Source organism: Megalopta genalis, chromosome 4 (genome assembly GCF_051020955.1).
Source record: "Megalopta genalis isolate 19385.01 chromosome 4, iyMegGena1_principal, whole genome shotgun sequence".
NCBI classification, from domain to species: Eukaryota; Metazoa; Arthropoda; class Insecta; order Hymenoptera; family Halictidae; genus Megalopta; species Megalopta genalis.
The window spans coordinates 13,895,538-14,391,966 of NC_135016.1; the positions used below are offsets into that span (position 1 = coordinate 13,895,538).

At 33.2% G+C, this 496,429-nt stretch overlaps 8 protein-coding genes and 1 long non-coding RNA gene across 34 annotated transcripts; 3 read left to right on the top strand and 6 right to left on the bottom strand.

Annotated features, from left to right (window-relative positions):
• Positions 1–5,638: 5,638 nt before the first annotated feature.
• chico (insulin receptor substrate 1 chico) lies at positions 5,639–19,705 on the bottom strand. Of its 6 annotated transcripts, none has more exons than XM_033472338.2 (10): positions 18,605–19,705; positions 17,652–17,797; positions 17,269–17,554; positions 16,784–16,879; positions 14,553–14,855; positions 13,426–13,838; positions 12,924–13,336; positions 10,839–11,253; positions 10,431–10,671; positions 5,639–9,689 (listed from the first exon to the last, which is right to left on the bottom strand). In XM_033472338.2, the coding sequence occupies exons 1-10, from the start codon at positions 18,987–18,989 to the stop codon at positions 8,773–8,775; spliced, it is 3,615 nt and encodes a 1,204-aa protein (XP_033328229.2). In that variant the 5' UTR covers positions 18,990–19,705; the 3' UTR covers positions 5,639–8,772. The 6 variants fall into 6 exon arrangements, with proteins under 6 accessions (XP_033328229.2, XP_076377450.1, XP_033328220.2 ...); XM_076521335.1 differs by having other exon boundaries at positions 10,431–10,563; positions 12,924–13,339; XM_033472329.2 differs by having other exon boundaries at positions 12,924–13,339.
• A 608-nt stretch (positions 19,706–20,313) lies between these two features.
• LOC117228294 (uncharacterized) lies at positions 20,314–32,465 on the top strand. Its single transcript, XR_013033231.1, has 2 exons — positions 20,314–20,439; positions 20,519–32,465. It is a non-coding gene; the product is annotated as an uncharacterized LOC117228294 (long non-coding RNA).
• On the bottom strand, positions 24,130–33,590 carry AGO3 (Argonaute 3). 2 transcript variants are annotated; one of them, XM_033472583.2, is made up of 12 exons: positions 29,685–33,590; positions 28,325–28,768; positions 27,516–27,686; positions 27,234–27,432; positions 26,858–27,171; positions 26,526–26,787; positions 25,939–26,292; positions 25,619–25,869; positions 25,172–25,322; positions 24,890–25,090; positions 24,634–24,825; positions 24,130–24,557 (listed from the first exon to the last, which is right to left on the bottom strand). In XM_033472583.2, the coding sequence occupies exons 2-12, from the start codon at positions 28,735–28,737 to the stop codon at positions 24,228–24,230; spliced, it is 2,838 nt and encodes a 945-aa protein (XP_033328474.2). In that variant the 5' UTR covers positions 28,738–28,768; positions 29,685–33,590; the 3' UTR covers positions 24,130–24,227. The 2 variants fall into 2 exon arrangements, with proteins under 2 accessions (XP_033328474.2, XP_076377451.1); XM_076521336.1 differs by lacking the exon at positions 29,685–33,590 and adding an exon at positions 29,408–29,571.
• A 146-nt stretch (positions 33,591–33,736) lies between these two features.
• On the bottom strand, positions 33,737–37,691 carry Ppcs (phosphopantothenoylcysteine synthetase). Of its 2 annotated transcripts, XM_033472624.2 has the most exons (8): positions 37,512–37,691; positions 35,807–35,938; positions 35,102–35,690; positions 34,891–35,021; positions 34,701–34,798; positions 34,371–34,585; positions 34,126–34,308; positions 33,737–34,064 (listed from the first exon to the last, which is right to left on the bottom strand). In XM_033472624.2, the coding sequence occupies exons 3-8, from the start codon at positions 35,228–35,230 to the stop codon at positions 33,885–33,887; spliced, it is 936 nt and encodes a 311-aa protein (XP_033328515.1). In that variant the 5' UTR covers positions 35,231–35,690; positions 35,807–35,938; positions 37,512–37,691; the 3' UTR covers positions 33,737–33,884. The 2 variants fall into 2 exon arrangements, with proteins under 2 accessions (XP_033328515.1, XP_033328506.1); XM_033472615.2 differs by having other exon boundaries at positions 35,807–37,691.
• Positions 37,692–38,592: 901 nt separating this feature from the next.
• Positions 38,593–271,750, bottom strand: for (cGMP-dependent protein kinase for). Of its 6 annotated transcripts, none has more exons than XM_033472767.2 (10): positions 270,763–271,750; positions 142,982–143,148; positions 48,850–49,069; positions 46,504–46,567; positions 45,342–45,514; positions 42,716–42,862; positions 41,276–41,722; positions 40,278–40,577; positions 39,722–39,784; positions 38,593–39,565 (listed from the first exon to the last, which is right to left on the bottom strand). In XM_033472767.2, exons 1-10 carry the CDS (start codon positions 271,239–271,241, stop codon positions 39,400–39,402), a joined length of 2,226 nt encoding a protein of 741 aa, XP_033328658.1. In that variant the 5' UTR covers positions 271,242–271,750; the 3' UTR covers positions 38,593–39,399. The 6 variants fall into 6 exon arrangements, with proteins under 6 accessions (XP_033328658.1, XP_033328695.1, XP_033328686.1 ...); XM_033472804.2 differs by lacking the exon at positions 270,763–271,750 and adding an exon at positions 155,817–156,358; XM_033472795.2 differs by lacking the exons at positions 142,982–143,148; positions 270,763–271,750 and adding exons at positions 111,945–112,421; positions 116,230–118,756.
• Positions 271,751–274,679: 2,929 nt separating this feature from the next.
• Positions 274,680–276,195, top strand: LOC117221617 (putative transcriptional regulatory protein OEOE_0768). The gene is made up of 4 exons (XM_033472713.2): positions 274,680–275,014; positions 275,101–275,347; positions 275,637–275,799; positions 275,868–276,195. The coding sequence occupies exons 1-4, from the start codon at positions 274,825–274,827 to the stop codon at positions 276,072–276,074; spliced, it is 807 nt and encodes a 268-aa protein (XP_033328604.2). The 5' UTR covers positions 274,680–274,824; the 3' UTR covers positions 276,075–276,195.
• A 12-nt stretch (positions 276,196–276,207) lies between these two features.
• LOC117221671 (uncharacterized) lies at positions 276,208–279,767 on the bottom strand. Its single transcript, XM_033472817.2, has 4 exons — positions 279,520–279,767; positions 279,307–279,429; positions 278,569–278,749; positions 276,208–278,490 (listed from the first exon to the last, which is right to left on the bottom strand). Exons 1-4 carry the CDS (start codon positions 279,590–279,592, stop codon positions 276,699–276,701), a joined length of 2,169 nt encoding a protein of 722 aa, XP_033328708.2. The 5' UTR covers positions 279,593–279,767; the 3' UTR covers positions 276,208–276,698.
• SpdS (Spermidine Synthase) lies at positions 279,307–298,012 on the top strand. 5 transcript variants are annotated; one of them, XM_033472693.2, is made up of 6 exons: positions 279,307–279,442; positions 289,240–289,416; positions 292,002–292,122; positions 293,396–293,642; positions 296,547–296,776; positions 297,535–298,012. In XM_033472693.2, exons 2-6 carry the CDS (start codon positions 289,286–289,288, stop codon positions 297,709–297,711), a joined length of 906 nt encoding a protein of 301 aa, XP_033328584.2. In that variant the 5' UTR covers positions 279,307–279,442; positions 289,240–289,285; the 3' UTR covers positions 297,712–298,012. The 5 variants fall into 5 exon arrangements, with proteins under 5 accessions (XP_033328584.2, XP_033328577.2, XP_033328592.2 ...); XM_033472686.2 differs by having other exon boundaries at positions 279,340–279,442; positions 289,227–289,416; XM_033472701.2 differs by lacking the exon at positions 279,307–279,442 and adding an exon at positions 284,403–284,562.
• rhea (Talin_middle and talin-RS domain-containing protein rhea) lies at positions 297,902–454,834 on the bottom strand. 10 transcript variants are annotated; one of them, XM_076521330.1, is made up of 16 exons: positions 454,608–454,834; positions 453,442–453,487; positions 402,716–402,860; positions 343,057–343,246; positions 340,117–340,518; positions 335,767–336,037; positions 334,015–334,518; positions 332,326–332,420; positions 330,389–330,477; positions 327,401–327,859; positions 326,269–326,301; positions 323,417–325,230; positions 320,443–322,345; positions 319,024–319,770; positions 309,342–309,980; positions 297,902–307,506 (listed from the first exon to the last, which is right to left on the bottom strand). In XM_076521330.1, the coding sequence occupies exons 4-16, from the start codon at positions 343,193–343,195 to the stop codon at positions 305,899–305,901; spliced, it is 8,703 nt and encodes a 2,900-aa protein (XP_076377445.1). In that variant the 5' UTR covers positions 343,196–343,246; positions 402,716–402,860; positions 453,442–453,487; positions 454,608–454,834; the 3' UTR covers positions 297,902–305,898. The 10 variants fall into 10 exon arrangements, with proteins under 10 accessions (XP_076377445.1, XP_076377446.1, XP_076377444.1 ...); XM_076521331.1 differs by lacking the exon at positions 453,442–453,487; XM_076521329.1 differs by lacking the exons at positions 453,442–453,487; positions 454,608–454,834 and adding an exon at positions 445,232–445,369 and having other exon boundaries at positions 402,720–402,860.
• Positions 454,835–496,429: the final 41,595 nt, after the last annotated feature.

A 496,429-nucleotide genomic window follows, 5' to 3' on the forward strand; every position in this document is an offset into this window, starting at 1 on the left:
GTTTTAGAAACAAGTAGAATGACGTAAAATTAGGAAACTTCGTACAGTTTATCAGTATCTGACCTATAATATTCATCTTCCTTTTATGGATACCCTGACAGATCCAATCATTGAAATCATGTAGATTGCTGTCTCGTTGGTTGCCAAGAGAAATCGATCATAATAACGATTGTCAAGTTGAAATATTTGACATGCAAGGAATTTTTCTTCCCTAATTACATGTTGGTTTTACCGATTGTGCATATTATATTCTGGAATTGTTCATTGCGGTAAAGAGCTTTCTAAACTAAATTGCTTCAACCCTTGGGATGAGATTATGTCTGGACATAATCCTTTCGATTATAATACCAATGGGTCACTATTGCTCGAGCCAGAAAGAGAAGTCAGACAATGTATATCCCCATATATCCCTCAACCTCATTGAAAATAGGATTTGTTATTGTTGCAGAATTATGTCAAACTACTAACTAACCCATTGGTATTATAATTGAAAGGATTATGTTTAGACAGAATGATCCCTAGGGTTGAAGCGATTTAGTCTAGGAAACTCCTTACCGCAATGAACAATTCAAGAATATAAAATGAGAAATCAGTAAAACTAACATGTAATTAGGGAAGAGAAATTCCTTCCATGTCAAATATTTCAACTTGATAATCACTATAGTTCTCTTGGCAACCAGCGAGACAGCAATCTATGTGATTTCAATGGTTGGATCTATATTAGGGTATCCATAAAAGGAAAGTAAAGGTACTAGTTGTGAAATTCTTAGAAATATTATATGATAATCTAATTTTCTGTACCTGGCTTACACTAAAATCCTCATCAACATTTCTGAAACGTAAAAGGACCAATTTGGCTATGTTAAATGATTTCACGATAATAAGAAACATTTTCTGAAGACCCCTAACATTTTCTAACACCCCTCTTCAAACCTAGACCTGGACAAAAATCTCTTTTCAGCACGAACTTTTTGAAGAAAGCAAATTGCTGTAAAGATTCCTTGAAGTAAAATCTTTTTGTTGTACATTATTTTATGGATTATTTAAAGAAATAATCCATAATAAATAAATATATAAATAATAATCCATAATAATCCATAAATAAATAAAATAAATAATAATAAAAGTTAGCAGAAGTGCCAACGCTATTGTTTGAAAATAACGAAAAAATTCATTATTTCAAATTCACCATTTCCGGTGGATAGATATTATTTTTATCTTCAAATAACTGTAGCAGATTCATACATAGAGTGTCTTCCATTAAAATATTCCGACACTTTTTAAAACGCAATAACTTTTTTAAAACTAGAATAAACAATTTGAATATTTTTTAGTTGATAGAGGGACTAGTATACTAAACAATGATGAAACTACTTTGTTTTAATTTTGCTATTATTTGGAATGACAAAACAAAATAAAGAAACTCTCGTTTTTTAACTTTTTTATCTGAGCCTATAATGAAAATCTAAAAAATGCGTTTTTGTAGATTTCGGGAAGTCTCAAAATTTCGTCGAAATCGATTAACGCAGAGTCAAGTTACAAGCGTTAAAAGATTGTAAGAACTGCGAATTTCTCAGACTTATTGATGGAAAGTGTCAAAAATCAGGACAAGTTGCGATTTTTGCGATTTTTAATTGTTTACAGTTCATACAAAGGTCAACCGATTTCGATGGAATTTTTAACATGCATATAACTTACCGAGATCTATAAAACACATTTTTTAAATTTTCGTTATAGGCTCGGATAAAAAAGTTAAAAAATCAAGAGTTTTGATTTTCTTTTATCATTCTAAGCAATAGAAAAATTTAAAAAGAAAGCATTCTAGTTATGATATAGCAGACTGGTCGCTGTATTATCTTTAAAAAAATTTTATTTTTAATTTTTATTTACTGCGTTTTGAAAAGTGTCGGAATATGAACGTGTTTCACTGTATGTGTCGTGTCGGCAATTAAAGAGTTGAAATTATAAGCTTACAAACGACGAACGCAACTGGATCGTGTTCTTTTTGCTGAATCCTATTCGTCTCAGAAAAAGTTCCAACGGTTCGTAAGCAGCGACCCAATGGGAACCGAGATTTGAAAATTGCCGAAAAGCCGAGCACAGCCTCGAGGCTGTGAAACTGGGGCTGTAAACTCCGAGGTTAAGGCAATTCGGTCGGGCCAATTAAAAGGTGATTAAAGGAAATTTCGGGCAAATACGATAAAGCAGTCCGCACTACAGCAGTCCCGGCTGGCTTGAGATCAGTAAAAATCAGCATCGTCCAGGTTCGTATACCTCTGCCGTAACAAGAACACAGTTCAAACGACACAAAGGTCGGGCTTATACAGAAGCGGACGCTTACACAAGTACGCAACAATAGGTGCTCGCGATACGGGCAATTTTACGAGGGAGTAAGGCAGACCCGCTCCTCTTCCCTTTATCCCGGCTCGTGATTTAGGGTATGTTTACCTGCAGTTAAGTACCTTGACGCGTCCGTGACGACGGGGACGGGCCAATTTGGTGCAAATAAGGGAAACGCAGTGGGGAGGCTACTTCAGGCGTATGGAATTCTAACAGTTTCCGTAAACACGCACGCTTCATCCCCCTTTTCGCTCAGCCGGCACGTAATCCGCTCGACATTCACGGCAGAACCGGTACCCGTCAATGGAATTTATCGTGACTTTCCGGTTATCGATGTTTAGATGGCACACCCGTTAAACAGGCGTACGGATTTAACGATTCTGGACGGACCACGTCTGTTTGGGACCGTTAATGAGAGCCAGAGAGACGCTAACAAGAACCTAAGCGCTGTTCAATCAATCTGCCGGATAACAGAGGAAAATCGGGAAAATCGCGGGGGCTGCGATTTTTATTTGACTTTGCGCAATTGATTGCCACGCGGAATTTTTCTGGATTCGGTTTTGCGATATTTTAGATATTTAGAAAACTTCGTGTGGGAAAATTAAGTTCGTTCCCCGAAAATTAAGTGAATTTTCTTGCGTTTTCTTTCTTGAGGGTGGTTCGACACACGCGAACACATACTTTGGCAATGTCTGTATACCTCTTTTTTTGAGTTTAAGATCATGCAGTCCTTTATTAATTTACTATTAACACGCTCGCTACCGATGTTTCACATGTGAGACGATCACGTTTTCGTATTTCGCGCAAAGAACGTTAAATTCACTTTATGAATATTTAGAGAATATCACTCATGTCAAGATTTTTATCGTATTTTATAAGAGGATACGATGTATTTAGTACGATAAATACAATAGATATTGTACAATTATGTATGCCGGTGACGTTGGTGGCGAATGTGTTAATGACAAATTGATGTACAGTGGGCCACGAAAGTGTTCGTACACCTTCTAAAACGCAATAACTTTTTTAAAACTCGACTGTGTGACTTGAATCTTTTTTAAGTGATAGAGGGACTAGTCTACTAGACGATGACTAAAATGCCTTTTTTAAATTTTACTATTACTTGGGATGACGAAGAAAGATGACAAACTTTCGTTTTTTAACTTTTTTATTTGAGGCTATAACAAAAATTTTAAAAATGCCTCTCGTAGATCTCGGTAACTTATACGCATGCTGAAAATTTGATCGAAATCGGTTAATCCGGAGTTGAGCTACTGGCGTCAAAAGATTTTAAAAACTGCACATTTCCTCCAGTTTTTGGTCAAAATCGTGATAAAACTGCGATTTTTGCCATCTTTAATTTGTTATGATTCACAACAACGTCAACCGATTTCGATACAATTTTCAGCATGCATATAAGTTACCGAGATCTACGAGAGGCATTTTTTAAATTTCCGTTATAGGTTCAGATTAAAAATGTAAAAAACGAGAGTTTTTGATTTTCTTTTATCATTCCAAGTAGTAACAAAACTTAAAAACAGCATTTCGGTCACCGTCTGGTAAACTAGTTCCGTTATCATCTCAAAAAAATTCGAGTTACTTAGTCCGATTTTAAAAAAGTTATTGCGTTTTAAAAGGTATCGGAACACTTTTGTGGGATACTGTATAAGTTAACACCCTTCTCGCTATTACCTAATCCGTCTCGGATTGTTTAAATTTTCGTTACAAGCTCAGATAAAAAGAGTTAAAACATCATCTTTTAATTTACTTTGTCATTTAAATAAATTGTAATATTTGTAAAAGTTTGTTTAAACATTCTGCAATAAACTAGTCGCTTTAACATCTCAGAAAACTCGAGTCTTTTGAAAACAATTATTTCATTTCAACCCTTAACTGCGAACACTGTAAATATTATTGATTATTGCTTCTACCCCTCTCCTTGTCGCCAGCTACATGTGCAATACACGTTATGTTTAATTTCTGTGTAAGAGAATGAATATCATATTCATTTTATTAACAATACATTTCAGTGAGTAATTGTCGCGAATTCGGACATGCACTGTCAAGTGTCAAGAGGTGTCAGAAAATTTTATCGAGTGCCCGTACATTACGCGGCAATATGATAGAACATCCCTAGATTTTTTGTGTTTCCGAGAACCAAGAATATTTAGTATGATGTTGCATGTAGTTTTCGAAATGCTACTACTTTTTTTCAGTGTCACTGTCGACTCTTTATGATGCTATAAAATAACTATACTGATTTGCGTGAAAAACAGATGCGACAAAATAATAGCAGCTCTAAAGTACCTGAAGGAAACCAGAATTTACGAAAATACTTAAAAAATACAGCAAACGAAATGAATGGACATAACCGCCGCTAAAAACTAATAGAAACTTGAATGATTAAAATCTACGAAACTTAAGTAGCAAAGTTTGAAAACGTAACGCTTTTATCTTTTTTTTATTATATCAATCAATTACAATTTTGCAAACTAATTCTTCTAACATCTCAACAAAATTCGAGCCATAGGGTCTAATATTAAAGAAATTGTTAAAAGAATGTTCGATTACTAACGAGCATAAAGAAAAACCACCCTCTTTATTTATGACGTGACATTTACAAATGTGACCAATGGAATTATAAAGTTACGTAATACTCTTATACCTACTTACCTTTTCTTCGTGTGTGTGTGTTTGTATGTTTGATCTTTCAACACCACTTATTGTTAGTGATCTAATATGTCATAGTATAAATATTATGATTGGAAGTTATTTGAACCATCAAAACTGAAATCTAAAGTTACGCTTAATTAATTTACAGTCACTAGATTTTAATCGGAATTGCTTGAACAGTGCAACAATTGCAAATGAATACGTTTTATATTAATTAAAATGTATCAATCTTCACTTCTCAGTTTTAGATATTTGAAAAAATTACTATACCCATGACTATAGGTTCGTTATGTTGTTATTACCAAAAAGACTATAAGAATTGTCAATTATCAAAGTGGACATAAAACGCTTATCTTAGTTTAAATAAACATGAAATGATCGTGATTTTTATAAAACACAGATTCCAATTATTTATTTCAATTCAAATTTGATCTTGTATAATTATTACGAAATAATACGTTAAATTAAGGAACAAGAAGATGTTTACGAGAACGTTTAAAAGAACGTCCTCCTTTTTAACTGTAGACTTTGTAACAAAACTGGAAATCTAATCTTTCAAGTTGAAATTCAAAGAGCCTTCATATAATAAGCGTTCAAAGTAATCTCTTCGTAATTAAAAAATAAATTATAAATTATTGTTTTTTATTATTAATATAATTATTAATTTAGAAATTATAGATACAATACTAGAAACGATGCGCTAGCAGTTACCTACTTAACTTGAGCTCATAGATCCGTTACTTTGAAAAAGGATGCACTTGCCTTCTAATGAAAAATGAATACTGATTTCTCATGTATTAACGATATTTAGTATCTTATTTGGCATTAACGTAACATTATTATATTTAAATTCATTATTCCGAAGATTTTGTAAAAACAATAACGTCATACAAACTACATTCGGCAAATAAAATTCTTCCAACATTCAAGTTCGGAGAGTCTATATTTACATTGTTAATAGCTTTCTTTTCTCTGAAAAAATCAAACAAAACTCTTTTCACCGAGAAACTAAAAAGGAATCGTAGAACGCGAATTCTATTTTGAGTGGACGGACATTCTGTTAATATGCAACGGAAAAAATGTAGACAACTTGTGCCTTGAATTAAATAAAAGACTTACGTTAGTTCTAGCATCAGTCGAAATAATAATCTTAAATCTGACAATGTACACATAAACAACAACATCATCATACACCGCGCCGGTACAATAAACGCGTCTCGCGAAAAAAGAAAACCTTCAAAAAAGAAGGAATCACATCAGAAGGATCATATGTATAATGAACAACAGCAATATATACTGCTTTATTCATCATTAAATATACTTAGCAATGCTATATATATATACATATACATATGCATGCAAACCGGGCATGCATACGCGTACACGTATATATACAGCATCATTTAGACAATGCATATGTATATACACGATATGATATAATTTATAACCGAACTATCCTTAAACTGTATGCGAGGAGAAGTATGTCATAAAATCAAACTCATAAAACGTGATAATATTGTTACGACGATATGAAATTATGACAGCAGTGAAGTTGCCTCCCCTGCGATATCCCGAGGGCATCGCAAAGATCGTTCAATTGGAACCATTCGATCAAGAGAAGTTGACTTCCGAATCGAGGATTGTGGTTTCCAGTCAACAGGGTAGTTGACGAGAAGATCGGCAGGTCGATCCGAGACGTCAGAAAGAGAAGACGTATAACGATTAATATATTACAGACTTAATAATTATAACTGTTAATTGTTATTGTAAATAAATAGTTACATCCCCGGTTCTTTATTATAAAATGTGTTCACCGGCGAGGAGAAGCAGAAGCCTCCGCAACAATATTAAGAAATATTTTTCTCTTCTACTCTCGGCAACAACATTGTAAGATTGGTTTTACAGTTTTCTTTTGTTTCTTTTTACATAACCAATCATTTCTCTCATTCTCTCTCTCTCTCTCCCTTTCTTTGCAGTTGTACCATCTTTTACAGAATACCCTGTAAATGCTTGTGTATGTGTCCTCTATGTGTGACATTTAAGCGCGCGCGTGACCGCATCGTTAATTGCAGTCATTTAATAATTTTATACGGAAAAGCATGATAACACATATTTATAATTCGCATTGAGGAGCATCTACTAGTTTCAAATAGAAACTCTCGCTGACTTTCATCGATCCAACATTGGTCAGCTGCACCGCACTCGAGCGATCCTAATTAGTACTCATGTTTCTGATAACGCGTCGTGCTCGCATGAACTCAATCGAATTTACTAAAATGTAACATGATTAGCAATAACAATTGTAATAATCACTCTGGATCCTAAAAGGTATACATTAGCAACAGAGCCGATAAATGCTATTCAGATTCGACTAAACAAAAACATTTTCCGCTTGCATTAAAGTCCTACTACAGACGATAAGATTGGTGCAAGAAAAACAGGAGGAACAAGATAAAATTTAAAATTCGTAGATAATATCAGTAATTCTCATCACAAATAGTTCGTTAAAAGAAAGAAATAATAATAATAATAATAATAATAATAAAGAAAATAAAGAAACAAATCAACGTTCCAATATCAAGAATTCAAAAATTCTTATAACATATACTACATGCAGGTAAAAAAGAAACAACGCCGGATTCCGCGTAATCAGAAGAATAAGTACCAATCTGGCTGACGAAAAGTCAGGACCATACGATAGATAAAACGATCATGATTCAATTTGGATTAAAAAGAATTTTCTATGTACAGTTCGTATTTCAACATCCTGGCGATTCGTCCTTCAAACTCAGGCAATGTTAGAACGATCGATTGCCATGTCTGTAAGTTATTTAATAACAACAGATAAAACAATGAGCCAATTCAGCACCCCAAGAACACGTGTAAACGGACCAAGCGCAAATGACCGTTGCATTGCGCAAACTCACAGCAGGAGGAATCAGCGTGGAAATCCTATGAATTGTTTCCTCTATACACAAGTACTTTCCTATTTTTTTCTTTTTCTCATTCTCTCTACTTGCCAAAAATTAGTTACCATCTCAGAATCGATGCGAATTTCTTTTCATATATCGAGGAGGTGAAATACAACATAATCACAATTATTATTGTTCTATATATCTTTCCTCATTCGCTATAAACCATAGAATGATATATCTGAACCGACTGTGAACCCCAGTAAGTGGTAATACTTTTCAAAATCTAAAAGAGAACAACAAAGCAAACCTGATAAAAAATATATCATTTTATTTTACAAAAGTGAAATAATATATTGAAGAATGTTGTTCTTCAAAGTAAAAAATCAATAGGACTTAAAATTTAAAAAACTTTTAGTACTACACGGTATGAGAGCGGTGATAATTTAGTAATTTTTGAAAAAATAGTTTGTGATAAAGCTTTCTCTGCGCTTCAATGGAAGATCTTCTACTTCTCCGAAGCAGAAATATTCTCATCGTTATATTAAAAATGACTTTCAAAAAAATCATTTACGTCAGTAGGAAGACTAAAAGATTTGTTACGAGAAAGACCTAAAATTTCACTTTAAAACAAATAAATACACTCTGGCTCTGTGGTTCAGATATAGACAACCAATGGTTGTGATTATATTTTTGTATCTCATCTTCCAAAAATTTGAAAAGAAATGCGGATTTTTCTCCAAATTACCTAATATTTTATTTACTTGTCTGCTTTTACCATTCATCCGCACTCTGTCACGCTACAACACGTTACACCGATACAGCTACTCGCATCCAAGATGGCGTTTTAATTTGGCTTAAGTTTCTGGAAGTCGATTTCAGCATAATTGAAGCTGTCTTGAGTCGCTGGCGATACTGGCGCCACGCTTCCAGTCTCCGGAAGATCAAGGCTAGCGTAGTGCAAATTTGTTGCATCCGACTGTAGTTTATCGAAATTTTCATTCTCTAATGGACTTGACGTAGCCGTAGGTGTAGGCGTTGGCGTCTCTTCCAGAATTTTCGGCGACGTCGGCTGCTTTTCTGCATTTTCCGTTGTTTTAAACCCGGATAACGTGGGACTGGTGTTAGGAGATGCAGTTATTAAACGGGGCTTCGATACGGTCAAATCGGCGAAGTTTTTCGTTAGAGAGTACAACATATTCTCTTGCGACGATAACAAATTCGATATCACTCGGTTATCCTTTCCTGCAGGACTAGACGGTCTATCGTTGATTACCTTCGACAAGCTACTTCCTTCGGTCACCAAAACAGAATTCACCCTATTCGCTGATTCCACAATCGCTCGATCGTTTTTGATAGTCATACTCAATGCCGAAGATTCCTCGTTATTCTTTTGATGGCCAAAAGACTTTTCGGGTGACTGTGGACTATTCAGAGAGAATGGGAAGATTGTTGCCGAGGAACCTGTTGGTGTCGCCCGCGGAGGCGATGCAGGAGTACTTGCTAAACTTTCCGATTCCGGACTTCCATTCAAGGGTAAGAAATTAGGTGTTTTTAAAGGTTTGTTGCCCGCTTGAATCGCAATCGGTTGCGAACGTAATTTTTCCTTACGACTACCTGTCCGCGTTGTTTTGCGATTGTTTCGATTACTCAAGTCCATGTTCATATAATCTTGTTCTAGAATTGTTCTTGATTTGAAATTCATATCAACATAATCGACAGGCGGCCGCCGTGGAAGATCAACCGGTGCAGTTCTCGTCACACCTAAAATTCATTACGATTCAATGATTAAGTAGCTCTCTTACTTTAAGAAATGAAAATTTATAGTCGAAATTAATCAAAGTCATAACAATGTCTTGAATTGGACTTTACATATGTTGATAATTCTAGATTATTCCAAGCAATTCGTACTTTTGAGTAGCACGAATAGTTATTTATTTGCATGACAATGTTTATGTCTACTACATTTTAGTAAAATTATTGATTTATAAAAATCATTACAGGTCACAACTTTTATCGACAATAAGAATTTCGATTTGGCTCAAACAACAGTTACGAAGTGTGTTAATAATTGTTAAGTTTCGTTTTATTTATGCAAACATATAATTAATGTTACACGAAAAGTTGAAATGGAACACGACGATTACTTCTTTAAACTTTTTAGATTCTGCAAATTCTAATAAGCTTTGGTTTACAGAGATGTGTTATGATAAGAATTAAGTTTTAAAAATGGATGAAGAATTGTGTCAAGCACATATGATCGTCGCGGCAGTCAATGTAATAATTACCACAATTCAGTAAATTCTCAATTTTTCTTCTTATTAAAATTTTCTACTATAGGACATCTTTTTGAATTTTTATTTCCCGTACAAAGTATTCATAATCAGCACCATTGTCCCGCCGAAAAGACTTTAAAATATTTTTCATAAGTGACATTTTCCAAGACACTAAACTTTTTTCTGACTTTTGCAATATATAGAATTTTAAATGCACTAGAATCTATACCTGGTGGTCCATTTGATTGCACGCATTCTTCTTGCATAGGCGACGAAATTTGTTTAGGACTTGTGTTGGATTGGGACCAATCTTCGACTACTCCATCCATTCTTACATATGGCGCTTCTGCTTCCTCCACCGGCTTCAAAGTAGTAATTATAGGTTTATGTGTAGAAGCAGAAGATGATATATGTATGTGACTATGATTTTGATTGGCAGTGATTGTATTATTATTGTTATTACGATTGATCTGAAAAATTGAAGTATTAAAATTCAATAGCAATTCTCTAGAATTAATAAATATTTATATAATCACATTGCATTCACTACGTTTATGATTTACATCAAAAGTTTCATCTACTTTCTTATTAAAAAATCTGTAAAAACATTTATAATCTTAATTAAATTCGAAGGTACCTTATTTATGCGGCTCATATCAACGTAAGGAGCAATGTTCGATGAGGGCGGTTGTCCAGGAGACATATCAACATAGGAACTGGTGTCATTGGCAGTAGAATAAGAATATGACCGTGATTGTGACTGCGAATATGACGAAGGTGATGAATTGAAAGTCGTAGAAATACTAGGCTTCGTGAAGTCCAATTCCATCAAATCCTCCATACGCTCCGAATTTACAGAACAACCAGAGTTATGTCCCCAAGAACTGGACAACAATGGTGCTGAATTCGACTTGCTGGAATTTGGGTTATCAGAGCCAGCTAACATTGCTGCATTTATTATATTCGCAAACCTCCCAATCTCCGGTTTCTTAGATCTACTGCCTACAGAGAATGCTCGTACCCGACTCGCTTCTTGTTGAGTAATATCCAACCTATGAAAAACAGATGATTCAAAACATGTCCATACTGCATAATACACAAAATGAACCTGTTTATACCGTGCAATATTTGCGAAATTTCACATCAAAACAATTACAAGTTTCAGAACAGAGTGCTACCACACTAAAGACATAAGACATTTATTTTACGTCAATGTCTAGATAAAAAGGAACAAATTTTTGTATGCACAGATGTTCGAAGTGATGATCAGCGAAGTCAACCTAATTTTCACGTCATTGAGGTTCGACAGTCTCTTTCTCTTTTTATTTTCAATATCCACCAATGCAACATTTTAGACTTGGCTTTGAATTATTAACTCAGTAATAACCAATGATCACCTCTTTGAACATCCTCCAAAATCTTTTCCACATTATCGAACTCCTTCTCATTATGTAAAAGAGTCAGCACTTTCCACAGTACTTCAAGGAAAAATTAAGTTGTAGCATATTATACAATAATTTTAGATTTAAAAGAAAAAGATGTACTACACTAATTCAAAAGTCAATCAATAAGTAAGTTACGCATCCTCCTAAATTATATTATCGATGTATAACAAGTTTCAATTCCAGTGCATGGGTGAATCATATATTATTATAGATAATAGAGAAAAATGTCAGAAGGAAACATGATAAGATTTAAAATGACAAACATTATGGAAAAAATAACGTTTTCAAGGTCTAATTTTTGGAGTTTATACGTACATAATAATTAAAAGTCAAAAAGAATCCAATAACCTTTATGCGACTTTGATTAGAAAGAATAAAACTAAAACTGAAAACTATAATTGAAATTGTTTGATTCATTTTAACCTTGATTAAATAAAATACCATGGAAGAACTCAAATGTCTTGAAAATTTCATCGAATTCGGTTGACATTGATTAAAGATCGCGAAAGTCGCAGTTTTGTCACGATTTTTGACACTTCCGACCAAAACTGTAAGAAATCTGCAGATTTTTACATCTTTCAACATCTGTAGCTTGACTTTGGGTTAACCGATAAATTTTTGAATATGCATATAAGATCTACAAAACGCATTTTTTAAATTTCCGTTATACACTCAAATAAAAAAGTTATAAAGCGAGATTTTTATTTTTTGTCATTCCAAAGAATAGCAGAATTAAAAAAATATTTTAGTTATTGTCTAGTTATTGTAATCTAAACAAAAATTTAAGTCATTTAGTCCAATTTTAAGAAAGTTATTCCGTTTTAAAGCTGTGCGAGAACTTTTGCACACTACTGTATATAAACAAAGTCGCACAAACAGTCATTAGATATTGTATAGAATTCAAGAATGGTATTAAGGAAATCCCTAAGAAATAAATTTGTTTAAAAATCTATTAATAGGTTCGACAACATCCATACTACGTTCAATTGAAGCTTAATCCTATTGTCTTTGTTTGATGAATAAAATTGCTATTTCTAACGAACAATTAATTAGAAAATCATAATTATTTATCTTCATTTTATAAAGAACTATTATGGAACATCGGTAGATGAAGCCTTAAAATATTGTCGGGAAATCGTAATGACAATGGATTGTCAGATGTTCAGGGGCTACATTGAAAAGTAGTAGTCGATTGAGAAGTTGAGCATTCGCATTTTGTTTATGGGGAAAATATAATATACCTATTAACTGATTACCATGCATATAAAATTCGATACCTATTTTTACGATGCCTATTTGAAGGTTCCGGTCGAGAACCGATGGAATAGGCTCTAACTGGTCTAGTTAAGTCATCCCCAGGAGGTAGAAAACTCGACACTTTATCCAAATGATATTCGGAGAATCGTAAGTCCGTACTAGGTGTACCAGAAGTGACAGAACAACTACTGCCACCGTGTTGCGACATATCATCAGGAAAATGGCCATTATGACTATGTGAAGGATCCATATCGACGTATCCGTTGTTTCCAACGGGCGCCATAGGTACATAACCCTCTGGTAAAGTGCTACTCTCCTCAATTAAGGATGTGCCTCGTGAATGCGAGTGTCCTGTTCCTGAATTCATTTGCATGTAGGCTCCGCTGCGGCCAGGACTCGATCCACAAGGACTGTACATATCTATATAGGAACTCTGCTGCCAAAGACAGCAAAAATTGTAGACGTTAAATCGCGTGCCGTTTGCTTTGTAATTACATAAATGGTGTGTAAACCTCCACCCACCTGGGAAGGAGAATGAGATTTAAAGTTCGGTGAATATTTATTATGTGAGTGCGATATGGACCAGGCGGCGTAATCGTCGCCGTTCTCCTCTAATATGACCGGCTCGTCAGGTGTTAACGAGTGTCCATATCTCGATACCGCGCTCTCTTCTAAAGCGTTTTCGCCACCATCGTCCATCGAAAAGGACGACCCCGCAGAATCTGTAGAACAGGCCACAGAAGCTGGACTGATAGGCATCGAGGTGATCGGTGGTGAATAGGAAAGAGGTTTTCCCCCGCACATCGAATGGGGTCTCAGTATGTGAGGTACAAAATGAGTACTCCTAGGATGACTCAGTACCGTTGTAGGATGACTTTCGCTAGTGGTGCGGGCCCTCGACGGCAAACTGTCGCATCTGTCACGACCGTTCGGACCTAAAACGACAATAGTCAGTCACACAGTCTCATAAAACATAATCCAGAAAATAAAATGTGAAAAACATCCATCCTCCCAGCATAGCAGCGGTTAGTTCGTTTGCATTTCCAAATAATTCCATATAAAAACTTGTATATATATATATTTATGCATATTCATGTATACAGTATGTTATTCATTTATACATATATTTTGGATACAAGCAGTGAATAATGATAAAAAACAGATTGTTCCAAATTGGCTGAAGAAACCAGATAAAATGTCACCGATGCACAAGGCATTGCAAAAAAACAGTCAGGGAAGAAAGTGTCGCATACGAAGAGAACAAAAATAACGCAAGAAAATATTATTCGAAAGACACGCGGCGGCGGCGGATATGCCGCTGATCGCTCTCCACGACGAAGAAACGGAAGAAACAAAGCGAAACCTTGTTATGATTTGTCGTGCAACTGATGCATGCGAGAAGAAGCGTCCGACATGTCTACGGCAGAACGCGAGAAACTCGCGGAGAACCAGAATATTGTGTAACGAAGCAGCGACAGTTTTCGATTTGGCTAGGCAGCTTTTGTTGCGATTGTTTAAGTACGATCAGAGGGATCAAGAAGTAGATATTGAGGGTGGAACAGAAAACAGGAGGCAGCGAGGCAGAGACACTTAAAGAGAAACAATGAGTCTTTTGCTGATTTATCGTATGACCAAATAAAAATACATACAGCGTAAAACTGATCTTTTAGATGATTGCATTTGATTGATAATAACTGCGGCTAAGGGCAGCGACAGGGTTCTCTGATGGGATATTGTCGCGGTTGTGGTTGTGGTGGTCACGGTAGCGGTCGTAGTGACGGTGATAGAGGTGGTTGTTGTTGTAGTTGTAGTTGTAGTCGTAACATGAATGGATTGGGGATTATTCAGGAAATTGGGATGACTCGCTACCGAATGACGACGTCTAGTGGTAGTGGCACAGTTGGTATTAGTCGAGGCAATCCCAGCAGTTCCAGCCCCGGTACCAGCAACGGCTGCAAACCATACAGCTCTCACTTGCATACAACTATTTCTTTTCCTTTTATATATTGTTCATAAAATTTAGCTCTTACGATGTTAATAGTAACGAGAATTAGGCGATTTTTTTACAAAACGGTACACCACGCCGCGCAGACTGCAATATGCTGGAAATACGTTACAAAGGTCAATGTCAACCGAGTAATTTAATTTATGTATCTACGATGGTAGAGTAGAAGAGTATAAGTTAGAATTATTAGTTCTGCAAAAGATTACGGTAATTTCTCCCTAATTCACGTTCAGTTTGGGCACAAAAATGAACAATTTAGGAAAAGGTGATACGATTATTCGACTCTTGCGACTCGTTCTTATAGTTACCGATTGTCAACAACTATAAAAACGAGACATAAGATTCGGATAATCGTATCTCCTCTTCTCAAACTGTTCGTTTTTGTGCGCAATCTGAGCGCGAATTAGGGAGAGAAATAACTGTATTTACAATTAGATTGCAGTACCAAATAGAAATTCTGTTCTATATATAAAAATAATATATCGGCTGCATTAAATCTTTCTAATTTTTTACTGATACAATTATTCTGATTTTTGTCAGAGGTGCATAAAATTCACATTCTAGTTATATTTAAACTGCAATGCAATATTAAGTTTCAGACAAATAACTTGTTCATTGAATTCGTTAACTACATGTCATACTTGATTTATAAACACGCGTCTTTTGGAGAATAATGACTTATACTATTTCGACCAATTCTGAATTAGCAGCAAAAATATTTTGCGTTGCATTAATTAAATGTTTTGATTACATTTTATTAAATTTTCTAAAGTATGTAACTGTAATATTAATATTAAACAAATAAGAATCTAATCTAATCTTGACGTCTTTGTTTATTTTTTGTAATTCATGGGAACTTTCAAGAATGAACGTAGTACATAAACCTTGTACTATGGTTTTTCTATTTCAGTTTGTCCATTTATGTCATTCACGTATTGCGTATTAAAAAACAATAATAAATACAACTAAAATGAATTCACACGAATTTTTAAATATATGTAATATTTATAACTTGATATATTTTTCAATTGCTTTAAAGAATGTTTTTTTCCATCCACAAAACACATAATCGTGTCTATGCTAGGTTCGGATTAAGCAGACTATGATAATTACATATCTTACAGATAATAATATTAGAGATGTAGATTGGGAAACACCTTAAAATGTTTCTATCTTTCAAATTAAAACCGAACGGTGGTTAATCATATAAGTTACTGGTGACAAGGACCTTCACAACATATTTCAAGGTCATTGAAATTGATGATTCACGATTGCTGTGTATTAGCTTTAACAGCAAAAATATTCTTTTTTTAACAGAAAATAATATCAATTTCTAATAAGTCGTAGTATTTTATTTTTAAACGAGTGCAAAGGTCACAATTCTGTTCTACGCGGTATCCTTCGCACGTATACAACGTGAACAGTATTGAAACATATTGTGCAATACTAGAAACTTTCGCGTTTTTGCGGAACAATCGATAAAATCCTATAAATGATGTGATAGAATTGGACTATTATAAAATTATTGTAATAATTTTACACAGTCAGGAATTCTTTCCCTTTATGAATACCAATATGAGATTCAATTGATTAAATAGTTGAATATAAAAGTTCAGATTTACTTTATGATGATATTGGAAGTTTTACCAAACATGTGGCAAAACCTGAATATTTTTCATCATTTGATCATAATTGAAGAAATGAATGACACCATCCATTGAAAACCACAATAATGACTTAACATTAACATTCTGGCAAATGTATATAAGCTAATGAAACAATAATTCTCTGAGGAATCTGATTATCCTGAATTGTCACCCTTTAACGCCCGCATAAGAAGATGAAGCAATACAACTACAATGACAGAAAACAGACCCGTGACTGTATTGCAAGAAGAGGTACTCTGAGTCTGATTAGACTGCTCCTGTTCCTGAACTGCTTCCACCTGCTCCTTGTGCGTCCTGTGTTCCTCTGTAATACCCGCAACCCATATGTGTTATTCTGAAGCTGACTTTATGGTTGTACATATTGTGTTTCAATTGAAATCTTTAAAGCATATAATATAGTGCAGTTATGGTATTGTATCATAGTAGAGACCAATGTCTTGGGTAAAAACTTACACACGGATTTAAAAAGGAATTTGCATGAAGATGATTTCTGTTTGTACAGTGATATTTTATTGCATTAAATGGTAAGTGCTCAAAATAAAAAGTAAAACACTAAAATATTATGAAAGTGCAATAAACTTATTTACATAACTGAAAGTGTTTCTGTAGTTAACAATTGTGATAAGGAATTGTAGTAGACCATAACTGATAATAAGTCAAGATGCATGAATAATTTCTTAATTTTAAACTTACCCAAGGGTGAAAAATTATGAAACTTTTGTCCAGCATGACGCCGTTGGACAAAGATTGGTTTGCTGGCCTCGGTTGCTGAAGAGCTACGCATCCTTTGCTGTGGTCCCACATCATCTTTGTCGTTTCTAGAATTAGTCATAGCATTCAGGATAGCAGCATGCATATTATGTGTAATATTGCTGTCTTCAGCTTCCATCCACAATTCTCCACCACCGGTAACTGCTGAACGACCTACTTCCATATAGAAGATGCGATCCATATGCCCGCATCGTCTGATATAAACCAGCTATGAAATAAAAATATGCCATTACTTATGTTTCTTAAGTGAAAAATGTTCCATCAGAAAACTCAGACTATGTCATTTATTAAGATAGTGAGCTTACAGGAAAATCAAGAGTATCTGAACTATCTGCTCCCCCACTTTTCACCAGACTTAACATTCGATCAGTTAAACATAGCCTATAGGGACCATAAATATTCTTTCGTTCACCAAGTCCTTTTTTCTGCATTATAACTTGCCATACATGTTCTGAAATAAAATATTATGTTTATATCTCACTATAATTGATAATATATAACATAGTACTGCGAAACCAATTATATTCATTATTCTCTTCTCATCAAAAATATATTACTCAATTATATAATTATAGTATTACAAATACAAAATTATCAAAAGAAGATCTTCCAGATTTCATGAACTATATCAATAAACTCTCATCAATAAAATTTAAAAAACAGAATAATTTTAGTGAATACTATATTTGCAATTTGTATTTAAATCTAATTTATGAGTATCAACAGTACTAATTTCAATATAATCAATCAAAACATATTATCTTTATTTATTTAATTTTTTCCTTAATGATTATTGCTTAATGAATACAATAAATTGCATTCGCAAATCATATAAATATTTACATACGTATACCGCAAACAATAACGTGTACTGGTAGATATGTATATGAAATTAATAATGTTCTTTCACACAAAGAAGAAAAAGGAAAAGAAAAGAAAAATTATGAATTTGTCATTTATTGGATCATATTAATATCGTCAAACAAATATTCGAAAGAAAAATCGTTGTCTACGAAATTTTGTTCATATTTACCGCCAGAAACACTAATCTGTCAGCCTGATAATACAGATAGAGACGAATTTAAAAAACAGGTAAACAACAGGTCCGAAACATCAAAACATCAGTACTTGATGTCACTCGGATTTTGGAACACCGAGGGAAACGTTTCTCGAGAAATGCCAACGTGTTTTTCTACGCGTGAAACGTTCGTCTCCAATATGCGGTCTAATTCTAATTCAAACCGTAATAGCACATTACCAAATATAGGCCGTGGTTGCTCTCCATCGGGCACATCTCCGCTCTGAAGTAAAAGCATGTCCTTTAGCCATTCGTTCAGCTCTTTTTCGTTCTCGAGCATCAAGCAAAAGCATTCGTCTTTCGTGTACAACGCGATAACGTGCTTATGTTTGGTGCCCACGCGTTTATTGATATTAAAACAGCCGTTTAGCAAGATGCTACGCTTCGGCGGTTGCCCGCTCTCGAACTTCTTTTTGCTATCATGATATTCGAGGCAGGCGGGGAATCCTGGCGCCTCGCCTCTTAGAATGAAGAATTTCTTCTTTTGGGTTTTTAGTTTCTTTACATGTCCGCAGCGAACAACGGGACCTCCTGAAGGGGAGACTATACCCCTGCCCGAAGACATCGCCGCGATGACGATCAAAAAGCCCGTCGTTGTGAAGAATCTTGCGAGTCCTCAAGTGACACTATTTTGTACCATTTACATGGTACGGCGGGTCATTGGTGATCAATTCATCGTACGCGTCTCGCACCAGAACATATTATCCCGATGTTTCATTGTAGCAGAATGTTTGCAGCACCCGTCCACGTTTTTGAAAGAGATCGGACGGTTATTACTCGAGTAGCACAACGGAAATATCCGAATAAATCCAGTAACGTTTCACTGCGTTCACACACATGCCGGAAATTCGGTAGAAGATTTTCGAAAATCGCGGTAATTCACTGTATTGTTCTCGATTACGTACGATGTGTCGGTTGTCCTGCTTTTATCGTGAAAAGGTCGCCGACGAAACACTTCCGTTTGGGATGGTTATTATTCGAGAAACACAACAAAGATATCCGAGTTGGTCCACCAACGTTTCATAACTTTCATACACATGCCAGAAATTCGGTGGAGGATTTTTGAAACTCGCGCGATTTTCTCGTATTGTTTGATTACGCAGAACGTGTCTGTCGTCCTGCTTTTATCGTGAAAAGGTCGCCGTCGATATCGTTGTACTCGAAGCACGCTAACGGTGGAAGCACGTGTCGGGGGTAAATAAGCAATAACACGCCACCACGGTGCATGTGTACTCAACGCGTACTAAGGGCGTCGTACACAGGCGTGCTAAGGGCGAGAATATAAGTACATACGTATTATTAACTAGTCACACGTTTGCCGACATTTAAAGATTTCCAAAACTGTTACGCGTATCCGTTGACTGTCGTAAACCAATTTACATCGGATTGTTGGTAAAACACGAATCATGTACTTGCTCCGTATTCCGCGATGGCGGTTCACTGAAGGTCCGAGTTCCACCTGTCACCCACGTTTTCCTCGAATTTCGCCCGCCAGAATTCGTGACCCTGGTATATCCTAATCCTTTAGGACTTTAGCCGTCTTACACGGTTGAAAAATATTCGTAAGCATTTACGCCTCTCGCATTTTACTCGTCCGAGTATCTTTATCAGGTGAACAGCGAAACCTCCGAAAATTGTTTTTCTGGGCAACAAGGCTCGTGCACCTGTTTATCGCGTCGAATAACACAATTTACTGCGTGGTCCACAATGGTGACGCGTATACATACACGCAGTCGGCACATATATAGAAACGGTTGTACACACGAGACGATACAAGAGAGAGAAAGAGAGAGACAGGCACACGCGGGCGTGTTCACGTGTACACAACACACGCGGAAGCGTGAGCGCGCGCGCACGTTCCTGGCCACTCGTTTGTTTGCTCGTTTGCGAGTACGTTTAGAGGAAATACGTAGAGAGGTAGAGAAAGAGAGGGACACGCAGGCGACGCACACGCAGGTGGGTGGTTGAACCCTTGTTATCGTTGGTCGGCGCGGTATAAAGGCGGTATGATTCGGGTAAATAGGCTATTGTCAAGGGCAGGAGAATTTTTTCATGCGCAATGCCTAGGCACATCAAAACACGGCTGCATTCCAGGTCGATGCGAGAACACGCACTTCTCTTTCCACACCCCTGTGTCCCGAGCACTTTACGGAAGGAAACACAGACGAGCGAAACTGACGGTGCTGTTAATAACCTTGCAGCAACGTGCACGGTTTCTCTGGATCGGACACGCGCGAAATTTCTTCATGATAATCGCATCTGCTCGAGGTACAAAATTTCGGTCTCCTTTCGTACCCACCATCCCTCTCTTCCCCGTTCCGCCCGCGTGCGAGCGACAAATACCGCGTCACTTGTGATCACGAACCTGTGGCTCGACTATTCCTCACAATAATCGAACTAAAATTCACTGAATTCGATGGTTCCTCCTGTACACGACCACGTTCACAAACGACACGCACGTATTTGGAACTTTTTTCCGTCACACGCGTAGACAGCTAAATAGGCGCTCATGTCCATCTTGTAAAGGTCATGTGTATGGTAAGCTCCGCAGTTGTAAACAAGATGTACGCAGGCGCTAACCGCTCGAATGGCGGCGACTCGATACGCGATACGCCACGACCGTAAATACACATACGTACGAACGTATTTACGTACACATGCGGTTGTCTCCTTCGCAGTGGCGTAACCATCGTGTCGACTAAACACCGCAATGCGGTGGATCCTCCCGGAGGTCATTCAAGTTGCGCTACATCCTTTCGAGAAATGTAAGTTATTGATGATAAAAGCCGAGTAGAACGTACCTTTCGAACAGTGCAAGTAGTAAACAAGATATTTCCATATCTGATCCCCACTATTGTTAGAACAAAACACCGATCGCGTGTAGTTACATTTCTGGAGCAGTACATATTCGGACTTGTTCTTTCATTAGCATTGTCGTGGAAATTTAAATGAACTCAACCTCTGATATTGTTGATTTAATAAACATACGCGAAAAAGAAGTAATTATATTAATAAATTCGAACCTCTATTAAAGCCTTCCTTCGGATTGAAATATGAACATACTTTCATTCGGATTATTTGTCACTTGTATCTCGAATTCAGAAGTAGCTTGGCCTCCGTAAATTGATGTTCATTTCTGCAAGTTGTTAATTTTATTATTTTTAGTAGACAACTACGATCGTCAATTGTTTGTAGTAAATGGAATAGTACACATATGTATTTCGAACACCAGGACAATTCGCAGTATTCTGTCTTATCAATATAACTTTTACGCAACTTCGAGTCGGTTATTTTGTTTAAGTTTCTACAAATTGAAAAATATGTAATGTAATAATCGTCGCGCTAAGACTCTATGAATCGAATAATCCTTTAGAAAATCAGTCTTTACTCAGAAATTTGATAAAACGAAATGTCCACAACTCGAAAGAATTTACGACACAAACGATTTAAAGTAAAATTCTATTGTGCTCTGAAGAAATTACATGGACTTGTTGTTTTTAATTTTGTAATAATTATTATATTTAAATTATTTTTTAATAGTTATAATAAGTCTAAAATAAATTTAAATAAGATTAACGGTATTATACCTGTAAACCATTTCTTTGTTATATTTTGTATACAAATCTGAGGAAAGTAATTTTGAATTTTATATTTTTTTTTCATGTCTTCATAATAAAGTCTTAATTTAGAATTGACAGTTAAAAAAATGTCAAACTATCTTCATTTCTTTATCTTCCCTTTAATTTTTATCAGTACAAGGGACAAAATATTATGCAATTGAAATTTTATTTTTTAAAGACATTTGACTTGTATATTACTGTATTGTTCACTATTTAATATTTTCATTTTTAACTCTATTTTACACATGACTTTAGTGCGATACAAAATTTTTCAAAACAGAATGAAGATATCTATGTACAGTTACGATACAAAGTAAGATAAAATATTTTTATTTTTTCTTTGGATGAATAAAGCTATTTTCTTTACCAGCTTACATTTGATGTATTAATTTAGTCAAGCACCTTTTAAAATAGTATCTTACATCCTTACTTTGCATTAAAACTTGACCTGCTGCTATTAATATTTTATAAATATACAGTTTAGCTTCACAATTCCATCGTAAAATTAACTTCATGAATTTAAAAACCGTTCTATCTTTGTACCTAAAGAGAATTATTCTATTAGTGACAAACATATTTCAATGAACATGTCGCGTGATGGTAGAGACGTTAACGTAATTGGTAACACGTGTGTGTATGTGTCATTTAGATTGTGTTACAATTTTCAATATTTGTTACGCCACTGTTTTCTTTAATGTCTCACACTGACATAGGTCGTTGTAATATAGAGACGTACGCTTGCACAAACATATATGCGTGCTTTCAAGTCAAGGTGGACGACTACGGATACACGCATTTTGCTCGCGTCGTTCTAGGTATTGAATTCTCATCGGCAGGGTCGTTTGTAAACACATACATAGATATATAAATAAATACTTCTCCATTAATTGATTGTAGTAATAAGTTTTAACACTAGAGCTACGAAAGAAATCAAATTAACCGATTTCAGGTTTCTTGTTTTACGATTATTATCAAATAGATACGTGTTTCTGTAAGTATTTATGCAATCTGAAATAAAAATCAATTCAAATTTACATTGATCTATCATTGTAATTTGTTTATTTCAATAAAATGTAGTTACTTCGATTGCTCGGTATTTCTAGCGTTAATAGTTTGATGAAGAAGATACTTCGAATTTTTAACGGTGATTCGTAACGTTTACAAATAGGAAAAGTGTATATAAACGTGACTGAATTTTACGTGGAATTAAAGGATAAAAATAAAAGTTAGCCCTTATAATTTACTGGTCCCGTATAATATGTAAATTAAGGTAAAGCACGCGTTTACTAAACTTGCTAAAACTTTTGATATTCTTGTACAAAGGTTAGAGTTCATATACAACCAAACTCAATTTTGTTTTAATATATAAGTTATATATCTTTTTAATAATATTCAAGGATTGAGATATATATAAAAGTTTTAATAGTGATTGTAATAATATTTAAAAAAAATACAAGATATGTACCTTTGTTATAATACAAAATATATATCATTACTATTTTTTCACAAATGTTAGAAGTAATCTAATAGTACTCTACTTATCAAAACTTGCAGATATACGTAACGGTTCATAAATTTTGAATCTGATCTATAATAGAAATCTATATTCATATGTATGTTTTGTCAAAATATGCTCAATAAATTTTTCATTTGCTTGGGGATTTTTCAAAACCATCATCGACATTTTTGATAAAACGAGTACTATGATATTACTATAACTTAATGTATATCAACGATGATATAAGTACTTCGCCAAATTTATATTGAGGTACAGTGTAGCAATAAAAGTAACGGTGTCATAGAACTAAATTATTGCGTATATAAGATAATGTTTTAAATTAATACTGGCACTGTGCGATTGCTCTTACTCCTACACGACGAAATGAACATAAAAACTTTTATATTTGTACTTAAGACTGCGAATTTGTATAAAAAATAAAAATTGTCAGTATTAATTTGAAATTACTGAAGCTTTAATTATTTATTGTGCTGAGTTATATTTACTTTACTCAGTTTTGTCATAAATGCATTTTGTACATATAAATGCATAAAATCCAGTCTAGTAATAAATTAAATGGAGATCTATTCTTGAGTTATTGCCCTTTTTATATTTTTGTGGATAGTATTATATGTACAAATATAGAACTAAATTATAGTATTGATTATGTACAAACCAAAGTAATCTATAAGTAGAATAATGTATCAGAAAGACATTGATGCGGTTCCATTTGTATGTTCTGTCCTACAAGAGAGACGAGCTTATGAGCATACTGACAAGGGGCGGGTACTTTTACAGTACCGGGCCAATTATAGTACAAATGACAGAGTTTATACGTTAATCGTTGTATATGCTCAGCCTTCATATTTTTATTGTCATAAACAACGATGTAACGTGTCGGTGATACTGTGCCCATTCGTACATTCTGTGACACCAAAAAGAAATCGTAGACCTCAGATCGGGTTATACATGTATCTACGACTGACCCTGGCAATGGATTCTCCAAACCTCTGGGCTAAAGTTAAAAACACGAACTTGTATAATTAGCCAGTTCGACTTATTAGTATCTCTTTTCTCATTAGTATACTTACACATGTTGCAAATAATCGCGTATTAATACGCTTATGGACCGCTATAACGGTTAGCGTTGGCTGATAATTCGGTTCAATATTTTTGAATGCCACTAACAACTGTTTTACTTCATATTTACCAACAGTATCAATTTGGCCATCGCCAACACCATCTCGGTATACGATGATACGATCTGGGTAACGTTTATTGTGCTGTAATATAAAACATTAAGCATGTAAAACACGAATGTAGTAGAAGATATTAGCTAAGGAATACCTTATAATAAGCTTTCAGTGCTGAAGTCATGCAAACTTGAAGCATGTCCATCAATTCTTGATGACGACCTTGTAGACAAATTTTACTGTGCCAAGTCGTTAGTAGCTTATCTAAACTTGCTACAAAACCTGCAACACTTCCTTTTGTGGATTGACCAATTCCTCCGTGATACACATCTATTCCGCATATCATGCAATTCTCCTAATCGAACGAAATAAAATTCATTGACAGTATAAAAAAATACGGTATAAATTCATTAAAACGGTATATTTTTTTTCATACCATTGGAATAGCTAATGTCCAAAGAGCTCCACCCAATTTGCAGTTGATTTGCAAAGCTATTTTTTCCGTTATACTTTTTAACTTATCTGCGCGGCTAATAGTTCTTGATATAATCACTTGAGAAGGCACTGGCATTTCTACGCAACATATTCTAAACAATAATATTATATTAATTATGACATCATATTATAGAGTGTTACGTAACGTAGCGAATTTTTATTCGTGTTGAAAAGTTTTTGTATTTTCGCATTGTCTTAAAAATTTATGCAATTCTTCACAAATTAAAATTATTGACCTCATTCTTGCAGAAATTTTATATAATTATGTTAACTAAAGAAGTAAACATGATTTTGTTTGACGAGTTTAAACTTCAATGTACATCAGTCAAATAGATGAAGAATTACATAAACTTTGATGAATTGCGAAATAACATACAACTTTTCCTACCTCTTTACAGCAGAGTATCTGTCAGTACGGTTAGTAGGAAACACTACAACCATTAAATTTATATTACGTTGTATATTCCTGCGCAGCTCTTGCACATAGCTTTCTGTCCTGTCATCTCGTAGACATATTATCTGCGGTTCCCTAGTGGTCACACCCATTGCTTTCGATACTTTTTTAAACATTTCGATAAATTCGCGTGTAGACCGAGTATCTTTTTGGCAATGTAAGATGCACCATTGATTTAAATCCGTCTAGAAATGCGAATATATAGTATTGAAAATAATATTATCAAATTCTGTTACACATCAAAAATTACTTACAGTACGTAACATAGGATTTCTAGAGACTACGTTACCCCAGTCTACAGATTTGTGAGGTAGCGATTTAAACCGTTTATCTCGTCCGAAAATAATTTCCTCAGGTTCTAAAAGTCTTCCCTTAAAGTTAACTAATTCATTTTCTAAACTCAAACCCCATTCAGCTAATATATCTCTTGGAATATCATTACTTTGTACTTCTTGTACAAAGTGTTTAAGTACATCACGACGTGCATTAGGCGACATCTTTGTCACTTCATCTAAATCTTTCATTATTCTAAAATCTGAACGAATACTGTCAGTCAAACTTGCTATGTAACATAGCTCGGGAACTAAAAGTACGATTTGTTCTTGCGTCTGTAAATAAAATGTTACTAATAAGTACTAATAAGTATTATTAATTAACTACACAGAATGAACCAATAATAATTACCACCTGAGATACTTTAATATGGTGATAACAAATTTTTTGCAAATGAAATTTTTCTGTACTTTCTATAGTTTGAAAAATATTCGAACTGGCCATTTTTATTGGTTTCACTCCGTAATTTTCTACGATAAATTGCCAGTAATAGAAAATTATTAAATACTTGTCCCGTTGTTGTTTTAATTTTTGCACAATTAACTAATAGCGGCTGTTTAGCATCTTGTATTTGTAGGTTCCAATGCTGTTTATAATAATCTAGTAAAGATATTTTATCTTCTCCTTTTTCGAAAACATATGTTGGGTTTTTGTCCCATGCAATATCGTCCACACGATAAGTTCTATTATTGTATCTTGTAAATACAGATAATCCAATTATTTCTTTCGTCACAAGATCTCTGAAATTTGGTTTCTGTCCGAAGCTCATCCTGCATTTTATAATATCATTAGATTATTGTTATAATAATAAATACTTGCAAAAAAATTTCTAGTTATTACATGATGTCACGAACTGTTTCTGTACGCATAACACGGTGCTTCGCATCTAAACACAATTTCAAGCCTCCTTGATATTCACTAATAGATGTAACGTATCCAGGCCATACTTCTAACTTATGTTGCGGTATCGCACGTATTCCTTTAGGGTTAAAATTGTGTTGGCCAATACGAACTAAGCTAAGGGCTCGCATAACACGACCGAGTAATAGATTAAAGAATGCAATGTTGTCACCCATATTTTGTTGTTTCTTAAATATTAGAGACATTGTTATTGTTGACTGATCCATAGGATGTGTAGATGTTAAAATTGTGATCTGAAAATTGCATGACATTCAATTATTTGTATATAGTTTTGTTTACTACTATTGTTACTTACATCCTGTTTTAATTTTTTGGGTAAACAGAGGGTAACTCCATCAAATACTCTTGTTCGTCCAAGAGTTTCTATATGTTGATTAAGAAGTTTCCTACGAAGTGGTCTAGAGTCTATGTCAGGAGAGAATTTAACTTCATAATTGAATAATCCTTTTTCGGCATCCAATTTGAGATTTATATAGTTTGCGCTCAATTGTATTCTAAAAGATAATTATTGATCTATAATTTATTTAATAATATTTGCGATCGATGTTAGAAAAACTATACATAAATAATAACTTACGATTTTCCACTTGTACCTTGTTGAGGAACTAGCCTAGGTGATTGGAATGATGATACTTCAGATGAACTGACAGTGTCTTCAAGTGTTATATCCGATAATTTATCAAATACTGCTGTATTATCATCAGATGATCCAGGAATATGTGGTCTTATGGGAGTTTGAGGTACTGAACTATAAAAATATGCGTCTATATGAAATTTCGGGAGCATCAATTTTTTTTATCACTTTTTTACTTTTATATTTTAATGTGTGCATATTAGACATTATATTTCATTAAATGATTTTATATAATTTAAAAAATGTTTTAATTATAGCAAATCATAAATAATTATATTCCACCTTTCTAATATAATGGTAACATTTCTGAAAATATGTCCCATTGTTTTCATGCTATATAATTACTATAATTAAGAAAAATATTAGCAAATCAATATAATTAAACAATTAGCTTTCAAGAAATACAAGTAATCTAAAATTACAATATCATCTGTAAAGTTCACATGTTTTCAAAAATACTTCCTTGTGAACTAGGAGTAACAAAGCCAAGTAATTAATTGCTAATTACTGAAATATCATTGTGTAATTTTTATTACATTACAAAATTCATGATATGAATAATGGATAATTTAGATGCATATTCATGTTTAACAAGTTTTTGTTATAATTTAAAATACATGTAATGATGACCCTTGTTCTAGGTTTTTATACAAATATTGTAAAAGAGTGCACAGCAAAGGTATTTTAAATTCAGCCATGGCACAGCAAACGTGTTAAATTAAATTTATTGTTAAGAAGTTTTTTATACATACCTAGCAATCTTAATTTGATTAAGTATCGACCCCCTACCTATACAAGGTCGAATTTCTTCTGGTGATGAGATTATTTGTGACGGCAGAGTTGTTTCAGGTAGTGGAGTTGCTTGTGGAAGTGGAGTTACTTGTAGTGGATGGTTTGTTGCTGCAGCTTTTCTTGCTTTAATCATATCTAGTAAACTGGCTCTCCCTTGACTCATTGTAAGCTTAGGAGCACTAATTATAGGTTCTGGTATATAGGTTCTGGTCGAACTTGGTAAAGATTGAATTGGGAAGACAGTAGGAATATCGCTAGCACTGGCGACAGCAGCAGCAGCAGCTTCATTCCCTGCTCTATTCCTTTCCCTTATCAATTTTAGGAGAAGGTTCCCCCTTCCGTTTCCAATTAATTTTTCTTTATTGTTGTCCATTTTTTATTCTCTATTTAAGTTTTAAGGTAAACTGGAAGTAAACATAATACCATCATTAAATTATTTTTATAAATTAAATTATTAAATTAAAAATATGACTACAAAGAATAGCACTAAATCAAATTTATAGAAGAAAGGAAATAAGATTTCTTAGATAAATACAAAAATTTAAAAAAATAGTTAAATAATATAAATTTCAAATACTAGAAAATGATTTTAACTAACTATTTTATATTATTTTAGTAAAGACAAAAATTTTACAATAGAGTATTGCTTGAAGGTTAAGAGAAATGAATATGTTTTACTTATTTTCGAGAATATCCTTTCTTTGTTTACATTCAATAAAAAATGTCTTATACGTGTGCTTAGATGTATACAAATTTTAATGAATTTCTATAAAAATAACATAACTGTTAATCTATTTTGTTATAATATATTACTAATCTCAGTGTATGTATTTTGATTAAAAAGTGCACGTTGTTCGAATAATATTTATATTGGAAATTGTGGCAACAATAACTTAAATGAAATCTACATGTGTAAATGAAATAATTTAAGGATATATAAACACCAATAATATTAAGTGATTTCTTATTTTGGGCAAGTTCTTCGTTTTTAGAAGAATACATTCGGGTTCACCTCATTTTTAAAATACATACACTACACTTACCGTAAACTTTTAAAATAGGTTAAGTCGCGATACGAAACAATATGTAGTTTATATATATATATTTATATATAAATATTTAATATATATAAATATATTTTATTTACATTGAATCTGACTTTCTACTTCATAAAAACGTACACTACTTTACGAAATAATATATTATTATGTATGCACGAAACTCATGTATGTGTAAACGTTAAAAACTGATTCAAAATATTCCTATTTCCTGACTCTCTACAAATATATTTGTGGCATGAATGCCATATTTTGTACCCACCCAACTATATGGCTGGCACCACGAGGCTGGCACAAAATGTAAAAAGATCCAAACAAAACGTTCACGTGATCGGAGCTGTGATGTAGCTGAATGGTTGTTAGACGCCGATGCTCAGGGATAATTTTTAGAGGACCCTCATTGGGGGTCCTCACACATAGAAAGGCTCGAAAAATGTATTTCGATCCTGGCCCGGTCACGTTCGCTCGCGTATAGCTGTTTACATATATTTTGCGCAAGTGCTCGTTGAACGAAATATTATAGTGGTTCCTATTGTAATTTTGTGTGATAAGAGTTATTACCAAACAATTGTAATCTTTACTATTTAGCTGGTACTGTGTTTTTGTTTACACGTTGGAGATAAAATTACGCGGAAAACGAATATACATAATTAAAAGCAACGTAGAATGATCACGTGTTCAAGTGTTTTATGCATGGTTCAACTCTGATTCTGATGTAATTAAAATAGCAAACACAGCTTTATTTGAGATCTTTCAGATATAAATTTGTTTGCATTTACGTAGAATTTGTGTTGCTATATATAACAGAAACTCTAACGAAAACATTCATTTCGGGTTGCAGTATTATTTCGTATTTTCTTGTCGTGTGAAAGTTGATTTTAATACACAAGCGCGCTTATTCAACAACTTATTTTTCTTATCCACGATCTCTATGTAGATTGAAAAGTTGTGAGTCGAAGTGTTGACGGCACTTTTGTGTAGGATCACAAATTTTTCGAGTTGATGCAGGCAGCCAATAGGGAATGCACGTGGGGATTCACAATTGGCGTGGCGTAAAGTTTCTGAGTAAGTCCGATTTCATATGCGCAATAAGCAAAGTATTATTTTATTTTTTTGAATTAAATTTCCCGCTACAATAACAAGTACTATCTAATATAAGCAATAATATTCTCACAGTGAATCGATGCAAAATGATTGCACGTTTTGTTGCACAGGAATATAATGCCTATTTTAAAATCAGTTGTTATTTAAATACGATATAGTTACGTGTTTGTTGTATCGAGTTGATCATTTAACGCAATCTAATACGAACTTGACAATTTTAAGTTGTTATGAAAAAATAGAAGAAGTTTTAACAATCAAGAAGAAAGTATAGGGTTTTATACTTTCTTGCTCCGCAGCGCGTTAGGCTAAGTTCACAGTGGAGCCATTTTTCAGTCGGTGTGAAGTCGGCTGAAAGCGCACAATGGTTAGCGAAGCATGACCCGTGTAACTTCGACCGAATTCGTCGGTGGACGGTGGTCACAGTGGCCCGATTTGTTGACCTAATCTAGATCTTTCTCAAGGGTTTTGAGTAAAACTAGAAAACAAGAAAAGACAAAAATGAACTGACGCCGACATCGAACCATAGCCGCATAGAAACCAAATCATTTCGTTTTCCCTCCGATCAACTTTACGTTTATATGTTTTTATAACAAATTTTATTATATACATTTCATTTTATTAACAATCCTTTTTTGTTGCGAATCAAAGTGAGAAACTGGAGGTACTTTCCTCCTCCTCAAAGGGCCTAACCGAATCAGATGGTTAAAATTGCCCTTAGTGGTTTTTGAATTACTATTGTACCGTCCAATAGCTGACCAAGAAATACATACATACGTATGTATACAGGGTGTTCCACAATTATTTTAACAGCCGAAAATGAGGGGTAGCTGATGTCATTTGAAGTAACTTTTTCCTTTGCGAAAATGCAATCTGCAGCTTTGTTTACGAGTTATTAACGAAAAACACTGGCCAATGAGAGGTGACGGTGCGAGAGAGAGAGAGAGAGAGAGAGAGAGAGAGAGAGAGAGAGAGAGAGAGAGAGAGAGAGAGTCCTCAGCACGAGGCTTTGACAGAAGGTCGGGACCGACTCGAGCCGCGTTCGAGGTATTGAACAAGTCACGAAGCGAGAACCTTCTGGATTTTTTTTACTACATAACAGTGATATTTTTAAGAAAAACGCTGTTCACCTTTACTTTAGAACGTCTGAAGAATATTTACTAATTTTTCGGACCCGAAATAATATGTAGTTTAACCGTGACAGCCGTTTTAATTTTCTGATGTGCATGACACCTCGTGTGTACCATATGAAATTTTTATGCAGACCATATATACAGTCATGCCTCGCCATAGTAAGCCAAGGCAGAGGCAACTGGTTTAAAATTATGAAGCAGGTAGAGAAATTGCATCTTCTCTGATGGGTTAACGCTTCATAGCTAAATAGCGGCTAAACAGTAGCGAGTAAACAAGAGTGCACGACATCAGTACAATCGCAAGCGAAACAAGTCACACTGACGACCAATGTAGCTCGTCTCACTTTACCATTCGTGCGGTCTCACTCAATACCTGGCGTTCCATCTGAAACACTTAGCGTGATATTCGATTTATACTTTTTACCCCGTAGGATTCTTGACCACACAGTCCAGCGTATTTGCGAACGTCTTGAAATGACGAACACAGAAGGCTGTTATTGCTTCCATGGTTATGTCACTCTGCGTAGTTCTTGGCTAGTGCCTTGGCTATCTTGCGCCTTTGCGATGACGGTGGAGTAACTCAACCGAGAAGACCCTCATCACCACCCCCGTCCTGTGTAGAACGATACTGCGCCTTTCGTGGTATCACCATCCCCATTTTGCGCACTTCGTGGCCCGAGATTTGGGATTGCGAATCACCCGGCCTAGTGCCTAGCCTCTGCTCCAGACAGAGTTCGAAATTATTCGAATTGTTCCAAATAAATATTTCACTAATATAATTGTCTGAATAAATTCTTGTCTGTCGAATATTTTATTCGGGTAATGATTATTCACTATCCCACTATCCCATTCCTATTTATTCGAACAACCTATATACTCGGGCATTGTACATTCGAATCATAAAGCGAATATTTGTTAACTGTTTTCGTTTTTACATAGTTTTACGGAGATATATTTATACAAAGATATTGAAGATCAGTTCAATTAGAGCATACAGAGTCACAACCGAGAGACCCTTTGAAGCATTTGTAATCAAATCGATGACTTTCATTTTTAAGTCATATGATTTATCACGGAGAGTTATCAACATAAGGTTTGCTTTAAATTAATTAACGATTGTCGCTTGAGTTACAAACAATATTGTTGATGTATTTTACAAAATATAATGTCCAAGGAATCATTGCTGCAATCCGCGCAGGAAAATTTCAAATTGGCCCGTAACGACACGAACACTGCTTTAACGGAGGAATGAGTGAAATTATTGCATTATCAAGTCTCTGGTAGAAATGCTTCACGAATCGGTCAAGATATTGTTACAAAACGAATTGAAATTAGGGAACAAACTAAGGTCGGAGAACCGGATACAAATTTTTCCGAATGTGCATACGATTGACATAAATCCCACAAGTATTGGAATTGGAAAAATTATCCAAGAGTAAAAAATCTCTCATCAGTTACGAGTTCTTTAAACTCTAAATAAATAAATTTTTCGCGGAACCAAGCATTTTCTTGAGGTAGTACCGTTGTTTTCCTTATTGCAGCCGTTTATGGATGAGTATTTAAAATATAATAAAGATAGGGAAGCAAAGAAATATTTACCCAAAGTGAAGGATGAACTGAGAGTGAAATATCTCGTCAAATTGAAGTAAGCATTACAGTGACAGCAACAAGTTTGTAATCTTATAGAATGTTGGAGGAAGCAGTTCTCAAATGGCGGTTGAACAGAAAAATATTTTCACGTTAATGTTCATATTGGCGCAATGTGAACCGTCCGATAGATTACTGATTAACAAAATTAATGAGTACACGACTAGCCTTAAAAATTAATTTAAAGTTCTTATATTTACCTTTCCTTTCCTCCTATAGATTTCGAACTATAAATTCTAAACTAAATAAACTTTTATTTTCGAATTTCGAAAATAAGTAAAGAGAGAGAGAGAGAGAGAGAGAGAGAGAGAAAACAATACCGAAGAAAATACAAATTATTATCCGGGTCTAACTTTATAACCGTATAAAGATATAACATGCAGTATGTATAATATAATAATAACGAGACAATGCAATGGAATATATTAACATGTAAGTAGTTAAAAATGTATTAACAAGTAAATAGGCTCAATTTTTTTACAAGTATCGTAAATATTTCGTTATGGCAATGTATAAAATATGATAACAGTAGTTGCCGATCATTCGATTAGGTAGTATATTTATTTAATATTACCTAAAACTTATTTCTTGGCAGATTGCATAAAATCTTTATGTCTTTCGACTAGGTCCGCGACTATTAATCGTTCGATTTCCTCACCCATACTCAACTGTTCGCTCGTAAGCGATATAACATAGTCTTTTTCGTGACTAACGATTGTTACTTCTTGCTTTCGAGTTTGCAACATATTAGCAATGACCAACTGCGTGAAAAATGCTATTAATTAATTAACTCTCGTCGAATAAACTATTGAAATTACTTACATTATGTTTATACTTGTTAAGCGCATCCCTCGCTTTAACGATTAAGAGATCCTCGTCGGTTTCCAACTTAAATGAGACAACGTATGCTTCAGGAACCCAAAGATTCACTAAAGGAGCTAATATTTTAGGTACTAGCTGAAGCGATATCCTTGGTGGTTCGTTCGAAGAAATCTTGTGAACTGACTGAAAATAATGATTACATGATCACTACAAACTTTGGTAAACATTATCTTGAATGGACGTACCAACTCATTGGATGGAATGTAAAAGTCTGAAACTGCAGCTGCAAGGTACAATATGGCTCTGTTCTTGAGACAAGCTAGCATCGCACATGTAGATCGCAGCAGCCAAAGATACTCAGAAATTGTTGTAAATGTAAGTTGTAACAATTTCTCCTCACTCAATGCTTCTTCATATTTTTGTAATATTCCTGCTAACTTCTCTGCATACTGTGGCAATACTAAGAATACATATAGAGATTCATGATCAAACCATGTGTTATCACTCGATTAACAGATATGCATATGATAACAATGTTACATGATGTTTTGTTACTTTAACTAAACAACTTATACCTGTAACATTGGATTTTCCATCTTGTTGATCGATTTTTAACATGTCTAGAAACTTTTGTCCTATAAAATGTCTTGAAAATGGTTCCAGAGATTTAACCCTGTTGACAAATTGATGAAATTAAGATTACAGGACAATTTTGTGGTAAAGCGATGTTTTCTTCTATTAACAAATATATAGCGAAATGATTACCTGTACATAAAAATTACAGCATATCCCTTTTCCAAAAAATATTCTGCGGATACAGATCCCCTTGTTCCTGCACTAAAATTATCTACAAATCGTACTGTGTTATGTTCCAAGGGCGTTGTTGTACCTCCACTCTACAACAATATATTTGAATCATATAACGTTGTATTGCAACATTAATATCACATATTATATTCTGCAACATAAAACTCACTGTTATCAAAACGGTTTCTTGATTTCTCTTCAATTGACATTCGATAAATTTTTTCAACAACGTTTCATTCTGCGCGAGATCCTGAGGTGGTGAATCTTTTCCATAAAAATCTTCCCACGATGAATTCATACTTGTAATGTGCAGTAATGTTAACAAAGTGGAATGGGTAACTGTTTCTTTTAAAATTTAATAGACTAAAAAAGTAATCACAGTTTTCCAACGAGCAATGGTTTTATCAAACAAAATACAACAAACGCATGGAATCTGGCAAAATTATAATAGCGTCGCATATAGATGAAATCATCTGACTTGCACGTTAACCATTCTTATCTTTCATATCATATATTTTTAGAAATTATCCGTACATACATACATGATGTGAATACTATGCGTATATATGATATAATGGTTAGATCTAAATTACAAGTGATACAAGCGCTCTCTTGTGACGCAATAAAAAATTTAAAGCACGCAATCGATAAAAATGTTCTGTTACGTTACCGAGATACGTAGATATTACATAGATGTATGGAGCAGGTAGAGAATCTGCTTCTTCTCTGATTGGTTAACGCTGCACAGCTAAACAATTCTAGATGAAGAGAGGAAGTAGCGAGTGAGCAAAAGAAAGTAAGAAAGTAAGCCAGAGAAATATATGGAAAAAGACAAAACACTAAAATACTAAAAAAAAATCCAAATATTATTTACTCAAAGTGGGTGCCCCATTGGATCCCTCAATCGATGTTGATTACGTATAGCTTCTACCCTACCGAGCCGAGAGAAGCGAGCAGCAGAGCATACGACGGCAAAACGTCGTTCTTCAGAAATGTCTACAGAATCCTGGACAAAGAACTGTTTCTAAAAATACAAAAATATTGCGGGAAAACTACGTACGTCGGCATTTCTTTGAACTTTGACATTAATTTATAGCTATTTATGACCTAAAAAAATAATAAATTGTATGCCACTATATTCGGGAAACTCTCCTCTATCTTTTCAGATGGATTAGAACTTTCCAACGTTTTCACTTTTTATGCAATGCCTAATTTTTGTCAAAAATTTTGGGTGTTTACAGAAGCTCGTTTTTTTCGAAAACTGAGGGAGACGGAGGAATTCGATTTTCGGATTCTTGATCAGGGAGTGAAATTCTGTAAGAATTTCATAGTGATTATAGGAAATCAAAAATCGTGTCGGATAGTGTTATCAATAGCTAAAAATTATTATTCTTTAATTATTTGTAGTAAAAATTTCATTTCAATATCTCTAATGGTATAAAAGTTATAATAACTTGTCAATGAATTTTATGGCCTCAAATATAGTGCGTGTACAAAAAAGCCACGAGTTCAATGATGCAAAGATGAATCACGAGAAATAGTTGAATAGAATAGATGATCACGATAGATAGTGACGTACAGATGATTATGACATCAGGCTTCAAGTTCAGACCTTAGATATTATTGGATGCTACCTACTTATATTCACTAACAATCATCGCGTTGTGTGAACTTAATTTTTGCAGTGTTATTGCAAACACTGCAAAGAGATCAAAATAGTGGTGGGAACGTAATTTTCCACCAGTAAATGGTAATTTTCGTTAAAAATTTCGTTATATGGGTATTAATAATTTTTAACATTTTTTAAAACACTAGTGCGTGCGTGTTATTTCAAACACTGCAAAGAGATCAAAATAGTGGTGGGAACGTAATTTTCCACCAGTAAGTATTTCGTTATATGGGTATTAATTAAACATAATATCTCACATTTGATTAATTCAATTTGCTTTCTTAAATTTAAACATTTTCGCGTATTCATTAATGTCGAATATTAAAATAGTTCAACACGTTTGCAATATCGGTATATCACTCTTTCAAAATTGCAGATATCTCATACTATTAGGTCATTAAGTATGTAATGTACGATTATCTAAAGCATCAAGTTTGATATCCGATGTTTCCGATATTTCACTTCGATTGTCCTTTGTTTTTTTTTTGCAGTAAGAAGGGATATACCATGTGGCTTTCAGACGTACTCTTTTGTTTTTAATAGTAGTCTATCGTATTGTTGTCCGAGGGTTAAATATTGTAAGCCATGGATAAGTAAAAAATTCGCGTTATTTTCGCATATGAGTTCCGTCTTGGAACTAATGCAGCGCAGTTGAATCGAAATGGTGTGGCAAGGATGTGGCTAATGTACGTATTATTGATGGTTTGAAAAATTTCAATCTGGAAATTTTGATATCTAAAATGAACCACGCGGGTGACCTGAGAGCAAGGCCCGAGATATAATAAACCAAACTTTCAGTGTCAAAATCGAACATTTCATACTTAATGACCTAATAGCATAGTTTATACATCGAGTTCACGGTGACGTCGTGTAGATCAGCGAGCCATATGTGGCTCTTTCTTCCTCTTACGTGCTCCGTAGCTCGTATGCATCTCGGATATCCTTCACACTGACACCAGTGTTGTAGGATTTGATTTTCTATCTCAGCACCATCGACGGTAGGCTGATGAACTTTTGGTAACTTGGTACGAGTTCGTAGTTCGTAGACTAGTTCACAGACTTGAGTTAACCTCAGTGCATTATCTTCTTATGGGCAAAAATTCAGATCTGACAACACTGTACGATAGTGGCGACATTCAACGTTTATTAGTGGAAGTGAAAATTTATATAGAGACATCTTGCGGGAATATCTCTGTAAGCGGCAATCACCCGCAAAATTTAAATTTCGTTTAACTATGACAAACTTTTTTGATCCGAACGGAACTAAACCGAACTCAAGTATTGACTTTAACAAACAATTCTTAAAGGACACATCTTTAAGAATCATCTACACCAGGGGTGTCAAACTCAAAAGCTAACTTGGGCCATAATAATAAATAAATAATGCTTAACTTTAGGTGGGCCGCAAAAAAAAAATCAATGTTCATAGAAACAAATATTTTTATTTTGACTAGTACATTGTAATAAACATATTATAAAGTTAAATTATTGTTTACGTCCTGTTACTTGACATCAAAAATGTTCATCTTGGGCCGCGAGTTTGACACCCCTGATCTACACAAATAATTATGATATTTCATATTTCATAATGCAAACCACTTTCGCTGGACGATTTAAATATATTCGTACGACCATACAAATTTACGCTATATTTGAGAATTTCTTTCCTTTATGTATTCTATGTCATAGTTTACTTAAGGAGATTCTTTTTAACTTCAGCATAATTAATATATCGAAGAATTACGAAGCTAGATGAGAACGGTTCTCATTAACCACGACTAAACTATAAAAACAATTAATTCCTTACTTAAGTTAATAACTAGTTTACAACTTCTTATTTACATTAAAAACAAAGAAGAATGTGCTGAATAAAAAAAAAATTTAACTTTAAAGCATTTTATCACATTTATCATAATCATTAAGTTATTGCATAGTTTTCAATAATCGAATTCAATTTAGTTTTCTACACGGATTAAAGGAAACACATTGAATGCAGTTAGCATTAATAAAACTTTATTTAATATCGATATACATTGGACATTACCTAATATATTTATAATCAATTATTTACAAGAGTCACTTTTTTCTCATAATTAATTAAAATAGGATTATTACAATAAACTATAAAGTGAATCAAACAACAATGAACCGGACATGAAGATTCCAATGGTTTATTTCGCGAAATCGCGTGCACATTGTGAGTCTGATGGCAAGAATTTACTTCCGGTTGAGCTGACTACGTTTTGTGCACTTTCGCGCGGGGATGCACTACACATGGGGGTAGGTTTTGACTTTACCTCTGACAGGCATGGCACTTGACGCTTTCACGCGCGTCTTATGGTGGTGCGCACAAGTTTCATTTCACGGAACACAGATCTATGCGTGTCGTATAAATTCTCTAAGCTGGACGCGCGTTAAGTTCACTTCGATACTGGGCGGTGTTGAAATTGTAGTTTTTATTAATTCTTCTCTCTATATAATGCAATAAGAAACTATTCCGTTTACTTCCGGTGATCGAATGGACCAACGTGAATCGGAGGTACTTGAAAACAATGCTGTTTAAGATGTAACTTTCTATCACAAACCAGTTCCTTCATCCTCCACGTTACTTGCAGTATAGCCGATATTATATGATTCTTTACACGTCACATAGTAGAAGTTTGCAGAATAAATGCAGATGTCGACAGTCATATTTTTCAGCAGTTTCTCGACTATTTTGCGTTCCTCTGAACATGAAATAAATTGTTTTGATTTTCCCTTGACAATAGATCATATCTTTAGATAGACATTCACAATCGCTAAAAATCATTGTCCCATCCAGATATATCGTCCGGTGGCGGTGGATCTGAATCTGGTGGGTATTCGTCAAAGTTTGTAGTGTCCGTGGCACCTTGGACACGTGGCATGATTGGTGGTTCGAGGGTCCGTGATCTTAGACCTTCCCAGTTAAAACCATCGAACCATCTAAACATGAAAATCAGTGTTAAAATATAACTCTTATAATATAATAACTATAAATTTATGGTAATTGCTAACAATAACTGAAATTTATTATAATCATATAACACTATAAACTAGAAACATTCACGAATTTTGCAAGTATATAATGTAAAGGCATACTTGTGTTTCTGTATTTCGCTAATGCCACCCTTTTGGTAACCAAGGCGCTCTGCTGGATTGTCCCTGTAAATATGTACATGTTTCATTCTATTCAGTTACCTTAGTTTAAAATAAATAAATCAATATAGGAAATATATTGAGGTTGGTGTATTAGAATGTTGATTAAAGTATGATTGTAAGATGTTTTGTAACGACGTAATAATGTAAATAATAAATAGAATTATATAATAAAAATTATAAATAATAGCATAGAAATAAAAGTACAATAAAAAGTTTAAAGTTTGTCACCAATCATTGAGCGTACTAAAACAAGCGAGTTTGAGATATCATTATGCAATAATATTTTATATTCATGATACTTTTTAACTCATAGTTTCTTTGTATGTGTTTACTGATCACTATGAATATGATAAATGCATGTGTATAAATAAATATGTACATTACGAATGCACCATCATCATAAGTTAAAATTATGAACAATATTAAGTAGCACTTACAGAAGCTATCTCTCTTAGTATTGTTATACAAATTGAACAAAATAGATTCTAGCGTTTACCTGCAAAGCTTTTTAATCAATGCTGTTGCATTTCGTGTAATCGACCTCGGGAATTCGATGGCGTCAATTCCTTTTAGAATAATGTTATAAGTTTTCATAGGGTCGCCGCCAGTGAATGGTGGTGTACCCGTAAGAAGTTCAAACATTAAAACACCAAGGGACCAATAGTCAGCGCTGATGTCGTGTCCTTTGTTTAAAATCACTTCAGGTGCAACATATTCAGGTGTGCCGCAGAAAGTCCATGTCTTCCTTCCGTGATCCAAACGCTTGGCGAAGCCGAAGTCGACAAGTTTAACGTATCTGAAAAGGTAATTTGCTAATTACATTCACATTTATTCTAATATTTAAAGAGGAAAATAGACAAATTCAATGTATTGTCGAAACAATCTAATTATCTCTTGTAATTTCCATATCGTTTTTGTTGACTTTAGCTTTATATGTTGGCTTCGAATTACATATATGTTATAACTATACTACAGATCTTTATGCAAAATAGAAATTGTCTGCGTCAATTGCAAGACATAGGAGCTAAGTGAAAGTTCTCTTCTTTAATCATTTTAACAAGTTTAAATGAACACATCCACATTCTTTGTTTCTTTTAATCTATAATCTACAAATCTTATTATGGTTCCGTACATAACTTTTTGTATAACGTCGAATATAATCTTTCATGTGATATTTTATATATGTAATATATACTCGACTTGTTACACTGGCTTTTCTCCAAAACGTTCTTGGCCCACTTTTCATGCAAAATTCGCTAAAACGCCGACAAAAATTCTTACAACAATTTCTTCAAGATCATTGTAAAGAGGAGACTTCCCTCTATAAAGTCGTCTCAAAACAAATTCAGCCTGCCACTCCTTTTTTGCAACAAAAATGGAAGTTACAGCAGTTTATTCATCCCGCATTTTTCGATATTTTCGTGTGATCCTCTTAATTTATTGGTTTCGTTCGCTGCTACACAGAGATAACAATCTTATTTCGTCCGACCTTACCCTTGGCTATCAAGAAGAAGATTCTCCGGTTTGAGATCTCTGTAGATGATGTTCCGAGAATGGAGATAATCAAAAGCCTCGACAACGCAGGCAGTGTAAAACCGCGTTGTCCCGTCGTCGAAGTGTCCTTTGTCCCTAAGCACCGTCCACAGTTCGCCGCCGAGACAGGCCTCCATCAGCATGTAAAGGTACTTCCTGTCCTTGAAGGTTTTGAACAGCTTCACTATGAAGTCGCAATCGGCTTCGCCCATGATCCTCTTCTCGGACATAATGTGCTGCTGCTGTCTCGTCTCGACGATCTGAGCCTTCTTCATCTGCTTCAGGGCGAAAGATCTCGAGCTGTCGCCAGATATTTGAACTAATTCGACTCTTCCGAAACCACCCACGCCAAGGGTGGCCAATGGCCGAAGATCTTGCAGCCTCAGTTCTCTGAATTCCTCGTTCAATCTGCGTTCAAACATTATCTTCATGATGAGTCGGCTCATTTTGAATTCGAAACTTTATATTCTAACGAAAATGGCGGCATTTAGGTATCGAAATGTAAGGCGAAGCACGGTCGATGAAGTCAGCTTTTCGATCATTTTAACGCTGGTATCGTTACTTCGTGTTCCGAAAAGCTTTCTTTCTATGTACACGAAGCGTAAATCTAAGAAAGTATCTTCGAGAGCATTGAAATTGAAAAGACAAGTGACAATGGGGCAATTATAGTTGGTAAATAAAGAATTTATTTAGTTTAGGTTTTCAAGGATATTTTCAGATTCCTCGAGACACGGAGTAAAAAGTGAACGCAACAAGAAGAAATGAAATAGAAGTAACGGTTCGGAAAAGTTCGAGATCAAGCCGACATTTTGCTCGTCGAAATGAAATATCTGACAAGATTGACGCGATGCGAACCGTTCGATGCGCAAATTTCGACGAGCACAACGCCATTTAATAAACGTTATTGTTTCTCGAACGAAAACAAATGAATGTTTGATGAAAAATTAATATTCGGTGAGAAATCGAGAACTGACGGAACAAAGAGAGTTTGAATTTCTGGATTCGTATGAAAATCACATCTGGTTCCATCAATGCCGCCATCGTGCGCTGCGATTTAATAATGCTCGGAAGGATTTCCTCTGGCATCTTCTTCTCTTTCCCAAGAGTTCACCTCATTGCGAGGACCCGGCAATTAATGCAAATTGCCGGCACGTTTTAGAAAAAGCGAAACGTTAACTTAATTGCCGAACCATAACTTACACTGAGATCGTGTGCGCCTCTATTCTTCCATCCTAGTGGCAAGCGTGAAACACAACGCACAGAGACGGGGAGTTTAACGAACGATTCACGCGCGATTACAGTCGCGTATAATTAGCAGTAACGAGAGCTAACGTGATTAATAACAACGACGCTGTTACCAACGCGATAGCGTTACCATTCGCGAATTAAGCAGGCGCTCACCTTCTTCCTGCCGCCAGCTCGTCTCTGTACCGCGTACGGATCTCGTCCAGGGACGAAATCAGCTGGTTGAACGTTTCACGGTCTATCACCAGGCAGCTCACACCTTCCGGATCATCGGCGATGATGTTCGCCGTCCTCAGATCGTCTCTGCGAACACGTTAGATACATCCCTTTTTATAGAAACTTCTGCGCATAGTGAGCTAGAAATCCGTTGGTCGCGTTCGCGAAATTTAATTCTAAGGCTTTATTATCCGAAAACATTTATTAACAACCTTTTCAAGATTCAAAATTCGAGATACATATATGTATTGTGTGAAAGTAGTGCCCGTATATTCTGATCCTAAAATCCCGCGGTGCATGTATTGAAACAATTTTTTGTATGCAATAGATATATTTGTGTGTATATTGTATGTGATAGATATTAAATTAGAAATCTTTTATTATAATGAAATTTTATATTAAAAATTTATCTTAACCGACCCCACTTTGTATATTAAAAGATTATCTTAATTTATCACTTTGTATATTAAAAATTTATTTTAATCGATCACTTTTTACGTTAAGAATTTATACTAATTGATCACTTTTTATATTAAAAATGTATTTTTCTTAAGTCCGCTATACTATGTCTATCAATCATTGTGTTTACAACAGCTGTCGGTCGACTTTAAGTGTGCTTCTTATGGGGAGTTATGGAAGATTGTATTCATGAATTGTTTCAATTCTACGACATTAACAAAGTTATTACATACAAGCTCACGTTAATAATATATATATGTTAAATAATGTGTATACAATATGTGTATACGTGTGTCTTGTTCGCACACTTAAGTGTACATAATTCTACTTAAATAAATGTATCTTCTTAATCCTATCCTTGAACATGCATATTATCCGACTTAAATTTATGTTGCAACGCTTCCCATTCATCCAGAATAATTTCAGTGCAACATTTCTAGCTTTAAACTAGACACCAAAGGGTATTTTACTAAATTTTTACAAAGTTTGTAAAGATAGTTTGTCATATTATTTCCAGCTTTGAACTATATAGCGAAGAGTATTTTAATAAATTTTGACAAGATTTTTAGACAAATCCGAATGCAATGTTTCATAGTCCGAGGAAACATAATGCTATCACAGGGTTCATTTCTAATTACTCATTATTCTATCCTCCGTTTCTTAAGACTCCCGCATCCTGTTCCAGCAATAAATGTTCGACGGTTCACCCTTTCTATTCTGCCAATTAACTCCTTTACACTGCTGCCCTTTTGTTCTCATCGCGTTTATTTCCATTTCAAGCATTGAGGTAAGTCTACATTTCTTTTAACTTCCCACTCCCGACTCCGTTTTTATCTCAATCTTCATTTTTCTCCCCGACGATTCTTCTAATTATATTTTTTTCTTTAATACCTGCAATATCTCTTAACGTTTTATTATCCTCTTCCGTGCACGCGGAATTGTAATAATCTTGACGCAACATGTACCGTGAGTTCGCTCTTAATTAACCCTTACAATGTTCAGAAGCTCGTAATACAACAGGACCTCGGTTATCCGAATGAATTAGAAGAACGTGAACGTTCGGATAATAGAACCGTTGCTTGGATAAAGTGGTAGGCTAAATCATTACTGATATTTATAGTAAATGGCATTGTATACGGAGCGTCTTAAAATTCGATTGAGTTGTTTCTATCTGGAACAGGATCGGACAATAGCAAATCCAGGTATTAGAAGTTTGGACAATCGAGGTTTTACTGTAATTAGGTCTCATAGTCTCAGTGTATGTCAAATGTAAATCATCTTCTAATTATGATATTAGTAATAATTTGTAATAATGCAAATTTCTTGTATAAAATAAGATGTAACAGCACAGAGCTGAAGAACCATTTAGAACCCTAATTACTCGAAAAAGAAAGAATACAGTTTAGCTATTTGTCAACAAGAATATACAAGTTGTATAGTAACTGAAAAACTATTATTTTAATTACAATAAATTCTCGTTTTTCTAACTTATTTTACAAAAATTAAAATAAGAAATTTATTTTTTCCAATTTGAAGACTCATCGACAAAAATACTAAAAATTGTACGCACACACATTTTGTTTAATTTTATTTAATCAGCATATGACATAAATATATAAATCTAATCAATAATATACATATAAATCTATAAATCTACAAATCTACGAATCTTCAAATCCACAAATCTACAAATCTATAAATCTATAAATCTAAATAAATCAAATATTTCAAATCTGACCTAGTCTACTGCATATTTTAGCGCAGAAGACTTTCTGTTTATTTAATTGATTCAAGAAGTACCATAACGAAATGTCAGTCTTTTAGAGACTATAATATATTTTTTGTTGGATCATTGCTTAGATCGTATCTATATTTTTATACGTACAAAACTATGGATTTATCACAAAAGCCTTATCAGATTGTTTATACTCAAGTACGGACACACTATATGAAATTGTTTTTATATCGTTGGAGAATTCAATTAAATTGCTTTCATACTTTACTGATTTGTATATTAACTACGCGCGCGAGACGTTTTTCAGTATCATGGGTGATAAATTATGTCTTTCCGGAAAGCATGGTAAAGAAACTGAAAAAATGTATTTACCCTTGGAGAGCTTTTTCACCGAAGAAATCACCTTTGCCGAGTGTCCTGATGTATTTGTCTTCTGGACTGTCAGGTTGCTTTATCGTTACACGCACTTGACCTCTGCTTATAATGAAGAACGTGTCTCCCCTTGCTCCTTGTCTGATTATGTAGTCTCCATTGTTGTAGAAAGTCTACAGAACAGAATATACAATAAAGTCAGAACGGATCTGACACCACAAAATTTCAGAAATAACAAAACAGAGTATAGATTTCAGGCAATTATGCAGCAAATGGATCTTTAAAACACAATAAAGAAGTGACAAACGGCAATATTTAATAACAAAAAAAATGACTAATGTCTTTATTTTATTATTAATTTGATCAAACTTTTAATAAGTAAAATCATATATTTTTTATAATAGCAAATATTAATTAATACAGCAATAATAATAATAGCAATGATTCCATAATCGCAACAATGTTACGTTATTTTAATTAGTCCAACAGTATTGAACAAATTATTCAAAGGCTGTAGAAATACTTTTAACAATTTATCGAATGAATTTTATCACGACATATTTTTTCTAATTATATTTCGACGCTTTTGTTCTTGTGAAATATATTGTTCATCACAACCCTACGTCACTGTAAACGGAATGTTTCAGACAAATGTTATTAACAGACTGTAGATCTTTATGCAAAATAAACATTTTCTAAACAAATTGTAGAAACCAGAAAGTAGATAATGTTTTCTTTTAATGATTTTAATAATTTGAAGAGAATGCGACATAGTCACTTTTAGCATAATGCATAAATAATAATGCATGAAATCCACAGTCTAGTTATTAAGTTTCATAACTATTTTATTGTTTAACGAAAAATTAATGTGTTTCTTGCGCATTTAAAACACAATGAACGAATTTATTTTCGATCAACGATTGAAAATTTATTTCACATTGAACGTAAAATTAATTGAATTTATTTATTAAAAAGATAATGCGACAATAGTCACAGAGGTTCCTAAGAAAGGTACAGTTGTAAAATATTATAATGGCTCACCCTGTGAATTCATCAACTGGTAGGAAAGCTAATAGAATAGAAAATGCGTAATAGTGTAATCTGTCTGCAATAATAAAATTGCACGAACTTCCACAATCTTAATTAAAAATGCAAAACTCACCTCTTCCAGGACGTCCGAAATTTTGATTAACGTTTCCTCGGGTAAGTTTTTGAAGATAGGAACGCTGAAATAAAATGAAAAAATAGATATTAGTACATTGGTGCTCTACAACAATTTTAGTTATTAATTATTATATTAATTATTATATCAAAGCCAACAAAACTTGGTTCGTGATCCTCTTTCAGTAATGCTTATAATTTTATTCAGGGATTTAACAAAAATAAATTTTTACAACTTTTTCAGAACAGGGAAAGATATAACAATTTTAGTTCGTGTAACGTTAATTCGAAGAGTTCTACGAAATTGTGTATTCTATGAGCATAAAATATACGATGACGCGCGATGGTAACATTAAGCTAAAGTGAAATTAATTTCGGCGTAACAGCGGAATAGAGATTTATTAATCTCGCCTGTGATTAATGGGCCTCGTTTCGTTCTGGCCCACGGAGAAGAGGGTGTAAGAAAATAAGAGATTTCTTAATAAGAGACTGGCGGAACCATTCGTCTTGACTATTATTTACACAGACGGCTTTTCCAGTCTTTGCGTGGATTAGTTGCGGTCGCTGATTTATGGTTTTCACTGGCGACATACCTTCTCTCAGTCATTTGGATTGTTATTAAATGCAGTTAGTAAATTAGCGATCTCTTTATGTAAATTTATAGTTTCGTAGTTTACTTTGGAAACTCTGGAATTAACAGTACAGAGAGGTTTTGCACTTTGAAATTCATTCTTTTGCAGATTACATTTATCTTCTTGCAAATGATACTCGCCCTTTTACAAATGAAATTTAAAATTTTGCAAATTATATTCATGCTTTCAAATTTAAATTCAAATTCATCTTTCTCGAGTTCAAATTCGCATTTTTTCAAATCAAATTCACCCCTTTGCACTCTAAATTCATTTTTTTCTTTTGCAAATTATAATCATCCTAACTTCAAATCAAATTCACTATTATACAAATTTCATTTACTATTTTGCAAATATTGTGTTCACACCATTCTTCAAATTATATTTATCATTTTGCAAATTGAATTTACCATTTTGTAAATTGTATTCACCAATATGTGTGATACTAACTTTCAATTTGGTTTTGCAATTTACTTTTATTGTAATGTATTCGAGCAAACAAGGTGTATTTAGGATTTCGAGAATGCACAAAATGGTAACTATGGTAAATTGTAACTATCCACTTTCGTTTTTCGTTAATTAAATGACTCCGATAATGTGGACATTTTTGGCACTCAACGTTTTGATGGTATATTTTCCTAAACAGGATACCAAACTAGCATTAATAGTATATTGTTATAAATAGGATACCAAAATAGTGTTCATGATATCTTTTCATAAAAACAGGATACCAAAATAGCATTAATAGTATATTTTCATAAATACGATACTAAAATAGTTTTAATGCTATATAAACAGGATACCAAAATAGTGTTAATATTATATTTTTATAAACAGGATATCAGAATAGTGTTAATATTGTATTATGTAGCATTAATAGTATATAAACAGGATATAAGGATATAATATATATAATATTAATAGTATATAAACAGGATATAAGGATATAATATATATAATATTAATAGTATATAAACAGGATACCAAAATAGTGTTAATATTATATTTTTATAAACAGGATATCAGAATAGTGTTAATATTGTATTATGTAGCATTAATAGTATATATACAGGATATAAGGATATAATATATATAATATTAATAGTATATAAACAGGATACCAAAATAGTGTTAATATTATATTTTTATAAACAGGATATCAGAATAGTGTTAATATTGTATTATGTAGCATTAATAGTATATAAACAGGATATAAGGATATAATATATATAATATTAATAGTATATAAACAGGATACCAAAATAGTGTTAATATTATATTTTTGTAAACAGCATATCAGAATAGTATTAATATTGTATTATATAGCATTAATAGTATATTTTCATAAATGGGGCATCGAAATAGTGTTAATAAACAGGATACCAGAATAGTGTTAATGGTACATTTTCATAAACAGTGTACCAAAATAGTGTTAATGGAGTATTTTCATAAACAGGATACCAAAATAGCATTAATGGTATATTTTCTTAAACAGTATACCAGGATAGTGTTAAATAGCATATTTTCATAAATTGGAGAACAAGATATGTTATTCAATTAAGTTTCAACTATATCGAGAATCTTGAAGGTCCACGCGAAAATGTTAAAACGGTACATTTTCACAAAAAGGATAACGAAATCCACGAGACTTCAAGGTTTGAATTAAACCGATGACCCGAAGGTCCTTGAGCCGTCATCAGAAGAGAAATATAATTTACCTCTTCAAGAAGTCCGTGTATTCGGCCTGCCTCGAGAGGCCAGTTCTCATCATGATAGTTTGGAAGCATTGTCGGTCGATGGCCCATAACTGGCAATCGGTGGCCGCTGTTATCGTCGCTGTCCTTTTGCAGTTGTAGAGGATTGCTAGCTCGCCGAGGACCTTTCCTGGCGCGAGAGTACTCAAGTACTTGCCGTCGCGTGACACCTCGACCTTTCCCTCTGCAAAAATTCATGTTCTTGTTAACTCCTGATCAGGTACTTCGACATTTTAATGCTGCTGTCCGGTAAAGTGTGATTTGTACAGTTAAAATATCATCCGAATGTTTTTAATTTAAATCGTTTAAGCGCGATTCGAATGTTTTTTTACGTTGTTCAGCATCGATCAAATTATTCAAACAGAGCGAGTGTTAAAATGTGATGAATACTCATTTGTTTTACAATAAAATATATTAATTAAAAATTATTTAAATAAAATTAAATATATTATTAATTATTAATTATAATTATATTATTAATTTTATATTAATTAAATATATTAATTAAAATTATTTTCATAAAGTTTGTTAATATCGTTGCTACGATAGTATTATCTACAGTTATTAGTTATTTGTAACAGCTGGTCCATAATTTCTTTGTTATGTAAACAATGATTATAATTTCCTTGAAAAATAAACAATGCTTACAATTTCTTTGTTAAATAAGTAATGATTATAAATCCGTTGTTAAATAATGAGTGATTACAATATCCATTTCTTAATTTACTGTCGAAATAATAAATATTAAATAATCTATTCACGCTCAATAATAACGAAGTACTTTTTATCGATGTGCAAATATGATAATATCACTATTTATTTGTTTTCGACCGTTAACCGATGTCGTTATAAACGATGAAATCTGTCGATCCGATTCTTCGATTATTTAATCATGTTACAGGTTAAACGACTCGCGAAGTCGAAGGACCACTGACATTTGCAAGGCAACCAATTAGGTCAGCATGTTTATTCGTTTATATGCAGACTCGTGAGTACTTTAATTGCAGCGTGACATTTATGGGGAACCTCCGTCGTGGAAAGTTTCTTCCGGAGACAACGCGGTACTTTTCCAATTTGCGTGGCGACGACTGTAACAATTTCCAAATTCTGATACTGAAAATATTTGTTCTAAGGGACGACTTTCCTTTACCACGATGTTTAAATACTTTTTGAAATAATAATTAAAAATTATTCGTATCAAAGGAATAAAAAAATACATCTTTGAAAATATTAATTTAAAATTATATTTACCAAAGGAATGAAACTACATCTTTAAAGATATTCATTTAGAATTATTTGTATCGAAGGGATGAAAATACATCTTTGAAAATATTAATTCAAAATTATTTTTACCAAAACATCTTTCGAAATATTAATTTAAAATTATTCCCTAAGTTTATTCACTTTTCGCAATCAACTTGCCAACTCTTTTCCATAATTGTTATAAAATTAATTTGGTAACGATAGGATATTTTATAAAATTTTGATGCCAATTTTAAAGAACTGAATATTACTTCTTGACAGTTTTTATCATTTCTTGTACTATTTTATTTGTTTAAAAATAAATATGTCAATTAAAGTGTTATCAATACTGTACTTGGTAAAAAGAAATTACGCATTGAGTGGTGATCTTTTTCATAAAAAGGAAAGATAGATATTAAATACTGAATATAATTAAAAATATTGAATATCAATAAATTATATAATTAAAAATTGGTAACGTCAAGTATATCTTAATAATGTCACTTTTTAATAAGAAACGTATTTTTTCAACTTATGAGTGGATTAAGATAAATATTATTAAATTATCAAATGTGCCATTTATGTGAATGTAAACGTTAATATCTTGAAAAATATACAAATACGTTTCGGTCCGTTTAATAACACATTTTTGTCCAATTATACAGTAAATTTTTCTGTTTCCGATGTGCTGAAAACTAACAACAATGTGCCTTTCTCAATTATTCTGGGATTTCCAGTAATTTAATTACTAAAACTAAGATAAATTAACCATTATATTGCACTAACTGTAAAAGCTATGCAATTGCTTCTTGCATATATTCCTAATTACCAAAATAAATTGACAATTGTTGTGTCGAATAAGTAATAAATAATATGCAGTTAGAAGCTAATTAATAAGTAACAATTAAAATTGTATCTATAAATAAAAAATAATTTTATTGTTTTAAATCGTTTATTTAGATCTATATAAATAACAAGTAATCATATTTTCGTCTTTTATTTAATCCTCCAAATAAGCGAACGTTTACTTAAATGATGCCCAACTCTAATTACTGAGAAAAAAATTACTGCACTATTAACCCTTTGCACTCGAAGCCATTTGAAATCGATCGTAAATCTAAAATAATTTTTCTGACTTATGGTATTTCCATTTTATCCGACAAAGTGCATTTTATGCATATGAAAGCCTTGCGATGACTCGTGATGACAGTTACACTTTTAACGATTTCTTAAATTTAAACTTCGTTAATATAAAAATGATCTTGGAACGTGAACCAACAATTTTAATGGTGCCACAGAGTCACCACTCGAGTGCAAAGGGTCAATGCATAGGATAACTCGACACCTAATTATACGAAGTGATAAGCGCATAGACGCTTGAAAAATTGGTTGCTCAATAACGCGGAATATTTAGAGGATTCGAGGAAATTGCGTCACTCGGATCCGCAAGAATTACACGCGTCTTGCAGTAATCGACATTTTTTATTTCGCCGACGTGTATGTGCACCGGATACTAATGTACGTGTGCAGTTATCTCAGAGACCCAATCCCTTGAGCACAATGGGCCTATTCATGAAACGCATCCGGTACCTGTGCAGTTTTCTGTTCACTTACGGTTACCGCGCATATTGTACGCGATTTCGCCCACATTCTTCCTCTTTTGATTGGGGATATTTACGGTACCGTTAATGACGGTCAACAACTTCTGAGCGCACCGGGTATGTATGTAATCTTTTTTAGACGCCGCCAAGCAACAGCAACGCGGTTCTTTCGATTGCTGTTGGCCGATGCATATTGTCGTGTAATCGATTTATGCAATTTAACAATTAGAACACTACCGACGATTCACGTACATTCCCCTCCAAAAGTATTAGGACACTTACTGATTTGGTGTAAATTGTAATTTCTCATTCAGTTTAGGTAATGTCCTTTGCTTAGTATTAAGTTTTATGGCATCGAAGTGGATATATCGACGAAAAGAAAATTTAATTTTCTTTTTTATAAAATTGACTTTATTTTTATCATAATGTAAAATGCGTTTGTCACAGTTTCGTATAATTCACTTTGAGATAAATTGAAGAAATTATAACAATTTCCTATGGGTTGATGCTTGATGCTTTTGGAGGGGAGTGTATACGTACTTCTATCGGAGGGGTCAAGATGACTTGGTTTTTAAATTAAGTCATTTAAGAAAAGACACAGCATTTTACATACATAGCTAAAATTGTTATTTAAAAGGAAATCAATCGCTCAGAAGCTTCGACATAATGATCGTCATCCTTATTTGAATGGACGATCGTTTTTATAATTCTTAAAAATTTTTGTTGAAATCTGGATAGCACATTCCGTATCCATAACAAAGTAATAATAACATAATAATATAATAATACAATAATACAATAATACAATAATATAATAATATAATAATATAATAATATAATAATATAATAATATAATAATATAATAATATAATAATATAATAATATAATAATATAATAATATAATAATATAATAATATAATAATATAATAATATAATAATATAATAATATAATAATATAATAATATAATAATACAATAATACAATAATACAATAATATAATAATATAATAATATAATAATATAATAATATAATAATATAATAATATAATAATATAATAATATAATAATATAATAATATAATAATATAATAATATAATAATACAATAATACAATAATATAATAATATAATAATATAATAATATAATAATATAATAATACAATAATACAATAATATAATAATACAATAATATAATAATATAATAATATAATAATATAATAATATAATAATATAATAATACAATAATACAATAATATAATAATATAATAATATAATTGTATAATTATATAATAATATAATAATATTTACAAAAACCTTTAAATTTCCATAACATGCTTTTAAAAATCGAAGACAAATAATTGAGACCGATTACGCTCGTAAACCAAGTTCCTACGATCGAGTCCCATAATCTACACACGTTCCCGAAGTCCCCAATTTGGAGGAAATTGTTAATCATCCTTCGGACACAGGACTGCCATTAAGAGACCAATTAATGGGCATTCGGCAGCCGAAGCGTCGAGACATAAAGTTACGATGTCTCGGAATGACGAGAAACCACGCGATGTGCGGGGCGTTCTGGTTCACAATGGCACAGGTGCAACGTCCAAACTGTTTAATTTTCACCGGTGCTTTCTACGCCTGTGTCACGGTGGACCGTGGACAACCGCGGCGTAGAAAGTGCAACGAGAGAGTGCATCGGTGAAAATCTAGGAATCGATTAACTAACGGCATGCTGTCATGCGGCGCTATTCCGCGAAGCTATATTCGCTCGTGACGATGATCCCCGCTTCGGGCTGAATCGACATTCATCTCGATCGTTGCGGAGCCAGCGATGCAGACACGAGCCTTTTCCTGGGATAACGTAAGCGCTCGCAGAAATAGCTTCGGCAAGGGACGATAATTGTTGAATGAAGCCGATTAGTCTGCTGCGACTGGCATGCAAGTATTTGTCGGTAGATAAATTTTCATCTGGCGCACAATGTGTTCGCGGAAGGACCGGATCGTTCATCGGCGACAGCAATTGTTCACACTGTGAACTGTCCAATAAATGTCGCACAAAATCAGCTCGGCTGATTTAGCAATACCATAGACAGCCTCGATCATCTGACCTAATCAGGCGAACGTGAACGTTCGGATAAGAGAATTGTGCGGAATTACAATCGAATTACTCAAAGAGTTATGATTACAAACGTAATTTGATCACGTTGTAATTCGTAATTCAGAACGCCATTGCATTGAGTTAAAAAGCAATTCAATTACATTGAAATTCGTAATTTAGATCGTCATTCAATTAAATTACCAAGTAATTCAATTACATTGTAATTCGTAATTCAGATCGACATTGAATGAAATTACAAAGTAATTCAATTACATTGTAATTCGGGTCGCCATTGAATTAAATTACGAAGTAATTCAATTACATTGTGATTCGGATCGTTATTGAATTAAATTACATTGTAATTCGTAATAAAGATCGCCATTTAATTGTATTATAAAGTAATTCAATCATATTGTAATTCGCAATTCAGATCGCCATTGAATTAAATTATGAAACAGTTCAATTACATTGTAGTTCGTAATAAAGATTGCTATCTAATTGAATTATAAAGCAATTCAATTATATTGTAATTCGCAATTCAGATCGCCATTGAATTAAATTACGAAGCAATTCAATTACATTGTAATTCGTAATTCAAATCGCTATCGAATTGAATTATAAAGTAATTCAATTACGTTGTAATTCGTAATTCAGATCGCCATTTAATCAAATCATTGGTTTAGAAGATATTTGATTAATTCGTAATTCAGAACGCCATTGCATTAAGTTAAAAAGCAATTCTATTACATTGTAATTCGTAATTCAGATCGACATTGAATGAAATTACAAAGTAATTCAATTACATTGTAATTCAGATCGTCATTGAATTAAATTACGAAGTAATTCAATTACATTGTGATTCAGATCGTTATTGAATTAAATTAAATTGTAATTCGTAATAAAGATCGCCATTTAATTGTATTATAAAGTAATTCAATCATATTGTAATTCGCAATTCAGAGCCATTTAATTAAATTATGAAGCAATTCAATTACATTGTAATTCGTAATAAAGATCGCTATCTAATGGAATTATAAAGCAATTCAATTATATTGTAATTCGCAATTCAGATCGCCATTGAAATAAATTACGAAGCAATTCAATTACATTGTAATTCGTAATTCAAATCGCTATCGAATTGAATTATAAAGTAATTCAATTACGTTGTAATTCGTAATTCAGATCGCCATTTAATCAAATCATTGGTTTAGAAGATACTTGAATTTAAACTAAACCAATGATTTTCCGCAATAAATACCTTAGTATTTTTATCAAGAGAATGACTAGCCGAATCGACTAGTGCAATAAAAAAAAAGTATGAATCCGTTTAAATAAATAAAGTTGACCTTCGTGTTCACCTTCGTTCGACGCGTTCACCTAGAAAAATCTTATTAATATCGGATCACGTGGTCCCGAGAGCCATTCAAATTTCATTCGAGACATTTTTCAGCATCATCAACGGTTTCGAAGATATCTGACCAGATCGATTTAAATGGGTCACCCCCTGTATTTAGCGCTTTCTTCTTCTGTAATGGCAGTTATAATATTACCGAAATTGTTGTTCTCAAAACAGTCAATTATCATGGACAATTAACGAATAATGCATAGAAAATGTAATTGGTGAGAAATATTAATTGGCGGACTTAAATTTTATTCTGCACTTCCTTGTACATAGGTATAAATTATGGTTGCAGCAACAAATTCATCGCGGCACGTAATACTATAATAATTCTTCGGTGGATAGACTAATGGTAGGGTAAGCTAATAGTTGCTTCGTGACTATGATCGTTCCGCAAACGCGAAGGAAGACGCATGAAATAGTTCAAGATCGTAACGAAACACCGTCCTTCGTTACGCAACATCATTATGATACATTTTTGCTTCTCGGCCTGTCGATGATTCGTGAGCGGCTATCCAAGAGAAGGGAATATACTCCGCGTCTGTATTGTCCTAGAACGGGAGCTTTCACTTATTCGCTCGCAAACCGACGCTCATGAGCACAATTATGGTCCCCACTAGTCTAGTCAATTTACTCCGGATGAATGTCAGTGGAGCACTCTCATAATTCTTTTCAATTTTCATTTCTGTACAATCGTTCGTATTTCTGCGAGAAAACTCTATTGTATTCATCCAATCATACCAATAGCGATCATGATCATAATCTTGGGCCTGCTATTTAATCGTACGTAAAATCGACTATGTTTAATCGAGTGTAAAAGTTAATACCAGTGCAGATATCGGTAAATTGATTTACCGAAACTAAAATAAGAGAAAGAATTCACTATGGATTTTTGGTAAACTCAAAAATATTAACAATTTTAGTGACCATAATGTCGCGTGCATTATTTTATTTCGTTTATTAATAGACTGTGAATAACAATATACATAGATTTTCTAGCTTAATTTACGAAATCTCGAATAGGAAAACAAATTCACTATGGATTTTAGGAAAACTAAAAAATATTAACAATCTTATTGACCATAATGTCGCGTGCATTATTTTATTTCGTTTATTAATAGACTGTAAATAACAATATACATAGATTTTCTAGCTTAATTTACGAAATCTCAAATAGGAAAAAAAATTCACTATGGATTTTAGGAAAACTCAAGAATATTAACAATTTTAGTGACCATAATCTCGCGTGCATTATTTTATTTCATTTATTAATAGACTGCAAATTCTAATGTAAATTTTGTGAACTAATTGATAGAAATTGCAATAAAACACAAGATTTTTTTATAGATTCTATGAAGATTGAAAAACATTAATTTTAGTGATCATAATTTCTCATGATTGTTATTTTATTTCACTTATTAATAGATTGCAAATGCCAACATACATAGATCTTCTAGTCTGATGTACAAACAATTGAATAAGAAATATAGTTCACTATGGATTTTAGGAAAACTCAAAAATATTGAAAATTTTAGTGATCATACTCCACGTGTATAGTTCTGACGGGACAAAAAGTGTGAACAATGTGAACAAAAATAAATTAGATTATATAAAATTATTATTATTTATTATAAAATAAATTAAATAGATATATATGCTAAATTGACCTTGAAAAGTTAAGTAAGATCTACAAAAGGATTAATTTGAAGTGCAAAAAGGTAAATATGACTAATAAAAAATAAAAAGATTAATTTTTAGTGCAATACCTGTGTATATACATTTTTTCTAAACTTATTTTTAAACTTATTTTTTTCATACATTATTTCTAAACTTATTATATGAAAAGATATAATAATCATTATGAAAATAGAAAAGGAAGTAAAAACTGATTAATTAACACTAAAACGAACCCCTCGGGGTTGACTTTTTACTTTGTATCGAGTTTTTGATTTCTTCTACATTTAGAAGATAATAAATAATATTTTAATTACTAAGATTTTATATTTCGGGTCACCCGCAAACCCAGATCGTCACTTATGCCGAAAATTAGAATGAGGCCATTCTGGGGTTAAAAATGAGTCAATAAAGACTCCAACAAGGTAGTAACTAAAAAGTCACCCTAATACACGGTTTGGATCGTGTAAATCCGAAACACCGTAGAAGGGTCACCTAAACTTCTCTCGTTTGATCGAGGTCACGACGTGTTTCTCGAGTAGACGGTCGACTCGCCAAAGAAGCATATAGTGCATCAGCGAGGCATCAGAGTCGCTGGAAAGAAGCGAGATCTTTGCTGGAAAAGGTTAGCGCGTCGAGGGTCGCCGCCATTTTAGTGAAACGTCCCGTCGGCGGCAATTTGAAAGTATCAAAGCTGCGGCGGCAGGGCAACGAAACCTTGTCCTTTGAAACGCTCCTCGGCATCGTTATTTATAGCTTACGAGGAAATAGCTTTCTCGAGCATCCGTCACGCGAAGAATTTTTATCGGGACCACGTGGCTCTCGTCGCGGATGATGAACGTTTAACCTTCAGGTGCAACGGGGTCCTCTCGTTTTCTCCGGCAGTTGCCGGTGAGAACGGGCCATGAACGGAAATAGAAAGTATATTTGCGAATACATTTATTACGTCGCCGATATTCTTTCAGGAAAGTAAAAGGATCTTGTTCGTCCCCCCCCCCCTACTCTGAACTCGGATGCACCTCTTTTCCAAACTCGTTTTACGCGCGTTGCCGATCGTAATTACTTGTGAACGTCCTTACACGACTCGAAGATAGAAAGTTCCGAAACCATAAAGATCTTTGTGCGATCTTCCGTCGGCTATAATACCAGCTGCATTTATGAAGAATCATCTTTTCGTTTTATCGAATTTTCTTGGAAGTTTTGTTGCATACGAGACCGTGATGTTTTCATTATCAAAATGTAGACGAAAGAACTTTCGCTTGGATCGCTGTTTTCAAAGTTATGTACAGGATTCGTTTGATTCATTTAGTTTTACTAAGGTCTCAATTTTTGTATTTCATCAATTTTTTTGTGATTTTGTATAGGGAGCAATTTTTATTCATAATAATATTAATTATTATAATATGTTATATATAAAATTGATTGAAAATTTGAATACAAATTAAATATTGATTATTAAAATGCGGAAACTTATATAATATATATAAATAATAAATTATATATTATAATATATATATATATATATATATATATATATATATATATATATAATATAATATAATAATAAAACAAAAGTTAAATTAAAATTGCTTTTTCTTTTAATAATTTTAGTTAATTGAAAATAATGGAACAATGTCTTCAAATTCTTGTGTGTTCTCATTGTTTTGTACTTCTTTATTTATATTTTTGCCTTAAATGTAGAAAATCCGCAGGGTATTGATTTTAATTGAGCGGTATAACATTCCATCTAGGCTTGAAAATTTAATTATTAACGATGTACTCGTGCTAACTAGATTCAGTTCTAAAGTAAGTTAGACAGTGGATTTTTATGCAAAATAAAAATTATCTGCAACTATTGTATAAAACGAAAGTTATGTAAAATTCGTCTGTTATTCTCACTGTTTCGTATTTCTTTTCTCAAATTTTTGCATAAATGCGCCAAATTCGCAGTCTATTTATCATAAATGGGAGATGATTCTTTGTTTAGGCTTGAAAAATAATTTTAACAATGATATACTTGTGCCAACTATATATTTGATTAAATAAAACGGTTACTAGAAGAATCACTATGCGTCACTGCGAATTTTATGTATTTATGGTAAAACTGAATAAGTGAAAAGAATTTAAGTTATTAAACAAAGAAAAGATCTTCTATTTGACTTCTATTTCGTGCAATTGACGATGAACATTTTTATTTTGCATGAAGATCCACAGTCTAGTAATAATCACTGTGATAAGTGCACGATAGTATCGAATGAATTACGATGATTTTGTGAAAATTTTGAGGTATTTGTTCGCCAAATTGTGTTCAGATCTCTGCACAGTAAAAAAGCATCAATTGTTCCAGTAAAAGCTACTTTATGTTAATAATAGCGTGAACATTTATACGCGTACCTTTCAAAAGTGTGTTCAGATGCGTACTTTCTGCTATTTGCATAATTATACGCAACTGTACTTTGCTTACACGTGATAAATAGACTGTAGATTTTTATGTAAAATGAAAATCGTTTGTATTAATTGCAAAATACAGAAACTACTACGTAGGAATTTATTTGTTGTTATAGTAATTTAACAAATTACTTACTTACTAATTCAATAAATCGATGGTAATACAACAGCATCTTTAAATCTTTTAAAAAATGTTCAATGTTTTGCGTTTGACCTGTTCATTTTTATCATAAGTGCATAAAATTCACGATCTAGCGATAAGTTCGGAAAGTTGTGCGAAACGCATCGCTAAACGAAGACGAACGACGCGACTCTTCTTTACAACGACATTTCTTCATCTCATGTTCTTTACGACGACATTTCTTCTTCTCATCTTTACGACATTTCCTTCAAAGCAGAAATGGAAGTGCAATATATTTTTCTTGATTGTCTGCGTAGAAATTTTGCTTAATTAAAATTCGAGAAACTCGCATGTTCTTTTCATTTTCTTTGGAGAGAAAGTCGTAGAAAATCAATTTAAACTGATTATAAATTCGTATCACAGATGGACGATATACTCTTTGGAATTATTATGTTTTTTATTTAAGTACGTTTGATTGTGAGAAAGTTAAGAATACAGCAAGCTATCTTATTTAACGCATTAAATAATAAATGCCAAACTTTCTACTACACATATGATACTTTTTCTTAAGATCAAATCGAGCTATAATAATTGAACGATACAGTTCGACTGGCATTAACAATTCTGTTATAAATTATGATTATTCGTTGATTTCTCGCAGAAAGTGCGCCAGTATAAAAATCATTTGTAATCTCATCCAGTAATTTTCTTGCAACAGATTTTTTCCAGTATTGCTTCTAAACGCGTTATTTTTTTTCTACAAACTCCGACGGAACGTGTGAGAATTTAAAATAATTGTCACAAGTTAAGAAACAAGATTATTTACGATCGTGACGCACTTTCTTTAATACGCAAGATCAACGCTTTGTATTCAGCTGTTGTCAGCAACTAGAATAGATTTCAATTTTCACGAGCTTTCGTTGAATGCGTGCAATCCTAACAATGGGTTTACGCTTTCGAAGCTTTCTAATCAAGGTCACTGTATCTCGTACGAATTGCACGACTGGTCGTTGCGTATATCCGCTGAATGATTAATTAGGCGAATGAAATTTCGATTAGATCCAGAACAATTGAAGTCGCATCGGATTTGCGAGGTCTCGGCTGTATTCCATTAGCATACAGAGGAGGCAGAAAGTAAAATCTGGAGAGTTTCGTAAAATAGGATAGGGAGATCGAAAATCTACGGGCGCCGAGACCCTGATGCATTGTGCGCAATGCAACACCGTAACGCAATACACTAATGCCTGAACAAGAACTTATTCATTTACATAAGTTGCTACACGATATGTGTGTCTTGCAATCAAGGTTCTTTTCACTTCTAATTTACGATCGGCTATCTCTGACTGTTTGTAGGATCAACGTTCTATCATATCGTATATACAGTGGCCCACAAAAATCTACACCTTTCAAAACGTAATAACAGATAAAAAAGTTTAAAAGACGAGAGTTCTTTTATTTTTTTTTGTCATCGCAAGCAATAGCAAAATTTAAAGAAGTCATTTTGGTCATCGTCTAGTAGACTAGTCCTGCTATCATCTAAAAAAAATAGTTAAAATAATTATTGCGTTTTAAAAGGTGTACGAACAATTTTGTGGGCCACTGTATGGTTTATCTATGTTTATTACATTTCATATTTATTTATTTATTTATTTTTACTTTTATTCCGCCATACAAAATGTTTTAGGATATAGGTTTTTATATTTAATTTGATGTATGTAATATTATTATATTTTATATATTTTATATTCAAAATTCGATTAGATTGTACATACTAGTATATCGTGTATTCAGTTTATCTATATTTATCATATTTATTATATTTTATATATTTTATATCCAAAGTTAGATTAGATTATACATACTACTATATCGTACATTCAGTTTGTCTATATTTATCATATTTATTATATTTTATATATTTCATATCCAAAATTAGATCAGTTTGTACATACTACTATATCACATGTTCAGTTTATTTGTGTTTATCATATTTTATATTCACGGTTAGATTAGATTGTTCATTTCACTATATATCTTATATTCAGTTTATCTATGCTCATCATGTTTTATATATTATATACTGAAAGTTAGATTAGGTTACACATTAAGAAATAATTTAAACATCATCTACACATGTATCTCGTATCTCTCTCTCTGAATTTGCTATAAATAGACTGTGGATTTTGTTCATTTATGATAAAAGTGAGTAGGTCGAACGAGAAACAGTAAATGCAGGAGAATGGCTGACTATTGTCCAATTATTAAAAATGTTAAGAACGAGGATAAATTTCGATTTAATTCCTGCTCGTTGGGATCAAGGTAGAGCATTTTATATTTTACATAAAGGTCCGTAATCTGGTTACACAGAATTCAATCGTATTCCGATAATGTAACTTTGCAACCTATTCAGAACAGTCGTGTTGTTGCCTTATTCATGAATATGATGTAAATCAGTGACGATAAATGCAAAAGTTTAAAAGAAAAACTAAGAACGTTGACGTATTCGTTTGAATTTATTCAAATTATTCAAGAAAGAAACAAAGTTTAGCTTGGTCCCTATGTCATGCTGTTAACGTAGATAATTTTTATTTTGCGGTCTAAATGATGGAGCTATATTTATAGTGGGCCATCATTATTAATGGCAAATAAAAAAATGTTCATCAATGTGCCTAAACAGTGAGATATTTATTAAGAGATGTTTATCGAATGTTATTTGTGTGTGAATGTATTGAATGTTATTTGAGTGTTTATTGAATTTTACTACCTAGTTCTAGTAATTGTTTATGACCGGACTGTGGATCCTTCATAAAAATAAGAAATGTTCACATTTATTGTAAGAAACATAAATTAGATGAAAATGTCCTTCTCTTTCGATCATTGTAATAGATTGAAAATGATGTGACAATATTCTTAAATTCTTTTAATTTCTTCACATCTTTGTACTTGACTTATCTATCTTTTTGATAAATCCACAAAATTCGCAGTCTATTTATGACTCAACAAAATAATTATAAAGTTAAATATATTTGATCATATAAATTCGTTTAAGAATTACAAAGCGATCGTTTGATGCAGAAAATAGACCTAAAGTTTATAAAATCATGAAGTCTGTTCGATTAATTCACGAATTTCCTGTCTTTACTTCTTTGTTATCGATAAACAATCTTCCTGTATAAAACAGTAGGTTCCGTACTTTCGTAGCTTTCATACCTAAAACGTAAATTCAAAAGGCTTTAGTATGCTTTCGAGCATACCAGATTATTGTCTACATTCGTTAAAGGAACGCCAATAATCTTCAATACTCTTTCAAAAGATTCTAAAACCTCGTTCAGTCGAATTACAACTTTAATTACTATAGTGTCTATTAACGGAACATGAAGCTCCACATTAGAAAGTCCACCATTTTACCTTAAACACATAAGTGCAAAGTCTCGGTCACGGATGCACAAGTAACTCGATTTACCATGACGGTATTGTTTTATGTAACCGGTTATATAAAACCCCCTGTTTTTTCTAACTGCTTTCCGCCGACTTTAACTCTTTCATTTACTTCATTTCTAGACGAATACGCAAGTTTTGCGTTCCGAAGTCATCGCGTTTCGCAGGTGATTCTCAACTTCTTTCAGATTTAGTTCATGCTATTGTAAGTCATAGTTAGTTTTTTTTTCAAATTTTATGATTTTGCAAATCAAATTCATTTTTACAAATCATATTCATCTATTTGCTGGTCATATAGACCTGTCATGAAATTCAATTTATTCTTTTACGGGTTATATTAACATTTAATAAAATGCAAGTCATCTTAACATTTTGTAAAATGCAGGTCATGTTGATATTTTATTCCTACAGGTCATATTAGCCTTTTATAAAATCAAATTCATCCATTTGCATCAATTCAATTCGTTCTTTTGCAGGTCACATTCATCTTTTTTCAAATCGTATTCATCCTTCTGCAAATGAAATTCATTTTGCGGGTATCGAGCATGAAATAGCACAAATACAACTTCAAATATCTTTCGCAAATTATTTTGCAGATTATTGTAGAGACTGAATGAAGATAATCGAATGAAATATATTAAACATACATAAGATCCAGGAACTGCGCGATCTTTTCGGTTGGACAAAGGCACGCTTTATGAACTACATTTACCAATCGTTCTGTTGCAACCAATACTCTCACAGATCAAGGTGTGTACATTATTAAATATGTATCTACAGTTCATTGTTACAAAATTAAGAATTTCAGAACAATTTTACATTGAACTCATTTTTTATAACAATAATTTAAGAGAACAAAGTAGAAGAACTTGATTCGTAGAAGGATGAATTTGACTTACCGGAAGGTGATTTTTATTTGGAATAAAGTGAAAGTGATTTGGAAAAAGGTGAATTTGATTTAGAAAAGATAAATTTGCTTTACAGAAGAGTGAACTTGATTTAAGAAAAAGGTGAATTTGATTCGGAAAAAGGTGAATTTGATTTGGAAAAATATGAATCTGCTTTACAAAAGAGTGAACTTAATTTAGATATAGTCCTCGCGCGACAAGAAGGCACTTTTGCGTTAACATTCCCCCTCCTACTAGCTGCCCCATTGCCGCAGCTATCGGCCGCTAGCGACCGCCTTCGATCTTCGTCACTATTTTCGGCCAATAGCGAGCGACAGCTGCAGCAGCGAGGCAGTTAGTAGGAGTGAGAATGTAAACACAGAGGTGCTTTCTTGTCACGTGAGGACTATAAAAAGGTGAGCTTGATTTGGAATAAAGTGAACTTGATTTGGAAGAAGGTGAATGAAATTTGGGTAAAAAGGTAAGTTTGATTTGGAATAAAGTCAATTTCATTTGTAAAAAAGGTGAATTTAATTTGAAGAAAAGGTGAATATGATTTGAAATAATGATTAATCTGATTTGGAAAAAAGGGAAATTTGATTTGGAAGAAGGTGAATGTAATTTGGGTAAAAAGGTGAATTTGATTTGGAAAAAAGTGTTTGCTTTAAAAATGGCGAATCTGTTTTACAAAAGAGTGAACTTGACTCGAGAAGAAAGTGAATTTGAGTGAAGAAAAACCGTGAATTTTATTTGGAAGCAAGGCGAGAGTTAGATTTGGAAGAAAGCGTTTAATTTGGTAAAAGCAGTTTTCGATTTGCAAAAAGGTGAATATAATTAGCAAGAGAATGGATCCGCGGTGCAATAGCGGCTGTAGTAAGAGCCCACCTCCGCAGTTGAAATAAAATAGGCCGCGAAAACGGCGGAACGACTGTCCCGAAAATTACAGTGACATTACCGTGCTGAATCGTCGCTATCTCCGCGGACTCAGCTATCACAATTATTTTAATCAGCGGTTAACTAAGATTTCATGCCTTGACTAACCGCTCCGTTGGCTCCCCACGGAATGGTTTCACTTTGATAATCGTGTCAGAAGTAGATATACACATAGGGTGTTTCATAATTCACGGTACGAATTGGGTCAGGTAGATTCTATGACTGGAAATAAGACGAAGATCAAGAACAACGAAATTGCGTGGGATGCTTCGTTTTCGAGGAAATTGAATTCAAATATCGATCGACTATACACGTGTATATATATATCTAATTACTAATCGATTATTATAGACCACTAATACCACCATTTTCATGTACACTGCCGCTCAAAAGTACGTGGACACTTACCAATTTTATTTAAATTACAAAATATAATGTATGTTGTTATTGTTATATCTATTATTATTGTTAAATGATTGTTGCTAAATTCTATTCTGAATGCATGTACATGCAATGTACCTTGATAACAACAGATTGAACACAATTTAGATATTTAAATCCTTTAAATAAATAAAAGTTCACGCAAGAAAAAAATAAAAAATGAACATTTGTCAGAACATTTATTTTTAAATAACATTTATGGGAAGTTTTACAATCAAAATGGAACCCGATTGACAATGAAGTAATGAAAAAACTAACAACCAGGATGCCACGACTAGTAAATTCGGTTATAAAAGCCTACGACGGATGTATTAATAAGAAGATATAATATTATTTATATATTATTATTAATTAAATATATATATATATATTTTTATATTTATTATTATTAAATATATTATTATTATTATCTAATATTATAAAGATTTCATAATTTTTTTTAGTTAGTAGTAAGACTTAATGAGGTGACCATATACTTTTGGACGGTAGTGTACGGGACGCAATGTCAATATTGGTCGTTATATATCGATACATTAAACACATGATATTTAAATCATCAGTGTATTTTAATTTGATAATGATAATATTAATATTAATATATAATTAATATTTATAATTATATATTATATGATATTCATATATTATGTTATAATTATACATTATATAAGTTAACATATAATTATATAAAATAAATATTATTCATAATAATATAATGAATATAGTTTATTATTTTCGGTCGAGATATTAAATTTTATTTAAATTTATATTTAAATTTGATTTCCTCAAGAAAGAAGCCATCCATGTAATTTCGTTATTCTTGACTTTCGTCTTTTTTCCGGCCATAGAATCTGCCTGACCCAATTTGCCACCATGAATTATGAAACACCTTGTACATGTATACTGCCACCGGAAAGCGAGCGCTACGATTCCTGACTCGAAAAATTTCGCGTAAACGGGCTAATGGGGTCCAGATTAGAAACAGTTAAGCGACCTAAACTGGACGGAGTCGCCTAACGAGTGCAACTATTTTAAAAGCCGACTCTCTCGCTGGCACAATCGTAGTTTCGTACACATCCCCTATCGTATTTCGTAATGCTCTGGTACGATTATAAACTCGCGGTTCGTGTGTCTCTGGTTTAATGCGCTTGACCTCTGCCGCAGGAACTCTCAGCCGATTTTACGGGCTCTGCTATCGCACTCGACGCTACGGAATTCCGAGGAAAATGTTAAGCTAAATTTATTTACATAAAATCGTATTGCTGCTTAATTCCAAAACCTCAGTCACAGAGAAAATCACCTGTAAAGGAGATCTAGAGACACACCCCGTTTAATGTTATATAATAAATAATAGTATTTAATGATATATAATAAATTTCATTATCGGCATCATAAAATCGATAATCAAATTTACTATTATATTAATCATTATTAATTATTTATTAATACAATAATAAACTTATATTATATTATATTACATTATGTTACATTATATAATATAATAAATATGTATTGTTATTAATTTATAAAACTTTATAATATTGTTATTTATTTACTAATATAGAATACAGCTAATCATTAATGACATTAACTTATAAAACTTTATAATATCATTAATTATTTATTAATATAGAATAAATTTAATTATCAACGCGTCGTTCTGTTTTTTTTTTTAAAGAACTATATTATACAATGTTCATACATATGAGCCGTTTATTTTGAAAGTGGCATAAGTCACTTTACCGTAATGAAAAGTGGTGATTTTTTAATGTTTATACGAAATTATTTATACTGAGAAAAATATCAGTATCCTGAGATAAGAAATACAAGTAAATCTTCTCGAAAGTTAGCATCCATATTTTTAAACGTGTTAAAACGCAAACCCTTAAATATATCGACTTAAAAACAAAGTGACTTATGCCACTTTCAAAATAAATGGCTCATATAGTACCACCCAGATAGAATTAATCAAATATCTTTGGTTTAATATGTAAAGTAACGATCAATTATAACCTCGTAAGGTATAAAAATGCTGGAGTATGAACCGTTTGTTTGCGGTTTTAATAACACAAAAGGAAGAACTGGCGATAAAGACGTGACTGCGAATGAAGATTTTTAATCGGCCGGACTCGAGTCCCTCGTTTTGTGGAAATTCAGTGTTGCGGTTTACTTGGGGTTAATAGGAAGGGATCATTCCTGCCAATAACACTGTCCGACACGATTTTTGGGTTCCTATAGTCACTATGAAATTCTTGTAGAGCTTCACTCCCTGAACAAGAATCCGAAAACCGAATTGCTCCATACCCTCAGATTTTTTAAATTAACGAACTTTTGTAAAAACCCAAAATTTTCGACAAAAATGAGGTATTACATGAAAAGTACAAACTTCAAATATTATTTACGAAAAGTGGGTGCCCCATTGGATCCCTCCATCGGTGTTGATTACCCATAGCCTCGGCCCTGTCGGACAGAGAGAAGCGAGCAGCGAAGCACATGGCGGCAAAATATCGTGTACATGTTGCCGACGAACATTTTCTCGACCTACTCAAAATGTACATCGTTCTGACACTTTTACCGGGCCGTTTCTTCTTCAGAAATGTCTACAGAATCCGATCCTGGGTAGAGTTTTCGTGCCGATCAAAAAACTTCTCGTAAAAATACAAAAATATCGCGGAGAAACTGCGCACGTCGACACTTTTTTAAACTTTGACATCAATTCGTTGCTATTTAGGAGCAAAAACAATTAATAAATTGCATGCCACTATATTCGGGAAACTCTCCTCTATCTTTTAACACCAATTAGAACTTTCTAACGTTTGTACTTTTCATGCAATACCTCATTTTTGTCGAAAATCTTGGGTTTTTACAAAAGTTCGTTTATTTAAAAAACTGAGGGCGATGGAGCAATTCGGTTTTCGGATTCTTGTTCAGGGAGTGAAGCTCTACAAGAATTTCATAGTGGCTATAGGAACCCAGAAAAAAAAGTTTGATTTTATCGGACAGTGTAAGGGAAACGCGTTTACTCTATGTCTGCGAGGGCGTTAGAATGGATGGGTTGGTGGGGATCGGTTCTAAAAAAACTTTTATCAGCGGATTTCTGCTGAACAACGAACAGTAGGTATGTGAGCAATGCCTTTGTTTTCGATCATTGCTATCGAACGTTATGATATTTTCGCCGGACGTGTCGAGCGTGACAACAGAATTCCGCTGTGGCTTCGATCGTGCCGAAGGTCAACGAATTATACATATCACGCTCTTGTTTACACAGGTGCATCCATTATTGTCTTCTTCGAAAATTAATTTCGTATGACGATATTGGTAACTGGGACATTTACGTGTTATTTTGATTTTTCATTAATTTCATATCGAATTCAACCCGTTGACGTTCTGAAAATATTTCGTTATATAGCTGGAGAGCTAAACACTTATTCTAAGTGTTAACACTATGCCGTCCGCAGATCTTAGATACGATTCTTTTGTTTGACACCGGCATAATAGCTTGGAAATTTTAGATTTTTAAAAAAATTTCGAAGACGGCGGTGATATAAATTTCTAAAATGAAGATAAGTCATCCAAGAATTTTCGTACTTAATGCTTAGTTAAATAAGCACAATGCTATAGTTGGTTTGCTGCCTTTTAACACCCAAGAAATATAGTTCAAATGTTATTTCAGTTTTTTAAAATGGCACCAAAGTGGTACCATCGGCATACAACAAATAGTTTTTGCATGGCAATACTAGATTTGTGGAGCACTGAAAGCAGCTGTTTTGTATTGATTTACATAAGTAACAATAAGATTATTCTGATTTTGAACGAGTGTTATTGTAATATCTGCCGCAAGTATCATAATATCGCTATCCTAATTCAATATTGAGATACGTCTAAATAATGAAGTTTAAAGAAAAAGGCATTTAAAGTTCTATTTCCCAAGAATAATTTCGTTTTTGGAAATAATGGAACATTATCTTCACTAAATTTTTTACTAATGTATATTGAACGAAATAAAATAAAATAGATATAAATATAAATGAATATAATACAAAAATGTATATAAATATAGATATTTGAATATCTCAATATTTCTCTGATTGAATAATTTAAATTTCAAGGATTATTAATAAATTTTGGACTAAAATTAATATAAAGATTGAAATAGAAATATTTATTGTCAAATACACACAAAGAGCACAGAAATGGAACAGTAGGATATGGTGATTAATGCTTCTGCCTTATACAGTGATATGAATAATTATTGATTTTAAATAACTTTTATGCTCGTAGTGATATTTAAACGAAAACTTAACGATATATATCATACATACATTTTCTATATTAGAAATAATGGAAAATAGAAATATATAAATATAAGATTTTGTTAAGTTTTCGTTTCGATATCAGAAATAATGTAAAAGTCACTTTGAGTCTATAATTATGCACAATGTACGCTGTACATTCGATGATATGGCAGTATCGCATTATCCAGACAATACTGTTTGAAATAGTAGAACACCTCTAAATCACGATTTTTTTTTAAATGTCTCAATATTAAATAAGAACAGCGATATATTGAATAAATAACTCATAAATGTATCTTCGCAATTTGAATAATTGTGAATCAAGCAATTAATGACGACGTCATTTTGATGGATTCCGTAAATCTAATGCTAAGAAACGAAAACATTGCTCCGATGGGAGAAGAACCTAACGCACGTCCAATTCTGAAGCATTAAATAGGAACTTGGAAGCAGCTTTGCCGTTCCGCCGCGAAGCACAACAAAAGTTTGGAAAGTAAGCATAATTATAGCCGGCTGACGGAATAACGTTATCCGGTCACGAATTGCGGAGATTACGAAAGCAAAAAAAGAAAAGAAGAATCGAGAAATTCCGCGGAGTTCTCGTACACGTACGTGACATTTGTAATGACATTTGTAAGTTGCTCGTGAACCATTGTCTCGCGATCGCAAGCAGCGAAGGATTGATTTAGAATACCAACGTGACCAGGCATTGAAATCACCGTGCCGAGAGCGACGCTAATGTCTCCTTATTAGGTTATGCTCTGTATTATTTATTACAAATATTGCATAAGAAAAATCATCCGCGGCTACACAAGAACGATGAATATTATCGTTTCAAACTTTTTTGATTTGTAGGGCAAGTTTCAAAATCTCTTCTGTTTCGACAAATTATTTCGATTAGACGGTGTATTTTTATGCGAAATAAAAATTGTCTTCATTGATTCTAAGATATAGGGACTGCATAGACATTTATTCCTTTATCCTTCAATTGAAAATTAATTCAGATAAATTTTGATTAAAAATCAATAATAACTTAAAAATTTCTATTTAAAATTTTGATCGAAAACTTCATTATAATTTGAATTTCTATCAAAAATCTATTACAACTCAAAATTTATTTTTAAAATTTCGATTAAAATTCATTATATAATAATTTGTATTTATATGAAAAATTTATTACGACTTAAAAAGTTCTGTTTAAAATTTTTATGAAAAATTCATTATAATTTGAATTTCTATTAAAAATTCACTACAACTTAAAATTTCTGTTTTAAATATTAATAAAAATTCATTATAATATTTTCGTTAAATATATCAGGTGACGGATATTTACAGAGATACAGTAAAAAATATTACGGACTACGGAAGAATTTCTCAGACATTTTATAAGTTGAGGAGAATGATTACGAACACGATTTACTAAGGAAGTGTTTTATCATGTCTTTTTTAACTAGATTACGGTTGAAACTGCGAATTACTATCTTTACGCACAGTTTTCCAACGAGTCGAGAGAAAAATTTGTTTTATTGTTTAATACGTTTAACGATTTAATAGCCGGAAGACAGAACGTCTGGCGAGCAGATAAAAAGCGGTGTATGGTCAATCTGAGCTACGGTAAATTTTAATACCTATGAATACGTAAATAATGTTGATATATTTATTATCCGCATCCGTCCCTCGTGTCAATTTGACACTGTTTTCCGGGATCGTTTTATTAGTTCGTAACAACAGGAAGAAAATCTACATTAAATATCTTCATCTTAGGATCTCAGTTTCAAAGAAGGAATTTGCGAAATCAATTATTTAACATTCCATCTTATTCATTTTTTATCAGTGTGTCGACTTGATTTCGAAGGACAGATTATGCTGGAGAAACGAGGGACGGATGATGTTTTGATGTTAATGTATTGTCATACGCTGAAGAATGAAAAAGAAACCTTATCAATTTTTATCAAACGTCCGTAGATTGGACTCCATAAGTAGATTATAAATAATTTTATCTCATTTATATTATCTTACTATGATATTGGCCATATTAAAAGAATTTTTTATTTTGTTGTAAATAATCTTAAAATACAATGATACTAATATACATGGATACTAATACACTAATACATATGATACAATGATAACATACAATACAATGTTTTGTAGTTAACAAAGTGTTAGTTATGAACTTAGTTATGAACAAATGTAACTCACTTCTGTACTTACGCGATGGATCAACTATAAACTAATTGTATCTGATATTGTAACAGCCAAGAATATCTTTGTAACTTGTTATAGGTTGATGCCTGAAGAACAATTAAAAAAATAAATAAATAATAATAATAATAATATTGGATTTTATACATATGTATACGATCCCGTTATTTGTTGTTTATAAATTACAATGTTTGTTGTTTAAAAAACACCAAGTGTCTATTTGCATACGAATAAATCTGTATTTTCAATTATTTTCTCACACAAGCCCCTTAATGCACTTAGTAATACGGATTTTTTATATATATATATTCATAATTTATTTTTTATGTGTTTAAAAAATAAATTATTAGTAATTTATGTAAATTACATAAGTTGTATATGACGTACAATATATGTATATTAATAATGTTATAATATGTATTAATTATGTAAGTTATGTAAGTTATTTGTCAGTAAAATTATTAAGTGAAATGTAAAACAGTAAAAAGATCAGACCGATTTAAAGACACTGTTATATTACGAATAACTTCTTTAAGTTATCAATAATAGAAATAAAAATGTATCGTTAAAAGTTAGCACTTAGTAGTTCCAGTAAATATTTATTCTTTAATACATTTCTTTACTCGAACAAATAACTACACCCTAATATTACTTCAATCAATTTTTATTTGTTGTTTCTTGCGACTAGACTGGCGGATCTTTATGCAAAATATAAATTTGGTTAAGTAATTGTTTAAAACAAGAATTGTATAACAATGTATTTCTTCGTTTAATTTAAGTTTTAATCGATTGAAAATAATGTAACAATACTCTGAAATTCTTTCTAACGTTTTCATTATTCTGTATTTATCTTATTAATTTTTACAATAAATGCATAAAATCCGCAGTATTGTTATAGTTTATACAAAGTAAACATTGTGTGCAGTGACTGCGTGATGCAGGAGCTTAACGGACATTTATTTCTCTTCTTAATAATTTTAATGAGTTGAAAATAGTACAATCGTGTCTTTAAATTCTTGAGATGTTGTAAACGTTTCAAATTTTATCCACTCATTTTTCTCATAAATGCAACAAATCTGCAGTCTATTTATAATCGACTTTACATAAATATAATAATCGAAACACAAGAAATTCCAGAAAGACGTCAGAGGTCAACAATAATGTTTAATAAACGTGAACAAATTATTGTATTTGCGTTTTTCTATGGAAACTGGGTCGTCAGCTGAACAATGCACTCCAAGGACAGTTAAGTTGTTTCGTGAACGTTAACAGGCTCGCTTCTGATCTTGTAGAATTGCGGTAATGTGGACGAAATGGGTCTGGGAAAGTCCTGGCGTCTCTTCGCCAGTGACAGGCTGTTTTTCAGGTTTCCAGGTTTCCGATTTAGAACAAGTCTACTACAAACTCTGAACTGTAGTGTTTTTTACAACTAAACTGCGGATTTTTATGCAAAATAAACATTTCCTACATCGATAGTAAGAAGCAGAAATGGAATAAACGTAAACTGGTTCTTCTGAAAATTCTGTCAACTTGAAAATAGTGTGAGGATATCATTAAATTCTTCTTCTGTTTTCACACTTTTGTATTTCAACTACACATTTTTTCTATAAATGCTTAAACTATATCGTAACTATGCTGAACTATAACTATAATTAACTATACTTTTATTATTATTTATTTATTAATGAGTTTAACCAGATGGTTAAAATGCAGCAAATACAAGAATGTTATATGTACATATTGTATATTTGATATTATATATTATTAGTTCCAAAATTTTCTGATTCATTTTATAGTTTTACTCAGTTTGAACGATTCTAATCGAAAACATGATGTATAGATAATAATTTGAGGGAAGATGCCTATGGTTTCTTATTAGATTCGTAAAACAAGTAAGTAGTTATTTTATTTGTTAAAATGCACACAATTCGACCAAGAAAAACTAAATGATAAATGACCTCTATAATTTTTTATAAATTTACACATACGTTCAACGTACAAATTATTTATTTATTTCATATTAAATTTATGCTATTTTGTGTGAAATCATTGTATTTTTAATGTCATTCTTAATTGTATTCTTAATATTAATTTATTCGTACTAACTGTGCTACATATTTGATAATAATATTCGGAATGTATGTATATGAATATACATATATGTATTTAATTGTAATTAAAATATGTATGTAATTTTTATTTCCATTCTTACTATGTCAAAGAAGCTTTTTTTATTGTTTTACATTTCACCTAATAATTTTACTAATAAATACCGTAATTTACATAACTTACTAATAATTTATGTTTTAAACACATCAAATCCGTAATTGCATTCATTATTAAGAGCATTATATAATGCTCTAAATAATATAATTATTGAAAATATAGATTTATGCATGTGCAAATCACCATAAAGATAAAACATTCTACAAATAGACCCTTGGAGTTTTGTAAACAAACTTTGTTTACTTGTCACTTTTATCAATTATTATTTCCAGTTATACTGCAATGATACACGAAATTGTAATTTATAAACGACAAATAATAAAATCGTGTCAATTTTCGTCGGTCTCTCATTTCTATTCTCCCACGCAATTTCGTTATTCCTGATTCTCGTCTTATTTACAGCCATAGAATCTACCTGACCTAATTTCTACCATGAATTTTGAAACACCCGTATATCAATACCAATCAATGGATCCTATAACGAACGAGGTTCTATTGGGTTAGCAACTAAGTAATTGCCGATTTCAGTTATAGATGTCTCTCACTCCTATTTTTATGATATCCGTAAATGTTATATTATAAAATTATTATTATTATTATTATGTTATCTTTTTTATCCGTGAATGTTAGTAACTGGACAAATTGAATGCAGCGGTCAAGGAAAAGCGACCAGAATTGGTCAATCGTAAAGGTGTCATTTTTCACCAGGACAATGCTAGGCCGCACACGTCTTTGTCCACTCGGCAAAAATTCATGGATATTGGTTGGGAATTGATGTTACACCCACCATATAGCCCTGGTCTCGCGCCATCGGATTACCACTTATTTCGATCCCTGGACAACTCCCTTCGTGGTAAAACTTTTAACGATGATGACGCTGTAAAATCTCACTTAACTCAGTTTTTGGCCGCAAAGGATCAGACTTTCTACGAGCGTGGAATTTTCAAGTCGTCAGAGAGATGGCAAAAGGTCATCGAACAAAATAGAAAATACATTACAGATTAAACTTCGTTCCAAGTAAAAACAAAAAAAATTTTTATTTTATTGAACAAATCGGCAATTACTTAGTTGCCAACCCAATAGAACGAATTATTTTGCAATAGGATACACTCCACTGTAATTGAATAGATTTATAAACTGAAGCTTATGATGCATGAAATAAAAATGCCAGAAAGTCTAAATAAATTCAGTCTTATCATTTTTATAAATTAAGACACGTTAGTTGCTATTAAAACTCCGTAGTATTTGACTACCAAGGGACATATCCAAGATAGAGAACTCCTGATTGTTATATTTGCGAAGAAAATAACACGCGAACGAGTTAATACAACATCGCGGCCTTAATGCGTTCAGCGCGAACGTATAGGTACTGCTGAATGCGGGAATGAGAGCAAGGAATTAGCCAAAACGCGAAATTCTACCATTGTTCGCTCGCGTTGCCTAGAGGGTTTGTCTTCCAATTCCGAGTCGCGGACGTGCGGCCGCGCTACTCTAGAAAGTCGCGAGCCATCGTGTTTTTACTATTCCAATTAACCGTGCATTTAGCCGGCGAAACAAGAGCATAACTTTCCATTGAAATTACGCAAGACACCGTGCAATTATGGGTCGGAATGGCGAACGAGCTCGGTCAGCCGATTGCCGGGCCCGATGTAAAGGAGCCGACGATTTGACATTTAATATTTTATTTGCCGGAAGCCGTTAATATAATAAATACGCGATCGCCGTAAGATGCTGATTCAAGTAAGAAAAAGTGGACGTCTGATTCATCGTTCATTTTGTAAACATTGCAGCACGCAATGCCCGCAATAGTTAGCCAACGTTTCGAGACCATCGGTCTAGTCTGCGAAGCTGTTTCCTTGACGTAGCCGAGAAATATTATTATTATTATCATTATTTATATTATTATTATTATTATTATTATTATTATTATTATTATTATTATTATTATTATTATTATTATTATTATTATTATTATTATTATTATTATTATTATTATTATTATTATTATTATTATTATTTATATTATTATTATTATTATTTATATTACCATGAGGAGGTGGGATCGGCGACGGGAAGAGAGAATTGAACCCGGTTACAATTAGACTATCTTTATTTACAATCGGAACTAAACCCGCGACGCTCGCGTACCGTTCCCGATGAGGGTTCTTACTGAACTAACCATTCGCTCACCGATGCATCCCATCCAGATCATTCTTTCTCATTCTCACGGTTCGCTTTCACTCTGTCCTGGCTAGACGCATTCATTCTACGCGACACTCAAACCAATCGTCTAGACATTCGCTCGACGCTAACGCACAGCATGCAGCCCGGCCCATTCGTCCAAACATTCTTACGCCTTAAAACTAAACACATGGCGGAGACGTGGCGCCGGCTTGTCGCCGCCACATCACCCCCCCGCCAGTGATTGACTCGATCACGAAACTTGCAATCGGTCCGGGAAACGCACTCTTCTTCCGGACCGTGTGGTGCGTAAACCCGCACCTGGTGGTACTACTATGGGGGGCGGCACCGCCGGACCCCGAGATGGTGGCGATGGTTGGGGCGGCTGCCCCGTAAACTCGCTCGGAGTGGGTGGTGATGATGGTGTTGGTGGCCCCTCGGACTCTCCAGGTAACGCTGGCTGTGTTGCCCCTGGTATCGTCGGCGGTGCTGGATCTGTAGCCAGCAAGTACGCCGGCTTTAGGCGATCTATGGTCACTGTGACCGCCTTGTCCCGGATACTGAGGGAGTAAGTCCGGTCCCCTCGCTCGAGGACCCTGTATGGGCCGTCGTATGGCGGCTGGAGGATTCCTCGCACGGCGTCGTTCCGCACGAACACATGCTCTGCCGTGGCGAGGTCCTTGAAAACGAAAACTCGTTTCGTCGAGTGATTGCTGCCAGGCGTTGGGGCGAGGGTCGCGAAATGCTTTCGTAATCCCGCGACAAAATCCCCTGGCAGCGGCAGCGACTCCGCTCTCTGTGGGACCAGGAATTCCCCTGGTAGGCGCAGTGTCTCGCCGTAGACCAGCTCAGCTGCGGTGGATTGTAAGTCCTCCCTCCAGGCTGCGCGGATGCCCAGCAAGATGGTGGGAAGAACCTTTGTCCAGCTGACGTTTTGCTGGCAACGGATTGCTGCCTTAAATTGGCGGTGGAATCTCTCCACCATTCCGTTTGCCGCCGGGTGATAGGCCGTTGTCCGCCAGTGGGCTGCACCTGTTAACTGTGACAATGCCTGAAACAAGCGCGACTCGAATTGTCGACCCTGGTCGGTCGTCACGCGCAACGGGGTTCCGAACCGTGAAATCCAACCCTCGTAAAAGGCGCGTGCCACGGTCGAAGCTTCTTGGTCCCGAATTGGGAAAGCCTCGGGCCAGCGCGTAAAACGGTCGACGCAGGTTAAACAGTACCTGAACCCCTCTGAGACCGGAAGAACTACAATGTCTATGTGCACGTGCTCGAATCTTCCGGTCGGCGCGTCGAAACTTCCCGGCGGCGCGAAAACGTGCTTGTTTATTTTGGCGCGCTGGCACGGAACGCAACCGCGAGCCCAACTCCGGCAATCGGCTTTGACGGACGGCCACACATATCGTTCCGTCACGAGTCTCACCGTTGCTTTAACGCCTGGATGCGCCAAGCGGTGCATCGAGTCGAATGCGGCTCGCCTGAATTGTCCCGTGACGAAAGGTCGCGCAATCCCGGTAGACACGTCACAGATCACTTCAGTGTTCGAATCGGGCGGGCGTATCCGTTTTAGACGTAAATTGTTTTTTATTCTCCCGCTCATGTACGCCTGAAGTTCCGCGTCGCGCTGCTGAGACTCCGCCAAATCGGTGTAGCTGAAAGACTCTACCACTTCTTCCAACCTGGATAGCGCGTCGGCGACGACGTTGTCCTTCCCGGCGATGTGGCGGATGTCGGTGGTGAACTGCCCGATGAAATCCAGGTATCTAAATTGCCTGGGAGAACATTTCTCGGGCTTTTGTTGGAAGGCGAATGTCAACGGTTTGTGGTCCGTGTAGATGGTGAATGTTCGCCCCTCCACCATGTGTCGGAAATGCTTGATTGCCGAGTAAATGGCCAACATTTCCCGGTCGTACGCGCCGTAATTCCGCTCGGCGGCGCTGAGCTTCCTGGAGAAGAAAGCCACCGGCTGCCAATCCTTTCCGACCCGCTGCTGCAGTGCCGCACCTGCAGCAAAATCGGACGCGTCGCAGAACAAGGCGAGTGGCGCGTCGTCCCTCGGATGCGACAATAACGCCGCCTGCCTCAAACTGTCCTTCGCCTCGGCGAAAGCCGCGGTAGCTTCCTCGGTCCACGCCAACTTGGCGTTACCCTTGATGCCGTCGTGCAGTAGGTTATTGAGGGGCGCTTGTACCTGCGCAGCCCTGGGCATGAAACGCCTATAGAAATTTAGCATACCCAGGAACTGCCTCAGCCGTTTTGCGGTGGTCGGTTGGGGGTAGTTGGTGATCGCCTCCACCTTTGATTCCAACGGGCTGGTGCCTTTGGACGATACGGTGAACCCCAGGAATTTAACCTGCGCCTGGCCGAAAATGCATTTCGCCCCGTTGACGGTCACGCCGTACTTGTCGAGGCGTGAAAAAACTTCCTCCAAGTGGCGCAAGTGCTCCTCTTCTGTCGACGATGCCACCAGTATGTCGTCGATGTACGCGTACACAAAATCCAAGCCGCGCAGCACCTCGTCGATGAAACGTTGAAACGTTTGTGCCGCGTTTCGCAATCCGAACGACATACAGGGGAACTCGAATAGTCCGAAAGGGGTGGTTATCGCGGTTTTGGCGATGTCCTCTGTGGCCACTGGAATCTGGTTATACGCGCGCGCCAGATCTATTGTGGAGAACACCGTCTTCCCGTGAAGCGCGTGAGAAAAGTCCTCGATGTGCTTCACGGGGTACCTATCCGGCACCGTGCGCGCATTTAAAGCTCGGTAATCCCCGCACGGTCGCCAAGCGTCCTGTTCTTTTTTGGGCACCATATGGAGAGGCGATGACCACGCACTTTCCGACGGTCGCGCGATGCCGAGACGCATCATCGTCTCGAATTCTTGTCGCGCGTGCCTCAAACGATCCGGCGCGAGACGCCGGGGCCTACAAGCCACAGGTGGACCCGGCGTTGTGCGGATGTAGTGCACCGTTTCATGTTGCACTTGCACGGGTGTCCCCACTGGTCGCGTAATGTTCGGGAAACGTTGCAGCAATTCGTGGAATTTCGAATCACCGAAAATTGTCTTCACCGAGGGCGCCGATGGCCCGCACTCGCGCACTGAGCGTCCCGGCACCGTCATCGACGTCACCTGGTCTAAAAGTTTGCACTTTCCGACGTCCACCAATAGTTCGTAATGCGCGAGGAAATCTACGCCTATAATCGGCTTTGACACGTCGGCCACCACGAAACGCCATACGAAAGCGCGACGGAGCCCGAAGTCGAGGCTCAGCGTAACCGTCCCGTACGTGGCAATTTCCGACCCGTTCGCCGCATATAAAGCGTAAGATGCGCGTTCGCGGAACCCGCGAGTTTTCGATCGAGGAAAAACGCAGAGATCGGCACCGGTGTCGATTAAAAACTGCGTTCTCGTTACTCGATCGGTGACGAACAAACGGCGCGATGGTGGGCAGTGGTCGCTGGCCGTCATTAACGACTGCCCATCTCGTTTCCCGACGCGGACCAATTGCATGGGTGTTCGCAACGGAACGCGTTCGCGCCGAACTTGTAGTGGTAAAAACACTTCCCGCCTCGTAGCGCGGTTCGTCGTTCTCGGGATAGCGATCGCGCTCGGCCCGGGGTGGATGGTCGCCGTTGGGAAAAACGCGGACCGGGGTTTATCTCGCGACGAATTGCTGCGAGCTCCTGCCGAAAAGTCGCCGTGAGCTGTGCCATCTTCGAGCACAGTTGTTCCTCGACTTCGCACATATCCCTCGACGGCCGTGCGACGGCACCCGCAGAGGCCTCGGCTACCCGCGTGCGTGGGCCCATCGTGTCAGCGATGGTGTCGGCCAAGTCGGCCACTCGGTCGAGCTCGACGTCTCGCTGCGTCGCCAGGATGACCTGCATGCTCGCGGGGAGCCGGCCCAACCACAAGGTACGCAGTATCTCCTTCGACACGGCTGTTCCTCCCAAGGTCCGCAGGTGGCGTAAGAACTGCGACGGTTTGCGGTCGCCCATCTCCTCGTGCTCGAGGAGACGCCGAGTCTTCTGCTCCTGCGACGCCCCGATCCGCCTTATCAGCTCTGTCTTGAGCCTAGTGAACGGCTCAGCCGGGGGATTCAAGATGATTTCGCGGACCTCGGCCGCGTATTGTGGTTTGAGCGCGCCCAGGACGTACCCGAACTTCGTCTTTTCGGTCGTAACGCCGCTCGTCTCGAAACTCGCCTCGACCATCGCGAACCACAGCTCGGGGTCGGTCGGCGAAAATTCCGGTATTTTCACCGCGACGCGGCTGACTGTCGATGCGGGCGGGGATGCCATCGTACCGGATAAACGTGCGAATGTCCGTGTTCTCTTCCGAAAACTCCCGATCCACTGCCACGAAACCACGAACGAAATGCGACTGCAAAATTCGTGTCGTTCGCTTCCTTTAGATCACGTCGGTGTCACCAATGAGGAGGTGGGATCGGCGACGGGAAGAGAGAATTGAACCCGGTTACAATTAGACTATCTTTATTTACAATCGGAACTAAACCCGCGACGCTCGCGTACCGTTCCCGATGAGGGTTCTTACTGAACTAACCATTCGCTCACCGATGCATCCCATCCAGATCATTCTTTCTCATTCTCACGGTTCGCTTTCACTCTGTCCTGGCTAGACGCATTCATTCTACGCGACACTCAAACCAATCGTCTAGACATTCGCTCGACGCTAACGCACAGCATGCAGCCCGGCCCATTCGTCCAAACATTCTTACGCCTTAAAACTAAACACATGGCGGAGACGTGGCGCCGGCTTGTCGCCGCCACAACCATTTATTATTATTATTATTTATATTATCATTTATTATTATTATTATTGTTATTATTATTACTTCGCAAATAGTGTTCAGATTCGCTCACGCTGCTGCAACTCGTTTCAGTTTCTCTACATTTCGAGAGAAATTCTTTTCGGACTTCAATTAACGTTGTTACCGTTGTCTAGGATCGTCATTTGTACAGACCACTGCCGTTGGATCCAAGCTCACTTAACCTTTTTAAGGAGAAATTTTTTTGAAATAAATCAGACGATTTTCGTCTGTTTGCAATTGCACTGAACTCTGGATTTTGTGCATTTATGACAAAAATTAATAGGTCGAATATTTGATATCGTTGTATTATTATCAACGTATTACAATTGTTACGAGGGAAAGATATTTTTACTTAATTTATTCTTCTTGCTGAAGGAAAATAACATTGTAGCAAGACCATATAGAAATTTGTTTAAACAATTTTATAGCGAAAGGATACTCTAGCAGACCATATAATGTTGAAGGAACATAAGATTGTAGCAAGAACATACAATGTTGATAGAAAAATAATATTATAGTAAAACTATATAAAAATTTGTTTAAACAATCTTACCGCGAAAGGACACTTAGCAGACCGTATAATGTTGAAGGAAAATAATATTGTAGCAAGATCACCAAGAAATTCGTTCAAACAATTTCACGACGAAATGAACATTGCAAATGAATGTTTGGTACTTTACATGTCGCTGTTATCCGTTAATTGGATCAAATCTTGTCGACCTGTGATTTAAGATCCAGTTGAAATAGATTCAATGATCTTGAAGTGTCCTCAACACCTACGCTCAACGATTTCACCTCGTGAAATTCTAATGACGCCCTCGAACTAATTCTATTGCCACATGTTCAATTTGAAAAAGTGTGATTCACTTCCTGGTACACGCGAGAGTACTTATGCAAAATTATTCGTTAGAATTTTATGCGAGCGCGCGTATCGAATTTACATCTAGTAGCATTCACGCCGGGCAATTTCGACGTTATAATGGAACGGTTCAAAACGGAACATGCTTCATAATTTACGGATGATGGGTGGTCGAAGTTAACATTTTCATACGCCGAATAAAAGGAATGGTTACATTGTAAACTATTACGAGACTTCTCCGAGCCCGCGAGCAATTAAACCTATTAAATTGGTATTATTACTGCCTTCATTATTTCCTTAATTGATTCAATTAAACGGTGAAGTACAAGCGGCATTGCAGTACAAGCGGTAGTTGCTTTCAAAACGTTGGAAATGAAAGGAAATGGACAAGGTGGATAAATTGATTGGTACTTGTGTAAGTATTTTGCATATCGTAAGTAGTTTCGTGGGAATAGGTAATCGATATTTTATTAATAATGATCTTAAATTAGCTTGTTTTCACTTAGAAATGATTTATGAACTGTGAATTTAATTTATTTGAGAGAATGTAAATATATTAAATTCTCTATATAAGGATCGGAACAATAGAAATTTTTGTAGCCACAATGTATATAAATAAGTAAATAAATAAAGGATAAGCAAAAGTATTGCAGTCAGATTTAATGATATAACGTTATTAAGATTCTATTTACTCAATGTTTAATATTAGCTTGAACATGTTGAATTTATATAAACATTCGTAGACAAGTTATTATTTATGATATGATTGTAGAAGACTATAGAATAACAGTACATATTATACTATCTATGCTAACAATAAATACATACACTGCACAAGCTAAGAACAACAATACATATTACATGAACTGTTACATAAGCTAAAACTAACAATAGATATTACACTACACAAATCGATAATAACAATACATAATCTATAAATACTGTCAACACTTATTTTTCATTTGCATGAATAATGACGTTGATATTCTTCCTATGAAATTATACTAAAAAGCGATACTAAAATTAATCATAAAATACAATAATATAAAATATTCCCAACGTGACGTATAAAAATTTGCACATTTCCACTGTGCACAATTACTGCAATTAACAAAATTTCAGTCAAATCAACATATTCATTTAAGAGAGTAATAATTACACGGCGTATTTTTATGCATTTATGACTTGCAAAAATTGTAAAATTCAATAACGTTCAACATGATTTTTATTTATTCTGAGTTTATGAAGGATATTACTGGTCAAAATAAAATTCTGTTTGATTTCACATTCTTGAAATTTGTCTACAAAAATGGAGAATTGCATAAATATCTGCAATCTGATAATGTCCAATCATTTTTATTAACGATATTTCGTCCTTTTTTAAAGATGAATTTAAGATGTATGTCGAGGAAATGTGTACCAGCTGGCAGATGTTCTCGAAGGCTCTGATATTCGGTGTAAAATCAATCTGAGAACACACCTCAGGTATTCGCAGGTGATCCGACCGCGAACGTGAAACGCGAACAACGAGACACACCCGCTATACCTGACCCGGCGAGACCTCAAATGAGAGAAACTAACAGAAGAGGAAGATATCCTTCCTCGAGGCCTGCCCAGTTTACGTTCCATGTACACAACAATTTATACAGGATACTTGTTCGGGTACTTGTACTGGTACACGATTACAACGAAAGCATTTTATTTGCGCTATTTGAACTTCTTCTTGTAGTTTTAAGCCCTTGAAATCAGCCTTAAATATCATTGTTCCTATAACATTATTTTTATTGCCACAGTTGTTTACTTTATTCTGAATATTCTTTTTGCAGTTGTTGAACACAGTGAAACAGCACCTTTAAAATCATCATTAACGTTTGGACAGCTAGGCTTGGGTCCATTATGACCCAGAATATAAAAAGTCGTTATTTAAATTATTAGTTTGTGACAATTAATAAAAAAAAACCTTTACATATTTTATCAAAGTCTAAAGAAAAGCTAATATGTTTAGACGAAGTACTACATAAACAATGTTGGAAAATATATTGCTAAATAAAAGTATAAAACGTTTCTAAACATATTAAACCACATTGTTGTGAAAAAGGTTCGCAATCGAAGTGATACAAAAGATTGTTGTCCATGCAACGTTGCTTTTATTATTCCATTCGTATATTTTATTCTGACTGCATTGGTCACAAATATATTTTGTATTAATATTTAATCGAGTTTCTTTTATAATATTGTTTTTATCGTGATATTTGTATATTTTGTTCTTACTACATTGAACACACAAAAAAAAATACAGTTTATATTAATATTCAACTGGATTTCTTTTTGCAGTTTCGAACATGGCGAAATGGCACCACTAAAATCACCCTTTAAGATCATTGTCCATATAATGTTATTAACGTTGTTCCATTTGTATATTTTATCCTGTCTACATTGACCATAGATACAGTTTATATTCATATTTAATTGAATTTCTTATGGTAGTTTTGAACATAATGAGATGGCACCTTGAAAAAGTCATCCATAAAAGTCATTGCTCTTGCACAACATTGTTTTTATCGTTGTATTTGTATATTTTATTCTGAATACAATATTTTAACTCTTGTTGTTACATTTGCATATTGTATTCTGTATACATGAAGTACAAACGAATTTTATATACGTTAATTATAATATTCTTTTTATTTACATCGGTAAATTTTATTCTGAATACATGCAGCGCAAATGAATTTTATTTCAATCGTATGAATTAAAACCATCAATGTTATTTTGGTTGTCACAGTTGTTTTACAGTTGTTTATTCCGAATACATATATTGAGCACAGATGCATTTTATTTTACGTTATTTTAAATTCTTTTTGTACTTTTATTGTAGTGAAATGGCACCTTCGAAATCATCTTCAGAGATCACTGTTCCTACAACGTTATCTTATTGTTACATTTTTATATTTTGTATTATTATATTTTTATATTTTTTATTGTTATATTTATATATATTTTTAGTTCAATATTTATTATTATGTTTTTATATTTTTTATTGTTATATTTAGTATTACATTATACATATTTTATTCTGAATACATTCAGTAGAAATGCATTTTACATACATCATTTGAATTTCCCGTGCAGTTTTGAACATAATGAAATTTTGTCATTTTTAAAAATCATTGTTCCCATTACATTATTTTCGTTGTTACATTTGTCTAGTTTCCTCCATATACATTGTGTACACATCTTGATATCTGTGCCCATATCTATCATAGACTCTATCGAATTCCTTAACAAATTGAACACCCTATTAGAATGTAGGATTGTCGAAAAATTTCTGAAACTTCTTTCGAGACGTAATTGAGAGACTTATGCTAAACCTACGCGGTGAAGCAATAAAATGAAAGCGGCATTGTGACGGATGATCTTCTGTCATCTTGTGGGCAGTGCCATTATTTCGTTCGCGTAGAATTTCTGCGGCTTCCGGTTAAGGAACGCGAAGAGAATTTAAATCTCTCCTACGGCAAAAAAACACAAACAATATTTGTCTGTAACAGCAAACGGAAAATAGGAACTTCGTGAATGTTTTGTAATCATGTTATATGCATTTTACAATCAGATGCGTTCGCGCATGTTACATTAAAGCGCGAAGGTGAGTCTACAGCGATTGTATCGAATCGATTAGATAACTTCATAATCGAGTTATGAGCACACTGCGGATCCTCATGTTAAATAAAACTGATTCGCATGAATTATGAGCAACAAGAGTTGTATAGAAACTAACCGCTTCTCTTAATCGTTTTAATGTCTTAGAAATATTATAACAGTGTCCCCAAATTTTTTCTGTTCTATCTGTTTACTGCTTCGCTCACTCGCTGAGGTGCATAAGTGCATCAAATTCGCAGTTTAATGACGACATATACATCATAGAGATCATAATATACATCCTTAGATCATAATTTGATGTTGATCTAGTCATCGATATGCCAAGCAATGTATTTGACTCAATCATTCTTGGCTAACCAGTAATTCAATTCAAGTGAATAGTATACATATAGATATATATAAATAATAAATATAAATAAAGTAATAAATAAAATAATAGTATACATATAAATACAGTAAATTTTTTCTAATTTTCCTTCAGCTTATAAATAAAAATGGACAATTTGGGAAAAGGTGATACGATTATTCGAGCCTAGCGGCTCATTTTTATAGTTACCGATTGTCAACAATTATAAAAACGAGGTGCAAGGTTCAAGTAACTGTATCTCCTCTTCCCAAATTGTCCATTATTGTTTACAAGCTGAAGGAAAATTAGGGAGAATTTACTGTACGTCGGACGACGAGACTACGTGTAACAAAAACGACACATTTATTAGCTCCGTGTATTTTCGATGAAAAATATACTCCAAGTGATTAGAAATATTTAAAATATTATTATTAATAATATTAGTAATATTCGCCCAGCGTGAATCGATAGAGTTTCTCCCGGCGCCACGAAGCAAAAATAAATTTACAAAAGACTATAACGTATTGTCCTGAGTGTCCAGAGTCAGCCCAATTATTCATACAATGTTTTAACGAATTCCATCGTGACTAATAAAAATGTTATAATATTTTGAAAGTAAATTTAAATATAAGTATAATTTGTTAGCGCAAGACTGCGAAAACAGCCGTCACCCAGATATGGGTAACGTGGAGTTCAACGTGTTAATAATATTAGTATTAATAATATTAATAATATTCGTATTAATAATATTAGTATTAATAACGTTAATAATATTTGTATTAATAGTATTAATATTATTTTTTTTAATCATATACACATACAATATACATATATACACATGCATTCACAATAGAATTTAGCAATAATCATTTAACAATAACAGTACACTTTATATTTTGTAGTTTCTATAAAATTGGCAAATTTTCACATACCTTTGAGCAGCAGTGTATGTGTAATATGCTCGACATATGCAACGTGAGACAATAATTGTTACAATGGATGTTTAATGTAAAATCAAGGTATCGTCGTTTGTATATCGTTATCGATTATTTAATATAAAATGTCTTCTTTTATCGTATTTCATTAACTATATGTACGTACACGGTATCATTTCTATCAAATAGATAAATGCAAGATGCGAGAAATGAAGCATGCAGCTCGAACAAGACATCGATTCACTTCGATTTTGTAACGCCGAGGGTCCGTTAGACGTGGTCACGGCGATTTGTCATTTGTCCTTTCCAATTTTGCAACAGTTAAATAACCTTTCCGCATTGCGAAACGACTTCGAAGTCATTTTTGTGAAACATCGAAAGGAAGTCAAACGCCACCCACGAAGTAAAATAACATTCTTCGAACCGCGCTGCTTTACGCAATGACCGCTTCAATTTCAATTGAAATCAATGTAACATGAACATGTGTACGTCGAACACATCAATGTTCGCCAATTTGTGGGTTTTGTAAGCATGATTTTACCATTATACAATTTAGAAACATTGTCCTACGATTTTTCCTGAAAAAAATACATTAAAAGTATTATACACATCTTAGAAAATACATTTGTTGAAACAACCGACTTTTCTGATTTTTTCTTTTATAATTCCTATAAAAGTGAGAATAATACTAATAATAAGAAAGTAGATAAACTTTTTTTTATTCAAGCTTAAGATAAAGGTGAAAAACACTTCTGCACAACTTTCACTAAATTTCTAATAATTTTTAATAACAAATGAACGTTGTTGAATCGAATATCTCTAAATTTTTGTTCACCGCAATGTTTCTACTTTTATGTGTCCCAAAATTATGGTACTTCCGGGAAAAGGAGGGTTCCTGAGGTCATTTGAAGTAACTTTATCCTTTACAAAAATTTTCCTCGAGGCACTGTTAACGAGTTATTAACGAAAAACAGTGACCAATGAGAGACGAGATCAGCTGATGCGAAGCGGTCGAAGCCCAGTTCCGCTCATTGGCGCGGCCGCTTCGCACCAGCTGATCTCGCCTCTCATTGGTCACTGTTTTTCGTTAATAACTCGCGAACGAAGCCGCGGATTGCATTTTCGCTAAGGGAAAAGTTCCTTCAAATGATCTCAGGAAGCCCTAATTTCCTGAATGTACCATAATTTTGGGACATCCTGTACACAATTGTAACCTGTGCAATCTAGTACACAAAATTTAAATGGTGCGAAATTTAATGGTCACGGTGAAAAATGGACAATTTGGGAAGAGGAGACACGATTATTCGAGCGTTGTAGCTCTTTTTTATAGTTGTTAGCAACCAGTAACCATAAAAACGAGCCGCAAGGCTCGAATAATCGTATCTCCTCTTCCGAAATTGTCCAGTTTTGTGTACAATTTAAACGCCAATTACGGAGCATTTACTGTATAGCAGAAACAATCGAGGGTCTCGTATTATTGGGTTGACAACTAAGTAATTGCAGATTTCAGTTATAGATGTCTCTATAATAATAATAATAATAATAATAATAATTATTATTATTATTATTATTATGTTATTTTTTATTATCCGTGAATGTTAGCAACTGGACGAATTGAATGCAGCGATCAAGGAAAAGCGACCAGAAATTGGTCAATCGTAAAGGTGTCATTTTCCAGCAGGACAATGCTAGGCCGCACACGTCTTTGTCCACTCGGCAAAAATTGGTGGATATTGGTTGGGAATTGATGTTACACCCACCATATAGCCCTGATCTCGCGCCATCGGATTACCACTTATTTCGATCCCTGGACAACTCCCTTCGTGGTAAAACTTTTAACGATGATGACGCTGTAAAATCTCACTTAAGTCAGTTTTTGGCCGAAAAGGATCAGACTTCCTACGAGCGTGGAATTTTCAAGTTGTCAGAGAGATGGCGAAAGGTCATCGAACAAAATGGAAAATACATTACAGATTAAACTTCGTTTCAAGTAAAAAAAATTTGTTATTTCATTGAACAAATCGGCAATTGCTTAGTTGCCAACCCAATAGAATAAGATCCTCGCATTATGCAACTTTAGCCTACTTTTTCAATCCTCTTGCAAGCTACGAATCCTGGTCGAAATGAATGTGTTCGAATATTAAACGACGAGAAACTTGTTTCTAAACCCGATCGAAGAGCAGTGTGTCACCCGCATAGAAACCGGTGCGGTGACCAACGTGTCAACGTGGTTTATCGACGAGGCACCGTTTTTCATAGAAAGCACGAAACGAAATTTGAAAGCGATCGCGTGCGATAGATAACGTCGGCTCGATATAGCGATCCGTGTAACTGTTCGCTTCGATATCGTCCGGTCCCGGTGTCCGCGCCGTGTATGGAGGCAACGACAGAGCGCTTCTAGCATGACGACCTAACAGAACAAAGAGTTTACGCCTCGCATACGATACCACCGTGGAGAAGGTTTCCATTCGTGTGCCGCGTAACTGAACTCCCGCTTGCTTGCTCTAGCGGGTACCTATCCTCGACCGGCAACGATCTCGATCCCGACACGGTGCACAGTGGTCCGGATCGAAGAATTTACGGCCTGTTTTTCGAAACAAGAGACCGTAAGATACACCGACCGACGCGACTGCCACAACGGCTATCCCGCCGTAACGCGAAATGCCGTCCGGCGGACTACGGACGATTACGTGATTTCTGATTTTTGATTTTCGACGCGTCGCACAGTGGGGCGCCTGCCTGGAACGAAAATTATAAATTCTAAGCCGATCAATTTTCGACCAAAATGCCTTAACAATTTGTCAAAGAAAACACAAAAATGCATCGATCTGCATAAAAAAAGATTACGCGATTTCATAAAGAAAAATTGTTGTCACCTTTGTTCTTCATCGAATGAAGACTTTTATGCAGATTTTCATGAACACAATTTATTGCTAGATTTTTTCATTAATTTTGCATTAGTGCCTGAAAATTTGTAGCGATCGTCTCGCATATATGAACATATATGGCTACATATTTTGTTAAATAACTCTGAAGATTGCAACTTTTTGCAAAAAAGGTTTCTGTAATATCAAAATACGCTATCCGATGAATATGTCGGAACAGGAATGCCAGGATATTTTGAGCCGTTTTGTTTTTAAAACTTTATCTGAAGTTTAGGAAAATAAATCGAAGTTAATTATTTCATTTCAGGCAAATTATTATACTGCATATAAGTACTATAATATTTCTACAGATTAATTACAATCATATAACACCTGACAATCATTTTCTACAAAGATTACTTTTTAAAATGGCCCTTTGTTCATCGGACAACGTGAACAAGCTGCGTTGTGAACAAACATACTATTCGATCTTCCTAATATTCGCTCGGAGAACTCGCTTGAAATTAATCTGCTGCTCGATTTGTTGATCATTCTGTTCATAAATATGATTGTTTAGACATTTTACCACATCGTACACATAGTTTTGTATAGATATGAAGCGTCGACTTTTTTGAATCTTGTCCATTGACGTCAGCTTCGTCCATATCTCAAAGCAGATGTTAGCTATTTGAAAAGCTCACTTTGCAGCCTCGCTTTGATTGGAAAACAGATGTTACTGTGGAAAAAACATGCGAAGTGACGACAGAGGTTGGTCAGAGTTGACGAAAAATTACACGGCTCGAGCGCCAACCGGGGATTTTTACGTCATTGCTCGCAAACCTTGATTGCCGAGTTTGCGAAAGCGGACTGTCGCGTCAGCTTCTTTCTACTCGTTCTCTCTCTATCTCTTTCTACTCGTTCTCTCTCTATCTTTTTCTCTCTTTCTCTCTCTCTCTCTCTTTCTACTCGTTCTCTCTCTATCTTTTTCTCTCTTTCTCTCTCTCTCTCTCTCTCTCTCTCTCTCTCTCTCTCTCTCTCTCTACCTCTATCTCCTTATCTTGTTCTCCGTCTGCGTATCTTTGCTATCCCGCGACGTACCGGCTCGCGAATTAGGTCGACACATCCGTGTTTTTAGCAGCAACAACGTCATTAGCCACCGATGATGTGCCCAGTCTGTTGTCAAGTCAAACACTGCTACTTTTTTCTATGTCCCACAAGGCTATCCTTTCTCCGGTTTACATAGGAGCCAGCAACGTTTGTTTTACTGGAACTGTTTTTGACCGACAAAAGATTACCAAATCAGAATTTGACCGATATTTAACTTCGCTTAAAAAAGCATTTATTTATCGTTGAATTATTCGGCGAATTGTGCTACAAAATTCTTTATTACGTTTCAATTAGATGTTAACTTTATTTAGCCAATCATTTATTTATCGTTGAATTATTTAGCTAATTATGAGAAATAATTTTCTGCTGCGTTTAAATTGTATATTAACTTTAATCGGCTTGAAGTTAACTTTATCGAAACGATCATTTATTTATCGTTGAATTATTTAGCTAATTATAACAAATAATTTTCTGTTGTATTCAAATTGTATATTAACTTTAATCGTCTCGAAGTTAACTTTATCGAAACGATCATTTATTTATCGTTGAATTATTTAGCTAATTATAACAAATAATTTTCTGTTGCATTCAAATTGTATATTAACTTTAATCGTCTCGAAGTTAACTTGATCGAAACAATCATTTATTTATCGTTGAATTATTTAGCTAATTATAACAAATAATTTTCTGTTGCATTCAAATTGCATATTAACTTTAATCGGCTCGAAGTTAACTTGATCGAAACAATCATTTATTTATGAATTGATGAATTATTTAGTCAATTATAACCAACAATTATTTATTACGTTTGAATTAGATGTTAACCTTATTTAACTAATTATTTATTCATCGTTGAATTATTTAGCTAACTATGACAAATAATTTTGTGTTATATTCAAATTACATATTACGTGATCAATTCTTTAATACGCTTAAATTAGGGACATTCAACTATAATTAGCTTTGAGTCAATTATTCATTCGCCATTGAATTAGTTAACTAATTATGACCGATAATTTTCTCTCACACTAAAATTAGAAGATATGTCACAAATCAGTTCCAAACAAATACTCTGTTTACGTATTTATGTACCATTTAATTCCGAAATAGTAGTTACATATGGAAATTAGATTTCAAATGTATATTTTAATAGTTGCTCACAGAGAAATACTCTCTCTATTTTGAAGTAATTAAAATATAAAAATCAACCTTAAACACAACAGTATCAACAACTTATTAAAGTGTCTTGACTTATGTTTGTCAACTAATGAAAATATTAAATATCTTTAATTTAATGATACTGTTCTTAAATATAAATAAAATTATTGTAAGGGTACAGTAACCAGCAAGGTGGCACAGTAATTGGCACATCCTATTTTGTTTAAGCATCAAATATTATTATAATTATTACATATTAAATAATTATTAATAAGTAAATATTATTGTAACATATTATTTCAAATTTTTCACAGCTCTGGATTTCGACACTTCGAATTTCTGACTGTCGCCCGACGGGCGAAACGCTGTGCTACGGCCGAAAGGAGCATCCCCATTTCGTTTTCTCCCACGCACTTTACTCACGCGTGCGATAGGGGATGAAAATTGCGATATCCGAGACGGTGGGAAGCAGCCGTCAACAGTGAATTAGGCAGCAGCCGTCAACAGTGAATTAGGCAGCAGCCGAGCCGTGAACAGGAATTTCGAGCGTATGCGGTCACCGAAATTCCAGAAGATTTGATTTCGTGCGATCGTCGACGAAGGGCTCGGGAGGGCGGCGCGGCGGTGTCGAGCAGCTGTCGACCGGAATTTCCAGCAATTAAAATCACGGACAGGAGCGGATTTGGTCAGAGGGCCTGATGCGCGACGAAAACAGGCCCGGTTTCTCGGTCATCGATCGTCATTACTTTCACTCGGACCACTAATTTGATACTCGCGTGAACAGGAACCGAGACCACGGATTTTACGAGCTTTTAATGGCGCGGAAAAATGACCGGCGCGGCGCCTCGGTTCCCGGTGTCACTTACGCTATTCTTGTCTAATTAACTGTTTACTAAGCTTTTGCGTGCGTGAATGTTCTCGTTTACGATACCACTTTTCCTTATTGTCTAAAACGGTAGTTTTATTTCAATAAAAAATTGCGTTTTATTAGGGTTGTTAAAAAGCACTTCATTGAATAAAATTTATAATGATGTATCAAATAATATTTAATGATATATCGAACAATATTTAATAATCTATTAAATAATATCTAACGTCGTATTGAATAATATTTAACGATGTATGAAACAATATTTAATAATCTATTAAATAATATTTAACGTCGTATTGAATAATATTTAACGATGCATCGAATAATATTGAATGATGTATAAAATAATATTTAGCGATGCGTTAAATAATATTTAACGATGCATTAAATAATATTGAATGATATACTAAATAATATTTATTATTATTAATTAACATTTTACAATGCATTGTTCGATAACTTTTTGACATTTTTCTAGTAGTTTTGAAATCTTATGATCGTAGGAGGCCTGTTATTTGTCAGCAAAACACAGAATCAAGAACATACTTTTGTAGCATTCTTACGAAATTAATATTTTTGAGAAACGAAATTACTTTCCGAACGGACCAACGGACTAGAGATTTTATTTAATTGTTAGCTGAAATACTTAATCGTTGGACTGCGGATAATTGTGCAAAATGATAATTATTTGCGTCGATTATTCGAAAGTTAAATACATGCACTTTTTCTCTCGATAGTTTCTAGAAATAGAAAATGGTGTATGAAGATTTTTTAATTTCTCTGATATTCTCACATTGCTCTATATTTCACTTGTCAACTTTTGCAATTTTATCTAAGCGAACTCATTTAGAGGATTAAATGTGTTTGTACATCGTTCGTATAAGACATATGCAACGCATAACACATTAATTACTTGTTTCCAGCATGTGAGAAACAGACTAGTTTGGTGATAAAGAACATCAGTGCAAATTGGAATTATTCTTTTCCATTCGTTTATTATACCTTCTATCCGTTTCTTCTTTTCATTCAAGATCATCGAAAATCATCATAATTCTACATGCATGAAACAATGTGTAAGTGAAACTGAGTTTAGAATGAACTAGTAGTGCGAATAGTGGACTAAAATAGTATTACACATAGAATTCCCTTAAAATTAGAATTTCTAATTAGAATTTCCTTTGTGGTTAACCGCAAGAAAATTGTAGCGATGCTGTACTATGGAGTGTGAAGTTTACAAGGATGAACATCTCTGACAACGTTTGCTGTACAATTAAATTTATAACAAAGTGATTAATTCAACAGCGATTAAAATATATATAAATATATAAATCATTCCTCGTCTTTGTTATTTCTTATCGTTCCAACCAATTGCAATTTTTGAAAACAATTTTTTACTTATTATCTAGCAAATTAGTATCGTCTAAAAGAAATTCAGGTAATCTCGTCCAATTTGAAAAAAGTTATTCCGTTTTAAATAGTGTCGACGTACCGTATCATTGTTTCTCAGTTATCGTCCACATCTGGTCTTCGTTATTCTTTCTATTCTTTATATTTATACCTTTTATCGTTTCCTTATATCTTATAAATATATTTAACACTAAACCTACCAAGATCTAAAAGCGACTAGCAACTGCTGCTTTATAAGAATTACAAGATAGAATTTATTGAAATTTTTCACAATTTTTATAATAGCGTGTGTCCGAACAAAGTGCCGGACATTTAACAGACGGCGGCAGATTTATCATTAATAAGACCCCGCGAATCCTGTCAAGAAGACAATGTCGAAAAGAGAATCGAAAACGGGACATATTGTGCAAAGAAGCGACACGATTGTCGTCCCGGTCGGGCACTAGAAAGAATCCGGTCGGAGATTGTCGCGCGGTGAGCTGTCGGCTTTTAGAAAGATGAAAAACCAGTGACTGGCTCGGAACTGCCGTTACGGCGAGCACAATTCCATTCCTCTTAATTAGTTTTTCATTATCCTTGAAACACGATCGCGGTACTTTCTCTACGATGTTGTTCGCCGATCGGCAAAAAAGCCACCGGTAACCGGTGTCATCCGGGGACAAACGGCGACTCGGATCGACCGTCGATGCGACTGCGCCAGATCTCTCCAATTAAAAATCGGTTTTCCCGTAAGGACGTGAGAAACCGGGGAACTGGTACCGGATCGGAGTTTTCTTGAACAGATCCGTGCGGGTTTTCTAGTCGAAACAGTTCATTGAAATCACAATTAGTTGCTCGGAACGTCAACTAATGTGCTGTGTTGCGACATTTGTTGTCGCTAATGTTTTACGATGAACTGTCTGGTACCTTATTTTATGTGTATTATGTATATTACATATTATAATAATATTACATTATATATATTACATCGAATTGCGTATATTATATATATTATTATTATATTATATTATTATATTATATAATATTATATTATTGTATAGGATAGATAAATTATGTACATTACATCGAATTGGAAATATACTGTTGAGCATAGCTAATCGTCCATTATTGTTAACTCGACGCTGCATAGTTTTCTTTATTTATTACGAATTTAATCGTGAAGCAAAACGTGTCCGCGATATTCATTCTTGTTAATGTCACATTTTATAATATAGCATCACTACGTTTTTCTAATTTTAAAGAAAATTCTATACGTAATATTATTTTATTTTATTATTCGTAGTGCTAGCTTATTTTGAACTGAGTTTTACTTATACTCCTCACGCGACAAGAAGGCACCTCTGTGTTTACGTACCCCACTCCTGTAGCTATCGATGGTCGCTAGCGATCGATAGCTGCGGCAGTGGGACAGCTAGTAGAGGGGAAATGTAAACGCAAAAGTGCGTTCTTGTCGCGCGAAGACTATACATGCTATTTCATGCATATTGAACTGCGACGATCTTTGACGCGCTTGAATGAATACAAAAAACTATTACATAAATACAATTTGTAATGTTCTTTATTATCGAACTGGCCTGTATCCCATATGTTAAAAACAACTAATTAATGCGTTATGAGTTGAATACATCTTATACGAATGATGTACAAAAACATTTAATCTTTTAAATGAGTTCACTTAGGTAAAAAGTTTACTAGCATGTAATAACTGAACTGCGAATCTTATGCATTAATTGCAAAAGTTGACAAGTGAAGTACAGAGCAATGACGACATCAGAAGAATTAAAAAATCTAGATACACTGTGTTCAATTAATCGAAGCTATTGATAGAAACATTGCATCTGTATTTAACTCTTGTTCCGAACAATTGGCGCAAATAATTATCATTTTTCACAAAAATCCGCAGTCTAGTAACAACGCAGTGACGACGACGGAAAATAAAATCTCGCGAGTCTTTTTTTTTATATTTCCTTACAACAATCGCGACTGGCATAAACATATCGATAGTCTCCATAATACCAACTTAGCGTTTAATCTTTCGTTCGATAGAATCAAACGCAGTTTCGAGCAACGTTCTATTCGCCTAACCAACTACCACGGAAAATAAAAACCAGCATCCTCTTCTCGATATTTACGTGCAGCGTCGCAGATTTGCATAAACATCCGCAATCTAATGATCGCGATTTATCAGCGTCTAAAATCGTGAAAGTGCGGAAGCATCCGTTAGCCTTTACCAACGCGTACACACTTCGTAACGTACGAGTACATGACCGACGCCTATTTTTGTAGCGATGACACGTCTTGCAGATAAAACGAGGTTATAGATCAAGGAAGAACATGGAATCCCCGATTATAGGCCAATTAATATTTTAAATTTTCCGTGCGACCCGGTTTCTGGCGGTCAGTTTCGCCGTTTCGATCGTCCCGCGGAAGAAAAGAAAACGAAGAGAAGAAGCATTGATACGCGGGCGAAAAGCGTGAATGTTCCAGGAGAGCAGATTTCGATGAATAACGGATGAGAATCTCGAATAAAGAGAACAGGAGCGGTGCTAAATGGTTATAAAACAACACGGCTTTTCCCATGAAGTCGAGTCGACGAGAAAATTGCGTTCAGCGCTGCAGAAAGTAGAAAATTGTTGCTCCCGTGTGAATCGATCGCGTTTCGGTTTTTAACAATCGTGACAATACCGTTTAAATAAGCCATGGCAACCGTGGCTTTTTGGAATCAATTCTACTAACCTTTGGAATAAAGTTTTATTCGAATAATGATTCAAAAATCCTCTTCAAATAGGATTTTATTCGACCAGCGTTTCGAATGTATAGCTAATTATTCGAATGAAGTTTTATATTCGGATAACTTTTCAAGTATATTGACCCAATGAAATGTTATTCAAACAAATTTTGTTCAATTATTTACCTTTATTATTATATTATTATTAGTACAGTTTTTACATAAAAGAATCTTTGATGTTATAGAGGATTCGACTGTATTTCCAGAGCTCCTTTAAATAATGAATAACATTGAATCTGTATAAATGTACAAATCAAAATGTTATAATACGTTATGTTATATATCTTATAATGTAATACTTCGAATAAATTTTACCCGAATAACGTTTCGAATAAATTCTAAATATAAAATTATTTTGTATATTTTTATATTTTATTTAGCCAAAATATGTTGTGCTCTATGATTGTAATATTTGTAATATGTAATATTTATATTTGTAATATGTAATATGTAATATTTTTCCTGATTGTAATATTTTTTAATGCCAAAATTTTAAACGTAGGTTTGAATTTATATTGCTTAATTTAGCAGTTGAAATTATTTTTTGATAAAATGGTATAACAAGTCCCATTATCAATATTCCATTTGAATGTAACATTTATTTGTATACATAATATTAATCTTTGTGCTAAAGAAAAAGATCACAAATTGTTGTGGCTAATTCAATACTTTCTGTCGTATAAAGAAAAACATCATTTATTTGTTAAATGACAAATAGAAATTTCTGTAGTAAAAATCATAAAACTGGATGTTCGTGCACGTAGACTGTAATTAATGTTAATGAATGTAACTAAAGAGAATTAGTAATTAAAATTGCCACTAAAATTTGATAACTTAAAATATTAATGTTGTTGTATTTCTAATGGCTTATACCTCTGCAGATTATTTTATTATAATATGTAAATAAAGGTTAGAAGAAAAATTTATTTTGCTGCTCGAATATCATAGTACAATAGAAATATCATTAACGCTTATAAATACTTTTCTATTTTATAAATCGTGAATGTCTCGAATGGTAACTACCGTTTATTTCTTACGATTTACGTTAAAGAACTACATTATTTTTATTTTTCGTTATTCCGCATGTTAGAAAAATATTTGAAAATCTTGCTTGCTGAAACGTGCAAAAGCTGCAATGTTAATTCTGCAAAACAATTTAACACATGATTTAACACTTTGATTGTTCTGTTACAAACTCAAAAATTTCATGAAATTGAACTATTCGATTCAGTAAAATTAAAATAGAAAAGTTATATTGTATAACGTGAATTAATTTTTCAACATTCTTACATTTTGCAGATTCTAATAAAATTAGGAAAATATAATAGATCAGCGTAAAAATTAATTTTCAAACATTCTTACATATTGCAGATTCTAATAAAATTAGGAAAATATAATAGATCAGCGTAAAAATTAATTTTCTAATATTATATATTAGATATTATATAATATTATTATATATTTTTATATTATATATATTATATTATTATATATCTAATATTATATATATTATATTATTATATATCTAATATTATATATATTATATTATTATATATCTAATATTAATTTTCAAATATGGCTAACGCAGTAGTCAAAATGTTATTTTGAAATCTCATTGGTTAAAATTTCCAAAATTTACGATTGAAACGTCAAAATAGACTCGACATATAATTTAATAATATGTTCAACATCAACAGTGATATCGCGACGACTTATCCAGGTAATAAGCAAATCGTCAAAGTTGCATAATATTTGCAGCTTCGTTTACCATAAATCATAGAAACACATCGGGAACAAAAGCTGATAGTAAGAATTATTACTATCCCACGTGTTATCAGCGCATTATTTCGCGTAGACGTATCTGTTTCTTGATTATGTCACCCGTTGCGAAAGTAATCAGTTGATAACCTACTTGAATCTGAGATTGTCGTGTAAACGTGATATACAGTACCATTGATCTCTTATCTCATGTGTTAGTTTATCGTAGAACGTTTATTACGAGCTAAAGAGATAGTGAAAATGCAAGAGACCAAATAGAAAAACATCATAATATTTATTTGCGAGTTCCTCGACACTACGATACTAGTATTTTAATTAGCATTTAATTAATTAGTATTTTAATAATTCCAATTATTATCCGACTACGGATATTTATACGAATTGATATTTTTCTGGAATAAGTTTTCAAAACAGGCTGCAGATGGGCACAAATAAATTATTAATAATATTCATATTCCTAATATATTGTTACAACTACTTTTTTATTGTGCACTAATAGAATAATACGATTCTATTACCGTTTAATATTTTTTACTGGCTTTACTATTAAATTACGTTAGTTGAACACTCAGAGATTGCTGGCAGAAGATTTATCGAATTCTCAAAATTTTAACATTTATAAGAACTTTAGGAAATCGTGTTGTAATATTCATTTTATTTTGTTCATTTATTATTGTACGTGCATAAATATGTTAGTAAATATTTTATAGTTCGAAATATAATGTAATAATTAAATTCGTACGCAAAATAAAAATTAATATTGAGTTTTACTAATTTGAATACGATGAACATAATATATCGAGATTGTTGCATTGTTTTAATCATTTTACTGTTTTGTATTTCACCTAGATATTTTTATTTATTATATTCATTCATTTATTATAATTATTTATTTATTTACTAGATCACGAAATTCACAGTCTTGTAATAAACGCTTAACATTAATATTCCCATCGTTTTTTATTAGATATTTTTTCTAGATTACTAGATGTTTATATCATTTGATTTTTATGCTAAATACTTTATTAGCACCCTGTGCAGAAGTAAGGAAGTTTGAAGCAGCCCGATAAAACGCTGCGAACCGTTTCAACAACTTCGGTCTATTTACGATTAATTAGTAATTAGAACTGCGCTTGAGTGGCATATAATTTCTACGCACGAGCAACTGCGAGACGAGACCTGAGGATACACGAAATGGAACGGAAGCGGAAGACAAGAACATTAGAGCAAAACAAAGCGATGCGTTGGTCGCGTCCGCATAATCAAATATGGCACGCGGTTTGAATAAACGTTTCAATAACATACTTCGCATAATTAATAGATTAGATATTAATAGATTGAACATGATAAATTAATTTATCATGTTATAAAAATTATAAATTTAATCTTTAATTTCATCTTTTAAATTTATAACTTTTTATAATATAATTTATAATTTTAAATAAATTTCATTTTAAATGCATCCAATCAATTTTGCCATAAATGTGTAAAATCCATAGTCTAGTAATACGAATCCACCATGGCTTTAATTTTCAAGATTTGACAGTTTTTATAAAACATTGTTGAGATCTCTGGTTTTGGTGAATATAGTATCTCATATTAATTGTTATAGTCTAGTGACCATCGAACAGAGGTATAAATCTTTGGAGAATTTACATAAATATTCAATGTCCAGTGAACGCAATTACAATCACGCATGCACCGGGACGGAAAATATTCGAGAAAATATCGGAACTGTGCCCATAATTACTATTATGATTATTCGAATCACTGAACACGTTGAGTATCGTTGCTTTTTAATATTAAGATAATACCGTAATCAGGCACCCTCGAGCTTTCATCAAGCTTTCATTTTGAGGAATGCAGAATAAATTATAACCAAACTCAATGGTACTTAGATTATTACACCAATATTATTAACCGAGTTCATAAAATTGTAAAAGAAAAGCAGCACCAGACAACACAATTGCGCAATTTTTATTACATAATACATAAAATTCAATAATCTCTTACAAAAGCAAGATGCTAAGATAGCAGTTCCAGTAATTAAAATTGATTTCATGCGGATTTTTATGCAACATAAAAACTGTCTACATCAATTGCAAAGAATGGAAATCAAGTAGCAACTTCATTCTTTCTTTAATGTTGTTAATAGATTAAAAACAATGCATCGATGTTTTAAAATGCTTGTAAAAATACAATTCTGTCATAAATGCATAAAATCCGCGGTCCATTGATTATATTGAACAGAAAAGCAAAGACAATAGAGAACTCAAAGATATATTTATTAAACCAATAATATAATTTCATAATTTTTTAAATCTGTTATATTCTATTCTACGTTTATAAATTGCTAATCTTATTTTATGGTATTTAGATAAATAGGATGCATAGACGTAAGCAGTCGTAATAGAATTAAATTACAGTTAAGTAACAAAGCTAGTTTAAAGATGAAGATGTGAGGAAACGGAACCACTTGTAATCCATAAGGGAACTAACAAAGCTATTGTTATTATTAATTAAAATTGATAACTTTCTACACTCTAGACTGTTAAATTTTTGTGCAGTAAATTTACCATTATCTAACGTCGGTCGTAAACCATCTGCAGAAACTGTGAAATTAGAAATTTCACTTCGCGAAGAATAAAAAGTTGCATTGTGGAGATTAATGAAACTCGTAGATCGAGATAGAACATTAATAATTTCGAACAGAGCTATAAATATGAATGTGCAATTTTAATTCGACGTATCTGATAGAAAATTTCTGATTAAAAAATATCTACAAAAATTTACAGATTTCATATCACATATTGAAATATAATATAATAATAAATATAAAAAATATATATATATTTTTTTCATATTATAAAATGGTAAATTTACTGCATGACAATTTTACAGTTGAGATTGAAGAAAATGATCAATTTTAGTTAATAATAATTAAAAATATATACATATAATATATGACATATTTATTATATATTTTTCGTATTATATATTCTATTTTGCAAAACGAAAATAACACGACGATACGCAATAATTCGGTAGTCTTTGCGCGATTTTGTACTGTATAGATATGGAATGAGAAACGAAAGTATACTGCTCGAGAGATATGATTACAGGCAGTAATTGAGTAACGTTTGTCTCGCGCAACAGTTTCGTTGAACCTAAGCTCCCTTTTTTGTGATCGTTGCGAAATGAAGTTACATTTACTTGGTAATGGTTCGGGTAACTATGGCAGACTCTTGGCTATTACAGCGTGTTCATCGTGAAACATTGAAATCGAAAATAGACCAATTTTCTTGCAGACTTTTTATCATACAGCTACGCTCTTAGTTGATGATTCATAATTAGATGGGTACTGATTTGGACCATTTGTTAGACTTTATTTGATAATTTCATGTTTATGTAATATCTGTTTTTATTTCGCTACCGTTTTTTAATGTTTATTTATCAAATATGTGACAGTTTGGTAGATTCTTCTCTAGTCAAATTCTAATTATGCTAAAAGAACCTATGAGAATTAACAAAGTGGACGTGTTTAACACATAACAGACTGATATACGAACAAATAAGATTAAATTAACAGTCAATTAATCTGACTCAAACAAATTTGTTCATTGCCAACAATAATTTGTTATTTTTAATAACGTAGACACAGAACTACGTCTTTAACGTTGCTTCAATGCTTAATTGATCCAAAATATTTAAATACATACTGTTCTATAGGCTAATAAAATTATTGCTCGCTCGACCTGAAATAATCGAACGCATTTTGCTAAATAGATTAACAATAAAATTAAAGTAGAACACGAATAAAATAGAACGAAATGGAGTAATTTACTTTTACCATTCAATGCTCGACTGATCTAAAATATTTGAATATATGATGCTCGATGAAGTAATAAAGTGGAAGTAGGATAAAAATAAAATAGAATAAAGTGGGGTATAATATATCTTTACAATTAATGCTCGGCTGATCGAAAATATTTGAATATATGATGCTTAATAAAGTAATAAAGTGGAAAGTAGGATAAAAATAAAATAGAATAAAGTGGGGTTCAATGTATCTTTACGATTAGTGCTCCGCTAATCTAAGATATTTGCTTGTATATTTCTTAAACAGTAAAGTGTAAGTAGGATAAGAATAAAATAGAATGTAGCGAAGTGTAATTTATCTTTTTTCCACTTCGTTAGTCTGAAATATTCACAGCATTGCTCAATAAATCGATAAAATAGAAGCAGATGAAGTATAAAATTCAATAAAACGGAGTTCAATTTATTCGTAACATTCGGAGATGAAATAACATGAAATATTTGAATGCATGTTTCTGAAAAGAAAATCAATAAGGTTGATGCAGAGAAAGATTAAAATGAAATTAACTAACGTTCGACTTATCGTCAACATTCGGCGCCAATTAGCCTAGAATATTCATAAGTATGTCGCTCGATTATCTTACGAAATATACGTACCAGTGGGGAAAGAATAAATTGCCATAAGCTACCACTCACTGTATTCAGTTCTGATAGTAGCTCAGTGAGATTGTATTTCTGCGAAAACTATTTTATAACAGTTTATTATACTATTTCTTTTTACTAATTTCTTGTACACTACTAAATTGATGAAGTTAATTGTGCAACTATAAGTTACTGAACACTATTTTTATTTGTATTTGAACATTTTATAGTCACTACAGGAAAAGTTGTTTAAGATGAAAAGTACGACATCGTAATTATATATAATTTATTACACATTATTCTAAATAATGTCAGAATTCCACGATCTTTTTTGAATCTCGGCTAAGCTTTTGATCAGAGTTCCGTGTGTAAACAACATAGAACAGTATTTGTATGTGAGTATTTTATATGCACACTGTAGACAAATGCAATATTTGTAAAATTATTACATAACGTTTGATTTTGATATTAGTCTAATAGTTTTTATATTAATTACAATTTTAAATATGGTATTTTAAACATATCGATGAAAGTAGTCTAGAATGAAAATTTTAAAAGGTGTACTTTCATAAAAACTATTAAAAGATAAAGGGTAAAAATAGTGTTCAATTACAATCTTAAAAGTTGTCTTGTCAATCTATTGGTAAACGTAGCGTCTAATTAAAATTGTGATAAATTTATAAAAGTTGTTTTTTGGCCACCTCGATGAAAATAGTGTTAAATGAAAATTGTGAAAGATGTCTTCTAATCCAATTGCAATCTTCAGAATAGTCCTTCGATTTTTTGGTAAAACTAGCGTTCAATGGAAATTGATCCCTTTATTAGAGATAATGTTTAAGTACAGATTTTTTAAAGTTGTCTTTCGACCGCTTTGTCATGCAAAAGTAGCGTGAAAGAACATTCGTTGAATGTTTCACTTCTATCATATGAGCTGTTTATTTTGAAAGTGGCATAAGTCACTTTGTTTTTAAGTCGATATATTTAAGAGTTTGCGTTTTGACACGTTTAAAAATATGGATGCTAACTTTCGAGAGGATTTACTTGTATTTGTTATCTCGGGATACTGATATTTTTCTCAGTATAAATAATTTCGTATAAACATTAAAAAGTCACCACTTTTCATTACGGTAAAGTGACTTATGCCACTTTCAAAATAAACGGCTCATATGCTTATTTCGGTGACGAAGGGAAGAGGACCGGTATACTCTAGTTAGCCGAGAATTTTACGGAGTGCCCCGGCTGGTAAACGACAAAATCAAGGTCGAATCTTTCCCAACGCACCACAAAGGCGTGATGTCGACTCACAAAGACCCGCGAGCGTAAGATTCGACCCGGATACGGACACCGAGACTGCTGGCAAACCAGTCCTCGTGGATATGTACCATCTAATTGACGTTCACTGCCTACATGTATTGTATCTAATTTCACGATTAGACAACTTCCTCGAGAATCTGCGTGGAAACACGAAATGCGTGGACATCGAGCTAGGTTCCCCAAGGCGAAAGTTGAAGCACTATAATCTCCGGAGTTTTTTAAAATAATACCAGTCATTTAAATAAATCATAACCCCAGACATCCTTGAATCATCGAATCCGGCATGAAAAAGTTCTTGGAAACTTTCGTGTCACATAACGTTTACGATACACGTGTTCTTTGAGAACAATTTTACTTTACTGTTAAAAGCAAACACAGAAAGTATTAGAGATATTGTGTGTCCTTAATTGAAAATAATACTACTTGCTGCATAATTATTGTCTGGTAAGAGCTGAACAATTTCAATTATATTATATTCAATTATTCCAGTTTCAATTATATTTCAATTTTAGTTATAGTCAATATTTCAATTTTCATTACATTCAATTGTAATTATATTTCAATTTTAATTATATTCAATTTTAATTATATTCAATTTCAATTATATTCAATTTTAATTATATTCAATTGTAATTATATTTCAACTTTAATTATATTCAATTGCAATTATATTTCAATTATAATCATATTTCAATTTTAATTCCATTATATTTAATTATATTTCAATTTTGATTATATCATATTTAAGTATATCTTAATTTTACCAATATTCGACTGTAATTACAGTAATTTATTCTGGATTTGTATTTTGTAAAATTTTTGATATTCTAAGAAATAAATTATTGTACAAAAATTTTTCAATAAACTTATCAATAACTTATATGAATAATCTTCTTTCTCCTTATCAGACACTCAAAAAAAAACTTATCAATAAATTAATCATGTATCTTATTAATTGGATAAAAGGGTGTCATTTCACTTTATACATGCAAAATTCGCGGTTTTTTACAATTTTGATACCGATATTCATACAATTGTTTGACTTTCTCATCGGATTAAAAAGTAAAAGTTATTACAATTTTAATTTCTGTACGGCTTGTTCAGTTCTGCCTACGATGAGCACATGGAATTCCTAATTAACGTCTCGCATAATCCCATAATCTCAGTATGATACATGGTATCGATGATATCATCTTAAATCAATTTCCTTGGCGGAAGCATAATTCAGTGTATCAACTGATCGTAATCTGAGCTCGATACCCAAGAAGGCAGTTCCTGTAGCCAATCTAAAGATAATGCAAAAATTGTGCTACACGTCCGGCGATTATTATCCGGGAAAAGTTTCTTTATACGCATCCACAATCGCGAATAATGGAAACATATCGCGGTAACGTTACTCCGACGTACGGAGCCGACTTTCTCGCGGTAATACAGCAACGCGCGTAATGTACGCTACTTCACATGAAAGAATTTATTGTTTTTGTTACGTTGCAATCGGCGATAGCGCAATAATGACCGGGGTTCCATGAACAAAAAAGGCAGAGATATGAAAAACGGTAAGAAAACTCTATTACATGTTTCTAGGAACAAAGTATGCAGTTTTCTTTCGAGTGCGAGATTACGATGCGAGGTTTCGATGCAAGGGTTACTTCAAAGCTTTGTAACTTCGCGAACAAAAATCACAACCAAGTTTCCTTTGTTTTTAATTACAGGGGAAGGGCCAAACTTCGTTCGGTTGCAAAAGGAATTTCCGAAAAAAATTTTACCAAGTTTGTGCATTTCGTCGAATTTGGCAATTTTCAGTGTGACAAACATGGCCTCGCATTTAAGGGGTTACAATGGTGAGAGTGCATCGAACTTAAAATCCCGGAAGGTTATCTTAAAGTAGAGGTTTCAAGCTTTAATTTGCAGAAAAGGCCATCATCCTACGATGATTTTTCGCGGAGTTATCGTCAGTCAAAGTTAACCAATTTTTATCAAAAATTTTCTATTTTGTATAATTTATAATATAATTTATATATAATCTATGCCATAATTTTTTTCCAGCAGTGTACTTTGAAGTGAGATATCGGGTTTTAATGAAAGAAACGATGTACTGGAATCTTCAAATTGTATTTTTAAATTTTTGGGTCCAAAGAGTATCGCTAGTTTTTGAGTGACAGTTGTTTGAAAACTGATACTAATACAGTCGGCGTACAAAGTATTCATACACCTTTTAAATCGGAATAACATTTTCGTAATTAGGCCAAACGATCTGGATCTTTTCGGGCTGTTAGAGAGATTGGTATACTAAACAATGACTTAACAAATATTACTTTCAAAAATTGCGATCGACTTCCATAAAAATGCACTTTTTTCCAATTATAATTCTTTACACTGACGAGATTCAATTCTATTCCATTCATGCACGTTTACAATGGTATTTTGCAAGTTTGTAAGAATCTTAAATCTACAAAACCTCGGTTGAAATGTTGTAAAATCAAAATTACGTAAATTTTCAAGTGCGCCGTTTTAAACTACGTCGTTTTGTCCCGGAGTGTATTTGAGTGAATGACTGCAGATACGACTAACGAAATAAAAAAGAAATCACGTACACACATGGGTGCAACGTTTTCGTTGAGACGTAAATTGAATAATATCGGCTGAGACCGGGACAGATATTGAATCTATACGAGATCCGTGTCGTTAACTATACAGGCGATACGACGTGTTTCGTGCGGCGCTGCGGAAAACCTTGAGAAAAATAAACAAGTTGAGACCGAGCCAGCAGCGAGTCAATTCCAGCCAAGATTATTCTATTTAGGTAAATACGTACTTTTGCATATTAAACAGCCACGGCTAAGCGAACCGTTGCAACCAAAGATAAACGATTTAATGGGACGCCAATCGTGAGAGCACACTTCGCGGCGGATCCATACCAGCGGAAATCAGTTTCTAAAGTTTAACACTAGTACTTTCAATTTCGTCAAAATGGCGGATTTCAATTCTTTTATTTTACAATTAGAAGAGAGAACTGCCATGAATTGGGACACTTTTGTTTCGCACACGATAACAACAGAACTAAGCAATCTAATTGTAGCTTAAAATATTCGAAAGATCGGTTCTTGCACTATAAGAATGCACAGTGTCAATGAGTTTCTCCTGCGTTCACTTACTTTATTTTAAATTTGTTTAAAAAGTGCATTTTGTCCCATTCATTGATTGATTGTATTCGATGGGACAGACGTGTTCGTGAATGAAATAGCGTAACAAAATAATGTAATGTTTGCATTAATCTTATTAGTACTGTCTTTTTATTCACTGTAAATTACATAAATCTTCTCTGCATCTTTGCAATAACACAGTCTTGCAGTAGTTCTCAAATGTTATATCTAGAAAGACAAACTTCTCGATCGAGTTTAGTGTTTAGTATAGTCAAGTTTAGTTTATTGTACTCATGAGTTATTCTACGATTTTTTACTAATTTTTTTTATACTACATCTGCTTCAACCGAATCAATTTTATCGTCAATGTAGGACAAATTGAATAAGTCAAATTCATTTTACAGTCACTACAGGAAAAATTGATTAAGATGACGAATGCAACATTGTAATTCTATATAATTTATTGCAGATTGTTCTAAACAATATCAGAAATCTCTGAGTTCTTGGCTTTTACGATCTTTCTGAAATCTCGATCAATTTTTTGATCGGAGTTTCAAGTGCAAACAGTATTTTATGTGTACATTGCAAATAATCAAGATATTTGTAAAATATTTACATCTAAATTATTACGTAACGTTTAATTTTTACAGTAGTATTTACAATCACTCTTACCGATCTTTCGTATATGTCTATCTTTACACAATTTATTATACACATGCTCGTTAAAGAAAATGTTGAAAAGTTAATTTTGGAAGAGAGATGAAACCTAGAAAATGATACTGAATTGAAATGTTAAAAGGTACCGTTTCACTTCTTTAGTAAGAATATAGTCTTGAATTAAGATTTAAAAACTACTTTTTAACCCCTTTGATGAAAATAGCGTTCGATTACAATTCGAAAAGTTGTCTTTTGGCCACCTCGATCTCTTTTTATCGACTCGGAGCATTTACGATCAATTGATGAAAATAGTATTGAGTTTAAAGTTTTAAAATGTGTCATTCGACTCCTCTGGTAAAAATAGCGTTTAGACGATTCGTTTTGTCTAGTTTGCTTTGTTAACACAGTCTAAGTAACAGGAAATACGTATGGATCAGAGATCGAACCGGGATTTTAAACATCGATCGTCCGGCTCGGGAAGTAAAAACGAAACATCCGGCGGATGATACACTGGAAACGAGTGCATTGGTGCACGATCGATTCCATTCGGAATGTGCAATGAATTCAATGAATCCATTCAAGACGTTCTACTTTGACACCGGGGACCGACGATCATGAATTATCGATACGCTGAAAATGGGAACTTATGTAAATTATACGGGTCGCGGTGGTTGGCTCGACTATAAAAATGTTGTAGAATGTTCGATACACCAATGGGACGATTCGGGTGAACGAGCGGACGGTTTTATGAACTATGCGGCGAAGTACATATCGCCTGGATGAATATCGAAGTGAGATATAATGCGCGTGGAAAAATAAGAACGAGAAAGTTTGGTGGCAGTAGAGTTGTACAGAATTGCAATGGTATTATTACTCGTGGAATTACAATTACGAAGTAATCCAGTAATATTACGATTCAATTATACTGCAATTCAACGATATTGTAATTCGATTACATCGTAATTCGTAATTCAGATCTCCGTTCGATTAAATTACAATGTGTAATTCGTAATTTCAATTGGAGCTTAATTATAAAGTACTGAGTAATTAAATTACATTGATTACGAATTACGATGTAATTGAATTGAAATTACGAATTAAAATAATAATTAATTTTTAGGTAATAAAAGAAGAAAATACGCAGACCAGACAAAAAATGAATATACGAAAGAGAAACAGAAAAATGTATCTCACAACTTCAAAGTTCTTGGCTGTAATCCGAAGAACAGTGTTTCAATTACATTGCATTAATGCAGTTGCTATTACTATATACTAATAATAAATGAACTATTTATTTTATTATTACAATAAATTAATAATAATAATAATAATAATAATAATAATAATAATAATAATAATAATAGAAACACCAATAAAGGTCTGAGTGAATGTTTTAAAAGATAAGAAGATAAATGATAAGTAAAGGTATAAAAAATATACGTATTATATGTATAAAATATACACATAAAACTACATATAATGAAAAGTCTACTTTTTTAAGCCGATGTGCCAATTTTAGATCACTCTATGTATAGTTCAGTTTTACATTCCTGACCTTGTAAAATAGTAGATTATGTGACATTTGATATTTCTTATCTCAGCAGAATAGTCGTCAAACCTCTTAAGAAATCGAACGTTGGGTTTCTTTGCTCCTAAGAGTTCCATGATCTCTTTGTATATTCGAGATCAAACGTCCATTACGAGGGCATGATGTTACATCGTATTAAGAAGATAACATGTTTGATAAGCAACGTGTAAAGCGTCGAATATCAACTATAAAATTTCTCACGACACCAAAGTCGAATTGAATGAAACCGAAACTAGAAAGTGAAAATTTATTATAGGAAATTTTAGTTTAACTTTTTTCTACTGTAAAAATCTGAGTAACATTCGATTTGTTCAATATGTTACAACAATAATGAATTTCAAAACCTAGTTAAAACTTGGTTTTACTCATTGAGTAATACATTGCCTAATATACACGCGCAGCAATAAATTGTATAATATACACGTATAACAATATATTGTTTAATATACATGTACAATAACAAATTGTTTAATACGTTTATACATTTATAATAATGATAATTAATTGTCTAATGTACACGCATCCATAGTAATAAATTGTCCAATATACATGTACAATAAATTGTCTAACGTTAATGTATAACAAATTATACACATGTATAACGATAAACTGTCTAATGTACAACAATAAATTATCAAATATTCACGTACAGCAATAAATTGTCTAATACACACGTATGTCAATACGTTGACTAATATACATATGCAATAGTAATTCGTTTAATATACATAATATACATTTATAGTAATAAATTGTATACTGCGCATACATGTACAGCAATAAATTGATTAATATAATAAATTGTCTAATATACATGTATTATAACAAATTGTCCAAATGTGCATACATGTATAATAATTAATTGTCCAATATACATGTAAAACAATAAATGATCTATTATCCCACATCCAACAAAGTGTTTGTTATTTATACATGTACAGCAATAAATTGATTAATATAATAAATTGTCTAATATACATGTATTATAACAAATTGTCCAATGTGCATACATGTATAATAATCAATTGTCTAATATACATGTAAAACAATAAATGATCTATTATCCCACATTCAACAAAGTGTTTGTTATTTATACATGTACAGCAATAAATTGATTAATATAATAAATTGTCTAATATACATGTATTATAACAAATTGTCCAATGTGCATACATGTATAATAATTAATTGTCTAATATACATGTAAAACAATAAATGATCTATTATCCCACATCCAACAAAGTGTTTGTTATTTATACAAGTACAGCAATAAATTGATTAATATAATAAATTGTCTAATATACATGTATTATAACAAATTGTCCAATGTGCATACATGTATAATAATCAATTGTCTAATATACATGTAAAACAATAAATGATCTATTATTCCACATTCAACAAAGTGTTTGTTATTTATACATGTACAGCAATAAATTGATTAATATAATAAATTGTCTAATATACATGTATTATAACAAATTGTCCAATGTGCATACATGTATAATAATTAATTGTCTAATATACATGTAAAACAATAAATGATCTATTATCCCACATCCAACAAAGTGTTTGTTATTTATACATGTACAGCAATAAATTGATTAATATAATAAATTGTTTAATATACATGTATTTTAACAAATTGTCCAATGTATAATAATTAATTGTTCAATATACATGTAAAACAATAAATGATCTATTATCCCACATTCAACAAAGTGTTTGTTATTTATACATGTACAGCAATAAATTGATTAATATAATAAATTGTCTAATATACATGTATTATAACAAATTGTCCAATGTGCATACATGTATAATAATTAATTGTTTTATATACATGTAAAACAATAAATGATCTATTATCCCACATCCAACAAACTGTATGTTATTTAAGAGTTTCAAGCATTAAGACAATACCTGTGATCTCTAAAAATCTCTAAAAATGTCATCGAGCAGAATTAGTACATCTGACTTGATTGGTTCGCGCGTCAATATTCCCCATATAACCAACCCACCTAAAACTCAACTACCGTGCAATTTCTCCCGTGATTACGTCAACGTTCCGCGCGATCGGTTTCTGCTAAAAAAGAATGCGTCTGTATACCTTCGCGTATCTGTCGCCTCCTGACAGGCGGTGGTGCGCCGGTCCGCCGTCTCCTGGCGTAGGTGTGAACCGGTACGATCAGCCTCGGCCGAGGTATAAGAAATCCACCTTGATTGTTGCCACTCTGATTCACCTCGGACTCGCTGTCCGTGGTGTTGGTGCTGCTCGATCGCCTGGACTCGGAGTCCTCTCTGCCGATCGACGAGCTGACCCTGCCGCCCTCCAGCACACCCTCCAATTGAGAGATCACCTCCGCGTACGGTTGCCGGTACCTCTCCTCCTGTTCTCTAGTCACCTTGCTCCGACCATTGCCGGTCCAATTGACACCGCACTCGCGCCAGCTGGCTTCGTAAAGCAGCTCCATGGCTCTTCCTCTGGTGGCGTCCGGGTCCAACAACAGTTCCGGGTCCTCCAAGACCGCGCGACCAGGGTAACTTCTCACCTTCATACCTCCGAATCGATCGGAACCCCTTCGATCTACTAGCCGTCCGAACTAGGGTAAGGATCCCAATTACCGTGCTTGTCCGGAATACCGCCGCGTTCGCTTGTTTGAACGATAATCGTAATAATATGGCGAAGAACTTATGAACGACAAAATTTTAACCCTTTGCACTCGAAGCCGTTTCAACCGTGAATCTAAAATTACTTCTCTGATTTATAGTGTTTCCATTTTATATTAACCCTTTGGCCTACACGATATCTGCCAATTGCGCGAGCTATAGTAAACAAGAAAATCGGTCGCGCGCCGTGCCATTCAACTGTTCAGCCGTGTACCTGAACTGGCGCAAAATGTGTACCTTTCAGTGCAACGAAAGGAATTGCGAAATAATAAACAATGTTTAGGTACAAATAGTAATTTTAAGACGTCTAGGGTGCAGTCATAATCAATTGATCAGTTGACAAAAATAATGTATTATTTCAAAGTAGATAATGAATTAGCAATTTATAAATGAATACTAACCACGAGTCTGACTCGTGGCTTTTGTTTATGGCACAAATTCTTTACCACGAGTCAGACTCGTGGTTATAGGCCAAAGGGTTAAAAAGTGCATTTTATGAATATGAAATTTTGAGATTTGTGACTCATGTAACAGTTACGCTTTTAACGATTTTATAGATCTGAGCTTCGTTAATATAAAAATTACCTTGGAACGTGGTATAACAGTTTTAACGGTGCCTCAGATTCACCACTCGAGTGCAAAGGGTTAATATAATATTTTTGATATTATGTTAAGGCTAAAGTATGTGCCTATTATGGAACGACTTTCAAGGGGTAGGGTAGACCGAGGCTAGAAGTTCCGGGGGTAAATTGTTCCGATGCTAACAGATTTCAAATAAAAAATAATCGCGTTGTGCTTTCAATTGTTTTGAAAGTGTGGACCGATCATGTCACGTCGTCAACCATTTTAGTAGCGTCTGCGACAGTGTGTAGTTTCGGATAAGATAGTAGTCGTATATCAGGCAAGTAAATATTTTGCAGTCACCATTTTTTTTGTCTAATTCAATTATTTAATGTTAATATCGTCTATTGATCCGTTCTTGTAAATAAAATAACATTTAAGAACATGTTATAATAGCATTTATTAGAATATTTGAATAAATATTATATTTAATATATATTAATATTTATATATATATTATAATATTTTATTTATATACATATATATATATATATATATATATTTAATATTTGAATATTTTATTAGAATAATAGCATTTATTAGAATATTTGAATATATAAACGAAATATTTTTATACATTGCCACACATGTCAATTGGGGCTAGTTGTGTTCCCGTGATAATAGAAATAGTTCCTGTTGTGTTTTAGAATGCGAACGTATAACAGCTCGCGGAAGAATGGATTCAGTGTATGTTATGCAAGAACTGGGCTCATACCAAATGTATAAAGAAAGTAAATGTTATGTATCGTATAGTTGTCCGAACTGTGATTCTGACGATTCGTTTGACGATATGTAATTTCTTTCGTTTAAACTTATTGCAATATATTACATTTGAGTTAATAGTCTTAAAGTAGAATAAATTTAACAATAAATTAGTCAGGAACGAAAGATGTAACTGCATTATTTCTTAGTTAATTTTTATGTTTTCTCAAAATTGGAACTTCTAGCCCCGGTCTCTCCTAAACAATTGTCATCGACCTTATTATAACTGAAAAGTGTTATTGTTCAATATTTATACTAGTGTTCGATAGATTGATATTTCTGGTAAAAGTGAATTTTACGTAAGTTTCAGCTAAAAGTGTATATTGTCCTTTTCAGTTAAATTGTCCTAAATAACATTTCTGATCATCCAAAAACTGAAGCTTTAAATTAATAAAATCACTTTTAAATAAGTGAAAATAAAGAGATGGAGTTAGATTTGAAACTTTATATGAAGTATATAAGATATTTTCGCTCTGCAAAAAGAGTAAAATACGTAAAGTTTCAAATATTTTAAAATATTCTCAAAAGCAGAGACCAAAAATAACAATTATGTCAAAAATTTGCTAAGAAAAAATCATCGATAAAAGATTGATTTTTATTCGCATAAAGGATAGCCTAATCATTAAATTCGAAAGTGACCAGAAAAATTGAACTTTTACGTGTTGTGGTTATCAAAAATTATTATAAATAACGGAAATAGCTTTCGGTTACAAATAACCATTATAGTTGTTGAAAATCGATTTATATTATAAACAATAATTATCTATGACGAGTATGTTGGTTCATTCCAGATAACCAATACAATTGACGAAAACAGTTTAACAACCAGAATTAAATATTGATTAGGAATAACGATTATCAACGATCAGAATTTTATTTTGGCTATATCTGATTCTTGGAATTTCGATTCAGAAGTATTTATGATATAATTTAATCTAATCGATAACTTTTTATTGAAAAAAGTGAGAACTGTACAGAAGAATGTAATGTAAACACATTTTTACTGCTTACAAGGGAAGTTCGGCAACCCGAAAATTCCGATTTGCTTAAAACTGTGCAAGTATGTATGTCGACCATGATTTTACATAGAAACGCACACTCTAGTAACGGTAGTAATTAGACTGCGGATTTCATGCATTTGAGATAAAAATGAGTAGGTCAAATACAAAACTATGAAGACGTTACGTGAATTTAAAGGTGTTGCTACGTTATTTTCAACATATTGCAATTATTGAAAAAAGAAAAGCTTTTTCGTCTAACTTATATTTTTTGAAATCAACGTCGACAATTTGTATTTTGCTTAAAGTTCTGCAGTCTAATAAGAATAATCGACGATTACCGGTAACCAAAATAAAATTTTAATTTTCTACAATGTTTATGCGTAACTAATACATAATTCTAGTCATCTGTAACCAATAATTCTGCTTATCCGTTATAGTTATTCATAACCAAAAAGTATTTTCGATAATTATAATGGCTATCTGTAACGAATTAACATTCTCGCCACCAATAATTATCGTTTGTAATTAAAAATCATTTTCGACATCTATAATGACTGTATATTGGCAACCGAAAACTATTTCCGTTATTTATAATAGTTATTGATAGATTGTGGATTTTTATGCAAAATAAACATTTTCTGCATTTATTACAAAAAAAAATACAGGAGATATTTAGGAATCTCTTTCTTCATTAATTTTCGCTGCGTTCGTTGGTTATACATTGATAGTCTTAAATTATTTCAATTATTTTACTAGTTCACATATAACACCTGCTCAATTTTCTCATAAATGCATAAAATCCACAGAGTCTAGTTATTGGTAACGAACGATTGTTTTCGTCCATTACAATGGTTATCTATAATGAATCAACATTCTTGGTATCGATAATTATTATCCATAACGAAAAAAAAACCTATTTCCGTAATCTGTAATGGTTATTGGTAATCGAAATTATTTTCAGCAAAATTTCGTGGTTATTCGTCAATTTTGTATCGTTTTGGTTATAACCAGACATCGCGGATTTTACGCATTTCTGTCAAAACTGAATAGATCAAGTACCAAACTAAAATGTCATTAAAATAATTTAAGAATGTCGTCAGATTATTTTCAATTAATTACGACTGTTAAAAGGAGAAAAAAGACATTTCCGTTCAATTTATATCTTTTATAATCAGATAATTTTTATTTCGCATAAAGATTCGCAACCTAATTATAACGCTCATGGTCTCTGCCGAGAAGCGGCAAATTTGCAGTAGGCAAGACGTTTCAGCCAAAGACGACAGTCTTTGACAAACGAACGAGAAATGATCGTTCGCGTGTCGGTGTGACTGGGACCCTTACCCTACAGTTCGCGGAGCACACTTTTAACAGTCGACCACGGCCGGAGATTGTTGCTCAGGGACAATAGCCAGCTGACTTTCATCGAACGGGCCGACCTTGGGCATGATTCACCGCGCGCTGCCCACTTTCTGCCGGTTTTCGCGCTTTTTTCACTCGCGAACATAAATTACACCGGACGCTTATTAATTATCACCGGTGCACCGAGAAGTCACGTTCGCCGGTATCGGCCGGCCCGCGGACATGCTACTTGCTATCGCGCGCGGATCTAGCCCGGCTAAGATTTACCGTGGGAACGGGAAATTCGAGAACCCGCCGCGGATCTGGCAGCCATCCAGCCAGAAGATCGATGGGACACCCTTCTCGCCCGGATCGCTTCCGTCCGCGCGCCGAGACCGCTCGGTTTAAATATCAGAACCGCGTTCCACCAGTGAATCACTCGGATCCTGACGCCCGCGATCCTCGACTTCGCGGATTCGCGGATCTCCCACGCCGGTCCCGCGACACTCGACGATCCACTCCGACGATTCTTTTTCCGATTTCAATTAGCCCCTTTCAGTTCAAGTAACAATTTCCATGTCCCGTTTCCGACTCTTCTTTTTAAGTTATCGAGTCAATTTAGGGGACAATGAGACGAAACCGAAGTCAACCTTTTGCTTTAAACGCTGGTAATCTTTTCAATGCGTTGGTTCAACGATCTTTTCAACGCATTGGTTCGACGATATTTTCAACGTACAGGTTCTACGTTCCCTTTCCGACTCTTCTTTTTTAGTTATCGAGTCGATTTAAGGGGCAACGCGGCTCAGCCTTTTACGTATTGGTTCGTCGATCTTCTTGAAGCATTGCTTCGATGATATTCTCAGCGTATTGGTTCGACGATCTTTTTAAAGTATTGGTTGGACGTCCTCCTCTTGGCCACGCGCTTTTCGAAAGCCAGGCTCGAGAATTCAGGATGCAATTAGAACAACGAGGAAATGAAAATCCGAATTAGAATTTTCGTACGCTACGCGACGTATTCTGCGTGTGCTTCTTAATTAAGTCGAGTTAATTCCAGGAAGCTGCGAGCACAATACGCGACGGATTACGTGTTTTCAGTTTCTCTGGAAATCGTGACTCGGTCAACTCTTCTGGATCGAAGGAAAATCAATGATCTTCTCGATGGATGCGGAACGATGCATGCCCTGTTATTCGGAAATTATCGAGTCGAGTTTTATTAAGACGCTCTCCACCATGGTGTACATCGTTGCCCAGTCGATTTTTAGACTAAACGAGAATCAGTCCCTGAATTCGATCGCGATTTTCAGTGATCCTTTCGATGGAATCTGTACTCGTTCTCCTTGAAAAGGATGTGCAAACTCCGTTGTTCTTAAATAATCGGAGTCGCTTCCAGGATGCTGCGAGTGTAACGATAAATCTGTTATTCCATCGATTTATGAAATAAATATGAATCAGTATCACGATTCGGGCACAATTTCCAGCGACACGTATCTTTCTTGCTTCCCACGCAAGACGAACGAAACAGTTCTCGAACCAGTACAAATCGAGCCACCTGCGAGCTCGACGAACAAACGGCGCACGTATTTTTAAATCCGATCGAAATGTAAACCGTGATTCTCTCTCGATGGATCTCTAGAAAAAACAAGGATCGGTCTCACAATTTTCAGCGACCCTGTGGACGCATCGTTCCGGCTCCCCGCACAAAACGAAAAGGACAGTCCTCGAACTAGCACAATGCCAGCCGGTACAATGTGAGCCGTGATTCGGCGTGATTTTGTTCTTCGAATAAAAGAGAATAATCGGTCTCTCGGTTCGAACAGGATTTTCCGCGATCCTTCCGACACACGATCTGTTCCGTGCCAGAGGAAACGATTTCTTTCCGCGGCGTCGAGTCGATCCCGGCCCGCCGTGAGAACAATAAAGGTTATAGTACCTATATTTAGATCCTCCGCGGTGTAAATCGTGATCCTTGGTCCGAACGGGACTTCGTGGTTGCCATTACGCATGAAATCGTCGTTTCATTCCGAACGAGATTCCATCGTCGATGGTATCCGATATCTTAAAAAACAATCGTGCGCGACGAATGTCGCATTGTCAACACGTTCTCCGACAGATCTCTCGATCGTCGATCTTCGAGCGCTGCTCGGTGCCGGGGTGCTATGCAGCAGGAACCACTTAAGTCGGCCGAGCGCGGTCACAGCGAAACTTAGGTTTCCCAAGAGAGCTGGCCGGTTAACAAAAGGTGTTGGAATAATAGAGATCGATGGATCGATCGATCGAACGATCGACCGGTTGCGCAATGAAATCCAGCCTCGGAACAACGGGGGCCCGGTTCCGTTTTCACTCCGCGAACGAATCGGCGCCGCTTCCGTTATCCGATGTCGGTCGGGCCGAGCCGGGCACGGCCGTTTCGTCGGGGACGCGAGGTACGAAGGGACACCGATCCTCTCACAAAGGACAATGCCTGGGGATCCTGGCGTCGCGCAAACGAGGACACTACCAGGACCACTCCTTCGAGACTGACGCTCACTGACAGCGTCCGCGACTGGTGAAAAGTACGCCCGCAAAGACCGTGCACGAGAAACTCCCTTCCCCGCCGGCTGCCAATCCCCCACCATGCCCGCTGCAGCCGAGAGAAAGGACAGCGGTTCTCAACCGATCTTTACCCAGACCGGTGGCAACCACTCCCACGTACAGTGATCCCGATTATCATTCGGACACCTTTCAACATGCAATAACTTTTTTAGAATTCGACTAAACAACTTGCATTGTCTTTAGACACGATCGAGGGGACCAGTATACCAGACCACGGCTGTGGAATGCTTTCTTTCAATTTTGCTGTCGCTTGGAATGACGAAAGAAAACAGAGAACTCTCGCTTTTTAACATTTTATCCGAACCTATAACGAATATTTGAAGAATGGGTTACGTAGATCTCGGTAAGTGATACGCGCGTTGAAAAGTTCATCGAAATAGGTAGATATTTATTCTGATTTTGAACGGGTGTTGTACTAAATTATACCTTAATTTAGTGTTATTACTAGACCACGGATCTTTATAATTGTATTTATCAATTGCATGCATATTTATCATGCAAGAAGTATGAGCCGAATAGCAAGCTCTTTTTTGATTCATTAGTTTTAATAGGTTGGAAATAATACATCGACATTTTTAGATTCTCTCAATGTATCTGCTATTTTAAATTGCAGTTATCTGATTTCTTCATAAGCGCATAAAATCCGCAATCTAGTTATTATTAAATTATTATTATAATTTCATCTTGTTGTATTTTCTGTTAAATTTTCGTGTAATGAAGTGTTTTATTCTAATGATTCTATAGTTACGAAACAATAATAAATTAGTTTTCTTTCGTTTTTCTTTATTTTTTACTGTATGAAATTTATCCATCTTCAAAAAGGTATTGTTTTTTGACGCAATCTCAAATATGGCATACTTCATTCATTATTATATTGGCTACAATGTATAAAAACTGCAAACTTTTGGCTGGTTTTGTACTTATGAGAGATAACGTAGTACACCAGTCGCGGAAATTTTCGAAGAGCCTTTTTAGTTTTCCTTTTTAAATACGGGTTTGTCCTTTGTGTTCTGGATTATGGGGATCCAGGGCTTTATTGCCGCTTCTTATGGAGATCGTGAGATTGTTTAAATATTGCGATGGTTTGGGTCAGCGGGTCAGCAAATAGATTAATTCCATTTTTTGATGATGTAGAACTTGGCACTCTCCTTTATTGCAATATGATGACGTTGTATTTCAATTACACAATAATTCAACTACGTTGTAATTCAATTGCCAATTATTTTAATCATGAGTACAAGTCAAATATAATGCAATTGAAATGAAATGTAATTGAAATACAATGTAATTGAAGTAGAATGTAATTGTAATACAATGTAACTGAAATACAGTTCCTTAAACTATGTATAGCACAGAAGTTTCTTTCGTATACTTATTTTTGTCTCATTTGCGTATTTTGTTCTTTCATTATTTATTAATTTATTATTTTTTAATTCATAATTTTAATTCAATTACTTAAGTATTTTGTAATTAATGTAATTTAATTATCTAGCATTTTATAATTAATGTAATCTAATCACTTAGTATTTTGCACTTGTACTCTAATTGCAATGACGAATTACATTGTAATTTAATTGAATAGCAATTAATGTAATTTAATTACTTCGTATTTTGTAATTGTAATGACTGTATTTTGTGATTACAATGACGAATTTCATTGTAATTTCATTGAGTAGAAATTAATGTAATTTAATTGCTTAGTATTTTGTAATTGTACCCCAGTTACAATAACGAATTACATTGGAATTGAATTGAATAAAAACCTGAATTACTAATTACAACGTGATCGAATCATAATGTAATTTAATTACTTCGTAATTATAATTTCTTGAGTAATTAAATTGTAATTCTACACACAACTGAATACAACAATATAGTAGTTACTATGTAAAAATTCAATATTAATGGAAACATTGATACGTTTTTGCGGCGTGAGAAGATTAAAAATATCGTAAAGAACTAAATAAAACAACTTTTTCTATTTACAATAGTGAAAGCGATTCATTGTCAATCACGTTCGTTAATTAATTTTATAATTCTAGTAATTCATTTCAACAGTTAACGAAGACGTCGTATATTATTTTGCATAACGTCGGTGCAGCAATTCTGCAATTTTGTTGGGAAAAAACTGCAAACATAATTCGCCCAAAATTTCAAAACAAATCTAAGTTCCAGCATGGCGATTCAAAAATGAATTGTAACGATGAAGTATGAAACGAGTTAAAGAATGTTGAAGATTTATTTACACAGATTTTTCAACGATATACAGAGCCGTAATCGGAAATGGAGAAAATTAGATCTATTATTACGTGGCTGCTGTAATAGTATTCCAGCTGCAACTTTCGATTCGTATATGGTTTTTACCGGTACATTAATTTCCACGTATACACACATATCGAACACGCTCTTGCGTGACAGATTCAACGTGATGTCCGTGAATATTAGAGACTTATTGCGTAAATGATTCGTGCCGCATGAGTTCCACGTTTTACGACTGCAAGCTTCAGCTGTCGTTAGAGTTTCATCATCTATGCTAGCTATCTTTTTGTGTTCCCTGGTCGTAAATGACTGTAAACGTATACTGGAAATTACTTAATGTGGGATTCCTAATGATTTGAACCAAATAACAATGCACTGTGAATATTTAATTGACATAGTATCTGCGGATCGACCTGGATTCGCACGCTTAACGGGCGAAAATCAGTGAAATTTGTAAAGATCCATTTTTTAAAAAATATTTAATATTTTCATAGCTAACAACAAGATTTTGATAACAAGTATATAACGAGTATTTTTAGACTTTCGAAGGGGGATTATTTCAAATATACAGAGTGTTCCAAAACTGTCTCGTAATCCAGAAATAGGGTGGGGCATTTGAAGTAATTTTTTCCTTGGCGAAAATGCAATTCGCAGCTTTGTTTACGAGTTATTAACGAAAAACAGTCACCAATAAGAGGCTAGATTAGCTGGCGCGAGACGGTTGAGCCAATGAGCGGAACTAGGCTAGGCTGCTCGCCCCCCTTGCGTCAGCCAAGCTCGCCTCTTATTGGTCAGTGTTTTTCGTTGATAACTCGTAACCGAAGCTGCGGATTGCATTTTCGCTAAGGAAAAAGTTGCTTCAAATGACTTCAGGAAACCCTTATTTCTGGATTGCGAGGCATTTTTGGGACCGACGATTGGCGCCAGTTTGCGGAAAAGGTATTCCCGACGATAGTGCGTTAATAAACATTAACGTTACTCGGTATACGTTGAAAATATCAAAATCGATAATTCATACATATTCAACTATCTTCTTCCTCTAGCACCTCAAGCTATATTCTCTCTAAACATTTTTTCACACTCGCTAATTCACATATATGTCTGTTGAAAAACAAAATTCATAATAAAATAATCTCGTATGCTAAATAATATTGTCGATCAGTTAATATTGGTTAATAACAGCAGGATTTTACAAATTATAGTCTAGACTCTAGATAAATATAAGTTTCCACAGAGCAACACTAATGTCCTACGATTTTTAGGGAATATTCTCAGCGGCATGAATGCGTAACAATATTAATAGGTATAAAGATCATAAATTTAAATTAATATTTCTTTTTATTATATACACATTTCATTATATGAAATAATAGACGAGAATATAATTATTATAAATTACAAGGACGCTTGTAAAACTGTAATAATCACAATTAAATAGCAAATTGTTCGTCCATTCGAGTATCAATTATAAACGTTTCTAATCCTGACTCAAAAACTCAATCACATTGTAATTCTCGGATAAAAAGCCTGGTCGAGATTCAAAAAGAAATCGCGAAAGCGAAAGACTCGTTGATTACTGAAATCAATTATCGCGTTGCACTTGAAACTCGTTCACGAGATACGCACGCTGATAGGCGGCTATCCTTTCTCTTAATTTACTCGTTTGCCTGCTCTAAATCATAGCGAAATAATACACCGCAATTATGGGAACCAGATCGAGAGATACATAATGCTCGGCGAGCGCGTCTGACCAGCACTGGCAGCGCACCACAAACCGAAGTGGGACAATCACGGCGGTCGTTTTTCATTCTTTTCGATCGACGCATCGGCATCTTTCCCATTTTGTATTATTTATGTTGTCCCGTTACTCTGTCCACGATATTACGGAATTGTTACAACCGTTCTCCGTTTTTCCGGCGACATCTTATCCGACATTTCGAAGAACATTTTATGCTTTTCAAATATCCGGGAACAAATTTTGGATCGGACACGAAAGTCTGTTTAATTATTGCCTGTCTAATGATTATATTTAAATTGTTATGTCAGTATTGAAATATTTCAACTAAGACTACGAATCATTAAGCGAATCTCACTTTTTATGGATTATTTTTTAAATATTAGAATGATGAACATAATCAAGTTATCATATAGAAAATTCCTTATTGTACAAATAAAGTATAAATGTCATTAATATTTAATAGTATCATCATATCTAGTTCGTGTTTCATTTCATTGTTATTCTATTATTATTATTATTAATATTATTACTATTATTACTATTATTACTATTATTAATAATATTATTACTATTATTACTACTATTACTATTATTACTACTATTACTATTATTATTATTATTATTATTATATTACATAATATGTTGAATTTTTATAGAAAAATTAAAAGGTCATCTGACCCGTTCATGTTAAATAAATTAAACGAAATTAATATTTGGTAATATACATAAACGTCTTCTGGTGTTTAAAAAATGTACGAACACCATTAATTTATAAAAATCCGCACTCTAATTACGATAATTATTATAAAAATGCGTTGCATAACAATATTATCATCACAACTTTCTATTGAATTACGCTTTCGGATAGAAGTGCATAGAAATCGATTAACCGATGTGACGTTCAGCGAACTTCGAGATTCGTTGAGAGATTAGTTCGTTTGCATCGTATAAAGAATAATAGATAATTAATAGTGCTACACACTTTGATACATAGCATGCTTAAAATTGTAGCTCGTGTAATTTACGAAAGCTGTAAACTGTTCGTGTTTATTACAGATTACGCGATCGTTAATTGTGCAAACTTTGTATTAAATAATTGAGCAGTTTACGATACGCGCATGATTATGGAAAAAATATTAACGAGATTAAAGCACGATTTTCCTCTACACATTTACGTACATATACATATGTATACGTGATTACGGAAATGACCGAGTTTCCTATATCAAGGGAAATAAGACATTGGTAATATTTAATGCGATGCGTCGTAACCTCGTTAACTTTATACTCTTGTTTCATCTCGGCTCTTAATTAATTGCCAACGATAAGATGCTCCACTGCTTTTATTCCCGTATTATTGCCTTGATCGTGTGCTCATTTATAACACAATTCCCATTGAAAACAAATCTTACGTTCTTTACGTTAATATCGTTAACATGAATTTTATCAGCTTTTTTTTCATGCAGGTTTCATCGCGTATAGTCTATTTATTCTTACTGATGGGATGGCAGATTTTTTATGCAAAACAGATTGTTTTGTACGCAAACGAAAGTTTTCTATTCGAAATTAATGCTCATCCTGCTACTTTTCATTCATTTTTCACGCACGTAGATGCACAAAATTCTTGAATCTAATTGTCGACAAATATCGAGACAAGTTTTATTTATTTATTCAGAAGACATTTATTTCGTTGTTTCTCTCACAAATCATCGAAAGTCCTCGTCTATATTGCTGAGATTTCTATTGTCTCAACGAAAATATGATTTTAGTCTTTTTAATAACTTTCTAACTTTTAATTTATGTTTTATGTTTTTATTATTTTGTAATTTTCTATTTATCGTATGCACTAAATAGAACAATATTGCTGTACAAGCAATGTGTGTTTTGCTTTAATAAAACGTGAAATTGTTGAAATATTAAATTTTACTGAAATTTGCTTACACAATGCCTTACATTTTTCACGTTTTTAATTAGCTTTGATGTTAGAACTTTTATACAATTGGTGATGCGATATCGCGGGGAATTGAGCGTTTGAAAAATTAATCGAGTACCGAATACGTAGAGCTCGGTGATATTGAATCGATGCGTTAATTGCTATGCTATTACGGTTCGTGAACTTCCGAGAGAAAGGACAGTGATCCTCATTTCGCATTTAAATCATTCTACCGAAGTACACAATACTTGCCACTAGATTTATCACTTTTCAAAAATCTATTTACTTTTTCTAAGGAAAGTAATTTTCTAAGCGAATTGCGGATTAAAAGAAAACAAATGAACACAAGTGAATGAAAAAGTGAAACAAACATAATTTTTCCGAATAGCTTTTGTTCCAATTCAAATGAGACGTCGCATGAATGCCTGAGTTATATTTATGTGTACACTGTTAATTAACGGCAATGCTAGAATCGCATTTCGTTAGAAGTTCGTTAATATCTTATAAAACGAACTTACGATACTAACGTCACTCATTAATTATAGAAACGGTAATTAGGGGATGATCGTTTGCGGACAAGCTAAAATTTGAAAAAAAAACTGTTGAGAAACTACTAGGACTAGATCTCAAATGCAATACAATTCCATTTCCTTGATTTTCCTTAAAAAAATCAACGTATAATTACTATTTAACGTTTGTCGAGCCTTCATTTCCGGATCGTTACGCTGTGTTTTAATACGTCGCCTATGTTATTATAACGAACGTTAATGAAATAATGGACTGTAATTAACGGACTGACGATTTAACGAGCCTGTGCAATTTGCATCTCGTTGCTTATGTATGCAACGGAATAAAACGAAAGTTTCGGTGAACGTTTGCTATTTTTTTTTTTCATTTTCCGTTTCTACGTTTAATAAAACCTTTCGCGGAGGGAACATTTTTCTCTTTGAATTCCGATTACATAAATTGGGGTTCGTAAAATTCTGAGGTTATATAAACGATCGTAGTTTAACACTACGAAAGTTGAAAATCAAATTGCGAGTAGTTTGATATGCATCTGATAAAGACATTTGAACGAGAATAAAATAGGAACTTGTATTCTCCTTTATACGGATTATTTCTAATTAATTCAAGTTGTCGCAGTAAATTGAATTACAAGGTATTTTAAAATTTTATGAATTTTGTAAAATAACGCGAATTTGATGCATCTATTTACAAAAATTAGCAAGTAGAATACGAAATTGTGAAGGCATTAGAAGAATTTAAGGGTATTGTTACACTATCCGGGACCTATTACAGTCAGATATATTATTTTATTTATATTATAATTATATATTACATATTATATTCTATAAATATATCATAATTATATATTATATTACATATATAACATATTATTATTGTAATGATAATAAATAGGTATTGTTGTATAACTATACGAATGTAACATTGTAAATATAATTATTACACTGCGGATCTTTATGCAAAATAAAAAATATAAGTCGCTTCAGTTGCACGCCTCAAATAGCTACTTAAGTGAAATAACTCTAATTAGTTAATCCTGTAAACATGTAATACTCCCTCTATATAATAAAAACTTATACGATATCATTTGCCATCTGCCAACAGTAGATTTGATCATTTTTCATATAAAGCATACTTTAAAGATCATTCGACGTATACAGTTACGTGACTCGCCCTGTATAGTAATAACTAGCCCGCGAATTTCATGCATTTATGACAAAAGTCAGTTGAGCAACTACAAAACAGTAACAATACTTTTGAAAGTATTGTTGTATTATTTCGAATTCGATAACACAATTGGAGAAAGAACAAAATGTATATGTGTAGCTTTTTTTATCATGCAATTAATGCAAACAATTCTTATTTTGCATAAAAATCCGCAGTATAATGATAACTAGTCTGTGGATCTTTATGTATATTCTAATTTTCACAGGTCATTTTTCAAAAAATAGTTTTAACAAAAAGTTTGCATCGTCAGCTGAACGATTACTCATTGTGACACGAAAATAAAATTGCCGTCACACCTTGTTAATTTATACGTTTCCTTGAATTTGCAAATCCCATAAATGCGTGACGATACGAAGTTCAATAATAATGTTACCGTAAGTTGAAATTGAAGAATTATCATACATATGTGGAGGACAAATCAGTTCAGTTTGATAGGAACGGTCGATTCCAAAGTGACGTAAATCGTTACAGTTGTTTTTACCGTAACACCGACACCAACGCGTTCATATAAAAGAATGTTGAAACCATTGAGTAAGTATCACGTGTCCCATAAAGTCAATAATACAACTCGGAATACAAATAGACTTTTTGCCTGCGAAAACAGCCTCTGACGCAAATTCGAAATCAAATTTCCGATCTGGCGCCATATGCGCGATCACGATGATGCAACGCGATGTGTACAATAACAGAAATGATGGTTTTTCGACGTAAGTGTAATTTCTCTGGTTTCATTTGGTCGACGCCATAACGGCGCATAAATGTGCAGTGGATAAGGAAAGTATGTATTCGGACAGCTTTTGAAACGGTACAACTTTTCTCAAACTGGACTAAACGATTCGAATCTTTTTTCAAATGTTAAAGGGACATTCTTTTAATTTTCATTTTATTTTTATTTTTATTACTTGAGTTAACAAAAAAAATAATAATAAAAAATACACGTTTTTAACTTTTTCATCTGAATCTGTAACGGAAATTCAAAACATGCGTTTCGTAGATTTCGATAATTTATATGTGTATTGAAAATTTTATCGAAATCGGTAATCAGGAAAATTAGAAATGCATTAATATGCATATTAGTATGTATTTGAAGTAACTGTATAACATGGTGCATATATAATATACATAACGATGTATAATAAGTAGACTGCGGATCTTTATGCAAAATAAAAATGTTTTAAGTAAACTGTATTAAATGTAAGTTAAATAGAAATGCATTTCTATTGTTAATAATTCTAATGAGATGAGAAGAATATAGAAATATTCTTACATCTTTCAATCATCTATACAGTTTGATATTTTTTCTGGACATTTTTACCATAAATACATAAAATCCGCGGTTTAATAATGAACATTATAATCATAAATTACGTATGTTCGCGTGAACAAGGTGACGACGTTTATTCAATCTAAAAGACAACGACACACGAGGAGAGGAGAGACCAGGCTAGAAGTTCCGGAGGTAAGTCGTTCCGATGCTAATATATTTCAAACGAAAAAAGAATCGTATTATGCTTTCAATTGTTCTGTAGTCTGTCTTAGTAGATAGTAGTAGACAAGATAATAATCACATACAAACTAAGTAAACATTTCGCGGTCACTATTTTTTCGTCTAATTCAATTATTTAATGTCAATATCGTTTATTCTGTTCTTATAAATTAAATAACATTTAAGAACACGTTGTAATAGCATTTATTAGAATATTTGAATATATAAGCGAAATATTTTTATACATTGCCACGCATGTCAATTGGGGCTAGTTATTCCCGTGACTCGGGACATATTGTTACCGTAACAACTTACCCCACTTCAAATGTACAAATACATAGTTCCTGTTCAGCAGGAACGAGCATGCGTTCCTGCGAATGTATAACAGCTCGGGGAAGAATGGATTCAGTGTATGTTATGCAAGAACTGGACTCATACCAAATATATAAAGAAAGTAAATGCTGTATCATATATTTGTCTAAACTGCGATTCCGACGAGTCGTTTGACGATATCTAATTTTTTTTTGTTTAAAAGGTTATTTCTATTAGGTTTAAATAAAGTTGTTCCCAAATTATCATAGTATTAGATTATTATTTTCATTTTACCAAAGATTTTGTTTGTGCCAAAGATAATATATTTTTTTCTTTTAAAAATATATTTGTATTTTTTCTGTTAATCCGAAGTTAATAGTATATAATAATATTATAATAATATAATAATAATATTATTAATAAACAGAATTTATTAATAAAATTGTATTTTATCTCATCAGAGAATGAAATATTTCATTAGAAAGTAACCATTATTTCTTAGTAACAACGTAACGTTAAAAAGTCGCACCACGACGGGGTAAAAAAATCCGCTTGAATTGGTCACAGAAAAACGAGTTTTTATGAAAAACTTATCGCAATGTATTCAATCTGAGTTGACAATCTTAAAGTAAAATAAATTTAACAATACATGAGTCAGGAACGAAAAAAGTAACTGCATTATTTCTTAGTCAATTTTTATATTTTTTAAAAATCGGAACTTCTAGCCCCGATCTTTTTCCTACTCCTAATAAAATTTTGCTCAACCTGCAACATGTGGAGAATTGTCGTGTACAGAAATTAACTGGAATTTTCATTACACTCAGATACATTAAGCATATCGTGAAAAATAATTATTGGCCAATGGTTTGTCTTACGCTTGCGATAGATGGATTTACTAGTTGGTTGAGAGCGACTACAGCTTCTTTAGACTTATTACAAACATAAGTATTAGTTATACCAGTATTTCGGGTCATAGTGATCCGAACAGTACGTTAGTACGAATTGTAAAAAGTAAAAATAAAAAATTAGAATTTTGAAAAGATTCACTTGTAAAGTAATGATTAAGCGATACATTATAACTAACATTATTATATAGTTTTTATGGTTTTATATATAGTTTTTATATTTTTTTTATATTATAATTTATATTATTTTTATATTATAGTTTTTATATTTATGTTATTATGTATCACAAAATAGGTACTAATCATAGAGGAAATAATATAATATAATATAATAATAAATACAATATAATAATGTATTGGATTAAAATAAAAAAAAAATGAAAACAGAACGGTGTCATGAAACGACTAAGCGGAACTTCCGTGAAAGTTGTGGGCAAATGAAATTTCTTTCGGGTCAACTAGACCCGGACAGAACAGCAGGGTTAATAGTTTTAAGAAGTTGGAAATAATGTAGCAATGTTGTGTGAAATTCTTCCAATGTTTTCACTATTTTCGGTTGCTAGTACTCATTTTTGTCAAAAAATGTATAGAAAATCCGCTATCTACCGATCATACTCCTCTCCTTTTTTTTCGCATCACCACTCGCCGCAACAAACGTCCGTTTCCTGGTCAGAACGTTCGCCTTCGCAACGATTTGCGCAATCGTTACGCGACACGACGATTCGAACGCGATGTGTTTACACAGTTGGTTTAACAGTGGCCGACGCACGTTAAATTTCGTTCGATTACGAAACACGCATGATTCATTGCGCGCCGGTTTAATTGTAGTATCGCTCGGCCGTTGCGCGGTCGCCGTCAACCGGAAGTAAAAGGGAATTCCGGGAAATGAAACGCGAATTTGTGAAATTTCCAGACGATACGATCGTGCCGTGCCGGCGCGCCGGCTCGGGCTCAACATTTAAATGCGAATTCTTGCCCGGTTGTTGCGAAATTATTGTTGCACGCGGTCACAGTTACATTGTTGCGCGCAGAGTGATATGTTGCTCGCGACCAATTTACTAATTTATTTATTTACCGATTTACTTTATTTGTGAACAAGTCATTCGCGAATAATATAAATTATTAATAATTGCGGATATCGTGAACACCTTGAGACGACCATTTTTTTTTAAAAGCGACTATGCTTGAGAGCATGCAATACGACTAATTTTAACTGGTTTTGGTTCCAGAGAACTTTAAAACGTCGTTGAAATAAGGTACAAATAAATCTTGTCAATTTGACTGCAGAAGGTGTAATAGTTTCTGTACAAAAAGTTCTCTAACGAAATTAAAAACGCGCGCACTTCACGCTAGAACGCCGCCTTAATCGAATCCAGATTTGAAAGCTAAGTCGTGCGACATCAATTATGTTTTCGACAGTTTTCATTTTACGTAGCCTAATGAAATTAGTAAGATACAATAGGTTGGTATGAAAATTAATTTTCAAATCAGAGCAAATAATTCCGTCACCCTTATAAGGGGTGGTGTGGCAGTCGAAGCGTTAAACTGCCTAGGTACTCTCAAAAAGGGATCGTTCCACTTATTATCTTCCTCACATAATTAAAGTAAACACTCGTTAATGTTTGCTCAGCAATCTCAGATACAGCTTGAGACACATGAACTGAATATAAAGTTATTTAATAGTATCCTATTTCTCCGCGCTTCAAGTTGTAATCACAGCGTCCGCTTAAGTGTTGGAATGCAAATAAATGTGCATGCGTGCTGTTTTTTCAATTTCCTGGAAGTCGATGCATAAATGTTACAAAGTTTACAGGATAGTGCGTAAAAATCGTCGGTGTAAACGAAATACAAGCTGTGGAATTCTCTCGATAAATATAAGATAATATTCTTCTCACACACACACACACACAAATCGCCTCGCAATGTTTAGTCTGGGTTTTCCTTTAGTGTGTTCCATATTACTTATCAATGCAGGGGAATGTAGCTTATTTTCAGCAACATTATATTTATAACTACCGACAAGGGAACCGGTTTTTCGGTAGAAAACGCGCAGCCTGAATCATTCGGTTCTGGTGAAAAGAATAATCATGAATCATGCGTTGCGCGGCTGGTTTCTGTTAACGTCTGAACAGTGTTCGAATAAAATTAAAAATTTGCTTATTATTATTATGAAATTTTGCAAATAAATGTACTGTACTTGTTGTTGTACATTCGTAAAATAATGCATTTTTTTAAAATTAAATGTTAATATTAATTGAAGATGAGTGAACAAATGTCAAAGCAACGATTTTCGAAGACGTTTGTAAGGCATACGCGAGTAAGTATTCTAATATTAATTATTCTTTATAATTGAAAATGTATATTTTATGAAATATAGACTTGTTCAAAACTTTAACCTAATATTATTCATATTATTTAGTAAAATATACCTACAATTTACTTACAATACATTAGCTCAATTTTACAATTATTTATCATTTACAATTACAAATGTATTACTTCATTTATAGGATTAAATAATTGTATTGTGAATAAAATGTTGTGGAAGCATAAATATAAAATAAATGAAATATAAAGCATAAGTAATATAAGATCTAAAAGTTATAAATTAATGTATATGTCCTAGAATTATTATAATATATGCTATTAGTTAAGACTAAGACACCAAATTTCTTTGTTAATAAAAGTGCTACATAATTATAATAGTAACGGTATTTTTATTGTCAGAATATTATACTGTTTGTATAATTCTAAGAGAACTATATGCATTTGTGTATATAGCTAAATATGTATGTCGATTATTGAACTCAAGTGTCGTCTACAGTAGTCAGGTTCAATCAAAAACTGGTTAGAACTTTTACGTCAAGTAGTAGTGATAATGATATGTTATAACATTTTATAACTACCAGATTACTCGATCTTATCGTAAAAGAAACATTATTGCAAATAATAATATGCGGAGGCGAAGCAAGTTGGTGCGAAGAAACATACTGCTAATTTAAATACCTAACACCTACGGAAAAACATGCCTGATAAATTGCGAAAAGCAGCTTCTTTCGAAATGAGATTGTCATATAAACCGAGTGCGATGATGATGATAATAATAATAATAATAATAATAATAATAATAATAATAATAATAATAATAATAATAATAATAATAATAATAATAATAATAATAATAATAATATCTTAACATTCATCCATTCACGAAAATTTTTGATATCATCGGAATATTACAAGTAGACTGTTAATCTTGTGCATGGAAGTCGAAATTATGTAAGTCAAAAACAGCAATCTGTGGTTAATGAACGATGAATTAAAATTCCACAAAATGCAATAACGTGTAAAATTGTTGCAACTCTTGTGTGCAAGACACTTTCAAGCTTTAACTTAAAATAATGAAAGAAAATCAAATCAAATATTAAATTGAACATGATTTAGTAAGATCAAATCAACCTGACAAAAAATTAACTATTAATAATTATTAATAATGACTACCATTTTTTTGCTTCAAATGGCTCAAACATAAGTTCGTGAAAACATTCAAAGATTTCAGAAATGCTGTTGCATTATTTTTAGCTCATTAAAATAATCAAGAAATGAAACGATCGTTTACGTAGCTTCTATATCTTGCAATCAGTGAAGACAATTATTATTCTGTATACAAATTCGCAGTCTAATTATATGTATGCTCGATCGTATCACGAAAATAAGTATAATTAAAATGAAAAGAAATTCGTGCGAATTACTTTCGTGTAATCGTTTCACTATATGTATTGTATTATCAGACGAAAATTTGCATGACACTGTGAAAATTGACAAAAAAGATTGCAAACGAATTAGCCGTACAGACTGCACGTGCCTTAAGAAAGGCTACTAATCAACGATTAGGCTAGTATTCAATTTGAAGATAGCCGTTTTGAGCGTTTCCTGCGTAGAACACAGCTGGCACATTGTTGAACAACAAAAATGGCTAGAATCCAAGAAAGCGATCGAAAACAGGCATGCTCGAACTTTCTACGCTGCTTTTTGCGACACTTGTGCATTGTTGAACTATATTGTACATACTAGAAAACATTCTACTTACTTTCAAATAACTTAAATACTGTCATCATTTCACATAAATATTGTTTTTGGACAGTATCACTCAATCTAAAATATTATTATTATTAATATCTTTATTAATATTATTAACACCTTTATCTCAGCTTTGTAGCCGAACAATTTGGAGCCATTTAAAAGCTAATCTAAAATTTCTACCCAGTTAAAATCTAAAACTTGAAGCTTAAAGCCTATTGAATTATACATATATTGCATTACATCATATTATATTTACACAACTACAACTATTTTATACTACACTATATTACATTAAGTCATTTGGACCCTAGTCTTACCTTTTTGTCTTAACTTATTTAATCGAGTACATGGTATGCTTCTTCTTCGATGAATCGAAAATATTAACATATGTATTTAATTTTGAACATCGTATTGTTATGACCCGCAGATCATCAAGTGATCCATTTGATAGTTTGGCAATTATATATGTTTTTATAACAATTAGAATTGTAATTTCGAATTTTTATGTTTAAAGTTTAATAACATACTGTAATTATTTGCTAAAAAACATGTATCTTATTATTCGCTAAAAGACTTTTTTTAAATGAAGACACCGATCTGAAACATCTTCTTAACATGTAGTCACATTTTGGATGATCTTGACCCACGACCAAAAAATGTTGCCCACGCTGGATTTAATGTGTGATCAAATTATTGTAATAAAGTTTAAGAATCATTACAATTACGCCATTTATTAAAAATTCAATATCGCGGTTCGTAGGAAAATTTGTCCGAGTCGATGCTTTGAGTTTATTTTACGTTAATTTCATAACTATACGAATAAGAGTGATATAGTAGTGAAGACCGCAGAAAACATGGTTAATGTGCCACGAGTTTTGTTTTGTAATTTTCAATTTTTCGTAAAATTGTCATTTTATGTGTGTATTGTGTTGCATAATAGAGCAAAATTGCATCAAGATTCGCTAATGATGATCACCTTCCCACTTGCACTATGTAATGAGCCTGCAATACTTTCTCAATTTTGCAATGACCGGTTACCACTTATTTCCAGAGGCATTATGAACATTTGGGCATTATTCGAATTGTTTCGAATATATATATATATATATATATATATCTATTTATTCGAATAATTGATTATTCGATATAAATGAATCATCTATTTATTCGAATAATTGATTATTCGATATAAATGAATCTATCTATTTATTCGAATAATTGATTATTCAATATAAATGAATCTATCTATTTATTCGAATAATTGATTATTCATCATAAATTATTGTATCTATTTATTCAAATAATTCGAAAAGGTAATAGGGAAGAAATTAATCGATAAACTATGAAAAAAAGCACTTTATATTCTATCATTTTTATTCAAATAAATTATTTTCCGTATGAATCCCTGCACAAATCAATTCTTATTCTAATAAAATCTTACTCGAATGAATTCTCATCGAATTCTATTCGAAATCTTATTCGAAGAAAATTGTATTCGATTGAATATTTATACGATAGTAACGAATAAAATTGCCTATATATAATGTCTATAATAACATTCTGTCTATTTTATCGTAGATACCGATCCATGCCAGTTTGTCGACACGATAATCATTCTGCATTGTTTCGCGTCGCACAATAGTGATCTATATAATTGTTTCATCCATTGTGCACGGTCTTATCGATCGGCAGATCGATGACCCTATAATTTTAGAATCATTGTCACGTTCTCAAGTGTTAAAAGAAATTGTGCGCGCTTATCGAATGACTCTAGCCTTACAATGCAATGGGTGTTATATTTCAAGGTGAATCACGCAATTATTTTCCAAACTGTACACTGGTGAAGCAAAATTTTCGAATTAAACACCACGTGGACACACGTTTTTAAAAGTAGTAGCACCACAGCAGTTATAACATATGTACAGTGGCCCACAAAAGTGTTCGAACACCTTTTAAAACGCAATAACTATTTTAAAAAACGAACGAAAATTGAATTATTTTAGATGACAGAGGGTCTAGTCTACAAGACGATGACTGAAATGCTTTTTCTTGTTAATTTTGCTATTACTTGAAATGACAACAAAATAAAAAACTCTCGTTTTTTAACTTTTTTATTTGAGCTTATAACGAAAATTTAAAAAATGTCTTTCGTAGATCTCGGTATCTTACATGCATGTTGAAAATTTGATCGAAATCGGTTCACGTTGTCATGAGTTATTAACAAATTAAAGATCACAAAAATCGTAGTTTTATCACGATCTTGACCAAAAATTGTAAGAAATCTGCAGTTTTTGAAATCCTTCAACGCCCGCAACTCGACTCTGAGTTAACCGATTTAATAATAATCGAAATAACCGATTTCGATCAAATTTTCAGCATGCAAATATATTACCAAGATCTACAAGTGGCATTTTTTAAATTTTTGTTATGGATTCAGATAAAAAAGTTAAAAAACGAGAGTTTTTAATTTTTTTTTTTTCATTCCAAATAATAGTAAAATTAAAAAAAGCTTTTTAGCCATCGTCTAGTAGATTAGTTCATCTACCATCTAAAAAAAATTCCTGTTATTTAGTTCAGTTTTGAAAAAATTATTGCGTTTTAAAAGGTGTACAAATACTTTTCTGGGCCACTGTATATCAATATGTATAATGCTGAATACAGTGACAATATATATTATGAATACAGTGACATGATATTGTTAGAAGAATTATTGCTCCTTTTTATTGTTTATGATAGTATTATTGAATCAATTGTTTTCTCATATAATAAAGCACTTCTTAAAGTCACTAGAACCATCAATTTTGTTTATTTATTGCACATGTTCTTTTGTATAATAATCGATAAACAAGATTGTGACAAAATTTAACGTCGCAAAAATATTCGGACAGTGAATGAATTACATTAATTTTATACAAAATGAAAATCTTTTTAATCATGTTATCATAATATTAATATTTTGTCGGTTGACCCTTTTGTTTTATTATTTCATGTAATCGCTTAGGCATGTTACAAATGATGTTATGGGCAAAATGAAGTATTTAGACATTTTTAGAAAAAAATTTAATTACAAGTGCTATAAGTATGTGTATTCATACAGTTTTAAGTTTTCTCAGGACAGTGATCCTAAACACAAGGCCAGAATTGTACAGGAATATTTATTAAACAATTGTCCAAAAGTACTGCATCCTCCTCCTCAATCGCCTGATTTAAATCCAATTAAAAATTTATGGGATCAATTGATCCGCAAAATTCGTACAACACCTACAAAGTCAACAACAGAGATAAAACAACGTTTGTTAGACGAATAGAAACGGATTTCGCCGGATTATTTAAATAAAATCATCTGTAACATGCTCAAGCGATTACATGAAGTAATAAAACAAAAGGGTCAACCGACAAAATATTAATATTATGATAACCTGATTAAAAAGATTTTCATTTTATATAAAATTAATGTAATTCATTGACTGTCCGAATATTTTTGCGACGTTAAATTTTGTCACAATCTTGTTTATCGCTTATTATACAAAAGAACATCTGCAATAAATAAACAAAATTGATGGTTCTACTTACTTTAAGAAGTGCTTTATTATATGAGAAAACAATTGATTCAATAATACTATCATAAACAATAAGAAGGAGCAATGATTCTTCTAACAATATCGTGTCCGAATATTAATGCGAGTCACAGCAAACCACGTTTTCAAAACATTGAGTTGGTAATAGAACATCAGGTGTGGCTACTAGTATTTCGAATTCGAACAGTTCAGTTTTTTTTATTGAAACAACGAGGTGAATTTGGAAATTCGGAAATGTAAAATTCCATTAATGAAAAGCTGGATCTAAGACGATCCCAATTTCATCATTGATGAAAATCATATTGTCAAATATGCAATAAAAGTGTAAAGTGCGATCAAAAATCACAATTAATTAATAATAATTAATTTAAATATGCGCTGATTCCAATTTCATCAGTGATGAAAATCATATTGTCAAACATGCAATAAAAGTGTAAAGTGCGATCAAAAATCACAATTAATTAATAATAATTAATTTAAATATGCGCTGATTCCAATTTCATCAGTGATGAAAATCATATTGTCAAACATGCAATGAAAGTGTAAAGTGCGATCGAAAATCACAATTACTTAACAATAATAGATTTAAATGTGCACATTGATAACATCATGTGACATAGAGGAGTCATTTTCGGCCTACAGATTAAGTTTTACCGACAAACGTCACCTACTAAATGCCATCACTAACGCCATCAAATTAAAAAAAAATGCTTGCGATGTATCATAATTCGAAGTATAATACATCAGAATAATCGTAAAACGCTTCTTGATCCTTAATATTACACTTAACATTAAAAATATAGTATATACATAATAACATCGTGCATGTTTTGCCCATTTTTTGTGCATTAATGTCATATGCATTTTGCATATCCATCGTGCATAAACATCCGCGGTCTAAACATTAATGTACAAATTGGTCTATTCGAAAGGCCGAACATTTTCAAATTTGATACCAATTCGGTACAACTAAGCTGTACCATTTTCAAAGCGGTTGCCCGTCGGTCAGCCTAGTTGTACAGATGAAACCGCACGTGGCCGCACGTGACCGCACACTTTTCTATGCGTTCCAGTTATAAATGGTGCAGTTAGTCAGACTTTAATGGATACATTGAGCGCATGGGCGGAAAATCGTCTCGACCAAAGGAGCTCTGAGTGGCAGAATTGCAATGGGTTTTAATCTCGGTCGCCGCGCCTAATTGTAACTTGTTCACCGTCCGTCCACGAAGGTCGGCCATTGTTTCGTGCGATTGTTCGCCGCGCCGTTGTTACGCCCTTCCATGCCGCGCGAGTCAAAAATTGACCGCGAAATGCAGTCCTCGGTTTCGCGTGATTCACATGGGAATTAATCCCTTGCCGTACCATTTTCTTCCCAGTAACGATGTCTAGAAGTTTTTCGATTATAATAATTACTTTAGCAGAAGAAGTAAAATTTGTATTTATTGTGTGGCTACATTCCCTTGAATACTTAACTCTTTGCACTCCGCTGTCCCCTCTCGTGGGACATTAAAGTTTATTAGTGATTACGGGGAATTGAGTTATTTCAGCGCAACTTTTTGTGACATGCATGTTTCTCCGAAGTTTTCTCTTGAAATGGCACAAGAAATCAAATCAAAATATAGTAAAATTACTAAGGTATATACAAGAAATGTCAGCGGGTTTTGACGAGAACGTGAGAGGCGTGCTCAGGACGGTCCGAGCATTTGAAAGGCGCCACTTGAAAAGTGCGATAAGGCAAGTTTGCAGAAGAAAGATCGGTATGCGAACATAGCACGCACTGTATAGTGAGATTTATAATCATAAAATCTGGAGGAAAAGATTTTCGAAGCTGAACTCAGTCTGGTTTGAAGCGTCGAGCGGTATAGATAGATCTAACGAGTGAGAAAATCGGAAAAGTGATTCTTCTCTTGGTAAATAAATTGTTTGGTAAAAGTTTTTTTGGTAAATATTATCTTGTGAGTTAGTAATAACAATTAGAAATTTTCAACCTATGTATTTATTCATATTTTTTATTAGAACAATGGCAAAACGTTCAAACACGAATGAGTCTCATGACACAAGTAGTAGTGAAGATGAGCTCCAGATAGACGTTTGTACAGATATGTTAGAAATGTTACACAGAAATGTTACTACAGATATGTAGAAGGTTTTCTTCTACAGTTAGTCTATCGTTTTGATAGCAGTGATAGTAATATCGTCCAAGCAACAAGGCGACGAGTGAAAGAGTTCGCATAGATAGCGATTATAACAACAAAACAAAATTATAAAACAAACAATAACAAAATTATAAAAAATAAAATATTGATTTTTTTGAAAATTTCTCGATTTCAGCCAGATTCATACTAAATAATACGAGGGTTTGTAAATGCCCGTTTCTGCCGAAAAGTGGCGCTGAGTAGCTGGTAGCCAACGTCCAGAATGGTTCGGAGTGCTAAGGGTGAAAACTTTTATTTTTATTTTTATTTGAGAGAAGGTAATATATGTACGAATGACTGAGCGACCGAATTCAACTAAGGTACGGTGTCTGAATATCGCCCGCTTATACACCCTTTTTGGTGTAGTCTTCTCCACCAATCAAAGACGGTCATTCATCGCGTTTTACCTTGTATGCTACCGCCAGCGTGATCTAACGACACCTGCGATAATGTATCGCGGTATTTATAAAATAAAGTTTATATTACCGCCGGTGCGCGCTTAAGACACCGGCGAAAATGTAATCTGATATTTTCGAACCTCGGTCCTAAGTAAACTGTAGATTAATTTTTGTGTCCGGGGCTAAAGTTACTTTTTCAAAACATTTCTCTTGTTTAACCTTAATGTAATCTTAATGACTCTTAGTATTCCTTAACGGCTTAGTGTCTCGTTAGTTAGAATTGAAATATTAATTACACGTGTCACAGAATCGAATGTAATTTTATTTTTGAAAAGAGTACTATATTAGTTTACCTGCACAAGTAAATATTGGGTTGACAACTAAGTAATTGCCAATCTCAGTTATACAGGGTGTCCCACAATTATTTTAACAGCCGAAAATGAGGGGTAGCTGAGGTCATTTGAAGTAACTTTTTCCTTTGCGAAAATGCAATCCGCGGCTTTGTTTACGAGTTATTAACGAAAAACACTGGCCAATGAGAGGTGACGGTGCGAGAGAGAGGGTCCGCGAGAGAGTCCGCAGCACGAGGCTTTGACAGAAGGTCGGGACGGACTCGAGCCGCGTTCGAAGTATTGAACAAGTCACGAAGCGAGAACTTTCCGGATTTTTTTAACTACATAACAGTGATATTTTTAAGAAAAACGCTGTTCACCTTTACTTTAGAACGTCTGAAGAATATTCACTAATTTTTCGGACTCGAAATAATATGTAGTTTAACCGTGACAGTCGTTTTAATTTTCTGGTGTGCATGACACCTTATGTGTACCATATGAAATTTTTATGCAAGGTGTACAGTGAAGATTAACAAAGTTCGTAAATGATATTTTAATTTAAATAACTCCGTGTACGAACAGAATTCAACGAATGATTCGCAAAGCTGATTTAATAATAAATAATCGCGTTAAGGTACGTAAAGGATTTGTTTTTTAGAGAAATATGAAAAATATTATCGATAAGAAACTCACCCATTTAGTTGAGGATGCATTTGCTGACTCGTACGTACTGACCTCGTACAACGAACAGCTGATCCCAGGTCGATGACCGCAACATTCGAGGGATACTGTCGGTGGAACTTCTGGTATGGTTATTTGCGAAGTTCACTTACACTGCACTGTCACCAAACACTGATCAGTTATTTAATCACTGATAATCCGAATCACTTGTGGATATTTAAGAAAGATCACTGAGACTCGTTCGCGGATAATCGTTTATTCGACGCGTTCGTTCGGAAGTCGACGTTTCACTGCCGAAAAATTCAGGCCTTGACTGTGGGTCCTTGTTGTTCTTCGTTCGGCCGTCCGAGGAAATGACACTCGATACCATTTTCTTCGCACGGCCATTAATTACGTTCTAAGAGCGCAGGGTGACAGCGGGTCGGACACAGTTTACGTCTCGGCATATCTTGTTTATTTCATTTGGCGGTACCCTGCGCTTCGAAGAAAATAGTATCGGGTGTTATTTCCTCGGACGGCCGAAAGACGAACGACAAGGCCTCGATTTTTTGGCAGTGAAACGTCGACTTCCGAACGAACGCATCGAATAAACGATTATCCGCGAACGAGTCTCAGTGATCTTTCTTAAATATCCACAAGTGATTAGGATTATCAGTGATTAATTAAGTGATCAGTGTTTAGTGACAGTGCAGTGAAAGATCAGCTGTACGTTGTACAAGGTCAGTGCCCTTCGACATCATGAATTTCAGCCAGCAAATGCATCCTCAACTAAATGGGTGAGTTTCTTACTGATAATATTTTTCATATCTCTCTAATAAACAAATCCTTTACGTCCCTTATTTATTATTAAATCAGCTTTGCAAATCATTCGTTAATCTTCACTGTACACCTTGCATAAAAATTTCATATGGTACACACGAGGTGTCATGCACACCAGAAAATTAAAACAGCTGTCACGGTTAAACTTCATATTATTTCGGGTCCGAAAAATTAGTAAATATTCTGCAGACGTTCTAAAGTAAAGGTGAACAGCGTTTTTCTTAAAAATATCACTGTTATGTAGTTAAAAAAATCTGGAAAGTTCTCGCTTCGTGACTTGTTCAATACTTCGAACGCGGATCGAGTCCGTCCCGACCTTCTGTCAAAGCCTCGTGTTGCGGACTCTCTCGCGGACCCTCTCCCTCGCACCGTCACCTCTCATTGGCCAGTGTTTTTCGTTAATAACTCGTAAACAAAGCCTCAGATTGCAAATTCGCAAAGGAAAAAGTTACTTCAAATGACCTCAGCTACCCCTCATTTTCGGCTGTTAAAATAATTGTGGGACACCCTGTAGATGTCTCTCACTCCCATTTTTATGATATCCGTAAATGTTATATTATAAAATTGTTATTATTATTATTATTATGTTATTTTTTATATTATTCGTGAATGTTAGCAACTGGACAAATTGAATGCAGCGGTCAAGGAAAAGCGACCAGAATTGGTCAATCGTAAAGGTGTCATTTTCCACCAGGACAATGCTAGACCGCACACGTCTTTGTCCACTCGGCAAAAATTCATGGATATTGGTTGGGAATTGATGTTACACCCACCATATAGCCCTGATCTCGCGCCATCGGATTACCACTTATTTCGATCCCTGGACAACTCCCTTCGTGGTAAAACTTTTAATGATGATGACGCTGTAAAATCTCACTTAACTCAGTTTTTGGCCGAAAAGGATCAGACTTTCTACGAGCGTGGAATTTTCAAGTTGTCAGAGAGATGGCAAAAGGTCATCGAACAAAATGGAAAATACATTACAGATTAAACTTCATTCCAAGTAAAAAAAAATTTTTTATTTCATTGAACAAATCGGCAATTACTTAGTTGCCAACCCAATACTAAATATATGTATATCTGTGTAGGTAGACCGCAACGTGATCGTTTTAAGAACAAATGGCTTTAGGAACAAATTGCGCATCAAAATCTATAAAGACGGTCTTGTTATCATAATAGAAAATTGCTGTTGTACAAGCGTAATTTTGGTCTTATATCATTTTTTAAAAGAATTTATATTTATGTTTATGCTTTATTATTATCATTTTTACTTTTTATTTTAAACTTTAATTAACTGCATTCATAATTCTAATCCACTCTACATGCAATAATTATTAAGATTAAAACAGTTCAATGCATATTCATAATACTGATTTTTATCATCGTGTGCTGTTGACAATTTTTAAGTAGTGTTTGTTAAGATTTTGTTAACAGCAACGAGTTCAAATTGTTCTTAAGTTTCAGGAGATGATACAAAATACACTGTTTTATGTTACATTTCGATTACGAATTGTTTTTTAACAAAATTAAGATATAACCACATAAAACATGTGTAACTATTTTAACTGAACAACGAATAAAGGAACAAACGATAGAATTATTAATATTCTCTATTTCATTACTTAATATTAATATTAATACAGTTGAAAGGTTAAAAGGAAGCAGTAAGATAAAATTAATATTAAAACTTACCCTCCATGACATAAACAATAGACCCGACATCTCCTTCGCGTATAATAGTCGAACCCGCAGAAAACGTAACAGAATACATGCAGTCAACAATTTCCCTGATCTGCGTCAGCTCCAAATTCTTCATGAAGTCATTGTCCAAGATGGCAGCTTTAATCAAGTCACGAGACCTGTAAAATACAAATAAAAATATTTTATTTACAACATTAATTTCTTTAACAGATCTTTATCTCTTCACACGGTCATTTATGCGATCACAATTGCTTTATTTTATAAAGGGTGGTTCACCTAAAAACGTTTTCACCTAAATATCTCCTTCAATAATGACGTTACAAAAAATTTTCTTATATGGAATTTGATTGATATCAAGAGACGAATACGCAAAAAGTAGCTTTTTTTCAAGGTCATTTTTTCGGAGTTTTCATGGTCATCGATGTTGATTTTCATACAAGTGCACATATTTTTTGTGCCGCATCCTGCAGCTGCCGTTAAAATACATTCAGCCATGTGTATAATGACTCAACCTTGATGAATGATCTTTGACTACAAACATGAAAGCGTAACGAATGAGAACGTGCTGTCAGGAAGTGCTTCTGTAATTATTCTAAAATGTATGAAGTTTATAAATGCGTATAACACAAAAATTTTAATTGCAATCGTAAGTTGAATATGTCTATAGTAACAGGTGAAATTTCTCCATGACGAGCATACTCGTCGTTCACACCTGAGAGGTTGAATGTTTTTACCATGTTCACCATGTTTGTATCATCATTCTTATAAATGCGTAAGATCTGCGGTATAGTAATGACCCATTTATTTCTTGCGATGTTCTCTTGGCCTTTTAAACATGAAATTTAACATCAAATTGTTATTTAACATGAAGAATATTAAATTTAACATGAAATTTAAAACAAAATATAACATGTTTAACACGAAATTTGGCATGTTTAACATGAAGTTTAACACGAAATTTAACATGTTTGATTTGAAGTTTAACATGTTTAAGAGACGAAGCTCGGCTCGAAATTTAGCATGTTTAACATAAAGTTTAACACGAGATTTTACATTTTTAAAATGAAGTTCTACGCGAAATTTAGCATGTTTAACATGTTTAACGACAAGTTCAACGTGGAAGGATTCAAGTGTAATCCGCAAGGAATTTCGTATAGCAGAGGAATAGTTCAACCAACGAAAGGAAAGTGGAAAGTAAAAGTTGCACGTTCAGACAAAATGTCACTTATTTTAAATTTTCGTGACTTGTGATATTGCCAGTAACTTTCTCGTTTTTGCGATTCTACCGGAATATCCTTGATCCACGTATAAGATTGCTTAATTAGATAGTAGAGACTCAAATAATTGCAGAATAATATGAGAAAGTTGCAGTTTAACATTCGAGCGGCGGATCTTTTTGACAAACATGTAAGATACAATTAGTATGATCAGGATCATTTATAGTTTTATTTATCGATTTTTGTTGCCATATTTTTTAATTTAGCGAAGTGTGTGGAAATTTAAATTATTTGACAGACATCAATATTTATATTCTGGGTCCAAAAGGACCCGAGTACAGAGTGTTAATAACTCGAGTAAATTTTGGTTTTCGGTACCAAGTTGAAAGAATAGTAGTTTAAATCTCTGATAGTTGATTTATTTGAGTTGTTATATTCAATTGTTAAAACTTTTTAAAAAGGTAGATTTTAAAAATTTCACATCTGATTTGCTTTATAATGTTTTTAAAATGTCACTCGGTGAGAGTATGTAAACGAAAATCGACGAAGAGTTGTGCCCCCCTCCCTATATATTATTTTTCGCAATTATGCGAATTCTGTTGGTTAAGAGACCGGTTTAAAATATATTTTTCGTTTTGCAATTTATTGAAATTATGTAAATGGTTTCATAGGAAATAAGAAAATAAATTTGCTTGTTCAATCATATATTACAATGAAAATCGCGCAAAACTACAGTTAATGTTGACATTTTTATAAAGCAGTACAATTTATTATAAATAATTTTCTACTGGAATTGTAAGTTGTTGCATTGAATGTATCCAAATGTCTAAAACTGTTTGAAAAGAATGAATTGTTATACTGTAATTTAGTTTAGCTTCAATGAAAATCAAATTTTAACAAAATGTATTGTAATATGAATGGTTTTTAATTGGAGGATAAAAATTGAGTTTCGTAAAAATTGAAAACTGACAAAATTCAGTATGTAAATTGTAATGAATGAAGAACTGTTATCCCGTACCAATGGACTAATTAGTTAATATATTTTTAGGTTGAATTGATTAATAATGTCAGTAAAAGAATAGTTATTAACTGTAATTTGCATAATACATGTAAACAAAGTTCCAGTCTTGCCTATGAAACTGAATAGACATTACTATTATTATTGTTAATATTTATTAGCATTATTATCAAACGATATTCAAACGTCAGGAAAAAGGTATTTTTTTTCACAAATGACACTAACTCATACATCAGATGCACTATAACAAATTTTCATTGTATGTCTCGTTGCAAGTAATATGTATTTCTTATTAAATCATGTTTGCTTCGATTTTAACCATTTTGTTCGATAATATACTTTTTCATTAACGCTGCCAGAAAAATGTGCACGATATTGCACAAAAATTAACGTGGATCAATTTTAGTATTAACGTAAAAAAATGTCAACATTAGCTTCGTTTATTCACATATAATCATTTATAAATAGTGTACATAGTGTAATATAACTGTTAGATTACCTGCTAAATAAGCGTTCTGCTGAGGAAAATAATTTTTTTCGCAGAAACGTGTACGAAATGTTAACATAGTCGTTAAACGTCTCAGAATATTGATAAAACGGAAGGTAAAATAATAGCTCTGAAGTAGGGTGCATAAAACAGAAACATTGATTTGTTCGTGCGTAGAAAACGCAGTTAACTAAAGCTGCGCTCGGTGTTCAATATCATTGTCAATATCTCAAGGTTCTCGATATTAATTACCAGACTGTGCACCTTTATGCAAAGTAAGATATTTTTAAATCAACTGCAAGAAACAGCTGTTAACGCTATTTTTATCAAACGAGTCAAAAGACACTTCTTAAAATTATAATTTATCACTATTTTTGGGAAAAGGAGTCAAGAAACATTTTTCTAAAATATATTTAAATTCTAATACAACAATAATTTTATTAAAGAATTCGAAAGACATCTTTAAAAGTTTTAGTTCCAAATTAGTTTCCAAATTTAATCACATTTCCTTAATCGACTTTGTAAACGTTCCTATAATGATTATAAAAATAACTTGCTATAAATAGGTTAAGATAGTATTAAACAAAAATGTATTTCTTCATTTAATTATTACAGCAACTCGAAAACAATGCGACATTATTGTCAAATCATTTTTCTTCTTCACAGTTTTGTATTTAATGCATTAATTTTTGCTATAAGTGCATAAACTTCGCACTTTGATCGTCAATATTCATTAACAATATCGTTAATTAGCGTTGGTACAACGATGATCAGTAAGAAGACAATTTTTACAGTTATTATATTTTAGCATTGCAAATGAAAAAACGAACGAATAAAAATATGTAAGTAATTGTCATTTAATTAACTCGTAAATATTTGAAATATTGACAATATAGCAATTTGTTTCTACTGTATATTGTAAACCTTAAAATAATGTTAATATCACATTGATAATACTAAAATATTGTTAATATTACATCGATAATAATAATGTCACTATCACATTGACAATACTAAAATATTGTTAATATTATATTGACAAAACTAAAATATCCTCAATTTTAAATTGACAACACTAAAATACCTTCAATTTCAAATTGACGAAACTAAAATATTGGTAATGTTATATTAATAGAACTAAAATATTGTTAATATTATATTGACAAAACTAAAATATCCTCAATTTTAAATTGACAACACTAAAATACCTTCAATTTCAAATTGACGAAACTAAAATATTGGTAATGTTATATTAATAGAACTAAAATATTGTTAATATTGTTACGGCGACTTGTCCAAATCAAGTCGCTGTAATGTGAAACTGCCCTGTTGTGAGCAACTCCTTAAAGAAAAATAGAAGAGAGGGGTTGCCACGGAGGTGTTTTATCAACGGACAATCGGAGAGTCGGGATCGGACCGTCGAGCGATCAACACCATCTAATTCAAAGATCTCTAACATATTCTAATTCAGTTGTATTATAGTTCGTGTTCTCTATTGTAAATAAAATGCCGAGACGCGGGAGAAGTGTTGTAATTCGTAACATTGGGGGCTCAGCCGGGATCGAAGAATCGATCGAAAATGTCACGCCGGCATTGGAGATCCTGTTTTCAAACCTCCGACAAGAATTATGCGAGCAACTGCAGGAGCAGCAGAGGCAGTTCGAGGCGCGACTGGAAGCGGACAGGCTTCAGCGCGAGGAACGGGAACAGGCTGCTGCGTCCGAACGAGAGGCTCGCATGGAAGAGAGGATAGCAAGGATCGAGAACCAATGCCAGGTGCTATCGGATTCATTGCGATATTCTCTCTTAAATTCTGCGGCATTCTCGTCTGTGGAACACTCGGAGGCGCGTGTAAATAGTGCGGGCGCAGCTGTAAATAATGTTAATAGTGTATATAACGCGAGTGTACCTTTTGCTCCGAGTGTTCCTGTATTTGCTTCACAGTCGGTGCCATCCTTGCCTGCGTGTCGTGAATCTACACGCTTCGAAACTGGATTAGGATATTCCGTGAAGCCGACACGTTATGACGGTTCCACGTCATGGGATGAGTACCGAATTCAATTTGAAATGGTCGCGAATGTAAATGACTGGGACGAAGCAAAGAAAGCTGCGGCTTTAATTGCTTCGTTGGATGGTCCGGCTCGAGGAGTACTGACTTCTCTTCCCGCCGATAAGTATTTCGACTTCAAAGAAATAGTTTCGGCAATCGAGTTTCGGTTTGGTCAAAAAAACTTTTCGAAGCTAAATTACGTTCTTTTTCAAAATTATAAACAGCGGCAAGGGGAGTCAATTTCTGCATTGGCCACGGAGATTGAGAGGCTGGCGCAATGTGCTTTCTCTGAATGTCCAATGGATGTTCGGGATCGCTTGGCCGCATCTCAGTTTGTGACGGCGTTGGCCAATGAAGAGATGAAGAGAATGTTGAGATATGAAAGTCTTACATCTCTTAGAGCTACGGTGACCAGAGCTCTAGAGATGGAAGCTCTCAATAAATTAAGCTCTCAAAAAACACAAACGATTGAACGGAATTTAAAACGTCCCTTTACTTCCGAGGGAATGCTGGAACGTGCGGCTGAACGGCATTCTGAACGAGTGGTTGGACATCAACGGGAGTTGCCGCATTGCTGGAGCTGTGGAAAAAAGGGCCACCTCCAGCGGGATTGTTTAAAGAAAATAAGGAAGGAGACTTCGCAGGGAAACTTCAAGAAGTCGGTATAATGGGGGATAGTCCGACTTCATCTTCCGTTTTTCCCCCTGTCGTGCTGCGTTTGGAACCTATTCAGCGAGGGATTTTCTTCGTCGAAGGCATCGTTGGAGCGAAGAAAAGGAAAATCATCTTGGACACGGGCTCATCGGTTAACCTTCTACGGGAAACTTATGCTACAAGGCAGAATAGTTCGGCGAGCATGACAGGAGTGAAGATTTTTTCAGTCTCCGGTCAGAGATTACCGATTTTTGGTAAAAAGCATCTACCTGTTTCTATTGGAGAAGTCGAGACCGAAGAAGAGTTCTTCTTCGTCAGTATGATGGAAGAATGCATTTTAGGAATCGAATTTCTTAAAAAGCATGCCTGTCAACTAGACTTTACAAACGAGGTTCTTCATTTGAAAGGAATGCAAGTGCCGTTGCTGAAGTATGGAGAAGATTCGGCTACGAAGGAGATAAAGAAAAACAGGAATACATTAGTACCGGATCATCTTCAGGATCTTCATCAGAGATGTTCTATAAACCTGTCCGCAGAGCAAAAGAAAACTTTTGCCGAGTTATTGACGGAATTTGCAGATGTTTTTGCGAAAGATTCCGAAGAGGTGGGAAAATGTGACGTAGTATGTCACAAGATAGATACCGGTGACAGTCTTCCCATAAAACAGGCACCCCGACGATTACCTCTTCATCGACGTTCAGAAGTAGATGAATTATTGTCGAAAATGGAACGACAAGGAGTCATAGAAAAGTCTCAAAGCCCCTGGTCTTCACCCGTGGTATTGGTCAAGAAGAAGGACGGGTCCATCAGATTTTGCGTGGATTACAGGCGTCTGAACAATATCACCAAGAAAGATTCGTACCCCCTTCCAAGGATAGAAGATACGCTGGACGCTTTGGATGGCTCCTGTTGGTTCTCGACTATCGACTTACAAAGTGGATATTGGCAGATATCCATGGATCCTGTACATAAGGAAAAGACTGCCTTTTGTGTGGGTACTGGATTATGGCAGTTCAAAGTCATGCCATTTGGTCTTTGTAACGCACCAGCTACCTTTGAACGTCTAATGGACAACATCTTAAGAGGCTTAAACTGGAAGATTTGTTTGGTATACCTCGACGACATCATAATTTTCGGTAGAAGTTTTGAACAGGAAGTACAACGTCTGCGGAAGGTACTTGCTCGCCTAAGGAAAGCTTGCTTGCTGATGAGCCCGAAGAAGTGTAATTTCTTCTGCAAAGAAGTGAAATATCTTGGACACGTAGTATCCGAGATGGGTGTACAAACTGATCCTGAAAAATTGGATGCAGTAAAGAATTGGCCGGTGCCGAAGAATAAGACCGAGTTGAAGAGTTTCCTGGGTCTTTGCACTTATTATCGGAAGTTTGTTAAAAATTTCGCCGATATTGCGAAGCCCTTACATCGTTTGACCGAGAACGAGAAAATCTTCGTGTGGACGGAAGAAGCGGAACATTCGTTCGAGGATTTAAAAAGGAAATTGATGGAGTCACCCATTCTTTCTTATCCGTCGGTTAATACAGAATTCATTTTGGACACGGATGCCTCAAATTTTGCAATTGGAGCAGTTCTTTCTCAAATTCAGCAAGGTCGGGAGAGAGTAATCGCCTACTTCTCCAAGACGCTAGGAAAAGCTGAGAAGAATTATTGCGTTACTCGGAAGGAACTATTAGCGATAGTGAAATCTATTGAACATTTTCATCATTACCTTTATGGGCGTAGATTCCTTCTGAGGACCGATCACGCTGCTTTACGTTGGTTGCTGTCTTTCAAGAATCCGGAAGGACAGGTAGCACGTTGGATCGAGCGGATTCAGGGATATGACTTTGAGGTGAAACACCGGGAAGGAAGACTCCATCAGAACGCGGACGGTCTTTCTCGCAGGCCTTGCGAATCGCAGGATTGTGCGCGATGCAAGCGCCTGGAGGAGAAGACGGAAGAAAATGGAGACGTAGTTCTGCGGACACTCTGCGAAACATTTGATTTTGAAGAGTGGAGGAGAAAACAGGAGGAGGATGAAGAAATTGGTTTCATCCTGTCAAGAAAAAAAGAGGGTAGCAGGCCCGATTGGCAGGAGATTTCGGACAGGAATACGAGAATTAAATATCTCGTATCAATCTGGGATTCCTTGGAAGTGTACGAGGATCTACTGTTTCGTAAGTGGGAATCCCCTGATGGAAAAAGTAACAAGTGGTTACTGATGGTTCCAAGAGAAATGGTAAGCTCGGTGATGACAGATTGTCATGATACACCGGCGGGTGGCCATTTCGGAGTGAACAAAACTCTGGACAGGGTACGTCGAAAGTTTTACTGGCCTGATAATCGCAAGGATGTGGAAGACTGGTGTCGTCGATGTAATACTTGTGTCGCAAGGAAAGGTCCGAGGGAGAGGGGACATGGACCTCTCAAGATTTATAATGTCGGGGCACCGTTTGAAAGGGTAGCGCTCGACATTGTGGGACCGTTTCCGAAGTCTGCGGCTGGTAACAAGTATGCGCTGGTCGTTGTGGATTATTTTACGAAATGGCCGGAGGTAGTTCCGTTGCCGGACCAGCGCGCGACGACTGTTGCGAAGGCCCTTCTTACAGAAGTTGTAAGTCGTCATGGCGTACCGTTGGAACTTCATTCGGATCAGGGGAGAAATTTTGAGTCGGCGGTCTTCAAGCGGTTGATGGTGCTGCTTGGTATTAAGAAGACTCGCACTACTCCTTTGCATCCACAATCTGATGGGCTCGTGGAGAGGTTGATTCGGACTCTGCTGCAGTATTTGTCAATGTTTGTAGCGGATCATCAACGGGATTGGGACGATTGGATACCGTTATTTTTACTATCCTATCGCTCAAGCAGACACGAGACAATGAAGAACACTCCATCGATGATTCTCACTGGTAGAGAGCTTCGACTTCCAATGGATCTTCAGAGAAGACTCCCGCCTGAATCAAGATATGAGGAGGACGAGTTTGTTCAGCAAACGCGTATCAGACTGGCTAAAATTCATGAATTTATTCGCCAGAGACTGAGAATTAGCGGAGACAAAATGAAATCTTGGTATGATGTTTACGCTAATTCAATTACGTTTGCTACAGGCGAGAAAGTATGGCTGTTCCAACCACGAAGGACGAAAGGAAAATGTCCCAAGTTGCAGTCCGCGTGGGAAGGTCCTTATGTGGTACAGGACCGCCTGAACGACATTATTTATCGTGTAACTCGTTCTCCGAAGTCGAAACCGAAGATCGTACACGTTAACCGCTTGGCTCGCTACGACGCTGTACACAGAAGCCTTTGACTGTCTCTCACCCAAGAAGAGGACGTTTCTTCGCAGAAGACGAGGGAGTGATCTGTGTACTGACACGCTGAGCTCTTTCCATTTGTGGAAGTAACGGTTCGATGGGGGAAGGAAGTTGTATCCTCTGGAAGATTACGTCCTCCCATTGGGGAGTGGGGACGTGTTCTCAGGAGGGTACACCCTTTCCTGACTGGTCCACAAAATGAGATGCACCGGATCCCATATTACTGCAGGTAGTATCCTGTGGTGATTGGAGGTGCATCCGGGAAAGAGTTTTGGTGATTGATCAGAGCAGGGAACTCCCGGGAAGTCTGCAAGTGAGAAGTTCTCAAAACTTCTTCAAGAAAGAAACGCTCAAGCCTCAAAACGAAGAATTAAGAGGAAGGGTGAGCGACAGAGATTAGAGCTGTACGCGTCGTAGAAGTACTGACGTTCTGCTCAAGGTTTTTTTGGTGGTTTTCCCTTGAGACGGAGGACAAATGTCAGGACGTAAACTGTCTGGAAAAGGCCACCTGGGTAACTAATTACATTCTTTCCTTGTTTACCTACTTTTCAGACAGAAGTACTTGCGGTGGAGGTTACCTGTCAGTTGTCCGATGGAACGATAGTTCGAGGTTATAGGACTGAAGCTGGCAGGATTAACGGTTCGATTGTCGTTGGTCAACACAAGTGAAATTTGCCGCGGCCGGGACGGCCGCTCATTCGGCGAGGAGGGCAATGTTACGGCGACTTGTCCAAATCAAGTCGCTGTAATGTGAAACTGCCCTGTTGTGAGCAACTCCTTAAAGAAAAATAGAAGAGAGGGGTTGCCACGGAGGTGTTTTATCAACGGACAATCGGAGAGTCGGGATCGGACCGTCGAGCGATCAACACCATCTAATTCAAAGATCTCTAACATATTCTAATTCAGTTGTATTATAGTTCGTGTTCTCTATTGTAAATAAAATGCCGAGACGCGGGAGAAGTGTTGTAATTCGTAACAATATTATATTGACAAAACTAATATATCGCCAATATTATATTGACAATACGCATTCATGATCAGAAAATTCCTTTACATGTACAATGACGATGTACTTTCAACTCAAAACAGCTCAAAACTGTAACTTAAAACAATAAAATTTGATTTAATCGTTGCATAGTACAGGAATGTTAAATGCCTAATTATTTTCTAAGACTTCGAATGATCATGTTTTTCAAAAATCAAATTCTTGCATTTAAAGTTAATTTTGATAAAAAGGTGCTGGGGACATAATTGCACCAGGCAACACAATTAATTCCATCGAGCAGAGTTTGAAAACACAGAATGACAAAATTTATTTATATTGCGTGGGTAGTATTACGAAGATAATAATAATGGCAGTTTCACGAGTAGCGCTCCGGGAGACTTCAAAGCAACTGTCGCATTAACAAACCGCATCTTAACACTTAACGATGGTTGCAGTCGATGATACGAAGCAAATGGTTGCGTTTATTCGCAGAATGAAAGATCAAAAGCGCCGAACTATGTTTACCGTGGTGCACCTGTTATATGTTCTGCATTACCGTACGTGCCTCGAACGAGCAAGTGTACGCAATGTGCAATTACGGTGTGATAAACGTCGATTAACCCTGTGCTGGTAAACTCCTTATGTTCGAACGATTTTAATATACTATCAATAATTATGTTCTTTCAGTACATTCCATGAAATGATAAAATAGATTTAAATAATGAAAAAGACACTTTCAGTAATAATATACGTGCAAATAATTTAATTTAATTATTAGTTGCATACTGTGTGACAATTATATACATATCGTATATACATATATTATTATGTATCAAACAATTATTTACATATTGTTTGACAATTATTAGTTATATATTACGTAATAGTTGTCAATTAAATATTGTTTGTTAGTTACATATTGTTTAACAGATACTATAACAGCAAATATTGTTTGACAATTATTAGTTACATATTGTCCCAGCAGTCATAAATTACATATTGTTTAACAGTCATAAGTTACATATTGTTTAACAATTATTATCTTAATTAGTGTTTCAACGAGTAAAAGTCTTTCTAATTTATCTGTTATTTCGTGGAAAATTATTTTTCCTGCTTTAAGGCTCTATCATTAGTAATAAATAATTATTTAGAACTGGACGTTTATTTAACATTTTGTTTATTAAATATAGTTTGCAATACCTGTCAATGAGAAATTACTAAAGCAAAGTATATTCACGTTTGGAGCGTTTGAACAATTAATTGGAGTTAAGTTATTTTAATTTTTAAAATTTTTTATAGTTTCGCAACGTCTCATTTCCATGTTCTGTATTTTTTAAGATAAAATTTCATCTTATTGTCACAAAAATAATAAAGATGAAGCAACTTATTAGAAACTTCGAAGAACATAAAATAATTTTTAACACAAAAACGATGAATACGTATAATATTTTCAAGAATCGACAAAATTTCACCACATCTTAGTTTCATATTCTGTTTTTTTTCGGATAAAATTTCATCATTGTCTTATTGCCGGGAAAATAATAGAGATAAAGCAATTTATTGTTAGAAAAAGTTCAATAACGCAAGAACGTCTGTTCTGAAATCGTTAAATTACAAAAATTCCAGACGATTTGCAGTAGATCGCAAAGTGTTTAAGAACAAGTCACGGTGATTAAGAAACAGCGTGTGGAGTTTAACGAAGCTCCGCGTTTTGAATTGGAAATAGTCTCGATGCAACACGTCGTCACGTACTTTCACAGTAACGTAATTTGTATTAGCGAAATCATGATTCCAGATTGCGTAAACATCGATCAAATTTCACTGTTAATAATAGCTTTAGCGATCCTCGTAGAAGTCATCGATCTCGATCGATGGCCTCAAAATTATTCACGACTGTCTCCATAGACAAGGAGAATAGTTTCTGGACTTTCTCATTGACTCATTCATTTCTTAAATAATTCATTACTTAATTACTTTCGAGATAATCATAATGATTACATCATGTAATTAACGTGATTCATTATTAGTTTTTCTGTGAATTACATAATACATTATACAACGATGAGTATAAATGAGACAGTATCTTTTATAACGGAATTATCTTCGAATAACTGGATCAGAGAACTTGCATCTTTTTGAAATGTTAAAAGGACTACTTAATTTAGTAGACAATGTCTAAAAGCTATTTTGCAATAGTCAATTCGTTGCAATGACAAGAAAGATAAGAATATTACGTTCTTCAACTTTTTTATCTGAGCCTGTAACGAAAATTTAAACAATGCGTTATGGATGTACCTTTCAGACACATTTGGAAAATCAATTATGGTAAATTTGTATTACAAATTTAAATTACAATTTTTATTATAAATTTAAATTACATTTTTCATTAGAAATTCAAATTATGAATTTTTAATGAAGTTTTAAATTATAATAGAAATTTGTATAAATTTTAAATTGTAGGATGAAATTATTTTGAAAGATTTATTTATAGTCAATTTTTATTATAAATTTTATTATAATATTTTTATTATAAATTTGAGCTCTGTAGCTTTAATAGAATTTTAAGTTGACTTTAAATAGTGTGGTGATATCAATTATAATCAATTTAAAATTATAATGATTATTAGAAATTTAAGTTGTAATGAACTTTCAATAGAAATCAAAATAGAAATGTAAACAGAAATTTTAAATTATAGTAGATTTTTATAGAAAATTAAATAGAAATTTTACACATTTTAGATCTCTTTCCTCTAAATTCAACAATTATTCTTACAAATTAAGCGGTCCATAATTTATGTTCTCCAAGAAAATGTAAAACAAAATTTAAAACGAGTCTTTACAAACTGGTCACCTAATTTACTGATTCTACATATATAAATAAATTACATTAAACGAAATATATGGCGACGGTAACTATGAACAACCATAAAACCACTCGGCAAGTTGCTAAGCAACTTCATCGACTGTTATCTTAGCGCGCCAGTATGGCCGAGAATTTCAGACGAACGGTGTTCTACAGTCTATTTGAACGAGAAATTAGGAGTCAGATTAGATTGCTTGGTTCTACATCGTGTTCGAGGTCTAGATAGTGCCTGAAACGAGAATACCTTGGCGGCTTCTGAAACTTGACGATCACTTTGGTGTCTTTGGTGAGCGGTTCCGCGGAGATGGCTTGCCTCTTCGACCTCTGACCAGGCCCGATGACACCGGGGACCAAGCTGAAGTCGACGATCTGCCGGAACTTGTCGATCTCGTTTTGAAGGTAGCGAATGGTGGCATCCCGTTCGTCGATCGCCCTTTCGAGTATTTCGATCACTTCGTCGCGGCGTCGCAACGCCTCCGTCCTCTCGTACAGCAGCCTCTTCAGATCTCGGATCGAATCCATGGCTCGTCGACTTCCGCCCGGCACTTTAATCAGGATCTACTTTTTTTCTGGCGACAGTTCTCACCGGGCCACGTGCCATGCACGTTTCGATTCTTTTCCGGAGAGCAATAATTTTATTTTTAGAGCGCACAGATTTCCTTCCACCACTTCTCAAGCGATTTCTTTATTGGTCCGCGACGGTTCGATGGCGATTTTTAGGCTTTCTGTCCAAGGCGACGATAACTCAAGTTGTCACATGGTTTGCTTCGTTGACCGATGCTTCTTAATAGGGATGCAATTAATTATAGAAGTTTTCTAACGTAAAATTTCATTGTCGTAGGTTCGTGATAAAAATTAAATTTCATATTAAAAATTTATTATGATTGTTCTCATTCTTATTCGAAGTCAATTAATTTAAAACAAATTTATTGATTGGACGTGGTTTATTCTGTTGGATGTTTCGTGGTTTGAGATTGTTGGTGTTTGGAATAATCGAGATTTGTTTCGGTTTTTGTATATATTAATTCTATATACTAATTCAAAATATTGATTTATTTTGTTATTATTAGGTCAGAGATGGAAAATTGTACGGGCATTAAAAGAATTTAGAGATACTGATACATTATTTTCAATTTATTAGTATTATTGGAAGAGGAAAGATGTTTTCGTCTAACTTGTGTTTCTTGGAAACTAACTTAAAGAATTGTTAGTTTGCATCAATTCCAAGGAATGAGGATCACACAGAAGTCTCTTTCTTCCTTTAATAATTTTAATAAGCTGAAAATATCACATTCGTGATCTTAAATTCTTTTTTAATTCACAGTCTAATTATCAATATTTAGGAATTCGAGTAGATGTAAGCATGCAATAAATATAGATTTCTTTTTGTTTCTAACAAATTATTCTCTTTCGAATTTTTCTTTGTATAATATTTTATGGACAACTCTGTATGATAATATATCTTAATTACTAGGGTAAGTATAGACAAAGAATTTTTATTGGAAATAAAAATCGTTTCTATCAATTGCAAGATGCAGCAATTATACATTAATTTCTTTCCTTAATAATTTTAATGTGTTGACAGTAATATAATAATATTTTAAAATGTGTTTTAACATTTTTATATTTGCCATTTGATTTACTCATTTTTGTCATAAATGCATAAAATCCACAGTCTGTTTACAATAATTATTTAGCCTACTACAATCATCAACCGAACTTTACAATTAAACTGCGAATGTTTATGCACTTATATTAAAGTTCAGTCAGCTATCAGTAATTTTGTATTATTTTATAAACGTGTATTGCAAGTAAAGATATTATTATAAATGATATCTACAAAATTTATTTCTCCATTAAAGATAGATGTTTTTCATTTGTACAGTATTCGTAAAAAAACTTTTTTAGAATTTTACATTATTTAATAAACGTTTGTTGTAAGTAAAGATATTATTATATACTACGTTTATAAAATTGATTTCTCCACCTTATTTAAGATGTAAGAGAACCTTGAATTTAACCATGTCAAGTTAGACATTGTTGTAATTTATACAGGTTAAAGCATGAAAATCTACATTTTAGCGTGCATCCGTTTACTTGAGAACACGAAGTTAAAATTAAATATGAAGTATACTGTGAAATTTAATTGTGGTCTTTAAATGATTCTATTTTGTAAATTCGGATGTTACATAAATACATAAAATCGTGTAATATTTCCTGTGTTAGCATTAATGACGATTCTCGTCTGTTTTTAATTATAGAAGAGACTAGCAAGTAATTATTTAAGGCATTTTAAAATGGTTAAATATTTTATATATTAGAACATCATGTTACGCCTACACAATCATAACAAAGTCATACTATTTTCCTAGATAACAACTGTTAATGAAAATCAAATTCTATCTTCTGTGATTATTTAATTGTTGAGAAATTATTAAGTGATCTTGATTGGAGGTTAGATCTCCAATGTAATAATAATTATGAACAAAGAGTGTTAAAACTTAAAATATATAATGAAACGTAATTTGCGATTTTGAAAATGTTATTAGCATATTAGATAATTTCACTCAAAAATTTAATTGTCTAAAGTTTGTTAAAAAATTTATACTCTTGTTACGATATATTTAAATATCGACATTTTTTATTTCTAAGTTGGTTAAAGAATCGTAATATCAATCACCAATCTTTATTTATTTTGTTCATTTTATAGATCAAGCAACAAAAATTAATTCTTTTTACAAAATAATATAATCTTTGTCGAAATTTTATATTGAAAAAAGTATGTGAGCTAAAAATAAATGTTGATACAATATTTACGTAAGAGTTTTCAACTAATGTAAATATGACTGCACAACCTAGACACGAAAGTGTCGCTACCGACACACTTGGCACAATTTCAAATCTGAAGAATGATTTTTGTGCTAATGATCGGAGAAGTGTGAAAAGTCATAACAAATTTTTCGAATATGATTAACGACGACACGATGGTTTTGAAAATATTTGATATTTTTATACACTAATCTGCGCATTCTATTTCAGTGGTTCAAACACCTACTACCAAACTATTTTTGAAATTTATACTATCTAATATTTCATTCTACAGGTCAGAGTTGGGCACTATTCAAGTAAATGCTCATTTAAATAATTATTTGTTATTAAAATAAATATTATTTGCTATTTGGAAAAGTTGAAATAAAAGACAAAAATATAAAAATATATAAATCTAAATAAATTATTTAAAATAATAGAGATTATTTCTTATTTTTAAATATAAAAATAAGAAATATAATTGAAAAATAATTTCAATTAATATTTACTACACAATGAATGAAAAAAATACAAAACTAATTATTTGCTTTTCACTCAAATTCGAACAAAAAAAAATGTCATTTGCATAACTGATGTACAAAATCCAAATGAAAGATAACATTTCATTTTCAAATAAGAAATGATAAATAAATTATTTGTGAAATTATCTAAATTATTTTTTAATTAAATAAAAAGTTTAATTATTATTTACAAATGACACATTCATTAAATTTGTAATTTGTTGTGTATGATTTAAAATAAAATTTGCCCGACTCCGATGAAGGTTCGTCAATCTTGTTTACTTTTCTACGACACTTTGAGTATCGATAAAGCAAACCGCTTGAAATTTTTATCTTCTCGAAAGATATTTCCTTGAAAAGTCAAATGATCGATAAGCAAATCAAATTTATAGATTGATTCATGTATACGATGAATATTACGATTCAATCATACGATCCTCCGGAAATAACTCGATCTATTTGGAATCTCAGGATCAACACGTCTGCAACCGAGGAAGATAATAAACTATTTTCGAATTGATATGATTATGGAGATATACCTATGCGTATCTCACAATCAAAGTTGTTATTTACTAATTTACTCTAATCTTTCATACTTAATCGTTTTTTCGAGCCTGTAAAATTTCCACTCTAAGAAATGCGTGATCATGTTTCAAAGATTAGAAAATGATCAGTATTATAATTCACATTCTTCTTCAACACGTCATGAAAGATCTTCAAAAGCTATGGCAATACATCAGTCTCATCGAATTCGTAAATCATTGTGTGTTGTAAATGGCAAGTTATACTTGAAAGAAGTGAAAATTTGTATTTCCTTTTATGCTTATGATAAGACCGCGGATGTTTATGCAAAATAAAAATTGTTTGCATCAACTGAAACGAAATAGAGACTAAAAATCAAGTTTGTTCTTTCTTTAATCATTTGAATAAATTGAAAATAATTTATTAACATTAAAATTTTTTGAAACTTTTTACTATTTTAAATTGTATCTACCCAATATTGTTGTAAATGCCTAAAAACCGTAGTCTACGTAAAATATTTAATAGTGTACACGAAGATATAGAAGTTATATCGTTAAATATTTTTAATGAAAATAATATGTAAAAATGATATACAGTTTCATTTCCAATTATATTTTTTTCGTTATTATCTAGGACAAATATTTATGAACTTTCTGTCAGAAGTGCTTTCAAATGCTCTTAATTTTGATTTATTACAGACAAAAAATTTGCCTAAATTTATTAAATTCATTAAAACAATTAAGTAAAAGAAATTCCTATTAAAAAAAGCAGAAGTATTGACTATTTCATTTTACCATAAGCAATTTTTCAGTTTGTAAATTGAATTTATTCCTTAACCTGTGGTTTTTATAGAATGATCTGTGAAAAATGGAATTTGATTATACATCCGGATTTTATGCATTTATGGCAAAAATGGGTGATTAATATTTAAAACAATACAAATATTTACGTGTCATTCTCAACTCGCTTACATTATTAAAGAAACAAAGGAATTTCTATTTGATTCCTTTTTGTTGCAATCTTCGATGATAATTTTTATTTTTTACATAAAGATCTGCAATATAATAATTGAAAAACTCCAGAGAATTAGGACAATGGTCTACCGAAATTAAAAAAACAATGAAAATTCATATTCTGAGGCTGAATCGAAGATCGTCGGAAAAAAAATCAAGAATGCAGGATACAATTGAAGTATGCGCGATGGTATTTTCGTTTTTTCTGCAGTCGTTTGTCCGGCTTGAAATTAACAATTCCGATTACATAATGGTCGTTTCAAAGGCTCAGTGTTCTTGAGCGTCCTAGACCAAAGCGGAGGGGTCATCTGTGCGCAATACTTTCGAAAATGACCGTGGAATAACAATGATTGACACCCGTGATTGGCGGTCCGTGGAAATCGGGACAGATCAAATTTGTTGCCGAGTCATGTGATGCTTTGATTCAAACTTTTTTCGGGTATTACACGTCACGAAACTGCGAACGATGTCCGTGCGAAACCTTGAGAAGACAAAAATGTAAAGTTTATACATCGACTGTGAAACTTCGTGCAAATACTAGTTTCATAAATCCGATTTTCTAAATAGATTGCAGATTTTATGGATTTACGACAAAAATTAGTTTGTTTGAACATTTAAAGAATTTAAGAGGACGGTACCACTATGTTCAACTTACTAGTATTCTTAAGAAACGAGATCGATACGTGCAAACAATGTTTATCGTGCATAAAAATTCGCAGTTTGTTTATCAATAATTGAGCCGTTTATTTTGAAAGCGGCATAAGTCACTTTGTTTTTAAGTCGATATATTTAAGGGTTTGCGTTTTGACACGTTTAAAAATATGGTTGCTAACTTTCGAGAAGATTTACTTGTATTTGTTATCTCGGGATACTGATATTTTTCTCAGTATAAATAATTTCGTATAAACATTAAAAAATCACCACTTTTCACTACGGTAAAGTGACTTATGCCACTTTCAAAATAAACGGCTCAATTGTCTCAGAATGCTGGCAAAACAGAAAACAGAATACTGGCAATTTTAATTAATACACATATTGTTTCATATTATATTAATTTTCAGATGCTGCAAAATGCATAAAGTAGAAGATCTGCAGTCTGTGAATTATTAATAAATTAAAGGATCACTGAATTACAATTAGACTGCAAGTTTTATGCACTTTCGATAGAAATGAATAAATTAAATTTAAAATGTTGAAATTAAATTGGAAAAAATTGAAGAGCATTGATGTATTATTTTCCATATATGTGAAAGAAAGAAATTCTTCGGATTCTGCAATTTGCAATCGATACGCAACATTTTTCTTTAGCATAAAAATCCGCAGAATAATAAATAGACTGCAGAATTTTGTGCAACATAAAAATTGACTGCGTCAATTGTAAGAAACGTAAATCAGATAAAAATGTATTTTCTCTCTCAATAATTTTAATAAGTTTTAATAAAAGTAATTGTGTATAAACATATAGTCTCGAGCTCTTCCAATGTCTTTACAGAGTTGTTTTTGATCTAATAGCCATTTTGGTAATATGCGTTCTGTTAACCTGCATAAAATTCGCAGTATAATAAATTACTACCGTTGTCAAGAATTGACATTAACGACTAATAATCGTCAATTTTTGAACTTCGCGTAAAGAAAGTTTACCGTAGCCTATCTGTGCTTATTTTAAAGCATATTTAAATAAAGCTTATTTTAAATGTATTTTCTCTCTCAATAATTTTAATAAGTTTTAATAAGTAATTGTATAAACATATTCTCAAGCTCTTCCAATGTCTTTACAGAGTTGTTTTTTATCTAATAGTCATTTTGGTAATATGCGTTCTGTGTTAACCTGCATAAAATTCGCAGTATAATAAATTACCACCGTTGTCATGAATTGACATTAACGACTAATAATAGTCAATTTTTGAACTTCGCGTAAAGAAAGTTTACCATAGCCTATCTGTGCTCATTTGTAAGCGTGACGTCTCCTCCGCGACCTCGAACTTATTTTTTCAACGACTTTGTTCTAAAACAATGCGAAAACTGAAATGACTCCAGGGAATTTGGAAATTTTTCTCCGCTGACTGGCAAAAGTTGATGTATAATTTTGAGATCACTTTCGAAAATGACAGCACAGAGAGACTGCTGTCAAATTTTCAAATACGAAATTACAAGACTTCAAAGATCGAGAACTTCTCGAATTTATTGATCTTTTAATTTCGTTAAGCAGCGTATACTTTTATTTGTAGTTTGAACATTTAGTAAAACAGCAACTTCATTTCACAAAGCTGCTAATATCGTTCGGATAGCTGCACGATCATATTGAATCAATGGAAACCGATCTTGAACTGCCGTCTTTCACACGGCTTGAGCTTAACTTTAATTAAACCTTAGTAGAATTAGTTAAACACGGATAAATTAAGCAACGAATAAATTTCGAAATGATATACGGTAAGATTCGTTTAAACAATACAAAACGTAAAGAATTCAACCATTATTTTTCCCAATATTTGCAATACGTTTATATGACCTACGATTTATAGAATGCTATTGTGTTCAATTTTTGTTGTATGAGAGGATTATATACGGGTTTATAAACCTTTAAATAATTCGGTTAGTCCGAAGAATCCACGATGAGACCTTCTCTTACACGAAAATCGCACAATGGACAAAATGAAAATACTGTGAAAAATATAACTTTACGTTAATAACAAAATTCAATGGCTCAGCTAAGAATAAACCACTCGAATTTTATCTCGATTCGCCAAATGTAACAATTAACGTTAGTCTCATTCATTTCGAATAATTATGTATCATATGTATAATACAATCCACTTCACGCGTATAATTTTTGTATACACTTGTAACTAACTTTGATCTGTGATCATTCACTTATAATAAGATCATGAAAATAATAGACAAAATATAACGTGGAACGATGAAACGGTGTCGCTGATAACCATAGCAGTTGATGCGACGTAAAACCAGAAGCAACAGAAAGTTCGACTATTTGTATAGTTGGCTCGTTCCTCTGAGAACAATTCCGTTATCTAACTGTTTTCAACAGGTGATTGTCAAGTGTTAAAGTTTCCAAAAGCTGCACGTGGCTACTTTGGACTACATTCTTGACAATGCAATCTAATCTACGCCCACAGATTATTAACAATTAATCGCGCGGCGGGTCGATTAGTCGCAGACCACCCACATGATCGACTACTAAAACCTCTCCGATATTTTTTCCAACAACTTTGTTCACTTTTCACATCGTGCACAACACGTCACATCGGTTTGTTTAAACTTTCAAAAATTGCTCGTGAACTTCCACGATCGACGAGACATCGGAAATGGAAACGGAATGTGCCTGCGAACACGCGCGGATTTCAATGACTCCAGAAATTTGTACGTACGCGTCGTCAATGGCCCCTATTCGACCAGTTGGCGCAAAGCTGACGTTTCATTATTGAGAGGATGATTTAATCAATTGGACGCGGACAAGAGGCGAAGAACCGACGCTTCGGACAGCCTCTATCAAACTGATTACGAGATCGTGAATTCGTTCGACAGAACTCGATTGGCTTCTGAGCCGATCGATCAGAGCGAGAACATAGCACAGTAAAAAAAGGTACCATTAATTGCATGCTATTACTGGTTCAGCGTATCGTCTCGTTACGCGAAAATTCGTTTATTAATTTCCCAAACAGCAATTAGTATTCTATCGAACTGAAGAGAATTCGGTCGAAATAATTTCTCACAAGTTCGACGTGCCACGATTGCATAATTAATACATCTTGACATAACTATTTTGTTTTGTTCAGTAACAAATAATTTTTAGATGACTATCAGCCTATTAGATAACGATGATAATACTTTTTAAAAATTTTGTTATTACTTGACATGACGAAAACTCATGTTTCTCGACTTTTTATATGTTAAAATATAAACCACTTGGTCACCATACGCAAATTTCACCGGTGTGAATTATTATAGATTCAAAGTAACTTTTACATTCTTGATGTGATATGTAAAAACAAAACTGAACAAAATATCATATTATTAGAACGAAACTAATTGTTTCGAGGAAAATTGCTGGAATAATTGTTTTAATTTATTCTAAATAATGCCGAAGGAAAATGTTCAAACTATTGTGAATATTTATAAATGTATAATTATACGAATTTTTAAAATTTGCTATTTACTTATCATTCCATTTTTCCAAGTATTAAATATTAAGACGACGCCTTTCATTGAAATCGTGTTTTTGGAAAATCGATATGCTATCACTGGACTGCGGATTTTATGTATTTATAATAAAAGTGATTAGGCAATGCATTAAAAATATTTAAAGAATTTTTAAATACCGTTGCATTATTTTCAACTCATTAGGAACGATTAAGAAACGAATTAAATGTCCGTGTAGCTTTTATGGCTTGCAATTAGTGCAGGAAATTTTTATTTTGCATAAAATTTCACGGTTTTGTTATAAAAAACATAGCCAACATAGTTCAACAATTTTCCTAATTCGATGTTATCAAAAATTACAGTGTAAACTGCGAAGTTTCTTGTGCTTGTTACAATAGAACCAATGAAAGCGAAAGAATTAGTAAGTGGTGTTTAGTGCGAACGGTTTCAGCGAAATAAATGCACAATAGCATTGCGCATTCCTTTGTAAGTGTTACATTTGACGCATTTGAATGAAGATTGGCCAATGCTTCAATGTATGCAATTAAGCGAAGTGGGACGAAACGATTCGTCGTTGAATTAGAATTACACAGCTTGTGGAATATGTATTTTGTTTACGTATTTTCAAACTATTATTACCGATCCTTTTTGAATATTCCTATTTTTACCAAAAATTAATTTGATGATTATTGCAGGGAAAGTTGAGAAGTCGATTAATAAAAGATCAAGCTTAGAAGATATTTAATTTTAATATGTAATTTTAATATGTGATAAATTGTATGTATATTGTAATTATATGTAAATTAAAATATCGAAAATAGTCGGTTAATCGCTTTGGTATAATAATGTCAAATTAAAAATTTAAAATAGGTGCATATTAATGCTTTTGGTAAAAATAGTGTTCGAGAAAAAATTGTAAAGTCAATTGTGTAAAAGTGATTAAACTTGGAATATAATTTTAAATTAAAATGTTCGAAGGTGTCTGTTAACATATTTGGTGAAAATTGTGTCAATCAGTTGCATTGATAAATATTTAATACCTGTCTGGTGAATTCGGGTTCGTTAAACGGTCGGTGAAAATAAATTCAGACATGACAAGCAAGAGACATATAAATCAGCGTGATTCATTTCGACAGATAGAAAGATAAAATGTCAGCCATTATATCATTCGGATAACATCGATTAATATATAAGCATGTCGAATAGTCGAATAAATGTACAAGATACGAGAACTACGAAAACGAATGAATGATTAATTCCAATGACTTGGACTTGAATTGTTTTTTCGAAAATATCTTTCCTTTAGTACGATGAGCGTGCGATATATGTTAAAATAAAACTTGACGTTTCTATTATTAGCCACCACTATATATATTTGTTTAAAAGCTTTGTTTAACAGGGATGATGCAGAGGTGAAAAATTGTTATTTGACTATCAAGCCTCTGTGAAAATAATTTAAATTTCCATATGCTTCATTAAGCTGTATAGAAGAACTAACGTATCTTGAAGAATATGTTGGAAGAGATTTATAAATGTAATTATAGGTCAGAAAATAATATTAGAAGCAGTGTTAGAATTACATTTTTAAAAAAGTTATAAAAGTTACTTATTACTAGTTTGAGGATTTTGTGCGTTTATGTAAAAGAATGTGTGGCTGAAGCACGATAGAAGAAACATCAAAAATGTTCAACTTTGCTGGCATATTATACATAATCTACTAAAACTATTAACAGATGAAATGGTCTTTTGTTTTAATTTTGCAATATATAATTACGCAATCGATGAAGACAATTTTTATTTTGCATAAAGATCCGCAGTTTACTCATTACTGATTAGTTTCGATAATAGTAATTTTAAGTAGGATAATTCTTCATTATTTCGTTATTTATTAAAATCATATCGAATCTCACTAATTTATTAAATGGGCGCCGTAAAGCTAATTTCAACATTGAAACACGGTCTTTTTAAAATGATATTTTCTAACAGTTATATTCTACAGTGGAACTTCGATTATCTGAATTCAAAAATGATAGTTAATTTCTTTTCATTTTCGATGAATTATTAGTACAATATTATTAGATGACAAGTAGAGATATAATCGAGATGTTTCTATAGTTTTATCGTTATTACTTGAAATAATTATATCTAGTTCGGTTAACCGAGGTTCTAATTCAATTCTAACTGCTATCCTGAATTTTTCAAGTATTTACGTTATTTTATCGAAACAAGCATGTCGTTCATATTCCGAAAGTAACTGTATATGCAGAAAGAATTAATTACACTCTTGAATAACACGATGACAAATGTATTCTTTCAACTACAATTAACAAATTCTATTGTCCATCTATTTTAAGCGAAGAAAGTTTTCTCAAACAGGAATGAACGAATTTAATTGAACAATGAGATGAAGTAACGAGTGCAACGTTCGAAGTTAGTTTCAAGGCTGTTAAAAATACAAGTCATCGTTCTAATTATACAAAAAGTTCGCGAGCAATAAAAATTCCGTAACTTCACTTTCTAAAATCTAATTCAATCCAATCGTATCCAGATCGTAAATAATCAAATGATACAATTGAAAGATTGATTTTGTTTTTGAGAAAATTCGTTGAAAGGGCGCGATAAAGTTCTAATACGTGAAGTTCCATTTTTGAAAAGATTGTGACAGACAAGTCTCTCATCGGAGAAGACGTACGTAAATGGTTCTAGAAGATTTTCTTGATTAGTTTTATAGGAAACGATCGTATTCTGGACTTTCGAGTTATCCTTTCGTGAGGAATTATCTTTTCCGCTTGCACTGCTATTGCAGGCACAATCACTGCATATCCACAAAACCGCATATTATCTAATTTAGCAACTAATGTGCCAGTAAGAACCTTGCATATTTCCTTTAATTTTAAAATAGAACTGGATACACAGTGACTCGAGGATGTTCTCGCACGGTTTTAATAATAGTAATAATACTAACATTACTATTATTATTATAATAATAGTAATAATACTAACGTTACTATTATTATTATAATAATAGTAATAATACTAACGTTACTATTATTATAATAATAATAGTAATAATAATATCACTATTACTATCATAATGATAGTAATAATAGTAATAATAATAGAATCCATGTATTTCCAAATACAGCATATATAATAATAAGTATGTAAACAAAATTTGAATTTTAAATATTTGAACTGCTATAGTTTCGTAAGAACGAGAGGTGCAACAATAAACCTGGTCTCGTTTCAAAGCTTGAATCCTCTACTTTTGTAATAGATGGTGCATTTGTTTTCTAATACGATTTTACATTTTATAAATTTTACTGATTTCCTTACGGATTATAAGTGGTCTATCTCCCTACAATAAAATAAAATAGGTAAAATAAAATAAGATAAAATAAAACAAGAAAATAAAGTAAAAAATAAGATGAAACAAGATAGAATAGAATAAAATGCAATAAATTGAACTCAAATGAAACAAAATACAATAATTTATATAACGAATTTAATATGAGTTTACAGGATATCACAAAAAGGAAACCGGTGTCACAAATTTATTCGAAGATGCTACGAATTGAAACGACTTTAAAAACATCGGACAATTTTCTTCGCAAACGAATCTACCACGGATTTGAAGATGGAAGTTTCCTCTTTACAACGTCACTTGAAAACTTAGCGCACGATTCTTTTTAATCGTTGTATGGAAGAGTAACGAGGAACAGTTTAATAATATGACTGGAAAAATGGTGCAGCAAGGAGTCTTTGTAAATAGGAGGCTTCAATCTTCAAATTTGTGCTAAGATCGATCAGAAATGAAATTTTACGATATGTCTGTACACATTTGAATCCGTAACATTCTCATGAAAGAGCACGTTTCCAATTTCCCATCTGCTGAACAATGCAAGAACATGTTGCAAAAAAATGAACAGTACATTGCAAAAGTAGAAGCTTCAAGTTTTAAAATGAATTTAGATTTATTGTTGTGTATGACACTCCTTTTTGTAAAATTGTGATAGTGCTGATTCATTATAAATAAATAAAACAATAATATAAATTAATTGTAATACAAATGAATTTTGATACAAATGAATTGTAATGCAAATTAATTGTAATACAAATGAATTGTGATACAAATTAATTGTAATGCAAATTAATTGTAATACAAATGAATTGTGATACAAATGAATTGTAATGCAAATTAATTGTAATACAAAGTGGTTAATTTATGTTCCTTATTCTTATCCCATAATGTCTATCAAATAAGGAAATAAAATTCTATGATGTTGCAAGAATTATGTCTTACATAGCATCAATTTTTATATCGACGAAACACTATTGAAACTATTATAGTCAGAAACTATTATTATCAGTTTGGATTATAGATTTAGAGCTAAACAATATGGACGCATTTCTTATGTATAAAGGACTGCAATGATTAAACTAATACCGGATTTTAGCATCAATAGATAATGTATCCCCTTCCTGTGCAGTTCTTTTTATAAACAAATAACTTGTGCCAAATAAAATAGAAGTTAAATTTTAAATTTTTAAAAATGGAGAACAGTTATTATGTTATATTCAAAAAACCAAATTCTGTGAAATAATCAGATTGAATGTCGCCATTGACACGCCCCTAGAAAATCATATTAAAAAGAATCCGATCCACTGATTTCATAAACAAAATAAACTCATTAACTCATCATCTACAACAGTGATCATTAATTCTCGCGAAGCGGTATGGCCGGGTCAATTTTAACCCATAGTATTTGACTCGTTCGCTGAATTACTCAGTCTTCGGTAATTAAATAATATAAATGGCCGTTATAAATAAAATAAATTGCTATAAGTTTTGGAAAATTGCTGAACAAATCTCAGAATTGTTATAATCATTATCTATAGTACAGTTGTGAAAATGGCCCGCCCAACCGAGGGTTAATCATCAGGATGTCGAAATCTCGAACCTCTTACCAATTCAAAACAAAGCCATAAGAAATAGCTTCGATATCTCGATCGATATCTTTCTCGACAATTACTTCTATGGAGAATTAAAAAAAACAAAAACACATTTTCTAACTTAACGATCAGACATAAATCCCTTATCAACGTCACTGAAACATCACGATACTAAATACTATACACCTTGATCGACTTGAAAACGAAACTCTGCGAAATTAAACGTGGACACATTTTCACAAAAATGCACATATTTTACCATTCAAAAGCAGAACGCTATGAAATAAATGGTCTCGACGTCTCTATCGACATGCTCCCAGAAAATTCATTTTTAAGAATATGAATACCAAATATGAATCCATGAATTTTCATTATCCGTGACAGTAACCACCGCGACATCAACGATCGCATAATATCGTTCAGCGTTTCAGACAGAAATCAACAAAATAAACCTCTTCAACGTGTCCATTGACATGTTTCGAGAGAGTTTTAATCCAGTAGAATATTCCTTGAAAATTCAAAATTCTTTTCTCGTTTCAATACAAAAACGAACCAACAAATTCATTTATTTCGGTAATCACCACGACAACACCGACAATCTCACACCTTTTACAATTATAAGCAACAAAAGTGTTCGATATAAACAACTTGGTCAACGTACACGAACTTCTCAAGAATACAGTGATGTGGATAATTATAGACACACGCGAAGCAACTTTTACACTTTTAGTGATATTTAACACTAAATATTTATTTACATTTAATTTACGATTATTCGGACTTTTTAAAAGATACATTTATAAATTATTTATTCGATATATATATTACTTGTGACAAATATTACAATAAACATCGTTAAAAATCAAAAACTTAACAAAACACCGAATTTCTATATTTTTATAATGGATATAATAGAAAATAGAAATAGAAAAATATAGTTATTTTGGTTTTTGTTTAAATATCGGTAAAAATGTAAATGTTACAATTAATAGTACAGCAAAGTACAAAAATTACTTTGAGTTTATAACTATTCACAGTACTGAAGGTGGCCTCTTTTGTGTGAGACATCCTCCATATTTAAAAAAGAAACTTAACAAAACGCATTCGCATATTTCTATTTTCTATCATTACCGATATAAAAAAATAAAAATAAGGTATCGGTAACAATTTCAACGTTACTTCGAGTCTATTGTTACTAGACCGCGGATCTTCATGCGAAATAACGATTAATCTAATAATAACTAATTCTTAATCATTTTGATAAGTTCAAAATAAATCATTAAATTCTTCTTATGCATAAAATCCGTGGTCTAATAATTTCGCACACCACTGTACCAGATAATCGAGAAATACTTTTCCAAGTCCGATAGGAACTCCTTCAAAGAATTCCATGAAATAATCGAACCAAAAATGACCAATGATCCAGCAGAATAAATCGAACGCCGGAGTCCGGTCTCGGAAACGTTCTTCGGCGAATTATAGAAGAAAAGATAAAAGTGGACACACTGTCAACGGAAGAAGCGCGCGATTCACTTAGCACGCCGGTTGCGCGGAGCGGCCGCCACCTCAAAGGTTCACCGTTAAACTGATCGGAAAGGACCACGGGCCACGGGCAACGGGGACCGGCAAGGCTGTTGGTCGCGTAGGGCGGTAACGACTAACAAGCGGCCAGTTCGCGGCACAGTCTATTTTTGAGATATAATCGCGACACGAGCTTCCTCGAAGCCAGAACGCGCGCGCGGTCCGCCGTCGAGCTGGCTGCGACGTCTTTCGAAAAATGGCCCCCTTTCACCGAGCCCGCGGCCACCGTTCGGCCACTGCCGACGACGCGGTATTACCTGTGCGCAAGCACCGAGTGCGTGATCAGCGTGGCCCATGGGGACGTCGCGTCGATTTCATTCCTTCCATTGGTTTCATCGATTTTTCGGGAAAATTAGGTTGGGTCTGGAATTCTTGACACGTTAACAGACGCGACGAAAACCTCGAGAATGTCATCGGATTCAATGTATTTTATCCGATTAAGCAAAATTATACTACACGAACTATGCTTTTTCAACATTTCTGCCTCTTGCGAATCTTAATATTTAATTATAATTTTATTATAATAAGTTTTATTATAATATTATTTAATATTATTATTATTGTTATTATTTAATATTATTTAATATCATTATTATTATTATTATTTAATATTATTTAATATCATTATTATTATTATTATTTAATATCATTATCATTATTATTATTATTATTTAATATCATTATTATTATTATTATTTAATATTATTTAATAATAATATTATTATTATTGTTTAATATTATTTATTATAATATTATTATAATTAATTATAATGGATTAGCGTGAAAATTAATCTTCTAATATTAACCCTTCGCACCCGAATGACGACTTGAAAGCGTCATTGAAAAAATTGTTATATCACGTTTCAAAATAATCTCAATACTATCAAATTTATTTACATTGAAAAAAAAGTGTTAAAAGTGTAACTGCTGCTCGAGTCACAAGATTCAATGTCATATGAATAAAGTTATATCAGCCTTTGACAAATCACGGAGTACAGATTTAAAGGAACTCTCACGGAGTAAAGATTAAAAGGAACAGAAAGAAAGAAATTGGTAAAACGCATCGAGGTTTGAAATCTTCTTTTTAAAATAACGTCTCACGTATCGCAGACTATCGAAAAAAACATGATTGAACTTCGATTCGTCCGAGAAAAATATGTTCTGCCAATCCCGACTTTGTTCAATATTTATGAGTCGTAGCAAATGCAAGTCTCGTGTTTCGATTTTTGTGTTGGTTTGTTACGTAGCCTTCCTGCTCTTAATCGAAAATATTCCAACTGTTCTCTAACTGTGTCAGCATCAATTTGTACATCATTGGCTTTAAATCTATCTCAACTGTAATGTTAGTTGCAGAACAAAAGCTATTCTTTTTTGAGCGTTATTCTTAATTTGTCTGATATTTGTATCTGAAAGGGTAGACTACTTGTATTTCCGACACATTTTTACACGATAGCCTGTACATCGTTATTGGTGTTCTAGAGCATCGAATGACGAATCCGACAAATATAATGAACATATACTTTCGATCATTTAACCGCGAGATATTTGCGTCTGAAATATTAAGTAGTCAACTTTCAGACGCAAATATCTCTAGGTTAAATAATGAAAAGTACACCATTATTATACTTGCTGGATTCGCTTTTTTATTCTCTATCAAGATACATACGATTCTATCGAAAATTAAGTGAAAATAAATGATCAAAAAACTATTAAATAGCTCGCCATTCAGACGTAAGTATCCCAAGATTAAATGATCGCAATAGCATGGTTATTATACTCATCGGTTATGTCATACTCATTGGACTTGTGTTATCACGTTCTACAAGGATCTCGAAAGCAAGCTACGATATTGTTCTACTTCCAAATACCATGATTCGCAAAGCTTGGGAAGATCGGTTGTTTTGAATGCATATCCGGCGATTGTAATCCGTCGTTCATAGAAGTCAGATGACCAGGAACATAAGAACAACTACGAGAAACAAAAAGTAAAACCTGCATCTGTAGATTTCAAAACCCAAAAAAACTAAATAAATAAGTAACGGCTATATAATATGAAATTAAAATTCATTGTCTATAATTTACGATTGTCATTGTACATAGGACACTTACAAATAACATGGAATTGTAATACCGATTCCTTCTGAGGAAGTTACAAGATTGTAATGGTTAGATTTATAGCGATTTATCGTTATTGCAATTTTTTTGGATGAATATAGATTGTTAGTACATTGTAGTTTTGTTGGTTTTATGAAATTGGAAGTATTCTTTTCCTTTATATTTAGACTACTACTTTGGAACATGTCTTGGAAACCGCTGTAATTAGAGTTGTGCTAATTCAATTACATTGTAATTCGTAATTTTAATTCGTTTACATCGTAATTAGTAATCTTAGTACAATAATTAATTCGTAATGTTAATTCAATTATATCGTAATTTGCAATCTTAACTCAATTACACCGTAAATCGTAATCTTAATTCAATTATATTGTAATTTGTAATTTTAGTTCAATTACATCGTAATTTGTGATTAATGTAAGTGGATTACTTAATTAGTTAATTTCACTACAGCAATACGATAATTAAAAAAGTAATGTAAGCCTGATATACGGTTTAGATCAAGATCTGATACTACATTAAAGGGTTAACGCAATAACTGTTTAAAAATACAATTACATTATTACGCTGCCAACTTACCAAACACCATAGTGTAAATGTTCCTATTATCAATCTAGAACATTTAACAGAACAGAATTGTCAGAATTCGAATTATTAACAAAAGCAAAGTGTACTGAAACAACATTCTACGTTGTGCCACGTTTATGTACGAAAAAATAAGGAAGTGTTAGATCGTTAAACACAGTTTGAAAACCTTATTCAAGATAAGATTAACCAGGTTCATTAGAATGCATCGTATCTGCGACACGGGTAGTGGAAACGTATTATAATTTCGTTTAATTTTAGACCGAACGATAAAATGGATAACGATATTTCTAAAAAAGAATACTAAGAATGATTTTAATTATTTATCATTGTTAGCCCTGAGAATATTGAAATGAAATAATTATATACCCTGCTCGATAAAAGTTACAAATTAGCATCAATGTAACAAGGACAAGCTATTTTCAAACGTGTTCTAATATTGATCTCTAAAAAGTGACTAACTCTTTTAAATTGAATAAATTAAAACTTCGACCGATTTGTTTATATATTGCTCACATGTTTGCTTTATTGTTAAACAGAAAAAGTCAGATTAAATCTTCATCTTTTATGAATAATATAAGGAAATATTAATTATTTTATACATAATAATATTAATTAATATTATATTTAGATATTTTAATATTTAATGTTTAACAAACAAATAAATAATAATATAAATAATATATATATAAATAATAGGGAAATTGTGGTGAAAATTATTTCAAGTGGAAAATTAATATTATCTAAATAAGTTTCGGTAAAAACACCAAAACATTATTTTAATATTTCTGAGATTTGAAATCTGCTTCCTTCAAGGTTTCACTTCTCACTAATTATTGAACATCTACAAATATCATCAATTATAAATGATTAAATATCGTAAAGGATTTATTGAGCTGTAAAACTAGCGTACTTTAAATAAAATTTAATGTCGAAAAATAAAATGTACGCGGCGTGTTGAAAAGTAATTGATGCTTTATAATTAAATAAAACATTAAATGCAAGAAATTACGATGTAATTGTATATAAAATCTGTGAAAATAGGTCATGATTTCATTATCATATATTTAATTTCCCTATGAATGTATAATTTTAAATCTTCTTATATATATGAATTTATAAATACATTTAATAACTAATTTAACACATAATTTTTAAATTTATTGCAAATTTATTTTAACACAATTTTTTAAATTATAAATTTATAATTTAAATAGAGCTGATTCTACTTGTGCTATAATTACATGGCTTCCAAATTATGTTATCCTAATTACAGTATTTCTATATAGCAATCCCATTTTCATCAAGTTCCTATGTCGTTGAAGTCACGTAATAATGAAGTTTATTTTTCGACTCGAATTTTTCTAATTGTTCGACAAATTATTGTAGCATCGATGCAACAGTATCGATCAAAATTATACACGTGAAGGAATCATACTAACGCGAAACATATCGTTCTGTTCGGTAATGAAATTATTGGCATAATCATCGGAGTTCCGTAGTTATGTAATTCGCTAGGAATAATTTATTGTTTCCCTGTTTCTATCGCTTCTTATGAAAGACCACGGAAAATCGAATCGTTGACTGGAAATTATAGCCGCGAGCTCTACCTAGACGATTAGCTATTAATAGAGTAGAGGCGAGTGCGATTACATGTTCCTATTTGCAGAAAAATACACCTGTGGCTGCTTGACTTTTTGAATAGAGGCTCCTTGCACAAAATAACAAGATACAATACTTACTTGCGTCAATATTTCTATGAAAAGCATATTTGATTCTGTCGCTGTATTCTCGTTAATTTCACACCAAGAATGGAACATTTTAATTTTCTTCCTCTGCTACATGTTAATTTTTTAAATAAATATTATACAATTTTTATTCATGTACTAGGTTGCAATTGTAGATTGATAGATCGTTTAATTCAATGAAAATGTAGTAGATTACCCTTATCGACAAAAATGTTTTTATTAGTCTTTTTATTTGTCGTATGCACTAAATAAAACAATATTGTAATATTAACAATGTGTTCTATGCTTCACTATAATATGTATTTTGCATATAACGAGACGTATATTTACTAAAATATCAAATTTTATCCGCAGTCTAATTGTAACCAGTACTATAAACATATTACATACACTGTTGTCCATAATTTTAGCATAATAGGTGTACAATACATACCGCAACAAAACTATAAGACGCTCCTGAATTTCTAGCGTTTCTTAAAACCACGGACGTGTGTAAAATGTTGTATATGAACATATACAGAATATCTCTAGTAGCGTATAAAAAATTGACCAGTATCCGCGCTGTTTTACAGTAATGGTAACATTTTATAAGAAAAACTGGCGCGACGAAACAATAAAACAGGTTAGGTTTTCCGTAAAAAATCAACACATAGAATTCTTTTTGTTACCTCATGATAACGTGTATTTCTACCCTTCTTTTTTACTATTTCTAACATTCTTTGCGGTTAAGATTTATACAGTTTTTTAAATTGTGTTCTGTTTAAAATTCTTCCACGTATCCTCAATAAATCGTTTTAATTCTTCTATGGTGTTAAACTGAGTATACTCCTCTTGAGTATACTTTCTCAGCTGACATTCCCGAACTATTAGGTTGGCAACTAAGTAATTGCCGATTTGTTCAATGAAATAAAAAATTTTTTTTACTTGGAATGAAGTTTAATCTGTAATGTATTTTCCATTTTGTTCGATGACCTTTTGCCATCTCTCTGACAACTTGAAAATTCCACGCTCGTAGAAAGTCTGATCCTTTTCGGCCAAAAACTGAGTTAGGTGAGATTTTACAGCGTCATCGTCATTAAAAGTTTTACCACGAAGGGAGTTGTCCAGGGATCGAAATAAGTGGTAATCCGATGGCGCGAGATCAGGGCTATATGGTGGGTGTAACATCAATTCCCAACCAATATCCATCAATTTTTGCCGAGTGGACAAAGACGTGTGCGGCCTAGCATTTTCCTGGTGAAAAATGACACCTTTACGATTGACCAGTTCTGGTCGCTTTTCCTTGACCGCTGCATTCAATTTGTCCAGTTGCTAACATTCACGGATAATAAAAAATAACATAATAATAATAATAATAATAATTTTATAATATAACATTTACGGATATCATAAAAATGGGAGTGAGAGACATCTATAACTGAAATCGGCAATTACTTAGTTGCTAATCCAATACTTATCTTTGAAATAAGATCGTGTTATTCTTGCAGTATACACAGCTGCGTTATCATGTTGAAAACTATACTTTTGCTTACCTATTTTTTGTGCATATTTCGATAATTTCCTATTAACGATATCCACGTACGTTCTAGTATTCATTTTTGTAGAAACAAATTCAATATCCGTATTTCCATACTATCCTATAGCTACCCACATCATAATACCACCGCCACTTATTTGTCGCTTTTGCTATACGATTTATTCTCTTCTCAGATCAGGAAAATAATAATTTATAGGCCATCAGGTCTACCTAAATTAAAACGCTTTTCGCCAGAAAAGATTATTTCTTTCCACTTTTTACGCCAATGTATTCGATGCTTTGCAAATTCTAATCTGGCTTGCTTATGTTTATTTGTTAGTGACGATTGCTTCTTCATTTTAAGTCTTTTCAAATGCTTAGAACCCTTTATTATTCTTTGTGCACTGTCATAACACTCGTTCCCATTCGTCATTGTAGAATTCGAAGCATGTCTTAAAGTTTGTCACTTTTCTCGCACATTTCTTGATTTTGGACGACCACCTGGATTCGTTTTAACATGTTTTTCTTTATTTTTTAAATAGTTATGGACTATATAACGATTTCTCTCTAATATATGGGCAATTTCTTGCATTGAATAATTTTCCTTCTTTAAATTGTTAATTATGTTGATCTCCGTTGCATATAGTTTTTCTTCCGTGCGACATTTTGTATAATCAAAAACTATTGCACATTTTAAAAACTATCGCATATTTTAAATACTGCACGCCTAATAATAATAATAATAATTGCAAACAAAAATCTCTTTTCGTAGCGTACAATTTACCGGTTGTTCTATAATTTTGTCACGGTTCGAGTAACATGTTTAAATCTTTTAACTCAGTTTTCGAAACAACATTTTCATACAACTGAGCGACATGCTTTTTTAGTGTGTAAACAATAATACTACCGGTTAAAGAAATACAAATTTCTAAGTCACGTAAAATTTTTCGCAATCCATTGTTTGCTATGCTTTTTCATTTGATATTGATTTGAATGATTTTTTTATATTTTCAGTCAACAAGCCAGAGACATTTGAAAATGCAAATGTTGTTGAAAAGTTATGTATCATACTGTAGGTAATGTATCATATAATTTTGTAGAATTTTGTAGAATTTTATATAAAAATTCGGCATTTTTGATAGTTAGGAAATAATGGTAAGTTCTTCAATAATTTATTATTTATTACATGTTAAACAAAAATTACGTATTATTATTTGCTTTTCACCTAAATTCGAATATAAAAATAACAAATTATTTGCGAATAAGAAGTAACAAGTAAATTATCTGTGAAAGTATTAAAATAATTTTTCAATTGAACAAAAACTTTAATTATTAGTTGCAAATATTAACTAAGTTACGGATGTCGAGCCTAATTCGTCATTCAAGTTAGTCATTCAAACTGTTAATTACTATGTATATTATATCGCTCAAATAAATTAATTCTCACACAGGCTTGTATTATTCCGAGCATCAAGAAATTAAATCCGTTCCAAACGCAAGAATTTTTTCAAATAAATCTGTACCCAAGCGATTAATGTAATTTGTGATTTGTTAGTTTTCATTTTTTTCTTTTTCTATGTAGAATTAGCCATCAGAATATCTACGTTCTATTAGTATTTATTATTTAAAATAAAATTATCCCAAATCTGACCTCGTGCGATGACGTTGCGTACATTTCGAGCTCGGCTATATTCCACTCAGTTTTTCTCGGACTCACTTATCTGGATCGCCATCGTGCTCCCTCTGCGAGAGTGCAGGACATTTTGCATTGTCCATAAACCTACTTTTTCGCGTGCGCGTTGCGGTTCTGTTTTCGGTCGCGTACACGGTTCCCACGCGGTTCCCCAAACAAGACCTTGCCTTACTTCTGAAGGTGTTTCCAGAGAACACGGCGGAGGACGATCGTGCGCAGCTTGCACACGCAGAGGCACGGATCCTTCGACAAGCCGATTATGGTACCACCGACTTGAATTATTTAAGCCACGTACCCTCCGTATTTCCGTTTCGCAATCGCAATAAGCACGCTCGAATTTAGCTAAAATCCGCCGGTGTTTGGCAACACGCATTCTCGTTAATGCCGGGCACTTGCTCAATGAACGCTGCAAATTACACATGAAAACGCGATGTTGCATATGCATACGTGCCTCGCCGTTCATGCTACCGTAGTAGCATTAGTTACTATAGCGGTATGTCTAACGAGTGCTCGTTTGTCAACGATTCCTATGACATTCTCTGCACGCATTAGAGTAGTGGAGTCAGTTACTGTGGTGGAGCCAGTTACTGTGGTATAGCCAATTACTGTGGCTTTAGATTACTTTCCGAGCATAGTAAACTTTGTAGTTATCTAACAAGACATATTAGATATTTTTATTCGCGTAATTATCTATTCGTTAAAATTAAACGTGTAAGAGATGACAGTTCTTAAAATATCAGAATTATACTAATTGAATTAAGTTGTATTTTATTTAAGTAATTGAATTAAATAGTGTATTTTATTTACGTAATTAAATTAAATTGTATTTTATTTATGTAATTGAATTATAAATTGTATTTTATTTACGTAATTGAAATAAATTCTATTTTAATTGCGTAATTAAATTAAATCATGCTTCAATTACGTAATTGAAATAAATTCTATTTTAATTGCGTAATTAAATTAAATCATGCTTCAATTACGTAATTGAAATAAATTGTAATTCAATTACACAATTGAATTCAATTCTATTTCAATTACGTAATTAAATTCAATTCTATTTCACTTACGTAATTGAATTCAATTCTATTTCAATTATATTGAAATTCAACTATATTGTAATTCAATTACATAATTCAAAACTTTCAATACATTCAATTACGAATTATTTTAATCACGAGTGTAATTGAATGCAATATAATTCGAATACGATGTAATTGAATTAAAATGTAATTAATTGAAACACAATGTAATCGAAATAAATATGAAGCCGAAAAGATAATCGAAGATAAGTGATGAAATTTATTTTATAATGAATGTAGGAAAATTTAAGAAGTTGATTGAAGAAAAATGATCAAAATTTTATAACGAAAAGTTGAAAAGTTAATTGAAAAAAAGTGGTCAAAGAATAGGATAAAGAATTCCAAATTAAAATTTTGGAACGTGTCTTTTTCGTTCCCTTGTGTAAAAATAGCGTTGAATAAAAATTTCAAAAATTGTGTTCTTGACCCTTTTCGTTAAAATATTACTAAATAAAAGTTGTGAAAGGTGCCTTTTGACATTTCGTTGACAAAAATAGTATCGAATGAAATTTTTGAAAGATGCCACTTGATTTCTTTTGTCACTTGAAAATAACGTTCAGTGAAAATGAAACAAAACGTCTTTTAATCGCTATGATAAAAATAGTGTTAACAATTATACGAATCGATGTAAATAATCATATCTTACGATCTTTCACAAGCTCGACGTGTTAATTGCTTTCGCTAGTCAACGTATGCACGATGAATTCTCAAATAAAGATGATTATCGGCCACAATTAAGCTATCATTATTGGCAATTCAAGTATCATCGCGATTGCCAACAGCAGCGAAACACATTTTTCGTATGAATGGTAATTATTATCGGATAAGCTCGATCGAAAACATGATAAAAAGATTTCATAATACTGGCGTGTTTTCTTTATCAAAGACGACCAACTGTGACGACGACTGTCAGTTTCGCCAGTTCGTCGCCCAATAAACGAATATTAAACGTAAGTCGAAACATTCGTCACGTGGCTCCTGTTCTTTATCTTTTTATGTTGCTCCGGCTCGGCGTGTAGCCGCGACGAAAAAAAAACTTAATTGAGCCCCAAGGCTGAATCAGATCATTCGATGAACCAAAGAAATGATTTATCGTGGCATCAATGTTTCTGCTGTTATCGAGGTCTTCGATGTCAGTGCGTCGCGACGGTATAAGTATCGATGCATTAAATAATACAAAAGTATAAATAAAGTCGTTTAATTAATTATTATGCAGATTTTGAATTTTTTTTAAAATTATATTCTAACAGTCATTACAACTTTAAGGAACCTTATTATCAACTTTATGTGAAGCTATTGATCGAATTTTTTCATTTTGAGTTATTATTATTATTATTATTATTATTATTAATATTGAGAACAATTCTTTTAATAAATTTTAAATCAATTTTCCTAATAATTTTAAATATGTAGTTCTAAGAAATTGCAAATAAATGTTTTTCAGTAAATTTTAAACATATTTTTCGAATACATTTGAAATGTACATAACACTTTTTTTAACAAATATTAAATAAATTTTTCTAGTAAATTTTAAGTGTATATAAAAAATTGTTTAATCAATTTTCTGCACAATCTACACGCCTTGAAATAATTTCTCTAAGTGACAATTGTCAGACTGTAGTTCCCATAGTCGTCGCATTCATTTTCATAGAAATTATGTTTTTATTCTCGTTAAGAAAAATTTTGTTGGCGTTCGTTACAAAATTTGTTTTGACCACGTAAAAGTCATAATAATTTTTGTAGCAATTATAGTCGTTCTTGGGTAATTGTAGTAACTTCCGTATAATTATAACGTCTATAATCGGTCACAAGTTGATTCTCTTTTAAAAGATAAATCTTTGAATATGATGCTTGGATTTCGAAGAAGGCAGCTTTGATAGTTTATCTGATAAACATGCACTCGGTCATCATTAAATCGTGGATTTCACGCATTCGTGGTACGCAAAATTGCCTAACGCTCGGTATCTTAAACGACTTAACAAGCATTTAATGAGGTTTTTATGGCATTTCAAATCCGATAAAATCTGCGCATTATTCGATACAAATTAATATTTGCAGGTAGATCTGCATATTAGCCATCATCGTACTTCGCAGTAAGTAGAAACGGATTACCGTGAACGGACTAAATAAAAAAGTAGGAAAGTCTTCGTTAGCGCGTATGTACTCGATGAACGCTTGCGTTCGAGTTTCTCTTAGCGTATTTAACATTTGCATAGTGTACTTTCTATTGTTTGGAAATTGTAATAATTGTAATTCGACAATCATTAGACAGTCATAAGATTTTGGATTTTCATGCATTTATGACAAGAATGAATAGGTCAAATATCAAATTGTAAAGTCGTTAGAAGAATTTGAGGATATTGATACATTATTCTCAACTTATAATTATTAAAGAAAGATAGACATTTTTTCAACTAATTTGTGTTTCTTACAATTAACTGAAACAATTTTTATGCAAAACGAAAATCGTTTGAAATCATTGTGAAAAAGTTGCCATTGCACAGAGATTTATTTCTTGTTTTATCAATTTTAACAAGTTGCAAACAATGTAATTTGATCTTCGAATTCTTTTAATTTTAACTATTCTATTTTTGATGTATCGATTTTTATCATAAGTGCATGAAGATCAAGTTATCATTTACGAATTAACTATGATTAATTTGTGACTCATTTTATGACTCGTTTACGATGATTCAAATTTTATTCACAATTTATTCTTTAACAGATCATCATTTTCTGATAACAAATAAAATTCTGTAATTAAATTACGCATTAATTTTTCTAAAATATTATTTTGAGACAGGGTTTTTTTAAAGAATCTCATTTTTGGGAAAGGATTTAAAAACAAATCTCTGTTCTTATTTTTGATTACTTTCTATATATCTTCGTCTCTCTTACTGATCTCTGTTTAAACAAATATTTGTACTAAATTAATGTGTTCTGTTAAATTTCATTTTACTCAAAATCATTTAAACACTGAATTATTTCCACTGCAATCAATGTTCTCATCTGTCAGAAGCTACTTTCACTTTTCCCGGAAAGATAATATCGTTCCAGTATGTTTATTTATTAACCCTTTGCAGTCGAAACTATCTTAATTCGAAATCCGATACATGTTTTCTAATCTATAGTATTTTCCTCTTATATGATTTATTACGATTTGTGCACATGAAATTCAGCCTATTGGCAAGTACAATACTTGCAATTTTAACAGTTTTTTTGTTAATTATAAACGAATCTGATACTGTTACAATTATTTTGAAAAATGGTGTAACAATTTTAATGGCGCCTCAGCGTCGCCACTCGAGTGCAAAGGGTTAAAGTAACATCGAATAGTATTTTTTGTTTACACATAATAAATATAATAGCATTTGTTGCAACGATTCATGTTCGAATGGGATTAAAAAGAAATTCCTATGATCGTTTAAAAAGTAAATTTTGTTAGAAGCCTGCTGTTAAAAACATATTCTTTTGTAAATTGATACGTTATAGCTGAACTAAACATTGATCATCTTATACATCTTATAAATAAAAAACAATTTTCTATTCGGAAAAACAGACGATAGTTACAAAATATTTTCTCGATATCATGTTTTTGAAGGTTTCGAGGTCACAGATATTATTTTAAGATGAAATAGATATTTTCATCATCGTGTTATCATAGCTGAGATCGAGATCACTTCAATGATTCAGAATGCCTTAATCTCGACGTAACCTTGAGCGTCACTTAGAAAACCTTAATGACTTTAATTTGTGATATATTCAGATCGTTTTGATACATGCCTTTGCAGCATGGCGTATTTAAATAATTATATTCGTTTAAATTTTCATTTAAATAAACTAACAATAATTAATACAGACAATTTAGACTTTACTATGAGACCCAATTAAAACCACAAAAGAAAACCAATTACGATACATACACACCAGACAGAGTTGGACATCATTAAAGTATAAACGCTGTTTTAGATGATTATTTAAATACAAACATATTTGTTATTTGAAAGTATAAATAAAATACAAAAATAATTACTTATTATTTATATAGATTTAAGTAAATTATTAAAAATGATAAACTTTACTTCTTGTTTATAAATACATTTTTTTCAACTGTTACTTATTAATTAGCGTTTAATTGCTTATTATTTCTTATTTGTTCGGCACAACGCGTCGTATACATGCGATAGTTAGTAAATAATATAAACGATATTATTTAGTTCACGAAGGAAGACGCATATTCTTCAATAATAATAAATAAAAATTTACATTTATTACACGATAAACGAAAAAAGATTGCTTATTATTTGCTTTTCACCTAAATTCGAATAAAAAACATTTTGTTTTCAAAACTAATGTAGAAAATATCCATTGTATAATAAACATGAGACGCGAATAAAATGCAAATGTTACTCATTCTTTCTTTATTAAGACTTCGCCTAAATTCCAAAGAAAAAAATAACATTTTATTTGCAAACAGGAAATAAGAAATAAATTATTCGTAGAATTATTAACATGATTTTTGAATCGAACACAACATTGTATTTATTATTTTGTGTATTTATATATATTTATTATATATATTTTATTATTATATATATTATATATATATATATATATATATATATATATATATATATATATATTTATTTATATTTATTTTTTGTATTTATTATTTGATGCGAATGAAGTTTGAATTCAATTTGCAATTTGTTATTTATTGTTCGAGATCAAATTTGGTCAACTCTGACACCAGATACGCATATCGCGCACTCGCATTTGCCATAAATTCATGGAACCTGCAGCGACGACGACGCGCGACGCCGTCCAAATTCGCTCGGGCGAACGGTCAAAGAAATAAATCTGCTTCGCGACGGATCGAGGTCGATGAAGAAAAAATGACACCGCGTTGTAGAAACAATTCGAAGACAACACTCTCGTCGCGTCAAGCAAACAGCCAATATTTCAGAATATTGATTTATAATAGCGTGTATGCACAAACCGTGTTCTCCGGAATAGGACAGCGCAGGATTTTTCTTCCAGTCGGCTGCACAAAAAGTTGTCCGCGAACTGTTTATCGGGACACGCGAATTAACCGCCGCGAGAAATCGATTTATTCCGAAACGACGCAACGTGCGATCGCAATGAATACGATTCGCGACGCTGCAAACGTATTCGCGATAAGAGTTTGATGAAAACGAGCTGTTTTCGTAACAACGCTGCACGAGCCGATTCGCCAAGATAACCGTGAATGTCGATCGAACGTACCAATGAATTTGTTCCTCCACGTAGAGATCGTTGCACCTGGCAACGATCGACAAGTTTCAAACAAAGCTTTTTGCTTTTTTTTTATTAATATTATTATCATTATTATCATTTAATAATTAATAGTAGTATAATATTAGTAATAATAGTATATATAATTATAATAATAGTATAATATATATATATATATAAATTATATTACTATTATATATAGTATATACAATACTATTATTGTAATACTATTATTATATATATAATATAATAATATAATATATACTATGTATATACTATTATATTATAAATATTATATATTATATTACTATTATATATTGTGTATATACTATACTATTATTGTAATACTATTATTATATATATAATAATATAATATATACTATGTATATACTATTATACAATAGTATATATAATTATAGTAATAGTATTATAATAATAGTATAATATTTAATAGTAGTAATAAAGCTACGATTATATTATTATTAGTTATTATTATTGTTAATATTTAATAATAGTAACAAAGTACTATTATTAGTACTGGTTAGTAATAGGAATAATAACAACAATAATAATAATTCATTATCTCATATTATTATTATCATTTAATAATAGTAACAAAGTACTACTATTATCACTATTTAATAGTAGTAATGAAGTTACGATTATTATTATTATTATTTCATAATCGTAAGAAAGCACTGTTACTACTATTTATTAATAGTAATCAAGTACTATTATTACTACTATTTAATAACTGGAATAATAATAGTAACAAAATACTACTATTATTATTATTTAATAATAGTAATACAGTATGTTTACAATATAGATTGGCAAAATTAAGTAATTGAGACATAATGTGAAAGATTGAAGAGGAGATTCTCATTGGTCTGTCACAGAAAATTGTGTAAAATTCATCGGATAAATTGGAAAGAATGTATAGTGTTTCAATTTAAACGAAATATTTAACAAAGTATTTGTATTTAATCGAAACACTATTGTCATTTCAACCACTTGAATAATTACCGACAAATGATGTGTTATTAAATTCTTCTAAAACAATATAATTCTTCATTTAAAATTCTTCATTTTTCTAACAATATAATATTCATTTTGAACGAGTGCAATCTACGTCACTGGACGAAAAAGATCAGTTTTCCACTTTTAATCAAAATCATTACTTAAGTTAAGTTATTGTCACTTAAATAGACTGCGAATTTGTAATAACAGGACGACTGTAAGAAATGGAAATTAAATAATAAATAAAGTATTTCTTTCAATTATTTTAAGTTAAGTTGCAAACAGTACAACAGTGTTATCAAATTCTTATATTTGCACAGTTTTATATTTCAGCTATTCAAGTTTGTCATAAATGCATAACATCCGCAATCTAGTAATAGAACTCCAGCCAATAATCTTCTTAAACCGAGATCTATAGCTATGAAAAAAAAGAGAAATGATTTACGTAAAAAAGGATAACAGGCAGCGATTAAGAAAGGAACAGTGATCCCGATTTTCTGGTCAGCAACTTCGAAAGCAAAAGCAACGCATTCGATGCGTGAAATGAAATATGCACGAATAGCTCTTTGATCAATCGCATAGAAAAAATTGCGGTCGATTTCGGGAAAAAACGTTCGCGGGACGAACTATACAATCTTACGTAACTTCGTTGTGTGCGCTAAAATCGTTTCAGGTTAATGTTATGCAGCATCAGCACTTTATTATTTTCATATACAAATTTACTATACAAAATAACCATTATAATCACTATTTATCACTAAATAGTGATAATATTATTTATATAAATAATATTAATTGTATTATATATATATAAATATTATTTATCACTAAATAGTGATTATCATTATTTATAATCACGTCACAAAATGATCAAATTATAAAAGTTTTATACAAATGCAATTTACGATTAAATATTTTACTGTAAGTTTGCCACGAGCGGCAGGGCTCGGGTCTATTTGGACCCTGAATGTAAATATTGTTATTTGATACCCAGTTTCTAACAATTGATTTCAATATTCACACGTTTCGTTGCGATAAAAAAGCTGGTATAAGAAATACGTTGAACAAAATTGATAAATAAATTTATGAATGATACTGAGTATATTGAGTTATAGTTTTGTCAAAAAATCTGCCATTCGAGTGTTAAAATCCAACCGAATAATTAAAAATTAAACCTTTATTTTACAATATATTATTATTAGACCGCGGATTTTATACATTTATGACAAAATTGAGTAAATGAAATGTAAAATAGCAAGATCAATTAAACAATCTGAAGATATTATTGGATTGCTGTCAACTCACTAATATTGTTAACAAAAGGAATAAATGTCTATGTAGTTTCTATATCTTGCAATTAGCAAAGACTATTTTTATTTTGCATAAAGATCCGCAGTCTAATTATTATACAAAATTGCCTGTAAATATACTGTAAGTATACTGTAAATATACTTATAGCATAGAAAAATTTTCGATAAAAATTTGTCAACTTTGACTGACGATAACTCCGCAAAAAATCGTCGTAGGTTGATGACTTTTTCTTTAAATTACTCTTGTCAAGTGACAAAAGTATTTGATTATATTGGAAAAACTTCGTTCGCTTAATTATGTCATAAAGTCAATAAATAAGCAAACCTAAAACATGGTTAAGTAGGTTCTTTTGCATCCAATGTCCCAATTGATTGTAAATTGATTGAAACAGTCCACACACACACACACACACACACACACACACACACACACACACACACACACACACACACACACACACACACACAGACAGAGACAGAGACAGAGAGAGAGAGAGAGAGAGAGAGAGAGAGAAAGAGAGAGAGAGAGAGAGAGAGAGAGAGAAAGAGAGAGAGAGAGAGAGAGAGAGAGAGAGAGAGAGAGAAAGAGAGAGAGAGAGAGAGAAAGAGAGAGAGAGAAAGAGAGAGAAAGAGAGAGAGAGGAACACAGTCCTCCGAGCAGTGTTTGTAAACTGAAACGGAAACTGATGGTGACTTGGACGATTGGTATTGCTCGTAGGAGGCATGTGTTCTACACGTGGAATACTAATCTTCTCAGTGTAACCACATAGGCCATCTTGTCCTTCGGTATAACAAGGTTTCTTCCATTTCTACAAAAAAGGATTATAGGTATCTAAAAACTTATAAATTTTAAAGAATTTGGAAACGAACACCTTGTTCCTTTCTCCGAATTTAACATTATTGGCGTCACTATAATATCTGTATGTATTTTCATTTATTTGTGAATAATCTTTACATAAATTCAACGTTATTGTATGTATAAAAATCAACAACAGCATTGGTGCAACAGAAATACAGATACAGAAACATGATCAATCTGCAAATATATCATTTAAATAGAATTACACATTAACGATGATGGAAAATAATTGGCATGATATGTATGTATTCTATGTATGATGTGAAAAATGTGCTATGAATGTTGTCTGTTGTTGTTAACATCTTATGGAGTAAAGACGAACGTTCTGTTTAATTAATGATTTTGATCTATTCTTTCACGTCGTTAAATCATATTAAATTAATTTTGAAAACTTCGCATTTATCCCAAGTAAATTGTACAATATGTGGCACTTTTAAACAAAGTAAACGTGTAAATAATAAGTGTATTGACTTTCCCGAAAAATATTTCTAAAAGTCAAATTCTCTTTAGATTGCGAAGTACCGATGGCACTTTAACGCTTTGAGGACCACATATTTCGCTTGTTGACAATTAATTATTAATTGTATAAGTACGATATAATTAATTATTAACAGCTTTACATTCGAAGAATTTTGCTGGCGCAAAGTATTAAGTAACGCTTTAAAGAACGCATTAAATAACAGAATATTAGTGCTAATTAAATTGTTTAAATAAGATTAATAAAAAATTGTATTGGTACAAATTTAAAAAACTGAGAACTGTTAATTCTGGATGTTCAATAATTATCAGCAGCTTCGTTGTGTCGACTAAAAGAGGGTTGTCACCTTAACAAAGGGTTAATAATGTTTTTACAACATAGTTCGTTATTAATAATGTAATTACGATACAATGAATAGCCAATGCAATTAGGATATAATTAATTATTAATAATGTAATTACGGGATAAATAATTATTAATCATGTATTATTTATAATTACAATTATTAATCGCCAATTATCATTAATAATGTAATTATGATATAATTAACTATTAATCATATAATTACGACGAAATTTTGTATTAATAATGTGATTAATAATGTTATTGCGGTATGATTAATTATTAATAATGCAAACACGATGTAATTCAATTATTAACGTAAGTATGATTCATTTCTGGAGAAAAATGTGTCGAATTTATCTTTATTATTTCAATTTTAGTATATGACCGCTACTTTTGCGAAATCATGTAAATACACGCGACGGTAGTCACAGTAGTTAGATTGTGAACTTTAAAAACACCAAAAAAGAAAGAACTGTCGGAGGAGACCGTGGTGGTGGTGATATAGCATCTACGAACAAACCCAAAGTACGTTCGTAGGTTCGAGTCCCACTTCCATCGGTACTCCTCTTTTTGCATTCAAACCAATACATATGTGTATGTATTCTCTTACATTCAGTGTTATATTCTATTGTTTCATTCTGTTTCGTAAATTGAAACATGTTCTACATGTGCATAAACTTCTACAACGTGTTTCCATGTAACATTAACATTTAAAGCTTCATTTACTCAATAATAATTTAGTTTTTGAAAATAATGAAATATTATTTTCACTACATTTTGTACTACTGTATATTGAGGAAAATAAAATAAAACAAATTAAAATAAAGTGAAATAAAATAAATTGAATTAAAATAAGATAAATTAAAACAAAATAAATTAAAATAAAATAAAATAAGATAAAATAAAATAAATATAAATGTAAATAAAATAAATATAAATGTAAATAAAATAAATATAAATGTAAATAAATACAATAAAAAAGTTAATATGAATATAGATACTTTAATATCTCAATATTTCTCCAGATGCACACAAAGAACGTAGAAATGGAATAGTGGGATATGGTGATTAATGCTCCTCCCTTATACATTTAGAGATGTGTCAGCATCGTATTATGCAGATAACGCTGTTTGGTATGAAATAGTAGAATATCTCCAAATCAGTTTATTTTTTTAAATGGCTCAGTATTGAATTAGGACCGCGAAATCTATAGTCGCTGGCGATGGTATTGTTTCTCGCGGAACAATGATGAATCACGCCATCTATTAAACATCGGACAGAACCTCGGCGCTCAACCAATATATCCTTTCGGAATATGAATCGCGTTATTCAGCAGTATCGGTACAATAGAGTTCAAATTAACGCCAAATCTACCACGCGCCGGACAAAAATGACTGATTTCACATTTTTCGTTTCAGAATCATTGGGATCGTAAAGATTCTTTTTTAGAAAATGACTGAATAAATTTCTTAATTCAACATAATATAATAATCAAAACACAATATATTCTAATAAAAATGGAGAAAGTGTTAAATAAATTCAGACTTGCGATTTTTATAAAGCAACACAAGTTTTTTTTTCAAGCAAAACTATTCTTCTTGTTCAACGAACAGATAATCCGCATACACAAAAGTATTATTTACATTATTCCTATAGCACATTGTTTTGAAAGTGAAATATTAATTGTGGATTTTTATGTATTTTGTATTATTTGTAGTATATTTAATTTTTTAAATATTCAATAAATTTGCATGAAGAGAAAGCGACAGGAAATTAGCTCCAAAACATTGTATGTAATCATTAATATCAATAAAAAATATAATATATCTAACATATTTATATACACATATACATTACATATATAAATATATACATTTATATACATATATATAGTATAATATAATATCACATGGTTCGTGATTCTTTTTAAGATATAATTGTTAAGTACATCAGCATATTATAGATCAATTAAAAATCACTTAAAAGATCACATAAAAGTATATATTTTGTTGCTTTATTTGTAACTTTGCATATAATCTATGTCAAACAAAATTAAATATTTCTGACACATTATAACATCCAATTCTTTTTTTAAAAGCAATAATAATAGCAAACAAAAGGAAATGACTTGTAATTATTAATTATACACATACAATTTATAATAATGGTTTATTAATCAATTATAACTGTTGCAAGATTATGTCTAGTCTCAATAAATATACAAACAGATGCATATGTTACATGATCGTTTATCAAACAATAATTTCAAATACATATTTTTTGAAAGACATTTTTGTAACAGATTTGATTGAAAACTATTTCATTCAGTCTGCCTTTTTATAAATACTGAATGTATAGCTTAAAATACGAGTTTTCAGTCGTCTACCAATGTTAACAAGTAATATATTCCTAATTAATGATATTTAGCTACATGCGAAAACAATTTACAGCAAATTAAATAAATAGTTAAAAAGAGTCAAAAAAAGAGTGAAAGGGAGGGGGAGAAAATATAAAGAAAAAATGCATAGATAATAAGATATATATAAATTGATATCAACAAGTAACGGAGAAGTATAAGAATAGATAAATGTTTGAACAATTTCAAAAGTTTTACTAAGGAAAGGTGTAGATTGAGATTAAACTGCTATCATTATATTCATTGAAATGTAGTTCTAGATAAGCCTTTGTAATGTTACAGAAACTTCATTGCAAAACTATATAGATTAACAACAAATTATTATCATTATTACTATTTATCATATTATCTTGTCATATAATAAATATTGTACTACCATCTAAAATAAAAAAAGTATGAAATGTATCCAATAATAGTACAGTATTAGCTTGTATACTATTAAAAAAGAGATAACAAAAATGAGGACTAATATAAAACTATAAAAATCAAATCCTTCCTCTGGCGCATGTTCAGTCAAATCTATAAAATTGCACACTGATACATTTAATAAATATATTACATGCTCCAAATAATAGTAAAGTATTAGCTTGAATACTGTTAAGAAATAGATAACTCTTAATTATCATTAAAGCATCAAAATCACAAATACAATTCTTGTTCCTCCAATACCAATTCCTTTATATTGTAAAACAGACAAACTAATACAATTTTAATAGTTCTGTGGTGTATGTTTTGTTCTGTAATCTATGATTAGTTATCAAGAAATATTTTGTAAAATTTAGCAAAAAGAGAAACTAAACAAAACAAATTTTTAATTTTTACTTTTAAGAAACTTTTCCATTATTTTTGTTTCTCTTTTCATGTCCGTTTAATGTAATTCTTAGGCCGCATCTGCACGACAAATAAAGGTACATCATCACATCGATAATTATTATTAGTAACCAAACATTAATTTTTATCATCTATGTATAATGTAATGGTCGTTTGTAACCAGAAACTATTTCCGTCCTTTATAATGGTTATTTGTAACCAAAATCATTTTAGGCAAAATTAAATAGTTATAACCCAATATTTCCTCGTTTTGGTTATAACTAAACTGCCGATTTTTATGCAAAATAAAAATTATCTGCTTTCATTTACAAGGCATAAGTACCAAACAGCAACTTCATTCATCTTTTAATCATCTTAATAGATTAAAAATAATACCTCGACGTTTTGAAATGTTTTTAATTTTTACACTATTTTAAATTGTAACTGGCCAATTTTATGCGATTATGACAAAAATGAGTAGATGAAACGCAAAGCAGTGTCACTGTCCGAAGAATTTAACAATTATAATTTTATAATATTATAATATAATATTTGTAATATTATAATATAATATTTATAATATTATAATATAATATTTGTAATATTATAATATAATATTTATAATATTATAATATAATATTTGTAATATTATAATATAATATTTATAATATTATAATATAATATTATAACATTTATAACTCGATTATCCTACAATAAGATTATCCGAGACGCAAATAAATATTTATCCAGTTCCAGTGTCCTGTAACCGATGCACACAATTCTTATATTGCATGAAGATCCGCAGTCTAATTATAAATGGTCTCCAGTCAGAGACAGATCATTCCGAGCAGAAAAAGTTCGATCATTGATGTCGAGACCGTTGCCTTTTTTTCTGAGAATAGAATCGAACGCGTTGCCGTGCGCGAACCGCAAGAAAGTTACTTCGATAGGATGGCCAGACTATGGTTGAGGCCTCTGCGATACGAGCGAATAAATCGAAGTGAAAAATGATTCGCGGCACATCAAGGTCGGCGGGGATCCTTTGGAAACAAAAATGACCGATGCTCCTTGACGATACATACATACCTTCGAGCACCACGTGGTTGCGTAACGTTTCGAGTCGGTTTCACGTAGGTGGGAGAAAGGAAGTTGTTCTATTTACGTGTATCACTTTTACTAATGTCCGCGACGCGGCGCGCCGGGGATAATACCCGGCGTGCCTCGGGCAATGTATTACCTCGATTCGGCAGAAGTGGCGAAACACTTTTCGGTCTGCTGCTAAAACATCCTTGTTCTTCTTTTTGCAATTGGTGCGTCGAGTCGCACGGTATGGCTGGCTGTAGAGGAGAACTGCCGTGAACGGGACACGTACCGAATGGGACATTGAGTTCCATTATCTCAAAAATTGTGAATCTTTTTATCATAACAATTGTACTCGTTTTGTAACTATGTAATTAGGTTGTGTAATAAATCCGTTCGCGGACCTGTGATATCTGGGAAAAGACAAGGAAAATTGCACGGATTTAAAGCGATAGTTCAGATGTATTTTTAAATATGTCCTCGTGAGGCTGTTTCTATGCAACTTAGCTTAAATGAAAGCTGGAAGTGTCTACTTTGAGACAGGGTGGATTGGATTGCAATAGAATGACGAGATCATTTTGAAAAATTAGAAAGAGTCGATCTGTGAGACCTGGGGAAAGACAAGGAAAATTACATGAATTCAAAGCGATAGTTCAGATGAATTTTTAGTTGTGTTCTCGAGGAGCTGTTTCTATGCAACTTAGCTGAGATGAAAGCTGAAAGTGTCTACTTTGAGACAGGGTGGATTGGATTGCAATAGAATGACGAGATCATTTTGAAAAATTAGGAAGAGTCGATCTGTGAGACGTGGGGAAAGACAAGGAAAATTACATGAATTCAAAGCGATAGTTCAGATGAATTTTTAGTTATATCCTCGTGGAGCTGTTTCTATGCAACTCAGCTGAAATGAAAGCTGGAAGTGTCTACTTTGAGACAGGGTGGATTGGATTGCAATAGAATGACAAGATCATTTTGAAAAATTAGGAAGAGTCGATCTGTGACATCGTGGTGTTTACAAGATTTAAAAAGAGAAGTCAAGGTGGATTTTAAGATACGTTTCTGTAGAGTTATATGTATACAACTTAGATGAAATGAAAGCTGAAGGTGTCTACTTTGAGACAGGGTAGATTAGGCTGAAAATGTGTAATAAGTCCGTTCGTGTCGACGAGTACACGGTGCTACATTTTCCTACAAGAAAACGGACTTATCGCACAACCTAATATATTATACATATCTAATCACTAAACTGCGGATTTTATGCATTTTTGACAACAATATCTACAAAAACAAAGTTGAGGAGGCTTTGTAGAAAATAATGTGTGTGTCAAAAAGATAATTGTCTAAGAGGAGGAAAGAACATATTGCTATCTTCAAACTGTTAACGAAATTTGATTTATTTTTATCTTTACATGTAGCTGAGACCACAGTAGCTTAAAAACAGAACAAATTTTTTTACAAACTAATACATTTTAGGAGAAAAGGATTGTTGTTAAGCGTCAAACTATCGCAAATTACTTAAGAATGTCAAAATACAGAAAATATTAAAAAGAACTAAAATATACTTCTTCAATATGATGTTTTAATTTTGCATTAAAAGGTATTTTTATTTTATAATATTTCAGGTAAATTATTGTAGAAGCCGATATATGTATAATAAATTGTATAAATGTAATACGTCTTTTCTATACGATAATAGTCGATAAATAATAGTCGATATTAGGAATTAATCAGAAAGATTATTATACCTTCTTTTCTGTGTGTAATGTAGCTAATACAACGAAATACATTTAATGATTGATACAAAATAATTTTATCAGACTTCAAGCATCATTCGTCATATCGGTAATACGCAGATAAATATAATATCAATGACTAAGAACAATTGGTATGAATCAGCTATTTCACGTCGAATATATAGCTGATAACAACGATTTATAATTTTTTACACCTATTTATTCCACAATAACATATACGCAAGATTAGAAATATCAAAGACTAAATTTAAACGTAAATTTAAACTATTGCAGTTCATTCTATTTATACTTGTCACAGAAGAAAGAAATGTGTATTTTCAGAATACGATGTTGACTGCACTAAATAAGATTTTATTACATTTTTAAATTTTTACTGTATAATCGCTTCATAAAGATTTAATTAAATGTCTTGAACGTATTAGCCTTTTGTCTGATTTGTATTTATTCGACAAATTATTGACATTTCATTTCTATCGTATTATCAATTGTTACCTGGCAAAGTATTCATAAAAATTACTTACTCTTACAGCTGTCACACGATAATTGTCCCGTAAACTTAATAGTTTACACTGCATAATTGCACTGCAACTTACCTGAGAAAAACACAAATATCGAATTAAAAAATTATGCTATTGAATTATCATTATGTAAGATTCATATATCACGTATGTGTGTCCAAATGTAAAATAACAAAGAGAAAGAGAGTTAATTCTTATATTATATTTGTACAATTTGAGCAATTATATTATTATTATCTAGCGTTTGTATATTATTCGCGTATACATGCAGCAAAAATAAGTGCCGCATAAAGTTTTAAATGTTTAAGAAAACAAGAAAAAAGAAAGAAAAACGGACTGTATTAATTACTATATTACATTTGTATAATCTGCACTATGTTGTGAGTCCTTGTATAGAAAAAAGAAATCTCGGAAAAGTTTTTAAATGATTAATGAAACAAGAAAAATAAAGAGAAGAGTATAGCTACTGAAGAATAGCTACTCAATCTGGAAAATTATTAATTACTATTACGCTTCTACACTATATAATATTGAATCAATATATTATCTAACATTACATTAAATATTTATAATTGAAAATAATTATATAAATCTATTTTAAAAAATACGAAAGATTTATATTAATTAAGTTAGAGAGGAAATTATGTATAAACATTTTGTATATCGCATATATCATAGAGAGTCAGTGTAAAAAGTATTCGTACTTTGAATTTCAGATTTTTGACAGATTTTCAATATTTGAACTGTTATAATCTCGTAAAAAGGAGTCATATCATAATAAATCTGGATTTATTGTAGTGCTTGAAGCCTCTGCTTCACAATTCATCCCTCAGTTCCTTTCTATCATACTTATACAACTCACAGCAAACAGAGAACTGAAAACAGTGGTTTACTCGAAAATGTTACAAATTGAAACGTCGCCGGAAACATTAAAAAATTTTGGTCACGAATAAATCGACCACGAATTTAAAGATCAAAGTTTCCCCTTTACAATAACCCCTCAAAACTCGGTATACGACTATTTTTAACGATTTTATGAAACACAGACGAGGCACCAATTCGGTCCCGTAGAGCCCTCGTGAACCTCGTGTTACTGTAACACGGTACGCCTTTCACTCAAAACTCAATAGAGTGGCTAAAAAAGATCGTACATCAAAGTTTAAGGAGCCATTATAAAGAAAGAAAGAAATATTATATATATAATAATAATACAATATATATAATAATGTAATTAATAATAAATAATAATATATTATATATAATAATAATATATAATAATAATATTATATTAAATAATATAAATATATATTATATTAATAATAATATAATATAATATATACAATAATATTATAATATTATATATATTATAAAAACAGAAATCCACGTTAGGGTAAATCGTCGACAAAATTTTCCAGTGTATTCGCAGACGTTTCAATCCGCAACATTTCCCCCCAGAAAGCGTGTCTCCAGTATCTCCACCTGTTGCATCATGCGAGACTATCTTACAGGAAAATGAACGCAGCACAGCGTAAGCGGAAGCTTCAAGCTTTAAAACGAGCCCAGTCTCGTTGTCGTACGACAACCTTTTCCGGAATTATAACAGTTCAAAGACATCGACGATTCGTCAAATATCGGAAATACAGTGCGCGTACGAATAGATTCTACACTGACTGTACGTTCGTGCGTGGAAAGCAAGGCTCGCGCGCGAGGTTCGAGATACAAAACAGAAAAGAAGAGCCGTCGTCGTTGTATCGGCGGAGCAGATCTCATGAAACGATGCGCGCGCGAACAGGTGGGAAGAGAGAACACGAGCGGCTCGCGAGAAGGCGCCACCGACTAGCCTTGATAGCTCTTCGAAGGCGCTAATTCGCTCGTTCGGCTCGCATCGGTTCGGAGTGCTCGTCGCTCGGCCGACTGTTGCGGCTTTAACTTTTTAAAATGTCGCCGATGGCCGTGACAGGATCTATTTTTAGCCGCGGCGAGATAAGCGCGGGAGTGAGGACGTCCGCGGGGACAGGGACGCGGGAGACCGGCGGAGAGACCGGGAGAGAGACCGAGAGAGGGAATCTCCGAGAGCGGGAGAGAAAAGGAGGACTCGGAGAGTGGGACAGCCAGTAGCGTAACCGGATGGCATTTTAGTCAGCACTTGGAAAAACACCTGTTTAATTAACTTTCTGGCTGCGCCTTGATCAATGAAACTGGACGAGCCACAGCGCGCAGATTCTGCTGTTCCCTTTCGCACGGGTGTACACCTTACTATGCTCGGCCTTGCTATCGCCGGCTGTGCGAAAGGGACTGAGGGGAGTGTTGGGGGAGAGTTGCCCAAACCGTACTACATACTTGAAACATTTATCGACGCGTGAAAGAAATTGGTTTGCAGATTTAATAATTAGTTACATCATTACAGTTCGGTAACTGTGAACATTTATTCAAGATCCTGCACTCGGCGAATCATGTTTACAAAATCGTATCACTCGGTATCCTAAATCATATGAGCCGTTTATATATATATTCAAGCCACTTTACCGTAATGAAAAGTGGTAATTTTTTAATGTTTATACGAAATTATTTATACTGAGAAAAATATCAGTATCCTGAGATAACAAATACAAGTAAATCTTCTCGAAAGTTAGCATCCATATTTTTAAACGTGTTAAAACGCAAACCCTTAAATATATCGACTTAAAAACAAAGTGACTTATGCCACTTTCAAAATAATATATATATTAATTAAATAATAATATAATAATATATATATATATATATATATATATATTATTTATATAATATATTATATATATTATTTATATTTATATATAATATTTAATAATATATTTATAATTATATATAATTTATACATATATGAAAGTGGCCTAAGTCCATTTATACTTAAATTGAGATATATAAAGGTTTGCGTTTCAACGCGATTAAAAATATACGTACAGGATACTAATGAGTCATACTGCTTAAGTGTATCTAAAGAAGTTAAATTTATAGTTCCTATTAAAATAATGGCAATATTATTAAGCGAATAATATGCTTTTTCTTACCAAGAATAGAGTTAGACCACTTTCAAAATTAACAATCAGATTCGTTACAAAATTTGAAGGAGCCCAAGTCCATTCAACATAATTTAAGATGCTTCAAATTGAGAAAAATAATACTCAATTTATTTATAATTGATAAATGGACTTAGGCCACTTTCAAAATAAACGGCTCATATATTTATATTTAATAATGGCGTAGTGTAAGCATTTCGGAAGTTAAAATATGTACAGCGATGTAAACAATTATAGACTCAGAGTAACTTTCACATTTTCAATCGCGTTTAAACAAACACTTAACAAAACGCCGTATTTATATATTTCAATATTAAAAATAATAGAAAATGGAAATATATAAATATAGTTTTCTTTTTGGTTTTCGTTTAAAATACGATGTTTTGTTTAGTTTCCGTTTGTCAGTAACAATGTAAAGGTACTTTCAGTTTATAATTATGCACATCATTGTATGAAAAAAAAATATATGGAAGATAATACTAAAAACTGTTGTCATTGTCTTTTAACATGACCAGTTCGTCAACAAATTTCAGGAAATTTTTTCAGCTGAAGTAACATGGTTTAAGGAGAGTTTTAAAATAATTGCACCAAATGTTTTATCAACCTTTCCTTTCCTTAATTATCAAGGTCTTTTTATACATAAACCTACAGTTTCTTCCTTATTTACGTCCTGAACAAACCATATGTTACGAATTCGCTTGGCGAATTCGTTTTAGCATCCCCTAAACCAGGGGTGTCAAACTCGCGGCCCGAGATGAACATTTTTGCGGCCCAGTCAATATATCCGACGCAAAGTAAAAATAAAATAGAAATGTGAATTAGAAATTTTGAAAGTAGTCTCGGCCAATAAAATTTCTGCCGAAATAGGAAAGATAGTATCGGAGAAGAGATGTCAAGTATCAGGACGTAAACAATAATTTAACTTTATATATGTTTATTACAATGTACTAGTCAAAATAAAAATATTTGTTTCTATGAACATTGATTCTTTTTTGCGGCCCACCTAAAGTTAAGCATTGTTTATTTGGCCCAAGTTAGCTTTTGAGTTTGACACCCCTGCCCTAAACGATGGATACAACAAAATTGTAGGTCAACCTATGAAAAACTGAAAGTGTCCTTGACAACTCCGGGGAAAAAAATAGAAAATAGAAATAAAAAATACTTCAATAAAGAAGTGTGTGTGTGTGTGAACCGAAAAATTTCTTCCAGAAATATTTTTATAATATCAGGAACTGTAAAAGAAAAATATCAGAAACTAGTCATTTTGACTGTTTTGGTAGTTCCAACGTTAAGACTCTAATTAATTTGTATTTTACATTTTTACTGTAAGTAGGAAATTTTTTTTAACTCACCAAAGAATATATAATAACAAGGTATTCAATAGTTCTTTTAATAATTTTACTCGTTATCATATGTGAAAATAATGAAACTGTTTTGAAATCCCTTTAAAAGTTTCCATTGTTTTGCACGCGATCTGATCAGTATTATCATAAACAAGAATCTGGACTGTTTTCAGTAACATAGAAAATGTCGTTGCGTGAACAATTATTATTTTTATTAGAATGTTTTAAATTATAAGCAAGAATTGCACGTCATCGAAATTCTCTTCTCGTTATCCATAATCGTTACTGTGTAATTTCATCGAATCAGTCGTAACTGATAATTGTTGTCGTCGAGAGAAACATTATTCCGGATGATTATTTATTATAATTCTATGCAAAATAAGAATTCTTTGCCCGAATGGTACGAAACATGAGTCAAATAAAAAAATATATTTCTCTTCCGTTAAATAGTTTTAATATCTCGAACATAGTGCAACGATATTCTTAAATTCTTCTAATTTATTGTTGTACCTTATCCAATGTAGATTTTCTATTAATTTCAAATAGAATTAATCGAACAGTATTTTCGTCATCAAAAATGATTATTAGCAACAGAAAAAATGTTCAGTCAATTGTAATTGTCGTTTGTAACATATTTTACTATCGGCGTTAAATATCTTCGGCTTAAATAACAAACGACTTTTTCACTGAATCTTTTTCACGCAAATTTCTTAAATAATTTTTATCCTCGATCTCTGATCACGGATGCAAAAAAATGCAGTCTATTCATCGATTTACGCAAATGTATCGACGAATAACAGGCTCGCCCACTGTAAACAATTCCACGAAAAAAAGAAATGGAAAACGGGTCATCCGTGGTATGGTAGATCGAGCGGGTTAGCTCGGTGTTACCCTTTTGCGGCGTTAGTGCTCCGTTAATGGTCATGTCCCCAGGAATAAACCGAGTCCGTCTCTTATGCAAGCCCGAGGCGCGCCGCGAGTAGTGTAAATGATGGCACATGGCGTGCCGAAGGAATGTCGCCGGTGTTTATCTCGGCGAGTTGGAAATATTAACGAATTTATCACCGGCCGGCCGTTCCGGAATTAATAGTATTATTCCATTGCCGCATCGATATTTCCGTTCAGGGGCCGTCGTCGCGGATCTCCGATCAGTTTTGAAACCAGTGCGGAATCCCCGTGGACTTCCGAGCTCGTACAGTCCGCAGCCGACAAATCAGAGACTGCCGTGATTTTCCAAATTTCTCGCAGCGATCGTGGAATCAAAACGGGCCGGAATGCAAATCATTAATAATTTTTCATTAATATTAGAACTAACGAACCCAAGACGTGACTAACGTAGATTGTTTTATTATATAATATAATATATTATATTATATATTCTATTCTATTCAATTCTATTATAATATATTCTATTCTATTCTATTATACTATACTATACTATACTATACTATACTATACTATACTATACTATACTATACTATACTATACTATACTATACTATACTATATTATATTATATTATATTATATTATATTATATTATATTATATTATATTATATTATATTATATTATATTATATTATATTATATTATATTATATTATATTATATATTTATAATACAATAGCAAGATCGGATTTATTCGAACTTTGTAGAATTTTTATTATAATACGTGCTTGTATAAAGAGGAAGGCAGAAATATTTGTATGACATCAGAAATTGTAAAAGAAAAAAGATATATATATATACAATTAATACATATGGTATATTACAACATACGTACATACATGCATTTATATATATATATATATATATATATACAGGGTGTCCCACAATTATTTTAACAGCCGAAAATGAGGGGTAGCTGAGGTCATTTGAAGTAACTTTTTCCTTTGCGAAAATGCAATCCGCGGCTTTGTTTACGAGTTATTAACGAAAAACACTGGCCAATGAGAGGTGACGGTGCGAGAGAGAGAGTCCGCGAGAGAGTACGCAGCACGAGGCTTTGACAGATGGTCGGGACGGACTCGAGCCACGTTCGAAGTATTGAACAAATCACGAAGCGAGAACTTTCCGGATTTTTTTTTTACTACGTGACAGTGATATTTTGAAGAAAAACGCTGTTCACCTTTACTTTAGAATGTCTGAAGAATATTTACTAATTTTTCGGACCCGAAATAATAAGTAATTTAACCGTGACGGCCGTTTTAATTTTCTAGTGTGCATGACACCTCGTGTGTAACATATGAAATTTTTAAGCAAGGTGTACAGTGAAGATTAACAAAGTACGTAAATGATATTTTACGTTAATGGTATTTTATTTAAATAATTCCGTGTCCGAACATAGTTCAACGAATGATTCGCAAAGCTAATTTAATAAATAATAATCGTGTTAAAGGACGTAAGGGATATGTTTGTTAGAGAAATATGAAGAATATTATCAACAAGAAACTCACCCATTTAGTTGTAAAATCCACTTCATGCACGGAAATGTGTGCAGGAGGATAGTGCATTGACCTCGTACAATGTATGATGAACTGCACAGCTGATCTGTATCCGACGGCGACGAACAGAAGGATATCTCCAGGCAGGCAATTTCAACGTTTACTTTCACTGCATTATCACTAAACACTGATCACTTATCAATAATATTTGTGGACCAACTTTCCTGGGTTAATATGTATAGCTCTGAAAAGAGCCGATTTTTTTATGCGACGCGTTCGAAGTTCATATCGTTAAGAACACATACCGCGTTGACGGGATAAACTGCGGAAGACTAGCACGATGGCTGACAATGTTCGCGTTCGATGGAAAACAGTTGAAATTCGCTCGTAGGAGAACGAAACACAGTCGGCCATCGTGCCAGTCTTCTGCAGTTCATCTCGACAACGCGGTACATACGTGTCGTTAACAGTGAGACCTTCGAACGCGTCGCATAAAAAAATCGGCTCTTTTCAGAGCTATACATATTAACCCAGGAAAGTTGGTCCATAAATATTATTGATAAGTGATCAGTGTTTAGTGATAATGCAGTGAAAGTAAACGTTGAAATTGCCTGCCTGGAGATATCCTTCTGTTCGTCGCCGTCGGATACAGATCAGCTGTGCAGTTCATCATACATTGTACGAGGTCAATGCACTATCCTCCTGCACACATTTCCGTGCATGAAGTGGATTTTACAACTAAATGGGTGAGTTTCTTGTTGATAATATTCTTCATATTTCTCTAACAAACATATCCCTTACGTCCTTTAACACGATTATTATTTATTAAATTAGCTTTGCGAATCATTCGTTGAACTATGTTCGGACACGGAATTATTTAAATAAAATACCATTAACGTAAAATATCATTTACGTACTTTGTTAATCTTCACTGTACACCTTGCTTAAAAATTTCATATGTTACACACGAGGTGTCATGCACACTAGAAAATTAAAACGGCCGTCACGGTTAAATTACTTATTATTTCGGGTCCGAAAAATTAGTAAATATTCTTCAGACATTCTAAAGTAAAGGTGAACAGCGTTTTTCTTCAAAATATCACTGTCACGTAGTAAAAAAAAAATCCGGAAAGTTCTCGCTTCGTGATTTGTTCAATACTTCGAACGTGGCTCGAGTCCGTCCCGACCATCTGTCAAAGCCTCGTGCTGCGTACTCTCTCGCGGACTCTCTCTCTCGCACCGTCACCTCTCATTGGCCAGTGTTTTTCGTTAATAACTCGTAAACAAAGCCGCGGATTGCATTTTCGCAAAGGAAAAAGTTACTTCAAATGACCTCAGCTACCCCTCATTTTCGGCTGTTAAAATAATTGTGGGACACCCTGTATATGCATGTATGTACGTATGTTGTAATATACCATATGTATTAAATTAATTCATATGACAATTTTGTTGCTCCAGTCCAAAATCTTATCAAGTTTTAAGTAAATTCAAGACGTCTACCTAAATCAATACAATATGTTTACAATATTTTTACAATATGTACATTTACACTTTGTACCTTTACATAAAACATATATTAATATAATATACTAAGTATTGATATGTAAAGTTCGCCATATATATAAAGTATTGATAATTTTATATATACAGAACCACATAAAATGAATAATACACATAACCGATATGCAAAAAGACGAACGTCTGAGAGAGAGATGAGATCTTAAAAATTAATTACAATTATTCGCAGAACTCTTTGAATCACAATATACATACAACATGCATTATACATATATATACCATCGATTATTTTCCATTAGAATCCTTGTACATGCATCACTTTTATCGCAATAGATGATTTGAAAAAGAAATAAAAATTTTAGAAATTGAGCAAGGTCATTCTGAAAACAATAATTAACAGTAAGGGGTACATACTGTGATAAAAGCTAAGGGGAGAGCAGGGGAGAGACGTGAACGCAAATTATTAAGTATGTATGTACATAACTGTATTATGTATATTCCAAGCTTTATATATTATATATAAAGCTATTATATATTATATATATTATATTCTAATCCTTTAGTAGTTAATAAGAATTATTATTTTACAGTAAAATCTTCCCAATTTTTCTTCAGCTTGTAAACAAAAATGGACAATTTGGGAAGAGGAGATGCGATTATTCGAGCCTCACGGCTCATTTTTATAGTCGCCGATTATCAACAATTATCAAAACAATAACCGCGAAGAATTTGAAAAATTCTGACCGGGGTTCTAACGTTTTCGCCGGGGACTGTAGAAAGTACCGGGCACGGAGGTGACTCGTGATTATGCAACGGCCGTTATCACCACCTAAAACTGCTAATCTTTCGGGCTGATTCAATTACATAACCGACAATGAGCAAGAACGACAGACTCGTTGAAATTGAGGCGATGCTGGGGGACGGGGAGAATGGCGGACTCGCGGAGCGGGAGAAGGAGGAACAGAGAGAGAATCAAAGAACTAATTATGCGTGACGTCACTCGGTTCGTTTCTACCGACGCGACGAGTCGAGTGCAGCGAGTCGACTCGAGTTTACTCGAGTCAAGTCACGGCAAGTGGGCCAGGAGTCTCTCTCTTTCTCTCCCTCACTCCCTCTCTCTCTCTCTCTATCATTCTTCCTCTTTGCTATTCTTTTTCTCTCTTCGATTCTCCCTTATTCTTTCTCTCTGTGATCCTCTTTTTCTCCCTCTCTATCTCTCTATCCCTCTCTCTTTCTATCTCTCTCCCTCTCTATCTCTCTCCTTCTCTTTCATTCTCTTATTTTTTTCTCTCTCTGTCATTCTCCTTCTCTCTCTCTCTTACTCATTCTGTCACTTTTTATTCTCTTTCACTCTCTCTCTCTGTCTCTGCATTCTCTCTCTCCTTTCCTCTTTTATTCTCCTTCTCTCTCTCTCCTTTCCTCTTTTATTCTCCTTCTCTCTTTCTCACTCTCCCTTTCTCTTTCATTCCCCCCTCTCTCTGTCTCACCTTCTTGCTGATTCTTTCTCTCTCTCTCTCTCTCTCTCTCTCTCTCTCTCTCTGTTTCACTCTGTCTCACCCTCTTGCTGATTCTCTCTCTCTCTCTCCTCCCCCCTCCTCACTCTGTGTCTTTTTCTCGCGATGCAGCCGCAGCAGCAGCGGTGAAAGCTGCATCCGCGACGAGAGGAGTCTCCTCGGCCCGAACGCGAGGCGGGAGGTGGTAAAAACAGAACTCCGAAAGTTTATGGCTGGTAAATCAGTGGCGTGTTAGGCCCGCCGCACAGTGGGGCGAAGTGACGAAGCCAAAATCAAAGTACTTCTGATACAAATGAGATAAAGCGATGCTATTTTTCTCCCGTTAAAGCTGAAATGTTGTGGAACAAGCGATACACAGAGAGAATGTAGCATGAACATTTTCTGACCTCGAAAATTTATGTTAAACTTGAGGTACGGTACAACCACGATTATCCATAAATGTTCGGATAATACAACAATTATTAACACACAGTGCCAGATTTTCACTTCATTTATTTATACCGTAAATCGGTTTACATGTGAGTTGCCTTAGACTGAGCTGATTACATGGGAACAATATTTGCATAATAAATGATTTTAATATTGAAGGATCAGAGTGCAGCTTTCTCACCATTATGTTGAGCAGAGCACGTTCTCTTTCGGAGAAACATTTATCTAAGATAATTATTCGAACGAATTCCTTTTAGTCGAGTGACTCATTATTCGTCGTAAATCATTCTATCCATTTATTCGAACAATTCTTTAGTTGAATGATTAGTTTTATTCGAATAATCTTGTACTCAAATAATTCGAATAATTTTGTATTCGAATAATTTGATAAATTCTTTACTCGCATAATTTTTCATTCGAATAATTCGAAATATTCTTTACCCGAATAATTTTTTTATTCGAACAATGCGAAAAATTCAAAGAAGTAACGAGCTCTGAAAAAAAACACTTTATATTCCATTACTTTTATTCAAATCAATTATTTTCCTTATGAACGAATGAATTCTTCGAATGAAATCTTACTCGAATGAATTTTCATTCGAATAAAATTTTATTGGGATAAATTGCTATCTAGTTCCATTTTTATTCGATTGAATATTTATTCGATGGTGTCGAATAAAATTTTATTCGTTAAGTTTTTATCTTTTATCCGCGATCCGAATAAAATTTTGCCCAACTCTGCTTCGAATACGTTCTTTCCACGTTAGTTTTCCGTCCAGAATCATGCCGAGGTATTTAACTGATTCCTTTTGTAGAATCATTCTGTCTTTTAATTTAACACTGGGGGACATGTGTCTTTTTGCGTAGGGTAAAGTTCATACGAACCGATTCATTTTCGTTTGCTCGCATGTTCCAGTTTTTTGAACGAGATAGCTATGTTGCCCTCACCCCACTTGTTCGCCGTCGCTAGACGTCCCATTCCGACCGGTCTGATGAACTGATTGACTGGAATAACGCCGGCGACGCATAGGAAATTCAATGAGCGCCGCGCGAGCAATTAGGGAAACGTGCAAGTCTTAGGATTTTTGACTGTTTCACACGTTCGTTTCATGTATTCGGGAGACGCCTAAAGCGATCACACCTGCCCGTGAAGTGGAGCAGATTGGGACTGGTAAGCTAATTGTTCAGTTTTTCTCTTTTTTACTTAAAACTTCTACAAGTTTCTAAAAGTTTACTTTAAACTTCTACTACTGAAAAAAGTGTGGTTTAAACATTTAGCTATTTGCTTTATTTCACGTACTGTAATGCAATATATTTAATGTAATATATCATCCGAGATACGCACTGCATTTTTATATATTATATTGTTAAAAATATTTCGTGGATTCTATTCTCTTTGTATCTCTTGTGGATTGTATTCTCGATAGAAATTTTAGGCGAGATTTCAGGTGCAAAATAGAAGATAAAAGAAAAAAAAACCTCTTGCGCTACGATTTCTTTCGCAACATTCTTTGGTTAGCATTTGTTCGTGCTTAATAATTTCTCTAGTAAAATACAAAATTTTCATGTCTTGTTTTTTTTTTTACATTAACATGCATATCCACAGTTTAATAACAGAAGAATTAAATTCTGCTTTGATTTGGAAGAAACGAGTAACGTTCATATTTAGTAAATTATGTGCAAGATCTTCGATACGGGTCTGACTTGTTATTATATAGTGTAAGAGCTTAATAAAACGTTAATAATAAGATCGTTGCGTTATTTGCGTATACATATATCGTGTAACAGCAACAGAACAGCATATTACGAAAAAAACCTTTCAAACAACTCAATAGATATCGAGCTTGACCGCATCTCTAGCTCTGATAATTTTAGAGTTCGGAAGTGCAAAGATTATTATTAGTTATTGTCAGGAACCTTGATTCAATCAAAAACTTGCAGTGCAATTTTGCATTAATTTCGCGAAGAAAATCTAATACTTTCTGAACTTCGACCCATCTCTAATTACGATGATTTGGGAGTGCAAAAGTGTAGCGATTCAATTGCTATTTATAGAAACCTTAATTGAATCACATAATTCCACTGTAACTTTGTATTTTCGCGAGGCAATATAATGACTTTTTGAACTTGATTCCATTCTGGATTCTGCTGATTTTACAGATCCGAAGTATAACGATACAATTTGTTATTTTTACAAATCTTAATCGAATTACAAAATTGCTGTGCAACTTCGCATGAATTTCGCGAGGCAACCTAATAATTAATTAATTTCAGAGCACAGAAGTGTAACGATTCATTTGTCTATTTATAGAAACCTCAATTGAATCACTTAATTGCACTGCAACTTTGTATACATTTCGCGAGTCAACGTAATACTTTTTGAACTCAATTCCATTCTGAATTCTCACGATTTTATAGCTTAGAGAGGCAACGATTTAATCAGTAACTGATAGAAGCCTTAATTGAGTTATAAAATTGCACTGCAACTTTGTATAAATTCCGCGAGGCAATCTAATACATATTGAACATTATTCCAACCTTGATTTTGACGATTTTGGCGCACAGAAATATAACGTCGCAATTGTTACTTATAGAAACCTTAATTGAATCACAAAATTGCACTGCAACTTTGTAAACATTTCGCGAGGCAACCTAATACTTTCTGAACTTGATTGCATCCTGAATTCTAATAATTTTACATCTTAAAAGTGTAAGGATTCAATTAACTATTTGTACAAATCTTAATTGAATTACGATATTGCTGTGCAACTTGGTATGAATTTCACGAGACAATCTAATAATTTTTTCACTTAAATCCATCCTTAATACTGGCGATGTTAGAGCACGGAAGTGTAACGATCCATTTGACTATTTATAGAAACCTTAATTGAATCACAAAATTGCACTGCAACTTTGTATACATTTCCCGAGTCAACGTAATACTTTTTGTACTCGATTCCATCCTGAATTCCGAGGATTTTATACCTCAGAATGGTAACGATTTAATCAGTAACTGATAGAAGCCTTAATTGAGTTATAAAATTGCACTGCAACTTTGTATAAATTCCGCGTGGCAACCTAATACATATCGAACATTATTCCCACCCTGGCTCTGACGATTTTGGTGCTCAGAAATATAACGTCGCAATTGTTACTTATAGAAACCTTAATTGAATCACAAAATTACACTGCAACTTTGTAAACATTTCGCGAGGCAACCTAATACTCTCTGAACTTGATTGCATCCTGAATTCTAATGATTTTACACCTTGAAAGTGTAAGGATTCAATTAACTATTTGTACAAATCTTAATTGAATTACAATATTACTATGCAACTTCGTATGAATTTCGCGAGGCAACCTAATAACTTTTTCACTTGAATCCATCCTTAATATTGGTAATTTCAGAGCACAGAAGTGTAACGATTCATTTGTCTATTTATAGAAACCTCAATTGAATCACTTAATTGCACTGCAACTTTGTATACATTTCCCGAGTCAACGTAATACTTCTCGAACTCGTTTCCATTTTGAATTCTGATGACTTTATAGCTCAGAAATTATTGATAAAATTTTTTTATTGATAGAAGCCATAATTGAATCACAAAATTGCACTGCAACTTTGCATAATTACCGCGTGGCAACCTAATACATATTGAACATGATTGCATCCCTGGTTCCGACGATTTTGGCGCACAGGAATGTAACGTCTACTTATAAAAACCTTCATGAAATCAGGAAATCGCATTGTAACTTTGTATCGCGAGAACTTTGCCCCCATCTTTATTCTGATGAGTTCAGCTCTCAGTAATGCAATGACTTGATCGATCATTGTTAAAAACTCGAATTGAATATAAAAAGTTGCAGTGCAGGTTCGTATAAATGTCTCGAAGTAACCTAATTCTTTTCGCACTCGATCCTATTACTCTCGATCTTGGATCACAAAAGCGTAACGTTTCAATCGGCTGTCGATAGAAAAAACTTTACGCGAACAAAAACACTGCGAGCGCGAGTTTGCATAAATATCGCGAGGCAACCTCGTGAGTTTCTTACGAAGCAGTCGGTTCACAATTTCAACGCCATTCGAGCGCGCCTATCTTTAGATCTGCGAGAGGGATCAGATAATGTATAATAATCGACGATCATCTACGCAATGTCTGGGTGTTCATGAACTACCAAAGCCCACGCCTAAAGAGATAAAACTGACTGTTCGATGGTTTTGTTCATTACACGTTACTGCACCCAGCGTGCTGTATCAACGGCTCCCACTTATTTTAGGAGGTGTTAACGGAATGAAGAACGCCGAAGCATTTCGTTTGCATACGGCCGGCAAATGCAGGGTGTTACTAATGGTGTTACGAACTGGCGGCACTAAGCGGAAAGGGGGTTTGAGTCTACGTGAAAAAATAAGTCGAAGATATGGAGCGACATTTTTTTGTTAGGAGCTCCATTCTCGAGTGAACACTGTGTCCTATTTTAATCTATAAATGAAAATAACTCGTTAATTACACGCTGCGTGAAAAATGTTTCCCACGGGAATTAAATGGCTTCGAGGGGTCTGCAAGGTAACATAATTCATTTTTCTGTAAGTGGACGCGTATGGGGCAAATGAAGGTCAACTTTGTTTTTTGAAACGGAACCATATAATTTTGAATACATTTATCGGTTCAGTCCATTGTCCCAAACAAGAAAATATTAGACCTCGCATGTCGAAAAATTATTAGTTTACGAGATACTTGAGTGCAAATATTGCAAAGTGGTGATAGTCGTGCAGATATTGACTGCTTTAATGTGACACTAACTTTGACGAATAATTTTGTGTACGACCTTGCAGTATTTTTATTTAAATTCTCCTACTTCTCCTGCTATGATTATCAAATTTGAATTGATCTATTTTTATGGTAATAGTTCAATCAACTTTTCTTCGATCGATTCTCCAACTTCTCCTACAATAATTACAATACTTAAATCTATTTATTTTTATAGTTATAGTTTAATCAATTTTCCGACTTCGCCTAAAATGATTATATATATTTTCGGAAACTTGATAAATTCAAAAAATCGGTAAGAAATACTATTAAATAATAGATAAAGAAACAAATTATAAGCGACCTTGTACATAATTATATATGGCCAATTATAAGTGGCATTAATCCTTTGTAGCTTAATATCCTATTTAAACATTTCGAAAAACAAGCACGTTGTTCATCACACCATAAAATCTCGTTTTCACGGGAGAAACTGTTGTAGCAAGCACACTGCGATCCTAGAAATGATACTGCAACATCGAGGATGTTAAGCGATAAATATTAAAAAGGAAAGAACAATGGTTTACGACGCTATAAATAATTTCAGGCGAACAATAAAGCACGTCGGGCAAGCGGCATCACTCTCGACCAGGAATTCAAATTCCACGTTCAATTCCACTATTATTCTCCTCGAATCGATGACAACACGAAGCAATGCGAAAGCAACATTTTCATTGAACGCTTGTTTACCGGATTATTTTTAGTCCCCGGGTAATATGAGAAAGGAGTCACGAATTGCAGCGTGCTCGTAGCATAAATCGTATTGTTTACCTTATTTCGCAAGTAGGAAGACACTGTTTACGGGACCGTGGACATGATTTACCGAGCGGCGCGATGTAAAATCGCAAGCGCGTCTCCGCGCAGGGATTAGAGCGTTTGCTCGTATCTCTCATTAGAAAGGGAATTCCAAGCAAGCGGTAACGAGCAATTATTATGAATTATAATGACGAAACGTAGGATTTACGCCGCTTAGTTCCGCGATCGTTGGATCAAGGGAAACAATCTTTCTTTTCCTCGACGAGCCTAATGCATCTTGGAGAAGGAAAACGCAACGTAATCGTTCGGGAAGTTTTACGGTCAGGAAATACTGAAAGACGAGAAAATGTTCTCAGGATGCAGTGCGAATTAATGTTTAGTTCCGACGTACGCTCCCCTCCAAAAGTATTAGATACTCGCAGGAAATTAAAGAAATTTGAGAAACCGATAGGAAATTGCTACAATTTCTTCAATTTGTTTCGAAGTTAATTTTATTGAATTGTAACGAGTATAGTCCTCGCGCGACAAGAAGGCACATTCGTGTTTGCTTTCCCCCTCCCACTAGCTATCCTACTGCCGCAGCTGTCGATCGGTATTGGTCGAAAACGGCGACGAAGATCGACGGCGATCAATAGCGACCGATAGCTACGGCTGTGAGGCAGGTAGTAGGTGGGGGAATGTTAACGCAAAGGTGCCTTCTTGTCCCGTGAGATATATTACATTGTAATAAAAGTAATTTCAATTTTATAAAAGAAAATTATATTTTCTCTTCGACAATATTAAAACCAATTTTAGAATCCGTTTGATTAATTTGTTTATTATTTCTGACCATATTCAGTTCCGTGCGTTTATGTAGTATGCTTCGAAATGCACACAGCGTATGTTTTCAATGAACAAAATGCAATAAGTGGGTAAACTAATTGCACAAGTGACAAACACTTATAAAATTAATATGTACTTTCGATAATATGATGCCATAGATATAACTGTTACATGTAATTATTAACGTTAACTATTAGAGTCGACTATAGATTAGATAATTATTACAGTTAACCATAGATTACATAATTATTACAGTCATTTATAGATTACATAATTATTACAGTCATTTATAGATTACATAATTATTACAGTCATTTATAGATTATATAATTATTACAGTCATTTATAGATTACATAATTATTACAGTCATTTATAGATTACATAATTATTACAGTCATTTATAGATTACATAATTATTACAGTCATTTATAGATTACATAATTATTACAGTCATTTATAGATTACATAATTATTACAGTCATTTATAGATTACATAATTATTACAGTTAACTATAGATTATATACTTAATGCAGTCATTCATAGATTACATAATTATTACAGTTAATCATAGATCAAATAATTATTACAGTGTTATCCATAGATTACATAATAATTACAATTACATAATTATGACAGTAAATCATAGATAACATAGTTACCACACTATTTAAATATTTTGATTAATATTATCAGTTTATCGCTGAGTGTATTTGTAATTTATTTTTAATGATTAACAGATCTCATTTTCTGCTTATTGAAAACCCAAGAAAAAAGCCAAGATATATTATATAATACACATAATATAATCAATTAATTACTTTTTAAAAACGAACACAGAATCCATCAAGCAATAGTTTTCTATTAAATTGTTTCAAGAAATATTAGAAACATATAATAGTAAATAGAAAATTATTGTTTTAAATATTCAGCAAAGAATGTTAGCTGCTAATATATTGTGAGTCGGGCAAAGAATGCTACTGCAGCGAAAACGGAACAAATGTCCAGAAACGCATGTTAAAAGGTTTAAAAATAGTAGGTAGATCGCTCGGATAGGAAACTGGTCAGTTTGAAAATACGGAAGCGGTTGAAGCTATCGAACCGGTTCGTGATTTCAACGAGCCGCGCGCATGCCTCGCGTTTGGAGTTTGGACAAATTTAAAGGGACACACACACACACACAGATTAGACTATTTGCGAGTTCTATCGAAGTTCGATTTACCGGGAGCTTGCATCGAGATTATCTCTTCGTTATCGCTCAATACAGTCACTCACAAAAATATTCGGACACCCTTGAAAACGAAATAACCTTTTTTCAATTGCACAGAATTGCTCGAATTTTTTAAAATGTTAGAACGACTGAATACCTTATTAGACGATGTCTAAACAAATTTTTACAAAATTACAATTGTTTAGGATCGTGAAATAAATAAAAAGGAGGTGGTTTTTAACTTGTGTTGTCAGAATCTATAACGAAAATATTTCAACAACGCGTTTTCTAGATCCCATTGGTTAACGTCATTACGCGCTGTAAACAGTTCAAAATCGTGAAAATTGCTGTTTAATAATCTGCAAATTTGTAAATACATATTTCAATGCCTGTAGCTTATCAAAAAATAAATATCATTTTTTTTTTGCTATTACAACCAAATGCAAATTTTGCAAGAATTTGCGTAGACATTGTCTAGAAAACTACACTCTCTAACAACTTAAACAAATTCAATTCATTGGGTCCAATTTTGGAACAGCTGTTTCGTTATAAAAGATGTCTGAATGTTTTATCGAGTGACTGTATGTATTTGTTACCATCATTGCTCGTATCTGCTGGTTCATTAAGAATTGTTGATAATATTATGAGCAATGTGTGCACTCTCCCATCTCGTGCAACTTGCACGTGTATCACAGTAATTTCACACTATCGTGATAAAATTATGCAGAATAATAATTCCGTTTAAAAATTAGAATCGACGTTAATCCGACGTTCGAGCATGATATAAACATTTTTCTGAAAATTTAAATTAAAATGATAGAACATGTTTGAAATAAGAGATATAATATTGAAGAATATGGATTAATTAATGAGGCAAAAATGATTAATCTTATATGTGATATGTAGGGGAATAATTTATTAATAGAAAAAACGATGAGGTAGTAATATTAAATATTAATAATATTACATATTAATGAAAAAGATAAAGTAATAATATTTCACAATAGTATTAAATATATTAATTGATTTATATTCATAAATTATATAAATACAAATAAAGGGATAAATTTTGTATAAATGAGTAAAGAAATTATTATAAAATAAGTTATACTCTCTCTCTCTCTCTCTCTTTTTATTTAAATATGTAAAGTTTTATCTTTTTGTTTAAACATTGTTGTTGAATTGTATTCGTTCGTTGTTACCAGACGCGGAAGATCCTGCCGTATTCAGATAACAGCGTTTGGAAGCGAGTAACTTTCGTTGCTATAGATGACAATAATTGCGGGTGTTATATTTAGAACCATAATTGAAGGGGAACGCAACGGGGAGGCAAGGTAGGGAACACGCATGTATAATACATTACCTCTCGACGTTCGAAATGGTGTGGTCTAAAAATAGAGTTGCATAACTTTCAGTATTAATAAAGGCAAACATTGCGTTGCTATTATAATAGAAGAGTACGGTTTGCTGATTTTTATTTAATTTATTCATTCTCAATTATAGAAAAATATTTGAACTAAGAAATACAAATGCAAATAGTATTTCTTTCAACTGTGTTACGTATGCCTCATTTGAAATAGTAACTTATTTCTGTGTAAATGAAATACTAATTGAAATGCTTAATTGATTTTATAAATACATAATAAATAGTAAGTATGTAAAATACGTATTTTACGATATGAGAGAGAGAGAGAGAAAGAGAGAGAATCTGTGTGTGTGTGTGTGTGTGTGTGTGTGTGTGTGTGTGTGTGTGTGTGTGTGTGTGTGTGTGTGAAATACTTAATTCAAATAAATATTTCACAATAGGAATCTCTCTCTCTCTCTCTCTCTCTCTCTCTCTCTCTGAAAAGTGTATATACTTAATTCAAATAAATATTTCACAATAGGAATCTGAAATACTTCATTGAAATAAATACTTCACAATGTGAGAACCTCTCTCTCTGTGTGTGTGTGTGTGTGTGTGTGTGTGTGTGTGTGTGAAGTACTTAATTCAAATAAATATTTCACAATAGGAATCTGAAATACTTCATTGAAATAAATATCTTCTTTATTGTGCGTGAATTGAAATGCATGAATATTATATTCTTGAAATTTTCCCGACCAAGCAACTGCAACAGTGTATCTATTTATTCCAATTACATTAATTAATTAAGTGCCTCCAACGGATACGTGTTATAATTACTGCATTACCTACACATTAGTATATAAGTTTAATATTGTAAATGTTACGTATGTAATAAAGATCACAGAATAACTTCTCCTTGGAGGTCACAGCTGCATAAACGTGAAACAAAAAACAGAAAAATATAAGAAAAAGCTTGTTTTTCAGAACAATATATATCTCTATTGTTTCAATAAGCTTATTTTCTCGAACAAATATTAATCGTAAGAAATAGAATTTCAAATCATTATTTCCAGTTTGTTTTAAGAAAATACGATTTCAATTAATAATTATCTTTACTACAACATCAGTCATTATTTTCGATACATGTACTTATCTCTATGACGTCAAATAAATCTTGAAATATTCTTTCATGCAAACAAAAATATTCCATTAACTATTTCGAATATTTTTCGAATTTTTTTCACTCAGGTCTGATCGCGAGACTTCAATTCGAAATTACGGACAATTATGTGAGTACAGTAAATTCTCTCCAATTGTCCCTCAGCTTGTAAACGAAGATGTACAATTTGAGAAGAGGAGATACGATTATTCGAGTCTCGAGGATCGTTTTTATAGTTTCCGATTGTCGATAATATAATGTTCCTTCAAAACTAATTGCAGGAATGCAAATAATCATGAAACGTTAATGTTATTTCACATGTGCCCGAGACTGATTCTAGGCTCTTTTTGACCCAGTGTATTTAAATCGTCAGATAATCATCTTATTTTCGGCAATTAAATTAAATCAGTTGTTGTTACGCTAGCAACAAAAGAAGGACAAATAGGTCTACAAAAACTATCTTTAAATATACTTTCATTTTAATATACAAATATATTATATTTGTATTATATTAAATAAATATATTTCGTTTCGATATATAAATATCTTTAAGTATACTTCAAATATCTTTGGATATGTATTTTGAGAAATAGACGAATAAAGCTGAGGATGGTTGTAAAAGCATTGGCAATTGTTTGAAGTATATACTTAAAGATATTTATATATCAAAACGAAATATATTTATTTAATATAATACAAATATAATATATTTGTATATTAAAATGAAAGTATATTTAAAGATATTTTTTTGTAGACCTTTGAGTATGTATTTTGTTTATGTGTATCTTTGAATATGTATTTTGAAAAATAGACGAATAAAGCTGAGGATGGTTGTAAAAGCATTGCCAACTGTTTAATTGTGAAAAAGATCCGTTGACCAAAGTTCGAGGCCCGCTTATCTGGATTAAACTTTCGAAAAGTCATGTTACTGAACTTGCAGCTGTGATTTTATTGCCAGGGTTACTGCCAAACGCTGCTCCTGTTACGGAAATAAATCATGTTAACTGAGTCCTTCTGTCAGTATCAGTTACACAATAGCCTCGACGAAGCTGTGTTTTGTTCGACATATAGTGCAATGTCAGAAATTTTTATAGTGTACCATTAAGTCTGTTATTATCTTTTTTACATTGTTGTTAGTCACTCAGGTGCTAATTATCGGTATGTGACCGTGATAGATTATATAAATGTGTCTGCTTGTTACTTAAATATAAAAAGGATGCTATTTTGCATATTCATACAAACTACTTTCGTTATATAAAATAATAAAAGCTTTAACTTAACGTACCACTAATTATGACACACTCTATGTAAACATTAATTGTTTTATAATTGCAATTAGATGACTGAAATAATAGAATTTTGTGTGCTACATTATGCTTATTTATTAGATGTTAATTTGTTAAATACCGTGCGCTTATGTATGGAAAACAAATTACGATTATAAACAACTACTGTTATTAATGTAAAACTAAGTTACACTATACTGTAATGCACTGTGTTATAAATCAGAATTATATTGAATTTCATCTATATATATATATATGATAGAGAGAGAGAGAGAGAGAGAGAGAGAGAGAGAGAGAGAATTACATTCATAATTATAATTTCAAATAGAATTATTTTGATAATTATAATCCCAAATAGAATCATGTTAATAATTATAATTCCAAATAGAATCATATTGATAAATATAATTCCAAAGAGAATCGTATTAATAATTGTAATTCCAAATAGAATCAGATTTATAATTATAATTCCAAATAAAAAGAGATTGATAATTATAATTCCAAATAGAATCATAATGATAATTCTAATTTCAAAAGAATCATATTGATAATTATAATTCCAAATAGAATCATAATGATAATTCTAATTTCAAAAGAATCATATTGATATAATTATAATTCCAAATATAGAATCATAATTATAATTTTAATTTCAACAGAATCATATTGATAATTATAATTCCAAATAGAATCATAATGATAATTCTAATTTCAACAGAATCATATTGATAATTATAATTCCAAATAGAATCATATCGCGAAGAAGTAGAATTATATAGAATTACCTTTGTGATATACTTCAATTTTTGTCCCCCGTTTTATAGTATTATACGAACAGGAATCATCGGTTCCTACTGTCGAATCTCGGTAACTTGAATTTGAAGAAACGATCTGAAATCTTCGCGTCATGAAGATTTTGTCTTATCGGGTTTGCGAATGAGACAGACTTAAAAACAAAAACTCGATTTATTCGGCTTTATTACAGACTTTCGAAACGCTCAATGTATTTAATCCTGCTGTGCTTATGCTAACACTTTTATCTCCAGATTGCTCGAATCGTTTTACCAAACGTTTTACCGCATCGTCGGAAAATTCGACAGATATTTTTATTCGGCAACCTTTGATTATGAAAAAAGAAAAAAACTACCAAAAGTATAATCGTCGTACGAGCTACAACATTCAATTTCATCTGCACAAAATGCAGCGAGTGAGTCATATAAATACTGTGTAAGCCACAAAAAAGAAATGGTTTGAATTTAATGTTAAAATGGCTTCGAGTGCAAAAGCTTAAAGTTCAATGTTAGGTACGGACGGACGAGTGTGTCAAGATGACGTGAGCATGATTGAGGTTGAGACTAATGTAATTGAGATTATGTAAAACCGAGTTCCTGTACAGAGCCGGAGAGGCTAAAAATACTATTCTATTATGCTATCGAATTGGTGTCATTATTGGTATTATTATGGGTATAATAATTGTTATAAAACGCTCTAATGATTTATCAAATGTTAATTAATTTATTATAGTATTTTATTACGGTATTAAAGTGACACAGTTTCATATTACCTTAGTATTTTAGTATTTTAATATCGTATTCGTATCAAATATACTTATATATACAATAATAATTTAATTTTATATTAATATATTTATGATAATAATAAGACTAAAAATTGAATTCTAATAATAATATTAATAATGATACATATTAGTATATTTATATGATAATAATAATAATTAGAAATTAATTTTTATAAAATAATAATTTTATAAAGTGTATTAAAAGGTAAATCATATTAAAGTATATATAAAATACATATTTATATTGCTATATATTTTATAGAATAATATAAATATATTTAGAAATACCCTCGTCACATATAAGTATATCAAATATAGTGATATAATTATATATTAACATATTTATTGAGTTGCTGCAAAAGTAATTACGGTTTTCCAAATGGATCACTTACAGAAAAATCGAAATTTCTTTCGCAACAAAACGCGATATACGTATAAAAATTCCGTTCTATTCTATTCTGTAAACAAACGAACGAACAAACGACCTGGAAAACGAGCAACACGGTGAAGTGAAAGGGAGAAGAGAACATTCCGTGAAGATAAACACCCACATTATGGGCGAGCCTGTGGATTAATCGTTTCTAGAACTGGTCGGATCGGAGTGCACCGGTGGGCCCACATTGGGCACAACACAACGGTGTCGTCACTAGCCGTGACGGCCAGCTATTTTCAGACCGACCGGCATTATCGAGGGGACCTTCCGCGGGGGGCGTGGATAATAGAGTCACGTGATCCAGGAGGCCCCGTCATGCTCCCCGCTACCGCGAACATACCTAGGCTAAAGACTCGTAATGCGGAGCACCTGATTCGAAAAGCTCTCGACGAACCCTTTCAGTGTAGAATAAAATGAGAAAATATGATGGAAGGAATATCTAGCTTTTTCACATTATTTCATTCATTATTGTATTATGAAATGCACACCCGTTATGCTGTTTTCGCACTCGGAAATCCAGGTGAGTGGGAGGTGTCTCCAAACTCTTTCTTGATAAATACAGTAAATTCTTCCCAATTGATGCTCAGATTGTACACAAAAATGAACAATTTGGGAAGAGGAGATACGATTATTTATATTTTATAGTTTTAGTTTTAATTTTATAATATTTTATAGCTTTTATTTTAGTTCTATAGTATTTTATAGTCTCAGTTTTAATTTTATAGTATTTTATAATTTTAGTTTTTTATAGTTATAGTTTTAGTTTTACAGTATTTTATAGTTTTAGTTTCAGTTTCATGGTATTTCATAGTTTTAGTTTTGTAGTCTTTATAGTTACCGATTGTCAACAACAATAAAAGCGAGCCGCAAGGCTCGAATAATCGTGTCTCTTCTTGTTAAATTGTTCATTTTTTCTCCCTTTTTAGGGAAAATTTACTATACTTCTGCGAACTTCTTCGTAGACGCTAATATTTAAATTACTTGTTCCTGTCGTTTGTTGTTCGAATATCATCGCGATCATTCGTGTTTTGTATTTCATATTATCAAAATTTAATCGTTATACATATTGTCATTAGAGTGCGCATTTTATGCATTTATGAGAAAATTAGTACAATTTGTAATGTGAAACAGTGGGAAGATTGAGAACATTGAGCAATGTCAATACATATACTACTTTCGAATTGCTAAAATAATTAAGGAAAAAATGCAACGTTGAAATTACTCCCATTTTTTTGCAACAAACGCAGACAAATTGAATCCGTTGCTTTCTAACGCCGTTCTAGCATTATTTTTATGACTTTATGTAATATTGACACTGCATGTATGCCATTTAGATTATGTTAATTGTACTAATACATTATTGTACATTATAATCATTTATTTATTAATACTTTAAAATATATGTTCGATGTAACTTATCATTATTATTATTATTATTAATTTCTAAATTCTTACCAAACATTGTTTAAAGAAATAATAAATTATTCTACGTCTTATTATAAATATATAACAGGAATTGAGGTGGCACACATTAACTTTAACACAAACAATATAATATTTCTGTTTAGATCTTACCTGTTCATAGGTAAACATAATCGAAAAACATAAATCACCGATTTATACATACAATTTTTCTTTTTATAAACGTTTTTAATCCGAAATTGAGACTTCTACCCTTCGTCCTCCGAAGGTTTAGCACGTTGCCACTACAGAGAAGATATTTCACGACATAAAATTAGAAGAACAAGACAAGCTTTCTGCAACAGTTACTCGAACCATGACGCGACTGTCATAAAAACCGAGTTGGAAATTTGATAAAAATAATTGCGTCGATCATATCTGTGTACGACTGACATAACAGTTAAAGTGTTTAAGATCCGAATGGCAGGTTCTCTCGTAGGCAAGCGTGCGGATAAATAATCGGTGGCAGGTATACGATCGTCGTCGACGATAGCGCAATTATCGCGATGCAATCTCGGACGTCGGTGCCCGGTTTATTTGCAATCGGCGACGTTGACTCCCATAGGAATTCCGTCGGTTTCGCCGTAAACGATGTTCCGGCCGAATGGAGCCAGAAGAGGAAGCCACGCGGCGGCATACTAAATCTTTTTGCACCGTGTTTGACCGTCATCCGCGAGCGTGACGATGCTCGCCCGAGTCTTTATAAATATTCACGGTCGGCTAACTTTCGGATAACGTCGATGCATTATGTGCATCGTATCCGTCACTTTTGAATATGTATCCCGTCTGTTATGAGTTATGAATTTTTAAACGAAACGCTCCGTTCTATCGATACGGCGCGAACGATTTCGATGCTTTGTCACGCCGAACGGCTGCTAATAGGTGGCCGGTGTTTTATTGACACGACGATCACTGCGCGTCTATTACTTAGCTTTTGTTGACTCAAAATCGACTAATGCGAGGTTTCATTGATTTTTTTCTAATTTTTCACTAATTCGAGATCTCATTGAGAATTTTTTGAAAAATTTGTTGGCCGAGGTGTGTTGTCGCATGATCGATGTACGCAATTTAATCGACATTAGTGAATGTTGTAATGAATGCAGAGTTGGGCAAAAAGTGATTAATGGTTAACAATTATAACTCGTTGGTTATTGCAAATTATTATACATTAGTTCATAACGAGTTATCATGATCATACCTCGTTAATTAGTATATAATTTGAAATAATTTAGAGTAATTTTTTTATATTTATTTTAATTTATGGTAATTTAATTATATTTATTATAAACTAATTTATGACAATTTATTTATATTTATTATAACTAATTTGTGATCATTTATTTATGTTTATTATAACTAATTTATAATAATATATAATATCATTTATAAGTTACAATGGTTATAACTTATTATAAATCGTTGTTAACTAATTTATAATTATGTATGATAATGTATTCGTATTTACTGTAACTAATTTATAATAATGTGTAATAACTAGTTATTAAAAATTGATTTAAAATTCTAGAAGGGCATTTATAAATAATATTTAACGCGCTCTGACGTAATTATTTACGCAGATGTAAAATTATGATAATTATATAAAAAGATGAACATTTACTTTTACACTAATCTATCGTGTCTTCCTAATGTTATTAGGAGACTGCGTATGTTTATGCGTTTATGGCATGCACGGATTTTTCAAATGCAATGAAACCAATAAATTAACAAGCTACAATTGTATTTTTATTTTATTTTTGCACGAGGTAATTTTTTACTGGACGAGGAGAACTTTTCTTTGATTCTAAATCTTGTAAAGATTAAAAGAACGTATAAAATGAGAATTTGCATAAACATCCGCAGTTATTTGTTATTAGAATCAGCAAAACGTTAAGAATATCGGAAAAAGGAACGAAATATTCCAATGTTAATTTAGCAAATGAGATATTTTAATATTATATTATTTAAGTTGCTGACGTGGCAGTCGAATTGTTAATAAAATTAATCAGAAAATCTGTTGACAACGTGTCGTATTAACCATTTCGAACGGATTCAATTGAATTTTTCAACATCGCTTCAGCCTTCATAGCACCAGAGGAATTCCGATGCTCTGTTCTCTATGACTCACCCGGTATAATCGTTTAGATACAGAGATCGTTCGCAAAGTATCTTGTCCGCGCGATAATCACAAACGGCTGTTTCGCCAGATTTCAGTGATTCATTTCACAGAATCTCGCGTGCAGAATAATATTGATTCTCCTTCGCGAAGCTGCGAATGCATTAAAGTTTCGAAATACGGAATGTTTCCCGACGCGCCTGGAATGTTTTACATTAAATTCTTCGAGTTTCCAAACTAATCGAATTTAATGTCAGGTCAACTCTAATCTCGCCCTCATTTTTCCAATTTAACGTGTCCCTCGTGTGTCAAATTAACACTATCGTAAAAAATCGTTATTATAAAAGGCAAACAATTTCTTTTATCAAATGTTTCATTAAAAATAAAGAAAATCACGTTCTTCTCATATTTTTTATATAGAATTAAACGACGTGCTGCACAGACTTCTTTTTTAGCGTTTTCACTCTGACCTTCATTGTTATTGATAATCTAAGACGTATAGCAAAGTGGCTACTGTATTCATTCCGTCCTCTATTATTGCTCACCGTTCAAGTTTTTATTCACTTGTTATCTTATCGATGAAAAAAAGAAGTGACATATCTTCTCCTGCTCGTGAAATGCATATGTATCAAATTTGCACCAAAGACCAGGGTTCTCAGACAAATAAGTCACCGAAGGAGTGGAGGAGTGACGCATGCGCAGGGAGTTCAATAGGAGTGGGGGTAGGCGACGCATGCGCGGATGGATAAAAATTGGCCAACTTTAACTGATGATAACTCCGCGAAATATCATCGTAGGATGATGAATTTTTTTACAAATTGAAGCTTGAAACCTCTAAAAAACTGAAATAACATTTGAACTATATTCCTTGAGTGTTAAAAGGCAGCAAACTAACTATAGCATTGTGCTTATTTAACTAAGAATTAAGTACGAAAATTCTTGGATGACATATCTTAATTTTAGGAATTTATATTACCGCCATATACTCGAAATATACGTCGAACAAAAGAATCATATCTAAGATCTGCGGACGGCATAGTGTTAAGATAATGTTTCTGAATGTTAAATTTCATGCACTCTTGCCACTGTAACCCCTTTAAACGTGAGGTCACGTTTGCTATATTGAAATTTGCCAAGTTTGACGAAATGCACGGACTGCGTAAAACATTTTTCGAAGACGTCGTGTGCAGGCGAATGAAGTTCGATCCTTTCTTTTTAATTAAAAAAAAAAAGAAACATGGCTGCGATTTTTTTCACAAAGTTACAGCACTTTAAAGTAACCCTGTTACTTCAGGTACATTAGTCGCGTTTAGGGCCTGATAGTTCGAATGTTAAAGTCATAATGTCTCTGACGAATTTTCCTAAAAATAGCGGAAAAATATATTCTCACACTTGAAAATAATGTCAAATTGACACCAGGAAGGGATAAGGGTTAATCGACCAATTGGTGTATCGTGTACCTACTGCGCGCGTTCGTTTACTAAATTCGCGCCGTGCGTAATTGCATCAGCCCGGTATTATTCTGATATTTTAGCGTTGTCTATTATTTTATCGCTCTCGTGCACAGTCTGCCGCTCAAATTACCGGTGCTCCGGTTCATTTATTTGGATTTACTCGGATTTGTTTTGATAGTTGGCTGCCATTCGTGTCCGACTAAAACTGGAAGCCTTCCGGAAAAATCGATCGAGTGCCGTGGAAGCAAACAATATTCGCAGCATAACGTAACATTTGACCACCGGTTGCAATCACTTTTTGTAAATTGGAAATTGGATTGTTGCAGAAGCAAAAGCGAATTTTTTTTTGTATTAACCATCAGCAGTCCGGTGTTGCAATATACGCGACATAGTACTTTTAATTATTGGGTCGAATGCTGCATATATTGCGACAAAAGTTATTCCATTATTTTTATCATTGCACATTTATCTGTCAAATAAATATCCTTTTTTCTTCTATACTTGATATACAAATTTTTAGTACATAATTTCTCTTTGTATGAAAAATAGCTAATAATATACTATATCAATATACGTATATACATATGATTTATTTATATTATATTTATACTGATATATTGATATAATTTATAAAACATGAAACTTCGTACCTTTAAGTTCGTTCTTCGTACTTATTTCACTTTACCTTATATTTATTATATTGTATTTTTTTCTATTCCTTCTAAATAATATAATAATATAATAATATAATTTGTTAACTATCGGAATAGTTAACTTAAGCATCAATAATTAACACATTGACATATCATTAATTGAAACGCAGATGTTATAGGAAACTTTTCTGTATTAAATTCAATAAATAATAATAATAAAATAATAATAATATATAATTTATAATGGCTCTAGAAAATATTCGTACACATTACAACCTTTTGTCGTACTTTAACGAGTCTGATTCGTGGTGGAGATTTCTAACAACATTATTAAATTTGTTAATATTTAAAAAAGGACCATTAAAACTGTTAAAATCGTTGTACGAGTGACAAGACTTAATTTCACGTGTATAAAATGTGGTAAATCATATAAAATGGAAGTTTTATAAATCCGAAGATCTATTTTGGATTTAGAGTTAGAATGGTTTTTTTTCGAATGCAAAGGATTAAATGTCGACAAAAATTCGAATCTTCGTAACTGTGACGAAAATTCCGCGGCAAGAGCTAAAATCAAATAATTTCTTTACAATTGGACTAAACAACTTGAATGTTTTTTGAGATGTTATTTAAAATGTTATTTCGTTTTAAAAGTGTAGGAATAATTTATGAAGCCACCGCACATCATTTGTAATTTGTGTATCATTAACTGTGCGGCGCTTTCGTTCCTTTTTCAGTCAGCTCCTGTTATCGATTTTACCAGCTGTTTTGTTAAAATGCACTATCGTTGTGTTAACTTTCTCGTATAATATTTAAGTGTTCGAGGATTGTGTCTGTCAATTTACCATACATGGAATGTTCTCACAGTACAATGTAAAATTATAAATGTTTCTTACATCTTTCTTGCATTCAGTTAAGTCAACTAAATATTACTAACTTTTTAACACAAAATTAATTAAATCAAAGTACAATAATATTGTTTAATATTGTTAATTAAAATATAAATTGTGAATTAAACCTTTCGCCATTTTCATGTTAGTCTATGGCTGGATTAACAAATTTATTCGATCATTTTCTACGAAAGAATCTTTACAATTTCAGTAACTTTGAAAGAAAATATGTGAAACAGATCATTTTAACCGGCTCGGCAGATTTAGTGTTAAGTGGACAGTTTGAAGCTATAAAATCCAATAGGTTCAAAAAACCGTGACACACATTTGCAATTTATGTTGGAATAGCCAGTATACAGAACATCTTTCTGAGGTTATTAAAGGACCGGATGGTACCATTGGTCATTAAAATGCGATTTTTTATTTCGCAGAAGTGTATCAACGTCGTTTAAGAATAGAATGTATCTGTAATTGACAGTATTTTTGCGAGTTCGCACCTCATTTCATTGATTTACTGTAAGCAGTTTCATTTCAACACTGCACAGTGGGAGGCTATTCATAGATTTATCACGGACTGCGTCTTATTAATACGTTGACTGCCATCGCTCACATTCGGGTGACGAAATTTGTTTGTCCAGATTTGAAAATTTATTTGTACGCTGATAGATCGAGTGTACCGAATTTATCTATAATCTTGCAAGAGATGCATGGAGATCGAGGGAGTAAGTAATATTGGATCTCTTAACTTATCAGTTTCCGGCAAATCGAATGAATTGTTTCGAGCTTATCTAATTTTTGCGATTACTAAGTGGATTTTATTAGAATGAAGTTTTGTAATGATGAACGAAAGTATTTCTTTTTAAAAGTAGAAACAAAATAATTCTCTTCTTGTGCCGAGGTATTAAATAGATTGTTCGTGGAATAAATGTAAACAATTCGATCTGTGTCTACAAAATGGTATAACGATTCGTTGATTTATAAAGAAAATTTGAATCTAATCTGTATAAAATAATATTATAACAATTTATTAATTTATAAAGAAAATCGGAATTTCGTCTGTGCGAAATGTTGTAACAATTCTTTAATTTATAAAGAAAGTAAGAATTTAATCTGACCAGAGTATCGTACAATTCTCTTAATTTATAAAGAAAATAACGCTTCAATATCTAAACAAAATTTTATTTTCCGTAGTGTTAACATTAACATCGAACAAAATATTAATGAACAGTTTAAATTCTACATAATTTAATGAGAAGATAAACAGTGGCCTCTTATTCTTATCAGTCATGATATTTAGACACGACTTACATATTTAAAAGATATTACAATATCGATGTATGTTATTATTATTAATTTATATTAATGACAATAAATATTTCAGTATTATCATTAATTTATATTAATCACAATAAATTTGTCATCGCTATTATTAATCTACATTAATAATAAATATCATATTATATAAAGATTATCAAATATATAAAGATATTTAGAAAATATCTTTCTTATTAATGTAGATTAATAATAGTAAGGACAAATTTATTGTTATTAGCATAAATTAATAATGATAATGAAACATCTCTGTTATCAGTATAAATTAATAATAATAGTGAAACATCTACTGTTATTACTATAAATTAATAATAACAATAAAACTTCATTTGTTATCAGTATAAATTAATATTAATAATGATGAAACATTTATTGTTATTAGCATAAATGAATAATAATAATAATACATCAATTGTTACGTATACTGTATGTATATAAAAATAGATATAATATCTTTTACACATATTTAACAACATCTAACCAACACAAAAATTGTTAAGAAATTTTTAAATAAAATGATAAGCGTAATTTAATTGCCGCATTCTATATCTCTGCAATTAGAAGAAATCTACAGCATCCGTACCGTAAGTATGAAAAGGTATCTTTCTCTGGTGATTGGTGAAGAGTTGCAAACAAAGAAGGATTGTTTCAAAAGGGCGTACGAATCTAATTGCTGGCTAATGAATGTGTTAAGTGGCACCGTTGTAATTAAGAGCAGCGTCCGCTCCTATTTATAGCGAACGAGATCAAAGCCGTGTCTCGAAACATAATTCGTCAAATCATGCGTGTACGTGGACCGGCTATAAATACGCGAATACGGATACAGTTAGGCGAACCGTATCCTTTCTTCACCGGCACACGATCCAAGACCGGGGAAACTATACAACAGCGTTTTACGAGCGTTTCTGAAAGTCACCGGACCTGAACGCGTCCAAGAAAAATACGCCTGTGCGCGTACACAGTGCTATTCGTATGTAGAAATAGAGAAATAGTTCTTCCGAATCCTTAGCTTCGCAATTTAATTTCGTTTTGTTCTTTTCTTCTTCTGCGAACTTGTTCGTTTCAGATGTTTCATCGTTTACAATCCGATGGAGAAAAAAATGCATTCCACGTTTATCGCGAATCTGTGTGTATTCTGCAGATTAAGTTACCGTACCCAGAACGAAGATTCATACTTGCATGTTGTTTATGCAAATTCATATTTTAGTGGAGTACGTTGGAAATGAACTGTGATGCCATTTTCTGTGTTATGGCGGTAGGAAACCAATACAGTGTTACTGCACTCGTGCCGCAGAGATGCAGATGCAGAGATTGCTGATGCAAGATTGAGACGAAATGAAAGAAACTTTCACACTTTTTTAATGATACTTACAGGAAAATTTCATGAAACATCATATTTCTATATTTTCATTTTCTATTATTTCTAATATGGGCTCGAAGTAATTTTTACATTTTTGATGTCATTTAAACCACAGTTTAACAAAATATCATATTTCTATATTTCTATTTTCTATTATTTCTAATATAGATTAATATAGATTCAAAGTAACATTTACATTTCTAGTGATATTTAAGCAAAAATTTAACAGAACATCATATTTTTATATTTCTCCATTCTCTATTATTTCTAATATAGTCTACTAATACAGGCTCAAAGCAACATTTACGTTTATCCTAAAATGTACAATTACATCTCCGTTTTACACTCGTCAATGTGCATCTACATTTGTAGATGATGCATCTATAACCAGACTGCAGATGTTTATGCATGTTCACATTTTTGCGGAGCAGATTGCAGAACACGAGATCAACTGAAATGTTATTACCCGTATTAATTACCCATTCCGACGCAGAACCAGTATCTCATATTGATTCTCGTATCATGCATCTCTCGAAAATAGCTGCACAAAAGTTTCCTCCTACAGCAGGGGTGTCAAACTCAAAAGCTATAACTTGGACCAAATAAACAATGCTTAACTTTAGGTGTTCATAGGAACAAATATTTTTTTTTTTAGTAGTACATTGTAATAAACGTATATAAAGTTAAATTATTGTTTACGTCCTGATACTTGACATCTCTTCTCTGATACTATCTTTCCTATTTCGGGAGAAATTTTATTGGCCGAGACTACTTTCCAAATTTCTAATTCACATCTCTATTTTATTTTTACTTTGCGTCGGATATATTGACTGGGCCGCAAAAATGTTCATCTCGGGCCGCGAGTTTGACACCCCTGCCCTACAGTAAATGAATAAAAATACACTAATTGACGCTCAGCTTGGAAACAAAAATGGACAATTCGGGAAGAGGAGGTACGATTATTCCAGCCTTGCAACTCGTTTTCACAGTTGTTAACAATCGGTAATTATAAAAACGAGACGCGAGGCTCGAACAATCGTATCATCTCTTCCGAAATTGTCCACTTTCGTGTACAAGCTAAGCGTCAATTAGAGAGAATTGTGTTATCTGTGCACAATCGTCGTCTACTTTTCATACATCCACTTTTCTGCATGCAGACTTGGCGTCTACATGTGCAACGGATTGCAAAATATCAGATCAACCGATATGTTGCTCTCCATTCTGACGTTAAAATTGATGTCACATTAATGCTCGTTTTCTTGTCTCGAACATAGTTGCATAAAAATTTCCTTCGCGGCTTCCTCCTATCCTCGTTTTACACTTGCCAATGTAAATTTACATTTACAGATTAATAATAAGACTTTTATAGACGACGTATGTATAACTAGTCCACGGATGTTCATGCAAATTCGCGTTTTTATGGAGCTGGTTCGTGACCAAGAGATCAATTAAAATATTATTTCTCATGTTAATATTGGCAATAGATATGATCTTTCCAGTTTTAACCTACCATCGATATCTGATTAATATCCGCTCCTCGAACATACATGATTGCACAAAAGATTCCTTCTCGACTTCCATTTATTTTCGTTTTACGCTTGCCAATGCACGTTTACTTTTATAGATGATGTATGTACAACTAGTCCGCAGATGTTTATGTAAATTCACGTTTTTCTGAAGCCGGTTGGAGAACGTGGGATCAATTAAAATATTATTTCTCGTATGTATCTTGTCAGTATCTTATTAACTCGCGCATGCTCCTCGAACATAGTTGCACAAAAGTTTCCACTTTTTGACTTGCCATTGAATTATTTCTCATTAATTAAATTCTCGTTTTACACTTGTCAATGTACAAACATTTGTTAAATTAAAATTGATTTCTTTATCTCTTGTATCAGGCTTTATTAAATTAAAGATGAAATTTTATCGATCTCGAAAATAAAAGAGCTAATTGAAATATAATTTTTAATGCAGCAAAATAATTATGAATATTAAAACAATTATATTTGAAACGTAACTCGATTTTAGTAATATCTAGTTTCTTTAGGAGCAAATTTAATTCGTGTACTAAAATTAATTATTATAACAATATTAAAAATTTAAGGGATAATCTTTAGAATTAATTTTACATTAATTAAGGCAATTTATTTAGTATTATAATTTGTTATGTTTTCCATTGTAACGTGACTGCCTCGATATCGTGGATATTTACATAAATAACTTGCCGTAAAATTAACCTCGACCTTGAAAAATCAAGATCCTTAAATCCGTAAATCGTGTTCTATTGCATCATATCGAACCGATCACGAAGGTAAACTTTGCAAAAATTTTGCAAAGTTTCTTTAAATTAAATTAAAAAAGTTTCTTTCGAAAAATTTCTTTAAATAAATAACGAAATTTATGCAATTATCAGAGAAAATGTTCGATTTCTGACCTCGAATTATGAAGATCGAGGTGAATTTTGTATGAGTGGCAATACTTTGTGGCATCCTGTATATCCACTTTTATAGATGATGTGTCTATCACTAGACTGCGGATGTTTATGCAAATTCACATTTTTATCCAACTTGTTGCAGAACAGGAGATCAACTGGTATGTTGCTTCCCGTTCTTATGAAAAATTCATACCTTATTTGCTCTTATATGCTTCGAAAGTTTTCTTCTTCATTTTCCCTTGTTCATTTTTGTTTTAAATCTTAATTCAAGCAATTCTGATTCATCCGCAATTTTATGTTTTGAACTAATTCATCTCGTTGGAAAACAATCGTAAAGAAATCGAAGATTTTGCAGTCTTTGAAACAGAAAATGAGTGAACTGTTTTCGGGTGCTGTCTTCGAACATAAAAATTAAGATAAATAATTCTTTCAAAGTATTGTTATAATAAATAGATCGTGAATTCTAACGTAAAATAAAAATTCTCTGAATCAATTTTAAGAAACAAAAATGTTCTCAATTAATTGTAGGCCACAGAAGTTAGAAAAAAATTATAAAAAAGAAATGTCTTATATAAAAATGTATTGATTAACATAACTTTGACATTAAAATAAAATTCTGCTCTCTATCGACGGAAGATTTTGATAATAAATAATAATCTGAACTGCGAAAACAATGTATATACAGAAATCGATTAACATACCTTTTATAAATTGTGTAAATAACTAGTTAATTTTGATTAAAAACCATAATTTTTAGTCATGTTTTACATGTTTTTACACAGTTTTTGACACGTACTCCATCGTATAAAACGAGATCCAGATGTAATTATTTATATAAGATTTGTTTATATAATAAAATAATATATAAAAATAATATAATCATGTAATATAAATATAATATAATCATATAATATAAATATAATATAATAATGAAATATAAATATAATATAAGTAATATGATAAAGTAATGAACAATGACATGCGCTGTTTTTCTAGCAATTTAAATATACCATTGTAACAAAAACTCGGTTGACCGGAACTAATGAATTCGTTGATTTTCGGCGGTCGACGGCTGATTCGAAACGCGTGTCTGCTGAATGATGGTCGTAGCAACCTGAACAAATGGTAATCAGATGGAGCTATGTCAGACGAATGAGCTATCAGTCACCGTTCGTCCACCATTTGCAGCGCCAATCATTTGGTTACTTCGGTCACGGTTTCTCCAAGATTGAATGCAAATTGCACTATCAGATTTCATTCAACGCTTTATCTGTCGGTTGTTTTGCATTGATCGAATTTAATATCGATTAAACTTCATTTCTACTTATTGCTTTCTCATACCTACTTTATTTTATTTATTGCACTTTATTTGATTACATTACTTTATTACATTTATGACGTTACCGATGAAATTTCGGCTAAATGTGTAATTATTAGACTGCGGATATTTATGCAAAATAAAAATGATCTAAGTCAACTGTATGAAATATAAAGTAACAATGTAACAATAATAATAATGTGGTAATAAATTAATCATAATTTATATAGTAATAATTAATAATATCCTCAACTTCTTCTAATGTCCTCTTTGTTTTGCATTTTACACATTAATTTTCTTTTTAATAAATGCATAAAATCCGCAGTCTAGCAACAATATCGGTTGTTAATAATATAATGTTGCTTACATTCGTACCAAAATGTCAGTCTTACAATTGTAACAGAGTTGGCTTTGATTCTCGTGCGTTTTCTAGTCTTGTATACTAGTAGTAACTCGTTTGAATCTATCATGACATTTATTATCAACATAAATTTACAGTAAACCTGCACACAGAAATTTCACACAAGAGAAATAAAATTACATAAAATCAAGCAGCAAACAGAAATATCGATTTATTATGACATAATAAAGTGAGAGAGTTTTTAGTTGAACATAACACGTGAAATTGTCTGCAATATACGATAAAAATATTGTAAATAAATTGTAATTAACAACGATTTACATATTGTTAATAATAAGAGTGGCGAAGCCTAATAATTAGATTGCAGATCTTTATGCGAATTCTCATTTTCATATGTCATTTTCCAAATTTAAGAATTAAAGAAAAGTTTTTTTCGTCAACGAAAAGATTATTCAATGCAAAAATAAAATAAAAATGCTATTAAACCTTTGTTAATCTGTGTAAATGTAAATTTATTCGTTTTCTTTCGTTTAAAATGACATAAATTGCATGAACATCCACGGTTTAATAATAATAAACAGGAATGCCGTTGTTTTGTTATTAACAAGATTTGACTAGTAAAAGGTATTTGGCATCGTTAACGCTCGACTGACAACATTCTCGTTCGACTAGTGATTTGTTATATTCTGTTGCCAAGATGATTGCTGAAACTCCAAAAATGCGCATTGAAACGATGATATCTAGTTAAGAATTACACCAGCATGTTAATTTTAGACAGAATTGTAATATAGAATTGCAAAAATTAATCGCTGATAAATAGATCAGAGAATCGAAGAAAACTAAATTACAGAATTTAAAATATTAACTCGCCAAATATTTAAAACTCTGTTATCGTTTCAGCCGATATTTTTTTTACTTCGCAGTCAGTTGCTGAACAATTTTATTTTTAAAGTCGGAATAAATAGATTAGCAAAAGCAAATTTCAATATTCAAAATAGACTGATATTTGTGATTTATTTTTAAGGTTCGCTAATTACAGTGGGAAACAAAATTTAGTGAACACCCTTTGAAACGCAATAATTTTTTCAAAATTGGACTAAATGACTTGAATTCTTTTTTAGGTGATAGAAGGACTAGTCTACTAGGCAACGACTAAAATGTTTTTTTTCTAATTTTGTCGACAAAATAAATTTAAAAAATCACGCTTTTTACATTTTTATCTGAAGCTATAACGAAAATTCAAAAAATGCATTTTGCAGATCTCGTTAGAAGCGTTAAAAGATTTTGAAAACTGCACAGTTCTCACACTTGTTGGTCGAAAGTATCGAAAGTCGGGATCAAAAACTGTGATTTTTGAGATCTTTAATTTTTTATAACTTTTAACGTCAACCGATTTTCGTTATAGGTTCGGATAAAAAAGTTAAAAAATGTGAGTTTTTTCTTATGTATTTTGTCATTTCAAGTAATAGTAAAATTAGAAAAAAGCATTGTTGCCATATAAAAAATATTCAAGTCATTTGGTTCAATTTAAAAAAAAAATTCAAGTCATTTAGTTCAATGTTTAAAAAATTATTGCGTTTTAAATAATAACCCACTCAATTTTATCCCCCACCATAGAAGTAAAATTGAATATTTGTCAAAATTGTAGGCTATTCCTAATCGAAACAATCGATTGAACGTCAACCTTAATAAACAGAGAATTAGCATGGTCATTAAAATTTGTCAAATTTTGATTTCTTTGGAAATTAATTTTGTACTTTTAGCGTGATATACATTGCGTCGACCCACCAAACTGGTTCTTTCCATCGTGCAGATCACTGGTCGAAATAATTGAGGACTGGTTTCACAAATTAATGATATTGAAAAATACTATTTTACAAGCTTCCAGACAGGTGGCTAAGGGTTATATAGCTAAAGATTTATATGGTTGCTGAATGTTCATTAAACTGCGCTGAAATAAGTTTTTGAAATAAGTTATCTCAAAGATAAAAGGCCACTATTAATTTGGCACCAGCTTTTTACTACAAAGAACAATTAGGAAGTAGTAAATTATAAGACGGATGTAATTGGAGCTATTAGTTATTGTCTCAAGTTACAAATTAATGGCATGTAAAATTTGTGATATTAATTTGAGAAATAAGTATGAATATCATTTTATACTTGCTAGAAATTAATCGATAAATGTAAGAGAATTTAGCTAGAGTTGAAGTAACAGAATTTTGCTCCTTGTTTGATGTTAGTGTTAGATTGAATAGTCGCGAAACGAAACTGAGAAGAACTTGATTTATAGATAATATTTATATATTTATACATAAATTATATAAATTTATTTATATAATTTTATATGATTTATATATATATATTATTATTATTATATTATATAAAAATAAATTATATAAAATTATATAAATAAATTAATATCGTGTTAAGTTTAACGTCAATATGGTATTAAATTTAATGCGAATATTATATATTATATATATATAATATATAATATATTTTATATAATTTATTTATATAAATTAATATAAAATAATATATATTGCTATTTTCTGAGATATCAACGTTACACATTCACGTTAAACTTAGCCAGATGTTAACATCAAACTTAACGTAATATTCGCATTAAATTTAATACCATATTGACGTTAAACTTAACACGATATTAATGTTAAACGCAACGAAATATTATCATTACAATTAACGTCACATCGACATTATCAACTACATTAAATCAATGTCAATATACTGTGAAGTTTAATGTGAATATCATTTTAAGTTTAATATTAATATAATATTACGTTTAATGTGAGTATAATTTTAAGTTTAATGTTAATATAATATTAAGTTTAATGTGATTATAAATTTAAGTTTGATGTTAATATAATGTTAAGTTTAATGTGAATATAATTTTAAGTGTAATATTAAGTTTTATGTTAATGTAACGTTAATATGTTAATATCATTATATTTAATTATATTAACTATAATTAATGTTAACATAATGTTAATGACATTAACATTAAGTTTAATGTCAATATAATTTTAAGGTTAATGTTCACTTTATCATATTTAATTACATTAATTATACTTAATGTTAACATAACGTTAGTCAAGATTACACTTGACATTAAATTAACGAAAACTCAATCAAATATTGACATTAAAATTAAATAATTCAAAAACAGTTTAAACTACACGCAATTTACAATCTGTTACTTTCTAATAATAAACTAACTTTTTAATAATTACAATAAAATGTAAAATATAAAAAGTGGTTTCTTGCTTTCATCTCTCATAGTATGCTTGCTTTATTACTATTCCAGAAAACTCGGAGATTGCAAAATGAAATCATAAATGAAGTCGGAGAGAGAGAGAGAGAGAGAGAGAGAGAGAGAGAGAGAGAGAGAGAGAGAGAGAGAGAGAGAGAGAGAGAGAGTCTGTGTCATTCTAAATTTTATCGGTGACAATTATTGATGGGGGGAAATCCTGTTTTATATGACTCGCACCTGTTTAAACAAATTTTGAAAAATCAATAATTTCCACAAGCTTCCGCAAGCTACATTGTATAAAAGTTTCGACGACATTTAATAAAGGTTTTAAGATCTCTATTTATCGGATACCATATAAAATGAAACACGTCGACGTTATAATCTCGAAATTATTGTTCAGCTTCGGGCACTTGTTTCGCTCGAATGCTTCTTAAGTATCTTTTAAATGCTAACTATCGTTACCGTTATATAATTATGTTCTTATTACTGGACCACCGATGCCGGGCTTTTATAGCGCGACAAACAGAAATATTCGCGAATAAAAGCCTCATTGAATGTTTGGTACGACCTCTTTTTTTTCATTTTTATCGTTGGACAATTTCTCTTTGAGCATATACTACGATTTTTCCCTCTCTAACTTTTGCAGAAAACGATAATATTACGCATTCAACTATTATTTTTCAAAAATAGTTTAGGAAGTTCAAATCTAAATGTGTAAATTTCTCTTTGAGCATGTAATACGATCTTCATTTTGGTTTGGTTTTGGTTGGTCCTCTCCAACTCTTGCAGAAAAAAACATATAATATGTCACACATTTAATTTTTATTTTTCAGAAATAGTTTAGGAAGTTTAAATATAAATGCAAAATTTTTCTTTGAGCATGTAATACGATTTTCATTTTGATTTTCCCTCTCCAACTCGTGCAGAAAAAAATACATCGCACATTCAATTTTCATTCTTCAAAAATAGTTTCTAAGTACATGTAAATCTTTCATTGAGCGTGTAGTACAATTTTCATTTTAGATGCAGACAATTTTTATTCTGCTCGAAAATCCACAATCTATTCACGATTGTAATTCACGAGCATAAATCACGTTTTCGTAATCGCATTCGTTCCGGTTTCGTACGTTCAGTGTATGCAATAAAAGTATTATAATATGGTTCATATCTTACTATAATTACTAGACTGCGGTTATTTATGCAAATTACAAATTGCCTGCGACTGTTGCAAAAAATAGAAACAACTTAAATGTTCGTTAATCTTTCTACTGTTTGACATTGCAAATACTCATTTTTGTTATAAATGCATAAAATATTCACAGTCTAATAATTACACATTTTAATAAAAATTCGATCTACAGAATTCTCATAGTTCGAAAACAGTTGAGAAAAATCTGATGAAGATCTCGAAGGATTTTCTATCGAGATTTTTCAAAAATCTCCGCGCACTTATTTATGAGCCGAAGTGGAAGACGCAGTCGGTGCCCGGTGCATGAAATGAGGTCATTAAAGATCCGCTTATGTTATCGAGGAACGAGTTTCACGCACATTGAAGAAATAGAGAACCATGGGGGACGAGGAAGGGAGAGCGGCGACCGGTCTATGGGGTCCTCGACGGCGTCATGGAACGACGTAGCAGGTGCTTAAATCATTTACTAGCCAGCTTCCTATAGCCTAGCGCAGATTACAAATGAGGCTCTTTAAACCTCGCAAGAGACATTGCACAAGCTGACTTTAATTAGATTTTCAGTTGGCTCGCATTTTTGCTTATCCTTTACGATCTATATTTTAGATCTATACTTAGGCTATCTACAAAGTTGGGGTTGAAAGACGTACGATCGCTGACTAAATTATTCGGACACCTTTTGAAATTGAATAATTTGATATAACAATTTATATATAAATATATATATAAAAAAATATATATATATAAAAATATATATTTTTTTATATATATATTTATATATAAATTGTTATATCAAATTATAAATAATTGTTATATAAATATAAAAAAATATATATATTTATATATATATATATATTTATATATAAATTGTTATATCAAATTATTCAATTTGATATAAATATATGTGTGTATATATGATGTTAAATATATGTATATATTATTATATACATAATATTTACGTGTATATATAATAATAATATATATAATAATATATAATAATTTGAATCGATTGCAATTTTGTGTAAAAATTTCTTTCGGCATTGTAAACTAGCTTTTCCAACATCTCCGTCGAAATTTTTAAAATTCGAAAAATTGAACTCCAACATTTAGGAAAATACTTATGTATTTACTGTACTTTTACGTTACTGTACATTTCTTCATTTTTAAGAATGGATCGCCCTAGAAAATTGTTTGAACAAAAACAAAGTATAAATCTTACAATTTGAAATATATAACTTTGTTTTCTTTATAATATCATATGTTAAGAATAATTTTTCAATTCTAAAATAGGAGTAATGAAATAATGAAACAATAAAATAATAAAATGATAAAATAATGAAATAATAAAATAATGAAGTAATGAAATAATAAAATAAAGAAATAATGAAATAAAGAAGTAGTATATTAATTTATTATATTTCCAGAAATAAAAAGTTAGGGTATTCACCGCATTGTAAGCAATTCATTTTTCAAATATACATATTACCATATTTAGGTATAATAGAAACAGTATTTTGGAAAATAGTCAGTTTAGTTTCTAAGAATGAATTTCACACATAATCCATAATTGCATAAACTTTAATAAAGCAACTGTGTTGCAATTTTGCAGAGAAAGGTTCAATCAAAATTGTTCACTTTTTATTACAAGACTGGTTCTACATGAAAACCATATTTTTCCAGGTTTTAAATTAAATTTCTTAATTCGAACAATAGCAAGATTTACAAACTCGGTTAACTTTCGTCTCTTCGCAAAATTTACAAAGCTAAAAAATATTCGATACACATTAAGACTCGTCCTCGTGCAAATTTATTTATAAAAATAAAAGATATTAAAACCTTTACGATTCTTTTTTATCAAAAGTTTTCTATAATGTTAATAAATGTTAGCAATAATATACAATATGTTTCTTTTATATCTAGATTTATTTATAAAGTTGAGAAACATTAGAAATTGAAACAGGTTGTACAAAAACGTAACAACTTTTTAACTTCCAATTAAACAAAAAGCGAAAGAAAAACATTTTCGAACGATGTAATTGATACAGCCAATTACACCGGCAAAAGAATGTTTGAATCAGACTTTTGCAAAAACAACAAATCGCATCGAATGCATCGAGAAGAGAAATCTGCAGTCGAACGAAATAATCGTCGTGGAAAGGGTGCCAAGGTTACAGGGCAATTAAAAATTTTATTATCTCGCTTACAGTAAATGTAATAGATATATTCTACACTTCCGGTGCGTGTGATCGGAATATAAAACTGGATCGCTCGGAGCGCTGACTCGTGAGCGTTTACGGCGGTGAAATAATAAATGCAAAGATCAGCGATTTGCACTTTGACGAGATCACGTGCTTCATGCTGTTTCAATTCTGATATTGACGCTTTGTATTAATTGAAACAATATTTTTGTTCAATGTTTGGTGGCTCATAGTTTAAGATCTGCTACCGTAATAAATATCCCGAGTCGGTTATACAAGTCTCCAGGAAATTATAACTCGCACGTGATTCTGCTACTCTGCATCAGATATTGCATTAATAATTAGTTGCTCGATCTTGTTCCCTTTCTTTGTAAAATAAAAGCGTGAATTCAGATGTAATTTAATCGCAATCGATTAATTCTGAATGTTCGAATAGGATTTATATAGAGAATATAATTGAAACGTTTTTCTTTCTTTTTCATAAGACGTTGCATTAACAAGTAATTCGACTTCGTTTATTTTTCTCATTAGAATCAAAAATCAATTATAATACGAAATTAAAATAAAAGATTAATTTTAAATATAATTTATCGCGTGCTTAATTAATGCTAAATCTTAAAATAAAAATATCAGACTATGCAGGAGACAGTGAAAAGGATCGATGACTATAAAATGATGCAGTAATTATTATTCGATTGTGTTCTTATTAAGATAAAGATATAAATTGAGGGGTAATTAAATCATGCCCAATTAATCTCAAAACTTAAAATATATTTAGTTATAAATGTATGATACTAAAGAAACAATTGAAAAAGTTAGTGAAATAGAAATCGTGGTCTGATGCATTAATGCAATTTCCCTTGACAGATATAACATTGTAATTAATGTTATTAAGAAATCAATTGCTTGTACAGTATTGTCAATATTTCTATGAAATTGAATTTTACGATGATATTGTAGAATTTAATTACTTTCTGTTGTATGATAGTAGACAATGGAGTCTCGCATCACGTCAGATAAGCATCGAGTTTTATCATTTATCAGAGATTATAGTTGCGCGGCCTTTCTAATAACAGACATTTTTCGTCGATGTCATTTCTATTGCAGAAACCTACAATGCAATACGATCGAAAAAAATAGTGCATTGTTCAATGCTCTTTGCAATCGCAGTTTCCTTCAGCGAGAAGGGAAAACTTGGTTAAGCATCGTTTACACTCCCGTTCAAAAGTATTAGGACACTCACAGAAAATTAAATAAATTCGAGAAACCGGTAGGAAATTGTTATAATCTATTCAATCTATTTCAAAGTTTATTGTATGAAACTGTAACAAGTACATATACATCTATATAATTTTTACATTATAACAAAGATAAACTCAATGTTATAAAAGAAAATTAAATTTTCTAAAATTATGAAATTACATTTTATTAGATTTATTATATTTTCTAAAATTATAAAATTATGTTTTATTAGATTTATTATATTTTCTAAAATTATAAAATTATGTTTTATTAGATTTATTATATTTTCTAAAATTATAAAATTATATTTCATTGGATTTATTATATTTTATTAAGTTATAAAATATTTTATTAGATTTGTTATATTTCCTACAATTATTAAATTATATTTTATTAGATTTATTATATTTCCTACAATTATTAAATTATATTTTGTTAGATTTATTATATTTTATTAAATTATAAAATTAATTTTATAATTTCATGATCTGATTTCGACTCTTATTGATCACTGTTTTTCGTTAATAACTCGTAAACAAAGCCGCGGATTGCATTTGCGCTAATGACCTTAGGAACCCCTCATTTCTCGAAAGTAACATAATTTTGGGACACCCTGTACATAAATATACATACATAGATATAACTTATATAGATTGTATATACTTATGCAGATGTAAGTTAAATTTTCTATATATCTCTAATAATAAATATTCAATGAACAATAATAAATAATGTAACAAGAATAGATCAGTAATGCAATTATTTAAAGAATAAAGATTTTGCAAGTCGAACAGAAGCAAATTTTTAACCAATGTTTGACGTGTTTATCAAGGTACCCACTTGCTGCAATAAGGTGCAAGAAAAATGCTCGTTCAAAGAGACCTGGGAACATGCAGATGTGTCGATGAATGACTACGCAATATGTGTAAGTCGGTGGGAAAAATCGAGGAGTCTACAATCAACCTACAAAATGAAAACTTCACGATGCAAAAATAAATATGCTAATCATGTGTGCCTTTAACAGATATACAGTCTGGTAAAATTTGCAGAATACAAAAATTTGTTTCTGCTTCCATTTTATCGAGATATTTGTGTTAATTTGTTTGTATTTAATACACAATTATTTTTATTATTAGATCGAATAATCAAATTCGATAGACAAAATAACCAATATATTATTATATAATAATATGTATTAATATATAATTATATATATATATATATTAATATATATAATTATATACCTATATATAATTTGCTTCTATTTAATACACATAATTCCATGTGTTAATTTGTTTGTATTTAATACACAATTATTTTGTTTATTAGATCGAATAATCTACCTATCAATTAATTTGCTTCTATTTAATACACAATTATTTTGATTATTCGATCTAATAATCAAAATAATTGTGTATTAAATAGAAGCAAATTAACACATGGAATTATGTGAATTAAATAGAAACAAATTATATATAGGTATATAATAATATATATATAAATATATTGGTCATTTTGTCTATCGAAATTGATTTCGAGTGGCTGCCGCCATTATTTCCTGTTTTTCCAATTAAATCTTTCCATTTCACGATCCAAAAAAAATTCCTCGACTAGCCAACGAAGAAGACTCATTTCATAATTTTTCTAAAACAAATTGTACGCTCGACTGCGTAATAATACTTTATTAATGTCAAGGGAAGAGTTCTACACAGATTGATTGACTTGGACGAACAGTGGAAGCAATTTTCGCTTCAAGGTCAGCTATGACATTCCCATAAGTGTCTTTGTAAGAAGAGACCCCAGGAATAATTGCCACACTGCTTGGACAATGTCTCGTGCAACAAAATGTTAAGTTAGCAGACTGATTTTATCAGTTAACATTTTTACAGAATTAGTTTTTCCTGTATTATGTCGCACGTCATTATTATGCTGCGGATTTTATGCATTTATAACAACAATGATCAGATCAAATACAAAACAAGTACATAAAAACATTTAAAGAATTTAAAACAAAATTCCTTTATTTTCAACTCGTTGAACTGATTTAGAAACGATATAAATGTTTATGCAGCTTCTGTATCTTGCAATTAGCGCGGACAATTTTTATTTATTATGGCAAAAGCGTTTAGAAGTAAATACAGTAAATAGTAAATACAGGGGAGAATTTAACAAAATTATTAGTTAAATTATTTTCGACTTGTTAAAAATATTATCTGAAAAATATTAGGGTAAATGTACTTCTTTTTATTTTAATATTTCTCCTAATTTGTCATAAAATAATATATTCGAGTATTTTATTAAAGAGTACTTAATATGGTTTTTACTATAAAAAAAGCAAGGAAAGTTCTTTTTGAAATGTTTTTATCGTAACAAAGTAGTTATCTAAATAATAAAAAAAACTTAGTTCAATTAATTCAATTTAAAACATGAAAAATGTAAAACGATTCGAACAGCAATTCTTTGGTGATAGAGACGAAATGGTTATCAAAAAATAAACAAAGAAAGAACTAGTACGGCCATTTGACACCCCACTCGAAATACTAAAGGACACCTGTCCGTTTGTTTTCTTTAAATGTCTTTAAATTTCTTTAAATTTCTTTAAATATCTACGAGATTTTTTTACAATCTTAATTTAAATAGGACACCCTGTGCAATATTTATATAAATGAAATTTTTCAGTTTGTAAATCGTATTAACGTGTCGAACGGCAATATCTCGAAAGTAAAAAAAAAACGTGTGACACGTGGCATTGTTCCTTGCATCCACGAGATATGGCGCAAACGGGAATCATCGAATTCGATCAGAAGCCACTGCGAAGCGCGAGTGCGACGCTAGCAGGAATTTCGCCGGGCTAAACGGAATTCTGCAGCGCGGATTTAGCGCAACGGAATGATCAGGATCGCGTTGTGCACGCGTGTATATTGTTCCGAGGATCATTGTGAACGGGAGAACCTGAATGGGAGCACAGGAGGGGTTTCGCGGGGCTCGTACGGCGCTGCGTCAAGTGCACAGCCGCCGCCTGCATTCCCGGTGCAACGACCTTGAGAATTCGGCCTCGGGTGCGAACCTTTCGAAGCCAGCTTCCTGCGGGGCGAGCGTGGTTGTTTTGCGCGCGGTGCACGCGCTATTTTATGAAATCGATCGTTAGCGCGCCAACGGCGCGTAACGATGACGTCAATCTCCTCTGGATGCAGCGTGCAGCGTGTGTACACCGTGCGTGCAGCGTGTGCAGCCGACAAACCCGAAAGGTATTATCTTTCACGGTGCTTCCCGCGACCTGATGCGCAGCCAGGGTGAGCTTCCAGCAGGCTCGGCCATTATTCGAAGAAATTATTCGGAAACTATTGTTTGTTTTTGTCAACGCTGGAACTGCCGAGCCCTAAACCCGACTAAGGCGTACTGTTTTATAACAACGGCGAGATTGGATTTAATTGAATTTATATTTTGATATTACAGTAAATTTTCCCTAATTGATGTTAATACAGCGAAAACAATGCTATAGCATTTTTAAACTATTCTTCTGTCTCTTCATTGTTCTGCGTTTCGTTTATCTATTTCTGCTATAAATGCATAAAATCCGCAGTCTGATTATAATAAAGCTTATACATCGTCGTAATTAGTGCGCCTTTTAATTATAAAAAATAATAGTAACTATCGAAGAAGCTAACAGAAACAGTTCATTTCAATTGGTTTAGTAGCTCCAGTGATAATGTATTGGGTTGGCAACTAAGTAATTGCCGATTTGTTCAATGAAATAAAAAATTCTTTTTTACTTGGAATGAAGTTTAATCTGTAATGTATTTTCCATTTTGTTCGATGACCTTTTGCCATCTCTCTGACAACTTGAAAATTCCACGCTCGTAGAAAGTCTGATCCTTTTTGGCCAAAAACTGAGTTAAGTGAGATTTTACAGCGTCATCATCGTTAAAAGTTTTACCACGAAGGGAGTTGTCCAGGGATCGAAATAAGTGGTAATCCGATGGCGCGAGATCAGGGCTATATGGTGGGTGTAACATCAATTCCCAACCAATATCCATCAATTTTTGCCGAGTGGACAAAGACGTGTGCGGCCTAGCATTGTCCTAATGGAAAATTGACACCTTTACGATTGACCAATTCTGGTCGCTTTTCCTTGACCGCTGCATTCAATTTGTCCAGTTGCTAACATTCACGGATAATAAAAGATAACATAATAATAATAATAATAATTTTATAATATAACATTTACGGATATCATAAAAATGGGAGTGAGAGACATCTATAACTAAAATCGGCAATTACTTAGTTGCCAACCCAATATAATGGAAATACAGAAAATTTAGTAAAATACAGAAATTACAGTAAATTTTCCCTAATTGACGCTCAGATTATACATAAAAATGGACAATTGAGAAAAATGACACAAACTGAGATACGATTATTCGAGCCTTGCGACTCGCTTTTATAGTGACCGATTATCAACAACTATAAAAACGAGCCGCAAGGCTCGAATAAACATATCTCCTCTTCTCGAATTGTCCATTTTTATGCACAATCTGAGCGTTAATTAGGGAGAATTTACTGTACAGGTAACCGTGTTGTGTGAAACCGTGTCATTGACCCAGAGTCAGTATAAAAAGGGGTGTTACGTACCGAAAACTTATTAAAAACAAACATATTTTTTTAAATTCCATATAAGCAACTTAACTTTTATTAAGAATATAAATGTATGTATAACACAAAACGAAAAAGAAAAAGAAGAAATACTATTTCCATTTTATGTAACCATAATTTAATCAATTTCTTGCTTGTCTCTACTCAGAACAATCAAACGAGAACGTTTTTTCGGTTGAACTATAACACCTTCGCTTTCTGAAACTTCTTCTTCATTCAGATTTTTTGCACTTTCCATCCTGCTTAAAAAATCTGTAATTTTGGTTTGTTTGCTGGTTCTTACAAAGTCACTGTAGATTTCATGGTATGAAGATAGAGAATTTTGCAGCGCTCCCTTTTGAATTTTCGGCCTCTTTCAGCGGAAGGGTACATATTTATATACTCTTAACACTAGATTTACGGAGCACAAAAAACTGCTGTTTTATTATTAGTTTATAAAAGTAACAATAAGACACTTATTCTGACTTTTATCAAGTGTTATTTTAATATTTGTTGTAAGTAACATATAAATTGAATAAATAACTCATAAATGTATCTTTACGATACGACTAATTGTAAATTAAAAAATTAGTGACCCGTCATTTTGACGGGTTCCGTAAATCTAGTGTTAATTATAATAATTATATTTTCATGTAAAGGCACTATAGTTCATTATTCCTTTCCGGCATTATTTTAAGGTAATTTAGTTTTTAAATATGTTAAACAAAAGTCATGTTATCCAATGCTGTAGAAGTACAGTGTCGTACAAAGGTTTTCGCTGTTCTCTTATCGTGTTAGAGCGAAACAGTGTTATAGGATGCCGTGTTGTTGGAGGACTACCTGTATGTATATTGTATTAGAATTATACAGTGATTAAAACTATACGTAACAGTCGCCACGATTTTTCGAGCACTTTCGGCGGTCTGACAAGAAAACATTTCGAATGAAAGCTTATCAGTATTTAGTCGGCTACACATTGAAATATAATGAGGATCGAAGTCCGTTGATTGGTTCGGTCGCCTCGCGCCAACGCCGAGCTCGCCTCTCATAGGTCTGCGTTTTTCATTAATAACTCGTAAACAAAGCCGCGGATTGCATTTTCGCTAAGGGAAAAGTCACTTGAAATGATCTCAAGAACCCCTCGATTATATGACTTTTACATTTTTACAGATATTTAAACAAAACCCGAGAAACAACTATATTTGCATATTAGTGTACATTAGAAATAATAGAAAATATAAATATATAAATATGATATATCGTAAATTGTTTGTTCAAATATCACTAAAAGCGTGAAAGTTTCCTTTCAATCTATAATTATTCACACCACTGTATTCTGGGAAAGAATGTTATATTTTTGGAGAAACGCCGGCGGTCTAGAGGTCTAAAGTTCACTGCAAAAAGACAGATCCGACGTAGATTTTTCACGATACACTGATACAGTGCGATGCATTTCTTCTAACGAGATTGCAAACATTAGAAAAGTATAATACAATTACAAAAGAATCTCGAAAGATTAGATAGCGTTTTATATTTTGCTATCCAAGCTGGAAAAAATATTACCAGTGTTTCTTGCATCCAGCAAAGACTGTTTCATACGTTTATAATTTTACTCGCTATAAATTACTACACACAAATAACTGTAATACCGATTACAGTAAATTCTCTCTAATTGGCGCACAGCTTGTACGCAAAAAATGGACAATATGGGAAGAAGGGATATGATTATTTATATTTTATAGTTTTAGTTTTAATTTTATAATATTTTATAGCGTTTATTTTAGTTCTATAGTATTTTATAGTCTTAGTTTTAATTTTATAGTATTTTTTATAGTCTTAGTTTTAATTTTATAGTATTTTATAATTTTAGTTTTTTATAGTTATAGTTTTAGTTTTATAGTATTTTATAGTTTTAGTTTTAGTTTCATGGTATTTCATAGTTTTAGTTTTGTAGTTTTTATTATTACCGATTGTCAACAACTATAAAAGCGAGCCGCAAGGCTGGAATAATCGTATCTCTTCTTCCCGTATTGTCCATTTTTGTGTACATTCTGAGCGTTAATTAGTGTATTTTACTGTATTTTACTGTATTTTACAACTCGAGAACTTGTCCGGGAAGATGCGTAAAATATCGCGACCGGTGGATATAACGTTCTCAAGCTCCTTTTTCCTAGATAGAGAAGTCGTAAATGCTTTTCAAACAGGTTCGAGTGTTTTATGTCTGCGTTTACGTAGCCGCAGAGGAAACCAATTTAACGATTTTACAACTGCACGGGCGTTAAATGTCTCCGAGCGAAAAAAATCTGTTAAGATTTCATGTGTCGAACATCCAAATGGGAGTGCCACGGTACATACGGTATAAAAAGACGCAGCGGTGCATGAGTGTTGCTTCAATTTACGTCACTCTTATTCCGAACGATGTGAACAAGGAATAAAGGCTTTTGTCGCGCCGAATTATTTGCTTGTCTGTTCTCACGGGTTTGGCAAAACGAAGAATAAGCTTAATCGAATGATAGCGGAGCTTTCGCTTTCAAAGCGGGGCACATTGTAAATATTATTATTGAACGTGGATGTCCATGACGTCAACGATTAGTCTAGAAATTTTAAGACAATGCGTTAGTTTATGTTGTAAAACTGGAAATCGGCTATAAATTGGTTTGTATTATAAAAATGTAAATAAAATATAAATTAGTTTGTATTATAAATTTATGGACTGGCTATAAATTAGTTAAAGATAAAGAGCGAATTTAGTTTATATTATGCAGGTATAAATAGATTACAAATAAGTTCATATCATAAATGGACAAATAAATACGAAATTAGTTTATATTATACAAATATACTGGGACTATTTAGTTTATATTATATAAGTATATATAGACTACAAAATAGTTCATATTATAATAATGTATATGGTCTATAAATCATGTTTATTATTAATTATATTTAGTCTATAAATTCAGTTATATCATAAATTTGTAAATAGACAACGAATTAGTTTCTATTATAAATATATAAATAAACTATAAATTAGTTTGTATAATAAGAATGTAAATAAATTATAAATTAGTTTGTATGATTCGAGTATGAGTAGATTATAAATGTTACTATACTAAGTAAATTGCTACTGGAAATAAAGTTCTAATTATTAAAAGGTATATTAATATTATATTATAATAACATAATATTATAAGTTATAAGAATATTATACTATAATTATTATTTCAATTATTATAATATAATCATCATTACTCATTATTATTATTATATTATTATATTATAATAACATAATATTCTGTTATTATTAAATTATAATTAGAAATTTTTCTTTCAGCAGCAATAGCTCCAATAATGCCGTGATATTAAATTCTATTGAAATTTTGTAATTATCATATACTAAAGTTATACCATAATATAAACATTTCCATTTAACCATATACTGCATTTACTTTCAGATAAATCATATCTCAAATTCACCGAAAAAAAATAGAGAAAAATCAAAGAAATTTATGATGGTAGATTAATGAAAAGTTTAATAGACTGAATTACAAATTTTGTAATCATTAAAGGCTATTTAACCAGTACAAATGTGTATGGACACTCGTAATTCGCTGGCGAACAATGAGAGTATTTTCAACGGATGACCTTCGAATCTCAGAACATGGACTTTGAGATAGAAGAAGATATGAAAAGAAACGTGACTAACTTTGATGCGTTCTCAGACGAGATGATCGTGTTAATAAGTTGTAAGAACAATATCAGTACTTTCAGTCTCAACGATAACCCACTATCGAATCAATTATATGTATCATCCGAGTGCGAGTTGGAAAAATCTTATTGTTGACATCACAATCACATATCACAATGTTACTGTTGACGTTGACAATCACAATCGCTAAATCTGACACTAATGTTTCAAAGCATTCAAGTGAAAAACATGTTCAAAATAAAATCTATATTGATATTTTTACTTAAAAGTAAAAACTCTCATTTTCAACCTGTCCAACACAAAACTTCGAGCTCTGAAAGTGACATGACTTTTATAAGATGAGACAAACATGTAGACTACGGATATTTATGCACTTTTCCAGTTTCAGTATTTATTTTTTAAACTAATTTTAAGCCAATTTTTTCACTTCGTTGATCACAAAAGATTCCTTGTAGCGAAATTAAATCTTCGCACTCGAAGCAATTTTAACTCCAAGATAATTTTTTTGACCTACAGTATTTCTGCTTTATACGACTTATTGTATTTTTCTACATGAAATTGAGTCTTGCGATTTATGAAACAATTACGCTTTTAACAGTTTTTTAAAATATAATTAAATAGTGGTGGCAGAGTCACCACTCGATTGCGAAGGGTTAAACTAATCACATTATTGATTTTTAGTAATAGAAACGCTTTCTTGCATTTCACAAAGTTACACATGCCATGAATGCACAATGATCCCCAGTCTAGTCATAAGTAAGTCGCGGATTTTATGCACTTAAAAATAATTTTAAATTCGCAATTTTAAATAGAAGGAAGATTAAAAGAATTTAAAAATGTCAAAATGTCTTATTTTTAATCTTCTGAAGCAATCAAAGTAAAATTGAACTTACTATTTAGTTTCTATTTCTTGCAACTAATGCAGACTGAATTTTTATTTTGCATAAAGATCCGCAGTCCAATTATAAGATAGCATTGATATAGGCCTCGTGCAACTTTTATTCTAATACATGCTTGTATAATATGAAGAAGTTTAGTCAATCATTTTTCATGATAGCATCTTTGTGCTTTCAATAATTCTAAAATAGAAAATTGAAAACTTGTCGTTCAATCGGCCATGTTACGTTTAGTATTAATAGCTAATTTCCAAGAAGTTTACTGACTAAAGTGAACAAAATACTTCATCGTTCTGAATACGTGTGAATCCATGAATTTATTATCGGAACAGTAAGAGACATTCATCGACGCTTTATTTACTCTACAGTTTTCTAGTAAATCTTTTAATATTGAAGGACAACAGTTAAAAATATCTTGAAGAGTTATTTACAGATTACAATAATCTCGTTCACAATCCACTTAATGATTTCAATTAATAAACGTAACAATTTCTTTTGAACCCATTTAAAAAAAGAAAGGTAATTATCGAGCTTCTCTTATACACGCAATTCAATCATTGATGAGCCTATTAATAAGCTTCCGGTAAATAAAGTGTTAATGTATAACTAATATGATTGTAAACAATTTCTGAACCATGAAATGTGCACGTTAGCATTCGCAATTTATAAAATGGTAGCATGTACTATGTTATACTATTAAATTGCGTATATTTTCTCGTCCCTATGTAATTTTAATATTAACCATAATCACACTGTGATTAGAAGTTATTATCCCGGGCTACTTATTTCAGTTTAATTTAGTGACAGCTATCGCGTGAGCTATCCGAGGAGAATTCTTTCCAGCGGTCTGCTTCCTTGCTAAGTAAAAACTTCAGTTCGTATGATAAACAGCGTATAAAAATTCATGATCGTGGCCTAAACGTGAACAAACGAGGCTGCGAAGTTTCGTTAAGATACGTGATCTAGTTTATTGAAACAAAATTCCCAGAAACACACAAGCTGAAAACTGGCCGAGAAATGGCCCTCTTATAGTGCGAACACGATACATATCTAAACGCGTACGTACGATAATTACATCACAGGTTTTTCACGGAAAGTTGTAACCTTGTTAATTAATCCACGGATGCTTGAGCTAACTAGCTACCTGACTTCTTTACGAAGAGTAATTGGACAAAAAGCTGTACCAAATTGCAGAAACAGCGTAAAACAAGATACCGTCCACAATGGATCAATTAAAATGCATCGGACCAGTGTAAATAATTGGGGTTCCTGTTGAAATTTTTATTAAATCACGTCAGTAATTATAAACTAGGAAAAATGTTGTAATAAAAATCATTTTGAACCATTTTTTTCGCTACAATTTAAGGTATACTACTTGTAAATGCGATAGCTTTCCTTTACGCTTTGATGAATCATGTGAAGATTTTTACAAAATATTTATTCATACATGTATTTATGTGTTTAGATATATATTTTTACATCTATGTACATATATTAAATTATTATTGTATAAATATATGTATATATGTATGTGTGTATGCAGTACGTTTATATATCATATTTATAACATATATTATTATATACATAGAATATATAATTTATATATACATATATATTATTTATAATAATATGTAATAATATGATTATAATATATAATGTGTAAAATTAATTATATGCAATATAATTTTGTACATATATTATGTAATATTATATATATAAATTATATATTATATGTACGAATCGAATTAAAAGAGAAAGAAAATGTAGGAAATATACATACGTAAATGGTTGTTTCTAATAATCTACGCATGCATTTCGTATATGTGGCTATTTAATGAATATAAAATTAATATACTGTGTATCTTACACATTTCCAATAAAATAATAATAATGAAACAATAGATTGCGTTCGAATTCGTGGCAACGAGTGGGCCACGTTGTTACAGCGCAAGGCTTTAAACAATTTCGTCCGATTTCGTGCGTCTTTCGCGGACACTGGCGTAGCAGTTGACTAAAGCCACCAAGGATTCTAAATTCGTCCGTGTATCGCATACCCGACGCGGCTCACGGCTGATTAATAGAGGTTCGCCGTACGCATTTTAAGAAGTTTTCATTTGGCATTAAAACCGCAGCCCGGCGCGAATGAAAACAGCCGTCGGAGCCGCGGTTAAACGCGCGACGCTCCACGACAAAAGGCTCGTCTAACGAAGCAACGAAGCAGCCGTATTCTAAAATTAACGCCCGATCCTGACCTGGGTTCCGATCGTATAACTCGCGTCAGTGTCAAAACGCGCGGCGAATCTAAATCGTGCGACACGAAATGCTTACCATCGCACAATTCGACTCGAATTAACCGATGTCGCGCCGGTTCAAGGTCCCATGAATTTTCTAATCGGGATTATCGGTCGTTCAATTTCCGCTGAAACTTGATACACTTAGGTGTCACGTTGCCAGCCTTGTTTTTCGTAGGAAACGAATCGGTTGGAAATGGTTACAGTAAATTCTCTGAAATTGTCCCGCGGCGCTTGTAAGCACAAGTGGACAATTAGGAAGAGGAGATACGGTTATTCGAGCCTCGCGACTCGTTTTTATATGTACAATAAATTCGCCCTTATTGACACTCAGCTTAGAAACAAACATGGACAATTTGGGAAGAGGAGATACGATTAATCGAGCCTTGTTGCCCGTTTTCATAGCTAAGTTAATCGTATCACCTCTTCCCAAATTGTCCATTTTTGTTTCCAAGCTGAACGTCAATTAGGGAGAATTTATTGTAGTTGCTAATTGTCATCAACTAATTAAAAATAAAGACGGTCGTACTAATTATCGACCTGTGAATTCAGTGTTTTTTTTTTAATAAAAAGGTACTGTTCTTATACAAATTTTAATAAACAAACAAATTCTAATATTTTAGTTATGCTAAATATAAACAGTGTTTTTTCCTTCTGTGAACTAATTTCCTGCTTTTTCTCATGTCTCAATTATTTTCCAGCATTCCTTCTGTAATATTATCAAAATTGTTTATATTTTTATTAAAAATAGTAGTGTTTGTATAGAAATGTTATGCACCGTATGTCTAATGAGTTTCGTGACAAGCCTTTTCATGCTCGTGTGTTCGTTAAACTTTGTGTTTTGCATTCGGAATTATACATATTTCCAACTCGTTCACATATTTATTCACCATATTTTAGAGTAACATAACGGTTACAGCAATAACTCATTCTCACCTGTTATCTCAATTTTATGCTCGTTACGAGTTTGCAAAGCTCAAGGTAAAGGTCAAACGATGTAAGAAACAATCATTTACTTTGCTGTTCCTTTTATTCGACTGCCTAGACAACAAACGAAATGTTCCAAAATAACGTTCCCATTTTTACGGTACAATTATAACGAATTTCTAAACACGAAAATCAAATGCTATTAATTTTATACATTTGCTTAAAGAACTTGCCATTTTATTATTTATTTAGTCATCATTATTTCGGCATTTCCGTTCGTGCAATTGAAAAACGCTTCAGACAAGGTTTTTCAATGTACTCGGTGGGCTAACATTTTTTTATTTCTTAAAATTTTTGTTTATATTTTTATATCGTTTTTAATCTCAATTTTAAAACGTATCCGAATAACAAATAAAACACGCCCGCGTATAAAAAGCTAATGATAAAAATGGGTAAGCGAAATTTGTAATAGTAGAAAGACAAAAGAATTTAAGATTTTATTGTAGTTATTAATAAACTGCGAATCTTATGCATTTATGATAAGAATGAAATATAGCAAACAAATTCTATAATACCGTAGAAATAACACCTAGACGCCATAGAAAGGTTAAAAAGGTCAAAAAGAATGTCCAGAAGAGAATTTTAACGTTCGAAATACACTGCGTGACAAAATGATGGCACATTTGACTGAAAGAGTACGCGATATTGTATTTTAGCAGAGATTACTTCACCTTTTGTATGCTCTGTGCATTGTGCGCATCTCTATGACGACGTGTACCAAAACTATTCTTTGTATGGTAACGCTGAATATGACCGAAGCGAAGAAAAGAATGGTCAAAGTGATGGCACATTTACGATACCTTCGATGTGCTCAGTCGCAGTTAAAGTTAAACTGCTCATTGAAGAGAAGAATAGCGATGATGATAATATCTTAATTTATTAAATATAATATTAGAATATGAACGCAAAATATCCTTCGTTGACTCTTCTACCAGTGTTTATGAATTTGTTCATTTTTGTACTCAAGGTCACGCGAAGGTCATACTATTATAGGTGGTTAGATACATACATTATCGGCCACAGCTATCGCATTAAGACGCTGAAAATATGTAGTTTCATATAAAAAAGCTCACGTGACCTTGAAATCTCAAAAAATACGACCTTGAGAAAAATTTCTATCTCATCACAATACTCGCCCCTTCGAACGAAATAATGTTTTCCTTTGGCATTTTTCCATATCGTAACACATGAGTGTAATATTTAAGATGATCAAGTTAATATATACAGGGTGTCCCAGGTGTTTTCGGCCAAACGGTGAGCCAATAGACTGAGAAATGCTTTATTAAAAAAGCAATGTACACATACATAGCAATTTATATTAAAATATGATAAAATATAGCAATCTATAGTATAATATACAATAGTAATATATAGCAATGTATAGTACAATATAGTAATGCGTAGTAGATTATAGTAATATATAGCAATGCATAGCAATTTATAGTAATATATAGCAATATATAGTAAAATATAGTAAAATATAGAAATGTATAGTGCAGTAGAATAATATATATATATATATTATTATATAGCAATGTATAGCAATATATGTTAATGTATAACAACATATAGTAAAATATATTGCAGTAAAATATAGCAATGTATATATATTGCAATATAGCAATGCTATACATATACAGTAATATATATATATAGCAATATACAATAGTCATGTATAACAATATATGGTAACGTATAGCAACATATAGTAAAATATAGTAAAATATAGCAATGTGTAGCATAACAATAGAAATGTATAGCAATATACAGCAATACAATATTATAATGTATAGCATAGAGGAAAATCGTGTAAAATATAGCAATGTATAGCATTACATAGAAATGTATAGCAATGTATGGTAATGTATAGCAACACAGAGTAAAATATAGTGAAATATAGCAATGTATAGCAATACATAGAAATGCATACCAATGTACAGAAATACATGGTAGTATATGAGAGTCGTTAATAATTGATGATGCTAACGCAATCGCGTGACCTAACAGAAACGAAAAAAAAATGGAAAAATCGACTTTTAAACGCATCGGAACAAATCACCGTGGACCATACACGGCGACCGGTGTTCGTCACGGTGCTAAAATGATCGATCGTTCGAAAAATCGCAGGAACAAACGATTGTCGTCGCGTCTACACGCCTCGTGCCCGTTCTTATCGTCGTCGCCACGATTCGGGAGGAAAAGAAAAGTCTACAAACGACAAACACAATAGCGTCTCGCGGAGACGACGGAGGAAAAATTGGTTTCGCAACGCAGCCGAGTTTGCGTTGAGTGAGGCTGCGAGCGAGCGAACGAGCAAGCGAGCGAGCGAACGAACGTAGAGGTGCAGCGAAACGTATCACGTTCGCGGGACTATGCTGCTATAATGCAACGCCTACCATGGGCGCCACTGTTAGAAAGTGGAATGCAGGCGTCCCGATGAGAGTGGAAGTCTAGCGCCGGCTCGTGTCAGCCATCGACGCACAACCATGAGCACCGGTGAAACAGAATGATCGCAGGTCGAAAGTGGTGCTTCTCCTGCCCGTTCGTACGGCCAAATGCGCTGAACACGTGTTAAGACCGAAGACATCTTATACATTATGTAAGAAAAGGTTCCCGGAATTTCTCGTTCGCGGTGTACGTAAGTACCGCGGTGCATCCTATTGGAACAATTTTTTGTACTCGATAGCGATGCGAAGTTCGTTCCCGATCCATTCAACCATCGTGTTCGCAACAGCTGTTTAATGTCAATCGATCTCGAGTGCGTTCCGCGATTTTCCACGAGCAAAGCGTTTGCCTAAATTTTTGCATTTTCAATGAAATTTCTTGCGCCGATTTCTGGTGACTCTATGTTCGTGAAACGCATCGTAGCATTGAAAACGAGCGTAAATCTAGAAAATGAGTCGAATGCGCTCAAAGATCGAAGTCGTGCTCACTGTTTTCTTCGATTATCATCGCGATTGTGTCGAAAGTGCTTAAATAGAGTATACAAAGACACACAAACTGGAAACAGTTGCATCTTGGAATCGTTGAAAATCGCGTTTTTGCACTGTATTTTGTCGAAATAAGCACGAATTTGCGAAACAAAATGTTGGGATAGTGATAATCGAGCAGAAAATGCGGAATACAGTTTTAAAAGGCGCGAAACGCTTAAAAATCACCTTTTTTTATGAATCGAAATGCTGAATCAACGGCTCAACTTTTGCTATCTAATTCTGCAAGAAAATTCAAGTCAAACAGGTCACCGTAATATGCGTGAAAATATTTGTCGGAAGCGGCCAAATTCGTGCGAAGACAATTCTTAGATTTTGCATCGCGATAATGCTCCATCGCATACGTCGATCTTGGAACGCGAATTTTTGGCCAAAAGCTCATCAAACGATATCGATCAAGCACTGTATTCACCCGTGTGACTTTTTCCTATTTTGTAAACTCAAAACACCATTTGGAGAAAGACATTTTGAGTCGATCGCAGTCATAAAAGAGAATTCGCAAAAGAAGTTGAAGACTACGTACAGGATGTCCTAAAATTATGTTATTACCGGTAAATGAGGGTTTCCTGAGGTCATTTGAAGTAACTTTTTCCTTAGCGCAAATGCAATCCGCGGCTTTGTTTACGAGTTATTAACGAAAAACACTGACCAATGAGAGGCGAGCTCGACTTCTCCAGGTAAAATATATACAATTTAGATTCTAATTACACATACATCTCGACCTTTTTTCCAGATAACACTGAATATGAAATTCGCTTTTTTTTTATAATTCAAGTTCAAGGGAGCAAGTTTAAATAAACGTTTTAAATATTCGTGCCAAAGCAGCTTGGAAGATTTCCAAAAACAACTGGTTACACGAAACATCGAGAACGTATAATTTATATCTCGTGACAAATATTTTTCCAAAATTATAACTTTATCGTTTGGCTGCGGATCTTCGTGCAAAATACAAAAATTCTGACTCGAGTGTAAACAAAAGAACAGAAAATACATACATAAAAATGTATTTGTTCATTAAATAATTTTATCAAATTGAAGAAAAGATAACGATGTTCTTAACATCTTTTATTTATATGTTTACATTTTGGTATATTTTCTGGTCATTTTGGTATATTTTCCAGTCATTTCGATCATGAATTCACGGTGTCTATTTATCATCGTAGACGGAGAGAGAGAACAATTTAGTTTGCCAATAAAAGTTCATCTTCTCCAAGGAGTTCGCTTAATCTATATAACTGTCAGCTATTTATAGTAGCCAAACAAAAAACAGACTTTCGATCGCCACTTGCTAATACACCGAACGAAAGCCAATATTATTTTTACTGTCATAAACCGACTCCCACGCAACTTTATTCGAACGTTCTCCGTCTCCTCTTTAACTTTTTAAATACCTCGTTTCGAAACACTGAATGAAAGTTCGTTTCCACGAACAGCTGGGAACAAATTATTGCTAAGTAAGCGAGATGGAATCATTTCCTCTGTAAAATGTCGTTAAAAATTCCGATTCAATATTCCAAATATGTAATTATTTTCCAATGCAGACAGTTTGCTAACTTATAATTACGGTGCGCTGTTGTTACGTAAAACAAAAAATCATTTCACTCGTAAAATGTCATTAAAAATTCCGGTTCAATATTCGAAATAATTATTTTCCTATGCAGAAAATTTACGAATATACCATGACCATAATAACTAGACTGTAAATGGATCATTACGTAATTTTCTATTTTTACAGCTCGCTTCTTAATCGTTTAGTTAGAAACAATTTTCCTTTCGTTAATTACAAGATTCAGTGAAATAAAGCTTAATAAAAATGCAGTTCATTTTTTATGACATAAATGCTTCCTTTTTTACATTTGTCTTATGTATATTAAATGCATAAGGATCCGCGATCTATTAATAACGTCTGTAAACAAGATAACAACGATCTTCAACCAATAAGAAATTATTCATTCGATTGCATTGTGTAATACAACGTGTTCGATTAAACAGTTGTTCAAAACGTCTTAGCTGTTAATTGTTCTTCGAGACACTTTTATATAACCATCGATTGTGTAAACAAACCGTAAAATATACATTATTATTATAATAAAGTTACTAAATTATGCATAACAATGAGATAAAGAATAATGAAACACGGTTAAACAAAATACAATTATTATATAAATATAAAATAAAAAATAAATATATAAAATTATTTTATATTATTATTATTATTATTATTATATTATTATATATGCTGCGTCACATTATCATTACCTTTGTGTGCAAAAAAGGTCACAACGAACTTTGTTAAATAAATATTGTCAACAGTTTTGTTTATACTCCTACGAATAGTTTCCACGAAAGAAGTTTCGCTTTCTTATTAGTGGACTGCGGATTTTTATATAAAATAAAGATTGTCTGCATTAGTCGCAAGAAATAGAAACTAAATTCACTAAAACTAAGTTCACTCTTTCTTTAATCACTTTAATAGATTAGAGATAAGACATTGACGGTTTCAAATTCTTTTAACCTTTCCTCTAACATAAATTGCAACCACCAAATTTCGTCATAAACGCATAAAATCCGCAATCTACTTAGAACTAGACTGGCGATCTTTTATGGTATTTGAAACTTTGTGAAATGCAAGAAAGCGTTTGTATCGCCAAAAATCAATAATGTGACTCGATTTCGTCATGAATGCATAAATTCCGCATTAGCAAAGATTTCATTATAGAAGTCTGCAGATTTCGTACACCCATAAAATAAATTCATGAAACGAAGAATAGCAAAGGTTATAAAAAAAAAAATTAGAAAAACATTTAATTTGAAATTAATAGCAATTCTTCGAACAGAAATAAATCATTCCACACATGCTATTTCTTTCAGTCACTTTAAAAGCCATCGACTCCGCGCTACGATCCTCAGGCATTATGCAACCGAATCATCTTTCGCAAATTCAATCCGCCGAACCGAAATTAATTTCCGTTATCGGAGGAGTCATTCTGAATCAATCGACAACGAGTATGATTCCCCGTGGCATAGGTTCCGCGGCAACCATCAATCAACGGGATAATCTGATAATCAAAGTATTAGCTGCGAGTAATCTCGCGCGATAAAATCGCATGGCGTTCTCCGTTCGCCGAAGATGAGATGAAAGTCGCGGCCGACGACGCCGTCGACGACGATGACGATGAAGGTGAAACGACAAAAGAAAAATGAACGACCAGTTTCGCAACGAGCGTTACGGGGAATCGGCGATATCGGAGAAGTGCATTGAATTGCATTTACCGAAGCTAATGCAACGCCTACCACAGGCGCCCGCCTTAGAATAAGGAATGCAAATCCGCGAGGCTCTATCGCGAGAGAGCCTTTAGCGCCGGCCTCGCACGCCCACGCATCTTCGCAGCCAAGGCGCGTCCTGCTTGCGCCATAAAAATAGCTGAACACCATAATAAATCAAACATCTCAGGTGGGGGCATCGATGAGATTTCTATTTTTACATCGCGCACCGGAGCATTTGCCCTCAAAAGCTGGCGGAACGATTTTCATTCGTTTTTCACAGCACAAAAGTAGTCGAGAATGACATAATCAACTATCATTCTTTATCACGATTTTGCAAAAAATGATGTACCGGATATAAAGTTTGCAAATACAGTAAATTCTCTCAAATTGTCTCGCAGCTCGTAAACCTCGTTTTTATAATTGTTGACAATCGGCAACTGTAAAAAACAAGCCGCAAGGCTCAAGTATATCGCATCTTCTCTTCCCAAATTGTCCATTATTGTTTACAAGCTGAGTGACAATTAGGAAGAATTTACTGTAGTCGACTAAGATAGTCAAACGTATCCCCTAAGCAAATTGATTTTTGTTGAAATCTTTCGATAGATTGAAAACTCTCTTAATTTTTGAAACCCTCTGAATTTTGAAACAGATTGTGCATTATCTCTTCTGTTCTACTCGATGAAGAATAATGAAAAAATTCATGGATATTCTACCTAATGGAGCATAAAACTCTGAATTTTTTGTTGCAAAATCGATTTTTGAAAAAGTCCAGAATCTTTAATATGCTTATTTCGGAATGAAGCGATCGAATCGCTATTTTACCACTATTTTACCCTAACAGTGCCTTGTTATGGTCATCAATGTGTATTTTTCTAAGATTTTTCGTAGGGGGCTAACGGGGTAAAAAATTGAAAGCCAACAAAAATTCGAAAAAAATGCATATTTCAAATCGAAGTTTGTTACACGTCAGCCTTATATTAATTCCGTAATGAAAGGATGGCGTAAACATTGTTATTAACCTGTTTAGATTTTTTTTGAAATAACGATTCTACTTAAAGAATAAAAAATAAAGAATTTTTCAATGTTTTTGAAATGCGGATAATAATATCCAGAAATTTGGTTGGATGCTGCGTCTTCGAGTTTTCTTTATTAATGTTAACATTTCAATCTTAATAATTGTGAGTCTTTGTGATTGCATTATTAGTACGAAGTATTATAAATCATCGCGTACGTTCCTAGAAGATTGTGATAAATATGGTCTGTCATTTACGTACGTTAAAATAGTCGCTAGCGTAACGAAACGAATGTGAGAACGTGCAACAAAGAATGATCGAATAATTTTCCCAAATATACCATTTCTCTCGTAGGAAAACAAGGATATATGAGGTTTTAATGACATTTATCATCGTTCTTCAACCTCCTACGCTGCTTTAATGAAGCACGGGGGCGAGAATATTTATAGAATTTTAACTATACGAGCTTCTTGGTAAAGGAAGTGCGAATTACTGCTGCGTACGCTTAATAACTGCAAACTAACCGCATCTGTTAATCGGAATGTTAAATAATTTACTAACAATTGAGTATTTTATCATCCGTGATTTAGATAGTTAGAAAGAGAAAACATTTGTACTTGTTTAATTTCTAAAATTTTGTTGATACATTTCAGCTGCAGGAACTGTACGATTAAATAATACGTAATTAAATTGTAATTAAAATTGAAACATTAAATTTAATATTTACATTAAATTTACATTATTACATTATTATATTTACAATATTTACAATATTATTACATATTAATTATTATTATTATTACACATTAATTAATTAATAACATTACATATTTACAATATTACATTAAATTCGGATGACGGACATGTTTGAGCATTTATGGCAGCCACGGCTAGGTCCGCTCAAATCTTTATGATTAATTTTCATTTGTATATTATTAAAACCTTTTTGTTAGGACCAAAGTTAATACTTTTATTAGTTTCAATATTAACAGTTAACAATTACACTGACCGCAGCAAAATTAGAATTTAAGGTGGAACTTGAACTCGTAACTCTGGGTCCAAATGTACCCGACGTTCGCCATCCGAGGGGTAAATCTACAGGAGTTTATCACGCCTCGTATTTATAATGCACAATCGCAATTTACTTTCATGAAATTATATTGGATCGACCTGACAATGAGTAAACCTAAAACAGTTATGTCAATAACTTATGTAGCGTTAAAACGTAAGCTTGCGTTATTTCGCAGTTCGTGGCTGCAATTGCTCTGGTCAATAAATTCTTCAAAATTCAATTCAATGATTTCATACGCTCTAAACATTAACGTAAAAAATATAGTAAAATAAAAATTTTAGCTGCATCAATTTTAAGCTACGTAGATTATTTATTTCGTGTCTAAAAAACCAATTACAAACAGTAAGTCAATTAACCCTTTATGTTAACAGTGAATTGACATGAACATAAATTCACGTCCTCATTCGTCACGTTTTACAGTTATTTAGTGTTAAAGCATTATAATTAAACTGCGGATCTTTATGCAAAATAAACATTTTCATCGTCTCTTACGTCAAACAGAATTTACATAAAAATGTATTTCTCCTTTTAGTGATGTTAATACAGTGAAAACAACGCTATAGTATTTTTAAACTTTTTCTGTCTTCAATGTTCTGTGTTTCGTTTATCCATTTCTGCCATAAATGCATAAAATCCGCAGTCTAATTATAATAAAGCTTGTATGCCATCATAATTAGTACGGCTTTTAGTAAAAAATAAAATTAATAATAATTTCAGTAACTATGAAAGAAGCAATCAGAAACAAGCCATTTCGATTGGTTTAGTAGTTCTTCAGTGATAATACAGGGTGTCCCAAAATTATGGTACTTCCGTGAAATGAGGGGTTCCTGAGGCCATTTGAAGTAACTTTTTCCTGAACGAAAATGCAATCCGTGGCTTCGTTTACGAGTTATTAACGAAAAACAGTGACCAATGAGAGGCGAGATCAGCTGGCGCGAGACGGCCGAGCCAATGAGCGAAACTGTGCTTTGTCCGTCGCCTTTCATTGATCAGTGTTTTTCGTTAATAACTCGTGAACGATGCCTCGGAGAAAATTTTTGTAAAGGAAGAAGTTGCTTCGAATGACCTCAGGAACCCCCCATTTCCCAGAAATACCATAATTTTGGGATATCCTGTATAATGAATTCGGCAACAAGAAAAAGAAACAACATTAAATTCTCTCTAATTGACCCTCAGCTTGGAAACAGAAATGGACAACTTGGAAAGAGAAGATACGATTATACGAGCCTTGCTGCTCGTTTTTATTGTCGTCGATTGTCAATAACTATAAAAACGAGTCCCAAGGCTCAAATAATCGTACCACCTCTTCCCAAATTATCTATTTTTGTGTACAAGCTGAGGGAGAATTTACTGTACATGTGAAATGGAAATCACTAATATTTACTGGTGTAAGAGAAGATAAATCGACATGCGCTCTATAATAACTCCAATTTACAGATTGATTGATCAATGTTTAATGATCGATGGTACGTAAAGTGACCGACACGTTTTTCGTGTCGATTTGCAACAGTCTTCTTCGCGTGATCATGTGACTCGCGGATCTTCCTCATCGACTGACAATTAATCTTTCTAATTGTCCTACTACGGATCTAGACTACGGATCTTCATGCATTTATGGCATATGCAGATTTTTAAATTGCAAGAAAATGTAAACAAGGTCGAATAGAAGTTCTTATTATCTTTTCGCAACGAATAATCTTTTAGTTAACGAAGGAAACTTTTCCTTAACTCTACTTGTTACGAAATGACGTATGAAAATCAGAATTCGCATAAAGATCCGCGATCCGATCATAACTCATTGAAGCGCGACAATAATACACGTGTGTTATTATTCAAAATCTGCTGTGAACCGGTTTCGAGGTATATTGAACAATACGCTAGATTCAGATCTGAATGGACTTTCTAAAAACATAACAGACGATACGAAATGCAGGAGGAATTTTATTATAAATTTCGATTTTGTAATAAAACCTGCGAGCTGCGATACCACGGTTACTCCACTTTATAAGAATCGATTAGAATCCGACGCGGTGAAAGTATGTTTTCAGAAATACGGTGAAACCTCCGGTTTTTTATTCTTTTTTGTTACAGTGATTTAAAGTTTCGATCGCGGCGTACTCGTGCAAACTTGTAAGTAGACTGCGGATCTGTATGGAAATGCAGAGTTTCGAAAACATTTTCGCAGAAATTGTAATATTTTAACTAGAAACTTATGGTTTCTGTTGAAAATTCCGTCGGATCGCAAATAATATACTCATTTTAATAAAGTTCTTAAAGAATTTTACGCACATTCGATGAACGCAGATTCTGCGAATTTAGAAGTAAATTGAGAAAGTGAAACTTAAAATAGAAGAAAGAATTTAAGAATGTTAATTTATTATTTTCAATCTAATAATATTATTAAAGGTAATACGAAATTATTAAAATGATTAAACTTTCTATTTGGTTTCTATTGTATTCATTGATGGAGAGAATTCTCATTTTATAGAAATTTTCATTTTCATTTTCATTATCATTTTACACATTCTGCTTACGAATTTTCCTAATTTACCAGAAACTGATTATCCGCAAGAATTTGATTTTCATTTGGAAATGCGGGCTACCTATTAAAACCGTGATTTAATTTAACCATAAAACGGAGTTTCATGGTAACAAAAGTTATTTACACGTTAAGAATAGGAGAGCACGGTCAGAGTTAGCGGAACAAACGGAATGCCAGAAAGAAACATACAGAATGATGTTTACAGTGCCTGCAATATTCGCAATAAAATGTAAAACGAATTTTAGGATTTCTTTTGTAGTCCGTGTCGGCGGCACAAAATGTTCGGACGTGTGAAAAATATATATTTCTCGAAAAAAATTGCGACGTTTCAACATTACGCAATGGTGGACGATCTTCGTGGTTATGCGCAAAATTTTCATTCCGCTATGAATTTCGTATTTATTACTGTGCCGAGATTTAACTTTATAGTCGATCGTCACGTCATCCTAACTTTATGTATCTTTTACACTCGTTTTATGGGCTTCGCACTGTGTAATACATGCGTATACTAAACTAAAAGAAAATAGGTTATACATATAGACTCCGTTCTGTTTAATGCATACGTATATTAATCTCTTTAATTATTTATATAAACAAAGAAGGAAAATAATAAGAATAATTTGATTTCGATCTACACTTTCACGTTATAGCTTGCCTTCAAGTTATACAAATATAAAGTTATAAATGTTTGTATAAACAAAGAAGAAAAATAATACTAATTTTATTTCAATCTATACTTTCACACACACACACACACACACACACGGTACATTTTTTTATAAGCTTATATAAACACTTGGCCTTCGTTATTACACTTCACGCTCGCAATTTTAAATACTACGTACACATTTACATGTATATGTATATCATTATTTTTCTAACGAATATATAATTAATTTAATTAGTTACAAATTCCAGCCTTACACGCCTGACCATGCAGTTTCCTCCCAGCGCACTTTCCGTTCGGAATTATGCAAGGTTGTCTAGTATTTAGGTACTCGATTAAGTTTTTTATTTGAGAAAAACACGAGTTACTGGATATTTATTTAGAAACTGTTTTCTACTACTCTTTAAGAGAAGCGACCAGCTGATGACTAATGCATTTAAAATTGTAAACACATTTAAATAATCGACAACTGGTTTTAAATACATTAGCCGCTAGATACTTCCCTTCGCGTGACAGATCGATGAATAATTTATTGACTTTTTAAGAAACATGTCAGTAGAATGAAAAACAGTGGACAAGAACTAACAGCTTCAGTGCCGGTTTGTGGCAGCTGTTTATAAAAAAAAAAACTTGTGTAAAACGTTATAAGACTCTCGGCGAATTGATAGGCGGATATTTCAGCTCATCAAAGTTCAACTGCAACGCTTCTCGCATTAATACTGTATTTTGTTGCGTTACTAAACAACCGCGCAAGTAATATTTTTAAACATTGATATAATAATTGTAATATTACCGTTATATAATTATAACATTACCGTTATATTATTCTTCTGATAAATGGAACATCTGATATGTGATTTTTTACATGCTAGATATTCTGTAAATAAATTCTGTAAATCTAGTACATAATTTATCGGCACATTACCAAATTATCCTTTCCGAACGTTGATAATAATTTCAAAATAATGAACATATTGTCGAACTTTTTAATAATGGTTATCATGGTTAATTAAAGGTAAAGGTTAATAATGGTAATAATGGTCCTATTTTTTAAATAAGCGTATCGACGTTTAATATGTGACTTTAAACATGCTAAATATTAAACTCCGTAAATTGAATACACAATATGTCGATACACAACAAAAATGATTACTTTTAAATATTGATAATAATAATAATATGATCATTGTCAAAAATTTTGCATTGCCAATAATGATCCCATTTGTTAAATAACTTTTTATACATTTCATATATTCTAAGTATTGAATTCTGTAAAAATACGTAATATGTTTATTCGCAACATAAAATATTCGTTTCCAAACATTGATAACAATTGTAACACAATAAAAATGTTGTCAGATTTTTCAGATAGGTAATAACGATTCCATTTTTCATCCCTCAGACGGCGGACCATTTTCACGACTACACAGTTGACGATGTTCATAACAATCCTGTGCTTTGTTGAACAATTTTCCAAAACATATTTTCGAATATATTTCATCGTAGACTTATTAGTCCTTTTGTTGTTTCCAGTGTAACAGCCATTTATTTCATTTAATTACCGAACATATTAGGTGGCCATTTAAATAAATCGATATTTAGATTAAATAAATACATCAACGTCTAACGTATAACGTGACATAAACAAGATATTTAATTCCATAAACATAATGAACAAAGAAAATAATAAATATCGTTACAGCTGCGATTTTCTCAAACGAAATGTTCAACCGTGACTGTCGAATGATTAAGTAAAGATGATCGCGTTCGATAAATATGTAATTATATGTGCATATGTAAACAGTCGAGATAAATAGAGAAGCAATAAAGCATTCGTAGTTTCAAGATAAATATAGTGTCCTGTTACATCTCGCGATATGCAGATTTTAATGGCCGCTTGTTCGACTATTTTTAGAAGCCGACGCGGACTCGATCCGTCTGAAAATACACCATAAAGTTTGCCACCATGACGGAAATAGAGTACCTGCTTGTTCGTTCGTGCATTAACAACAAACCTTCGGCGCTTTATTTTCGAAAACTTTCAAACCGTGTTCCCTCATACGAGTGTGGGGAGGAGGGGGGGGGGGCGAGAGCATCTTATTATTAAACCCGCAACACCAGACAACGTCCACTGACGTAATAATCGCCGGCCATTTTCTGTCCAGAGACGTTTTCTTTTTACTCCAATTGCATGCTCCATCTCGATTGAAATATTCAGATCGACTTCGCAGATTAAATGTGAGCAATGTTTACATGAATTGTCGGCAAAGCTTTGCCACGCGGTTACGTAACGTTATGTAAATTCTGTAATTTGTGGATGATAAATGGTTGGCCACGGTGAAAGGCATTCAGATTGTTTTTAAAAGGTTATATGCTCATTCAGAGTCGATCAAAATGAGATTATACTTGAGTTGTCTCGTTTGCAAGAACGATCGTTATTGCCGATCGAAAATTCCGTGTGGAATTGTTACGAAGTTGATGGAATTGCAGCAATTTACGCGTAACAGTACCGTGAAAATGACGTCCGCGGTGTTAGAAATGATTCTATCGTTATAATTATTTATATCAATTAGACTGGTAGCATACTAGTTATAGATCAGTTATAATAATTTATAATAATTTTTACGTGAAATAAAAATTTGCTAAGTCACTTGTGAGAAATCGAAATTCGATGAATATGTAATATTGTTATTTAATATTTCAATAAGTCGAAAATAGTGTAACAATGTTTTTATATTTGACCAATGATTGCACTGTTTCGTATTTCATCTGTTAATTTTTGTCAAATTTTGCAGTTTAGTAATAATAATCGCTATTGTAGTTTAAAAGTACACGTAGCTTGAGCAGTGAGCCTCTGAAAATTTCATTGTCACGTTTTGAAAAATGGTAAAGTGTAGTAATTTATGTGCAGTAAGGTTTCAAATATACATTGTAAATAATAACTATTTGAACTGAAAAATGTAATTTTGGTCGTAATGATCATTTCTGCTGAAAAATATTATTGACTTGTAAAACTTTCTGTATCAGTATATTAAGTAATTATCGAGAAGAGAACTATACAAAATCTCAGCTAAATTATTATACACTTGATGGTTAAAATGTTCTGTCGTATTTATAAGTATAAACGCAAGTTCAAACATTTCGATGAAATTTTTTGGAAAATTAGTTAAAAGTAGATTTTTCAACACACGTACATAATCAGTTTTATTATAATATAATGATTACTTGCAATTACATTTGTAAATGTATACTTCATTAAAAAACATTTATAAGATTTTTCATAACACGGTGACATTTTAACAATTACATCTGCAAAAGTAATATTTACTCAGACATCACGAGTACAAACATCTAAAAAAAAACCGCTGAACAAATTACGATCAACAAAATTGATTTTAATACGTCGAATAATATCGACATTCTTCAAAAGTTGAAGGAAAAGGAGTTATTTATAAAGATTTCGTTGAAAGTGTTAGATAAAACGAGTACACAGATACGAAGAAATAGTACTTATTAAAATATTACGTAACTTTATAACTATAACTTTTAAAATTGATTTTAATACGTCGAATAATATCGACATTCTTCAAAAGTTAAAGGAAAAGGAGTTATTTATAAAGATTTCGTTGAAAGTGTTAGATAAAACGAGTACACAGATACGAAGAAATAGCACTTATTAAAATATTACGTAACTATATATTTATATATCTACCGAGACGTTCGCGCAGGCATATTTCCATTGAAAATCGCGAAATCAGTGCGAGCACGAAATCGAAAAATCTAGTAAATAGTGCAAAGTTCAGGAATTCGCTTAACACCGAAAGAGGAATATCTATTTTTATCGCTGCATTCATATTTGTAAGCGCGTTCTTTTCGATCGAGCTCGACCGAACGTATAATACATTAACCACGCTTTGTTATTCAGATGTGGGAGCGTTTAGAATGTTAAATAACAAAACTGCAGATTTGCAAATTAAACGCGACCGTTGCAAGGTGTCGCCAATTCAATTTTAGAAGCAATTTCGCGGCAACTGCTGCTTTCGTCATCTTTTACTACCTTTATTGTAATTTCAGTTGCGATTTGACTGCGATTTTTAATGCGGTTTTGATCAAAGTGAGTAGAAAAGATACAAAACAGTGAATGCATATTAAGAATTCAACAATGCTGTTAAATTATTTTCAAACCTGTTAAAACAATTGAGAACAAAAATCTATTTGTATTTAACTTCCGTTTATTGCAACTGAGACAAAGAATTTTTATTGTGCACAAAGATTCGCAGACTGATTGCAATATTTCTGTAAACAATGATAATCACTTAATTGACATATTTCCCGGAATTCCTGTAGCTCATTTATGCGAATCAACTTATATACTCATTTAATAACAGGTTTGTACGTTTATGGACGGAATAAAGTAAAGGAAAAATTTTAAATCGCGCATTATAAATATATATATATATATATATAATTTCTATATAAATTCTATATAAATATTATATAGAATATATATATATATATATATATAAATAGATTGCGATTATAAATATATGTATATATATATATTTATAATCGCAATTTATTTGTAAGCTTCCACTTATTTACATATTAAACCTAATTATTAAAGAGTAGAATTTTATTTGCATTTTTATGATAGTTCACAGGAAAATACGTAACATAAACATCAAATTTCGATGGTAACAATTAATAAATCCAAGACAAGGTGCTTGGAAAATTTTCAAACACGCGCGTAAGCTAATCCGGAATTATAACGAAATTGTACTAACGATTTAAACAATGTGTTTGAACTGTGACGTAACATGAAATGTTATTACTTCCTTAAGATTACCAACATTACACCAAAACGTCTAAATTCAAGGGCGACGAAATCGTATTTCAATCATTGTACAAAGTGCATATCAAACAAATGGAAAAAAGTTCAGCACCAGTAAATAGGCGTAAGCTGATAGTGCGATCGCACGAGACGATATATCCTAACGCAAAGATCTGCTGTAAAAATGGCGGCAGAAATATCTAGAAAACGGGTCGACACCCATCGTAGCATTTCCCTCATACGTTCCCCCCCGATCCACGTTTACCAAAATCCACTCGAAAAGGATCAACAACAAAGCGAACGTTCGACGAACAATCGATCACGATAGTTCCGTATCTTATTCAAACTGGAACGTTAAGGCCAGTGCAGGAGTCACGTGGTGGGCATCTCTAACACCAGTTTTAAAGCACCACCGGTGTGTGTGTGACAGAAGTGACACCGCGCGGGTACGGCACGGTATCACGTGGTCCACAGAGCCCGACTAAAAAGCAAAGCGGGGCCGGTTCGTTGTTCCGTGAAAACTTGTTAACCCTTTAAACGTTGGAATCTGCTAGGCACCAGTTTCTCCGCACGTATCTTTCCACATGGAGAGTGCTGTTAAATCACGACTACCAATCGAACGCCGCGGCGGCCGCGATCGCGTAAACACGCGTGCACAGTGTCGCACGCATGCGCGGCGCTAAGTGGTTAACCTGCAACTTAACAGTTCCGAGATAGTCGAAACGAATGGTATTTCTGTCGCGACAGCCCGTATTCAGTCGGTTAGCATCCCTCTGAAACGCAGTGCCGATCGAGGACCACCGAACGACGGCGAGTTACGGATACGTGAACGAGAATTCGTAGAGCAATTACCGGAAAGATTCATACGAAAACCTTTGCAGGTTATGTGGGCAAGGAGAGGAGCCGAATAGGGCATTTCCAAGGGAACATGACGAAATAGGAGGCACGAGTAACTGGATGAAAAGGGGGACCTAGGAGAGGCGGCAGTGAACGACGCGAATAACGAGGAAAGAATCGAAGATGATTAAGAAACTTAACGCGGGGTAGCTGCACGGACGCATACACGTGTCGAACCCCTTGTCAAGGCCGACGAGCACTGGTAACCGCGCCGGGTTAACAAGTTTCCTCGAAACGACGAGAGAACGATCCGGATAACAACCAACCTGTCATTCTTGTCGACGACCGTCAGCGAGGCGAATTCCTGGAGCGGCGGCTCCGCGGAGATCCCCTGGGCCCGCTGTTTCCTGGGCCTCGGTTTGGTGGGTGTCAGGGGCGATTTAAAGGGTAGCACGCTGAGGAACTTGTCGAGGTGGCTCCTTAGCTCCTGTATCTCGGCGTCGCGACGGCAGAGGAGCGCCTCCAGCTCGGCGATCCTCTCGTCCTTGACGCGCAACAACTCCTGGAGATCACGGAGGGTGCTCATCGTTGTGATCGCGGTCGCTCCGGTGACGTTCAAGACGGGCCTTTGGTCAGCCCCGAGCACGGGCACGGTGCCGTGCGAGCCGTGCGTCGGCAGCTGCGAGGCGTCCTCCTCGTCGGCGAGCCGCTGCTGCGTCGACGAGAAGCACAGGGAGTCGAAGCACACGCGCATAGACACGCAGGCGTCGCCGATTGGCACTTTGCACTTGGTACCCTCGTTCATTCAACCCGAACGAAACGACCGCGAGGAAAGAACAGGAGCCGCGACGTGAAGCGCGACCCGGGCGGTGCGTCGTCGGCTCGCTCTACTCCACGATTCCGCGCTCTCCAACAGTGGAGGACCAACGTTCTCCACCGTCTCCCATGACGAACTCCGACGTTCGCAGTCTTCTCGCTCCATACCGCCGCGATTCGACTCCCATGTCTCTCTCGCTCATCCTCCCCACTCCACACCCCTAACAGATAGCTTTCCTCGTTGCACTCGATTCCACTTCTCGCTGCTTCCCACACTATCTATCGGCCTCTCTCTCGATCGTATGACTCTACGGACTCGCCTCTCTTTCTCTCTCTCTCTCTCTCTCTCTCTCTCTGGTTTTACTTGTCACCGGCTCTGTCTCTTTCTCCCTTTCAAAGTCTTTTTTTCTCGGTCAGCCTGTCTACAGGGTGTCCGAAAAATGTGCCAAGCCCTTGAAGGGGATGATTTTTTAGCCGACTTTCAGAAGCTTGGTAATGTGTTGGCTGCCGCGTCTGTTAACGAGTCATTAACGAAAAACGCGGGCCAATCGGAGATCGGGCACGACCTACGAATTCTGGCGCGATAGCAGGCTACGCTTGTGGCGTAGCGTTAGCTTCTTGCCGAGCTCGCGGTTTGCGCAAGTCAGCATTAATTGAAATCTTGTCTGATATTATATTAACTCTTTGAGCGTGGTGAGAAGCGACGCGATAAAGGTAGAGTGACATAGTTACCGACGAAATTATAATTTACTATACTACTATACTACTTAATTTATATAAGAATATATAAATTAATATTATATAATATTATATGTATATAATATTATAGATATATTATAATATAATATTTATACTAACTTTATCACTTACTATAATTTACTTTATTTAGACAGGGTCAGTGCAGAGCGCCGCCGTGGTCGTGATTTCATACAACAAAAACTCATCCACCGACATAAAAATACTTAGATTCCATGTCTCAATTTTTTGCCTACTTTCTAACACTCATATTTCTAAATATCTTCATTGAATCTTCCTCTTTCGAATGAATTCATTCTTCAGCGAAAAATATTCTCATACAAGGACAGAGTCTAATCCTATAAATTCAGTCATCACTGAGGATGGAATGTTTTTCCGCGTGGTGTGCACTCACTTTCCCGGTGGTGTGTCACTGTATAATATTGTATAATCAAGTTACTATTTTAATTGTTCGCGTGACACTGACCTCGAGCAATGGGAGACGGTCTGCACAGCTGACCGCAGATTTATGAGAAACCGAAAGACAAAAAAAAACACTTGACGAAGTCCTCTATATACGACTGATGGAATAGCGGGTGTTGAGAATGTCTCTACGTCCCTTGCTTTTCGGTTCATAGATCTGCAGTTCATCTCTCATGACACACACATTTTGGTTCGATGGCAAACGGAGTTCCAACTAACCGGATGAATTTCCTATTAATCACCGACTTGTACAAGTCTCGAGCTCGGCACAAAGCTGACACTACGCTACGGCATAACGTGCCAGAATTAGTAATCCGTACTCGCTCTCTGATTGCCCGCGGTTTTCGTTGACAAATCGACAATCAACGCTTTCGCTAAGGAAAAAATCATATCAAGTTACCCGAAGTCAGTCTAGTGGTTCCACGAATTTGTCGTTGTTTCAATATTTTTGTTTCCAGCCCTTGCAGCTTTGTGAAAAGCTCGAATCTTTATCTTCGGTTTGGTCGTTTCCTCCAAGCTAGCGTTACCACAGTCATCACTTTCTCGTCGTTTGTTGACTCCCGCTTGAACACTTTAGCGCTGAATCTAACCCCACCGCAGTTTTCACTTCTACGTTTCCTGAAATGCATATAGCGTTGATGATTGTCAAGTGCGCTGCACGGACTGCTTTGCTACCACTGCATATGATTATCTACTTTTTGTTTGTTGTGTTGTATCTCTAATGTGTACTTCTACGGATTCATTACGGTCATAGTTGACAATTTAAACTTCCGTTCCGGGTTGCGCCACGCGAATGCGCAGTATTCTTCTGTGATCGCGTCATTGAAAAGTTTGATGGAGAGTGACTTTATCGGCTGATATCATCCATCGTTGTGCTGAAATTTCGAACAGTCTAGAGAATTTCTTTTTGTCAAATAGATTTATGTAATTTACTGCATTGAATATTATCTCCCTATAATTTGTTCAGTTTTTGTAAAAACGACAAGAAGTTATAGAGAGAAATGTTAATGTCAGGAAAAATTTGTAATATCGAAAATAAGAGATGTAGTATAAAAACTTAATCTAAATTCATGACGAAATGTATTCTTCAAAATAGGGCTTATAATTTACGTTGCCATTCTAATGAGCATTGAGCATCAGCATTATAGTATATCGCTATCGAATTAGTTTTTTAATAGATTATTTTAGAAACCAATAGAAGAGGAAAAACGAGAATAATGATTTCGTTGTAACGGTTTCATTTTCAAGATATTGGCAGTCGAAAAATGCGCCTACTGTATAGCAACCTGTCGTACACCAACTGACAGTCGGTATACAAGGACTCGTTTTAACCCTTTGAAGATTACTGGTTACCGATAGAAACCACTATTTAGAATTGTCTTATTTAAAAAACTCTTACTTCTGTATGAATATCTCTCAACAATTTAAATGTTAAGTATGTTGTCCAACATGTCGAAATCGATTTCCGTTATTTGAACAATTTGTAACAAATTCGTATACCAAGAAAACTTAATATTAAATATATTTATAATGTTTACTATTTATACATACGTATGTGCATATGGTAGATATATACAATCACAGCATCCAAATACAATATAATGTTACGTAATATATGTAATTATATATACGTAATTCGTTCAATCATTATGTAGAAATATACCAAAAATGTTTCCTGAATTTAGCATATTGTAGACGAAAGCATAGATTTCTCCGATGATAAAAGTTTATGTTTAGTGACATCCCATTTAATTATCGAAGTCAAGAGATTTTGCTCAATGATACGTGAAATAAAAACTGTTAAGAGAAATAAGTTAAATTATATAAAACCATTAATTCGTTAAATAGGGTAAAATTAGATTTAAGCAGTGAAAGAATTTATGAGAGGGAAATGGTACCACAATATTTAATTGTATTATTTTATCGGATGCAGATGATACAGATACGGGGATAGAGATACAGGTAACGATCAGACCAAGTACATTATTTATTTATGATATTTTAACATAGTCGGAATAATTTTAAATATTATAAAATGAATATTATTATTTGCACTGTGTGAAGGCTAAAAAGACAAGTAAAAGAAGCTAAAAACAATTAAAAACTATTGAAGACAATTTTATACTTTGTTTAAATGTCAAGTGTAGTTTCCCAATTATGAAACAGGTAGCAGCATTGGCAAGACGTATCCCACCTCCCACTACTTCGGTATTTTCATTGTCGAATTGCTGTCGATAGTAGCGGGGAACAAAGTACGGGAATATAGAGGTTGTCGATGATTCTGGTGGACGTGCGACGAGTGGGATTGTAACACTGATCATAACCTATCACCACCATTCTTATACTCAATTTAGATGTTGATCATGAACTGTCGTTTAAGTTTTCTAACTTATAACAGGTGCAGAAATATTTTGCTTGAAGAAAGCAGAAGATATGCGGGTCATAGTAAATGGCAAAATATTAGACATACTAAAGCGGCTGTAGATGCTGCAAGATCTATTGAGTTCAAAACAATAATCACTAAGATGAAAATTGCTGTACAAGGTACAAGGAGAAAGATGAAATATAACTACTCATTTCTATTCTTCAAGATCGTACATCTATGCTTTAATTAAATTGTTATTTTCAAGAGACCGGAATTTCTGATCCGTCTAAAAATGTAAGATTAGCACAACTTGTTGAACAAGCTAAAAAAGCAAATATGCCTTCAACAACATTGAATACATTTTTTGAAAAATTAAAAAACTCCAAACAAAATGTTAAAAAGGAATTACTACTGATTCGTTGTCCTGGTGGAGCCATATTAGTTTTACACATTTTAACAGATAATCTAACGAAAGTGAAACTAGAAATATGTTCAAAACTGAAGAAACATAAGTAAGGATTATTTCATTTTGTATAATAGTAATTTTACAGTGCTTGTCGAAAGGATATTTTTAAAGAGACCATCATATTATATAGATTAATAAGACTCTGTCGAAAGTATTTTTATCATTTCAAAAAGTAGATCGTGTTGATCTTTTAATATCTTAAGACTACATACTTTATTCCGTAATTATTGCGCTCTATTAAAATTACATATAAAAATACGTATTTAATTGTTTTCAATGTAAGCATCTTTTTTGATTATTGTAAAATTTCTTTCATTTTTACTGTCTGTATTTAGTGCTAAGCTTCTAGAACATACCGCATTAAGGATTTTTGACACTGCAAGCTACATTACAACTACAAAACAAGATGGTAATGCAGACGAAGCAATAGAAGATGCAATAAAGGTAAATGCACAAGATGTAGAAGAAATAAAAGAAGAAGATGAAACATTTTTCCAGGTATAGAAATTCATTTTAGATTTTGCTTTCATTGAACATGTAACATTGTTACATTTTAATTGTTTCAGTTTAAATATGACTTTGGTAATGCCACAGGAGGCGCATTACAATTATCTAACCTGGGGTATTCTGTAATTGACACAGAAGATCTATGTATACCTGAGAATACAGTTGAATTGAATGAAGATGACTTAAGTAATTGTAATAAACTCAAAGAAAAACTTTTAGTCATTCTAGAGGTTGAAAAAATAGATGATAATCTATTAGAATCTTGAATTTTAGTAGAATCCTTTGGATGAATTGAGAAAGATACTTATTGTTGGATTACTTCTTAGAAGTTTATCTATAATAATTATGATAAAGGTAAATAATAAAATAAATATATTTTATTAAATATTCTTCGGGATCTCCTATTATTATCAAAAATATTTATATAATTTATTCCTTATGTTTACAAAATACATTATGTACTATTACTGCTCAATAATACAAATTATTATGGATTACTGTAGCAGAGTCAGTTGCATACAGGATGTATCCAGTAATATTTTCAAACATTTGTGTTAACGTATCAAATAAATATTTGATCAATTTCTTAATTCAAGGTCATTTGAAGATCAGTATAATAGTATGGTTTTTTTATTATTCTGCGATTTAAAATAGTATGGTATCAATTAAAAAAGCCACAACCATCTCGGAAATTATTAACATACAAATGTGTAGTAGATTGACGGGTGGCTAACTTTTGTTGAAAACATTTCGTTGATAAGTCACTGGAAACACCCGAAGTACAGTGATTGATATTTGAAAATACACACTGCATGTAATTGAATTAAATTTGGATCTATACAACATTATTAAAACATTGAACTTTTCATAAGAAATTGATTTATTCTTCATTATATATTATTACCATACCCCTTAATTTCATCTACATTAGCTCCTGGAAAATGTGCAACAGAGTTTCGATGTAACAGCGATGTTAATATATTCTTTGATGTGATTGCTTTCGGCTTCCAAGATATAGGAGTTTTATATCGATAGAATTTGTTATATCGCCAAGCGATACTCGTATTTTCCGTTGGTTCTGCACATTCTACATTTACAGATTCCATCGTATGAGTAGATTCTTCACTGATCACGGATTCTTTATGTTTCTCTTTCTTTGGTTTTTCTTCCTTAGAAATATTTACAAAGCTATGATTTTTATTTTCTTTGTCAGAAATTTCTTTCTTCGATTTTATATCTACATCTACATTAATATCGCTTTTATCCACATCCTTTGTTTTCTTTTTCTTATTTATTTTTACAGTTTCTTCTGTTTTTATAGTTTCTTGTTCCGTACATTCAGCGATATTGGTCTCTATTCCATCGTCGTTCATACTTTCATCAATTTCGTTGTTTCTTTCACTACCCTTCTTTTTCTTCTTCTTTTCTTTTACTTTTAAATTTTCTTGATCTTGTTCTTTTGGAGTATCATCTACTTCCTCACAAAATTCTGCTTCTGTTTCTCTATTATCTTTTTCTTCGACATTTTCAATTTTATTATCCTCATCGACAGTTTTCATTTTTTCCTCAGCTTTCTCCTTCTTCTTTTTCTTCTTCCTTCCTTTTTTGTTCGAAAAATTCTTCTGAGATAGGTCATCATCATTTACATTCTCATCAACTTTAAGTCTCTTTGTTATAATTTCATGATCATCAGCTTCTTTATCTTCTTCTGGTATTTCCACTATTGTTTGTAAACTTAATCGGTGGTTACTTTTCCTCTTTTTAGGTCTACTGCTCTTGCGTTCGTTAATTTCATTATCATTAATTTCTTCAGCTACTTCTTCAACATCTAAAGCTTCATTAATAATACCCGATGATGCGGAACTATTAACATTGTCTTGTTTCTTTTTCTTTTTAGATTTTTTATTCTCAACTTCAAATTTGTCCAGCATAACTTTCTCCTTCTTCTTTTTCTTTTTTTTCACACAGTCAGTACTGTATTCTACATGGTCATTAAACGTTACTCTCTTTTTGTTAACTACTTCATCCTGTAAGTCTAAGGCAGAATTCGCAACGCCAAATTGCATTCTCGATACTTCAAATTCTTTTCCATTACAAACTTCATCGTTTGTAGGTTCTAAATTTAAAGCAGGATTTACAAAAGCATTTTTGTAACCATCTTTGATATGGTTTTTCAAATCTTTACAATTATCATTTATGCTTAATTCATAGTCATCCGAAATCTTCCTCTTATTTGAAGATTTTAACTCAGTGTTTGTATTTGAAATATTTTCCGGGCTGTTTACTCGTAAACACGGATTTTCAAAAGCATAATTACAAGAACCTTCGGTTTCTTTATTTTCTTTAGCATCGTTAGAAGATTGTGTAGGAGTTGATGCGAAGCCAAACCCAGCATACTCGGGTTCGCTTTCTGAAGTACTTCCTTGCCGCATTTTTCTTTTAGGTGTTAAGGAAATATTTTGACTCTTTTTCGAAAAATATTCTGCCATATTACCACCGTATATGGTAATAACACCACCTCTATTTTCTTGCTTACCGAGGGGATCTGAATCAAAATTTTCCTGATTATTTCCGTTTTCATTAGTATTTTCACTTCCATTTAATTCTTTCTGACCAAATATGTTTGCCAGATCTTTTGAACTGTATCTTTTTACATCCTTTCCCCTTGTGAATTTGTGATAGCTAATGAATATAATAAAGATTTAATTAAGGAACGTATATATTCCCATAAAATAGATTTACTCTTTTTCTTTTACTTACTGAACCCGAGCTCGGCTTTGCTTAGATTTTAACTCCAAAGACTTTTCACCTGATTCAGTTTTAACTTCCACTTGGACTATATTATCATCTTGACTATTTTGAAGCTGTTGCAAGAAACTATTAAAACCATCCTGATGTTCGGTCCATGCTTTATCCAAATCGTCGTTTTTAAATCCGATACCTATTATAAACAAACAATTGTGATACTAATTTAATTGCAGTATTTTTATCAGTATTATTAGAAAAGTAATTATTTAATTCATTCATTGTAACTACAGCAATAGTTTATTCATCATTTAATTTATTAGTAAAAAAAGATATAGATAGGAGACAGCAATATTAAATAATATTTTAAATGTTCTATCGCTACTATTATAAGTCAAAACTAAATTTACTTAATGAATTCAAAAAGCAATGATCATACTTTTGGGACTGTTAGTGAATTAGTTCAAGCCATAATCAATTTTTGCTTTCCTGAACAAATTGTTATGATTTATTTAATATCTTAATAACTCAATACACTTGAGCTATTTGATAAATGATAACATGTCACTTCAATTAGTAGCAAATAAACTGATTCAAATATAACTGTTTATCTGTTTAATAAACATTAAAACAGAAATTACTCGACTTAATAAGTCAAGTTCACATATTTAACGGTGAATATAAAGAAATAGTAAAGCAATTTCTAATGAATTATTCATATTAACGATTGAAATAATGACATTCGTTTTCTACCTGATGTGTCGTTTTTTAAAGATACACGCACATGCTTCGTCACGCCTTGTTCGTTTGCGCCGAGTCCTTTGCCGCTCGTCCAGCCCATTTTCTCCAACATTTTCTGACCAAATTTATTGGGATCTATACGAAATAGGTAAACATTGTTCAAATTAATCTAACGAGTTATTATTCAAACACCGGCGAATAGAATAAATACATGTGTTCACGTACCGTCGCTCCATTGTTTTCCTCGTGGATTTAATGTCCATTTTTGTTTCCGACGCTGTTCCGCGAGCATTGACATATTGCGAGATCTTTTAGACAGTTGCTAAATTCAGATTATAAACCCAACATTTGACAGTTTCTTGTTGATAGTCTGCAACTAATGTTGGGTTTCGTTGCAAGTTTGGCGAAACTACTTTCTGGAATAGGTTAAGTTTAAGTCACGACGCGCTCGCATTTCTTACAGAATGGTGTTTTTTTGTGTTTTCAGTGTGTACATTTAGGAAATTTTCTCCCTAGCAACGTAGTCCCTAACTTTAGTTCCCGCCATTTTTGTATTGCGGAGCGCGGGATACTTTCGAACCATTTGAATTTATAGTACAGTAGATCTTCAGTTACAGCGGTGTCCATTTTTTAATTAAATTAGATACCTTTCTACACAAAATGAATGTCACGAAAACAATAATAGATGATACGTTAAAAAGGGTTACATCGTATTTTAAATGATTAAATTATTATTAAATGTAAAAAATAACAAAACAAATATTTATATTTATACAGCGGATTTTTATGCAAATTGAAGATTTTCTGTATTGAAAGAAATTGGAGTTTTTCAGGAAAATGTCCTGTTTTTAAAAAATTAAAATTATTTAAATTTTTCTACCAGCTCTGTTAACAGTTACTCAATTATTGTCATAAATTAACATACGCAGTCTCTTTATATTATATGATCTTTATTCCTTTCCATTACTTTTTAAAGCAGGGAGATTAAATATATTTTATCTTCCACTATCTTATCTACTGTTCATTAATACCGATTTCACTACTTCGCTTACATTCTGTCCTTTCTCAAATCTGTTAAATATTTAATAATGATAGTAAATACTATAATATCTTCATATAATTCAGAGAAATTATGTTTTTAAAATTTTTATTTCGCATGGCCGACTGACTAAAATAAAGACATTTGGAGATTCTTTTGTTTTACATATTATATATATATATTTTACATATATTTTTTACATATAATAATAGATATATCTATAATAACTGTGATAAGCTCCATGACAAATGTCATGGCAATTCTTTATTAAAAGCAAGTATTGTGCATTTGTGCTGTTTAGTAATACAGGGCGTTCCAAAAGTTAATCGCAATCGGGAAATGAGAGCTTCCTGAAATCACTTGAAGTAAAACTTGTTCCTTGGAGAAAATGCTGCCTCGCGCCAGCACCGAGCTCGCCTCTAATTGGTCAGTGTTTTTCGTTAATAACTCGTAAATAAAACCGCGAATTGCATTATCACTAAGGAAACAGTTACTTCAAATGACTTCAAGAACCCCTTATTTCCCGATTACGAACGACTTTTGGGACATCCTGTATATTAGTTATATTTTGCTCAGCTATATTTCGTTAAAATAGTGACTCATTTACTAGGAATATGCAGATATAGCAATCTACACCTTAAAAGAAAATTCAAACCAATAAACAAATTAACGGAAGGCAACTGCAAATGACGTGCTGATGTGTATCGAATTATTCGACCTCGTTAATTTCTCGTTCGGTAACACATTATTTTAAATTCAAATAGATAGTTGGGCCTGCGAATAAATTATTACAACTTGAGACGCAATGTGTCAAGGCCAGGCTCCTGTAATCTCGCGCGTGTTGTTTAACGTTCGTTACTTCGTTTAGTACGGTTGCATTAGTAGATGCATTAAGATAAGTTAGAGAGATCATCGTATGCGTATACATATATGACTTTCGTGCAATGGCGATAATGATGTAGATGAACTCGTTACTCTTCGTAAAATTAGATTTCCAGGGGTCAACGAGTCTTTAAATAACTTTATCTACTTGTCTTTCAAAACTTGCTTAAGGCTTTCGAGGATTTATAAGAAGACAATATTTACCGGAGTGTCCCGTAAAATGCTGTCAATACTTTAATCGTTAATTCAACATCTGAAAACAACGACAAAAATTGATTTCAATGTGTCATCATTTTAAAATTCTTCTAGGCAAGAACATCATAGAAGACGTGGGGGTCATTTTGTGTTTTCGGTGTGATGATTAGACCGCGGATTTTATGGCATAAAATTACTTTAATTATTACATTTATGGCAAAAATGAATAGGCGTGACACAAAATAGTAGAAGTATCGAAAGATTTTAAACAACATTGTTACATTATCTCCAACTTTTCAAAATTATTAAGAGAACTTCTGTTTCTTATAATTGATGTAGGAAATTTCTATTTTGGATAATGCTGAAACACAAAATTAACTATATTTTGTACACAAATAAATTATGTGCTGTTGTAAACATTTTTTATTGTTTTGAGGTGCTGAGTAATTTCTTGAAATATGTTCCTGGATTTTAATGTACGTTCGGATCTTAATGAAGTTTTAAACCCGAAATTGAAAACAATTTTGAAGTTATCACCATTGTTTATGTTGAAAAAGTAATCTAGAAAACAATACATTTCAAGGAAGTAGAAACAATAAAAATCCGGAATAAATATAAAATTAATTTATTATAAATAACACTTATACACAGTACAGTATCGATAATACAATAATTCTATTGTTACACCGTAACTTCTTTTAATATATGTAAGATAATTTTAGTATTAATTGAACTTCATTCGGCTTTCCTTGAAAATGTATGTGTTATATTGAAATAATTAAGCGTTGCATTATTTTAATTCATAAGGAGTATATAGATAAAAGGATTTCGAAATTAGTTATCATTGTTTGAAACTGTATCACATTGTATTCTGATAAGTTGATTTCTTATATTGTTCGATCAATTAAAACGAATAATTTTTCACGCGAAACTTTTTACACAATCAGTGACGATCATTGCAAAACATCGAATAAAGAGTAAAATCGAGAACGATTTATCATTCTAAGTTCTCAAAATTTCATCAATCCACAAGTAAATCGTAAGATTTAAGGAAAATTGAATTGTTTACGAACCAACTCAGAGAAATTCGATTAAAAATACTCGATTGTTGTTCTAATTTTTCTTACCTCTTAACTTCGCAAAACAAAAAATAACGCGAACTTGATAATTTGCAAATTATATGTATATCAACGTTCTCAAATTCTTCCAGTCTCTCTATTATTTTCAATTCATATTTTAAGTAATGCTGTCTTTCTTTTCATCATGGATGCATAAAAATTGTAGTCTATAATTTGCACAAACGAAGAATCTTTTTATAATATAAAAATGAAACTATATAAAATCACTTATATTGTTATTGCCAATTAAACAGCAAATCAAACGAACAAAAGGTAGAATTATGAATATTCGAAAAGAATGGTTCGAGACAAACACAATAAAAACATGTGTTACATGTGTTCCTACCTCTTAAGCATGCGAAATGCATTAGTAAGCACATTCTTGGAGTAATCGTTATTATTAGACTTCAAGTCTTTACGCAGAATAAAAACAGTTTCAGTTGTTCATAATATTTCTTGATGTAAAGACATCCGTTCCTTTTGATTATCGATTTTCCGTCTACATTTTTACCTACCATATTATGTAAAACATCATTTATATCACTGTGCATTTATCGAAAAAAAACCTTATCATTTTGTTTCAATAATATTCATTTTTATCGCAAACAGACTGCGGATTTTATACACCGGTAACAGAAACGAGTAGATCGAACGGGTGAAAACATTCGAAGATGTAAAAATTTTACTTTCGATGTTTTAAATAAATAGAAAGAGAAAAAGTTGTAAATTACTATCGCATTATGTATAATTCATTAAAATTGTTCAGAAAAGAAATAATGTCTCCGCGAAACTTCTGCATCGTATAATTAATGCAGAAATTCGCAGAAATGCATAAAAATTGTAGAACTGCATAAAATCGACGGTGTTGTTGCTATTATTACGATTTTAATTGTCGAAAATAATCCTTTTCCTTCGACTGTTCATTTAATCCCAATATCAAGTAATTTTATTTTAAATATGAAAAGTTAATTGCGTAAAATTTAGAAAACTGCATAAAATCCGCAATGTAATTATTATTATTACGGTTTTAATTATCGAAAATTTTGCTTTTCCTTCGACTGTTTATTTAATCCCAAAATGGTAACGAACTTTATTTTAAATATAAAAAGTTAATTGCTTAAAAATTAGAAAACTGCATAAAATCCGTAATGTAATTATTATTATTACGGTTTTAATTATTGAAAATTTTGCTTTTCCTTCGACTGTTTATTTAATCCCAAAATGGCAACGAACTTTATTTTAAATATAAAAAGTTAATTTCGTAAAATTTAGAAAACTGCATAAAATCCGCAATGTAATTATTATTATTACGGTTTTAATTATCGAAAATTTTGCTTTTCCTTCGACTGTTTATTTAATCCCCAAATGGCAACGAACTTTATTTTAAATATAAAAAGTTAATTGCGTAAAAATTAGAAGACTGCATAAAATCCGCAATGTAATTATTATTATTACGGTTTTAATTATCGAAAATTTTGCTTTTCCTTCGACTGTTTATTTAATCCCCAAATGGCAACGAACTTTATTTTAAATATAAAAAGTTAATTGCGTAAAAATTAGAAGACTGCATAAAATCCGCAATGTAATTATTATTATTACGGTTTTAATTATCGAAAATATTGCTTCTCCTTCGACCGTTTATTTAATCCCAAAACAGCAACGAACTTTATTTTAAATATAAAAAGTTACGGAGCCAATCGAGTGCTTCGAATAATGAAATGTGCAAAAATTCGAAAACAGTAGTTTAGCCGATTCGACCAGTGAACGGCTCATATATTCCACGTAGTGGTGCTCACTACGGCTTCAGTAAATCCAAGGTCGATCTATCAGTGACTCAATTCGACTAATCGAAGTGACGCATTTCATCGCGTGCTATCGCCCAAGATGTACTCTTCTTATTTAACGTACTGTACTCGGTGACCGTTTTCGGCTTTATTAGCTCATCAGAACACGCAGTTATCTCGCTTGTGTTGGAAACATGATTGTTATGAAGTATGCGAGGAACAGGGGCCGATAAGGGTTACCATCCTGTAGGCAAGCAAACACTTGTTAAAATTCTATCCGTCAGTCTTATTCGCGTTTCAGTCTAGCTCTGTCGTATGCTCGCCGCCGCGCCGGATTTTACGGTACGTGGTGTTTCACAGAAATTCGAATCTTTTTCGCTAATCAGACGAACCAGCGATTCCGGTCGTCGGAATTCTGATCAGACGTACCTGATCGCTTTGAATCACGTGTGACGTTGAACCGTTGCCAGGATTCGAGCTCGCAGCAGTTACGATGTTTTGAAAGTTTTTTTTAAACGAAATGTCCCTGTTGCGAAAATCAATCATGCTTGAAAGTAATTATGTTTAAAAATTGCGCGGATTTAAAGTTATTGATGTCTGACTTTGTTTTATGAGAAAAAAATGAGAGTGCAAGGAAATTAACGTGATATGTCACCTTTGTTCTTTTTTTGTATTTCAAATTTAAATTTGACACGAGTTTTGTGTAGAATATGGGGTTCTGCCACCCTTTCAAGATTTATGTTATAGAAAACCTGTTTTCTGAATTTTTATTGAAGTTGAGACGTGATAATAAATATTGGAATGCCTGTTATTTATTTTACGACTGAAAGAAGTCGTGCAAAATGTTCGAATAAAATATCTATAGCTGAAATGAACGATTTTGAAAAATAATTATGTTCAGAAACCGCTCGAATTGAAAGACAATCGTTTCTGACATTGTTTTATGTGAACAATTTAAAGTGCACGGTTTCTTCGCCATATTTAAATTCACGAATATTCTATACAATATGGTTTGGCTTTCCTCTCAAAATTTATGTCATGAATCTTGAAAATTGAAAAATGACAAGTAGGCTGCGGATTGTATGCACTTATGACAAAGATGCCATGGAAAATATTGGAACAATTTAAAAGTGCTCCTGCATTCTTTTCAATTTATTACAATTATATATATATATATATATATATATATATATATTTATATTACATTTAATGCAATTCAGTTAGAAAAGTTTTATTTTGCTTAAAGATCTGTAGTCTATTGATACAAAATACTAGTTCGGCTGTTATTAATTCTTTGAAAGTTTTGAAACGAAATAGGAAATCTTATGTTTTGTAAAATAATTATGTCAAATTCAAAAGCCACTCGGATTGAAAAATATTTATATCTGGCAGAAATTTCTTTTTTTAGATATGTGAAAAACTTGTGTGCAAGAAATTTAGCGTGATGTTTCTTTTGTTTGTTTTCTATGCATATGGAAATTGACGAGTATTCTATACATGTTTCTGTTTTTCTGTCAACCTTTGAATATGTTACATAAAACTCTTATCGTTGTGTATATCTTAGTACAGTTGGACAGCGATAAGAAATAGTAGAACACTAGTTACTGATTTTGCGACGAGAAGTTTTAAATTAGCGTTAGCAATTTTTCAGTTGTTAGTAAACAATTTTTGTATAGCACGACTTGGGATATATCTATTCTAAACTTTTTATAATATTATTATATTATAAATTGTTTTCGATTTGAACTTCTGTTGTTCATTTATTTAGCATTTCATCATAATAATGCTCTTAAAGTTATCTTCTGTTGATAAAGAAGATCAAGAAGTATGCAATCGAGTATTTGTATGGGTATTGAAGGATTTGCGGGTAATTTAGATAAACGTGTTTATTATTTGACTACTGAGTGTTGTCATTAACTGACTGTCCATATGATAGCACTCGCGTCATTCACAAATATTTGATCAAATTGACTTTATAAACAGATTTTATAATCTCGAAACTAGCTTATAACTTCTGACGACTTTAACAGCAACATAATTGGAATTAAATCAAATGTTTTAATTGTTAACAATGTTTAAATTAAACGTTCCATCGCAGAACTAATTGTTTAGAACAGTTCCAATTTTGCGAAATTAGTTTCAATGAAAGTTTATATATAAAGTTTATATATTTTGGAGGATCGAGAAAATGAAAGATTTTAATCAGTGCAGCTAATTTTTTATCCAAAATTAAATGACGTATATTACTGACTGGTACATTTATTTATAGTTTACAGCTGACGTCAATGACATTCATTAAAAATGAAATAAGTTATAGCATATAATAAATTAAAATTGAAGATGATCTAGAGATTTATAGATTTTTTTTTCTAGTATAGAAATATTTCTTTTAAGATTTCTAGTATAGAAATATTTCTTCTAAAATTTCTAGTATAGTTTCAAATTATATAAATGTATATTATGAGCTTGATATTTTATTTCTTTAGAATTTTGCAATTTTTATCAACACTGTAGTTTTTTGTTTAAATCAATCTTAATTTTCTAAATGATACTAAAATTTGTCATAGACAATCACGATTTATTACAATATATATACATTAACAGATTTTATAGTGTAATACAGTGTGTAATTTAATTTTCAGACAAAATTTATTCAATTACTTAATTATTATGTCATAAATGAAATGTATCAGTAAACAGAATCAAAAAACAATATTAGGTTTATTTTGGTTGAACATTAAATCTTCATAGATCACTCAAAATTATTGGTTTGAGATTCTTTATTTTACAATTATTTATTACAATTATTCCATAAATTTACATTTAAAAATGCAGCTTCGTAATTTTTACAGTAGCAGATTTTTATGCAAATTCTCATTTTTGTAAGCTATTTTATAAAACTTAGAATTAAGAAAACGTTTCCTTCATTAATTGAATAACTCTGAATTTCAAAATATAAATATTATTAATAATTGTTAATCTATACATATACATTATTGTATTTTATCATTAATACACATCCCAATTGTATTATTTTTGAAGCATCATAAGTCAGTCGCGTTTACTACTTGGTAGTTTCAGTAATAAATTAAATAGTTATTCCTTTTAAATTCACAATTACGAAAAGCATTATGTTTGCTTCATTTAAAAACTCACTACTTTCGCACCCTTGAATGTTTCTTGTTCTTAGAGACTCTACTTTATTATAAAACATAGTGATCAAATAAAGTTGTTTTTCTTTCGTTTTACAGAATCCGACGATTATACAGAGTTTAAAAAATTCGTTTTCAATTTGGTTTCAATGAGATCTTGTAAAAGGTAGTCTGTGCATTACAATGCCTCTTTAAAAGTTGTTCTGCAATTTTTTGTCGCAATTTTATTGTAATACTATAAATGAAAAGTCTGTCGCTGACTCTGTATGAAAATATAATTTGAATACTTTCAAACCATTAACTAGCTAACTAAAATGAAAAAGTATAGCAGGAGGAATATTTACTTTTTACATTTTTCCGACATTGTTCATTGCATTTACATTAAAAATTATACAAAAATCGAGATAGGCCAAATTCCTCAGAAATACTACAAACAATGTTGCTCTCGACCGTACGGTTAAGTTATAGTGAAATAAAATAATAATAATAAAAAAATATAATAATAATATTTAATATAATATATATAATATATATTATTATTATATATAATATTATATATATATTATTATTATATATATTAATATATTATATATTATATATATTATTATATATATATAGATAGTAATATAATAATAATAATAATAAAATAATAGCAATATCAAATAATGAATTATTTAAGATATAAAAGATGTTATTTTAAGAAATCTTTAAGCCAAGCTTTGCTTCAAGCGAAGCTGTTTATTTAAAAAGTTTACGAACCAAGAGATTTTCGTCTGAGTCCATCTAATATTCTCTGAAAAATATTTCGTATTATTACCATTTTATCTTGCAGATATTTCATTGAGAATGTTCATATTGATAAAGCTGATAGGTAAACTCAGGGGCTGATAATTACATCGTCATATAATTTCCAAGCTGGATCTCGCAAATATCAAATAATAATTCCAGACAATCACAAAACCAAATAACATATTATTTGAAATAATATTTCAAACAATGCCACTTCAAACACGCCCAGCACTGATACCGTGGCATAACAAATATTGGAAACCGACGACGTACATTAAACAGTCGATTATCACTGAACCGCGGATCTTTACGTAAAATAAAAATTGTCTGCATTGTCTGCAAGCTACAGACATTTATTTCTTTTTTAAATAAGCTTAATGAGTTGAACATGAATACAATAGCATCTCTAATTGTGTTTGGAAATATTTTCACTGCTTTCTAAAATCCGCAGTCTAATTATCACAAACACTGTCTTTCCCTCCAATAATTTTAATAAGTCGAACATATATATAGTGTGTCGAAATTTTGCAATTCTTCTGATATGCCTTCTCACTCTTGTGTCTCTCATCTATTCGTTTGTTATTAAAAATATACGTTGTGCACTTGTGACAATAATGCGCGTATTATGAAAACGTTCTCCCCTCTTATTCATGAATCTGTTCCGAGATCTTTCGAACGAAAAGCACAATAAAACAATTAAAAGGGACACCGTCGTATTATTTTTAACCGACCAGGAAATTAAGTTAAGGGACGAAATGAAACGTGTACGCGACCCTCCTGCGAATACAGTTCGAATCCACGAATATACGTGTGACAAACGAGTTTCGTTGGCGGTGCTTTTCGCGTTAAGCTACGAATGGACAGACAACGACGACGCGACGGCAGACAGACCGCTTCCTACAGAAACATGTTTGACCGCATAAAAAAGTCCGCGTTTTTATTTTCCTCGTCCACGATTAACCGACCGACACAGTCTCTACTTTCAGTTGAATATCGAAGAAGGAGGCTGCGACAACGACCGACACGGGGAAGATGGACACGGTGAAACCTGGCTGGTTCAGTGAAATCAATGATCTGTGGCCAGGTGTCTCGTTGTCCCTCGAGGTTGTCAAAATACTGTACCGGGAGCGGTCGCCGTACCAAGACGTAATGGTGCTCGAAACGTAAATATTGATTGTCAACCTCGTCCTCCTCGTTTCAAACTAATGGAACACGTTCCTCGAACACGAGACAGCGAAGAAGCCTCGAGGCTTACCGGGAAAACGTTTCGCAAGTTAAACCGTACCGCGATCGAACGCGTTCGCTGTCATCGTATCTCTCTGTGATTTTTTACGTGTGATTCATGGTGACACGCGCTGTGACAGTATCGTGAGACGTTAATGACAAAACGAGCATGATTACGCAGCATGATTAAACATAATTAATGCAACAACACGATGGAAACGATAAATAATCGAAACATGATACATTGAACGTCGACGAATAAAGAATAGAGAATATAAATAGTATTTATATAATAGAATATAAATTATATTATATAATAATAGAATTTATATTATATAATAATAGAAATTTATATTATATATATATATATATATATATATTATATTATATATATATTATATAATAATAGAATATAAATAAGAATATAAATAATGAAGACGACGAGTTGACGATACGTCGATTACATGGCACCCTATATCGTATATTAAACAATAACATTATAAATACGTTGCAGCTAACAATTTTGAGTAGAAGTGTATACTTTCAAAATTTCTTTTTTGCAAAAAGGAGGGACTGAAATGACAAATGTATTTCGGTCAATTACGCGATTGAAATGATAACAATTGTAATACACAAATCGGATTATAATTTGCTACGAATTAACCGCATGAAATTCGCACAATTTTCTTCGACGTGCATGTCTTCTCTCGCATGTCTCAGTCACTCGTTCACAGGCTAACTTATATTATGAGCATGTTGTATTGATAAAAGTAACACCGCATAAAGTGGTAAGTAACGAGTCGATTTCATGCGATTCTTCTGTTGTCAAAATCTGGGAATGAAAGAAAACGATGTCATACAAGAAACAAAAACTGTCCCGTTCTATTAGGAAAATTATTAACACGGCTGTGGTTTTATCATTTCTGGATCAATCCATAAATTACGGTTAAAAATTGCTGAATGATTTGTTTAATGGTACTAACTACTTCAATCTGCTACCGACAAGTTGTCTCCAGTGACGTCATCCGATAATTTCGTTTTACCATTGTCATGTAAAAAGAGATTGTTTCGGTTCCTTTTTAACTATATATAGCACAGTAATTGAATGTACGATTGATAATTTTACTGTGGATAAAATGTTTATTACGCAGTTGCGATAGAAATCGTAGTGCAGAGGACTAAATTACTCGATTCAGCACTAACCGTCGCTGTCGATGTGCTAATTGCTGCGAATGATAGCTAAATATTAATTAGATTGTTCTAGTGAAAACGTATTGACCTTTGTATGTATTAATCCTAGCATTTAACGAGATATTAACGAGCTGACTGCAAATAATTGTAATAGAAGGAACGATTACGTATTCATATATCAGTGATTTAATACAGGTTTTACACTCGAAATTCATGTTTTTGTAGATCATTGGTCATCCCTTTGAAAATCAAATTAACCCTTCTACAAGTTTGATTTATCCCTTTGCAAATCGAATTCACTTTTTAAATTAACCCTTACAAAGGTTATAAATGGCCGTGATTTATTCAATTTTTAAGTTTATTATAACTTTGTGTGCTTATTTATAAAATCATGCAATTTTCGTTACAAATAATTAATCTTCACATAAATTGTCTCGATAATTATTTACATAATGTCATTGAATTTTAAAATTTAATATCAATGTTATTAAAAATAATCATAAGTAAGCTAATTTATTTTGCAAAAGGGTGAATTTCATTAGCAGAAAGGCGAATAAGAGCTGCAAAATGGTTAATTTGGTTTGCAAAAAAGAGGAATGTTATTCATGAAAGGATTAATTTAGAGCAGTGCTCGAAACGCTTTGGAACGCAACATTGGGCACCGCCTCCTGCCTACCGCCGCAACGTCTCGCTCCCCGTGTTACTTCCATCAGCTGTGAGCCGCAACGCTCACGGGGAGCGGGACGCTGCGGCGGTAGTCAGGAATCGGAGCCCAATGTTGCGTTCCGAAGCGTTCCAAGTCCTGGTATACAGAGTGTCCCAAAAATGTCTCGCAATCCCGAAATGGAGGGCTCCTGAGGTAATTTGAAGCAACTTTTTCCTTAGCGAAAATGTAATCCGCGGCTTTGTTTACGAGTTATTAGCGAAAAACGCCGACCAATGAGAGGCGAGCTCGGCGCTGGCGCGAGGCAGCCGAGCCAATGGGCGTAACTGAGTCTCGTGCGCTCGTTAGCTAGACCGCCTGGCGCCAGCCGAGCTTGCCTCTTATTGGTCAGTGTTTTCCGTTAATAACTCGTAAACAAAACCGCGGATCATAGTTTCGCTAAGGAAAAAGTTACTTCAAATGACCTCGGGAACCCCTCATTTCCGGATTGCGTGACATTTTTGGGACATCCTGTAGAGTACAAAACCTGTACTTATCAAAAGTACACCTATTCAAATACGGTACGTTGTTATGTATTGCGAAATTAATACGGAATTAGGAATTATGGAATTAGGAATTATGGACTGTTCGGCTGCGGGACATTAAATTATTTTCAACACGCATACGTAGGAAGTCGCACGGAAGGGCCTTAATCTTAGATGGCATCATACAATGCACAGAAAAAGATGAGTTTTCGTACCAGGAGGCAATTGCTTTTCTACCATTATGCAGCCATCCAAATCCGAAAAGTGTAAGATCCCACATAGATCGTATTGCTTAAATTATAGTCTTTCGTACACGTGTAAATGTTAGTACAAGCTATTACAATTATTTTAAATATCACGACGTCTGAATCGTTATTTTGCTGTGCAATTTACAATCGTATGCAAAAGTCTAGATATCTCTTTCTTTCGGTTAACGATACATAGAAACAGAAGTGTTGAACATTTTGTGGCACTTGGTTGATCAGGTTCAAATTTCTATGAATAAATTCCAAACAGTGGCATAAAAATATCTATGAAAAGTATAATTACGTATATATATATATAAATGAATAAAATTGTTTATTTTCGTAATGACAATAATTCCTGACAAAAATGCTTAGGATCGCTTATAATTTTATTCATCAATATTTTTGAAGGTACTCCGTCTAGATACGTTACTTTTTCTGTAGACATATTTAATTTTTAGATAATAACATATAACAAAAAATATAACCAAGTAAAGATTATTGTCGTCATTATTAATATTATTACATTTATTGCGTTTCGATTTGCACCAATTACAATCTTAAGAGAGTATATAGTGATAATATTTCACTTATTTTTTCATAATTTTTGAGTTTCAAGTGAATTTTAATGTACTTCATAGACTTATGTATTATATAATCGAATTTTGATTGAAAAGTATATAAAATATAATTAACATAGATAAATTAAATGTAAGATATAGTAGAATGTAGAATCTAATCTAGCTTTGGGTACAGAATGTGTAAAATATAATAAACATAGTTAAACTGAATATGTTCAGTTATCCTATGGGATATATTAAAGTGTTGGCAATTATATTAAAAAAAAAAGAACAGAAAATGTAACATAATTTATATTATTGTGAAATATAGTTTGTGATGAATGCACTTCTTTAGTTGTGATTCAATTAGGAAAGCAACGTTAATCGACGTCCACAAAATGTGCAGAATTTCTGTTTCTTCTAAACATGTGAAATTCCTCAAAAATGTACATAGACTTTTGTGTTTGATTGTATTCAGTCCAATAGTAAGAAATAATCGAAATCAAGCTTTAAAAGATATTATATTACGTTAAATGACTAGACTACGGACTTTCTATAATGCTACTGTATTTGAACGTGTAAAGTGGAAATGGAAATGAGCGAACTAATGTTGAATATAATTACACACATTACAAGAATTTATATACTTTTGTACAGTTTATACGATCAAAGTCGAAACTTTCAAATTATGTAATTATTTTGTATTTTTATCCGTTTTCTGCATTTACTGATAGGTTTTAATCGTTGGGGGTGGCGATGGAGGGGTTGCCCGGGAGGTGGCGAAGCATCCCCAAGTAGAAAAAATAGTACAAGTCGAAATTGACGAGACGGTGCTGGAGGTTTCGAAAAAATACTTACCTGTGATGGGCGCCGGCCTTGAACACCCCAAAGTCACGCTTTTCGTGGGCGATGGCTTTGAGTTTTTGAAGCAGCGCAAACAAGAGTTCGACGTTATTATCACAGATAGCAGTGATCCCGTCGGTGAGTACATTCGCTTGATTGTAATCGATTAGCTTTGCATACACGAAATCGGCAAAAAGCTTTTTTTGAAAGTACGAATGAAAAATATAAAAATGAATACTTCGCAGTCAAAGCTTGAATATAAAATATTTGAAATAATAAATCTGTTGCTTAGAAACATAATTCTCAAAATATTTCCAAAGTAAAGGTATAGTGCTTGTTTTTATTTAATAATCTTTGTTATGATTGGTCCAGTGTTATTTATTGCTAATGCAAATTTTTGTCTTTCTGAAAAAGTTCGATCGTTGAGTGTTATTTATTATTGATTTATTCTTCGGAACAAAAGTTGTAGTCCTCCCTTTTTAAAATAATCTCAACGTATTACTGGTTGGACATTATTTATTATTCCTTTCGTTTTAGAAACATTTATTCATCAATATAAAAATTTTGGTGTTCGTTTTTCGGAACAATTTTTTCAATTCTCATTGATCGTATATTATTCTATTTTATATTATTATTATATCATAAAAATTTATATATTATATTATATTATTATATATATAATTTTATATTATAAAAATTTTGGATAGTCAGTAACAACTACTATAAAAAATAACTCACAATCTGAGTATCTATTGCTTCCATTAACAACCTCTCTAATGAATTATGTAGCATTTTAATATCATATTTTTTCTTAAATATCAAAGATGGTACCTTGAGTTTTTTCAAAATCAGTGCACCTTTTTTCCCGAATAATTTTATTTTACTCGTAAATATACTATATATATAATATATAATATAATATAATATAATATAATATAATATAATATAATATAATATAATATAATATAATATAATATAATATAATATAATATAATATAATATAATATAATATAATATAATATAATATAATATAATATAATATAATATAATATAATATAATATAATATAATATAATATAATATAATATAATATAATATAATATAATATAATATAATATAATATAATATAATATAATATAATATAATATAATATAATATAATGTAATATAATATAATATAATATAATATAATATAATATAATATAATATAATATAATATAATATATATAATATATAATATATATAATAAATAATATATATTGACGAGTTAGTGATTTCTTAACATCGAATGCATCCTCCGTGCATCGCAAAAAGTAGCATGAGAATAAAACAACTTTGAAACTTATTTGAATTTTAATGTCGATTTTCAAGAGAACAGGTTATTCTTGACTCATGGTTTCTCTCTTTGATACCATCGTTCCACCTGACGAGTGCTGTACGATGCAATAATAAAAAATTTTATCTTGAAAATCATGCTCAAGGTTAACTTCGCAAGACCAGTTTTTTTTAATGAAATGTTCACTGATCACACATACGTGTACAATCACGCTGTAACGGTCGCGCAATATACATAATTTCCTAACACCCTGTACATAGGAAAATTAGTAAACCCAGCGATATCGGGGAGAGAGACTTCCGATGGTCGACAAAGGGCATCGTGCCAACAGAAAAGCGATACTTTATCCAGTAGTTATGCAATGTAATCTCACTGTAGATTAGATTGTTTTCGAGACTGGTCCAATAGATTCTTATAAAATGTGTTCATGATATTTATAAACCTGTAGTAAGAGAAGATCATTTCTCATATTATACTGTGAATCCTTTATACGCATTCATGGCATGTGCAGATTTTTCAAATGCAAGAGAACATATAAATTAACAAGGTCTGGTAGTATTTCTTTTTATTTTTCTATAATGAATATCTTATAATCGACCTTCTAAGGAAACTTTTATGTAATTTTAATCTTTATAATAGACCGCATGAAAACGAGAATTTGCATAATAATTACTTTCTATTTTTTAATAATGTACAGTTTGTGTATTAACATGAACATTTTATAGTAGTAACAGTAAAAATATTATTTCACTTGCTTTTCAGCCTATGAAACGGGATATACATTTTTGTTTCTATATATAAAATTTACGAAGTCAGGAATTCGATGAGCATTTTATATGTGGTAACGTGTTTATAAACTTGTAGAGAAAACAGAGATTATTATAATACCATGTTTTCATATAAACAATTTATACATAGCGCGTAGTCGTTAATGAAAAAATACTGCCAGTATTAATAGTAAAAAATCATTAGGAAACTAATGAAGTAATAGTGTGCATTTCTTGAAAGAAGAACTTTTTATAATTCCAAGTAACCGGAGTAAGTTTATTTTCACTTTTAATAATTTTAGAACATTGAAGGTTTCTACTTTTAGCAATTTTACTAAATTAACAATCTCTATTTTTAATAATTCCCGTGCATTAATGGTTTCCACTTTCAATAACTTTAATACATTTTTATCATAAATGCATAAAGCTCACGATACTCTACTTATAGCTAGAGAGAAAATATTCTTGATTAGGACGAGGTTAACAAAAGAGAATTTGTTATAATTATAAAACTTTACGTAAAATTCTGAAGAATGTACTAATATTCTTCATACTTTTTATGAGAGAATTAATTAATATATATATATTTTTTTTAATTAATATATTTATATATATAATATAATATATATATAATAATATAATATAATATAATATATAATATAATATATATAATATAATATATATATAATAATATAATATAATATAATATATAATATAATATATATAATATATTATATTAATATAAAAATTAATATATATTTTTTAATTAATTCTCATATAATAAGTATCAAGAATATTAGTACATTCTTCAGAATTTTATATATATATATTTGCAAATTGAGTCTCCAGTAAATTGTAGATTGTAATCATAATTATAATTGTGATTCAACATATTAATGCTGTTATGTATTAAATATTGTAAGGCACATTTCTCATTTCAGGTCCAGCAGAGTGTCTGTTCCACGAATCATATTTTAGTCTAATGAAAACTGCATTGAAACCTGGTGGAGTAGTTTGCAGTCAAGCAGGAACTGCGTGGGCAAATCTCGAACACGTTGCACAAACACTACAACACTGTAGGGCGGTATTTCCAGTTGCATCGTACGGAGTCGCAGCTGTACCTACGTATCCTACGGGACAAATTGGTTTCGTACTTGGTACTTTAAATCCTGTAAGTATATGTATAGAAACTTTATTAGCGTGTATAACAATTAAAAAACTATTTTTATCAAAAGGATCGCAAGACACATTTACAATTTTTAATTAACCACTATTTTCTCGAAGACGTGAAAAGACACTTTTTAACATTTTTAATTGACACAGTACAAAGACGCCTTTGAAAATATTAATTTAATATTATTATCACCAAATGGACCAAATTACGTGTTTCGCAAACTTAAATTGGTAAAAATAGATCGGTAAAAATAGTGTTAGTAAGTCAAAAATAAAATAACAATACCGAATATTTTTTCTAATGTTTGCTCTGTATTCTGTATTTTAAATTGTTAGATTTAAAAATTAACTGAAAGACATTCGCTTACTTAAACCGCTCATTGATTCAAAAATAATTTTTATAAAATGATGCATGCAAATTTTGCATGAGAAGATTTTCTTCGTCAATAATTCCATTACTTTATACCGTAAAAATAATAAATGTTCTTGTCAACGTAGTCATTTTCTATGTATTTTATTCGCAGCCTAGTTATTGATCATGAGCTTTAAAAAATTGTGGCTGAGAAACTGAGTTGCAAGCAATAAAAACGTATTTCAATAATATAATTAGCTTTTTATTAATGTTTACTTGCTCATCCTAAAAACGTTTGAGATTTAACATACAAAATCGGAAGTTTCATGCATAGTGATTGCAAACTCATTGAAACAAATAGAACTCTGCTTCGTATTTATCAACATGGAAATTGATTGTTACAGGAAACGAATTTCAAGGAACCGAGGAAAGTTTTTAGCAATAGCGAACTCGATCAGATGGGCCTCAAGTACTACGACGCCGACGTCCACCGAGCTGCATTCACATTACCGAGGTTCATAACGAAGACATTGCAACAAACGAAACATAAAGAAACAAATCAGTCTGAGATTCTGTTATGAGGAAATCATAGTGTAAAGCATAAAGGGTTGACTGTGTTTTTTATACGGTACAAAACATTGATAACAATATTTTTTTAGAATTCTTATGTTCGCATAAAAATGAACGAATTACTAAAAAATTAAAAATTGAAAATTCGTGTTCAGAAATTTACCGTACCCAGATCGGATCATCACAAAGAAAACAACGATGTAGGATTAAAAATTCTTTATTTCCTGAATGTAAGATGGTTAATATGTATATTTGTGAAATTTCGCTGTAATGTAATAATTATAATAAAATAATGTTCGTTACATAATATAATGGTCATCATTCGCTGTACCTACAACTAATAATAATAATTAATAATAAGAATAAAGCATATAATAATATAATATAAAAATACAACTTGTAACATTCCATAATAATAATAATAATAATAATAAATGTTTATAAGACAGTCCTGTGACTGAATCGATTGTACTATAAGTAACGATTAAACATGATCAGCGTATGCATTCCAATTGTTAAAGAAAAACAATATTCTGCAAATGTTAAAACTGTAAAACACCCCTCGTTGCTTTTTTCAATATATTAACGGTATGCATATATATATTATATAGAATGTATATTAATATATATATTTATCTATTGTATAATTGCCTCGGTACAATTCATTATCTTCGTCATTTGTATATAATATAATCTTATACAATCATGGCACACACCTATATGTATAGGTACAGTAAGGGTCGGATTAGTCCGCCAAAGTCGAGATTCGTGAGGAACACTGAAATCGAGTGTGTTTCAATTTGTCGGACGAAAAATAGTACCATCTCGTGATCCGATTCGACGCATCAATAAAAACAATGCAAATGGTTCCGTCGTTGTTAATCCCAGTTTACATATGGTTGCACCAGTCCGTATCCTACTGCATACACGTATATAAAATTAAAATACAAATGGCGATCCTTCTCAAAATACTCGATACTAAATGCAATAACGTCTACACGTACAGACATACGCATCATGCGGTCAAAAGAAAGTTTAAAAGTACAGCTGGTGATGCAACAATTACAACTCGATGCTAATGCATTCTAATAACCAGATAATTAAACACAGAGTGCCCCAGATAATCCTCGAGGCAATTCGCAGCAATTTCTTCCTCAGCGAAAATGTTCTCTGCGGCTTCGTTAACAAGTTATTAATGAAAATCACGGGCCAATCAGAGAGCGTGTACGGCTGGCCCTCGCGCCTAATGCCGTGCGGAGCTCGCTATCGCGCCACTATTCGTTCGCTGTCCGTGTTTTCTTGTTAATAATTTATTCGCAAAGCCACAGAGAACATTTTCGCTGAGAAAAAAGTTTCTTCAAAATTCCCTCAGCGATCGCTCCTCACCGGATGAAACGGGAGTTGTGGAACATCCTGTATACGAAAATGGGAAAGATCGAAGAGCGAAGATCTTTCACGATTGCACAGGTGACAAGGCTTAGCTGCATTTCGGCAGTTGTTTATAAAATTGTTCGAACACATTTTTAAGAGTACTCGATCTAGAATCTTCGATTTCCGTTTAATTTATCACTAAACCTACCGGGCAGTAAACGTGATCGTGGCATGTATCGTCTCATACAACTGAGAAGATAGCACATAATTGATCCAACCATTTCCCAAAAAAGGGTCTTCATAATTTTCATAATTGTAAAATGAGAAACCGTTAGTTTGACTCTGATAGGTTTAATGTTAAATGAATGATTAAGGGTTTCATTGTTGAACGATATTGGCAACATGCTGGGTCAAAATGGACTCAGACGCGCCGTCGTTCAAGGCTTGAATTTTAATGCAAAACATTGAATATTCACTGTTTTTACCTGCATGACAAAAACTAATCAATGTGAATGCAATAAAAGAAAGTGTCAATTAGAGAACACTGGCTTTAAACTTTTTTTTGAGCACCACCATATATAAATATGCATCACTCTGGAAAAGTTTCATAATCAATTTGTTTTTTCTTCGATTTGTCGGGACGATCTCCTTCACGCTCAGGGATTGCCGGATTTTCTTTTCGATTTCGTTATCGCGCGTTACCGGACATTAATAAAGCATTCGATTTTTGGTAATATTAAAAAAAAAAATCACCTACGTTCTCTACGAGCATATAAAAAAGCGGCAGCTCATTATACTTAGGCACTTTTCATCCTTTCTTTTCTTTCTGTTTTCGTAAACGTATTTCCTCTTAATTCGCCAAATCCGTCGCGTGGATTATTTAACACCTATTTACAACACTTTATCTACCCTCGAGACGCTAACAATAATTGCACTAATTCATCACTCGGGACAGGTCTGTCCAACACTGTCCTATCGCAACTTTCTGAAAATACAGTTCTTTTTTTATACATTCACGTTCCTCCAATCTTTAATAAAGCTCGGTAAGATCCTTTTGTCACTATCCGTCTGCTCAGAAATTCGAACTCAATTGGTAATCGAACAATAAATAATTAAATTTTCCATCTAAAATGCCGACCATCGAACAGAATTAATAATATTCGTATTTTTACTTTTACTATAAGAAATTTTTCTTTCGTTTTAGTTTTTATAAAATTGTAAATTTATAGAGAGATCTACAGTCTATTCATTTTTCTCCATTTAAACAATAAAATATAAACAAGCATCAAATTTTGTCGAGTGTAACATTCAATTTAGAATCGCAAATAACTTTTGTAAATTTATAAATGTATAAACGTATAAATCTTTAATGTATAAACAAATGTATACCGAATGTATAAACGTTTCTAAAAACAAGCGCACATAATTTTTGTATAAAATCTTTTTTCGTGTTTGACTTTCTTGTCTGTCGAATTGGACAGTCCTGACTGGATATAGTCGACGAATCGACAACGAAGTCATCGAAAACGAGCCACCGCCGTACCAGGGAGTAGTCTGGTCTAGAATTTCGAAATAATCTTTTGTTGTATTTTCTTCGAGTACATGTATTCAAAACCATCGCTGCAGATGACTTTAGTTTTGTCTGAACCAACATCTTCAATAAATATCAACTTTCCTCAATTTTTTGTTATTAAGAACGAAACTTCAATTGCAAGGTCTGTCATTTGTTCTTAATAATGAAATTATTTTATACGTTTTGGTCATTAACCACATTCATCGTAATAAATAGTTCCTTCATTCTTTGTATTTCAAATTATCAAGGCAACAGCAATTATGTCAGCTATTAGGTCACCTCTTTTTTAAAAGAACTTCTTGTTCTAAGTGCAGCTCCTAGTTTTAGATATTTTGGTATGAAAAGATGCATTTGTATACTCCAAATAATAGCAAATATATGTACAAACAACCAATACAGAAAAATTCCAAATTTCTTTTAAAAAAATAATTAAAACACTTCTTAAAAAGCCTTTTTGTTCAAAGAAAAATACTGCTTTTAAATTATCTAGTTTAAAATAATGTATTGTACACTCCAAATAAAAGCAAATACATATGCAAAGAATCAATGAAAAACAATCTTCAGATTGCTTTTTAAAAATCTCAAAATCCAAGATATTCTAGACCAGATAATCGCCTTAAAAGGAAATGAAAATCATGCAACAGCGGGGAGCTGAGAGACATATTACAGGTGAGAGAGGGCACAGATTCAAGCAAACTGATAACCTTCAGAACAAAGAAAGACTTAAACATTAATGTTAATTCCGAAAACGGAAAATGTTAATCGTGAGAGGGGAAGGGTGTAGAAACCGTGGCTCGACGCCGCACGGTAACTCGGAAAGTTAATAAAATTAAATGATATGTTGCTTCTCTTGTTAATCCGTGGTTTTCCAACTTAAAATTACGATAAATTAGAACTAAATTAAAACGGGCGTGGCTTGTCTGCGGTTCTCGATAGTCCCCTATCGTACAACAACGAGGTGGCATCAGCTATTATTTCATTTTTACAAAGGCATTTCGTTTTAGCCGTGAACAGGCAGGCGATTGTATTCCTTACTCGTCGAATTCTTGTAAAAATTTCTTTCCTAGTAATAGCTTAGAAGTAGTATTAAAAATTATACAATCATAGAAAAGCTTTTAGATAAGGTCGTCTTCTTTGTAGAAACATTGTTATGTACAGTAATTCCTCACTTTCATGTTTCATGTCAAAATTGTTAATAAAGTTTCTTATGTGGGTTGTATCTCTAACTGGAAATGGGCATTATGTGTACGCTTAATAGTATATTATAGTAATGAAGTATTCTTAATGGAACATTCGTTCTGTTGTATAAGAGAAACACTTGGTCACTAATCAACTGTGATCATTCTAAAGAATTTCAAGAATATAAATTACTTAAATATATATATAGATAGAATTTTGCAGTATAAATTTTATGGTATAAAAAGTGATTTTACAAAATGATTTTTCAGAAATGACTGGACGGAGCCGATTGCGACTTTTTAATGTGAAGTTAGTGATTCTGTTGGATGAGAAAGTCGACATTCTTTTGTAAAAAGCAATGGATATCATATTTGAATTATAGTTTTATCTGTTCATTTATATTTTTGCGTAATTAATGAAGTATGTTCTATTCACGCAGTTCCATTCTTCAAAGAAGTTTATGTCATCAGCCATAATTTTATAAAGTTTCAATAAAAATGTTTATACAAGTTTGGAATCAAAGTATTTATCCATTTCGTGTCGGTATTTTTAGATTTTGGTATAAAATACTATTGAACATACACACATACACTTGTTTATTTACCCGATTTTAGATCGTATAAAAATTGAATTAGCATTGGAAGGCTTTGGAGTAAGGTCTCGTGTAACATGTGAACAAATGGAATTTACACAAATGTTTTAACACGATAGTGCTATCATCGAATGTCACGATAAATTCCATATAATAATGATTAAAAATGAATATAGTTTCAATTACATGAATGTTTAAAAGTGTTTTATTAAAAACCACTGCTTTGAGATTTGCAAGATAATTCCAAAGTTCACCTGATTTTTTAAAACTTTACATACATCCTCGCACATTTTGTATAAATTAAAATCGGTACTATTTTCAAACATCTATAATTGTGCATGACTGTCATTGAAAAGAGATTGAGCAAGTACCACATAAAACTATAAAAAGGCAATATTATTTTAGATTGTCAGTTACCGGAGTTTCAATCATTTTTCGTCACTAAAATTTTATTATTAATTTATTAGTAAGGAACTAATCTTTGAGATATCAAAAAAGAAATGTCAAACGACCATTTAATTTTCAACATGTTACACAAGGCTTACTATTTCCTTAAATTTCGCTTAGTATCTTAAATAAATATTATACAATTCGACAATGCAAAAGTGCTTCGAATTCGTTTCTTCTTCGGACGGTTATTGTCCATTGCATCGGGCAGATAATTATTCTTAGAAAGGCTAGCTTCGAAAGCACATATTACTATCTAAGGACACTTCTCTATCGTTCGGTTACGAAGATTATCATACGAAGGCGTTGTTAGAGACTAAATTTAACACTAGAAGTACGGACCACTATAAAGATGACCGTTTTATATCATTTTATAAAAATAATTATATTTGTCTAGATTTTGCACAACTTATATCATAACGAGTATCAAAAGAAATAAATATATAAAATAATTTCCCACAAATGCAACTGCCGTAATCATAAATTAAAACATTTGAAACTCGCTACTGGAGTGAGTTCCGTAGATCTAGTGTTAAATTAGATTTACGATGCGGACGTAACTTTTTACTACTTTCGAGTTTGAGATTTCAGTACCTGTTTTTAGCGGATTTCATGCCATTTACTTCACCCCTTGATTTATTGTCAAGAGAGTTCGCGGTTTTATCTGCTTTTATGGCAATCCAGCTTCTCCAGGATCTGTTACAAAACATCTTAAATGTTGTTCTGACCGAGGTTTCAACAGCTAAGAAGAACTTTGGGGAAGAATTCGATTCTCCTTAGCAAAAGCTCTGTTGCAAACACATTCTTGCAATGGCATGTCGAGACAATGTCATCCAGGTGAGTAATACAGTCATGGATGATCCATTGTAATATTAGCAAAGTACGAGAACAGTTTGTTAAGTGTAATAAATAAACTGCGGATTTTATGCACGTATGACAAGAGTTAGTGAATAAAATACAAGATTGTACCGAAGTTATCAAAAGATTTAAAAAGGTTGTTCAATTGTATTTGTTAGAATTGTCATAAAAATTTTCATTTTACATAAAGATCCGCAGCCAAGTAATAAATTATTTTTAAAATTAAAGTCTCTCAAGTTTACAATTGGATGGTCCTTTACGAAACGGCACCTTCTGCGATACTTGGAGTCCGTGGTTACTTCTCTGCAAATGTATTTTAACCAGAGATGTGTGAAACAGTATTTTAAATATTAAACGGCAAGTAGACAATTTTTATCTAAAATTTTCCATAGTACGATGGATATAAAATATTTCATTTAGTGTTAAAAGTTGTTAAAATAGTACTTCATTGCAAGGCTGCTGAAAATAGCTAAGCTTTATTATGAAATATAACTAAAAAGAATTTTTTAAAATATATTATATATTTCTATATAATTAAAAATAAAAGATCAGCTTTGCTTGATCGATTTTGTATCCAGAAACGAGTAAGCTAGATGATGAAGATTATGTTTGTCTGAGGTTTCGTTCGCTATTTACAGTAACATTTCATTTGTTTGCATATCATAGCAACTTAATAATTATATTTTTAAATTATGCCCATCTCTGATTCTAATGCATTTGAAATGAATCAATATAATTGACGTATTACACGTGACTCAAAGTAACATTATTCCATAAGTTTCCAATGAACATAACAATCCTACCCGTCAAATTATTGCATTCAGAGTTTTACACTTCAACTATGTTTACTTTGTTTTTCAGTATCAATTATATTACACGAGGTTTGGTAGTAAACGTAATTTGCTTTCATCTCTTAATCTGTATTATTGATTGTCTAGCAGCAAATACAAAACATGTAAAGTAGTAAAAAACGATCACTTCTGTTATGGGAGTAGGACGTTTTTAACTGTTCAATTTGAAACTGGAAATTAATTGACTTCTCACAGTTCCCAAGTAGTCAAACCCATCACTAAGTCACGACAATAGGGTCCATATCGTTGTGTGCTAAGTGACTATAGTTCTACCTGTCAAGGTCATATTATATCTCTAAAAATTCTTTACTATCTTCAAGATCTTAGAAATTGATATTACTATCGTTCTCTAAGTGCGGACAGTGTCGATTACAAAATTTATCAGCACCCAATTCATACTTAACTTGAAAAATTCGAAACTTCATCCACTGTTAGCTAATCCTCTCTGCATCGGCAAAGTAGATCGAATTAGGTATCGCTGTCAATCTTTGGCCGTTGTTTCTTGTTAAAAACTACATAAAAATTCTGGCATGATACGACCATGCGTTTAGAATGAGAATAGTCAGCAACTCTAAATCCTGCTTACACTGAAGCAACAATGAGAAACTTCTCTTGATGTTTTATGTTTCTTGAGAAAATATTGCCATTTCCGTGTTGTCTGTTTCTATTCGAAGCAGGGCCAATAAAAGAAAACTGAAGAACATTTTGAAACATATGACAGCAGAAATAGATATATTTCAGGCGAAAGTGATAAATGCAAAGATTCAGTAGAAGGCTCGTGGAGAGAAAAACGAAAGATTCGATTGCTCAGTTGTGCAAAAACTTTCTGTTTCTCTCTGCCTCTAGTTGCAAGAAGAAAATCTTCTAAAAAATCCAGCCTTTATACGTTGTTTTAGAGTGGACAAAATTGTTTCGAGTTAGTATTTCTTAATAATATTTTAGAACATGAAAATAACTCGTATTTGCTTCAGTGGAGACGCAGCTTTACAGTGCTCGGTCTCATCTATCGTACAAACAAGAAAGAATATCAACGATCGATGTTCAAATGCTGAATGAAACACCTCAAACTATTCGTTGAAATCGACATCGCCGGATAACCGCAGCTGGTCATATCAAATGCGTAATAACAATTACATTTCGTTTGGGGAAAATTTGTCCCCCTTGTACACAATATTACAAAGAACCTAATCGCAAACATATTAGCTCATTTGTGCATCGAAGAGCCAAGCTGACGCAGTCTCCATGCTACTTTAGCGTGAGGAAGAACACTATACCTAATCTAGAGCAATCCATTTCGAGATGCTTGTTCTGTCATCTCTGATCCTAATTATTTCTCCTCGAATCGAAAGGTCTTCGTGTTCGACTCCTGCCTGCTGGACGTCGTCATAGTGACCGTCTTCTTCTCGGTGACTTTGTGCGTCCTCGACTGCTTCAGCATGCGTTCCTCGAGCGAATCGTTATCGACAGCCTTGAACGTGGACAACTCGTTGCCGGAAGTTGCGTACTCTTTAGTTTCCTCCGTGGATTCGAAGTTCGAGCTGGAGGTCTTTCCAGGCATTGACGAATACACCTTGGTCGTGATAGTTTCTATTCTGCTACCAGGAACCACCTTGGTCTCGACGTTCTTGAAGGTCTGGTTTTGGGGAAGGCCACTGAAACGTTGTGGCTCGTGTTTATCCGACCGGAAGGTGCTCAATGGACTATGACTTGAGAATCTGTCCACGGTATCGGTGTAATACTTGTGCTCTTGGCTTGGCGAGTATGATTTTTGCTCATAAGACCGATCGTCGTTAGAATAGAGATCCTGTGAATACTTATCATAAACGTGTTGCTGTTGCTCTTGGAAGACCTTGCGCGTGGGTGACACTTGGGCATACGTCATGGTAGGCACAGGTGGGTACGGACCCTCCATGTGTTTTCTCTCCATAGAGCCGTAGCTCTCCTGATTGATCTTCCTCTCGATTGAGCTAAACTGGCCTGGGCTACTCTCAGCGATAAACTTCTTGTCGATAGAGTAGGGACTTTCTTGGGTGTACCTTCTGTCATACTGATTCTCACTGAACTTTTTCTCCACCGACCCATACTGACTCTCCATAGCTGATCGATATTGACTGTCCTTCATCTTTCGCTCTAAAGTGCTCTGAGTAGAGTGAACCTTCTCGGGGCTGACCAAGTTTTGCCTGTCGACAGAGAGCTGGCTGATGCTGTGCGTCGCTGATTGCAGCTGGTCCAAGTTGTGGTTCATTTGCGACTGAGCATCGTATGCCCTGGTCTCGTACTTCGTAGTATAGCTCTCGTAGCCACTCTGCTCGCCCTCGTTGTCGGTGTCGGCCAAGTCCGGTCGGTTCTTGTACTTAGCCTGGCGAATAGCTGTCAGTCTACCTCTGGCTTCTTCCAGTTCTCGCTCGATACGCAGCACTTCCGACCTCGCGTTTATCTCCTGAGCGATGCCACCGACCATTCTGCGGTTCAGGATCAACGATCGGTCCTCTTCCTGTTGGATGGCTTGCTGTGCAGCTCTTACCAGGTTGTCGGTAGCCCGTTTCACAGCGTTTCCAGCTGCTTGCAAACGCTTGGTGCTCTCACTATCCGGATCAGCTTTCACTTTACAGGCTACCAATAACTGTGCAGTGCTGCTGGCAACCTGCTTCGCGCTGGAGATCAACTTTTCCTCGGAACTGACGCCTTGGACCAGCGCGTTCGCTGATTCCACGAGACTGTGCGTCGCGGCTGCGACCATTCTCGCGGCAGATATCAAGCCTTCGGACCATTGGCCGTCGTCGGAGCTTGTCAGAGGTGTCCTGGAGACCTTTCCTGTTGCTATCAACTCTCTCTGCGCCGCGCTCGCTGCTTTGATGAGGGCCGATGTTGCGGCTGCGATCGACTTTGCCGCTTCGAGGATCATTTCGTCGAAATTCATGTCTTCGTTGGCTTCCTGTAAAATAAAGAATTGTGAGTTAATAATTTGAGGAGTTGGTGACTTTTTCAAAGTTGTTGATTTATTTCTGTAATTTCTTTAACAGATTTTAGTTGTTTTTATGAAGATATCAGAAAGTTGTCTAAGATTTCGATACTCTGTACCCTAACATGTGGATTTACATATTTTAAACGTAATTATATGTACAAAAATTTATGGGCTAGTTTACAAAAGAGAAAACTTGGAATACACTAACAGTCATGATAGATGTCCATTTTATACACATAATCAATTAGTTAAAAATCAATTTTGTATAATCAGTGTTTTATTTAATTCTTGCTAATCTCAAATAATGCAATTTTAATAAATTATTTATGTAAATGAAATTTTAATTTTGTTCTATTTCTATTCCACTTTAATATGTACTGAAGCAAAAATTGAACAAAAATAATCGATTCAAAATTAACTAAAAATTTTTAATAATCATTCATAATTCATTGAATAATGGTGATTAAAATCTTGAGTAGTGCATTTATTACACGTTAATAGATAGTGCTTGTGATTATATTTTAAAAAAAAGTAATTTACTACGCCAAATGTATTGATCAATTGAAAATCAAACATTTTATTTAACAAGATTTCGATTCTTGTTTAAAATATTATTTGAACATATTTTGGCCGTATGAGGTCGAAAATTCTAAATATATTTTTTCAAAATCTAGATATTATTTTGTATATACATATAGTAAGTTTTAAAAAGTGTGCACGATAAAGAGCCACTCTTAGCTCACAGTTTGATTTGCATTGAAATGGAATCTCGTAGTTTTACCTACAACTAATTTAAACCTTACCTTCGATGAACATTCGTCGATTAATCCGACCGCCATAATAATATGTTTGATTCCTGGTCGATTGTTAAAAACAACCAAGAATATCAAACATATCTTACGGAAATCAGAGAAAGTAGTCCAGTCCGTCTTCTTCGTTCAACAATATTGTCACTGACAGTGTCAGTAGAAACCATAACATTTATAATGTCAGCTGTTCAATTGTGTGAAAATCTTTCGTGTTCAAACTGTGAAATTGTTTCGCAACGCGTTAACAATTTCTCAAAATAAAATATCACACATAGTAAAAGCATTAAATTATATTAACAATATGTAAACCTTAGCAATTTTTAATATTTATCAGCTACTTTTTAGTAGTCACGTTATCCTACAACTTATCAAAAGATTTGTAGATTACAGCTTTTCCTCCATATCGTCTCGCAGCTTAATATTTTAATCTATCATATTTTCAAGGGGAATTCTATTATTTTATAATATACCAGGACTTTCACCTAACACAGGCCACCTATTGATCTGTTTTGACATATTCATTCAGCATAATGACATGATCTGTTTACATGATATTAAAATTACCATGCAGTTGATTCCAGATGAGATTCCAGATTCGAGAAACACTTATCATGACGTTGCAGTTAGAAAATATCTTCGGCTGGCCTGTTTTAGATTGAACATCCTGTATAGTACTTCACAGACTTTCTAGCATTCACAGTATTTTACAAATGTAATGTCTTCTGACAGTAAATTATAATTGAACGAACAATTTATGATCAGAAACCGAAAAGAAATCAAACGAAAATTCTCAATACGTCAGCAGCTAAAGTGATTTATTGAAATTCTTATCAAGCGCGATCAAACTGTCTAAAATATCCTGCAATATGTCAACATGACACGAGTCACCAGCCAATAAGAAGCTTTATCCACTCCTTCAGAACATCATACTTCATCTCCTAAATTAAATTAAAATGAAAGCTCTTGACTTCGAAAACTAAAATCAACGAAACTCACCTGAATACTTCTTCGTGGTCTCAAACTAGCCAGCTTCTTGGCAGCAGCATCAATACTAGCGGCAGCACCCAGCAACTCGTTCTCCGCGATGACGGTCGGGTCATCAGGGTCCACCCAGTCATTCCCCTTCAGCAACTCTGCCACAGCTACCAGCTCTGTCACGCTCTGAGCGATCTTCCTCGATATCGGCACCAGAGTGTGCTTAGCATCTCCAGACCTGGAGGCGATCTGCAGGATCGCTTGCAGCAGTTCCCTGTAGTTCATCGCCACATCGTGGCCAGCCTGGAGAGTCCTGTCCCTGAGCTCGGCCGTCTCAGCGCAATTGTACGCTGCGCCTTTGCAGATGGTCAACATGTCGCTGATGGCCTTGCGCACCATGTTCGCCGCCGCGATAATGTCGTCTTGCTTGCAGCTGTTTCCTGCCGCGACTGCTTTTCCTGTTGACATTGTGATACTCTTGGTGCAGCGGACCAGGTCCTCCGGGGTCACGTTCATCTTCTGGGTCTCCGGCGTGTTCAGGGCACGGATCTCTTGGGCGATCGCCTCTATCGTTGATTCGAGAGCTCTCGTGCCGCGCGTGTGCTCGTCCTCCACGGCCTTCACCGTCTTCAGTAAGGATGTTACGTTCGTTACCATCACCTGAGGAAGAAACGGAGAGACGTGAATATCAATGTGTATCCTTTATTGCAGAATTGGGCGTTCTTCGAATAAGTTCTTCGAATAAAATTTGATTCGGAAAATATTTCGTATAAATTCGTTGAAAAACATTTTATTCGAGAAATATTTCGAACAGATTTTTCGAATTAATTATAATTATATTATTATATATTATTATAATTATATAATATTCGTTCATTCGAATATTACGAATAAATTCTCCGAATATATCGAATGAAATTTTCTTTGAAATTTTCTTTGAAATTTTCTTTGAAATATTATACGAATAAAATATTATTCGAAAAATTTCTTCAAAATGTTATTCGAATAATTTCCAACTCTGCTTTATCGCATAGATGTTGTCGGAGTCTTCTGTTGATTGTATTGGTATTATCTCTAGTGTACAGTTTCTAATGTTAGGAATATGTTTAACAAAAACGTTGTATGTTTTACTTTTAAGAACTGTAGTGTTGCGTGTTGAAGATTTATGTGTGTTTCGAGTGAATGTGGTCCATGGATTTGTGACGTTTGAAAAAAGCGTGGCTACTTTGAAGTATTTTTTTTATCCTGCTTGGTATCCTCTCTCTGGGGTCTGTTATTTTTATTAAATATATATATTCTTTATATTAGTATTCGCTTATTGTACTGCATAAAAGATAGAAACACGGAGTTGCTTTAACTTCTTTGAAATCTTTGGGTATTGTAGACTTCGATTGTACACATAATACTATGTTAATTAATTTCATCTGAATTTTTAGAAAAATTCTAGTGCGATACTTCCCAGCTGAGTGAATATGGTACCTGTATGTATAAATGGTAACTGCATGTATAAATGGCGAAAATTGCTAAGAGAAATGTAATAGTTGTTCTAAAAATGTCTGGTCAATTTATGGGCATTTATGAGACAAGTTAGTAAGTAAAAACAGTAATGAGCATAAAAGAATTTATGAATGTCAATCTATTATTTTCAACGTGTTAAAATTATTAAGAACAGAATTAAATTTCTAGTTGCCTTCTGTTTCTTATAATTGAAGTAGAAAATTGTTATTTTGCAGAAAGATCTAACTTTTTACTTGCATAAAGAGTCTGACGTTAATAGATGTTATATGTTTCTATGTTATAAATGTGTTAGCTGGTCTAAAATTGTTACACAACGATAGAAAGAAAGAATCTACTAATGGGAGAAGAGAAATACTTAATCAAACAGTGAATTTTTCATAAGATAAATTGTAATTTCTTTTTATAGAAGTGTTGAACTACCATTCAATGGTATTTTGATACTTGTGGCCTGTTTAGGAGATATAAAATACAGTGTGGCTGAAGTAAGATGACCTGTTTAAATATTTTACACATTATAGACACTAATAATATAAATTATCAAGAAATTAAATAGAAATTAAATGATATATAATATAAGCAATATAAAATATATAATGAAAGGACTAGTATGTTATTTACAAATGCTTTGAAATTGATTCTGAGAAATATGTCAATTTTTCAATAAAAATCTCACTATGTGGTGAAGTCTTCTCATCATTGAATAATTTTTCACAGATCATTTCTCAAAAGTTGTCAATGTTGATCTTTTCATACATAAACTTAAATTAAATATTGCCAATAAATCCATTTAAAGAAACACGATGACATTGTTCTTAATTTTGTATGTCTCTAGATATTTTGGATATCGAATCATCTATTCATTATAAATTCTCATAATAAATTTGATACTGCCTAACATTGTTTTGCCTAAATAAATAGAGACTTGGCAAACATGGAATCCTTAATTTAATAATTGTTTTCGTCAGATAAAGAAAACTATGAAATTCTTATCAAATTTTAATGAGATTCTGATTTTGCTGGATTGTATTCGGTTGTACTTGTTACGAATGCATAAAGAATCGCGGTGTAAACAATTCTACATATTTGCAACAAATATGTAAAAATGCAAACTAGTTAACTAATAAACCACGTTCAACCCTATCATTCATTGTGACCATTACGAATTTGAAATATTTAAAAAAGAAGATCGAACGAGACGAGCAAAGCCATGTTTTTCCCAGCCGACAGAAATCCGTGGAACCCACGTGTACAAAATTTAAACAATATATAATAATCGTTACGGGGTTAATTTATAAATTATGTCAGACGTACGGTTCGAATACTGATAGATATCAGAATCTGCTGCAGAAGAATTTTCCGACCATAGAATGTTACTCGTGTTAGCGAAAGTGTAACGTGCTTACTATTAGAATCAAACAAAACCGTCGAGAAATGTTAAAAAGTGAGTATCGAGAGAATTAGAAAATAAAGAAGTAGAAAACACTCTTATATTAGAGATAGACTTTTCCTCTTGCATTAGAAAAGAGTTGCGACCGAGATGTTTCAATACCATTTTCTAACAATTCGATTATAATATGTTTGCGTTCGCATGAATTACTAAAAATATTCTGCAATTTGTAAGTACAAGAACGTACTTTTGTATCGTGCAAGTAAAGAAAAAATGTCGTGAGTTATTCTCTCTGTAATCAAAGGACGAATCAGAATATTATTACTAGACTGTGAATTTTCATACAAAGTAAACGTTGCCAAAGTGAACTCCAAGACACAGGATGTATGTATAGTCCTCACGCGACAAGAAGGCAGCTTTGTGCGTACATTCCCCCTCCTACTAGCTGCCCCCCACCTGCCGCAGCTATCGGTCGTTATTGGGCGGAAACGATGACGAAGCGACCGAGTGCTGTGGTAGTGGGGCAGCTAGTAAGGGGGGGGGGGACGTAAACACAAAGGTGCCGTTCTGTCGCGTAAGGACTACACGTACACACTTATTTATTCTCTTAATAATTCTAATAAGGTGAAAACAACGCAACAGTATCATTAAATTGTTGCAACGGTTTCGCTATTTTGTATCTTATCCACTCGTTTTTGTCACAAATGCACAAATCCGCAGTCCGACTATTAAATACAATCGAAGATACGCAAAATTCGTTGTCCAAGCTCACCGAAATCGTTATGATTAATTAGAAATTTCTTATCCGATCGTTCGAAGAGCGCGAGCATGATTAATTCACGTCCCATTAGTCGACGAAGCAGCAGGCACGGTCCCCGTTAATGGTTAATGGATACTTGCAAGTGAAATGTACGTACCTAATGTTGCTTTGTTTTAGAAATCCCTGTCGCGGATGATTAACGAGCTCGCAACGAAAGGACTAATTGTAAAAGTTCAATGATTTATTTCGATACAAAAGAACAGGAGGAGAAACAAAACAGGATCGATAGACGACGTACGGTACAAAGTCAAGTAATACTGAGACTAAAGCACGATACAATTGTTTGCGTAGTAAAAAAAAAAGAAGTAAAAGAAATAATACAATACGAACGTGTAAATGAATAAAAAAAAATGTAGCGGAAGCGTATATCACGTCACTAACGTTCGACTATTGTTATCGTCGATCTTCGACTACAAAGACCGTTATAGAAAACATAAATGCGTCGACAATCGTTGGTTCGAAGTTTAGGAGAACTATGAAACGCGAATTTCCCGCGTAAATTCGCTGTCAATTTCTATGAAAATGCAATTCGACCGGTTCAACGAAAAATTCTCGTTCAGACTTGTTCTGTTTTTTTTCCGCAACGGAAAATGATCTGTCAACTGTTCTTACTAGCTTTTGATAATGCACTAGACAACTGATAACGGTTTCGACTTCAAGTGATTAAAATTTTGGGGAAATTGAAAAATCTGAAATTTGCAATTTACTAACGAGCAGCAATATTAACTTTAGAAAATGATTTCGTAAGGTGTAACGAAACGAGAAAACAATCAACTCTGAATGAATTGTTGTTTACTTTATAGCGGCTCTTTGGATCATTAATATAATGAACGAAAGAACGTTAAATAATTGGCAAGCTCTTCAATCGAATAAAATGGCGAATGTAAACAATTACATCAGAGAAATAATTATATAACGTAATTAAAGGAACTTCGTTAAATTAAAGTAATTAATTGCGATATTGCTTGTTGTTACTTCGGCGGAACAATATCGTAATCGAAGTTGTTGTTAAAACGATGAAGCCATTAATTGTGAGAAATAAACTTATCAAGAGATTTTTTAACGGAGTATAACTATGTTTATTTCACTATTCCTTTAAAATAGGAAACGAATTCTTTAACATCGACAGCGATGAATATATAAGAATATATGTATAAGAAATACAATGCTAAAAGGAACTTATAATATGAAGCTCAAGCTTATAAACTGTGTTTTTGTACTTTGAAACAACAAATAAGAATGTTTCAAACTAAATGCTATAGTTCATAAAAATTAAAGCAGCATAGCACATATAAATTATTCTCTTGGTTAATCATGTTTGAATAAATTGATCTTCCAGAAAACTGAAGAAACGAAACTTCACTTAACAACTATAGCAATGATACCAAGTTATCTAGTGCATCTGAAGCGTAAGAAGTTATAGTCTTCGCACAATATACAGCGAAATTCGTCAATTTTCCGCTGTGAGGAGTAATCACGCTAATATGATAAAGTATGAAGTGCGAAGATAGTTCCTGTTGTGTTTGCCAAACAACTCAAAACTCTAGGAGTTATTAAACTCCTAAATCCATATGCTCTTATTTTAGACGAATTGTTAGTAATTTTCAAACAAATATAAATATAACATGATTTTAAATTTGATTTTAAACAAATTAAACCATAACACTTTACACATTTTTGATGAGAACATTAATTTCGAAGTGCAAGAGAGATCATCGTGGTTGCAAAATAAATTTTCACGATTACGATTTATCGCGTTCACTGACTACAAGGGGTTACATACACCTAGAAAGGTACAGAGAAATGGACTTTTTAGAATTCAGGTAAACGTGCTGCATCGAGATGTCTTCCCCAAACATTTTATTTAATTATTTATAAACCAAATTGACTCTAAGTAATCAGAGGAAAAATCATTTATTTGAAGCGATATTTGAAGAATTTATAGAACTATTTAATTGAAAGAATTATTTCTATATAAATCGCACACGAAAGTTTAAATACGTTTCCCATGAAATGATGTTTAAAAAAAGGAAACAACTTCAAAAATATTTTGATGGTTACTAAACCAATTTAAGCTTTTCTTCTAAGCTTGTGCAGACATATTCAATTGTCTGGTATTTTAGATTTGCTCTATGTCAAACATTAACATTCATTATGTTATTGCAATTGATATTACAAAATTACTTATTAACAGACTGTGGATCTCTGTGCAAAATAAAATGTTTTTGCATCGATTGCAAGACAAATGAGCCAAGCACAATTTCCTTTTCTTCTTCAATAATTTTAATAAGTTGAAATTAGTGCACAGACACATTCTCATCTACTCATTTTTACCATAACAGCATAAAATCCACAGTCTCGTTGGTACTACATTAGAACTCAAAATAACGTTTCTCGATTTCAAAAAAATTTCTAATCATTCTTATTATGAAGACAAGGGATCAACGAATGTAAAATAGAAAATTTGCACGTTGAAGCGGAAAGAAAAAGTTCCGAAAGACGATGATTAGACTGCGCATTTTTATGGAAATTAAAAAGAATCTCCATTAATTTTAACGAACACGAGACAAGTAGACATCTTCTTCTTTCTGTCATACCTTCAGCAAGTATTTTTTGATATTTTCATTCTTTTAAATTTCACTCACCCATTTGTGTCACAAATGCATCAAATCCGCAGTCTAACGATAATTATTAACTAACTCGTCGTCCCCAGGTAATCTCGTATTTTAGCAACGTTAAGATAAATAACCGTGGTTGAAAATTCGACAGAATTCTAAGAGGCCGACATCTTATCGTTTTTAGACACATGCAACCCCTGCGTTGAACCGGCCACAAGATCGACAGAGATCGCGATTTAACCGAGGATCAACGCTTCCGCTACATGAGCAACAGCAAATCGGAAGTTCGCTGAGAGGGTTGGTCGCTCTCGGAGGCTGAGAGCAGACGAATCAGCTCCTCCTCTTGATCGGAGACGAACCACTCGGACTCCGAGCCGCCGACGTCACTCAGAGGCATCAGCTGCTGGTGTAGCTGTTGTTCTAACACCTATCCGAATCGGCCAGACCAATATCGTCAATGAAACACACATTAAAGTCCACCGTACGTGACAAAATCTTTCACTAAGTATTCGATCGTCAATCTCATAATCATCATCATCATCATCATCATCATCATCATCATCATCATCATCATCATAATCATAATCATTATCAGAATCATCATCATCATCATCATCATCATCAACAAGCATAAACAAAGCCGTAGAGTGCTCTATTTACCGATGGAAGCAAACGATCGGTTCTGCCTGGCACAGCCGTCTACAATACGTTCCAATTAAAGGAAACACAGACCGAGTATGTCACACACATGAAAGAAAAGATGGAAAAACCGAACGAAGGAGAAGTGCAAGGTGGACTTTAATAGCGTGAACATGTTTTCACTCGTGGTCGTGGCGATCACGCCGTTTCCAATGGCCGGCAAAACTGGTGAACGTGCCCCGTGTGGAGTGATATCGTCGAACTTGAGCTTTCGTTTCTCTTTTTTTCATTTCGTATTTATTTTATTCGGACATTTTTGCTTCGTTCTATCGTTACAGCGGAACGTGAATGAAGAAGTGTCGGTTAGAGGCAGTAAACAAATCGATCGATTAAAGTCCACCCCAAAAAAAAAGAAGATAAAATAACGGGGGAGAGTCGAGGCCGCGTGGTTAAGTGCGAAATACGGATTTAGTGCGTTAAACGAGAGAGAACAGTGAGACACTGTTAGGTTTTGCGACAAATATCGGGATTTTACGCTTCTTCTCGCGTGGTTCCTCCCTGTTAATGTATAGTCGTGGTTATTGTTAATGTTTAGTCAAGCGTTTCCCAGCCTGTCCATCGGTGCACGATCTTCGGCGATGGTCCTTGATCCTGATAGGGAAAAGTTGCCAGAAATTGTGGACACCCGAATGTGTATTCCACGAATGAATTATTAATATTTATCGTATGCAAGGTCTTACTTTAAATATAATGTCTTTCGTATGTTGATCGAGTGATACAACAGGAGTTTTCATAGTGATCAGTCGCTTTGTAATCTATAAATTAAATTGAAAGAAGTCGTGTCAAAATTAATCCTTTTGTAAACCACATTCACCCTTTTCCGGTCAAAATTAATCGTTTTGTACATTATATTTATTTTTCTCCGCTTCAAATTAATCCATTCTTAAATCATGTTTATCTTTGTAAAGAAAATGAATTTTACTCAATTTCTTGCAAATGAAATTCAATCGTTTGCAAATTAAGTTTGCTCATTTATAATTATTTGTAATGAAAATCGTATGAAATTTACAAATCGAATGGCATTTTAATATAAATGATTATTGGAGATTTATGAAGATTGTTCTACAAGGATTATTTTCTGAACAAGTATATGAAGTTATGTTAAATTTAGAAATTGAATAAAAAACGACCAATTTTGATCTGTGAATGGGTCATATTATTTGCGAAAGGATGAATAAAACCTGCGAGAAGCTTAATTTGATTTGCAGAAATGCGAAGATGGTATACAAAAGGATTAATTTTCAGTGTGAAAGCTGTAGTAAGCATTTTTAATTTGCCACAAACGCATAAAATCAACAGACTAATTAATATCAATTTCGATAATTTGGACAGTTTCAAAATATTCAATACTGTATAAATAAGAAGTTATTAGAAATAGATTATTGGTCTTTGTATATTGGAACAAAATTTCATTCTCTCACCTCACCTATGTTTTTTAAACACGCATTTGGAACATCTTTTTGAGTCTTATTGGCAACTTTCCCCTAAATGTTATACTGATTTCTTCATTGGTCAAGTCTCTTTTTAGACTTTTTTTAATTAATTAATACTGATTTTCAATTGTGAACAATAATTAGATTAAAGAAGCAAAAGGAGACGAAAATCATACTAAAAAAAGATCGAAGATAAAGAAGAAAATTATATTGACGTCTTTAACAGCAATATTCTTCTTTCGTTGCTAAAAATTGCACAATATCTTTAATCTGCATTTGATATTTCTATAGACGTTTCATTTAAAATGGGACCAAGTGCATTTCTAAATTGAAATCTTTCGATATCTTTAAAGATTTGAAACAAATTTTAATCTTTGGAAAATCAATGCAAAAGTGCTGGTACCACGCATGCTTTTTATCTTTTTAAACAGATTTACTAATTGACGAAATTGAAAAAGGCCCTCATTTTGAAATAATGGAATATTTCAAACATTGTTTCACCCATCCATTTCCTATTTTGCAAATATGTTAAAATATTTAGCGTTAAAAGTATTAACACCAAAATTTCCTTGAGCCTCATCTTCCTAAGGAAAGGAAGTTCCGGTAATCGTGTTAACTCGTTTGTCGTCTATACTGTAATAAATTGTTTGTATCATTACTACACTGCGGATCTTATACATTCATAGTAAAAATGAGTAAGAAACAGTAATTAATAGAAAACATTTTCAACTCATGAAAATTATTAATCCTCCATCTTGCAGGAACCACAAAATTTCAATAAACAAATTCCTTAGTTAGGAAGAGATGGAACAACAATAGAACGTTGCTCTGTATTCAAACGAAGGAGGAAACAGAAATAAGCTTAAGAAAAGAAAATAATAAATATGGAACTTCGACGTTACTACAAAGCGTTAATTTATCTTCGAATTGTTGCAATAAACGCAGAAAGTATTCATTTCACACGAAGATCCGCAGTCTAATTATTAGACCCTATCGATCACGTTTTCCTCAAAACCGCGAACACGGTAAGATTATGTTTAGTCACAAACACATGTACCCTCAAGAAAAGCTCCACTTCCTGGTATCTCGACGTTGCCATTCGGTTAGAGGCCGCTTCCACTCAAGCGTCTCAGTGTCAGTTAATACTAAGCCAACAACAGGAGACTCTTCGTCCAACATCGAACGAAGTAACAAAACTTCGAATACAGAAAAACAGGATAATAATTACCTTGGCAGAGTCCTTCAGGTGCGCCATGCTTGGGTCGTTGATGGGCTTGCCACTGGCAGCTTTGGTGGCATGTATGAGATCACCGAGGGCAGAGGCTACGTCTTTCACCGCGTTGATGAGCATCACTTGGGCCTCGGGATTTTGGCTGCCCAAACTAGCAGCACCGTATTTCACAACTTCGGCGAGCTGGACAATCGTCGACACAGCATTCTGTGCAGCCACAGCCAATTGTTCTTGCGAGGAGGCTGCGCCAGCGACGAGCGTTTTAGTGTCCTCCACCAGAGCTTTGGCCGTCTTCAAAATGTTCTCTCTGTGATCGGCAAAGGTGTCGCCCTCGTTCTCCGCGTGCAGTGTTCCAGCAGTGGCGAACATGATCGTGGTGTCCAGGTCTCCGATGATGCCTGACACTGTGCTGGCCGCGTTGATGCAAGCTTGCGTGCCTCGGGAGCCCGCTTGCAACGCGGCTAACACCTGAGACACCTTCTCCGTCACGTTCTTGCTATGTTCTGCCACTTCTCTTTGAGCGTAAGCATCGCCAGGCGATATCTGACAAGTTCCTGCAGCGCGGACTATGTCGGCGCAAGCTCGACCAAGTTCTTGCACACCTGTGCGGAGTCTAGCGGACACGTCAGCGTTGGATGCTGCTGCCGAGGCACCGGAAGTGTCGCGAGCCAATTGCATGTACTTGTGGGAGATGTCCACTGCGAGTGGACCGAGCCTGGCCACGTCGGTGCTCGACTTTGTTGACTGGAATTTGAAGAAATGGGAATTCTGATTTAGTTAGATGTTTCGATATCATTTAGCAAGTTAGCTTGGGTCGATAGAATTCAATTTCTTTCTTGAGTCTTTCTGGTAGAGAGACTCAATAAGATTAACTTACTGGGTGGATTCACATGGAAACTATCAGGTAAAACGTCATCTACTGACTTTGTCAAGAATCTTTTGAGATTAAATATGTGCGAATGAAATTGGCTATGTCTTTTTGTTCATTTATTCATTAATTTCTATATTGCGAAGGAAATGTATTCAACTTATTAATCACAAGAATGTATCTCATAATGATCGTGTCATATAATTATATATTCAGTACCGTGTTGAGTCGGATTTTGGATCCACTAATCCTAAAAGTACCTAATGAGATGAATACATTCTCATTTTTTGTTGCCTTGCGTTTTCTGAAATATTACAGTTTCTTTGCTATAGCAAACTCAAGGACCGTTCCAATGATGTCCTTTAATATTAACCTTGTAACTCAAAACTTGTACAAAGTATTTTTCAATATTTCTGTCCAAAGTGGAACCTTAAACAATTTCACCTAGTAAGCATCATATGCATCGTCTTATTCAACATAAGCACTATGAACTGTGTAGTAGTCAGAAACGATCACGTCCTAAGAGAGTTAAAGTTAGAATTTTTTACCATCTCTTGCGCCAGTCGTGCAATCTCCTTAGCAGCCTCCACCATCCTGGTCTGATAATCCACATAAGAATCAACCGTGTCAATGGTAGACATCCTATGATCTTCCAACCTAACCATAGCCCGCGAGATGGTATCGATTAGTCCAGTGACAATGCCGTTCGATGTAGAAATGGTTTCCAAAGTATTCTGTAATTCTTGCAGCGCGTCTTTCGTGGACTCCACAGTTTCGTCGACCTCTGCGTGCAGTTTAATGGCCTTCGGATTACCGCCAGTCTCCTTAGTCACGCAGACAAGTTGCAGCGCAGATTCAGCGACAGTTTTCGTCTGATCGAGTAGCACCATTTGTTGTTTCGACTGCACCATGTTCGAGGCAGCACCGATGGCTCCGGAGACTAACGGTTCGCAATACAAGGCTACTTGGCTGACAGCGTGACCCACGTTCTCAGCCTCGTATTTAGCAGCTGTTCGCAGAGGCTCCAGTTTTTCCCGCAACTCGCTCGCACTGCTTTCCATCTGATCCGTGAATCCTTGAACAGTGTTCTCTCGTCGTGGTGTCAGTGCCTGTGATACCGCGCTGAGCGAAGCAGCGTCCAGCTCTCTGATTCTAGCAGACAATTTAACAATCGCCGCGTCGCATTCCTTCTGTCCCGGCGCTTTGTCTCTAATCGACGCTACCAAGGACTTAATGGAGTCGCTGACGCTCTTGCTGTGGTTGGCTAGGAGCTGCCAAGTCGGAGGATCTTTGGGACTAACCGCCAAGCTCTTAGCTGCTCGCACCATGGCACAAGAACCATCGATGATGGCCTTTCCTGCGCTGGTAATTGGTTCTTGAGCAGCTCTAGCAGCGATGGAAATCTTTGCAGGTTGGCTGGCAAACTCGGGCGATCCAGCGAAGGTACATAGATTATCAACGGCCTCTAGAAGTGGTTTTGTGGCTTCGCCACACTTGTCCCTGTTAGCCTCGGAATAATTCTGATCGAGTGCCTTGATCTCCTTCACTAGAGCGGATGTGGAGTTGGCAACGTCTTTAGCCGACTGAACGAAGTGTCTCTTAGCGACCGGATTGCTGGTTTTGTTGGAAGCCTCCCGACAAGCGTTGCATAGCGCGCTCGTGTACTTTGCGATCATGGTAGCGGCTGACAGGACCTGTTGCTCGGTGCTGGTTGGGTTTCCAAGACTTTGGCAACCGGTGTGGATGGCTTGCGCGGCTCTCAGGAACTGAGCCTGATCTACGAGTCCTGGTTTCCCCGCAACTGAACTTGGATCGCTCACGCCTGCCAGGTATGCTGCTTGAGCTGCTGCTTCGATCAGGCCACAGATAGATGAAGATACTCCTCGAACAGCCACAGAGAACTGCTCGTGCTCCGACTTCTTAGCGTGATTAGCTATGCCAGTCATTCCATCGCCCAGACTCTTGCTCTTCTCCATAACCGTTTCGAGACACTCGAAGTACGATGCATCGGATATAGGCTCGCTTGGGTTGTCCAGCAGAGATCGCATCGATTGGATATTTCTGATAGCGTTGTCGCATTCGTTTTGACCAGGTGCTGCAGATGTACAGACGTCGACGAGATAGTTGATGGAATCGGTCACTGCTCTGGCAGCAGCAGATAGCTGGTTCTTCGCGTTTGGTGCACTGGGGTCAGCAGCTACCGTTTTAGCAGTCACCAACAACTTGCCCGATGTCATGCTGACGTTCTTCAAGGACACCACCATCTGACTGCGAGTGTCGATCGTTGTTTGACCTGCCATTTCCATTCCAACACCTAACAGATCTCCAAAAGCGTTGGTGAATTGTTTCGAGGAGCTCGCTAGCTGCACTGGAGAGCGCACAGATGAGACTACACTCGAGGAAGCGTCGTTTAGATTTGCGGCTGCGTTGTTCAAGTCGGATTGTAGTTGTCTGCAAATGGAAAATCGATGTCATCTTTTATATATGTATTAATTGGAGTTGGGATTGGAAATTATAAACTTTGAAGCTCAATACTTATATTGCCGATCTTTATGCATTTATGTTTTATATTTTCGTTCGAGAACGAAATTGTTAGACGCTTATCAGGATATCGTGAAATTTTAACAAAATTTTACACTAATACGACTAAAATAGAAGTAGTATTCCGGTTTTGTTTCAAGTGAAGTCTTTTATCTCAGGTGTTTTTTTAAGTTGAGAGAGACATATTTGAAACGGTATTGTGAATACAGGTTCTTGAATGAGAAGTGCGAGCAGTAATGAATATTCTTTTAGTAGTTACCTAACAGTATTTTTTAAATCAAAAATAGATTAAAATATTTTTTAATTAATTGTTCAGTGACGATATCAATTTAATTGGTCAATCAATATGTCTCATCTTGTATAATACAATTTAATATACCTTCATAAGATCATTATTTGAGAAAAACTTATTAATAACTAAAGCATTAATAGATCTACTTATTAGTAGCTAAAATATTAATAGATCTGTTATAATAGTAATCAATAATTTGTATTAAGTGAAACTGCGTTCTGAACTATTTTTATCAGTTACTGCTTCCTTTATACTTTTGTGCAAAACTTGTTTAATGAAAAAGCATAATTATATCAAATTAAAATTGTCTCTAAACTAAATCATTGATTTTATTGAATTGGAATTTGTAAATATTTTTATGTTGCTTGTAGCTACAACAGACTCTTGCAAAATTATCAGTGGATATCTAATACTTTATAAATATTTATTAATGACAATCTTCTTTATACGTAAAATATCTGTTTTCAAACACTGATTCTAAATGCTTGTATTAACATTTCAAATACCGACAGATTTACCAAGCAACCTGTTTCAACCAAATGCTCAGAGTCATTAAAATTTCTCACACAGTATCGGCAAGCAATTCGAATGTATGCCAGTGAACGATAATTGAAATGCGAACCAATGAGGTAACAAACTATCGCGCTGCAAGATAACAATGTCTTTATCGCGGACACTAATAAACTCACCCATAACTCTTGTTGGTTTGCGGGTATTCGTTCATGCCGAGCACCTGCGTCATGTCCTCGATATTCTTGATCGCGTCGTCGACGTCTCTTTGACCAGGCAAGCAGGAGACGCACTTGTTCAAAGAATTCGACACATCTTTAGCGACGGCAGCCAAGTTAGCTTCGTTCTCAGGATTGTCAGGACTTTTCAGGGCTCGCCTCGCCTCTTTGACAAGACGCAGGGACTTCAGGACAACATCGTCCGCTGTCATCAACACCTTCTTCTGCGTTTCAGGTTGATCCGACGTAGCAGCCACGCCTCGAACAGCATAAGTCAGGTCCTTCAATGAGGATGCAGTCTCTCTGGCTGCACTTCCGGTATAATTCTCATTTCCTTGCTTAGCAGCGGATAGAAGTCGGGCCATTGCGAATCCGACGTTCTTCGACGTGGCGCCTAGTCGAAGAGCTGTGGATTCTGTTGTCTCATCTGGCAGAGGTCTCAGAGATGCGGCTTCAACAGCTCTATAAAACTCGGCCAACTCATCCTTGAGGCTGTTGATCAATTCCTCAGCAGCATCCAGCTCCAAACCGCCACAAGCTTCTCTGGCACGAGTTACAGCAGACCTCAAGTCCGTCAAGGAAGCACCCAACTGCTGAGAGGTGTTGTTCAACTGCAACGCCGAGGCCTGGTCGGTGACCGTTGGTAGAACCGCTCTGGCAGCTTTCACTACAGAGTTGCCAGGCTGCAGGAACTGCTCAGACGCGTCGATTAAATTCAATTGTGCCGTGGGATTATCTGGCTGTGCTTGGGCACCTTTCACGCCTGCTACTAGATGTGGTATGTGCTGCATCATGGTTTGGCATTCTGTGGTTAATTCCTTCTGACTAGACGGGTTAGTGTTGTGATGTGCAACTCCTGCTGCGGCAGCTATGCATTGGGTAGCGGTAGAAGCAGCCTGTTTCGCGCAAGCTTCCAATATCGTGATTAATTTCCTTCTCAAAGCCGGAGTGGCTGCTGCGGTGGTCGCTGCTCTGAGTTCTTCTGCAGCCTGCCGCAGTTGGTCCTGCATCTTAGCATCGTGGGGACTGCTGGCGCATTGTCTAGCAGCTTCAACCATCTTTGCAGTAGCGTCAGCCAGCATCTTAGCTGCAGCCAGCAGTCTACACTGCTGCTCAGAGTCAGTCTGCCTCTCAGCTTCACCTTTTATACTCTGGATCAACTGAGCGGTTGCTTGACCAACCACTCTTGCTTGCCTGACCATTTCTCCAGCGTCTCCAGTACTGGCAAATAACTTATCTGTCGCTATCAGTATCGTCTCTACCGCACCCTCTTGTACTGTTTCTTTGGCACGTTCGCCTCTCGTGGCTGTCTTTATGTGGTTCAACAGGTCGTTCAAGGTCCTACTGACTTCAGATGCTGCTGCGCTCAGTTCCTTCAGAAGATTGTCATCGTTGCAGGTCTCGTTGCACACCTCCACCAATCCTTCGACAGCTCTTGTCACTTCCCTAACGGCATTCATCAGTTGCGTCTGACATGCTGGAGACTGCAGCGTAGGTGCGACGACCTTGGCACACGCGACCAACTGCGATGTAGCTAGGGCACATTGTGTGGCAGCGGATATCACACGGTTTTGGGTGGCTGAATCTTCGCAAGTGGCTGCTATGTTCTTCGCTTTCAAAACTAATGCAGCAGTTGAATTAGCTACCGCCTTTGCCAGGGCAAGCAACATATCTTGCAGCTCCCGGTTCGAGTCGTTCTCTTCTCCAATGGTTGTTAACACTTGGTGCGAAGCCTCGCCCACGCGAGATGCTGCGTTCAACAGGCTCTGTCTCGGCTGGAAAATAGATGAGAATAATTAGTTTTGGGGAAACATTGTTGTGGGATAATTCTGGCGTGACCGTAGAAAAATTGAGAAATTTCGAATGCTTCTAAAATCATGAATAATTAAAATATTTTTCTCAGTTGATCATTGTACTCGAGTAGAATTTGGCAAAATATTGCAATGAAGTAACAAAATGCTGTTACTTTTGCCTTTTTCTTGTTTGTTGTCGAACTTTTTACAAGATAAAAAAATAGAACATTAAAGTTATAGAGGGATTCAATACTTTTTCTATCCACACATCATGCACAATGGATAAAGAAATTACAAATTACTACAAACTACAACTGCAAGTGCTGATACAATTAGAGCTTCATTATTAAAATTTAGAGATATATTCTCGACTGTATATATGTTTTTTATCAACGAATTAACAAAATTGGATTTTTTCGAAAGCGTCACACGAGAATGATACCCTATGTATGTTTTAGGTAGATTTTTTTCTAAAAAAAAAAAATTACAATACAAGTGAAGTGTCGTGTGCATACATGATTTTCTACTCTAGAATAAATTACCCTATCGTGTGAAAGTTTGGATACATGTTTTAATAACTAATCCTTAAATAAATTTCCTGTATTAATTATAATATATATACTAAGATAGCTTCCGCAGAACTTTCTTCGGGAGTTTCTTAAAATTTCGATGTCTACCGTTTTCAGATACCTGACATTATAAAAGTCATTATCTCTCGTAGATAGTGCAAATGTACCCAAACTTATGATCTTCTATTCAAAGCACATAAGGAACTTAAGATTCAAATAAACAAATCTTGCAACATTTAGTGAGTAAACGCTTTCTTTGAGCAAAATAATGAACGAGCTAGGATTACTATTGTCTGAAAATCACAACGACGGAATAAAAATAAAGATATGAAAATATCTTTAAGAAGCCATTTCTAGTTGATACTAGGGCATATTATTTCAAATTAAAGTAAAACAGGATTGATGTATTAATGTTCTGTGACTATTTATGAAATTGTTTATCAGTGCTTACGTATTTATCGTAGATAGGCGTTATGTAGAAAGGCTGTACAGAAAGAGTTTAAATTTTCATTTTTGAAATTTTCCTTACTTTCCATTTTAAATAATACCGTATGATATACTATATTTGCGATTGATATTATTTCAAATACTCAAGATACTTAAACGTTGGTTTCACATCTCAAATCTGATTTTAAATACTATACTTATTAATTGAATGTAAATTTGACAGATATTATATTCACGAAACTTATATTCAAAGCACAAAATTTAAAGGTGTACATAAAATTAGAAAATTTTAGCAGAACAACTTAGTCATCTTTAATTGAAATTCATTTCTATTAAAAATGTTGCTGTCTTTTTTATTTGTATATTGTCGAAACATCTAAAGAAATGTATAAAAAGAGCTATTTGATTCTACATAGAGAACATGTGTTCATATTTAAACAAATTAATTATTTGTTTAGATATTGCAAGTATGTTATTCTATTGCATACGATCAGTCACAAAACTATGTTCTACCTTTTCTTAAAAACTGTAAGAGAAACTGAAACACTGCACCATTTAGCAACGTTCATTAATTTTCCAATTCGAATGAAACGAATTTCGAATAAATGAGAATATTTGTAACCATACAGTTAGAAAGAGAAAAATTTTATGAAGATTATTATCATAATTATCATCAACATCGTAGTATTAAAATTCATATACTCTAACATTGGTATTTATTCAGAGATATAACTATTTATTCAAAGTTTCTACTTCACTTTTAAGTGATAAATGTTTTAATTGAATATGTAGCTTCTACTTTTTTCTACATACTCAAAATATGACAAGTATGCAGACTATTGTGGCAGCTCACATTACTTTCGTTTTGCAACTTGATCAAAGCTGAAATTACCGGAAACATTACTTGGAGCTCATATCAATTTGTAGTTCAAACATTTACAAAATGTAATTCAGATACTACCATATCCATTAAAAATGAACTCCAAAGGTTCCTCTATATAAAAGTTAGAGATCAAGAAGAATAAATTCTTTCCATGGTCTCGACTTCAGATTTCTCCATAAATCGCGATGTCAACACTCGAGACTCTAGATAACAAAATACTATAGTTTATCAGCGTTTTGATAAGCGACCATACCTCTTTGGTCTCAGGCTCGGTAGCCTTCAATAAATCGGAGAACGCCGAGCAAAGTTTGCGGGCGGCGTCCAGGAGCCTGTCACCGGAAGTGTCGTCCTCCATAAGGGCGGCGATCATCCGGACGCCCTTCGTCATCTCGGGTAGGTTGTTCGCGATTGTAGTGATCGCTGCGCCCACCGCGGTGTGATCCACGTCGTCGGCCGGACCGGAAGTCAAGGTGACAACCTGCGCGGTCGCGGCGTTCATCGCCGCGATTTGCGAGCCGACATTCTGCTTGTGCGTATCTATGGTCTGTTCGATCCATTTCAAAGAGGCTGGATCCGTCCCGAGCTCGGGCAGCGATGCCTTGCAGGACAGCTCAGTCTCCGCGATATGGATCACCTCGTGACCAGCGGTGATAGTCGATAGTAAGGCACGTTGTGGTTCGGACAGGACGGATGTGACCTTGGTTTGTTGCACCTGGTGTCAATTCAGATTGTCTTTTATGCGAGCAGTTGTGGTCGTCGGTCATAGAACTGTGGGCAGACTGCATATCTTTGCGCAAACTTGTACTTTCGGAAGCTGATTCGCAGAAAGAAATTACAACGAAAGAAATCCTCTGATTTGGAAGTTCTCAGTAGATAAAGTACAATTACATCTGATTTTGAATTTTGTATTTTACATTTTTGTATTTTACTTTCGGAAGCTGATTCGCAGAAAGAAATTACAACGAAAGAAATCCTCTGATTTGGAAGTTCTCAGTAGATAAAGTACAATTACATCTGATTTTGAATTTTGTATTTTACATTTTTGTATTTTACTTTCGGAAGCTGATTCGCAGAAAGAAATTGCAACGAAAGAAATCCTCTGATTTGGAAGTTTTCCGTAGATAAAGTAAAATTACATCTGATTTTGAATTTTCTATTTTACAGTTGGTTTAGTACAAAAGTATAAGTTTGCATAAATATGTGCAATTTACACGATATAACAATACAGTGGCACCTATATCAACACGGACACCTTGCAAACAGAAGATTGTTGGGTAAACAATCTTACTGCTTTCATTTCAGGATAATATTTGAAACATTAAAATTCATTTGAGAAATGGGTGCTGCTGTATTTCGAGGTGGATTACAAATTTGGGATAAGTTTTACTACTTTGTGTTCAAAATTGGACACATTTATCGAGCATGATAAGAAATATTATTCAGTTCAATACTGTTGTTCACACACATTTCATTAGTGAACATAGTATATTTATGTTTTTAGAAACACATAGCGACCTTGAACAATTACTTTTTGGTTTATCTATCCCAATTTTATGATTTACATTATAAGATTGTCCAATCTTTCATGTTATTCATCATGTCCTTCATTCTTTCCTTTAAACATAAATGTTTCTACAAAAAGTTACATTTATTTAATACAGACAGGAATAAAATAATTTAGTAAGTTATTCATTAAAATATATAGATCTGATATTATTAATCGTAAATCCTGTATTAACCAATTGAATCATTGAAAAACCTTAATGTACAAAAGTAATAATATAAAAAAAAGGATAATATACATACGGAATATATAGTTTCAGAATGATCATAAAAGATTAATCAACCTCTAATGAATTTATCTTATAAATACTGTAAAAGTATTATTTTCTCGATAACCAGTGTGAAATAGTTTAAAATACATAGCGAACAAAGCTGTGTGCTACATGAAAAAAAGATCAGCAATACAGACTTCACTGTTTTCATTTCATATAAATCGATATAATAAAAATACCATTGAACATCAGTGATGTCTGCACGTATTTAAAAACCAAAGAAACGTAATAGAATGAAACTAAAACGGAAATCGTTGCGTTTGAGATTGTGTTTCGGTAACCAATTGCACAACAACTGAAAGTTTCATGATTTTGTACCTACTCTGTGTCCGTAATAGAAGGCGCCTAGCATGAAAATAAATTTAACCGTCTATTAGTCGTATGAAAGTTTGCTTCAACTCAGAACGAAATCAACTTATCACTGATTTCTAGAACTTAAATGTATTGCCGATTATATGTATGCTGCGATCGGTTAAAGATGCTCGATCTAAGCTATTACTACAGTGGAAAATACTATAGCTCTTGCTCTTTCGAAGGTCCAGTGTCGCATAGTTTATATACTGTTCCCAAACAAGGTTCAAATCAACATCACTACAGTGAAGCGAAATTAAACAATAGAAAACTGTGCACATTTACAAAATGAACTTTCGCAAAAATGGGTGAAAAATATTTCAAGAAGATCACAATAAATGAAACTTCTTACTTAAGTTACTAAAGTTACTTAAGACTCTCTAATGTATGTACTATCTCTCTAAAAGAAATTATTCTTTTAAATAATAATGAAGTTGTTAGATTATATCGTTCAAAAGTTAGCTTGGTTTGAAATAAATTCTTCAGTGCTAGTCTTTAATACTTGTTAAGTGAGGTGTATAAATACAGAATGATCAAGGGCTTAAGAGTGGAGTTCGTGTTAGAATCCCACAAAATTAAGGTAACTTTTGCGATTTTGTGTTAAGAAACTATAAAACTACTCTTCTTGAAATTTTTAGAGCAATTTGTACTCATCTTCAAGAAATAGGTATTGATTTTTCAGTGATAAAAATGTGTTACAAATGGATATAATTTAAGCGAGAGTTTCATCATAGGAGATGCAAATTAATATACACTGTATGCTACTATTGATTAAAGCAAAAAGAACTTGATCTTTTTTGATTGATAAACCGGGTTCTTCTCTTAAACAAAAGCAATCATCAGCTATCGAGGCCAATTGATTTACAAGTCATCGAATGATGCAGATACTCTGAACCAATGTGCAATAGTTGATAAAATGGTATAACTATGAAATACCAAAGGTATGGTAATTACATGTTTCTGAATGATCTCAAACGAAGACGTTTAACGCCAATTAGCGCGGGACACTGGGATTCAACGTGAGCAAGTGCCTGTAAGTCTCTCATAGCTCTTACCATCGGTGGAGCGTGAGCGATGTTCACCTGGCCGCTGACAGTCGTGTATTGAGCACCGCCCATGTGCCCAGTCTCATATGGTCGAGCCCCTATAAATCGTATCATGCAACTATCCGAGTGGTATTTACAATGATCGATCGTTACGATCGATTGCACGACACCGAGCACGCTCAACAAGAAGCTAGATACCCACTAATCGGCTCCGTGATGCGAAGCAACACATTTAGAAAAGCTCTTCAGGTTCACTGGCGTCTTTTACGCAAGGAACGACGAGACAGACATATACAGTTCGACAAGTTTAAAGAACCGTCGTCAGAGCGGTTCAAACGCTAACACTATTTTTGTTAAGGTAGTCATAAGACATTTTAATCTAACACTATTTTTATCAAAAGGGTCAAAAGACATATATTAAAACTTTAATTGAACACTACTTTTGTCAAAGGGGCTGAAAAACATCTTTTATTAATTCAGAATGATTTTCTAAGTTTAATCATTTTCCCCAACTTTTGAAAATTTTCTCGCGTGATCACTTTTATTCTCTAATTAGTCCATGTAACGGATATTCTATTGCATATACGAAAGATCAGTGTAAATAGAGTCAATAGAAGATGAAATGAACTTCTGTTTCTTGTAGTTGCTTTAAAAAGTTTTAAAGCCGTCTGAAGATTTGCATTCCAATTATCTAGTTTGCTATCTCTGTGTAGAGATCCAGTAATAGGCTTGGATTCGCTGCTCTAGAATTCCTAGATTCCTGCCAATCCCAGGACTCTATAGAGCAAAGCTTCAGGGCAAATCACGGGAGAGAAAGCGACAAAAGAATAGAGATAGAAGTTTATCCATCTCGTTCTTTTTATTTGGGATGTTCTGAGTTGTTTTGTCATGCCTGCTCTAGAGCAATGCTTGAAGGCAAATGACATCAGAAAAAAGATTGGCGATAAACGATAAAAATCTATATATCTGGTATTTTTTGTATTAAACACGTTGTTTTTTTTATATTGATAATATTATAACAGCATCTAGCTCAGTAACGTTTTACTAGAACCGTTTTACGTTCTATATATTTGGTGTCTGGGAAGGTCTGTTCAAGTTTAAATAAACTTGATGTTATACAAAACACTTATCATTTCTATTTATGTATGAAATTCTAATTTTAATCTCTAAATTAATTACTTATAACTTAGTTTAGTGTAGTACACTTCCAAAATATACAACACAAAAATTTTGAATGACTTTAATAACAACACTAATCTGTAAGTTTTCTATACTGCACCCCATAATTTGATTGCCATGGAAATGTCTCTTTCTTCTCACGTTAGTAAGACTAAACAGTGATGTTAATATTTAAAAAATACATTTTCTATTTCATAAGCTTCTTAGTCCATCAGCAATAATTAGAAAAGTTCGAGTTAAACTAAATGAATGAATCAAAATTATTCTATTCAATTGAAAATAGCACAATCGATTTCTACAAATTTCTACTACGATTTTCTTATTTTCTGTTGTTGTTTGCGATGAAACAATACAAAATGTTTGGCCGCTATGCTCCTAACGTAGGATTCCGTTTAAACTTGTCGAACGAGCAGTATAGTATGTACAAAATTGACGAAATCAATAGCTAATGCCGGAGGATTCAAACGTGCAAGGGTTTCTTAGGTTCCCTTTTTGCCTTTCACCATTTCAGGCAATAACCAAATGCAGTGTCTTATGTCGTCTTAGATGAAATAGTGGATAATAAATCTAGTAAATTTTCATTAAAGTCACAAAAATTGGATCATTCATAAACTACTTTACATTAAGGACGAATTAATATCACAATTAATTGGAAATCGATATTGTTATCATCATTAGCGACAATAGAAGTGAGATATCTAAACGACAATTTATAGATACAAGACACTGATTTTGGAGGAACTGCAAAAATATAGGAGATTTCTTACCATCTCCGACTCTCATGACTGCTGGTATAGCCACTGATACAGCTTCTACATTTCCTTTGCCGACGTTGCTTGTTGCGTGTTGCATGAATGTTGCTCTGTTGACAAAATTAAATAGAATTAATGGCCCGAAGAAAAAACAAACATTGGTTTTTATTTCTCCATGATAAACATTACTACTAAATGTCCATTTGATACCGTGTTTAGGTACGAATTTAATGTGTCAATTATCTGCAAGATGTTTTTTACATTTTAACATAAATTATTTGAATCTGTCTATTTTAGAAGCAGCTATAATACATCCTAACGCAACGTATGTGGATTATTTTTTACTATTATTATTTACTATTTACTATATATTGTTAATTTTTATTCGAGTTTGTTCACTTTCCTTGGTATCTTATCAGGAAGGACATTATTTTATAAAACACTATTTCATGCGACTAAAACTATGTGCCCACATTTTATCTGAAACCCTTTGCAGAGGGAGAGGGAGAGATGTTTAAAATGATACGAAGTTACTTGCCTTTCATTTTAATTTAATTGACAAAAGAAAGGAACGAATTAAGGAATAAGCTCAGGAAAGCATGCAGAATGATTTATCTATTCAAAATCTTTCGTAGTCTTAGAGTTCTAAGTAACTTTCTTAATATTTTAAAGGAGAGTATCTGCAACTTCCTCTAAGTTTAAGATCGCCTCAGGCAAGAGAATTCTTTGCTCAAATTACAAATGATTAAAATCAAAGCGGAGAAGTGCCACAAACTAAAATTCATACCGTTTTCTAGCGTCTATATAGCTCCTGTATCTTTGTCTCAAGAACTCCTCCATAATTCGAAGTTACAAAAAACGAAAGCTCGAGAACCATTTAATCAGTTTCTTCGCGTACGACAAAAAGGAACTGACAACTCCAGAGCTCAGTTAGCATCGATAATTGTCCCACATCTTTGCAGGACCGTAGCATAGTGTTCACAGGCCTAAAGCACGTGACGTTATGAAAGTATTGTACTTCGAAACACGATGTTACGTGTTTTCTAAAATAAAATTAGAAATTCTACTGGTTTCATATACAAAATTAAATTAATAAATGCGGCTACAGATGGTGCCATGATAAAAGAATATCGAAAGCTATAAGAATTATGACATTTTGAAAAGTAAACATCAACTTGTCAGTAATTGTTCAAATTTTTAGAAGCAATACAAATATTTCACTTAAGTGAAATAACAAATCAATATAAAGTATGTACTATTTTGTAAAGACGATAAGAAATTTATATAAGAGATGAATAAAGGAACTTAAGAAAAATCAGTTTCTTCAGACTTGTAAACTGGATTATCCTTTAATCCACGAACAATCATTATTAGCACCATTATAGCGGCTATAAATTTGTAAAATACAAGAAGACTAGCATATCAACAAGTATGAATATTGTAACATTACTTTATGTTTACTACAAGACAACCTCTAACCAGTGCAAAAAATTTGTCCTCTTCCTGAAATTTTTACAAAATAATTCACGGAAATGAAAATTTGCACATTTAATCCTGCACTCGTTAGCTCTCTAAAGAATTTTCTGATAACATTTTCCTAGACCCCAGACCTGCACCTACCGTGTTCAATGCACCAAGACGCGCCTGACTGCTTCGTGCAGTCTCAATTAACAAATTAGCACATGAAGCGGAAGCAAAGCTTACTTTAGAGGCGACACGCTGTCCTCAACCATAGTGGAGCCCTCGTCTCCCTCGATGCCGAAGTGATCCTTGGCCTTCTGCTTCTTCAAGATGATGTCGATGTAACCGGAAATCAGCTGTAAAATCTGCTCGGCCTCGGTGGTCTGCACGCTGTAATATTGGTCGGAATAATCGCCGAAGTCGAGGGTGAACGTGTTCGGAGAGGCTCCCCAACGTCGGACAGTGGTCAGCGGCCAGGTCTTCAAGATCTCTTTCGTCTTCTCGTCGAGTCGCAGCACGGAGTCCTTCGTGACGCCGAGCAAACGCGGCACAAGCTTGTTCTTGCCTTTCATCTTTTCTTTAACCAGGAAGAACGTCACGCCGTATGTGCTCAACGACCTTGCCGTTTTCGTGTAAAGGACTTTAGCGTCGAGCTCGGAGACGGCGGCGTGCTTTTTGTGCTCCGCGAAGATCTTCTTCTCGATACCCTTTACCTTCACGTATGATTGGGGCAAGAACTCCTTCAGGCTGTGGGAACGGTTCCATTTCGGGTTAATTTTCATGCTGATACGACGATAGAACATTTTAGTATTTTATGTTTTAATAGTCAGCATTTTAACAAGTTCGCCTAATTAATTTTATAACCGTTGTAGGAAAAGTTGATAAGTCGATTCAGGAGAAGTGATTGAATTTGGAAAATAAATATTTTGAATGAACATTTCACAAAAATATTGTTATATATTTATATAAAACCCTTGGATGCTAAAATTATAAAAATACTTTCGTGAAAATTATTAAATAACTGTTAATGCAAATATTGTGTGATTCAAATTGCAGTCATTTATATTTGTAATTTGTAATAATATCTTTTCTTTACAATTACAAATGCCGCAGGTTCGAAATAAGATATCAATAAACTTTCATTGTATCGTATGTACAAACAATGCAATTTATTTAATAATGATTTTCCAAACATCTTTATGTTTTCTTTAATTTATTTTATGGATTTAAAGTAAAGAATTTTACTTCGTCTGATGATTCTAGTGTTCAACATATTCTTCCATATTAGTTAGTAATTTAAAGTTTCAAATCACTGGAGGACAAAATGATGAGGTACCTCAAGATTTTTGGGTATGAATACACAACAAAATAAGTATAATAATATATGTAATACTACGTGTAATAAAATACGCACAAAATAGTAAAAACCATTAGGGGAATATGAAAATATTGTCTCATTATTTTCATTCTTTCAAATGAGCTAGATTTGTTTTATGTTGCATAGAAATCAGCAGTATAATTATTATGAACAGCCTGTTGTTTACCTTTAGCATTTTTATATTGTTCAATAGTAACTAAAATTAATTTGGATAATTTTGAATAAAAAGAAATTCATGTAACCATGAGATTAATATTCAAAATGCTATATCTAAGCAATTTTTGTTTCAAAATCCTATTACACAATCTCTTGAATAATAAATTATATAATCATAATGAAATATTATAATAAAAAAACGCAATGAATGTAACATAAAAACGTTTAGAAAGGCTCGATTAACCATGAGATTACTATTCAAAGTGAACTACCTAAGTAATTTTTGTTTTTCAAAATTCTATTAAACAATTTTTTGAAAAATAACATTTGACAATAATGATCGAAATATTTTTCAAAAAGCAGTCACAGTTTTAACTATATTCTCTTCTATTTCTCAGACAAACTTGTATTGTTCGTTCGACGTGTAGGTCAGTGTAAAAATGTTTAATTCAGAATCTTACTCGAGAAAGCCCGGTTTATGTTTGTCCTCCTTGTAGTCGCCAAATTGTATCTGACATTGTATCCCGGCGAAAATGCAAGCTTTCTCCTGAGTAACCGGATGCGTGCCGTCTAGAATTGCATCCCTTGCTTGAACGTACAAAAGAGATAATTGCACGGGATCCCGGCTGTCGATATTTTGATCCGAGAAGAAAAACTTCCTCCGCAGCAACACCGTCTCCGACTCGTCTATTCCTTGCTCCCGCAACGTCTTACTGGGATCTATCCAATTCACTATGAAAAGAGATTACGGTTTCTCTCAGTGGATTAGATAAGCAGAGATAGAGGAACACTGGCAAGAATGCAAGTGTATCAAAAAATTATAAACAGGAAGAGCTTCGATCGATGAAAAACAATTTCCAATCACAGAAGACCGTAGGTTTTCGAAGGTTTTAGAACGACCGCAGTCTCGTCGCTATTCTATCGTTACGAATGTTTCAATTACAAGCGATATGATCTTTAACACTAAACGTACCGGCATTGTTTTATACCTAATCTTACCATAGGGGGTCATTTGACCCCTTATGGCGTAAACGTTGATTTTTCGTAAAAAATTCTTTATTTATTAAAGGAAACAGTTTGCAACATCATTTCGTATAAAATTAAACACACATTTTTATTGTTATTGTTGCGCACGGCACAAAATTAAAGCGCCGGAAGTCGTGAGGAGACGACACGCGATTTATTGATTCGGACTCCACAGTCCTTTGGTTTACAATCTTTGGAGCACGGCTCCGTTTGACGTATGATTTGAAGCACGGCTTCGAAAGAACTATAAAATTGAAGCACGGCTTCGTACAGGCGCAAGGGGCGCTAAATTAAACTTGACTGTTCGCGATATCTTTTGAGAATCCCCGTTATCACATTTGCGGCAGTATATATAGACACCTGGCCGATGCTCAAGGAGACGCATCGTCAGGTGTCGAAGGCCGGTCATTGTCTCCTAAGGCAAAAACACCGCACGTATACATTAGGCCGAGGCGAGCGTTTGACGGTCGGGCCAACGCACGTCGATCGTGTTATTGTCCGTTTATTCGACAAAAACGGCGAGACGGCGTACATCGAAAGTCGAACGTGCGTTGACCCGCGGTCCGCGATTCGGCCGGAACAGTTATAAACAAAGCAATCAACTAATTACATTTTTTACATATAATGGGATTCTCCTTCGTACATTTCCCGCAAACAAATTTTTTGCAAACGGAGCAAGTTTGTGTTGTTTTGTTGCCTGCACACAATCTTATTTGACATTTTTTTCGAGATTGTGAGTTATCGTTGAAGCTGCTTGAGATTCCTTCTCGTTGGTTTTCCTTCTCTTCTTCACAAAATCGTAGGTACTCTGTGACAAGCTCGTCTGCCAATTGTAACAGGAAACTCTGCCTTGATAGCTTCAATCCTGTTGTTTCCTGGTAAAGTATCCACGAATTGATTCCAGCGAAATCCAAGATATTGAAGAACACCTGTACAGGCCATCTATTGCACTTTGATTTTACGCTGTACTTTCGCGCCATTTGATCAACTATATCGACGCCAAATTTGGTTTTATTATAGTACGTGATTGTTTCGGGTGTCTTTTTTCTATTGTTCTTGATTTTTACAGTTTTATGTTTGGTACTCGATATTACTACTTTTTTTCGTGGTTTTGATTTATAAATCGTTAGCGTACAGTCATTTGATTTGTATATCATTGTTGAAAGAAGTTTCAAATTATCTTTTGTTGTTTTTGCAAGTGCGGGCAATTCCCTCCTGTTCGCACGCATTGTTCCCACTAACGTTGTCCTTTTCGTCAATAATTTTGTAGCCAGAGATGCAGTCGTAAAAAAGTTGTCGGTTGTAATATTTCTTCTACAGTTGGTGAAAGGTTCAACTAATTTCATTACAACAAATTCGCTGAGTGGTATTGACGTCGGTCTGGTTTCCTCACGTCCTAAATAAGGCATACCGTTGACAACGTATTTGGTTTTTACATCACATGCCAGCCAAAATTTTATACCAAATTTGTCGGGTTTGTTTGGCATGTATTGGGTAAATTTGCACCTAGTTTTTGTCGGAAAGAGTTGCTCATCAATGCTGAGATCCGCGCCTGGCTTATAACAACTCTGGCAATTTTCTATGAATTTCTTCCATACCTCTGAAATGAGAGCAAATTTGTCCACACTCAAACGTTGGATTCGTTGGCTTCTGTCGTCGAACCGCAGAAATCTCAAAATTTCTGAGAAGGTGTTTCTAGTCATTGCTTTTGAAAAAAAGGGAGGTCCCTATTTCGAATTCCACAGGAGGGAAATGGGTAAATTTTTTGCCTGATAGGCGCCACGTGCATATAATACTCCAATGAATGCATATAATTTTTGTATAGGCAGATCCCATGCAGTCTCCAAAACTCGTAAAGCTTCTGCTTCTGTATATTTCTTTATGTTTTCAATAATTGTGTGATCTATTATCACCGAAAATGCAGATGAGACTTTACCAGACATAATATTTCTTTTGGCATATGCCGTTGGTCCTGATGCTTCTCTGAAAGTAAGCGATGGTCTTCCGATTGCCGGTCCTTCTCGGATTCGCTGCCAAACAGTTCCATCAATAGCAGTGACAGTGTCTTCAAAATTCTGTTCACTATCACTTTCAGAATCCGATAAAAATCTTCGGCGCCTCTGTCCTCTATGGAGATTCATAAAATATCCAGTTTCATCGGCAGTCACATCATCATCCTGTGTTTCCTCATTGTCTGCAGAATCACTTCGACTTTCAGTTTGATCATCTTCTGGTATTGAAACTTCTTCACCCGAATTCACTTCACTTATTTGTCGAATTCTTTCCAACTCTCTCACTGACCGTGCGGACATATTGGGGGTTGCAGTGAAACGTAAGTCCAATTGAATGTAACAGAAATTGTCAAGATATAACTAAAACTGATGTTTACTCTGCGACTCTCAATATACGACTGCACTTCTATTTCGTTTGGCTACAGAAAACTCATTGGAGGTTATGTCAAGGTTGTGTCAAGGTTATAAAACTCATTGGAGGGAGTTTTGTGAATCCCTGATAAGAGTATATTCTGTTTACTGTTTACTTACTTACGACACGCATGTCAGGATCCGATAAATGAAAGTCATTTGAGAAGGGTATCTGAATTTAAAACTAAGGTTTCAGTTAGAAAATTGCTGAAAAATACTAAACTTCGTATGGGGTCAAATGACCCCTCATGGTACGTAAGGTAGGTAAAAAATTTTTCGTTAGAAAAAATTAGCTACGAAAAAACGAAAAGCGAGAAATTGAACAATCTGATGACATAAGAATTTACAAAAAGTCAAATGAACGAAAAGAATAACAATGAATGTACAATTTAAAAGCAAATTTTGGAAGGGGTCATTTGACCCCGCTTGGTACGTTTAGTGTTAATTTCCGTGAAATTGAAATGACTGAACTCTAAATTTTAATTTCGTCGGTACATTGCTGGAAGAAAATGGTTGTATTATTAGAGACAGTAATAGATGATATTACGTTTGTTATTACATTATAGATTTGATGTATTTATGACAAAAGAGAGCATAAGAAAGATTAAAAGAACTACGAATGTGTCGATGTAATATTTTTAACTGATTAAAATAATTAAATAATTTGCTTCTGAATTCGATTTGCAAAATCCATTTTGAATACAAAACCGATAACCTATCTGTAACATTGAATTGATTCACTAGATACCATTTAATTTGGCAATTAATATGAATAAAAAGAACAAGAACAATTTCAATCAACGCTCCATTTACCGGAAGCCTATTATGTAATAGGCTTTTCGATGACTACATTGTACGTACAGTGGTGTGCGTAATTATAGGATCACAAAATAGCTTTCACATTGTTACAGATATTCAAACAAAAACCAAGAAGAAAAGACTATATTTGTACAGAGAAAATAAGAAATAGAAATAAATAAATAAATAAATACGATATATCGTTTTCGTTTAAATATCACTAAGAGCATAAAAGTTACTCTTGAGTCCATAATTATTCACACCACCGCAAATAAAGTTCGACAATCTTGTTTCAAACAACAGTTTCGAAAGAAGTTGTCAGATCGCAGTAATCCAGACAATTTGTTGAACCATCGATGCAATTGTCGTCGCTTTCGAACACTGGTACAAGAAATCGTCGACTGTGAAAATCCCCGCTACGAAAGAAGAACAGTCAGAAAACTGCCGGTAGATAAAACGTTAACGGAGAAACGTAACGCGATAGAACTGCCAAACGAAGAAGACAGGTTTCCGCGAAACGAACGGATTAAAGTTCAATCGCGAAATGATTTCCGGTATCGTTACCTTCATCATCGGTCTTCAGTTTCTTCCTGAGCTGGTCCATCTTCGCGTCCCGTTCGCCTTTCTCCTCCTTCTTTCTCTTGAGGGTGAGGGTGCCGAAATTGCCCGGCTTTTGATTCTCGGTCTCCTCGTCGGCCAGCTCCCGCACCAGCGAGTATTCGTCATGATTCGTGATGCCTATCTTCGTGCAAATTACTACCATGAGATTGGCGACGGGTTGACTATCATCCACTAGCAGTGTCTTCAGCGTTCCATCCAGCATGCGCACTCTGAGGGTCCGCAGTTTGCGCCGGTACTCGAGAAGATCGCTGTTCCTCAGAATGTAATAATCGAGATTCCGTCCTGGCTCCAGCCAGACTCCTTTCTTGACGTCCTCGTCGGCAAGGAATAGTCCGTAGTCCTTGGCTGCAACGGGAACGATCGTTATCGGATCAATGGGACCGGAAACAAGAGTGTTGTTCGATTTATTTGTTTAACGCTTTCGCGATGTAATCTTGAGCCGTCTCAAGGTCTCTATTAAATGGCCGTTAATGCAAGCTAAAGCCTAAGTGTTCAGCTGAATACGGGAAACGTAGTTCTAAGTCGTATCAAATTCTTTCGCTGAATACCAGCGACGTAGTTCTACGTCATTTGAATTTTCTGCATACCCCGACAATAATCATCTGGACACTGCTGCTTTTTCACCCTTTATCTGATCATGTTCGACATACTTCGAGTGGAATTCGCCGGTTTGCGAATCAAACACGTACAAAATCGAACGCTGACGAATTAAATTCGATTTTTAGAAATCTCGTGAAACAATCGCAATGCAGTTTAGAACGAGGTAGAACTATTTTAGAAAGCGTCTGAGAAGTTGTTGAGAAGCGTCTCGCGAGAGGAACATGAGGAAAAGTCAAAGAAGCGTTTTGGAAGAAGGTACAATTATTTTAGAACGTATGATCTTCGCGCGACAAGAAAGCACCGTTGTGTTTCCCCTCTTACTAGTTGCGGCAGTGGAGGGGGAACGTATACACAAAGGTGCCTTCTTGTCGCGCGAGGACTATACATCGAGGAAGATCACATTCGAGGAACATGAGAAATAATGAGAAAGGTTCTTGGAACAAGGTGGAACTATCTTAAAACGTGCGTTACTTTTAATTTACTTCTGTATTGGATTCATTAGCTGTCAAATTTTATTCAAGAAAGGAGAAAAATACGCTTTTGTTCGTCAATGATTATAAAAGTCATCGTAAATAATTTTAGAAGAAATGACAAACTGGAAGTATTGACGGAATGGAGATTTCTTTAAAAAAATGATTAATGAAGGAATATTATTGAAAAGCTCAATATAATTCAGTATTATTTTATTCTTTAGTATTTTTAACCTGAAAGTACGTGAAAGTCTTTCATCAATGTCTTCTATATGCTTCACATTTTATACGTTTATGAACATTGTGAAATGTACGCGAATGTAACCTCACTTTCATCTAGAATATGGTAAAAGGATTTTGTTCTGCAGTTCCTCTTTTAACACCGAACAGATTTAGCAACATAATTTTCAGATTTTACTTCATACGTCCGAGTAAATTCACTTTGATTAAAAGTTATATAAATTCGTTGTTAATTTATGTATATATATATTATGTCAAATTATTCTGAAGCGGTATAAAAACAGTTCCGGCTATAGAGGATTAACTAACATCGATTGATCAAGGCGCGTCGCGTCGACGCGACTTTAATCCTGTAAACAGACAATATATAGGGTGTTTCGGGGTTAAACCGACAAACTTTAGATGCGAATTTAGAACCGTGAAACAAATAAATTTTTCTTTTAGAAGAGCATGCTCGCAAATGCTTCTGACAAAAGTTATTTATCGAAATAATTAAAGTTAATAAAATTTATCGAAATAAGTAAAGTTTATCACGTATGTTACTGAAAAAGTTACTCTATTTATTCCTAAAGATAACTGTAACTATTACATATACTGTGCAAAATAATTACCATATAATAATATATAATAATATAATAATATTATATAATATATATAATATATATATATATAATATATATTACGTAATATAATAATTACCTATAATAATTACCTACAATTTGTTCTAGCAAGCAATGCGAAAAAGTGCGATTGTTATGAATTTATCAGCATTTACTTATAAAAAAAATAAATGAAATTTCGCAAGTAAACAGATCTCTCATGTTATTAAATATCCTTATTAGATAAAACCTGATCAAGAAATGTTCCATACAAGAATTTATTCTCTTTTTAAATCCAGTAACTTTACTTCTTAATATTTTTTCGGAAAATGTGTCGTTCACGCGATATTTAGATTTAAAGTTGTCAAATGAACATTCTATATAAACTTGGAATCAAAATGTCTCGAAAACGAAGGCCGATTTTTAAAAATATCATGAAGCTTTTTTAATAAAAAGTATTCACTGTAATTTTAACCCACTCTCGCCACAAAAACAATTTCCACAACTTCGTTAGTAAATATCTCTTGACAGAAACATTTGCAAGGATACTTCCACATCGAACATTTGTTTATTTTACGGTCCTAAATTCCTATCTACAGTTTTGAGACACTCTGTACCATAAAATCCGTTGAATCTTTTCATAATTCAGTTTCGCACCGATCAATTCTGGTGAAAACTCTGCAAAATCCGTGAATCCGGTCACAAACACCGTAAACTGTGCGTCGTTGTGAAATTGGTCCGTTTAAATAAATTTCGTCCGTCCGCCGACGCAAAACTGAAATTAACATAAATTCGCAATCCCCGTAATTTCGAGATTAATAAAAACCGTGTTGCATCGGCCGGCCATTGAATTATATTCATTAACGTCGCCATGAATATCGTTCCCTCGACGAGGACACGTTCGCGTGTTCCGCGTCTCTGCGCGCGTTTACCATAGGTCGCTGAATATTTTAGGTAAAAGTAGCAGAGCTTACGTTGGCCCATGTTGCTCGCTTCGACGAGCTTCTCCCTGATAATACGGCAAGCGTCGTAAACGGATGTGCTCGGGTCGAATTGCATCGTCTTCGTGGCGTTTTTCTCCGGGATGTAGATACGCAAGGATAGGGTGGCCATCGCGACTGCCTGGGGTGATCTGCCTGCAGGGAAACCACCGGAATCACTCGACTGAAACACAGAAATAAGTTCGTCAGAAGAGCTTTTAAACTGTTTACGCTGCGCTGGTTACGTAGCTTCGCGCGCTGCCAACAAGGCGAAGTGAATTCGCGGATTTTATTTGCCGCGCGAGAACAGAGCGGATCGTTCGCCTATCTATTTCTATGCGTTAAGGCTACGTGTTCCGCTGTTCGCGCGAAATCCATCACTTTTCTTTTGAAATTTCACTTCGTCACGTTCGCGGCTACCATCACCCCCTTATCTATTTCCATTGCTTAAATCATTTGTTATTAAATCGTTGGTTTTTCTTTGAGCTGGATTCAAGTTGTTCTAAATTTGTGACTTTATTATAGTTGTAGGACAGTTCGTATAGTCTTCATTTATAGCATTTAATAAAAAAAATTTTATATACATATGTACATAAGTAATAGTTCATTTTTTTATGTGTTTAAAGTCGCATGAACGTCACAGGTTATTAGTGACCGTTCTGTGTTTAAATCGTTGTAAGATATGTTAATTAACGTTTATTATTTAAATGAGATTTTTGCCCAATTTCAAAGCAACCAGAAAAATGTCGAAAAGTTTTGTTTTTTAAATGTTCCCATTGAATGACGAAATTATCTTGAACTAAAGTGAAAATTAAAAATATGTGAAAATTTTCTAACAGTGATTATTAGAGCAATTACTTTTTCACAAAGTGAACAAAAGTTGAACAAATTAATTATCAGTGAATTTAAATAGAAAAAAAGGACTCACTCGTTCTCGGTAAATCAGCAATGAAAGCAATTAGCAATAAAGTTGGTAATAATGAGAATGGATGTTCCAAAATATCTGAACAACGAGCTCCATTATGAAGAGCATAACGGATTTTATGCGTATATACCATTTTCATTTTACAGCCGAATCAAGTGCAACAAGTTGCAACGGATTGGTCATTGTGTTTACCGTGAGAGAATTACCATTCTATTCGAACGCGTAATTATACGCTACGCTGAGGAACGTTTTTCACCTTTTAGTTGTCGCAAATTATCAAAACCTCTCATACTTTGTTAACTTCATTTCGTAAATTAATTTTTCTATCAAAATACATTGGATCAGTCGCTTCACGATAGAATTTCAATTTTGCAGAAATAATGTTTGATGTCAAACAACCAAATTGACAAGTAGTTGAAAAATTCTTTCGAAAAAATCAGTAAGGAAATCATGTTTATTATTTAACGATACAGAAGGACTTGGAATAATTTTTTAATTTTCTTAAGCAGTGTTCAATAAAGATTTATAAATTAACAATAACAAGTAATATCTACCAACATATATGATATATGTAACAAGCCTATGTTTGTTATTTAGAAGATTATTAAATTATTAAAATTATTATCCAATTGTACTCGGCTTCCATATCTTGCAATTGATGCAGAAGACATTTTTCACCGGTCTACTTATAACTAAAAATATTTGTCTCATATCGATAGTAACTAGACTGCGGATTTTTATGCAAAATAAAAACTTTGTTCAACAATTTCGTAAAACAAGCGTTGAATAAAAATGTATTTGTTCCTTTAATAGTTCCAATCAACTCAAAATACCGTAAAAATATTTTTATGACTCTTTCAACGTTTCCGCTATTCTATAACTTCTGTCAATTTTTGCCAACAAATGCGTAAAACCCGTGGTCTAATAATAACAATAACGATGCGTACGGCTCATTGTGATTAAAATGACAGGCAACTGAATAATCGTACGATGAATGAGAATTTTTAGAGACGATTAAAATTGTAACGTGTCGAAAATATTGCGCGTGGAATTAGCATAGAAAATTGGTATGTTAATGTCGTAATTCTATCTTTAATAAATTGATAAACTATTGTTACCAACATTACGGTTCGATATCTCTTAGTTCCGATTTTCTCGCATATTTTTTACGCGGACGTAAAATGATTTTTCCTCTGTAACTAGACAATGAATAACTGACACACGTATCGATATCCCATGGCACGATACGTTTCCCATAGAAGTTTGTCACGGGTTGCGTTATGGGACCCGTGTAGCTGATGGGCGCGGGAGCCACCCCCGTCACGGGGTATCCGGCTAATAAAAATAAATTGTGACCAGCACGAGCCTAATTAAATCGATCCAGTGAAACGAGGCCTCTCATTTGCTCTCCGCGGGGGGTCCCGAACGCCACCGTTGAGCTTTATTTGCATCAACAAGTTACGGAATAAGTCGCGAGCTTTATACGAATAAATCACCGTAATGAAGACGAGTCGACTGTCTCGTTCCACTCGTGACACATCTAATTGCTGACGAGAGGCACCGACTCGCAAGCTTTCCCCGTTGCTGTGGAAACGTTGTTTCATTCGCAGACTATGTTTTCGATGAGCGACACAAATGTAAAGGTCGAGACTGAGAACATTCGATTCTCTAGTCGAGAGACACGCTCCAAGATTCTTGTTTCGATATTCAATGAAATTCTGCCGGCTTGATTGTTTCCATTAAATCGCGTCTACTCGATTGCTTTAATTTTATATTGTCTGTTTAATTGTTCCAGTTGAATTGTATTTAGTTCGTTGCTTAGCTAAATTGTATTTAGTTCGTTGCTTAGTTAAATTGTATTTAATTCGTTGCTTAGTAAAATTGTATTTATTTCATAGTTTTAGCTAAATTGTATTCCTTTCATTGTTTTGGTTAAGTTGTATTTATTTCACTGTTTTAGTTTATTTTATTGTTTTAGCTAAAAATTGTATTTATTTCATAGTTTTAGCTAAATTATATTTATTTCATTGTTTCAGCTACATTGTATTTATTTGATTGTTTTAGATAAATTGTATTTATTTCATTGGTTTAATTTAATTTTTAACTAATTCATTGTATCGATTAAATCGTAAATATTTCATTACGTTAATTGAATCGTAGAGGTTTCACCGTATTAATTAAATCATAACTAGTTCGTTATATTAATTAAATCGAACCTATTTTATTATATTAATGGCTGTATCTCTCAGCAAATTTCAATTGTCGCGGATTATATCATGAAAATTAAAATGAGCGAATACTTTTGTTTCTTAATAGGAAGATCTCTCATTATAATAATAAAATTAATTCATTATTGTTTACGGAGATACCATTGTTATACAGCACAGATGTGTGCATGCACATTATTCGTTAAAATAAATAATAGCTTAAATAAAGCAGTAAACAATCAAAATGATAGTGAAAGTAAAGACGACTATTAAATCAATTTTCTATTCGATGAGAAATTCTTATTGGAAAAATATAATGAGAATAAATCTGGAATTAATCATTAATTCTTTTGTAAATATACTAGAAATATACATTGCTTGAAACATTTGTATTATCACTATCATCTCGAAAGTAATTGAAACAAATATTATAGATCATTGTCTCGACTACAATAACTTTGTACGTGTAACATATAATTATTGTAATTTATTATTATTATTATTGTATTATATGTGTAACATACGTAATTGTAAATGTAACTTGTTTATCATCAAATTTGAACGAACGACGCCGCTTTGACATTAACAAGAGGTATGCAAATCTTCTTCTTTGTTTCAAACAACGTTCAACGTTCCTTGGTAACATTTCCCGTGGTCTTGTAGCGTTCAACAGTTGCGAAAAGCTAGAGATGTTTATGCAAATTCGAATTTGCATGCATTAATTTACGCAAGTGACTGAGTCAAGTAAGAATTGCGGCAGTAAAGCTCGTTTCGCGTTGAAAATAAAGTATCATCATTAGAATGTGCGAAAAATATAATTGAAATAATAAAAATATAATTTTTGCCGGCTTTCCACCTTTTCATATTTTCTTTAATATCGTTGTAACAGTTAAAAATTGCACTAATTAGAGAGAAAGAGAGAGAGAGAAACGTAAAAAAACAGCGTATACACATTCCATGCAAATGTCACGCGATGGATGTATTGTTTGAAATTTGTAGTTACATATTTCAGTGTATTTGAACTTCATCGTACAATTCTAACCAAACTGGGAATATTTATACATTTATGTCAAGTGCAGGTTCTTATTGTGCATGGAAACGTATCGTTTAACACGATGTAATAGCACTTTTATTTTGTTTATAATGAACAATGTTTTAGTTGAAGTATAAAACTTATCCTGAATTCTAATTCTTGTAAAATAATGTATGAAGATGAGAATTTGTATTAACATTCGAACTCATTCTCTGTAGACAAAATTCATAGAATGTTAAACTAATTATTCAACTAATTATTCGATGAGAATTTGTATTAACATTCGAACGCATTCACTGTAGGCGAAATTCATTAAATGTTAAACTAATTACTCAAACTCTTCCTCTATCGACGAAATTCATTAAATGTTAAACTAACATTAATTAGAACTTGTTATCTATCGGTGTAATAGATTAAACGTTAAACTAATTATTTAACCTCTTTCCCCAATTATGAAAACTCTGAATCACGGAATAAAAATTCAATTGTACTCTCACATCCAAATTCGACTATACAATATATACAATATCAGTATCCTGAGATAACAAATACAAGTAAATCTTCTCGAAAGTTAGCATCCATATTTTTAAACGTGTTAAAACGAAAACCCTTAAATATATCGACTTAAAAACAAAGTGACTTATGCCACTTTCAAAATAAACGGCTCATATATGTACATAAGATCTTGCAAGTATCTGTTCAAGTAATAAAACGTCCGATACATTTAACATATTTATATATTCGACAGTAAATTACCCCTACCCGTAAACCAACGTTAATTATTCGAAAGCTGGTTGCTCCGTGAAATACGATTTCACGTTTCAGCCCTTTGACTCAGGGTCGCCGAGACACGATTTGTAAAAAGGAATTCCACGGGAGAACGCGAAGGGCTAAGGTTGGTTATGTTAATTGAAAACTTGATTAATTACAAAGTTTCCGTGTTGATGAAATAGTTCCAGCCAAAGGAGAAGCAGATTATTCGTCTCGTCCCGTGGTCCTTGATTCTGTTAAGAAACAGAAGCCACGAGTGGATTAAGGAATCCAATGTTATGCGGGTTTGTATAAATCCTCGAGCAATTTTACACGGAATTCTACAGAAACTCGCGAATAATAATTTACAAGTTTCTTTGCTTCTTATTGAATGAACTTGACGATATTGAATTCGTACTAGGAAATAAACTCTATTCAAGAAATACTCTTCGTATTATGTGAATTATATTAAAAAATAACTTTTTGTATGGAAAATCAAATTATTGAAACATAATTTAGAATTTTGTTCGATCGTCCTTTCTTTAGACAACTAGTTAACAGCAATTCTTTTCTAATTAATAATTTGTTAAAAATCTATTTTATTCAAAACCTTTTTTTTGGAATTACGAACACAGTAAATTATTGAAATATAATTTAATATTTTGTTGAATCGTCCTTTGTTTAAACAACTAGTTGACAACAATTCCTTCCTAATTAAAAATTTATTAAAAATTTATTTTATTTCAAATTTATTCTTTATTCTAAGAATTAGCCAGGAATTTCTTTTCGATTTTTTTATTATTATATTGATCCAAAAATATTAATTCCAAAATATTAACAAAGTTAAAGACAAGTTATTATTAATTATTAAGTTATTACTATTATTAATTATTAGAAAAACTTTTTCGAATTGCTGGAAAAAAAATCAAATTATTAAAATATAATCGAACTTTTTGTTACACTGTTCTTTGTTCTAGTAATTAATCACTAGACTGTGGACTTATGTGAAATATTAAAAATGTCTGCACTATTTACAAAAGGCAGGATGTAAGACAGCCGATGTAAGAACACAATCCGATTTCCAAAATATTGACAACAAAAATGGAGACGAGTCGCTGTGTATATGCGCGTGTCAGCAGAGGACACTGACAATAGACTGCGACACCAACGAAGAAACATGAAATATAGATTGTGGATCGTTCAATTATTTGACGGCCCACTCTATAAGCCTCGTCAACCGTTTCAAAATTCCTTTGAGCCGCCCGACAGAGGACGATGAACAATAAAAAGGTTTCGAAGATATAGTTTTCGCAAAAAGATGCGACAATAAAAGCGCCCGATACTCCACGTACGCTAAATTACAAAAAGTGAAGGCGAACGAAAGCTGATTCTGTAAAGGGAGAGTTGCGTAATAAAATTAAAATCCAATTTCCATCGTGTGACTAATTTGTATCGGAAATATTTATAAACCATCTCAAATCAATTTACATTTACAGCAATATTTTACTTACAAATTAAACAATGATGCGTGTCTTAGTCTATGCAATCTTCTACAGAGATTCATCGTTAATTCATTGACCTTCGATCTACCGAAATATTCAATATTTATATTTCAATAATTTGATTTTCTAGCAATTCGAAAAAATTTTTTTAATCTTGTCTTTAAGTTTGTTAATATTTTGGAGTTAATATTTCTAGAATAATATAATAATAAAAAATGTCGAAAAGAAATTCCTGTTTGGTTATTAGAATAAAGAATGAACTTGGAATAAAATAGATTTTTAACTAGAAAAAGGAATTACGTCAACTAGTTGTTTAAACAAAGGACGATCCAACAAAATATTGAATTATATCTCAATAATTTGATGATTTCGTAATTCGAGAAAGATTTTTTGAATGAAATAGATTTTTAACAGATTTTTAGTTAGAAAAAGGAATTACTATCAACTAGTAGTCTTTTATCTATTAATTTCTATAAAATTTCACAGCAGTGTAATGATTTTCATTTTAATGCAACTTCATGTAGCCGAATCAGAATTTTGGTGAAATTTTCACCGAGTTGCTGGTTTATACTTACATCGGACAAATCTTTCGAGTGTTAAGGGTTAATACCTGGCTATTTCGAACGTATAGCTGTTTCATTAATAGACTGCGGGTCTTTACGAAAAATAAAAATAGTCTCCCTAAATTGCAACGCATAGGATCCGAGTACGAGTTCGTTTCTTTCTTTAATAATTGCAGTAAGTTCGAATTGATACATCGACAGTCTTCATTTCTTTTAATATTTTCATTGTTCTAAATTATGGCTAATCATTTTTGCCATAAATGCATAAAATCCGCGGTCCATTCGTTTGGCACAGTGAGAACATGAAAACATGAACACAGTGAGAAGACGAAATTTCAGAAATAGAAGAAAATATTTCGTATGAAACATCCTAATTTCACTCTACTCGTCACTTTATCTCATTGTTTACCGAGATTTGTTCGTTTCGTTTCGAGAAAGGATTCGTTGCCCAAAAGGAAGGACAACAGAACACGCAGATAAAGCAACTTTTGTTGATTCTAATTGAAAGAATAAACTTTTTATCGTGTAGTTGAAGTGTGCGATTATAATTATCTCTACACAAAGTTACTTTTAACATAACTTGTCTCGAAATAAGATAACGTAGACACTTCGAAAATTCAGGATAGTATTCAGCATTGTAGTAGAAAGTAACCCGTTAAAAAATATCATCCTACAATGATCCTCTTTCAATGTTCATATATTTTTTGTTGACATTAGCCTCACGGTGTCCCTTTAACGCTAAATTTACGAAGCACAAAAAGCAGCTGTTTCATATTAGTTTATAAAAGTAACGATAAAACATTTATCCTGATTTTTAACGAGCGTTATTGTAATATTTACCACGAGTAACTGACACGAGTGACTCAAATAACTCATGTTTATGAGTTATCTTTATAATCCGAACAATCGTAAATAAAAAAATTAGTTGTAAAAAAGCCGTCATTTTAACGGGTTTAATGGTTTCAGTAAAGTCAAATTGTAACAGTCACCGGTCAATTAATTGGCGAAAATCAATTTCCGTCCAATTCCTGATTCAGTTCCCGCAAGAATGATGTCGGCCCGATTTGGAAAAATATATTCGACACCCACGGGGGATGATACACGAACGCGATATATTGAGGCGAAAGGCCCGGTCACGAAGAAATCGCCAATTACAGGCTGTTTCGTTCGTTTATTCGGTTTCTTTTACGCGTCCCGATGGGGGTGGCGTGGATGACGGGTGGTCCACACGCATAAATTCGTTGCTAGCACGGCGTACGCCAATGTGGGCTTCCACCCTTATAGGTTGCCAAGCAACGCAGGTCTCTGACTGTGTCAAACTCGAGCACGACCACCCGAGACCATCCCTTCTTACAACCCCCCAGCCTGTCGAAGCCTCTCTTCTCCTCCCCCATTGCACTTTTCTTTCTTCTCTCCTCGTGCCGGACCAACATTCTTGTTTTCCCGCAGCCTCTCTTCATCCCCCGCGCGGCCCGTGTCGCCGCCCTTCTTTTCCTCGAGAATTTTCCACTCTTTTCGTTTCCTTGTCCCCGCGCGCCTCCCTCCTCTGCTTATTTCCTTCTACTCCTTATCCAACTAATTTTCACTCTTCGCTTTCCCGCCGTCGTCGCGCCCCTCGTTGCTTTTCGCCGGCTCTCTTCCGTTCGTTTTTACCGATTTTATTTCCACCCCGGGCCTCCAGATTGTGTTTTCCAACAGTGTTTACCGCGGGCTGTTTGTTTTCGACTTAATCGGTCAGCGGATCGTTCGTTTCTCGCTTAATCTTCCGGCATTTTTGGGCCGCCGTTATATTAGATCGACTTCGTTGCTGCTTCGCGAAATTCCACCTCGCTCGGTGATTCATAATTGAGCGGACACCGTTTAGCGTGTTGCCGGCTTCCGCTGACACGAATGCATTTTTGAATCGGTTGCTCGATCCAATTTTTGCTCTTTTAATGCAACACGAGAGAGTTATTGTTTATGATTCTCGAGCAACAGTCGATTAGAACGGCCGTAGACATGTTTGATTTCAATCGATACATACTTTTTAAATTATTTCCATCGAGTATTGCATTTTCTTCGAACTTTCGACTGTACTTATTTTTAACTGTTGCAAATTCTCATCAAGTTGTAGTTATATTTTTGCGGAATTTTTTTTACTGTCCTTATCTTTAATTGTTATAATGTCGGATTCATCTTAATTAAATCTTACCCTTCTTCGACATTTTTACTGTTCTTGTTCATAATTGTTACTATGTTCAATTTGCAACAATTAAATCTTACTTCATTTTGTATCAATTAAATCTGACTTTTCTTTGACGAAACTGTTCTTATTTTTCATTATGTATCAATTAAATCTTACGTTCCTCTGAAATGTTTGCTGTTTTCGTTCGTTATGATTGTCAATTCACATCAATTAAATCTTACTTTTCGTCGATGTATCAACCGTTCTCATTTTTAATTGTTTTTAATTTTCATTTTGTATCAGTTAAATCCTACTTTTGTCTGTAATTTGTACTGTTCTCATTTTTCATTGTTACGATTTTCATTTCGTATCGATTAAATCCTACTTTCCTCTGAAATCTTTACTGTTCTTATTTGCAATTGTTACGATTTTTATTTCGTATCGACTAAATCCCACTTTTCTCTGAAATTTCTATTGTTCTTATTTGTATTTGTCGCAATGTGTGTTCGATTAATATCAATTGAATCTTACTTCGTAATGCCATCAACATTAATTAATAATGCCATTAATTACCATTGATCTTTATCAATGTAAAACGGTATAAACAACGATATAATATTTTCAAACATATTTAAATTTGTTCGCATATTTTATTCGTAAACTAACTACTGTCCCAACATTATTTCAATTTTACAAATTATTACAATTTCACGAAACAGTACATAGGATACAGAAAAATTCACAAAAATAAATTCATAAATGTTTATAAACGTTACATGTTCGTTCACACTATTTTCCATTAATAAGAATCAATGGTAATATTAACGGCATTATTCCATCGCCGAGTGGCCCCAGAGAAACGAGCGAAATTATTTTGGCCGGAAATCGTGGGCAAAACGGTAGCGCGCGACGCGGTTCGAAAGACAGCGGACGTGCCGCAGACGCGGTTCTACGTGCGGCGAAATGAAATAAACGACGAAACAACCCCCGGCGCGATCCATTATCCGATCCGATGCCATTCCGCTGCAGAAATTGATTCGCCGTTGAACAAAGTTACTTCACTCGACCGCGGTACGTCACTTTCCAATTTCCATGGAATGTATTTAGAGGAATGACCTCATTAGCCGCAATTGGGTCAACCCGAGACGAGTGCATCCACGCGGCCACGATATGCGCTCCGACACACCGTCCGGATCATTATTTATATGCTCGACGAGCGTCGCTAACGCCGTGGACGCGCTTCACGATCTCGCGACGAAAACGCGGCGTCGTCTTCTCGAGGGATGCGTGTGGCCGTCGCTGAAATTTTTCGCTAATTTCTCCGCCTGTGCCACGGCAACTATTCCGAGCCGGCCGGTGTTAATTGCCCGTACAATTTCCTGCGTCGCGTTTGTTCACCCCGGTTCTCGAAATGTTGCAAGAATACACTGTTCTGATTTCTCAACCGTCGTATGCTACCCTGAACGCGCGAAGTGAAGCGAATACCGACATAGATGATGCGATTAAAATCTCAAATTTTTTTTGGAATAACTTATAAAATTGTGTAAACAAATAAAAAATATAGTGATAGGACGTAATCCAGGTAAACGATAATTTGTAGAAACAACTTACGAGAATATTGTGACGATATTATTTCTATTTAACTTAATCAGAATCGAATCGAGTTCGCGTTTAGGCTTTTGGCACATTTTAATTGGTACAATTTCACCGATCCATTGCAATCGTTTGTGTCGAGAAAAAATTAGATCGTAAGTGCAGCAAATTCTCCCTAATTGACGCTCAGCTTGGAAACCAAAATGGGCGGCTCGTTTTTTATAGTTGTTGACAATCTCGGTAACTGTAAAAATGTTATAATCGTATCTCCTCTTCCCAAATTGTTCATTGTTGTTTCCAAGCCGAGTGTTAATTAAGGAGAATTTACTGTGCTTTCAATTTGCATCTAATTATATTCGATAAATAATTTGTTTTTCGGAAAAGAATTTGTCAAGACTTTAGTCCTTGACAAAATAGGTGCTACTTCGAAACAAAAGGAAAGGAAAAGAATTTTAATCGAAATGGCGTCTGTATAAGAGTATTTATAATGCCATTCTTGAATGATCTTAAAGAACAATTTATAGTTTACGTTTTATGACAGATAGAACTTCGATGTTCCCACAAAATGTTCTATTTTATCCTGTTGGGATCACGATGACGCGAGTACGCCGTTATTAACTATAGCAACACAGTAAAAGTATTCTAGAGAAATGAAAATACCATACGCATTCGAATGAAAATACTGCACACACTCGAATGAAAGACTATGACACTCGATCTAAAATGAACGACCAAAGAAATAATTCGAGTAAAACTCTTTAAAGTCACTGCACGAATACGTTCGTGCAATAATTAAAAAATAAAAATCACGAACATTAAACAAGAATTTGCGATAACAACGTTTAATCTTTACGCGATGAATAAACTTTGCCACAGCTGTCGTCGTTCTACCGTGTCACGCATTAAAAGTATTTTCCTAATTAATCAATCTACTTTCAGACCCACCGTTTTTTTACCATTTTCACTTTCCACGGAAAATAATCCATTATTTTATGCTCGACGAAGAGGGAGAGATTTATTATCTTGTAATTAATATTCTCGTGAAATATTTATAGCCCTTCCACTACATATATCCTTTTCAATGTACACACGTGACGCCATTTTTTCGTTCTTATTTGTATGCAAATCATTTTTCGGTGCAGTGAACTTTGAGTGCACAGTACTGTAATAATAATTATGCAACGTAATCGTTCATTTCAATGCAACGAAGTCGGAAAAACCGTGGCAAAATAGAACAAGAATATATCCTATAGAATAATAGCTTAATAAAATAATCTCCGATAAAAAGTAATTGCTTGAGAAATTTTCAAAATACATTTCAACAAAATAGTACAGGATTTTTAATTGTTTTTCTACCGACTTTAATAATAAATCTTTCTAAACAGCGAACGTTAGCTGAACACTCGTACTTGTTTTCATATAAAAATATTTTTGTTTAACGTATTGACCGATGCGCAAATTTGTTCATTTCGGTCGCAAAATGTACACGCATTGCTAATAACTAGACCGTAGATTTTTATGCAAAATAAAAATGGTAAAAAAGAACGTAAATCGAATGAAAATGTGTATTTCATCTTTTAATCATTCCTACGAGTTGCATATAATATAAAAACATTTTCAAATTTTGCTCATGTCTTTGCAATTTCGTTTATAATTTAGTCGTTTTTGTAAAAAGAAATCCATAAAATCCGCGGTCTACTGATAACGATAATTAATTATAGAATGCCGCAGTTTTTATCATGCAATTTGCGTTTCTTGAACATTTCGCCGGATCCAAATTGTTATTGTTTTTGAACAATTTGGTAGCGACTAGTGTCCCGCCTGGCACTCAACGCCAGTTAAAATTAGTAGAGCGGCAGATCTGTGCGCAGCACTTTCAATTCGTGCCAGTGCGTGTATGTTTACTAGGGGTGTTACAGTGCTCGAATTTCTGAGTAATCGAAAATTGAAAGACTGAGAGACAATGCATATATCGCGCACAATATACGCGTACAGCGTACCGTAATCTAAAGATTCAAAAAGACCAAGTCGCTAATTACCCGAATTACTGGTTATATACTATTTATCTGGTTACTAATTATAATATAATTATTTGCTAATACTATTATATCTGGTTACGACTATAAATAATCAATCTAAATTAAGAAAGAAAAAATATCACGCTATTTTCACATTAATTCCTTGATAAACTACCTTCGCCAAACATGCGTTTCTAATTTTTTTCAGATTTTTGATAAGGCAACAAATCGTACAAAATGGTAAAAAATGTACATATTCGATTGCAAGTAGCAGTTACGAAACTATTCTACGAAACTGACTAGTTGCCATCGAGATGTTACTTTCGCATGCACCCATAAGATAACATGGCAGTTTTAACAGATACAAAGTCGCCATGCACGTGGTTTTCATATGCGTGAAATTCGAAAAACAATGGAGAGATATAAATCCTCAATTCGGGATTCGAACCGAGTACTATTATTATGCTCATTTGTAAACATGCCCAGCCAGAGGTATACACTTAGCGCGCATGTCTACAGTGACCATTTTGTAAACGTATCGTCAGAATTGACTTTATATGAGCACGGAGCGGACAGTAGCGCACAATATTTTTCTTACTAAAACTCGAAATACTTATTAGTTTAAAGCGCACTTTGTTATATTTAACATTTTGTTCCTAACAATTTATCCAGAAAAATTTTATTTTGCATAAAGCTTCGCAATGTAATAATTACTAATTACAGCCACGCATTGGTTACCACTGAAAATGTTATTATATAAGGTCGCAGCATAAGTGAAATATATTCTATCGATTATGCATCACTGTAGATGCGATAATTAAACGGACCTAGTCGGAGGAGACGGTCGAATTTATTCCTGCAGCTTTTTCAACGAATACTGCACCGTTCGATATTTTAGTTCCAGAGATATTTTATGTTCCATCGATTGTTTCGATAACATTGCTGACGCAACTGTTGCACTTTTGTTTTCGCCGAGCACTCGTTGCCGTCGCATTTTTCACGCATAAAAGGAGAATAACCGAATGGAGAATGTCTTACAGTCGGCAGTAATAGAAACCTGTTCTTTCTACACAGAGTTCCAATATAATAGGGACTTGATGAAATAACAGTTTCAACATTTGCACTTACAATTAGTGAGTACGAAGATGTTGAATATTCTTTTCGTAGAGTCTGTGCAGCATTTTCGATTATGCAGGCGCGTGTATGTTTACTAGGGGTGTTGCAATGCTCGAATTTCTGAGTAATCGAAAATTGAAAGACTGAGAGACAATACATATATCGCGCACAATATACGCGTACAGCGTACCGTAATCTAAAGATTCAAAAAGACCAAGTCGCTAATTACCCGAATTACTGGTTATATACTATTTATCTGGTTACTAATTATAATATAATTATTTGCTAATACTATTATATCTGGTTACGACTATAAATAATCAATCTAAATTAAGAAAGAAAAAATATCACGCTATTTTCACATTAATTCCTTGATAAACTACCTTCGCCAAACATGCGTTTCTAATTTTTTTCAGATTTTTGATAAGGCAACAAATCGTACAAAATGGTAAAAAATGTACATATTCGATTGCAAGTAGCAGTTACGAAACTATTCTACGAAACTGACTAGTTGCCATCGAAATGTTACTTTCGCATGCACCCATAATAGATAACATGGCAGTTTTAACAGATACAAAGTCGCCATGCACGTGGTTTTCATATGCGTGAAATTCGAAAAACAATGGAGAGATATAAATCCTCAATTCGGGATTCGAACCGAGTACTATTATTATGCTCATTTGTAAACATGCTAGCTAGAGGTATACACTTAGCGCGCATGTCTACAGTGACCATTTTGTAAACGTATCGTTAGAATTGACTTTATATGAGCACGGAGCGGACAGTAGCGCACAATATTTTTCTTACTAAAACTCGAAATACTTATTAGTTTAAAGCGCACTTTGTTATATTTAACATTTTGTTCCTAACAATTTATCCAGAAAAATTTTATTTTGCATAAAGCTTCGCAATGTAATAATTACTAATTACAGCCACGCATTGGTTACCACTGAAAATGTTATTATATAAGGTCGCAGCATAAGTGAAATATATTCTATCGATTATGCATCACTGTAGATGTGATAATTAAACGGACCTAGTCGGAGGAGACGGTCGAATTTATTCCTGCAGCTTTTTCAACGAATACTGCACCGTTCGATATTTTAGTTCCATAGATATTTTATGTCCCATCGATTGTTTCGATAACATTGCTGACGCAACTGTTGCACTTTTGTTTTCGCCGAGCACTCGTTGCCGTCGCATTTTTCACGCATAAAAGGAGAATAACCGAATGGAGAATGTTTTACAGTCGGCAGTAATAGAAACCTGTTCTTTCTACACAGAGTTCCAATATAATAGGGACTTGATGAAGTAACAGTTTCAACATTTGCACTTACAATTAGTGAGTACGAAGATGTTGAATATTCTTTTCGTAGAGTCTGTGCAGCACTTTCAATTATGCAGGCGCGTGTATGTTTACTAGGGGTGTTGCAATGCTCGAATTTCTGAGTGATCGAAAATTGAAAGTCTGAGAGACAATACAGGGTGTCCCAAGATAATGGTACTTCCGGGAAATGCCGCGCATTGCATTTGCGCTAAGAAAAAAGTTACTTAGGTACCTCTCATTTCTCAGAAGTACCATAATTTTGGAACACCGCGCATACACAGTGTACACATACGTAAGCTAAAGATTCGAAAATCAAGACACCAAGTCCCTAATTGCCCAAATTGCTGATTAACGCGACTAATAAATAACCAATATACACCATGAAACAAAGAAAATATGCTGTTTTCATATTAATTCCTTGATAAAATACTATCGCAAGCAGTGTTCCAAATTTTCCAGATTTGAAAAATTGGTAAGGTACGCCATGGTAAAAAAATGTACGATATGGCGCCCCCCGTGGGTGTATCAGTTATCAATAGTTTTCCAAAGGAACCCCCATAATAATTCGAGAGACCACACTTAGGATTATCGAAACGTTACTCTTGCATGCATGAAAGTAGGGAAATACACACAGCTTATGCAGGAATTTCCCCAAATTCTGATGCTTGAAATTCGAAAACCAATGGAGTAAGTGTAGTATAAAAATCCTCAAAAATTCGGGGATTTGAACCGAGTAATAAACTCTATCGTCATTTGTAAATCTGCCAACCAAGTATTTAGCGCGCATATCTACAGTGACTGTTGTGGTCTTATCATCAGAGTTGACTTTAGTTGAGCACGGAGCGGACAGTAGCGCACAATATATAGTTTTCTTATTAACTCAAAATATTTATTAGTTTCAGCTGAATTTTTGTTTATTTAACTTTCTGTTCCTCACAATTTATTCAGAAAATTTTTATTTTGCATAAAGATCCGCTGTCTATCGATCAAATTACAGTGAGACTAATTGTCAATGCCTTTTCGTCATGTGATTGTCAGAAGAATTTACTATACCAGATGCAAAAATGCTTTTACCGATAAAAATTCAGATTATAATTATTGTAAATATACCAAGGCAATACATCGGATGTAAAAATGCTCCTACTAATGAAAATTGGCATTATGTATTTTATCATTATCCTAGGACAATTTAATATATCCATTGTAAAAAATGCTCCTTTTAATAACAATTACCATTATATTGTCTATAAATATACTCAGACAATTGACCATGTATTTTATAAACATACTAGGATAATTTAATATATCCATCGTAGAAAATGCTTATTTTAATAACAATTATCATTATATTATCTATAAATATACTCAGACAACTGTATTTGATGTATTTATAAAAATACTAGGATAATTTAACATATCCATTGTAGAAAATGCTTCTAGCCGCCGATGTAACCAATCATGTAACATTTAAAAATGTTCGTTAAATGCTCGTCCATTAGATTTTTGCAAACACAGTAAACGTACACGCTTGTATATAGAATCGAGGAAAACAATCGATCGGAATGCGTCTAAAAACTCAGCTAGCAGCCTTACAGAAAACCGTGATGTAAGCGGATCGAGGAGGATGACAATGGCGGCCGAAGGCAAGGTAAAGAAATGGTAAAAAGCAGCACGCGTTCCCCGTGCGTTAACCAAAAACGGATCGATCGCGGCCTCTAAATTTAAACGTCAGTCTCTTTCCGCGGCGATGACGCCCGACGAGAACTAATTGAGGGTCCCGTCCGTCCGATCGGTACTAGGTAACGAAGACACGATTATGCACGCTCTACAAGATTCGGTAATCAGGGGTTCATTCTCTTAATGGATCCCGGTATACGTGCCAATCACGCGGCAGGCGGCCGCTGTTGATACAGTCGAGCACGAAAAATAACGTTCCGCCCTCGTTTAACCCGCTGTTTAAACCCAATCGAGGCACGGCCAGTGAAATTTTACCGATCGCCATATAATACGGAGGGTGAATCGAATACAAACGAGATTTCCGCGGCGCCGGGACGGTGAATAATGGCACCGTGCGCCCGTGCCAACGTTCCCTGGATGTCCGTACATGGTAACATTTTCTAGTCGCCGCGCCATTTTCATTCGAATTTCCGGGGAGGTGTTAAATAGCCTGAACGTATGCGAACGAGATTCACTCGGTTTCAACATGTTGATTGGTACATTTGAACCGCCTCGAATTTCGCGAAAACAGAGCGATCTTTTCGGTGAATAATCGATGAGCACCGTGCGTTCGAATCGGAATGTAAAGGGTGTCGCGGAATCAACTGACGTTTCAAATTGCCGGTCGGTTTCCAGAGAAAGATTCAGTCATTTTTCTTTTTTTTGTCGTCGTGTCTATACTTTCAAATAAAAGCTTCAGCTGTTTTTAAATAATGTACTGAAATGATCAGTTTCGCTAATGTAAAATATATTTTCTTTGTTAAATAAAGTTAAATAAACTTCAACACGCGTTAAATGAAATAGAAATTGGAGATTCAAGATATATCGCGGTCGGTGCTTTTTAAATTGTTTTTACAGTTCTATGCGTAATTATACACTCGAAGTAACGTTTACATTGTTATCGATATCTAAACGAAAACTTAACGGAACGTCATATTTTTTAATATGAATATATTATTATTTCCAATATAAAAATGTACAAACACGATGGTTTGTTAAGTTTTTGTTTAAATATCACTAAAAAGCTGCGTTAAAGTTACTTTAAGTTTATAATTATTCACACCACTGTATATTTTCCATTTGTCACAGAGCAGCCACTATTTTAATTATTTTGCAGTCATTACTATTTCAACTGTTTTAAATTTTCGATTTCTTTGAAATCGAATCAAGGCTAAGCAATTTTTTTCAGAAAGCAAATATCGAAATATATTGCAGTTACTATTATTTTCATTTTTCCTAATTTTGCAGCCCCCTCCACCCCTAGATCTCATAAAATGAAAATTCATTACATTCGCTATTGTTCAAATCTTCTTGCATTTTGCATGTCCTAACAAAATTTGGTTCGCGGCATGTATTATCATACAAATTAATGTTTAAATTTCGCAAATTATGTTACACATACAGACATAATTGATATGGTAATTGAGGCGGTAGGCTGAATCTCTCTACTCATGTACCTAATATTACCAAACGAAAAAGAGTGATTATACATTTAAAAAATAAGTGGAGAAGATGCAATTAAATGTTTTCAAAACCTTGTTTCCAACAGAAACGACTTGGAATATTTATCTGGTGCACGTAGATTAATGTTTATAATTTTTCAAATCGCAGATGTATTAACATATTCAATAATTATTAAAAAATGGGATTTTTACTTTGTTTAGATTCCCATAAATATAAAAATCTAATAATTCCCAATCTAATAACAAATAATAAAATAATAGAAACAATAAAATCCGATAATTTCAGTTTCTTTGTTCAAACATTATTTCGACAAGGTGATAAAAACGAAAAAAGTACAAACTACAATTTGGTATACTACACATTAGCCGTAATGAATTTTATAGTTATTTTTGATACAATTATTTATTTGCTTGTGACAAGATATTTTCTCAGGTACGTGTTTTCAGATGCAACTACAATTTAAGAAATTAAAAACAAGTTCTTCTTAAATTCCAGCAATGAATACGAATGTTATTCGGCCACTTTAAACTGTACTGTAAATAGAATAAAATGTTTATAAATAACCCTACGTTATCGTTTCCCCGTATCTTAGAAAGATGCGAAACTACCTGTCACAATAGATGTCCTCTCCGTTAACATCACTCCAGTCTAACGACGCGACGCTTAAATGCCGAGTGAGTGGACAGCTATTGTGACAATCGACGCATCTCTTAGGTTTCGTCTTTCGAAAAGCGGACAAGTAACGGGCGCATCGAGCATATTAATTAATAATTAATTAATAATTTCTGTTCACGTATTCTACACCTCAACATTTTGAGTTAAACGTGGTCACGAGTGACCGCAAATGCGATCTTTATAAATAAACATCTGTAGACTATTCGCAGATACGAATCGGCAACAAAAGTGTTTAGTCTTTAGTCGATTGTTTATTATTATATTATGATGGCGCAGAAGCGATCGAATTCGATCAATAATAATTAAAATAATTCGATAATATTCAGAACTGGGAATTATAAACACGAACACTTCTGAATACAATTGCAACGACGACGCAATTACCTCTGATATGAATGATAGCTTAACGGAAATTCTCATCTTACTTTTCATTTCAGTTGTTATGCTTTATCGATTCAACAACGTGCTTAAACGTATTCAATTTTCGCTCGATCTGCTTCATCGTTTCAACAATGTACTTAAATGTTACGAATTTTGACGATTTTCGTTCGACCTGATTTATTACTGCAACAATGTACTTAAACGCACTCAATCTTCATTCGATCTGCACTGTTTTTTATTATTTCTACGATGTACTGAACTGTACTCCATTCTCGTTTTATCTGTTCTGTTTTATTACCTCAACAATGTGATTAAATATACTTGAGAAAATTAATTTCAAGAATTGATCACCGTATATTTTGAACCATTATTTTACATAAAATAAACTAATCGAGTAAAATTGTTTTATATGTTTGTATCTGTACAGCATTTAATTATTAATGATTATTGGTTAGTAATATTTTACAACACTGAAGAACAATCGGATATTTAATTGAGCCCATTGTGATTCCAAAAAACTCATTATTTCAAACAGTTCATTTGACCTTAACTTAAAGATAAAAGATGATATTTAAATTTGTTTAATTCTGTTCGAAATTTAAAGTATGAAATTAATATTTTTTCAGAATGAATTTTTTAAATTTTGTTTGAAATTTATAGAAACAGATTAATAGTTTCTTCAGAATATATTTATTTAATTTTTTTATATGTAAGGACAGAGGTTAATATTTTTTTCAACATTTCATTTATTCTGTTTGATGTTTAAACAAAAAGATTAATATTTTCTTCAAATTAATTTATTTCATTCTGTTTAATATTTAAGAAAGGGGGCTAATATTTTCTTCAGAACAAATTTATTTAATTCTGTTTGATATTTAAAGTAAGAGATTAATATCTCCTCAGAACAAAAAATCTGTTCGAAATTTAAGGAAAGGGGTTAATATTTTCTTGAAAATACATATAGTTGTAATTTACATAGACGGTTGTATGTCACGAACGATCGTAAGAAAAGTGATCGTAGTCTGTAACGTGGATGAGCGTTTTTACATCAGCCGTGGAATGGGGTTCATCACGTTGATAATATTGGACACCCCCGTTTTCTTCTTTACCCCATACCCTATCGTGTCACGAATATAGGGCAAACAATCTACAATAGTTCACCGTTGAAGCCTTTGCTTCTGTCTGACTTTCTCGCACACACGCTTTGTAAATTCTACAATCTCACTTGAACTTTCCGTCTATGGATTCTCACCTTTGACTTCGGCACCCGTTCCTGCAACACGAGTCTGCCTGTCACCTATGCCAGATGAAACGTGTATTTCGCTATATTTTAGAAAATCGGTGTTTTTTTACCGAATAAATCAAACGCTCGTTACATTGTTATCTTTATAACAATGTTGAAACATTTTTGTTTCATAGTTATTCAAGCTTCAATGGTCTTCAAGCTGTTTCATTGTTTTTCAAATTGTTTTACAACTTTCAAACTTCTTCGACTTCTTCTTTCACTGTTCTTTACTTTTCAGTATTTTTCAATTTTCAATATTTTTCAAATTTTAATATTTGCCAATTTTCAATATTTTTCAATTTTTAACATTTTTCAATTTTTAATATTTTTCAAATTTTAATATTTGCCAATTTTCAATATTTTCCAAATTTTAATATTTGCCAATTTTCAATATTTTTCAAATTTTAATATTTGCCAATTTTCAATATTTTTCAAATTTTAATATTTGCTAATTTTCAATATTTTTCAAATTTTAATATTTGTCAATTTTCAATGTTCTTTTTTTAAATTTTAAATTTCCTTCTTTTTTCTAAATTTTCGATATTCATCAATTGTCAATGTTCTCCAAATTGTTTTATTCGAACAAATTCTTCGAATGAAGTTCTATTCGAATAAATCCTTCGAATGAAATGTTATCTGAATAGAATATTGAATACAATAAATTATTCGAACAAAGTTATATTCCTAATGCCGCACAAGATTTTTGGATTTGCAAAATTCTGCTCTTTTTCAATAATTACTTATCTGAACCACGCAATTGATTGATAGGCGATTTTAATAAAAAATTAGACGTACATTCAGACATTCATTTGTGTAATTGATTTTCAATAAAGGAACCTTTGACGTTATAAAAGGATCGACTGTACTTCTTGAACTACTTTGAACAATAAATAACATTGGATCTGAATAAATGCACAGATCAAAAAGTTATTCCAAGCAATGAATAAATTTCCTTAGAATAAAATTATATTCGAATAACGTTTCGAATATGTCCTCCGAATAAATGTTTCGAATAAAATTTTGTTATATATTTATACTATAATATAATATACTATATATATAGTATACTATATACTATAACATATTTATATTATAATATAAAATTTGTTATATAATACATCGAATCAACACGTGGGACGAAAAAGAGAAAATACAAGAAAACTGAGTATAGTATTCTTGGAATCGGCGTGCCAGGTGTACTAAAAACAGACTGAAAATTGTAGTCGAAAGTTTCCACTTCCGAATTTTCGAAATTATCGTTGGCCGCTAACGATCGACGCGCCGAGCAGAATGGGGAACAAATCGGGGAACAGAAAGCGCATTTATCAAACAAGGCATTGCGAGCGGAACACAGCAGATTGTTCCAGTTTCCTTCCGATGATCAAAGACCATCGAGATTGCGGAACCACTTAGAGCCATTTACTTTCGTTCGCCGCAGTACTTTGCCCGGCGCTCTCTATACGAGGCGATCTCAAGGCGTCGGAAGCAACCCCGTCAGCTTTTTTAACTCCATCGTCGCCTTATGAGCTTCGTCTTTTTCCAAAGCCACCCTTCGCTCCGGCACTAGCGCGCGACGGGAGTCGTTCGACCCACCCCCCGGCCCCGGCTGTCCTCGCCTACCCTTCGACGCGAACGAGTTCGACGTGTTGTGGCCATCGACACGGTGGCCCAAAATAAATTTGCACACGGTCCAGAATCGATAGCTGCATTATTTCACGAGAAATTCCCGACGTGTTCCAATAACGAGCGTGCAACAGTCATTGCCGATCATTGACATCATTTCTTTACTACCCTCAAGCGATCTTCGGGGTGGAAGTTCACTCATTTTCTTCCTTTAGCTACCGTAAAATGTGTATAAAAAGTGATTTTTAGTTTTGTGAATGCAACAATGCTTGGTAAGTATCGGCATCATTTCTTTTCAACCCCTAAACGTGTTTTACTGTGAAAATTCTCTGATTTCCTTCTTTTAGTTACTGTAAAACGTTCGATTTCTTTCCGTTTTGAATTGGATTGGACAAAAAGTCTATAAAAAAATGATTTTATTTCTATGAATGCAACAATGCTCGGTAAGTATTAGCATCATTTTTTTCTACCCTTAAACGTTCATTAGTGTGAAAATTCTCTGACTTTCTTCTCTCAGATACTGTAAAACGTTCGATTTCTTTCTGTTTTGTATTCGATCGAGCAGAAAGTATACAAAGTAATGATTCAACTTTTAAAAATGCAACAATGCTTGGTACGTACTGGTATGTTTTCAACCCTTTTCTCCAGGTACTACAATACGCTCCATTCTTTTCTGTCTCTTTTGTATCGCATTGTTTCGTATTTATTATATAGTTACGTACATTCGTGTACATTAAAAAATACATCATTCCATTAAAAAAAGCCACGCGTCGACCTTCATATGACCTTTACGCGTCCATTCAAGAGAAAACTAATAGCACGATAATATGCTCCACTCGATACCAATGAAATCTCATCTGAAACATCTTTCGCTGCGAGCAATAAAGGGTCGTGTAAATCGGAGTGGTAAAACGTGGCAATCCACCCTCGTATTGTGTTCCATCATTAATTATATTAAATATACTTGGAACTGTGTAAATAAATCATTCACCTCTCATATACTGTTTGTTTGATTTAACAACATTTTTGCGGCGTTTTCAATGGAAAACCCTTTACAAGCATCGATCCAACGAAGGGGCGATTTCGGCCGACCAAATATTGATTCCGATGGCACAGTTTTTCTTCGCGCCTCTCCACAACCCCGTCAAGAGTTCGTAAAGAATGACCCCGGGCGTAAGTATCTACCCTGTTACCGGCTGTTCGAATGACTTATTAACTTACACCCCCCGGGAAAACCGGTAAACCCGCTGTTTTTCGCGGAAACTTTCGGACGCCGCCTTTCAAATAAGTGAAAGCAACTTCTCCGCGCCCAACCCTTTGATCTACCGCGAGAAGAAATAGCCGGGGCACGGCTACTTTTTATTAAATTCAAGGCGCGTTCAAGTTGTTACGACAATTTGTAATTAACAATGCGCAGGGACGTGGACACGGCTAATTGAATGTTCGTTATGCAATTCTTTGTTGGCTTTAAAATGATACAATGATAGCACTACGTTGCGTAATTCGCGCGTTGTTTCAGCGTGCGATTTTAAGAATCGCCACGGAACAATTTTTGTGAATTGAAAACAGTACGAGGATGTTGATGCGTATCATTGAGAACATATTTTATATTTATAAATTTCCTTCGTGAAAATAAAATTTACAATACAAACTCTATTAATTGTTTTGTCAATCCCCTCAATAAAAAATTATATGGAATCTCGGTGGAAATGAAGTTTGTAGAAAAGAAATGAAATTGTATTGCTGCTGTTGTACTTGCTTCGATGGTGTAGAAATGTTGTAGAAATAATTCTGTTTGTCAGACTGAGAATATATATGCAGATTTATATTTTTAGAGACCATTTCATGAAAATTTGAACGTGGATAATTGATTTCGAAAATTTCATTGGAAAATTGATTTCATCGATCTGAAAATTTCTTGTAATTGAGATAATATTAAAATGGTGGTCGCGCGCGCGAGATAAAACAATGTAGAGTGTTAACTTTTGCTAATCATTGAACTTTTTACTACTTAAAACACTTTTACGCAATGCAGAAAGACCTGCATATTATTGATAATTGAGTATAAAACAGCGAATTTTTGGCATTATTTAATTTAAAATTATTCTAACCAGTATTAATAAAGCAGTATTAATAAATATATAAATATCAATTATATAAAATTATAAAAAATATAAATTTTTTACTAGCAAAGGTGTAAACGTTTATTAATATAAACAAATAAGTTGAAGAAAGAAAATATTCTACGCTGATATAAATGTTTAGAGGCTAGAGTCTGAAAGACTTTGAAAAACTTTTAATACGTCCTGAAAAATAGATATCCTCGTAGAACAGATGCTCTAAATCAGAAAACCGCTGCGAAGTTTTATAAAGTTCCATTTCAAGTTTTAGCGAACGTCTATGCAAATTTCAAATTTAAAAAGTCACTTTAGAAATCAGATACCGGAACTGAAATTTCTTCCATTAGCTGGAAACTTTCTCGCAGTCAGGAATAAAAGAAAAGAATTCAAGTAAGACAAGTCCCCACTGTTCTTGCATCTACTGCAGTCATGCGTTCCATGAAGACATGAAGCCTGCAGTGCATGTACGTAACAATATTGTTTAAATAATCTTCGATATATACCTTGTACACGTGTATTAAAGAATGTATTATTATACGTGCACACTAGACAATTCATTATTATCCATAAATATTAAATAATTCTTTACTATATTCGTATATTAAACAGTTTATTATTATACAGGTGTACTAGACAGTCTATTATTATGCCTGTATATTAAACAATCCATTATTATACGTGTATGTTAAACAGTCTATTATTATACACGTATATTGAACAGCTTATTATTATTCATGTATATTAGACAATTCATTATTATCCGTGTATATTAAATAATTCTTTACTATACTTGTATATTAACCAATTTATTATTATACATGTGTATTAGGCAGTGTATTATTATACCTGTATATTAAACAATCCATTATTATACATGTATATCGAACAGACTATTATTATACATGTATATTAAACAATCCATTATTATACATGTATATTGAACAGACTATTATTATGCATGTATATTGGGAAGCCTATTATTATACATGTATTCCAATTTATTGTTATACGTGCATACTAGACAATTCATTGTCACAAATGTACATCGGACAATTGTTTATTATGCACGTACGTATATCATAATATATATCGTTGGACATACACGTGCACTAACACATCTTGCAATATCTATTTAACTTTATATCACGGACGAAATATTAAAAAAAAAAAGTAATGCATACTATATATTCTATCTCATTTCCCCACTGTTTCTTTCGTCGAATTAATCGATTTGAGAACTGTACAGCTCGAGCACAACAATTCGCGACGATATGGATCTTGATCCTCGACACCTGGACCATCACAGAGATCACGTACGACGACACGAGAACGATTTACCTCCCATGATATCAAACATCGCGGGATCTCGGAGCTCTCGCGGGTAGTAGTAGTCCGTTTCCGACGATGGCCCCTCACGCATGGAAAGCTGCAGCACCGAATCGCACCCATTGTTCTTTCTTTCTCTCTTTTCATTTGTTTACACGGTCCCGCGGGATTTCGTCACGACGGAAATGCGAAGCATCGCCGGACATTGTAACCGCCCGGATTCAATTCCCGGCCCGCTCTCCCGGTCTCTCTGACGGCCGCCGTCACGTTGAATATAATAATCGTCGTTCGATTCGTAAACGTCACTCCGCGCGTATTATCGTTGTCACGGCTTAACGAAGTGGCCGATTAACGATCGACTCTACCGTAACCGCGGACGGATGAACGCTTTGCAAACCAGAAGAAAAGGTGGAAATGGAAAGATTGTCCGCCGCCGGTTCTAAAGGTACACTCCCATTCACAAGTCGTCAGACACTTATCGCCTCGTCTGCGAGTACGAGTTCGATAAAACTGGATTAATTTTATGACGTTGCACAGACCGCGAAATTAGATCAGTGCGCTTCCTTGCACGATCGAATACCGTTTATTCTCCTTTTTCTTTTTTTTTACACACAATTTAATAAACACGTTTATTAAATTGTACATTGACACCGGAGTTGGGCAAATTTGATTTTAAATAATAAATAACAAATTAAAAAATTAAATTAATATTTGATTTGAAAACGATAATTAAATTTTGTATTCAATTAGAAACTCTTTTAAATAAATTCACAATTTATTTCTTACTTGCAAATAAAATGTTATTTTGTATGCGAACTTTGGTGAAAAACAAATAATTCGTTTTTTCCCTCTTGTTTGTTTATCGTGTAATAAATGTTAATTTCCATTTATTATTATTGAAGAACACCGTCTTGAATAAATACATATGAATGTAAAACTTGTAAAGTATCTAAATGAATTCAATCTTGCAATTGTTACAAGTGAACTGTTAGAAAAATTTTCCAGTAACAATATATGGGTTAATAATTTATTTTATGTGAATATTCTGAAACAGAATAAATATTATTTATTTAAACATTGATAATACCTGCTTAGATTGATTAATTACTAATTGTATAATCTTGTATTCACATTAACAAAGAATTCGTGATAAAAATATTTTCTTTCGAGCAAAACAATATATAAATATGATAAGATAAAAAAATTCTAACGTACATTACCACTCAAAAGTTACCAGCATGTTAACATTTCAAAACAAACAAAACGTGTGTTAGCTGTACGAACGTCTCATTGAATCAATACAACTGTAATTGAAAGTTACAACTAGTTTGTTCGCTGTTACGCGAACATACTTTTTTAAATATTGATGTATAGACAATTCGGGTTATACGAAACTGAACTTCGTTTATTAAATGTTCTGTCAAAGTCTAAATAAATTCGAAACATCGTGTGTTCTCTTAAAGCTTATTGTTCTTAAAAATATTATACAACTACGTCCACTTTAAATGTATAAAATTTGCAGTTTAATTGTAAATTATTAAAAGAATTATTAAAAAAAAAAAAGAAAAATTGTTAAAATTTTTTTGAGTTTAAAGAGTTTAAAGTATATCTTTAAAGATGGCCAAAATACCAGGTGGCCTTTATTAACATTTTATTATTGGATTTTTAAAAGAACGCGAATGCATAAAATTTGTAATTTAAATGTTACACTAACACTGCGAATTTTTAAGCATTTGTAAAATACAATAAAAAGCGCACGTTAATTGCAAACAGTAATACTTAAAAGCCTAGCTTTAGTAGGAGCATTTTCCTAATCCGTAAAAATAATTCTTCTTATTTTGATTTTCGTACAAAAAACTGTGCAAATGGAAATTGTACGCACACAGATCCATAGTCCGACATATTTATTTTCTACAAAAGTTATAAGTGGACTGCAGCTTTTTATGTGAAATAAAAATTCTCTGCACTAGTTGCAAGGTACGTGAATTATCCACATATTTATTTAGTTGGTTAATAATTATAAAAATTATAACAATTTTAAGAATTATAAAAATTTTAAGTGTGGGAAATGTAATAATTGTAATAATTACAATAATTGTAATAATTGTAATAACTGTAAGAATTGTAAGAATTTTAAAGTCCTTAAATGTTTCTATTGTTTTCCATTTGATTTACTAATAAAATTCGCTCTCTAGTTATAAATAACACAATGGTACAGGAAACGAAATAATTAGGTTATGTGTTGCTACATGACTGAAATTCTTATTTCCACCGAACAATTTTTTAAAATGTTCTCAACTGCAAATTGCAGACAAAAATTATGCAATCGTCGCCGGTATTCTTTCTTTTTCCAAAAAATGTAACCAGCGCATTCGAACGTAACGCGCGCACGCATGTATAAATAAATCTCGCCTGAGATTTTCTGAATACGTATATAAAAAAAGAAGAAACGAAAAAATTAAAACAAACAAGGAAATTCGGAATTTTCGAGTGACAGTGTTTTCGTAACGAGTGCATTCTACGAAAAGTGGAAATACAGACAGCGCGTGACGTTTGAGCCCGTAATTGCTTCTTTATCGAAGAACATTTCGAAGTGAACCGATCGTCATCGACACAAGAGCGCACTAAAGAAGAAATCGAAATATCAATCGCACTAACAACTGGAATCGATGGGCGTACGTGTAAAGAGTATCGTACAAATCCATTTAAAAAATTGGAACTGCTACCCGCAGGTGCACCGCTGTTTTTTGCCGGAAAAGTACCGGCGCGACGCCGAAAACTTCGATCCCGTCGAACTATTTAACTTTCTCGACCGCAGTTTTTCATCAGTTCATCGACGGACAAAAATATCAGTGATAATAATGAAAAAAATATGGTGACAGTAGCGCGATAGTTCGGATAACGTATTTCTGTTACAGTATATAGAAAATATGTCCAATACGTAGCTTAAGTAGAGAATATGATGTTTTTAATACATTTACATTTTGACACAACATTTAGTGAATTTTCATTTAATTCGAATTATTTATGCATGAAATTTTTAAAAAAGTATGTTTGCATAATAACAAACAATCTAATATATATTTATTTTTTATATAGCTTTAAACAAAAGAAGAAAAAATATGACCAGCTTGGATCGTGTAATTCGCTTTCAGATTAATGAAAAAGCGTTCAGATTAACGAAACAAATCATATAAATCAATATATTATAATTTAATCAAGCGCATAATAGCAATGTATCGAAATTCATGAAATTTATCGTTTCGAACGCGGAACGAATATTACGCCTTAAACAATACACTTTTTAGTCAATAAACCGTGTTAAATTGTACGATTGATCAAATAACCGGCTGTCGCAACAAAATTTAATTGGAACAGTATTTAATGTTTCCGGGAATTAAAATCTTTCTATACCGAGGATTTCGATCAACGAGCTCAATTTCATATAGCATATCAAATATCCTAACCGGACGGAAAGAATGGAACGCGAACTAAAATAACGAAATAAATGTCCTAATGAAATAAAGCAATTAAAGATATGTATAAATCCGAGATCAAAAATATTTCTTCAACAGTGCGGGTGCCATAATCTCACAATTTTTTTTATTAAGCTGGAAAACCCCATATATTTTTTTATAATCTATTAAGTGAAACTTTGATAAGATCCACGAGATGTAAGAAAAATACAAAAGCAATCGCTGTAATAAATTTTGTCGTCTACTCTTACTAACATTTATTGAACTATAAATAACATGTTGACTGTTATGTCACCCATGTGTGGGTCACAGAATAATTTGACCAGATTATAAAATTAATTTTTACGATAATATATTATGCGTTCATTTGATTAGAATTTGTAAATTGTAGGAAAATTGAAAAAGCAATGTTTCAATTTAATATCAGTTACACTATTTTTACCGATCTTCTGTACATACCTATTTTTACCAACAATAATTGTACAATCATTATAGTTGAAGTTGAAAGAACTATGATGGAAAAGTAATTCATCTTAGAAAATTATTTTAAATTAAAATTGTTAAAGGGCAGAATTATCATTCGACCCCTTTGGTAAGAACTGTGTTCAATTAAATTTTTTTAAGTTGTCCTCTGACACCGTTTGCAAAAAAATTGTTCCATTCAAATTACAAAAGATATCTTATGGCCTCAAGTAAATGTTTTCCATGGAATTCCTACAGAGAATTGAATCATTAAAAAAATATATTATGTCCAATCAAATAAAAAATATTAGTCAAAATATAAAATACATAAATTTTATAGAAGTTGACAATTAAAGTGTTAAACATCATTTAATGTGAACATATAAGGCAAACATGAATTGTTTAAAAAAATATATTATATTGAATCAAATAAAGGATATTGGACAAAGTATAAAATACAGTAATTTTAAGGAATTTTTGTGATCGTTGAGTCGGCAGTCAAAGTGTTAACGAGTGACAGTGATTCCGTGTGTTTCACGGACACCGGTGCAGGCAGTGAACGCGTTGAAATATGTTTCGCAGAATCGCATAATTCGTTTCGAATTAACATAATACTCGGGGACGGCATTTGCAACCGAGCGTACTCCTCGTGACGTAGTCGATTGTTCACTGTTAATATTTCGCTAGGCGGAGGGAGAGTGCAATTTCTCGAAAACGGGACGCAGAATGCCATTACTTCTTCATGAATAGAAATTGTACACGGTACAGTGAGACTCCCTTATAAAGGGTTCACTTATACTCGAGACGTACGCTTAACCCCTTAATGCTCGAATCTGTTTAACTTAATCGCGCGTTATTTAATATGGGTAACGATAAAGAGCTTAATGCCGGCTCGAAAGTATAATGCCCGCTTCTGCAAACAAACTCTATGCAGATCTGACCAAACGCGTTTTTCCGTAAATCACCGGTGAGTAACAAAATTACGAAAATGGAACGCGACTTAACGCGTTCGCTGACACCATTCGTTTTCGTTGCTGTCTTCCGATTATAATGTCGGTCTTACGCGCTTTTACGACCGAAATGAATAGACGAGATTATTCAACCGAATTTGAAAGTGAATTTTTTGCGTTGTTATATCTACTAATTTTAATTAATAATTGCTGGACGATTTTAATTCATCTTTGACTTCTTAATTTTAATTCATCTTTGACTTCTCAATTTTAATTCGCCTTGACCTCTCAATTTTAATTTCGTTATCCGTATGCCACTTTAATGTTAAGAAATTTTTAAGGTTGCTCGGTTGTCAAAGTGTTAAAAAAGTATTGTTTTCAATACATTGAAACGAGTAAAAATGAAAGGTGGTCTAAAAGAAATTGGAGATATCGATATGTTATTTCGAACATACTAAAACGATTAGAGAATTACTATTATTTTTTATGTATTAAAATTATTAAAGAAATAAATGTGAAGTAAAAGAATAAAAGAAATCGCGATATATTACTACCAGAATAAATTAAAATGATTAAAAAAAAAAGCACGGTCTTTATATTCTATAAAATTCATAGGTTATAATTACATTATGTGATTAACCAATGAGCACGTCACAAAGAGAAGGAATTGATTACTGAACTACCGGAACGTGCGTTGCGATTTTAAACGATAACGTGCATAGTGCATAGTAATACGACTTTATTTGTGCAACAGACGGGATCATGGTCGTCGCAAACACGTGCCGCTAACTGCGAACGTGTTAATGTTAAATGTGTACGCATTCGCACTCACTCCCTGCAAATTCTGCAGAATAAGCAAACGATAAACTGTTTTTATTGACTTGGCGTTTACTGCGCTCCGTTTGTCAGAAATGCATAAAATTCATGGACTAGCAATTTACTAATAAAGCTACGAGCGATACCAATAGCTAGCAGTAATAGTAATAAAGTAGCATTAACAGCAATAAACCAGCAGTTTGATCAGCACTTTGTCCATTTGAACTCGGATTATCAATATTGTTAGTTTCTGTCAATTACCTGAAATTTTCACGTACTTCATTAACGCTAAGCCTACTATGCTGGTTTCACATTATCTATTTTTATATCGTCGACATTCTGAAGATTCTTACTTAAGAAACACGATTGATCCTTTCAAGAACAACAAATGATATTCAACACTTTCAATTCCGATTGCAACATGAAATTATTAATACTGTACGGTATTCATGTAAAATACGTGAATAAGAATACAAAATCTCCTATTTTTATTAATTCCTAGAAAATTTCACAGCAGTGAAATCATAGTTATATTGATAACTATCAACATAATAATATACATATTATACGTTATTATATGAAAATATATAATATATAAAATTATATTAAATTTGTATGATATATAAAATTACATTAAGATATATAATACATAAAATTATATAAAAATTATATAATATACACTACATATACTCTTAACTAAATTATATATAAATTCGATATACATGTTATTTAATATGCATATATATATATATATATATATATTACGTAATATGTATATCTATATTAGAAGAAATTCGACAGAAAAATTGCATCGTGTCACTGTGCTCAGCCCGGATAATCGAGGTTCACGCCGCACCAAAGAATCGCCGGTAGATAAAAACATTCGAGAAACACGCGTGAGATACACGCAATTCCGTGAGAGAAGGCCAACAAAAGCTCTGATCAGGGCCACAAAATTCCCCGCATCTAATTACCGATCGGCAAAGCGCCGACAATCGGCGGCACAATGCCGTCTAAAAAACAGCGGTCCGAATTTTTCGCGAATAATCGAAGCCCGTGATAAGCAAGCACAATAGGCCCTCATGAATCAGTGACAAAAGCATCCCAATTATTCCGACGGGGAGAACCGCGGCCCGGCCTACAACGCGACAAATCAACCGCGTCTGTTTTCAATTTCCACGATCATTTTGGTGCCCGAGAAAGACCCCGAGCCGACTTCGAATACGACTATGCGGCATTCGAACGAATCACAAAAGAATAGAGCATCACCTGGCGTGTTCTGCAGCCTGACTGGCAACTGACTCATCCGTTCGGGAAAGCCTAACAGCCCCCGCGGTTACACTCTACACACCCTTTTCTCAGCCCAAAGTGATTTATTTCCTGTGTGTTTCTGTTTCAGAATCGCCAGACTGCGAATCTTTCGCAAAATAAAATTGTTATGAATCAGTTGCAACAAACTGGAGCGAGATTGAATAATATTTGCTCTCTCGGTGGGTTTATTAGGATGAAAATTGCGTAACATTTTCATATTCTTTCTATGTTTCCACGGTTTTATGTTTTTGTTCATTTGTGACATCGATATGTGAAATATTTAATACTGAGATATGTCTAAATAACGAAGTTTAAAGAAAAAGGCATTTAAAAAGCTTTATTCTCCCAATAATAATTTGGTTTACCAAAATAATGAAATATTACTTTCACTAAATTTTGTATCAACGTATATTGAATTTTGTTATTTATTATATATCCATGCTTTGTAGATACTATGAATGATAACCTGTTTTTTGACAGATGTACCACTATTGCACTAAATACAATAACGACGGTATTGCAGATAATACTGTTTGATATAAAATAGCAGAATATCTCCAAATCGTGTGACTTTTTTAAATATTTCAGTATCGAATTAGAACAGCGATATGTATGAGAATGATTAATCTTTACAGATAAGGTTCGTATAGAAAATACAATTGGTGTGATAGAACGAGTCAATTTTTGCGCCCTGTATGTATTCAATCACTTTTATAGAGGGAGATAACAGTTTGATAACAGAAGAATCAAACATTGTTTCTATTTTTTCTATTTCTAATCATCGCACATGTGGCTTTGCAACTTATTTAATGTTCCAATAACGTTCGGTAATTAACGCGTTCGCGAACAATAAGAATTTTAACGGGCTGTAAAAAGACAGACAGCTGATTTATTATCAAACTATTCATAATCAGAATATCGAATTCTAATAGTTATGCTTTCTATACACAAAGAAAGGACAAAATAAAATAAAAATAATCAATCAACCAAATTAGCCATTACATCGAAGTATAATAATTTCAAAAAATAAACGCTGCATAGAATTGTATGCATGATAATGTGGCTTATAAATTTGAACGTTACAACATTCGTGTCACTTTGCATCGCAATGAAAATGAATGCTATAACATTCACGTGCGCGAATGTGTGAAGAGAAATATAAGAAAAATCTTGCTTTTCGAAACAATATGTGTTTGCACTTTTTTCTGTTGGTTTATTTTCTCTGAAAAATCTGAATCGTAAGAAATAGAATTTCGAAAAATTAATACGAATTTAGACACGTGAGATACTATTTCAAATAATTATTTCCAATATATTCTGACAAAATACTATTTCAAATAATTATTTCCAGTATATCCTAATAAAACACTATTTCAAATAATTATTTCCAGTACACATCCTAACAAATAAAATACTATTTCAAATAATTATTTCCAGTACATTCTAATATAAAATACTATTTCAAATAATAATTTCCAGTAGTAATTTTCAGAAAATACTAATCCGATTAATAATTTCCTTTACCGTAACATAAATGACTATTACCAACACACGTACCCCTATCTCTACAACATCAAATAAACCTTGCAACATTATTTTACACAAGTAAAAGTAATCGTTTAAATAACAATTTCCAATACTTATTCCGCATATTTTCATCCGTGTCTGACAATTGTTACTCTCACACTCGTCCCCGAAATCAGTTACAGACCAACCCCAGCAAATCCCATTCGAAAATCCACCAACGATTCCGAACGTTGCATCACGTTCGATTCTCCGTTAAATCGTTACTTACTTCGTAGATGCGTACTCGTCGCCGAAAGCTGTGCGAGCGCAAAGGAAACACACAAAACGACCATGATTCCGTTTGAAACCGAGAACGTCGCGCACCCTTCACGCGAAAGCAGAACGTGTTGAACGCGTTGGAAAGGAGGAGCTCCGCGGGACTCGACTCGACGCGATCCCCGATTCCGTGCACGGGCAGAGCAGCGAGAGATGGACGATCGGGAACAACGCGGAACGTGTTGTCCACAAAGTCCGGGACAGCGGAGTCGATTCGAGAAAGGCACGCGCCGGACAGATAACACGATCGGCCGAATTGCTTGGCGAAATAACGCGGAGTACGAGGAGGACGCGTCGTTTCACTGCCGATCCGAAACTGAATGCGTCGCGGTCCGAGTTAAGGCTCGAACGTAACCGAGAGGATTGTTGGGGAACCACCCCTCGTGCCACGGGGGGATGACAGGGTAAGGGTGAGGGTAAGGGCGAGGATCGGGGCGCGCAGGAGAAAGGGAGAAAGCGAGAGAGGAGAGCGGGTCTCAGCGGGCGACGAGACGACAGCGGGGGAGAGAGCGGACGGCGAATTCAAGTTGGGGATGGTTCGGAGCTTCTGCGCACTACTGCCCCAGTAACACACCCCCGTAAACCGGCTGTGGAAAATTCGAGCGGCGTGCAAGCTGGAACAAATTCTCCGCTTTCGCTTCGAGAACTGTGAGAAACCGGGTCTCGGACGCTTCCGAGGCCGGCCGATCGTGTTTTTCGAGACGATCTAGAGATCATTTTTCATAGGACTTGGATTGGGAGACCCGGGTAAAATGATTTGGAAAGGTCTTGGGAACAGTTCATGGCATGCTTCTGTTTTGGAGGAAATAATACTTCAAGATTTGTTCCACCTCGTACAAATAAGGGTGTGCATTAAAAATTATGTTGAGACAAAGAAAATTGTTAGCCCCTTGCACTGAGATTTGTTTCACGTTTACGTTGATCAGCAATTCTGTATCTCTGATAAATTCATACGTTAGTAAGAAAATTTATATTTGTTGTTGTACCAACCTTTACTTGAACGTTTAAGCATCGTTAATAGAAGCGCAGAATTTGATTTCGATCTAAGAAACGCATCTCTGCACAGCAGATCATGTTCGAAATTTTCGCAACGAGTCTGACGCGATATCACAGAGCTAGTGGTTAACTGACATATGTAGTATTTTTTTAGGATGTACGTGAAATGATGAATTGAAATAGTTTTTTCTTAGGATCTATTCGAAATAATTATTTGAAATAGTATTTTCTTATGATGAACTGGAAAAGAATTATTTGAAATAATAATTTCTTAAGATATACTAACAAGAATTGTTTGAAATAGTATTTCGTGTGTTGAGATTTTTATAAACTATTTGAAACTCTGTTTCTTACGATTAATATGTATGAGAAAAATTAAATTGATAGAAAAAGTACGGACACGTATTGTTTCGAAGGAAAAAGCTTTTTCTTGTGGTCCTCTTAATTAATTAGTGCAATTGAAACATTTAACACCTGTTTGCTTTTAATAATGTATATATAATGTACAGAATTATAGACTCTGTACAGAAGTATAGTACAGGGTGTCTCCGAAATTTGTATTTCAATTACGTATTCAGAGTCGCTTATTATCATTCGTTTGCGTGCACAATTGAATAAATATGTATCGATTATAAAACCGTTGCCTTTAAATTTCCTGCAACTGAATAGTAAGTCTGAATATTACGTGTTCATTTCTTACTATTTCATATTACATACTCGTTTCTTCTGAATCGAAACAAAATTTGATTTTTCCGTGATCATAGTTTAGGAATGATACAAAAATATCGTTGTTCTATTAGAGAAATAATTAAGGAAAAAGAAATGCTAATCAATGCAGTTGCGAAAGAAATTGCAGTGCAAGGAGATAATCGCGTCCCTGGATAGAACGGGACTATTTTATTTCTTGCACGATAGATGTGTCAGTTACTGTGCCCCTAAACCAGTCTTTCGCAAGTTTCGTTAAATAAAGCAGTTCTTCCTTTTACTTCTTTTACATTTCTCCAAGTATTTAGATTCTATTCTAAGGTTTTAAGCATTCCTGTCGCGTAAAAATATGCAAATGAATTCGAGATATTAATCGAAAGGAAAAGTGAGAGTCCAATTTGTCGATTTAAAGTGTAAAGTAAAAAATGAGAGAGGCTTTATTCTCGGTTTAGGATTGTAATTAACTTACTCCCGATTTTAAATATTGCGTAACGAATTTTTTCTGCTACTATTGAAGCACGTATTTCCTTAAAATATACCATTACAAACCGAGCCTGTTCGGTTGATTTAAATTGTAAAATAAAATTGCGGTACATCCGAGAATATTTTATACGGAAACTTTCAAAGAAATTATGACCGCCTTTGAGAAAATGTAAATGTGTGTCAATATCTCGATCATTTCGATCGGATTTTTTCCTCTGCCAGAGAATCGCGAATTTTACAGAGGACAAGACAATCTCTTTCATGCTTATTTGATTAATTCGTGAACAACAAGACAAGTTTTCGTATGAATTGGGTTGTATTGCACTACAAGAATATTTGAAAAGAAATTCGAACAGAAATTTTGAGATTGTAATGTCATCAGTAGACTGCGGTTTTTATGCATTTATGGCAGAAATGAGTAGGCGTAACTTAAAAGAGTGAACAGAGATTAATAGAAAGTAAAAATGTTGACGCATTAATAGGAACTTATTAAAATTATTCGAGAAGAAAAAATATTGTGCTTGGCTCCTATGGCTGGCAATTAATGTGGGTAAATTTTACTTTGCATAAAGATCCGCGATCTAGTCATCGGTATCATTACGTTGCTTGGAGTTAGCAATGAGAAAGAAAACGATATCGTGCGAATATTCGAAAAGTAATTCACACAATAAGTTTTTCAATTAAAATGTCATCATCAACGTCGCAGTGCTCCAAGTTTTCGATACAAAGGCAGGCATTGAGCGAATGTTTGAAAAGAAATTTATATAAAAAGTTTCGAAATTAAAACGTCGCCGTTAACGTGACGATGCTTCAAGTTCTCAATATAAAGATCACACTGTATTATACGCTAGAAAAACAATTCACTGGGTAAGTTTCTGAATTAAACAGTCCTTAATTGAAACACAAAACTAAAGAATAAGTTTGTCGAATAACTTTCGAGATTAAAATATCATTGATTAAAATAATTCGAACTGCGATCTATGTCGCTTTCAAAGCTTGTCTGTGCATAATGATTTTTCTTTATTTTCTTTTTCCTCATGACTGCGTTGACTGACGCTTCATGGTATTTCTATATTTACTCCAATCTTATATTTTTTTGTTTCAACGATCTCGTACTTTATTATTATCTATTATTTTCTCCATCCTTCTCTCTCTCTTAATTATCCTGATCACTTATTTTAATTTTCTATTGTATCTTTTTATGGTATCATTTCTTTTGTTCTTTTTTAAAATATAATAAAAATATAATATAATAAGAATATGATATAATAAAAATATAATATTGTCATATTATTGCAACACATGGACTTTTTCCCATTGATTAAATAAATATTATTATTATAATTATTAGACAGCAGATGTTTATACGAATGCTAATTTTTATAGAAAGTAGGCAAAGTTATGGGAAATTTATGTTGTCTGTAGAGGATTTGAAAAAATATAGTTCTTATTTCGTAAATTGTGCATGTTGCATATATTTTACATATTGCATAGAATAGAAATTTGTTAGAACGAATAAAATATTTTATTTTTAAAAGTACATTCTTTCGAACAGATAAAATATTTTATTTTCAAAAATACATGCGTGATCCAAAATAAAATTTACTATTTGCAATTTAAAATACTATTTTACCCAGCTCTGAATACCAGTTACCATAGCAAAATTCGTAACAAAACGATTCCTATTGCACGAATCCTTGCCCCATTGTGATGTAAATCACAACAAACAAAAAATGAGAATATATGTAGATTGTATATAACAGGTTTCATTACTTTCTATATATTTTGCATACGTTTTTGCGCATGTCGTGCATATAGTTCGTACACATTTTCTATATACTTTTGCATATTCCACATATTATTACTTCTGCGCAAAGATCCGCTGTCCGATAATTGCTATTATTAAAACACAAATTCGCCAAACAATGAGAAGAGTGTCTCGCGTTACCGAGGCGAGGGAAGAACGATATCTTTCCATCAGCCGTTATTTCTCCTTAACGATCGCTCTTCATGAAAATCAATTTGAGCCAATCATCGCGGGAGATAACAATCCGATGAACCCTAAATTGCCGGCGAATTATGATGCTTGCGGCCATCTTTCCTAGGTGACACACAATACGGCGCATAATTACAATTTGCAAAGCCGCTAATTGGGTATGAAACCATGGGGTTCGTTTGACTGAAACCCCACCAACGCTGATTTATCCCGGCGGCCGATTAAATTGTGGTTAAAAAAGATACACGGAAATCCCTCCGCGTTCTGCACATTACCGTCCCTCTCCCCCTACCCCACTGTCGAACATCGCCCCTTTGCCACCACCCCCCGTTTTCACACACACACATACACACACACCCGCCCCTCTGTTCGACAATCTCTCGGCGAAGGGGGAGACCCGGGGACATTATACTATCTGATTTCAAGACCTTACAGATCTACTGTCACAATTCACCCTTGATAATTGAGTTTCTTATCTTGATTATTTCACGGCAATCAATTTCCAGCCCGGGAATCGAATTACAACGCGGCAAAAGCTCGATGCAATTTCATCGATTCAATTTTTCTGCGATAGAGAGGCACGCTTACCGACACTACCGTTATAAATTCTGCCATCAAGTGTCGAATCATGTTTATCGCGCTTCAGTTTTTTCGGTCGATTATTTACGACCGTTTGGTATGTTTTTATTTTTTGTTTTTTAGATGACGAAGAGACCGTTTTTCTTCTTCTAACGGACAGTGCTGTTAAGATTCAAATGTTATAAACTATATTTTAAGAATTTGAAGAAATCGCGACTTGCTTCTTAAAACGACAGTATGAAAAAAAATCTCTCGAAATTAACATCTACAAACAAATCGCAATGTTTACACCAAACGAGACTCCATAAAATATAGCAGGAATCAGAATAATTTATAATTTTCTGAATCAATGTTTACTAAGAATTTAAGAAATAATAATAATAATAAGAGACGTCGAACATATATATTGTACATACATATGTAACAATTATATTTTTGCTGAATAAACCATCTGGTTTAAATTATTAATCCTCGGACGACGCATCATTTTAACGACTAAACAATTGACAATGATTCTAATAATCATCAGCTTTATTCGTTAATATTTCGAAACATATTTTTCAAGATTCTTCTTGTAGACGTATTATATCCTTTTATCGTTCCTAGTAAAACAGCAATTTATACAATAATGTAATCTGTGTAAATTCAGTAATTAGTAGGCTGCGGATTTTATGCATTTATGATAAAACCGAATAGTTCAAATACGAAACTGTGAAGACATTAGAAGAATCTAACGATACTGCTACGTTATTTTCGATGCATAACAATAGCTACACAATTAACGTAGACGACAATCTTTATTTTGCATAAAGATCCACAGCGTAGCAATTAGATGACGTTTAAAACTACAACGGGTCAAAATGACCCGGTAACCACAGTCCGAAGGTTAATAAATAAAGAAGCAAGTAAATTGCACGCGAATTCTAGCTGGTCGATGTAAATTGTAAAGCGAATAATCGAGAGTTATCTTAGAATCTTTCACGCGGCAACTTCGAAGAAGTTCCGAGTACCTGTCCGGAACAGGTGTCAATATCTCGATCGTTTCTCTCGGGTTTCTCGGTCCGAGAGGGGACTGGCAAAGTTTCCACGGGACGAAAAATCGAATCGAGAACACCGTGTTACCGTCTATCGCAGCGGAAAAGAATCGACCTTCACCGGCCGGTGTTCCGTCGAAGAGCAGACACGTGTAGATCCGCACAGTCGGGGTTCGTACTCACCGAAGCAAACGCATTTTCCACTGGTCTCTCGCCGGCTTCCCCTTGGATCGGAGGATCATAGCCCTCTTCCGGTGGCCGGATGTTCAAACGAAACGGCACAAAGCTGCTCGGAACTTTCCGAATACTTCAAATTCTTTCCCCTTCTTCGAGACGATTATCGGTGCACGCGTTGGAACACTCGTTTCAATTTCGATGCCGGGCAACGAGAAGAGTTTCGCGGGACGTAGAGTGTAGAGGGACGGGGGGGTTGGGGGATTCGGAAGGCACAAGAGAAGGGACGGACGGGATGGTCCTCGTCGAAATGTTCGTTGAAAATCAAACGAGCACTATACAAGCTAAATTTCGACGACGCTTAAACTCGAATTAAGGCAACTGGTTCGCGGCGGGCTCGAAGCCAATTCGTGAACTGTAAGCTCGAGAAACGATGAAACGAGGATCTCGCGGGATCGACATTTGTCTTTCTTTTTTTCTTTTCCCCCTTCTTTTTTTCTTTTTGCTTCTTTTTTCGAGTTTCTTTTCCGAAATCGAATCAGCTCGCAATTCGGAGAATTTTTTCGCTTTTTCTGTTTCCTCGGTGATTATTTGTTTATGTATTATTATTATTATTTTTTTATTTTTTTTTTGGTTGAAAAGATCACAGTTTCGTTAAGGCTCCGACCGACTGTCTACGGTTTCGCGCGCGAGACGTAGAGGGGTCGCGAATGGTGGGGAGAAAGCGTTGCTTATTGTCACCGGTTCGAATCTGGACGGCAATTTAAGGCACGGGAGAGTGGTTTCGGTCGCGACAGCCCTGCGCCGAGCACCAAACGACTTCTCGAAACTGAACGCGAGGAACAACCCTATGGGAACGCGTGTCCATGGAACAACGGCGGCGACGAAAAACCTTTCACTGGCGAGAAAAAATCGATCAAACTTCGGACTGACCCGGAGATTTCCACGGGAAACCACGGAAGGATGTCAATGGAAAATCATATCGGACTGTTTGGGAAGTTTGTACGGTTGTTCGGAGTATTGGCTCAGAACTTTGCCAATAAACAACAGGAACTCTGCAAGAGTTCACGACTCGTGTCCGAAAACAACCAACGAGAATCGAAAGAAAAATTAAAAGAGAAGAGAAATAGAAAAGGTTTTTCATCGCGTCGAAGTACGAATCCGAATGGAACATGGTAGAAAATTACGTGAGGTGATAGAAAATAATTTAAAAAATGACGGAGAATTGTAGAAAATGGTACAAGACGATAGAAGATGGTAGAAAGTAATAGAAAATGGTACAAGATAATAGGAAACGTCAGAAAATGATAGAAAATGGCACACAAAAAATAGAAAATGGTACAAAAATAATAGAAAATAATAGAGAACGATAGAAAACGACACGAAATTCTAGAAAATGGTAGAAAACGGAGAAAGAATCGTTACCTAGGATCAGCGTTACGTAGGACACCTGGAGCAAGGGAGATACCGAAACGAGGAACCGCGGGAACTGAACGACTCACCCCCGAACGGAGAAACTGGAGACCAAAGAGCCACTGGTCGAGGCGGAGAGAAGCTGAGAATTGTCGCGTGTACTCGCGTGTACTCGCGAGTTGATCAGGATTCGAACTGAGGATAAATCGTGGAAACGAGAACGTAGGAGGAAGTTCGCCGGGTGAGGAGAGCAAGGAGGGAGTATGAGAACAGAGAGAGAGAGAGACTTGGTACTCGCGATGCGGTGCGCCGAGGGGATGATGCGAGGACGAGGACTAGAACAAGGATGCTACCCCGACGGCTGTCGCCAAAGAAGTGATAGGTCTGCGGCCTTGCGTGCGATACCCAAACCAAAGACACCACCGGAGGATGCACATGCGCCGATACACCACGACCGCCGAGGCGTCCCGATTGGTCGCCCCTGATCGTGGTAGTTTTCCTTCTACCCCCACCAGGACCGCTCGCATCTTCCAACCCCTCTTCGAGTATCGCGGCACATGCACGCACACACACGCACGCGCCGACAGAATAATTCGTCTGTGGAAATTTCAGTTAATAACAGTTGTCTTCCGATTCGATCTCTCTCTCTCTCTCTCTCTCTCTCTCTCTCTGCGCTTCTTTCTTGTTTTTTCTTTTCTTTTCTTTTTTCGCTTCTCGCTTTTTTAGGTCTTGTTTTGTAAGTTTCGAGTTTTGCGGTGTATATTAACCCTCTTTGCACTTGGATGTCTATTCTCGAGGGACGTGACGGGAGGACTGCCGGTAATTATGGTGCTTAGAAAATTAACAATTATTATCCGCATAATAATGCAAGCTTTACAATCGACACAGTATGTTCGAATAATTCAGGATTTTATTGGAATGCATTTGTTTCTTTCTCTAGTTTAGAACGTTCGCAGATGCGAATGCTGTAGCATTCATTTTCATTGCGATGTAAAATGACATCGATGCTATAACATTCAAATTTATACGCCATGTTATCGTGCATTCGATACTATGTAGCATTGATTTTTTGAAATTATTGTGCACTTTAATTTGATCCGTATCGACGTGGACGCTGTAGCATTAATTGTATCCTATTTAAACGTATCCTGTGAAAATGTGATATTCCGAGCACTCGAACGACGCGTGACTAATCCAAGTTTGGATACCACAATTAGTTCAAGAATAAATCTCGGCTGGCTATTTTTCTAGCTCATTAAAAGTTTTACTGTCCTCGAACGTGTTCAGTGTCGCACCAATCGCATAATACGAGCGGCACTGATTTTTGACCAGCTTACAAAATTCATTTTTGTTGTAGACAAAATTAATTTTAACTAGGACGTTTAGAATGCGCAAGAGTTGACCCTCTGCAATCGAGGCGCCATTAAAAATTCTCATGTCACGTTTGAAAATAATTTTAACGTTATCAAATTTGTTTATATTTAAGAAACTGTTAAAAGTGCAACTGTTGCTTGAGTCACGAAATTCAATTTCATATGGAAATATTACACGTTAGAAAGGTTATCTTAGATTTCGAGTTAAAATATTTCTGATCGCAAAGGGTTAATATACCAGTCACTATGATAAATTTTAACCTTCTAGTTTTAGTTTCATTAATTAATATACTTCGATTTTTTAGAAATTTTTTTTGGATTCGTTCTGTTTTCTGGATTGTGAGATTGGTGTCTAACCTCTAGCTGTTTGTATTAACCCTTCTGTAGCAATGCAAACTTTTTATTCGACGCATTCTACTGGAACGTCTACCGTTTTTATTGAAACAAATATTACGGTAAATTTCGAGCCTTGCATGTCGTTTTTATAATTGTTGCCAATCGGCAACTATAAAAATGAGCCGCGAGGATCGAATAATCGTATCTCCTCTTCCCAAATTGTCCATATTTGTTTACAAGCTGGAGGAAGATTAGGGAGAATTTACTGTACTACGCATTAGGCAATTACTATTAAACGAAATACTACTTCTATAACTAATTCTATTCTATCCTAACTATTCATTTTTATTGAAACGAAAGTACGAAAGTTAACATTTTCACTGCCACGTCGACAACCTCAACAATTTCAGACGATCAAAGTATTTTATTTAACGAAATTAAAATTGAAAAATCATGTCGTATAACGCGAATTACATTTTCAATATTTCTATGTTTTGCGGATCCTAATTAATTTACAAAGACATAATAAGTTAGCGTAAAAATTAAGTTCTCAAATCTGAGCAACTAACTCCGACACCCCCGAACGACTAACTTTTAATTAGTTCTCGCAATTCAACTTTGGTTGTAAAATCAACAATCATGTTTGAAGGAAATTACGAGAAAGGAATGGATTGTTTTTAAATTAAGTAGAAAAAAAGGATTTGATAGATATATGTACTGAAACAAAATTTCAAGCACATTGAAATCTAGATGAATTCATTCTAAGTAAAATTTCAGCGATATCGCGTGGTTAGCACTTTATTAAATTAAAAATATGATTGTCGCAGAATGAGCTAGTATATTGGTGTTACGATAGACGGAGAATAAAAAGTGCTGAAAGATGTGTTAACCTAATTCTAGATAAACCATTCATTGTATTTTATTCTGAGATAACGTATAGAATAGTACGAACATGACAAATTAAACTTTCACTAAAAAATGAAATAGAAATACAATGCTCACTCGTGAGTCTAGTATACTGTATTAACTACATTGGTTAACTGTGTTAACTATGATTAGTTGACTGTGATAACTATATTAGTTGACTGTATCAACTATATTAATTAACTGTGCCAACTACTATTAACTCAGTCAACTATGTTAACTATATTAGTTATCTTATATTCAGACATCTCACATTCCAAGTACACAATCCTCTTTCACTCGGTGACTTAGATAAGTCGAAACCTCAGTGACTCGAAAATTTTTTAGTTATTATATTTATATTCATATTAATTTATATTATTATATTTATATTAGTTTTATCGTCTAGAAAATCCCTCATGTCGAGCATAAAACAATATTAGTTACATCGTCTAGAAAATCCCTTATGTCGAGCATAAAACAATATTAGTTACATCGTCTAGAAAATCCCTTATGTCGAGCATAAAACAATAATAAAATTAATCTGCATCGGTATACAAATTTTCTTGCGATTTCAAACTTGCATACACCGTGAAAGCATAAAGATCTACATTGTACCGATAAAGACATTCCAAATTGTTAATACATATCTCGTTCTCCGAACAAGTACGAGAAATTAAACAAAATTTCTAAATAATTTTTAAGAATAATTATTTAATAGGGAGCGTTAAATTCGACGTTTCGTTTGTAAAAGGATGTGAAACTGTTGGAAGCTGCATGACAAATGACAAATCACAGAGACCGAAAGAGCAAAACGCGTTCATTAGCACGGCGGTAACAACAAGGGAAACGACAGACAAAATGGTGAAACGTTATTCGGGCGTACTCATATCGAATTAATCCGGTGGCGAAACACGAGGCAAGATCGGGGCCAGATCGGCCGGAAATTTTCATAACAATTTCGGTAATTTTCTTGGTGGGGTCGAATTTAAACAAGCAGGCGCACAAAAGGTCCGGGGCGAAAATCGAGCCCTATCGGACGAGGGGCCGCAAAGGGATGGTAATGCGAGTCCACGGGTGGGAGGGAGGTCACCGGGGGGTGGGAGAGTGTCACTCAGGAGCACGACGTGTAAGAGAATGGTCACCATCCCGGGGGGTGAATTGAGATGTACAGGCAATTTATGCAGCAGCACTTTCGTTCGGAAGTCACCGTGCTGACCATGAACGCTCGCAAACCGGCAACGGGATAACGCCCTGCTTCCTTCCCAGGAAACAACGCGATCTTTCTCCCGTCGAGAATTCGTTCTCTTTTCTCTCGTGTTTATTGTTTATGCTAATTCCCGTATTCGCGTGTCGCACAATGCGGTGTTCGCCTCGAGAAAGCGGAAAAATATATTTAACGCCTGCAGTCAAGTATGTATCGAATATTTTCATCGAATACTGTTAGTTTGTTGCATAGAGATATACAGGGTGTCACGCGCAAATTGTGCACCAAAATATGCGTCGGACAAAAGTATTTTGTACAGGGAAGTTGCGTGATTTAGAGGGACACACTATATTAGCGCGTTTATTTTTTTTTTTGTAGGTGAAGTCGTTTCGGAGTCTTTCTTTTTTTATATGGAATATTATATTTTTTATATCAGCATATATGGAAGAATATCGAATTCTGAGTAAAAAGAAAGCATTGACCTTTATTAGCTTTAAATTTAATAGCTGACGAGTGATTTCACTTTATTTTCGGAAAATTGTCTTCACTTTCCGCTGACCTGCGAAAATCTGTGATAAGGTTGAATCTCGAACTTGATATCACGCGAAAAAAATTGTCAAAAAATAAAGCGATATTGCTCGGTAGTATTAGGTTTAGAGCTCATAAAGACTTTTTTCCTCGGAATTCGATATTCCTACATATTTTGATAAAAATTATAATATTCCATCCCCAAGAAAAGAAAATTGACTTTCAAAGAACATAAATTTCAAAGAACAAAAAATTTGAACACTTTTGCGTACAAAATATTTTTTGCCAATACTTTGTAAGTTGAAGGAGATTAAATTATGATTAAAAAGCTCAAAGTGATCTTCGAATCTCGATTAAAAAGCAATATAGAACAAATTAATTATATCGGCGTATGCCGCATTCCATACCCTACTTTTGTTTGTAACATTTTTCTGTACAAGAAACGGTTGTCGAGTAATTTAAACAGATCTTGGTAGACCGCTCTCTATACGAGTCGTTTCAGAACTGCATTGTCCTAAAAGAAAAGCTCCTATCTGAAAAATTTGGTAATTTGACATTTTGGTATCTCTAGATCGCTGTACGTATTTTTTACACGTGTACTAAGTTAATTTGACACGATAAGTACAATAAATATAACGATGTACATTAGTGACGCTGGTAGCGAACGTGTTAATTTATACATTTCCTTCTATTTGAAAAGTCTGCAGGTCCCATAAATGCACAGGTATTTGCAGTGTAATTATCGCGCAGATTATTAGGATGCTGGAAAAATAATAACGGGTTTCGTCGGTTCGAAATGCAAGCTATTATTATTCCGATGTGACTGTTTATTTGATCATCGTAGATTTTAGGCGTTTATGGGAAATTGTTTAACTAGCTCGGTTCTAATTCGAACCAATTTTCGCATTTCTCTCATTTGTATTTAATGAGCAAAGATTAAAGTGTGGTACGAGAGTAAATGCGTTTAAAACTCACATTTCTTTGTTTATTTGAAAATTTACTAAAACTGAATATCATTGCTCAATTTATATCTGTTCTTGCGTGTGCGAAGTTAATCACAATTAATCATTCTATTAATACAATTTTGGGATGCACATATTTTGCGATGATTTTGATAATAAAATAATTCCTTAATTTTAGAAATTATTCCTTAATTTTCAATATTCTAATATCCTTAAATATCTGATGCATACGAGGAGACTAATCGAATGATTAATGGAGATGAAATACGACGAAATTTGTAATATATTTTTTTTTTATTGACTTAGAGCATTTACAATCAATTTCTTCATGGAATTATAAGTAAATATGTTGACGGTTTACTGTAACGTGAGGAGTAACTTACATGGTTATATTAGATCATTGTACATTATTGTACAATAATTTGTGTGCGATTGTCCTTATATTTGCAATAATATTAAATTTATTTGATGAATCTGTTTGTTAGGTTTAAGGGATTATACCTTTTTAATCTGAAATATATGACTCAAGTATATTTACTGTTTATTATTATTTACAATAAGATACTACTTATGTGTTTCTACAGCTATTATAATTTCGGAAATGTGAAAATCTTAGAATCACTTCCAGCGTAAAAATTCTAATTACCCTGAGAACACAATATAAGGTGTTTCATAGTTTCGTTTAACGACGACGTAAAATTCCTTGCCGAGTGTTCATTTCACAAATTCGCTTTCATTCATCAAATGGTTTTAGACGAAAGCCAGTAAGATGTCATGGCGCTTGGGGATGATTCACCCTTCCAGGACAAAAATGAATTAGTTCCAGAAGACAGAGAGAGAGGAGATTGAAGCGTGAAGCGGTGTAATATTCTCCATGAATGAAGTAAAGACTGCTTTATCTCTTTCCTGGGAGAAAATATTGAATCGTCATCGTGCTCTCAATGCTTCGGCTGCTTTCGCCATACTGTTTCTCATAATGAACGAAACATGATTATGAATATCGAGATGCCGCTACAACGCTGCGGATCTTTATGGAAAATAAAAATTGTCCAAGACGATTGCGGGACATAAAAGTTGGCTACAAATAAATTGCTTCATTTAATAAGTTTTATTTCAGAATTTTGATAAGTTTGGGATAAATGCAGAGCTTTTAGATAAATTAATTTAATATACAACGTGTAAATGTACAATGTAGAAAGACGTATAATTGATAAATATAAACTACTTTATTATTTCTTATTACTATATATATACTTTTTTATTACATCGCTATATTTTTATATCTTTATATCTTTGTTATTATATATACTACATAATTATTATTATATGCTTTATTTCTTCAGATGTTAACAACGTTAATAAATATACTGCGGATTTTACGCATTTGTGACAAAAATGAGTAGGTCAAATACAAAACTAAAACGACGTTAGAAGAATTCTCGACTAATTGCGATTACTAAAGGATAAAAGACATTTTCATCATATTTTTTTTCAATTAATTTAGATAAGTTTTATTTTGCATAAAGATCTGCAGTCTAGTAATAAACATTCGGAGCATTCAGATTCCGATCATTGCATTCTGATTATTTTCGAACAAATAATATTGAATTCTTTTTACGTCTTCACAATTTTATATTTTAACTACTTATTTTTGTGTTTATTTATAAATGTAACGTTTATGTGTAATTATGTATAATTATGTATTCATTTATGTATTAAAACCACGGTTTACTCCGAAACGTCGCCTTTGATATTCGATCCGATTTCTTAATTCGAAGAAGACCTTTTTCAGTGTTACGATAATTATTAGAAGTTTTTAGTGTTAAATTATTGCTATTAGATAATAATTTACTATTTTTTAACCAGAATATTTTCATCCGTCTTTATCAGTCTTCTTTACTTGATTATAAACACTGCAGGCAGTATATAATAAATATATTGATTGATAAAGCATTGTTCACTGAATGCAGCAGACCATACTGCTGATTTTTATGCAATTAATAACAAAGAACAGAAGTTAAATATAAACATGCTTCATCTCACAAGAAATTTAGTAAGTTGAAAATAACATAATAATTAATAAAGTCTAAAAATTAATTAAAGCCTTTCAATGTTTTTGTTTCATATTTGATCTAATTTCTACCATAAACGCGTAAAACTGACTAGATGAAATATCCAAAAAATAAAAATATTAGAAGAATTTTAGAATGTTCCAACATTCTCCTACATTTCTTCAAACTTAATAAAAAAAAAACAACTACTGTTTCTTAAATTAATTAAGGGAATTCTTATCTTATAGAAAAATTGGGTTTAGTTTTGTTTCACTGTTGAGATAATTTTGTATGAATCGGAACTGAAAGCGTAATTTTAATTTTCTGTCCGATAAATATTTAAAAAAGTCTTCGTGCATGTCTCATTACATTTTCATTGTATACTACGTATCTGTAACGATTTTCAATGAGTAGTATGTAATCCAAAATCATTTTTCTCGAGTTCCGTTATTTTTGTTCTGGCAGCAAAATATAAGATATAAACATGTTGTTCATTAATATCCCAGCTTTGTAAGAAAAGAGAAGTTCTTGAATTTTTTTAAATGTCAGAAGGACTAGCTTATTGGACAATAACTATAATACTTTTTTTATACTATATTATTTGTAGTGATAAAAAAAAAATAAAATATTCATGTCTTTTAACTTTTTATTTAAAGGCATTTTTTAAATTTTCTTTACAGGCTCGGATAAAAAAGTTAAAAATCGAGAGTTTTTTCATTTTTACTGTCATTCTAAATAATAGTAAAATTTAAAAAAGCACTTTAATCATTGTCTAGTAAACTACTTTTTCTATTACCTAAGAAAAAAAGTTCAAGTCATTTAGCCCAGTTTCAAAAAAGTTATTCAAATGGTTTTAAGCATGTGGCCGCCATGGCAGGCCCTTCTTCCGAATAGCTACTCAATTATTGATTTAAAAGAACTGGAATGAACAGTGATAGACAAAGTGTTGATGTCTGCATAATACAAGAATCGATCGTTCAATTTATTCTTTTTATGGGGGTTTTGTTATGGAAGTGATCGCCAAGGGGGTGGCTCGCAGAGTAGGATCACCGAAAGATTTTTTAAAGGAACCACGAGGTGGTCCCGCACAATTGCAAAACACGACAAGGGTGGATATGGTTTATTCCGTTATAGGAAGCAGCATGGGGACAAGAGAAAAGGGGAACAGGAGCACGCCGGCCGGTTTCCTTTAGGGACAGAAGGCCAAGAACCCCGCTGCGCGTGTCCCTTTTCCTCGGTTTTTGTCCGCTTCTTCCGTCTCTGTTATTTTCTTGATTCGACTGTCCCTTTCGGAGCCATCAAGCCTTATCGCGGTACCGTCAATCATGCTCTCCGTGTACGGTCGAACTTATCGTTCGATTAATCGCACTGACAATGCGCCTGTCGATCCAAGTTACAGCCCGCCCTGAATCCATATGGTCGGCTCTCGATGCAAAATTTTGTTCCACCGGACCGACTACACCGTGGTGGGCTATTTGCCCGATTTCGCTGGTTAAAAGTCAATTTTTGTCAAAGTTGTCGTAAGTCGAAATTAACACATTACCGACCGGAAACGAGATTTCTCGTTTTATTCAAATATACGTTGCCGATACGAAGTATCACTAAGTATCACACAAGAAAAAAATTTTAATATTATCTACATATAACTCCTGAAAATTTCAATAAAATATATTAATTACAAAAATACTTATCACATTTTTAGTGTACACATGTTGAAGGAATCATTATCATTAAAATCACCCGTCGTATAGGAAAGTTTTAATAATAATGCGTTAATTGTTAATGTGTTAATTGTTACCTAGGAAAAACAAGTTGGTTGTGGGATAATAAACCACGAACATTCCGTTTTTCTCTTTCATGCAGAGACATAGCTATTTAGGGTAAGTGTGTCAATTACTGTGTTCATTAAAGTAACGTCCGAAAAAAACTAAAATGTTAATTAATGAGCATCAATTGAATTTGTATTTATTTATAAATACGAAATAAATTTTATTGTTGTTAAATAATTTATTTAGATCTATATAAGTAATAAGTGATTATTTTTATCTACTATTTAAGCTTTCAGATAACAAATGATCTTTTATTTAATTTATATTATATTATATTTTGTTAAATATTTCGTATTCTTTACATATTTCAATTATGAAAAAATCGTATCTACATAAAAGGCATCGACATATAATTGAAATATTTTAAGATGTGCGACACCGATAATAGAACCTATTTAATTTATTTCTTTATCGATATCGCAATTCTTAAAACATTTCAATTACACCTTCATGTCTTTTATGTAAATAGGATTTTTTCATAATTGAAATATATGAAGAATACAAAATATTTAACGAAATATAATATAATATAAATTAAATAAAAGATTATTTGTTTTCTGGAAGTTTAAATAGTAGATAAAAATAATTACTTATTATCTACATAGATCTGAATAAATTATTTAACGATAATAAAATTTATTTCATATTTATAAAAACAATATGAACTGTTACTAATTAACATTTTAATTGCTTTAATTATTTATTCAGTATAACGCGACGAGCACACGTTATAGTCGAAACGGAGTGAGTTCACTAACGAATTCTTTCGTGCATGAAACAATCATGATTGACTCAGCGGAAGTCACAATAGAAATAGACACACCGCACAACAACGGGAAAAATTCGCTATATATATAAGACTATGACTTATTAAATGGGACAAAACCAAAGTATAAAATTGTTTTGAATAGTTCTCAATTGTTTTTAGTTTCTTTTACTATTTTCAATCATTTTTAATATTTTGTAACAGTTTTTAATGGTATTTAATACTTTGTAATGGTTTTTAATATTTTTTAATTGTAATATATTTTTAATAGAAATTTTAATTATAGTGTATTTTTTATAGAAATTTTAATTATAGTATTTTTTTATAGAAATTTTAATTATAGTATATTTTTAACAGAAATTTTAATTACAGTATTTTTTTATAGAAATTTTAATTATAGTATATTTTTAACAGAAATTTTAATTACAGTATATTTTTAATAGAAGTTTTAGTTATAATAGATTTTCAATAGAAATTATAATTATAATAGGCTTTTAATAGAAATTCAAATTATAATAAATTTTTAATAAGAATTATAATTATAAATGATTAAACAGTCCACTGTTTCAAACGACATACATATACTCATATACATACCATAACTGTATACATTCTGCAGTCTAATCGTGAGATGTCCACTTACTCATCACTTACGAAAATTTGATTACAAAATTCGCCAATTTTTATTTCAATGATCTTTTTATTAAATGTTTCTAGTGTTTACGTAAAAATAGTTACATTTTCTGATATTTTTTGAACACACGATGACTTCGATATATTTGTTAACAATCACTGGAGTATTTTGTCAAGGATGGTGGTTCAATGTAACAGACACCAATTCTGTAATAATATGAACCCTTTGGGGTTCACGAGTGACGCACGAGTGGGGTTACGAGTGTCAAATAAAATTTTATTCGAAAAAACTATTCGAACGGATTAATGGATTCTCATGGAGAGGAAAAACTCACAAATATTTTTTGAACGAGTGTTGTTCATTATGATACAGTTTACAATCAATTGTTATATGCCTTTTTATAATTTATTTAAAAAATATATCGTATATTCTAACTGCTAGATGTGACCAAAAACGAAAAGTGATGTGAATGATAGGAACGACTGACAACGAAAGATTTCTATGCTTTTCATAAAATGCAATGTAAATTATGTATACACAGAATCTACAATAATTAGGCAACAGTGCTATAATGAATGCAATATCCGCAGGAACAAATTCTTGTCAGTGATAATTTATTGTTATCGTCAAGTTACACAGATTTGGGCTACAAAAGATTATATCAAATGTAGAAAAAAATAGGAACTCCGAATCATGTGATGAGCCCTTGAAGTTATTATGGATGGAACTATCCATTGAAAATATCGATAATTTGGAATGTGTTGATTCGAAACGGTAGTAGTATAGCCAATAGTATCGATGATGCAGACAAATTAGAATAAGATAAGGAGGACGAACAGCATACTGTCTATTCAGCTGCCAATATCGCACATATATTCAATGAATTTTACAGAAAATTTCATACAGAAATTGTCTGTGTTGAGTTGTCTCGCAATCAGTGTGAAAGTTTTTCTTATCATTCTATATCACAGAATGAAGCATCGCAACTCGAACGTTTAATTTAATCTGATTTTTTTTGGTGCGAAATATGTCCTCATTAAAATTACATTTGTATAAACTGTTCAAGTTCAAGGTCATGTTAAAGTCATTTCAAGGTCACAGTGTAATACACCGTTGAATTTCTCTAAATGTCAGCAACAATCCTATGATGACAAAAGCATATGGTGTCATTTAAAAAAGTCAAGGTTACCTTGAGCTTTATACGTAAAAAGCATTTTTTGGGAATTAAGATTATGCGAACACGTAGTCCGCTAAATGCTGATAAAATTGTGTCTGAAACATTTTTTAATTGCACCATCGAAAATGTCTAAAAATTGTGACACAACTTACCCTGGCTAATATTATAAATATATACATATGTATTTTTATAAATAAATATTATATCTATGATTGTAATCATTATTCCTTTTCTTATTTCTAAACTGCTATTCATACACTATTTTGTAATTGCTATGGGATATTATAATTATATTATTTTTATATTTATAATCATATTATTTTTATAATTATAAGATTATATATTATAAGATCTCACCAAAATGTCAGGTGACTTTATGGAAATTTCGGGCATCGTATGTTGGGGTATTGGAGGTCGACCATTTTATATTTTTAAAAGGAAAAGAATTATGCACATAGCTTTACATCAATTATACATTTGTCCATTGAAAATGAAGTCTGCTGAAATCTGTTCGCGAACAAAATGACCCGTTCTGTGTAATCGTCTAAAAATACTGGTTACTAGGTCACTTGTTACTGCGGATTATAGTAACTTTGTGTTTCTAACCAGCACCTACCGGGTGAGCCGGATTAACTTGCGTCATCTAACAGCCGGTTCGTTACCCAGGCGATCTATACGTATATCGGTCAGAGTGAACCTATTGAGACCCTAATCTCAGTCAAATTACAGTTGGAATACCTACTATTTAATTTTAATCGAATATAATAAACAATACTTGGCAATTCTCAAATAATTCAACTAGGATATATAAATTGGCACTTAAAATTGTTGATAGCATGTTATGTATGCTAATCAGTAAATATTATTACAGAGGAATAATAGTAAAACTAGGTAGCACAATACACTTATCGACAAAAGTTAAGAGACATGTTACACAGTTGCATATTATTGAGTGTAATGAACCTCAACATAGGACAAAAATTTGAATTGAGTCAACGAAAATATTAATTCTCTTTCTTTATAATTTTGAAATCTTTTATTTTATTTTTGTACCTTTAATTTTTTAACTTCTTTTTATTTAAAATAATTTTTTTGTATTTGTCGCAATCGCTGGATAAAGCAATATTGCAATATCAAATGTTAACAATGTGTAAAATTCCTTAATTTTAAAAAGATATCAAACCAAAAATATCTTTTTAATCTATACCGACTACTAATTAACAATGGTCAGTTGAAAAATGTATTTTAAAAAATATGTTTGAAAACTAGTTAAATAAGCAAATTGTCTCATTAAAACTTTGATTGCAATTGATTTATATTTTAGAAAAATAAAATAAAACAGATGTGAAAATGCGGTTTCGTGTTAACGTGAACACCCTGTACATCACATCGACATGTAATCCTGTAATTGTAATACCACAAGTGGTCGCCAATTGCTATTAAGCAGATGCGATATTAAATAAATCAATTAAAAAAAAAACGATATAAATTAATCGCGTTTACAGTTCTGTACAATAAATTCTCCCTAATTAACGTTCAGCTTGGAAACAAAAATGGACAATTTGGGAAGAGGAGGTACAATTACTCCAGCCTAGTGGCTCGTTTTTATAGTTGTTGACAAACGGCAACCAGAAAAGGCTCGAATAATCGTATTTGCTCTTCCCAAATTGTCCATTTTTCGTTTTACAAGCTAAGCGTCAATTAGGGGAAATTTACTACAGTTTTAGTGTCAAAATCAGCATGTGACCTTTCTAGCAAGGATGAACACGGATACACAAAAGTGCGACAGGTAAAGCAACAACTTGATAGAAGAACCGACAAAGATGAATGTAACTTTAGGTGAAGTCTTACAAGGTCACTTTGAACTATGAAATTCTCACATATGCAGCCAACTTAGATTGCTTTATAAGCGAGAGAAAAGAATGTAACCTAAGTCGAACCAAGGCAAGATCTCGTAGTAACGTATAGTTGAAGGAAACGACGTAGTGAGGCAGTAAACACCCAAAGGAGCCATAAAAGGAGGTTTGGGAACAGCGTTCAACAAAGAGTATCGCGACATTAGGAAAGCGACACTCTCTGCAGCGCGGAACAGCCTTCTACAAAATTAGTTTCCATTTAAGTCTATTCTGTAAACGTTTGAGATGCTGAAAGGAATCTCGAAAATTTTCACACCAATCACGCTGAAGCTTGTTTTGTGCTGTTTATTAGGTGGGGGGAGGGGCATAAAACAAAGTCTCAAATACGAGATAACTAAAAATCTCACGATGCAGATAGGAGTTGCTTTTCAAGACAAGATATAAACATTAATTTACATTTTTAACTTCTTTTATCTACATATGTACATACTTCTTCTACAGATAGAAATTTTTCAAAACGTACATGTATTTGAATGTTTTATAATATAAGTTGTTTTACTGATTCCTTTTTAATAAGATCTCCTTTGTTTTCATAGTGTCAAGGCCATACCACGTCAGGTTTCTTTCGGACCCAGAGCCTGCCTTCACCGTTTGACACTTGATGCCATTTGTAAAAAAAAGTACAATAAGATAATAGTAATAATAATAGAAATAATAGTAACGATGATAATAACAACAAAATTTTAGTTTAAAATGTTTGTACACGCAAGGTACCAATCATGGGGCTTCGAATGAAAGCCCAACCGCCGGTACTGCAAGGGTTAATTAAAATACGTTAAGAGTTTAAATTAAGAGTTAATTAAATAGAAAATAGCGTTGTCCTTCGAATATCGAAAAATATGAGCTCAAGAAAAAACACACAGCACATTAGAATTTTTGCGAATGCTTTTCCAGTCATAGTCAAATTTTTTAGTGCTTTTAACATCTCAAAAAACAGATTCATTTCATCGAATTTTGAACAATTCAATCCGTTTTGAAAAGTGTCCGAATATTTTCGTGATCGATTGCATAATTTTACGACAGCCTGGACTTTGCTATTTTTCGACAGCAGCCTTTTCACATGACGTGATCGGTAAATTTACACGATGTAAATTTACGTCCCGTGGATGTTTGTTGTCGAAACCCGTAATCGAAGACGTTCAAGTGGTACTTCTCTCATTAGACAGCTGGCTCGTACCAGCGAAAGGAGCTCTGCTGATTGTCCCATTGAGTCTATTACTTCAGTATATCATTAACTAAAAGCATAAACTCGCCATCCCCTAACTTCCCTCTCAGCAAAACCAAAAGCTGCACGCCTCGGGCGCAGTATTTGTTTCTTGGTAGACTGCTTTGGTAGAACAGTTCGGTTCATTGGTGCCGACATATCTGGACGATCGCCATTGGCTGGTCATTCGACGTCACGAAGATTCCCGAATTCGGGATTGTGGCCCGATGAATTATGATCAATTAACGCCGAAACTGCCGGGCGGTTCAAAATGACCCAGTTTCGACTTCTGCTTTCATGATTACGGAAAACTCATTAGGTGCGAAACGAAAGCAATTTGAATTGAAATTTTTAAAATCCTTTTATTAAATTAATTTTTAAAATCATAATTGGACGGCGCAGAAGGCAATCAGTGTAAGTCTATTAAGAGATTAATAAGGATTTTGCAAATTAGCTGTAAAAATATAACGATGCCACCAATAATTCAAAGCACAATTTTTATTGTAATTAAATAAAAAAGAATTAATATTAGTATTTAATCATTTTCTTTAATATTAGTATTTAATTATTTTATTTAATATTGATGTTTAATTATTTTATTTAATATTGATATTTAATTACTTAATTTTATTTTTTTATATCCCACTATATATATCACTATATATCATATTCTTTTATATCTCACTATAACTTTTTTTTATTTTGTTCAGCCATTTCGTGATCAATGTAAGTGCTGCTATCTATTGTTTATTTATGAAGAAATCGACTATATTATTTTTTCGATCGAAAGATCAATTGACGAAGATGTTTGCATCACATATTTTCAAAGTGGACCTACACATCTACAAATATCTACCTAAAATGAGCAATAACAACTAATAGGTACTATTCTGAGTTAGAATCGACCCAATGTGTGCAACCTGAACCAGTATTTTCTAGAGCAAGAGCGAGTGGATTATGAAACGGGCTTTCAATATTCATACACAATAATCCATAAATGCATTTTAATGGTTTAAGGGTGAACTCGTAGAGTAAATCGATTTAGAAATATTGCGGGAACGTAGGTTCGGTGTGGAAAAGAGTGAAATCCAATACGAATGTTCAACAAATAAATACACTTTACCACTCCATTACCACTGTTATTAATTATCAACTTTTTAAACTTTTACAAATTTCAATAGAGCAATCGAGAAATTCAACTCCAACTAATAAATTCTATCTGCTGCACGTATCCGTAGCAAAGTTTACAAATACACAGTATCCGAAATCTAAGAGAACAATGGAATCGACTATAGACAACTGGGACTATCGGAGACACACGTTCGGAAGGACGGAACTGCATTCGTGCTGCAGCTCGACAGATGCGTAGATCGCTGCACCGACAACTCGGAGAAAGAAAGATAATTCACCGAGATACGGTCGAATCAGTCAATGGAGATCTTCGACTTTTGTTGTCGTTCGCGACGGGTCATTTAAGGAAGATTTCGCTGATTTATGGAATGCACCATGTGCTTCATTGCACCAGCCCGTTGAGTCACTTCTCGGAGACTTCTCTAACAACGTTATTTTAAAAAAGCAGAAGTCTAGCGATTTATTGAGATAAGCAAAAGCCTATTGATTTATCGAAATAAGCAGAAGTCTATCGATTTATGTGTAACTGTTCAAAATGAAAATAATAAATATGTCCCCGTAAATAACTCCACACATACACTCTTACACGAAAGTATTCGAACACCGGTATGACTTCGACTTCCACGCTATATTTGTACGCTGTATTTAAACAAATATACATCGAAGGGAAAAAATCCTTTACAGTATATTAAAGTGAAGTATATAAATGCATAATTAAAAAAAAAAATTATAGAAAAACATCGAAATTTCACGCTTTAAAGGTAGTTATAAAATAATTATAACAATAAATAATAGTTACAAAATAATATTATTTTAATTTTTATTACTACTAGTTTCATACCTCTGTTGTTTAACAATATTTTTCAAGAAGTTCGAAATTTTAAAAATTATTATTTATTTATGATCGATGTCGTTTCATAAGTCTATTTTACACGATTTTATAATTTGTTTGCAGTATTCTTTTTGTTGCAACTAAATATGTTAATGCATCTGAAGAAATGTATAAAATTGGAATGCAGTTTTGGATGAAAGCTCTTTCTTGTACCTCTTCATACGAGTAAAATCTCTAGATTGGACCCATGTTACCATAATTATCCTTCCTTCCCAAAATATTAATTTTCTTATTTTTTCTCCATGAAGCGAAGGACCGTGCGGCGTTTCGAAGATTCCTGATAGCAAAATCTCGAATTCGCCCGAGAAGCCTATAAAGCATCGAAAAGGGCTGCGCGAAGGACGCGAAGGTGCATCAGGTCCCAGCCCTAGTTCATCACGAGATGCCTATTCAAATTTAACGGGCCATATTTGTCGCAATTAAGTATCGCGTTTTCGGGCTTATGGGCCAGAAGTATTCCATATTGAGTGAGGGACGCGTTCGGCCGGGTGTTCTCGCGGAATAAAGATAAATTCGTGGACTGTTGGCGCGGGTCCCCGGATCCGCAGGGGTGGGTTTATGACACCGCGAGGGTAGCAGACGCTCGTCTGACTCATAGCGAGAAAAGGTGGGACGAGACGACCGCTGGACAAACTGCAGTTTTACGAGCAACCCCCGGCCGGCGAAAGAGCCTCGAATGCGATTTGCAAATCGGAAGCGGCTACTCGAATGACACGTACTCACAGTATCGGCGTCTCTTTCTTCTGTTCTCCCGAGTTCTTCGTTTCTGTCGTTTCTATCGTTCTTCTGTGGTTGGGCGCGCTTCCGTGTACTGGCTATGGCGGCTCGTTCGTTGTCAGCTAGTTCCTCAGGTTCGTCTGAAAGCTAAACAAAGGCAATCGAATTAGACGCCTTCCACGTTTGCAATACGTTTAGCCTCTTTGTTACAGGTCAAGGTTCGGGTACATGTTATTTTAACCCCTTAACCGGTTAGCTGTTTTCAACGAGTATACTCGTGATAATACAAAACGTTGCTACTTCTTCGTGACGAGTGCACTCGTGACAAACAGCTCACTGGTTAACGCGTTCACTGCTGCGTCGCACAGTAGTCGGTTTCCATACAAAAAGCGGAAAACGTGAGTTTTAACAAATATCCCTATAATGCATAATTCATTCACTGGTAGTCAATTAAACATGTGGCTTATTTTTTACTATGATCTTTTTTATCATTTGTTCATTTTGGACACGGCTACGTGGCATCAAAGTAGCCCATCTCCAAATCATCCTGAAATATCATCATTTATAATTATTTTGTTCTTTGAAAATAAATAATTTCTACAGAATTTAATGTACTTAATATGTACTTAAATTATGTCACAGAATACTTTCTTATCTCTCACATTTTTTGAGTCATGTTCGATTGAATATGTTGAAGTTTCATTTAATTTTTTAATTATCAGATCAGTAGAGTTCAGTGTTCGCTTCGAACGCATTTTCAAGAGTGACGCCTTACATTAATAACACAATAAAAATTGGCTGCTATTAGCTACTATTGGAGAAATCATCTAATAATAATGCCAAAATGGCACGTGCCACAAAGCATAGCGTGCTATTTATGGGGTATCAAGTTACGCGAGATGTTTTTAATAGGTTGAGTAAAATATAAATATTTCAACTGTTCGCACTCTATACTGGAACTAATGAGAATAATTATAAATTATTATTTTTTATTATATACAGACTTTTGCTCACATCCGACCCGTCCATGTCGAATATGAGGAAAAGAACGACCAAGAAATCGAAACCATTTCTCAAAGAAACAATCAAACTACTGGTTTCGGAACAATATAGGAATAATTGAATTGAAAATAAAAATTATGTTTTTAAAAAATCTGTTTATAAACAATTCAAACACTGCATTTTGTTTTTATTATCATATCCCAACAAAAACCCAAATATCCGTACTAGTAATATAAAATGAAAAAGTAAGGCTTAAATATATAATTTTAGTTGTTATATGTTTTTCCCGCTTTTTTTGTATGGAAACCGACCACTGTGTGTCGGTCATACGTGACCAACAGTATTCTTTTATCAAACTTGAAAATTAATTTATATTACAATTTATTAAGGAGTTAGGACACTTTGACACGTTCGAAAATTAATTACACTATAAAACGACAGCAGAAAAAAAGTGAATATTTGATTAATATCTATTTTTGTAGATTACTTTACATTGATAGAATCTATTAAAAAACAGCGTTAAATCCGTTTTAAATGTTATTTATTTTAAGTTTTAACAGTATCGCTCTAAAATTTGAAAAAGTGCTTCAAACTAGAGTATATTCCCTAGGAATTGCTCTTATCTTTTGCACTGTAATTTTAATATTTCAAACTATTGTTTAAGACCAAGAAAAAAATTCAATTTTTTAAAGATTTCAAAGTGATACAACCTCTTAAGTACATCAAACTTTGTTAGGATCTACAAGATGCAACAGAATTACAAAAGCAATTGTTATCTTGTCTATTTCTTTTGTTATACCGTTAAAAAGACTGTTTTAGTTTTGTGTCTGTTGGAGAAACTGGCGTAGCAGCCAACTGGGTTAAGGATATACAAGGTGTCCCATTTGAATCGCTACATGCGATTGTCTCTAGAACTATTCATTATTTTAAAAAATGTTTTGATTGCAGGTGGATCAATTTGTAAGTTTGGATTATATAATTTTTTGTGCACGATTTGATGTGCCTCGGAATTCTGAATAAAAATGTATTAACCTACTCGTGTTGAAAAACTATTACTTTAGAAATAGTTGTAATAGAACAGATTAATAAAGTAATGCTAATATTAAATGAACATTGAAAAATATCCTTTTTAAGCCACGATGAAATTGAAAAGAAAATTCTTAACATTATTGAATTATTCATCTATTTCAAAATAAACTTTTGAAATAATGAATAAATAATGAATGATGAATAAACTATTTAAATTTCTTTTTAATATTGTCTATTTGTCAACCATTCATTTATGACTATAATGACAATTTTAGATAAAAAAGGGAAAAAAGAATGTGTAGCTGTCGTAATAATTTTTTTTTAAATAGTTACAATAAATTTATACGGCTTTCAGACATTTTTAAATTCAAGTTTAGCACGAAAAATGTTTGCATTCGCTTAATCGATTATCATCATTTTCACTGTTCATTAAAGATTACATCTTTGCAGTCACTGAAGTCAAAAGTAGATATACACAAGATACCATTGCAAAGTTTCGAAAGTTGAAAATTCTACCATAACAACCGTGTAGATAGAGTTGTCGTTCGCGTAATTTTGACAATATCTGCGGGACATTCAATGACATTCCTCGCAAAGCAATGTAAATGTGCGACTCACGAGCTCCATGAATGTGCGATGTACTTGTAGTATGAGAGATCGGAGCCCATGAAATGCGCTTGTAAGAGACTTCGCACCGCATTTAGACGGCCAAGGTTCGAAACGAGCAAAGAGGTCAGAACTACTACATAGCCGATTGTCTAGATTGGCTCGAAGATAAGTTGCATTCCTTAAAGAAGATGCATTATATTGCAACATTATATCAGTTTCATATTATTAGTATTTATAAAGTCGAAGAACGAGTCGAATTAATGTTACAGCCTAATACCTTACGCCTCACAGTGTATTTGAATTACATTGTAATCCAATTCCATTGTATCTGAATTACATTGTGATCCAATTCCATTGTATCTGAATTACATTGTAATTTAATTCCATTGTATTTGAATTATACATTGTAATTCAATTCCATTGTATTTGAATTACATTGTATTTTAATTGCACTCGCAATTAAAGTAATTAGTAATTGAATTAACCGAAAGGTTTGAATTATTTAATTGGATTACGACGTAGTTGAATTACAATGTAATAGCATTAGCACAACTCTCCGTGTAACTAAAGTGGAAGTTTCAAGCTTCAAAATAAACGTGGGTTTTATCGTTTTAAGACTCGTTTCTACGAAATCAAACGAAGTTCAAACGTTGATGGCTTGTCGAAAATCGAAAATTCATTGTACACAGACTATCTGGAGCCAGTGCACGCAGACCATTAAATTATTCCCGAGTAGAAAACCCAGGGCGACGAAAACTCGCCGTTTGAGAAATAGAAACACGAGTCCAAGCATCGCGCATCGGTATAAACGAAATTTTCGGAGGTTGTGCATCACGACATCCTGGAACGTGACAGCGAGAAGAATGAAAGTAGCAAAGAAATATCGAGCACAAGAGTTTGCGGATCGGCTGAAACGTCAGGGGTCCAGAAAACTCCATCTTCGCTGGGAGGGGTGGACAACAGGCGAGACGGCGCCACCGAGATTTTCGCGAATATCCGAAGGTCGGAGCAAACAGCCACCGAAAAACGACGAGAAATTGATTGAAGCAATTAATGCGCAAAAACAAATGTCGATCAAACAGTCGTCGCTAATCAGATGAAGCTAAGTCAATTTTTTCCAAAAAAAGAATAAAACAGTTTAACTCTTTTCTAGTATGATTTGGTGATCTATTTTCTAGGTAATGAGTGATCCAAACATTTGATTCATTCAGATGCTCAGACAATATTCCGACGTTTTATACGGAATGTCCGATTTTAATCTATAAATGAAGATATGTATCTCGTTAATTACATACTATATAAAAACTGTTCGCCATAAAAATGAAATGGTCTCCAGGGATCTACCAGATGACATAATTAATTTTTTCTATACGTGGATGTGTACGGGGTAAATGAAGGTCAACTTTGTTTTTCAACCCTTGACTTAAATCCATTGTTCTTATTTTGCACATTGATAATGAATGAATCCAAACTTGGACAGTTCGATGTAGTTCGTGTATTAAAAACGTTCCCTTCTTTTACAATTTTTCTAATATTTATATTGTCCCCACAGTAGTCCCACAGACCGGGAATTGATAACAAAAAAAAAATTTTTGTATTTTTCTAATAATTATATTGTCCCCACAGTACTCCCACAGACCGGGAATTGATAACAAAAAAACTATTTCTGTCATCTATAATAGTTATTGGTAACCAACAACTATTTTTGTCACTTATAATACATATTGACAACCAAAAACTATTTTTATCATACATACTACTTATTGGTAACCAAAAACAATTTCTGTTATTTACAATAATTATTGGTAACCAGAAACAATTTCTGTCATTTATAGTAGTCATTGGTAACCGAAATCATTTTGAGCAAAAGTTTAATGGTTTCGCTTTCATTCCCTCTCGTTTCGGTTACAACAGTTATAGTCTCTGATTAGGGGCCGCGTCGAAAAACCGCAACAAACGAGGATAACGCTGTCGAAGCCAGAGCGTCGGATAGATAGTCGCGCGTAAAATCCATAACCGAGACGGAAGATAGAGGGCACAGGTCACGCGAGTGCGAATGAATTAAAGAAAAAGGAAGTCGGCTGAGGAAGGGTCAGAGAGGAGAGAGGTGGAAGGGAAGAATAAATAAAAAGCAGAGGGAGGGAACGGAGAGGGAGGAAGAATAAATAAAAAGCAGAGGGAGGGAACGGAGAGGAAGGAGAACGGAGAGAAGAGTTTAAGAAAAGAGAGGAGAGCAACGAGAGGGCAGCAACGTTCGACGAGAACCGCCGGGATCGACGATGTGGAGTGAAGGAGAGACAGAGAGACAGCAGTTGGACAGGGTGAGAGAGGCAGAGAGACAGAACGAGAGGGCGAGAAAGAGAGCGAGATACAGAGCGAGAAAGAGAGAGAGAGAGAGAGAGAGAGAGAGAGAGAGAGAGAGAAGGACAGGGGTTCAAGAGAGCCAAAGGAGGTGGGCGCTGGCGGCGTTATGACGGGCGCCGGGGGTGGCGCCGCGACGCTCTGGCGCCTCCGACGCCGAGACGCTCCAGTGATGTTGGCTCCATGCACCTACACATCTCCACCTGTCCGTCGCGTCCCCTCTACCGCGATATTCACGTACACTTAACTACGCGGTCGCAATGAGAGTTTGAGATTCTAGTTCCCACATGTATACGCGTGCATTCTGCCCGCGCCCTCTAACCACCGACGACGGCCGCCCCATCCACGCCCTCCACCCGCATTCACGCACACGGGCTGCTTGTGGGATTAAAAGAACACCGTGGCAGAACCGAAATCCGTTCTCGATTTTACGATTCAACAACGGGAAGGTCCACCGGTCGCCGATAATCGGACGCCGCGCAGTAGGGTAGGAGCCCACAAAACCTGGCATAAATTATACAGCTTCGTTTTTTCTTTTTGCCAAATTAACGCATGATCGAAGTATACTAACATAAAACAATAATAAAAGAGGCAAAAATAATCAAATTCGTCTTTATTAACATAACTAATTGGCTTATAATCATATAACATGATACTGATCATAAACTTGTAATTCATAACGTTTGCAATTATTAATAATGATGTTATAATTACAGAAATTTGTTATGTTACACTTCATCTGTTGAAGTCAGATCCTCCGGGAACTACAATTCAGCACAAAAAGATAGCGCACTTTAAAATTAACGTAATTTTTATTTATTTAACGGTGCAACTAAAGTTAGTTTGCTATACAAACTTGCAAAATATCGCTATAAACATACGTAAATGGAATAGAATGGAATTATTCCAGTCAAAACAGTTTTATTTGAAAATGCAGAATTTTTGGGGAAATATACTGGAACAAAGTGGCAGCACATTCAATTATAATGCTTATTAATATTAATATTAATGCTTAATATTTTGTGGCTCCTCGTTTATATTTAATAACGATTTAAAAAGTTTTTTAATAGCATTCTGCTCTAATTGCTCCCACTCGTCTTGAATACATTTTTTCCCGTTCGACGATGTTTCGAAATTGTCCGCAATTTCCATATACAGCTCGGTCAAGATTTCCCCGACAATTTTCAATGATATTAAGGTCGAGTGACCTGGCTGGCCGATCTAAAGCGCGAATTTTTCCTCGTGGAAAGTACTCTTTTTACTACTTTCGCATCGAGTTCAGCATTATTCGGATTGTTTCGAATAAATATTTATCTACGAAAAATACTTTATTCGAATAATTCGAAAAAATAATATGCAACAAATAATAAATGAAATAACACTTCATATCCTATCATTTTTATTCAAATTAATTATTTGCTATATGAATTCCTGTACGAATAAATTCTTATTCGAATGAATTCTTTAACTAAATTGTAAGAACCATAAGTTGGATGATAAAGTAATTTCTTTTCTAATAATTACAACAACTTGAAAATAACGTAATCACCTTGTTAAATTCTTTCAGCGTATTTATAATTTTGTCAATATTCCTTCATTCTCGTAATATTTCTACTCTTTCAAATTGCATCTACTAATTTCTATCGTAAATACATAAAATCCACAGTCTAATAATTAGATTTCATCTACGTATCTTGCAAACAATGTAGGAAATTTTTATTTTTCATAAAGATCCGCGATCTAATAATTAAATATATCACTATAATTAGGCATGATCCTTTGATTGAAATATTACGAATAGACGATGGTTGTTTATGCAAAACAAAGATTGCCTCCACCAATTACAAGATGCAGAAGCCACGTAGATATTTATAACGTTTTTAAAAAATTTTGATAACTTGATAAATAATGCAACAGTATTTTTAGATTCTTCAAATGTTTCTACTCTTTTGTATTTGATCAACTCGTTTTTGTCATAAATGCAACAAATCGGCTGTCCAATTACAAACAGATCATACAAGTTTTACAATTCTATTACGATAAGAATTCAATTTTTTAAGTTGTTCAAGATGTTCGTTCGCAAACCCGTTATCTTTGTCCTCAAAAATCCTGTATCATTGACAAATGGAACATTCTATTACGGTATTTGAGACCCAAATACTGCGTCCATATATCGTTCGGTTACTGCATCATTATGTTCGGTTTTTTCAGTGATGGAAAAAAGGCAGACTAAAGTGACGTTGATTGATATCGAACTAAACTCCATCCAAAAGGAAGTTTAAATATCGAAATAAAAGAATAAAGTTTAGATTCCTAGCATTAAAACAGTACCTATGCGGTAGGTATATAGTACTTATAATTAGACTACAATGGATTTATGATACAAGTGATTAAATGAAATCTAACACAATGAAGACATGAAAGAACTTAGGGGCCTAGTAATGTTACTATGGACTTATTAAAATCATTAAGATCAGAAGTCATTGATTATTGAACTCCTGCCTCTTGCAACTATGCAAAAAATTTGTTACTTTTATGCAGTCTAAAAAATGTACAATATAACATACCTGGAAACATTTCGATTTGCATTTGTTGCAAATCACAGGAACCACTAAATTAATCATTTTAGTGGGTCGAAATTGATATATGGATACTCAAAAATTCTTTATACCTTTCTATTGTTTCAAACTGCAGGTATTCATTTCTGTAGTAAATACATCAAATCCGCAACCTCTGCAAATATTTCTTGAATTACATTAATGAAATTTTTACCACTTTGTAAATACTATTTCAACTATTATTGTTACTAACCATCGAATAATCAATTCACAATAAATTGAAAATATTCAATACTTAATTAAATTACTAGGTGAGGAATTAAAATATTAGAATCAATTAATTTATTCATACAAAATCTCACAATAGCACCGATAACCAACCTATAGAAGTGATAAAAATACGTGCTAAAAATATAAAAGTATCTCAACAACGACGTAAATAATCCATCTTCTTTTGTTCTTTACGCGGTCGCCGTACAGATACGTTGGGAAGAGCCGTTTAAATTCCACGCATTTATGTTTGTGCATAATTTTGCTAAATTAGGTGTGAAAATGTGTGCTGCTACTAGTAAAAATTTAAATTTCATCGCAACTGGATACATTTACTTGTCAAATCAGTATGTGCATACATTGACTAGTGAATGTCCGCATTTACTGAATTAGTACATTCACGGACTGTTTCCTCGGGTCAATTACCCTAAATCTTTGTTATTCCGCATGTGTCGCGGCTAATCTAGCAACGCAGTGAAAATTTAATATCGAATACACGACACGTATGTCTTTACCGTCAAAAACGTTGTTTCGTGTTAGCGAACGTTAATGATTTCTGTAATAATGCATACCATAAATGATCTATTTAACAATAATACTGTAGCACATCAGTAAAAAAAAGTATCAAACTTTCCATAAAAAAATTCAATTCTAACGTTTCGAGTCACATTTACTTCAACGATAGATTCGTGAGACCCACCCATTTGAATAATTCCAAACATTTTAATTTATAATTATATAAATTGCAAACATACATTTAATGTGATGAAATCATTAATATGATAAAATCATTAATATAATAAAACCGCTAATATAATAAAATCATTAATATAATTAAACCGCTAATATGATAAAATCATTAATATAATAAAACCATTAATATGGTAAAATCATTAATACGATAAAGTCATTAATATAATAAAACCATTAATATGATAAAACCACTAATACGATAAAATCATATTAAATGTAGGTTTATACATGCACCATTATAATTTTAAATTTATTTAAAAGGTTAAATAATAACAATATAATAATAATATAATAATCTGATGAAATTTGTACAAATTTACTTTTGTTATTTTATGTAATCCACACGTTCATGCTTTAACTTAAAATAATTTAAAAAATTAAATATAATATAAAATCAAATATGATTCAGCAATATTAAATCAAGTATGATTCAATAATATTAAATTAAACATGATTTAATAATATTGAATTAAATATGATTCAGTAATATTAAATTAAATATAATTCTATAATATTAAATCAACTATAATTCAATAATACTAAATCGACCTAGCGAAATATTGACTAACATCATTTTTGCTTTAAATGGCTCAATTTTTCAAGTTTCTTTTTTGGTTATGCATAGGATCTTCAAATTCTTCTATTTTTACGCGTTCTGGGAATGCTTTTACGATAGAATTATCTATTGAAGCCCGTCACAGACTTACAGTAGTGCATTCGATGCACTGAACCAACTGAATTTTCTCTGCAGCACGAATTTCGGTGGTGGTTCTACAACACGGTAACACACGGCGTTGTTTGATGTAGAAAGCAATTAAACCCGACCGTTCGGAACAATTATGTAGAATATCTTTAGCCTAATCTATTTTTAATTAACATTAGATCTACGAGGCACTAAAAGTGAGTATTCTACATGACTATGAAAATGACAAGAGAATGTATTTATTCGCCTTACATCGATTTTTACCATAATATTTGTAGATTGACTGAGCTTTCGTAAATAATTATTACGTCTCTACGTGGAAAATGAAAAATATAGTGGAAATTAAAGAAATATAGTGGAAATTAAAGAAACATAGTGAACATTAAAAAACATTAAACTAGTCAGTTGTTAATCATAATTGTTGTAGAAAGAATTTATAAGATTTGAGAAAGTAACTTGAAGATTTGAGTCGATTATTGATCAAAGTTTTGTCTTTCCTTCGTTTTAATACTTTGTTTACCTGCTAAAAGGCTTTCCAATGAGTGAGGTGTGTGGAAATGTATATGGCAACAATTAGTGTAATGAAATAACAATTTGTTTCCAAATTGTTACGTTGTATTAATTGAAATAATTAATCGAATTAATTTGTTAAAACGAATACACTCTTTTCTCCGTAATACTAAAACTGATTACAAAACGAACCTTCTTAAATTATCAACGAATTTACAAATACGCCAAATAAAATACAATTTCTCTCATCTATAACTACTACGACTGATTAAATTTAAATTAAATTTAATTAAAAAATTAGATTTCTTATCTCCGATAACTGTTACAAGCAACAGAAATAAATTGTCACATATACATATAACAGTTATGAACAATTGAAATAGCATTTATCTCAAATGGATGCAATTGAAAATACTAAAAAGATTCAAAGAATTAAAAAATGTTAATGTATTGTCCTCAATCTATGAAAATGATTTTAAAAAAAGAACGAACTTGCTATTTAGTTTCGCTAATTACAGCTAGTTCGTACAAAACAATTGCTCATAACTAAAAACATTTAAATCAATATAATAATTACGATGCGACGACCTTTCTCATATTAATCGTGACTAAATCACGGATTTTCATGCAAATACAAAAATTGTCTGCATCGATAACAAAGAACAGAAGTTAAAAATAAATATTTTTCATTCTTTAAAAAGTTTATTAAGTACATATTGTAATGTAATAATTAGTTGAAAGTTCTTAAATGTTGTTGTCGTTTCATATTTCGTTTACCAATTTTTGTCATAAGTAGATAAAATCCGCAGTCCGATTATGACAGTTATGGTTCCCGGTTCAGAGTAAAAAGATTTCGTGAAAGCAGGAACGATGCGCTGAAATTTGCCCTAATGTTCAATGAACGCTACTCGGCATCCAGGAGATAAATGACGAATAGTATTTACTTATTACAGACTACGGCGCCTCGTATTTTCTACAAGCCGCTAGGATGGATAGGAGTACTTAATATTGATGCATCCTGCAGATTGAGCGTTTAATCGATAAGGTTTTAAGGTGAAGTGATGCTCCAGTAGTCAAGCTGGAATTAGCATTAATGATTGTGCGGATAGAGCTATGCGTAAATACATGTTTGCCAGAAAACAATTTCGGTGCGTCTGTGTCACTTCGAACAAATCCTCTGATTAACTAAAGATCACCCAGTACATTGAACTCTGGTTTGACGTTCATTTGCTCAGCGTTTGAAAATTCATGAAGTCGACCATCCGTACGAGATGTATTAAATTGTTGCAAAGACATGACAGTTTTTCAAGTTTCAAGTTCAACTTTTTAACCCTTTGCGCTCGAGTGGTGACTCTGAGGCACCACTAAAATTTGTTACATCACGTTTCAAGATAATCTTTATATTAACAAAATTTTGATTTAAAAGATTGCTAAGAGTGCAATTATTGCGCGAGTCCCAAAAGTCAATTTCATGCGCACAAAATGCATTTTGTCACGTATAATAGAAATACTATAAGCTAGAAAAATGATTTTATATTTAGAGTTAAAATAGCTTCGAGTGCAAAGGGTTAAATTTCAAATTCAACTTTACAAGTTTCAAGTTCAACTTTCCAAGCTTTAAGCAGAATGAACTTAATCAATATTTCTTCGATCAGTCAGACATTTTACGTTCTATCCTATTCTTGAATCTGAACGAAATATAAGCGCATTTCTGTTATTTGAAGCATGATGTGCGATGATCAATGTATTCTATCGATAATATCACGTGGTCGTCTCTATTACCTGTTTTGCAAAACAGCTGTTTGTTCGTTGTTATTCAATAGTTCGCCGTGTGTATTAATTCTGCCGCATTAAGTATTATACACAATTAATTACTCTGTGCTAATTCTGTCAAATTGCCAATCTGATATCAATGTGTAATTCATGACTGTATTTCGAGTGCATGAATCTCGAATATTATTGTCGAATCTTGTGCGTTCGGTATAAATAGACTGCTGCAAATCCTTATACATTTATGGCATGTACAGATTTTTCAAATGCGAGAAAAAGTATAAATTAACAAAGTCTAATAGCACTGTCGTTTTCTGCTTAAAATGAGTAATGTTTTAGTTGATGAAGGAAATTTTTATTATATTATATGTATATGTCATATCATATCATATTATTTTTATTATATTATTTATATTGTTATTATAATCGCATCATTTAATAAAAATTCTATGTTCACCATTTCGCCTACTATTTTTATTACATCGACTAGATGTGATTGATTCTATGACTAATTGACTAGTCTTTATTTTCATTAGTCATTCTTCCAGCGGAAAATGATAATTTTAAATCATGTATGTCCACAGTTGACGTCATTCTCAGATTTTGATAACAGAAGAATCAAACTTTTTTTCGATGTAAAAGAAATGAATAATATTGACGTTTAATAGATTATATATGAAATCTTCATCACGAGTCAGACTCGTTATTATACGTGAAAAAAGGGTTCAATTTCAATGCGAATGTCCCGTTTTATGATTAACAGTGACGATTTTCTATAACAACGACTTATTTGTATTTAATTATAATGACTTATACATATTTTTTATTATTACAACTCTTTATTATATAACGATTTTAATACAGAAGTATTCAATTAGTTTATATATCAGTGAATTTATAAACAGGTAACAATAAATATCAGTAGAGTTAAACGCCAAAAATTAAGACCACACTATTTTCCAGGAATAATAATCTTATAAGAACTTGGTACATTATTGTAATGTTTGTAAGACATTTTAAGAAATTGTTAACCGTCGATCTCAGATTTTAAGAGAACTACTAAAAAGCCACCGGTAGATAAAGTGTGTTAAAACAAAAAAGAAGATACTGATAAGAACCGTTTCGACGAACACCAATAAACGATTTTTGGTTTAAAAGAACAATTAGTACTATTGTACTGTATAGTATGTAGAATTAGTTAATTTCTCTCGAACTTTCATAAAATCTTTATAACAATTCTAAGAGGTTTTGTAGCAGAAGCGATCGATTAGCACAAAATTATATTAATATATAATATAAATAAATACAAGCATAATATACATAAATAATTGATAATATATTAATTATAATTTATAAGTATAGAAAAATAAAACCGACAAATCGTGACGAAACAGTAAAGTAAAAGTAACGGAATAACTAAAGATATAAAGGCTATGTTCAAAACTTTAAAGTAACTACAATAGTTGCCCTGTTTAAAATGATGTTTTATTGTTCGCACTATAATCAAGCTGTTATCGCCATCATATCGTAGGGTAAACAGCCGCGTGTGAGCATTGCGTCTATTGTAATAATGAGAAAGAGAGAGAGAGAGAGAGAGAGAGAGAGAGAGAGAGATAGCTCTACATGCATTTGTGGAACAGAACAAGCCAGAAACGAGACAGAAACGAGCCAGCAAGCAATAAAACAATCGTAAAATCGTATCACCTATTCTCGTTGCTGCTCGTGCTGTGACAGTGCATATTGAACACTGCTACATACTACTGTGGCGAAGCGTGTTTCTAAACATTTTTTCAGGTATACATAAAAATAACAAAAAAAAAGAAGGAATTCACACGCTCGTTTGTCCTCCGGTTATAAACTTCATAGCTACAATCTAGTTTTATATTCCGAAAAGTTCTCAGTGAATCCGTTTGTTTCATAAATTTCATGTGGAAAATGAAAACGTAAATGCATATCGAAATTTTGCCTGCTCCATTTAGATTCCATTGGAAAATCAAGGTTCGGACAATGACACGAACGATACTTTTTTTTATTTAAAAATATGTAGAAGCATGATTCCAGGTTGAACTGTTCCCTTGAAATCTTGTATCCATGTAAGAAAGAGTGTTATACTGATTATTTGTTCTGTTCGAGGTAGATTTATTTATACGAAACTGTTAAATAAATACACTTAGGCATCTGCGAGAATAAAATATACAAAATTGCTAGGAGAACATTGTTAGAACAAAAATATATGTTTAAGGTTCTGTGGACAGTTTCTACATTTATGAATAATTTTCTCATTTTTATAAATGAAAGAAAATCATTTACTACTTGTGTCCACTTCTTTTACGCTAAAATAACATAACCAAATTTATTAAAAAAGCCAAGTAGCCATTTTTCGAACCGATTTCGTTAAATTTCCGGGACTGGCAAGGGACTTACGCAATATTCATTGCGTAAAACATTTGTTACAGATTGTGCTACACCATTGAAACCATCAGCTCCAATTTTGAGTAGAATTGAAAACAGCAATATAACATATTATCGTCACTAGATTTTATGCATTCGTGACAACAATGACTAGGTGAAATACAAAAGCATAAGGGCATTAGAAGAATTTCAGAATTTCAGACTTTTGATAAAATACTTGCGACGTATTAAAATTATTCGGAGAAGAACTACGTTTTCATTTCGTTTCTGTTTCCGACGATTGATTTAGAAAGCTTTCATTCCGCATAAAGATCTACTGCATCATCACACAAAACAGTATTACAATTAACTTAAAACCAATTATTAGAATTGTAAGTAAGACAATATTATACAATTGGTTTAAAGAAACAAAAATACAATTAGGTCGAGAATGTCCCTCAAAAAGGCTATAAAAATAGTGACAACAATGTTACGAGTGTAAACGGCTAAACGTGCAACGTGCAACTCCACGCCCTAAGAATACAGGCATTTCTTGTTACAAAATAATTCATTGCTAAGTATTATTTTCATAAATTTTGCAGAAGCTAATAATAAATGTTTAATTTAAACAAAAATAGTATAATTTCACTTGGACAAAATTATTATATAAGACACTATTGACTGAAATTGGATGAATTTGAATGAAATTGTTACATTTTTTAGAATAGTAGTAATGGGTAGAGCCTTCTTTATTTCCTACTATGTACACTGCCGCTCAAAAGTATGTGGACACTTACAAATTTTATAGAAACTACGAAATACATATAATGTATATTATTATTGTTAAATTCTATTGTGAATGCGTGTATACATATGTAATGTACCTTGATAAAAACGAATTGAACAATTTAGGTACTTAAATCTTTTAAATAAATCAAAGTTTACGGAAGAAGAAAATGTTTAAAAAACATTTATCGAAATATTTATTTTTAAAAACATTTATGGGAAATTTAAGGAAAACACTAACAGCCTGAATGTCACGATCAGTAAATGCGGTATAAAAGCACACAGCGGATATATTGATGAGAAGAAGATATAATTGTTCCTTCATTATTGTTATTTGATTAATTATTGATTAAATGCGACCTCTAATATTGTACAAACTAGCATACACATGAAATTGAATCAAATTTATCAAAGACTTCGTAATTTTTTTTTTAGATAGAGTTAAGGAGGTGTCCACATACTTTTGAGCGGCAGTGTACCCCTATCATTCGTTTCGGTAGACTGTCACATAACTTTTTTATCTACATTACTTCTGATCTAAGTCTGCCCATGTCTTTTATATCGCTTCCTTTAAATCCTTAATATTATTATAGTGCTTGCCTCCTTCGCATATTTTCCTGCTAAGTCGTCCCCATATATCTTCTATAATATTCGGGTCGGGAGACCGCGCTGGCAAATCTAAAACTGTACTATTTTCAGCTTGAAAATATACTCTTTTATAACTTTGGCTGTACTTTATTCTCCGTTACATCTGTTCCAGTGGAAGTGATTAAGAGCAAAGTTCAGTCAACGATGTTTAGAGTTTATAAATAATGACCTGCAATTTCGTCCAATCAAAATTCTACTATTTTGGTTTAACATTAACCGTACCGAGCGCTAAAAGTGACTAATATATGTACCGCCTTATAAAAATTACGAGATTGAATTCACTTAGATTTTTGCATTTTTATTTCAATATATGCTCGGACGAATAAATTTATTTAATGGTTTCTGGTAGAAGAGTCTTTACAATTTCAATACTCGTAGAATAAAGCGATGGCACGACTAGTGTTAAGTTAAACATTCGCTGTTACTTTCTGCAAAATTTATGAAAACGTTACTTAGAAATAAATTATTTTCCATGACAAGAAATACATTTTAACGTAAGCGTTATATCAAATTCCTACACTGATAATTTCCTAGCTGTCTTATGACCTCGTCCTAGTGCGTATTTTATTAGAATTATTGAAAGAGAAAAAATATTTTTAACCGACTAGACAATAGACAATTTTTACTTTGCATAAAAATCCTCGGTCCGATTACCATAAAAATGTTACTTTTCCCTATAAATCCAAAAATTGTTGATACAGTAGTGGGTGTCCGTTAATTGGGCGAATCACGTTATTAGCTTTGGTTAGCATGAAGTTATCGCTCGCAAGGCAGACAACGCGAAGCTCCGCGTGCGCAGAGCCTCCGAAAACGAGAACAGCACGTAATAAAACATCTCCCGGGTCGTAAGGTAAAATGCGATAGACAATTGTACAATAAAACCGAACCTAGATCGGCGCGCTTATAACGCGTAATCTCGTAATGGGCTTGTTGCACACGTAGCGACGTTATGGAAGAATCATAACGGCAGTAAATCCGATCAATCAACACGCCCCATTCCATCAAGTCCGTGTCACCGCCACCCCCTTGTCCCGGACCGCCGAATGTCTTGCGCGTTTCCGCGAAATTTTGCGATTAATGGTCGGCTTCGACGGATCAATAGACGATTTCGACTAAACATCGTCGCCCCGCTGTTGATTCTGGCTTTCATCAGTCGCGGAAGTGGCTGTCATCGGGTAAAATCGATTCCGACCGGTCGCCGATTTTTTCTCGAACCCAGCTGGTATGCAACCTTCATCAACAATAACGTGCCGTGCGTAGAATAACTCAAAATTTCAAGCGATTCGAACTTTTTCACCGGTACTGGTACAGTGATTTCTGTCTCCTCGTTTCGAAATTCACTCATTTGCACCCGGACACCGAAGTCCGCGTTGATTTTGACTCACGGCATAAAAGAATCTGTTGAATTTCAATAGAATTTCAAATGATTCAATAGATTCATTTCAATAGATTAGCACGCTTTAAAAGTGTAAATATTATTTATTTATTTAATAAATGTCAATCATGGTTTTGTTTCTATACAAAATTATATTAAATTAAATTTATATTGTTATAATTAATCAATATTAATAAAAATTCAATTATTAATAAAATCTAATTGATTAATTAGAATTATTTAATATTAATAATTATAGTTATATTATAAAAATTTATATAATATTAAAATAAATTAATTTATACAAAATTATATTAAAATGATACAAAACTTGGAAAATACCACTATAAACATTCATAAATGAAATGGAATTGAATTTCGTCGGTCCAAACAATTCTATTTGAGAAGAAAGAATTTTTATAGGAACATGGTGCGATAAAATGCTGGCACATTTAACTAAAAAGTTTTTTATTTTCAAGCTGATATGATCTAATCGTGAAGCCATGCAACGATGTATTTTGTCTTCTCCGACCGTTGTTGTATTGTTTCATGAAGAGAAAACATATTACATGCCTTCCTTAATTAATCGGAAGTTGAACAGTGTAAAGCGAAATTATTATAATATTATTCTCATAACTAATTATTAGACTGCGAATCTTATGCATTTATGAGACAAATGAGCAGATCAATCACAAAACAGTAAGAATGTGTAAACAATTTGAAAACATCATCGTATTAGCTGTATTTAATGCAAATAATTTCTATTTTACATAAAAATCCGCAGTCTGCTAATTATAATTCCAATGGAATCGTTGTTTAAGTTAGTTTATTTTGCAGATGGCGCACTCGAAACCTCGAATCCTCGGAACCCGTCGAAACTCTAAAAGTGTCGAGTTCTCGAGAGTTCTATCGGAATTATTGACCTTGACATAACCTTGATATGACCTTGACATAACCTTGATATAACCTTGATATAACCTTGATGTCAAGGTTATGTGAAGGTCATGTCTAGGTCATGACAAGGTTATGTCAAGGTGAACATATGAAATTTTTAAGATATGTCAAGGTTATTGATAATATTCCACTGTTTTGTGTTCGACGCATTAATTTTTGACATACATACGCAATTCGATGTTCGCTGTCCAATCGCAAAATAATTACAGATACGAAACTTTCTGATTTCACTTAAACATTTGCGTTTTGTATAACCTCAATGGCATGCGTGTAAGTATTTCGATAAATATTTACAGAATTTTTCGCACTACCTAAATGTGCCAAAGTTCCGCGCAGTGTGCAGAACCGAGAAAATTTTGCGTAAATATGCGCGTAACCACGGTTCAATGTTCGTTAGACTAAAAAATGAATAAATGAATGAATGAATAAAATAAATAAATCATAAATATTTGACTTGATTTATCACTTCAACAGCATTGATAAATAAATGAATAAAGAAATGAAGCAGTAAATAAATAAATAAATAAATAAATTTTATCATAAATGTTACGACCTGTCACTTTTAAAGCTCCAATAAACAAGTAAATGAATAAATTAAATAAGATCACGAATATTCCTGATTGATCACTTTTACAGAATTAATAAGTAAATTAATAAATAAATAAAGCAGTGAATGAATAAAAAAAAAAAATTTTTCATCGATGTTTCGACCTATCACATTTAAAGGATCGATGAATAAGTAAATGAACAAAATAAATAAAAACATGAATATTTTTGACCGATCTACCACCGTTACAGTATTAATAAATATAATAATAAAGAATAAATAAATGTATCATAGATATTTCGATCGATCTGTCACTTTGTATGATCGTGATTAAACACCATCTGGTTTAGAGCATTAATAAATAAATAAATAAACAAAAGGTTCCGGCAAAGTAGACAGCGGAGTTTGTACAAGATTCTCGGGTGTTCCCGTTCATAACGAGCACAGTGTACAAAAGCGCAGATTCGATCGTACACTTTTGTGGAAAAGGGTCCGGTGACGAGGCGAAGTTCGACCGATCCGGGTAAAAGGGGGATCGCTGCTTTTACGCGGCGCCGAAACATAAGCCGATAAGTTCTGCTCTGATCTCGACGCGGTAAAATCTTCTAATAAGTTGAGCAAACACCGAATCATTGTTATTTTTATGCGAACGTTCATTGAATCGATGACACGGGATGGAAGTGCCCCGGCTGAATGTACGGATAGTCCATTAGATGGCTTGTAACCTAGAACTACGTAAACAAGGGTGATCTTGGATTAAATGCGACGGACGAACAGACCGTTAAGGGTGGGAGGGGGGTGCGAACAATTATCGAAGAAAATTGAGACAAGCCACGCATGAAAGGACAGGTGTGTAATAATAAAAAGAAATTCATGGCCACATCGGAGAAATTATAATTGATGGAAATCTGTCAGTTTCCGCTCGATTGGATTTTTTCTTCCATCATTTCCCTGAGAACAATTAAACCTTGAATAGTACGTTCGCTAATATTAATAGCAAATAATTAAACTAAGGACTTTTTGTGCATCCATTGCAAAAATTGACAAGAGAAATATAAAATAGTGAAAACATTGGAAGAATTTAAGAATACATAAATACGTTATTTTTAATTTATTAAAAATACTAAATGTACAAATACGAGTTTATTTAACTTTTGTTTTAAACAATTGAAGAACAAAATTTTTATTTCGCATAAAAATCCGCAGTCTACTAATAATTAACAACTTCTAAACAGATTCACTTTCATCCTAGGACTTCTACGAATCATTTGAACGAAAAACATTCGACACATCCGATTTTGATGACCCCGAAATGTTGTGATATTTCATGATAGATGACCTTGAATTTTCATATATTAATCTTATTAAACTACATCAACTTTATAATATTCTAATTATGTTGAAAATGCGAAAAATATTAGGGTTTATTTAAAAGGAAATATGTGCTCTTTTCATGTAAGAATGTTTCATTCCAAATATCATTCGCGTACACAGCTTGCATCGATATGTATATGAATGCTTAATTATGATTAAAAGTTTCAGTTATGTCGTATTTACTTTTTAGGATGATAATGTATAATAAGAACCCGAATAGCTGATAATAAAAATTCAAAACTTCACGGCAAGATTGATCAAACTCTGCTGGTCTTTCAAAAATTGATAAATGAATTAATTTTCGTTTTACTATTTAAATTACAGTTATAATTTAAACAGTATTTACAATACAAATATGCTAATAAATATACTATTAGTATATGTATATACTGATAAATATAAATATACCAATACACTACTGTATTATAAATACTATATAAATTATTTTATAATCGAAAGTTATTCTATCTGTAACGATTTTATTGTCTAAACAAATAATACAGTGTTAAAATGTTTGTGTGGCTAATACAAAAAGTTAAAAAATGCACTGTATCTTTGTTCCAACCTCGTATTCCCCCTACAAGTATCAATAAATCAATGCTCATTATATGACTCAAATGAATTATTTTACAATTGACAGTTGTAACTAGACCGCGGATTTTTATGCAAAACAAAAATTGTTAGCGTTGATTGCAAGATGCAGGAGCCATGCAGACGTTTATTTCTTTTTCGAATAATTTCAACGAATTGAACATAATACAACATTACCTTTAAATCTTTTCACTTATACGAATAATTAAAATTAAATTAATTAAATTAAAATGATATTAAAACCGAAATATAAAATAAAAATTCCATAAACACAATATAATGTGGCCGTAAGTAGGAATATTTTTATATACATATACTATATGTATACATAGATTGTACCGTATTGGGTCTGTCATGTAAAAATGAATTCCGGTGTACTTGCCAGGATAGGTCGTAATTTCTGTTACGGTTCGAATAAGAAATGCGAAAAATCGGAAGCAGATGTGGCTTTACCTGACAACAACGAGTTTATGAGGCAGAAGTGAAACGAAAGTAAATCGACGGGGGCCGTAGAGAACTCCTCATTCATTTCCATTTATTTCAGTATCGTGCAAACAGAAAATACTTGATACAGCACATTCTAAAAGTGCAAACAGAAATTGCAACCTAATCTCGCACTTCTTATTCAATTTCGCATTAAGGAAATGGACCGTCTTGACTATCTAAAAATGTGCTATATTCGAACATTTTTTAAAGAATAATTAACGACTAACATATTTCAGAGTTTTATGTAATATATAAATAATATTCACACACACACAACTTTTAAGTTTATTGTCAATTTTTTCTGAACACAATAATAAAAGACAGTTTTAAATTATTTTGCCGCAATTGAAAATTTCTATTTAAACTTCTCTTAAAAATATATTACATTTCTTTGTAATAAGAATTCATTACAATTAAATGTTATATTTAAATTCGTACAAGATTCTATTATAACTTAAATTTCTGATGAAAATTTATTATCGTTAATTAATTATAGTTTAAATTTTTATCAAAAATTCATTATAATTTAAATTTCTATTAAACTTCATTACAAATAATTCATTATAATGTAAGATTATATATATAATTTTGTTTTCAAAAGAAAAACACCCCACAATAACTGCTTACAAAAATTGTCTAGAATTTTATATTATTTAATAGACGTTTGTCGTAGATAAAGCTGTTATAAACTATATATAAATATCTATAAAATTGATTTCTCCATTAAAAATGAATTTTTTCATTTTACAATATTCACGCAAAAATGTTCTAAAATTTGATATTATTTACTAAACGTTATTTGTACTCTTGAAATTATAATTAATTAACCACATCAAAACTGAAATTAATTAATCCTTTTATAAGTCATGGGTTATTGTACATTTCCTTACATTCGTTGAAAGCACGTTATGTGCTTCCCTTTCCTGTGCTACTCCTTTCACGTTTTCATAATATTATTGAATAACATCAGAAACAGATATCATTCTCTTATAAAAGATAAGAGATCATTAACGTCCTCTGATCGATACTAATTATTCACCGTTGCTGGTTGAAATCACGTGTAATGTAATTGGCTACAAGTGTTCATGTAGGTTCAATGTATCTCATCAATCATTCTAAGAATTCTGTAACGAAGTCGTTTGTTTGCGTTTCGAGAGGATCGGAACCACAAAAAGCAGACAATTCCGGTGGAACGAAGATAGAAGTAAATGACCCTGAAATTACATGATTATTCAAAATGGCCGCGACCCCAAGAATGGTCGACGCGATGATCCTTAATGTCTAGCGACGATCGAAATCTAAACGATCATTTTGTGTCTTAAAGTAAAAGTTGTTGCCATTCGGTAGACAAAATGTGCCATACTTTGAATTTAATACTGTTTGTATAATTGAATAATCGAATAGTGTGAGAGAATGAGAGTCGATGTACTGAATGATCGAATGATAAATGAGAAATAAAAAGCGATTCAAATGTTTCAATATGAAATTCGAATTCATATCTTAGCACTATATTTAATAATAAAATATTATTATCAACATATATTATAATATATTAATATATAAATTAATATGAAATTATTATTTCATTTGCACATTTATGCCACAAATGCATCAATTCTGCAATGGATATTCATAAAAAACGACAATGTAATAATATATTAATATATTATTATATTGTCGTTATATTATTAAATATATAATATAATAATAATAATATATAATATATAATATAATATAATAATAATAATATATAATATATAATATAATATAATAATAATAATATATAATATAATATAATAATATAATATATTAAATATATATATTTAATCATCATGAATATTTATGATAAATTTGAATTATAATTGATTTTTAATAGAAGTTTAAAGTTTAGTACATTTTTAATAGAAATTTAATTAAATCGTTTTCAATTACAGTGGAATATAGTGCATTTCTTTTGTGAATAATTCTATTAAAATTAAGGAGAATGTTTAAAAATTCTTGAATTTTAATGACAAGATTGAATTTCTTCAGTCTGAAGTTCAATAAGAAATCGTCAGTTTTTATAATTTCGTTCGAAGTCATTTCGATTCATGTAACAAATTCAACGGAACAGAAATACAGCTGGAATACGTAAAAGAGATTTTCCGTAACATATGGATGCAAGGGGCTTAAAGAACCTTTTACCTCATTCTGATGCCGCCAGCTCCCTAATCCTGTGACAATTCACAGCAGACCTGGATCATACTGACGTAACTCATGTTTGAACTTGTGTCCACATTACAGGACATATTTCATATTTCAGCGAAACGTGTAACAATTTCTGCGCTATGAATGCTTATGCGCATTTAGACTCTACTTGACTCATTTTTAGAAACAGAAGTAGAAGTTCATTTCCATTATTACTAGTTTTTTGTTTTATTCGGATGAATTACAACTTTAGGCATCTAGGTCTATAAGTCACTGATATAGAAATATAATTTCTTATTTATAGGTTGGAAGTTGATAATATGTATACATATATATTTAATATAATATAAAAGATAAGAGAATCGAGATATATGTACAAATGAGCACTATAATACAATATAAAATTTTAATGTTAATACTAATCAAAAATTTGTCAATTAACTAATTGTTATTATAACTAGTAGATTGAATCAAGATTATTATTGTAAGAAGAAACTAAAAAAGTGAAACTTCAAATCAGACAGTGTTAAAATAAGATGAAATTTAAGAAAAAATGTTTTTAAGAAAAGCGTTCTAAAAAAGTTCTTTTTAAAGAAAAAGAACGCTGTTCAGAAAATGTTTGACACATGATTTCTACAATAAAAATACATTTAAGGAATGTTATTGCAAATAGAATTTGAACTTCTTTAACACTGTTTTTATCGAAGTCGTCAAAAGACACCATTTAAAATTATTAAGTTTTATTTGTTTCATAAGTTCAGTCAGACTTTTCCTTAATTGATTGTTCAACTTCTCCTATAAATATTGCAAAAATAATTTGATAAAAATAGGTGTATACAAAAGATAGGCAGAAACAGTGTTAATGTATATTAAATATTGTATCGAATCAGTGGTATTCCAAGCATCCTCTTGCTATTTGTACCTTTATCTGTATACATTCCAAGCATGATCAGCTCTGAGGTTGGCATTCCTGGAACTGTTTCACTTCTACGGTCAGTATTGATAACTGAACATTTATCTTCCCCCTCGCTACTTTTCGCCTTTGGCAGTCAAATGTTATCTTGTTTTATAAATCCTCAAGAAATGCTTCTCGAATAAAGTTAGCGAGTAATCAATTGTTTTAACGAAGTTTCAACAACACAGGTAATAATAAAAGCGTATAACATGCATATTAATAATTCCTTAATACTAATTATTAGGCTGCGGAATTTTATGCAAAAATAAAATATTAATTAATTAAATAATATTAATGTTATAATATTAATTAATTAAATAATATTAAATTTATCATATTAATTAATTAAATAATATTAAATTTATCATATAATTACTATATTAATTAAATAATAATTGTAATATGCTGAAAATAATGTAACAATATCTTTAAATTCTCGTAACGTTTCTATAGTTTTGCATTTTCTTTATTTTTGTCATAAATGCATAACTACTAATTATAATTTCCGAAACGTAAAAAAATATGCATCGAACTCAGGAGAGCATTTTCATTACAAACAATCAAAAAGTACAAAAGCAATTTCCGATTCTTCTACGGTAATATTTGTAAAACTATTAAAAATACAAAATTTTACGTTACTGAAGTTAATAATGAATTTACTTATGTGACTGCATAAGTCTATTTAGTTGAAGGTCCAGGCGAATTAATTTTTTCCGCTTAATATATGCGTGATTCAAGAAATTAATGATCACTGATTAATTGACGATGATGCGAAACATCTGTACTTCAATATAAAAACCAGTTGAGCACATCAAAACATTTTCAAAAACTAAAATTAACACTCTTGTACCGTAAGTATGTTCGATTTTTATACATTGTAAATCGCATTTGCACCTATTGTTCTCACAAAATAGACACTACCTCGACGATGCAAAACATTCATATTCAAAAGGATTTTTATGAAATATCATAGCCCACAATTTCTACAGACCTATAAATGTAAAACATGTAAAATACGAGCAACTCCGTATACAAAAATCTGTATAAAAAGTGATTCGTTCTAAGATTATTTTTACAGGTGATCCCATGAACAATTTCTCACACTAAAGAATCTTCTGTTTCATGATTATACATGAAGATAAATATTGACGATGTTGGAAATAAAATTTCATTCGAATAACATATTAGATATCAAACTTTATGCAAATAACATATGTATCGATATAACATTTTATTCGAATAACTTTTCGATATCAAATTTTATTTGGAATTATTCGAATAAAATTTCATTTTTCAAAATATTTCAAATCAGTTCTTCGAATAAAATTTTATTCCTATACTATTTTCAATAAAATTTCGAATAGATTCTTCGATTAAAATTTGATTTGTATATCTCGAATAAATTTGATTCGAATAATCCCCAACTCAGATACAACATTCTCTTTATAAAGTATGTAATCTACAAGAAAAAATACGGTGACAAAATTTAATAAGTCACCCTGTATAATAAAACTAGACTGTGTGAAGTAAATGGCAAGCCAGCTGGAAAACCGCGATAGTTTTTCGGAGCCTAATCAACGCGAACGAATGCAGCGGTCCCCGAGTCGCGTAAAATCTCCCCAAAAATCACTTTAAACGTCATCCGACCGGCCTTACCATCCTTTTCGTCATCGAACAATGGGACTATGATAATCAATCACAGCGTTAGCCGACGGGAAATCAATCGACGCCGTACGGGACGATTAATTATTCGCAATTAATGAAATTTACTTGGAACTCCAGCGGTATCGCGGACCCCCCGATTACGAAACCGTGCCCGCGATTATGCGTCATGGGCTGCGGCTGGCTGCGGGCCCAGAGTTTCGTGCTCTATTATGTTCGCAGAATCACGTGCACGCGAAAGTCTCTCCTCTCGTTCACCCATGCACACGGTACCGCGTTCGTGAAGACCCCGAGACTATTTTCAAACATTCGACGGGTTTATTATGCCGCGTCCACAACAGAAATGAACAAAAAATTAATCGACGGAAGACGATTAAATTACGAAGTGTATTATTCATCGTTAATCGCAATTAACAACTAAATTTCTTTCGATTTTTAGCCGCGATTAACGACTAAAGTAGGAATTTAATCGTTAATTGTGATCAATGATTAACAGTAGTAATTGAATCGTTAATTGCGCAATTGACGATCACAGTAGGAATTGAATCGTTAATTGCAATTGACGATTACAGTAGGAATTTAATCGTTAATTGCTATTAACGACCACAATAGAAATTTAATCGTTAATTGCGATTAACGATTAACACTAGTAATTCAATCGTTAATTGCTATTAATGATTAACTATTGTAATTCAATCGTTAATTCTATATACGTATACATAAAATATAATAAAGTAATTAAAATGATAAAGAGAATTCTTAACGGAATTACATCAAAATACCCTTTCAATAACATTAAAAAATCAACAATGATTAATTGTCCCTTTCAATCGAAGATTGACGATTAATTTCATCAATCGATTAATTCAATCGTTATTCTTAATCAACGATTAACGATCACATTCATCAATCGATTAATACCTTTAATCGTTATCATAAATCATTTAATGAAATTAAAAATTTTCATTGGTTAATGCCCAACACTGATCGACACTGACGAGGGATCACGCGGTAGTGTCGACAGACTTAGGTTTTAAAATTTTATGTGAAACAAAAATAAGAAATAAATATTTCAAATAATGTTTCGATTTATAAATAAAGATAACATCGATTCATTTCAAGTGAGCTGTTTCAAATAATGAATGATTTCGTTATCTGTTTATTTCGAATGTGATAAAAGAAAGTGTGTTATAATAAAATCCTTTTGGTGCACATTATTTTGAGGATCATTTTTAAAAGAAAATGCCTAATTACACGCATGGAAATAATTATGAAATAAAGTAACATGTTTGAAATAATATTTCAAATAATGTTTCGATTTATAAATAAAGATAACATCGATTCATTTCAAGTGAGCTGTTTCAAATAATGAATGATTTCGTTATCTGTTTATTTCGAATGTGATAAAAGAAAGTGTGTTATAATAAAATCCTTTTGGTGCACATTATTTTGAGGATCATTTTTAAAAGAAAATGCCTTATTACACGCATGGAAATAATTATGAAATAAAGTAACATGTTTGAAATAATATTTCAAATAATGTCATTTTAAATATATGTCCACAAGGTGTACCAAAATTGTACGTCACGTGACATGATCCTGCACTCTGCGGATTATACTGAGGATTGTATGCATTTGCGAGAAAATGAATGGATCAACTGCATCATAGTAAAACCATTTAAACAATTTGAAAATGTTGTTGCACCATTTTCAATTTATTAAAGGTATTGAAGCAAGAAACGAAACGACTACGTGACAGCTGTGACCGGCAATTGATGCAAACAATTTTTATTTCACAAGAAAGCAAAAATAGAACATAAAACAGGAAATCCATCAGAAAGTTTTAAGAACACTGACACATTATTGTCATCTTACTAAAATTATTGAAATAAAAATTGAATTCTTATTCGTAGCAATCAAGTTATTTAAAATTATTTGTGCTCCAGTGTATACAGCATTATTGTTTACACAAAGAGAAGTTATGTGTCTGTAAATTATAACCTTGTAAATTGTAATTTAACTATAGCATATGCTATAGTATACTATACTATATCATATACTATATACTAACATACTATTGTATTATATTTAATTCATTAAAATTGTTAAGTAAAGAAAGAAATGTCTACGTGGAAACTTGTTTATTGCAATCAATGCAGAATATTTTTATTTTCTATAAAAATTCGCGGTAAATATTAGTACCGACTGACAAATGCTGAGCCAGTGGGGACGCAGCTTTATATGTATACACATGGGCCGTATACGCACGCCTTCTATTTATACTGTTCGAACCGTATTTTCCAGCCTCGGACAAGCGCCGATGACTTCACGAAAACTTCACCGAGGGTGTCGAAGGGCTTACACCCGGCCAGTCAAACAGGATATACCTTTTCAGAAATGTAGACAAGAGGAGAGGGGGATAACCAAAAATCCAAATTAACAGATGTCTCCTGTTTCTAAATAAATATAGTTCGAATTTATATAAATTGTTTAGCAAAATACATATGTTTCTACGTATGTAGTTCTTCCGGAGAGAAACGTTAACCATACAAATTTCTCGCAAGGGTGTTTTCTTATGAAATAGATACTCATTTAGAATACATGAATTGGTTAGAATCGTAGAATTTTGACTTATATCGAAATGATAACAAATTTTATTCGAGAAATATTTCGGATCAATTCTTCGAGTAAAATTTTATTCGAGAAATATTTCGAATCAATTCTTCGAATAAAATTTTATTCGCAAAATATTTCGAATCAATTCTTCGAATCAAATTTTATTCGAGAAATATTTCGAATTAATTCTTGGAATAAGATTGTATTCGTCTTATATTTCAAATAAATCAATAAATTGCTACCAGCCATCAATCGATTCGCGTGACTGATGAACTCGAAAGAGAAAGACCGTATACAGGTAAGAGAACACGGCATTGTCATCTTGCAACAAGATAACGCTCGGCCACACCTGGCTAAAGCAACAAAGGATGTCATTTGTTCTTTTGACTGGGATATATCCTTGCACATGCGACATACTCTACTGACCTGGCTCTATCGGGTTTTCATTTATTCTGACCACTCCAATATCATTTAACAGATACGAATTTTCGAACATTGGACGCGGTGCAAAAAAAGTATGTATTGACGGAATCATTGCATCAAAATCGCCATCTTTTCATCGTCAAGGAGTTCGGCAGTTTTGCCTGAGGGATGGACCAAAGTCACCGAAAATAATGAAAAATATCTCGAAGAATAACAGATGGATGATTACTAGACTGCGGATTTTTATGCAAAATAAAAATTATTTAAGTTAATTGAGCCGCTCATTTGCCAAATCGATTAACTCCATAAAACAGAAAGTGGAGAAATGTGATGAAATAATATACATTATTTTTCAAAATTCTCCTTAAAATAAAAATTGTATAATGCATAAATGCAGCTGTAGTTTTCATATAAAAACAAGTAGAATGAATAAGACAGAAAACCCTTGGTAAAATAAATAGCTTCTGAAATAAATTATTCATTATTCGGCAACCAGAAAAGCTTTGTTGTTTAAAGGTCTTAATATGTATTATTTGGGAAATTTATTATAAATAAGATAAGTTATGACTGAACCAAATGCTTTGGCACTTAAATTTAAGATATTTTAAAAAGTGGTGTTAATCGATTTTGTTTGTGAACGACTCAATTGTGAGAAATGTAAGTCTGATAGAAATGTCAACCAATGATAAAAATTTTACACATAATATAAAGATATTCACAAATTCTTCCATTGTCTTCACAGTTTTATATTTGACCTAATCGTTCTTGTCAAAACTGCATAAAATCCGCAGTCGAATGATTATGTTATAAATAAATACTAAATTTGTTTTAAAAATGCGTCGAATTAATGTCTTAAATGATAAGTGTTCGCAACTTTTCATTGATTGTTCAGAAAAGTAGTAAATGTAAATAGATCTCAGTGGTCACACACACAGAGTTTAAAACATTTGATCTTCTTTAGGTTAGATTAGAGTTGTGCAAAAATATAATTGAATTACCTACTCAAGGAATTATAATTACAAAATCAATTACAATAATAATTCAATCACATTGTAATTCGCAATTCAGATCTCCACTCTATTAAATTACAATGTAATTCGTAATTGCAATTAGAATAGAATTACAAAATACTAAATAATTAAATTACATCAACTACGATGTAATTGAATCAAGATTACGAATTTAAAATAATAATTTAACAGACAATAAGAGAGAAGATACGCAGGAAGAGACAAAGATTCAGCATACGAAAGGAAAACGTAAAAATGTATTTCACTTCTTCCAATTTCTGGGCTGTAATTTAGAGAACTGTATTTCAATTGTTTATTGTATTTCAATTACATTGTACTTAAATCACACATAATCGAATAAAAATAAGATTTTGTTCCAATAACAATTCGTTAAAATAAAATAAAAATGATAGAATGACATTATAGTTTATAGATTTATTTCTTGCATATTCACTTTTTCAAATGTTGCATCGGAAAGTTGCTTTTGAATAGATCGATCATCGATACATAAATAAAACAGTCAACAATTATTGACATTCGAATAATACTACAATCTCTTTTCGAACAACTTATTCGAATGAAACGTTCGAGTTAAAAGTATTCGACTAATAAGCATAGCTATAAATAGTCGATTAAGAAGCGTTCATTCGGATAATTATTTTGGATAAATATTTATTCGACAGAATTCGAATAAAATCCAACTTCGGTTCAAACATTGCTGAAGCATTTCAATGCGAATAGACAATCACAAGAAAGCGAATCTGTTTACAGTAATTCTCTCTAATTAATGCTTAGATTGTACACAAAAATAGACAATTTGGAAAGAGGAGATACGAGATTACTAGAGTCTCGCGGGTCGTTCTTATAGTTACCGATTGTCAACAACAACAAAAACGAGCCGCGAAGCTCGAATAATCGTATTTCCTCTTTCCAAATTGTCCATGTTTGTGCACAATCCGAGCGTCAATTAGGATCGACTCGTTGTTCGAAAAATTTCTGAAATTTGCAGCTGTTTCCTGGTACGTGCATAAAATCAAGTCTTCTCAATCACCGTAATCATGGAGGAAATTGTACGGCCAGGGGTTAAGAAACGCGTAGGAGAGGAATTCACTGCATACACCGGACAATCAAGCGAGTTTTCCAAGTACCATAGCCGATTAGGTTGATTAGAAGGCGACGCTGCAATTTATCTAACTCGCCACGCCTTGGCAGTGGTCTCGCCCTTCCTTTCTTTCATTGGTACACATTGTACATAGCGTAAGCTAATCGGCTGAGCACTCGATAAGCGGCATTACATATTATCATTCTAAACCACGATCGTTGTAGTTTGCAGGCGTCTGTATATGGAGCACGGATGATTCTTGCTGCACGTACCTAGGCGAGATAAGACGTTACCAGCATACATACATCGTTGCAACATTTTACAAACCTCATACAAGAAACACGCGCGGTTAGTTGCCATTTCAGAGATAATCGAGTTTTTAAATAATGCACTTTTTTAAGTTGCTGTCACGAATCGAATTTTAGGCACGGCAACGCTGGAACTACCAGTAATAATATTTTTTCGGAGATCTCAAAGTCACCTTCACTTTTTCTATCGTAATCATATATCTTTCTTATACATTAGTCGATGCAGTTCGACATTTTATATAAAAAAAAGATATTGATTTTATATTTTGTCTTCTCAATTTGTCTCTGGATTGTTTCAGCTAAAGAAGGCATCTAAATACAGTAAATTCTCGTCAATTGTCACTCGACTTGTGAACAAAAATGGACAATTTGAGAAGAGGACTATGAATCTCTCTCCTCTTCCCAAATTATCTATTTTTGTTTACAACTTGAGAGACAATTGGAGAGAATTGACTGTATCTCCTTTATCTTTAATGATACAAAAAATATTTATGACATTGCTTGAATGGTATCAAAGGATGACCAGAACAATGTCTTTTTACCCGCTCATTATTTCATCGTTTTTTTTTCAAGGTCACGTCAAGGTCAAGATAAAATATAATGAAGAGAATTAGAAATACAAAATGAATAAACATCAAATCATAAAACATTTCATCCACGGTTTAACTTGACCGAACATTTCTTGCTGTATATTATCACTTTGGGTCAGAATTGACCGGATATCGTTCTTGAAGCGCGATTTGCATGCACGAAATATTTATATTAGATGCGGAGAATGAACCGAGAATTGTGACGTGGTCACCGAAATATCACAATTCACAGGTATCGAAATTCGAATTCTCCGAAATTCACCCGAGCCTGAACTTTATACAAGGCAGAATATTTATTTATACACGGTGAAATACTTATGTGTACAAGGTGGAACTTCGTCGACCGCGACTGGAAGCCTGAGGTCTCTAAAAATATTATCTTATCCTCCGCGCTATCGAACTAATGTACACCGTAAAAACTCAGTGCAAATGTAACACGCGAGAAAGGTAAGCCAGCAAGTAATTTCATATTTCCACGTGGCAGAAATAATTAGCGCGATGACTACATTACACGGTCACTATTATTAGACGCTTTACCGATTTGTTAAAATAGCACACAATACGCCCGTGTTGGTACAAACTACTCGATAATAAGACTGCTGCAAAGCCTCGATTTCGACCGTACTAGGATAAGTGTGTCAATTACTGTGCCTATTCAAGTGACGTCCGAAGTTTTCGACAAATTGAACAGTTTTTTTTACAGTTATTTAAAGTGATTCCCATTAATATTCGGACACTTTTTAAAACGCAATAACTTTGTCGAGACTGGAATAAACGATTTGAATATTTTTTACACACGATAAAGGGACTAGTATACTAGTCAATGACTAAACTACTTTGTTGCAATTTTGCTATTACTTGGAATGACAAAGTATGAAAGACTCTCGTTTTTTAACTTTGTTATCTGAGCTTATAACGAAAATTGATTAACGCAAAGTGAAGTTATAAGCGTTAAAAGATTGTACGAATTGCGATATTTGTGATCTTTAATTGTTTACAACGCATGGCAAGGTCAACCGATTTCGGTGAAATTTTTAACATGTATGTAACTTATTGAGATCTATAAAAAACATTTTATAAATTTTCGTTATAGGGTCAGATAAAAAAGTTAAAAAACGAGAGTTTTTATTTTCTTTTTCAGTTCTAAGCAATAGCAAAATTTAGAGAAAGTATTGTAGTTATGGTCTAGTAGACTGGTTGCTCTATCATCTAAAAAAAAATTCAAGTCGTTTAGTCCAGTCCTAAAAAAATTATTGCGTTTTGAAAAGTGTCCGAATATTAATGGAATCACTATATAATCGTAATTCTTAAAACATTTCAATAATAGTACAAATTTTTTCATAATCGAAACATACAAAGATCACAAAATAGTTAATAAAATATACAAATCAGTTTTTGAGCGAGTTACTGTGCCCTTAACACTAAACCTACCATCGCCGGTCAGATGACCGGTCTCCCATTTTTTAATTTCAAATTGTTGAAATTACGAAAATTATTGTTTAAGAAATTATTGAATCGATTCCTTTATCCAAGCATGCACTGTAATAAAAATGGCGAGCGGTTTAAATAAATAAAGCCCTTTCATCGTTATAAAATACATTAGTTACGTTTAACGCATTACCGTGCGCCCAGTTACCGTGCCCTTTTTAGTTATCGTGTGTCAATTTTTGGACACTGTTACCGTTGTATCGATTTCTTTAAGCTGGTTGTCCCAATCTCGAATCATGTTCCATTATCAGAAATTGTAGAAATTAATTCACATATTTTGTATGTCTTAAGAAGTTGAAGTTTTCATTCGGTTATGAAAATTAGAGATCAAATTGTATTGAAAAAATTCAGTATCTGCAATTTAATAAAGGGGTAGTAACGATGTAGGGGCGCAGTAAATAACACACTTACCCTACATAGAGTTTATAAGCACTTCAGGTTCCACGGTCGTATTCAACAAAGTTCGTCCCGAAACGGGTTTCACAAAATCTCGGGCATCTCGACCGAATCCGATCGTTTCCGAACCCGACCTTTGCATCGTGAACCCGTGATTCCACGTTTTCGTACGACCTAGATTAACATTTTGTTTTAACACGTGAACGGCTGACCATTGTGATGAAAATGTAACTGACAAGGGGCCTTACAGTAGTGGAAATCGCTTTTGAAACGGTAGCAGGTACAAGTTTATAGTACACGCCTAGCATCAAAAAAGCCTAATACGTTTCGTCATAGTGAGCTTTCGTTTTCGAGGTACAGTAAACTCTCCCTAATTGACCCTTATTGGATTATTTTCTCTCTTTTGAATACTCAGAAGTTTTTCCTTCTAGCATATAAGTTACAAAAACGAATCGACGCCGAGAGTCTCGCCAGAGTACCATTAGATAAACAATGATTTCATATGTATATAGAACAGAGTGCTCTTTGTCTTTAGGTGACGTTTTTGGTTTCGTCTTTGTGAATAGTCTTCAGTCTCCTGGAGCAATCAGGAGAGTAAAGACGGTCCTTCCTCGTACATCAAATTAATAAACTAAAAGGGATAAGTTTAATTCACTGCGTTTTACTTTTATTTATCTACCCATTTCCAATAACCCTCAACTTGGAAACAGAAATGGACAATTTGTAGTATGATTATTCGAGTCTTGCGGCTCATTTTATAGTTACCGATTGCCAACAACTATAAAAACGAGCCGCAACGCTCGAATAATCGTATCTTCTCTTTCCAAATTGTCCATTTCTGTGTACTAGCTAAGAGCCAATTAGAAAAAATTTACTGTATTTTGATTAAAAGTTTTGTACGCATCTAGTAAATGAATTATTAAACACTCTTTACCAGAAGTTGTTTGTTGTTTTAACAGAGTTTCTATTTTCTATATTAAAAATTCGCGTTTCTTATTTTACAATTAATATTGATATCACGTAGAATTAACATTAAATGCAGTGACGTTTTTTAATTTTGTCCATTGACGGCTGGCAATGTGCGATGTCACAATTTTTATTATAATACGTTCTCGAGTTAAAAAATTTATCGAAACATTTCCTAGAAATATTCTTCAAAAGTCTTCATGATTTCAACAACTCTCAAATAAAAACTGCGAAACCGGTCATTCGACCATCTTGATAGGTTTAACGTTAATAGACAGAGCTAATCTGAACGATGAGTCAGACGATCATTACCTGTTGACAGGTCAATAATCGGAGATCCTTGAAATCTCTCGACTGCTGCTCGATTCTACGATAAATCAAGCAAGCCGAAGATACAATTTAAATGCGTGCCCGTTGAGGTTAGCAGAGTTATCGGAACCGACCGCATGAATAACGATTAATTCATGCGAGTCTGAACGGTAGCTTTCAAACGTCAGCAATAACATCGTTCACGGTGCAATTGTAATTTTGCGCAGTTCGACCTCGGACAAAGCGAAGAATACAGCATACAGTAAATTCTCTTCAATTGCCCCGCATATTGTAAATAAAAATGGACAATTTGGGAAGAGGAGATACGATTATTCGAGCCCCGTGGCTCGTTTTTATAGTCGCCGATTATCAACAACGATTATAAAAACGGGCCGCAAATGGTCGAATAAAATTGGAGAGAATCGAACCGTTTATTTTGAAAGTGGCCTAAGTCACTTTGTTTTTAAGTCGATTTAACACGTTTAAAAATATGGATGATAACTTTCGAGAAGATTTACTTGTATTTGTTATCTCAGGATACTGATATTTTTCTCAGTATAAATAATTTCGTATAAACATTAAAAAATCACCACTTTTCATTATGGTAAAGTGACTTATGCCACTTTCAAAATAAACGGCTCAATTTATCGTAATTGGAGAGAAATCAGAGAACAATTTTCTGTTTATCAGAATTTTTGCCCGTACACAAAAAAAATGTTTCTTTTTAACATTCTTTCGGATTATTGGAAACCGAGTGAAATATTTAAAGTTTGTTACCGATCATACAATATATCGATGATATGGCAGTAATCGACCACGATTACTCTATTATACAATTTAAACTAAATTATTAACGCAATTCTGGTAAATTTCAGTGCTTTAAAATTGTTCAATGTTATCATCGATAAGAATAAATGGCATATAACTAGAAATTCATGTTGGCCAGATTTTACCATGTAAAATTAGCGTGGCATTCGATGTGTTAATGGTACTGTTATAACAACAGAAATAAAATTAACCAAAATTAACTGTACGAAAATATTATTTCATACGTCGGGAGTTTCGTTCTTCGCTATGTAGTTTATATAACTTTGTTAATCCTATGATTATCGATATCAATAAGTTTCGCGCACGTCTAGACTTCCTAGTAAGACTGTTACAACTTATATAATTTATAAAAGTTCATAACTACCATTATCGTCTGTTATTTTATTGGAAGTTGTGATTTAGTTTATAAGTCTTCGTAGATATATTTTCTTTTTTACATTTTTTATTGTCTGTATCATTTGTATACAAGAGGATTCAAATCCGTAAATAAATAAATAAATACATAAAATAAATATGGTTTAAACTATCGTTAACCGCCTACAGTCGAAAATATTTATACGAATATAAAATTGTCCATGTAACTAGAAACCAGGAAATATCATTTTTTGCATATAAGTTAACAACAAACTAACAATTTTGTATCAGAACAAGATCTTTGAAAATATATGATAAATAAGTGTTTGCGAGCGAAGTAAAAAGTAAATTGTGATGAATTTATTATTGAATCAAATATTTTTACTTCTACTAATGATACCTAAAATTTAATATTAAAATTCTTTCGTCAATTTAAGGTCAAGAAATCATAAGGAATTTCATGATTGTTTAAAATGTGCAAATATTTAGGCTTATAATTAGACTGCAAATTTTCAAACAAAAGACGAACGTTCTAACTAAATTGCAATAAACAGAGATTGAAATAAAAACGTGCCTCTTCTTCTAAAAATTTTAATCATTGAAATTCTGATGTATATACGCTTTCGTATTTTATCTAGACATTTTTGTCGCAAATGCGTAAAATTCGCAGTTTATTTACAACATGCAATGAACGATATATTATTACCAGTTACCTTTTGCAATCTCTTCGAAGATAATATAGTTATGATATAATTACAATACAATTGTAATGAAATGACTGTCTTATTTTTTTCTCTTTTTATTACTAACATTTATTTAGTCACTTCATTTAACCAGTTAGCTGTTTTTTTGACGAGCATACTCGTAATAACGCAGAATGTTGTCATTTCTTCACGACGAGTATCCTCGTCAAAAAACAACTAATTGTTTAAATATCAATAAGACATCAATATCAATTATCAACACAATCATGTAATTCAAAGTGACAAAGTTACTTCGTTCATCCAGTACACGTAACACGTATTTTTCGTTTTAAACTGGCGCTCAAATTACTTTGTCAAAATGGCAGCGAAACGGACTAAAAAACGTTCCGACTTCATTAAAAGCCACGAATAACTTTCGATCATCAATTTATTCTTATTCCCGCAAATTTCTGCCGCAAAAGTATCGATTCCGAGTGCCGTAGAATAGTGTCAAACAGCCCGAAGTGGATTTTTACGAGCAGATTTCGATTTCGAGCAATTTGCTCGCATCGCGGTATCGCAAATGGAAATCTTTATCGGGAACGAGCGAAGCGATCGTCGCTTTTCTGGTCCCGCGAGGCCCCTTACAAACGCCGATCGGAAAATAAAGATCGCCGCGCCGGATAAATTCGATGAACGCCTAAATGTCGGCTTCTCGACGGACCCTCGTTTCGACGCCGGTAATTAAATTGCGAGTCTGGCTCGATTCCACGGAAATAAATCTGCGGCCGAGCGCCGGGCACGCGTCGCGCGAATTAAGAACTCTAAATCCGCGAGCGTTCCGCAAACACGACGCGCGCGAACGTTTATCGGCGAGCATCCACGAACGAAAAATCGATCCCTTCGCACAGTTTTCCAACATTTTCTGCCCGCTCCACGTTCATTATCGGCAGCAGTCCGTTGATCTTTATGGAAAATAAACATCTTCTTCATTCTCAAAACTCGATTTGTTCTCAGCTTTTTTTACCAAGATTTTCGCTGCTCCACATTTGTTACCCAAACTATGGATCTTTATGCGAAATCAAACGGTGAATATTAACGCGTCGCAGTCGGAGACATTTTTAACACGTAATTGAAAATAGTTTTTCTGACTTATACGTTTGTATTTTCATTTTATGTAACACGGCGCATTTTGGACATTTTATACTTTGAGTCTCGCCGCTAATAATACACTATTATTGTATTAATATGGCGTACTAATAATATTAAATAGACGATTAAAACGTTAACAAAAATCACGCGCACAATATTCTGACACACAGAAAGAACAACGCCGTTTATTTCGCATTTCATCATTCGATCAATCAGTTGTTCCAATTACACCATTTTAATAAAACTAAAATTGAAGTTGAATTGAAGTTGAATTCTAACAATTCTAGTAACAATCAGTTTGTTCGAATATGTTAAAATCAAAATTCTTTTTGAAAACTAGTCAAAAATTAATTGTATACGGGCGACGGAGTTATTTTCTCAGATTAGGAATAGAATTTTTACGCTAATTTGTTACATTTCTAAATTGATCAGGATCTGCAGAACATAAGAATCAGAGGTGAGTCAAAACCTGATTTTTAGATTCGCGAAACTCGAATCCGAAACTTTGCGAGGCCTCGGAACACTCGAAACTCGAAACTCTCGAAAAACCCGGAATGCTTATTATTCTTTTCTTTTTTATTCCGAGGAGTATCAATTTTATCGGGAATTAAACTCTCGACAAATTCTTTTCCGAAAATCAAATTATTTATCGAATATAATTAGACGAAAATTAAAAAAGTAGTTGCAATTTAAAGGAACACCCTGTATACAGGAAGAAGACATTACGTTTCATGACTAGAATTTTTATACAAACTACAAGTTATCTGCTTCAATTGCAAGAAGTTTGGTATTGCAACTAAGCATTGTCTTCTGTTTCAATCAGTTTAGTATATAAATGAAATATATTTATTAGAAAAAATTAATATATTTATTATTAAAAAATTAAAAAGTTGCAAGATAAGATATGTAGCTGCATATACATTTATTTCTTGCCTCGATAGTTTTAATGAACTGAAAATGGTGCAATAGTATTTATAAATTTATCAAATACTTTTACCGTGTTGCAATTGATCTACTGATATTTCTTTTAAATGTATAAACTAAGTTATTATGGTTTTATATAAAAAAGAATAAGTGGAATCGAACACGCTTACTCATATCTCACTGTTTTGACAGTATATTAAAATTTGTTGATGAAAATTCTGTCGAAATATTGCATAGTAATTATTAATGGCAGTCCAGAGTCGACATTTGAGTTCAAAAGGTTAATTATTTACAAATAACGTGACCACATTCTTAGATTCGTCTATTTTCTGTTTCATCTATACACATTTGTCCGACAAATACGCTGTTTATTTATTAAACCCATTTAAACCTATTTAATAAAATCCATAGTTTAATTATTAGCCCGTAATTCGTTTATTTTTAGTCAACAAATGTTTATCGGTTCTATTTTATTTGTAACATTTTCTTTATTCCTCAGTTTTCTTCAAATCGATACCTTTTCAATCTCGCAAAAAGTATTTTCCACCTCACTTTCGATATCTACTATGAAACGAAATAGCACTTCTTTCTCCAACCCTTTATAATCGAATCTCTTTCACGTCTGAACAAAATGTACAATACGTGAAAAGTGCTTCAAAAATATGAATAAAGTCGCGAGAAATACAAAATCGTTACGAAAGGAATATTTTGGTTGCAAAAAACTATTGGAACAATAAAATGTGCCGCTATGAATTCGAACGCCGATTGACATAAACTTTGAAAAATTCAAATGGCAAACGTACAAGGCCGAAGTTTGCCCGAAGACGTAAAATTTGAAAAATGCAAATACCAAATGTCTAACTACAATGTTACACAACGTTACGGAACATGAAGATGAAAATGTAAACTGAATTTCGTTTTTCATTGAATTGCGATTCTTGTCGTCTCCCCTTTAGTTTGTGAAAGTTTTATTGTCGTAGAATGAAATATAAAGCTTTGAGATCACGATGTAATATCTATTGGATTGATTGGAATGTCTTTCTGTATTGTTTGAAAAAGATTGAAAGTCGAGCGCTACCTTATTGGATTGATCTTTATTAACCTGTGCATTCTACATCTCGTTCAACAACTTTGTTATATGTATATCTTACCGGATAGCTTTATCATTCTGTCCTTGAGAAAGTTTGCACGTCTTTTCGTTTAATATGTACGGTAAATTGACGCAAAAAACAAGTAGACATTTCAGCAACTCATATTTGCTCTTCTAATTATGTCGTCGTATTTAGATTGCGGTTGCGTATGCGAAATATTCGTTTACGAGTACATACAATTAATCCACAAACGAGAAGTAACAATACTTGCTGTACTCATTTTGTTATAACAAAAATAGTTTTCAAGCATAATTTGAATTATAACAATTAAATACTACATATCTGTAATAATTCATCTTACTAAAATGATTCAAATTTTATAGTTTGCTGTTATAAAAATAGTTTTCAAGCATAATTTGAATTATGGCAATTAAATACTACATATTTATAATAATTCATCTTACTAAAATGATTCAAATTTTATAGTTTGCTGTTATAAAAATAGTTTTCAAGCATAATTTGAATTATAGCAATTAAATACTACATATTTGTAATAATTCATCTTACTAAAATGATTCAAATTTTATAGTTTGCTTATCTTAAAACATTTTCTTTTAGGAAACAAATTCGTCCAATTACATAGTATGTACATGTTAATAATTAGTTCATCATTTTTGGAACATAGCGTTATAAAATAACGTATCAAGAAAAATAATGAACAGAATCGCAGTTATTAAATTACTTAATTTGCTAAAATAAAACATGTGCCGTTTACATTATATAGTACTATTTATATATAAAATATGCTGTCCCTAATCGTCGTTATTGACGGAATGTAATTAAACATTTCTTTAGAGTATACACTCATTGCTGAAGATATATGGATTCCCCTTTCACATCAAAATTGGGGTGTCATGATTAAAAACAGAAAGAGGGCAATAAAATTCAGTCACCCTATAGATCAAAATTTTGGTCAGACCACGGTTCAATAAGTTCTTTATCCGGCGTTAAAAATCGCTATCAATTCGTCGGTGAAAAGACCGTAAAAGAGCGAGATCGATTTCATTTCAGCAACCCTCAAAGCACTGGAATTAATTTGAACACTGAGATCATGTTGCGCTCCATTTTTATGAAGGCTTATAAAAAAAAAATACATACACATAATAAATCTTCATCGAAACAATCCGAACAATAAAAATATAAATATATAATTACAAAAAAAAACGATAGACTATACCCAGATTAACTAAAAACCATCATCAAAGTGTATCGTATGAAGTAAAATATACGTTTCTGTTCCGTTCCCGTTCCATATGTTCCTCATTTTATCTGAAAATTATAATAGCACAAAAACTGCATAGTAATTAAGGATACACAGTAATAATTCTGCCTGATTCCTCTCATTCTTCATTTCATCTATTAAAAAAATAAACGGTCGATAAAACAGTACTTAATACGTAAAAATTTGTCTAAACACTTGATTAAGATCCCGAGAATATTCTGATCTCAGTCTATGTATATTACATTGCCTCCTTATAATTAAACGATCCTAACTAACATTTCTGATCGTCCAAAAAGATGAAGCTTTAAATTAATAAAATCATTTTTAAACAAGTGGAAATAAACGAATGGAATTACAGTTGGGCCTGTACGAAGTAGCTTTGCTCGAAAGGTAAAAGGCGCGTGATATTCCAAATTGTTTATACTTTTAAAATATCCTGAAAAGGTAGCAAATTCGTAGGCAAGACATTTTAGCTAAAGACAGCAGCAGTATACGACAGAGTCAAGAGAAACCGAGGATCGAATATCCCGCAGACTTCTTGAACACTGTGTATTACAAGCTGCATAAATAAATGACCGAATAAATAAACGTGACAACAGTCACAGTCGACTGAAAATGCAGCCGCGTCTCGGTCCCGACAGGATTAAAAGTTGAAAAACTCATCAGAATCCCGGCGAGACGAGAACTCGTCGGAAGAAAAAAAAAATCCCTACATCCCATGCCTGTGGCAGGCAAAATGAAAGGAAAACCGAAAATAAACAGGAAAAAACGCGACGTATTCCTACGACAGAGATGATAAGGTTATATCGACGGGAGCGGAATAATATTCTGTAAAATCGGCTGGCGCGGGATTCGCCGGATTACAGAAACTTAATAAAGTTTCATGCACGAAGGTAGCAGATGGGTTTCCCTATTTAACCTCTTACAGCCTGCCTATTGATTTTCTCGGGTCCTATTGTTTTGGCACGTCGGGCATTTAACAAAACGGCGAGGGAAACGAGGAGAGGAGCGTGAGCGTGCTCGCGCGTGCCACGGTCGCCGGAAATATCGCCTAATCGCCGATGGAAAACGGCGAGAAAACAAGCGATTATGCCGACGGCGCAGGGAACACGGCGAAACCGGAGACCTGTCAATTGCTCCGGTGTTATGAATCATCTCTATTTCGGGAGACACCCGTTGGGTGGTCCAACCCCTCGACTTTTTGAGGTTAGCTCGGCCGTAATCCGCGCTGGTTAGGGCACGTAGAACCGCGGAAAGGTTAGGGCCGGGCCGCGGCGAGCCGAGGGACCCGCGAAATCGGGGAGCACGGCCAGTTTTTAACGGTCGGAAAACCGTGCAGGAACGATCGGGAAAGTCTAAACGAGGGCAGCACGTCCATCCGTGGGCATATCAACGGAAAATCAATAGGAACCGGCGGCCTCGTCGCCGACCGGTGGCCCCGGGATCTTATCAGATTGTCGAATCACTCTACTCACCGTCGAAAATATCCATAGATAGAAAAATCAGCCGTTCCTCGTTGCACAAAATCAATTTGTCACTTCGGCCACAACCACACGTCCGACAACACTCTTGCGACTCCGCCGTTTCAGTTTCGAGCGTTCCTCTCGTTCAAGGTCAGTGGTGGAGCTAGCGGTGAAAAAAGTAAGGCGGCCGAAGTGCCCCGCTCGTCGAGCCTCCGTTCCGCGAAACGATTTGACGATATTATACGATATTTACGCGATACGCGAACTGCAGAGGACATTCTTAATCCTTAATAATAATTTTCGTCAGGTTTCTCAGCCATTTTTAGGGTTATGTTCGACGGTTTTCAGACAGGCACAGCGAAATTATGGGAAATATTTCACTAACTGTTTTCAACAGTGTGTTCCTTTTTTCAAACTCTGCCTCCTGTATTCGAATTATTCGATTTCTTTCGATACGAACTTTAAACGTACTTAGATTGTAATGCTTGTTTTTTCCAGTGTCGTTTCCCACGATTTTGTTTGCATTGTACATTACATCGGTGCATTTACTGTGCACAGAAAGGTGGAAAAGAATTCAATAAATCTTATTTTAAATTCATTAATTCGGATTTATAATGGTAGTGAAATACAATCATCGAAATTTATTTGTTGTAAACGAGCCCACTTTTACAGAAACACATGTCTATTTATACATTTTAACAATCAGTAGAAGAAACATATTTTTGATTCATTACACTAAACTGTGTTCACGACTTAGAAATATCTCGTTCATTATTACCTGCATCCTCAATGCCTCCATAATACAATTCTTGAATTTCTCCATTTCAAACCATATAAATTTGCTGTACACGATCACACGTACACTGCATGTGAACGCACACTTATCGATCAAAATTTTCATCACAATATGAATAAACTACAAATGTCCATGTACAATAATTTACGTACCGTTGTATGTAGAATTATTTTTAAGAAACGGCAGAAATTATGTACATATACCGAGCATTAAGATTCGACTTTAAATCGAGTATGATAAACTCCATTCCAATTCATATTCCTCCGATCCCAAAAACTTTCGCTAGCCGAATAATCGATAACAATTTCGCGTGGCGCTCCGCGCGAACCGTACACCCCTGGCGCCGTGCAAATAACTAATCCAAATAAACAGACTTTCCTCTAAAAATAAGGTGTTCCGTGGTCAGCGCATAACGGGGAAAAAATGCAGAAATATTTGCAGTTCCTTATACAGTAATTCGTTTCGCCCGAAAATCCGGTCGCTGCGAGAACCAGATGAAAACATTCGGAGCATTTTCGAACTGTTGAACGGCCGATCTCGACGAGAGTGGAAAAAACTCGCGAAACAAACATAATTTTGAGATAACGGTGTCGGCGGTTGCCGTCGAGGCTGTTCTTCGAAAAAACATCGAAATACAGCGAGCGGCGTGCACGGAATCGAGACCGCACCTAATTTGGTCATGCCAGTCTCCATTCAGAACTCGCGTGTTTCGTAGTACGCAATCATGCAACGCGCTTTACGCTACGCGCGTGCCTTGTGTCGTGATCCTGCGAGACGTCGTTCGAAATTTCGTTAAACGGAAACGGAAGCGGCGCGTCTGTTTTTGGTTTCGTTTCCTCCTCGTTTTTTTCCTTATTTTCTATTCCGTATTTACTTCTTCGTGTTGTTCGCTAAAATTGTTCAGATGATTATCGCCGCGGTACAGTGGCTACAAAAAGTATTGGTGCACTGCGATTTTCGACCACAGTTGCTGATATCCGAACCGTCGTATCTTCGTGAATATGAATCGTATAGCAACGAGCCTGGACTCGTTTAAAAGCTGGAAGATTCCACTGTCACGATACTTGGTTCATTTTTCTCTGTTATGCTTTCACGTGATATAGCAAACGGAAAAATGAAGACATAGTTTACTCGAAAATGCCACAAATTGAAACGTCTCCGAAAACGTTGTGGAATTTTCTTCATGAACGAATCTACCACAGATTTCAAGATTGAAGCTTCCTCTTTACAATGACCTCTTAAAACTTGGTGTACGATTTTTTTTTTAGTCGTTTTATGGAACTGAATTACTTTACATCTCTAATGTGTGAAAAATCAGTGTAGCGAGTAATTTAAGATAATGATAGAGGAAAGTAAGCAAATATGGAATAGTATCCCAAAGTAGAATTGTGCTAGTTTTTAACAATTCAACGAATTAATTTATACTTATTTGTTTCGTCTTTTATTGTTAATATACCTGAATTCATCCACATGAATTTATAAAGACATGTGTGTGTTTATTAACTAATGCAAATAATGATTTCTAATTTAATCATATTTTAAATGTGATGTTATAAATTATAACCAGAAAATGTAATATAATAATAATTATTTGCATTAAAATTTTATTTAATTGCATATTAAATATAAAATTATAAAAGATTATAAAAATTATAAAAATCCGAGACGATAGTAAGAAACAGAAATGAAATTAAAATGATTTGTCTCTTTTTATAATTTTGATAAGCTATAAATAGTATAACCATATAATTAAATTCCTTTTATGTCTTCAAAATTTTATTTTTATATTTTAACTACTCATTTTTGTTATAAATACATCAAATTCGTAGTCTAAATAAAGTGCTGCAATAAATAAAAGAACACGATTTGTTGTTTACTTTTTACTATATCAGTATTTCATATTTGACAATCAATTCCATGTACATATAGTGCATTTTCATATTTTTTTAAATTACTTTAAAATTACAGTGGCACAAAACTTACATTATTTCATTATAAAGTGAGAATAACTTGTGAAAAATACATACTTATATGTAAATCCTTTATTGATTTTATTCTATTATTACAGTCGTCGTTAATAATCTTGTAATCGCTGTGACATTAAAAAAATTAATGGAACAAAAATACTGTCAAGAACTGTGAATAACTTGTAAATAACTTGTTTTATAAAAACAAAAAGGAAACAATAATTGAGTTCACCTTGCATTGAAAATATAAAATACTGTTCGATCTTCGTTAATCTATACCTATTTTATAAATTGAACCTAAATTTAACCTATTTTATGAATTTTACAAAGGAATTTTACAAATTTCCAGGAGCTATGATGTTTCGCAATCAACTTCCAATTACAATGCTCGGAAATTTCAATATTTGTAGGACACTTTCTGAAAATCAGAATGAGGAAAACATTTACTTCAGACACTTTGCGGTCGAGATAAAATAAAGATACATATTTGGTTTACCAGAAAGTTCTATCCGTTTCAGAATTAAAAGAAAATAATAAATTTCTCGCACATCTAATAACATTTATTGTACAACATAATTTCCGTCGTTACTTACGACCTCTTGCCAGCGTGATTGCAATTTGTGAATATCATTTTTGAAAAATATGTATATGTCTCAAATGAATATGCGCACACGTATTGAAAGCTTGACATGACATTATCTGACTGAACTTTCGGATACACTTAATACTTCCGGCTTTTTCTAACAGACACGAGTTCAAGTACTTTAAAAAGTTCATATAGATAAATTCTTATAGATTCGCAATCTACAGTCGCATAAAATAGCACATCGATACTCTTTAATTCTTTAAATACTTTTACTGTCTCAAATGGCGGGTATCAATTGTTGTCATAACTCCGCATAAAAATCGCAGAATACTGATAAGGAACCCTCGAGTGAAGACAGTAGTTCACTTTACTGTACTTCACGCGTTATCGTGTTTTTCATTTTGAGTGGACAAGTGAGATTCAGAAGTGATTACTGGATTGCGCATCGTTGTGCAAAATAAAAATTGTTGCAATCGATGCAGACAATTTTTATTTTGCACAACGATGCGCAATCCAGTAATCACTTCTGAATCTCACTTGTCCACTCAAAATGAAAAACACGATAACGCGTGAAGTACAATAAAGTGAACTACTGTTTTCACTCGAGGGTTCCTTATCAGTATTCTGCGATTTTTATGCGGAGTTATGACAACAATTGATACCCGCCATTTGAGACAGTAAAAGTATTTATTATATATTATATATTATATATTAAATTATTTAATATATATATATATATATATATATATTTCTTTAATAATTCTAATAAATTCAAATTTGTCCACCCACGTATCCACAATCCAGTGATTACTAGACTGCGGTTTTTATACATTTTTTGCAAGAATGGCTGGGACAAATACAAAGCTGTGAAGGCGTTAGAAGAATTTGAGGATGTCTTTATGTCACGTGCATCTTATTAAAGTGACTACAAGAGGAAAGATACTTTTATGAGACTTACGTTTCTCAAAATTAACTTAAACAATTTTTATTTTACATAAAAATCCGTAGACTAGTGATTACACATCTTAAGGTTGCAAATTTTTTTTAAAAAATATCGTATTTCTTGTAAGTCTAAATTGGAGATTCAGAAAAAAGCTGCATACGGGGTAGAATAATATCTTCAGTATCTGAACCTCCGATATCGAAATAATGGTACTCAGATATTCTAATCTTTCGTTAGTTTTCCAATTTAGTTATTTAGTTAGTTATTTCCCTTGATTCCAAAACGATAACATGGCGGCAAAATATCAATGCAACAAAAAAGTAAATTCGTTTTTTGAAAATAGAGAACTGTTGTATGTATGATGAGACAAGATCCAATGAAACAATGCAAAACATATCGTACAAAGTAGCGGTTAATAATTAAAGTTTTATTAAACAAATATCCTATCATATGAACAGGTACCAATTGGGTTTGACCATCCAAAAAATAAGTTACCAATTAATGTAAATTAAAATTAAACAAAAAAAACTTAAAAAATTGTCCTCTTTCTCAGTGTGTAATTTCTGTTGTGACATGGAAATTGTAGGAAAGGATTTAACTCAATGTTTGTATTTCCTTAATTGAAATTGTTTAATCTTCTTTAACGAATGCTATGGAGATTACATTCTGCCAATGATTGGGTTAGAAAATATCTAAACATTCGGATTTATTTATGATATTATGTTAAAAATTTCTGATTGATAATTTCGATTTTATCTCTGCAAAATGACTGCTTTTTTAAACAAAAATTGATACCCACTCCTACGGTTTGCCTTCTTCGAATGGTAAAATGAGGATCTTTATACAAAATACAAATTTCTTGATTTAATTAAAAACTACAGCAATGAGTTCAAAATAGGTACTATTTCTTATTCATTTAAATAAGCTCAAAATAATACAACGATACTCTTAACCAGTTAACGATTGCAATGTCTTGTTTCTCACAAAAGTGTGTTATAATATAGAATTAAATAGTAATTAACTTGTATAGAATTACGTTTATTTTTTAATTTTACTACTAACATTTATTTATTTGCTTAACTTAATTAGTTAGCTGTTTTTAACGAGTACACTGTAAAAACAGCTGATTTGTTAAATTCTGTTGGATTTTTTATCGTTTTGTCTTTTACCAGTCCTTTTCTATCATAAATGCATCGAATCCACAGTCTACTAATTACTATTAAATTACTTACTTAATTACTATTGCTTGCTAAGTATTCAATTACTTACTAATTACTTAAATTACTATTGCTACGTCGGCCACATGCAGACGACACAATTCTTCGTCCATTTTTAAAAATGAATGTTTCCCCTCAATACAGTTACATATACTTTTTCTAAAATTTCTAGGGCGTGTACCGAAGCTTAGATCTGCAGTCTCATCAACTAAATTGCTTTGATTTTGTGGGATGTTCCTAGTCGACAGTTGGCATGCTAATGCAGATGCACCACTATTTTGACCTTACAATTGAGTGAGTCAGAATCATAATGGCTTAAGTCGAAGTTTCCTCATTGTGGGGAGCAAAGAGTGTTGTTGCTTACTAGCATGCTTATTGTTTACTGACCAAATTTATTGTCAAGATGATTTAGATGCACCACTATTTTGACCTTACAATTGAGTGAGTCAGAATCATAATGGCCTAAGTCGAAGTTTCCTCATTGTGGGGAGCAAAGAGTGTTGTTGCTTACTAGCATGCTCATTGTTTACTGACCAAATTTATTGTCAAGATGATTTAGAGTTAAGTTAATTTGCCGTAACTTTATAATTCGTTGTGTAGATTTTGAAACATAAATCAAAATTTTCGGAAATATCACTTACGTACGACACTACGATTCTAACTTCTGACCTAGTCGATTAGCAGGATGCTGCACAAATGTTGCTCCGTTTCCGTCCTGCGATGTGTGCGTATGCATGTAACATATATTCAATTTCGACTGTCGCCGTAACATGTTGAGCAACTCGGCGATGCTCGGCAGGCAGAGGAAGAGTTACCGCGAACTCTGTGAACGCATCGATGAGATCACATTTTTTGTTACAGGTTTAGTCAGATGTATGCGCCGTTGGACAGGCGTCCGTTTTTGCGGCAGTTAGTCTTCGGTCATTTTTAGACGACACGTACCGGATTCTTCGAGCATTACCGTCGATACTTTAACCCCCTATAATTCTGTGGAACTTCAACTAACTCGCGCATTTGTTAATCCGTAGATTGCGGATTTTATGCATTTATAAGGAAAAATGAGCGGAACGAATGCGACGCGGTAAAAAACATTTAGGAAATTGAAAAATACTGTTGCGCTATTTCCAATTCATTAAAATCATGCGGATAAGAAAGAAACGTCTGTGCAGCTACTGTGCCCTGCATTGGTACACATAATTTTCATTTTGCATACAAATCTGTAAACTATTAATCGGGTTCCTACATATATCGTTGCTTCGCTAGAATTTAGTATAATATTTTACCGTGTCGCCATCTCGTTGAGAGTGAAACATTATTTTATAGTAATAATTTAAAATAATATTTTATATTAATATTTTATATTAATATTTTATAATAATATTTTATAATAATATTTTATAATAATATTTTATAATAATATAATATTTTACTTAATATTTTATAATAATGACCAGACTTATTTAAATCTTGATAACAATTACACGGATATATTTAAACGCTCAAATAAAAAAATATATATATATCTAAACATTTCTCATGAAAACATTTTTATAGTATTAAGAAGTGTTAAAGAAAAAATCAGGGACTAGTCATTGTGACTGGTTTGGTAGTTCCGATGTTACAGTCACCATATATATAGGGTGAAGAATATAAATGAACACTGTAAATGACTCACCTGTTTTCGATAGCAACAACAACTGCTGAAGCAATATGTTACTTGATTCGAAGAAATCAATATTATGGCAAGCGAAACATTTTCTCAAGGTCCCGTGTTTCTGGAGACCCTATACGACCTTCAACGACCTTAAATATTTAGGTCAATGACTAAAATATTTAGGTCAATGAATTCACGTTGAATTGCATTATCCGCTTACACAAACAAAAATATACAATTCCATTTATAATTAATTCCATATCTAACCTCGAAAGACCTTCAAAGACCACAGTATTGAGGTCAAGGAATTCACCTTAAAATGTATTATCCGCTTACATCAAGAAAAATTTAAAAAAAAATAGGGTAACCTTGTAATCTTGGAAACACGTCGACCTAGTCAAAATTTGTGATCATTATGTTCTCTTCGAAATAGGGTAAGTTTCATTTTAAACATTTTTTGGAACGATAGTTCAAGAGATAATTGAGTGGAAAACTTCAAATGGTACACCCTGTGTATCCTAGACAATTGAATGTTCTGCAATAACTTGCTAAAAAAAGAGAAAGAGGTCCAATCCCTTTTGAGGATACTATATATTATAAATTATAGATATATAATATATTATATATTATAGATATTATATATTATAGAAATAATATATTATATATTATAGATATTATATATTATAGAAATAATATATTATAGATATTATATATTATAGATATAATATATTATAGAAATAATATATTATAGATATTATATATTATAGATACAATATATTATAGATATAATATATTTTACATAGAGATATTGGATATGTTATTTTGGATTATAGATTATAGGTATCGAGATAAAATAATTTCTACCATTCCAGCCGTCGCGATCACCAAAATCATATCGCCTCAACACGATACGAAACGTGACCTAGTTACAATGCTGGAGTTATCAATATCTGTTCTCACTTTACACAAACGTCAACTCATTCATCAAACATCACGTTTTTTAACATACTCGTAGCAGGAACGATTTACCAAAACGATAAACAAAACTTCTCTACTTACCTTTTCAAGCCAGATAAATATTCCCACGATTCATATATCCCTAGTTCTTCCAACACAACAGAAATTTCACAAGAAAAAATCATCGACGAACATAATCGAGGAGTATTCGTGGAGAACAATGTAAGTGTCAAAATTGAACAAATTTGTTTTTTCTTGAAATATTCTATGCGCCAATGGGAATACGGTAGTATACCATTTAAGTGCAATATCTTTTTATAAATAGTTATAAATACACTGCGGATTTTATGGATTTAGTATGTAATATAGTTATAAATATAAAAACTTGCACCGTATTATATATTATTGTATATCATATAATTCTTAAGACAAGTTAATTTATTCTCTGCATGTATTATTAGTGTGCACAGCAATATGCATGCTGCTAATAACCCAGTTAGCATAATAAATATAGAAAAATTTTCTAGCAAAATTGTATAGAAAAAATAAAAGAATAATGTGAACCTGCTAAAATTATTAAAAGAAAAAAAAAACTCGTGAGTGGTTCCTGTGTATTGCAATTAATGCAGACAATTTTTATCTTGCATAAAGATCCGCAGTCTAGTTATAAATTATGCTAATAGATGACATTGACAGTGTGTCCAGTGTCGCTTTTGTAGAGAACAATGTAATTACCAATGCATCATGTGGAGGACGAGCAATGTACTGCGATAAGTCGTAGGCTTGGAGGACATCCAACAAGAACTTCCATTATTAGAGCATACTTTTAAAAAACTAGACCTCCAAAGTATGTTTAGATGTATGGATAGTAAATATCATGGCTTTCACAATAATTTACACGAAGTATAAAATAAAAATTCTTACGAAACCTTCTAATAAAAAATTGGAACATTCTAAAGTAATATATTTTATTTAATTTGCTATAGTTTGCCACTTACAGTGCTTGCACATTTCAAGAAACGGTACTTTCAGTTCTTTCTAACTAAGATGCAACACATACAGGCTTCTCTCTAAACGCAATTCTTCTTTCTTCATAAATTTATGTATTATTAATAAATTTATGTATTATTAATAAATTCATGTATTATTAGAAAATTCAATCGTTTTTAAGCTATCGTGGTCTTAGCTACACGTAAATTTGAAAACAAATCAAGTTTTGTTAATAGCGTCTTCTCTTCCTCCAAGAAAGTTACGTTTCTGCCACTTACATTGTTCTCCACGAAGCCTCTCCAATCGTTCAACACTCATCACTTCGACGCTCGAGAAGGTCTGACAATCGAAAAAGTATCCCACGAACCAGGCAGGCGCACAGTCACAATTTCTCGGACAATTTTCCCGAATCGAAACTGATTCCACGTTCGGACGACACACAATTATATAACCAGCGAATCTGTGCGGAATATTACGCACAGCGATGGCCGGGCCACGGAATGTCCTTCCGGCATTTATCTGGTCCCGAAGGAAGTGGTGATCAATTTCCTCGACGGCGGCGGCGGCGACGATTGCCGGCGGATCGCGTGACTCCGAACCTGTGAACAGTAAACCGAGGCGACGGCGATTAGAGCCGCTCGACATTGTTTATTTAATTGGAAACCGCCTACGGCGGCGGGCGCGTTCCTCGCGTTCCGCGCGCGTCGGCGGAGGAAAGGCGTTGATCGCGGGTCCGGACCCGTGGGCGCCACACTTTTTCAGCGTTGCGGTGCTGTCGCTGGACAGAGAGAATGCACCTGTGCATAATACGGGAAACGTGGGCGATGCTCGATATACCGAGCGAACGGGTGCGATAGGTGGGCACGACCCGCATTACAACGAGACGAGGACAACTCCCGCGCGAGCGTGCTTTCCGATTCGAACGGACGCAAACAGAATTTAGAAAACCGACGGCGTCGTCTCGTGAACAGCGCCTTTGGTTGAACAATCGAACAATCGAGCCAGTCCAGAGGACGGAATTCTGGCAATACTGGGAAATATGCAGTTCAGCTAGTTAGCTAACTATGATTCCAATGACCTTGGAGTATGTTGTCAAGGTCTTCGGTCCGAGTAAGCTCTCCCTATACAGAATGTCCGGAAAGGTTGGGATCGAACTTGTGCCTATGCGTTACCAAGATCAAATAGGTGAAAAATGTTCACAGACTTGAGAGACACGTGATTTAAGGAAAAACTTGTCCTTTTGTGCTTTGAGTGGGGAGGCAAATGGCTATACTAGTTTTTCAATTCGTGGGCGTTCTCAAGGTTATTTCAAGGTCACCTTGCTTTTTCTTATGATGAACCTATATGTTTTTACTTCGGAATCATATTTTACGTAGAAAAAAATGCACGACTTTTGTTTGAAATTTGGCGCTAATTGTTATGCAACGACCTTTGTTTCGGAGCGATTATGAAAATTCCATTCAATTATGAAAATTATATACACAGAAATATGCATGATTATACTATCGAGCGAATTTCGTATTTGATCAGAGCAGTCGTGGTCGTTAATGGAAGTTATAAAGACACTTACACCCTTGCTCCCTTATTCGTGATTTCCATTCAGTTATGCGAATCATAATGCTATTGAGAAATTTATTTCTAAAAAATACATGCAACTTTATTATTTACATATGATAATACAATCGAGTGAGTTACAAATTGATTACAGTAGTTGTGGTCTTTAATGAAACTTATAAAGATGCATTTACACCCTTATTCGCGATTGTCAATCACAATTATGAAAATTATAAAAGTACATGGAAACTTATTCCTAAAAATGCATGCAGTTTTATTATTTACACATGGCAATGCAACCAATATTGACCAGAACTAAATTGCAGATTTTATACATTAATAAAAAACATTGTTCCATGAAACAGAAAATAGGAAGAACATTACTAACCGAAAACAACATAGACATATTATTTTTAAATCATTAATACCATTAAAATCTGTGCTACATTCTTATCCCACTCTCATTTCTTGATATTGATAGAGTAAATTATTACATTTCGCATGAAGATCCACGATTTAACTATAACTAGACTTCGGATCTTCGTGCTAAATAAATATATAAATAAATATATTTAAATATATAAAATATATAAAAATTGTCTGAATCGAATAGAATACGCAGGAGCCGAGAGCAAATTTTTTACACTCTTAAATAAATTTAATAAGTTCTTTTAATCTGTCCTCAATTTTATGTTCCGCGTATCCATTTTTGCCATGAATGCATAAAATCCGCAGTCTAATTATAAAAGTCATTCTCCCTAATAAAAAAATTATGAAGATTTATTAAAAAATTAAAAAGAATTACGAGACACCCTTATCCCCATTCAATTATGAAACTTCTGAAAACGCACACAGAAACATCTCCCTAAAAATGCATGCAATTTTATCGTTTTCACACGGTATCGCAGCCAAGTGAATTTATTTATGTTCCCCGCAAAAAAAGGCCTATAATTAAATGGAAGGAACGCGTTCGTGGTCCAGTTAACGACACGCGTGAACCAAATGGGTAAGAAGCCAACGTCGTTGCCAGAATTTCAACAACCGCGTCGTTGTCTTCCGTCATCTCGGCTACATTACGGATTTTAACGAGTCATTGCGACACCCGGATTACAAGCTTCGCCCGTCCGTCTTGTCACGCGTTTCCATTATAATTGTTATGACAGAGCGCGTTAATAGCACGAGAAATATTACGAATTATTCCGTCGCTTCTCGCGCGACTCCTGCTTTGACGCAAGAATAAATTCGCTTGTATTCAACATTTTTGAAACCGGGGCAAAGTATTACGGTCCGGGGATAAATCTTTCGCGTTTCCGCCGTCAAAATAGAAGAGTTCCGCACTGGACAGCCGCCAGACCAGCGGTCGTAATTCGATTTTTATTCATTGTGTCTTTTTTACCGTGAGAGGAGCGCGCTTTACCCTCCTGCGGGAAACGTCACACAACCCTCGAGCTACCTTATCATCCGTTTCCTTCGGGTACTCCAAGATGGAGCAAGCACCACTTATACGCCTGTGATAACAGGACTGCTTTCGGCCGTGATAAGAAAATTTCAGGAGTCCGATTAGATTTACATGCGAAATCGTAGCACCCGGGACGCAAGAACGAGCATACCGTCGCTTCAGAAAGTCAGCTTATGATCAAAATTTCAAGGAAAACTGATACACGGACTGCGGTTTTTGCGCATTTCTGACAGAAATGAGTATAAATCAAATATTTCGAGCTGTGGAAAAATTAATTTGAATTTAAGAACATCAGTATATTATTCTCCATTGACTAATTATTGTTCAAGGAAGAATAAAATTTATTTTGATCGTCTGTTCTTTTACAATACAGACAGGCAATTTTCACAATACAAATCCGCAGTCTACTAATGTAATTACGAATAGAAACAAACAAACAAACAGCAATTTGATTTTATGCCGAGGAATAGTCTGAGGATTTTAGACACTTATAGCAAAAATAATGGCGATATGATAAAAGTTTTATGAATTGGATTACATTATTTATAGTTTATTACAATTATTCAAGGAAGAGAACAATGTCTATGCGCTTCCTGTTACTTGAAATCGATGCGCAAGATGTTTATTTTGTTTTCGCAATGCAATAATTAGGTATGCGAAAATAAATCAAACTTATAACTATATTATAATTAATCAATCAAACTTATATTATAATTAATCAATCAAACTTATATATTATAATTATAATCAATCAAACCTATATTATAATTAATCTTATTTTTATTCCATTATAGGTAATTTTTAGGTTATTTAGGATATTATTGATTTATTTGTTAATAACATGTATGCTAATATTGCTCGATTCGGATTTTAGCAAGCTTATAAAAATATTTTAATTTTTTCTGTCATTGTTTGGTAGATTTCTTTGTGAAAACACTTGCGAATGTTTTATCGGAGTAAGTTTATGGCTCTAAGGTGTAATAAATTGATATTATTTCTTTCGAAAACTTCAATTATAATTTTAGCATTGTGCTTTGAATCATTGTTCTGTTGAAATGTAATTTGTCTCCATCTCCAGTGCGTAATCATATCTGCTTTTTTTAAATATTTTTTTCTAAATTAATTTATTCTCAACTATAAAGAGGAACCCAATTTAGAATTGAAATTGAATTATAAATTTTCTTTTAATGTATATCTTGTTGTTGTGATCTTCAATTTATATCATACTTACCTCATAATCCAATTCATTGTTTCATCCGAAAAGCAATATTCTCAAGTACACGATTTTCATTTTTAAACAATGAAATGATATATTTTTCATCTGCTTATAAAACACACGTCTGTATCCCTAAATGTTATATTTTGCTATCTTCAAAAATTTGATATGTATAACTTGTAACATATTCTGGATCCGAACTGTAATATATTTGTTATCTTTTGAAATTATGCTAATCAATTATGTTGTACTTTGATAGAGAATAAAAAGATAAGAATAATAATATTTTTATTTCGTATATGGGGATTATTCATAGCTGTGTAACGCCCATAAAAGTTTTATAATTACGTAGATTGTAAATAGATAACGACATACAATTATAAGGAAAAGAAGTAGTTAAAAAAATATTGCAAACTAAGTCCCATTGTATGACCGATAAGGCTAGAATTATAATAAAATATATAGATGAAGGAAATTAGAAATGAAATTAATTTTTTTACTATTTGAAAGCATGATACTTATAAAATCTATTTACAAAAAATTGTTACATCAAAATATGACCTTATTTGTGTTATGCAATGTCTAAACAAATTCTTGCAAAAGCTACAATTAATCGAAACGACGTTTTTTAACTTTTTTACCAGAGCCCATAACGAAAATTTAAACAGTACATTTTGTAGCTCTCTGAAAATTACACGTTGTAATGAGCTACAAACAGTTAAAAAACGTAAAAATCACAGTTGCACGTTCGCTCAATAATTGTCAGAAATGCTTGTAGCCTTAAATTACGAAGACCTGCAAAACGTATTATTTAAATTCTGGTTTTAGGTTAAAATAAAAAAGTTCAAAAATAAGAGCCTCGTTTTTGTCATTCCAAGTGATAGCACAATTAAAAAAATGTATTTTAGCTATATAAACTAGTCAAAACATTTAACATTTTCAAAAGATCCAAGTCATTTTGTCTACTTTGAAAAAAATTATTGCGTTTTAAAAAGTGTTCGAGTACTTTTTGCCAGAAATTGTACGTATTCCAATATTTTTTATCGGAACTAAAGAAGGTAAAAACATTATGAAACGCTACTGAATTGTGACCTCTTCTTGAATCAGTAGCACAAGTAATACAATAAAAAATAGATGCAGCATTTGAAAGTGGATATAAAAAATCTACTCATATTTTTGAGTATTGTCCTTTACAAATTCATTCACGCAAATACTGTTATGTAACAATCAACTGTAAAAGAAAATGTTTATCCCAATAGGGGTGTTTCTAAGCAAGAAGATACTGTTCCATATGAGTGGGTTAAGATCTTAATGACGTGAGTCACGTTTTCCTCATTGTAAAAAATAAGAAACCTTATTGTTTAGTAACATGTGTATTGTTTACTGACAAAATTTATTATCGAGATAATTTCGAGTTCTAGTTAATTTATAGTAACTTTATAATTTATTTCACTTGTCCTTTATAACGTTTTGTCATATACGGTTACATTTAACCCTTAAATGCATAGAGTCCCAAAAATGAATCAATAACTTTTTGCGCGGAACAGTTTTGATATCGATACATTTGGCTGAATGGCAGTGATTCCTTTGTCCATTGACTTATCAAAAATTAACTAAAATAATGACATTTGACTTCAATATTTGTATCTTTCTGACGTTATACCAATTGGCGCGCATTTTTGATAGCGGGTTCATTTACGTACTTTTGGAAGTGGATTATTTAGAAATATTTTGGTGTATTCGTTAAACAAACAATATTTTCTAAAGGTAAGGCTCTTATTTATTAATTTGCTAGTACTTTTGTCTATATTCCGTAACTATCATGTGTATGGAGGGCTTATTTCGTGTTGATGCAAAAATGGGACAACATGCACTAATGGTAATAATTACGACATGTATTTAGTACTATGCTTCCTTTATTGGTTTGTTGGTTTTGTTTTGGTGTGGTATGCATGTGGTTTATAATTTTGTTATAGATATGTCATACTAACTAAAGAATTTTTATGTCTATTTTGCATAGTGTACCAAAAATGAATCATTAATATTTTTCAATAAAAACCCTATAAGATATGACTTATAATTTTTTTTAATATTTTTCCCGATTTCCACTCATTTGAAAAATTATAACCCTATTTTTTAAATAAAATTCATTAATTCATGCATTTAAGGGTTAAAGATATATTATGAATATATATATTATAAGACAATTTTCAAAAATGTCATTTACGTCACTACGATACTAACCCATTCATATTGTGTACTTCAATTTTTTCATTGTCCCGGTTTAGGAAACACGGGGACATGGTACAAAAACGGAGTTCCATGATAGGTACACGCTTGTATCTTACTATTTTATTCGTATTGTTTTTTATTCATAAGTATAAATAAGCCGCTTATTTTGAAAGCGGCCTAATTCCATTTTCCAAAAACATCGAGCTAGCTATTTGAATATTTACATTTCCACGTTACATATGATATCATTTCAACAAAGCTTCTAGAACGCAATAACCCTTAGAAACACAAAAGCATTATACTACCATGCGAAATCCTTAAATATTATTATATTAAAATAAATGGACGTAGGCTACTTTCAAAGTAGATGGCTCAGATATTCAACAACGACGCTTTCAAGTTGTAAAAAACATCGACGACAATCTTACACCCCCTGAGAAGCGTTCCACAATATGTGCTTTTACCTTACCGTCTCCACTGATTTCACATTGCATTTTGTTATCAAGATCAGAACCGCAGAGTCTCAACCGACTTGCCAAAAGATTTCGTAGTTCCACGAATGAATCAGTTGATCGTTCGCCGGGCGATCTCGTTCCTGGTCGAAACGAAGAGATACCGCATTGTCTCCACCCTTGCGGGGACAATAAATATTAGGAGCAGCCCCCGATGCCTCCATCCAGCAATTTCCCTCTTTTCTCTCTAGGCAAAAGTTTATCGTCCCCTTCGCCCGATCCGGCGTTCGCGTGGCGGCCGCCGCCCTGTCATCGAACGGTACACGCGTCCTGGAAAGTTTCTCCATTATATCCGGGAGAAATGATATCGACTACCGAATCAGATTGATATCTCTCTCGAGGTGGATACATGGAAGTCGTAACGGATGAATCAACCCGCTCGAACGGCTCCCTGGTAGGATAACGCTCGTTGTCGGGACCAGAATGTCTACGAGCATAAAATTCGGTAATTTCTGTTCAAGGACATTCCGAGGTGCCCTTTCGCGCGAAATCGCCAAATAAACCGCTCTATCAGTCGTCGGCTCTCGGACGCTCGAGCAGAAAATGAGCCGTTTATTTTGAAAGTGGCATAAGTCACTTTTTTCTTTTTTTTTTTTAATGAAAAGATACCGTTCAATTGTAATTAGTGTTACCATTAACTCGACTTTTTTGAAAAAGTGACTTATGCCACTTTCAAAATAAACGGCTCAAATGTCGGCGACTTTTGCGACCAGCTTCCATTAGATTTGCGCACGAATGTGTCGGTGATTTCGAAAACGGCGTTAGTCGTGGAACCAAAGAAATTGGGATTTTCATTTGTTTCAAATTTGTTGGACAAAAGTACATACTGGCACAGCGTGATTGTTACGGTACAAATGCTATTAAAGAAATTGATTTTACGAAAAACATTTTTTGTTATATTCATTTATTGTCGATCCTAGTTTATTGTCATAACGTAAACGACAATGTGAATAAAATAATACACAATATAATAACGAAGACATATTTTTCAGGATTTTATGGGTGGACGAAAGTATAATGACGAGAAAAATGATAGAAACCGCAACCGAAGAAAGGAAAATAATATTAAATGTTTGCAAGACGAATGAATCTTACAGCAATTGCAGTAATTGCATAAATAAGCTTGTTCGACAAAATTAGTCAAACTTTAATTGAGTTTTCTATAAGCATGAATTCTGCGGATATTCGTGTCGCGACGTTGCGCACGTCGCAAAAAATAGCTTCATAATTAAATGAATTAAAGTATGAAATTTTGCAACATCCATCCTGTTCATCCGATCTTTCGCCAACAGATTTTCCGTTTCTACGGAATAAACGGTTCGCGAACGATAGTATTAAAGATAGTATCAAAATCTTTCATCGAATAAACTTTTAACTAAATAAACGTCTTTCAAAAAAGATACGAAGTTTCCGCTGCTCGTTTAGAAATCCGACATCTCGTACGGATCATCAAACAAAATCGCATTCGACAACAATATTGTTGTCGCTTATGTCTAGTCAATTATGCTAATTGCGCGAATCCTTGTGAGAATCCTAATAAAAAAGTTCCACGATGCTCCACGAAGCTGATACGCGCCGTGAAAGCTTGAAAAGACCGGGGAACTTTTGGAAACGATCGATGTGCTGTTTCGCAAGTTCTCGAGCAGCGCGGACAGTATAAACGCATAAACGCAGTTGCAGTTTAATTAAGAAGATTTTATCGAGCCTTCACAGGGTCTACGTTGCGCGTCTTAAAAGTTAATCTGTTAGGTGGCCACGTGGAAGTTCTCATTCCAGGATGCGAATCGTGTCCCCGCTATCGAGACGGCGGTATTGTTCGGAAGGAAGAGGGGCGAGCGGTCCTCGGCAAGCAGGGGGTGCGGTAAGACGTAGAGAAGTCGAGGGCATCGCGACGAGGAGAAGAGATTTTATGGGGGATCTTCGGGAGCCTGGAACGGTGGAACCGGGGTCGGGGGTCGTGCCGACGACGGTGGCTATAAAAAAAACTAGGCTCCCGTTCCGGGATACGTCGGGATAGGATGTGTTTTGCCAAAAGCTGGGGAGCGTCGCGACGGCGCCAGGGGGTCTGGAGCCAATGTCTGACTTCCATTCCGGGGATTCGCCCCGAAAGCTGCAGCCGAATTTCGCTCTACACTCGCTAACTCTTTCCCTGTTGTCGTACTTTTATCGTTTCCGTAATGACCTCCGTAATTTTTGGTGACATTTATTCAAGTCGTTCTAATGTCATAATTAGACCGCTGATCTTTATGCGTTCGTGACACGTCGAGGTTTTTCAAATGCAAGGAACCGTTAGAAATTGACAAGGTTTAACTGCATTTTTATTTTATTTATTCTATATACACAATGCATTCCATTCGTTCGAGATTTCAGGGTTACGACATTTATGAAGCACGTTTGAAGCATACATTTATAACTCCTGCACTATTAGAATTATTCCGAAAGAATATATTAGAAGAACTCTATTTTATTAAATGATTGAACAATTCAGAACAACTTATCTCCCCGGTAGATCGTTTAAAATTTACAATTCTAAAGAACAATAATAATAATAATATTATTGAATTGTGGACATTACACATTACTATAATAATAATAATAATAATAATAATAATAACGCTATTGAATTATTTGGTTTCAAGACTATTAAATATTTTATCTAGTATCTAGATGCTAATCAATAGTACTACTGCATAGTAACAATACTTTGAAATTAGCAAAATTATATATTATGAAGTAGTATAATAATACTATTAAATTATTTATTTAAGAATATAATGGTTCAATGAATATATGTAGCATAGTAGTATAGTATAATATGTAGTATGTAGAATATTATATGTATAGTATAGTATATGGTATGCAGAGAATAATGTATAGTATAATATGTAGTATACGTAGTATTTATAATATATATTATAGTATATAGTATGTAGAGTAGTATATAGTATAATATATAACATAGTATACATATAGTATAATATATACTACTACTATACTATTACATAGAACATATTAGGGACACCCGTAAGTAATCAATTATCTTGCATTCATAGACAAAATTTTCTTTTTAAATAATATTTTTATTTTTTAATCGATTATATAATCACCGTCATTATCCATAACTTGTTGCCATCGTTTCTGTAAAAGTTCAATCCCCCTTTTGCAAAAGTCTGGCAGACGTGACTCAAAATAAAATTGAAGGTGTGTTTTAACATCGGTTAAATAATTAAAGGTTTTATTTCGTAGCGAATGCTGCAGAGATCTAAATAAACCTTAGTCCGACGGTACGATGTCTGAGTTGGGAAGGTACGATAGAACTTCCCACTCTAACTGCTTAATTTTTTTTTTGAGTGAGTTTCTCTGCACGAGGTCGGGCATTATCTTTATTGGCCTCAGATAACAGGTGTGGAACCTATATCCCTCTTGCCTATACATATATCTTGCCAATTTCATTTAGGTGCCTTTGTATGGTGGACCATGTGGACCCCACGACTTCTTGATAATTCCTGTATACTTAACCTTGGATCGGACTCCACTAGAGATTTTAAGATATCATTATCGAATTGAACTTCGATGCTTGTCTGACAAGTCATAATCACTAGCAGCAAATCTTCTGAACCAACGTTGACATTTGTTCACTTTCAACACATCTCTACATGTATCACAAATTTTCCTTGTTGTATCTGTTGCACTAAATCCAACGTGAAAATGAAAAAGTACACAATTACGAATGTGGCTTTCAGAAGGTACAAAGTCCGCCATTTTGGTGTGCAGAGCTATACAAAGAATTTATATTATTGGGAATAAATTACTAATAAAGAATAACGCTATAAAATTGGTTGAAGAATAACGCTAAAAAAAATTGTGCTTACACTTGTCCGGATGTCACAGAACTAATGAGAAATGAAGTCTTGGGAAAATAATCGATTACTTATGAGTACCTTATGGGTATCCAATAACTTGGATCACCTTGAATATCTGAGTTATTTCTTGAGATATGGAAAATCTTTATTAACAAAAGTTGTATGGTTTGAAGGGGGCCGTAATGTGATAGTAATAATTTTTTTTACAGGTGGAGGCATTTTGAAAATTTTAGGGTTACGTTCATTTTTTTTTAATTGGTGTGCTATACTTTTTTATTTCTATTGAAGTATGTAGCTGGTATTTAGACGATTCCAACGACCTATAGTACAAGGTCATTCGATAACAGATAACAGGCTTAAGCAGTTAGACTTACGTCATAAAAGATGCAATCGATTCATCGATCCAAACGAATCTTCAAAATTCTTCCGCCTGTACAAAAATTAATACTACGACCTCACATTACGGCCTCCTTCAAACCATACAACTTTTGTTAATAAAGTTTCCTTTCTATTTCAAAAAATAACTCAGGTATTCAAGGTGATCAAAGTTATTGCTCCACCCTGTGTATTTATTATTTTATTATCTCATACTTAACACATATTCTTCCGCATGACGAAAATTCGTCATTTCGCAAACAATCACCAATAGCCAAATGACGAAAATTCGTCATTCGTATATTACAGAAAATAATTGATTCTTGTTCTTTTAATTCTAAATAAATTAAATTCTAATTTTTACCAAACAGAGATAACTGATTTTAGCTACAGTTGCGTCGCATAACGCTGAAGAAATATTAATTATTTATAAAATTAAAGGTTCGAAAATAATTTACTTCATCTAATAAAGAAGAGAATAATAACTTTATGTTTTCAATAATTCATTTCAACTTTTTTGTGGATTTAATCTTCTTTTAACTTCAGAAAGCAAAAAAAAAAATTAAAAATTTATATATAAAGACAAATTTGTTTTATATCATTTTCCAAAATTTCACTGAAAAATATATGATTTTTAACAAGTTACGTTGTTTTTATATAGACTATATCATTTCTACAGATAGTGTCAAAAAATGCCGACATTTTGTAAATGGCAGTGCAAAAAATTACCGGACGAATATGTGTTAACAAAGGCAACTTTTCCTTAATTCCAATTGATGTAAAATAACGCATAAAAATGAGAATTTGCACGAAGATCCGCACTTCAACCATAATATGATATGATAGATTAGACCACACGTATCAATCTTGTTTCTGTAATATCTTATACTCTTTGGTGTCGAGATGTAATAAACTGATTACTGTGATAATTGGTCTAATTCTTTCGTTGTCATAATTCTTTTATCGTTTTTAAAATTGTCCTGGTAATCGGACCACATTTATTCCATATGTCTACACATTTCTTGTTCTTGCAATATCTTATATTATTTTTAGATTTCTCTACCAAAAAATAATAAAGTAGGAGTGAAAAAACTGTAGGATTTATGATAATTTAATTCAAATAATGATTAACTACAAATATTTCACTAATGAAAAATAACATTTTTCAATACACTTAACATACATTGCTAATACTATAATCAATAATTCATTAATATTCAACTACCTTCTTCATCTCTCATTTAAAGCTGCATTCTTTTTAAACGTACTTTAACACGACACATGCCAATTAACATTTATTTCATGTTTTCAATGCTCAATAAAATAATCTGTCACACAAATACTACCACAAATGGGACACTACCATAATTAGGACAAGATAAAACATTCGAAAGATCAGTTCTTTTACTATAAGAGTGCTTAGTGTCAATGATTTTCACTTACGTTTACTTTTATTTTTAATTTGTTTAAAAAGTGCATTTTGTTTCATTCATCAATTGGTTGAATTCAATGGGTCAGTGTAACAAAATAAAATAATCTTGGTATTAATCTTTTAAATATTGTTTCTTTATTGATAGCAAGTGCATACAATATTATATAATGATCTTAAATTATAATGCATCAATCTTTTTAGCATTTTCGGTTAATATCAGATTTTAGTATTTTATAATAAAAAATAATCTTTTCAATAAAACGAAACTGAAAAATATTAACAAAAATTTCTGAATAAAAATCATCTTAACAAATATCATAACAATTAATGTCATAATAAGCAAAAATATGTTTAGGGCACCTTTCATATCGGATTCTACATTTACCCATTGTTGTTTCAAACACTTTTGTCATTTTCAAAATTGTCCTGACAATTGTATGATATTTATTTGATATTTCCCTAATTTTCCAATATAATATAATAGTTTAATACGTATCTTGGTCTCATAATATCCAATTTCTCTAATAATGACTATGCTCGCTAACTTTATTCCTGTTTTCGTGCTTTTATCGTTTTCGTAATTAATCTAAAAATTGGACGACATTTACTAGAGTTTCCTCCAATATTCTAATATAATATTTTTGTCTCTTTCTTCCCATTTTGATCATTCCAAGATCACGAATATGCTTTGAAACCGTCATGGTAGATATTTTTAACAATTCTTGCAATATCACGTATTGATATGCGATGATTATTATTAATGAAGGCCTTAGTTCGTGCAGAATCTGTCGTCATAGAGCGTCCAGAACGAGACGCATTTTCCAAGCCTAAATACATCATTAAATTTGTTGAACCATTTCTTACACGTTTATTCGTCAATTGCATCGTCTTCGTACACACCACAAATTTCTAGACATGTTTCTGACATATTTTTACCTTTGCCATAGTAAAGGAACAAAATCTCACGAAAATGTTCTTTATCTACAGGCGTTTGAAAATTTTTATACACAGTAGTGAAGTCCACCGATTGCGAACAAACTTGCGCAAAAATAATCACTGAAACCTGAACAAAAATAAGAGGTAAAACACTTGTCAGTGTGAAATTGCCAATGAATCGGAAAAGCATTGTTACGCAATTAAGTAAGAAAGCGGAACGAACTTATGTTACAACCTAATAATATTGTATAATAGTTTAGTTTACACATAATCTTGTTCTTGTAATATCCAACTTATTTTGCTCTTATTTTACATATTTTATTATGAAAAGGTACGGAAATATTTACTACGATAATTGGTCCAACTCTTTCACTGTTCTTGTTCTTTTATTGTTTTCGTAATTACCATGCCAATCGGACGACGTTTATTCAAGTTCCTATTATAATATAACAGATAAATCTGTGTATCGTTCTTGTAACATCCAATTTATATGATACTAGCTACGCTCGTTAACTATTTTCCCCGTTCTCGCGCTTTTATCGTTTTCGTAATTGGCCTGGTAATTTGATGTCTTTTATTCGGTAGTTTTTTAATGTCTTAATATATGTATAACGTAGCAGTGTAATATGCACTTTGTTCTTGTAATATACAATTTGTCTTGTACAATTTTTAGATCTTTTTATTTCGAGTCGCAACAAAGAGATTACTATAGTGATTGGATTAACTCTTTCATTGTTTTTATTCCTTTGCCGTTTTCATAATTTCCCTGACAATTGGTTGACATTTATTCGAAATTTATTCGACATTTATTTGTTAAACTTGACATAACCAAGAATCTCCAATATAGTCCAATATTTTTTTAATGATGCTTTAGTTTCGTTAGAACATTTTGATAGAAATTGGTTTTAAACATTTTATATAATAAACAAGTTTGTAAAACAATACTGCGTAATTGGATTGTATTTTTTGTGTATTTATTTTTGCATTTTATTAAGTTTCAATATTTCGAACATACAGGATAAACCAGTTCTCGAATTTTTATAAAAAAATGTGTGCAAGATATAAGTAAATCAATAAACGGATATTTATATTTACTATATTAATACATATATTATTTTTAATTATTTAATATCTTTAATTAATAGCTTTAGTTTATACTTTAATTCATACTAAATCAATACAGATATTATTTGTCATACCTTTCAGTATATTTAATATTTATTGGACTAAAAAATTCTAGCAAACTAAAAATACTGTGTTCAATACAAGATTCAGTGAAATTAAAATGATTAAAACTCGTGCAAAATATATAATAAATTACAGATGTTTTATTTCGTACGATATTTTATCAGTAAATATGATTTCAAGAATTATTGTGTTCATGGTTTGATTATTTTCAACTTCTTCTACTTAGCTCTTTCATTATTAACTTACATAATAGGAACAATTGATCTTGATTTTTTATTTAGCGCTCTTATGTCAATAATACCGCAATAAACATTAATAAGATGTAATGGTCAACCCTTAAATGCTATTGCCGGTCTGTGAGATTGCTACCAATTACTTATTCATTCTTATTCATAATTCTTATTTATAATTCTTATTCATAATTCTTGTTCATAATTATAAGAACAATGGTAAAGAATGGAATGGTTTTAATACACTTGCTTCTACCCAATCGAACTTGGCACCCTCGTTATTGACCTACAAAATAAGAACAATTGATTCGATTATTTATTTACATGTCAATAATAACGCAATGAACATTAACGGTCTGTGAGATCGTTGTGTAATAGTTAAGGGTTGAAACTCTCGCATTCAAGTTCCACAGGAATTCACCCACATCTTTGTTTCGATAAGCTGTTCGAAAATTGATCAGTATCTCGTACGAAAAATAAGCACGTTTGTTCATCGAAGAAAGCCATAAGTCTCTCTCGAATCGAAGGCTCGCGCGCTGGTCTAGTTACATGAAAAGACTAAGTGCTGGCAAGGGATGAGATCGCGAATAATCCGATACGCAGTCGAGGGAAGGCCCTGCCAAAATCGCCCGTGGGGGCGTTCTTCCGCATTTCACTCTGTAGATTCATCTCTATCCTCGATTCGGATGATTTATGAACGAGGTGACGGTAAGTTGTGGACATAAATCCACGAATAAATTCATTTTTCTGAGAGGTTTCGATCTTCTCCGACCCCAAGCACGGCTGCTCCGCCGTCTACTATTATTCTAGATATTCGGATAAGATACAAGCTCGCATTATACATGCCGGAGAACAAATACTCCTTCCGAAAAGCATTTTCCGCGACGGATCTTTTATCGTGATCCGTTCGCGGAATATTTTAGCGAAGCGTCACGCATAGAAATGGCCCCGAAACAGCACTTTAATCGCAGCCAGAGCTGGGTAAAATAGTATTTGAAATGGCAAACAGTAAATAGATATTCTGTTTTAGATCATGCATGTATTTTTGAATATAAAATATTTTATTCGTTCGAAAGAATGGATGTATGTACTTTGGAAAATAAAATATTTTATTCGTTGTAACAAATTTTTAAGACAACATTTCAAGTAGTACTTTATTTGAAAAACACTGAAAATATTTGTGCCATAGTTCGGAATATTTGATTTATTTGATTTATTATCAAGAAATAAAATTATTTTATTTGATTAAATCATAGTACAAAAAATTGATTTTGTTAACCTAAAACGAAGGAAGTACTTTTCCTCTGCGTTATAAACGTACATAAAAGATGCATTTTGTTACATTCAACATGATTTCTTATGTTATCTTGTTTCACGTTACGTTAAACATTTTTACTATGGTAAGTATTCTATCTTATGTTTTATATTATCAAAATAAAATGTATTTTGCTTTATGTTTTAGATTATCAAAATGAAATATTTATTTCATGTTTCAGCTGTGGATTATCAAAATAAAATATTGTATCTACTCTTTCATCTATTGAAATTTGATCTCCTACTTGAGGAGATTTAAATCGTGAAGATTTAAATTTAAATTGTGAAGAATCTATTATTTAAAATAACATTTCAAATATTTTCTCCATAAATATTACCGAGCCCTGATCACAGCTCAGTTTTTCGATGCCATCCTACTTTCCTTCTGAACAATTAATTTTTATGTAAGTCAAAAGATGGGCGAGCAGTATCCGTGGTTTCACTGAAATCTGCTGGGATGATCTGTCCAATGAATGAACACCCTCCAGCGAATGAATTCATTTTTCATGTTTAAACTACGGATTTTATGTATTTAAGCTAAAAACGAGTAACTGAAATATAATGTAAGAAGAATTTAATTACATTATTATCCTATTTTCAACTTACCAAAATTATTGAAAGGAACAATTTATTTTTATTTAATTTCTACTTCTCACAATCGTCTTTGACAATTTCTATTTTGCATAAAGATCCGCAATCTATTCATGTTACATGAAAAAGTAATGTTCTATTATATTTCTTGTTTTATCATACCCTTTTCACATTATAATTTATACAACAGTTATATTTGTTATGAGCCGAGGGCCAGACAGTTTTGCATGGCCGGAGGTTGGATGCGATTTTGGAGTTTTAGAAAGGGAATTGTGTGGACTAGCCGATACTTCTTTCATCACCGGGTCGCCACCGTAGGGATAGATCTTCGTGAACTAGTCGATGCTTCTTTCATTGCCGTGTTTGCTAGGTAGTATAATCGTGGACTAGCCGATGCTTCTTTCATCATCGGGTCACCACTAAGATTAGGAGATATTGCGGGGACTAGCCGATGCTTCTTTCATCACCGGGTCGCCACTAGGTTTAGAGGGTACAGCAATTTCTCCCTAATTCGCACTCAGATTGCGTATAAAAATGGACAATTTGGAAAAAGGAGACACGATTATTCGAGCTTTGCGTCTCATTTTTATAGTTGTTGACGATCGGTAACAGTAAAAACGTGTCGCGGGACTCAAATAATCGTCTCCTTTTCCCAAATTGTCCATTTTTGTGTTCAATCTCAGCGCGAATTAAGGCGAAATTACTGTATTGCGTAGACTAGCAGATACTTTTTCCATCACCGCGTCGCTACTAGGAGGAAAGTTGGCAGAAATTAGAGTTTGGATGCCTCGTAACTTTTCCAAAGAAGAAAAAAAGGTACACCTCGTGTGGTAAAGATGTATCTCTGCGAGTTGTACCAATTACTGCTTCGAATCAGGAAATGGAATAATTGAATTTGACAACTTGACAGACTGGCGAAAGATAATATATTACAAGCTTTCAGTCTAATACAATTGTCTGGGTGTGAGTGTAACGTGGATTCTAAATCGCGGACCCAGTTTGTCGCACTGGGCAGGCGGGAGCTTATAACCTTCTAACGATGTACATACTCGATTGAAATGCTCGAAAGAGAATCAGACTCAATCTCCCTAGCGTTCCTTTGTCAGTAACTGACTTGAAACTAAGCCCACTTTTTAACACGTTGAATGCCACGGGGGTCACCGGTGACCGGCACTTAACTTGGTGGTGACGCCATGGGGGCCACCGGTGACCGGCGCGCCCAAATCGATAGAAATATATATAATTTAAAACAAATATCAATATCTAAAATTTTGTATTATTACCATCGTCAATTCAAACCCTGTCGCAATTAACATGTCAAACATGGTTATACACTGTAACTTATCTATTGCAGATAATATTTCAACATTATATGTATCACATAAAAGAAAATTCATCGTGGCGCCACGGACAATTTCTGTAAAACCGACGTGGCATTCAACGTGTTAATCGCGTTTGGGACCTTCATATACCCAAAATTTCCTTGAAAAACGGTGATGGCGATGTCCATATGTGCCCCGGCTCCAGAAACTTCGTCATCGTACCCCTTCGAAGGTACTTGACTCACGACATACAGAGCGAACCCGCTGGCCGATGCCAGCCAGGCGTATGCTCTCAAGAAGGAGTAAGAAAAATACGTCGGGAAATTCTCCGGACGTTACATATTATTCGCTGACAGATGTTCTGCAGATGTTATTTTGTTTATTTCGTGGTCGTTTGACACAGATTTGTATTAATTCAATTACATGATTAAAACCTTTCCGCTAATTCAAGTGCAAATTGTTTTACTTTAACACGAAACTTATCAAGCGTTCAAAGTAACTGAAATGATTCTCCTTGTAAATATTGAATTTGTTTGGATTTTGTACGATCTTTATTACAAAATTTTGTTGGAATAAAGAAATTTATTATATTATTTGCTAGAAAAACGTTCTTGTAACTTGAATAAGTGTCGAACAAAAATTATGAAACGGATCACTTGACCACCACTGATAGATTTAGTGTTAATCACAAGTGTAATTGAAATACGATGTAATTGATATACAGTTCATTCAAATTACAGTCCAGAAATTTGAAAAAGTGAGATACATTCGTGTGTTTCTCTTTTGTATATTCATTTTTGTCTCTCTTCTGTGTATTTTCTTATTAATTTATTATTTTCCAATTCATAATTTTAATTCCATTACATCGAAATTCGTGATCACAATTCGATTACATCGTAATTCGTAATTTTAATTCAATTACATCGAAATTCGTAATTTTAATTCAATTTTAATAATTCAGTTATTCACTATATTGTAATTGTACTCCAATTGCAATTACCAATTACGTTACAATTTAATAGAATGGTGATTTGAGTTGCGAATTACGATGTGATCGAATTGTAATGTAATTGAATTACTTTGCAATTTGTTTTTCTTTGGATTTAATGTCGCATCGACTGCAGGGACATTAGCGATTACTTTGCAATTATAATTCCTTGATTAATTCAATTGTAATTCTGCATAACTCTAATTTAATTTCGTATTTTTATTTTTGTATTTTGTATTTTTTTTTAATCTTACATTACGCTTTGAAAGAAATCCTAGAATTGTCTTGAGGCATCTATGAACTTACAATTACTAATAAAACAGCTCGCTTACGATAATATCATACGGAGTATTAAAACAACGATCATTTTTCACTAGACAGGTCACCCTAAGTATGAACAAATTTTCTCTTAGAATATAGAATGAATACAGTGGCAATAAAAAGTATTCGTACACTTCATTTTAACTGGAATTTTGTATGTGACTCACCCTGTATGTAGCTGTAAAGTAAAGCGTTAAAAGCGACCTAAGAATCCAATTGAATCCCGTGCGATAAAAGCACGTTTTATCGAAATATTAACACCGCTTAATTATCACGCAGGAAGATCTATGGATTATTAAAAACCCGTTTGCGAAATGTCTGAATGATTATTCGGAGTCATCGCGGTGCAAACCGTAGCCTCTCATCCGGCGGGACAGAACTCCAGCGAAGATCGACGCATTAATTCCTTTGAAATTTACGATTCACGGTTCCCGCGTTAGACACGGGTGAGTTTTTATGGTGATTTCGATAGCCGGGCACGCTTCGCTCTTGCTCTCGGTGTGCATCCCCCCATGTATACGATCGAGAATTTGTCAAATCATCCTCGATTGCACTCGCAAGGGCTCGTCCCATTGTGCTCTTTTAGGGGCTCATAATGTATCCACGTTCCCTTTCTTCCGTCGCGTCGGCGACGGAATCGTAAACTATATGAGGTAGAAACATCTAAATACGAATGCATTTTGTAGCCGGAATATTGTCATTGGCTGCCGTGTCAAGTTTCCCGCGGAGAAAGCCGTGTTCTGCGGAGCGGTTACTTGCATTTATCTTTTACTGCGCAATCGTCTCGTAAAGAATCAAGAAATATATACAGCCAGTACGATAAGAGAAATAGAGAAATATTGTATACAGTCAGTACAATAAGGGAAATAAAGAAATATTGTATACAGTCAGCACAATCAAAGAAATAGAGAAAAATTTAGTTATACAGTTAGTATAACAAGTTTCCGTACGCCTTTGGAAACGGAACAACCTGTTTTATAATTAGGCCAAATGATCTGAACTTGTTCGAGATGTTCGAGGGATTAGTTTACTAGACAGTGCCTAAAAAATTGTTCTTATTCGAGTAACGAATAAACTTTTATTCGAACGAATCCTTATACGATTAACAAATAATTCTTTATTCGAAAAAAGGAACATCTTATACGTAGGATAAATAACTTCCTATTCGAACAGGGAATAACTTTTTATTCGATTGAATTCTTATTCGAGTAACAAATAAACTCCTGTTCGAATAACAATAAACTTTTTGTTCGAACAAGGAATAACATCTTATTCAACTAACAAATAACTTCTTATTCGAACAAGAAATAACATCTTATTAGACTAACAAATAGCTCCTTAGTCGAATAACATATAATTCTTTATTCGAACAACGAAAAACTTCTTATTAGAACAATAAATAACTTCTTATTCGATTAATAAATAGCTCTTTAGTCGAATATCAAGTAATTCTTTATTCGAACAACGAACAACTTCTTATTCGAACAAGAAATAACTTCTTATTCGAACAAGAAATAACATCTTATTAGATTAACAAATAGCTCCTTAATCAAATAACAATTAATTCTTTATTCCAACAACAAATAACTTCTTAGTCAACTAACAAATAGCTCCTTAGTCGAATAACAAGTAATTCGAACAACGAATAACTTCTTATTCGAATAACAAACAACTTTTTATTCGAACGAGGAATAATTTCTTATTAGATTAACAAATAAATTCTTAATCGAACAAGAAATAACTCTTGATTCGAACAAGGAATAACTTTTTATTCGATTGAATTCTTATTCGAGTAACAAATAAACTCCTGTTCGAATAACAATAAACTTTTTGTTCGAACAAGGAATGACATCTTATTCAACTAACAAATAACTTCTTATTCGAACAAGAAATAACATCTTATTAGACTAACAAATAGCTCCTTAGTCGAATAACATATAATTCTTTATTCGAACAACGAAAAACTTCTTATTAGAACAATAAATAACTTCTTATTCGATTAACAAATAGCTCTTTAGTCGAATATCAAGTAATTCTTTATTCGAACAACGAACAACTTCTTATTCGAACAAGAAATAACTTCTTCAAACAAGAAATAACTTCTTATTCGACTAACAAATAGCTCCTTAATCGAATAACAATTAATTCTTTACTCCAACAACAAATAACTTCTTATTCGACTAACAAATAGCTCCTTAGTCGAATAACAAGTAATTCGAACAACGGACAACTTCCTATTCGAATAACAAACAGCTTTTTATTCGAACATGGAATAACTTATTATCTAACTTACGTACAACCCCTTTGTCGAATAACAAATAACACCTTATTCTAATGAATTCCTAACTGCAGGTTTAGTTTCAAGGAAGCGAAATCTGCATCGGTAGATTTCAAAATGAAACACCCTGAATTGATCGAGTGCCGCAGTCGGCGGGAATTAATGAAAATGAATCATTCGAAAGGAGGATCTTTACGACGTGGGCGGAGGCCTTTCGCTGCCTGGGAATGCCTGCGGAGGCAGGGCCACGCGAATTAATTACACTTCGGCGCAATTTTTCTCTGTCCCGGGAAAGCGATCACGCGGAGAAAGAGAGAAAGAGAGAGAGAGAGAGAGAGAGAGAGAGAGAAAGAAGATCGAGGGGGATTCTCTGCTCGGCGTCTACGGTTCTCCGAGTTTCGTAGCTCGTGGGAGTAGTACCCCGTCGCGCTTCCGGTATCCGGTTCCGCTGGCAATTTTTATGCGGCCGTCGAGGGTACGAGGGCACAGGGAGCGATGATTCCATGGAATCTGAAAAGTCAGTCGAGCGAAAACAGCCGACTATGGTAGGGGAGGTATAGAAGAGAGAACCGGCCTCGAGGGAAGAAACAGTTATTGTGCCCGGACAGAGGGATGGAAGAGCCGGCGCGGCGATACGTCGTCGCATCCGCTTTGACGGACCCGGAATCACGACGTGTCATTTGTCAGCCGGACACGAGCGTGACGCCTGCACGGGTTTTGCCGGAACTCGGCATTTCCAGTCGAAGGCCGACGAGATTCTGGATTCTCGGATCAGCTGTCTCCGCCGGATATCTCCATACTAATTGTTTCGTGGGAAATGGATCCGTTGGCAATCGTTTTCCCCCGATTTTCAATCGAGGTCTGTGTACAGTAAATTCTCTTCAATTGTCCTTCGGTGCTTGTGAATAAGAATGAACAAATTGGGAAGAAGAGATACGCTTATTTGAGCCTCGCGACTCGTTCTTATATGTATAATAGTTGTTGACAATCAGCGACTATAAAATAAAAATTGTCCACTTTTTTGTACACTCTGAAGGACAATTGGAGAGAATTTGTTATACACTCTTCCCGAATTTCGGTGATTTAAATCGAATAACAATACAATTTTGAACATTTTCTGAAGACTTTACTATTTCAGGTGTTGGGAAAAATTTTATCCGGATACGGATAAAGGATAAAGGAATCGAATTTAATTCGATATTATTGAATAAATATGCAACCGAATAAATTTGTATCTAGGTAACAATTTGATCCGAATAAGAATCGATAGGAATAAGATTTTGTTCGAATAGGAAGTTAGTTGTTGTTCTAATAACATTTCTTTAGAATAAAAAGTTATTTGTTATTCGAATAAGAATTCCATTGAATAATAAGTTATTCGTTATTCGGATAAGAAGTCATTCGTTGTTCGAATAAGAAGTAATTCGTTATTCGGATAAGAAGTCATTCATTGTTCGAATAACAATGTATTCGTTGTTCGAATGACAATTTATTCGTTGCTCGAATGACAATTTATTCGTTGCTCGAATAAGAAGACATTTGTTGTTCGAACAAGAAGAAATTGTTCGTTAATCGAATAAGAATTCATTTGAATAAGAAATTATTCGTTGTTTTAGAAAGAAGTTATTTATTGTTCGAGTAAGAATTCATTCGAATAAGAAATCATTTGTGAATAAAAATCTATTCATTATTGAAATAAGAAATTATTTAAACAAGAAATTATTCGTTGTTCGAATGTGGTATTATTCAATTAAGAAGTTATTTGTTAGTCGAATAGGGAGATGATTAAAAATGAAGCAGTGCTAATCAACGTAACTGTAAAAGTAATCATAATGCAATGGCTTAATGTCCATACATACTTTTAAAGATATATATATATATATATATATATTTTTCTAAACAGAGTACCATATGTTTAACTTTTAGAAATTCCAATCATAGAATTGTTGCTGCGGAGCTTGACACATGGATACGTGATGATTGAAAATAATTACATTTTCATTTAATTTCATTTAAAATATAATATCATTATATATAATATCATATAACTATATATTTTGTACCAAGTGGAAAATCATAGACAAAGTGCTATAACAAATAAATAAGAAGTAAGAAAATTTTGTTTGTTTTCTCTAAAAATTTTATAAATCACTTTTTGCATTTACTCTAATATTAACAATTGTATACAATATTAGAAATTTGAAAGTGTTCTAAATTGAAACGTAAATATGTTTTTTACTGAAGAAGGTATATAGTAACATTTATGTATATTTGGTAGATTATGTTCGGAATCTTGATAACGTGTCCTGAATCCTGACACGTTGTTAGTGTATTGAGTTAATCATTAAACTAAATAGTACTGAACCAACCCAGATAATAATAAATAATTAGAGTTACACACACTAATGCTCTAACACTATACAATAACTATATTTTTTACTATGCATAAGTGGGAAGATTGAATCCCTCAAAGCCAGGGTCATACAATAAAAAATACATGTGCCAAAATACTTTATTACAATTATGTTAATATTATAAAATTAACCCTCTAGCCACGGGTGAATTTTGTATTCACTCGCATAAAAGTAATCGATACATTGGAATATTCTGCAGCATAATGTTCACTTATTTATAACATATAAAAAACGTTTAACTTCTTTTAAGGTAATTGATTAACTCTGTTCTACTTTCATAGTGAGATTTCCGTTTATTTTGCTTAAGAAAGATTTGTTGTTATGTGACTTCAAGTATATTTAACATGATGTATAAACGCAACGTGTCTTATGTACGAGTCAAACACTATGTTGTTTCGATAACATATTATTTACATAGCAATAGATATTATAAAATATAGTTGTAAAACAGATCGAAAAGATTTTTGCTGACATCTCTTTTATCAGTAAGTTTATGATGGTATGTTTAAAATAGTTTTCTATGCAAACTGATGTTTTGTTAATACGATCTTTAAATTTAAAACATAATAGCATGCTTTATATAATATTTCTCTCTTTAAAAAAGAAAACCGAATGTCGCAAAATAATCATCGAAATGAAAAATACATTAATTTCTCCACCTATTTTCTCTTGTTATCAAGCACACATGACATGACACTAACATTATTTCAGTTTAAATGTATAAAACAAATTTTGAACGTACAGGAACAATAATTCTTTGAAACCGAATGGCTCTGATTTAGATGCGACTGCGTTCATTGTTTTACGCCGTTATGCTGATACGTTGTGGACGTGCGATTCGTGTCGTTACACGAAATGGAACCCCAGGGGTTAATTAAATCAACGAGAATTGTTGCGCCGTTTCTTCGCGCACCATTAAAATTATCAACTCGAATTGGCGCACGTGTCTCTCGTAATTTAGCTTGTTAAATTAACCCCCCTCGTATAGTAAATCGTGTTAAACGTTTTAACGCAAGGAATTCCCCCGTTGGCCGCGAAAATAAAATGTTACACGGCTTAATTCCTTGAAGACGAATTAAAATTACGACCATACCAGTCAGAGGTTTGCTAAAATCATTTTTATCATTGAGTAAACACTCTGTTGTGATTTTTTTGAATCGATATTATATATCATGTACACATAATTAAATAAATAAAATTACACTCTGGAATCTGTTTATACTTGATTTTGACGTGGATTAGAAATAACCCAGCTTCAGCCTCCACGAGGTCCGTCCTTCGAGGGTTAAAGATGATTAAACCGTAGAAGAAGTGCGAATTAGAATGACTTTTCGTCCTTGAATTTTGTTCTAGATTTTGCCAAAAATCCTTACAAAACCATTGTTTTAATCAAACAAGTAATGAAAATAATTTCAACCCTCTAAATCGACGAACACGAACGACGATACATCGAATAAATTGGGTGTATCGATTAATACGATAACGTGATCAAATTCTTCGGAAAGAAACCGCTGGCTCAGTCCAACAAGAGCAATACAGAATAAACGCGGTAAAGTCTGGACAGACGTAGATTTCGAATAAAGCATCGGTTAACAAGCCTCTAGAGGCGAGGGAAGTTTTCTCGCGTGAACCATACCGGGGGTGTTAACTACCGTAGTCGGGATACTTAAATACCCCCCGACATTTAAATCGCGTCGAACATTTGGCCGCACGGTGCATTAGTCCTGGTAGAATGATCATGGATATACGACCAAAGGGATGCACTGCGCCGGGTGTGGACTTAAGTAATGAACGCGTTCACGGGGTGCGAATATTAAATTACAAGTGCTTCGGAACGGTGCACCGTGACGCAACGTCCACCTACCATGATGCGTGGCGACGAAACTCTTGCAAAAATCTTTTAGGAACGTTGAATTTGCGAAACAGAAATTCGTCTTATAATTTTGTTAACAAGATAATATTGCGTAACATAATTTAGCGACGCCAGGGCGTTTTAATCATTCAAATTTTAGACGTCAACCCTTAACCGGTTACTTTCTGAGGGTTATTACCTAGTTGTTGTTTCAGGTAATATTGTATATTTCGAAACTAGCAAGCGCAAGCAACTTTACGTTGAAACAATGCAAACTTGACGAGTTAATAGAGGATAATATGAATTTTTAAATAATTGCGTTAACGTATCTTGACGATGACTCGTTTCAGGGAAAAAATTTAATGTCTCGTAGAAAAAGTTTCAGTAAATGACAAGACATCGATTTGCTACTTATAACGATTTATTAATCTATTAATTCATTTTATTAGTTAAAAAAATGCAGAAATTAGCTATTTCGAACGATTGAACATTATAAAGAGAATAAACTTGTTTGTAAGCTATCTTCTTCAAGATCGTTATTTTAATAAAATTGAAAAATCAAATCTTTCTGATTTTACCGAGAATAGCATAATTATTATTCTTTTGATGTTTTTTTGTGGTAGTTGAATCTCATCTGGTTCAACTTTTATGTAAGAATTAAGATTGAATGAAATGTTCCTGTAAGTAAATAATAAATGTTCTTATTAATAACTATTAAAAATAACCAGAATAATGTTTCTCGTAACGATAACTCTTATTACTAATTCAAACAAATTTTCCGTCATCAACAATTATTATGGACAACGGAAAAAGAATTTCGGTCATGCGTAACTATTACGTAACTATTATATTATAACTAAAAACATTTGTATCAAAATAGTATAATTGTTATGCAACAACGTTTTTCATACATATGGACCCCTATTCGCGATTGTCAAACAATTATGAAAATGATGAAAATATACAGAAACTAGTTTCTAAAAATACATGCAATTTCATTATTTACTCAAGCTGATGCAACTAACTGAATTTCATACTTGATTGTTTCAGTTGTTGTTTTTCATGAATAAAGACACATGTGGACTCCTATTCGCGATTGACAAGCAATTATGAAAATGATGAAAATATACAGAAACTAGTTTCTACAAATAAATGCAATTTTATTATTTAGTCAAGGTGATGCAACTAACTGAATTTCATACTTGATTGTTTCAGTTGTTGTTTTTCATGAATAAAGACACATGTGGACCCCTATTCGCGATTGTCAAACAATTATGAAAATTATAAATATATACAGAAACTGGTTTCTAAAAATACATGAAATTTCATTATTTACTCAAGGTGATGCAACTAACTGAATTTCATACTTGATTGTTTCAGTTGTTGTTTTTCATGGAAATTATAAACATATATGTTTGCACCCTTATTTGGAATTCCTATTCAATTGTGAAAATGATGAAAATATATACAGAAACTAGTTTCTAAAAATACATGCAATTTTATTATTTATACATGGCAATGCAACCAAACGAATTTCATATTTGATTGTAACAGTTGTGGTTCATAATGGAAATTATAAAAATATATTGTTATGGAATCTTGTTCGGAATTTCCATTCAATTATGAAAATGATGAAAATATGTAGAAACTGGTTTCTAAAATACATGCAATATTATTATATTTACACGTGGTAACACAACCAAGTGAACTTATTGCTAGGACATTCCATTCTCAAAGCATTAGACGCCTCGGCGCATCCCTATCGCGAAAAGTGCATCGATTTCAACTGGCGCAGCTGCTGCGACATTGAGTCCAAAGAGTTCCAGCCCAGCTTTAAACAAGAAGGCGGCTCTGTATAATCCATTATATCACACAGAATGAAGCGCAGCCATTGAAAAGGATGGCAGACGGAATAGCGGAAATTCAATCACGCCATTACCTCGCATTTTCACGAGTTCCGCGTCCAATTTGTACGATATATAGCCGGTCCGTGGTGACGTCCGACCCTCGGGCTCTACCCCGCGTCCCATAAATACCCAGAAACCACATAAACTGACCATTCCGAGTGCTCCGTGTCCATCTACGTGCGTCGAAATTCTCGTGAAAGCACCCCGTGGCGCGTCGGCCTGGCCGAATCCCGGGTCCAACAGAGACAAAAGTTACTTACCCTTGCGGCGGGCTGCGGAGGCTACGCCCCACAAGGGTTGCTCCGGCTCGCCAGTGTACACAGCCCACCCCTGATAGAGCTAAATAAAGAGAACACTCCTCGACAGATTACTGCTTAAGTGCCTCGATACTCTCTCCTTAAGTGGTCGCTGCTCCTCCCGTTTTTGTTTCCGTTTTTCCGCATGCGACAAAGTTGCCCGCATTTCCGGTGTTTCGACCGTTCTTGCGCTTCTCATCTCTGTTGATTTTCAAGGTTAAGTTTGTATTTGATCGCACATGTCGGTGATTTGGAAACTTGTGTAAGTCGTATACAGGGTGAGGCACAAATTAGACTCCGCAATTTTTCAGCCTCTTCCGATGGTCTGACAAAACAATATTTCCTATCGAAGTTAATTAGTATTTCACCGATAAGAAATTGCAGTTGTTTAAATTTAGAAACAAATTGATTTTCGATGAAAAAAAGCAAGTTATATCACCGTTATATTTGTAAATGAAACTGCTTTTTTGGGAATGATGTATAAATAAAACATAAGATAATAAATAAATTGAAAGAAAAACTAAAAATTTTGATACGTTGATTACGACTTATTACAATTATTTATGAGAGGAACAAGATTGCACTTGGCTCCTACGTCTTGCAATTGATGCGGACAACTTTTATTTTGTATAAAGATCCGCAGTCTATTTATTATTATATATTCTTCAAACAACCAGTAATATGTGTTATGCTTGTAATGAACTAATAAACGTTGCAACAACTTTAAAAGAACTTACGTAGGCATGTTTAAATGAAGAAATCAATTTTTATCTAGCTTCTGCGTCATACAGTTATCATCAGAATATTTTATTTCGCATAAAGATCCGCAGTCTACTTGTTATTATATATTCTTCAAACAACCAGTAATATGTGTTATACTTGTTGTAATGAACTAATAAACGTTGCAACAACTTTAAAATAACTTACGTAGGCATGTTTAAATGAAGAAATAAATTTTTATCTAGCTTCTATGTCGTACAGTTAACATCGGAATATTTTATTTCGCATAAAGATCCGCAGTCTACTTATTATTATATATTCTTCAAAAAACCAGTAATATGTGTTATACTTGTTGTAATGAACTAATAAACGTTGCAACAACTATAAAAGAACTTACGTAAGCATGTTTAAATGAAGAAATAAATTTTTATCTAGCTTCTATGTCGTACAGTTAACATCGGAATATTTTATTTCGCATAAAGATCCGCAGTCTACTTGTTATTATATATTCTTCAAACAACCAGTAATATGTGTTATACTTGTTGTAATGAACTAATAAACGTTGCAACAACTTTAAAAGAACTTACGTAGGCATGTTTAAGTGAAGAAATAAATTTGTATCTAGCTTCTATGTCGTACAGTTAACATCGGAATATTTTATTTCGCATAAAGATCCGCAGTCTAATAATTACCAATGATGTCGCAAGTTTCTTCGAATCCCCGCCGAGAAATGCTTCGATGGCCGAGGCGAAACGTTCAACTCCCCCGGAATCGCAAACCCGTCGGAATTGAACTCGTCACGGTTCACCGCTCGCGGAACAATAAGAATTTATTACGCAAAAAAGAACGCCACGGACGATGACATTTATAATCTTTCACGAGGAACATAGATCAACGATGTTTTTGCTCGGCTTACAGGGGCGGCTCCCGACGTTGGATTCGATTTTAATTATTATTAATTACCCCTCGTCACCGAGGGGGACTCTTGGATCTTCCTTCTGTTTCCTTGATCGTTACTTAGCTCTTAGGTATTAAATGAATTTCAATTCAATACGCACAGCGGAAAACGTTTTATTCGTTTCTGCTTCTCTGCTGGCTTGTTACTTTCGAGTCTTTTTAAACAATTAGGTTAATTAAGTAATAAAGAAGAGAAAATAGTAAATAACTTACAGCCTTCTTCCTGAAAAAGTCCTTCCTTTAAGGGTAATATGGGGTGGGAAAGCCTAAACTTAAACTTACATTTCCTCAAGTACTACTTAAGATATTTATAGGAAGCGTAGTAATAAGATTTGTTGTAATTTCTAGTAATTATTTATGTATGATGTACTTCGTATGTATTTTTTCTTCCCTTGTTTTCTTTGTTTTATAATTTTTTCTTTATTTATAATCAACTCTTTGTGACCGAATTATTTTACAGAGTTTCTTTGTCATAGTTATAATTAGTGTTATTTAGTTGTAGCTATTTTCTCTCTCTCTCTCTCTCTCTCTCTCTCTCTCTTTTTCTGGGAAATGTACGTTTAATCATTCATTACTGAAAATATTATTATTAGCATTTATAGTAGTTATTATTATTAGTTTATATTAGTAAACCACATTTTTATTACATCAGTATTACATCCTAAATTTTTATAATCTCACGTTATTATGCAACAGTAAACATAAAGTAAAGGTACCAATTATGGAACGCTTTTCAGGGGCTTTGTAAGATTATCATCGATTTTACCAAAACTGATAAGTGTTATCGTTGAATATTTATACTACTGTTCAATTGATTGATGTTTCTAGATAACATAATGAACTTTGGAATATTTATTTAACATGAATAAAAAGTAATGCAACTAAAGTATCGCGTAAAGTACGAGCATATACCTATTACGGAACATCGTTTTCGTACCATGTCCTCGTGTTCCATAAATCTGAACATTTTTCTTACAGCTGTTTGTTAGATAACACTATTTTTATAACGTTTGCGCTACTGTTTCAAGAAAGGGTCACATCTAAGCGGTGTTTCATAATAGGTACTTTCACCATACGGCGAAATTCTTATCTTTACATCATATAAATTCTATTTGACTCGATATTTTCATTTTCGAAAGCTTCTCTTTCCGTATTCTCATTTTACCCGAAAAGCTAGAATCTTCTAAAACAAAAGTTCCATAAATAGTTACAAGCAGAACTTGTTGAAAAGTTTCCGAACATTTTCGAACCGTGAAATAAATACATAACGCCGATACAATATGCGCGTATAAGTGAAATGAAAGTTCGTCGTCTGAAATTTACGTCCGCTACTGCGCGATTGCGCATGCTTGTTGGCATAAGTGTATCCATAACCCAATACATAAATCGTGGTTTAATCGTGGCGCAACGGCCGATACGATTTAATATCGAGCAGAGGCGAGCTGGCTTCTGAATAAGATCAGGGGGATTGATCCCGCGATGAACACCGACAACACGATCAACCCGGTATGGTGCAGCACGGCAGCCAGGACAGCTGAGAGGCACCCCGGCGGCTATGGCTTTGAATCGGCTCGCCCCGAAAAGTGTGGCGAGCTTTTAATCAATCGAATCGATGTACACGTTTCGGCAATTCGATCAGCCAAATCGCTCGTGGTATTACGTCCCCGCCGATCCTAAATCATCCATTTCCGCGGGACCGGTTACATAAATCGCTCGCAGCGGGTATTGGTCCACATTTACACCGCGCCTCCATATATCTATATGAATCTATTAGAAGATAACTGGGCCCCCTCTCTCCGGCACCGCTCTCGTCGGTCCCCACGACCCCCGGTCTTGCAGATCTACACAGGCGATAGAATGTATTTCGATTTGTCACAGCCAGTATCCGGCGCATTCGCTCGAACAAGTCGCACTATCGATGATTGGACACGCAGAACCGGAGTGCCTGATTTATCGGAGCGAGGCGCGTGACACGCTTTCCCCGGACCAGGAAAAAATGAAATTTAAATGAGACGAATGTTTTGTTGTCCGCGTTGATTCGGTACGGCGCTACGACGAAGGGCCCGAGTACCTAATTGCGGGAACGACCTGAAAATGCTTCACCCTTTTTTAAGGGTGGTGTTCCAGCGTTCCATAGTACGGGACATTTTTCTTACGGCCGATCGTGAGCGAATTCATAAAGAACAATGTTCAAAATTGTCGCATCCGCTTTCACGTGCTAAATATATTTTTTTATTGTATTGTTTGCGCTACCGTTCCAAGCAAGGCTCGCAATTGGACGGGGTGTTTCATAATAGGTACTTTTACCGTGTGTTTTTAACTTCGTTAGGGGATATTTTGCAAAGATTTTATACCTTTCTCAGTGAAATTGACAAGGCTTATTTGCACGTACTTCGACGATGTTTTAAAATTTTTTGGAACAAAATAAATTGTTACAAAAATATTATATTATACCTTTTATTTGCACGTTATACATTTTGTACATTCCACAGATTTCAAGGAGTATGTTATAGCTAGATTGCGGATCTTTGTGCAAAATAAAAATTGCAACATTTTTCCTGTCTCAAATAATTTTAATAAATCGGAATTAATTAAATCAACATTCTCAGTTGTTTTTAATCTTTTCGCTATTTTATATTTTACCTATCCACTTCTGCTGTAAGTTCATGAAATCCGCAGTCTAGTTGCAACACTCGCATCTGTAGAAAAGCAAGAATGTATTTCCTGCGAGGAAATATTTCTCGAAAATTTCGGAGCGACGATTTTCCTGATGCTTAGAATGAAAATTTCGGAGGATTACCTTAAAATCACACTTTCATATGCAAACACGCTTTTAACTCACTTTCGTCGACTTTTCATACACCCTCTTAATGCACTTGAAAGTTGCTTGATATAACATTCTCTCCCAACGGTGCCGATTGAAGCCGTAATATACACAAAATACAGTTTATTTAACTGTTTCCAATAAGACTCGGACATTATTACGGTTATTAATAGAAAAATAGTTGAAATTGTACTTTAACTTTTTTAACACGGCGACAGTAATTTTCGCCATCTGTAATTGTTTGTAGCTCTTGACTAGACCGCGGATTTTATGTTTTTATAACAAAAATGGCTAAGTCAGATACAAAACTACAATGAGTTTCGAAGAATTTAAGAATATTGTCGCATTATTTTCACCTCATTACAATTATTAAAAGATCGAGGACATTTTCAACTAATTTATAGCTCTTGAAATTAATGTGAGCAATTTTTATTTATGCATACAGATCCGAAGCCTATTCGTAACAAAGCCAAACGATTTCGGTACAATTTTCAGCACGCATATAAATGATCAAGATCTGCAAAATGCGTTGTTTAAATTTTTATTATCGATTCGAATGACAAAGTTCTGTTTTTTAACATTTCTATTTTTTTCTATCGTTCCAATCGATTGCAACTTTCGCATAAACTTTAGTGCTCATTCTGCAGTAAAATTAGTTCCTATCTGAGAGAGAGATCTCGACAAAATCTAAGTCGTTTGGTCCAAGTTTTGTGAAGTTATTTCTTTTCAAAACATGTCAGAATATTTCAGCGAGTAACCGTACATCGATCTAAGGAAGAATAACTCTCCCGAATACTCGAGATGCTTCCAGATTCCCTAACGCGTTTTTTACAGAGTTTATCATGCTAATGGGTGTCGCACATGCTATTATACCTCAGCGAGGGTTACTTCCACTTTCTGCTTGCACAGTAAAGTGCTACTAATTTTTTCTAAACTGTTGTTCCAAGGGAGACCGTTTTCCATCCGTGGCCCTTCCAATAAATATCCATTTCGTTATGACAACAATCTCGGCCTGAGAAAATATGAAATATTCGCAGTAGCAGACTATGTAGTAGGAGTTTATCGATTAACCCCTTGCCAGTCCCGAAAATTTGACGAAATCGGTTCAAAAAATGGTTACTTGATTTTCTTAATAAATTTGATAGTAGTAAATTGATTTTCTCTTATTTGTAAAAATTACAAAATTATTTGTAAATAGAAATAGAAAAGAAACATTTCCACAGAAAAAAGTATTGTTATGATACATTGTTTTCAAAATATTAAAAATATTTTATTATGTCACGTTAGAACGTTAAAATAAGTTCATCGATCCGGTATTGTTCTACAGGAATACTTTATAGTAAAGTATCGTCTCATAATGCAATGTTCAAAAAATAAAAATAAGTACTTTTACTCTATCATAATGATGAAATGACATTGGTAAGATATTTAAACTTTATCTATCAGCATTGTTTTATAGGAATAGTTTATTATATTAGGTCGAGACATAAGTAACTTCCGATGCAGCTAGGTAGAATAAATAAAGTAAATAAATAAATAAATAAAATAAAATGCACACAAAAAAATAAAATAAATGTCTGATAATGAAAGGGAAGTTATTTATGACTCGACTTAATAGTAAAGTTTCATCGTAATGCAATGCTCACAAATTATTAACAAATACTTTGTCATAATCATGAAACGTTCGACTGCGAATTTGATGAATTTACGACGATTAAAGAATTTGAAAATACTACATTAACGGTAATGTTTACATAGTTCTCGTGTCTTACAATTAATGAAAACAATTTAGTATTTTGCGCTCAAATGCGCAGCCTGCATATAACATTCTCAAAAACGTTTTCGGGTCGAAACAGAAATATGTTACGTATGTCGAAATGAAAATTAATGAAGCACGTTAAAAATAAATGTTAAAGTCAATTTGCAGAATACAATGGATACATTGTAGTCACCGTTAGTGATGTATTCATTACTAATCGAATTCTTGGAAATCTAATTCACTTAAAATATATTAATGAATATCTACGTATAGATACTAATCGAATTCCTGTAAATCTTATTTACTCATTCATTCATTTAACTGCAATTTCTTTAAACATGGTCGCACTGACTATGGACACGTGTTTGACAAAATTATCCATAAGCAAAATTCAATAGAAAACATTGATATTGATAAATGTATTTTCTCGACAGTACAAACAAAAATTACGGATTCGTTCGCAAAACATGGGACAGTGGAACCGGTTACTGTGGGCCGACCAATAGCTGCGCCTTTTGTTTATTTTCGTGCATAATTAACTTTATATTTCTCGAATGAGTTGTACAAAATTTTTGTATTAAAGAATAAACTACATAAAAGAATAGCACAAACAAAATAAAAGAATAAAATAAACGAAATAAAAAGTAACGTAAACAAAATGAAAGAATAAAATAAACAAAATAATAGAATAAAAAAATTTAATATGTCTGATCGTTCCGCAAATTTCGACTAGGCTACCGGTTTGTTTGCTTTGTTTCCATTGTTTTCCGGCATAATTGATTTTATATTCATCGAATGAGTTGTACTAAATTTTTGTATTAAAAGAATAGCACAAACAAAATAAAAGAATAAAATGAACAAAATAAAAAGTAAGGTAAACAAAATAAAAGAATAAAATAAACAAAATAATAGAATAGAAAAATTTAATATGTCTTATTCGATGAATATAAAACCAATTATGCCGGAAAACAAAGGAAACAAAGCAAACAAACCGGTAGCCTGGTCGAAATTTGCGGAACGATCAACGTGGTAAAATATTTAACTGAATTACAGAGATGATTCCTAATTGGACGAAACGCAGAATACACGATTCGCTAGAAAAACAGATATTTTATCCAGGTGCAGGCTCCAATTACTAAAACTTCGGTGGAGAAAACGTGAACATTCGCGGAAAGCCGGATAGGCAATGATAATAACCATATCAGCAATCATTTCGGTGAATTGTGTCCATTAATTCGGGAAAGCATCCCCCCGCTATTTTAATAACTCACGGTCATCACGTAACACCGCCGCGCGCCGGTAGTTCCGCGTCCGCCATAAAACACTTTACAACTTCGCCAATAAAAAGGTTTCAACAATTCACCCTCCGGGATCAATAATCGGCGAGCTCTGATTGGATCGGAATGCGCCAATCGCGGGTGGTCGCAGTCCGGAGGTATTTCGCGGATTCTGCGCCGGCATGCGAACGTTCTCATTGGTTGCATTTTCGCTGAAGGGGCTGGCGCACCCCCTGGCGCTGCGATACCTTCCCAGAAATGGACGACCCGGGCTGAGATACGCCGAATTTCCAATTTTTATTATATCCCTTTATCGCGTTCTCCTTTGAACATAGAATATCCACCGGCGACAATGCAATAAGCCTTCAATGGAGTGCTTTTTTTTTGTCCCGCGAACCAAGAACGCCCCTCGGACAATGAGATCGTCGGATTCTTCCCGAGGAGCGTTTCTTTTTATCGCGTCCGAAAAGAAAAAGGGGCGGCCAACTTCGAGACTGTCGAGGCTGTGTACTGCGAGCACTTTATGGTGCACGCGAAAACAAATGAATCACGAGATTAACTGCTTGCGCGCCGACTTAAGTTCACGTCATTTCTTGCGTTTTTTCGTTTCGAACAATGCAGCGATGTCGCTGAAGAAGTCGTTCTGGTCTTAAGGAAAATCGGCCATTTGCCGAGGGGATGATGAGAAGGTGTATGTTGATTCTGGAATGGCGACCTATGGGAATTTTAGATCGGAAAACTTCTAATCAGTAGTTGCTGCAAGATCAGTAGGATAATCTTATTAACGATAATATAATCTTCTATTAATAATAATATAATCTAATAAAATAATCTTATTAATAGGACTAATAAGATAAATATGGGCGCTTACAACACGGAGGCGGTCGTAACACGTTAAATATCTCAAAATATATGATAGATATTAATACACGGTTCGGATATATGAACATTTGGAACATAACATTTAGAACACACTCATCTATCAAACTTAGGTAAATACGAAATATACATACATCTGCATAAGGAAGATAATAACTTTCCGGTACCCAAAAGCTAACTTTCCTTGCTGCTTTAAAATTGTGATACAAGTACTTTTTTTTAGAGAATATAATCTTCCTTCTTGTTTCAAATCTCTGATTTCATGTCCTAAAGAAATACCGATAGTTACTTTGCATCAATAATCATGTTATAAATAACAATTTATAATTAAAGTGTGAAAGTGTGTCGGGGATGATTGTAACACCGACAGTCTGGGTCGATTGTAAGAGATTTCCACGCCTAATTTTCTTCATTTTATAATTTAAATAAGCACCTATAATTATTAGGTTAACTAATAAATTTAAAATTGCTATAATTTAATATCGTAATTAAATATTTTACTATTTAATTGTACATAGTTTGAAACGTTCGAAAAATCAGTTCTTTCTGAGTCAACGAGTCCAATTTGTCAATTGGTTGCATTCAACGAGACATACATATTCATGAATAGCACAGTATAATAAAATACAGTAACATTTATATTAATCTTGTAAGTATTGTTTTTTCTATTCATTGTAAGCAGGTACATATAATATCATGTATAATATCTTGTAGGACAAATTTAAAGAGAAATGTTTCCAATGTTGTGATTGTAATGACTGGGCATGTAAAGAATGCCGTGCTATGTTACAACCGTTCCGGAGTTGGGGTCGGTTGTAACATTTTTTTTTTTGACCCGCTTCCCATATTTTATTAATAACTTAGATGTTCCTTGATATACAACAAAACCACTGTAACTGAATAATCTCGGATAAGTAAATAAAAAGCAATACTTTTCGATGTAAATACAATAGCTTATGTGTAATCGTGTTCCAAAATGAAAGTATTACAGCCGTCCTTGGTCTCCCATACGTTGACTAGAGCACTCTACAGGCTTCTTTTCCTTGTCTTTGTCTACATTTATTTACTATCTGTTATCAAGAGATTGCCTATTTTATCCGTTCACCAGAAAAACGAGTAGTCGGAGTTTAACACGGTAAAAAGTTTAGAAGGCTCTCGGTGTTTGTGTTTGCAAAGCTCGCAGTATGAAATAAATGAAGTTTATTTGCAAAAGAATGAATTTGATTTGAAGGCGGTGCTGTGTTACGACCGATCGGAGGTCTGGGTCGATTGTAACATTTGACCCGCTTCCTATATTTTATTAATAAGATAAATAGGTTAGAGGTTTGTACAATAATTGTCGTTGTAAATACAATAGTTTATGTGTCATCGTGTTCGAAAATCAAAGTGTTGGAACTGTCATCGGTCTCACGTACTATTCATACTGAGAGCACTACCACGAAAGAGTTACTTTCATTTAGGACAAGATAACAAAAATTAATAAACGAACCTATTTAATTGTACATAGTTTGAAACGTTCGAAAAATCAGTTCTTTCGCTATAAAAATGCACTGAGTCAACGAATCCAATTTGTCAATTGGTTGCATTCAACGAGACATACGTATTCATGAATAGTACAGTATAATAAAATACAGTAACATTTATATTAATCTTGTAAGTATTGTTTTTTCTATTCATTGTAAGCAGGTACATGATATCATATAGGTAATATCATATACTAATCTTAAATTATATAAATCTTGTTTACATCTTTTGGTTAATATCGTATTTTAGTATTTTATGACAAAAAATAAATTTATCAATGAAGAGGAACACAGAAAGAGATTCATAAAAATATCTTAACAATTAATGAGACGATAAACAAAAACAGTTTAGAGCACCTTGCATGCTGCTTGTTTCACTTGAAAATTCATAGATTTGGTAACAACATTAAAACTTTAACTTGTTTAATTAATCACTATGAAGAAAAAGACTATTCGATTCTATATGTCAATGTTCTCGAAGTAATTGATTACACAAATAATTGAAATAAATTCATGTCAAAGGGGTCCTAGTGATTTATGAACTTAATATAACTATGGCAATTAGATTGTGGATCTTTATATAATTATGGTATTTACATATTTCGAAAATATAAAAAAACCAACCATGTTAACAGTCATTGAAGACATTTTTATTCCATTTCTATAATAAGATGTTTTCTTGTGAGTATATTTGTTAATCCTGGTTTTTATTAAGTAATATGTGAAAATTGGAATTTGCACGGAATTTGCATCCTCAATCTATCAATAGTACTTTCAATCGTATTTTCTTTTGATAATAAAAGCATTTTTAACGCTAACATGTCTATCGAACAAGCTTCATGTTTTTCTTTCATATTTTTCACAAAACTCATTGCGAAAATTTGAATTGATACCAATAGGTTACAAGTGTAATAACATTATTTATCGTTTATTCAATGACACATAAACTAAAACATAATATTTGTTAAAAATTTCCATATACATTCCTCGCGATAGGTATTACAGAATGTACATTTACTCCAAATAAACTTAACAACATTAATATCCTTAAATTTATAGAAAAAATATTATGTCGAACACTAAATATCATGGAGTTATTAATTTTCACAGTGACAGTACATTCTTAAATCATTCAAATTTGTTTGATTCTCCCGATACCAGAGCAACGTCACCTAATGCCTCAAATTATGCTCCAGCCATAATTAAATTGGAAAATCTGTATTTATGGCTTGTAAAATATAAAAAAAAACCTATGTGGTACAAAAGCATTGTAGATTAGGTTGCAGACCTAACTGCATTACCCGATTCTCAACAATCATCGAGCGACGACTAACTAAATCCTTGTAGAGGTTACTTAAAAGGATGACCTTGACAATCTTGTGTAAAGAACAAGACTGTCGGAAGTAGATAGCTTCAAATATAGTCCTAAAAAGAATTTTTAGCAAATACTTATCTATAAAATGAAGATGAATAGAAAATACTGACAGCTGTAACGAGTTATAACTTTAAAGACATTAACGAACAATAAACAATAAAGCATTATTCAGAAAAAAATACACAGTGCTGGTTTGAAAATTTTAGAAAACGCAGTTCTTTCAATATACGTGAACGTTTAATCGATAGACATTACACATATAGTTGCACGACCGTGTTCACAAAATGGCTACCCGATTCGCCAGTGACGTAAGTCCTGAATTTCGAGTTTCAGCTATGCTTGAAGCATTGTAAAAAGTTATTCACACTCTGCATGTTAATATTTTGAACCCTTTGTTGCAATTGCAATTTCCTAATTGTGAAAATTGTGTGAAATTGTGTAATATTCGGTGAACAATTGAATTGAATGCTACTTGAAAAGCGAATGATCAAAGGTAACGTTCTGTTCTCGTTAGAATTGCAAGATAAAATCTGAATCGTGTGTAACATGTACAAAATGGATCCTAATTATAAATATTCTAATTATATTAAATATATTATATAATATCGCATTGTTATTTTTTATATTTCTTGCAACTCTTGCGTTTCATTCAATTGTTAATTTCCATTTTACAATTAGAGATTAATGAGAGATTATTTGAAGTAATAATTTCTTAGATAATATGAAATATATTGATTTTATCGACAATTTATTCATTTCATTTTTCAATTCGATATTAACTGAACAGTTTTAGTAACAAAGAAATTCTTGACTTTTTTTACGGCAAATTGTTTAAAATAATTTTATATTCTATGTATGAAGATAATAATGTTCGTTTGTAAATGTTTTAAATTACTGTTGCGAAATTTTCTAAGTTCTTGCTCTTTCTAAACATGAGATTTCAATTCGCGGATAAAAAATGCAAATTTCGTATTAACATGCTCGAACGGTGGACCTTTTTGACAAAGATATAACTGCAAATGCTTAGGCGCATTTATAATTTTATTTATCAATATTTTTTAAGGGACTCCTACAGATGCGTTAATTTTTCTATAGATATCGATGAGTAGGTAAGGATAATTTACATAATTGAAATACAGAAGCAATGAATGCACCAAAAACATTCGCGAATTAATTGTCAGAAACTGTGATATATAGTCAAATAACAATATTTTTGCTTTGGCTTCAAATACAATAGACCCGAGCATCGCCGTCCGAATGTTGACAAAATACGGCCGAAATAGGTATACGTCTGCTTTCGTCGAGAAATTTGATAGTTTTTAGTTTATCAAAAAATTATATAAGAACACTTCAAGCGTTAACCTAGAGCGACAGTGTCAAATACATATGATGTCACTACATATGATGATTCTGAAGTCAGTATCTAAACATAACATTTTCTCCGTCCATTTCGAATAGATTACGAAACGATAATTAAATTGAATCGTCTGTTATTAAAATTATTGTCTTCAGATTTATGATAATAAAACAGAAAACTCCTCTTCTGAATTACATTACCATTAATTTGTTAAACAATTATTAACTAAAAAGGGATGATCAAATATCCTTCCGTCGCGTCAGTTATTATGTCATTACAAACATTTGAAATCTATTAAATGTTTTAAATGTTAAGAATTAACGATAGAAAATTAGATCATTAAATCAACAAATTTTAAACATATTATTCTATAATTACAGACTGTAGATTTTAGTGCGTTAAAAACTTAACATCATATATATGTAGATTATATCGTACAAATAATTACATGTATATATATGTATTCATCAATATGCAGATTGTATATACAAATAATGTACAACATTCTTTTTATGTACAATTAAACCATGTAATATAACTAATATAAATAATTAAACTATTTATAATTGTAAAATTAAACACACTGACACATTTACACATGTGTATATATGTACAGGTAAACATATATGTATAAATCTATAAATTAAAATAAAAGAAAAATTGTTGTCGGAAGATATAGTTGCCGTGCAGTATGATGTGCATATGAATGTCGAACAATGAACGAGGCCAATGCGTTTGCCGCATTGCAGACGTGCCCTGGTTCCTTTCGTTTTACGGAAGCGCCACTTCAACCCTTATTGAATTATTCGCAAGATTTAACCACGACCCGTTTTCTCTCACTCACCTCGTTTAACTCTGATTGTTACAAAGTGCACGAACATTCTCAAATGTCTAAGAGACAAGAGGTCCGACCTCATAAATCCTCATTCCCGTGGCTTGAAATTAATGTTTTTCGACCACTAAAGCACAGATCTACGAGTTCTCCCTATGTTCTACCAAATGAATTACAGTGTTACATTGTATTCGTCTGACTGATCAGTTTATTTACCGGAAGCTTATTTAATCCTTGCACTATGATTTCTTCCACGGCAATTTTACCCGTCGTACTGTGGTGACCGAGTTATTTTGACCAGAAGTAATTAAATTGTC

What these genes read in the sequence shown, in the direction of transcription:
- chico (XM_033472329.2), bottom strand. Translation starts at nt 18,989, where the DNA reads ATGTCTTCGGGCAGGGGTATAGTCTCCCCTTCAGGAGGTCCCGTTGTT. An exon ending in CAGATACTCTTGATTTTCCT is followed by an intron (nt 17,555 to 17,651) that starts GTAAGCTCACTA and finishes TTTATTTCATAG; the next exon opens with CTGGTTTATATCAGACGATG. An exon ending in TCATAATTTTTCACCCTTGG is followed by an intron (nt 16,880 to 17,268) that starts GTAAGTTTAAAA and finishes CGGGTATTACAG; the next exon opens with AGGAACACAGGACGCACAAG.
- AGO3 (XM_033472583.2), bottom strand. Translation starts at nt 28,737, where the DNA reads ATGGACAACAATAAAGAAAAATTAATTGGAAACGGAAGGGGGAACCTT. An exon ending in CAAGGTACAAGTGGAAAATC is followed by an intron (nt 27,433 to 27,515) that starts GTAAGTTATTAT and finishes ATTATCTTTTAG; the next exon opens with AATACAATTGAGCGCAAACT. An exon ending in CCAAAAAATTAAAACAGGAT is followed by an intron (nt 27,172 to 27,233) that starts GTAAGTAACAAT and finishes TGCAATTTTCAG; the next exon opens with ATCACAATTTTAACATCTAC.
- Ppcs (XM_033472624.2), bottom strand. Translation starts at nt 35,230, where the DNA reads ATGAATTCATCGTGGGAAGATTTTTATGGAAAAGATTCACCACCTCAG. An exon ending in AAGAAACCGTTTTGATAACA is followed by an intron (nt 35,022 to 35,101) that starts GTGAGTTTTATG and finishes ATATTGTTGTAG; the next exon opens with AGTGGAGGTACAACAACGCC. An exon ending in GCTGTAATTTTTATGTACAG is followed by an intron (nt 34,799 to 34,890) that starts GTAATCATTTCG and finishes ATTTGTCAACAG; the next exon opens with GGTTAAATCTCTGGAACCAT.
- for (XM_033472767.2), bottom strand. Translation starts at nt 271,241, where the DNA reads ATGAACGAGGGTACCAAGTGCAAAGTGCCAATCGGCGACGCCTGCGTG. An exon ending in GTCGTCGACAAGAATGACAG is followed by an intron (nt 143,149 to 270,762) that starts GTTGGTTGTTAT and finishes TGTATTTTACAG; the next exon opens with GTCTCGTGACTTGATTAAAG. An exon ending in TTGATTAAAAAGCTTTGCAG is followed by an intron (nt 39,785 to 40,277) that starts GTAAACGCTAGA and finishes ACATATTTACAG; the next exon opens with GGACAATCCAGCAGAGCGCC.
- LOC117221617 (XM_033472713.2), top strand. Translation starts at nt 274,825, where the DNA reads ATGTTGATCATGAACTGTCGTTTAAGTTTTCTAACTTATAACAGGTGC. An exon ending in GATGAAAATTGCTGTACAAG is followed by an intron (nt 275,015 to 275,100) that starts GTACAAGGAGAA and finishes GTTATTTTCAAG; the next exon opens with AGACCGGAATTTCTGATCCG. An exon ending in AAGATGAAACATTTTTCCAG is followed by an intron (nt 275,800 to 275,867) that starts GTATAGAAATTC and finishes TAATTGTTTCAG; the next exon opens with TTTAAATATGACTTTGGTAA.
- LOC117221671 (XM_033472817.2), bottom strand. Translation starts at nt 279,592, where the DNA reads ATGTCAATGCTCGCGGAACAGCGTCGGAAACAAAAATGGACATTAAAT. An exon ending in AGGAAAACAATGGAGCGACG is followed by an intron (nt 279,430 to 279,519) that starts GTACGTGAACAC and finishes TATTTCGTATAG; the next exon opens with ATCCCAATAAATTTGGTCAG. An exon ending in TTTAAAAAACGACACATCAG is followed by an intron (nt 278,750 to 279,306) that starts GTAGAAAACGAA and finishes TGTTTATAATAG; the next exon opens with GTATCGGATTTAAAAACGAC.
- SpdS (XM_033472693.2), top strand. Translation starts at nt 289,286, where the DNA reads ATGGACACGGTGAAACCTGGCTGGTTCAGTGAAATCAATGATCTGTGG. An exon ending in GCCATCCAAATCCGAAAAGT is followed by an intron (nt 292,123 to 293,395) that starts GTAAGATCCCAC and finishes ATTTACTGATAG; the next exon opens with GTTTTAATCGTTGGGGGTGG. An exon ending in TACTTGGTACTTTAAATCCT is followed by an intron (nt 296,777 to 297,534) that starts GTAAGTATATGT and finishes TGATTGTTACAG; the next exon opens with GAAACGAATTTCAAGGAACC.
- rhea (XM_076521331.1), bottom strand. Translation starts at nt 343,195, where the DNA reads ATGGCCACCCTATCCTTGCGTATCTACATCCCGGAGAAAAACGCCACG. An exon ending in CAAACCAACAAGAGTTATGG is followed by an intron (nt 322,346 to 323,416) that starts GTGAGTTTATTA and finishes TTCCATTTGCAG; the next exon opens with ACAACTACAATCCGACTTGA. An exon ending in GACCACGAAGAAGTATTCAG is followed by an intron (nt 307,507 to 309,341) that starts GTGAGTTTCGTT and finishes TTTATTTTACAG; the next exon opens with GAAGCCAACGAAGACATGAA.